Raw genomic sequence first — 554,214 nt, forward strand, 5'->3', positions numbered from 1 at the left:
GTATGCCCAAAATACGCTATAATATCAAATAATGGTCACCAGATGCCACATTGAGCGATATACTTTACGATCATTTTATTATACGCTCTTGAATATTTGGTAAATAGGTTGCAAGTTAAAATCTTTCTAAAAGCACTTCTTTCTAGCAAATTGAGATGAACTTGAAGAATAAAGTTCTTATTAAAGACTCACAGAGCGTTATCAACTTTTTTATTAGGACAATATTTTTTTTATCCCAACCGCAACTATATACCAGCTTCACCTGTTTTGAGAGTCACTGTATATAGCCATGACCTTCTGTGTGACCTTCATGCAGGACAGGAAAAGAATAAGAGGTTGAAATTACAAGTTAGTACATGACTACATGTTACACATATAGATAACACTGTTGACAATATTTATCTGATTAGTTTTCTTTTATTGCTTCCATTGATATTACAATATCAATACATATCAATAATTTCATGATACGATTCTACGATATGAACTTATGATATAGAAACAGATGAACAGGGTGAATATGCTGTAATTGTATCACAATGAGAGACCAGGATCGCCTTAAAGGGAACAAGTGTGTTTGGGTGCAAAACTTATATATTTGTAAGAGCATGCAGAATAAGGAAGATACCAAGTACAATAAAAAGGAAAGGAATAATTATTTCTTTGGGAATATCTTATATCATCAACAGATATTGAAATGCAGTGATATCTTTCATATTTATTTGTTAGTCGGTGTTTGTATAGTTATGTAAATATTTTCTGTTTTGCAGGACAGGGCTTGGGTTATATTGTTAAACTTTATGGCTTCATAATATCGAATTGCGTTAAAGCAAATACGACAAAAACTGAATTACAATGAAGAGATCATGAATATTCATTAATCATCAACCAGCACCATTAATAAGAAGAAGCAAGGTAAAAAAGGATAATGAAAGATATGTGTGGAGAGCAGATCATCGCATTTAAGGTTCATGTTAAATATACAGAACATTATCTTCGTTACTATCATGTTAAACTCTTACTATAATACGTCAAAGTCACGTGTTCCTATTGTCTTCGGAGAAACATCACAAGAGATAATAATAATGGAACAAAGAACTGGATTGAAAAACAATACATGTCATTGTTATTAATTAATGTCTAAAGACAATGTTTAGTATGATTTTGAGTAACACAATCAATGGTATAACGGTAGACAGTCAGTCATTGTTATTATGATATTCTCCTAATAATCACTGCATTACGCGTGAGTAATATCAAAGATTAATTCATAATATAGAATAGGAGGAACAAGGAAAGCGACTAAATCTTGAAAGAAAGTAAAATTAATAAATGGTTGAAGTAGTATGAAATTTAACAATTAATGACTAAATATAACAATAATTAGAGCTAGTATTAGATGTAGTCTTATAATTGTTAAAAATCGAAGGAAAATATCGGAATATAAAGAAATAAAGAAGATCTGAAATAAAATGAAATCAGTAGAATCATTTATAAAGCGCATTAAAATAACAATGAAAGAATAAAATGAAGAGTATATACTATACAGAGCCGATCTTGGTATTTAAGGATTACTTGATATACATAATATTATCAGCTTTACTACGGAAAAATTATTTAATGCTAAAACAATCACTTGTTAACGTTCTCCTTACATACCTTATCAGAGAAGACTGTTAATGCAGCAATTAATGAAGTCAAATGTAAAAATTATAAAACTGATTCAAATCTACAATTCTTGTATCTAAACAAATATTCAAGAATCGATATCTCCAAAATCAAATGCATTTTTTAGTGACCTAAAGTGACTTGCTCATCGATAGCTTACCTTTCACATCATATTCAAATGATCCATAGTTTACCTATCACATAATATTAAAATAATCGATAGCTTACCTATCATGTAATATTAAATATGATCGATAGCTTACCTATCATGTAATATTAAAATGATCGATAGCTTACCTATCATGTAATATTAAAATAAACGATAGCTTACCTATCATGTTATATTAAAATAATCGATAGCTTACCTATCATGTAATATTAAAATGATCGATAGCTTACCTATCATGTAATATTAAAATAATCGATAGCTTACCTATCATGTAATATTAAATATGATCGATAGCTTACCTATCATGTAATATTAAAATGATCGATAGCTTACCTATCATGTAATATTAAAATGATCGATAGCTTACCTATCATGTGATATTAAAATAATCGATAGCTTACCTATCATGTAATATTAAAATAAACGATAGCTTACCTATCATGTTATATTAAAATAATCGATAGCTTACCTATCATGTAATATTAAAATGATTGATAGCTTACTTATCATGTAATATTAAAATAATCGATAGCTTACCTATCATGCAATATTAAATATGATCGATAGCTTACCTATCATGTAATATTAAAATGATCGATAGCTTACCTATCATGTAATATTAAAATAAACGATAGCTTACCTATCATGTTATATTAAAATGATCGATAGCTTACCTATCATGTAATATTAAAATGATCGATAGCTTACCTATCATGTAATATTAAAATAATCGATAGCTTACCTATCATGTAATATTAAATATGATCGATAGCTTACCTATCATGTAATATTAAAATGATCGATAGCTTACCTATCATGTAATATTAAAATAGTCGATAGCTTACCTATCATGTTATATTAAAATAATCGATAGCTTACCTATCATGTAATATTAAAATGATCGATAGCTTACCTATCATGTAATATTAAAATAATCGATAGCTTACCTATCATGTAATATTAAAATGATCGATAGCTTACCTTTCATGTAATATTAAAATGATCGATAGCCTACCTATCATGTAATAATATAAAAATGATCGATTACTTACCTATCACATAATATGATGATCGATAGCTTACCTATCATATAATATTAAATGATCGATAACTTACCTATCACATAATATTAAAATGATCGATAGCTTACCTATCATGTAATATTAAAATGATCGATAGCTTACCTATGACCTAATATTAAAATGATCGATAGCTTACCTATCATGTAATATTAAAATGATCGATAGCTTACCTATCACGTAATATTAAAATGATCGATAGCTTACCTATGACCTAATATTAAAATGATCGATAGCTTACCTATCATGAAATATTAAAATGATCGATAGCTTACCTATCACGTAATATTAAAATGATCGATAGCTTACCTATCACATAATATTAAAATGATCGATAGCTTACCTATCATATAATATTAAAATGATCGATAGCTTACCTATCACATAATATTAAAATGATCGATAGCTTACCTATCATGTAATATTAAAATGATCGATAGCTTACCTATCACGTAATATTAAAATGATCGATAGCTTACCTATCACATAATATTAAAATGATCGATAGCTTACCTATCATGTAATTTTAAAATGATCGACAGCTTACCTATCACATACTATTAAAATGATCGATAGCTTACCTATCACATAATATTAAAATGATCGATAGCTTACCTATCACATAATATTAAAATGATCGATAGCTTACCTGTCACATAATATTAAAATGATCGATAGCTTACCTATCATGTAATATTACAATGGTTATTGGGTTTGATTCTCTTTAAGACTCACTAACAAATAGAAACATTAAAAGTTGCAGTAAAATACAAACTGGAAGGAAATAATAAAAATGATAAATGAAACACAGGGAGCATACCACTGTAAGGTTTACTAAATGTACAGAAAATTATCAGCGTTATTCTAACGATACAATATTAACAAGATCCTGGCGGTTTCTATGGTTACTTGCTTAGTGGAATATTAAAGTGTTGTACATCATCATCAAATACGGTATCATAATATTTATGGCCACATGTACCAGTTAGTAACCAACAACTGTATTCCAAGTTTGGATCCAATCTGATGCACTTGAAGATTGTGGGGTAATTGTGGCCCTTCCCAAAAATTGGGTCCAAAACAATTTTGTCCTCAAATGGTCCCAAAAATATTGCGCTCACAAATTCGGACCCAAAGAACATTTCCCAAAATGCAATTGAGTTGGAAATAAAAGTTGGCCCTGCCGGCCCAAAAATGGGCCCTGAATTATTGGGGAATTTGTTGGAAGGTGGAGATAGGGATTTGGAATTGGGATGAATCATAACATTGCATACAATAGTTCCCGAACGACAGCAATGTGACTACCAAAACCTAAAAGATTACATTTGTACACTTTAGCGCACAAAACTAAGTAGTTGAACATGTGGCATACTAAAGGATGAATTTAATGTTGTTAATATGTTGTATCACTGGCTTTCAGTCTAGCCTGCTTTTACTTACAAAACTTGATTTTGTTGAGCTATTCAAATGTATAAATCACATTATTTACATGAATATTTAGGCCTGTACTGAGGGGCCGACATCGTCAATTTAAAATTAAAGGAGTATTCAAGTTGAAAAAAACATTATAACACTCCTTGTTTGGACAATAACATTTAAAGACTGAAATTCCGAATAAAGTAATCCTTTAAAACAAAATGTAAATTGAAAAGTTATCTTTCACATTTTAGTTCTTTATTGTACATGGAATTATTAAAATCCCTCTATCTCTATATCTATTCTATCTCTCTACAAGATCCATTCACAATGAATGTAAAAGTTACAGTCTTCACCAAGTCACCATTCCATTGTCTTGAGAATATATGCATTTGATGACGTCACAATCATACTAGACTAGTTGCATGTGTAATATACTGGAGCTCTATCTGGAGCTGTTTGTAGTATTTGGGAGATATTAACAGTTTACAACCTAAATCTTAATTAGATCCTTTCCCACTGAAATTACTGCCATCAATTTGAGAATTGAGTTAATGACGTCACAGTCCTGCTGATGAACATGCATTTTGCATTGAGCTGTAATACAAAGATAGTAAAATGATATATTGTAGGTTATATTGTTATCATAATCAACAGGTCGAACAACATACTTATTAGTAGAATAATGGGGAAGTGATACCTAAGCAGCCCCATCCCCTGGAGAAAAAGCGCCATCAATACCATGAGCCAAGTCATAATTTAACACACCAGCTAAACAAAACACTGCGACACAGGAACAAGCCAACAATGTTTCTGTTAATGGAAGGAACTTATCACTCATTTTCATACATTAATCAGGGATCATCTTTGTTAATGAAAAATATGATGAAACCAATTATAGTTGAAGCAAATAATATTAGTGACCAGAAAGAATTAGATAATCACAGATATAGGAATACAAATTATGGTTATTGATGGTTATTTTTAATATATTAAGATTTTACAACTAAAAGTAGCAGACAATCACTGTTAACAAATATAATGTTGAATACTAAGGTAGAGAGTATTCAGCTGTATTGACTTACAGTTACTTGGGCTTTTCCTGGTTGAAGTTCGCCAAGCTCCACTGGTATACCATCCCAGCATCGAATCCCTAAACAAGAGGGAAAGTATAAATGAATATGTGTAATGAATATGTGTAATGAATATGTATAAGATAATACTAATGAATGTGTAATAATAATGAATATATAAAAGATAACACAGAAACAAAGACAATGTAGTATAGTTAAGTGTTGTAAATATTCATCATATGCAGCCATATTAAAAGTGTTATTTCAGATAAATCGAGTCATGTTACATTAAACTTTGCATGTTTTCAAATGTCTTGACAATTTTTGTCCTGTTTATTATTTTTATTTCAGTTATTATTTTAGAGATTTCTAACGAGTATGTCCTGCGAATATTTTAGTACTGAACATGATATACACATGGATGCTAAATCCATGAAGCCATGGTCACTAATGCTGTGGTCGCTTTGATTTTATGCTTGAAAGGACTGATTTGTGAAGGTTGGATTCTATAAAAAATAAAAAAAAGTCCGACTGTGTGCTTGAAATATTGAAACTTAGTATATAAATAACAAAAATGAACAGTTTATGTCAACAATTATTGACTCATAGCACAAGGATCTAACCCTCTCCCAATCTATAAAAGTGATTTCTGTGTAAAACAGGATTACTGTACAAGAATCAGTTCACTTATCTCCACACCCCATCCTCTTCCCTGTCGGATATCAACAAATGACCTATCCAGGGATTTCCCCTTGATATCACGATGACTCAATCAATGCAACCCAATGTACTATCACACATTGGTGCGACGCAGGGAAATGTTCCGTCCTGTTTATAAGCTGATCCCGTCAACCTGAGTAGCCATTTTCAAGTTAGCTACAGTGTTTATCATTCTCATAATTATGAAAGTTTGACAATTCCTTCAAACATTAATTTAATCCTTATAGAACCATATCCTGGTCACTCATCTCTCATTCAGTGATTTTTTTAAAAATTTACATATGTAGGAGCTAAATCAAACTGGACATTGACTCACGTGATTATGCAATAGAAAGGTGAGAGTTCAAGAGCTGGTGAAGGGTGCAGCATTCTTAGGGTGTTAAAATGACCAGTGAACTTCATTCTGAAGGTAAACTGAGTTTGATCCATTCAATTGGTTTATATATTCCCAGCTGGACCCATCCCTCTCCCTTCTTCCTCTAGAAATTTGAAGCCAATCGGATCATTTCGTGTAAAATTAAGTAAGATGTTGGGTAGGCCGTGTCAATATCTGACGTTCATACTGTTGTACCTAATTCCCTGAATTGATCATTATTGACATCTAACGGGATAGTTATTTTAGTTGGTTCTCTTGGCCATGCTAGACCCAGGGGCGTAGCGAAGGGGTTTTTGTTGGGGGGGTGTGGAGAATTTGATTTGCCGACTGATCTGGAAGTGGTGACTGAAATGGGGGAGGGGTCTAAGGGTAGGGGGTGTCCCCCTCCCGTTTGGAAAATTTTTAGTTTTGAAACGTCCTTAGATGCAATCTGGTGTATATTTTAAGTCAAATTTGATTTGCCGACGGATCTGGAATTGGTGACTGAAATGGGGGAGGGGTCTAAGGGTAGGGGGTCTACCCCTCCCCTTTGGAAAATTTTTAGTTTTGAAACGTCGTTAGATGCAATCTGGTGCATATTTTAAGTCAAATTTGATTTGCCGACGGATCTGGAAGTGGTGACTGAAATGGGGGAGGGGTCTAAGGGTAGGGGGTCTACCCCTCCCCTTTGGAAAATTTTTAGTTTTCAAACGTCCTTAGATGCAATCTGGTGCATATTTTAAGTCAAATTTGGCACGGAAGAAGCTCCCGTTCTCCTTTTCTCTATTCAGCTTTCCTTCTTTCTTCCCCTTCCGCTCTCTTCACCTTTTCTCCTTTTGCCGACAGACCCAAAATTTGCCGACAGCGGCCAAATTATTGGGGGGGGGGGGTGTGACACCCCCCACATCCCCCCGCTCGCTACGCCCCTGGCTAGACCGGGTTCTGCTTTATGTTTTGTTTCGACGGAACTTGTGTTATCATTAGCATATTTTATCTTCATTGGTAAGCTATTAACATTTTAGGGGTTAATTATAAATGCATATTATTGTGCGAAATACTATTAACAGGTTAAGCGTTAACTATAAATGCATATTATAGTGTGAAAGACTATTAACAGTTTAAGCGTTAAATGAGAAAGACAGAGTCTTTCTTGCTAGCGTTACCTTATTTTCCCAAATTATAATTTAATCATCGATAAATCGTTCATATTTATAAACCAGTCTAAATAACAGTGTCAATAACACCAGGTGACAGATGAATGGTGGAATTGGAGGGGGAGGGGCGGACTCAGACCGATGTTCAGGGGTGCTGAAAGCGCTACCTTGTTCCCACAGTCAAGAGCTCGCTCAATACCCAAGGTCAGTGGTCTATTTGGAACCCGGCTACCGGAGACATATTGCCTACGAAGTCTAAACACTCCTGAGATTAAGTTTGAAAAGTATTTGATGCATCCCGGGACCCCAATGCGAAAATATACACAACCCTTCCCGTTGCATCCGGGCATCTCTTGTTACCATAGTACTATTGTCTGGGAACCTGTTAGTTTGCTGGTAGTATAGGTATATAGTAACAGTAAGACTTGATCTCGTTTTGTTTTTTTTGAGAGAGATGGGAGAAATGGGAGAGATGGGAGAGATTGGAGAAATTGAAAAGATAAAAGTAATGAGTGAAGAAGAGACAACGATTTTGTTTTGTTTGGACAAAGAGGATCAAAATGAAAACCCTGTCAAAACAAGAAATTGCAAGCCAGATAACTTTCTTACAAGTCCGGAACAATGAACGAGATATCAAGATACTTGGAAGCTGTAACACATTGTAGAAAAAACTGTTATATCTCACTACGTAACAAGTACCCTACCTCTGTTATATCTCAATACATAATGAGTACCCTACCTCTGTTATATCTCAATACGTAATGAGCACCCTACCTCTGTTATATCTCAATACGTAATGAGTACCCTATACTTCTGTTATATCTCAATACTTAATGAGCACCCCACCTCTGTTATATCTCAATACTTAATGAGCACCCTACCTCTGTTATATCTCAATACTTAATGAGCACCCCACCTCTGTTATATCTCAATACTTAATGAGCACCCTACCTCTGTTATATCTCAATACGTAATGAGTACCCCACCTCTGTTATATCTCAATACGTACTGAGTACCCCACCTCTGTTATATCTCAATACGTAATGAGTACCCTACCGCTGTTATATGTCAATACGTAACAAGTACCCTACCTCTCTCTGTTATATCTCAGTACGTAATGAGTACCCCACCTCTGTTATATCTCATAACGTAATGAATACCCTACCTATGTTATATCTCAATACGTAATGAGTACCCTACTTCTGTTATATCTCAATACTTAATGAGCACCCCACCTCTGTTATATCTCAATACTTAATGAGCACCCTACCTCTGTAATATCTCAATAAGTAATGAGTACCCTAACTCTGTTATATCTCAATACGTACTGAGTACCCCACCTCTGTTATATCTCAATGCGTACTGAGTACCCCACCTCTGTTATATCTCAATACGCAATGAGTACCCTACCGCTGTTATATGTCAATACGTAACAAGTACCCTACCTCTCTCTGTTATATCTCAGTACGTAATGAGTACCCTACCTCTGTTATATCTCAATACGTATTGAGTACCATATCTCTGTTACCATCAACGCGGATTAGTTTATTTCTTCAAATTCAATAATAAATGTGTTCCTGTTTGACGGGTATGTGATGATGCTTACATGCAAACTTTTTTGCATCGTTTGCCAAATTTCTTTGAGAAGATTAGCTCCTCCTTAACCAACCATGAACGATTAACACATCAGCAGATTGAAATTAAATAAACATTAAGAGTCTGCTGGGGGGGGGGGGGGGAGGGGTGACAGTTGAAATTTTAAAGTTATATTCCAATATCGTGTAAGGCTTGTAACACACCATAAAATCTGATTCAACCTTACTGTATTTAAAAGTCTATGTTTATCATTTCTTTGACAGTGTGTGCGGAAGGAAGAATATCTAGGCCGCATCTAAACTAGACATTGAAAACATTGCTACCATCGTTACGAGATATAAACCTGTAACTGGCCCATGTAAATTCCCTGTTCGGTACACTTCAATTATAAATCTCTCCTCCCTGATGAGAAACATGTCTAATATTCTGTTATCTTATTTCTTTGTTCCACAGTAATTAACACCCTCTTGTATGTTAATAAATTACCGTACTAATTAATAGGAACATGAATCTACGTCTATCTTACCTCTTCTCCTGGTAGATTGCCCCTATTGTCACAGGCCTGAAAGGAAGAAAAATATTATATTCATGAGATTTTTAAATTGTATTGCAGGAAAATATAATAACTTGAATGCAAAGCCACAAATATGGAAGTAAACTATTCCTGGCAGGTAAACACACATCTGTATTGAACAAACTAAAGTCAATATAGGAGACAGACTCGTCACTGTAAGATGCACGGACTAAATAACATTAATAAATACATCAGCTTTACAGGGAAGACAAACACTGAGTGACGTCATCAAACACTGAGTGACGTCATCAAACACTGAGTGACGTCATCAAACACTGAGTGACGTCATCAAACACTGAGTGACGTCATCAAATAATGATGAACTTCTCACTGAGATGATCAGATGGATACAATGGACGAGAGGATGACGAGGAGGGAAAAGAGGGCAGCATTCAAAGATAGAACTATTTATATGATCCTCGTGGTTTATTCGATGGAATGTACAAGCAATGCAAAATCTTGAATATCCCATGAAGCAGCATATTGGTAACTCTCCCTACCCCCCCCCCCACCACACTACATCTTATATGAGGAGTAACAAGAAAATATTCGAGAATTAAAATAGACTAGTGTAGATCTGTTATCGTTGACCAATTTCATGAAATATCATAAAACTTTGTTAACCTCTCAATAGTTTAATTTCTTCTAAATTTGCCGTGTCACGTGCGCATTTTTATTTAAAGTTTGCAGAAATTGTTTCATGAATAAACATTTCTACCTTGCTTTGATCCTTTAGTCAATTGAAACATTGTAGAATAAACACAGAACACAATGCAATTATTTCTTCAATAAAATAATTCGTATGTTGTTTTCCCAATACATTGAGTAACATTGAAATGAGTTTGTTCAAATATTAAACATTATGCACTATACATAAAACTAGTATATGAATAACAATATACATGTTTCAACAAGAAAACGCCTTGTAAACTGGTAAATGTATATTATTTCATATAAGGCTTTCCAAAAGTTGCCTCACTCTATGTTCCATCTTAGGCAAATTTAGACCACAGAGGGGTTACGCTTTGTTAATTTGTGAATTAGCAGTTTGTTATAGTAATCAATACACTCTGTATATTTCTCAGACCAGTATGCAGAAACTATGTAAGCTCTGTATGGCTTTGTCCCTATATACTGACTGGACTCGGACTTGGTTTGGGTTGCTCATGTCCTCTATAGAACGCTGTTCGGACTAGAGAGTATTTTGGACCAAGTAGTCTCGGACTCGGCTCGGAATCAGGAAAAATTGACTTATCTACATCAGTGTGTTTCTTATGCTATGTGATGTAGTTATATTGAGTGGTTCTGGTAGAAAGCGTATTAATAGCTATAATATGGCCAGCTGATTCTCTTTCTATGTTATTTTACTCACTGACATGTGTAAGGTCATTTGCACTATATAGTTTGCATATCACTTGGCAAACTTGAACAGATGTATTGTGCAGTTGTATATCGTTTACATATATGTTTTAGTTACCCTATAGGCATTTGTCGGTTGCGACTTCTGCTGGAAGGTCATATATAAACCGACATGCAAATTGGGGGTGCGGCCATAACATGTAATTTATTTACATAGTAAAGTCCTATTACTCCGTGTTCCCGCAACACAGAAGTGGGTACTTTACATGTCTATCCAAATAACGGTTTATACGTGTGTCTTTGTTCCTGTATTATTTGGCGCCATTAGGATTCCACCGTAGTTAGAAAGCCCCTTCCACACTCCACCCCTGGCCCTGGTGTCTATGCAAAGTACGCGGGAAGTAACACGAATATTTTGAAACCTTTTGTTCAGTTCTGACAGCTTCAGTATTTTGCCTTTTTTAATATTTCTCATAATGCTGCCCTCTATTTATAGTGTTGTTAGTACAGAGAGTGGTACCGAAATGTTTCTTGAAAGTTCAGTGAAAAACTAAAATGTAAGCCTTAAGTTAACCTTTGACTTAATACGTCACTGTTATGGTTACTTTTCCTAACAATGTTAAAGTGCATCACATTGATGGAAATTACCTCAAAATACAATAATGATGCAATGTAAGCTTTCATCGATTGATAACATGTGTTGGTTGCCATGGTATCCTTACAACAGAACAACGAAGCGGGCTAGTAGAGCAACACAGTTTCTTTCTACTTTCTAATTTATTCCCATTTTACACGAATACAACAATAGCAATATAACGAATAGCAATATTATAATAGGAACTATGAATCTGACCGCTTGTAATTAGCCTAAGCAGGTGATGCGAATAGAAACAACTTCAGCTCCAATTCTTACATGTATAAGGAGGCGAGGCTAGTTATGAAACATATAATAGGTCTGATTTAAGTTCCGATGCTGGTTAAAAAACAACCAATTTTTCTTATGAGTTGAAGCATTTATCCGATTTATAATAATTCATGAAACTGATGAAAGCGTTTGAGCGCTATTTAATGACGATTAAGTTGATACTGTAAAAGAAACCAGCTATGTGTTAATACTACATTCGTTAATTTAGTCTTGTCATCCAACTATTGCTGTAAACGGATCATCCAGCTTCTCCAAAGGAGAATCTACTGCACATTTAAGATCTTTTAACAAAAAGCAGAAGCAATATACGTCACGGACTGAGCATATACATCTCCGTGACGCAGTATCTTGAAGGAAAAAAAAAAAACAGATTCATGTGCGTGGTCTTTTCAACATTGTGTTCGTATACAGCGTCACAAAACTTGTTCTTTGGTTGCCATGGTATCTAGACAACAGAACGAAGCAGTAGTATAATTGCCCTCACACACTGACTTGTTGTGTAAATTTGCGTGGAAAGTGATTTAATCACAGCGCCACCGAATCATCGGAAATTATTTACTCCACAGAGCGAATCTGGTGCCACTAAATATATATATTTGCAAGATCTTCTACAGTTTATTCCAAATCACGAATTTAATATTTTCACAAATTACAAAATAGTCTTCACGTTTCTTTCATTTTATCAATAAACGTTTCACCTCTTCCTTCATTTATATCAATCGCCAAAATGTCCAGCATTTGCAATCTAGAAAACGGTGAGTCGGATGTTCACAAGCAATTTCGTTTATCTATGCACTCCACACACAAATGATAGGCATTAAAAACCAGTTTCTGATATGATATTAAAACCACACAAAGAACAACAATGTTGAATCGCGCTGCTTCGCATCGGTCTCCATCCGTTACATTACCAGTTCATCCTCATTTCTGACCTAGAAACTACAGGTATTTAATGTCCTATACACATTAGTGTACGTGAAACCGTCGCAGGAATATTTACCTTGATAAATTTGAGTTAAAAATTGAGTCAGATTGAACCTATTAGAAAAAGTAGCAAAAGTGTACTTCTGTACTTTGTGCTGTTTTTGCTACAATCTGCTGGTATAACTTGACCGTTTAAGGAATGAGAAGGACTTGAAAACAATATGTTACTGAAGTCCAACTGGGAAGATTAAAGTAAGTTTTAACTATAAAATATCTATGACATTAAATTTGTGAGACACAAATTGCTTAACCTGGTTAAACGACAAATAATTCACTAATCATGAGCAGTCACGTGATTGTGACAACACATCTACATATCTTAGTTTGTTGCAGGATATCCAATGATTCTACGAGTATTTCATTGTTTGGTCAATTTACAGCCTATGACGTAATAGGCAGCTTAATTAAGTTAGTTAATGGAAGACCCACTTCTCCTAACACCATAGAATACGAGAAAATGAACATAACCAATGAAAACCAGAGAGCGGTGGCGGCGGAACCGGGGGGCTTGGGGGGGGGCTCAGCCCCCCAATGAAAAAGTTGAGGGGGCAAATGCATGATAAGCCCCCCCCCCCAATATTTACCAAGGCTTCGAAACGTGCATCTGCCCATTTTTCAATGCATACTTGTCGATCTGTCGGATGCACACGTATACTATATAGGTGTAATAACTTTAGTAATTGCTGGGGGACCCTCGGCCCGTCCCCTGGCTATAGACCACATTGTCACCCCAACCGCGTCTTCACGCCCCGTGGAAAGTGGAAGCAGTGAGTGTGAGTACCAGTAAGCGTAACACAACTTCGTATTAGGCCAATGACTTGCCTCATTTCAGCCAGTTCTCCAACATCCCCTTACTTAGTGGCGGAGCGTCCATATATACAGTCAGGGGGGCGGATGCCCCCCCCCCCCCCGACAGACTCTCATGGACTGCTGGCGCCCTTTTCAGCTTTTCACTATACTTTTTACTTGTTCGCTATTATTGACTATTTTATTGCGCTCTCATATACCTATTGACATTTGTCATATTCTGTTGGTGTAATTTTCCGACAAAATGGCGACGACACCTATTTATTCTCCGTTTATCTGCAAATAAGCAAGGCCCGGAAAGTGTCATTTCCTGCAATCTAGGGAGTATCTTTACTCAAAATTTTTCTGTACGCTCCGCGCCAACCTGTGGTGGCGCTCCGCTTAGATAGTGTCGAAAGCGCCCCTACAGACCATTCTTGCACCCCCCCCGACCAATACCCCTAGCTCCGCCACTGCCCTTACTACACTCAAAAACGTCTTTGCGAGTACACTACGAGTATAATAGCTACTCTCTTAAAACACCATCGATACAAATTACAATGTTTTTACAGACTTTTACGTGCAATCTGAGAAATTGCAGATTTGAGACCCATATTTTAGGGCTAGGTATTCGCAGCATAAAACACACGGGAAGTGCCGTTTCCGGCCACCTGGGGGTTTGAAATAACCCAAAATTTTCTGGTACGCTCCGCGCCAACCGATGGTGGCGCTCCGCTTAGATAGCGGATGTCTCCACACATTAGCCCCCCCCCCCCCCCAATAATTTTTCCGTTCCGCCGCGCCTGCCAGAGAGCCTGCTACAAAGACAAATATGCAAAGGCAGCTACAAATCAAGATGGTGACGTAAAAAGCGGGATAAGTTCAGTACATTCCTTTAGGTGAAGACATTATTTGATTAAGATATTGATTGTAGTTTGCATGCGCGCTACATTATTGGGATTACTAGCCCGCTCCATTATATACATGGCTGACTGGTGAATGCCAGCCGAACATACACTCTTCATAGCAATCCAAATTCAGAAATTGGCTACGCAGGAAAAAATCCCGACCCAGATTTGCAAAGAATTGTGCGTAGCATACTTCTTCAAAACAAGACGTAACATTCTCTACTTTGGTTCTTTCTTCTCGAATTGAACAAGACAGGTAACATTTGAACGCATTTGAGTTAACAACATCCTGCAAAACGGTTGGAAGTAACACATGTTAAACGTGTTTATTTGCAACGACTCGGCGTTAACTGTACTAATTCAGCTCTTGCAACATAGACACTTGTAACGCTGTTATTGTACGTATATGGTTGGCCTTGTATGGCATATATTACGTGTTTTGGATGATGACTAACCAAGGCCAGGAAATCGACCAAGCAGTTTAACAATTGTGCAGTGCTATATAGACTAGATATTTACATTTTATTCCTTAGATTAATAGTGCTTTATTAAGTAATTGAAAGTGTAAACCACCCAGGGACGTAGCTGGGGGGGGGGGGTGGTGGGGTGGAGCAGTGCGAGCAACTGGTCCCCCCCCTCGTTCAGTGTCGAAAATGTTAAAAACTGTTCTTTTTGCATGGTATTTTGTCAGTGCTCTTTTGATCTTGAATACTCGTCAGCTCCGTTGGCCACTGTTTAGTACAATACATATTGTCTATACCTAACCGCACTCGATGGAGAGTCATGAACCGTATGTACAACGACGACGACAACGTGCATTCATATCCTTCTATGATTCGTCATAAGTTGTTGCACGAACAGCATGTTATGAAGCTAAGCTAGCAATCGTACGTGATACGCGCTTCCTATAAATAATTATTCCACTGCTAAATATGAAAGTGTATATTGTCCATCAATAAGTTCGTCAAATATAGCAAGGTCTAGACATTGGACAATAAACAAGAATCATCCTACTGGAAAAATTGTAGCACTATGTTTTGTTTGTTTGATATAATATGTAAAAGAACATATAAAAGAATAATTCAAACCGGAAACAGAATCTGCTGATAATATGATATTATATGATAATGATGATGCTGGGAAAACATTGCACCAGATCGCATCTAAGGACCTTCAATTGTTCAAAAATTTCAAAGCGGAGGGTAACCCCCTTAGACCCCTCCCCCTATATCAATCGCAAAATGAGGTCCCCCCTTGCAAAGTCTAGTCTACGTCGCTGAAATCACCGTATGTTAGTAAAATTTCGCCATCTAGCAACGAGGATACAGTAACGTTAGCATGTTGTTCAATTAGACCAATCAGGACTCTGTGTATTCTCTGTCACGTCTGGGAACTGGCGTGATTCGTGAACGACAGTTTGGTTGTCCGGTTAATATGTGATGGTGTTAGTTATCATTTTTTTGTTGATAATGTAGGCGCATGCTAGCTAGAGTACTGTTTATAAACACTACACAATATAGCTTTGCTTTGGTCTACGTAAAAGGACCAAAAAGACCCCTCCATTGAATATCAACAACTTACTAACTTCCACATTCACCGCGCAGTACAATGACACGTATTTGTATACAAATACAGTTAATGTCATTGAAACCAATGTTTCACGAGCATGTACAGTGATATGTTGGAAACGTTTAGCAACGTCGGTTATGTCAATTATGTTGTTTCAAAGTCATACAAGCTACTAGTGTTCTGCTAAATATTGAAATGATACGCTCGGTTGTTAATTATCATACCGATGCTCGTGAAATACTTACAACATTTTATCTACAAAAATTATATTTTAAAGATATGAATTTGTGTTCACTTCCAGATTTTTAAAAGTTTGTTTTTACGTTTGGAATAAATGTGATACAAAGTTTACGTAAGTGGTTCCTCCATTATTTGGTGCCCTCAACACTCCACTACATCCTAGGCACTAATGATAAGGAACGAATATGAGGCTGGAAGGTCCGGATGTTGCAATAAAATACCCTTAACAATTGAAGATAATTATCAAGATACAATAAACAATTAGCGGATAACAAATTATGAATATTTAAATCAGATTATCAGTTACCGACTTTACCGTAGTTAGAAAAACTTCACTCCAAGCCCTACCCCACCCGGACTCCTTCAAAATCGTCTAATGAATGTATGTTTGTGTATGTTCAAAACAAGAGGGAAATAATACGAATATGTGTCTTATTTTCATATTTTATCAAGTGATTGCATATGTTTCGGTTACCATGGTATTCGTACAACAGAACAACAAAGCGGATTAGTAGAGTTACACATAGTTACACACTATACAGAGTTTCTCTCTATTTTCTAATTTATTCCCATTTTACACGAATGAAATCATCACCACCGCCAATCCCTCTAAAAGAAAAAAGGAAGAGTATTAGATCGGATTCATTTAGACAATTTTCGCACGCAAAATTCCATCCGCCCTCTCCACACTCCCCCCCACCCCTTGGAAGTAGGAACGGAAGATGTCTGAAAGTTCTTTCTTTACATCGGAACTTTTAACATTAACAGCAACACGTAAACTTCACAGATAATGTATCACTATATTGACTTATTTACACTTATTGGGGACTGAAAACAGAGCTAGGGCAGCGTGCACAACGCCAACAAGCTGACCAGACTTGCATTATGAGCAATAGCTGAAAGAAAGGTGAGCAATCTCTTACCTGCCATTGACCGGTTTGTAGATTCAGACGACTATACAGGCCATATTCGATAAAATTCCAAACTGATGAAAAACACAAAAGAGAGATGTTCATGATAAGTGCATACTTAATCTTTATTGGCCTGGAATGAAACCATCAATATATTCACCGGATTTATGTTGGTTCTCAATGATAACTTCATAGCAGCTGAGTAATCAATCTAGTTGATTCCTTAATTTTGATCTTATCAATTTACTATCATTATCATCTCAGTAGTGTAGTTATTAGGACATTAATTTATGATAGTCGAGTATTCGATGCTCTGATCAAGAAAATTAATCCATGAGATGATGAACTGATCAGAGAACAACCAACATCAGTGACGTCATCATGAGAGCCATAATTAAACACTGCTTTAGAAACAATTGGGAAAAAAAGGGATTTTTGTTTGAATAGCAAATGAAGTTAAATTGTGCATTTAAATAATAAACAAAACATTGATATTACCACGCAGCCAGTCTCCATGTAAGAGGACTGCTGGATCTGAGAGCATTCCAGTTCGGTAAAGGAAGGTTGTTTGTTTTACGCTCATGGTTTGTTTGTTTCATGTTCTTGGAACTGTACTAAGAATAAATCATAGGTGTAGGAACACGGTGCAGGTGACAGCTGATACCTCGCTTTGTAAAGTGGATAGGAATGCGGAGGGTAGGGTGGAGTGGCAGCATGAATACGTTATGAGAGTGCCAGAAAATGAAGTCCAAATATCGACGGTTTAGAATATTCTAAATAATGCACAAACAGACTTTAACTACATACTCTCTGAATCTCTCTCTAAGCTGTTCCTCGCGAGATAAGTTGAACACACATCTGTCTACAGTAGTCAAAAATGTACTGGATTGGGGCAAACGTGCTGTTTACACAGTTAATTACTTATATCTATGAGATTGGGCAGCGATGAAATCAACAGTAGTGACGTCCCTCCACCCTTAACAAATGTGAATCTCGGTGTGTCCTTTACACACAGAACAATGAAAGAGCGTTCAATGTGTATACGAGTCTGAGAAATAATATTGAGGGATGGAGATAGAGAGGTTTGTATGTATTGACATTATTCTTAATTTATTTGAATAATGAATTTAGGTAGAATATTAGTATACAGATATGTTATTGTACAGGAAAATGAAACATTTGATTGCTCGTGATGTTTGTAATGCTACCCGGTTTTAAGCTATTCAGCATTATATTACAACGCATTAGTGACGTCATCAAAGATCATGAAAACCCTAATTTAAAAAGTGACATAGAAAAAGACCAAAATGTATTTGGAATTACTTTATTGAGTTAAATTATGGAGCTACAAGACTAGACAAATCATCGTCGTAATCACGTGATCACATTCCCGATGTTTGGAGAGTTTGTCAGTTATGTAAACTAAGGTTTATATGTCTTGTTTCCAGCCACATTCTTAGGTATGTTTGTTTTCAACTGTGTGACGACTAAATACAGCAATCTCTCAACTTGTCCTTTATGGAGGAAGAAGATTTGTATGCTCTAACATCGTGTTATTATAACTTGACATGCACAATTGTAACATTGAACAATAACACTGTCCAAATTTCTAAGAAGTTTCAAGAAACCTACGTTTAAGTCTGTTATCGACAGAAGTGTTGATGGAGACAAAAAACACTTACATGTAAACAAATATTAATGAAGATACCATATCAATATAAATTATTTTTTTGTGTCGTGGTTTGTTTTTCAGATCATCAATAAGGCCGTGACAAAACTACAACACAAACTAAACAGAAATATCAGCAGCGATTGTATACAATTACAATACTTGTTGAATTGAAAAAGAACAGACCATTGTAACATCTCTTTGTTTCTGTTTGTTTACATTTTCTGATTCCGGAATTTGAATGCGAGCCTAGACTATCGCAGCCGATCTTACAAAGATATCATAATTGCAGTGCGTACTCTACCAATAACCAGTGGCGTCACCAGACTTTTCAGTCGGGGGGGGGGGGCACTAGCATTCGATGGGGGGCATAGTAAGGTGGATACGGATCGTCGTCCTGGGGAGGGGTCTAAGGAGAGGGGGTGTCCCCCTCCCCTTTGGAAGATTTTCACATACGGAGGATGGGCTAGATGCAAAATGGTGCCACATTTGATGCTAAATTCGATCTGAAGATATCTCCAGAAATTGCTATTTTTGAGGCAATGATTTTAACAACGCGCAGAATTTTGCAGAAGACATGAACCACATGCTGTCGATATTATGCCTATAACCCTATCAATAGAACCTACATTTGTTGAATTAATGTGTGCATGACCCCCGACTCCTTTCTTGTCCTTCTCGTTTTCTCCCATTATCTATTAAGATGTAACAGGTTCCAGCAACGTTATTGGCTCCTATCGGGGATCTCACCATGGTGAAAACGAAATTTACTCCAATTGCGAGTAAAGTTACATCCCCAGTTCTACTAGGCAAATGCGAGTAAATTTACGACCACTATGAGTATTCTTAAATGGTGCTGGTAGTAAAGTTACTATATAAGCCTCGTAAAGTTACATCCCGAAAACTACCAGGAAGTTTGTTTAAATTTACTATTCGAACCATAAACATACTCAAGCCATGAGTAAAATTACTATTCACTAAACCATTTATTTAATCTTAAGAAATGAATGCTGAGAAAACATATTGTAGTTTTGTCAATGTTTTATTGAAACAAATACGTATCAAATCAAACGCGTCAGAACATACCAAAAGAAGGCACACTAAACACATGTACTCTCATAAAACAGTAAAAGTATTCTAAGACTTGTTAAAACGATATCTTCCTTGAAAATACGTAAAAAGCGGATGACTTTGATCAATCTTTTCCGTTCATGAAAAACACATAATTTTCTTTGCAAGATATGCTTTGGCTATTTAACTTTATGTATATATGCTATGACTTATAAAATGACCAGATATAATGACGAGAACGATAAACACCATTGATTTCCAATCAATTAAACATCAACGATTATTTGTTTTCGTAGTACAAAAAACTCTGCTTTAGGATGTAATCAACACCAAACATCTTTAAACTTTTTAGATTTCTCCCGCCCATGCATGTGTACATCTCAAAGGGTTGAAATGTTTTACATATAAATACATTGTTATGATACTAAATTCTAATATGAAACTTTAGTGATTTACTTTTATTATCATCATGGAAAGGTTGACATAAACTTGAAATGATGATCATTCATTGGAAAGGGCTAACAATTATAAATCAAAGTGCATCAAACATGGATTTGCAAGTGAAGACCAGAACTTTTTCAGCCCATGCAGCAATTATTTATGAAGAATAAATAATTTATAAGAAAGAAAATGGAAAAGAACAGTCAAAACCTTTGTTTTTTCAAAAGTTTCTTTGCATTGGTAATAAAATGAAGAAAAACATACACCTAAACTTTGAGAAACAGAATAACAATACTTTTTACACTTTTTTGCTTTCAATTAGTTTTCCATTGTAAGGAACTCTTAGTCTATTAAAGTTCTGAACATCAGAGCTATATGAAGGTCCTTTGAATCAGTAATTACATAGTTTGTGTTTTTTCTGTTCTGGACTAATATCATTGTTTCAGCCAGCAGTAATGGATTTTAACATATCTTCGATACTCAATATCAAAGTTAGTGCAAATCAGGGTGTTTTACACTTTGGAGGTACATGAAAGTACCTTTTGAATAAGTGATTGTGCACCTCGTGTTGTTGTATTCTTCGCTCCAAGCATGGTTTCTGCCAGCAACAAGGAATTTTTACATTCCTTTGGATACTCCATATCAAAGGCAGGGTATGTGCAAATTAGACAACAAAGAGCATCTAACATCGATTTGCATGTTTGCTTCCTCAGACATAGCCAGTGTTTCATCCAAATGACAATTATTATGCACCCTTTTCAGATGTTTCTTAAATGAATCAATTTTAACATAAGTCTTTTCACAATTTTTTATTCTGCATCTAAGTGAAAAATGTTGCTCATGAGAGTGAATGAGGTGTAAATGTTCTAAGAGTTTGTTGAACCTTCCTGTCCAAAAGACCAAACATTTTGGGCATTGGTAATTTAAATTCCACCTATTTTCTGCCATGCTTACTTTGCGTATGTTTGACTCCTTTTCAGGACTGTCGTTCTGCAGTGTTTATGAAAATCTGAAATGAAATAGAACCATTTCATTTCAAAACATCATTATACAGTAAAGTGCGTACGAAATATGTTTTCCAGTTATTTAAAGATAATACTGTCGATAGCAGTATAACTGTATTACTGACTGATTAAATGTAACTTGGTGTAATCCAGTAACACCTTTCTATGTAGGCCTAAAACATTTATAAAATCACATTTAGGAATTAGCATCAATGGGCTTATATTTGACTAATGGCTATCGACAACCATTAAATTCAAAATCATGATTCAAGGCAGTTTTCTTTACTGATGGCTACAATGACCTGTTGAACAGAGCATGCTTTCAAGTGGACTATGGTGAAAGTCTATGATACAGTAGAAGTATAGGATCAAAATCATCGATAAAACAGGACAAAAGAAGAATTTTGTAGCCCAAAATTAGGACAAAAGTAAGACTTTTGAAAGTAGTCAATATTCATCAACGTTTGCAGCACTTTATGAATATTTTAGGCAATGGAATTGTCCGTTGATTTTCACATTAATATTATAATTTTTTTCAGTCTTTAAGAAGAATAAAGTAGTCTGAATTAAATAAAAAAAAGGAGAAACTATTAAGTGCTGTAAATTAGGCCTATATGCATTTTAGAACTCTGAGACATCGATCAGCATCTGTTTATAACATCAAGGACATGACAGAGCTTTGACTTCAATCAATAATTTCATTATTCTTCCCTCCTTATCATCAGAATATGACAATTTATCATTTGATGTACGTTTCTCACTAAATTTCATCCAGCCTAGTTCATTATGATCAACTACTTCATACTGGTACACTTATGAATTTTAGTGAAGGATTTTGTAGCAATGGTGATTCAACTAAGCGGCCTGTGTATTGACTTCTGTGGTCTATTGTTACTGCAAGAATAATGAAGGCTTTTAGTTTAAGGGGTTTGTATAAACAATGGCAGACCTATATAATTTGAATGAAATTAGGCATAAAGGCTAGGCCTAATTTTATTCAAATACCTAGGTATATAGTGCCTGACTTTCACATTTTTAAATAGTATATTTCTACCTCTGCTGACCCAATGATAAGCTACTTCTGCTTCTCACCCGACCTTTACTACATTAAGAGTCATGTACCCTATAATAAGGTAGCCTAGATGATGTTCCAACTTCCAAGTAGCATGGTAATTTGGTTGTTCATGTTCTTATATAGGCCCTAGGCCCCCATTATTATTATTTTTTTTAACAGTACATCTCAAGTTATAACAAGTATGATCTCTTTCACAATATTACCCTATAGGGCCTACTGTTAATACCCCCCCCCCCCGGCCCCCACTCTGCTTTGGCAGGGCTAGGGCCTGCACAAACACAATGAAATTGCTACTCGTTAGGACTAAGTAAGGCTGGACTACACAGAACCACATATCATTGCCGTCATAAACTTTCGGCTAAGTGGAACAATAGTACTAGTAGCATATGCGGGTCATTTCTTAGTTGAACAACTGCCACACTGCTGTTCACAAAGTCAACGTCAACTCAGATGGCATATGCCTAGCCTCTTATCAATTCTTTTAGCCTAGTCTATGCCTACTTACACGTAAATGTAGGCCTAGCCTACAAAGACTACGGGACAACGCTGCCCAAGTATGCTATCCTAACGTTACAACTTACAAGTAACCTTGCAGGTAACTGTCACTGTACGTATCAGTCTAGTAGCTGAATGAGTTGATATAATAATGAAAAGTTAGGTATAGTCCACGACCAGTGCTGTTGGATCATCTTTTCAATAAAATACTTACTCTTAGATGCTTAACGAAACACCCACACCAAAAGAAGTGAGGACGGATTGAGTAACGTGTAACTTCGTGAGCGCCGGGTATAAGGTAGTATGCGTGAAAGTGACGTATTCATCGTACGAAGTAGTAGTCGTTGAAAACGGCGTGTGAGATTATTCTAATACTAGTAAAGTTAAACACGAACGTGTACTTCAACTCTCGTTGTTGTAAGACATCTCTGAAGCGATTGAGTAAATTTACCATGGTCAAGGGTAAAATTAAATGTGCGAATAGTTTTATCATTTGAAGCTAGTATTAATACCACTAAAGCTCTAAATCTACGTTTCTTGCGTAGACGAATGAGTAAATTAAAGCATGATGGTACAAATACTCACACAAACCTAAGCAAGCTCGTTCAAACACACAATATGTGAACGAATAATAGTTTTGACACTCATTTGTTAAGTAAATTTACTCTCAATGAGTACTTTTTGTTTTCTGTGCATGCAATCCAAAGTTTGATCACACATCGAGTATGGCTCAGTATGCTGGTGTGAACATTCGCCATTTGTTCCTACAAGCATCTGACCTCAAATGACCTCTGCACCCCTACACAACAGAGTTAATATATGGGTCCACAAATATAGGCAAGTATGGTGCCTGCGGACCCTCACATTCTCACATTTCGTCAGCTCCTAACATTGTTTTGAACGATGAGTCATGTAGCTTCCGAAGCGGACGTGTATAGCCGCTGGTATGGCGTGAGCACTGACACATTCAATGTAAATATCGACACCTGCTGTGATGGCGCGGGTTATGACTTCTATACCCGACGGTCAAGGATAAACTTTTTCATTTTTTCGCATCTCATTTGAAGAAAATACGAATTACTGTGCTTCTTTGTCCTTATGAAAAACCAACTCGGATGATGGGAGTTGAATATAACAAAATATAAATATTTTTTTACCAACCCAAATCTCAGATGGGGCACTCGGGGGGGGGGGACTAGGTTTTCCAGGGGGGCACGTGCCCCCTGGCCCCCCTTGGCGACGCCACTGCCAATAACCAGCCGTTTTACCGGTTCAGATCTACCCACCTGCTATAACTAAATGCACGTCCCTAGTTTTACTGTTATGATTCAGGTTTTCCAGGGGGGGCACCTGGCCCCCCTTGGCGACGCCACTGCCAATAACCAGCCGTTTTACCGGTCCAGATCTACCCACATGCTATAACTAAATGCACGTCCCTAGTTTTACGGTTATGATTCAGTAACAATACTGGTGACCATATGATAATGCTCATTTCCACTAAAATCAAGAAACACGTATCTTGTTTGAATAACTACGATAACTTCTTTTTCATCAGAGACTATACCATAGCCAGCAGCATAGGTGCATCCATGGCAGTATACTTGATCCAGGCGAAGGATGAATACTTTCTCTTGAGCATTATTTTCATTTAATGAGTAAGAACATTCCCTAAACACAACGAAAATTAAATCACAGTTAGACGCACCTGTATACAGCAGCTCCTTAAGAAGAAGAAAACAAATCCACAACAACCAACGAGTAAATAGCATTTAAGCAAGAAGCGCGGCGTGAAATATTTATACATCCTCTCCTGCACCCGACCACTCGCCTGCATCCATTTCTGCGTTCGTTTGGTTTTAACTAACTTAAACGACTACAATAATGGGCGTAGGAACCGAGGGGCTGGGGGCGCCAGCCCCCCCCAGTGAAAAATGTGGAGGGGCGGAAGTATCATTCCGCCCCCCCCCCCCCCCGGTTCGCAAGTCAGAAAACCCCTTTTTCATTTCCAAATGAGAAAAAAATCTCATTTGGAGCACCAAACTGCATCTAAGGCCAGGTGAAAATACAAAATTAAGTTTACAAAATGGAGTGGGTGTTGAAGTGTGCTATATTGCACCAAATTGCATCTGAGGCCACCTGGAAATGCAAAAAATTCCAAAGGGGGAGGGGGACACCCCTCCCCTTAGACCCCTCCCCCAGGCGGACATCAGTCTTCAGCCCCCACTCAAAAGTACCTTCCTACGCCACTGACTACAATGAAAACATGGTCCCTATAACCTCTACAAAATCTTTTAGATGTCTGTAGACAAGATGGTCGACAACACATTGAATACATTCTATTATAAAACATTGCTGATCTTTTCTTGTATTTAAGTGTGACCGATGAATAAGACTACTTTAATTGTATCTGAATCCCTCTCTTAACTAATACTTGCAAGATCATTGGTTACTATAAGAAACACAGTAAGCTGCCTTACTAAAAAAATATTGAATCTTTCTTTATAACATTTTCTCAGCGAAATTCAAAGAAAATGTTAAGTTCAAACTGCGTCAGATAACACGCGTTAAATAGAATAAAGTATACATCGTTACCTCATTAAGTAATACCAATGTGACACTGTACCGAATCGATAAACAGTGTGTATATTAATGGCTTGGAAATGACACTAATACTCATCAGATCAAAATATAAAACCTATTTTATGAACATTTCGCTTTGCATGCAGATTTACAGACCAAAAAATGTATATTAGATATTCCTTTGATAGTTTAATGTTATCAATGGACATGCGATGCGAAGTCCCCGGAAGCTACATAACTTGTACTGTAGAAAAAGTTGTCAGGAAGCTTAACCTCACAATTGTACAGCACGTTTCTCAGAGCCGAAGCGGGGTCGAGGGGCTAGAGCCCAGGGAGGGAAACAGCATCATTTTTAGATATTTCGTGATCTCTTATAGAGAGTTCATCCACAAATATACACATAAGATAAGGAATTGAATTTTTCTGGAATATATTTAAAGCACTGGTTGGTTCCACGAGGGGAAGCCCTTGAAGTTGTTGCAGTTGGTGATATTTCTTGTTCTCTCGTAGCGAATTTAAAGCACCAAAACACAAAACACATGTTATAATTAAATGATAGTTCTCTAGAATGTATTCCAAGCAGGCTGGTGGGGATCAGCTGGACTTAAGCTGCAGCGTTTGTAGATACTTTTCGTTCTCTTGAAGAAATTTTGAAAACAGAAATATACTTATGAGAGGAACTCAATTTTCAGCGGATTGTAATGCAAGGCCTTATGAGGGGGGGGGGGGGGGGTTCAGGGGGAGAAGCCTCTGGTAGCTAATTCATACCATTGGCCCAATAGTATCCAAATCTGGAGAAATATAGACGTAAGGGAGTAACAGACAGACCGATTCTGTTTTCTTTTCTTCGTTTTTGTATTACAACTCTTACTTTCGTTAGTGTACGACCACGCTGAATTTGTCTCCATTTTTTCGACCGACTTGGCATCAATTTGAGACCGGAATTTTTTTTTCTGGGGCGCGGTGTGACCCCCCAAACCCACGTTTGTATACCTATGAGGTCGCGTTCTCAATTTATTATAGTGAAATTCTATTTTCCTGTTTCCAAATATAGTGTTAGTGTAAGCAAAGATCTCTTTCATTATCATATTAGTCTCACTAGACGTTCACTCTTAACCTTACTGATTTAAAAAAAAAAGATGTTCATATGATAAGAAAATATATAATGAAATGTCAACTGATGATGTAACTCTTTCTGCTTGGTTGCCATGACAACGATGTGAAACAAAATGAAATAGGTGCCCGTTCTGTAGAAGTTACTGTGTGACACACCATTGTTTACCTCCGTGATTTATTTCCTCTATAGAAGTGTACAAATAAATATTGTTTTAAATTCACATATAATTCTAAATGCATATCACTATCCACTTGTTATTTATACTATTACTTTTTCTTTCTAGGCAAACAATGCATGGATGTTAATGTTTGCCAATACATGTAGATTATACTCTTTTCTAGCGTCGATTAAGGGAGTGATGGGGTGTCTCCCCACCCTCAACCCCCCCCCCCCAACACTACCACGCATTTCAAAACTAACTTAGAATGTTTAAAGCACAATGTTGCGTTTAGACTTACATATTGGACATAAGTCAAGTCATATAAGTCAAACTATGCCTCTGAAGGTATCATTTGAAGTCGAAGCTTCCCTTTTCCGGGGAGGACCACATATCCCCCAACCCCCTCCACCCCTTATATGATGTCGTCTTTGACGACCCTCTGTTCCGGTACACAACTGCAGATCGAGTGTTGTATCGTTGCCTTTGTAAAGTCTTTATGATAATTATACCCATCAGAATATTTACAGTACGGTACATCTAGTACCAACAGTTCCGATACATGTTTGGTCTCTGTTTTGCTTTCGTTTATTTTTTAATACATTTTGCTGCTATCAGAGAAACAACAATTTCGTTTGCAGAACTTGGAAAAGAATTAGGCTTAACTTTGCGGCTTTATTCTGCAATTCAGATTGAAAGAATGGTTTAAGCTGAGGTGTGGATGTGTATATATGTGTGTGTTTGTCGGGGGGGGGGGGGGGTGTTGACAGACTCCGTGTATATGGTTCCACTACTTTTCGGAAATAGATTTAGGGCATCAATTGATTTGATTGCTACTCACTAAAACATCTAATAGGGCTGTGATCTCGAAAGAGCGAATGTAAGGAATTTGACTTATTTCTTAAATCAACCAAGCTTAGCAATATTAAGTGTTGTTAAATTTATATTGTTCGATTCGTTGTTTACCATTACAAGACTCTGTTTTGGGTGTCTCCTTCATATAAAATGGCAATCATGTGTTGCTGATTCAGTACTCTATTGTTTGTAAATCAACAACAATCAACCAGTCAACAGACATTCACATAGTTGGTAAAGCCTTTAAATAAATGTAAGAAATTTGAAATGTATCCATTATGACTTCATTGTGACAATACCTTTCACATTTCTTGATTTCAAGGATGATGGAATGGATCCAACCGGAATAGTGTCTTGCAGATCGTACGCAACAAACCTATGGAGAGAAGTAGAGTAATCATCGTGTGAGATGTAGAGGAATGTCCTCCTAGGCAGGTTTATTGTTTACCAAATCAATGAAGATAAACAAAGTAAACAACAAATAACAAGGAAATAAATCACATCTGATTGATCATTCTGATCAGAATTAATTATCATCACAAGTCTTGTGTTTGAACGATTCTATGAAAAATGAATGAGAATGGATATAGTAATGTAGACAATAATGATGATAGTTGGAACTGCTGTATGTAAAATTGAATGTGATTGATATTGTGTAATGTATAGTCGTCCACATTATCAGAATTGGCTAAACTGTTTATATGTTTAAATTATTAATTAATATAAAGTTGTTCAAACGTGTAGAATTACAACGTTGTACACAACAAACTGAGTCAGTCCTTGTAACAACCGCTTGCCATTTTCAGCTCGGATCACATGATTTATATCGTATTTTATTGTCGGCAAATTAATTGATTATTTAGTTCGTCTTCGTGAATCCTTGTCACTTTAAATGAGAACTAAAATGTCTGAGATTGTTAGAGTTCAGTGGTAAGATGTGAAATGTAGAAAATATGAATCTTAAAGCTGAGATATTGTTATTAATCTCAGAATAGTTTAAGATGCTACAAATTACATTTTTCGCTGTAATGGCGGGATGACAAACCTGCATACACTTGCACTAAACTGAGGAAGAATGGATGGGAGAGGGGTAGGAGGGTCGAGGACATAGCAACATTCTTTACTGGGCGCAACAACTTGTCCTTCCGGGTGATTTCAGTAAAAAGGTAAACACAAAATGTTGCAAATAAATGAACAAGGCAGATATGCCAAGATTCCTTATTATTTAAGTATTTATTGATAATCATCCTTCAATAATGTTATCACATTGCACGCATTGTTTTTTGACATTGATCTAAATCAAATTGTACAACATTCTAACATTTTTGTGGAATTGATAAGAATTACCTTCACCAATACACATTCGAATCTTCATATTTAACTATATATATTCTCAATGAGGAACTGCATGTGTCCCAAATATTAGACTTCCTGTTCATACCAAGGAGTTGTTAGCACTTCCTGTTCATAATGTATTCAGAAAGACACTAAAGCGATCTTCGTTGATTCGCAAAAGAAATTTTTAATGGAAGCACAAACACTGAGGGGCAGTGGAGCATGTGTCTTTGGTTTTACGCAAGAAACCACTACACTCTCAAATTATGCTAAACCTCTCAAAATGAATACTCTGTGCGTTACCCTTCACGAATGACAGTATATGAATGTTTTCAACAAAAAAGTTTCTTTATACCGGTACTTTGAAATTACATGTTTTATCATCATTATTTTTTTAAAGCTAATAAGAAATTTTTAGACATAAAGGCACTTGTTACGAAAATACAACAGGAAGGCACTTTAATTACAAAAGTGGGAACTGGTAATTTTTCGAAGGACAGTTTTCAGGGTAATCAGAAGAGTGGAGGAGCATGTGCCCAATTACCCCCCTCCCCCCCCCCCCACTTGCCCTTACCACGCCCACCCTTCTTTCACGGCTCTGTAGCCCCTGATACGGTAAATAGACGGTTTCATAACAAACATTTGCAGTGAAGTCTATGTAAGTGTCTTTATACTGATAACTTGAATAACAAGTAAATATACCTAAAATATATGGATCGTGATGTGACATGTGGGGAGTTAACAACACTTGTTTTACCTCTTTATCACTAATCCGTTTTATTTGTTTGTCATATCTTTCTAAATATTATTTTTCAGGCAAAAACAATGAAAGGTCGACCACACACAGATTTTGAATGGGCCGATATTAATTAACCGGGCTGGTGGTAGGGGTAGAGGGAGGGTGTGGAACATTGAACCTTTGTGGTATGATTATTCATTATGATTGATATGATTGCTATGCGTTTGGTGAAATACATAAACGTTGTTAAAGGAGAAATTCGTTAAAATATCACCCTCCTCTTACAACATGGCGACTCATCAAGCCAAGCAGTATTTCAGTCCGTCTCATCTTAACCAAATGCTGAGATCTTAATAATAAAACCAATATGTGTTAATATTCTGTGAGAAGTCCTGCTAATATGTTGTTCACTTCAAAATCTAAGAGAAGGAGCATGTGCATAAACAAACACATTGTCTGTAAGATTCCTTACTACAGCAAGTTGAGTTTTGGCGAGAATGGAATGAACTTATCTGGATTAATCGGTAACAGATATAGTGCATAATATCCAATTAATATGTTCAAGTCTAGCTAGTATCATCCTACCTTATACCTACATTGTACAGCTCTATGTATAAAACACCACTCTGGCAAATGAAAATAAAATATATAGGTTACGTACCTTGTAACTAATTAGCATAATAAACGTATATTACCGAACTGTTGCAATTTAGTTTTAATGTAAAAGCTTTTCCTTTACAATCGTTTGTTTTCTGTATAGATCTTTTAAGTGATTGGCTGAAAGAAGCGCTTTGGAATCTTTCATTAATATTTTATAAAGTAAGGGCTATAGCAGACATTACACATGTAGGCTAAATAATAAAAATGTTGTTGAGCTTTTAATAACTTATATTGTATCGAACAAACCATTCTTGAGTCAACCTCTCCCCTGCTACAGCATTGACAACTATTTATTTATGTTTATTTTATTATAAAGGAGTCTCCCCGTTAAGACCCCTCCCAACGGACTCAAGCCATAGTTGGAGCCCCCCGCCCCCACCCCAGCCAAAAAAAAACAAACATGTAACACAGGGTTGACACTTTATGGTGATGTTTAAAGTCATATCAATGTAAATCTTAAAAAAAACTTAAGTTCTCTGACTCTTAAGACGAGGACAAAAGACGAGCCCCCCCCCCCCTTACACCAATGAGGCTGGTCACAGGCCTGTTGAAATTTAAATAAAGTCAAATCTAAATTATGCCAATGTTTTAAACAACCAATATCAATCAGAAGTATATTACAGCCAGTTGCGAATTTATTTTCAATCTTTGTATCAATGTCGAGAAATAACACTGGACATGTTAGGAAGAGTACTACTTTAGCATAGTTTGTGTGAAGGATGGTCTGGTCGATGCAGTATAGCCATTCTTCGAGTTCAGCTGTCATGGTTTTATTTCAATTGGTCTTATTGGATTATTATTCTCGGCTTCTTCACACACCATTTTAAATTTATCTCACAAAATTACATTTTTCATATCAATTAATGCGCAACATTTATCCTAAATTTAGGTGAGTGTGGGAGGAGTGGGGCGGGGAGGGGTCTGAGTACAAGCCATTGTTTGAATGACGGTAAAAATCCTTTCGACACATTTACTGTGGACAATACAAGTTTTGTGGATTTTGAACGCTTTCGCGGAATTCTATCCAGTGGTTCTGCAATGCTTGGCAGAATTTTAATTTCGTTCTTAACAATCAAATTACCAAATGAATACAATTTTCTAAATAATAACGATATTATGATCGACAATAACATTTTTTTGTGTACGCAAAAATTACATATTTAAATAATACCTTTAAATAATTAAATTACTTGTGTTACTTAGGTTCTACAATATCTGATATTTGTGGTAAGTTCCGACTGACACATGTTTGGTACAATCTCCTTTATTTCGATTCGGGCTCGGAGTTCCAATAAAGGAGATAAACAGAGGGTGATGATGATAATAACATATTGCTTTATGTAATTTTTTTTTAATATCGCAGATTTGATTAGGTGCTATTACCCTTTCGTTTTTAGTTGTTTCTACTAAGCTCGCACAATGTTTTATACTCAAAGTTAATAGACAATATGGTTTATAACCATCCTATTACTATTGTTTAGCTCTTTGTTTGACACGCATAATATTCTTCTCAATACGAACTTAATCACGCTTTCATTTGTGTTCCTGCTAAACAGTCAAACAAATTCGATAAATTTCAACAGTGAAACACATGATGATAACGATCCAGTATTGTCCGTTTATGCAAGGCGTTTAATACCGTAATTTTCAAGTCTGGAGCTAAACAATGGGAATCATAAAACATATTTTTATAAATATACATTCACTCCCTTCTACCTATACTTAAATTGAGAGCTACACAATAATGTGTTATCTAGTCAGAGTCCTACCAACGAGAAGTGCAACTTAAATTCAAGAAGAGAAACTGAACGTAACGAGAATAATTCCTTCTTTTAAACTGTATTCATAACTTTGTGCTGTCTTTAAATACTCTATTTAAGTTTCCTTCGATTGGTTTGCATTGAAGCATGTAGTGGTACATTAAACAACTGAGGAAAGTTTGCTCTTTTAAAGTAAAACTTACAAAGAATAGCTATAAGATAAGAACGCAACGTATGCAGTACAACAAGGCGTATGATCTAATGCATATTATGTTATTTGGAGGATTTCCCAAATGCATAATTCGTAGTCACTGCTGAACAACTAATGACTTACTTAATGTATGTTTCCATGGTTACTTTGACACGTTCACTGACAATATTTGGGGGTACAATGGGCACGTAGTTCGTTTACCTATTTCTATTCATTAGCTTAAACTGGCTCGAGTCATCTTTTATTATGCTAATGAGATATTTACGAGTGTTCCAGGTGTGTCTTTCTTACCATTGACTTGCTTTAGAAAATAAATTGTTTGAATCAATCGTCTGCAATGTAAAAGCTGCATATATTTGTACAGAAAAACTATTGTATAAGTAGAATAGGCCTACTGAAACGGTGAAGATGTTATCAGGTAGAAACATTGAATGGGCTCTCTAAAACATACAGATGCATCTCTCTGAAGGGGAGGGCAAAGGGAAGGGTCAGTGGCGGGAACATGTATAGGGTATCTGAAGGGTGGAGGAGGTGAGATTAAACTTACTGAAGATGATAATAATCAAGGGGATTAGGATAGAGCTATAAATTGAATAATCATAAATCTGGATTGCCACTTTGTTTTATAATCCGACAGAGCGATACTGGCAAATTATAATGCTGTTCATTGATACATTTTCCGTTGTTACAGTTATTCCTGGAATGGCATTGAGAATATGACATGCTTTATCATTTACATTTATATGGTATTTTATTGATGGTATTACTGACTAGTTTTTTCCCTATTTACGTTTCCGTCTATAAAACTACAATATAATCTTAGTAGGCCTATGTAAAGGAACAATGAACATGAAGAATCAAAGAAAACAAAAGTAAATGATAATGGAGCTGGAGATAATAAAAACAAACCACTCGGGGACAGGAACAAAGAGGGCGATGATAGGGTTAGGGTGGAAGGAGGGAAAATATATTGAAAAAGAAACTGCGAAGAACAAAGAGTGTAATCACGGTTAGCTGATAGGGGCAGGTAGGGTAACGATGGATTGGTAAATAGGAAGTGTCTGGAATGTATTGAGTGAAACCGGTGTTGGAATGGATTGGTGAGGGAGGGGTTCAATTACATTAAATTGCAAAGGGCAAAGCTGGGACGTCATGATCAAATCAAGTATCTGGTAATATTTAAACGAGGAATATTAAAATATGATAAAGATTTTGTTCAAATTTATGAATTATAAAAAGCTGAAGCTCACGATGACTTTTTATATTATTGTTTGAAATTATGATAAAATAATAAGAATAAATTTTAATTTAGCCTATTTAGTGTCATATTGTATTTCAAACTATAAAGAACAAATTGATGTTTTAAATGGATTAAATCTTAATCTCTTCAATTTATGAGATACATATTGCCTTTAATGATTTTATGGTAGTACAAAATACATTTTAACTTTATAGTTAACTCCATTACAATTATTTATTTAACTTTTATTTGTGAACTTCTTTTGATTAACTATTTTTTAAACTGCTACAACTAAAATTGTGTTTTTGGTTGCTTGTTTGGTATAAATTTCAGTTTTACTAGAGAGTAGAGTAAATATCTGATCAAATGGGTCTTTAAGTATAGATTGATAGGTTTGTGCTATTTTTTTGCCATCATTTTACTTCTTTTATATTAATAACGATCTTAAAAAAAATCCATAATTTATTGAACATCATCTTGAAAAGTAGAATATTTTGGAGGTTTCAGCTTGAGAAGTCATATTTATTACTTATAAACTCAAAAATCCTTCTTTAAAACTCATTAGAATTATTAAATTTAAACGACCTTGTCTATATATCTCTTATTTTATCCAAATAAAAATTCCTGTCATTCTACAACCTATTTCTAAGTTAAATGTAAACAATAAACTAAACAAAGAACACTTTAAACAACCCCCACCCACCTTCCACCCCTTTCTTACCAACACTCTCTTAAAATATTCCCTATTAATCCATTATATTTTGCTTTTTTTTATCATAACATCCTATAGAATTCCTTTCACGATGACCTTATTATTAAAATAAATCCAACTTAACCAATTAAATCCAATCCTTGACATTAAAATACAGCAGACTTTACATTCTCTATTGTTTGTTTAATATTGATAACTTTTATAAAATTAAATTAATTCCCTGTTTAACTGTTATGATCATTCTAACATCTACACCGGAATACTTACCACAGCACCTTCAAGCTTGTACACTGTGAGGAGTAAGACAAGATGGCCGCCAACTCTTCATTAGTTAGTCTCCTGTTGTTGTCAAAGATCATCAGCTTCTGAAGAGAACTCAGGATAGAGAGAGAGAGACCAGACTCAAGGATAAGGTTCAGACCAGACTCATCCACTCTAGGAGAGCAGCCTCCTAGATACACACAGGAGATAGGAATCTAGAATGAAAGAATAGAGTTACTGATAAAAGAGTAGATAGAGATAAATATATTGGATTTGGTTAGGATTAGAATAATTATTATGATATTATAAATAATAAAAAATTACGCAATGAAAATATAGGAAAGTAAAGCCATAATATAGGAAATTTAGGTCGTGTTTATTGTAAAAAGAAATATGTTAATGGAAGGGAAATAAGGGATTGATTTTAAGGGGAGACAAATATTAACAGGAATAATTTGATTAGATTAGAGGAAAATAGAGTGGTAATTGTAGGATTAAAGGGATATTATTTTGTTTTACAATTAAATGATTAATTTAAGGTTTTATAGCTAGTAAGGTTTAATAAAATAAGAATGTGAGGCTACATATTTTAATTTATTAATTAATAGGAAACAAATCTCAATGACGGGTTGATAATTATATTTAAAAAAAGGGTAAATAAGAATTGAGATTATTCTATCTTTTGAAGAAAAATATTGATCAAATTTATTTGTTTTAATTTAGAACTTTCAGAAGGAAAATGTAATTTAAATGTAAATATTCGTGACTAATGTAATAGGAATCATGCAAAGGAAACTTCTACTTTAATTTAGGTTTTTATAGAGTTTAAGGAGATTTGGAAGAATTATGTTTAAATAAATAGGTTGTTTCTTATAATTAAAATGCAATTTAGAAAAGCAGATGTAGATCAAATTCAAGTTTCAAGAGAGAAAGGTCGATGAGGCTTAAACTCAAATTTGAATATAAAAATTATTTAATTTCTTGATCCAAATCCGACTATTCTGCTTGAATTTCAATTATTTCCAATTAATACGACTTTTTTAAAAGATGATGACTATCTGTGTTTAGTTATCAAATTGATTCCTATAAGTTACGGTTTGAGTGTGACATAACTTCTATTGAATTTTTTCGAAATGTAACATTTTTCTTTCTTTGTGTTTGTAGATATTCCTAAATTGGGTATTGCCTATGATCTTAACTTTCTAAACTTTATCGTATCTTCCATTAAATAGAACCATGCGCTTCTTTTACAAATAATATTGTTATCTGGAAACACTTCATATCCTTGAGGGTTTAATTATACTAATAAGTATTACTATTTTTCAGTTTAGTCAGTTCGATGGGGTCTTCATTGTAATATCTTCTGTTATTATGGAGTTCAGCGGGTGTGAACAGATAGCGGTCAAATGTAAATTAACAAACACAAGAGATTAATCAGTTAATTATAAGTTTAATGAGAGGATGGCGAACTTTTAAAACTAACGTTATAGCTACGGCTCTGCCTAACGTCTGCTATGGAGTGTTGCAGCGTAAAAGAAATGGCGCACATTCAATTTCAAAACCATTTTAATTATTAAATATCATGCGCCATAGGTCTGTTGGCCGGCTTGGAAATGACGTACGCTTTTAAAATTAAGTGGGCAAAATTTAGACAAAACCAGCTGTGAGTGGAACTGCGCGATCTAGTTGCAGCTGAAAAAATATGGACTAAATATTTCTTATTAATAACTATTTATTTCATTTCATTAGTATTAAACTTTAATTGGAAAACTGTTTTATAGAGGCTCAAAGCTCTAGGCCCTATACAGTATTTAACAAAACTATACTTAACAGTAAGTGTTACTGCCAGGTATATTGGCAGGAATTAGGTCATATTCAACTAATAATCAGTTATTAGGCTAACATTATTTCAGCCAGCCTGCCCGGTAAAAAGCTGCAGGTTTCTCACATAATTGGCTCAAATGTCCGACCTGGTAGATTTAATAAGTTTGGTGATTACAATAATCATTTTGGAATGTTATGGATCGACTTGTATAGTATAAGGCTATGTTATGTACGATTAAAATCGAGTTTAACCATTTTCTATGATTTAAGATTTTTGAAGAGGTAACAACGTTTCCACAGTTTGTCTAGAATATAATAATTGTTTTCGAAGTAAAGGTTATAAGGGATCAGCTCACCGAGAATGTTAATCGCTGGTTTTATTCTTCAAAGTGGCTATTCTTACGATGAGTCATAAGAATAATTTCCGATTACGCATGCGCAGTTGCTATTTTTACAACCAGGAGTACCAGTTTTACGACCATGAGTAACAATAATTTCCCGTTGGGGTTATAGGATTAGGATTATTTTTTAGGGTTAGGGTAAGGGTTACCCCTACTACACGCGCAGTGCGCATGAATTCGCCGATGTCGTAAGAATAGTTTATAGATAAATGTTACAACTAGTTGTAAGAATAGCCACGGCCTTTATTCTTCCCTAAAGAAACCTCAGCGTCTCGATTGTATTCTATTCAATTCCTATATATTTAAAATATGCTTTAAATTTGACCCTTCTGATAATCAGTCAACAACGATAGGTTAAGATCTTTATTATTTATGACTTAGATTTGCTGAGCATGTCCTCTTGCTAAAAGTAGTAATTCTAGCTTTTCGCGGGTGATGTTTGAGATTTCTAACAAAGCCTTACTTTATTACTAGTCTAGTCTAGTCTATAGCCTACCTAAGTTTGGCATGGCCTTTGAATAAATCCTAGCCTATGCCTCTATACCATACCGTTAAATGATCTCACTGATCAATAATTACTGTTTAACTATAACAGCGGCAAGCGGTTCCTCTCCATTAAAAAATCCACCTTAATAACCACTCAACAAGTCAATGGCAACAAATAACTCCCACGAATATACTACGTCTGAAACTCCACTACTATAACACTTAACCATTCATTGTCAGTGATAGATACTACATGTGAACAGGTATTCAATAGCATGAGTCGCCGATATTAATATATGTACAGGTGTTTCCCAGCTGTTCGCGGGTGATGTTTGAAATTTGTAACAGACATTTTGGCGCCAATAGAAATAAATGTACGAGAGACATGACGTTATACATACCCGGTGCAAACAGACAGTTTGAAACCTGACGTTAATTGGGTACGTAGTAAGGAAGGGGTCGAGGAAGTAAATAATACAACACAACCTACATCAAGTAGATCAAGCTACCATTTACATTTCTCCCTAAGCGGTAGGGTGTTAGTCCCCCACCCCCACCCCCCACCACCGGTTAAAATTTGTGCAAAAAGCATTTTATGTACACATTCCCCCACCCTATTATCTGCTAGTGAATGCATAAACAAACAATAAACACAACACACCGTCTGTTTCAAATGATTTAAGGAGTATATGTTTAATGAATATTAAAACCTACATGGAATAACATAAATTGAACATCCTTGTTCAGTCATATACATCTAGCAGACACATCGTGCAGACAAAACGTGTCTCTGTGAAGTTTAATTTTTTTTTTTTTACAAATAATCACTTGATCATCATGAAATTATTGGAATTTTTTCATCCCCTACCCACCCAACCATCTTTGTAATTAATTCCACTCCATGTCAGTGTTGGATCATTCAGCTGAATTCTTGCACCAGCAAAGAGAGTGTCAGGCAATCAAACGACGTTTTGTATATTCACGTACCTTGTAATTGCTCAAATCAAAATAGTATGTCGACATTTCACCAATACTGTTAATAGTCAATTCATGTAGCACCTCCCCTCTCCCCCTTTTCTCCATGTTTACTTAGTACCATCCTCATCAAGAAAAGGTTATTTTTTGAGATAAAATAGTTGAAATTTATATAAGAAAAAACTTTTGATTTCGAGAAATGCAATGGCAATTTCGAGAGAAACGTACAAGTTTTACATAAAACGCTAATATTTTTAGATGATAAGTCGACATTTTGATATAAAAACTTTCTAGTAAAAGGCGAAAGTTTAAAACAAAAAGAAATCGACATTTTAAATGAAGGGACTTCAAGAAGAGGTCTTAATAAATTGAAGAAGTTTAATTTTTAGATGAAGTAGTTTAACATTGAGAATTTCGGTTAAATTACAGATGGCGATTTTAGGACAAATTTGATTTTCAAGAAAAGGGTTGCAATTTTGAGAAAGGGTTGAAATTCCCAGATATATTCGAAACTTTCGGGATAAAATAATCAACATTTTTAACAACATTTTTTTGAAAGGTTTCAGTGTTCCATGTGGGTCACAGTAATGACAAAATGTGTATTGTTTGCTTAATTGGGATGCCTATCCCGACCCCCTCCCAACCCATTCATTTTGTGCTCCCTTCCTACGCCAATCAAGTGATTTGTCACATGTCTACATAGATATGGGGATGGGTGTAGAACATATAGGAGGAGGTACATCTTGTGGCTAATTTGTGTATATTTATGATTAAGTATATGTGTGCATTCATGGAGGGGCTTTATCGGTAATGATAGTTTGCGTCTCCAATCCTGAAAACGGATCGACTCTTCTGTATGGTTTAGTACCCAGTAACGTGGGTTCACATTCCAAATTCTCCCGACAAATTTAGGAAGGGGAATGATCCTTTATGGTCAGACTATAGGTGGATTCGAAAGTTTTGATGGTGTTGCTGTGGAGTCGTTGAATGCAATTCCATGTAGGGGCTTGTGGGGGTCCTCCGACTGAAAAAATTCTGAGGCGTAGTTAGACTATAAATTTTGTCTAAACTTAAGGTTGTGCTAAAGAATACGGGTGTGAAGTTTGAAAACTGAACTAACCGATGTTAAAATCACTAGTGCATAATTGCATGAAAAATCAGAAAATACAGTCTTGCCCGTCCAGTTATTCTGTAAATAGCCGTTGGGTGGACATGTTGCCCAACCAGTTATTATTCCTATATACAATAATGCCTGACAAAGAGGTACACATTATAGCATGTTACCTTGATGAAAAATGTACCACATTTTAATAGCAGATGTATAGGTTATCTACTACTTGAAATCGGTTCGCAGGACTAGGAGAATGGGACCCATTCTCCATCCCCATTTTTAATATAGGATTTCAAAGGGGGGGGGGGGGCAAATCCCAACTGACTGAGGAAGGGCCTACACTATTATGGAAAGGCCAGAGTGGAAAGAAGAAGTTTAAAAACGGAGGAGGTGTGGTCGTTAGCTTGTTGAAGGCAAATCTCAGTAGCCCCGTCCCCTGAATTTATTTTGAAAATTTATGTTAAATGGTGCACTCCGAGGCATAATTAGACTACCAATTGGCTCCATACACCATGCAGTTTTGCCTATGAATACTGTTTATGTAAAGTCGCAAGGGGGTGGGGGCGGGGAGGGATGTACACCCGTAGCAGTGGCCTTCTTCTCAGCTGTATGTAACATTGACCCTCCCTCCCCCCAGACTTCTATCCAAGTGTATAATTTGGACATTTTCTGATTAATGTTGAAATACCAAAATACTTTCATCTCGTCATTTCAAAAGGTTTTAGAAATGATAAAATATTGACTTCTCTCTAAGCTTGTAGTAAAACAATATCCTGAAAAATGCTTAAGATGTCTAATTATCTTGTTGTCTTGATGACACTTGTAGTGACGCAATACTATCACGATAGATTTCGCTAGTCGATAGTACGCATTTTCCCTTGGAACTTACACTCGCCTCTCACCATCGGTTGGCGCGCAGCGTTCAAGAAAATTTCTGGTTTTGATACCCCCCAGATCACCGGAAATGGCACATCTCGGGCTTTAAAATGACCAACCAGATCTACACTATTGCCTGAGCGCCAAGTATTTCCCAATAGTTTTGTTTCATCCAAAACCTTTTTGAAGATTGTCACCAGTCACACATCATGTTCGACCTCATAGCATCTCCTGTGGGCCATTGCTTTTGTAGGTGATTTTACGTCGCGGCCCACAATACCCGTCAGCCCCACTTTTAAGGTTTTAAGCCCATTATTTGTTCAGAATTTGAAAGTTCACATTTCTCGTGAAATAAATTCACTTCAAAACATACCCATAATGTTGCACAAATTTTCATCTATGGACAACCAATATAGAAAAAAACTTCCTTCAACCCCTAACAGACCGGTCAAAATTGCACGAGTAGAGGGAAGTATGTTAAGAATGTTGGTCAGGGAATTTTCGAAAATTCTGACACAGTTAATTTATTGGTTTATGGGCGCGGATCAGTCTTGGATGATGGTGGGGACGCGTGTATGTTCTCTGATACTCTCTAAGCGTAGCGCGACCATGGGTTCGCGCGTAGAGTACAAGAATTTTTTGGGCAAATATACCTCCCAGATCGCCGGAAATAACACTTCCCAGACCCAATGATGGTCCCAAACCTCCTTAAGGTTTAGATCTCATGGGTTAGAAATTTAGTTTGGGGAAATAAATGGGCGTCTGCAGAAAAAAAAAACATTAGGGGACAAAAAATCGAAGTAGACTTTTGTTTACGATGGGCCTGGGATCCTCTCCCAGAAAACAATTATAGACTGCCGCAAATGCGATTTCCGTCCTATATTTAACTGTGGATAACTATAATAAAATGAGAACTGGACGTGAAGCTAGCTCAAATTTGCAACACACAGTGTGAGTTGTAACAATTGTTTTGTTCGCACTCAGTCCGTTTTGCTGACCACAATTTACCAGTCTCGCGTATGGATTGTTTCACATGATTGAATGTGTTAATACTTCAGCGGAGGAGTCACGCCTAACAGTGTCAATAGTAATAATTCTCGTCTCTTATAGCATGTAATTTGCACATTGCTGGATCAAACTGCGCCAAAGTTCAATACAGGGGAATTTTAAATGCAACGTTGGTCAAGACAACTTGGTGCATGGAGACACGGTATATCATGTCCCCGCCACTGAAAAAGTTGGTGGGACGCGTCCCGCTGTCCCCGCCAGGATCTGCGCCCATGTATTCGTGTACAAATATTAAACCCTCTTATAAAGGCTACTATAAAACTTCGTTGAAGGAAATGAAAAAAATACCAGATATTTCCGAAACCGAACATTACACACATAGACAGTTTGGAGGCTGTTCATCATGGAACGTCATTTTCATGCTCACTGATATGATGTGATATTTGCTGTTTGCTTTACAAATTCGAATAATTGAAATGAGACTGAAATAAATAACTTTTATTATTATTTATTGGCAATGTCCAACATTCTTTTCATTTCGAAAGACGCACAGTTTTAAGTTCATTACACACTGAAGGCTTCGATTCTCTATTTGCCTTCAGTTTATGAAAGATCTTGGGATTTTCATTCCTATAGATATCGCTAGATATTGCTCGATAGCCATACAGTACAGTGTCTTTGGGATTTCTTTGGATTTTTCGGGGCCTGATCTTGGGAGATTGCAAAATCGGGAGTGGTCATACTCCATGTAGGTCAGTGCACGACCTCTAGATGTCACTAAAACACAACCCGATCACTTGTTATCTATGAAGTGGTGTGTTGCAGGATTTTGTCAAAGTCTGGGTAATACGGGCAAAGGTCATTAATTAAGTTTCGCATGCGAAATTTAATTTTTAGATTCATTGTATGAGTTACGGTACTAGGTTTGGGGTACAATTAGCATTCAAGTCGGGGTGTTATGTAATGTAAACAAACATCGTAAAGTTACATGCGATGCGAGTGAGCCACTCTCTACATTTCAGTGGAGCTGGAGCGAGCACGTGTATTTTAGCAATCGAGTGCGCGATGGATCGTATGAGTTTTTATGCACAGTGTGCCGCATGGCTTGGAGCAGAGAGATAAATTGGATATGGTTCACGATAAAAATAGAAACAAATGAAATAAAAATCCATTGAAAAGATCACCCAGTAAGCCTTTATTATTATATTGTGTTGGATCGATCAAACTGAGCAGACTTTCCACGTCTTCAAAAATATTTCTGATCAAGACTAAACAAACGTAGTTAAAACAAAACTGATTGTGTAAAAGGCAATGTCAATGTCACACTGACACCCACGGCACAACGCGGGAAGGTTGCTGTAATAAATCAGCCTCGCGGGAAAAGTTTTGAACAATAATGCCATTCCACATTTGTTTACATTTATATTGTATGTTAGTAAGTAAACGTTTTCTGTCGTATGAATTTGACTTCAGTTCAGTGTTCCCTCTAAGGTGCGGGATGCCCTTCAACTGACTCAGTAAGCCCGCAAAGAAAACATTTGTCTGCTGGAAATCCCCGCATCGTTTTCTTGCATTCGCGATAAGTTTATACTAAATACACAACGTATTCACTTGACTGTATAGAGATAAAAACTCTGAAAATCAGTAGAGAAATTACCAATTGTGTACGAAAAGTAAGTTGGTCGGCCTACACCTTTCAAATTTTACGAAAGATCGAGCAAAACACTTTCGAAAAATTCACGCGAAAATGGCATATCGTGCTAAATGCAACTAATGTCATGTAAACAAGGCTCTAGTACACCCATTTATGAATAAACCGTAAGACCACATCTGGTGTTAAGCGGGGGAAAAAGAAAGTATTTTCAAGAATTTCCAAAAATACGGAAAAAAATAATATCCTACCATAGTTAAGTGCATAGCAAATAGCCTAACCACCTTGTCGGTTACGGATCCCACGTAACTACAGTACAAAACACAACTAATTGTATTTTGCGAAGTTGACGTTTTCTACAAGAACATGGAAACAATATTTAGCATTTAGTTAATCATGCCAAGTGGCCTAAAACATAAGTTATTACAAGGTTTACTTTCATAATAAAGATGGCCATAGCTATAGGGGCCTTGATATCGTGATATGCGTGTATGGCATGGGCTGTGCCTCGTGTAACACGTGTAACATAACCAAACCAACAGGTGTTAGACAGGGGAAGAGCTCAAAGTTGTTTGGCAAGGTACCTGGGAAAATTCGCAGCACTGTAGCCTACCGTACTATTTAAGTAGGGTTAAACAGTACTGCAGTTGTAAACTGATGTACGTATAGTGCACGCTATTCATTGTTAGGCAGTCTAGAAACGGGGCTTTGCCTAACGTTGTTTGTTTCATAATATCGGAAGTTATGTAAGTTAAACTTTTTAAAGATTGTAAGACAGATTAAATCTCTTTTCATTTTATAACAAAATATAGCTACTCTTACTTGTCATTTTAAAATTTTCATCAGTTTCGTGACAATTTAAATTCAAAAAGTTGTCAGTATTTGCATCCTCAACTGCGAATTTTTTATCGCCAGACACGCAAAAATACCAACATTTTCCGGGGACCTTCGCCCCTAGGCCCCCACAAGGGGTTCCACCCCTTGACCCCACCAGGGTCCTAAGGCGGCCCCTGGACCCCACGCCATTATTCTCGAACGCTACGCGTGCTCGGCGTGTTCGCTGCGCGAACACCGGCGGGAAATCGGCAGTGTGTTCGCGGGAAATTGAACAAGGTTTTCCAACACTGGCTTGAGAGATGCAGCGGGCTGGCGGCGGCGATGCCTTTGAGTGTATTAAATAATTATGATGCTATTTTGGGATGTTTCAAGTGAGAAATAAAGACACCCAGACACTAGTAAGTTTTTCTGATTTGTTATTTATCATCTTTTTTAAATTTTATTTCCTCTTTGGCTCTTTCTCTAACCTTGTTTCCACATTATTATTTTTTTCCCTGCGTTTGAGATTTCCCGCGAATTATCAAGATTTCCCGGCAAAGAGCTTCCCGTTTTGCCGTCTTCTTACAGGCCTGTGCGTCATGTTCCCCGACGACTCGCTCGAGTTCAAGACCAGCCACAGTTGGTTTCAGAGCACAATTGTACAATAATTTTTAAGGCGTCCATACACACACACGCGTCATGATATACTATATATAGAATTATATATAGAATAATATATATATATATATATATATATATATATATATATATATATATATATTAGTGATAGAGGAAAAATGGAAACGTCAAAAATGGAGTTTTCGGTTATAGGGTTAGGCTCAGAGGCGCACGCCCCTTCCGAAACCCTCGATCCGTCACTGGCTACCCTGCGTACATAATAGTGGTCAGCGCTGTAATTATGTCACTGTTCCTCTTTCTCTTCCCGGTGTCTTGGCGTTTTTCTTCTGCTCCCTCCTTTTCTTTTTCTTTTCTTTTCCCTTACTTCCTCCTCTTTCCCCCCTCTTTTTTTCCCTTTCTTCTTCTCTTTTTTTTCTCTCCTCTTTTTCTTACCTGGGGGGTGCGCGCCCCCAACGCCCCCCCCCCTGGATACGCGCATCATTACCAGAAAATTGTCGAGGTGTAAATAATGAATTTACATTTTGCAGCATATCGTTGCAGTCCTCACTTTTAGATTTAACGAATTTGCCATTTTGTTGTAAATTGCTATTATTTGAATTGGAAGATTGATCATTATCTGAAAAAGAGGGGAATTTCCCTCGTGGCCAATGGAAACGACTTGAACAAGTCTCATTTTCAAAATCTAAACAAACCAACGACACAGTGTAAAGCAGCCTTTGAAGAACGGCTGTATGGTTGTATACTTCCCTGTTTGTTCGGTGTGATTCCCCGAAGCTACAGTACTGGCTTACTAAATGTGAAGATATTGCAATATATTCCAGATGGTGAACATATTACTGAAAGAAACAGACTGAGTATATTGCAATTGTCAAAGAAGAAATCCCACGTACTGTATGTCTTGTGTTCCTTTCAAGCTTCATATTGTTAGGCTATGTACCTACAAGGGCAAGGACATCATAACGTTGAAGTTATGGCTTAGGCCTTCTCTAGTCATATAAGAAAAGTGAGCCTAACTTAGTACTAGTCCAATGGTTTTAGTTACAATATCCAATACTACCGCAATGCCATCATAAAGCTTGACCTAGGCTCAGCACAATGTAGGAGTAGCTGAAATATGGTGATGCCAGCCTGTTACAGTGTTAGTTGGTTACAAGTTGAACTTGAAGGGGAGGTTTTCCCCCCTCAACAATACTTGGATCATATTAGTTTTAATGAAGAAGTGTTCTACACTTGCGAGATCATCCAACTGTCTGAAAGGTTTTAGTCAAATTTAGTCATAACAAGAGCCCAAGGGCACTGTGGTTCCTTGCTTGGGGGTATATGACAATACACATAATATTATCAAGCAAGATTGGGCTCAAATAGTCCAAGTAATTGTGGTCCTACATGTTCCCATAAAGTAACCAGCACTATACTGTAGGCAACACTTTTGTGATCACAAAATGTGATCTGATTTTTTATCAAAAGGCACTTTGAGATCTAAATATGGCGTCGGAATTGTACGAAAAATAAGGTCACCTACAAGCGGGCCAACAGATATGATAACATTGGTGACCTCAGATAACATTACCTTTAAGTTTGAAAATGTTCCACCATCCCATTCACAAAATATCAAGCATGTCCTACCTTGGCATTGGGATTTAATTGCATTAAATGTCTAACAATTAACTTTGAACTTGTATACATAACTTCACACACACAAGGTCACCCGGAGGTCAACCAATTGACATTTTTGATTGGTGAGACCTAAATAGAGCATCAAAACTGTACAAATTCAAACATTTTTCTTTGCCCATTTTCTCCCCACAAAATAGTAGTTTTTTTAACATGAGCTGATCTTTGGTGACCTTGGATCACATGACCGCTAAGTTTGAAAATATTCCCCTATACCATTCGCAACGTGTCCAAAAAAATCAACCTTGTCACACCTTGGCACTGGGAGTTATTGCATTAAATGTCTGAAAATTAACTTTGACCTCCTATAACTTCACACACAAAGCTCATCCGGGGTCAACCTATTGACATTTATGATCAGAAGGTACTTTTAACATCTGAAAATAGCATCGAAACTGTAAATATCCGCAAAGCATGCAAAGGTCACCAGAGGTCAAATTGAGGTCAAGGGTCACCCAGATGCGGGCCGACAATTGCATTACATTGAAGCAACTCCCAACCCTAACGGACAATTTGTTCTCAAGTTATCGCAAAAATACAATTTTTTTATCATTAATTGACCTTTGTTGACCTTGTATCACATGACCGTTAAGTTTGAAATATTCCCCTATACCATTTGCAACTACTCCAAAAATATCAACCGTTTCACACCTTGGAACTGGGAGTTATTGCATTAAATGTCTGAAAATTAACTTTAACCTCGTAAAACTTCGCACACGAAGGTCACACGGGGGTCAACCTATTGACATTTATGATCAGAAAATACCTTTAACATCTGAAAATTAACTTTGACCTCAAATAACTTAATATACAAAGGTCACCTTGGGTCAACTTATTGACATTTTTGATCGGTGAGACCTAAATAGAGCATCAAACTATACAAATTCAAACATTTTTTTCTTTGCCCATTTTCTCCCCCCCAAAATACTAGTTTTTTAACATCAATTGACCTTTGGTGACCTCGGATCACATGACCGTTGAGTTTGAAAATATTCCCTAGATACCATTTGCAACTTGTCCAAAAATATCAACCATGTCACACCTTAGAACTGGGAGTTATTGCATTAAATGTCTGAAAATTAACTTTGACCTCTTATAACTTCGCACACGAAGGTCACACGGGTGTCAACCCATTGACATTTTTGATCGGAAGCTACCTTTGATATCCAAATCTAGCATCAAAACCAAACATTTTCTTTTTTGCTCGTTTCCTCCCAAAATAAGCACATTTTTTCTAATGTGACCTTTGACCTTTTGACCTTGGTTTCAGATGTAGTTTAATCTCCTGATTCCAAAAAAACAAAACGACAAGTCTGTACAATCATCCTAACTCCGACCGAAAAACTTTGACCCCATACAACTTCGCACATAAAGGTCACACGGGGTCAACCTATTGATATTTTTGATCAGAAGGTACCTTTGACATCTGAAAATAGCATCGAAACTGTAAAAATCCCCCAAAACATGTAAAGGTCACCAGAGGTCAAGGGTCACCCAGATGCGGGTCGACAATTGGATTACATTGGAGCAACTCCCAACCCTAACGGACATTTCGTTCTCAAGTTATCGCGAAAATACTAGTTTTTTATCATTAATTGACCTTTGTTGACCTTCGATCACATTACCGGTATGTTTGGAAACGATCCCTTACCCCATTCAACTGACCTTTGGTGACCTTTGCGGGTACCAAAAACAATAGGGATCTTCCTCTTACTATGGGCTATCCACCCAACAAGTTTGATCATGATACATCATTTCCTTATTGAGATATCATGTACACAAGCCAAGCGTCACATACACACCCACACATACACACACGCACCCACACACACGCCAAGTTGAACGCATAGGTTCATTGCTTTGCAAAAAGCAAGGAACCAAAAACCTACTCTTAAAGTACTCTGGAGTTGTTTCCTCTCCTGAAATGTTGTGGATTTAAGTGCTAACCTGCCAGTGAGTAAAGGTCAAATGAAATGCAAGGTTTTCCAGAGATTGAGATTCTATATTCCAATCATATACAAGCATTATTGTAGCTTGTGTCACCAAAATAATGCAGTGCTTTACACCACCCTAACTGGTCCAAGACAAACCCATTATTGGAACATATCCAGAATTTCTAGGGTTTGTGCTGGTAAATGCTAATTTCCTATTGACGTATCTTCAGCTTCAATATCACAAATCAAATATGCACTTTTACATAATTTACTTACTAAAAGTGTAGGGGTCTTTTACAGCTAACATGTGAAGTTGATTGCCCACAAAGATTGTTTTAGTGTCACATGCTAACTGAATGCAAAAGTTCATAAGAACTTTAAGAAAGCTTCAAAAACCAAACACTGTAATAAAGTATAATCACTAAAATTAAAAAGATCAATGATTGGATCAAAGTGGAACTGCTACCATGGGTTTTTCTTTGTTGTGAGTATCCTTTTGTTTCTGAAGTCTTCTGAAATTTCTGAATAACTTACTAATTTGCTTTCATGTTAGTGTTTCAATTTTGATTTAGAAGTCACTGAGGCTCGAACGGCTCCATGACATATAATTCAACCGAGGAAGAAACCCTCTAGTGAATATGAAGATGGAGACTGTACTGGATTGAGGAGATCAGGACCTATGAACCTATCAAGCTTCTTTCAGTATCCTACACTTCTTGATGCACAGAGTTCCATAGGAATGGTAAGAATGAAGTAAATGTGGTTTGTTGACTTGATTCACCAAACTGCTAGCTAGCAAGCATGGTTAAGGAAGTAATATTGCCCTGCCACTCTTTATCAATTTATCATGTCATGATAACATGTCTTCCTTGCATATTTGAGAGCTAAATAGTGTTTAAAATAAAAACTCTTAGAGGGCATTCAAAGATATACAAGCACTGTCATCCATTAGGATGGTGAGCACTTGCCACCACCCCCCCCCCTCCCCATGGGCTCCACTAGGGCTGCAAAATCATGTTCAGAGAACATTAAATATCTGAAAGGGGAAATGCCTCAGCTGAAGTCCCCAGGGACTCCCACCAGGGCTTAGATTTATACTTCATAGAAGTTACATTTTTCTCTCTAACATGTATTTACATGTTTTAAACTTAGTAGAAGAGGACAAGAAGTCTCAGATGTTACAGAGCTCTTCTGAAGCACCCGGCTAGGGCTCAGATATATATATTCCACAGAGTAAAATTTGTTTTACTGACATGTCCTCATGTGCTCAAAATTGCTAGCAGGTTCCAGGACATATGTGAAAATACTGAAGATTTGGAGAGCTTTGCAGTCCAGCCACTATAAACAGAGAACACAATTGGAAATACTTCCTACTCATCTGAGTATATACAGCTGTGAATACAGAATTGTCACTTTTGCTTGTTTTGTTTGTAAACATTGCTGAGCTAGTCACTGGCAGTTGGTTTTAAAAATTCTAATTGGTCTACAAATTGATCTAACTTCACCGACTTGAGTACGGTGGCTTAATAGGGACATAGGGGGAAACAAGTGTCACCAAATTTCAAAATTTTGACTTTTTTATCTCAAAACTTTTTCAACTCAATATTTTGAGGTTACAAGTGTCTTCATTAAATTTGTGGAAAGAACTGACCATATTGGATAGCAATTGACCAGCTGAACAGGGTACTCTATAAACATTTGGTGATCTAAAATCTGGAAAGAGTACCCCCAGGGAGTGGTGTAACTAGGTCAATGTAGGCAATTCAGTCTCCAGGGGCCTGGTGCCATGAAATGAAGAAAAATATTATAAAAACACACATCCACCAAAGCTGACACACAACATTAGATACATTTATCTCCTGATGAGTGGAAATTCAAAAGACATTCTCTCCTAAATAGGAAAGAGGGGTGCGAAATCTCACAAATTTCTCAGTCATGCCAAACCATGCATGGTTGGGTTTGTGTGAGGTTGGGCTCTCCTTTGGGAGCTCATTTATATTACTGTACCGCACCTTTATATGTCACTTCCACTAAACAACAGACAATCCGGTTCAAGATTGATGGTTTACTGGTGAATTGTTTTTGCACTTATCTGGTTATTGGAAACTGAAGTGTACTTTCCTTCTGGATTATGTCTCTGTGAATGTCCATATATACAGGGTAGTTAGCCAGAGACCTACACATATCTATTTCTGGACGACATTCTCAATAGATACTATCAGTTAAACTTAATCTCATTCACATCATTTTCTGGTTTTTTCATTAGATTAACTTGAATTATCCTGAAGCGAGCTATTAGGGGATCACCTATTCCACCTGTAGTTACCAGTTTTTGATGGAAGTTTCATACTGTACTGACAAGAACACTGAATGGTTTATCAGCTGATATTTACTCCATGTGATGGTAATCACATTAATGGTTAGTGTAGAACAGTGATAGTAATGTTTCAGCAACCTCTGGTAGATTTTTTGGATAGCATCGTAAATCAAGCAATACTCTTTTATCTCCATTCACTCTCACTAAAATAATTTTAATCCCTAGTAAGGGTATTAAATGATCGGATTCTTGCTGGATTAATCCAGTACTTGGTATGTTTGTAATGAGCTTGCCATGACACAATAGCTGCCTAAACACCCTCTGGTACATTTTACCGTTTGCCCAACTGAAATAAAATTGCCTCCTGAGACTCAAATGAATAAAGTCTACTAGAACTCCTGACACTCCCAGAATGGTAATACTGGAAGGCAACTTGTTGGTTTGTATGAAAGTAGATTGGGTTACCTACAAATATGTCTTCTGTTGAGGTATTTATTTCTTCAGATTCAAAGCAAAACTTGAGATACCATTTTAGATATTCCTTAATGCTGTAGAAACATTGAACTCAGTCTGTATTGCTGAGCTTTGTGTTAGAGGTATTTGTAATGAACACTCCATCAAACAACAAAAAACCTTGACTAAGTTAGGTAGGTCACACAAAGGTCACACTACTATGGATATAATCTTGAACTTTAATGTAATTTGTTTGTTATGATGTTTATTTACTGTAGTGCAGTAGAGATTACTGTTTTAAGCATTTGCTTAAATATTGAAAATATGATTGAAATATAATTGGACAGTAAAATGCAAATCACCTCCACCTTTGGTATTCATCTCAAAGATGTCTATCATATCAGCTGAAGATTATGGTTGGGTTTGTATCTCCTTTACTTCTTTGATATTTTTCTCCAAACTCCTGATAAACTGTCGCACACCAGTTCTAAGATTCACAATCACATCCTGTGAGGCTAAAGAAGCATTATTCAAGTAAGGTGTACACAAAACCAGGGACACTGAGAGCCAGGCACAGTTCCATGCACAATTGTGTCACCTGGCCAACTTTTTAAGTCTTTGTTTATCCTAATATAAAATATAATATTCTTCATCACATATTTCACTTAGTTTGTATTGAAGATTCAATGCTTGTCTCAATTTTAGATTAATGTTTGTTTATATTTCAATTATGTTGGTATTTGTTGAGCTGTATATTCACTGTGGGAAGCATTATGAGACCTTGAACTCATCTTGTACAGTCCATGGGTTTGTGTTCTAGTTGCATTAGTTTCTTTACAAGGTTATTATATTTTTTAACTAAGTTGTAAATATCACATCAAGAATTCAAGATAGTATATAATATCATATTATAATAATATTATTAGAAGACATCCCTCATCTTTTACTAATTTTATTTTGAAAATTGATTTTGAAAATACAGTAGCATACCATTTGCTTATAATGTAGCTGTGTGATTTCTATGTGTATGACAATGTTACATGATAGAATTCTGCTACTTGCAGACTTAGTAATGACAATTTAAATTAATAATAACATTATATCTGATGACCAAATGAATTTTGTTTTTCTCATCATCAGGTAAACTTCAATTATTCAGTTCTGAGATCAGCCTATTTAGAGATTTGCCAGTGTCATGTGTGGATTACAGCCCTTGAAAGAAGTATGTACAGTTTATATAAGCAGGGTAATGATTGCATGGTCCACCACCTGTTTCTTACCCCACCCACCCCCTTCCCTTATGTAAGAATACTTCTAAATGTTGTGTCTTAGACTCAGGGATTCTGTAAGACCTCCTTTATTTAGCCTTTCTGTAATTGTAGCACCATCTCTACAAATTGTACCATAATTGTAGGTTTCAAGAGGAGGAAATTCTGATGTGATTTTTGTATTATAGCCAAGTACATCTCTAATCTTTCAAATCTGACCAATTTTAATGGTCATTAGACATCCATTGTTTCATGATGAAACAGTTTCATTCCTGTGTGAGCATATAATGCTAATGAAGGCTTTCTATTGTCACTGTCTCCAGGTTAAGTGGATATTATGTAATTTAAGACAATGTCCACCTATCCCATCATATTAAATAGTTGTTATGGAAAATGCTAAGTTTTGAGTATTTCACTGTGACAAGTAACAGTTTATGATTCTTACAGAAGATCATACAACACGGTATGACAAGCTCTTAGCATGTTAGGTAATCTGAAATCCTTAATGCATATTGTATTCTTTTTATAGTCTTAAAGTTATGATGTACTTCTGTTATGTGTGTTTGGGTAGAGGGATTGGGGGGAGGGTCAGGTTGACGGTCTATTGGCATAAGTGGAGATGAAGTTACTGGGACAGTTGTGAAAGCAAAGACAACAACATTTATGTATTAGAGCATCCACTGCTTCACACTGTTATACCCATGGACGTCGCTAGAGGGGGGTGTGGGGGGTCTCATCCCCCCAATCTTGGTAAAACTGACGATAGTTGGAAAATTTGAGTGCGACAGTCGGAGTTTCCGACTGTCGCACTCTTATTTACCTAGGCCCATTCATATATTCTTGTGATTGTGAATGACCTAAAAATTTCGGTTAAAATTGACCTTTAATCAGTCATATTCACCATGTTTTCCTTGCCACTTTGATAAATTGTATGTCGCGTTCCTTAGACTCCACCGTACAAAACTTTGTATGATTTTTGAATACTCTAAAAACAAATGCTTAATAGAAATACTGTACAACGTTCGCCAGCTTCAATTCGGTTTATATATGAACTAATTTTGCTATTGGGCGGGTTGACCCTGTTCGCTAGCTTCAAGTTAGTTCAGGATGTATATTGTCTCTATGGAATACAATAAAACACTCAATGCTAATCTACGGAAGCTTAAAAGTGCCATCTTAAGGAAAACTTTGTCCCATTAAGTTGACATTTTTCAGTAAATTGTTTAGATAACAAGATAAAATCTTATCAAAATCAGAAAAATATTGGATTGCTCAGTTGCTTTAACTGAGCAATTGAACAATTTTGATCAGTTGCTTTAACTGAGCAATTGAACAATTTTTCTGCAAAATGTTTAATTGACAACTTATCATATCTCGTCAATTGGACTTTTTTCTGCAAAATCTTTAATGGACAACTTATCATATTTCATCAATTGGACATTTTGCTGCAAAATGTTCAATTGTTCACTTCATTCCAACTGATCAATTGAAAAAGTTTCTGCAAAATGTTTAATTGACAACTTATCGAATCTCATCAACTCAACATTTTTCTGCAAAATGTTCAATTGTTCATTTCATCCCAAATGCTCAGTTGAATGAAGTGAACAATTAATAAAAATTCATGTGAGTGACAAATAGCTCCCCCCCCCCCCCCCACCAAAGCAAGAAATATTAAGCGCGCTAGGAAAAAGCACTGTATTTTTGGACAATCCACTATGTCGTCGAATAAAATTTACTCAGAGTGATTAATAAATTTGTGAAGTGAGGGCCAGTGGTACAAATGTATCGGAAAAAAGCTGAAAAGTGCAGTCGCGAAAGATGGGGTGTCTGACTGACTGACACTGACCGTATCGTTGACGTTGTAGCGGGGGGGGGGGGGGGGTACAAGGCAGCAATAACAAGAAATTTTATTGTTTGCATTAAAACATCTAGTTCAGATATTCTCAACATTGAATTAGTGATTCTTATTGCTTTTGTCCTTATCTCCTCAATAGGTAAATGTGGATTAATCAGTCTTGAGACGATCCTTGGTGTCACATGATGTGGATCTTGCACAGAATGGTTTACAATATGCTGATGGTAATGGTAAGTGTATAATTAGTGTATAGCAGGACTGGTAAGCTGGGTTGTAGTTATAATTAGGTTTGAGTCTGGGTAGAAATGATTTTGTTACTGCCTAATCCTGGTGGAGCAGAGACTTGCTTGGTCAACAAACTCCCTAAGGGCCTAAGGGAAGATTAAGGTCTCAATCTAACATACATACACCATATATTAGGCATGGTATGCCATACATTGTATGGCATACCAATTGTAAATGTGCACAAATTGGTATATTTACTAAACTGGGTCCGTTTTTTGTATGAATCATAAATTAAAGAACAAATATTCAGATGACTTAATCCCTTCTAATTTGTCAGGGTGTCATAGTGTTGTGTGGCAGGTAAGGGTAGTACTCTGTCTTTACAGTGCGGCCACACTCCTCAGTATTGTCAACCTCACTTCCACAAATAATAGGCAGTAAAATGTATGACAGGCTCTTAAACAATCAATTTAGTTCATAAGTGCATGTCCCCATTGGTGTATCTCATTTACAAACTAAGGAATGAACTGGCACAAGTATATAGTTAGACTTGACCAAACCTATAGTACATAGTAGGGCTTCCATTGGCCCAGTAGTTACCTTAGATATACCTTCAAACTTGAGTTATCATCAACGTTAATATCCCAACAATAAAGTAAGCTATTTGAATAGGGTTATTTTTCTTGAAGCAAGCCTGTAAACTCCTCCCAGTAGTAGCAGTACCTACTTGAGATTTTTTCCTTTTGATGAAAACCAAGATTTGCCAAGGCTTAGAAATTTATAAATAATATAATATGTGACATACTTCTCCATCATTCTGTTTCAATTGAGACATGTATTAAGTGAGTTTGTTACTATACATAATGTAAGAGTGAATAACACCCTGTACAACTGCATCAGCAAGTGAGTCAGTGATTTTGTTAACTATGATCCGACTGTCTGGAGCCTGTGTGCTTCCAATTGCTATATGTTACATATGTCACAACTAAGTGTTTTGTATGATAAAATGTAAAATAACTAGCAACAACCATTTCTTCATTTCCGTCCTAACTTTCCCTGACCTCCCAATTCTGTGCATCCAAAAATTGATGTCAAATTTTAATGTGAAGATAACCTGATATTTAATGTCATTTGATCTATGTACACAGGAATCACAAGTAAATGGGACTGTTGTTTTCTTCAGAAACTTTTTGAAGGCAACATGAAGTTCATAATAGTGTTGTAGTAACTAATTGTGTTGAATACCTCAGAATCAAAACATACCCCAAGTGGCTCCATGATAAAAGCAAAATTGCTTTGAATAATGTTAAAGTCCTGTGCTGTTAGCTATGTCAGTCCAATAAACCCTAAGATGAAAACAGCAGTAGTAAACAATTAAAATAAATATGTTGCTCTGAGAATATAACTGCATAAATATTCATAGATCCTCATTATTTAAGTACTAAGTAAGGAAAGACATTGATAGCATGATGTCAAGAAATATTTCAATGATCCTAACTGAACACTATAGCTTCAAGTACATGCCACAATGGATACTTTGTGTAAGTTACTTTTCTTTACAGATATAAAAGTTATCACAGACCTTTTGAATTTTCACCTTGATAAATCTAGTTAAAGGGAAAGTTGAATTATTTTGTAGTCTCTCTCTTTGACCTCCAGCTTGTACAGTTTTCAACATTGCTTTGCAACGGTTTTCTGTTCATGTCCTTCAAGGAATTAAAAAGAAATTCAAACGGGCCAGCATCACTGATCTCACTCACGGATCAGAGTCTGGGTGAGTGTCTCTACAAACTAAATTTTCGACATTCAGTACTAAGTATTTATATTTTAATGTATTTAGGTTGCACAAATTCATGCATATTAGACCACTAGACCCAAACAAGAATACACTGGAATGCAAAGTTACTACCCTGATCAGAAAGTGATATTCATATTCATGTATGTTCCTATTTGGAAGGAATATAATAGTTTTATAAACTGCATGTTGTAAACTTTCCAAATATTGACCACAACATTGTGTCAAGATATTTATATCATTGGTAAATTATTTTGCTTTTCCACAATTTTGTTAGATGGATGAGGCCTGAGCACGAACATATTCTTTACGTCCCCAATGCAACAAATGTGCTACACATGTGTAATTATCGTGTTAATTCCTTTTCAATTAAAGCTGAGGAGTCAACCCACAACAGCATACAATAACCAACACAATAGTAAATATTCCAGAGGATAATTTGAAGAACCTGCCTTCATGTTTTCCAAGGTAAGCTGTGAACCATTTACTTTTTTAATGATCAATAAATCTCTTATTTTTATCAAATTAATGAGACAATGGTCATCTTTCCACACACAAAAATAATAGGTGTTGTGCACATTCATGCTGATAGGATATAGTTGTTTTATGTTGTGCTATATTTATGACTAAGGGAGTGAGATGAGAGAAAAATACTCAGAATTTCACTGACATTCATAAAGGAACTTTAATGAGTTTGTTTTGGTATATATCTATCCACAATGAGAAGGAAACATTAAAATCCAAATGTATAATATCAAAATTAGCTGGCCTGTTAACAGCAATAATCTATTGTAATAGAACCATGTGGGTAGCAAAGATGAGTCACAAATATGGAATAAATTTAAACCAAGATGGATTTAAATTTTTCAACTTAAGAACTGGTTCTGGTGTGTTGAGAGTATCAATAGTACACATTACCTGCTTAGCTGAAGCAACTTCAAGGACTTGTATGGTAGACCCCTGTAACAATTTGGCATGAAATGAGAAAATGTTTATTGTTATTGACACCAAGTCCTTAACTGACTGCATGAATTGGTCTGACTTTTCTTCTTGTTCAAGCATGCAAAGAATAGCAAACTGACGTCCCTCTTCGGTTTCCTGCAGGTGTTTGATGATGATGTCTGCTGCTGACTTGTTGAGTCCACATGCAAAGCGATAGACATACTGGTGGTCAAGCGGGTTGATGCTGTTCAAGGTTTCTTTCACATTGATTGATGATGCTACTGAAGACGCTCCTGCAAATCCAAGCACACAGATTAAATGGGTTTTAATGTGTTCAGTTTACGGTAGGCATGAGATCAAGGTGTTGACACATTGTAATAGTGTTACTGTTCCATTGTCTTATTTGTAGCATCGAATCTTCCTATAATTTAATTAGTAACCATTGTATATAGTGTGATTTGTCAAACTATCATTCACATGGTGTATTTCAATGATATTTTGTTTTATGGTGTTGTGACATCATTAATATCACTGTAATTATAAACAGGAATCAGGTCTAAGCACAGGCCCAATGACATTGAATACTAACACTGAAACCTGTCTTCATTGTATGCTGTGTTACTACATTGTAAGTTCTGAGAGGCCAGTACGACAGTAAATAGTAACACTGAGTCCACCTTCATCACATGCTTCATTTAAGTATGTTAGGACAGCATCATCATTATTACCCAATATAATGTAGGTCGGTCTGACTGGTTTACCACAATGGTGGCATTGCTTATGCAACTTGTCCAAATTGTCGCCCTGTGAGGGCTTCATTAATCTTTACCAAAAGTAGGGTCAATTAGGGTCAAAGGTTATATGAGGTTATTAGCAATCAACTGGAAGAATGAGTCAAATCTGCATCTCAGCTAGATACCTGCTCACATTTTCAGTAAGCTTGGTCTTAACAATTCAGTTTGTAAAGGGGCACATTAAACAACACAGAAAAAAAGTCAACATCATTTGTGTAGATATTACAGTGAAAACATTAAATTGGATGCAGAACTGTAAATGAGTATTTCTCTCAACCGGTCAAATTGTAACATCCTTTTACAGACCTCCTCATATTGTTTTGTTTTAAGAAGGTCAACTGTTATAACAGGCTATGATGATATCGTCAGTCAATAAGGAAATGTCTGAGTTGTTTTACATAATTGATATACATCGCTACGTTCTAGTTGGTGAACTTCATTGGTCTTTTCATGTCAGTGAAACAGAGAGTAAGCTGTAAGAATGCTGTCTATGAAAGAATATAATCACCAGGTATTAGAATATACAGCTTATTGCATGTAATCAAAACCTCAATGGGTTTTTTGCATTCCTGGTTAAGAAGTAGTTTTTGGTTTCGATGATAATCGTAGCATATGCATTCATGATGACGTATAATGTGTGTGTGTGTGTGTGTGAGTTCGCTTGTGACGCCCAGCTTGTAAACACGATATCTCAAGAAGGGAAGTTCAGACCAATGTCATATTTGATGTGTAGAAGTTCCACATTAATTACAAATAGCCTATTGTTTTTGGTGGGGGTAATCAGGGGCCAACTTGTGAAAACTTTTAAAAACGATATCTCAAGATGGGAAGCATGGGCAGACCTCATAGTTGGTGTGTAGGAGTACCACATTGTGTATAAAAAGCCTATCGTTTTTGGTGGATGGCAAAGATCAGTTGAGGTCACCAGGGGTCAGGTTGTGAAAACTTTGTAAACATGTACATCCTCACTGTACATTACGTCAGATTCATGAAGAAAACTGCTCATTTTACATCATCGAAACCACAATGCATTTTTGGATTCTGCTTCTTGTTTAAAACAGTACACTGAATATTTATGAGGTGCCATTGGCATCTAGCTTCATATTGATAAAGATACTTATATTTCGATATATCATGATTCACTCTTACAATGCCACCACATTACAGATTCCTTTAAATGTTATTTATTAGTTTGTGTTCTTGTCTCTATCCTTGCAAACTAAAGTTGCCTAGGATGAAGAAAGTCACGGTGTTTGTTTACGTTCTAACATTTGGTGTATTGTTATTGTAGTAGTCGACCAGGACATCTATGAAATCTTTGTGAGATGAGATATCAAAAGCTTCACTTTTAATAATTTTGGATTAGGATGACTTAACAAATAATCGAACACTAAAAGGTACACGGAATCATGATTGTCGATGCTACTACTCATATTAAGGTACAAATATGATTTAAAGGCTAATACTATATGGCTATTTTGATAAATGATTGAATCATGATGAATAAAAACAAAGATATTTTCAGCAGCGTTGCCATGATGATATCATTCATTTTACTGTTGCCATATGCAAAATATTACCAACTCTAATAATTCATATCTTTGTGATACAAAATGTGATGAGGATCTGGTTTATATATTTACTTGGATAGTTTTGATCTTTACCTCAGCAAGTTTGCGAAGCAATCAACTTTAACCACCGGAAAGGCAATTTAAAAATATGTGGAGATGAGTTTATTTAACTGACGAGCACAAGTAGCAAAAATCTAGTTAATAGGCTGAATAACAGTTTTTTTTAATAAATAGAAAAGTCAAAGTATTCAATATGGTTATACATTCACAGCCATATAAGAACTCATGTCCATCCTAGATTACCCAGATGTGTACAATTTATTTTTGTTTGAAAATTCAGTGTAGTCTGCTTTATCTCACATTGCCTTGGTCATCTTGAAGGTATAAAAAATAATACTTTCCTCTCTCAAGTTTACTAATTATCTTACACATCAGAGATGACGAACTATGGTTATGCATTAATATTATCGGTACTGAAGACTTACCTTCACTAAGAATCCAAACCAGATGATGAGAGGCATAAAACTCACAGATGATTTTGTGCCATATTCGTGCAACCGTCTTATATCGACACAGGGAAATGTCAAAAACCACTTCCTGTGCCAACATCCCGAGCTTTATATAGTTATCATAGAACTCTTGTCCAAGTTCTGAAACTAAATAGGTGTTCTCCCATGCCAACTGCTGGTTCTTCTGTGTGAGGCCGTCGAAAGCAATACGATACAGTTTAGCTAGTTCCGTTTCAAAAGCAGGCACCCCAGTGCTAGCATCCTTCTTGATTTTCATATGGTTATGAACGCATGCGATCACATATGTGAAAAATCTTGTTACTGTGCTAAATATCTCGATTTCTGGCCACTTGTGTGCTATGTGAGCAACCATAGTGGAGAAGAGAGGGACCTGATAGAGATCTCTTAAGAATGGGTTCCTCTGGAGCTGAATTTCGATCCGATCTGCCAACTGGACATCATCAGCCAATGCCTTCAGGACATAGTTTCGACGTTCAGCCACCCCAAACCCTGTTAATCTGATTCGTTTTGTTTCGGGGTGTAAGTTAGGCGGGAGGTTCAATGTCCTGGTAAGTATGATGACAAGAATATCTTGAAACATTTTCATCTCAATGATGGAGAAGATATCTGTTTTGGTTTTCTTGTCAGGATACTCGTCATAACTGTCAAATAACATGACAACAGACTTTCTGTAGGCTTTGAGGATTTCCTTAATGCAAGCTTCGTCCATGTCCTCATCTTCGGGCACTATGGAATTCTTTATGGCAGTGTATATAGACTTTACACCTTCCAGTTGCCTCAACTGGAGAAATATAAGTATTTCCACATCTTTGAGCGGAGATTCAGGGTTGTTAGTACACCAATCATAGACAAACTGTGATGCAAGTGTTGATTTCCCGTACCCAGGGTCAGCCTCAATGATCTTTCTATTTGACTTAGTTTTGGGGCTGCTCAGAATATCGTTGTAAGATTCTAACGGTTCTAGAACATCGGGCTTCTGCATAGAATCACCCTCCTGAGCCAAGTAGTAAATACCTCCCTCAACAAATATACTGTTAACACTATACTTGCCAATGGAAGGAAATGGCTTTGCTGTTTCGTAGTACGTTCGATAGGCTGTTTTTGAATACTTGATGAAATCTCTTTTCTTTTCTGAGAACATAAAAACACAAAGCTTTTTGAACACTTTAAAATTTACATTTAAACACTGTCCTCTATTTTAGAGGCACATGGCAATTACTTTTATTTAAATCTGTATAAAAAAGTAGAGTTCGTCTCTAAATCCGTGTCAACTCTCTATTGTCTAAATGGTGTAGGTCAGTGTTCCTGGAACAGATGGGATGGATTTTAACTAGCACCTCTATGCAGATATTAAATACAAACAACACGAATTGATGCTTTGATTGGAACAGATGATTAGGCCTATATTACCTTTACCCCGCTTCGTGCTTTGCGAATTCGTAGAGGGGTGAACATGAAAATAATATTTAGAACAGATTACCTTCAAGATCAAGATCCTGGTCTCTATTTGCTCGGTAAGTCTTTGCTTGGAAAGAACTTTGTATTCTCCCAGCGACACCAGCCAGCTTCAATTTGCGTAACATCTTTAAAAGATCTCTTATATCAGTAGGAGTTATAATTCCTCGCTCATCCAAAAGATTCACCATTTCTAATCCAGGTGTCTGGGATCCCTTGATCATATCAATCTCTCCAGGGTTTAATCCAAGCAAAGTTGATAATTGTTTAATCGTGGTAACATTCAGATGTCCAGCTAGGTCGACTTTAAAAAGACCGAAACCTGCAACATAGAAACAAATGAAGGCGATGCAAAGAGTTCCTAAATACATCTGTCTGGTCTGCATGTTAACGTGCATGATAAGCCTCCACAGTTAGTCAATAGTTGTACATCGTTCGTTTCCTTTTTACTAATATTGTACCACAGATGTTCCTAACTACAATGCTGTCAGGGCAATTGGGTTTGTGTACCGTCTTAATGTATACAACATAAATCAAAGACATTTGCATCCTATGAAGTTAGTTACCTATATCGGTAGCAGTTATAGTATCAGTCTGTGATAATAAGCTGGTTTATGTATCTGTAAAATCTCGATAAGTTTTCACCAGGAGGTACAAATTATTAACTAATGCTCACAAGACATTTTGACTCAAATTGAAGTAATCCAGGTGTCTCTAATCTATCGTTCTATCGTTCTCCCAGATTTTAATGCAAGCAAATTTGATAATTGTTGAATCACGAGAACAGACTGATGTTTAACAGGGTTGACTTTGAAATGATCGAAACCTGCGACTTAGAAAAAAAAGTAAGTTTTAATACAAAATGTTATAATTTCCTAATCCTAAATCGTTACATCTGCAATATGCTGCTAAGTGTGTTTTGCAGAGCATATGGTCAGTGCAAGAGATATAATCGTCACTAATTTTATCACACAGAGAACCTCCTCAACCCTAGTCAAATATGTATTCCTCTGCTTCTACTCACTAAACATATCCTTGTTAGTCGTATGTCAATTAAGGCCGCATTAAGTTTTCTAACTCGGAGTATCAAGTTACAGTATCTCAAATATATGTATAATGTAACCACTCGTTGGCAAAAATACTCAAACATTCACGGGGCTAATATGTGCCCTATCGTTCAGAATAATACGCTCGCATTCTTTGCAAATCTTAGCAGAGCTATTGGCGGCTATGGTGTAACGAAATGTCAGGTCTAAACGGTTGTAGGAAGGTTATTTGTCAATTGATTCATGGAGTAACCTTTAAAACAAATTCTCGAGTACACATGTACAGATTGTACCAGAGAATGAGTAAAAGTACTGAATCGAGTATTTCAAGTCTGATATGGCTACTGTATTGTAAAGTACATTAATTGTACGTTGCGAGAGATATATTTACAATGCAGTGCGCTGAACATACACGCTTTTCAACTGCGTATACCTGAACAAAGGAATGTATACGCAGTCACTGCCTTTCTTGCTGCACACTAGTTAAAGGTTTTAAAACGTATGTCTGCCAAAGCCCCCCCCCCCCATCCCTCACCAAAAAAGTGTAACTCTTGTCTTGTACAGAGGTTTTCTGACACAAGGACAGATAAAGCAATAAATATAAAAAATAAATATTATTTGTTCACTGAAAGTATCTTACCTTCTGCAGGGTTTGTCCCTGTATCCCTTCCGGTGCTTTGAGAGGGGCCCGCCTGTGCCATTATTGACCTGTAGAACAAAACTGAAATGTTTAGTTTCTGACGTCACGGTACATTTACAACTAAAAATGTTAGAAACGTCTGCTTGTTATATTCACTCTATCAAAACTACCAGATTGTCTTTAAAAACCACACTCGACTCAGCAATTCGTCATCAGAATTATTCCTAGATTATTGTGTTTCTGTGTTGTGTTTTTGTATAAAAGTACCGCAAACTTATCGTTTGACTTGCTATAACCTGTAACTTTTATTCCAAGTAAAATGAAAGTACAGATACACACTGGGATGCGAGGACGCTATAGGGTACTAACAAGAACAAGGCTCAGACTTTTAGTCATCGTAGTTATCGTTTAGATGTACTAACAAGAGCAAAGCTCAAAATTTTAGTCACCGTAGTTATTACCGTTATAGTGTAGTAACAAGAACAAGGCTCAAAATTGCAGTAGTTATTATTGACGGTAAAAGGTTTGAATTAAAAAATATCAATATTCCTAATCACATTAACTGGACAAAAACTGAAAAACGTGTGCTATGAACTGAATGCATATAGGCTACAATGGTTCTAAATGGTTCTGCGTGAGAACGTTCCGTGGAATTTCCAATATTAGCAGACATTGAGTAGCCTAAGTTGAATAAGACGGTAGATCTGGTAGCATAATACTAATTGTCATTAAGAAGCATTAGAATAATTGTTTTTTATTATGTTTAATACTCTAGCTCTGCGTACACACTTTCGTACACGACATCCCCTGGCGCCTCTTATGTGATATGGGTAACTTTAAATGTCGTGCTTCTCTTAATTAGATACACATAATTCCTATGTATATATATATATATATATATATATATATATATATATATATACATACATTTATATACATGTGTTTGAAATATTGGCCCTCAGTGTACAAAAGTTACACCACTGATTGTGAAAATGAAGTTGAAGTTCCAAAAAATTTGACCCCTTTAACATGTGATGTTAGTAAAAATTTCAAGTTATATGGTGTTTGAAATTTTGGCCCTCAGAGTACAAAAGTTACACCACTCATTGTGAAAATGACCATATATATATGACCATATATATATATATGACCATATGTATATATGGTTATATGAAAATGACCATATATATATATATATGAAAATGAAAATTATATGAAAATGAAAAATTTATATGAAAATGACCATATATATATATATATATACACACATATATATATATATACACACATATATATATATATACACACATATATATATATATACACACATATATATATATATACATACATATTGACAGATCTTTGAAGAGGCTAAACTCTGTAATTTTATGTTTTTTTCAAAACGGATGATTTTGGGTTCGGTTACTACGGAAGTTAGTAAAAGGCTAAAACCATTACGTCTGGTCTGGCCTATAATGAAGTTGCACTAGCCTACTGTATGCAGACACAGTAGACCTTACTAGGTCTTTAGACCTAATTTTAGCCTCAAATGCGGCATCAAGCAGTAAAGCACTGACTAGCAAGATCGTTCGCTCATCCACTTGAAGGGTTTGGAAGAAATTCAAATCTGGGCTAACATGTTATGGTAATGCCAGTACGGAGTGGTTTGAATACAGTATACTGTTTAGGTGCGATGATTGTACGTTGCCGTGCAGTGGTGTGCGGAGTAGAACATACTATTTAGTACAGCACATAAGACAATGGCAAAGCACAGGGGGAATGTAAACGCTGATATGACCTTTTCACGCCTGCGCAGTATATTAATCTCGCAAGCAGGCGAAACTTACTCGTTCTGAAATGTGAATGCGTCTTGTTCTTAACTAGTTGATCCTCCTCGCGGACTTAATATCAATAATCGCCCAGGTTGCATTTCTTAAATGTGAACAAGGCCTAAGAGACCATCTAGAGCAACAATCTAGAGTTAAATGAGTGTTCACTCTATAAAAGTTAGTTGTTTGTAATTGGCTGTTAAAGGCGTTGAAGACTCGCCCCAAACCGCGTGCGGCCATCTGAAAAAGTTTACTTTCTGTTGATGGCAGTGACGTTTTGTTCATGTCGCTACAAAATGCGGACAGTAATGAAACGTGATACCTTGTTAACTTAAGCTGGACCTGAGATGTCCATCGCTGTATCGTTTGTACACTGTGCTGTGGGTATTGACCGCAGCTGTATTTACTGAATGTACACTAGTGTCTAATTACCGACAGTAGCAAACTGTGTGTGTATTTTCTGGGATCGATGGTGGTGTCTAACACTTCTCTTACACCTCATCGAAACTAGGTCAAATTACCGGCATTAGACGTTTCTTTCTGCGCAAGTCTTCACACCCTTTAAGAAAAGGGAGGGGAATTCCCTATTCAAATTTAATGTATTTTTGGGAAATCTCATTTCAGACAATTTTCTGCGATAACAACAGCCCATTAAAGAAGCAATAAGATACTTTCTTTTTGCTGCAAATTTTACAGAAGCAGGTCTACATTTTGTAAAAAATATTCTAAACTTTTGTAGGATATTTACCTGGACTAAATAGTAGAGCCCTCCGTGGTAATTGTGGGAATCATGTAAATTAATGGTAAGTATCGTCGTTCGTAAATACCCAAACCAGTGAGTTTTGGTGTATTTACTTCACTCCTCTCTTACCTGTCTCGTACAACACTTACGCACAGAGTGGCACTGCTACGATGGTGGGAGGCCCAACGGGCGGGACCTGCCCGCGGGAACGCCCAACACCGTACGGCCAAACGTCGACTCCGAAGCGACCGTGTCCGTTAGGTAGGACACGACGAAAGTCGAGGGAGTTTTCCACGAGGCCGCCCGGAGGATGTCATCCACCGGGACCCCTTGGAACAGGGCCTTCGATGCCGCCTGGCCTCGAATGTCGTGGGCCCTGACCGGCTGTTCTGTCTCCGCATGGAGACGAATTGCCTGCACCAGCCATCTGCTGATTGTTTCTTTAGAGGCAGCCGAGTGAGGGCTTGTAGGTAGTATAAATAGGGCCTGTGATGATCTCAGGTGCTTTGTCCTATGTAAGTACCATTTAAGTGCCCTCACCGGGCACCACAGTTTGTCCTCCGCAGTGTCGGAGGTCAGGGACAGTTTCGGGAGGAAGATGTCCCCCGGTATGAAGGTGAGCGTCTGGTTCTTAGCAAGGAACCTGGGGTCCGGAACCAGACGCACGCCTCGGCTGTCAAAACGGATGTGTCCTTCTGCTGTGGACAATGCGTGCAGGCAACTCCTCCTCCTGGCGGAGGCAGAGGCCACCAAGAATAGTGTCTTGACGGTGAGGTCTCTGAGTAGGGATAAGCCCATTGGCTCAAAAGGTGGACGGGCTAAGTGATGTAGCACGCCGTTGATACTGATGCCGTTGATAGTGATGTAGCACGCGGTTGGCCATACCCCTGAGGAGGGCCGCTAGCCGCTGGCAGGTGCCTACCGATGACCCATCTGGGAATCCCAAGTGGATCGCTGCGATAGCCGATCTGTAATTTCGAATGGTGTTCGGTTGTTTACCCTCTTCGAAGAGGAGCATGAAAAAGTCCGCTAGTTGTGCCGGAGAGGTAGTATCCGGACGGACCTGTAAACGGGAACACCATTCAAAGAATCTTGCCAGTCGGGAATCGTAAGTGTGGACGGTGCAAGGCCGCCTGGCTGACGCTGCCATGGCGGCGGCGTCTGGAGAAAAGCCGTTCGCTCTGAACCGAGCCCGGACAACGGCCACGCAGTCAGGTTCAAGGACCGTAGATGAGGTAGGCTGACTCGGGCCCGGCCCAAGCTCACTAGGTGGGGTGAGTCTGGAAGACTGCGTGGGGTTCCTGCTAGTAGGTTTAGTAGCATTGGAAACCACGGTCGTCTCGGCCAGTAGGGCGCGATTAGTAGTAGCCGTGTCCGAGATTCAGTTTGAGTAGCACTTTCTGTATGAGGCAGAGGGGGGGGGGGAGGCGTACGCCTCCATCCTCTCCCAGCTGATCGAGAACGCGTCCGACGCCCACGCCCTGGGGTGGAAGGTCCGAGTGCAAAATACTGGGAGCTTGGCATTGGTCGCCGATGCAAACAAGTCGATGTTCGGAGTCCCGTACAGGCGGAACAGGTTCTGGCAGGTGATTTCCTGTAGGGACATTCCGTTGGGTTTTGGGCCCCCCTGGACAGGGCGTCCGCTGTTAGGTTTTCCCTCCCTGCAATGTGCGAGGCTCTTAGAGAGATGTTGTTGTCTCGGCACCAGAGCAGGAGGTCCAATGTCGCGGCACACAGTGATCGGGACTTCGTCCCCCTTGTCTGTTGACGTAGGCCACTGCCGTGGTATTGTCGCAGAAGGCTGTCACGACGTGGCCCCGAAGGTGACACTCGAAGTGGTGGAGGGCTCTGGATAGTGCCTCCAACTCGAGTACGTTGATGTGGGCCTGTCGCCAGGTTGGCTCCCATTCCTCTGAAATTGTCAGATCGTCCAGACACGCTCCCCAGCCCTGCAAGGAAGCGTCTGAGGAGATAGATATTAGAGGCTTTTGTTCTCGGAAGGGGCGTCCCTGGGCCACCACGAAAGGTGGGCCGTGTCGAACCCGTTCAGGGGTACTCGCTTGTCGAGTACGTCCCGCTCCGGGTCGTAGTGTTCTAGTAGGTGTATTTGGAGAGGTCGCATTCTGAGACGGCAGAATGGAACGACGTCCACCAGACTGGCCATGAGGCCGAGGGCTCTCATCCAAAGTCTGGCCGGGGAGGACCGCCTGTTGAGTAAGCGGCGAACTGTTTGTTGGGTGTTGGTGACCCGTTCTGAGGACGGTCTCACCCAAACAGTGTGAAAGTCTAGAATTGCACCCAGAAATTGAATGGTCTGGGTCGGGATGAGATGTGATTTTTCCCTGTTGACCACCCAACCGAGCTGTTCGAGGCGATCTGTTGTGCGATCTAGGTTGAAGAGTGCCTCTTGGTGCGACCTCCCCGTGACGAGCCAGTCGTCGAGGTAAGCATATAAGGTCACTCCGCTTCGGCGTAGGTCTGCGACCACCGCGCCCGCTATTCGCGTGAAGACTCGCGGTGAGGTCGATAGGCCGAAGGGTAGTGCCACGAATTTGTATGTTTTTCCTTTGTATGAAAACGCTAGGAAGTTTTGAGACTCGGTTTCGACGGGAATGTGGAGGTATGCGTCTTTGAGGTCGACGGATGACGCCCACATTCCCTTCGCGAGGTTCGGTACAACTATTACGAGCGTCTCCATGCGAAAATGAGTCGGCCGGACGAAGCCCTTGTTCAAAGGTTTTAAGTTGAGGATTGGTCGCCATGACCCGTCCTTTTTTGGCGTTAGAAAGAAGGACGATCGGAAGAGTGGTCCCTCCCCTTCCGTCGCCTCCACTATTGCCCTCTTCGTCATTAGCGCATGGAGCTCGCTTTCGAGGGCGATTCTTTGGCCCGGGTCGGTGGGGAATGGGTGTCCTTTCCGCCCCCCTCCTCTGGGGGAGTCCGAGAGAACTCGATGGGGTATCCCCTCGTAATCACCCCCAGGACCCACGGACCCGGGTCCATCTCTTTCCAGACGTTCCGGAATAACTGGAGTCTCCCCCTACCGCCGGGTACGCTGTAACCGTGGTAGGGTGGGCACCCCTAGGGCCTCGGGGCCCCGAACGACGATCTCGGTGGCTGATCGTCTCGACGCGGACGCGGTCTCTCGTCCCGGGAGAGTCGGCCGTATCTATGCCCCCGAGGGGAGCGTCTTGGAGACCTGTCTGGTCTCCCGCCCTGGAGGATTTGGAGGCGTTGCCGCTGCCCCGCTTCCAGTAAGCGGGGCGTTGTGCCCTACCCCTTGGGGGTCTCGACTGATCTGGGCGTCTGTAAGGGCGTGACTGTCTCTCACCCCTACGAGTATCCGGGCGGGAGAAGCCCGACTTTGACAGTCTCTCGCCGTTCTAATTCGTGTTTGACGGTTTCACCGAACTGACCGTCAAAAAGATCCTCTCCCAGGATGTGGAGGTTCGCCAGTTTCTCTTTGGAATCTCCCGCTGGTCAGTTTACCGCTGCCAGTACGTTTCGTTGGTGGGTTTCTACCGAGCGGATCGATATTCTAGCAAATTGGTCATAGACCAGCCTGGCTAGTGGTCCCAGGAGCCACAGTATTTGCGCGGCTTCGCGATCTGGGATTTGATCCGGGTCTTCTGGCAGCTGCTGGTGATGTCGCATAAGGACTTCAGCTGCCAGAAGGAAGGTTGACGCGAATTTCATCCCGACTCGGGACGACTGGTCGAGCTCGAACAGCGTATTCTCGAGTCGCTTACGGTGTGGATCCTTAAAATTTCCACCCGTTAAACCTTGCTCCGCCTGAAGGCGGTCAGTCGCGTCCCGCGGGATCGAAGGCGGGTGGAAGAGGTTCTTCCATGTATCCTCCGGCACACGGAGTGCTTTGTCCTGCTTTGCAGGAAAGGCTGTCCACCTCCGTTGTTTCTGTAGAAATTCGACCCGTTCGAAGCAGAGCGGGTCTACAGGGATGGAGGTGGAATCGTCTTCCGGCGCCTCGTTAGTCGAGCGCAGTTTCGACGATGACTTTGGGGCCGAGGGTCCCGCTGGGGAGTCCTCGAACCCCAACCGTTGCTTAAAGATGTTCGCGACTTTCGCGATGAGGTCGGATGGCAGGGTAGTGCCCCGCGGTTCCACCTACTCTTCCGATTCTGACTCGGGGTACCGGTCGCCCTCGAAGTCTTCAAGGCGGTCCCCGAGTTCCGAAAATGTTTCGGAGGCTTGAACCTCCAAAGCATCTGGGTCCGGTGCGATAGAGTATAGATTCCTCGGGACCCGTGGAGGCACGGTGCCTAATTGGATGGGATATTCCCGAACTGCCGGAGGAATATCGGCTACCGATTCCGCCCGGTCTAGGACCGGTTGTATCGTCGCGGGGGTCAAGTGTTGGACTAGCGGCGATAGGACTGAGGTGAGCTGCGGAAGTAGCCACGCACAGTCGGCGGAGGGAGGTCCTGTGGGCGGTGGCGGTGCCTCCGTAGACCTACGACGTCTCTTTCTCCTAAAACCCGTGTCCGAGTCCGGTGAAGACTCATCGACGGACGACACACCGGCGAGCGGCTACGTGTCCCCGGATCCTTAGAAACTGACGCTGACTGTCTGCTCTTGAGGGTTGGAGGGCACAACAGAGGCTCCCGCAGTGGGAGCGGCCCTACCCTTAGCAACCGAGTTAGCTTTCGGTGCCTTCCCCTTGGCTCTGTTATAGGTCTTAGGCTTGACCTTAGCCTTAGGGTTCGAGAGATTCTCTGATCTCGGGGTTGTCTCCGGATCGGTGGTCCGCGGGGTTCGCGGTGTAACCTCCGGAGGTTTGTCAAGGACCGTGGACTGCGGAGCAGCCTGGTCGGGAGCCGGAGTTGGCGACGAGGGCGGAAGGTGGTCCAGCTGGAGCTGCAGGCGTTGACGCTTAGCTTCCAGCCAGGCTTCCGTCTCTTTCCAGTTCGACCTGCGTGAAGGTCACGCAGATCGAACAGGGGTCCCGCCGAGAGCAAGATCTGCACTGCGGGCATAGTGCGTGCTCGTCCCAGGCACGCCCGGGACGAAAAAGTGAGCACGTTGCACATTTGATTGAAGTCCTCCCGTCCTTAGACATCCTGAAATCCTATACTGTAGGAGGAGAATAAGTCGGGAGAAAAAAATAATACGAAAACCGCGAAAAGAGCGGTTTAAAAACGAGACCTAAACACAGAGTTTTCTGAAATAAAAGAAGAATGTGAAGGTCGAAACTCCCCAAAGGGAGCTCCCGGGAGGCTGTAAAATCCCCCCAAGTACCTTCCGTGGAACTCCAAGAGTAAAGAGAACACGGGAAAAGAGAACCTAGACAAGTAAAAATCAACGAAAATTACGTGAATAGGACTTAGCGGTACCACACGTAAGTGCAGTGTACAGGTGTCTCGCACAACCCGTACACGTGTGAGGTACCGCAATGCAAAAATGAGGCGAGATCCTAATTGTTAAAGAGGCAGAAAAACTGCCGAAAACAAGAGGATACTTAGCAAAACTTGGGGAATCCTGTAGAAAACTTTGTCAGGAACCTTCGTCGTTCAAGAGAAGTCGGATTCCAGCAAGTAAAACTCAGTTTGGCGTTAGAGAAAACGGAGCTCGAAAGACACGCGTTTTCCTTCGGAATGGTAAATTCGGAAGGGAGAGAGGGTGCGCGGTGACCTATGGGAGAGGTCACCGGGGCGCAGTGCTAAAATTATACCAGTGGCGTCTAGGTAGACTAAGAAATGTGCGTAAGTGTTGTAGGAGACAGGTAAGAGAGGAGTGAAGTAAATAACTATTTATATTTAGCGGAGTTTAGCGGGTTTTATATTGTTCATGCGAGGAGGGGGGGGGGGGGAGGAGCTTCATTTCATGAATGTGATCCGGTCCTGCACTATCCCCACCTTTCTTAATTCCTTCATTGATTAGTACAATCTATTAACTTATATACTTTCAAGATACTTGCACAAGATTAGGCTAATCCAGTTGTTGATAGTTGTCTTACTAAACAAAATGCACGTAACCTATATACTGTACGGTAGGGGAAGGTGGGAGGTGGTGCGTTAGCTCTCGACGGGACCTGTGAAACGTTATTTTCCCTAAGTTCCTAGACACAATCGCCAAAATTAAATCTCTCTATTCTGAAACGAGAAAAAGAACCGTCTAAGTGTAGAGCAATAAATGATGGAAATTAGTAGATGTAGATTACATAAACTAAGAAGAAAGTGAATCACGTAGGTGAGTTCAAAATCAACAACAAAAGGAAATTACATTGATGCCAATTGACACTAAATACAGTCTAGCTTGTGTGTGTGTGTGTGTATGAGTGAGGAGGGGGGGGGGGTGGATTCCCTCTTTGTCACCAGGTCCTGCACTATACCCACCACCTTCATAAGTGAATACAATCTATTGACCTTATTTACCTACCTAATCAGGGTTTAACTGGATGTCCTTTGTTCCGGTGTGAATATCATGAATCAACGACCTTTAGATATAATAATCCTTCATTATTATCTTAAATCCTTGATTCTTGGTTCTAGTATCGAATGGTCCTGAAATGGGAGGTTGTGTCCAACTGTTTGATTGAGAAATTGGTGCTGAATATACAATACCATAGCAATAGATCAAGCCTTTCTAAATCTAAGGTCAATGTGACAGCATCGGAAATCCATTACAAAACCGGTAAATATATCCAAATTGTGCAGACATCAATCTGATATAAAAAGCTATTTTCAGGAACACATCCACTATTTCACGTAATACCGTGATCGCCGTGTTAAAACCTGTCGTACTGATGTGCCATACGTTTTGATTTGAGTTTTTGGTTTACACTTATATACTGTTTACTTTTATTTGAAAGCTAATTTAAAATATGTGTCATATCTGCAGTAACAAATCTATTCATATGTATCCAACCGAGGCAGAGGTCACACTACATATACAATAGCAGGGAAACACCAGTTACTAAATCTATACACTGATGACGGGAAAACCTTTGTAACGCTTTTTCGAATTGTCCTGTTTTAAGTAACGCTTGTTGGTTATGACACGCACTTTGAATATGGGAACTGTTCAAATGAGATTCTTGCTAAATTGAACCTACTATAACGGTTCTATTTAGAACTTAAAACACATAATGTCATCGCACTATGAAGTCCTTGCCTAGTTAAGTTTAAGCTTGGACCAAGTACTAGAGCTGCTTTGAATTTGTTGACGAGGCACACGACAATAACTCAACCATCGTTGTATACGTTAACCTTGACCAAATATTTCAATGCGGAATCGCGTAAAACAACGTACCAGACCTGTGACGTGCTACCTTGTGACACTCAACTCTTGTAGTACTCCTTTAATGTATTGTAACGCTTTATTAACGATTGTCTATACAGTGTACCTGTAGTACATCTCTCGCAGTGCGATGAACATATAAATATATATAAGAAGGAATACCTTAACGACTAAAACACGACACACGGATGACGTATATTAACTAACCGTATCACGACACAGCTATTCTGTAATGCGCAAGTTGCCTAGCAGCGCGCTAAACTATACACATTGCGTTAAAGACAATGCAGCGCAGCTAATAATGAAACGTGTCAGTCCGCGATCCCTATGCTGCAACGGCCTTGCAACCGCACAAGCAGTTTACGCAGCGCAGCTGTAGAGGTCATCATGCCGATCCATATCTTCTGCAGAAGCCCAAAAGTAGCCCAAAAAACATTGCCTCTGGCAAACGCTAAAAAATTCGGCAAGGATTCTGCCTGGCAACTTGTTCAAAGTATACCAAATTAATGTATAAAAACGCTACTCGCATAGCAATATAAACGACCCCGTAACTGTGTAGAAACCTGGCCAATTACTACATATCCAATAACATTGACGAACCCAATAACAAGCCGCTCAACGCTCTTTACCCTGCTACACACATGAGATGACCCCGCCCTCTTTTTACGTGTATCCGCCTCTTTTTACTTCCTCGTATACGAAATACAGAGACGAAAACGCCCTTCAGACTGTTTACATAAACCCCGGCAGCAAGAACCAACTCTCTTCCAGCCAGTAATACATTGATACCCCTAGATACACAGACTAACGCACATACCAGAGACCTCCCTGCTTAAACATTAAACAAAGAGACATGCTATAACGGTAGAAAATGCAAATTAGGAAATATGTACACACGAGAAAAATAAGGAGCTTTTTCGTAACAGTATATTCCAAAACAACTGATTAAAGAATCACATAGCTACCACGTTCCCTGGGAAGCTACCCGAACAATGGAATCTAGCTAAGTGGTACATTTCTTGTTGTTTTACCGAAATTTTTAATGAACAAATTTTGAGTACTTTTTCAAACATCGAACTGCAACTGGAACTCACGCAGCTAATCAGGACTGCACACAAAACGTACATAGACACGAACAGCAGACGACTCACTCGTTGTTCCTTAGCAACACAAATATTCATGCCGTTTATGCAAGCGCGTATGATATGATAGGAGTGACCTTCGTAAGAAATACGATAGCAATACCCTTTTCTTAATCTAAGGTAAAATGTGACAGTATCGTAATTAAATTACAAAACCAGTAAATATCTCCAAATTTACTACATTTCAATATCTCTGTAAAGATACAAATCTAGGGTAAAGTGATGTTATAAATACATCCATGATAATTTATTATAGGTTATACATGTTAAGTTACTGTCATAACATATATTGTTCCATAAATTGTTTTGCTCTTCGCTATTGTCTAAAATTCCCAGCATTTTTTTGTTATTTATCAACTTGAACTTTCCTTGCTAACTTCAACTTTCAACTTTTCTATCACAATTTGATTTTACAACAACATGTCACCTTTTTGTTTCAAATTTCGATCATCTTGGTATAAAAACCTCTCAATTTTTCATTATATTTGTTTAAGTTTGTCGTATATACAAAAGTGCTCATTTCTTTGTAGTTTCTCTATTATCATAAATTTTTATTTTCATAGCCTCTTAACTGTTTTTAATCTTTCATGCGTCTTCAACCACGAGGTTAAATAAAACCAAACCGGTTCAAATTTGACGGTTAACCGGTTAAATATTTTAGTGTAAACATGTTACTTCTTGTTCATGCTCATATGTCATTAACGACTTAATGAATTAATCTTAAAAAAAAAAACGGGTTAAACTTACTAAACTTTGTTATCTCAGACGCCTCAGTCTGTACTATTATTTTTGTTGGCTATATGCATACCCTCTAAAGATCAATTCTAATGAAGAACAACTTCGGAGCCCACTTCCATAACTCTCTAGGGGCATATTCTATCTACCGAAGTGGGCACTTTGGGTTTTTTTCAAATGGGCTATTTATTGGCCTTGAGCCTTGCACTTGCCTTCCCCCTTGGTCATAGAATCCGGACGGTGCCGGGACCTTGGGGGGCAATATCTCTTTCTCCTCTCTCTCTCATCCGGCCTCTCTCTCTGTGCGTACCACGCCGGGTACCACTCTCCTCGACCCGGACATTCCGTCCGTTACGGTCGGAACTTCTAATGGGCTTTTTATTGGCCTTGAGCCTTGCCTTCCTTGGTTCGGAGGGGAACGTCTGTTCCGGGCTCCTTCTGAGGTCTCGCCGGACCCTGGCTCTCCGGAGCCCCTCTCTTTGCGCGTACCACAACGGGTGCCGCTCTCTGCGACCCGGACGGACTTGGGTGGCAAACTCTCCTCTCTCCTCTCTCCTTTCTCTCCGCCTCTCCATCTCTCTCTCTCTCTTCTCCGGCCCTCTCATGGCCTGTCTCCATCTCAACTCCCACCAACTTTCTCACTTCCTCTTCATCTCCTGTCTCTCCTCCGATTCCCTCCAGGGGAACTGTGGGTTCGGTGATAGATCTAACCTGTCCCGGCCTGCTAGCCAGGTGTCGATGTGCTGCCACTGTCTGGTGTGAAAACAATACAGACTAGACAGAGGTCTCGGAACAGTTCACACATTTAAGGTGGCTTCGAGACATGTCTGAGAAACCCACGTTAAGGAGAGACTAACGGTGAATAGTCTAACGTATATCAAACGGAACTACTATAAGGAGGAAGTAGGGTGGGACGTATGCTAACAGAGAGTATAAAGTTACGTGACAAAAACAAAGTACAAAGTACGCTACAATAGTGAAAAAACTTCCCACACTTAGAAGCGAACACGTAACTAGAATACATGAAGGAAAAAGGACGAGGTACGCCCCAAGTGAGACTCCCGACACTTAGGAGGCGCACGAGTAGCGAAACCCATGGAGAAACATGAAAATATATACAAATATATGAAGGTTCAAACATGAAACAACAACAACGTAATCGAACCGCCTATCCGCCGAGTATTGGATAGGAGTTCGCGGCTTACAAGATACGTTACAAGGTGAAACACTTCCGACATATGGAAGCAACGTAACTAAACAAATATGCATCGAAAAACTTGAAAAAAGGACGAAACATGTATATAAGGGAGAGAACCCCCCTAACCGCGAACCAGCGGAGGGGGAACAAGGCTACGAGGTACGCCCCAAGTCATGAGACTCAGGGAGCGCACGTAGCAACAACTAGAGAAAACATGAAAATATACCACAATATATGAGAACAAGGTTACTCCCGCCTTAACATGACAAAACAACGAAACGAACCGTCTATCTCGACTAGTTAGGAGATATCGAAACGTGGCTACAAACTACGCTACAAAAGTGAAAACCCACACTAAAAGCGTAAAAATTAACGAAAGTACATGAAACAAGCAAAACATCTTATGAGAAGTATGAAAGCTGAAAAACATGTACATAAGAAAACACATGCATATCCGCGTAAACAAGGCGGAAAAAGGCAAACGAACGAAGTAGTCTCGCAGAACTACTATCTGTGAAAACAACGTTACGCTAAAAAAACGAACGCATGGGCGAGAGTGTACACTAAAACCAGCCCCCAAAACACCCTTCCCTACAAGAAAAGGATACTTATCAGGCTGGAAAAAGTGTTGGAAGTCTAGAACTCCTGATAGGAAACTTCTAGGTATAATAATCCAAGGTATCCTGGCGAATTTCGGCGAAAATTTTTCCCAATCCGAAAACACTATGAGACACTTTGGTGGTAGAAAAATGAAGGAGTTCACTAGGGTCAGTGAGGGTGTACAGTGTTAAAAGATTACCAGGGCATACTAGACACGGTAGAATGCGGTGCTTAGGTTGTGGGGTGACAGGTAAGTGGGGAACGAAGTAAATCTAAAATGTTTGGCAATAAAATCAAGGTGTTGAATTTGTTCTGTTAAAGCAGCAATCAGCTTTCATTACTAACTCTTACTGCGGCTGAACAGACACAAAAATGTTACTAGTTAGTAAACAAAACCATCTTCAAATTGAATACATTGTGGATATATATCTTGTTCACGAAAAGGTCATTAACTATTCAGTGAGAAAGGTTTATGATACCAAGTTCAATATCGAACATGAATTTAATGTTAAGCCATTCCCAAACATTACATTCTTGTCAGTGTTTAATCCAACATATGTTATTTAAGTTATTATGTGTAGGCACTTGTCACATATGTGTACACATGCCAACATAAATGTGTATACGCCTCACATATGACAACAAAACTAGCATGCAAATATGCAGAAGGTGGTTCCGATGTTTTAACAAAATTTCTTCATGCGGCGTTCATGATCTGAACTAGAATCTTATGCTAAGCCATACTCAGTATCAGTCATAAATATTCATGAGACCATCCCCCTAAATACTATGGATCATCTACTGAACATGACCAACTTATAAACCAATTATGATACCAATACAACATATCCTTCTATCTAGCTGATATTTATCTGGTAACATCACTCATGCATAACTAATGAGATGCTATATAAACACTTGTATACCACTATATATTTTCATACAAAATCATGCTAAGTTCCTAAGATATCAAAAAAGAATCTTTTTAAGCCCTGCTCACTCATTAATAGTCATCTGACCCGTACAAAAAACAACAGAGATCATCTAATGCCCATGACCAACACATGTAACAAGTATAACTTTAAACTAACTCATATACGAATGCTTTATCTAGCAGATTTAACTCTGGTGTCACCATTCATTCATATTTAGTGATGTGATGGCATTCACAAAACCTGCATTTACTCCATACTAAATATGAAGCAGATCATGCTCACAGCTGCAAAGATCATGATATTTAAAGAATATATGTTAAGCCCCGCCTGCTCATTAATATTCAAGAGATCTGCACCTGGGGTTACCTACTACCCATAACCAACGTATATAGCAAGTATGATATTAATGCAACATGGTTCCTGAGATAGTGTTACCAAGTTCATGACCACAGATACCTACACATACACACATCAACTTAACTGGACATGATCACTCTACCCAGAACTTGAAGAAAATGAGAGAAAAACGCTAATTGATCAAACAACAGGCCCTACCACAGGTTAAGTAAGCCGCTATCAATTATAAAGAAACCAAAGGAAATTTAAGGTGCACAAATGATGTGATATGATAGGTTATTACAAAATCAGTACTTTTCTGTTTTATGAATAAACTCAAACATTTATATCTCAACAACAGAAACGATGTCTCTCGAATTCTCCCCCCCCCCCCTCTTTCCCCATTTAGCCCTCTTCAGCGGGGTGGGCTACTACTGTAATTCGGTAATTGATTCCAAGTTGTAGCAAGTTCGTTAAGCAGCTGTTTGCGTTTTATCGCCGTTTTTCCACCCTTTTGAAATGTCCATCGAGTATTTTACATGTCTTCTTAAAATGTTAGTGAAACTGGCAATTATGTAATTACAAAACTTCGTTCTTTTAGTTTCTCCCCAACTACTTGCTTCCTTAGATGTCGGGTTCCATAAAAATACACTTGGGAACGACGAATGCAATGACTTTTGTTTGTATCCCATGAACCGTGGTGGGGATCCATTGGCCACAGACTACAGTACTATCAGGTATTTCGTGTTTTCTCGCAGCGGTTTTCTTTCATTTTTGATCCTACCTACACCATGAATATACGTTCATGGTACAAAAATATTGTTCGTAAAATTCGATTAATGACTAGTCTATGTCCAGATTGATAGCACATCAGTGGAAACAGTCCTCCCTGAAAGCAGATTTAACTCTGGTGTCACCAATCATTCATATTATGTGATATGATGGCATTCACATACCTTCATTTACTCCATACCAAATATGGAGCAGATGCTCAGCTGCAAAGATAATGATCTTTTAAGAATTTAAGTTAGGCCCCACCTACTTATTAATATTCAAGAGATCTGCACCTGGGGTTACTTACTACCCATGACCAACATGTATATAGTGTTACCAAGTTCATTACCACATAAATACACATACACACATCAACTTAACTGGACATGATCACTCTGCCCAGAACTTGATGAACAAGGGGCAAAACACTCATTGGTCAAACAACAGACCCTACGAGAGGTAAAGTAAGCCGCTAGTCTATGACCAGAATGATAGCACATCAGTGGAAACAGTCCTCCCTGAAAGTGTGCACTATGGTTTGTAAGCAATTGTGATCAGTTGGATTAAGGTTGTTTAGTGTAGGGAACATGTCCAGTAATTGAGAAGACCTAGTTGTGTAGGTCTGGATTTAAAGCTGCAGAAACTTAACTTACAATAACTTTATTCACATTAACGACATTTTGCTTCCAGCATTTTTGAGTGTCACTGTCATATAGCGTATGGTATAGCGAAGACAGGGTACTTTTACAAACTTAGTAGTCGGGTAAGTTCCGTATGCAGAAAATACTTTCAACTTGAACAGTTGAAACCCCACATGCGAATTTGTTGCCACAAAGAGACAATAATTGAAATAGAGAAGGATAGACACAGTGACGTCAGACGGAATAATTGTATCATGGCAACCGTTATAGGGTTTAATCACTTTGTAATTGGTTTTACTGTAATAATATACGCCTCGATGAAAAGTAGATTTTGTTGTTCAAGGCATAGTCCATGATATGTTTTTTTTTTAATATGTTGATGAGAGTGGACTGGGGTACAATTCTATTGCCTGGCTATATATCAGGTCTTGCACTAACCCCGCCTTCCTTTATACCTTCATTGATTAATACAATCTATTAACTGTATATACTTTCAAGGTACTTGTAACAGTACAGGTGTTCTAGTTGTTGATAGGTGTCTTACCAAAAAAAAAAATACGTGTAAACTATATAATGTACGGTAGACGGGATGGAGGGGTACGTTGGCTCTCGTAGGGACCTGTGATTCGTTATTTCATGTTTATTCGTTAAGTTCCTAGACACAATTGCTCAAATTAAACTTCTCTATTCCGCGACGCGAATATGAACGGGCTATGTGTAGAGCAATAAATGACGGCAATTATTGCATGTAGATTACATAAACAAAGAAGAAAGTGAACCAGATAGGTGAGTTCAAAATCAACAGGAAAAGGACATAACACATACACAAGCCCACACAAAATGAAATAACTTGAATACAAATTGACACTAAATGAAGTCTAGCGTGTCTGTGTGTGTATGTATAGGGGGGGGGGGGGAGTGGTGGATTCCCTCTTTGTCACAAGGTTCTGCACTATACCCACCTCCCTTAGTTCCTACATTGATTAGTACAATCTTTTAGCCTTATTTACTTACCTAATAAGGTTTCAATTGAATTTCTTTTGTTCTGGTGTAAATATCATTGACTCAATGACCTTTAGTTTCAATAACATGGAAATCCTCCATGTTATATTCAATCCTTGGTGATTGGTTCCGGTATCGAACGGTCCTGGCATGGGAGGTTGTGTCTAACTGTTTGATTGAGGAAGTGCTGATTAACATACACTGCCATAGTATTAGATCAAGCTTTCCTTAATCTAAGGTGAATGTGACAGTATCTGAATTCCATTACAAAACCAGTCAATACGTCCAAACCGTGCAGAAATCAATCCGATATATAAAGCTATTTTCAGGAACACAACCACTACTTCATATTTTCCGTGATCGCCGAGTTAAACCATGTCGTACAACTGATGCGCCATACGTTCCGGTTTGATCATTTGGTTACACTAATATTCTGTGTACTTTTATTTAACAAATCTTTTTTTTCAGAGATGAGTCATTTCTTCAGTAAACTTAGTAACATAAGAAATATATTCATAATTATCCAACCGAGTCGGAGGCCAAACTACATATACAATAGCAGGGTTACGTCAGTTACTAAATGTATACACTGATGGCGTGAAAGCCTTTGTAACGCCTTTGCGAATTGTCCTGCTTTAAGTAACGCTTAAGTGACTTCTTAAAATGGCCTTAGGCCACAGACTTGTTTCCTTCTATTATTTATCTCCATAGGTAAAGGATTGATCACCGAAGATTGAATATGAATACATAATTTAAATCAGAGGAACTATTAAGTCGGTTCCTTTGTTGGCTGTTGTCTTAAGATTTGCTGTTTTTCTTCTCCAATCCGATCGATATTTTAGGAAATATTATAGCCTAAGCATTGTTCGCTTCTTCCGTGGTAAAGATATGAATATTCTCCTAGATTCGCTTGGGGAATAAAAAAATGAAATTTAACACAATTATTCCATATTAATATTCAACCAGCAACTGCACGTAAAGTTCCTGTTTTCCATGATCTGAGTGATTTCAAACAGCTACTATTTGACTGTTTACACCAGTGTAATTTATAAGTCATTTTTTTTAATAATGTTTATAGAAAATCATGAGCAAGTCCAAGTTCATTAATTTTGGGTTATACTCTGCTTATCGATGTGAACGTAGTCTATAGGCCTATAAGAAGTAAATTGTTCTGTTTGTTGAAGAATTGATCAAATAGAATTATATGAAGCAAAACTGAAGAAATAACAACAGTGTTGTAGCCAGGTACATGTATCCTAGAACCAAGTACTTCCAAAAATGAAGTTCCGAGTACCTGGTATCATAGTCCGATGACTACTTTGTAGGATCCGAGCACCGAGAACCAATTTCGGAGTAAAGTATTTTAGAAGCCGAGTACCGAGTACGAATAATACTATTTCATACAAGTACATTTGGTTTTGAAATGTACAAAAACCTAATATGTATAACTGCTCCCGTTGGTCATTATAAGTAAACGATATAAACCGGTCGAATATGAAGAAATTGTGCGTGTCTTGTTAGTGTTTGACAAATTTTCAAATTTTAAATGTCTTAAAATGATGGGTTAATAGGGGTCCAAGTGTAATGGTAATACTACAAACATGCTATAAATTGGTATATGTTAGAAACATACATTACTTATGCTTTCTTTGTACATCCTATATGTAATGTACGTGGTAATATACTCGGATATTCCCATTACATACACAAACAAAAAGACCTTGACAACACCTATTCTCTCTCGAAATTGAGAAATACAGATACCGATACGGTCAAACTTCTTTAAATCGTAGTTACTAATGAGAAACTGAATAAAGTAATTTAAACCGTACTTAACTAATGAGAAACCGATAAAAGTAATGTAAACCTTACGTTCTAATGATGAACTGATTAAAGTTATTTAACGTGAAACCCAAGTGACACCTTTTGTTTTTCAATCGGATATAAATAAGACAAAACAAGACCAAACTGATCAGCAATTTATTGAACATTTATTTTATTTTCTTATGAGGATCAATTTATTCGCAAACTGCTACTTTGAACTGTGATCATTTAGTACTAATGGACGATATTTTAACGCTTCTTTGATCGATTATTATCAATGAAAACACAGATCGTGAGTGGTGTGAGTAGATCACAAAGTTACTTCCACATATTTATGATAAAAGTCTGACTAAAGAAGGAAAGACCAACGGCGTTCCAAGAGGCTCTCGAACACTTTCATTTTCGAGGGCGCTAGACCTTTACTTGCGTGATGGTCACGTTATCAGTTCTCTTTATTATCATGCAAAATTGAATTTGAATTAAATATGAAGTTAATATGGCAATTGTCAAGATTTATCAAAGTTTATATTTAGAAATGTCAGCAATTCATCCTTTCTTGCTGTTTCTATAGTCCATTTCAAAGTTTTTTTGAGATATTCTTTCTACGTAAATCGTTATTTAAATATTATTTAAGATCACCATCACCATCATCATCATAATTGCATAATTTCTGCTAAATTGATTTGCCATTCATCTACTAAAAAATCACTGTTTATGCGGAATTTTGGACAAGTTTCATTTGAACTTTCTAGCTGATTATAGCGGATAGCGTTGTGATGGAGACACTATCTAGTCTCAACATTGATATATTTATCAAGACAAACGGGTTACCGACGGATACAATTATTTGTACTTGAATTAGCTTTTTAGTTGATTTTTATAATTGTTGGTTGATGCTAAACGTTCATTGCAATGTATAAGTCATACATTTGAATAGACAAGTAAGCATTTAAAATACAGATACCGAAAGTTAAAACAAAGTCATATTATTGTTTAAAAAAAAGGTGCCCTCAACAAATCGTGCCTCCTTAGGTGACCCCCAGATGCGATTTGTAGTGTTAAAAAACTACTCAAACCTAAACTTTTTTAACAAAGGACGAAACGTATGATGTTCAGTGGTAAAACTTCTTTCACCGACAATCACAATAATCAGTTGTTTTCTCACTAACAAGGTCACAGAGGCCCGGTGTGATTTGCTAGTGCTTAAACTTTTGCAGCACTTTTATTTAAAACATTATCAAAGCAAAAGCGTTAATTTCCATTTTTTGTTTTATCCGCCTCTATTCAAACATAAATATCGGACAAAGACCGAAAATTCTTGAACATTAAAAAGGTAATTCAAGTTTCAAAATATAGTACCAGATTGCATCTAAGGACCTGTAATTAATCATTTTTTTTTTTTTTATAAAACCCTCCCCTTAGAATATATATATATATATATATATATATATATAATATAAAAGATAAACAAGCGAATATTTTTAACAACGACATACTGCTATATTTCGGAGTGGTCACCACTCCATCGTCAGGCAAAAGTACAGGATCAATGAAATACAAGGGCTTATATACATCCAAGGACGCCAATAGTGATAAGCATGAGTGATTTTTAAACTAGGAAGAAACTTAGAAACTTTTAAACTTAGAACAACCAGCAAACAAATTTTTTTTTTAGTGAATATTTTTAACTTAGGGATGAATAGAACAACCAGCAATAAAAAGTAAATAAGGATTAGAATAGCTCCAACCCGTAGCTCGCTACATTTCTATTTAGGTCAGCATTTAAGTCTTTTATTAGGAGACTCTCTTTAATCTTCCTCCTGAACCACTGGGGTTCATTACCAATAGTGGCACAATGGTCAACAAAAGTGGGCAGATGATGTTTATGCGCAGTACAATGAAGGTTAATAGCGCCTTTCTGACCACCAAAGGAGCTCATTAGATGTTCGTTGAACCTATCCTTAAGCCGTCTGTTAGTTTCTCCGACATAAAAGGAATCACAGTCTGGACAGTTAATCCTATAAACAACATTGTTGGCATAATCTAACTTATAAGCATCCTTAAAATTGAACAGAGCAGAGATTTTCTTTTGCAGAAAAATTATTTTGATATGTATATTGTCATTACACAACCCCTTAATGTAACTACCTAAACTCTTAGCGAGTTTATCACTGCTAGGGCCACAATATGGTAATTTAACATAAACAGTATTAACTTGGGTCTCCCCATGATCTAATTTAATTACAGGACCCATGCCCAGTTGTTTTCTTAATTTATAAGTATAGTTTTCCATTTCGTGCGATAACTTCCTAGGGTAACCATTAAAAGTCAAAATACGTCTAATAAATTGCAATTCATGAACGAACAAGGTATCCGACGAACATAATCTACGTGCACGTTCATGTAAAGCCTTAATAACCGCAATTTTATACTTTTTGGGACACCAGGATTTCCAATTAATGAACAACCCTGTAAAAGTTTTCTTACGGAAAACTGAAGTGGCGATAGTGTCAGTACCGCTGGAGCCAACCATTCTGAAAATATCTATATCGAGAAAAGCACATTTACCCCCGCATTCCATTTCATAAGTAAATTGAATAGATTTATGAAAAGAGTTCAATACATTTAGAAAATCATCCACATAGTCTGCTGAAATAACTACAAAAATGTCATCCACATATCTTCTATAAAAGTTAAGTTTAGGACAAATTTGGATCAATTTCTCTTCAAGGTGGCACATAAACAAGTTGGCTAAACAGACACTCAAGGAAGAGCCCATGGCACACCCATCAATTTGCTCATACATAGAATTGTTAAAAATAAAGTGGGAAGTAGCTGCTTTAAGCAATAATTTCTTAAGATCAACACGTTTAATTGTACAAACAATGCGTTTTTGTATATATATGTAATTCAGAATAACATCAATTGTATACTCAATAGGAACATTAGTGAATAAAGAAATTACATCAAAACTAGCCATTAAAGAGTTATGGTTCAGAGAAAGATTCTGAATGTCCGAACAAAAACTGAACGAATCCTTGGCAGTCAATTCATTGGTTGTAAAACTGTTTAACAGCTCCGAAAGGAAAGAAGCCAACTGTTCATGAACTGTACCAATACAACTTACAATGGGCCTCATGGGGATGTCATCTTTATGAATCTTGGGGGTACCATAAAGCCGGCCTGGTTTACTTCCTGAGGCGTATGTTCTCTGATACTCAACTTATATATATATATATATATATATATATATATATATATATATATATATATATACATATATATATATACATATATATATATACATATATATATATACATATATATATATATATATATATATACATATATATATATATACATATATATATATATATATATATATATATATATATATATATATATATATATATGTATATATATATATATATATATATATATGTATATATATATATATATATATGTATATATATATATGTATATATATATATATATATATATATATATATATATATATATATGTATATATATATATATATATATATATATATATATATATATATATATATATATATATATATATATATATATATATATATATATATATATATATATATATATATATATATATTAGTATGAATTAATTTTGACTTTCGGTTGCGTGGTTATAATCATTTGGAGATTTTCACGTTTGACCATGTGACCTCATTGTTATTCATAAGATGAGCACCAAAATCAATAGGGTTCTTCTACTCAGTATGACGCATATATATTTACCAAGTATGACTACAGTCCGACGTGTCGTTGTTCAGTTACCGTGTTTACAAGCTATTTTGGTGAAAATCAACTTAAGCCCCGCCCTCTAATAAATATGCATAATATCAACTTGAACATATGTCACCATGTAACCGATATGTACCAACATGTTAATACCAAGTATAAATACATTCAGATTCTTACTTGTGGTTGCGAGGTTATTAGCATGTAAAGATGTTTACGTTTGACCCCGTGACCTCGATATTATTCATGAAATGAGCTCCAAAATCAATAGGGTTCTTCTACTAAGTATGGCACATCTATGTACCAAGTATGACCTCAATCCAACTTGCCATTGCTGAGTTGTCGTGTTTATGAGCCAAGGGCGTCAAATACGTACACACACACACAGAACATTGCAAAGTAACCACGTTTTATAAACACAAGACTATAGTTTTAACAGGACAATCACACATGCAGACAATCAGACACGCAGACGGGCAGACAATCAGACAGGCAGACAATCAGACCAGCAAACAATGAGAAATGCAGACTATCAGAAACGCAGACAATCAGACAAGCAGACACGCATACACGCATACACGCATAGAATTAACAGGCAAACAATCAGACACTCAGACAACCAGACACGCAGACAACCAGCACGAAGGCAAACAGAAGCAACCAGACAATCAGACAAGCAGAAACGCAGACTATCAGACAGGCAGACAATCAGACCAGCAAACAATGAGAAATGCAGACTATCAGAAACGCAGACAAGCAGACACGCATACACGCATACACGCATACACGCATACACGCATACAGGCATAGAATTAACAGGCAAACAATCAGACACTCAGACAACCAGACACGCAGACAACCAGACACGAAGGCAAACAGAAGCAATCAGAAGAGCAGACACGCAGACAAGCAGACACGCAGACTATCAGAAACGCAGACAATCAGACAAGCTGACACGCATACACGCATACAATTAACAGGCAAACAATCACACAACCAGACACGCAGACAACCAGACACGAAGACAATCAGACAGGCAGACAATCAGACGGGCAGACAATCAGACAGGCAGACAATCAGAGGGGCAGACAATCAGACAGGCAGACAATCAGAGGGGCAAACAATTAGAAATGCAGACTATCAGAAACGCAGACAAGCATACACGCATACAATCAGCTGGCAAACAATCAGACAATCAGACACTCAGACAACCAGACACGCAGACAACCAAACACGAAGGCAAACAGAAGCAATAACAACCAGACAATCATACACGCAGACAACCAGAAAACCAGACACGCAGACAAGCTGACACGCAGACAATCATACAATCACACAACCAGACACGCATACAACCAGACACGCAGAAAAACAGACATGCAGACAGTCAGACATGCAGACAATCAGACACGCAGACAATCAGACACGTAGACAATCAGACACGTAGACAACCAAACACGTAGACAATCAGGCACGCAGACAAACATATTTATAGGATTAATCTATGGTTATATGTAGATTAAAATACTTATGAATAGTATTTAGCTATTTATATCTGTGGCTTAGAATACTTACAAATATGATTAATAGATGAATATATGTTGCTTAGAATACTTACGAATAGGATTTACCTATGAATACCTGTGGCATAGAATACTTACGAATATCATAAAACTATGAATATCTGTGGCTTGGTAAACTTACGAATAGGATCAATCTATGAATATTTGTGACTTAGATTACTTAAGATTAAGATTAAACTATGATTATCTGTGGCTTAGATTAGAATACTGATGAATAGGATTAAACTATGAATTTCTGTGGCTTAGCTAGTTTACGAATAGGATTAATCTATGAATATATGTGGCTTATAACACTTACGAATAGAATTAGGAGTAATTTATGATTATTTGTGGCTTAGAATACTTACGGATAGGATTAATATATGAATATATGTTGCTTAGAATACTTACAAATAAGAGTAATTTATGAATATATGTGGCTTAGAATACTTATAAATAGGAATAATAAATGAGTATATGTGGCTTAGATTACTAACGAATAGGATTAATCTATGAATATCTGTGGCTTAGAAAAGTTATAAATATGATTAAACTATGAATATCTGTGCCTTAGAATACCTACGATTAGGATTAATCTATGAATATATGTAGCTTACAAAACTAACATAGTAAAACTTACTTATGAATATCTGAATATCTGATAAATAATTTACATTGTCGATCTATCTATGAATTAAGGGGCTAAGAAAATATTGGAATCGTATGATCTATGAATATGTGTGGTTTACAAAACTAACATATTTAATTTTAATATATGTGACTTACATCACATATACATTTATTTTTATTGATTTTAATGGATTTATTAATGAATATGCATTGTCTACATAGTAGATTAATACATTGAATATATGTTGCTGACAACTATTACCTAGCTTACTTGTGAACACATATTGCTTAATTCACTTACGTGTTTTTATCTATGAATATCGGTAGCTTACAAGATATACATTTTAGATGTATCTATGAATTTGTGGCCTACACCACTTACATAACAGCTGTATCTATCAATATATGTGGCCTACAATACTAACATATAATAGATGTTTCTATGAATATGTGGCCTACAAAATTAACATAATAGATGTATATATGGATATATGCGGCCTACAATACTAACATATCATATATATCTATGAATATGTGTGGCCTACAACACTAACATAACAGATGTATCTATGAATATATGTGTCCTACAAAATTAACATATAATATATATCTATGAATATATTTGTCCTACAATACTAACATATAATACATGTAGACCCCTATCTATGAATATATTTAACATAACAGCTGTATCTATGAATGCATGTGGCCTACAACACTAACATAACAGCTGTATCTATGAATATATGTGGCCTACAACACTGACAAAACAGTTGTGTCAATCAATATATACACTACAACAATAGATCATTAATAAGCCTAATTTGTTTATTTACATTAATACAAACAACTTGTGACAAGCCTAAAACAATGTTGTGATAATTGGATAGCATACTGTATACTGACATCACCGAAAAGTGCCCATAGCAAATTAACCTTGACACGGTTTTATTTTCAGGATCGGTTGTAGCTGGTGTAACCGGTTCCAGAATGCCTCGGTATGGTCTCTCTTTGGCGATACCGTCAAAACATCATCGAGAATGAAATCGACCTCGGCAGGTATGGAACTGCCGTTCGGTATAGTGCGTGTGTACATATAAATACACTGGTTGTATTATAACTTTCGTGGTCTTCCGTTCGCAATTATTTTGCACAAGTGCATAAGTTATATCTAAGTCATACTTTTAAAGGAATGGAAGATAAGGTATGGTGGAATGCCAAGGGAATGTATGTGGTTGGAAAAGTAAGACCAAACGAGCTGATGTCTAGAACATTTCTTTGAGATATTTTTGCTAAAGAGGCACGGTGTGGATAATAAGGTGAAACGCGTGTACTCAAGCGACATACTTTCATGAAAGCAAAATTATATACCGTTTCGCTGAAATCTAGGTCTTTTAATGAATGAGATATTTCAGAACAAAATGTTTACTGAACTATATATGCAATTGTAATGTCATAGTAGCGCCTTCAGCTACATCATAATGTTTTCCCAAACAAATCTTAATAAACGTGCGCTTGCTTTAAAATCAAAATTGAAAATTGTTGTACAGCAAAATCCTGCATTCATTCTTTTCGCCATCATCGATGAATTAAGATACAAGAGGCAAAGGAAATAATGGATACTTTCGTGGTCTTCAAATTTGAAGATTGCGGAGAGAACGTAGAGGCATGCGCTAAATATTGTTCTCTCTTAAAGGAGAATGAAATGTCATATTTCTTTTAATTGCTGGCTTAAGTTGATCCACTTATCCGCGAGATAAGTTATGGGAATTTGTAATAAGAATGGAATTAAGAAATTAAGCACGTTTTGTAGTGATAAAATTTGTTTAATTTCCCATTGTAATTGTTTAAATAAGTCCGAGTTTTTAGTACACTTTTTTTCATCGATAGAATAAATGGCTTATCTTGGCTGTGCGTAGTTAGTTTGAAATTACAAATAATTATTTATAATTACGTTTGGATTTGTAATTCATTACGCTTTTTTTCATATCCGTTGAATAAATGGTATAAATGGGTCTCAAATTGGGTTTCAATGTACATCAATAAAATTGTTTGAGTGCGACTTGTTCTGTGTTAATAAGACGATCAGGAACATTTAGTATAGAAAAAGTGTACTCACGGTTTTTCTTCTTCATCTGTTCCCTTCCTTCCCCTTGGTCCCCTTACTGTCCCTAGATACTTACCACGGACCGGCGAAGTAAAAGATCAGTCGATCACCACGATTGACAAATAGAATCCGACACAACTTAGATTGGAAATAAAGATATTCCTTGAAAGTATCCAGGGCAAGGGAATTCAAAATGGCGTCGTTTGATTGTTTGGTTCGGTACGGCGTATAGGCAGAGAGCCTCCTGATCCGGGGCAGAGGGTTGCCACAAGCAGTTCATTGATCTACGCATGGTTTCGTTATGAGTTCAATCACTCTGAGAACGCAAGAAAATCACGTACTTAGTTCCAAAATCCTGACTTTAGTTCAGAAAGTCATAAATTTAGTTCCGAAAATCCTGAATTTTGTTCCGATATCCTGTATTTAGTTCCAAAAATAGTGAATTTCTTTCCGAAAATCCTGTATTTAGTTCCAAAATTTAGTTCCGAAATCCTGTATTTAGTCCCGAAATTCCTGAATTTAGTTCCGAAGTTCTTGAATTTAGTTCCAAAAATTTTTAATATCGTTCCAAAAATTTTTGTATTTAGTTCCAAAAAATCCTGAATTTAGTTCCGAAAATCCTGTTTTTAATTCCTTTACGGATCCAATTAGCCTCCGAGAACGTAAGCAAGTCCTGTATTTACTTCCGAATATTAGAATAATACACTCCATATTGTTACAAGAGTTGGAATTGTTCGCATTGACTTAGAGCAGACTAAATTCTCCAGCAGCTTGCTCATGGGGAATAAACGCGAGTTATTCCGGTTGTATTATCTGCCAATGATAAGATATATAATATTGTTCTACTGGAAACCGCGATAAGGAACATTTGTCCATAAATATTGTTGGTACTGTGGAGAAGATAATCCATTCCGAAGTGTGCAAATGAAGTTACTATTTAAGAAAGGTCACCCAAAATAGACCCTGTGTAACAAACAACTGGTTCCACTCTAAACCCCAGTCCAATTGAAGGTATAGTGGTTAAGTTAACGTATGCTTATGAAGGATATATACTGAAAGCCCACGTACAGTGTACACAGACAGGTGTGTACGCGTAGGTCTATACAGTACATCGATAGATATGATAAACCAGTCTTTATCTTTTCCGTATGGGAGTATAGATGTTAATTTAAATAACAATATAGCAGTTGAATTCCTGCATATTTTGATGAATAGCTGATGAACGCATAAGATGGTAACGACATTCGTGATTATCTGGATTAAAGTATACTTACCCTGCCTGATCTAGCCTTGATGCGATTAATCCGACCACAGAAACACAAAGAGTAAAGCCTCTTACAACAGTTTGTATGAAAGCATCATGCAAACTGAACGAATACCCAAGTTTCGCCGCCAAGGAAAAGAGGACAAAAAACAAAAATGATTTAGCTTTATATTGGCTATGTTGTTTTTACACTAATAAATTGTGAGCGCTTAACAAACTAACATTCTCGTACCATTATGAATATCCCGGGACACTTTATTCATCTCGTATCATAACGATCAAGTTATATCTTCTGAATTTCTTGCTCAGATTTGGATAGATTAGTCTTATATCACATACCGTTGATCAGAATTCTTTAGTTGGATTTGCCTCTGACGGCCAGTTATGGAAAGATATTACTGTTAGACCTACAATGCCTGTATGGTGACGTCACACATTTTTCATGTGAGATATTTTGACTTTGAATTTATTGGGAACCAATCAAATACATTTATTAAATCTATTGAGATCGGTCAATACTTAATGAAAGTTGAATTTTAACTCCACGGATGCGCTTAAAATAGAATAATTCCCGTACATATCTTTTTTTGTTTTCTCCTTTCAGGGAACAGGATTTCAGAAGACATTTTGGTGGCTACTATAGGTCATGTTTGGGAAGCAGAGAACAAACTGCAAATAAATTATAATGATGAATAAGCCTACACGGGACACAACAAATTATTTTAGTTTACCTCTGATCTCTCTCCTCTGGAGAAACGAAACGGTGATGTAGATTGCGCTCAACGGCAACATTTCTAAGCGCGGCGGCATTCAGTATATTGTAACGACCCGTCAAAGCTTCTTGTTTGTCGTTAGCGTTAACAAGTATTTTCTCCAATCAAATGTTTTGCCTTGGTTTGATTTTTTACATTATATTATACGCTTTACGGGAATTGTTCGTTAGATAAAATCTAACGAAGGGGTGTCACTTGCTTAATTAATGAACGACTGTTAAGGGGGAACTCTCTCTTGTTGACCGATTTTGGAGGTCACTGAGTAGGACGTCTAGTTTACGTTCCAGGGGCCAAAATGTTAGGTCTGGGTAAATCTTTACCAGCATCCATTATCGTATGTTATCGTGTTTTATTGGTTGATGGTTGTAGACTGGGCGTGGTTTATGTTTCTACTAGGGTTAAGTGTAGGTTCACGCGTTATAGGTATAGGAAGTAGTTTCTGTTTAAAAGCAACTGCGGTCTCGGACCAGAGGTGGATTCCACGCTCGGACCAGGGTTGGTGCCCGGCTCGGAATAGGAGGGGTAGAACGATTCTGACCATGAGTTAGGAGACGAACGAGTCATCTATTGGCAAAAACAGTGGTGGACCAGCCCAGGAAGTCGGATCGGACGACGAGTAAAGTAACCTAGAAGACCAGGTTCAACATTTTTTTCGGTTCATCTGCCCCGCAGTTCACCAATCCGCCACTTGCGCTGCCGTTCACCAATCCGCCAACTGCGCCGCTGTTCACCATTCCGCCGACTGCGCCGCAGTTCACCAATCCGCCAACTGCTCCGCCGTTCACCAGTCCGCCAACTGCGCCGTTGTTCACCATTCCGCCGACTGCGCCGCAGTTTACCAATCCGCCAACTGCGCCGCCGTTCACCAATCCGCCAACTGCGCCGCCCGTTCACCATTCCGCCGACTGCGCCGTTGTTCATCATTCCGCCAACTGCGCCGCAGTTCATCAATCCGCCAACTGCGCCGCCGTTCACCATAGCCCAATCTTCAGCGCCGAAGTCTATCGTTCTGCCCTCCGTGTCGAGACCCGCCATTAGTAATGTACTGTGTTGTATTTAACTTCTGTGCATGTGCTAAAACCTGGTTTCGTATTTAATAATTGCCTCTGTAATGCACGACCACTGTGCACCATCTTGACATGTATATAGATCGTAAATAAACGGGTAAACTTTAATATCTCCTGTCGACAGCCTTATTCCTGTGTTCCGGCATTTCCACTCTTCCTTGCGCTCACCACCGAGGACGGCGCGTTACAATATTATAAGGAACATAGTATAGTCTGCCCATATTTGCCTCATAACATGTAACTTTTAAATCTCGTGATAAGATGATGTAAACAAACTTTGCCTATTAAAAGCTGAGGTATTTGAGGCTATTTTTGGATCACATCACTAGCTTTGGAAAGCATAGTATCAAAATCTCCATTTGCTTCTATCAATTTAAGTTGAAAATGTGAAATATAGGAACGCGTCGTTCAAGGGTATACTTGTTTCTAATAAATTAAACATACACTGATGTCCACATAAATTTAATATACACTGATGTCCACATAAATTTAATATACACTGATGCCACAAAACTGCGTATATTAGCAATAAATATCCATATTGTTTCAGTGTCACCGAAAGTAACATCGGAGGTGTCTTGATGTCCCTGTTGAGAATTTACGTGACTGTTCAATAGTTCAAAAGTTATTTGCAAACAATATGCAAAGAAGCGATTCAAATATTTCCTAGCGTTGCGAATTCGACAGTCAGTAAATTGAGGCAACGAGTTATAACAAAGACGCTCCACCTATAGAAAGTGATGTCGTGTGCATGTCATAAATCATGGTAACTGTTACGAAATATGAACAACGATGGAGGATTTAATAGAATAAATGAAATAAATAAATGAAAGAATGATTTGCAGCAACTGAAGAAATAATCCACCTAAACTGAACAAAATATTAAAAGTTGATGTTGTCTTCAAATTAGTGACGTTAGTATAAACTCTATTTTGTTAGACGCCAATTAAAACTTCCAACAAATATACACCGCATGCAGTCTTTGCTCCAGTTTAAAACCTAGAAGAGGTTTGTGACGAAAAAGAAGTATTTTCGATTTATATTTAATTGCAATAACATCTTTCACAGGTTTGTATCATTTTTAAAGAAAGTAAAACCATAGCTGTTAGGATACATTATTATTGATTTCATATACTACCCCTCAATATCTAATGTAGGTTATACATAATGGGTATGACGAAAGTGCTCTCTGGATAAGTATATTCGGTGCTGCAATTTTAACATCGTAGTAATGCTACTTCACAGATAGAAACATATATGTTAAGGTAGTCATTTCCATTGCTAACAAGGAAGAAAATTATATTCGATGTTCAGTTATCAATCGGTAATGAGTGCTTTCTGCTTGCAACTAAGTTAGATTGGATTTATTCTTGAGATATGTATGTAGGTTAACAACAACGTTTAATTTATTGGTATAGAGTACGTTAGGCGAATAAGTAAATCGCTTAGAATAGGCTATCTATCTTAAGATCCTATTTCCTACTTATTTATCCATTATTTTTGTTAAACATTTAAGAACGGGATAAAATGTGCATTATAATAGTAATCTCTCCTATACGCTTTACGTATACACATATGTACATAAATTGTCGGGGAGGGGGGGGGGGTGGTTGGGTGGTAGGGGAAATTTCTAATAGAATGTGTACCGTACTTTACCTTTAGAATGACAATTGAGTAGAAAGCATGAGTCAAGAAACAATTTGTGATCGCTTCGAAGTTTAATGTAAGAAAACAGTTACAGATGACAAATACGATTTGAGTTCTTCATAGGACTATTTGCTCCCGTGAAAAATAATTTACGATCTTGCTGGACTTGGTACCCGTGCACAATTACACAAGACGGTACTAACATTTTGTTTTAAAAAACCCACTTTGTGAGGTTATATAAAGTCAATATGATTATACATATATGAGTTTATTTCAAGGATTACATAGTAACACCCGATAACCCCCCCCCCCCACCCACCCAAATTACAGCATCATTGCCCTGCCATCACAGTGCCTAATGACTTGTCTTACGGTGTTGTTTATGTTCGACGTATTGTTTGGCTTGCTTCTTAATCCAGTAAGAGAATGAATGTTGGTGACGATGTTTTCGTATTAAGAGACTCTTACACCTTGCTGCAGGTCTCATTTTACATTAGCTTAACAATGATTTTATTTTCAAACCAAATGATAAAAATACAAAATGTTTACTGTCATCGTTGCCGATGTTCTTTTTTCCCCCTAAGCGTGGTTGACAGGGAATATTTCCGTTGATTGGGCAAAGTCAGTCTACTCAGCGAGTAACACCTTTACGTTATCTATTTATTCAACTCAATTTGAAAGAATTGAATAATTGCTGATGGCTTAGCTTTTTCTATCCAGATTTCAAGGAAAGACAGTTCCTGTTGTGGTTTTGTATACGTCATACTTTAATTCAATAACAATTCGTCAGCATAGAATTGATCGGAGTAGTATATGGTTCAGATAACCGTAAGCAATTTGCTTTGTACTCGGGATGTAAAATGTTGAAATCGAATTAAATCCAGGAAGCAGTCGCTCATTAACATTCATACCGTGAAAACTTTTAATACTAATTGTATCTATAGATTTTGCAGAGCAATGTGGAACTGCAAGGGGAAAAAAAGGTTTTGTCCTGCGTTTCACAGCTTTTCCTATATTACATGTGACTGTTGGATATTAATGTAACGTATATAGGCCTAGTTACTTAATGAATCACTATAAGTAAATTTCTCTCCAAACAACCGACAGATATTTACCTACAATAAGCTTATATTGGTTTATATCACTTTTGTAGGAGTCACTCCAAACCTCAACTCTAACATTAAAGTCAGAATTTGTAAGGATATTGTAAGTTAATCATTGCAATAACGTCTTTTTCAAGCGAGATAAAAATGACTACAGAAGTCGAGTGTATTATCTTAATTATGCAAACGAAATTAGCTGGATGATTTGTTATGGTCGTTCCAAATGCACACAAAGGATTGATTCATATACAAGTCGAGTGTATTATCTTAATTATACAAACGAAAATTAGCTGGATGATTTGTAATGGTCATTCCAAATGAACGTAAAGGATTGATGCATATACAAGTCGAGTGTATTATCTTAATTATACAAACGAAAATTAGCTGGATGATTTGTAATGGTCATTCCAAATGAACGTAAAGGATTGATGCATATACAAGTCGAGTGTATTATCTTAATTATACAAACGAAAATTAGCTGGACGATTTGTTATGTACATTTCAAATGCACATATATGGATTGATTGATATACAAAAAACGAAAATCAGCAGGATGATTTGTTATGGTCATATCAAATGCACGTAAAGGATTGATTCATATACAAGTCCAGTGTAGTATATTAGTTAAACAAATTTTAGTGGATAAGTTAATGATTGTTAGATATCTGATTTAATTTCGTCTTAACTTTATTGATTTCTTTAAAAGAGAAGCATGTCGAACTGTCTTAAAAGGATATATATTAAATACTGTAACAGTGAACAACCCCCCCCCCCCCAAAAAAAAAGGCGAAAGAATTGTCATAATCCAGTTTTTAAATCAGTTACAATCAGTTTTAATTTTCTTTACAGATTATTTGGACAGAAATATTAAGCAAGGTTAAATATACAAACATCGAAATATATGCCTCAACTGTTGCTTTTATTAAATGTCTCTATTAATTTCAATATTTATTTTCCGTACTAAAGATGGGACCCTTTTGCATGTTTAAAATCTAAAATTTTGACGTTCGTGTCAACAAAATATTGTCAATAATAATGAGAGTGTAAATATGAAATTATCTTATATTGTGAGGTACATATATTATTATATTTACAGGTGAATTTATAAACATCTTTCCCTTCTATTCACCCATCTTCTTGAATGGCATTCAATTGGGCCAAATTTCATATCACCCCAAACGATTTTGGTAGGGGGATAAACTTTTTATGGATGGATTGTAGGTGGAATTTTACAAAAGAATGAAAGAAGAGTGGGCGGTGGGGGGAGTGTTGTGTTAAAATTACAGTTTTCATTCTCCCAGTCAGATGTTTCTGCTAAGGTCATTTACTCTTCACTATTAAAGTTAACATACACAAAGATAAAGACCATAAATTCCAGCCTTGACAGAATATTATAGAATTTAGCTGTGGCTGTAAAATCATCACAGAGCAGGTACTGTATATTCTTGGCATACTACACATGTTGCTATTCAGTTTGATATGTTGATAATCATTAAAAGACTTAATTAATGCTTTATTGTATTATTCAGGAAGTAAGTCTGTTCATCGCCTCTCAAGAAGTGGTAATGAGACAATCGTTTCACAGTTGATACGAAGCCTAATAAAGCTCTCTCTGTATATATACATATAACATAGAACATATAATATATAACATATAATATATAACATATAACATACATTACATGATATATAACATATAATATATGATATATAACATACATTACATTACATGATATATAACATATAATATATAACATATAACATATCACAATTGATACGAAGCCTATAATAAAGCTCTCTCTGTATATATACATGAAACATATAACATATAATATATAACATATAATAAATGATATATAACATATATCATATCACAGTTGATACGAAGCCTAATAAAGCTCTCTCTGTATATATATATATATATAACATAGAGCATATAATATATAACATATATTACATATAATATATGATATATAACATATCACATAACATATATCTTATAACCTGTCAGGGAGAAATGGAGGGGCTGACAGTAGGATACACTTCATATAAAGATGCACGCCTTCTGTTGATTATTCTATTCTCATTAGACAGGCCTTTTTGTTCTTCAAACAGCTATTCTATATTTAAACCGCGTTTGTGCCTATATCCCGACGAATCAACTACTAGTATCAGTAAAAGTCACGCCTAGTGTCACTCTCCAATACTTGGAGTGTTTACTTGTACGTGGCTTAAGAATGCAATCAAGAAATACTCGAAAAAACAAAGTAACAATAACATTTCCACAATCCGTATATCTTCTCTTAAATGACGGTAACAGCTCAAATGATCATCAGATTCTTCTACCGCCCACGACATGTTGAAGGATTCAAACTGTGTTCTGGCCGAGGAATTATTTTAATTCTTTCATCAATAATGACACTGTATTATTCTCTGACTAAACATTGAGTATTTGAGATACCCTCTCTTGTATACCAACAAATAATTTGTATAGATTTACACATGATAGGCTATTGAATTTGTGCATATTATTCTGGGGAATTGTGACTTTATATTTATGGGACTGTTTGAAATTAAAAAAAAAACAGAGGTTGTAAACATGTCAACGAGAGGAAAGTCGTTTTCTATTCGTGATATTTTGGAATCGGAACCAGTTCACCCGACATGGGCAACTCGAACAATCAATGCACCGAAGATTTTTATTCAAACAGTATCACAGGTAAGAATTTTGAATGAAAAAAAAAGTTGTTCTGCTTACCGCTTACTTGTCGGTTGTATTTCCTAGAAGAAGCAATAGTTATCGACCATCAGTGGTCTATATTATGAAGAAACACTCCAAAATTTGTGTTCCAATGTAGGAAAATATCACAAGTGTAATGGTCCTTCACACATATAAGGAGAATGATTGATCTATATATACACGTGTAGAACAACAGAGACCCTTGATGTTTCAAGTTTTAGTTTATCTATAACGTTTCCAGTACTGCAGATGATATTGAAGTATTTAACATGCCCTAATATCCACATTAGTTCCAGTGTGAACACTTTGTGCAATTAGTTTGACATAAGCCTACAAAATATACCGAAAGAAGTAGATAATTAACAGCTATTTGAGCACTTTCAAATCCATGTCCATTCCAAGGGGGCAAGGATTGTTGGGAGTTGTTAAACATGTTAGCTAACGCTATATACACAGGCGCGTATCCCGGATTTTCTAACCCGCGGCGCGAATTACTATCTAAGCGGAGCGCCACCATCGGTTGGCGCGCAGCGTACAAGAAAATTTCTGGTTTTGATACCCCCTAGATCACCGGAAATGGCACTTCTCGGGCTTGAAAATGACCAACCAGATGTTCACTTTTACCTGAGAAGCAATTATTTCCCAATAGTTTTTTCCCCATCCATAACCTTTTTAAAGACTTTCACCAGTTACACATCATGTTCGACCTCATTGCATGTCCTGTGGATCATTGCTTTCGTAGGTGATTCTACGTCACGGCCCACAATACCCGACAGCCCCACTTTTTAAGGTTTTCAGCCCATTATTCGATCCGAATTTGAAAATTTACATTTCTCGTGAATAAATTCACTTCAAAACATACCCATAATGTTGCAAAAAATGTTATCTATGGACAACCAATATAGAAAAACCTCCTTCAAGCCTAACAGACCGGTCAAAATTACACCAGTAGTGGGAAGTATGATTAAGAATGTTGGTCAGGTAATTTTCGAAAATAATTTATTGGTGTACAAATATTTAACCTTCTTATAATGGCTATTATAAACTTGGTTGAAGGAAATGAAAAAAATAGTAGATATTTCCGAAGCCGAACACAACACACATAGGCGTAGGATGCGGGGGGGGGGGGGGGTGTGCTACTGAAAGAAAAATAAATTGCAATGATGTAGCTAAAGGAAATGAATCTACTTGATAATTAAAATTAAGTTCTATAAGCTTGGCCGACTTATTCGCCATTACTAATGTAAAAGAGAATTTGACGTAATTTGACCTCCATGCTTTTACTATATCTACATAATACATTTTGCTGTTTACGTTAGCATCCCGCGGTATACTGCGCAATTTCCACGGACCGTACGGTACACGATGGAATGCGATAATAACCGATGCTTGCTTATATGATATTGACCTTAACATGTTGAACGCGCGCGGAGCGCGCGAAAAATTCAGGTTATATTTTTCGGGCAAGTCGTTACAGCCCCCGCAAATCAAATTGGGTTCCTATGACTACATACATCGACAGTTTTGAGGCTCTTCAACCTGGAACCGCCAATTTCATTCTCACAGATATGATGTCATATCTGCTGTTTGTTTTAGATGTTCGAACAGGCGCGTAGCGAATAATTTGCCAAGGGACGGGCGAACCCTGTAGGCAAACTATCTAAGCGAAGCGCCACCGCGAGTTGGCGTGAAGCGTACAAGAAAATTTGGGCAGAAAATGCCTCCCAGATCGCTGGAAATGACACTTTCCATGCCTTCTGAGTTGCATCTAAGCAATTTCTATTTTGAAATTACTAGCGATATCAAAAAAAATATATACTCGGGGGGGGGGGGGCGTTCTCCCCCTTCCCGAAATGCGTCATGTTCCCCGACGACTCGGTCGAGTTCGAGACCAGCCACAGTTGGTTTCATAGCACAATTGTTAAGGCGTCCATACTTACACACGCATTATGATAGACCATATAAAGTATATATATATATATATATATATATATATATATATATATATATATATATATATATATATATACATATATATATATATATATATATATATATATATATAGATACATAAGTTAGAGAGGAAAAATGGAAACGTCAAAAATGGAGTTGTCGGTGTAAGGGTTAGGGTGAAGCACACGCCCCTTCCGAAATCCTCGATCCGTCACTGGCTTCCCGGCCATGTGTATATAATAGGGATCAGCGCTGTAATTATGGCACTGTTCCCCTTTCTCTTCCCTTGTCGATTTTTTTTAACTCCCTCCTTTTCTCTCCTTTTCTCTCTTTCTTCTTTTTCTTTTCCCTTCCTCTCCTCCTCCTCTTTTTTTCCTTTTTCTTCTCTGTTTTTTCTCTCCTCTTTTTCTTACCCGGGGGCGCGCGCCCCCAACACCCCCCCCCCCCCTCTGGATATCTTATCTGCTTGTCACTGATTGGCTGATCTCTGTCAGCTGACTACTTAATACTACTTACATACTCACCATATCTTCTCTTTTAATATTAACCAATTAAGATATAATTTGACTGCAGTAATGAGTGTTGTGAACTTTGTTCTGCCATTTACTTATCAACAACACTAACCAGTGTTGTCACGAGTGCACTTATACATGAAGCTATACTGTTAGAGGTGCCTTTGTCGGCGACATATTGATAATTTAAATAAATGAATAGCAGTGTACAACGATTTTTAATTGAATGAGATAGATCATAATAAAGAACCACGCAAGTCCTTCGGAGTGTGCTTAGTAACATAATACACTTCATGTTGCTTTAGGCCGAGCACAATGGACAGACAAGGATCAGGTGGTTCTAATCAATACGACCTCCAAGGAACAAACCTGAAACATGCTAAAAACCCATTGTCCTGTCTATCGTTCAATCTTGTAGTCTGTTTTATTTAATTACCGTCTGTAACGGATAAGTATGCAAGCGATGCATACCGTGATAATGTTGTACATAATGATAACGATATGTACTATAACAGTAATATGTCACGTTTAGTTAAAATGTTAAAACACTCGCTTTTTCTTTCCTTTTCTACGTGACGTCATCATGCGCGCATCCTGTTTTTGTGTTGAGAAGGTGATACGATGCCTCAACGAGTCTAGCGTCATTTATATTCTATCATAGCGAACATATCCTTTCTCTGGACTTTCCAGTGTATAAGAAGATGATATTATAAACAGGGTTCTCTGTAATGGGTGTTATATTTAACGCATTGGAAGTAAAGGCGTTGCAGATCTTTAAAAAGTATTATAAAAAGTAAGGAAGACAATCATTTTACTTTGAATATCTTCCGAAGCCTGAATGGCAGGCACGAATGTAAATGACATACATCTTAAATTTACCTAAAGAACAAAATGAACGAGTCTATCCCTCGATCCTAATGCAATTGCTGTGTAGCCAGAATGAAATGGACGAGTCCATCCCCGATCCTCATGCAATTGCAGTGTAGCTAGAGTAACATGAACGAGTCCATCCCTCGTTCCTTATGCATTTTCTGTGTAGCCAGAGTGAAATGAACGAGTCCATCCCTCTTCATACAATTGCAGTGTAGCCAGAATGACTTCCTATTATAATACCGCTACAAGTTTGCTAGCGCACGAACAGCGATATATTGCTTATATTCATTGCGTGATACGTGTGACATATCGATTATTATACAACACCTAATTATATTCCGGCCATTTGATTGGTCAATTGCTCGTCGATTGCATGCAAAATCCGCTCTATTGCACCCTATGACTTAGAACCATGCATTATACTTTTTTATAGCACTTTTTTCAATGGTAAGAGAGCAGAGAAACCTGTCTGTTCAAAACAATCTGTTGCATGAGTGCATTTTACATCCAATTATATCCAAATTTGAAGGTGTTGTATAAAACAAATAATGAATGGTTTCCATTCGTGCAATAGTGCAAATATTTCATGAGTTGAAAGATGTAATTTGTTCCATTCAACTCCGCTGCGCCTCGTTGAATGGAACATTCCATCTTTCAACTCATGAAATATTTGCACTATTGCACGAATGGAAACCATTCATTATTTGTATACTAAACAACACGATACAAAGTAAAGTCATGTAACGATGTAATGGACCGATGAGAGGGGTTCGGGTGGGAGAGGGGGTGGCAGCTCGGGGCTTGCGTTCAATTAGAGGGAGGGGATAGGTGGGAGTAATGATCATTGTTTTTCCTTTTCATATACTTAATGAAACTTGGATATGCCTAATTCGGAAGGGCTGAGGGGCCCGAATTGCCTCCCGACAGCGCTGACGATAGCCAACATGTACACACCGCCCCTACCACCCCTCTCACACTACCCTTCTGCATCATGGTACGAAGACACGAAATCGCGCTCCAATGGTGGGAAGGCTTAGAAGGCACGTACATTTACAGGTTTCAGCTAGCAGTTAGCCGAATGAAACATTGATAAATGGGATAAGAAGTGTAAATAGAACGGGCACTTTATCATGAGTGAGTAAATATTCATGATACGTTGAAGGCAATGACAATGGCCAAAACTATGTTATTGATGTACGATAAATAACTAAAGAACATCATTACGAGAATCAGGATTATTCTAGTTGTATTTATTTTCTCCGAATGGATATATTATTAGCTAACTATATACTACTCTATTATCCTTATATATCCTACTACTATTTGTGAATTTAAAATATGAAGTTTTGAAGGAAGAAGGCGATATGTTAATATCGCTCCGTACAGTACATTATATATGGTAGAGAGGCCAACATCCTAAACAAACGCAGGCGCGTATCCAGGATTTTCTTACCCGGGGGGCGCGAATTACTATCTAAGCGGAGCGCCACCATCAGTTGGCGCGGAGCGTACAAGAAAATTTCTGGTTTTGATACCCCCCCAGATCACCGGAAATGGCACTTCTCGGGCTTGAAAATGACCAACCAGATGTGCACTTTTGCCTGAGAATCAAGTATTCCCCAAAAGTTTTTTTCCATCCATAACCTTTTTGAAGATTGTCACCAGTCACACATCATGTTCGACCTCATTGCATGTCCTATGGATGATTGCTTTTGTAGGTAATTCTACGTCACGGCCCACAATATCCGGAAGCCCCACTTTTGAAGGTTTTAAGCCCATTATTTGTTGAGAATTCACATTTCTCGTGAATAAAATCACTTTTAAACATACCCATAATGTTGCACAAAATTCAATCTATGGACAACCAATATAGAAAAACCTCCTGGAACCCCTAACAGACAGGTCAAAATTGCACGAGTAGAGGAAAGTATGATGAAGAATGTTGGTGAGGAAATTTTCTAAAATTCAGACACAGTTAATTTATTGGTGTAGAAATATTGCAACCTCTTATAACGGCTATCATAATACTTCGTTGAAGGGAATGAAAAATAGCAGATATTTCCGATATCAGGTATATCGAACCGAACACTACACACATAGGCGTAGGCCCCGTAGGAGGCGGGGCTGCAGCCCCCCCCCCCCCCCCCGCAACCATTTTTTCCGGGCACCTACTGAAAGAAAAATAAATAGCAATGAATAGCTTAAAAATGATCTCCTTGGTAATTAAAATAAAGTTGTAAGCTTGGCCGACATTACTACTGTAAAAGAGAGTTTTGACATAAATGGATCTGTATGGTTTTTCTCCACTTACATAAGACATTTGGTTGTTTACATTAGCAGCCGGCGGTATACTGTGCAACTTTCACGGACCGTACGGTAAACGATGCCATGCAATGTAATGACCCATGCTTGCTTATATGATATTGGCATCGATATGTTGAACGCGCGCTTCGCGCGCGAAAAATTTTGGCTTTTTTTCGGGCAAGTCATTACAGCCCCCAAATCCAATTGGGCTCCTACGCATTTGACTACACACAAAGACAGTTTTTGAGGCTGTTCATCGTGGAACATGCATTCAATGCTCACTGATATGATGTTATATCTGCTCTTTGCTTTACAAATTCGAACAGGCGTGTAGCGAGTAATTGCCAAGAGAGGGGCGAAGCCTGTAGGCAAACTATCTAAGCGAAGCGCCACTATTTGTTGGCGCGAAGCGTTCAATAAAAATTTTGGCCGAAAATGCCTCCCAGATCGCTGGAAATGACACTTCCCAGGCCTTGTAAGTTGCATCTAAGCATTGTCTATTTTGAAATTACTAGCGATGTCATAAAGAAAATTTGCTCGGGGGGGGGCGGTCGCCCCCTTCCCGAAATGCGTCATGTTCCCCGACGACTCGGTCGAGTTCAAGACCAGCCACAGTTGGTTCCATATAGCACAATTGTACAATTGTTTAAGGCGTCCATACACACACACGCGTTATGATAGACCATATATAGTATTTATATAGATACATTAGTGAGAGAGGAAAAATGGAAACGTCAAAAATGGAGTTGTCGGTGTAAGGGGTAGGGTGAGGCGCAAACCCCCTCCGTAATCCTCGATCTGTCACTGGCTACCATGTGTATATAATAGGGATCAGCGCATTAACTATGACTGTTCCTCTTTCTCTTCCCGAGGTCTTGGCTATCTTCTACTCCCTCCTTTTCTCCTTTTTCTCTCTTTTTTCTTTTTCTTTTCCCTTCCTTCCTCTCCTCCTTTTCTTTTTTCCCCCTCCTTTTCCCTTTTTTCTTCTCTTTTTTCTCTCCTCTTTTCCTTACCCGGGGGGCGCGCGCCCCCAACGCCCCCCCCCTGGATACGCACCTGAAACGGGCATACATACATGAAGCCAAGAATATCATAGAGGCCTTAGTTAAAAGTTGACGTTATAGAGATCATGTACACATATCATTACGGTCATGACCACGTATAGCACGTTATAACGGCAATGTTTAAACCTTATACAGAGGTCGCATGCATAGCTACAGTATGATATAGGTCAAGTGATTTCATGGTAACTAGGTGAAGTTTCGCAATACCAGAGATCAAACTACATACATAGCCTACAACATTTTACGTAATACTTTTCGTCTCATGATATGGTATAAATATGTTTACCTTTCTTTTACAGTATAAGATAAATGTTTTAATATTCAAGAAACTCATCATCTGAATAAACAAAATCATTTATCAAGCTCACACAAAATTCGGAAAATCGATTTTTCCATCACGTGTTTGTCTCGTGATGACTAACAGTAAACATTCACTGTCCAATCCACATGCATGACCAATGTATTTATCATTAAAATAGCCTACAATTAAACAGTATCGAAATATGGCAAGTTAAAAAAACAAAAACAAGAACTGGTCGATTTCTCTTCAGTGCAAGATCCAATGTACCGGTGTATAAAGAAGTATAACTGCACCCTGGTCTAACGGTGTTTGTTTTATTAAATAGTTTTGTTACCTATTAGTTCCTGCATGCTGCATATTGTTCAATAGTCAGTTTAGACGGCGTTTCCAATTTACTCGTCTGTCTTTCTGTCTGTCAGCCTGTCGAGCGGGAGGGGGTGGGGTCAGGAGGGTTGAAATGGAATACTGTACTGTTATTTATAAGAATTCTACGGCGATCTCCTTTTTGTCCAATGCAGGTTTCAATTCGCTGGCGTATCTCTCAATCTCTAAAACAAATTCAGGATGGCTCAGTATGTTTATTGCAATCCTTGCCCGCGCCTGTTGTTTCTTTTCAAAGGTCATGCCGTTTCGTCGCTGGCTGCAAGAATCGCCAATATGACCGGTTATTTCCATGGCAACAGTTTCATATTTTAAGCTAGAACTATTGATTACTGCTAAGTCTACATAGTCTGCTTACGTACTTGAGTAACTTTAGCGATTCCGAGACGTGTTTAGTAAACGACGCCCGCGAAGTGATTGGGTCTTCGGAGTTCGTCCAAGGAAGTACATATGTATTTTAGTCCTTCGTAACTGACAGAGTACTCCGAACTTCCCTTTGGACATGCCATGTCGATGACGTAAAACTCGTTGTTGCTCTGGTATTGTTCACCAATCTTGCCGTTGATCTTGTATTTTTTAGTACCGTTTAACGGACACTTCTGCAGGTTACCTTTGTAAGCTTCCAATATTTCATTCAAGTTCTTCACCCGGATGAAGGTCTGCCTGGAACGTTTCTTGGAGCAATATGAGCCTTTGAGACGGTTTTTGGCCAATTTGTTCCAATCATGGTTGTCATTCTCAATAGTAGAGTCCTCAAATACGACATGTTTGTTAACAAACTGAGGCCAGGTTTGTCTTCTGACGAAGGTATCATCTCGCAAATTGAAATCCTCTTCTCGATAATCGTCAAGGAAACACACAGAATTACTTATCAATACTGCAAAGAGAAGGAGTCTAAAGGCACCCATCGTAAGTAATATTATTCGGCGAAGAACTTGCCAGAGACAAAAGTTGTTCAGATGAGATTTAACGATCTGCAGACTGTTCCGGCGGTTGATGTTTATGAAATGAAGACATTCTGGCCAAGAGTGGAGCTTTAATAAGAATTGAAATGAAGTCTTTGGACTTGGGAATAGATTTATGGTTAGATTTAACATGAAGGACGTTCATATCACGTTACCAAAAGGGTCTCAACGAAACTTGTCATACCCATTTATCATTGTTATCAATTGATTTAACTGACGTTAAGAGGGCTTGTATGGGGTGTTGAACTTATCTTATAATTTCTTAAAGAAACTTTAAGACGAATGCCCGCTTATTTGTCAACTCTTGATCATCGTTTTGAGAAACCTACCATGAAAGAAACGTGAATGATACATTATAATTAATCGTTAAAAACCTCTAACAATTATCATAAATAGACGCAATTATTCAAAAGTCGCTTTATGTAAATCGTGTACTACAAGTTGTTCTCGGTGCAAAACATGCATATTCAGCAGAATCATTCGCCAGTTAATTGTTAATTAAAGTACTTCCATGTCACGCTCAGGTTACACTAACATTGCGAGCAATATGAAGATATTGTTTACTATCAGATAAAGGTTAGGAACTGTGCATATTGACTGAAAATTCTACGGTGCAACAGGTTTAGGCATATTCGCATTATAAAACTATCCCAAATAGAGGGCGCTCGACCAGTCATGTTTCCTTCTTACTCCGCCTTGTGAGAACTAATGCATATGCATGAATGAGAGACCTAAAGCAGCCAGTTGGGACCATTTCCTAATGCTAATTCCTATCTAAACTGTACTCCAATATCCTGCTCTCAAAGCAATGGTAAAAAAACAGTTCCTAACCTTGATCTGATAGAAACATGATATTGATGCTGCTCGTACTGACAATACGAGTACTCTGAAGCAGAGTAAAACACTACAGTATAAATAAAATTGGCCAAACTGGGTGTTTAAAGCCGTTATTTTTCACAGGTTTATTGTAATGATAATGACATCATCTTCAGAATGTGCATTTCGTTGAACAAATGAACACCTACACATATATCCTTCACAGGGAACCACCATTTCCTATTGACATATCTAGCGGGGATGTGGATAATTGGTTGGTGTATCATTCAAAGGCATGTAAAGGTGAAAGTTAATCTTGATCTTGTGATATCTCATGCATATTTATTACCCTGATCTCTACTTTAGCACGTAGTCATATAGTAGGTCACATGTTTATTGTGATAACTCATGCATATGTATTACCCTGATCTCTACTTTAGCACGTAGTCATATAGTAGGTCACATGTTTATTGTGATAACTCATGCATATGTAATACCCTGATCTCTACTTTAGCACGTAGTCATATAGTAGGTCACATGTTTATTGTGATAACTCATGCATATGTATTACCCTGATCTCTACTTTAGCACGTAGTCATATAGTAGGTCACATGTTTATTGTGATAACTCATGCATATGTATTACCCTGATCTCTACTTTAGCACGTAGTCATATAGTAGGTCACATGTTTATTGTGATAACTCATGCATATTTATTACCGTGATCTCTACTTTAGCACGGATAGTCATATAGTAGGTCACATGTTTATTGTGATAACTCATGCATATTCATTACCCTGATCTCTACTTTAGCACGTAGTCATATAGTAGGTAACGTGTATTTTCAACTTACGTGTCCCATTCGTCTTCTTCAAATCATATAAAGTTTTACGAAACATGAACCTTTCTGCCGACCTTTGCTATGACTCCATTTTACTTCCTTTGCAATAAATTTATCACCTGTCAAACTCGAAATCTGACCTTCTCGGTGATATTAAATGCTAACATTAAGTACCATCAGCAACCATATTGTTTACTATTATGAGGGTAGGATACGCTTCATGATTTGTTGTCTTAAAATAGTAATTAATTATGAGCACTTGAAACTACCTTCAAACGTGCAATACAACTACCAACAAGATACGTTACAACCATAATGGTAAAAGGCAATAGTAATATTTTTCTTAATATGACCTATATATGCAAGGTGTGTGAAGGCGGTACATCCCAGCCACCCCCCCCCCGTAGGCGTAGGAGCCTAATTTGATTTGGGGGGGGGGGCTGTAACGACTTACCCGAAAAATATAACCAAAACTTTTGTGCTTTCATATAGGCATTCATCGGTTATTACATCACATGCCGATGCACGTGTATTTTCAACTTACGTGTCCCATTTGTCGTCTCCAAATCATATAAAGTTTTACGAAACATGAACCTTTCTGCCGACCTTTGCTATGACTCCATTTTACTTCCTTTGCAATAAATTTATCATCTGTCAAACCTCGAAATCTGACCTTCTCGGTGATATTAAATGCTAACATTAAGTACCACCAGCAACCATATTGTTTACTATTATGAGGGTAGGATACGCTTCATGATTTGTTGTCTTAAAATAGTAATTAATTATGAACACTTGAAACTACCTTCAAACGTGCAATTCAACTACCAACAAGATACGTTACAACCATAATGGTAAAAGGCAATAGCAATATTTTTCTTAATATGACCTATATATGCAAGGTGTGTGAAGGCGGTACACCCCAGCCACCCCCCCCCCCCCAAAAAAATGTAACCAAAACTTTCGCGCTCTAAGCGCGCGTTCAACATCTTAATGTGCTTTCATACAGGCATTCATCGGTTATTACATCACATGCCGATAACCGATAAATACCTATATGACATGCACAATAAGATGTTGAATTTTGGTTATATTTTCCGTGTTATTACCCTTCCATATTGGTTAGAATTATTGGGGAAGTCGTTACAATAATAACGATCATACTAATTTAAGTTTAACCATTGAAAAACACATTGCAAATTATTCTTCTTTCAGTAGGTGCCCGAAAAATTCTCAGCATATTGCCCGAATTTTCACCAAAAAGTTTGGTTGGGGGGCTGCAGCCCTCCCAGCCCCCCGCCTCCTACGCCTATCCCCCCACCCCCACCCCGTTGTGACCCATCAATTTCACTAAAACATTGTAGAGTATTAATTAGATTTTATAATCTCAACAGAACATGGCTCCAGCCCTGTCGACGACCCTGGTCAACCTTCAAGAGCCTATGAAATGAAGCCACAAAAAATTCCTCTCTATCGTTGTTTGTAACGTAAAAATCATGATGCAACCACGAATTCGCACGAAAAAATCCTTCTTTGTACTGAGTTTTGAAGACAATAGCGCAAGCTCCGTAAGCCGATTTCAACGCGGAAGTGAACAACCACAAAGTTACAGTGACGTCAGAGTGGGAACACATCTGCCTCAAAGCGAAGAACTTTTACTTGTGCATATATACGCACAGAGAGAGAGCATATAGTTATATACGGCAAACACTGGCACGAAATTGAACCCATCATTAATACTACAGTAGGCCAAGAGTAGCCTACGTATGCATACTGCCTTGCATCATACAATGTTAGTTATGATAGGCTAGGGGCCTATATGTAAGGCTAAAGAATGCTATAGCAATTGGCCCCTCAGCGTCACGATTTGAAACCCTGCACCATCGACACTAAGAGTATGCATAGGCTACCTTGCACCATATGCATAGTCTACCGCCCTAACGTTAGAATAGGCTATGGTTGAGCGTTACATAATTTATAGGCCAACTTTAGCAGACTACATCTTAATGAAATGTCATCTGAATCATCCGAATTCTTATAGATTCCTTTTAACATACACGAAAATTTTGAACAATCTTGGTCTTAAATTGAGCTTCGACGGTTGGCTGATGAAATTGTCTAGACGGACCTGGTTGATCGTCTTCCAGTGGAACTGAAACATCTTTGCGAAGAACATTTTCATTGTTGGAAACTTGCCGGGGAGAAATCCTTCTTAACAAGAAGCCTAAGTTTCTCTTTCACCAAAACTAACTGATCGAAACAGTCATCGGCGAAGTGACCACTACAGATCTGGCTTGATACCGATTGCGCGAAATCGGACCGTGTTTTTCGCACGAAGTGAATCCAACGTCTCCTCGTTTTCTCGTTCTTCTGGAACTTGTGAGGCGAGAAACCATGTTTATTGGTATTACTACACCCTCCGACAACACATCTACCGGGCACTTTCCGAAATGTTCTTTCAAGGACGATAACAATATTGACTAATTTAAGTGTTGATTTACAGTATAGCCTACTACTCACAGTACTAACACTACGCGAGTAGTGCATAATACTGTGTACACACACAAAACCCGGAAGTCGAATGGGTTCCTACTCTGACGTCATCAAGCCAGGGACGTCGCTAGAGGGGGTGTGGGGGTGTCTAACCCCCCAATCTTGGTAAAACTGACGATAGTTGGAAAATCTGAGTGCGACAGTCGGAATTTCCGACTGTCGCACTCTAATTTTTCCGACTGTCGCACTCTTTTCATATATTCTTGTAATTTGTGAGTGACCTAAAATTTTCGGTCAAAATTGACCTTTAATCAGTCATATTTACCACGTTTTCCTTGTCACATTGAGAAATTGTATCTCGCGATCCTTATACTCCACCATACAAAACTTAGTATGATTTTGAATACTCTAAAAAAAATGCTTAATAGAACTACTTTACAACGTATACAATTAAAACGCTCAATGCTAATCTACGGAAGCTTAAAAGTGCCATCAACATAAGAAAAACTTTGCCCAATAAGGTGAAAATTTTTAGGTAAATTGTTTAGATTACAAGATAAAATCTTATCAAAAAACAGAAAAATGTTGGATTGCTCAGTTGCTTTAACTGAGCAATTGAACAATTTTCTGAAAAATGTTTAATTGACAACTTATCATATCTCGTGAATTGGAAGTTTTGCTGCAAAATGTTCAATTGTTCACTTCATTCCATCTGAGCAACTGAAACATTTTCTGCAAAATTTTTAATTGAGAACTTACCTTATCTCGTCAAATGGACATTTTTAGGCAAAATGTTCAATTGTTTACTTCATTCCAACTTGAGCAATGGAAATATTTTTTTTTGCAAAATGTTTAATTGACAAATTATCGTATCTCGTCAACTCAACATTTTTCTGCAATATTTTTAATTGTTCACTTCATTCCAAATGCTCAGTTGGAATAAAGTGATAAATAGTCTCACCCCCTCCCCCACCCCAAGGAAATAATATTAAGCGCGCTAGGAAAAAGCACTGTAGTTTTTGGTAATTTCACTATGTCGTCGAATATAATTTGTTGAAAATTTGTTGTTTTCTCCTTTGTTACATTAACATAGCTTTTGTAGTTAGTAGTCTATGTAGCCTATCAAGCAGATAACTTATACTCAGTTATCTTTCATGTGAGTGATACATAGTCTCACCCCCTCCCCCCACCCCCAAGAAAATAATATTAAGCGCGCTAGGAAAAAGCACTGTATTTTTTGGTAATTTCACTATGTCGTCAAAATTGATGAACGTATTCTGACCATGTTTTATACTTCCACCATTTGTGGGGTATGGAAATACAATTTGATTTCTTGGGGCGGGAATGCGAGAAAGGAAGATCAGAACCGTATAGACTCTTTAATCCGTCAGGCGGGCCGCATAATTGGCAACAGCCAACCCTCTTACTCATCATGTTATACCCATCTACTCCAACAGAAATTAGACAAGATTTTAAAGGATGCCGACCACCCACACTGCATGGACAATTTCAGAATGCAGTGATTCCTCGGAGCGGGAGGATGAGGCTGCCGACAGCCAAAATCAATCGTCACCTCTCCTCATTCGTCCCACAGTGCATCAGAATCCATAATCAAAATTACAATCGCTAGTGTTCTTGCCCTCTGGTTACACCTTCACTGTTTTTGTCATACTTAGTCTCGCCATTGTTGGACTTTGTAATTTTATTGTCTTATTGTTTTATGTGAGTCATTTTCCATGTGCTGTATTTTAATGTTATATCCATCTTATTTTGTACATCGAGCATTTAATTACCCGAAATAGGTTTAATAAAGTGAATCTTATCTTATCTTATCTTATTGTCGAATATAATTTGTTGAAAATTTGTTGTTTTCCCCTTTGTTACATTAACATAGCTTTTGTAGTTAGTAGTCTATGTAGCCTATCAAACAGATAACTTATACTCAGTTGCTTGCTCACTTAACCAGAGTGATTAATAAGTTTGTGAAGTGTGGTCAAGTGGTACAACAGTAACAAAAGTGCAGTCGCGAAAGATAGGGTGTCTGACTGACACTGACCGTATCGTTGACGAGTAGTGCTGGGGGGGGGGGGGGGTGTACAAGGCAGCAGTCGGAATTTTCTGGCTCCAAAACCCATCCAATTGGAATTTCAGCCACTACACCCCCCCCCCCCCAATAATCAGGCCTTAGCTACGTCCCTGCATCAAGCGGGATATTCGGAAAATACAATTTCTGGATCTTGGACGATCATCGCCTCAAATTTGGTATCGTTGTAAAGCATTTGGTCTTCGCAATGCATGAACGGGCTCAGAAACGTCCATGGGCTCTTTAAATAAAACTAACTTGAAGTTTCATTTCATGAGGGATAAATCAGAGATATTGTAGTACCGTACATCCGAGAACTAACAGCCGAATGAACAAGATGAGGAAGAATTTGACACAGGAAGCTCTTCATAGCATCAATGTTATGAAAATAGTCACATGAGCTAATCAACGCTAGTAAAAACAATAGCAATTGCTTATCTATCCCGACCCCCCATCCCCTTCTCCCCCTAACCTCCATCCCCCATTCAAAAACCACCCATCCATAAAATATAATGGCATTAATAAAACCAGCTGCATAAAATGCCTTCTCAAAAAATAATTGTTGTCGCATTAAATTATTTGCAATATTTTTGGCCAAAATTAAGCGAACTGAAAATAAAGTGAAGGTCTTGAGGGCAATAACCCCACCACTGCCACCCCTACACTAAAAACAGGCGATTGTATCAAGATGAATTGAACCATACACCTCTGATCAACTAAGGAATCCAAAGACCACCCCCCCCCCTCATCAGGATCCACACTCCCCAGGGGACTTCATTAAAAGATAGGACCATCAAATGAATCCGATAGGCTCACCGTTATAAAGAAATGCTAGAAATGATAATAACACAAAAATAAATTCCAATATACCCATTCCACTTTCCACTACCCAATCTGGTGAGATAACACAAGATCTGAGAACAGAACCAATTTAAAAGTGATTTTAAAATGTATTAATTAACCATCTACCTAAACTAATAAGACAACAATTATTTAATCATAACATATGCTTAGCATATGTGAAAACTCTTTAGGGTTATGACAGCATGCGAACATGTAATACTATTCTCATAACTTAAAGGCCAGAAACATAGTCCTCAAATATGCTAGAAAGTCCAGCAGCCATCAGTATTGTTCAAACTTGAAGCATTCAACAGCCAATCTCAAAGTATTTTCCACTCAGACATTTTAGTGTTTAATTTATCGCTCCTATATGTCTGGATACCAGTACAGGAACCAGTACCAAAATATGTAAAGCAACCAGCACAAGAATCAATACAGGGATCAGTACAATAATCAGTTAAGCAACCAGTACAGGGAACAATACACGAATCAATACAGGATTCAGTACAAGAACATGTAAAGCAACCAGTACAAGAATCAGTAAACCAACCAGTACAGGGAACAATACAAGAATCAATACAGGATTCAGTACAAGAACATATAAAGCAACCAGTACAATAATCAGTAAAGCAACCAGTACAAGAATCACTAAGGGAACAATACAAGAATCAATACATGATCCAGTACAAGAATCAGTAAAACAACCAGTGCAATAACCAGTAAAGCAACCAGTACAAGGAACAGTACAAGAATCAGTAAAGCAACCAGTACAAGAATCAGTACAGGGATCAACACAGGAAACAGTGATGGAATTAATGAGGAACTAGTGATGAATTAGTACAGTAACCAGTACAAGAAGCGCTACTAAATCAGTACAGAAATCAGTAACTAATACAGGAATCAATACAGATTCTTGTACAGGAATCAATTGTCAAAACTGCTCAGGTCCAAAATTGGAAGCTTCAGCAATAGCTGGTTGCCTTCAACACTTTTTTCCCACCTCTAACCAAAATTCACACACGTTAATGGAGCATTGTAACAACCATGGTTTCTGGCCCGATTCTTATATGCAAATAAGGCTGTGCAGGGAATACTTTTTCTGAAAGGAGTGGGAAGTCTTACAAACATATTAATGCTCTCTTTGCAAAATTTTGAAAATATTTAGAATATTAGTCATGACATGAATGTTCCATTCATGTTCATCTGATGACTTGAGATATGACGTGTCTGATGAAATATATGTGTATGTTGTTATCATGATACATAGTCAAACAAGATATCTCAATAAAATTAAATTAAATTTGAATCAAGACTGTACACTAAATAATCAAGATAAAACAATGAAATAATGAGCAAGAAGTGTTTTTTTAATAACATTTAAAAAATGAATAAAATGCTAGGAAACAGGAACAAAAGAAAACACTTGAAATGTAATGTATATAGACATTATGTTGTAACCATGGGCCATATGAACACTTTTGAAAGATTAAAACTGAGTAAAGATAAGAAGGATACAATAAAACAAACCAAACTTGGAGAGGAGACCAACAAATGAGTTGACTTATGCTGGTTTAAGGGTAGCAGGGGCAACACAGATCAGAAAAAAAGTTCTTCTATATTTCAAGTTGACATGACAGTTTTGTGACCAAAATGTCTTTAATTGGGTAGGCTAGGCTTCTTTGCTTGATTTATTATAGTTGAGTGAAACCTAGATTCCTGCTTCACAACTGTATTCATAAGAAAGGTCGTACTAGGCCACAAAAATATAATGTGTTATTACATAGAAAAACTGCTGATATCTCACATACAGGCTTTGATTATGTGTCTTTGAGTGCATGTGTTTGTGTGTCTGTCTGTCTGTCTGTTACCTTTTACATCTATCTTTGATTGAAATGATTCTTGATGAATGAGCCCATTGGATAACGACGAGTCATAAATACATTGATTGATGACTATCTTAAATTATCAAATAAACTGTCCTTCCTACATAGCACCAAACCAAGCTATTTTAATCACAATTTAGTACACATAAGACATTGAGACATATACAAAACTAACTTATTTTGATGACAAATAATTTTACACAACACACTTCATGACACTCTCCTCGATAATAGATAATCTAAAATATACATCTTACATTATGCACCGTAAATAGAAGCGATGCTTAGTAATCACAAAGAACCTCAGAAATTTAGACATACTTAATATAAGAAGAGAATCATATTTGTGTGATGAGGTATGACTATTAGCAAAACAAAATAGACTTGGAAAACTCTATTGATACCAGATAAGTTAAACATCTCCATTTGCTAGTAAATGTGTTTATGGAAGTTTTAAACACACCTTCAGTGACTGCTGGTTCCTCTTCTCAGAGTGATTAAATATAGTAGCATGGCAAGAGTGCTAATACACTTACACAACTCCATGCTATAGGTACCTGTGAGTGCGATAGCAAGAGTGTTAATTCACTTACACAACTCCAGGCTATGGGTACCAGTGAGTACAACAGCAAGATTGCTAATACACTTACACAACTCCAGGCTATGGGTACCAGTGAGTACAATAGCAAGAGTGCTAATACACTTACACAACTCCAGGCCATGGGTACCAGTGAGTACAATAGCAAGAGTGCTAATTCACTTACACAACTCCAGGCTATGGGTACCAGTGAGTACAATAGCAAGAGTGATAATACACTTACACAACTCCAGGCTATGGGTACCAGTGAGTACAACAGCTAGAGTGCTAATACACTAACACAACTCCAGGCTATGGGTACCAGTGAGTACAACAGCTAGAGTGCTAATACACTTACACAACTCCAGGCTATGGGTACCAGTGAGTACAATAGCAAGAGTGCTAATTCACTTACACAACTCCAGGCTATGGGTACCAGTGAGTACAATAGCAAGAGTGATAATACACTTACACAACTCCAGGCTATGGGTACCAGTGAGTACAACAGCTAGAGTGCTAATACACTAACACAACTCCAGGCTATGGGTACCAGTGAGTACAACAGCTAGAGTGCTAATACACTTACACAACTCCAAGCTATGGGTACCAGTGAGTACAAAAGCTAGAGTGCTAATACACTTACACAACTCCAGGCTATGGGTATCAGTGAGTACAACAGCTAGAGTGCTAATACACTAACACAACTCCAGGCTATGGGTACCAGTGAGTACAACAGCTAGAGTGATAATACACTTACACAACTCCAAGCTATGGGTACCAGTGAGTACAATAGCAAGAGTGCTAATACACTTACACAACTCCAGGCTATGGGTACCAGTGAGTACAAAAGCAAGAGTGCTAATACACTAACACAACTACAGGCTATGGGTACCAGTGAGTACAACAGCTAGAGTGCTAATACATTAACACAACTACAGGCTATGGGTACCAGTGAGTACAATAGCAAGAGTACTAATACACTAACACAACTACAGGCTATGGGTACCAGTGAGTACAACAGCTAGAGTCCTAATACACTTGCACAGTTACTCTGTAGTGAATGGTTCATCCCTAACCAGATGTACAGTATTAAGATAGGTGATGCTTGACACCCAGAACACGAGTACCAGAGTAAGTACATTGCTCTTGGAATGTTATGTTAGGCGCTGATACACAACTCCACTATTAGAGTACCAATGCCAGTACAGAGTGACAGAGGGTGCTTAAAGGAGCGTTTCAGGGTTTGAAAATAGTTTAAAGCTGAATATCTTGGAAACGAGACGAGCTATAGAAACATTACCAACACTCATGTTGTTCTATTGACTATAGAAACATTACCAGCACTCATGTTGTTCTATTGACTATAGAAACATTACCAACACTCATGTTGTTCTATTGACTATAGAAACATTACCAACACTCATGTTGTTTTATTGACTATAGAAACATTACCAACACTCATGTTGTTCTATTGACTATAGAAACATTACCAACACTCATGTTGTTCTATTGATTATAGAAACATTACCAACACTCATGTTGTTCTATTGACTATAGAAACATTACCAGCACTCATGTTGTTCTATTGACTATAGAAACATTACCAACACTCATGTTGTTCTATTGACTATAGAAACATTACCAACACTCATGTTGTTCTATTGACTATAGAAACATTACCAACACTCATGTTGTTCTATTGACTATAGAAACATTACCAACACTCATGTTGTTTTATTGACTATAGAAACATTACCAACACTCATGTTGTTCTATTGACTATAGAAACATTACCAACACTCATGTTGTTCTATTGACTATAGAAACATTACCAACACTCATGTTGTTCTATTGACTATAGAAACATTACCAACACTCATGTTGTTCTTATTTACTGGACTAAAACATGTCAAGACTAAAGTCATCCTTTGATATCAACATACACTAAATCTACTTATTATTATATCCTTACAACTAATTAACCAACTAATTAACCAAACTTAAAATGAATTAAAACATGAATTGTTACAAGTCTTAAATATGTTTCCTTGGATAATTTCACAGGATAAATATAATAAGGATAACTATGAATAAAACATTTTATACAAAACACAGTTAAATTAACTAGTTAGATGAATTCGACCATGATTAATAGCTGTTACACATTGCATATTACCAAATCCTTTAAAGACCTCATTTCAACTAAAACATTTTTCAACGACAAAAAAATTCCCCTTTTCCCAATTTCTTCTGTAAACTAAGTCCAGAAAATTTATTAGCACCAAAATAAATTTAACAAAGATTTAAGTTAGATTAAGCAAAAGATGCAAGTTTTGGAAAAATAAATGGATTAATAAAGTTCAATCGAATGATCCAAAATACTTTGATACACACACCGTGTCGTCAAGATTGCAATATGTTTTTAATTTCACTTGTGATTAAAACAAAAATTGAATTTTGAAGTTCCTGCAATCCCAGGAAGTTTCTTGAATACAAGATGCTTACACAGGTGTAATACCATTTGTACTTAACCTCAGAACCATAAGAGCAGACGAGAATAGATGAATGGAATTGTATAGGACAGCTTCCTTATGAATATTATTATCATATTGATTAGTGTTGTTGCAATATAACCATATAGTGATAAATATATCCAGATGGGACATTGCTTGCAATATCCTTTGGAAAAGATTTGCCTGAGCAAAACACCACCCAATTTGAAGATTAAAAACGCAACAGAGTTTACTGGCAGCTAGTCAGTTCATTTTACAATCAAGCCTAACATCATATGATTATTCTACCAAAGGAACTCAGTATCAATCAATAAAACCAGAGATAACTTACAGCAAGAAAGTGCTATCGTTAAGTTACTGCCATATTATCTGCATTGGGTAAATGAAATATTCAATCCATTTGTTATGGATAATCCCATATCACAACAACACTATCATATATATAAATCGCAAAAGTATACAAATCTTATAACAGAAAAGATTGTTTGAACTCAATATTTTCAGTGAGTATTACAGAATAGTTTTAAATTACAGATAGAAACCTCAAAGGTTTGTAGAAGACTCCAGAGAGAAATTAACTTAAATTTGTGGGACACAAAACCTTTTGTATTGGAATTAATTAATAAGGATTATTCCAATGGTTGTTCCCAAACAGAGATTTTAATTAGAATGATGGTCTCCATTTATGTTAGAATATTACATAACAAATATATACATCCCAACAGAAAAGTTGACCTTTGACACGTCCAGTATTTAGTGGATGGAACCTATAGATTGAATCAATGGAACTAATCACAAAGTTTATTTTGAGATGGAGTATGTATGTATGTACGCGTGTATGTACGTGTGTATGTATGTATGTATGTAGCTCAGGTCGACAAAAATAAGGGTATGGAATATAAAAATGTTGGTTATGTTTAAAGAAAAGGTTATATTAATTATCTCCAAAACTGTTGTCTTTTAAACGAACACAAATTACACTCTTTATAATTTATTACTTTGTACTTTAATAAATAATATTAAAAAAGCGACTTTGCTGCCCTTTAACTCAACTCATTTAGGTTGATTATTTACATAACTTCATTGTGCCTGTGATGTAAAATTTCATTAAAAGTATATCCTATACCTTTCTATGTTCAAGTCTTACAACTCACTCTTTTAAACAATACTCAATACTTATTTTTTTCTTGTAAAATAATAATAATCATAGCTACATAATAAATTAATTTCACTGAGTAACTGTATTCCCCATCTTCAAATGACAACCATGAAAGTTTCTTCACAGATTCAACTTATTTGATAATATCAGCACTTGTCAAGGACAGCATATACATATATAACTCTATTCTTTCCGTTATCCATCATGATTTTTAATAAACTAGAACCATCCATTTAACACCATAATGGATTCCTTTAATTCATCCTAATCATCTTAATCAAAGTTAAAGCTCCTGTTTTTTATTCTCTACTGTTTTGTCAGTCCTCCTGTTCTCCTGGGAAGCTATATTCTCTTTATGTTGTCTGTTCAATTCTTCTCTGATCTCATCCCTCCGTTTCTGTAAAAGTTCGACTCTGCTGAGGGGTGCGGGGTCGCCCCCCGCCTCTCCCCTGGATGAAAGACCTACTGTATGCCTAGTTGTATCTGTTCTATCTTCTATACTTGACTGACTGCCAGTGTGTTCATCACCTTTGATTGCACTGTTGGGAACTCTGTCCACCTCGTTGACCGCTCCGCTATAATCTGGAATGGATGCGTCTTGGTTTGGATTCAGTTTTTGAAATGCATTTTGTATACTTTCTAGTTTCATAAATTCCTCTTGTATTTGTAATAAGACTAAATCCATGTCCTCGGGGGCTACTATACCCCCCACTGAGGTGCTCTCTAAGCCCCCATCCTTGGACCTCTGCTGGTCCTGCTGGTAAGTTCTCCCCTTATCCGAGGCCATATATTTGAAGAGTATTTTCTCCATCCTTAATTGCAGTTCCTGTGGACTGACCTTGGAATAGATCTCTCTCCCTTCTTCCAGTTTATTTTGGTGGTTGTTAACTAAATATAAATTGGCCTCCAGTCCTGCATACTGCAGTAAGTCTTGCACATTGTCAACGTTCACCAAGACTTTGTCGGGTTTACTAGTCTGTTTGCTGCCCTCTTTTATCACTGCAGGGCCCTCATCTTGCAATGCATCTGCAGTGATGCTGCCCTCACTGAGTTTTATTTCAGCCAGTTCCACCTCATCAGGCATCATACCTCCCTGAGATGTGCTGTCTGTAGGTTGACGAGGTAGAGTGGTCTGTAACTCCTTACTCTGAGGTCCTCCAGAGGGGATAGCTGCACCTCCGTCATCTTGTTGGTAATATCTGGCATCTGGTGTGCCCACATTAGCCCTCACTGGTGCAATTCCCAGACGCTCGTCCATTTGCAGCTGTATGTCGAGGATGTTTATCTCATCTGTAAGGGTTGACGTTTAAAAAAAATGATATATTTGGAGCGTTACTGCCATGCTTTATTGTTTGAAATGAGTAAAAGAGAACATAGTTTGTAGGGGAGGGGGGAGGGGCTATAAATAACTTGATATTCAACATTTCACAATTTTTCAAGCTTTCTACACCAGTCGTTTTCAAAGAAATGTTGATATCTTCAAAGTGTCATATCTCCTTAACAGGGCATGCTATCATGGTAGTTTCTTCACTGTTTTTTTTTTTTTGTCTTTTTGTGCTCTTTCATACAAAATAGACATGTCAAACACCTGAACCAATCCTTTAAAGAAGCAGGGATATCTGATGTCATATTTGATCATTTAGTCATATCTGGTCAATTCCATTACTTCATAACAGGTATGAGACAATTGTTCTTGTATCTACTCCTGACTGATGGGATCTGTCTAGTGATATTAATAATGACACCAGGGCCATCTGATGGGTGTCTTCAGTCATTCAATTACTGGAAGATAGTAATAATTGTTACCTTTTCAATAAACATACAATTTCCTCGCTGGGCCATCACTATTCTGCCTTGTACTTGATCTTTGTTCACCTCCTCTGTGCAGCCATGGAAAGGATTGGCTTGTACTAATGATCCAAGGATCTGTCAAAAATGAAAATAAAATATTTAAATCAATAAACAAAATCCTTAAAATGTAATTCAATCCCATAAGGTTTTACTCATCAAACTTTGTAACATGTCTATCTATAGGAGAACTGTTTAACTATTGTATGTATGTATGTATGTATGTATATGTGATCTTCCCGCAAGCAGGAACTCGCGAAAGAAGCCATGGAGGCTTATAGACTCGCAAGCTGACCGAAGCCAATCTCTCGGCACACATCCATTTAACGTCCATGTCAGGAAATTGTTATTGAACAACACCCTTGCCAGACGACACACATTGCTGTCGTCGGGGAATCGAACCGGGGATCTCATGACTGGGAGACGCCGGCGTTAACCACTAGGCTATACGCTCCGCATATTAACGCAATATAACAATAGTAGAGGTCTACATATAAGTAAAGGTCTAACCAAGTCTCAGGATTAACAAATATGTCACGCAGAGCAAGTGAAAATAAACACATCGGTCAAACTTCCATTCTGATTTTTTGCTTTGTTGCCAAATGTGATGTGAAGCACACATCATTGAAATGTAATGCATATATCCTAGAAATGTGATGCATATATCCTTGAAATATCATACAGCTACTGATTGATGTCATGCTGTTCAGGTTTGATGGCCATCAGTATTATCATACAGCTACTGATTGATGTCATGCTGTTCAGGTTTGATGGCCATCAGTATAATCATACAGCTACTGATTGATGTCATTGTGTTCAGGTTTGATGGCCATCAGTATAACCATACAGCTACTGATTGATGTCATGCTGTTCAGGTTCGATGGCCATCAGTATTATCATACAGCTACTGATTGATGTCATGCTGTTCAGGTTTGATGGCCATCAGTATATCATACAGCTACTGATTGATGTCATGCTGTTCAGGTTTGATGGCCATCAGTATTATCATACAGCTACTGATTGATGTCATGCTGTTCAGGTTTGATGGCCATCAGTATTATCATACAGCTACTGATTGATGTCATGCTGTTCAGGTTTGATGGCCATCAGTATATCATACAGCTACTGATTGATGTCATGCTGTTCAGGATTGATGGCCATCAGTATTATCATACAGCTACTGATTGATGTCATGCTGTTCAGGTTTGATGGCCATCAGTATATCATACAGCTATTGATTGATGTCATGCTGTTCAGGTTTGATGGCCATCAGTATATCATACAGCTACTGATTGATGTCATGCTGTTCAGGTTTGATGGCCATCAGTATATCATACAGCTACTGATTGATGTCATGCTGTTCAGGTTTGATGGCCATCAGTATTATCATACTCACCGCTTGTTTTTTACTGCCGTCAAGGTCTGCCCCAAACTGTGCCGGGCCGGCGGCCAGGACAATGTTTCTCAGTAGATCAGGTGAGATTATTTGAACTACTCGTGGATGATAGTCAACATCTGTCAGATAAAATAAAATACCTCAATATATTTAAAGAGACTTCATTTTATTATGAAAACAAAAACCCACCATTCAAAATCTATACTTTTCCTGATTGATGATACTGATAACAAACTATTCTGTTTGAAAATGTTTAAGAGAGGGAGAGGAGGTATAATTTTGGTTTCTCTCTAAGATTACAACCTGCTAAAGTTATTATAATATAACGATATGTATATATTCCGCTGCAGTAATTGTGGTTGTTAATGTAAATTACCATAGAGTACTGACAATTAATACAAATTCACAAATGGAGACTGAAAGTTCAGTATGTAAATAGTTCTCTTCCTGGAGCAATTCAGAAATATTACAGATAGTTGGTTAGAGTTCCAGAGATGTCTGTTGTTTTTATTACCCAATCCAGGCAGATTCACTTGAGCCAAACCTACATTTGATGTTGAAATTTGCCACAATTGTCGGATAATTTTTCTCGACTTTGAAAAGAAAGTTAAGGTGACTAAAAACTCAACTTGTTAATTTTGATAATCCAGAAGAATCTCGGTGAGAATGTTGACGGTAGTTGTCAACTTCAAAGTGCGAAAATAATAAAACATTCCATTCAATTACTGGAAATCAACATTTGACTAAATGAGACTAAATTGTTTGTATCTCTCTATTTGTGAGCAACAATATGGTTTTAATAACAAAGATATCTGAGTCATATTAATGAGGAGTAGGATTTACTCTCAGCTTGCTGTGTTTTTGGTTATTACAATAATCTCCTGCATAAACTTCATTCCATATGGTTGTAATAACATCGATATCTGAGTCACATTAATGAGGAGTAGGACTTACTCTCAGCTTGCTGTGTTTTTGGTTATTACAATAATCTCCTGCATAAACTTAATTCCATATGGTTGTAATAACATAGATATCTGAGTCACATTAATGAGGAGTAGGACTTACTCTCAGCTTGCTGTGTTTTTGGTTATTACAATAATCTCCTGCATAAACCTCATTCCATATGGTTGTAATAACATAGATATCTGAGTCACATTAATGAGGAGTAGGACTTACTCTCAGCTTGCTGTGTTTTGGTTATATCAATAATCTCCTGCATAAACCTCATTCCATATGGTTGTAATAACATAGATATCTGAGTCACATTAATGAGGAGTAGGACTTACTCTCAGCTTGCTGTGTTTTGGTTATTTCAGTAATCTCCTGCATAAACTTAATTCCATATGGTTGTAATAACATAGATATCTGAGTCACATCAATGAGGAGTAGGACTTACTCTCAGCTTGCTGTGTTCTGGTTATTTCAATAATCTCCATATGGTTGTAATAACAAAGATATCTGAGTCATATTAATGAGGAGTAGGACTTACTCTCAGCTTGCTGTGTTTTGGTTATTTCAATAATCTCCTGCATAAACCTCATTCCATATGGTTGTAATAACATAGATATCTGAGTCACATTAATGAGGAGTAGGACTTACTCTCAGCTTGCTGTGTTTTGGTTATATCAATAATCTCCTGCATAAACCTCATTCCATATGGTTGTAATAACATAGATATCTGAGTCACATTAATGAGGAGTAGGACTTACTCTCAGCTTGCTGTGTTTTGGTTATTTCAATAATCTCCTGCATAAACTTAATTCCATATGGTTGTAATAACATAGATATCTGAGTCACATCAATGAGGAGTAGGACTTACTCTCAGCTTGCTGTGTTCTGATTATTTCAATAATCTCCTGCATAAACCTCATTCCATATGGTTGTAATAACATAGATATCTGAGTCACATTAATGAGGAGTAAGACTTACTCTCAGCTTGCTGTGTTTTGGTTATTTCAATAATCTCCTGCATAAACTTAATTCCATATGGTTGTAATAACATAGATATCTGAGTCACATTAATGAGTAGGACTTACTCTCAGCTTGCTGTGTTTTGGTTATTTCAATAATCTCCTGCATAAACTTAATTCCATATGGTTGTAATAACAAAGATATCTGAGTCATATTAATGAGGAGTAGGACTTACTCTCAGCTTGCTGTGTGATCTGCTCATAAAAGCCATTCCATATGGTTGTAATAACATAGATATCTGAGTCACATTAATGAGGAGTAAGACTTACTCTCAGCTTGCTGTGTTTTGGTTATTTCAATAATCGCCTGCATAAACTTCATTCCTTCTTCTGCAGCTGCTGGTGTTTCAGCCTTGAGAAGCAAAAAGAAAAGATACAGAGATGACCAAGCAGATCTCACACCCCCAGGAAAGTTATACAATGCTAGACAGGACCCCAGAGCTCAAAATAGGTCCCCAACAGTGATAGGGCCAGGCAAAATGCTAGACAGGAACCCAGAGCTCAAAATAGGTCCCCAACAGTGATAGGACCAGGCAAAATGCTAGACAGGGACCCAGAGCTCAAAATAGGTCCCCAACAGTGCTAAATAGGACCAGGCACAATGCTAGACAGGACCCCAGAGCTCAAAATAGGTCCCCAACATTGCTAAATAGGACCAAACACAATGCTAAACAGGACCCCAGAGCTCAAAATAGGTCTCCAACAGTGCTTAATAGGACCAAGCACAATGCTAAACAGGAACCCAGAGCTCAAAATAGGTCCCCAACAGTGCTAAATAGGACCAGGCACAATGCTAGACAGGACCCCAGAGCTCAAAATAGGTCCCCAACAGTGCTGAATAGGACCAAGCACAATGCTAGACAGGACCCCAGAGCTCATAATAGGTCCCCAACAGTGCTAAATAGGACCAGGCACAATGCTAGACAAAAACCCAGAGCTCAAAATAGGTAACAGTGCTGAATAGGACCAGGCACAATGCTAGACAGGACCCCAGAGCTCAAAATAGGTCCCTAACAGTGCTGAATAGGACCAGGCACAATGCTAGACAGGAACCCAGAGCTCAAAATAGGTCTCCAGCAGTGCTAAATAGGACCAGGCACAATGCTAGACAAAAACCCAGAGCTCAAAATAGGTCCCCAACAGTGCTGAATAGGACCAGGGGAAATTAACTACATACAGTGTTTGAATCTGAATGGAACGTTTCTGTAGAGCTCCAAACATGTGAAATTACATGGAAGACTGGTTCTAAGTGTAACACCCGCCCACCATGTTACAAAACTGGTCCCTTTATTTACTGAGGACTGGTCCATAATAATAGGCCTGTAATGACTCACCTTGGAAGCACTGTGCATTAATTGTACCCGTCCATCGTCTAGAGTAACTAGCTGGATCCCCATCTTACCCAGCTGATGCATGTGTTCACTGTTGCCAGGTACAAACTCTGAAGCTTTTAATCGAGGTTTGGACGGCCTGCAAGAGGAATGAGATGATTATAATCTCATGCTCTTTAATTTTGTCCATTAATTAGTCTTATATCTTCCTCCATTTCATATTCATTTCAACACAGTAGTACAGTACAGTAACTGTACCATACAGCACAGTAGTACAGTAACTGTGTACCATACAACACAGTAGTACAGTGACTGTGTACCATACAACACAGTAGTACAGTAACTGTGTGCCATACAACACAGTAGTACAGTAACTGTGTGCCATACAACACAGTAGTACAGTAACTGTGTGCCATACAACACAGTAGTACAGTAACTGTGTGCCATACAACACAGTAGTACAGTAACTGTGTACCATACAACACAGTAGTACAGTAACTGTACCATACAACACAGAAGTACAGTAACTGTACCATACAACACAGTAGTACAGTAACTGTGTGCCATACAACACAGTAGTACAGTAACTGTGTGCCATACAACACAGTAGTACAGTGACTGTGTGCCATACAACACAGTAGTACAGTAACTGTGTGCCATACAACACAGAAGTACAGTGACTGTGTGCCATACAACACAGTAGTACAGTAACTGTGTGCCATACAACACAGTTGTCAAACCCCTGGCATAATGAATATTTAAGTTTCACCAATGAATGAACAGCAAAACAATATCAAATCAATAAATATGCAAATCATTTCAAAGATAACTTACTTATTGCTGATCTCTGTTTCTTTGTTGGAAGATGGACAACTTGTAGATTGTAAACTAGGCAAGGAATCCCTTACAGCGGCAGAATATAGCTTACCAGATGGAATATGAAATTCATGACTGGGGCAGGACCATTCAGAATTAGTAGGAGGAGAATCCTTCGAGGGACTAAAGTGGGACTGTAAGAAGAGACAGAAGGTCTGACTTAATATAACATGCAAACGGAATAACAAACAAACTTGCAAGTTAGTATATACACTTTCTTACAAAACTTCAAAGCTCATATCACATTATCAAACCTAATTTTTAAAAGTTGGGGGGGGGGGGGGTGAGGGGTTGATACTTTTCTTTGACATTGTGTTTTGCATGATATTTTGCCTTCACAAAATATCAATTCCCTTTAATTTCCTTTTCCAAAAACAATCTGGCAAAATTATAAAACACAAACTCTCTTTTCTATGAAATCATAAAACGTTTTTTTTTAAAGTTTCCTATCATGTGATTGACTCACCCATGAACTAATAATTAGTACAAACGATTAATTAATCAATCAAATTTTGGCAAGGCTGAACCTCTATCGACTGAAGCTCATTTCTATTTTTACGATCATCATCATTTCTTCAAATTACTTTACGTTTTAGCGAAATTCTTACATCACCATAATCCAAGCTACATTTTTTTTAACTATGTTTAATCTTTTTAACGTTTTTCACAACAAAATATACCCAAGAGAGAGTAATAATACCAATACGACAAGTACAAGATATGAAAGCAAACAGGTTGAATACTTACAGCCATATGGGTTGTGGTGCTGTTCACTTTATAATTAGCTAAGGTCAGAGGTAGGAGGTGGGCCTCTGCAGTAAATAGATAGTCATCAATTGGTAGCACTAAGTCCTGAGGCTCAGAGAATAGGAGGAAGAGGTACTTGAAGGTTTCTGCTAAAACAAAAGAATCCATCCTGACGGGGGAAAAAAGAAGAATTTAAATAAATAATTGCTTACTTTAATATCTTTACAATTTCAGATCTGCTGGAAGAATTGTTAGAAATATGGTCAATTTTCCCCTTCTGCTATTTACAAATTGAAGTGACAAATTTAAAGAGAATTTATGTATCCAGGAGAAACCATGAAATATTCCGATATCAGTCCAAAAAGGTGGTTGTTGGACCAAACTGTTACAACTTTCAAATATTTCCTGTGAATTAAAATTCTTGGCTGCATAAAATTATCAACATTGGCTATACATTGTAGGTATTAAACAATTATTCACTTCCTTACTAATCTTTTCTGTACCTTTTACTTGAACTCTCATAATTATATTTAAATATTATTAAACAGAAATGCACCCTACCACTAAACTAGATTAAATTAGTAGTAAGCTGTTCACATGGGCAGGGTACCAACCTGTCTTCGTGACTTCCAGTTCGGACATCCTAGATTCCAGCAAACCCGCATGGTACCCTAGCGTACTTCTGTAAGCTGTCCATAACATCTCTACCAACCTCTAGGTAGTGAGGGTCGTTAGTGGACTGAAGAATAAGATGAAAAAAAGAAACATTAATCAAACAATAAGAAATGTAGAGCTCGTGAATACTGTTAACAATGTCAGTCACAATCTACTAACCATCTGGAATAATGTGCATGCAGTAAGATGGCCACTTTCACTCAGGTAGGTGTTAAGGATTCAACAAATGGAGGCTGATATTAAACATTAACTCACCTTGTAAAGAAAGTAGGTACTCTCCACAAACTCTGGCCGCAAGGCATGCTGACCCCAGTATACATCGTATTCAGGGGTGAATGCCTGCCAAATAAGATTAAAAAACTCTTGTATGGTCTCAATCGGATAGTGTTCAAGATGTGTCCTATTGGGACATTTAGAGCACACAACAGAGAAAAACAATACAGGGACAAGGTTATAAATAGTCTTAACAAGTCAAATGAAAATGATTTTAAATAGGATTAATAGCCACTGTTTAAAGGTTAATGGCTCACACCAAACAATGCTAGTCACAGGGAACACCTTAAATGTGTATAAGTTTACATGGCAATGTTTTAGGTTTACCATAAGATGGCTAAAAGTTGTCCCTGTTATCAACTGCCAAACAGCTTTATTGCGTTGAAACTTGTCAAATTGTGCATCAACTTGCTAACTTCTAAAGAGTACAGTGGCATGTGAGGTAATGAGGGAAACCATTTGGAAGGCCAGAAAGACCAGCCATGATTTAAAGAAATTTCAAACAGTTTGGTCCCAAACTAACTATAACTTTCAAATGATTTGGGCAAAACTTTCACAAGACTAGATACTAAAGTCACAGAAAAAATGGAGTCCATTATCTAGTCACATTTCAATTTAAATGATGATGAAAATATTAATTATGTGAAAATTTGTTGAAAATTTCCACTTTGAAAATTGTTGTGTTTTCAACAAAAACATAAATTTGAAAATTGTTGTTTGAAAGTTGAAATTTTCCACTTTGTTTTTTACATGTGACTAATATTTTATGAGAGAAGGGTGACAATTTTTAAGAATTGAAGGTGTTCACATAGGTCTTCATTATTAGAATTTTGTTAGGTGAAAACCATCTGGAAGTGTGTCTTCGTTTCATCAAATGCAGTATTCAACTTCAATGATGCTATGTTATGTTGGAAAAATTGCTGGAAATTGGCAACAAGATGCAAAACTGCTACACTAAATTGGTTGTTTCTTAGAATCTGAGAAATAAAGACAAATCCTGTTTTCTAACCTCTGGAAGAAATTTATGTCTTTGCGTGACCTGGTAGAGCATTTCATGCGTTTTAATGGCAGGACCTATGTCACCAAATAGCACCTGCGAGAGAACAAAATATTTAGATCAAATGAAATAAAGAAAGTATAAAACCTGTCCTTGCATCAACTTTTTCGGAGTCTAGTGAACAATTCAAAGGAAATAACAAAGATACTACAAAACACATCAATTACTAAGTCTGTCAAAATCACAGCAGAATATAACTACTTTCATATTTGTGGGACACAAACTGTTCTGGATCCATTAATCGGTTCATACGTCATAAATTGTAAGCACTCATATGGTAGACACATCTCTAGGTAAGGTTGAGGACTACCAAATTATTTAGGAATATTACACAACATAATCAGAATGATCATAATGACATTGGCAACACACTTATATTACTAATGAGAAACATCCTGGCCATAGAGGGTGCAGTGCACAAATGTAACCCTGCCTGTATTAATTTCACAGGCCAATGACTGACACTTTAGGAATCTTATTAATGGTATCCTACCATGATAATGAAGACTTACCTGAAGTCCAGGCCAAAATGCAAAGAGAGCATCCATAAAGTTCCTAGATTTTGACTGAGGCCTGTGCATATGAACATCAATGAAGTTTGGTCCTTTGTTGATGTATGTCATTATAGCATCATAATGCTGCAAGAGAAAGAAGATACAACACCACCTTGATAAACAATATACATAGAGAAGTAAAACTATGTGATGGCACACACTGATAATGGAATGGCACAAATGGATCATAAAATGGTTCAAGCAGTTTTTGAGTTAATGGTACATAATGGAATGGTATACATAGGTAATGAGATGTAACAAACAGATCATGGGACAGAATAAGATCAAAGAGTATAACAGCCAGATCATAGGACGATATAGCTATTATGCAAGATGCCATGGCAACAGAAAGAACCTATGATATCCTTGTCTTTAAATTTAAACTATTCCTCCTTATTTGAAGTAAAAACCTGCATAGTCAAGAAAATGTTAAATGTAACCAGATTTTAATGATGAATATCCTCAACATAAACCAAATCAAGCCCAGAATCTCATTAAATCTTCCTATGAAATTTTGTTTTTCATATTTTTTGTAGCTTTCCAAATATTTGCCAATAAAATGAGACTTACTGTAGAGAATCGTTCATAGTATCCATCGTCACCGAGGAGGATGTAACCTTTAAGAAGATATTCATAGTAGGAGTCGATGCCAGCACCAACTCCACTATCTGTAAACCAAGGACAAAACATTCAAAGTATTATATTATAAGTTGAAGTGACATATGTTTGAAATAAGTCTGCCCTTAAAAGTCTTTATGAAGCATAAATTTCCCTACCATATAATTTGTCCTTTGTCAACAGTGCCCCCTCCCCCCCCCCCACCACAGCTGGTTCCTGTCAACTAGGGTTTGTCATATAGTGTTGCTTTACCTGTTGAATATTTATTAGATGACATCAGTTATGTCATCAACTCCAGTATGCCTTTGCATTGAACACATAGTTTGCTGTTGATTATTTCACAGTAATAATAGTTATACCACACAAACCTCGTTCATCTTTACTTTGTTCTGCCTCGACACGCTCAGAAACTCTTTCCGCCGGAATAAGAATTTTTTCATGTCTATTCCACAAAATTCATTGTGCTATGATCAACATAAGATATATATACTATAATACGGTTTTAATTCAGTCACAATTGCAGCCAAGGGCGGCGGAAGCACTTTTAATCTGGGGGGGCACCAACATCGAAGGGCACTTTGCAGAAATTCGATTGGACTGATGCAGCCTGATTTTTAGTACCCTTATAACTCTTATTGTATTATCTTATTTGCGTATACACATCACTCCATCAACGCCACCACCCCCCACCCCCCCCCCCCTCAAGAAAACAATGCATACTAGCACTGCAATATCTAATGTGCAAATTGGGAAAGAAGGAAAAAGACAAAATGAGGTGAAATCATTATAAAGTCCAAGTCCCTGCACACGCGATCGATACATGCATGAAAGCAAATGAAATATGTCAAAATACTGAAAGAAAATTAATTTTCTATGTGTTTTTCAATGGTTAAACTGGTATTATTATGGTCATTATTATTGTAACGACTTTTCCAATAATTCTAACCAATTTGGAAGGGTTATAACACGGCAAATGATTGTATGTTATTGGCATGCGATGTAATAACCAACGCATGCCTATATGATATGCACATTAAGATGTTGAACGCGCGCGTAGCGCGCGAAAAATTTTGGTAATATTTTTCGGGCAAGTCGTTACAGCCCCCCCCCCCCCCCCAAATCAAATTGGGCTCCTACGCCTGTGGTAGTAAACATTTAAAAATTCCCGAAATATTTGATTCGACGTGGGTTTCGCTTTGTAAACTCTTTTTTTATTTAGAAATTTTTATGTAGAAAAAGGGCACATTTTTAACCTGAGGAAAAGTGGGGGAGCACGTGCCCCCTGTGCCCCCCCGGTTCCGCCGCCCTTGATTGCAGCCTACCACAGAACTTACTCCTCCTAACCCAATCTCCTGTATGAATATTTATGACAAATTCAACAAGAGCATCAATGACACAGTATCTCAATACTGGAAGTTCTAATTTTGATTTCTAGTTTCATATCTTTGCTCTGTCTCTACAATTATCAATATCAATCATGGTACAACAAATACAGAACTTGCATTTACGCTACTTTGCCACGAAAAGTCTCTGCAGGTTACACTTCATCCTGCGAGTGTTGCCTTTAGCGCCCATTGCCTGTTTGTGGAGAGAACGGCGTTGCAAGGTTTAGTAATGTCATAGAATATTTAAGATTGTTTCTTATGTGGTATCCTTCATCTTGGGTCAGTCTCTGTTGGACTTTTTGTTCATATAGTTTATGATGTATCAGGTTCCTAGACATCAATCAGCTTATCTTTGTGATAAATTGAAAAGTATTTCTGCATACCTGAAATGTACATCTTATGTAGGAACTTCTTGTTAATTTTTCTTCACACTGCATGGTGAATATGAATGCACGATTTAGTGCAAAAGAATATAACAGGAATGTGTTTTTTCAAGGTTAATCAAACTTTATTGAATGAAGGCAATGAATGAAATGGCGTGAAAAGTACTGAATTAAATTAAGAAGTCCAAAGAGTTACAGTATCCCAAGTGTCCACATAGGAGAATCCAACCTGCAGATGCAGAAAGAGTCCTGAAAATGAAAGAAAACAAAAACAAATGTTAACAGAACGTTGGATAATAGGAGACAATATATAAAGTCACATGACGAATGACTTCACATTGCTTTTAAATGCAACAAGCCCATATTACATAACACGTTGTAGTGGAACTTGTAAATGCATTTTCTCTCTGAAAATGACAGAAACATACAGCATTACAGGGTGAAGAACTTCGTAACAAAGTGAAATAGGCACATGCACAACCAAAAGCCAAAAAAAAAAATTAACTGCAATATGAATTCACAAACAAAAGAATACTGCCAAAATGCATTGCAAACACTGTACAAAAATTTGGTGCACACTGATCCATTGGGCAAAGTATAGAACCAATGTTCACTTGTCACGGACTCGACCAACCTGTAATGTAGCCTACAGTGACTTTATCCAGAATTAGCAGGTAGGCCTATATATTGGGGTACACCGGATAAAATCACACAAGGGTAAAACTATACTTAGTACTAACCAGAGCCGCCCAAGGCAGTACTTTTTTTAATATAAGCTCATTTAATTTTCAAGTACTATTATATGTATTGTTAAGGCTTCATAATTGACGCACCCCCAAAATTGACGCACCTTCAATTATTACTAGCAACGATACAGCAAACCACCTAAACTTTAAATTAAGCAGTCAAGCAGAATTACATATTAGGCCTAGGCTACATGAGTTTGAATCCATTTCAGCTGTATGCTCACCAAATTGAGGTATTTTTTAAGCTTATAACACCCTCCCCCCAGTTTTGCACGTTTTTTGGTCATTTGGAAATCTTACATCCTAAAAATAACCAACATTACCTCAATATGATAACACATACTCTCTGGGACCTGACCTGTCTGAGCTTAGAGGCTCAGAGCATAGTAAACAGCATCTAAAGTCAATGGATGTACACTAAGGCCTACACTACAGTTACAGCAGCTTATCGACAATGTGTCAATTTAGGGGTATGAAAGAACTTGACAGAGCAGACATTTTGTGGTCAAATTCTGCTCAATTGTATGGTGCATAAGCACAGAACCTTAAATATTTTGGGATCATAACATTTCTGACGAACTACACATATGAAAAACACATACAGTTGAGTGATTTGGATTTTTCCTTGATAGACATCGTTGATGATATTAAGTGCGTCAATTATGAGCCCACCATGCTACATGTAATGCAAACATGCCCTACCTTAGTATTTATACTAGCCGCACTTTAGTTGAGCCTTCTTACTTCAAGATTTTCTCAGTCGCCCAAAATATGCTATGATCAATCAATACAATTGTACAATATGATTATCACTTCTCTTTTGGGTTATGTATATGGTGTATTTACAGTTCCAATTTGCTGTTACATGACGTTGCCGACGAACAAAGGAGGGTGACGGTGTCACAGTATGTTAGCACCAATCAAAATAGATCTTAAAGAAGGTTTGGGGTTTCAGCCAATCGCTGCCAAGCACCCCAAATCAAGATGTCTGCGCCCATAGATGTAAACAAAGTGCAAAGCGTATACGAGAAAAATGGCGACTTCCAGCCCGACTTCAAGCGTGTATAGTCAAGTTGAAGGAGCATAGAAATAGAGAAATGGCGAGCGGTCGATTCGGGCGCTTTGGAAGTGATGGAGAAGTCCGAATTTCGATATAGCCTACCTATAACTAGTAGTAGGCATAGTATTAACTACTGTATTTCTACTAGTACTACTACTAGCATACTAGGCGTAACTGTATTTTAGGAATGTAACTGTGTTAGCCTTACTTAGGCCTGCAAACTGTACTGCCAGTGTCATGCACGGCAATTCACTCTGGTATTTTAATAATTATTAGTACCCTAGGGCCTAGGATCAATACTTAGCTTTGTACTGGTAGATCCAAGGGGAGGGGTGTCGTGCTTACCCAAAGGCGATTCACAATATGTCTAATGCCCCATTGTTTGTCCTTTGTACACTGTATAACAATGTGCAGCGTATTGTCTGCAATTTTGGAAAATATAATATTATTACCAAGTACTCACTCCACATGTTCTTGAGCACTAGGCTATACTGTACGTATTTCATGGACTTTTGTGGATGAAATTGGAAGCCCTCAGTTTGTAATGACTTTGTAAACTGCAGTGATTGAGATCCTTGTTTGGACAAGGTGTTGAGCTATTTTTATAAAATTGTGGCAGGTGATCAGCATGAGATCTAAGAGAACTTCATATGTCATTCAAAAGCATGACTATCCAGTCTGGCCTTAATTTCAAAAGATGGTTTACTGACAACACACCCTGACAGTAGATGTCAATGATCGTTAACATGCTGATAAAAAAGGATAGTACTATAGCAGTATAGAAGCACAACCAAAAACATTGGAAAGGAAAGTAAAGCTGCACTCAAAGACACACAAAATATTTTGCATGGTTCCATGACTGGTCTATGGAAGTTGCCATCATGATATTGTATGAATGGAGACTGGAGCAAAATGTTGTTATTCCATATTTAATGGAGTAGCACCTGGTTAATGGAGATCAAGCACAGTGTATGTAAAATACTGGTGTAAGTCTGAGCAACTGGATATTCGGAAGACTCCCCCATATTGGAATGTAACTTTTAGCTCGAACAAGCTATGCCACTTGAACTATTGTGACTCAGAATCTTCACTCTGTCAATCTATCTAGCTGTTATCCATCTGTTATTCATCTTTCTACAGTACCTTTTTGAAGTAACTACTGAATGGGTGGTGTGAAAACCCCTCATAGCACTGGGACTGTATGACAGCCTTTGGCTTAGCCATCCTTTACCAACTTTAAACCCTGCAGTCCTGTGTTTGAGGCAAGTGGGATTGCTTGACAAAAGATTGAACTATTAAGTCTAGGATGTCATCATTTACAGTTTGTATTTAGGAATTCTATAAAAATTATGTCTATTTCTTTCAGGTTGACACACGATGTGGTCGAGTACTTATTTATGAATCAAGTAGAGCCTTGTTTACAGGAAATCTGCAGCATATCATACAACATGCCAGTTTCAGGGTTTGCAAATCACTCAATCTTTTGGTCATAGGCGTAGGAGCCTAATTTGATTTGGGGGGGGGGGCTGTAACGACTTGCCCCAAAAATATAACCAAAATTTTTTGCGTGCCCCGCGCGCATACAACATCTTACTGTGCTATCATATAGACATTCATCGGTTATTACATCACATGCCACTAACCGATGAATGCCTATACGACATGCACATTAAGATGTTCATAATAATATCAGCTTAACCATTGAAAAACACATTGCAAATTATTCTTCTTTCAGTAAGTGCCCGAAAAATTCTCTGCATACTGCCCGAATTTTCACCAAAAAAAAAGGAAAACACATTGCAAATTATTCTTCTTTCAGTAGGTGCCTGAAAAATTCTCAGCATACTGCCCGAATTTTTACCAAAAAAAAAGAAACACACATTGCAAATTATTCTTCTTTCAGTAAGTGCCCGAAAAATTCTCAGCATATTGCCCGAATTTTCACAAAAATTTTGGTTGGGGGGGCTTCAGCCCCCCAGCCCCCCGCCTCCTAGGCCTATGCTTTTGGTATATATGACCAGTTTACAGCACTTGGTAACTTATCAGTAGTATTAAAAAAGCTATATAAATTTAGGGTTAAAATTTCACAACTTGAGTGTGGTATTACATTTATCTATGGTTGTTTAAGTGCTCTGGAAACTCTTTTTGTGATGGATTTTTGTGAAAGTTGGATGCAATTTCCTCTGCAATGTCACAATTGCAACCACAAGCATTCCTCTGGCAACTAGAAATGTTCATCTACACAAAATAATATACTCTACACAAAATACCAGACATCACACTCATATTTTCATGCATATTGTGTTGAAACTTTTTATCTTTTCATTCTATTTATGTCAAGAGACATGCTGAAGGGCATAAGAAGCCTCATAGAGAAAGGTTCATGAGTGCAGTAGTAGCAGAAAGACATGACAGTAATCACATGGAGACTGATTTGGTTGGACATTCCAACTGAAAATTATATGTTCTACTAGTTTTATCAATTTTTATGTCTTTCACCAGCCATGATTGCTAATAATGAAGGCATACTGTGCATACCTGAGAAGGCAATGGGTTGGGAGGAGGCATATTTCTTGGTTTTGCAGGTTTATGTGTATGTAGTTGTTTAATATCATATTGTGATAAGTTAAATACTGTCCTTGGATACAGTTAGTATTTTACATTTGCAGACATTCTTAGATGTTTACTCATTTAGGTACTGTAAAACTTCATAGGATCAAGCAAATGATCCAAATAACTATGATTGATCACAATTCAAGTCAATTGAGAAAGCATTGTATGCAAGCAGAATAACAATTAGAATGGTTGTTCAGTGATGATAAAAAAAGGGGGTGTGGCAGAAAAGGTTTGTAGGTATATTTGCTCAAGTTACTATCATAATTATCATATTTCTGCCACCTAATCATACAGTTAATCAAGAAGAATTTTATACTAGTGACTAATAATTAGTAAGCAATGTTAAAATAAATAACAATTCTTAACATTAAAACGCTATAGAAATATGCCCTTTGCAAATCACAGGTGATATATGTTCTGTACATTTATTGACAGATCTATTTAGTCTAAAAAGGTTCTTTTCACTGTGAAAAGGTATTTGTTGTGGCATGAAATAGTTATCCCTCAGCAGGGTTCATATTATGTTATTTTCTGAAAATTGCAGTAAATGAGCCCACCCATTGTATGTTAAGCATTCTGTGGTTTCAGTCAGTCTTTTCAGTCAATTAACATTTCTTTGCTGTCAAGGTAGTATGCAATTACCTCTTTGTTTAATTAACAAGAAATATCATGTTGCATTGTGCCTGGATCAAACACAACAGTTAACTTAAATTTATGTGCATTTTGTGTACGGCATTTTGTAGTTTTGGTTCCTTGCTGAAAGCAAAGGAACCTTTGTAATCAGGTGGGTGTGGGTGTGTGTATATGTGTATGTGTGTGACACTTAAGTTTTTATGCACGATAACTCAACAAGGGCTATGATTGATCAATGCTATATTTGGTGGGTGGTCCATAATTTGTTGATAAAAATATTGATTTTGGTGCTCATATCATGAATATTAATGAGGTCACAGGGTTAAACCTACAGTAGACAACCATAAGTCACAGTCCCATCAAAAGTGAGTGTGTTATTGATAGGTAGCTTACACATGGCGATATGTGTTACAATGGATAACGTGTGTATTTATGAGGAGGTGTGGCTTTGTAAGGCAATTATTGATCTTGCTTCATCATTACATACTTGGAGTGTTCCCTGTTAATCAATGAGCAGCAGCAGGAACCATGAAATGTTTTCATTCTGGTTGACAGTACCTTGCTATGCCAAATGTATCTTGGAAATACCATAGCTGGTTGTGTTTCATATGTAAATTAGTATGTGTGCTTTGTGCTTGCTTATTTCTACTTACGATCTAGTTGCTGGAAAAAGCAGCGATTTGTTTTGTTATTCAAGTGATATCAAAGCATATTTGTGGTGAATAAAGGCAATACTTTAATCTGGTGACATTGCCACTTGGTGATTTCAATAAACTCAAGTCTCAATTGATAATGGTATTTGGTTGAATAAAATGGATAAAAATCCACATTCTTGACATTTTTATTATTACGGAAGGGACTGAAATGTTGTCAAGGTGCTCTCTAGCATAAAATAATTTAAAATTATTAGATGAACCCAATTGCCTGTGATGCTACATCATTTGATGTTGTGACAACTATCTCACATGCAACCAGCCTTCACACTAACTCCGTCAGCATGTCTACAGCACATACTGAGCAGAACATTTTGGGTGTGTCTCCCCCGGGGATACTGAGCAGAACATTTTGGGTGTGTCTCCCCTGCCCCCCCCCCACCTATCTGCCATACCCTCACACTGGATGTGAATGACTTTGCAAGTGTGAGGGTCCATGTTTAATGTTACCACAAAAAACATGACTATCTCTCTAGGGAGGCTGATTTTTTATAACATTTCCACTTTGCCCCCTCCCCCATACCCAAGTGTTTTCGTAGGGAAAACTCGGAAAGTTGCACCTACAACAGCACTCTTATAATGCTAACAACAGCCCGAATAATTTAAGTTTGGAAAAGGCAATGGTCAGGCAAAACTCTTCCTCGCACCAACATCATGCAGTATACTACAGGGGAGTGGGGGGGGGGGTCAATAACCTCTCATAGGTTGGTCTGATAGGATGAAAAATCTCAACACTTTAAGGCTTCTAGCTTTGAAATATGACAGGTTATGTATCTTACATCAATGTAAACAAAAAGGTATATATGGCTCTGAATGTAAGTAGAACATAAATTAGCTCTAAATGTAAGCTAACAAGAGCGCCCTCTACTAATATTTATTTGTTCCTTGGCCACATTTGCATGCCATTTAAATTTAATCACGGGACATTTTAAATCGGGCAAGACTATAAACAATAGTGAGTCCCATCTGTGGTCTTGTACCAACAACATAAGTTCTAAGTCAACGTGGCCTCCCACTGTGGCGTAGCCAACATTCAATTGTTAGGGGGCAAGATTTTTCTTAAGAGGGGTTGATGGTAGGAATTACCAAGAAATATATGTATTAACGGGCACCTCGTCTGCACAAATACACATCTAATGGTTCAGTGGAACATGACACACTTTCACTTAATTTACCTCTATTGCGGAGACAGTCGTCGTGGTTTCTGCATAATTCCGCACAATATGAAAAGGATACAGTGAATAAATTAGCTACTCTAATTCACAACATGCCCAGATTCCCACAGAAACAAGTTTCACTAGGCCTATAGGACCTATACGTGCAGTGAAAATTCTCCACAAGTGGCATCATTGGTCGCTGAAAATAAACATGGGTTGCTAGCGTTAGTTTGTAACGGTTATACAACTGGCCAAATTATTGGCGCTTATTCTGTAGGACGATATTGATCAACGGTCTCCGTATGTGGGTATGATGAAGGCCCAAAATGTATAATATCTCGGTCTGATTACCAAATTCTGACCTTACATGAAGTATGAACATGAGCCATGAGGTATGAATACTTGTGATCAGAACTCGAAAAAATGTTAAAAGAAGTATAATTTTGAATACATCACTGGATCTCATTTGGGGGGGGGGGGGGCAAGACTGTAGCACAAAGCAAATTTGAAGAAGAAAAAACATGGCTCCCTCTGGCTACGCCACTGGCCTCCCCTAGCTGTATAGACTCGGAATGATATCATAATTATCTACCCTTTCATTCTCCTCTCAATCCCTACAATAATGCATTTGATCGTCCTGATCATTGCATCAATGGACCCAGCGAGTCAAATTCTATCACAAACAGTATTTTTATCGATTTTTATGACGTTATATTGTGGAGCGGTATTTTGCGCCAATGTAAACTTTGCCCGACTGGCTTGAAATTCTATATTTAAATAATAAAGACAAAGCTCAGTTTTTCAATGTCATATCGATTGCCTCCGACCTCTGGTAATTTTTTTATTATATTTTTTAAATTTTTGTATGTCTTTTTTAACATGCCGCCTTTTATTCAAGTATAAGAAAAGATGTGAAACTTAAGAAGTAAGAGAAAATGTCATGCTGTATATACGCCACAAATTATTATGCCATTGCATGTTGCATTTCCGACTTATTGACGTACACGACTACGTCACATCCGCTTGGAGTTAAAAGACGGGAAAATCGGGATTTAATTTACAAAACGTACCTTTGCAATTAGCTTTCAAGGTAATTATAAGTTTCAAGTTCACAGATCTTTCCAGTGCTGTGGGGTTTGCCTTAGAAAATATTCTTATGAAGCGCCCTCACATGGAGAGCAACTTCCAATGAGCTTATACATGGATATCACGTGAAAGCATCGGTCTGCCATAATATGCATTCGGAGGTTCAGCTTCCTATAGACCTCTTCATTTAGACACCATAATTAATGAGGCTAATCCTAATGGTAAACCTATAGGGTGTGGGTTAACGCCATAATTGTTTGGAAAATTCTTTTCGAAGTCGAAATCCTTTCCACTGAATGCCGCACATATAAATTTTAGTTCCAACCAAGATTTTGACTTTCTTAAGACTTTAATATTTTGGACATGCCATTCTCCTGTGATTCTGTGACGTTATCACACTCGTTTGGAAGGTGGGGAAGTTTTCCATAGAAACTATTAGTTCTGCAAGTTTCTTTCGATTTTTAGCCTCAGTTTGAAAATATGGCCAGTTTAGCACTTTAACCATTTTTAACTTCTAAACCAGAAATGGTATGAGCATCCGTCTCGAATATGTTTGGGAACTAGTGACCCACTAAGCCATAAAATTAGAAGATCGGACCCCCACCCCCTTCAAAGACCCCCCCCACTCTTACGGAATACCGTTGAGAAAACAGGTGTATTGGACTATATATGCTACAAAACATGTGCATTATTGTGTATAGCTGATCATGTGAAGTTTTATTTAGAAGCACTCCTTCCTTCCGCAAATTGTTCTCATCTGTTATTGGTATATTTCGAATCAGCCTGCTGAACTTTGGTCCGGTGGTTAGCTATTCAAACATCTTACATCACTGCTCATTTATTAGCCGTGCTGCTGGGGTATTTTTCTTTATTATTCACTTTTCTTAAAGGATAAGAACATCATTTACAAAAGGGCAATGAGCAGCCTAGTAATGAGCAAATAAGAAACCAGAAAGTTAAAGATTTAGTGATTCCTTGCACATATAGGAGAAATTTTGTTAGGGCTTTGATTTCAACTAGAGATTTGGATATACCATGTTTGTAGGTTATTCACAGTTTGGGCTGTATTGACCTTCACCAAAACAATAGGGTTATTTAATTGATATGGATCATCGACATACCAAGTACATATCAAAACCTTATTGCTTACTACAAAGATACTGGCCAGAGAGAACCTACAGGAAACTCAGCAACTTACGCGAAATGCAGAGCGTACACCGGTTTCGTTGCGACAGTTTTGTACGGATGCCTGATCCGGACGACGAAATGATATAGGCTTGTGCATCATGATCGTAATGCAGAAACATGTATGTGATGACAGTATGGTCGATGTTGGGTACCGTAGAATGGGTTTTCTGAAAACTACTTCTCTTGACATCAAAGGAAATTTGACACGCATGAAATTCCAGAGCGATTTTGTTCTCACCAAAGGCAATCTACGTGCTTTGTTTGTACATAAACGCAATTTCACTTTTAGAGTAATTTCTCACAAGATTTTCAGACTTTCACCTCAGATCTGCTGACCTCACATGACTGTTGACCCGCGTCCAATATAATAGGGATCTCCTACACAATATGGGCCATCTACATACTAAGTATGAATCCTTCCAAGTTACCCCTTCCTACAAGATATTGTGTTTACAAGCAGTTTAAGAGGTTTTTTAGTTTGACCTCTGGTGACCTCAAATGACCTTTGACCTCCACCAAAAACAATAGTAGTCTTTTTCCTAATATGGGTTACCCATATGAAGAGTATGAGTTACATACAAGCTTCAATTGTTGAGATATCGTTTTTGCAAGAAAGTGTCTCATACACACATGCACACACACACGCGCGCACACACACACGAACCCACACAATCACCATGGCATTGATTTCTTCAGTCTTTGGCAAGGAATCAAAAGAGGCCTCTTTCTGGATATAATGCCCCAGAGAACTACAGCAACTGAAATACAATGACTCAGACTTTTCTATTTTATTCTTTTTATTTCAAACCAAAAATATAGTATAAATGTAAAAATACACTAGGTACACAAAATATGAATATATAGGGTAAGAGAAAAGATGTGATAAGGAGCTTGAAATAAACTTGATTGAAATGTACTGTAAAAGTCATTACAATCCCAGTTACCTATACCACTCCACCCCCTCCGAAGACTTAAAAATAGTAATAATGATGATAACGATGATAATGACGATTAATATAATAGTAACAACAACAATAATAATAAGAATGATGATGATGATGATGATGATGATGATGATGATGATGATGATGATGATGATGATGATGATGATGATGATGATGATGATGATGATGATGATGATGATGATGATGATGATGATGATGATGATGATGATGATGATGATGATGATGATGATGATGATGATGATGATGATGATGATGATGATGATGATGATGATGATAACAATAGTAACAACAACAACAAAAATAATAATAGCAATAAGAATGATGAGGATGACAATGACGATAATCATAATAAAAGTAATAATAGTAAAAACAACAACAACAATAATAATAACAACAATAAGAATGACGATGAATAATAATAATAATAGTAAAAGGCATTTATACATTAAGTTGCCCATGGATTGGTGTACCTGAAACTCTCGACCTGCCCACCCACCCTCCCCCACCTCACCCCTCCGCTTTTCTTAATGGATGTGTGCAAGTAACCATGGTTCACTATTTCACTCAACAAATGCTGCAACATGCTTGGATCACAGAAACACTGAGTGCTCCAAACCACCGTATTTCAGATGTTGTCAGCAACTGTTTCCATCGTCGAGGCATTTCAAGTAACACACTTTGCATTGAATTGGTGCCTTCATGAATAAAATGTAGTAAAATAAACAAATAGTTAGGAAGCAATACAATATATTTCGTAGATTTCAGGAAGTTAAGAAAACAAACTTAACAACTGTTCATAACTTTCTGCAGATCATTTCTCATATTTTTGCTTTGTCGTGGCTCCTGCTTCAAGGTGTCCTTGTTATTACAGGGTATTAAACAAAGTCATTGCCCACGAAACCATGAGTATGATGCATTGAATTCAATGAATTTTTAATTATTTCTAGAAGTATAGAACAAATTAAAACCATGGGATAAACACAATCATTTCACATACTGAAAGGTGCCTTGTACTTACTGCATTGGTCAGGAGAGAAAACCCATAGGTTACCTTCATGTTTAAAGTTAAGCCTCTATTTTTCCATTTCTTCTTTGTTTTAAATGATTTGCTTGTAATCCTTTCAAGAATATTGTTTCCCAGAAGACATACTGTGTTTATGCTTCTAATTGGCAACACCTCTCAGTTTTAGTCAGATACCTCCAGCCCCTCAACCTCCACCCTAAAGTACTACAAAGTGCTTACTGGCAGGTGGTGGTTCCCAGTGTCAGCCACTATAGAATAACAATACTTGTTCATACTTTTGGGGGTATTTTGGAACAGAGATTAGTCGAACTTTTGGCTTTAAAGGTAGTCAGTATAGGCCCCAAATTCTAGCATGCTATAACTGCTAGAAGTTTTCAAAAGTACTTTCCTGGAGGTCTTTACTATACAAACTGTTCTCAGAAATTTTAAGGAACACACAAGATGACTAAATGTCCCAGTTAGGAATTTTCCCTCAAAGTTTGTAATAAAAAAAAAGTTTAAGAATATTGACCAAAGGTGACCATATTTGAATATCTAGCATAGTTAGCCAATAAAGTACACCTTTAAGAGGAACCCCACCTGGAATTAGTGATTTACTTGAAACACTCTCAATGCATATCTACTTTCTTTACCGGGCCTCTATACTGCACAAAACATTTTACTCATTAACTTTTTCCTTTCAAGAATATAAAGAAATTACAGAAGACCTTTACATAGCCACAGGAACAGTGACACCAATTTATGTGTTCATTATGCTGTCCCCAATTCTCCATAGGCTTATGTATGCTGTGTCCACCACTTTCCATTTACCAGTTTCAGTATTAAACACTTCTGGGGTGGTACAGTGCCCTAAAATGGACAAAAACTAGACAGATAATATGTGATTCAGTGACTAATGCATGTCCTTAATGGAAAACTGGGGAACACAGAATAGCAAATACGAAGGGAGAATTTATGGAGAACACTATACAAGATGAACATTGTTCATGATAACTTTATCTGGGGTGGTTAGGTGCAAAGTTAAGCACAAATGGATTACATACAAGTGAAAATATCGGGTTTTTTTCCAGTCATCTAATGGTGCTTATGAACACATTGGCTTTACAAGAGGTGCTCAAAATCATCCAATGTTAGCTCAGCCATGCCAACATGCTGTAATATTTGCATAGTTCAACAATTTGTTTCGCTGATGAGAAATGTATGCCTATGTGTGTAATAAAAATTTCTTTTGTTTAAACATATGGGCCTACACTAGCCTACAGAGCATCCCGGTGGGAAACTTCAGGTCCACTAACTACAGACATTTCCATACACATGGCTTATGGTGGATAACCAGTTTGCTGAAAGCTATTCTTCTCTATAATAGTTATCTGTTCCAGTAGTTCCAAAGTCTGAGATGGCAACATCCAAACACATTTTCTTTAAAAAGTTTTTGTTGTTGTTTAATCTGAAGTTAGCTGCCGAGCTAACAACTCATTTTGAGCCTTTTATTGGAACACCAGTGGATGGTCTATAATGAAGTCATGATAACTTTAAAATAACCCCTACTGTTCGCATTTGCTATGTAGAGTGATTGACACTAGAAAGCTAGATTACTGTATCACAAAGAAAATTCCTATGTAGACAATGTGAGGAAATTCAACGAGAGCTTTGCGATTGAAAAATCCTGTAATTCCTTTTGTTACAAGTCTCATGATGGTGCCGAATACTTGACCTTCTTTTTGGAAACTGTATGGCTGTATGATATCTGTTGATGGAATTGAACCATCTGCTGAATGAATTCTGCATCACCAGAACAGATTATATAATGGCCTACCAAGTTCCAAAAAGAAAAAAATCAATTTGGTCTATGTTTCTAGCACCTGGAACTTTAAAACTTAGGTCCAATTTTGGAGTTGAATGTCAAAGAACAAATCATACCTCAATACAATTGCCACACATACTGTAGGGAATGAAACTTTGGAGAACCATCAGCAGATGAATGTATGAATATGATGAATGTGGAGTAAGTCATGGATGTGGAGTAAGTCTCCACTATATGGAAAATACATTGCATTCCACACAGCCCACCTATTTTGAGAAGACTTCATCAGGGGAAGAATAATCTTGTGCAACCTGTAAAAATGTTTTTTTTTGCAGACAATGTTATTAATGGCACAATCAATTTACAACGAATATCATAACATGTACAGGCCTATTGAAGTTCAATGAGTTTACACAGTTGGAGACCATTGCATTTCAATATCTCAATCAGACCTTTGTTTGTCTTCAAATCTATCATATTTCTGAAATATCATGGGGAAGTAGGAATAATATCTTCTTGTTTGAACAAATGTAGGACTGGAGAAGAAACATTATATAGCCTAGACCAGGGTTGTCCAACCTACGGCCCGCGGGCCACAGTCCGACCCGCCTCAAGGCTGCGTCCGGCCCGCCAGAGATTATCTACGGTGCGAAATTTTAGTGAGCAGATATATTGATAACAATTTGAAGCTATATAATCATCATCCGAACCTTCTGCGTCCAAAAAACTGCATACAGGTCAGTTTTTGTGACACTCTCTCAGTGGAGGAGGGGGGAGGGGCGGGCGGTCCGTTCATCAGGACGGAAAATAAATCAGTACCATTAGGGCCTGATTTTAGAATCCGTACCATATGAATGTGAAAGCTTACTTCGAATCGGCAGAATAACAACTGTATAATCAGTGCGCTCTGCTCCCAGTGCTCACATTTTGTTGCCTTGGGCTTCGGGCAAAATATCGAGCGTAGGCTAGGGTTCATGCGGCCCCCTCCTTCATCATAATCATTCCATGTGGCCCTCCTCTGCAAAAGGTTGGACAACCCTGGCCTAGACCTACCTGCCTGGAAGATCCACATGAATCTTCAACACGTAACTCATCATGAGTTTGGTTTTCAGATAAATAGGTACAGGTGCCATACGAGCTGTAAACGTTAGGCCTTTGCCTATTTAATTATTAGGGCCTAGCCTACTCCAGTCTCACGTCTCAGTGTGTAACTGACTCATATGGACGAATTGTCAATTTGTCAAGTAACGCAATAACGTTATTTTGTGAAAATCCGACCACTTTTACCTGCTAGTCCTCAGCACAGTCACCGGGCACACATGCATTGCGTTCATATCAAAAATAGGAACTGAAGCCTTCACTTTGGTTGTTCAGCGTAATAAAGTGACTGTAACTAGTATAGGCCTTGGCTATTAGTACGTAATTCCATGTACACTACTGAAACCGGGATCGGCATAAGTTTACACAAGGGCGCAGACATGTTGTTTATCCAGGAAATGCCTGCGATTGGCTGAAACCCTAAATCTTTTCTAAGATCTATTTTGATTGGTGCTAACACTCTGTGACAACGTCGTAGTGAAGGGCTCTTTTATTATACTCGCCCGCGGAGCCTATCAAAGTGGATCAGATACGCGAAACGAGTAGGAAGGGAGCATAACTAACAATTTACTGACATGCCACCCATCAGTTCATATCATATATTGATATTATTATTACCGTCTGCAAAAAAAATATATGACAAACTTTATGTAGACAATGTGTAAAACATGGAGCTGCTACGTGATGCTGTTAAATGGAATGCGAAAAATCCATCGAGTTTAATGAATATGGCATTTCATATTGTTGAGGATCCCTGGAGCAAAAAATAAATGTTTTCACAGAACCCGAAATCGGTTTAGGTTTAGGTTTAGTACACAAAAACCAGTTAAACGACTTAAGCAAGTCTCAACTTAGTGGTGTTTTGCGAAACTGATTCACCCATCACCAGTATAATATAAGTCAACACCAAAGATTCTAGAACCAGGCCAAGCCCAGAATCGATGCTACCTAATTTATGTGGCACACAATAGGTCAAGGAAGACTAGCTGATGTATTGCACTGGTATAGTACACCTAAGTAAAAATAAGCTCGAACTTTTAGTACAGGGTGGGCATGTAATATAGCCTTATGTTTATAACCTAGGCTATAGGTTCACTCCTAGCCTAAGTTTACAAAATACAATATTATAGATCACCTGTATGGCTAGGCCCATGCCCTAAGTTTGACTCCCTCAAAGAACTAGAGAGGGGAGAACGAAGTCATGCCAAGTGAACTGAACAACTGAAACACACAAAATTCAGTGGGGTCACAGGGGTTGAAAGAAGGGGTGGGCTCTGTGTAAACTACAGTACCCTAAGAGTAAGACAGTATAGGCCTATCAGCGGGAAATGAAACACTGCTGTATTCGAAACTTGAGCATTTGCCCAAGGTTGTTATTTCGTTAGTCACATTTCACTGCATAAATCACCAGAAATGTGGCAGGGGTATCATGCAGTTTAATCTGTGACTTAATAATAATAATTTGCAAATTTTTAGTCTAATTTTGTCACATTACAGTAATTAAACATAAAAATTAAAGAACTGTAACATTAAAACTGCCCTCATTATTTTGGAATGTAAACCACTATGACAGTAATAATTAAGCAGACCACCCTCAATTATACTAAAATTACACCGGTACGTAACAGGTGCTCTGGTCGAGTGGATAAAAGCGATGCTATTTGAGGAAATGAGGCTTAAAGGCATTGAAGACTCGTCCCAAACCGCGTGCGGCCATCTGAAGAAGTTAACTTTCTGTTGCTTGCAAGTGACGTTTTGTTTGTGCAGACAGTAATGAAACGTGATACCTTGTTATCTTTAGCTGGACCTGAGATGTCCATCGCTATATCGTTTGTATACGGTGCTGTGGGTATTGACCGCAGCTGTATGTACTGACTGTTCACTAGTTTCTAATTATTCACAGTAACAAGCTGCACGTGTATTTTCTGGGATTGATGGTGGTGTTTAACACTTATGTTACACCTCATTTGAAAGTAGGTCAAATTACCGGCATTAGACGTTTCTTTTTGCCCGAGTCTTTACACCCTTTAACAATCAGGAGGTTTGGGTTCAATTCCTGGCCGGGTCATAGTAAAGTGGGTTTTTCATCCAAGAGCAATCTACGGTTTTCCCATCTGAAATGACTTTCTAAATTGAAAAGATTCCAAATTTAAAGGCATTGAAGACACGCCCCAATCCGTGTGCGGCCATCTAAAAAAGTTAACTTTCTGTTGCTTGCACTAGTGACGTTTTGTTCGTGTCGCTACAAAATGCAGACAGTAATGAAACGTGATATCTTGTTATCTTTAACTGGACTGAGATGTCCATCGCTGTATTGTTTGTATACTGTGCTGTGGATGTTGACCGCAGCTGTATGTACTGTCTGTACACTAGTGCCTTATTACAGAAGGTAGCTCAACATTTCATTACTGTCTGCATTTTGTAGTGACAAGAAGAAACATCATTTGCAAGCAACAGAAAGTTAACTTTTTCAGAGCATGGCACAGGGTTTGGGCGAGTCTTCAATGCCTTTAACCCTGCTATCAGAAAGATCACACATGAACACTGGTCTATGAATCCCTATGTCTCCTAACAAAACTTAAACACTACAGGTATGCTTATTATAACTGATGATCTCTTTAATTTAGCAAGAGTACCATTCTTTACATGTTCCTGACAACAGCTCCCACCTTCAGCAGTGTTGGGGGTGCCAAGTTTCCCCAGTCAATTTTGCAAATTTTTTGGGGGGGAGGGGAGAGGAGAGAATTTTATGATCTATGTTATTATTAAGATGTACATGTATATACCTGTACCCAGATTTAGCGCACATATAGTACATATACTGCAGTCCACATGGTCGACCATGATGACCAATACACAGTGTGCTGCACTAAACGAGCCAGGGCTTTCTTTGTGGAAAGATTTGACCAATCACATTACTCCTTACAAATATCAACAAAACTTTTTACTATCTGGCTTGCTATTGACAAGTTTTGTAAAGTCTACAGGAATGGTCCAAGTTGTTGGATGTACCAGGAATTGTTGCATGAAATTCCCCATAATAGAAGATATTTTTGTGGGACCCTCTAGATAAATTGCAGGAATTCCCCCAATTGCATATTAATGCAACACTGACCTTCAGCACTAATAGTATGTGGTTTGCTATGGTGATATGTGATTTCCATATATGTTCCATTTAAGTTGTAGCTCTCTGTGGTGAATTAAGTCAATGCAGTTATTGCTATGCTGTCAAATATGCTCATTGATTTAAAGTCATATCTAGGGTGTAAGGTCAAGGTGACTGTACTGGTACAGTTAGTATGCGCATCCTAATGCAACACTGACCTTCAGTACTTATAGTATTTGGTTTGCTATGGTGATATGTGATTTCTCCATATATGTTCCATAAGTTGTAGCTCTCTGTGGTGAATTAAGCCAATGCAGATATTGCTCTGCTGTCAAATTTATACTCATGGATTTTGAAGTCATATAGTTGTACAGCCTAAGGTTACTGTACTGGTACAGTTAGTACTAATTGATACCAATACTAATTGATACCATTTGATACCAATACTAATTGATACCAGTACTAATTTCCTGAACTATAAAAAAATGACTACTGCGGCACAATATTTGAAAAGATTTCTGTGGTTGGCCAGAACTTCCATCAGTGGGAAAGGTACTGTATATTGTATGTCTAGACCAAACTTCTGATTCTGATGGTAAGCTTATGTGTCCAGTGCTGTAAATGATACCCTGGGAGACAAGATTTCTTTAAAACCATTTGGTGGAGTTGTTCATAACAAAGTTCTGTCAATTAAGCAAAATATGATTCAAGATGGTTCTGTCTCCTTTCAGTTGTGTGATTTTGAAAACTTCACACAATTTTTAGCGGCCTGAATTTGGGTGTACAGTAATTTTGTTAAAGTAACAAGTAACTTCTCACTGGATTGTCCTGATTAACAGTAACCGCATTAGGCATACAGTATATGTGACATTGGCATTTCATCTGTCAACCCCTTTAAGTATAAACCCTCTTGATGAACCTTCCAGAATCCTTATTAATTGGTCATACAATTCTTGGTAATGACTTATAAACCACCCCACGGATTGTCTTTTGTCATCCATGTAAATACCACTGTTCATCTCATGATCATTGTGTGCACATGCCTTTAACTGTTTCAAATCGTTGGATTTAGTAGTTTTGTTCTTTCATGAATCAAGAAGATTTTCTGTAAGAAGTTCTACTTGATTTATTCATTTAAGGACAAGGAACAGGGCTAGGGGAATTTCCCCTTATTCCGAATATTCCACATGTGAATAAATATGTATCCAAAACAACCTGGTAATTAGTCACTCTCTTTCTGATGTCTCTGTGTCAGTTTGTGATGTTATATACATCTACAATCGTCGACAAAAATAGATGGGACACCCCACTCCCCATATCAATGTTGCAGTTCCTGAGCGCTTTTGGCTACAACATTGAACGGGGGGAAGGGGGTGCGCTTAAACCAATATCGCTCGTTGCTGCTCATACTGACCATCATTTTTGTCGAGGATTGTAGATAGATATATAGATGGATGGGCGGATGGGCGGACAAACTTTATAGAACATTTTACACCATGCTCTACATGTGAATGGTAATTATGAAATCAAGTTAATGAAACAGTAGAAGTTTCAAATCATCATATACCCTAAGATTTATAAACTTTCTAATGTCTAGCATACATATGGAATTGTACACACAATTTACTGCACTGAAATATAGGGATATAATTACATGATGGTGTGGCACTGAGTTAACAGAAAACTTCCCAAGACAGTTCATACATATGAATAGAAGTGGTTCCATCTTCTTTCTTCTCCATCCGTGTCCCCACCCCTACCCTTCCTCTGTCCCTACCCAAAGTCCCCTTCCTTTTCCTGAGCATGTTCTCAACCCTTTTTCCAAATGAATAATTTGTTATTAGAAATAAATAACAAATGAATAATGTAAAATTATTAATTAGAAACTTACAGCTTGTAATAATAAATTGATAAGTTTTACTGACTAAGTAATAATTTGTAATGACAAAATGATAATTTGCAATGACAAAATGCTAAAATTGCATACATAATTTGTAATAATAAAATAATAATTTGTGATAATATAGCTTAATAATTTGCAATAAAAAGAATAGTTTAAAATAAAATATAATAATTTTTTATTATACCTGTAAATTGAATATATATTCCCATGGCCCTAAATGGCTTTGTTTAATAATATTAACTCCTACTACCGTTGTTCTGATGTGTGTATGCTGACATGACAACATTTTATGTTATGATATCTTTAAGGACACCTCTCACCTAATAGTAGGGGTGGAGGAGGGAGGGGAGCACCATGTAGATTAATTATCCAAGTTACCTTAACTGTTAAGTTTCAAAATTTGTCACATGTGAACAGACCAGTTAGTAAAGTAGGTTGAACATCACTTTAATTTACATTGTGTCTCAAACATTGTGTGTATTAGCTTCATGTATTAGCTTCCACATATGATTACTGCTTCCCTCTTCATTTTAACCACAAATGAACAGGCAGCTACAGAAAACAAGATAATATATATTTATGGAAGACCATCATATTTGTACATGTATATTAGGGAACAATTTAATGTTCTACATTTTTGTGTAGCAGTTTTGAAGTTTCTGAAATGTTGTCTCTAATAAGTACTGTGGTCTCTGTCTCTTATGAAGTACTATGGTCCTTGTCTCTTATAATGTACTATGGTCCATGTCTCTTAGAAAGTACTATGGTCCCTGTCTCTTATAAAGTACAATGGTCCCTGTCTCTTATAAAGTACCATGGTCCCTGTCTCTTATAAAGTACCATGGTCCCTGTCTCTTATAAAGTACCATGGTCCCTGTCTCTAATAAAGTACTATGGTCCCTGTCTCTTATAAGTACTATGGTCCCTGTCTCTTATAAAGTTCTATGGTTCTTGTCTCTTATAAGTACTATGGTCCCTGTCTCTTATAAAGTACTATGGTCCCTGTCTCTTATAAAGTACCATGGTCCCTATCTCTTATAAAGTACCATGTTCCCTGTCTCTTATAAAGTACTGTGGTCTCTGTCTCTTATAAAGTACTAAGGTCCCTGTCTCTTATAAGTACCATGGTCCCTGTCTCTTATAAAGTACCATGGTCCCTGTCTCTTATAAGTACTATATGGTCCCTTTCTCTTATAAAGTACAAAAAAAGTTGTAAAGAAAACAACAAAAAAAACATCATTAGGCTAGGTTCCTATGAAACCTCTTCTCCTTTTTTCACTGCATTTCAGATTGGTTTGTCAGTTTTCACACGTTGATTTCCGGAATTTAAACATTTCCAGTACTTGCACTAGGGTCTTCGACTCCCACTGTTCAGTGTGTCAGAATGGTTGTCCCATTTATCATACAGGCCAATCATGCACTTGTAAGCAATACATACATAGCATGAAGCCACACTAATATATAAACCATTCAAAAAGTATGCAGCCACCTGTGACATACTCCGATAGCCTCATACTGTAGTCAGTGATGCCAGACCAAGGTTAAATATATAAATATTGCACCCTCCCTTCCATGACCCTGATTACAATGGAAGAGTGTATGATTAATACCTCAAAGGAAGGAATTTAAAGAATACTGTTTAAGTTTAAATGGAACTGTGCTGCTGGTCATAGGCTTACGGGACCATTTCAGTTTGGGGGGGGGGCAGAACTTTTTGTGCCCGAAAGTTCCTGTGACTCTATCTAAGCGGAGCGACACTATCGGTTGGCGCATAGCGTACAAGAGAATTTTTGGCACACAATGCCTCTCAGATTGGCGGAAACGGCACTTCTGAGGGCTTGCAAGTTGCATCTAATCATTCTTTATGTTATAAATTTACACTTCCCCAAAAATTTGGTAAATTAGAAGAAGAAAAAATGGTAACATCACTTTGAAAGGGAAAATGGGACAGGTATTTTTTAAGCTCCTATTTAGTTACCTTATTTATTATTTTAACACAGTACTCAGCTACCTCCAGAAAAACATACATTGTTCAACGAAACGTAGGCAGGATAATGTCGCTGTGTCGGGTGAGACTGCAATTTTTCTCACAAAAAAGTATAAAATATAACAAAGAATATGATAAACCTGTACTTTTAGGCTTGTAGGCACTCTCCGCCCCCCACCATCCATGAAAAAGAAAATGTTTCTTATATACACTCATGTTGGGGATGTCCAGGTCAAGGGCGGCGGAAGCACTTTTTATCTGGGGGGGGCACCGACATCAAAGGGCACTTTGCAGAAATTCGATTGGACTGATGCAGCCTTATATTAAGTACCCTTTATAACTCTTATTGTATCATCTTATTTGTGTATACACATCACTCCATCAACCCCCCCCCCCCAAAGGAAAATATGCATGGGAAACAAGGAACAAGTTTTCTTTTGAGACAAAATGAGGTGAAATCATGCTAGTTGCTAATGTAGGAATCTTCCGAATTAGATTTTTTTTCTTGTTAATATCTTAACAAATTTTCTCCATTCAAAATAGCTTTGAGTTTGACCCACAGAAATTCATTAAAAGTCACAGGCTTAGCCAGGATTTGCAAAGTTGTATGCATGACCATCTGAGCGGAGCGCCACCATCGGTTGGCGCGGAGCGTACTATAAAATTTTTGGTTTTGCAAACCCCTCAGATGGCCGGAAACGGCCCTTCCCGAGTGTTCATTCTGGTTCCCTGGCCTCTTGCTAACTTGAGGCACCTCAATTTTTATGTAGAAAAAAGGCACATTTTTAACCTGAGGAAAAGTGGGGGGGGCACGAGCCCCCTGTGCCCCCGGTTTCGCCGCCCTTGGTCCAGGTATACAATTGACTAGTTAGAAAAAGAATTGATCGTGCAAAAAGCGTGGTAGCCCAGATGAACTGCGCTTACAGTGGTGTAACACAGAAATATTCGGGCATCATGATGCTAAATAAAGAAAATCATGGAATTGTCGGGCAAAAATTTGAAAAAGATTCGGGCAAGCTACTGCATATATTTATATATATATATATATATATATAAAGATATTTCCAGAGGACAAGAAAGTCGGGCAAAAGTCCTGAAAAATTCGGGCAGCCTAAGAGGAGGAATAAAATATATACATATTTTTTTTTCTCCTCTTAGGCTGCCCGAATTTTTCAGGACTTTTGCCCGAATTTCTTGTCCTCTGGAAATTTGGGGGGCAGTGTGCCCCCCTGCCCCCCCTGCCTCGTACGCCTATGCTGCTGGCCACACTTTCGGTTCGTCGGCCGTATACTTTCAGTGTTTCGATTTGTTCTTTACGAAGCAAACATATGGCAAAGTAGATATATAACCGGTATATTTATATAAACACATATATATTCATTGTCTCTTAAAGTGTGTTAAATTTTCACAGTCGTTACAAAGGACTGGAATGGATTTAACTTCTAGGTGGGATTTGTATTAACTTGGGAGTGCAAAGGTATCTTGAGTTCATTCACATTCTGGGCACTAGGATATAAGTTGAAGGGAACATCATCAGGTAATTCCATCAGTGCATGACAGTGTAAGTTTGGAACTTTTAAGTTATTGATATGTGGTATCCTGTATTCTTGTATTGTCTTTTATATTACTTATACAGCATTGAGTATCATATCAAACCTAAAAAGAAAAATAAGAAAAAAGTAGTTTGTAGTTATTATAAGGAAATGAAGTTAATAAATATATATGTAACTGGAGGTACTGTAGAATATCCTTATTTCTCCACCTGCACTACACTACATTATAGTATAAATATGTCTTCACTACACTACATTATAGTATAAATATGAACACTTTACTACTCCACACTGTATATAGCATACTGCAATATTAAACCTATACTCAATATTAAGTATAAATATGTCTACACTACACTTCTTTATAATATAGTATCAATATGTCTACACTACAGTACATTATAGTATAAATATGTCTACACTACATGATAGTTGAACTATGTCTACATTATAGTATTAATATGTCTACACTAGGTTATATGTCTACACTACACTACATTATAGTATTAATATGTCTCCACTACACTACATTATAGTATAAATATGTTCACACTACATTATAGTATTAATATGTCTACACTAGGTTATAGTATAAATATGTCTACACTACATTATAGTATAAATATGTCTACACTACACTACATTATATTATTAATATTCATATGTATGTACTGTACTATATCCATGGTATGTTTGTAGCATACTGCAATATAAAACCTATTTTGTGATCTTCTAGCACCAAGTTAACCGCATGGATATTTAAAATATTTATGCGTACAAAATATTAAATAATACTTTAACATTTTATAGACTATTGATTTATGAAAGTGTTTGATCACCTGATATATTGCTTTTTCACTCCTGTTTACGTGGACTTTATTGAAACTATATGTTTAGCATACTACATTGTGTTGATATCTAATAATCTGTAAAGCTCACTGCATGAGTTCAGTACTTGTAGTTAATAAGAACTTGTAAATTAAATCTTTCCAAGTGAAGATCACAGTAGTAATTGCACACAGCATTTGTTGAAAGCCGCACTCAAGTCCAACAGTAGTTTTAAAATACTGTAGCTTTAATTTCAGGTAAAGTTAAAGATGAACGTTTACATGTCTTGTTTGAGGTCAAGGCCCCCGCACACAACTTTATAGCCTAGAACCACAGTGTACTAAAGTACATGCCACCTGGGTGGGGGGGGGGAGACTTGTCATAGGGTGTAGCCACAAGACCGGTGCATGCAACTATATTAACAAGTTACATCACAAGTCCCAAATTATCCACCTGGGCGAAAGAGAGGCAACTGCCGTACCCAAAGGACACAATGCAATGATCTGGCCAGGACTGGAATCTGCAACACTCTCAATAGATACTGCTGTTTGTTTGTCTATTTCATTGTACACTGTCTCTCAAAATTATTATCTTGTAAGTTTTTACCTAAGTGCAATAATGAAATCTGGTATAACTGTACTAGATACTGTACTGTATAATAGAGAGTATATGCATACATGTACAGTAAGGACCATGCTGATCCTGCAGTACTCCCAGCTTCATGTTGATGAGATCGAAAAGAAGGAAATTTACTCATGCCCACCCCCACCTCCCCCCTCCCACCCCCCTTTAAACTTGAAGTGGTTATTAACCTTGGAAAATTCAACTGTGTGATAGGATGTTAGATGGGTGGTATGACCACTATATGCTCCTTTGTAAAGTGGTCTATATTTTCAGAATTTTAGACTTTATCATATTTTTTAGTAGCTCATGATAATAAATCCTAGATAAATCATGTTGTTAATTTAAATATGTACAGTGACTGGTCAACTCTTTTGTTTTTCAAATAATGACAAAAACAAACAAAAAAAACAGTTTTTTCTTAAAACTTTTCTGATATTATTTTCGCAATGTGATTGATATTACAGTATTATGATAAAGTTTCTGGTCAATATCTTGAATCTGTTTTGAACGGCAGGCCTGGAAATTGGTACTACGTGGCCAACAATCCTTTCGGGTTATGTTGTATGTTAAAATATTTACATGCTTCCTCGAGACACATGTACCATAGTACCTCCTTCCCCACCACATCCACCTCCCCCTCCCCTTCCCCTTCCTCTCTCCCCCTGCAAAGTGAAGATGATCAAATAATAGCATGTTATGATGACTATATAGCTCCTTTTGTTATGTAAACACAATATGGGTATCTCTCAAATATATCAAGTGGTTATAAAATGGAGAATGGGTTCTATTGTAATGCATTATTCTAGTTCTTATAAATAAAAGAAGAGCAAGACTTTTATCCCAGGCTGTGAAATGAACTGCCTTGATGGGAGGTGTTTAATGATGATCAGTGTCTACTCCAGATATGCTAAAGAATCAGATAATGGACATTAGTTTTGTACAAACTACGAGCGTTATGTATTTGATTGCTATGCACAAATCTTAATGTAAAGGTAGTTATTTGTATTTAGTTTATAATACACATCAGTCTATTTTGAATTGTATGTAGGACCTCAACGTTCATGAAATTATCTTTGTTTTTAATGTTGAACTGTTTTCACACCAGAGAGAAATTTAATAATTTAATTTTAATAATAGAGTAATTTATCTAGTATCACATTCACAACATGCGTAATGCAATTGCAAAATGTCCCAAGTTGCTTTCAAATGGGTTGATGTTCAGGAGTTTTTTTTTTTTTTTATCAGAAGAGCCTTCAATAATGCTATGCAAACTTTGACCACTAAATTATTCCCAGGACACACTTAAATTTGGAGGCAGATAACCATAATCTTTGAAACTTTTGACACTTTTTGGTACTTTTCAGAGAAAGCAAATTTCATCTACATATATAAGCATCGCACAGAAGGAAGCAAGATGGGAGGATGCTGCAGCTGCCGGAAGAAACAGAAGAGGAAGTTCAGGAAAGTTAACAGGAGCGAGATTCAGATGCAAGTTCACAGCGAATCGGACCGGATGTCAAGAGTTGATAACCTTCCACAGAATGTCATAGTTCCTGGCACTATGACCCCGAGTCTTAACAAGGAAGGTGAGAGGACCTTCTTATTATATGTAGATTACGACTGGCGACTCTTAGCATGTATTGTAGCTAAGACACTCCAAATAAGAATACAGTGTGTAATTTTGTATGTCAAGTAACCATTATTATCATCTTCAAGAGCTGCAAAACTTTTGTAAAATTTTAGTACATTGTCGATGTGAATGTGACAGAATGGAGAAGCTATGAGATAGGAATATCATTCTTCATTGTATTTACTTTGATTACCTGTCTCATCACATCCTCAACACTCTTTCTAGTCTCTACCAAATAAATGGATTTCTTGTTTAAATTTTCTAGTTTGAAAATGATAATGGAAATTAAACATGGTTACTCTGAGCATACAATATTAAAATATATTGTAAGGGTCAGTTTTCCAGTAAATTATTCAAAATTCTTCGGAAACCCCCCCTCCCCCCCCCCCCCCTTGACTTTAATGCTTACAAAATTGTTGTGAACCCATCAACTTAAAGGTGAAGCATATGGTATGTTCTTAATGCGAAAATAGTTTGAAAAATTTACTATTTTGAATTATAAATTATTACACATGGATGAACACATGCACGTAATTGTTACTTAGTAACCTCGTGACTGAAATCACAATGGTTTAATAATAATGTTGCATTATGAAGTCGATATGAGGAACTAAAGAGAAAAATGAACATTTTTGTTGAAAATTCAAAATTTTAGACCCAAGTACCTGTTAGGATTGACAATATCATCTATAGTAAGCTGATTTTCAGTACCTGTAATAGAAGCTTAAAGCTGATTTGCTAATTACGGCTATTCATGGTTTTCAAATTTTGACACAAACCTTCCTATGGAAGTCACTGACACATTGAAAGAGAGTTGAACTCAAGTTAACTTTTTTTCTTATGAAATTGTTACCTTGAACCCTAGGCTGTTGACTGACCTTGTGTCTCAAATTATAACAAAACAAATGATCAAGTTTTTATGCTAACATTTGTAGTAACCGATCAGAACTTTAAATCATTTTTCAAAATTATTTTGGTCAAGTTTGTAGGTTTCTGAGTATTTTCTATGTGTAGTATACAAAGCTTCTTAATTCTTACTTACCTGCCCTTATCATTAGTTACCATAATGGAATAGTTAACTGCAGTCATGCTACTAGAAATTACAGCTTTTTGTCTTCTAACATGGGTCTGGTTGACATAATGTTACAGGTCTTGGTTCTTTAATTTGATTAGCTGATTGCAATATTTGATTCTTTCCATTTGACAGTGATTCAGCCTGGTGGTTAGCAAGATCTTGTGTTTCTAAGAGAGAGGGCTACATCCCCAGTAATTAGATAGCCAGACAGAAGAGTTTAGAGGCTGAAGAGTAAGTTATAAACAAACACAATTGTATCTTGGTGGGAGAGGGGAGCAATGGGGGAACAAAGGGGGGGAAAGGGAGAAGGGTGATATAAGTGTCCTAGACATGCGTGGATATGTTTCCACTGAAGGTCTAGTGTTACTAAGAGAGAAGGCCTACATCCCCAGCAATTACATAGCCAGGCAGAAGAGTTTAGAGGCTGAAGAGTATTAAAGTTATATACAAACACAACTGTATCTACAGTAGGTGGGGAGGGGAGCAATGGGGGAACAAAGGGGGGAGGGTGTTATAAGTGTCTTAGACATGGGTGAATATGTTTCCATTGAAGGCTGACTTATGCAGATTCCATTGTACACCAAGACCAACTAAGAATCTTTCTCTCAACCAGTCATATTTGCATTTGTGTTTGTTTGAGGGTGAGGGTGAGGACTTGTGTTGAGGTACTTATTTATTGCAGGGTTTGATGAATGTATTGTGGTACTTTTTAAGGTCCTGATCGTTGTCATGACTACTGTTTATCATACCTTTCCGTACTGAGATGACTTCATCAAAGTAAGGTGCAATTTCTTTAAAATGTTTGCTTCTTTTTAAAACAAAGAATAAAACATACCTGAAGTCAAGTTTATATCAAGAATGGGATTTTCTATAGTGTTTCTTTAAATTTATAATCTGTTGAGATTTCACTTGAAATGAACTATCAGCCACATCAGCTTGTCACTCATGTACATGGATATAAATATGTCCAGGTGGAATCTACGCCACAACTAGTATTTTAAACCTAGTTTTTGCCAGAAATGCCAGAAACTAATACCATGGTTAATTTTTTCCACTAATTTAGATGGTACTTTACTGGCGTAGGTCGCAAACAGGTCGACAATTGGCTCATGCAGAAGGGGCTTCATATTGGAACTTTCCTCATTTAGGACAGTCAGACTCATGCGGGTAAGAGAAATGTTAACATAAGGGCCATCATTCTGTGAATGTTTCTGTGTATGAGTATATTAAAAATGTAATTATTGAGCATTACCAACAGAACTTAACATTTCATTAGTAGTTTTATGTTCAGAAATGAAGTTTAAGAGAATGTTTTTAATAGTCTTAATTTTTTGGTAGATATTCATCTTTTTCGTATTTGCATCAGCAATAGTTTCCCAATAGCTTTCAGTTCTTAATTTGCTATGAATTTTCCAGGTAAAATTTTAAGGATATTTCTGGCCGTCCCTCGGGCAACCAAGTCTTAAATTCTGATTGTTCGAACAGCAACTTTGTCCAATAAAATGTGGTTTAATATTGACATGTTTCTTGACAGGAGTATTTACCACAGTGCCAATCTAAATGACATATTTGATAGTTTTCAATTACAAATACAAATATATTCCTGGTTTCCAATGTATGTTTAAGTTATTGATATTTAAGTTATAGACCAACTCTCTCATGTTAAGGCCTGAAGAACAAGAAGAAACAAACCACAAAGATATTTCAGAACCCAAAATCGACCTTTTCATTGAACATTGTTATGTACTGCAGTATTTAATTTGTTCATAACAGAACCATCTACACTCTGCAGCAGTTGTCATAATCCACTCTAGAGTTAGATTATTATAATGATTATGATTTTTTTCTTTTTGGTTAGGGGAGGCAACAAAACATATTATGTAAGGTGATGTGACTGCCACTAAGAAAGAAAACAAAAAGATTACCACCAGCTAAAACATTGGAATGGTTTTGTTGTAAATCGAGAACACTACTTATTTTTCCTGAGGTCAATGTTTCCAACGTCTGTTTTTCCAACAATGATTGTTTGTTTTAAAATATTGTTTGTGAAGTTCTGGTCCGTTCCAAGTACTCTCTTTGCATCAAAGTGATACTTTGTCAATAAAATAGAACATTTAAAGGTGACTTGGAAATATCATAAAGAGCTTCTTTTTTTCAGTTACATAACATGGTACTTATGTGAATATGTTCTTTAGAAGAACATTGATTTTCATTGATTTGATTTTGAAAGAAATTGATTTTCATCTCCTCCAAATTTAACGATCGCCTTGCAGGAAACTATTCCCTATCCGGTGCGAGACAATAATGAAGATGGAGGAGGGATACACGTGAAGCACTACAGAATTCATTGGTCTGAGAACCAGTATTTCATCGCTCCTACCTGCAAATTAAGAACAATTTCTGATCTGGTCGACCACTACAGAGGTGTGGTCATAAATTCAATCATTCTTTAAGTTTAAAAGTCCTTATTAAGTCACTTCATTTGCCTTATATACATTGATAGATCTATACGAAAAGTGTGCCAATATTATCTCATCATCAATTGAAAAATTAAATATTAATTAATTAATTATCTAATAAAGTAAACTGTTCAAGAATGTGTGCTATGATGACACAACAGCAGAGAATAATTTATCTGATATTGTCCACTATCAAAATGATTTTTTAAACATAAAGAGTTGCGATTTTGGCGAAAATCGGACAAAATCATAAGGGTATAGCCTTAAGAAATTGGCCATTTTTAGCCAAAAATGAAAGTTCTCAAATCTCTCTCAGACTACATAGAAGGGACTCCCAGCACCCAGTAGACGCTTCTCTCGCGTCAAAAGTGGCATTCGACGAAGTTTTAGTCATTTCAATTAGATATGAAAAGATATAGTTATTAAATTTCATTTTTCCACCAAAATATAAGTTTTTATACCACTCTTGTCACGTGGAAAGGAATCCAAAAGGCGCCACTCACCACAGATGCAATTTTGGGAAGAATTAAAAAAGTCGCGATTTTGGCCAAAATCATAAGGGTATAGCCTTATGAAATTGGCCATTTTGGGCCAAAAATGAAAGTTTTCAAGGTGGCATACTCCTATTAGAGTCTATATCAATCCGCTCGATTGTTCTCCTTCAGGAAAAGTGCCAAAAAGCAGCGGGAGAACATCTTTTGTGACCTGTTATCAATCATAATCTAGTTTTTTGTGGCTTTCATGTTAGAGAGCATGAATGGAAGTACATGTGGTGAAAAAATTGGGTCAATTGAGGCAATTTTAGACCTGTTTAGGCCTCCCAGGAGCAGCGTAGGAAATTTGTTTACCACTGAGTGAAGAGGTTTGTTTACAAGTGACGAAAACTTCCGGCTCGGATAGCAAAAAATCTACATTGACATAGTATGAAAAATTGATGATGCCATGAAAGGCCAACTTGTCAGCTATCCGGTGATGGGTAGCGTTTAGCTAGTGAAAACTTCTATCTAGACTTAGAGACCACATTACTTTTGTGATTTAGTGTGTAAGTCAATAGGGCTTTTTAATGGGCGTATGCTACCTTAAGCAAAAATGCCAAATTTTTCATTTTAAGTGCTGGAAGTCCCAATTTTGGATCAAAGTAGTTGCTATGGCATGTAAAAATGGTTTTCAAGCAAACATCAGAAAATTTCAAGCTTGGGTGATTTTTACGCATAAATTAGTATTACAGACTTAAAGTACCACAAAGAGCATGTGCGTTTCTATACATTAGACTAGAACAGCATTTCTGACCAGTTTTCCTCCCCAATAAACTATTGGGTCATTAAGCCTTGACCTACCAAAGCTTCCGTAATTTGATTCCTGCCTTGAATCTGCTAAGTAGGTGCCAAATGCACGAAATTCAAAATCTTTCAGAATCAGACCAAAATGCCTGCAGTGTGTGTAACGTGAACGACTCAGTTCAGTGAAATTTGACATCTGTGGGCACCTAAAGTACATGGTAATCATATTTTAGGTTATGTTTGCTTAAGTTGGAAGTACCTGGTGTTTAACTAAGGACAAAAACTCAGTTTCAATGCATGAAATACCCCTAATGTTGTTAGCTTAGGCCTAGGCCTCAGGTTCATAATGGCGCTACGTTAGTATCCTAGACCAAGTCTACACCAGCTGTAGCACAATTTTGTATGAGGTCTGTATCCCAAGTGGAGTGGCTGCTGAGTGCTAATACCTTGCACAGAGAATGTTTTGAGTCTTATTTAGCAAATAATCCTCAAAGGTATGCATTTTCTGCTCCTGCATATGAGCATCAAGGGGTTTATGAGCCTACTTACTCACTCCTCATCAGTTTTCTGTTGTTTTAATTGTCAATTTTCAGAGAAAGTTGATGTGCTAAGTCCTCAGCATGCACAGCTATATACTTTGAATGGGTGTGGTATCAATGGACTCAACTGGTTAGATGAGGTAACAACAAATCCCAAACAACTCTGACAGCAGAAAGAGATATCCTGATGCTTCCATGGGAGATCTACTGTAGTAACTATAGGAACCAGTGCTTGCCACCAATGGAGAATACGGTAATATGACGTTGTTGTTCTTTAATTGCCGAGCAACAAATTTGAATGTTTTATCATGAAATATACCCCCCTATCCACCTCTCTTCTCTTATAACTGTCTTTAATACTTAGTAACAACCTATGCACAAACCTTTAAATGGACTGGATATGCTATTGAGGTGAACAGTGTATCTAGATAGCATTCCAGTAAGCTTTACTTTTCACTACTGTAATACCCCTTACAGTGAGGCTGTTGTTTACAAATCCCGATGATCCAGTTTTGGCAAAGAACACCTTCAATTCTCTTCTCTCATTCTTAGTAACTTAACAGTTGCACTGGAGTGACATGCAATATCAGTTTAACATGTTCCAAACAGTTCAGGATTACATTGTGGTATGTCCTGTGGGTCAGTTTGGGAGGAATCTGCTGAGCTAAACAAAAGTAGTTTTCATCACTTTTCAGAGCCAGAGACGAAAAAGCCCTCCCCGCTGACCCTTCTATGGATGATGTTTCTGCAGGTAGGGCAAGCCAGACCAAGTGGACTGTGATCAGGGATACCAATAAAACCTGCAAGAATCATAGATGCACCCAAATTGGTCAAGCTTATCAAAATTGGTGACTGGAAATGTTGTTGCAGTCGTAGACCTGGTTACTGCTTACACAGTATTGCTCATATGTGTATTTACACACTGCACCGTGCATACTGAAATCTCTGAAAATACATCTTTATGGACCTAAAATGATAATTGCATAGATTTCAGTTGTGGTTTATATTGTGACAACTATGAAAAGTATCATTTTGGTAATAAAAAAAAATTCATCTCTCACTTAAGGTGGCATACTCCTATTAGAGTCTATATCAATCTGCTCGATTGTTCTCCAGAAAAATTGCCAAAAAGCAGCGGGAGAACATCTTTTGTGACCTGTTATCAACCATAATCTAGTTTTTTGTGGCTTGACTGTTGAAGAGCATGAATGGAAGTACATGTGGTGAGAAAATTGGGTCAACTGAGGCAATTTTAGACCCGATTAGGCCTCCCAGGAGCAGCGTAGGAAATTTGTTTACCACTGAGTGAAGAGGTTTGTTTACAAGTAACGAAAACTTACGGCTCAGATAGCAAAACATTTTCACGGTCATAGTACAGAAAATTGATGGTGCCATAAAAGGCCAACTTGTCAGCTATCCGGTGATGGGTAGCGTTTAGCTAGAGAAAACTTCTATCTAGACTTAGAGACCATATTAGTTTTGTGATTTAGTGTGTAAGTCAATGGGGCTTTTTAATGGGCGTATGCTACCTCAAATCTCTCTCAGACTACGTAGAAGGGCTCCCAGCACCCAGTAGACGCTTGTCTCGGGTCAAAAGTGGCATTCGACGAAGTTTTAGTCATTTATATTAAATATGAAATGACGTCAAGATATGGTTATTAAATTTCATTTTTCCACCAAAATATAAGTGTTTATACCACTCTTGTCACGTGGAAAGGAATCCAAAGGGCGCCACACACCACAGGTAAAATTTTGGGAAGAATGAAAAAAGTCGCGATTTTGGCTAAAATCGGACAAAACCATTATGGTATAGCCTTATGAAATTGGCCATTTTGGGCCAAAAATGAAATTCTCAAATCTCTCTCAGACTACGTAGAAGGGCTCCCAGCACCCAGTAGATGCTTCTCTCGAGTCAAAAGTGGCATTCCACGAAGTTTTAGTCATTTAAATTAGATATGAAATGACGTCAAGATATGGTTATTAAATTTCATATTTCCACCAAAATATAAATGTTGATACCACGCTTGTCACGTGGAAAGGAATCCAAAAGGCGCCACACACCACAGGTACAATTTTGGGGAGAATTAAGAAAGTCGTGATTTTGGCCAAAATCGGACAAAATCATAAGGGTATAAACCTTATAAAATTGGCAATTTTGGGCCAAAAATGAAAGTTCTCAAATCTCTCTCAGACTACGTAGAAGGGACTCCCAGCACCCAGTAGACGCTTCTCTCGGTATAGCCTTATGAAATTGGCCTTTTTGGGCCAATAATGAAAGTTCTCAAATCTCTCTCAGACTACGCAGGAGGGACTCCCAGCACCCAGTTGACGCTTCTCTCGAGTCAAAAGTGGCATTCGACGAAGTTTTAGTCATTTAAATTAAATATGAAATGACGTCACGATATGGTTATTGAATTTCATTTTGCCTCCAAAATATAAATGTTTATACCACTCTTGCCACGTGGAAAGGAAATCCAAAGGGCGCCACACACCACAGGTACAATTTTTACAAGGATTAAAAGAGTCGCGATTTTGGCCCAAATCGGACAAAATCATAAGGGTATAAGCCTTATGAAATTGGCCATTTTGGGCCAATAATGAAAGTTCTCAAATCTCTCTCAGACTACATAGAAGGGACTCCCAGCACCTAGTAGACGCTTCTCTCGAGTCAAAAGTGGCATTCGACGAAGTTTTAGTCATTTAAATATGAAATGACGTCACGATATGGTTATTAAATTTTATTTTGCCTCCAAAATATAAATGTTTATACCACTCTTGTCACGTGGAAAGGAAACCAAAGGGCGCCACACACCACAGGTACAATTTTGGGAAGAATTAAAAAAAGTCGCGATTTTGGCCAAAACCGGACAAAATCATAAGGGTATAGCCTTATGAAATTGGCCATTTTAAGCCAATAATGAAAGTTCTCAAATCTCTCTCAGACTACGTAGGAGGGACTCCAAGCACCCAGTAGACGCTTCTCTCGGGTCAAAAGTGGCATTCGACGAAGTTTTAGTCATTTAAATTAAATATGAAATGACGTCACGATATGGTTATTGAATTTCATTTTGCCTCCAAAATATCAATGTTTATACCACTCTTGCCACGTGGAAAGGAAATCCAAAGGGCGCCACACACCACAGGTACAATTTTTAAAAGGATTAAAAGAGTCGCGATTTTGGCCAAAATCGGACAAAATCATAAGGGTATAGCCTTATGAAATTGACCATTTTGGGCCAATAATGGAAGTTCTCAATCTCTCTCAGACTACGTAGAAGGGACTCCCAGCACCCAGTAGACGCTTCTCTCGAGTCAAAAGTGGCATTCGACGAAGCTTTAGTCATTTAAATTAAATATGAAATGACGTCACGATATGGTTATTAAATTTCATTTTGCCTCCAAAATATAAATGTTTATACCACTCTTGTCACGTGGAAAGGAGTCCAAAGGGCGCCACACACCACAGGTAAAATTTTGGGAAGAATGAAAAAAGTCGCGATTTCGGTAAAATTCGGACAAAATCATAAGGGTATAGCCTTATCAAATTGGCCATTTTGGACCAATAATGAAAGTTCTCAAATCTCTCGCAGATTACGTAGAAAGGACTCCCAGCACCCAGTAGACGCTTCTCTCGAGTCAAAAGTGGCATTCGACGAAGCTTTAGTCATTTATATTAAATATGAAATGACGTCACGCTATGGTTATTAAATTTCATGTTGCCACCAAAATATAAGTTTTGATTACCACGCTTGTCACGTGGAAAGGAAATCCAAAGGGCGCCACACACCACAGGTACAATTTTGGGAAGAATTAAAAAAGTCGCGAAATCGGACAAAATCATAAGGGTATAGCCTTATGAAATTGAGCATTTTGGGCCAATAATGAAAGTTCTCAAATCTCTCTCAGACTACGTAGGAGGGACTACCAGCACCCAGTAGACGCTTCTCTCGAGTCAAAAGTGGCATTCGACAAAGTTTAGTCATTTAAATTAAATATGAAATGACGTCAAGGTATGGTTATTAAATTTCATTTTCCACTAAAATATAAATGTTTATATCACTCTTGTCACGTGGAAAGGAATCCAAAGGGCGCCACACACCACAAGTACAATTTTGGGAAGAATTAAAAAAGTCGCGATTTTGGGCAAAATCGGACAAAATCATAAGGGTATAGCCTTATGAAATTGGCAATTTTGGGCCAATAATGAAAGTTCTCAAATCTCTCTCAGACTATGCAGAAGGGACTCCCAGCACCCAGTAGACGCTTCTCTCGAGTCAAAAGTGGCATTCGACGAAGTTTTAGTCATTTACATTAAATATGAAATGACGTCACGATATGGTTATTAAATTTCATTTTGCCTCCAAAATATAAATGTTTATACCACTCTTGTCACGTGGAAAGGAGTCCAAAGGGCGCCACACACCACAGGTACAATTTTGGGAAGAATGAAAAAAGTCGCGATTTGGGTAAAAATCGGACAAAATCATAAGGGTATAGCCTTATGAAATTGGCCAATTTGGGCCAAAAATGAAAGTTCTCAAATCTCTCTCAGACTACGTAGGAGGGACTCCCAGCACCCAGTAGACGCTTCTCTCGAGTCAAAAGTGGCATTCGACGAAGTTTTAGTCATTTAAATTAGATATGAAATGACGTCAAGATATGGTTATTAAATTTTATGTTGCCACCAAAATATAAGTGTCTATACCACTCTTGTCACGTGGAAAGGAGTCCAAAGGGCGCCACACACCACAGGTACAATTTTGGAAAGAATTAAAGAAGTCGAGATTTTGGCCAAAATCGGACAAAATCATAAGGGTATAGCGTTATGAAATTGGCAATTTTGGGCCAAAAATGAAAGTTCTCAAATCTCTCTCAGACTACGTAGAAGTGACTCCCAGCACCCAGTAGACGCTTCTCTCGAGTCAAAAGTGGCATTCGACGAAGTTTAGTCATTTACATTAAATATATAATGACGTCAAGTCATGGTTATTAAATTTCATTTTCCACTAAAAAATAAATGTTGATACCACTCTTGTCACGTGGAAAGGAAATCCAAAGGGCGCCACACACCACAAGTACAATTTTGGGAAGAACTAAAAAAGTCGCGATTTTGGGCAAAATCGGACAAAATCATAAGGGTATAGCCTTATGAAATTGAGCATTTTGGGCCAATAATGAAAATTCTCAAATCTCTCTCAGACTACGTAGGAGGGACTCCCAGCACCCAGTAGACGCTTCTCTCGAGTCAAAAGTGGCATTCGACGAAGTTTAGTCATTTAAATTAAATATGAAATGACGTCAAGGTATGGTTATTAAATTTCATTTTCCTCTAAAATATAAATGTTTATATCACTTTATATCACTCTTGTCACGTGGAAAGGAGTCCAAAGGGCGCCACACACCACAAGTACAATTTTGGGAAGAATTAAAAAAGTCGCGATTTTGGGCAAAATCGGACAAAATCATAAGGGTATAGCCTTATGAAATTGGCAATTTTGGGCCAATAATGAAAGTTCTCAAATCTCTCTCAGACTATGCAGAAGGGACTCCCAGCACCCAGTAGACGCTTCTCTCGAGTCAAAAGTGGCATTCGACGAAGTTTTAGTCATTTACATTAAATATGAAATGACGTCACGATATGGTTATTAAATTTCATTTTGCCTCCAAAATATAAATGTTTATACCACTCTTGCCACGTGGAAAGGAAATCCAAAGGGCGCCACACACCACAGGTACAATTTTGGGAAGAATTAAAAGAGTCGCGATTTTGGACAAAATCGGACAAAATCATAAGGGTATAGCATTTTGAAATTGACCATTTTGGGCCAATAATGAAAGTTCTCAAATCTCTCTCAGACTACGTAGGAGGGACTCCCAGCACCCAGTAGACGCTTCTCTCGAGTCAAAAGTGCCATTTGACGAAGTTTTAGTCATTTAAATTAGATATGAAATGACGTCACGATATGGTTATTAAATTTGATGTTGCCACCAAAATATAAGTGTTTATACCACTCTTGTCACGTGGAAAGGAGTCCAAAGGGCGCCACACACCACAGGTACAATTTTGGGAAGAATTTAAAAGGCGAGATTTTGGCTAAATTCGGACAAAATCATAAGGGTATAACCTTATGAAATTGACCATTTTGGGCCAATAATGAAAGTTCTCAAATCTCTCTCAGACTATGTAGAAGGGACTCCCAGCACCCAGTAGACGCTTCTCTCGAGTCAAAAGTGGCATTCGACGAAGTTTTAGTCATTTACATTAAATATGAAATGACGTCACGATATGGTTATTAAATTTCATTTTGCCTCCAAAATATAAATGTTGATACCACTCTTGTCACGTGGAAAGGAGTCCAAAGGGCGCCACACACCACAGGTACAATTTTGGGAAGAATTAAAAAAGTCGCGATTTGGGTAAAATTCGGACAAAATCATAAGTGTATAGCCTTATGAAATTGGCAATTTTGGGCAAAAAATGAAAGTTCTCAAATCTCTCTCAGACTACGTAGAAGGGACTCCCAGCACCCAGTAGACGCTTCTCTCGAGTCAAAAGTGGCATTCGACGAAGTTTTAGTCATTTACATTAAATATGAAATGACGTCACGATATGGTTATTAAATTTCATTTTGCCTCCAAAATATAAATGTTGATACCACTCTTGTCACGTGGAAAGGAGTCCAAAGGGCGCCACACACCACAGGTACAATTTTGGGAAGAATGAAAAAAGTCGCGATTTGGGTAAAAATCGGACAAAATCATAAGGGTATAGCCTTATGAAATTGGCAATTTTGGGCAAAAAATGAAAGTTCTCAAATCTCTCTCAGACTACGTAGGAGGAACTCCCAGCACCCAGTAGACGCTTCTCTCGAGTCAAAAGTGGCATTCGACGAAGTTTTAGTCATTTAAATTAGATATGAAATGACGTCAAGATATGGTTATTAAATTTTATGTTGCCACCAAAATATAAGTGTTTATACCACTCTTGTCACGTGGAAAGGAGTCCAAAGGGCGCCACACACCACAGGTACAATTTTGGGAAGAATGAAAAAAGTCGCGATTTGGGTAAAAATCGGACAAAATCATAAGGGTATAGCCTTATGAAATTGGCCAATTTGGGCCAAAAATGAAAGTTCTCAAATCTCTCTCAGACTACGTAGGAGGGACTCCCAGCACCCAGTAGACGCTTCTCTCGAGTCAAAAGTGGCATTCGACGAAGTTTTAGTCATTTAAATTAGATATGAAATGACGTCAAGATATGGTTATTAAATTTTATGTTGCCACCAAAATATAAGTGTCTATACCACTCTTGTCACGTGGAAAGGAGTCCAAAGGGCGCCACACACCACAGGTACAATTTTGGAAAGAATTAAAGAAGTCGAGATTTTGGCCAAAATCGGACAAAATCATAAGGGTATAGCGTTATGAAATTGGCAATTTTGGGCCAAAAATGAAAGTTCTCAAATCTCTCTCAGACTACGTAGAAGTGACTCCCAGCACCCAGTAGACGCTTCTCTCGAGTCAAAAGTGGCATTCGACGAAGTTTAGTCATTTACATTAAATATATAATGACGTCAAGTCATGGTTATTAAATTTCATTTTCCACTAAAAAATAAATGTTGATACCACTCTTGTCACGTGGAAAGGAAATCCAAAGGGCGCCACACACCACAAGTACAATTTTGGGAAGAACTAAAAAAGTCGCGATTTTGGGCAAAATCGGACAAAATCATAAGGGTATAGCCTTATGAAATTGAGCATTTTGGGCCAATAATGAAAATTCTCAAATCTCTCTCAGACTACGTAGGAGGGACTCCCAGCACCCAGTAGACGCTTCTCTCGAGTCAAAAGTGGCATTCGACGAAGTTTAGTCATTTAAATTAAATATGAAATGACGTCAAGGTATGGTTATTAAATTTCATTTTCCTCTAAAATATAAATGTTTATATCACTTTATATCACTCTTGTCACGTGGAAAGGAGTCCAAAGGGCGCCACACACCACAAGTACAATTTTGGGAAGAATTAAAAAAGTCGCGATTTTGGGCAAAATCGGACAAAATCATAAGGGTATAGCCTTATGAAATTGGCAATTTTGGGCCAATAATGAAAGTTCTCAAATCTCTCTCAGACTATGCAGAAGGGACTCCCAGCACCCAGTAGACGCTTCTCTCGAGTCAAAAGTGGCATTCGACGAAGTTTTAGTCATTTACATTAAATATGAAATGACGTCACGATATGGTTATTAAATTTCATTTTGCCTCCAAAATATAAATGTTTATACCACTCTTGCCACGTGGAAAGGAAATCCAAAGGGCGCCACACACCACAGGTACAATTTTGGGAAGAATTAAAAAAGTCGCGATTTTGGGCAAAATCGGACAAAATCATAAGGGTATAGCCTTATGAAATTGACCATTTTGGGCCAATAATGAAAGTTCTCAAATCTCTCTCAGACTACGTAGGAGGGACTCCCAGCACCCAGTAGACGCTTCTCTCGAGTCAAAAGTGCCATTTGACGAAGTTTTAGTCATTTAAATTAGATATGAAATGACGTCACGATATGGTTATTAAATTTGATGTTGCCACCAAAATATAAGTGTTTATACCACTCTTGTCACGTGGAAAGGAGTCCAAAGGGCGCCACACACCACAGGTACAATTTTGGGAAGAATTTAAAAGGCGAGATTTTGGCTAAATTCGGACAAAATCATAAGGGTATAACCTTATGAAATTGACCATTTTGGGCCAATAATGAAAGTTCTCAAATCTCTCTCAGACTATGTAGAAGGGACTCCCAGCACCCAGTAGACGCTTCTCTCGAGTCAAAAGTGGCATTCGACGAAGTTTTAGTCATTTACATTAAATATGAAATGACGTCACGATATGGTTATTAAATTTCATTTTGCCTCCAAAATATAAATGTTGATACCACTCTTGTCACGTGGAAAGGAGTCCAAAGGGCGCCACACACCACAGGTACAATTTTGGGAAGAATTAAAAAAGTCGCGATTTGGGTAAAATTCGGACAAAATCATAAGTGTATAGCCTTATGAAATTGGCAATTTTGGGCAAAAAATGAAAGTTCTCAAATCTCTCTCAGACTACGTAGAAGGGACTCCCAGCACCCAGTAGACGCTTCTCTCGAGTCAAAAGTGGCATTCGACGAAGTTTTAGTCATTTACATTAAATATGAAATGACGTCACGATATGGTTATTAAATTTCATTTTGCCTCCAAAATATAAATGTTGATACCACTCTTGTCACGTGGAAAGGAGTCCAAAGGGCGCCACACACCACAGGTACAATTTTGGGAAGAATTAAAAAAGTCGCGATTTGGGTAAAAATCGGACAAAATCATAAGGGTATAGCCTTATGAAATTGGCAATTTTGGGCAAAAAATGAAAGTTCTCAAATCTCTCTCAGACTACGTAGGAGGAACTCCCAGCACCCAGTAGACGCTTCTCTCGAGTCAAAAGTGGCATTCGACGAAGTTTTAGTCATTTAAATTAGATATGAAATGACGTCAAGATATGGTTATTAAATTTTATGTTGCCACCAAAATATAAGTGTTTATACCACTCTTGTCACGTGGAAAGGAGTCCAAAGGGCGCCACACACCACAGGTACAATTTTGGGAAGAATTTAAAAAGGCGAGATTTTGGCTAAAATCGGACAAAATCATAAGAATTATGAAATTGGCCAATTTGGGCCAAAAATGAAAGTTCTCAAATCTCTCTCAGACTACGTAGGAGGGACTCCCAGCACCCAGTAGACGCTTCTCTCGAGTCAAAAGTGGCATTCGACGAAGTTTTAGTCATTTAAATTAGATATGAAATGACGTCAAGATATGGTTATTAAATTTTATGTTGCCACCAAAATATAAGTGTTTATACCACTCTTGTCACGTGGAAAGGAGTCCAAAGGGCGCCACACACCACAGGTACAATTTTGGGAAAAATTTAAAAAGCGAGATTTTGGCTAAAATCGGACAAAATCATAAGGGTATAGCCTTATGAAATTGACCATTTTGGGCCAATAATGAAAGTTCTCAAATCTCTCTCAGACTATACAGAAGGGACTCCCAGCACCCAGTAGACGCTTCTCTCGAGTCAAAAGTGGCATTCGACGAAGTTTTAGTCATTTACATTAAATATGAAATGACGTCACGATATGGTTATTAAATTTCATTTTGCCTCCAAAATATAAATGTTGATACCACTCTTGTCACGTGGAAAGGAGTCCAAAGGGCGCCACACACCACAGGTACAATTTTTGGAAGAATTAAAAAAGTCGCGATTTGGGTAAAATTCGGACAAAATCATAAGTGTATAGCCTTATGAAATTGGCCATTTTGGGCCAAAAATGAAAGTTCTCAAATCTCTCTCAGACTACGTAGGAGGGACTCCCAGCACCCATTAGACGCTTCTCTCGAGTCAAAAGTGCAATTCGACGAAGTTTTAGTCCTTTAAATTAGATTTTTTAGTCATTTAAATTAGATAGTCATTTTTTTAATTTTTTAGTCATTTTATTTTTTTTATTTTTTTTATTTTTTAAAATTTTTAGTCATTTAAATTAGATATGAAATGACGTCAAGATATGGTTATTAAATTTCATTTTGCCTCCAAAATATAAGTGTTTATACCACTCTTCTCACGTGGAAAGGAACCCAAAGGGCGCCACACACCACAGGTAAAATTTTGGGAAGAATTTAAAAAGGCGAGATTTTGGCTAAAATCGGACAAAATCATAAGGGCCTTATGAAATTGACCATTTTGGGCCAATAACGAAAGTTCTCAAATCTCTCTCAGACTACGTAGAAAGGACTCCCAGCACCCAGTAGACGCTTCTCTCGAGTCAAAAGTGGCATTCGACGAAGCTTTAGTCATTTATATTAAATATGAAATGACGTCACGCTATGGTTATTAAATTTCATGTTGCCACCAAAATATAAGTGTTGATTACCACGCTTGTCACGTGAAAAGGAAATCCAAAGCACCCAGTAGACGCTTCTCTCGAGTCAAAAGTGGCATTCGACGAAGTTTTAGTCATTTACATTAAATATGAAATGACGTCACGATATGGTTATTAAATTTCATTTTGCCTCCAAAATATAAATGTTTATACCACTCTTGTCACGTGGAAAGGAATCCATAAGGGTATAGCCTTATGAAATTGGCAATTTTGGGCCAATAATGAAAGTTCTCAAATCTCTCTCAGACTATGCAGAAGGGACTCCCAGCACCCAGTAGACGCTTCTCTCGAGTCAAAAGTGGCATTCGACGAAGTTTTAGTCATTTACATTAAATATGAAATGACGTCACGATATGGTTATTAAATTTCATTTTGCCTCCAAAATATAAATGTTGATACCACTCTTGTCACGTGGAAAGGAGTCCAAAGGGCGCCACACACCACAGGTACAATTTTGGGAAGAATGAAAAAAGTCGCGATTTGGGTAAAAATCGGACAAAATCATAAGGGTATAGCCTTATGAAATTGGCCAATTTGGGCCAAAAATGAAAGTTCTCAAATCTCTCTCAGACTACGTAGGAGGGACTCCCAGCACCCAGTAGACGCTTCTCTCGAGTCAAAAGTGGCATTCGACGAAGTTTTAGTCATTTAAATTAGATATGAAATGACGTCAAGATATGGTTATTAAATTTGATGTTGCCACCAAAATATAAGTGTCTATACCACTCTTGTCACGTGGAAAGGAGTCCAAAGGGCGCCACACACCACAGGTAAAATTTTGGAAAGAATTAAAGAAGTCGAGATTTTGGCCAAAATCGGACAAAATCATAAGGGTATAGCGTTATGAAATTGGCAATTTTGGGCCAAAAATGAAAGTTCTCAAATCTCTCTCAGACTACGTAGAAGTGACTCCCAGTACCCAGTAGACGCTTCTCTCGAGTCAAAAGTGGCATTCGACGAAGTTTAGTCATTTACATTAAATATATAATGACGTCAAGTCATGGTTATTAAATTTCATTTTCCACTAAAAAATAAATGTTGATACCACTCTTGTCACGTGGAAAGGAAATCCAAAGGGCGCCACACACCACAAGTACAATTTTGGGAAGAACTAAAAAAGTCGCGATTTTGGGCAAAATCGGACAAAATCATAAGGGTATAGCCTTATGAAATTGAGCATTTTGGGCCAATAATGAAAATTCTCAAATCTCTCTCAGACTACGTAGGAGGGACTCCCAGCACCCAGTAGACGCTTCTCTCGAGTCAAAAGTGGCATTCGACGAAGTTTAGTCATTTAAATTAAATATGAAATGACGTCAAGGTATGGTTATTAAATTTCATTTTCCTCTAAAATATAAATGTTTATATCACTTTATATCACTCTTGTCACGTGGAAAGGAGTCCAAAGGGCGCCACACACCACAGGTACAATTTTGGGAAGAATTAAAAAAGTCGCGATTTTGGGCAAAATCGGACAAAATCATAAGGGTATAGCCTTATGAAATTGGCAATTTTGGGCCAATAATGAAAGTTCTCAAATCTCTCTCAGACTATGCAGAAGGGACTCCCAGCACCCAGTAGACGCTTCTCTCGAGTCAAAAGTGGCATTCGACGAAGTTTTAGTCATTTACATTAAATATGAAATGACGTCACGATATGGTTATTAAATTTCATTTTGCCTCCAAAATATAAATGTTTATACCACTCTTGCCACGTGGAAAGGAAATCCAAAGGGCGCCACACACCACAGGTACAATTTTGGGAAGAATTAAAAGAGTCGCGATTTTGGACAAAATCGGACAAAATCATAAGGGTATAGCCTTTTGAAATTGACCATTTTGGGCCAATAATGAAAGTTCTCAAATCTCTCTCAGACTACGTAGGAGGGACTCCCAGCACCCAGTAGACGCTTCTCTCGAGTCAAAAGTGCCATTTGACGAAGTTTTAGTCATTTAAATTAGATATGAAATGACGTCACGATATGGTTATTAAATTTGATGTTGCCACCAAAATATAAGTGTTTATACCACTCTTGTCACGTGGAAAGGAGTCCAAAGGGCGCCACACACCACAGGTACAATTTTGGGAAGAATTTAAAAGGCGAGATTTTGGCTAAATTCGGACAAAATCATAAGGGTATAGCCTTATGAAATTGACCATTTTGGGCCAATAATGAAAGTTCTCAAATCTCTCTCAGACTATGTAGAAGGGACTCCCAGCACCCAGTAGACGCTTCTCTCGAGTCAAAAGTGGCATTCGACGAAGTTTTAGTCATTTACATTAAATATGAAATGACGTCACGATATGGTTATTAAATTTCATTTTGCCTCCAAAATATAAATGTTGATACCACTCTTGTCACGTGGAAAGGAGTCCAAAGGGCGCCACACACCACAGGTACAATTTTGGGAAGAATTAAAAAAGTCGCGATTTGGGTAAAAATCGGACAAAATCATAAGTGTATAGCCTTATGAAATTGGCAATTTTGGGCAAAAAATGAAAGTTCTCAAATCTCTCTCAGACTACGTAGAAGGGACTCCCAGCACCCAGTAGACGCTTCTCTCGAGTCAAAAGTGGCATTCGACGAAGTTTTAGTCATTTACATTAAATATGAAATGACGTCACGATATGGTTATTAAATTTCATTTTGCCTCCAAAATATAAATGTTGATACCACTCTTGTCACGTGGAAAGGAGTCCAAAGGGCGCCACACACCACAGGTACAATTTTGGGAAGAATGAAAAAAGTCGCGATTTGGGTAAAAATCGGACAAAATCATAAGGGTATAGCCTTATGAAATTGGCAATTTTGGGCAAAAAATGAAAGTTCTCAAATCTCTCTCAGACTACGTAGGAGGGACTCCCAGCACCCAGTAGACGCTTCTCTCGAGTCAAAAGTGGCATTCGACGAAGTTTTAGTCATTTAAATTAGATATGAAATGACGTCAAGATATGGTTATTAAATTTTATGTTGCCACCAAAATATAAGTGTTTATACCACTCTTGTCACGTGGAAAGGAGTCCAAAGGGCGCCACACACCACAGGTACAATTTTGGGAAGAATTTAAAAAGGCGAGATTTTGGCTAAAATCGGACAAAATCATAAGAATTATGAAATTGGCCAATTTGGGCCAAAAATGAAAGTTCTCAAATCTCTCTCAGACTACGTAGGAGGGACTCCCAGCACCCAGTAGACGCTTCTCTCGAGTCAAAAGTGGCATTCGACGAAGTTTTAGTCATTTAAATTAGATATGAAATGACGTCAAGATATGGTTATTAAATTTGATGTTGCCACCAAAATATAAGTGTTTATACCACTCTTGTCACGTGGAAAGGAGTCCAAAGGGCGCCACACACCACAGGTACAATTTTGGGAAGAATTTAAAAAGGCAAGATTTTGGCTAAAATCGGACAAAATCATAAGGGTATAGCCTTATGAAATTGAGCATTTTGGGCCAATAATGAAAGTTCTCAAATCTCTCTCAGACTACTTAGAAGGGACTCCCAACACCCAGTAGACGCTTCTCTCGAGTCAAAAGTGGCATTCGACGAAGTTTAGTCATTTAAATTAAATATGAAATGACGTCACGATATGGTTATAAAATTTCATTTTGCCTCCAAAATATAAATGTTTATACCACTCTTGCCACGTGGAAAGGAAATCCAAAGGGCGCCACACACCACAGGTACAATTTTGGGAAGAATTAAAAGAGTCGCGATTTTGGGCAAAATCGGACAAAATCATAAGGGTATAGCCTTATGAAATTGACCATTTTGGGCCAATAATGAAAGTTCTCAAATCTCTCTCAGACTACGTAGGAGGGACTCCCAGCACTCAGTAGACGCTTCTCTCGAGTCAAAAGTGGCATTCGACGAAGTTTAGTCATTTAAATTAAATATCAAATGAGGTCAAGGTATGGTTATTAAATTTCATTTTCCACTAAAATATAAATGTTTATATCACTCTTGTCACGTGGAAAGGAGTCCAAAGGGCGCCACACACCACAGGTACAATTTTGGGAAGAATTAAAAAAGTCGCGATTTTGGCCAAAATCGGACAAAATCATAAGGGTATAGCCTTATGAAATTGGCCATTTTGGGCCAATAATGAAAGTTCTCAAATCTCTCTCAGACTATGCAGAAGGGACTCCCAGCACCCAGTAGACGCTTCTCTCGAGTCAAAAGTGGCATTCGACGAAGTTTTAGTCATTTAAATTAGAAATGAAATGACGTCAAGGTATGGTTATTAAATTTCATTTTCCACTAAAATATAAATGTTGATATCACTCTTGTCGCGTGGAAAGGAATCCAAAGGGCGCCACACACCACAGGTACAATTTTGGGAAGAATTAAAAAAGTCGCGATTTGGGTAAAAATCGGACAAAATTATGAAATTGGCCAATTTGGGCATTAAATGAAAGTTCTCAAATCTCTCTCAGACTACGTAGGAGGGACTCCCAGCACCCAGTAGACACTTCTCTCGAGTCAAAAGTGGCATTCGACGAAGTTTAGTCATTTAAATTAAATATGAAATGACGTCAAGGTATGGTTATTAAATTTCATTTTCCACTAAAATATAAATGTTTATATCACTCTTGTCACGTGGAAAGGAATCCAAAGGGCGCCACACACCACAGGTACAATTTTGGGAAGAATTAAAAAAGTCGCGATTTTGGCCAAAATCGGACAAAATCATAAGGGTATAGCCTTATGAAATTGGCCATTTTGGGCCAATAATGAAAGTTCTCAAATCTCTCTCAGACTATGCAGAAGGGACTCCCAGCACCCAGTAGACGCTTCTCTCGAGTCAAAAGTGGCATTCGACGAAGTTTAGTCATTTAAATTAAATATGAAATGACGTCAAGGTATGGTTATTAAATTTCATTTTCCACTAAAATATAAATGTTTATATCACTTTATATCACTCTTGTCACGTGGAAAGGAATCCAAAGGGCGCCACACACCACAGGTACAATTTTGGGAAGAATTAAAAAAGTCGCGATTTTGGCCAAAATCGGACAAAATCATAAGGGTATAGCCTTATGAAATTGGCCATTTTGGGCCAATAATGAAAGTTCTCAAATCTCTCTCAGACTATGCAGAAGGGACTCCCAGCACCCAGTAGACGCTTCTCTCGAGTCAAAAGTGGCATTCGACGAAGTTTTAGTCATTTAAATTAGATATGAAATGACGTCAAGGTATGGTTATTAAATTTCATTTTCCACTAAAATATAAATGTTTATATCACTCTTGTCACGTGGAAAGGAGTCCAAAGGGCGCCACACACCACAGGTACAATTTTGGGAAGAATTAAAAAAGTCGCGATTTGGGTAAAAATCGGACAAAATCATAAGGGTATAGCCTTATGAAATTGACCATTTTGGGCCAATAATGAAAGTTCTCAAATCTCTCTCAGACTACGTAGGAGGGACTCCCAGCACCCAGTAGACGCTTCTCTCGAGTCAAAAGTGGCATTCGACGAAGTTTTAGTCATTTAAATTAAATATGAAATGACGTCACGATATGGTTATTAAATTTCATTTTGCCTCCAAAATATAAATGTTTATACCACTCTTGCCACGTGGAAAGGAAATCCAAAGGGCGCCACACACCACAGGTACAATTTTGGGAAGAATTAAAAGAGTCGCGATTTTGGCCAAAATCCGACAAAATCATAAGGGTATAGCCTTATGAAATTGGCCATTTTGGGCCAATAATGAAAGTTCTCAAATCTCTCTCAGACTATGCAGAAGGGACTCCCAGCACCCAGTAGACGCTTCTCTCGAGTCAAAAGTGGCATTTGACGAAGTTTTAGTCATTTACATTAAATATGAAATGACGTCAAGGTATGGTTATTAAATTTCATTTTCCACTAAAATATAAATGTTTATATCACTTTATATCACTCTTGTCACGTGGAAAGGAATCCAAAGGGCGCCACACACCACAGGTACAATTTTGGGAAGAATTAAAAAAGTCGCGATTTTGGCCAAAATCCGACAAAATCATAAGGGTATAGCCTTATGAAATTGGCAATTTTGGGCCAATAATGAAAGTTCTCAAATCTCTCTCAGACTATGCAGAAGGGACTCCCAGCACCAAGTAGACGCTTCTCTCGAGTCAAAAGTGGCATTCGACGATGTTTTAATCATTTACATTAAATATGAAATGACGTCACGATATGGTTATTAAATTTCATTTTGCCTCCAAAATATAAATGTTTATATCACTCTTGTCACGTGGAAAGGAATCCAAAGGGCGCCACACACCACAGGTACAATTTTGGGAAGAATTAAAAGAGTCGCGATTTTGGCCAAAATCGGACAAAATCATAAGGGTATAGCCTTATGAAATTGGCCATTTTGGGCCAATAATGAAAGTTCTCAAATCTCTCTCAGACTATGCAGAAGGGACTCCCAGCACCCAGTAGACGCTTCTCTCGAGTCAAAAGTGGCATTCGACGAAGTTTTAGTCATTTAAATTAGAAATGAAATGACGTCAAGGTATGGTTATTAAATTTCATTTTCCACTAAAATATAAATGTTGATATCACTCTTGTCGCGTGGAAAGGAATCCAAAGGGCGCCACACACCACAGGTACAATTTTGGGAAGAATTAAAAAAGTCGCGATTTGGGTAAAAATCGGACAAAATTATGAAATTGGCCAATTTGGGCATTAAATGAAAGTTCTCAAATCTCTCTCAGACTACGTAGGAGGGACTCCCAGCACCCAGTAGACACTTCTCTCGAGTCAAAAGTGGCATTCGACGAAGTTTAGTCATTTAAATTAAATATGAAATGACGTCAAGGTATGGTTATTAAATTTCATTTTCCACTAAAATATAAATGTTTATATCACTCTTGTCACGTGGAAAGGAATCCAAAGGGCGCCACACACCACAGGTACAATTTTGGGAAGAATTAAAAAAGTCGCGATTTTGGCCAAAATCGGACAAAATCATAAGGGTATAGCCTTATGAAATTGGCCATTTTGGGCCAATAATGAAAGTTCTCAAATCTCTCTCAGACTATGCAGAAGGGACTCCCAGCACCCAGTAGACGCTTCTCTCGAGTCAAAAGTGGCATTCGACGAAGTTTAGTCATTTAAATTAAATATGAAATGACGTCAAGGTATGGTTATTAAATTTCATTTTCCACTAAAATATAAATGTTTATATCACTTTATATCACTCTTGTCACGTGGAAAGGAATCCAAAGGGCGCCACACACCACAGGTACAATTTTGGGAAGAATTAAAAAAGTCGCGATTTTGGCCAAAATCGGACAAAATCATAAGGGTATAGCCTTATGAAATTGGCCATTTTGGGCCAATAATGAAAGTTCTCAAATCTCTCTCAGACTATGCAGAAGGGACTCCCAGCACCCAGTAGACGCTTCTCTCGAGTCAAAAGTGGCATTCGACGAAGTTTTAGTCATTTAAATTAGAAATGAAATGACGTCAAGGTATGGTTATTAAATTTCATTTTCCACTAAAATATAAATGTTGATATCACTCTTGTCGCGTGGAAAGGAATCCAAAGGGCGCCACACACCACAGGTACAATTTTGGGAAGAATTAAAAAAGTCGCGATTTGGGTAAAAATCGGACAAAATTATGAAATTGGCCAATTTGGGCATTAAATGAAAGTTCTCAAATCTCTCTCAGACTACGTAGGAGGGACTCCCAGCACCCAGTAGACACTTCTCTCGAGTCAAAAGTGGCATTCGACGAAGTTTAGTCATTTAAATTAAATATGAAATGACGTCAAGGTATGGTTATTAAATTTCATTTTCCACTAAAATATAAATGTTTATATCACTCTTGTCACGTGGAAAGGAATCCAAAGGGCGCCACACACCACAGGTACAATTTTGGGAAGAATTAAAAAAGTCGCGATTTTGGCCAAAATCCGACAAAATCATAAGGGTATAGCCTTATGAAATTGGCCATTTTGGGCCAATAATGAAAGTTCTCAAATCTCTCTCAGACTATGCAGAAGGGACTCCCAGCACCCAGTAGACGCTTCTCTCGAGTCAAAAGTGGCATTCGACGAAGTTTAGTCATTTAAATTAAATATGAAATGACGTCAAGGTATGGTTATTAAATTTCATTTTCCACTAAAATATAAATGTTTATATCACTTTATATCACTCTTGTCACGTGGAAAGGAATCCAAAGGGCGCCACACACCACAGGTACAATTTTGGGAAGAATTAAAAAAGTCGCGATTTTGGCCAAAATCGGACAAAATCATAAGGGTATAGCCTTATGAAATTGGCCATTTTGGGCCAATAATGAAAGTTCTCAAATCTCTCTCAGACTATGCAGAAGGGACTCCCAGCACCCAGTAGACGCTTCTCTCGAGTCAAAAGTGGCATTCGACGAAGTTTTAGTCATTTAAATTAAATATGAAATGACGTCACGATATGGTTATTAAATTTCATTTTGCCTCCAAAATATAAATGTTTATACCACTCTTGCCACGTGGAAAGGAAATCCAAAGGGCGCCACACACCACAGGTACAATTTTGGGAAGAATTAAAAGAGTCGCGATTTTGGCCAAAATCCGACAAAATCATAAGGGTATAGCCTTATGAAATTGGCCATTTTGGGCCAATAATGAAAGTTCTCAAATCTCTCTCAGACTATGCAGAAGGGACTCCCAGCACCCAGTAGACGCTTCTCTCGAGTCAAAAGTGGCATTCGACGAAGTTTTAGTCATTTAAATTAGATATGAAATGACGTCAAGGTATGGTTATTAAATTTCATTTTCCACTAAAATATAAATGTTTATATCACTCTTGTCACGTGGAAAGGAGTCCAAAGGGCGCCACACACCACAGGTACAATTTTGGGAAGAATTAAAAAAGTCGCGATTTGGGTAAAAATCGGACAAAATCATAAGGGTATAGCCTTATGAAATTGACCATTTTGGGCCAATAATGAAAGTTCTCAAATCTCTCTCAGACTACGTAGGAGGGACTCCCAGCACCCAGTAGACGCTTCTCTCGAGTCAAAAGTGGCATTCGACGAAGTTTTAGTCATTTAAATTAAATATGAAATGACGTCACGATATGGTTATTAAATTTCATTTTGCCTCCAAAATATAAATGTTTATACCACTCTTGCCACGTGGAAAGGAAATCCAAAGGGCGCCACACACCACAGGTACAATTTTGGGAAGAATTAAAAGAGTCGCGATTTTGGCCAAAATCCGACAAAATCATAAGGGTATAGCCTTATGAAATTGGCCATTTTGGGCCAATAATGAAAGTTCTCAAATCTCTCTCAGACTATGCAGAAGGGACTCCCAGCACCCAGTAGACGCTTCTCTCGAGTCAAAAGTGGCATTTGACGAAGTTTTAGTCATTTACATTAAATATGAAATGACGTCAAGGTATGGTTATTAAATTTCATTTTCCACTAAAATATAAATGTTTATATCACTTTATATCACTCTTGTCACGTGGAAAGGAATCCAAAGGGCGCCACACACCACAGGTACAATTTTGGGAAGAATTAAAAAAGTCGCGATTTTGGCCAAAATCCGACAAAATCATAAGGGTATAGCCTTATGAAATTGGCAATTTTGGGCCAATAATGAAAGTTCTCAAATCTCTCTCAGACTATGCAGAAGGGACTCCCAGCACCAAGTAGACGCTTCTCTCGAGTCAAAAGTGGCATTCGACGATGTTTTAATCATTTACATTAAATATGAAATGACGTCACGATATGGTTATTAAATTTCATTTTGCCTCCAAAATATAAATGTTTATATCACTCTTGTCACGTGGAAAGGAATCCAAAGGGCGCCACACACCACAGGTACAATTTTGGGAAGAATTAAAAAAGTCGCGATTTTGGCCAAAATCGGACAAAATCATAAGGGTATAGCCTTATGAAATTGGCCATTTTGGGCCAATAATGAAAGTTCTCAAATCTCTCTCAGACTATGCAGAAGGGACTCCCAGCACCCAGTAGACGCTTCTCTCGAGTCAAAAGTGGCATTCGACGAAGTTTTAGTCATTTAAATTAGAAATGAAATGACGTCAAGGTATGGTTATTAAATTTCATTTTCCACTAAAATATAAATGTTGATATCACTCTTGTCGCGTGGAAAGGAATCCAAAGGGCGCCACACACCACAGGTACAATTTTGGGAAGAATTAAAAAAGTCGCGATTTGGGTAAAAATCGGACAAAATTATGAAATTGGCCAATTTGGGCATTAAATGAAAGTTCTCAAATCTCTCTCAGACTACGTAGGAGGGACTCCCAGCACCCAGTAGACACTTCTCTCGAGTCAAAAGTGGCATTCGACGAAGTTTAGTCATTTAAATTAAATATGAAATGACGTCAAGGTATGGTTATTAAATTTCATTTTCCACTAAAATATAAATGTTTATATCACTCTTGTCACGTGGAAAGGAATCCAAAGGGCGCCACACACCACAGGTACAATTTTGGGAAGAATTAAAAAAGTCGCGATTTTGGGCAAAATCGGACAAAATCATAAGGGTATAGCCTTATGAAATTGGCCATTTTGGGCCAATAATGAAAGTTCTCAAATCTCTCTCAGACTATGCAGAAGGGACTCCCAGCACCCAGTAGACGCTTCTCTCGAGTCAAAAGTGGCATTCGACGAAGTTTAGTCATTTAAATTAAATATGAAATGACGTCAAGGTATGGTTATTAAATTTCATTTTCCACTAAAATATAAATGTTTATATCACTTTATATCACTCTTGTCACGTGGAAAGGAATCCAAAGGGCGCCACACACCACAGGTACAATTTTGGGAAGAATTAAAAAAGTCGCGATTTTGGCCAAAATCGGACAAAATCATAAGGGTATAGCCTTATGAAATTGGCCATTTTGGGCCAATAATGAAAGTTCTCAAATCTCTCTCAGACTATGCAGAAGGGACTCCCAGCACCCAGTAGACGCTTCTCTCGAGTCAAACGTGGCATTCGACGAAGTTTTAGTCATTTAAATTAGATATGAAATGACGTCAAGGTATGGTTATTAAATTTCATTTTCCACTAAAATATAAATGTTTATATCACTCTTGTCACGTGGAAAGGAGTCCAAAGGGCGCCACACACCACAGGTACAATTTTGGGAAGAATTAAAAAAGTCGCGATTTGGGTAAAAATCGGACAAAATCATAAGGGTATAGCCTTATGAAATTGACCATTTTGGGCCAATAATGAAAGTTCTCAAATCTCTCTCAGACTACGTAGGAGGGACTCCCAGCACCCAGTAGACGCTTCTCTCGAGTCAAAAGTGGCATTCGACGAAGTTTTAGTCATTTAAATTAAATATGAAATGACGTCACGATATGGTTATTAAATTTCATTTTGCCTCCAAAATATAAATGTTTATACCACTCTTGCCACGTGGAAAGGAAATCCAAAGGGCGCCACACACCACAGGTACAATTTTGGGAAGAATTAAAAGAGTCGCGATTTTGGCCAAAATCCGACAAAATCATAAGGGTATAGCCTTATGAAATTGGCCATTTTGGGCCAATAATGAAAGTTCTCAAATCTCTCTCAGACTATGCAGAAGGGACTCCCAGCACCCAGTAGACGCTTCTCTCGAGTCAAAAGTGGCATTTGACGAAGTTTTAGTCATTTACATTAAATATGAAATGACGTCAAGGTATGGTTATTAAATTTCATTTTCCACTAAAATATAAATGTTTATATCACTTTATATCACTCTTGTCACGTGGAAAGGAATCCAAAGGGCGCCACACACCACAGGTACAATTTTGGGAAGAATTAAAAAAGTCGCGATTTTGGCCAAAATCCGACAAAATCATAAGGGTATAGCCTTATGAAATTGGCAATTTTGGGCCAATAATGAAAGTTCTCAAATCTCTCTCAGACTATGCAGAAGGGACTCCCAGCACCAAGTAGACGCTTCTCTCGAGTCAAAAGTGGCATTCGACGATGTTTTAATCATTTACATTAAATATGAAATGACGTCACGATATGGTTATTAAATTTCATTTTGCCTCCAAAATATAAATGTTTATATCACTCTTGTCACGTGGAAAGGAATCCAAAGGGCGCCACACACCACAGGTACAATTTTGGGAAGAATTAAAAAAGTCGCGATTTTGGCCAAAATCGGACAAAATCATAAGGGTATAGCCTTATGAAATTGGCCATTTTGGGCCAATAATGAAAGTTCTCAAATCTCTCTCAGACTATGCAGAAGGGACTCCCAGCACCAAGTAGACGCTTCTCTCGAGTCAAAAGTGGCATTCGACGAAGTTTTAGTCATTTACATTAAATATGAAATGACGTCACGATATGGTTATTAAATTTCATTTTGCCTCCAAAATATAAATGTTGATACCACTCTTGTCACATGGAAAGGAGTCCAAAGGGCGCCACACACCACAGGTACAATTTTGGGAAGAACTTAAAAAGGCGAGATTTTGGCCAAAATCGGACAAAATCATAAGGGTATAGCCTTATGAAATTGACCATTTTGGGCCAATAATGAAAGTTCTCAAATCTCTCTCAGACTACGTAGGAGGGACTCCCAGCACCCAGTAGACGCTTCTCTCGAGTCAAAAGTGGCATTCGACGAAGTTTTAATCATTTACATTAAATATGAAATGACGTCACGATATGGTTATTAAATTTTATGTTGCCTCCAAAATATAAATGTTTATACCACTCTTGTCACGTGGAAAGGAATCCAAAGGGCGCCACACACCACAGGTACAATTTTGGGAAGAATGAAAAAAGTCGCGATTTGGGCTAAAATCGGACAAAATCATAAGGGTATAGCCTTATGAAATTGGCAATTTTGGGCCAAAAATGAAAGTTCTCAAATCTCTCTCAGACTACGTAGGAGGGACTCCAAGCACCAAGTAGACGCTTCTCTCGAGTCAAAAGTGGCATTCGACGAAGTTTAGTCATTTAAATTAAATATGAAATGACGTCAAGGTATGGTTATTAAATTTCATTTTCCACTAAAATATAAAGGTTTATATCACTTTATATCACTCTTGTCCCGTGGAAAGGAAATCCAAAGGGCGCCACACACCACAGGTACAATTTTGGGAAGAATTAAAAGAGTCGCGATTTTGGCCAAAATCGGACAAAATCATAAGGGTATAGCCTTATGAAATTGGCAATTTTGGGCCAATAATGAAAGTTCTCAAATCTCTCTCAGACTATGCAGAAGGGACTCCCAGCACCCAGTAGACGCTTCTCTCGAGTCAAAAGTGGCATTCGACGAAGTTTTAGTCATTTACATTAAATATGAAATGACGTCACGATATGGTTATTAAATTTCATTTTGCCTCCAAAATATAAATGTTTATACCATTCTTGTCACGTGGAAAGGAATCCAAAGGGCGCCACACACCACAGGTACAATTTTGGGAAGAATTAAAAAAGTCGCGATTTTGGCCAAAATCGGACAAAATCATAAGGGTATAGCCTTATGAAATTGGCCATTTTGGGCCAATAATGAAAGTTCTCAAATCTCTCTCAGACTACGTAGAAGGGACTCCCAGCACCCAGTAGACGCTTCTCTCGAGTCAAAAGTGGCATTCCACGAAGTTTTAGTCATTTAAATTAAATATGAAATGACGTCACGATATGGTTATTAAATTTCATTTTCCACTAAAATATAAATGTTTATATCACTCTTGTCACGTGGAAAGGAATCCAAAGGGCGCCACACACCACAGGTACAATTTTGGGAAGAATTAAAAAAGTCGCGATTTTGGCCAAAATCGGACAAAATCATAAGGGTATAGCCTTATGAAATTGGCCATTTTGGGCCAATAATGAAAGTTCTCAAATCTCTCTCAGACTATGCAGAAGGGACTCCCAGCACCAAGTAGACGCTTCTCTCGAGTCAAAAGTGGCATTCGACGAAGTTTTAGTCATTTACATTAAATATGAAATGACGTCACGATATGGTTATTAAATTTCATTTTGCCTCCAAAATATAAATGTTGAGACCACTCTTGTCACATGGAAAGGAGTCCAAAGGGCGCCACACACCACAGGTACAATTTTGGGAATAATTTAAAAAGGCGAGATTTTGGCTAAAATCGGACAAAATCATAATTGTCAAATTGTCAAATTGTCAAAATAAATGTCAAAATCAAATTATGAAATTGACCATTTTGGGCCAATAATGAAAGTTCTCAAATCTCTCTCAGACTACGTAGGAGGGACTCCCAGCACCCAGTAGACGCTTCTCTCGAGTCAAAAGTGGCATTCGACGAGGTTTTAATCATTTACATTAAATATGAAATGACGTCACGATATGGTTATTAAATTTCATTTTGCCTCCAAAATATAAATGTTTATACCACTCTTGTCACGTGGAAAGGAATCCAAAGGGCGTCACACACCACATGTACAATTTTGGGAAGAATGAAAAAAGTCGCGATTTTGGCTAAAATCGGACAAAATCATAAGGGTATAGCCTTATGAAATTGGCAATTTTGGGCCAATAATGAAAGTTCTCAAATCTCTCTCAGACTACGTAGAAGGGACTCCCAGCACCCAGTAGACGCTTCTCTCGAGTCAAAAGTGGCATTCGACGAAGTTTTAGTCATTTAAATTAAATATGAAATGACGTCACGATATGGTTATTAAATTTCATTTTCCACTAAAATATAAATGTTTATATCACTTTATATCACTCTTGTCACGTGGAAAGGAATCCAAAGGGCGCCACACACCACAGGTACAATTTTGGGAAGAATTAAAAAAGTCGCGATTTTGGCCAAAATCGGACAAAATCATAAGGGTATAGCCTTATGAAATTGGCCATTTTGGGCCAATAATGAAAGTTCTCAAATCTCTCTCAGACTATGCAGAAGGGACTCCCAGCACCAAGTAGACGCTTCTCTCGAGTCAAAAGTGGCATTCGACGAAGTTTTCGTCATTTACATTAAATATGAAATGACGTCACGATATGGTTATTAAATTTCATTTTGCCTCCAAAATATAAATGTTTATACCACTCTTGTCACGTGGAAAGGAATCCAAAGGGCGCCACACACCACAGGTACAATTTTGGGAAGAATGAAAAAAGTCGCGATTTGGGCTAAAATCGGACAAAATCATAAGGGTATAGCCTTATGAAATTGGCAATTTTGGGCCAAAAATGAAAGTTCTCAAATCTCTCTCAGACTACGTAGAAGGGACTCCCAGCACCCAGTAGACGCTTCTCTCGAGTCAAAAGTGGCATTCCACGAAGTTTTAGTCATTTAAATTAAATATGAAATGACGTCACGATATGGTTATTAAATTTCATTTTCCACTAAAATATAAATGTTTATATCACTCTTGTCACGTGGAAAGGAGACCAAAGGGCGCCACACACCACAGGTACAATTTTGGGAAGAATTAAAAAAGTCGCGATTTTGGCCAAAATCGGACAAAATCATAAGGGTATAGCCTTATGAAATTGGCCATTTTGGGCCAATAATGAAAGTTCTCAAATCTCTCTCAGACTACGTAGGAGGGACTCCCAGCACCCAGTAGACGCTTCTCTCGAGTCAAAAGTGGCATTCGACGAAGTTTTAGTCATTTAAATTAGATATGAAATGACGTCACGATATGGTTATCAAATTTGAGGTTGCCACCAAAATATAAGTGTCTATACCACTCTTGTCACGTGGAAAGGAGTCCAAAGGGCGCCACACACCACAGGTACAATTTTGCAAAGGATTAAAAAAAGTCGAGATTTTGGCTAAAATCGGACAAAATCATAAGGGTATAGCCTTATGAAATTGGCAATTTTGGGCCAATAATGAAAGTTCTCAAATCTCTCTCAGACTACGTAGGAGGGACTCCCAGCACCAAGTAGACGCTTCTCTCGAGTCAAAAGTGGCATTCGACGAAGTTTAGTCATTTAAATTAAATATGAAATGACGTCAAGGTATGGTTATTAAATTTCATTTTCCACTAAAATATAAATGTTTATATCACTTTATATCACTCTTGTCACGTGGAAAGGAATCCAAAGGGCGCCACACACCACAGGTACAATTTTGGGAAGAATTAAAAAAGTCGCGATTTTGGCCAAAATCCGACAAAATCATAAGGGTATAGCCTTATGAAATTGGCAATTTTGGGCCAATAATGAAAGTTCTCAAATCTCTCTCAGACTATGCAGAAGGGACTCCCAGCACCAAGTAGACGCTTCTCTCGAGTCAAAAGTGGCATTCGACGATGTTTTAATCATTTACATTAAATATGAAATGACGTCACGATATGGTTATTAAATTTCATTTTGCCTCCAAAATATAAATGTTTATATCACTCTTGTCACGTGGAAAGGAATCCAAAGGGCGCCACACACCACAGGTACAATTTTGGGAAGAATTAAAAAAGTCGCGATTTTGGCCAAAATCCGACAAAATCATAAGGGTATAGCCTTATGAAATTGGCCATTTTGGGCCAATAATGAAAGTTCTCAAATCTCTCTCAGACTATGCAGAAGGGACTCCCAGCACCAAGTAGACGCTTCTCTCGAGTCAAAAGTGGCATTCGACGAAGTTTTAGTCATTTACATTAAATATGAAATGACGTCACGATATGGTTATTAAATTTCATTTTGCCTCCAAAATATAAATGTTGATACCACTCTTGTCACATGGAAAGGAGTCCAAAGGGCGCCACACACCACAGGTACAATTTTGGGAAGAACTTAAAAAGGCGAGATTTTGGCCAAAATCGGACAAAATCATAAGGGTATAGCCTTATGAAATTGACCATTTTGGGCCAATAATGAAAGTTCTCAAATCTCTCTCAGACTACGTAGGAGGGACTCCCAGCACCCAGTAGACGCTTCTCTCGAGTCAAAAGTGGCATTCGACGAAGTTTTAATCATTTACATTAAATATGAAATGACGTCACGATATGGTTATTAAATTTTATGTTGCCTCCAAAATATAAATGTTTATACCACTCTTGTCACGTGGAAAGGAATCCAAAGGGCGCCACACACCACAGGTACAATTTTGGGAAGAATGAAAAAAGTCGCGATTTGGGCTAAAATCGGACAAAATCATAAGGGTATAGCCTTATGAAATTGGCAATTTTGGGCCAAAAATGAAAGTTCTCAAATCTCTCTCAGACTACGTAGGAGGGACTCCCAGCACCAAGTAGACGCTTCTCTCGAGTCAAAAGTGGCATTCGACGAAGTTTAGTCATTTAAATTAAATATGAAATGACGTCAAGGTATGGTTATTAAATTTCATTTTCCACTAAAATATAAAGGTTTATATCACTTTATATCACTCTTGTCCCGTGGAAAGGAAATCCAAAGGGCGCCACACACCACAGGTACAATTTTGGGAAGAATTAAAAGAGTCGCGATTTTGGCCAAAATCGGACAAAATCATAAGGGTATAGCCTTATGAAATTGGCAATTTTGGGCCAATAATGAAAGTTCTCAAATCTCTCTCAGACTATGCAGAAGGGACTCCCAGCACCCAGTAGACGCTTCTCTCGAGTCAAAAGTGGCATTCGACGAAGTTTTAGTCATTTACATTAAATATGAAATGACGTCACGATATGGTTATTAAATTTCATTTTGCCTCCAAAATATAAATGTTTATACCACTCTTGTCACGTGGAAAGGAATCCAAAGGGCGTCACACACCACATGTACAATTTTGGGAAGAATGAAAAAAGTCGCGATTTTGGCTAAAATCGGACAAAATCATAAGGGTATAGCCTTATGAAATTGGCAATTTTGGGCCAAAAATGAAAGTTCTCAAATCTCTCTCAGACTACGTAGAAGGGACTCCCAGCACCCAGTAGACGCTTCTCTCGAGTCAAAAGTGGCATTCGACGAAGTTTTAGTCATTTAAATTAAATATGAAATGACGTCACGATATGGTTATTAAATTTCATTTTCCACTAAAATATAAATGTTTATATCACTTTATATCACTCTTGTCACGTGGAAAGGAATCCAAAGGGCGCCACACACCACAGGTACAATTTTGGGAAGAATTAAAAAAGTCGCGATTTTGGCCAAAATCGGACAAAATCATAAGGGTATAGCCTTATGAAATTGGCCATTTTGGGCCAATAATGAAAGTTCTCAAATCTCTCTCAGACTATGCAGAAGGGACTCCCAGCACCAAGTAGACGCTTCTCTCGAGTCAAAAGTGGCATTCGACGAAGTTTTAGTCATTTACATTAAATATGAAATGACGTCACGATATGGTTATTAAATTTCATTTTGCCTCCAAAATATAAATGTTTATACCATTCTTGTCACGTGGAAAGGAGTCCAAAGGGCGCCACACACCACAGGTACAATTTTGGGAAGAATTAAAAAAGTCGCGATTTTGGCCAAAATCGGACAAAATCATAAGGGTATAGCCTTATGAAATTGGCCATTTTGGGCCAATAATGAAAGTTCTCAAATCTCTCTCAGACTATGCAGAAGGGACTCCCAGCACCAAGTAGACGCTTCTCTCGAGTCAAAAGTGGCATTCGACGAAGTTTTAGTCATTTACATTAAATATGAAATGACGTCACGATATGGTTATTAAATTTCATTTTGCCTCCAAAATATAAATGTTGATACCACTCTTGTCACATGGAAAGGAGTCCAAAGGGCGCCACACACCACAGGTACAATTTTGGGAAGAATTTAAAAAGGCGAGATTTTGGCTGAAATCGGACAAAATCATAATTGTCAAATTGTCAAAATAAATGTCAAAATCAAATTATGAAATTGACCATTTTGGGCCAATAATGAAAGTTCTCAAATCTCTCTCAGACTACGTAGGAGGGACTCCCAGCACCCAGTAGACGCTTCTCTCGAGTCAAAAGTGGCATTCGACGAGGTTTTAATCATTTACATTAAATATGAAATGACGTCACGATATGGTTATTAAATTTCATTTTGCCTCCAAAATATAAATGTTTATACCACTCTTGTCACGTGGAAAGGAGTCCAAAGGGCGCCACACACCACAGGTACAATTTTGGGAAGAATGAAAAAAGTCGCGATTTGGGCTAAAATCGGACAAAATCATAAGGGTATAGCCTTATGAAATTGGCAATTTTGGGCCCAAAATGAAAGTTCTCAAATCTCTCTCAGACTACGTAGAAGGGACTCCCAGCACCCAGTGGACGCTTCTCTCGAGTCAAAAGTGGCATTCCACGAAGTTTTAGTCATTTAAATTAAATATGAAATGACGTCACGATATGGTTATTAAATTTCATTTTCCACTAAAATATAAATGTCTATACCACTCTTGTCACGTGGAAAGGAGTCCAAAGGGCGCCACACACCACAGGTACAATTTTGCAAAGGATTAAAAAAGTCGAGATTTTGGCTAAAATCGGACAAAATCATAAGGGTATAGCCTTATGAAATTGGCAATTTTGGGCCAATAATGAAAGTTCTCAAATCTCTCTCAGACTACGTAGGAGGGACTCCCAGCACCAAGTACACGCTTCTCTCGAGTCAAAAGTGGCATTCGACGAAGTTTAGTCATTTAAATTAAATATGAAATGACGTCAAGGTATGGTTATTAAATTTCATTTTCCACTAAAATATAAATGTTTATATCACTTTATATCACTCTTGTCCCGTGGAAAGGAAATCCAAAGGGCGCCACACACCACAGGTACAATTTTGGGAAGAATTAAAAGAGTCGCGATTTTGGCCAAAATCGGACAAAATCATAAGGGTATAGCCTTATGAAATTGGCCATTTTGGGCCAATAATGAAAGTTCTCAAATCTCTCTCAGACTATGCAGAAGGGACTCCCAGCACCCAGTAGACGCTTCTCTCGAGTCAAAAGTGGCATTCGACGAAGTTTTAGTCATTTACATTAAATATGAAATGACGTCACGATATGGTTATTAAATTTCATTTTGCCTCCAAAATATAAATGTTTATACCATTCTTGTCACGTGGAAAGGAATCCAAAGGGCGCCACACACCACAGGTACAATTTTGGGAAGAATTAAAAAAGTCGCGATTTTGGCCAAAATCGGACAAAATCATAAGGGTATAGCCTTATGAAATTGGCCATTTTGGGCCAATAATGAAAGTTCTCAAATCTCTCTCAGACTATGCAGAAGGGACTCCCAGCACCCAGTAGACGCTTCTCTCGAGTCAAAAGTGGCATTCGACGAAGTTTTAGTCATTTACATTAAATATGAAATGACGTCACGATATGGTTATTAAATTTCATTTTCCACTAAAATATAAATGTTTATATCACTTTATATCACTCTTGTCACGTGGAAAGGAATCCAAAGGGCGCCACACACCACAGGTACAATTTTGGGAAGAATTAAAAAAGTCGCGATTTTGGCCAAAATCGGACAAAATCATAAGGGTATAGCCTTATGAAATTGGCCATTTTGGGCCAATAATGAAAGTTCTCAAATCTCTCTCAGACTATGCAGAAGGGACTCCCAGCACCCAGTAGACGCTTCTCTCGAGTCAAAAGTGGCATTCGACGAAGTTTTAGTCATTTACATTAAATATGAAATGACGTCACGATATGGTTATTAAATTTCATTTTGCCTCCAAAATATAAATGTTTATACCATTCTTGTCACGTGGAAAGGAGTCCAAAGGGCGCCACACACCACAGGTACAATTTTGGGAAGAATTTAAAAAGGCGAGATTTTGGCTAAAATCGGACAAAATCATAATTGTCAAATTGTCAAAATAAATGTCAAAATCAAATTATGAAATTGACCATTTTGGGCCAATAATGAAAGTTCTCAAATCTCTCTCAGACTACGTAGGAGGGACTCCCAGCACCCAGTAGACGCTTCTCTCGAGTCAAAAGTGGCATTCGACGAGGTTTTAATCATTTACATTAAATATGAAATGACGTCACGATATGGTTATTAAATTTCATTTTGCCTCCAAAATATAAATGTTTATACCATTCTTGTCACGTGGAAAGGAATCCAAAGGGCGTCACACACCACATGTACAATTTTGGGAAGAATGAAAAAAGTCGCGATTTTGGCTAAAATCGGACAAAATCATAAGGGTATAGCCTTATGAAATTGGCCATTTTGGGCCAATAATGAAAGTTCTCAAATCTCTCTCAGACTACGTAGAAGGGACTCCCAGCACCCAGTAGACGCTTCTCTCGAGTCAAAAGTGGCATTCGACGAAGTTTTAGTCATTTAAATTAAATATGAAATGACGTCACGATATGGTTATTAAATTTCATTTTCCACTAAAATATAAATGTTTATATCACTTTATATCACTCTTGTCACGTGGAAAGGAATCCAAAGGGCGCCACACACCACAGGTACAATTTTGGGAAGAATTAAAAAAGTCGCGATTTTGGCCAAAATCGGACAAAATCATAAGGGTATAGCCTTATGAAATTGGCCATTTTGGGCCAATAATGAAAGTTCTCAAATCTCTCTCAGACTATGCAGAAGGGACTCCCAGCACCAAGTAGACGCTTCTCTCGAGTCAAAAGTGGCATTCGACGAAGTTTTAGTCATTTAAATTAAATATGAAATGACGTCACGATATGGTTATTAAATTTCATTTTGCCTCCAAAATATAAATGTTTATACCATTCTTGTCACGTGGAAAGGAGTCCAAAGGGCGCCACACACCACAGGTACAATTTTGGGAAGAATTAAAAAAGTCGCGATTTTAGCCAAAATCGGACAAAATCATAAGGGTATAGCCTTATGAAATTGGCCATTTTGGGCCAATAATGAAAGTTCTCAAATCTCTCTCAGACTATGCAGAAGGGACTCCCAGCACCAAGTAGACGCTTCTCTCGAGTCAAAAGTGGCATTCGACGAAGTTTTAGTCATTTACATTAAATATGAAATGACGTCACGATATGGTTATTAAATTTCATTTTGCCTCCAAAATATAAATGTTGATACCACTCTTGTCACATGGAAAGGAGTCCAAAGGGCGCCACACACCACAGGTACAATTTTGGGAAGAATTTAAAAAGGCGAGATTTTGGCTAAAATCGGACAAAATCATAATTGTCAAATTGTCAAATTGTCAAATTGTCAAATTGTCAAAATAAATGTCAAAATCAAATTATGAAATTGACCATTTTGGGCCAATAATGAAAGTTCTCAAATCTCTCTCAGACTACGTAGAAGGGACTCCCAGCACCCAGTAGACGCTTCTCTCGAGTCAAAAGTGGCATTCGACGAGGTTTTAATCATTTACATTAAATATGAAATGACGTCACGATATGGTTATTAAATTTCATTTTGCCTCCAAAATATAAATGTTGATACCACTCTTGTCACGTGGAAAGGAATCCAAAGGGCGCCACACACCACAGGTACAATTTTGGGAAGAATTAAAAAAGTCGCGATTTTGGCCAAAATCGGACAAAATCATAAGGGTATAGCCTTATGAAATTGGCCATTTTGGGCCAATAATGAAAGTTCTCAAATCTCTCTCAGACTATGCAGAAGGGACTCCCAGCACCAAGTAGACGCTTCTCTCGAGTCAAAAGTGGCATTCGACGAAGTTTTAGTCATTTACATTAAATATGAAATGACGTCACGATATGGTTATTAAATTTCATTTTGCCTCCAAAATATAAATGTTGATACCACTCTCGTCACATGGAAAGGAGTCCAAAGGGCGCCACACACCACAGGTACAATTTTGGGAAGAATTTAAAAAGGCGAGATTTTGGCTAAAATCGGACAAAATCATAATTGTCAAATTGTCAAAATAAATGTCAAAATCAAATTATGAAATTGACCAGTTTGGGCCAATAATGAAAGTTCTCAAATCTCTCTCAGACTACGTAGGAGGGACTCCCAGCACCCAGTAGACGCTTCTCTCGAGTCAAAAGTGGCATTCGACGAGGTTTTAATCATTTACATTAAATATGAAATGACGTCACGATATGGTTATTAAATTTCATTTTGCCTCCAAAATATAAATGTTTATACCACTCTTGTCACGTGGAAAGGAATCCAAAGGGCGCCACACACCACAGGTACAATTTTGGGAAGAATTAAAAAAGTCGCGATTTTGGCCAAAATCGGACAAAATCATAAGGGTATAGTCTTATGAAATTGGCCATTTTGGGCCAATAATGAAAGTTCTCAAATCTCTCTCAGACTATGCAGAAGGGACTCCCAGCACCCAGTAGACGCTTCTCTCGAGTCAAAAGTGGCATTCGACGAAGTTTTAGTCATTTAAATTAGATATGAAATGACGTCAAGGTATGGTTATTAAATTTCATTTTCCACTAAAATATAAATGTTTATATCACTCTTGTCACGTGGAAAGGAGTCCAAAGGGCGCCACACACCACAGGTACAATTTTGGGAAGAATTAAAAAAGTCGCGATTTGGGTAAAAATCGGACAAAATCATAACGGTATAGCTTTATGAAATTGGCAATTTTGGGCCAATAATGAAAGTTCTCAAATCTCTCTCAGACTATGCAGAAGGGACTCCCAGCACCAAGTAGACGCTCCTCTCGAGTCAAAAGTGGGATTCGACGAAGTTTTAGTCATTTACATTAAATATGAAATGACGTCACGATATGGTTATTAAATTTCATTTTGCCTCCAAAATATAAATGTTGATACCACTCTTGTCACATGGAAAGGAGTCCAAAGGGCGCCACACACCACAGGTACAATTTTGGGAAGAATTTAAAAAGGCGAGATTTTGGTTAAAATCGGACAAAATCATAAGGGTATAGCCTTATGAAATTGACCATTTTGGGCCAATAATGAAAGTTCTCAAATATCTCTCAGACTACGTAGGAGGGACTCCCAGCACCCAGTAGACGCTTCTCTCGAGTCAAAAGTGGCATTCGACGAGGTTTTAATCATTTACATTAAGTATGAAATGACGTCACGATATGGTTATTAAATTTCATTTTGCCTCCAAAATATAAATGTTGATACCACTCTTGTCACGTGGAAAGGAATCCAAAGGGCGCCACACACCACAGGTACAATTTTGGGAAGAATGAAAAAAGTCGCGATTTGGGTAAAAATCGGACAAAATCATAAGGGTATAGCCTTATGAAATTGGCCAATTTGGGCAAAAAATGAAAGTTCTCAAATCTCTCTCAGACTACGTAGGAGGGACTCCCAGCACCCAGTAGACGCTTCTCTCGAGTCAAAAGTGGCATTCGACGAAGTTTTAGTCATTTAAATTAGATATGAAATGACGTCAAGATATGGTTATTTAATTTTATGTTGCCACCAAAATATAAGTGTCTATACCACTCTTGTCACGTGGAAAGGAGTCCAAAGGGCGCCACACACCACAGGTACAATTTTGCAAAGGATTAAAAAAGTCGAGATTTTGGCTAAAATCGGACAAAATCATATAGCCTTATGAAATTGGCAATTTTGGGCCAAAAATGAAAGTTCTCAAATCTCTCTCAGACTACGTAGGAGGGACTCCCAGCACCCAGTAGACGCTTCTCTCGAGTCAAAAGTGGCATTCGACGAAGTTTAGTCATTTAAATTAAATATGAAATGACGTCAAGGTATGGTTATTAAATTTCATTTTCCACTAAAATATAAATGTTTATATCACTCTTGTCACGTGGAAAGGAGTCCAAAGGGCGCCACACACCACAGGTACAATTTTGGGAAGAATTAAAGGAGTCGCTATTTGGGTAAAAATCGGACAAAATCATAAGGGTATAGCCTTATGAAATTGACCATTTTGGGCCAATAATGAAAGTTCTCAAATCTCTCTCAGACTACGTAGGAGGGACTCCCAGCACCCAGTAGACGCTTCTCTCGAGTCAAAAGTGGCATTTGACGAAGTTTTAATCATTTACATTAAATATGAAATGACGTCACGATATGGTTATTAAATTTCATTTTGCCTCCAAAATATAAATGTTGATACCACTCTTGTCACGTGGAAAGGAATCCAAAGGGCGCCACACACCACAGGTACAATTTTGGGAAGAATTTAAAAAGGCGCGATTTGGGTAAAAATCGGACAAAATCATAAGGGTATAGCCTTATGAAATTGGCCAATTTGGGCAAAAAATGAAAGTTCTCAAATCTCTCTCAGAGTACGTAGGAGGGACTCCCAGCACCCAGTAGACGCTTCTCTCGAGTCAAAAGTGGCATTCGACGAAGTTTTAGTCATTTAAATTAGATATGAAATGACGTCAAGATATGGTTATTAAATTTTATGTTGCCACCAAAATATAAGTGTCTATACCACTCTTGTCACATGGAAAGGAGTCCAAAGGGCGCCACACACCACAGGTACAATTTTGCAAAGGATTAAAAAAGTCGAGATTTTGGCTAAAATCGGACAAAATCATAAGGGTATAGCCTTATGAAATTGGCAATTTTGGGCCAATAATGAAAGTTCTCAAATCTCTCTCAGACTATGCAGAAGGGACTCCCATGCAGCACCAAGTAGACGCTTCTCTCGAGTCAAAAGTGGCATTCGACGAAGTTTTAGTCATTTACATTAAATATGAAATGACGTCAAGGTATGGTTATTAAATTTCATTTTGCCTCCAAAATATAAATGTTGATACCACTCTTGTCACATGGAAAGAAGTCCAAAGGGCGCCACACACCACAGGTACAATTTTGGGAAGAATGAAAAAAGTCGCGATTTTGGCCAAAATCGGACAAAATCATAAGGGTATATATAGCCTTATGAAATTGGCCATTTTGGGCCAATAATGAAAGTTCTCAAATCTCTCTCAGACTATGCAGAAGGGACTCCCAGCACCCAGTAGACGCTTCTCTCGAGTCAAAAGTGGCATTCGACGAAGTTTTAGTCATTTAAATTAGATATGAAATGATCAAGGTATGGTTATTAAATTTCATTTTCCACTAAAATATAAATTTTGATATCACTCTTGTCACGTGGAAAGGAGACCAAAGGGCGCCACACACCACAGGTACAATTTTGGGAAGAATTAAAAAAGTCGCGATTTGGGTAAAAATCGGACAAAATCATAAGGGTATAGCCTCATGAAATTGGCAATTTTGGGCCAATAATGAAAGTTCTCAAATCTCTCTCAGACTATGCAGAAGGGACTCCCAGCACCAAGTAGACGCTTCTCTCGAGTCAAAAGTGGCATTCGACGAAGTTTTAGTCATTTACATTAAATATGAAATGACGTCACGATATGGTTATTAAATTTCATTTTGCCTCCAAAATATAAATGTTGATACCACTCTTGTCACATGGAAAGGAGTCCAAAGGGCGCCACACACCACAGGTACAATTTTGGGAAGAATTAAAAGAGTCGCGATATTGGCCAAAATCGGACAAAATCATAAGGGTATAGCCTTATGAAATTGAGCATTTTGGGCCAATAATGAAAGTTCTCAAATCTCTCTCAGACTACGTAGGAGGGACTCCCAGCACCCAGTAGACGCTTCTCTCGAGTCAAAAGTGGCATTCGACGAAGTTTAGTCATTTAAATTAAATATGAAATGACGTCAAGGTATGGTTATTAAATTTCATTTTCCACTAAAATATAAATGTTTATATCACTTTATATCACTCTTGTCACGTGGAAAGGAGTCCAAAGGGCGCCACACACCACAGGTACAATTTTGGGAAGAATTAAAAAAGTCGCGATTTTGGCCAAAATCGGACAAAATCATAAGGGTATAGCCTTATGAATTTGGCCATTTTGGGCCAATAATGAAAGTTCTCAAATCTCTCTCAGACTATGCAGAAGGGACTCCCAGCACCCAGTAGACGCTTCTCTCGAGTCAAAAGTGGCATTCGACGAAGTTTTAGTCATTTAAATTATATGAAATGACGTCAAGGTATGGTTATTAAATTTCATTTTCCACTAAAATATAAATGTTTATATCACTCTTGTCACGTGGAAAGGAATCCAAAGGGCGCCACACACCACAGGTACAATTTTGGGAAGAATTAAAAAAGTCGCGATTTGGGTAAAAATCGGACAAAATCATAAGGGTATAGCCTCATGAAATTGGCAATTTTGGGCCAATAATGAAAGTTCTCAAATCTCTCTCAGACTATGCAGAAGGGACTCCCAGCACCAAGTAGACGCTTCTCTCGAGTCAAAAGTGGCATTCGACGAAGTTTTAGTCATTTACATTAAATATGAAATGACGTCACGATATGGTTATTAAATTTCATTTTGCCTCCAAAATATAAATGTTGATACCACTCTTGTCACATGGAAAGGAGTCCAAAGGGCGCCACACACCACAGGTACAATTTTGGGAAGAACTTAAAAAGGCGAGATTTTGGCCAAAATCGGACAAAATCATAAGGGTATAGCCTTATGAAATTGAGCATTTTGGGCCAATAATGAAAGTTCTCAAATCTCTCTCAGACTACGTAGGAGGGACTCCCAGCACCCAGTAGACGCTTCTCTCGAGTCAAAAGTGGCATTCGACGAGGTTTTAATCATTTACATTAAATATGAAATGACGTCACGATATGGTTATTAAATTTCATTTTGCCTCCAAAATATAAGTGTTTATACCACTCTTGTCACGTGGAAAGGAATCCAAAGGGCGCCACACACCACAGGTACAATTTTGGGAAGAATGAAAAAAGTCGCGATTTGGGCTAAAATCGGACAAAATCATAAGGGTATAGCCTTATGAAATTGGCAATTTTGGGCCAAAAATGAAAGTTCTCAAATCTCTCTCAGACTACGTAGAAGGGACTCCCAGCACCCAGTAGACGCTTCTCTCGAGTCAAAAGTGGCATTCCACGAAGTTTTAGTCATTTAAATTAAATATGAAATGACGTCACGATATGGTTATTAAATTTCATTTTCCACTAAAATATAAATGTTTATATCACTCTTGTCACGTGGAAAGGAGACCAAAGGGCGCCACACACCACAGGTACAATTTTGGGAAGAATTAAAAAAGTCGCGATTTTGGCCAAAATCGGACAAAATCATAAGGGTATAGCCTTATGAAATTGGCCATTTTGGGCCAATAATGAAAGTTCTCAAATCTCTCTCAGACTACGTAGGAGGGACTCCCAGCACCCAGTAGACGCTTCTCTCGAGTCAAAAGTGGCATTCGACGAAGTTTTAGTCATTTAAATTAGATATGAAATGACGTCACGATATGGTTATTAAATTTTATGTTGCCACCAAAATATAAGTGTCTATACCACTCTTGTCACGTGGAAAGGAGTCCAAAGGGCGCCACACACCACAGGTACAATTTTGCAAAGGATTAAAAAAGTCGAGATTTTGGCTAAAATCGGACAAAATCATAAGGGTATAGCCTTATGAAATTGGCAATTTTGGGCCAATAATGAAAGTTCTCAAATCTCTCTCAGACTACGTAGGAGGGACTCCCAGCACCAAGTAGACGCTTCTCTCGAGTCAAAAGTGGCATTCGACGAAGTTTAGTCATTTAAATTAAATATGAAATGACGTCAAGGTATGGTTATTAAATTTCATTTTCCACTAAAATATAAAGGTTTATATCACTTTATATCACTCTTGTCCCGTGGAAAGGAAATCCAAAGGGCGCCACACACCACAGGTACAATTTTGGGAAGAATTAAAAAAGTCGCGATTTTGGCCAAAATCGGACAAAATCATAAGGGTATAGCCTTATGAAATTGGCAATTTTGGGCCAATAATGAAAGTTCTCAAATCTCTCTCAGACTATGCAGAAGGGACTCCCAGCACCCAGTAGACGCTTCTCTCGAGTCAAAAATGGCATTCGACGAAGTTTTAGTCATTTAAATTAAATATGAAATGACGTCACGATATTGTTATTAAATTTCATTTTCCACTAAAATATAAATGTTTATATCACTTTATATCACTCTTGTCACGTGGAAAGGAATCCAAAGGGCGCCACACACCACAGGTACAATTTTGGGAAGAATTTAAAAAGGCGCGATTTGGGTAAAAATCGGACAAAATCATAAGGGTATAGCCTTATGAAATTGGCCAATTTGGGCAAAAAATGAAAGTTCTCAAATCTCTCTCAGAGTACGTAGGAGGGACTCCCAGCACCCAGTAGACGCTTCTTTCGAGTCAAAAGTGGCATTCGACGAAGTTTTAGTCATTTAAATTAGATATGAAATGACGTCAAGATATGGTTATTAAATTTTATGTTGCCACCAAAATATAAGTGTCTATACCACTCTTGTCACGTGGAAAGGAGTCCAAAGGGCGCCACACACCACAGGTACAATTTTGCAAAGGATTAAAAAAGTCGAGATTTTGGCTAAAATCGGACAAAATCATAAGGGTATAGCCTTATGAAATTGGCAATTTTGGGCCAATAATGAAAGTTCTCAAATCTCTCTCAGACTACGTAGGAGGGACTCCCAGCACCAAGTAGACGCTTCTCTCGAGTCAAAAGTGGCATTCGACGAAGTTTAGTCATTTAAATTAAATATGAAATGACGTCAAGGTATGGTTATTAAATTTCATTTTCCACTAAAATATAAAGGTTTATATCACTTTATATCACTCTTGTCCCGTGGAAAGGAAATCCAAAGGGCGCCACACACCACAGGTACAATTTTGGGAAGAATTAAAAGAGTCGCGATTTTGGCCAAAATCGGACAAAATCATAAGGGTATAGCCTTATGAAATTGGCCATTTTGGGCCAATAATGAAAGTTCTCAAATCTCTCTCAGACTATGCAGAAGGGACTCCCAGCACCCAGTAGACGCTTCTCTCGAGTCAAAAGTGGGATTCGACGAAGTTTTAGTCATTTACATTAAATATGAAATGACGTCACGATATGGTTATTAAATTTCATTTTGCCTCCAAAATATAAATGTTTATACCATTCTTGTCACGTGGAAAGGAATCCAAAGGGCGCCACACACCACAGGTACAATTTTGGGAAGAATTAAAAAAGTCGCGATTTTGGCCAAAATCGGACAAAATCATAAGGGTAGAGCCTTATGAAATTGGCAATTTTGGGCCAATAATGAAAGTTCTCAAATCTCTCTCAGACTATGCAGAAGGGACTCCCAGCACCCAGTAGACGCTTCTCTCGAGTCAAAAATGGCATTCGACGAAGTTTTAGTCATTTAAATTAAATATGAAATGACGTCACGATATGGTTATTAAATTTCATTTTCCACTAAAATATAAATGTTTATATCACTTTATATCACTCTTGTCACGTGGAAAGGAATCCAAAGGGCGCCACACACCACAGGTACAATTTTGGGAAGAATTAAAAAAGTCGCGATTTTGGCCAAAATCGGACAAAATCATAAGGGTATAGCCTTATGAAATTGGCCATTTTGGCCCAATAATGAAAGTTCTCAAATCTCTCTCAGACTATGCAGAAGGGACTCCCAGCACCCAGTAGACGCTTCTCTCGAGTCAAAAGTGGCATTCGACGAAGTTTTAGTCATTTACATTAAATATGAAATGACGTCACGATATGGTTATTAAATTTCATTTTGCCTCCAAAATATAAATGTTGATACTATTCTTGTCACGTGGAAAGGAGTCCAAAGGGCGCCACACACCACAGGTACAATTTTGGGAAGAATTTAAAAAGGCGAGATTTGGCTAAAATCGGACAAAATCATAATTGTCAAATTGTCAAATTGTCAAAATAAATGTCAAAATCAAATTATGAAATTGACCATTTTGGGCCAATAATGAAAGTTCTCAAATCTCTCTCAGACTACGTAGGAGGGACTCCCAGCACCCAGTAGACGCTTCTCTCGAGTCAAAAGTGGCATTCGACGAGGTTTTAATCATTTACATTAAATATGAAATGACGTCACGATATGGTTATTAAATTTCATTTTGCCTCCAAAATATAAATGTTTATACCATTCTTGTCACGTGGAAAGGAATCCAAAGGGCGCCACACACCACAGGTACAATTTTGGGAAGAATTAAAAAAGTCGCGATTTTGGCCAAAATCGGACAAAATCATAAGGGTAGAGCCTTATGAAATTGGCAATTTTGGGCCAATAATGAAAGTTCTCAAATCTCTCTCAGACTATGCAGAAGGGACTCCCAGCACCCAGTAGACGCTTCTCTCGAGTCAAAAATGGCATTCGACGAAGTTTAGTCATTTAAATTAAATATGAAATGACGTCAAGGTATGGTTATTAAATTTCATTTTCCACTAAAATATAAAGGTTTATATCACTTTATATCACTCTTGTCCCGTGGAACTGAAACCCAAAGGGCGCCACACACCACAGGTACAATTTTGGGAAGAATTAAAAGAGTCGCGATTTTGGCCAAAATCGGACAAAATCATAAGGGTATAGCCTTATGAAATTGGCCATTTTGGGCCAATAATGAAAGTTCTCAAATCTCTCTCAGACTATGCAGAAGGGACTCCCAGCACCCAGTAGACGCTTCTCTCGAGTCAAAAGTGGCATTCGACGAAGTTTTAGTCATTTACATTAAATATGAAATGACGTCACGATATGGTTATTAAATTTCATTTTGCCTCCAAAATATAAATGTTTATACCATTCTTGTCACGTGGAAAGGAATCCAAAGGGCGCCACACACCACAGGTACAATTTTGGGAAGAATTAAAAAAGTCGCGATTTTGGCCAAAATCGGACAAAATCATAAGGGTAGAGCCTTATGAAATTGGCAATTTTGGGCCAATAATGAAAGTTCTCAAATCTCTCTCAGACTATGCAGAAGGGACTCCCAGCACCCAGTAGACGCTTCTCTCGAGTCAAAAATGGCATTCGACGAAGTTTTAGTCATTTAAATTAAATATGAAATGACGTCACGATATGGTTATTAAATTTCATTTTCCACTAAAATATAAATGTTTATATCACTTTATATCACTCTTGTCACGTGGAAAGGAATCCAAAGGGCGCCACACACCACAGGTACAATTTTGGGAAGAATTAAAAAAGTCGCGATTTTGGCCAAAATCGGACAAAATCATAAGGGTATAGCCTTATGAAATTGGCCATTTTGGCCCAATAATGAAAGTTCTCAAATCTCTCTCAGACTATGCAGAAGGGACTCCCAGCACCCAGTAGACGCTTCTCTCGAGTCAAAAGTGGCATTCGACGAAGTTTTAGTCATTTACATTAAATATGAAATGACGTCACGATATGGTTATTAAATTTCATTTTGCCTCCAAAATATAAATGTTGATACTATTCTTGTCACGTGGAAAGGAGTCCAAAGGGCGCCACACACCACAGGTACAATTTTGGGAAGAATTTAAAAAGGCGAGATTTGGCTAAAATCGGACAAAATCATAATTGTCAAATTGTCAAATTGTCAAAATAAATGTCAAAATCAAATTATGAAATTGACCATTTTGGGCCAATAATGAAAGTTCTCAAATCTCTCTCAGACTACGTAGGAGGGACTCCCAGCACCCAGTAGACGCTTCTCTCGAGTCAAAAGTGGCATTCGACGAGGTTTTAATCATTTACATTAAATATGAAATGACGTCACGATATGGTTATTAAATTTCATTTTGCCTCCAAAATATAAATGTTTATACCACTCTTGTCACGTGGAAAGGAATCCAAAGGGCGTCACACACCACATGTAGAATTTTGGGAAGAATGAAAAAAGTCGCGATTTTGGCTAAAATCGGACAAAATCATAAGGGTATAGCCTTATGAAATTGGCAATTTTGGGCCAAAAATGAAAGTTCTCAAATCTCTCTCAGACTACGTAGAAGGGACTCCCAGCACCCAGTAGACGCTTCTCTCGAGTCAAAAGTGGCATTCGACGAAGTTTTAGTCATTTAAATTAAATATGAAATGACGTCACGATATGGTTATTAAATTTCATTTTCCACTAAAATATAAATGTTTATATCACTTTATATCACTCTTGTCACGTGGAAAGGAATCCAAAGGGCGCCACACACCACAGGTACAATTTTGGGAAGAATTAAAAAAGTCGCGATTTTGGCCAAAATCGGACAAAATCATAAGGGTATAGCCTTATGAAATTGGCAATTTTGGGCCAATAATGAAAGTTCTCAAATCTCTCTCAGACTATGCAGAAGGGACTCCCAGCACCCAGTAGACGCTTCTCTCGAGTCAAAAATGGCATTCGACGAAGTTTTAGTCATTTAAATTAAATATGAAATGACGTCACGATATGGTTATTAAATTTCATTTTCCACTAAAATATAAATGTTTATATCACTTTATATCACTCTTGTCACGTGGAAAGGAATCCAAAGGGCGCCACACACCACAGGTACAATTTTGGGAAGAATTAAAAAAGTCGCGATTTTGGCCAAAATCGGACAAAATCATAAGGGTAAAGCCTTATGAAATTGGCCATTTTGGGCCAATAATGAAAGTTCTCAAATCTCTCTCAGACTACGTAGGAGGGACTCCCAGCACCCAGTAGACGCTTCTCTCGAGTCAAAAGTGGCATTCGACGAAGTTTTAGTCATTTAAATTAGATATGAAATGACGTCACGATATGGTTATTAAATTTTATGTTGCCACCAAAATATAAGTGTCTATACCACTCTTGTCACGTGGAAAGGAATCCAAAGGGCGCCACACACCACAGGTACAATTTTGCAAAGGATTAAAAAAGTCGAGATTTTGGCTAAAATCGGACAAAATCATAAGGGTATAGCCTTATGAAATTGGCAATTTTGGGCCAATAATGAAAGTTCTCAAATCTCTCTCAGACTACGTAGGAGGGACTCCCAGCACCAAGTAGACGCTTCTCTCGAGTCAAAAGTGGCATTCGACGAAGTTTAGTCATTTAAATTAAATATGAAATGACGTCAAGGTATGGTTATTAAATTTCATTTTCCACTAAAATATAAAGGTTTATATCACTTTATATCACTCTTGTCCCGTGGAAAGGAGTCCAAAGGGCGCCACACACCACAGGTACAATTTTGGGAAGAATTAAAAGAGTCGCGATTTTGGCCAAAATCGGACAAAATCATAAGGGTATAGCCTTATGAAATTGGCCATTTTGGGCCAATAATGAAAGTTCTCAAATCTCTCTCAGACTATGCAGAAGGGACTCCCAGCACCCAGTAGACGCTTCTCTCGAGTCAAAAGTGGCATTCGACGAAGTTTTAGTCATTTACATTAAATATGAAATGACGTCACGATATGGTTATTAAATTTCATTTTGCCTCCAAAATATAAATGTTTATACCATTCTTGTCACGTGGAAAGGAATCCAAAGGGCGCCACACACCACAGGTACAATTTTGGGAAGAATGAAAAAAGTCGCGATTTTGGCCAAAATCGGACAAAATCATAAGGGTATAGCCTTATGAAATTGGCAATTTTGGGCCAATAATGAAAGTTCTCAAATCTCTCTCAGACTATGCAGAAGGGACTCCCAGCACCCAGTAGACGCTTCTCTCGAGTCAAAAATGGCATTCGACGAAGTTTTAGTCATTTAAATTAAATATGAAATGACGTCACGATATGGTTATTAAATTTCATTTTCCACTAAAATATAAATGTTTATATCACTTTATATCACTCTTGTCACGTGGAAAGGAATCCAAAGGGCGCCACACACCACAGGTACAATTTTGGGAAGAATTAAAAAAGTCGCGATTTTGGCCAAAATCGGACAAAATCATAAGGGTATAGCCTTATGAAATTGGCCATTTTGGCCCAATAATGAAAGTTCTCAAATCTCTCTCAGACTATGCAGAAGGGACTCCCAGCACCCAGTAGACGCTTCTCTCGAGTCAAAAGTGGCATTCGACGAAGTCTTAGTCATTTACATTAAATATGAAATGACGTCACGATATGGTTATTAAATTTCATTTTGCCTCCAAAATATAAATGTTTATACCATTCTTGTCACGTGGAAAGGAGTCCAAAGGGCGCCACACACCACAGGTACAATTTTGGGAAGAATTTAAAAAGGCGAGATTTTGGCTAAAATCGGACAAAATCATGATTGTCAAATTGTCAAATTGTCAAAATAAATGTCAAAATCAAATTATGAAATTGACCATTTTGGGCCAATAATGAAAGTTCTCAAATCTCTCTCAGACTACGTAGGAGGGACTCCCAGCACCCAGTAGACGCTTCTCTCGAGTCAAAAGTGGCATTCGACGAGGTTTTAATCATTTACATTAAATATGAAATGACGTCACGATATGGTTATTAAATTTCATTTTGCCTCCAAAATATAAATGTTTATACCACTCTTGTCACGTGGAAAGGAATCCAAAGGGCGCCACACACCACAGGTACAATTTTGGGAAGAATTAAAAAAGTCGCGATTTTGGCCAAAATCGGACAAAATCATAAGGGTATAGCCTTATGAAATTGGCCATTTTGGGCCAATAATGAAAGTTCTCAAATCTCTCTCAGTCTATGCAGAAGGGACTCCCAGCACCAAGTAGACGCTTCTCTCGAGTCAAAAGTGGCATTCGACGAAGTTTTAGTCATTTACATTAAATATGAAATGACGTCACGATATGGTTATTAAATTTCATTTTGCCTCCAAAATATAAATGTTTATACCATTCTTGTCACGTGGAAAGGAGTCCAAAGGGCGCCACACACCACAGGTACAATTTTGGGAAGAATTAAAAAAGTCGCGATTTTGGCCAAAATCGGACAAAATCATAAGGGTATAGCCTTATGAAATTGGCCATTTTGGGCCAATAATGAAAGTTCTCAAATCTCTCTCAGACTATGCAGAAGGGACTCCCAGCACCAAGTAGACGCTTCTCGAGTCAAAAGTGGCATTCGACGAAGTTTTAGTCATTTACATTAAATATGAAATGACGTCACGATATGGTTATTAAATTTCATTTTGCATCCAAAATATAAATGTTGATACCACTCTTGTCACATGGAAAGGAGTCCAAAGGGCGCCACACACCACAGGTACAATTTTGGGAAGAATTTAAAAAGGCGAGATTTTGGCTAAAATCGGACAAAATCATAATTGTCAAATTGTCAAAATAAATGTCAAAATCAAATTATGAAATTGACCATTTTGGGCCAATAATGAAAGTTCTCAAATCTCTCTCAGACTACGTAGGAGGGACTCCCAGCACCCAGTAGACGCTTCTCTCGAGTCAAAATTGGCATTCGACGAGGTTTTAATCATTTACATTAAATATGAAATGACGTCACGATATGGTTATTAAATTTCATTTTGCCTCCAAAATATAAATGTTTATACCACTCTTGTCACGTGGAAAGGAATCCAAAGGGCGCCACACACCACAGGTACAATTTTGGGAAGAATGAAAAAAGTCGCGATTTGGGCTAAAATCGGACAAAATCATAAGGGTATAGCCTTATGAAATTGGCAATTTTGGGCCCAAAATGAAAGTTCTCAAATCTCTCTCAGACTACGTAGAAGGGACTCCCAGCACCCAGTAGACGCTTCTCTCGAGTCAAAAGTGGCATTCCACGAAGTTTTAGTCATTTAAATTAAATATGAAATGACGTCACGATATGGTTATTAAATTTCATTTTCCACTAAAATATAAATGTCTATACCACTCTTGTCACGTGGAAAGGAGTCCAAAGGGCGCCACACACCACAGGTACAATTTTGCAAAGGATTAAAAAAGTCGAGATTTTGGCTAAAATCGGACAAAATCATAAGGGTATAGCCTTATGAAATTGGCAATTTTGGGCCAATAATGAAAGTTCTCAAATCTCTCTCAGACTACGTAGGAGGGACTCCCAGCACCAAGTACACGCTTCTCTCGAGTCAAAAGTGGCATTCGACGAAGTTTAGTCATTTAAATTAAATATGAAATGACGTCAAGGTATGGTTATTAAATTTCATTTTCCACTAAAATATAAATGTTTATATCACTTTATATCACTCTTGTCCCGTGGAAAGGAAATCCAAAGGGCGCCACACACCACAGGTACAATTTTGGGAAGAATTAAAAGAGTCGCGATTTTGGCCAAAATCGGACAAAATCATAAGGGTATAGCCTTATGAAATTGGCCATTTTGGGCCAATAATGAAAGTTCTCAAATCTCTCTCAGACTATGCAGAAGGGACTCCCAGCACCCAGTAGACGCTTCTCTCGAGTCAAAAGTGGCATTCGACGAAGTTTTAGTCATTTACATTAAATATGAAATGACGTCACGATATGGTTATTAAATTTCATTTTGCCTCCAAAATATAAATGTTTATACCATTCTTGTCACGTGGAAAGGAATCCAAAGGGCGCCACACACCACAGGTACAATTTTGGGAAGAATTAAAAAAGTCGCGATTTTGGCCAAAATCGGACAAAATCATAAGGGTATATATAGCCTTATGAAATTGGCCATTTTGGGCCAATAATGAAAGTTCTCAAATCTCTCTCAGACTATGCAGAAGGGACTCCCAGCACCCAGTAGACGCTTCTCTCGAGTCAAAAGTGGCATTCGACGAAGTTTTAGTCATTTACATTAAATATGAAATGACGTCACGATATGGTTATTAAATTTCATTTTCCACTAAAATATAAATGTTTATATCACTTTATATCACTCTTGTCACGTGGAAAGGAATCCAAAGGGCGCCACACACCACAGGTACAATTTTGGGAAGAATTAAAAAAGTCGCGATTTTGGCCAAAATCGGACAAAATCATAAGGGTATAGCCTTATGAAATTGGCCATTTTGGGCCAATAATGAAAGTTCTCAAATCTCTCTCAGACTATGCAGAAGGGACTCCCAGCACCCAGTAGACGCTTCTCTCGAGTCAAAAGTGGCATTCGACGAAGTTTTAGTCATTTACATTAAATATGAAATGACGTCACGATATGGTTATTAAATTTCATTTTCCACTAAAATATAAATGTTTATATCACTTTATATCACTCTTGTCACGTGGAAAGGAATCCAAAGGGCGCCACACACCACAGGTACAATTTTGGGAAGAATTAAAAAAGTCGCGATTTTGGCCAAAATCGGACAAAATCATAAGGGTAGAGCCTTATGAAATTGGCCATTTTGGGCCAATAATGAAAGTTCTCAAATCTCTCTCAGACTACGTAGGAGGGACTCCCAGCACCCAGTAGACGCTTCTCTCGAGTCAAAAGTGGCATTCGACGAAGTTTTAGTCATTTAAATTAGATATGAAATGACGTCACGATATGGTTATTAAATTTTATGTTGCCACCAAAATATAAGTGTCTATACCACTCTTGTCACGTGGAAAGGAGTCCAAAGGGCGCCACACACCACAGGTACAATTTTGCAAAGGATTAAAAAAGTCGAGATTTTGGCTAAAATCGGACAAAATCATAAGGGTATAGCCTTATGAAATTGGCAATTTTGGGCCAATAATGAAAGTTCTCAAATCTCTCTCAGACTACGTAGGAGGGACTCCCAGCACCAAGTAGACGCTTCTCTCGAGTCAAAAGTGGCATTCGACGAAGTTTAGTCATTTAAATTAAATATGAAATGACGTCAAGGTATGGTTATTAAATTTCATTTTCCACTAAAATATAAAGGTTTATATCACTTTATATCACTCTTGTCCCGTGGAAAGGAGTCCAAAGGGCGCCACACACCACAGGTACAATTTTGGGAAGAATTAAAAGAGTCGCGATTTTGGCCAAAATCGGACAAAATCATAAGGGTATAGCCTTATGAAATTGGCCATTTTGGGCCAATAATGAAAGTTCTCAAATCTCTCTCAGACTATGCAGAAGGGACTCCCAGCACCCAGTAGACGCTTCTCTCGAGTCAAAAGTGGCATTCGACGAAGTTTTAGTCATTTACATTAAATATGAAATGACGTCACGATATGGTTATTAAATTTCATTTTGCCTCCAAAATATAAATGTTTATACCATTCTTGTCACGTGGAAAGGAATCCAAAGGGCGCCACACACCACAGGTACAATTTTGGGAAGAATGAAAAAAGTCGCGATTTTGGCCAAAATCGGACAAAATCATAAGGGTATAGCCTTATGAAATTGGCCATTTTGGCCCAATAATGAAAGTTCTCAAATCTCTCTCAGACTATGCAGAAGGGACTCCCAGCACCCAGTAGACGCTTCTCTCGAGTCAAAAATGGCATTCGACGAAGTTTTAGTCATTTAAATTAAATATGAAATGACGTCACGATATGGTTATTAAATTTCATTTTCCACTAAAATATAAATGTTTATATCACTTTATATCACTCTTGTCACGTGGAAAGGAATCCAAAGGGCGCCACACACCACAGGTACAATTTTGGGAAGAATTAAAAAAGTCGCGATTTTGGCCAAAATCGGACAAAATCATAAGGGTATAGCCTTATGAAATTGGCCATTTTGGCCCAATAATGAAAGTTCTCAAATCTCTCTCAGACTATGCAGAAGGGACTCCCAGCACCCAGTAGACGCTTCTCTCGAGTCAAAAGTGGCATTCGACGAAGTTTTAGTCATTTACATTAAATATGAAATGACGTCACGATATGGTTATTAAATTTCATTTTGCCTCCAAAATATAAATGTTGATACTATTCTTGTCACGTGGAAAGGAGTCCAAAGGGCGCCACACACCACAGGTACAATTTTGGGAAGAATTTAAAAAGGCGAGATTTTGGCTAAAATCGGACAAAATCATAATTGTCAAATTGTCAAATTGTCAAAATAAATGTCAAAATCAAATTATGAAATTGACCATTTTGGGCCAATAATGAAAGTTCTCAAATCTCTCTCAGACTACGTAGGAGGGACTCCCAGCACCCAGTAGACGCTTCTCTCGAGTCAAAAGTGGCATTCGACGAGGTTTTAATCATTTACATTAAATATGAAATGACGTCACGATATGGTTATTAAATTTCATTTTGCCTCCAAAATATAAATGTTTATACCACTCTTGTCACGTGGAAAGGAATCCAAAGGGCGTCACACACCACATGTAGAATTTTGGGAAGAATGAAAAAAGTCGCGATTTTGGCTAAAATCGGACAAAATCATAAGGGTATAGCCTTATGAAATTGGCAATTTTGGGCCAAAAATGAAAGTTCTCAAATCTCTCTCAGACTACGTAGAAGGGACTCCCAGCACCCAGTAGACGCTTCTCTCGAGTCAAAAGTGGCATTCGACGAAGTTTTAGTCATTTAAATTAAATATGAAATGACGTCACGATATGGTTATTAAATTTCATTTTCCACTAAAATATAAATGTTTATATCACTTTATATCACTCTTGTCACGTGGAAAGGAATCCAAAGGGCGCCACACACCACAGGTACAATTTTGGGAAGAATTAAAAAAGTCGCGATTTTGGCCAAAATCGGACAAAATCATAAGGGTATAGCCTTATGAAATTGGCCATTTTGGGCCAATAATGAAAGTTCTCAAATCTCTCTCAGACTATGCAGAAGGGACTCCCAGCACCAAGTAGACGCTTCTCTCGAGTCAAAAGTGGCATTCGACGAAGTTTTAGTCATTTACATTAAATATGAAATGACGTCACGATATGGTTATTAAATTTCATTTTGCCTCCAAAATATAAATGTTTATACCATTCTTGTCACGTGGAAAGGAGTCCAAAGGGCGCCACACACCACAGGTACAATTTTGGGAAGAATTAAAAAAGTCGCGATTTTGGCCAAAATCGGACAAAATCATAAGGGTATAGCCTTATGAAATTGGCCATTTTGGGCCAATAATGAAAGTTCTCAAATCTCTCTCAGACTATGCAGAAGGGACTCCCAGCACCAAGTAGACGCTTCTCGAGTCAAAAGTGGCATTCGACGAAGTTTTAGTCATTTACATTAAATATGAAATGACGTCACGATATGGTTATTAAATTTCATTTTGCATCCAAAATATAAATGTTGATACCACTCTTGTCACATGGAAAGGAGTCCAAAGGGCGCCACACACCACAGGTACAATTTTGGGAAGAATTTAAAAAGGCGAGATTTTGGCTAAAATCGGACAAAATCATAATTGTCAAATTGTCAAAATAAATGTCAAAATCAAATTATGAAATTGACCATTTTGGGCCAATAATGAAAGTTCTCAAATCTCTCTCAGACTACGTAGGAGGGACTCCCAGCACCCAGTAGACGCTTCTCTCGAGTCAAAATTGGCATTCGACGAGGTTTTAATCATTTACATTAAATATGAAATGACGTCACGATATGGTTATTAAATTTCATTTTGCCTCCAAAATATAAATGTTTATACCACTCTTGTCACGTGGAAAGGAATCCAAAGGGCGCCACACACCACAGGTACAATTTTGGGAAGAATGAAAAAAGTCGCGATTTGGGCTAAAATCGGACAAAATCATAAGGGTATAGCCTTATGAAATTGGCAATTTTGGGCCCAAAATGAAAGTTCTCAAATCTCTCTCAGACTACGTAGAAGGGACTCCCAGTTCCCAGTAGACGCTTCTCTCGAGTCAAAAGTGGCATTCCACGAAGTTTTAGTCATTTAAATTAAATATGAAATGACGTCACGATATGGTTATTAAATTTCATTTTCCACTAAAATATAAATGTCTATACCACTCTTGTCACGTGGAAAGGAGTCCAAAGGGCGCCACACACCACAGGTACAATTTTGCAAAGGATTAAAAAAGTCGAGATTTTGGCTAAAATCGGACAAAATCATAAGGGTATAGCCTTATGAAATTGGCAATTTTGGGCCAATAATGAAAGTTCTCAAATCTCTCTCAGACTACGTAGGAGGGACTCCCAGCACCAAGTACACGCTTCTCTCGAGTCAAAAGTGGCATTCGACGAAGTTTAGTCATTTAAATTAAATATGAAATGACGTCAAGGTATGGTTATTAAATTTCATTTTCCACTAAAATATAAATGTTTATATCACTTTATATCACTCTTGTCCCGTGGAAAGGAAATCCAAAGGGCGCCACACACCACAGGTACAATTTTGGGAAGAATTAAAAGAGTCGCGATTTTGGCCAAAATCGGACAAAATCATAAGGGTATAGCCTTATGAAATTGGCCATTTTGGGCCAATAATGAAAGTTCTCAAATCTCTCTCAGACTATGCAGAAGGGACTCCCAGCACCCAGTAGACGCTTCTCTCGAGTCAAAAGTGGCATTCGACGAAGTTTTAGTCATTTACATTAAATATGAAATGACGTCACGATATGGTTATTAAATTTCATTTTGCCTCCAAAATATAAATGTTTATACCATTCTTGTCACGTGGAAAGGAATCCAAAGGGCGCCACACACCACAGGTACAATTTTGGGAAGAATTAAAAAAGTCGCGATTTTGGCCAAAATCGGACAAAATCATAAGGGTATAAGCCTTATGAAATTGGCCATTTTGGGCCAATAATGAAAGTTCTCAAATCTCTCTCAGACTATGCAGAAGGGACTCCCAGCACCCAGTAGACGCTTCTCTCGAGTCAAAAGTGGCATTCGACGAAGTTTTAGTCATTTACATTAAATATGAAATGACGTCACGATATGGTTATTAAATTTCATTTTCCACTAAAATATAAATGTTTATATCACTTTATATCACTCTTGTCACGTGGAAAGGAATCCAAAGGGCGCCACACACCACAGGTACAATTTTGGGAAGAATTAAAAAAGTCGCGATTTTGGCCAAAATCGGACAAAATCATAAGGGTATAGCCTTATGAAATTGGCCATTTTGGGCCAATAATGAAAGTTCTCAAATCTCTCTCAGACTATGCAGAAGGGACTCCCAGCACCCAGTAGACGCTTCTCTCGAGTCAAAAGTGGCATTCGACGAAGTCTTAGTCATTTACATTAAATATGAAATGACGTCACGATATGGTTATTAAATTTCATTTTGCCTCCAAAATATAAATGTTTATACCATTCTTGTCACGTGGAAAGGAGTCCAAAGGGCGCCACACACCACAGGTACAATTTTGGGAAGAATTTAAAAAGGCGAGATTTTGGCTAAAATCGGACAAAATCATAATTGTCAAATTGTCAAAATAAATGTCAAAATCAAATTATGAAATTGACCATTTTGGGCCAATAATGAAAGTTCTCAAATCTCTCTCAGACTACGTAGGAGGGACTCCCAGCACCCAGTAGACGCTTCTCTCGAGTCAAAAGTGGCATTCGACGAGGTTTTAATCATTTACATTAAATATGAAATGACGTCACGATATGGTTATTAAATTTCATTTTGCCTCCAAAATATAAATGTTTATACCACTCTTGTCACGTGGAAAGGAATCCAAAGGGCGTCACACACCACATGTAGAATTTTGGGAAGAATGAAAAAAGTCGCGATTTTGGCTAAAATCGGACAAAATCATAAGGGTATAGCCTTATGAAATTGGCAATTTTGGGCCAAAAATGAAAGTTCTCAAATCTCTCTCAGACTACGTAGAAGGGACTCCCAGCACCCAGTAGACGCTTCTCTCGAGTCAAAAGTGGCATTCGACGAAGTTTTAGTCATTTAAATTAAATATGAAATGACGTCACGATATGGTTATTAAATTTCATTTTCCACTAAAATATAAATGTTTATATCACTTTATATCACTCTTGTCACGTGGAAAGGAATCCAATGGGCGCCACACACCACAGGTACAATTTTGGGAAGAATTAAAAAAGTCGCGATTTTAGCCAAAATCGGACAAAATCATAAGGGTATAGCCTTATGAAATTGGCCATTTTGGCCCAATAATGAAAGTTCTCAAATCTCTCTCAGACTATGCAGAAGGGACTCCCAGCACCAAGTAGACGCTTCTCTCGAGTCAAAAGTGGCATTCGACGAAGTTTTAGTCATTTACATTAAATATGAAATGACGTCACGATATGGTTATTAAATTTCATTTTGCCTCCAAAATATAAATGTTTATACCATTCTTGTCACGTGGAAAGGAGTCCAAAGGGCGCCACACACCACAGGTACAATTTTGGGAAGAATTAAAAAAGTCGCGATTTTGGCCAAAATCGGACAAAATCATAAGGGTATAGCCTTATGAAATTGGCCATTTTGGGCCAATAATGAAAGTTCTCAAATCTCTCTCAGACTATGCAGAAGGGACTCCCAGCACCAAGTAGACGCTTCTCTCGAGTCAAAAGTGGCATTCGACGAAGTTTTAGTCATTTACATTAAATATGAAATGACGTCACGATATGGTTATTAAATTTCATTTTCCACTAAAATATAAATGTTTATATCACTTTATATCACTCTTGTCACGTGGAAAGGAATCCAATGGGCGCCACACACCACAGGTACAATTTTGGGAAGAATTAAAAAAGTCGCGATTTTGGCCAAAATCGGACAAAATCATAAGGGTATAGCCTTATGAAATTGGCCATTTTGGCCCAATAATGAAAGTTCTCAAATCTCTCTCAGACTATGCAGAAGGGACTCCCAGCACCAAGTAGACGCTTCTCTCGAGTCAAAAGTGGCATTCGACGAAGTTTTAGTCATTTACATTAAATATGAAATGACGTCACGATATGGTTATTAAATTTCATTTTGCCTCCAAAATATAAATGTTTATACCATTCTTGTCACATGGAAAGGAGTCCAAAGGGCGCCACACACCACAGGTACAATTTTGGGAAGAATTTAAAAAGGCGAGATTTTGGCTAAAATCGGACAAAATCATAATTGTCAAATTGTCAAATTGTCAAATTGTCAAATTGTCAAATTGTCAAATTGTCAAATTGTCAAATTGTCAAAATAAATGTCAAAATCAAATTATGAAATTGACCATTTTGGGCCAATAATGAAAGTTCTCAAATCTCTCTCAGACTACGTAGAAGGGACTCCCAGCACCCAGTAGACGCTTCTCTCGAGTCAAAAGTGGCATTCGACGAGGTTTTAATCATTTACATTAAATATGAAATGACGTCACGATATGGTTATTAAATTTCATTTTGCCTCCAAAATATAAATGTTTATACCACTCTTGTCACGTGGAAAGGAATCCAAAGGGCGCCACACACCACAGGTACAATTTTGGGAAGAATTAAAAAAGTCGCGATTTTGGCCAAAATCGGACAAAATCATAAGGGTATAGCCTTATGAAATTGGCAATTTTGGGCCAATAATGAAAGTTCTCAAATCTCTCTCAGACTATGCAGAAGGGACTCCCAGCACCAAGTAGACGCTTCTCTCGAGTCAAAAGTGGCATTCGACGAAGTTTTAGTCATTTACATTAAATATGAAATGACGTCACGATATGGTTATTAAATTTCATTTTGCCTCCAAAATATAAATGTTTATACCATTCTTGTCACGTGGAAAGGAGTCCAAAGGGCGCCACACACCACAGGTACAATTTTGGGAAGAATTAAAAAAGTCGCGATTTTGGCCAAAATCGGACAAAATCATAAGGGTATAGCCTTATGAAATTGGCCATTTTGGGCCAATAATGAAAGTTCTCAAATCTCTCTCAGACTATGCAGAAGGGACTCCCAGCACCAAGTAGACGCTTCTCTCGAGTCAAAAGTGGCATTCGACGAGGTTTTAGTCATTTACATTAAATATGAAATGACGTCACGATATGGTTATTAAATTTCATTTTGCCTCCAAAATATAAATGTTGATACCACTCTCGTCACATGGAAAGGAGTCCAAAGGGCGCCACACACCACAGGTACAATTTTGGGAAGAATTTAAAAAGGCGAGATTTTGGCTAAAATCGGACAAAATCATAATTGTCAAATTGTCAAATTGTCAAAATAAATGTCAAAATCAAATTATGAAATTGACCAGTTTGGGCCAATAATGAAAGTTCTCAAATCTCTCTCAGACTACGTAGGAGGGACTCCCAGCACCCAGTAGACGCTTCTCTCGAGTCAAAAGTGGCATTCGACGAGGTTTTAATCATTTATATAAATATGAAATGACGTCACGATATGGTTATTAAATTTCATTTTGCCTCCAAAATATAAATGTTTATACCACTCTTGTCACGTGGAAAGGAATCCAAAGGGCGCCACACACCACAGGTACAATTTTGGGAAGAATTAAAAAAGTCGCGATTTTGGCCAAAATCGGACAAAATCATAAGGGTATATATAGCCTTATGAAATTGGCCATTTTGGGCCAATAATGAAAGTTCTCAAATCTCTCTCAGACTATGCAGAAGGGACTCCCAGCACCCAGTAGACGCTTCTCTCGAGTCAAAAGTGGCATTCGACGAAGTTTTAGTCATTTAAATTAGATATGAAATGATCAAGGTATGGTTATTAAATTTCATTTTCCACTAAAATATAAATTTTTATATCACTCTTGTCACGTGGAAAGGAGACCAAAGGGCGCCACACACCACAGGTACAATTTTGGGAAGAATTAAAAAAGTCGCGATTTGGGTAAAAATCGGACAAAATCATAAGGGTATAGCCTCATGAAATTGGCAATTTTGGGCCAATAATGAAAGTTCTCAAATCTCTCTCAGACTATGCAGAAGGGACTCCCAGCACCAAGTAGACGCTTCTCTCGAGTCAAAAGTGGCATTCGACGAAGTTTTAGTCATTTACATTAAATATGAAATGACGTCACGATATGGTTATTAAATTTCATTTTGCCTCCAAAATATAAATGTTGATACCACTCTTGTCACATGGAAAGGAGTCCAAAGGGCGCCACACACCACAGGTACAATTTTGGGAAGAATTTAAAAAGGCGAGATTTTGGCTAAAATCGGACAAAATCATAAGGGTATAGCCTTATGAAATTGATCATTTTGGGCCAATAATGAAAGTTCTCAAATCTCTCTCAGACTATGCAGAAGGGACTCCCAGCACCCAGTAGACGCTTCTCTCGAGTCAAAAGTGGCATTTGACGAAGTTTTAATCATTTACATTAAATATGAAATGACGTCACGATATGGTTATTAAATTTCATTTTGCCTCCAAAATATAAATGTTGATACCACTCTTGTCACGTGGAAAGGAATCCAAAGGGCGCCACACACCACAGGTACAATTTTGGGAAGAATGAAAAAAGTCGCGATTTGGGTAAAAATCGGACAAAATCATAAGGGTATAGCCTTATGAAATTGGCCAATTTGGGCAAAAAATGAAAGTTCTCAAATCTCTCTCAGAGTACGTAGGAGGGACTCCCAGCACCCAGTAGACGCTTCTCTCGAGTCAAAAGTGGCATTCGACGAAGTTTTAGTCATTTAAATTAGATATGAAATGACGTCAAGATATGGTTATTAAATTTTATGTTGCCACCAAAATATAAGTGTCTATACCACTCTTGTCACATGGAAAGGAGTCCAAAGGGCGCCACACACCACAGGTACAATTTTGCAAAGGATTAAAAAAGTCGAGATTTTGGCTAAAATCGGACAAAATCATAAGGGTATAGCCTTATGAAATTGGCAATTTTGGGCCAATAATGAAAGTTCTCAAATCTCTCTCAGACTATGCAGAAGGGACTCCCAGCACCAAGTAGACGCTTCTCTCGAGTCAAAAGTGGCATTCGACGAAGTTTTAGTCATTTACATTAAATATGAAATGACGTCACGATATGGTTATTAAATTTCATTTTGCCTCCAAAATATAAATGTTGATACCACTCTTGTCACATGGAAAGAAGTCCAAAGGGCGCCACACACCACAGGTACAATTTTGGGAAGAATGAAAAAAGTCGCGATTTTGGCCAAAATCGGACAAAATCATAAGGGTATATATAGCCTTATGAAATTGGCCATTTTGGGCCAATAATGAAAGTTCTCAAATCTCTCTCAGACTATGCAGAAGGGACTCCCAGCACCCAGTAGACGCTTCTCTCGAGTCAAAAGTGGCATTCGACGAAGTTTTAGTCATTTAAATTATATGAAATGACGTCAAGGTATGGTTATTAAATTTCATTTTCCACTAAAATATAAATGTTTATATCACTCTTGTCACGTGGAAAGGAGTCCAAAGGGCGCCACACACCACAGGTACAATTTTGGGAAGAATGAAAAAAGTCGCGATTTGGGTAAAAATCGGACAAAATCATAAGGGTATAGCCTTATGAAATTGGCCAATTTGGGCAAAAAATGAAAGTTCTCAAATCTCTCTCAGAGTACGTAGGAGGGACTCCCAGCACCCAGTAGACGCTTCTCTCGAGTCAAAAGTGGCATTCGACGAAGTTTTAGTCATTTAAATTAGATATGAAATGACGTCAAGATATGGTTATTAAATTTTATGTTGCCACCAAAATATAAGTGTCTATACCACTCTTGTCACATGGAAAGGAGTCCAAAGGGCGCCACACACCACAGGTACAATTTTGCAAAGGATTAAAAAAGTCGAGATTTTGGCTAAAATCGGACAAAATCATAAGGGTATAGCCTTATGAAATTGGCAATTTTGGGCCAATAATGAAAGTTCTCAAATCTCTCTCAGACTATGCAGAAGGGACTCCCAGCACCAAGTAGACGCTTCTCTCGAGTCAAAAGTGGCATTCGACGAAGTTTTAGTCATTTACATTAAATATGAAATGACGTCACGATATGGTTATTAAATTTCATTTTGCCTCCAAAATATAAATGTTGATACCACTCTTGTCACATGGAAAGAAGTCCAAAGGGCGCCACACACCACAGGTACAATTTTGGGAAGAATGAAAAAAGTCGCGATTTTGGCCAAAATCGGACAAAATCATAAGGGTATATATAGCCTTATGAAATTGGCCATTTTGGGCCAATAATGAAAGTTCTCAAATCTCTCTCAGACTATGCAGAAGGGACTCCCAGCACCCAGTAGACGCTTCTCTCGAGTCAAAAGTGGCATTCGACGAAGTTTTAGTCATTTAAATTATATGAAATGACGTCAAGGTATGGTTATTAAATTTCATTTTCCACTAAAATATAAATGTTTATATCACTCTTGTCACGTGGAAAGGAGTCCAAAGGGCGCCACACACCACAGGTACAATTTTGGGAAGAATGAAAAAAGTCGCGATTTGGGTAAAAATCGGACAAAATCATAAGGGTATATATAGCCTTATGAAATTGGCCAATTTGGGCAAAAAATGAAAGTTCTCAAATCTCTCTCAGAGTACGTAGGAGGGACTCCCAGCACCCAGTAGACGCTTCTCTCGAGTCAAAAGTGGCATTCGACGAAGTTTTAGTCATTTAAATTAGATATGAAATGACGTCAAGATATGGTTATTAAATTTTATGTTGCCACCAAAATATAAGTGTCTATACCACTCTTGTCACATGGAAAGGAGTCCAAAGGGCGCCACACACCACAGGTACAATTTTGCAAAGGATTAAAAAAGTCGAGATTTTGGCTAAAATCGGACAAAATCATAAGGGTATAGCCTTATGAAATTGGCAATTTTGGGCCAATAATGAAAGTTCTCAAATCTCTCTCAGACTATGCAGAAGGGACTCCCAGCACCAAGTAGACGCTTCTCTCGAGTCAAAAGTGGCATTCGACGAAGTTTTAGTCATTTACATTAAATATGAAATGACGTCACGATATGGTTATTAAATTTCATTTTGCCTCCAAAATATAAATGTTGATACCACTCTTGTCACATGGAAAGAAGTCCAAAGGGCGCCACACACCACAGGTACAATTTTGGGAAGAATGAAAAAAGTCGCGATTTTGGCCAAAATCGGACAAAATCATAAGGGTATATATAGCCTTATGAAATTGGCCATTTTGGGCCAATAATGAAAGTTCTCAAATCTCTCTCAGACTATGCAGAAGGGACTCCCAGCACCCAGTAGACGCTTCTCTCGAGTCAAAAGTGGCATTCGACGAAGTTTTAGTCATTTAAATTAGATATGAAATGATCAAGGTATGGTTATTAAATTTCATTTTCCACTAAAATATAAATTTTTATATCACTCTTGTCACGTGGAAAGGAGACCAAAGGGCGCCACACACCACAGGTACAATTTTGGGAAGAATTAAAAAAGTCGCGATTTGGGTAAAAATCGGACAAAATCATAAGGGTATAGCCTCATGAAATTGGCAATTTTGGGCCAATAATGAAAGTTCTCAAATCTCTCTCAGACTATGCAGAAGGGACTCCCAGCACCAAGTAGACGCTTCTCTCGAGTCAAAAGTGGCATTCGACGAAGTTTTAGTCATTTACATTAAATATGAAATGACGTCACGATATGGTTATTAAATTTCATTTTGCCTCCAAAATATAAATGTTGATACCACTCTTGTCACATGGAAAGGAGTCCAAAGGGCGCCACACACCACAGGTACAATTTTGGGAAGAATTAAAAGAGTCGCGATTTTGGCCAAAATCGGACAAAATCATAAGGGTATAGCCTTATGAAATTGAGCATTTTGGGCCAATAATGAAAGTTCTCAAATCTCTCTCAGACTACGTAGGAGGGACTCCCAGCACCAAGTAGACGCTTCTCTCGAGTCAAAAGTGGCATTCGACGAAGTTTAGTCATTTAAATTAAATATGAAATGACGTCAAGGTATGGTTATTAAATTTCATTTTCCACTAAAATATAAATGTTTATATCACTTTATATCACTCTTGTCACGTGGAAAGGAGTCCAAAGGGCGCCACACACCACAGGTACAATTTTGGGAAGAATTAAAAAAGTCGCGATTTTGGCCAAAATCGGACAAAATCATAAGGGTATAGCCTTATGAATTTGGCCATTTTGGGCCAATAATGAAAGTTCTCAAATCTCTCTCAGACTATGCAGAAGGGACTCCCAGCACCCAGTAGACGCTTCTCTCGAGTCAAAAGTGGCATTCGACGAAGTTTTAGTCATTTAAATTATATGAAATGACGTCAAGGTATGGTTATTAAATTTCATTTTCCACTAAAATATAAATGTTTATATCACTCTTGTCACGTGGAAAGGAGTCCAAAGGGCGCCACACACCACAGGTACAATTTTGGGAAGAATTAAAAAAGTCGCGATTTGGGTAAAAATCGGACAAAATCATAAGGGTATAGCCTCATGAAATTGGCAATTTTGGGCCAATAATGAAAGTTCTCAAATCTCTCTCAGACTATGCAGAAGGGGCTCCCAGCACCAAGTAGACGCTTCTCTCGAGTCAAAAGTGGCATTCGACGAAGTTTTAGTCATTTACATTAAATATGAAATGACGTCACGATATGGTTATTAAATTTCATTTTGCCTCCAAAATATAAATGTTGATACCACTCTTGTCACATGGAAAGGAGTCCAAAGGGCGCCACACACCACAGGTACAATTTTGGGAAGAATTTAAAAAGGCGAGATTTTGGCTAAAATCGGACAAAATCATAAGGGTATAGCCTTATGAAATTGATCATTTTGGGCCAATAATGAAAGTTCTCAAATCTCTCTCAGACTACGTAGAAGGGACTCCCAGCACCCAGTAGACGCTTCTCTCGAGTCAAAAGTGGCATTCGACGAGGTTTTAATCATTTACATTAAATATGAAATGACGTCACGATATGGTTATTAAATTTCATTTTGCCTCCAAAATATAAATGTTTATACCACTCTTGTCACGTGGAAAGGAATCCAAAGGGCGCCACACACCACAGGTACAATTTTGGGAAGAATTAAAAAAGTCGCGATTTTGGCCAAAATCGGACAAAATCATAAGGGTATAGCCTTATGAAATTGGCAATTTTGGGCAAAAAATGAAAGTTCTCAAATCTCTCTCAGACTACGTAGAAAGGACTCCCAGCACCCAGTAGACGCTTCTCTCGAGTCAAAAGTGGCATTCGACGAAGTTTTAGTCATTTAAATTAAATATGAAATGACGTCACGATATGGTTATTAAATTTCATTTTGCCTCCAAAATATAAATGTTGATACCACTCTTGTCACATGGAAAGGAGTCCAAAGGGCGCCACACACCACAGGTACAATTTTGGGAAGAATTTAAAAAGGCGAGATTTTGGCCAAAATCGGACAAAATCATAAAGGTATAGCCTTATGAAATTGACCATTTTGGGCCAATAATGAAAGTTCTCAAATCTCTCTCAGACTACGTAGGAGGGACTCCCAGCACCCAGTAGACGCTTCTCTCGAGTCAAAAGTGGCATTCGACGAGGTTTTAATCATTTACATTAAATATGAAATGACGTCACGATATGGTTATTAAATTTCATTTTGCCTCCAAAATATAAATGTTTATATCACTCTTGTCACGTGGAAAGGAGTCCAAAGGGCGCCACACACCACAGGTACAATTTTGGGAAGAATTAAAAAAGTCGCGATTTTGGCTAAAATCGGACAAAATCATAAGGGTATAGCCTTATGAAATTGGCAATTTTGGGCAAAAAATGAAAGTTCTCAAATCTCTCTCAGACTACGTAGAAGGGACTCCCAGCACCCAGTAGACGCTTCTCTCGAGTCAAAAGTGGCATTCGACGAAGTTTTAGTCATTTAAATTAAATATGAAATGACGTCACGATATGGTTATTAAATTTCATTTTGCCTCCAAAATATAAATGTTTATACCACTCTTGCCACGTGGAAAGGAGTCCAAAGGGCGCCACACACCACAGGTACAATTTTGGGAAGAATTAAAAGAGTCGCGATTTTGGCCAAAATCGGACAAAATCATAAGGGTATAGCCTTATGAAATTGAGCATTTTGGGCCAATAATGAAAGTTCTCAAATCTCTCTCAGACTACGTAGGAGGGACTCCCAGCACCCAGTAGACGCTTCTCTCGAGTCAAAAGTGGCATTCGACGAAGTTTAGTCATTTAAATTAAATATGAAATGACGTCAAGGTATGGTTATTAAATTTCATTTTCCACTAAAATATAAATGTTTATATCACTTTATATCACTCTTGTCACGTGGAAAGGAGTCCAAAGGGCGCCACACACCACAGGTACAATTTTGGGAAGAATTAAAAAAGTCGCGATTTTGGCCAAAATCGGACAAAATCATAAGGGTATAGCCTTATGAAATTGGCCATTTTAGGCCAATAATGAAAGTTCTCAAATCTCTCTCAGACTATGCAGAAGGGACTCCCAGCACCCAGTAGACGCTTCTCTCGAGTCAAAAGTGGCATTCGACGAAGTTTTAGTCATTTAAATTATATGAAATGACGTCAAGGTATGGTTATTAAATTTCATTTTCCACTAAAATATAAATGTTTATATCACTCTTGTCACGTGGAAAGGAATCCAAAGGGCGCCACACACTACAGGTACAATTTTGGGAAGAATTAAAAAAGTCGCGATTTTGGCTAAAATCGGACAAAATCATAAGGGTATGAAAGGACGTCAAGATATGGTTATTAAATTCCATTTTTCCATCAAAATATAAGTGTTTATACCACTCTTGTCACGTGGAAAGGAATCAAAAGTTCGCCAAACACCACAGGTACAATTTTGGGAAGAATGAAAAAAGTCGCGATTTTGACCAAAATCATACAGGTATAGCCTTATGAAATTGGCCATTTTGGGCCAAAAATGAAAGTTCTCAAATCTCTCCCAGACAACGTAGAAGGGAGAGGCTAGAAGATTCTCTACTCAAAGTTCATTGGACTTCATGTTATGATCTTCATCTTCACATAAAGGTTATATAAGGTCAGCTTGTATAGAGTTATTACAGGCTATGGAGGTCATTGGACTTTTATATGATCTTCATATTCACATAAGTGTGAGAACATTGCTACCTCAAAACCTAATATTTTGTGCATTGTTTGCAGCATTCACTTCTTTAGACATTTTCTTCAAAATATTTTCAATCAGATTTCTCACATTCATGTTGTTTCTCTTTACCTATTTTCAGATTTTGGAAAGCTATTTTATGTTAATGATGCAAAGTAAGGAAGTAAAAATTGCAAATAAATTGCCATCAATTTAAAGTATACAGTAACATATCGGCTCTTTTCTGATAGATCCCAGGTTCATAACGCTGTTTGAACACGAAACATAATTGATAGGTATTTTCTTTGCTGGATTCGTTTGTCAACATATAAAACGGAATGTAAAGCTTTGAAAAAAAAAACATACCATAAATAACCCCTCTCCCGTTGCCATGATGACCCCCTCTCCCATTGCCATGATGACCCCCTCTCCCGTTGCCGTGATGACCCCCTCTCCTGTTGCCGTGATGACCCCCTCTCCCGTTGCCGTGATGATGTCCTCTCCCGTTGCCGTGATGACGTCCTCTCCCGTTGCCATGACCCCCTCTCCCGTTGCCGTGACCCCCTCTCCCGTTGCCATGATGACCCCCTCCTGTTGCCATGATGACCCCCTTTCCCGTTGCCATGATGACCCCCTCTCCCATTGCCTTGACCCCCTCTCCCGTTGCCGTGATGACCCCCTCCAGTTGCCATGATGACCCCCTCTCCCGTGATGACCCCCTCTCCCGTTGCCGTAATGAGCCCCTCTCCCGTTGCCGTGATGACCCCCTCTCCCGTTGCCGTGATGACCCCCTCTCCCGTTGCCGTTATGACCCCCTCTCCCGTTGCCATGATGACCACCTCCCATTGCCATGATGACCCCCTCTCCCATTGCCCTGATGACCCCCTTTCCCGTTGCCATGATGACCCCTCTCCCGTTGCCATGATGACCCCTCTCCCATTGCCATGATGACCCCCTCTCCCGTTGCCATGATGACCCTTTCCCGTTGCCATGATGACCCCCTCTCCCGTTGCCATGATGACCCCTCTCCCGTTGCCATGATGACCCCCTCTCTCGTTGCCATGACCTCTTCCGTTGCCATGATGACCTCCTCTCCGGTTGCCATGATGACCCCTCTCCCGTTGCCATGATGACCCCCTCTCCCGTTGCCATGATGATCCCCTCTCCTGTTTCCTGGTTTGCTGAAAGGCTGTCAAAAAGTATTTTTTAGTAGTGGGGTGGGTGGCTGTGGTACCACTACCACCACTGCCCATCTAGGAGTAATTTGAGTACAGTTGGTCACTTATTGGATCTATATAGTTAGTTTACATGAACTGCAATAAAAACATAAACTATTAGATAGCATACATTTATTTATCCCAATGTTTTCCACTACGAGCTTAGAATGTTACAGCATGTTTATTGTATATACAGCATAGGTACACAGAACTCCACACATGGAAGTAATACACCAAACTGAACAAGAGGATCCCTTAAGAAGAAAACACTTTTGGATCTCTGTCCTCTATATCAAAACGGTTTAATATTCTCTCCGTGTGTGTGTGTTATGTTTGTTACTAACTGAGTGGTTATAAAACAGAAGTGATCCCCCTACTTCCCCCCCCCCCCACCCCATCCCTCCAAATAATCACAAAACTCACTTGATGACAAAAGTGCAGAAAGTTTGAAATAAAATTTTATCTACATCAATTATTAAAAATAATCATAAGTTTAGATTGAATGGCATAATGGAGATATTTACTAGTTATGCCTCGGAGGTAACACGTTGACCTGTCAAAAGTTGAGATAACGAGTATTTATGTCATCTCTGATTTGAAAGGAGGTGTTCAAATAGCTAGTGGCATTCTCACTGTAATTGAACAATCCTGGACAAAAATTATTACTCCCTGTAGAGATTCTTGTTGTTAAAACCACAAACAATGTTTGTACTTCTGTTGATCCAGACACTGCTGTGATCCCAGCAGGGTATCACTAACAGAAATAAAAAGATGACAACCCACCCTCTATCTCGTTGCTTTCAAATTCCTCTTCCAAACTGTAAAATTTCAGTGGAAAAGGGTTTTTCTTCAAAGACTATAATAGAGAATTCCATCTTGGCATGCAAGGCCATCATCCACAATAGAAAAAGATTAATTTTAAGGTAGCGATTGCTTCATGCACATGCCATCTCCACCTGGTCCATATCAGCTGCTTTTAAATCCCGCCCCCTCTTGTTCATCTACATATACATTGACCACAAAATGTGAAAAGGTCAAACTTAGGCTCCTCCCCATATTATTATGCATGAGCAAGTCCAGAGCTCTCATGAATATCATTAATTTAATGCTTCCATTATTTTACTGTTATCATCGTAGACTTACTAAAGTGGTTGGATGAATATATGAATAAACATGCCCATTAAAGCATACACTTTGGCATGCGGACTATGAAATAACTACAGTGGCTATCTGCACAATAGCGACGACGTGTATTCGTAATATAAAAAGTGTAAACAAATCCTAAATACTTTTCCAGTATATGTTTTTATCACATGATTTTAGAATTTCACTCAGTCTATATGGTTTTATACGTAATCACAATAATCAACCGTGTAATCACCTGTCATGATTCATGTTCATTAATTTCATGGATTATTTACTATAAATGTAAAATCTCTATGAAGTGATAAACTGAGACCCTAGAAAACAAAAGAGAATGGTAATTAAATGTGTTTACAGGTTACAACAAAGAAAGATATTTGTATATAAAATGTTGGTTTGTTTTTTGTTCATTTTAACTCACATATACATACCCATGGGTTAATGAATAGATGCTTATTCTGTAGAAAGTTTACATAATCTCTACACCAGCCAAAATTCTTGTAGCAAGTCTAGAATTTTGTAAAATTACAAATGCCAGAAACTAAAGACCAGACCACGAGAACATTATTATGAGGCAGTTAAAATATGAATTACATGAGAATTTATCCAACACAGTCAAGATTGCACAGAATGAAAAAGAAAAAAAAAACAGAATTTTGCTCTCTGCAATAGATTAACTGTCCTGCATGCTAACTTTCATCAGTGTGAATGGTGGTGGTGCTGGGAGTGAGTTCATACCTCATGTCATGACATCAAACCTTATTATTATCTGAACCAGCCTGATCAATGTCCTGTGGCTATGCTAATTGATATATTAGTATTATTAACACATGTTTAATACCCTAGTTTTGATCCAGGGTCTTAATCTACCAAACATCACCTGTTATTTTCTTATATGATCCGCTCAACACTTGCAGCATCAAACCACAGCTTGGAGGTAATAAACATGTTAAAATAACAAATAAATGATTATACATTATGTCCTAGTCCAGAGGCTTTAAATTATTTACACTTCAAAATTAATGTCCCCTTTATGACGACAAGAAGGTTCAAGGGCAGCGATGGCCGACCACATGCCCTTTGTCCCGCCCTGTTTACGACTTGGTCGCACGTGATTACAGCACGAAATGACAACTGACAACACAAAAATATCTTTTGTTTTTATCCAATTTATCAATTATCCTCTGCCTTCTCCTCCTCCTGAGAGGTGAACAGTTTGATGATTTCAGGAATCTGGTTTTGTATCTGGTGATTCAGCTATTACTGGGCGCTTCTAACATCTCCATGAGGAAGGTATCAATGGGTGTGTCTCCAATTAACTTGAAAAAGAAGAGGTGTTCCAGGCACTTGAGACCGATGGAACGAAGTGCTGGTAACCTCAAGAGCAGCTTGGCAAACCTTCCTGGTTCCTCCGGGTACTGTGTGCGGCAATATTCTTCCAAAGAGGCATACACTTTTTCTCGTAGCTCTTCGACTTTTTGAACGGATGTCAAGTTCTTTGCATCTGAGAAGAGATGAGACCAAAAGGCTATCATAGCAACGTAGGCATGGATAGTGTAACAACAATGACAGATGCATGGATGGTGTAACAACAATGACAGATGCATGGATAGTGTAACAACAATGTACTTGTATGCCAAAACTATGGCTAACAAAGATTGACCAATGAGAATAATGATACATGGGGTCATTTATTCAGTGCATATCTACAATACAAGGCTGCTGACACTATGCAGGTGGTGATATGGTCTGGGTGCGGGTGGTGATGTGTTCTGGGTGCAGGTGGTGATATGTTCTGGGTGCGGGTGGTGATGTGTTCTGGGTTTAGGTGGTGATATGTTCTGGGTGCAGGTGGTGATGTGTTTTGGGTGCAGGTGGTGATATGTTCTGGGTGCAGGTGGTGATATGTTCTGGGTGCAGGTGGTGATATGCTCTGGGTGCAGGTGGTGATATGTTCTGGGTGCAGGTGGTGATGTGTTTTGGGTGCAGGTGGTGATATGGTCTGGGTGCAGGTGCTGATATGTTCTGGGTGTAGGTGCTGATAAGTTCTGGGTGCAGGTGGTGAAATGTTCTGGGTGCAGGTGGTGATGTTCTGGGTGCAGGTGGTGATATGTTCTGGGTGCAGGTGGTGATATGTTCTGGGTGCAGGTGTCGATATGTTCTGGGGTGTGGAACATTTCTCTCTGATAAAATGACATCACTGTCTGTCATAGATTTATTTCTTAAGCATCTTTTTGGATAAGATAGTTTTTCAATTCCATAACAAATAGAGTTCACTGCTTTATGTGAAGTTTCATACAACTAATGACTAATGGGCTTTGTGATTCCTTGCCATACAATTTGCACAAAATTCCAAATAATTATCCGACTCATAGAGAGCAAGTGAGTTAAATTTGTCCAAGAATTAAGTGAGAACTAGAAAAGAATATAGATCTCCATCTCTTGTTTGTGGACACTCCCTTGTGGGCCAACAACCATTTCATTCACTGGAAAGGATTTTACAGTTTTGGATTTATATTCCAAAATGTTTCAATATCCAGAAAGAACAGTCTTCCTATGTAAAATATAGACACATAGTTGTATGAATAAAAGGATATCATCTTTTACCAATTCTGAGCTAGCAAATCAGCTGTGCTACCAACCATTCCTTAATGGTAGTTATTAATAATAGTTAATTAATAGTAGTTACATTATTAATCAATAAGAGTTACATGACATTGTTTATACACTGTGATATATTTGTATAAAGCAAAATCATCTGGTATAAATCACAGAGAAAATGGCCAATTTTGAGACCATTTTATATAAGCTGTTGACCCCTTGAAGCTCAGAGGGTGAAAACTGATAAGGGCCAGTATGAGTATGTTTAAAGCAAGTCTAACAACTCTTTAAAGCAGATTTCATTTCTTGGATGACTGTATGTTTTGTTGAAGACCTATAAAGCACCTTCACTAAACTTAACTGAATTTGACCAAACTATGTTCACCTAAAGAAAATCAGCTCTTTGGAAAATTCAGATTACTGGTAGCATTAATTTCAGAGTTATCATGTTTATAAGCTTTTCAGACTTTGACACCTGTTGACCTCATGTGACATTTGACCTCTATCAATTTCAGCGCGTTCTTGCACTCACCAAGCTGGATCTAAATGCTAAGTGTGTTAAAGAAGGATGTACATTTTTGAGATATTGTGTTTACAGGATGTTCAGACTTTGACTGTTGACCACAAATGACTGCTGACCTGCATCAATTTCAATATGTACTGACCAAGCTGGACTGCATACCATATAAGAAGTTCAACAAAGATGTACTTTATGAATTATCATGTTTACAAAGTTGTCAGACTTTGACCGCTGTTGACCCCAAATGACCATTGAACTTCACAGAAAAAGAAAAGGGATCTTGTACTCAAAAAGACAGAGCCACATACCAAGTATGAAGTTAATCCACCATGAACTTTTTGAGTTTGAGTCACAGTGTTTTCAAGCAAGTGTCACATCACCATCACAGCCTCATGCAAACAAAACATACAAGTTTTCAATTTGCCATTTGGTGTGATATATTGCTAATTTAAGGAAAGTCAGGCTGCCAAAGTAACAGCTTAATTGCTTGCTCATTAACCATCATTTGGTGCAAAACAATACATGATAGGTTTGTAAAATTACTGACCAAGGTTTTAAGCTTGTGGTTGCCAATTTACAATGAGTTGAACTCATAGAGTTGAACAATAAAACACAACATATAGATTTAAAACCTGGAAAAGAACATCATTTTGGACATTAAGTATCCAAACAAGATCCAGAATATTCTATAACTATCACACACTAAACTAAAATATGACAGTGCACAAACCTAAATGCATTTTCTGATCAATATTGGCTTGAAGAAATGACCACTACCATTTTTCCATTTCACTGCCATCTAGATACCAAAGACTAATTTTGTACACTAGTGCCAGCACAACATGTGTGTGTTTGGAAGTAATGTATGAGAGTACAATGGAATTTCATCTTGGAGCCTGAGGACTGCTAACAACAATCTACCAAGGTCAGAGCTACTCACCTCTACATTTCAACTGATACAGTTATTTATCTCTCTATCAGCTTTAAGGTAGAGGTGGGTAGTGGGGAAAATCCCAATTTTCCCCACTTCCAAATAAAACAAAGATGTACACAATTCTTTGTATATATTCTGCGCACCCCTTCCAGGTGGATATGCGCGTGTTATAAATCATTATTTTTATTATTATTTTTTTTATTGTTCTGCCATGTATGCAAATTATTCAATCATAACACAGTATGGACAACAGTAATTTCCTGAACCAATTTCAAATAGCAACAGTTGAAATGCATCCCACTTTCTATAAAGTGTCAAAATCTCTACAAAACTGTAAATTTCTGTTTGGACGAGCAAAGTCAGCTATGGGAGGTTGTCTGGTGAGCGAATGATTGTTTCCATCAAACTCAGATTGCGTTGCAACTACAATAACCAAGAAATAACTGATAATATGATATCACCAACCATTCCATCACTTGAGAGATTTTGAAATAAAATAACAAATAGTGGTAGGCATATGACCCACCCAAAGGGAGTATTACTGGTCCACAGCAGGTGTTATATTCATCAAACACTTACACAACTCTCCTACAGTCTATATAGTGGTCATTCTTGTTTTTTTGCTATATTTGTGGGGAAGGGGGGGAGACAATCACATTTTCTGTTTAGACAACCAAAAAAGGATGACCTTGTCCATGGGAAAACCAGAAAATACCCTGAAACATTTGCCCTGATCTTGCACACAATACAACACTGGATAACTGGACTTACATTCAGGGAATAGAAATTAACATTGTTTTGTCAAATAGCAATATGACCTGGCTGCTGCTTGACCTAAAGATACCAATTGATGTGTTATTCACAAACATTCTTAAAGACAGAAAAAATATACAGCCCATTCATTTGCCATTAAGCAACTCTCACCATTGGTAGAAAAGTATGGTTTTCTTGAACATTTTTCATGAGTGTGACCCCCATGTTGTTTTCTTGGGTCACAGGCATTTGGAAGAATAAATGTTTTATCATAAAAGCAAATCTACGGTAGTCAGTTGGTATTTTAAACCAGGCTGCTACTTTCCTGTACCATCTTACCTGGATTAAAAAGCACTATAGCTCTGAGGCAGCCCAGCTCAGATTTGTCCATTTTCATTTCACGCATTTTAGCGACTAGCTCTGTCAGAACCCGGTCGAATATGGTACCAACCCCTGCACTGTGAGCACTGTTCCTGTGGACATGTAACCCTGTGGCCAATAGGATACCATCATTGACAGCTATGGAACGGTGTGAAAATGCAGCAATCAGGAGCTCATTCCAGCCTGCAAATACAATGTGGGAAAAGGTTACTAATTTGTAGACCGAGTAGCCGGAGCTCATTCCAGCCTGGTAATACAATGATGTGGGGGAAAGTGAGTAATTTGTAGACCGGGTAGCAGGAGCTCATTCCAGCCTGGAAATACAATGAAGTGGGGGAAAGTGAGTAATTTGTAGACCGGGTAGCAGGAGCTCATTCCAGCCTGGAAATACAATGATGTGGGGGAAAGTGAGTAATTTGTAGACCAGGTAGCAGGAGCTCATTCCAGCCTGGAAATACAATGATGTGGGGGAAAGTGAGTCATTTGTAGACCAGGTAGCAGAAGCTCATTCCAGCCTGGAAATACAATGATGTGGGAGAAAGTGAGTAATTTGTAGACCAGGTAGCAGGAGCTCATTCCAGGCTGGAAATACAATGATGTGGGGGAAAGTGAGTCATTTGTAGACCAGGTAGCAGGAGCTCATTCCAGCCTGGAAATACAATGATGTGGGAGAAAGTGAGTCATTTGTAGACCAGGTAACAGGAGCTGATTCCAGGCTGGAAATACAATGATGTGGGGGAAAGTGAGTCATTTGTAGACCAGGTAGCAGGAGCTCATTCCAGCCTGGAAATACAATGATGTGGGAGAAAGTGAGTCATTTGTAGACCAGGTAACATATGCAATAGTAGATAGAAGCCTAGTAAGAGAAGATGTCTTACATGGTAACAGTCATGCACCCTCCCCCCCCCGGCACCCTCCACAGACGGTGGGACACCCTTCATCACAGTGGAACAGCAAGAGGAATTCCCACATGTAGTTAAACATTGAGTATCTGAACATGTCAGGAGCAGAGGTTATCTTGATCATGGCAACTGGAGTACCAGCAACATTGTACCTCTGTTGACTTTTGGAAAAGTGCATTTACCACCTATGACATGTCACACAATATTAACAGACATGAATTCATGTAATAAAGATATTTCATGTTACTTTTATGTACCGGTGACATATGTTTTTGAGTTCAACATCTGCCTTCATAAAATGCATTCAATTTGCTGACTAATTTAATTATTTAATTTGTTCTTACAACTCATGATGCAAATGTTGAGACTGTACAGACTGTAAAACAAACATGAACACTGACCTTGTAGACATACTGCAGCAGAGGTAAATAGCCTAGAAATACTTTGCATATACTACTTTACATTTGGGGCTGGGCGCATTATTGTCATGAACTTACTAGGCTAACCAACAGCTAATTCATTTTAGCAGCTAAAGCCATTGCACTAGGGGTTTTCTGATATGAAACATAACTCTTATAGCAATGGCAGTAAAGACTGCTCAATTATCTGAAGTGAACCTGCTGAAATATGGTTACAGTAGGCAACCAGCTATTTGAATATGGTTACAGTAGGCAACCAGCTATTGAAATATGGTAACAGTAAACAGCCAGCTATTGAAATATGGTAATAGTAGGCAACCAGCTATTTGAATATGGTTACAGTAGACAACCAGCTATTTGAATATGGTTACAGTAGGCAACCTGCTAGTTGAATATGGTTAAAGTAGGCAACCTGCTATTTGAATATGGTTACAGTAGGCAACCAGGTGTTGGAATATGGTTACAGTAGGCAACCAGGTGTTGGAATATGGTTACAGTAGACAACCAGCTGTTGGAATATGGTTACAGTAGGCAACCAGGTGTTGGAATATGGTTACAGTAGGCAACCAACTGTTGGAATATGGTTACAGTAGACAACCAGCTATTGGAATATGGTTACAGTAGGCAACCAGCTATTGGAATATGGTTACAGTAGGCAACCAGCTGTTGGAATATGGTTACAGAATGCAACCAGCTATTGGAATATGGTTACAGTAGGCAACCGGCTATAGGAATATGGTTAGAGTAGACAACCAGCCTTTGCATTATTTGCCAACATTGCTACATAAGATATGTTTGATTGAAGTTTAATTTGAAGTGACCATTATGTGGCATATTTATGGTTAGTGCTGCAGTAATACACACCAGCTCTGAGTAATGTGACCTGGTCATCCAGTGGTAGCTCTGTAAAGTGTGGGATCCTCTTGGCCCATTCTACCAACGTAAATAACTGCTTGTCTGCTGCCTGGCAAATGTTTGTCACTGGATCATGCTGGAGCAATACAACAAAAATAACAAATAGTGAAGAAATGAAGAAATAGCAAACATATCACCATCTTGTAACCTCATATGCCACCCTCCTATGAACATACCCATCTAGTATCCTCACATGCCACCCTGATATGAACATATCCATATAGTACCCTCAAATGCCACCCTGACATGGACATATCCATATAGTACCCTCAAATGCCACCCTGACATAGCCATAACAATATAGTATCCTCAAATGCCACCCTGATATGAACATATCCATATAGTACCCTCAAATGCCACCCTGATATGAACATATTCATCTAGTACCCTCAATGCCACCCTGATATATCATATTCATCTAAATGCCACCCTGATATATCATATTCATCTAGTATCCTCAAATGCCACCCTGACATGGACATATCCATCTAGTACCCTCAAATGCCACCCTGATATGAACATATTATTCTAGTAACCCTCAAATGCCACCCTGACATGGACATATCCATATAGTACCCTCAAATGCCACCCTGATATGAACATATCCATCTAGAATCCTCAAATGCCACCCTGACATAGCCATAACAATCTAGTATCCTCAAATGCCACCCTGATATGAACATATCCATATAGTACCCTCAAATGCCACCCTGATATGAACATATTCATCTAGTACCCTCAATGCCACCCTGATATATCATATTCATCTAAATGCCACCCTGATATATCATATTCATCTAGTATCCTCAAATGCCACCCTGACATGGACATATCCATCTAGTATCCTCAAATGCCACCCTGATATGAACATATCCATATAGTACCCTCAAATGCCACCCTGATATGAACATATTCATCTAGTACCCTCAATGCCACCCTGATATATCATATTCATCTAAATGCCACCCTGATATATCATATTCATCTAGTATCCTCAAATGCCACCCTGACATGGACATATCCATCTAGTATCCTCAAATGCCACCCTGATATGAACATATCCATATAGTACCCTCAAATGCCACCCTGACATAGCCATAACAATCTAGTATCCTCAAATGCCACCCTGACATGAACATACCCATCTAGTATCCTCAAATGCCACCCTGACATGGACATATCCATCTAGTATCCTCAAATGCCACCCTGACATAGCCATAACAATCTAGTATCCTCAAATGCCACCCTGACATGGACATATCCATAAAGTACCCTCAAATGCCACCCTGATATGAACATATCCATCTAATACATGGATTCACTAACTCAGAGTTTGTTAATTAACTCATGAATGTCAAGTAAGTTCTAACAAACTCTGCTAGTCACATATTCTACACACTAGTGCATTAACTTCTTAAGGCAGCAATGAATACCAGCAATCAAACTAGATGTTAGCTGACACATAGCAAGGCAGCAGTAAGTAATAGCAAACCATGCTAGATGTATGTTAACTCACAGGTGTGTCAACATATGTGTCTGTATTTGGTTCCACAGCCAGTTCAGCTTCTAGTATCTTCTCTACGGGCATGTCGTTGTTTGCTCCACTGGTGCTCTCTACTTGACTGTCTCCGGTAGGCTTGTCCTTCCTCTGCCTCTCCTCTTGAACAGCTTTACCAAAATTAGAACACAAAGCTATACAGCGAGACCACTTATAAAGATTTCCAGCCCAACCACCCATTCCTAAGTGCGACACAATAATCTTACACAATTACTCCTCACAAGCAGCCTTAGCTAAAAAATTGACTTGTAACTTGCCAAATAAACTTCTGAATTGAAATATATATAGTCTCACTAGAAGATGCCAAAGTCAATTTTAACACCACGACATATAAGTCAAACTTTCCCATCGTCAACTGCCTTTAGTAATTTCATAAAATGAAATTATTTTCAAATTACATTTCTAAAAAGAAAGAATGAAACTTGTTGGCAAAAAACTGTGAAATAAGCAACCAATTTACAACGTCTGTAGTTCTGTTCATTGTTGAAGTTTCCAAATAAAGTTTCAGTTTAAAGTTGTAGTTTAAAGTTGTAGTTAAAAGTTGTAGTTTAAAGGTTTCAAGTTTAGACTAACTCCACTCTGCTAGTGTCACACAATAAGCACATTTTAATCCTATATATATATATGCCCTGTAATTGGTACTTTAGAGCTTACCTTCTCGCCTCATACCCATCTCAATGCATTTCTGGTAGCGGCAGTACTGACATCTGTTTCTCTGTCGTTTGTCCACTATGCAACTTCTCTCATCACGACATGTGTAGGTTAGATCTTTCCTGACTGTCCTCTTGAAAAAGCCTTTGCATCCTTCACAACTGTATACTCCATAGTGTTTGCCTGAAAGTAATAAAAAACATAATATCTGTGTTCACTCTAGCATGGAAGGAGTCTAGCATAGAAGGAGTCTAGCATGGAAGAACTCTAGCATGAAAGGACTCTAGCATGAAAGGACTCTAGCATGGATAGAGTCTAGCATGGGAGGAGCCTAGGATGGAAGGACTCTAGCATGAAAGGACTCTAGCATGGATAGAGTCTAGCATGGGAGGAGCCTAGGATGGAAGGACTCTAGCATGGAAGGACTCTAGCATGAATAAAGTCTAGCATGGGAGGAGCCTAGGATGGAAGGAGTCTAGCATGGAAGAACTCTAGCATGGAAGGACTCTAGCATGGAAGGACTCTAGCATGGAAGGACTCATTTCATTTATTTATTTGTTTTATCACAATGTTCAGGTAATAATAATAACCACATATATACATATAAAGTAACAAAAATACAAAGAGTTGTAAAAGACAGTGCTCTATAAAACCTTTATGGCTTAATGAGTAGAGCACTCCCTTTACTTAATGATAAAGATAAAATAAAAATATGTTTCTAAACAAGTAACAAACAACTCTATTCCTAGGAAGCACTCATGTACTATTCTAGTCCTCTACCTAGGTATCACTCATGTACCATTCTAGTCCTCTACCTAGGTAACACTCATGTACCATTATAATCCTCTATCTAGGTAACACTCATGTACAATTCTAGTCCTCTACCTAGGTATCACTAATGTACCATTCTAGTCCTCTACCTAGGTAACACTCATGTACCATTCTAGTCCTCTACCTAGGTAACACTCATGTACAATTCTAGTCCTCTACCTAGGTAACACTCATGAACCATTCTAGTCCTCTACCTAGGTAACACTCATGTACTATTATAGTCCTCTACCTAGGTAACACTCATGTACCATTCTAGTCCTCTACCTAGGTAACACTCATGTGTACCATTCTAGTCCTCTACCTAGGTAACACTCATGTACCATTCTAGTCCTCTACCTAGGTAACACTCATGTACCATTCTAGTCCTCTACCTAGGAAGCACTCATGTCCTATTATAGTCCTCTACCTAGGTAACATTCATGTACTATTATAGTCCTCTACCTAGGTATCACTCATGTACCATTCTAGTCCTCTACCTAGGTAACACTCATGTACCATTCTAGTCCTCTACCTAGGTAATACTCATGTACCATTCTAGTCCTCTACCTAGGTATCACTCATGTCCTATTATAGTCCTCTACCTAGGTAACATTCATGTACTATTATAGTCCTCTACCTAGGTAACACTCATGTACCATTCTAGTCCTCTACCTAGGTAACACTCATGTACTATTATAGTCTTCTACCTAGGTAACACTCATGTACTATTATAGTCCTCTACCTAGGTAATACTCATGTACCATTCTAGTCCTCTACCTAGGTATCACTCATGTCCTATTATAGTCCTCTACCTAGGTAACATTCATGCACTATTCTAGTCCTCTACCTAGGTAAAACTCATGTACTATTATAGTCCTCTATCTAGGTTACATTCATGTCCTATTCCAGTACTCTACCTAGGTAACATTCATGTCCTATTCCAGTACTCTACCTAGGTAACACTCATGTACCATTCTAGTCCTCTACCTAGGTATCACTCATGTCCTATTATAGTCCTCTACCTAGGTAACATTCATGTACTATTATAGTCCTCTACCTAGGTAACACTCATGTACCATTCTAGTCCTCTACCTAGGTAACACTCATGTACTATTATAGTCCTCTACCTAGGTAACACTCATGTACTATTATAGTCCTCTACCTAGGTATCACTCATGTCCTATTATAATCCTCTACCTAGGTTACATTCATGTCCTATAATAGTCCTCTACGTAGGTAACATTCATGTACCATTCTAGTCTTCTACCTAGGTAACACTCATGCACTATTATAGTCCTCTACCTAGGTAACACTCATGTCCTATTCCAGTACTCTACCTAGGTAACATTCATGTCCTATTCCAGTACTCTACCTAGGTAACACTCATGTACCACTAATCCTCTACCTAGGTAACACTCATGAACTATTATAGTCCTCTACCTAGGTATCACTCATGTCCTAATACAGTCCTCTACCTAGGTAACACTCATGTCCTATTATAGTCCTCTACCTAGGTAACACTCATGTCCTATTATAGTCCTCTACCTAGGTAACATTCATGTCCTATTATAGTCCTCTACCTAGGTAACACTCATGCACTATTCTAGCATCATCATCCTATATCTAGGTACTGTTACTCTTCTGTCTACAGTTTTTAATATAAGTTGATGCTTGTAGAATACCTGAAGCTCTGTCTCCACAAACTGCACAAATGCTCTTTTGCATGGAAGTCCCAGGGAGGGACCCTGGGGAAACTGCTGATGACTGGCTGACCTGGGAGAAGTTTATACTTCCTGGGGTCATAGGGGGACTTTGATCTGGCATCATACCTCCTCCATGCATGCTCCCTGACAACGGATGTAACGGTATTGAGAGAGGCGAGGGAGCAAGTATCACTGGCTTTATATCATCTGAAGCAGACATACTACTTAAAGTAGGTGACTGCATTGGGGATGGTGAATTCATACCTGTTAAGCAAAGAAAATTACCAAGAAACTGGTAAACATGAGCAAGGAAACGTTAATATGGTCAGGTTTACCCGAGCTTTAGTTTTGGAGATATGAACACACAGCACCACTAACTGTATAAGTCTTTTTTCTATTCAGCAAGGAATAACAAATGACTTTAAAGGATATTTATCTATTAAATTAGTCAACAAGACCATAGTAACAACCCACCATGACTACAGTGACAACCCACCATGACGACAGTAATAACCCACACGGAGGACAGCAAGTACCCACCAGGACTACAGTAACGACCCACTTGTGTCCCACTTGGTGTAAACTTTTTGTGCTTTATTTGCAAACCTCCTCATCATTCTTTTTAAGATTTCGGTTGAACTTTTATAGTCTAGATCAGCATGGCTAAATGTATGTCCATATTGTCTAGTGCCTGTCAGTGGAACTCTTCAAGGTATTTTGACTTCATCAAGTTACAGTTTGCTGAAGTAATCAACCAACATCAATAATAAGCAGGACAAACTACCGGAAACTGGTTCCAACAGCTGCTTGAGAGATTACTGTTAGTCACCTTTACATATTACAAGGGTCCAGGACGATGAGAGAGCTTGGCAAGCTTGGCTAGTCATGACTGGATACCCAGCCTCCTCCTCCTTTCAAGAGGCTTAACATTAAATAGATTGGTTTCATGAATGCTTCACAGGTTCTATCAGGAGAGTGAGTGTAGCTTCAGAATGGTATTACACCTGCAACTAGCATATATAAATATATATATATATATATATATATTTATAAATATATATATTCTAGTCTTGCAAGGTTGACACTACTGGTTATTAAAAGAAAACAGATATGAAAGGTTAAATTAAAGAGAAAGAATAGAAGAGTTTATTTACGGAAATGACCACCAGTACCTCCCAAACTACTGACGGAGGATGGTCCCATGGAGGCAGTAATGGTTGGAGAGCCCAGTGGAGGAGACCCCATGGTACTGGTAGGGGATTGAATGGACCCCATTGATGACATGGACTTCATCGAGTCTGAGGAAACAAGAAAAATACCAGGTACAAATAAATATACAACATTGTTGTGTGTGAGGATTAAATCTTTGAAAGAAATACTTAATTTTTTGCAAGGATTTTCATGTCAATTAGAAAGTAATATGATTTAAAATGCATTCCATGATTCAGTTTAAGGAAATACAATACATACACCCCTAAAACTTACTGGTTTGGGTATTTATAAACCACAATACTTACTTACACTCTGATCTTCATTCTTGCATAGCGCCCCAATGACCCTGTGTAAGGTCACTGACCTTTCCCTTCCAAATCTACCATTGATTAGTCTATACACAAGTGTTTTCACACCTGGTATTTCAATATCTGCATAAGTACAGTATGCCTGAATTTTCCATGTTTTTTAATGCATGTGTTTTCTTTTACAGGATTGCCCCTCTCACGTGTAATTTTTTTTCTCTCTTGCTGTATTAACTACATGATGACTAAAACTCCACTGTTACTCCACTACAATGTTCTTTGATCAAGACCTCCACTATAATGTTCTTTGATCAAGAACTCTCGCACTATAATGTTCTTTGATCAAGAACTCCACTATAATGTTCTTTGATCAAGAACTCCACTATAATGTTCTTTGATCAAGAACTCCACTGTTACTCCACTACCATGTTCTTTGATTATGTAGTATGTGTGACATCAGTAAAAGATGACATGCTTTGTGATTGGAAATGGTTTTATTTAATGTCAAAACAACCATTAAATGTGGAAGTTGGTTTATCATATCAGATCTCAAGTTCAGTGGCAACACTAATTCCTTGATTTTAAGTACTGTAGCCTAAACTTGCAATATCTAGGTTTTAATTTCAAATTTGTTAAATATTTGTAAATACCTATAAGCCTTCTCTTTATGGTGAAACATGATGGTATTCATCCTATTGTATGGAAGGCTACAACACAGGTTAATTCTTAACCTACGGGGACCTGAGAGTGTGCTGTATTGTTCAATGTTTTGTTGAATTTGATCATATCTCACTTGTTTGACAGATGATGGAGGGTTAGTATGCCATGAGTTGTATGGCCATATATAGGTACAATACTCTATGGTCTCCTACAGGTATATTGTATACCCACAGACCTACACTATGTAAACTGACAGTACACAATGCATATGTTGAGCCTTACAATAAGTCACCAGTCCAAGTCCAAGTACAGGCTTTTTTTTTTCTTTTAAGCTTTTTCACTACACATACCATACCTGTAGATGTATCTAACCAACCAACAGCCCTCACATTTACAAGCTAGGAAACAAAATAGGGAACCGCCTTTGAACTTGCACCTGTCCCATACTTTGCTACTAGCAGTATTCTCAATCATTGTCAAATACTATCCACCGATATGATGCATTCTATACTGTAACTTTTAACAAAACACTATTTATGACAAATAAATTTACCATCAATTGAATCTGTTAGTTGGCTCCATTTGACACGCATCGATCAATCATTTTTGCCAAATTACTACTACAAAAGACCAGTATCTGTGACAAACACCGCATAAAGTAACAAGAAAAATGAATACAATACACTTAAATATGCAGAAACATCCACAAAACAGGCTGTTAAAATGAACTTCATGGACAATGTGTGTAACAGTGTACAACTACCCACAGACAAAGTACAAGTGTTTGGGGAAAGCCTGCACTGCATAAGATCAACACACCATGTGTGTAACAGTGTACAACTACCCACAGACCAGTACAAGTGTTTGGGGAAAGCCTGCACTGCATAACATCAACACACCATGTGAGTAGCAGTGTACAACTACTACCCACAGACAAAGTACAAGTGTTTGGGGAAAGTCTGCACTGCATAAGATCAACACACCATGTGTGTAACAGAGTACAACTACCCACAGACCAGTACAAATGTTTGGGGAAAGCCTGCACTGCATAAGATCAACACACTATGTGTGTAACAGTGTACAACTACCCACATACAAAGTACAAGTGTTTGGGAAAGTCTGCACTGCATAAAATCAACACACCATGTGTGTAACAGTGTACAACTACCCACAGACCAGTACAAGTGTTTGGGGAAAGTCTGCACTGCATAAGATCAACACACCATGTGTGTAACAGTGTACAACTACCCACAGACCAGTACAAATGTTTGGGGAAAGTCTGCACTGCATAAGATCAACACACCATGTGTGTAACAATGTACAACTACTACCCACTGGCAAAGTACAAGTGTTTGGGGAAAGCCTGCACTGCATCAACACACCATGTGTGTAACAGTGTACAACTACCCACAGACCAGTACAAATGTTTGGGGAAAGTCTGCACTGCATAAGATCAACACACCATGTGTGTAACAGTGTACAACTACCCACATACAAAGTACAAGCGTTTGGGAAAGTCTGCACTGCATAAGATCAACACACCATGTGTGTTACAGTGTACAGCTACCCACAGACAAAATACAAGTGTTTGGGGAAGCCTGCACTGCATAAGATCAACACACCATGTGTGTAACAATGTACAACTACTACCCACAGGCAAAGTACAAGTGTTTGGGGAAAGCCTGCACTGCATCAACACACCATGTGTGTAACAGTGTACAACTACCCACAGACCAGTACAAGTGTTTGGGGAAAGCCTGCACTGCATAAGATCAACACACCATGTGTGTAACAGTGTACAACTACTCACATACAAAGTACAAGTGTTTGGGAAAGTCTGCACTGCATAAGATCAACACACCATGTGTGTTACAGTGTACAACTACCCACATACAAAGTACAAGTGTTTGGGAAAGTCTGCACTGCATAAGATCAACACACCATGTGTGTAACAGTGTACAACTACTACCCACAGACAAAGTACAAGTGTTTGGGGGAAATGCCATACCTGCTCATTTTGTATTTACAGGTAAAGGGTTCACTGCCATACTATGAAAACACAACTGACAAGACTCCCCTGGAAGCTCAAGGTCACAGAGGTCAGCTGGCAAAGTGCTTTGACCAGAGCCTGAGGAAGGCTGATGATGGTGGGTGAGGAGGTTCAAGTTGATTGGGTGGTAATTGCCTAATGTCAAGGATATCACAACACTCCATGGTGAAAAGTGATGATCAAATGAGATTGCATAGCAGCACAATGTTGTAAGTAGTAGGAAATGGCTGACAGGGACCAATTACTGTTGTGGAGGGGATGAACAGGCAACCCACCTAGGTATGTAAGACCATGGTATGTAGGTCAGTTGTAGCAGTAGAGCTGTGAACACAGTATACCACTACTGAACAAGGCAACTGACCACTCAGGTTCACTGACCATGCAGGACAACATTAACTGACACCTTTAAATAAATTCCTTGTGTTTTTTAAACCAACTCAATGTGACTACAGCAATGCAAATTAATTACATCAATAGTAACCGTGTAGTGAACTGTGTTACACTATAAGTGTTATACAAACTAACACTTGCAAGGAACATCAATGTTATTTCACACCATGGTCAGTAAATTCAGGAACATCAACATCACCAATGTGGTAGACTTCGAAGAGATACAGTAGCTGGCTACTATGACCAGGAAGTGGGTCGGTTAATATGAACAACTTATATCCATCATACTGTAGAACTTTAAACCTCATGACATAATTCTAGTTGGTCCTGGCTTTCCCTGGACATTAGACAATATCCATGCAATTAACAGTCAATATTGATGAATTATCAATACTTACATTTCCTTGTGACAAATAATTTAAGGACATCCCATATCTTGATGCTCTAGTTTCCCATAAAGGCATTTTATCAAACAATGTTTATGTTCAATGTATCTACAATGTTCAAACTAAACAGTCCCTAGTCCATAGACAATGGAAGCAATTTGTACAGAATGCCACAGTGTGTCCAATGTATTAACCCAAGAGTTTAACAAAAGGACAGCAGAAAATCTGCTATAACCTGTATTTAATATGCTTGACAAGATTCTACCTGAAATCAGAACTTGTACCTTGCACAAATGCATCAAACTTAAATATCCTTTGAAGGAGGATTACTGGAAATATGTCACTTCTGTAAAACAGAATCAAGTTTAATTTTCTCCCAAGAGTCCCAAGCATCAATATATCCAGCACCGATTTCTGAAAGTAAAGGTTACCAGTAATGCCCCCAAATCTCAGTGCCTAAACATGGTGTTCCAACCATCTCTCTCCCCCACCTTCTCCCTGGAGTCCTGACTTTCCAAATTTACACTCATACATTGAAATGGTTGCATTAGAAAACTGTCTCAAAGAGAAAATGCTTGGTGCAAGTTATTTACTATATATATAGCAGTGTTGTGAAGGTTTGATGAATAGAACAGCAATATATATACTGTAGGAGTGATGTGTAGGTTTGGTGAATAGAACAGCAATATGTACCCTGTAGGAGAGATGTGTAGGTTTAAAGAATAGAACACCAATACATATACTGTAGGAGAGATGTGTAGGTTTGATGAATAGAACAGCAATATGTACATTGTAGGAGAGATGTGTAGGTTTGGTGAATAGAACACCAATATATACACTGTAGGAGAGATGTGTAGGTTTGATGAATAGAACACCAATATGTACACTGTAGGAGAGATGTGTAGGTTTGATGAATAGAACAGCAATATGTACTTTGTAGGAGAGATGTGTAGGTTTGATGAATAGAACAGCAATATGTACACTGTTGGAGAGATGTGTAGGTTTGGTGAATAGAACAGCAATATGTACATTGTAGGAGTGATACATAGGTTTGATGAATAGAACAGTAATATGTACACTGTAGGAGTGATGTGTAGGTTTGATGAATAGAACAGCAAAATGAAAAGTCTGGGAATGGCAAATTATCTCACTTTAATCATCATATCGCATATGCTGGTTGTTACCCAACCAAACAACAGCCACAAAACAAAACAGGGGTTAATACCAGCATAGTGTTGTATTATACTACACTGTACAAGAAAGTACAGTAAACTACCAATCAAATTGAAAATACAAGTCAACACCAAAACTGCTATCTACAAAATAAAGTTTACCGGGAAACCCCTTTGACTGATAACCATCTTGTGCTGGGAGTGCGGCAAGTTGTCAAACTCGCTACACAACTGAGAGAATGCAGAATTGAGTTTGTACAGAGCAACGTAGCATTTGTAATATTTTATAAAACAACATGTGTACACCTACAAAACTGTTTATCACAATTCACCTGTATCCCCATATCCACCCCCAGTACCACCCCCACCCTCCAGTACCACCCAGTCCCCCGCCACCTATTATATCAACCAAACTTGCCATTGTTACAAACTATGCATTGACTTAACAAATAGACTTACAAACAACAATGGCATATTGCAGGCGGCTATGCTCTCTTGAGTGAGCTCTCAAGCTGTCTTAAAAATTACAAATTTAGGCAAAAAGGCAATAAATGTCATCAATAAATACCCTAACATCCCTACAGTCGGGTGAATATCAAAGAGACTCTGCTTGAGCTGTTGATTTTATCTGTTGTTTGTATCTATCATGAAAAAACCTCCTTGCATCAGTTCAAAATGCTACCACAATCTACTAAGTATAATACTAAACTAAAAATAACGGAAACAAATGTTAGACACTCCTATCGGTTCAAATATGGGCTGTTACCATGGGTCTAAGGTCGGCACAAACTTTCTGTGAGGTATCTCTACGAATGACACATGTACAAGTACTTAATGCTTACTTATATATATATATATATATATATATATATATATATATATATATGCTAGTAGAGAACACTGCATGTAATGAATTACTGCACATGTTAATGAACAACTGAACTAATATTTAGTTTTAAAAGTATCATGATACTTCATTTCTTTGGCCAAATTTTGTTGTTGTAATTCTTCGAATCTCACCACATATACGGTAGACAAAATTAACCTTCACACAATTATCAAAACAAATCCTTTAGGAACAAGAGGAAGGCATGCACAAACAGTTGGTCATGGATTGATGTTTTAAGCTAGGGAGTGTTATTATGTCTTAAAAATTGTTTATACAGCTTAACACTGCGAGAAACACAATGTTACAAATGTTATCTAATACCAAGGTGACTTAACACAGACAAACGTAAACGGATTGAACTGGACAGTTATTGTTCACTAGGAAGTACAACTCAAGAGAGAGAAAGGGAGAATCAGTGAAATATAACAATGAAAGAATTGCACAATATGATTACAGTATGTCACAATTTACCTCATATTCTACAAAATGTGACATTGACCTGCGAGAAGACAAATATCTAGTTTAACATGAAATTCTATCTGGACTCTCAACATTTATAGAGACCACTCACAGAGCATATCTAGACTCATAGAGCAGATCGTCCTGCAGACTCACTCAATGCAGTCCACTGCTGTTTTTAATTATTGCCCAAAGTTCTTAGTAGCAACCAGCACAATATGAAAGTTCAGCTTGTACACTAGATTCAAGCAAAGTACTGTGACCTCCTCCTCCTCTTCATACTGCCTACACTGAATGGTACATGGTAAGGTACAATACCATACTAATAGTGATCAGCTGTTGCTACTGATGCTGAGAGTAGATCAAATATTACAACATTGCTGGTACTTTAAGGTGCAGCTCACAAAATTATTACCATGTTTTGCAACTTCTGTTACATACAGTATATACTAGACAACTATATATCTAGACAACTCCTTCAATCCCTATACCCAATGTTTGCCAGAAAGGTCTGTATTCATCATGAGATTACAGTTCTAAGTTTACCAGCCAATAACAAGAAAATTTACAATGAAAAAATTGGTTGAAAAAGGGTCTGATAATCCCAACATTTCTAACTTGTAAAGTTGTAGATCAAATCAGAACAAGATTAAAATGTCCTTTTCATATCAGAATAAACAACTCTTCCTGGAGTTCTCTATTTTGAGTCTTAATCAAATCTAGTAAATCATGATATAGTCCTCCCCCCCCCCCCTTGTTACCTACTTAGAGCTGTACAATGCACTAGGGAGGTGTGTAGTTTGACATATATATTGTAGTATATAGACGGAAGCAAATTGAATACGTGATCCGTGCTCTTTCATAAGGGTTGAATAATTTTCAAATGTCAAATACATGTTAATCATATGACTGTATACCATACTTAACTGAACTTGTGATTTGCATTAGTTTAATACCTACAACAAATATATGACAAACTCATGAAATATTTTTCTTGAAGTACTCATTGTTGCAATCGTCAGAAAATATACCAAAATAATGTTGACAGGTGTTTGTCAACAAGACTGTAGGCCAGTTGATTGTGAGCTGATGATGGCATTCTATAATTACAACCCTGTTGGTATGTTAAGTACTTTCAGTAAATTTATTAGAAATCCATGAATCAAAGATAGCATGACCACTACTGTATGCAGAGTAGGTTCTGGTTAGGTTACTCCAACTGCAGGAAAATATATCAAGTACCATGAAAAAAAGGTACCATGATTGTATATATGCCAGGTAGCTGCCATTTAGACCGCTCCCTGGTTATACTTTGCAATATATGGTTTGCTACCCTACCATTGATATGACCATGAAAAGTGCTTTAATAAGAACCATTATATTTTCTTTCTTGTTGTTGAAGTAGACTACTTTAAGCCTAGAGGCTTTCTAGACCTATCATATCTCTTCCTCATTTTGGGAGTTTCAGCTCACATATACACAGTTACTCACATCCACATTGCACACAGTGCTCTAAAATCTCCCAAGATTAGAACTGTACCACCACTAGCAGCATTGGAACACTCAGGCGGCTAGCAGAGCATTATACATATCACCTATTAGCTAACAACACTGCAGGATGACACACACAAAACTGGTGTCTGTCAATGAGTTGGAGGTCAAAGCAATGAAAGGGGCAGAATTAAAACAGAATTTTTCAGCTCTGTGGGCAAAATGAAAATAATATTCCCTAAAGTATTTATAAGCTTCCCCTTATCTATCCTGCAGCTACTCACAGTTGCTAGGACAATGCAAACAATAGTAGAAGCAAACAATGAAGAATATCTCTAAGGATTATTGGATTCTTCAATCTTCCCCTCAATGCATGATTGCTTTTAGAGCCTTCAGTACTGTCTGATAACTCGTATATACACATTACTGCATGTATTGGTACACATTTAATGTACAACACATTTAATGTACAACTCGATGTGAGTTAAACGATTTCTCTCATCTTCGCGCTATGAGTCACTCAAAACAGTATATTGAGGACACTTATTGTAAAGTGTACCCCAACCTAGAAAGCACTGATACTGTACTGTACCAAGAGTGACATACAGTAGTTAATTGACACAAGGCCTTCTATGTAAATTTCTCCAGGTTAACATGTCTACAGTGCCACATAACCAATGTTGGGTTCAGGTATATTTATGTATTTGCAGTTCATGTAACAATGTTTTGTGTTGAATCATCCTTATCCACAGATAACAATGTATTTCAGTTTGTTTTCTTTGTTTGATTTTTCGTTACCAACATTTGATTGTCTTCTTCATACACTTCTATGTACACAGAAGTTCTAACGCTCTACGTGTAAACTGTTCCTAATTTCGGATAGTATTGTTATTACTGAACATTCATGTTAGGTGAAAATACTGTAGCATGTTGCCTTTCACATTATTTTATTGTCAAAAACAATCCATTCAAGTCACTTGAGCAAGGCAATGTAAAAACTCTCTCAAGATTTCTAATTCGTACAAAAATACACAATCTGCTAAATAGTTAACCTCAACAGTAAGGACTCATTCCAAATGAATAATAATAAGTCTATAGAAACATACATGTACTTAATTACTTGTTGTTTTTATTATAATAATAGTAATACACTCACGGTCTGCTATGAACTGTTCCAGAGTTGGTCGATAGCTACGTAGACATGCCTCACCAGGCAACTCTTCATTTTTGGACAAACACACATCTGCATTATAAGGAAGTACTTATGATCTTTATAATGACCTGCACAAATCTATCAAGAACCTTTCTCAATAGTTTTCTTTGGCAGTATGTCTAGTTGACATGCCTTCATTGGCATTGATAGAATGGTAGTAATAATAAAGTGTTTTCACTCACTGAGAATAACTTTTGCTAGAGTAAAGTTCACTTGGTCATAAGCCATGTACAGACTACAGTATGCAATACATATCTGTTGTAACATCTATGCAGGAAACCAACAATTTAGTTCTATGCAAGCCTATAGTATGGAAAGAGCAATCGTACTACAAATGCAAATAACATGGCTGCCTGAATTCAGGTGCTCTAGTAGTCTACAACTGATTCTTTACAGCCCCTGATGATCTGAGGACGACCCCTTAGTGCCAAGGCTGCAACTAGTTCTATGAAGCCCATGGTGGTAGTTTGAAGGCTGCAGGTTTTACAAATATGTGCATCTTGCAAGTTATTCATATTACAGATATATTCATGCACTATTTGAAGTAAGTAACCATTCTTCATGACTGGAATATTACTATTTGATAATGTTATCATTACCTTTTCTTCTTTCTATAATTCTTGAATATCAGTCAAACTTTCATCCTACTTTAAATATCCTTTAGCTTGTTAAATTTATGTGACATAGAACTGTAAGCTTCCTACAAACTATAAACAGCCACACATATACAGTATGTAGTCATATAACAGTGTTACAGGAATGTCATTACCATCAATTGAAGGACTGACCTGCACACCAGGGATTAATTTAATTCTCATAGCTACCTGCAAATACTTAATTCAGCTGGACTTTTATTCCAGACAAAACAGGCTCAAACCACCTGCACTTTAAAGAATTCATTGTTTCAAGCATGAAATCACCATAAAGTCTATACTCAATCACAAGACACCTTTTACTGGGAAACACTCAACCTCCTGCTTAAAGCCATCAACTGAGCTATTTGCGTTGAGGCTGATGGGTTTTACTTTTTCTTTTTGTGAGCTATCCGATGCTTGTCTATATCTAAAATCCACTAAAATATGCATCAAGTTCCATATCAAGTTTAATACAGCAAAAGTAACAAAGTTACAAAAATGTCCATTCTTCTCTTCACATTTGCAATGCCAACCACAAAGTCAACAGACTAAGCATTTGTTTATGGGATCAAATAATGTCCACTACATTCAATATTGACAGAAATATACTTCAACTCATGAATGTGAACTAATACCAATACCAATTCATACTTGCACTTATGTGCACCTATGTATATAACAAGTTTGAAATTCATACAAGCTTTAAGATCATATCATGTTTACAAAGTTTTCAGACTGTAAATGTTATTGGCCTTGAATCAGGGTGGGAATTTTACGGTACGCCGGTACGCTAGCGTACTGGAATGAAAATATGGCTTACCAAAATAAGAAAATCAAATGGGCCTAGTACTACACACCCTTGTAATGAGCGTACCAAAAATTCTGACCGTAAGTGACTGCATCGGACTGTAGTAGGCTTATCTGCAATCTGCTTCTAAGTTACGGAGGATTAATTTGTCGCGCAGCTAGCAAAAAGCACCAACGAACAGGCCGCACACAGCTGGCTGCTAGCTCGGCGATCGTGCCTGGACCGTCACATACCTACGACTAACTGTGTATGCATCGCAAATTATTCCAACTTCACCCATGAACTACGCAATTGCCGACGGCAATTGCGTAGTTCATACTGTACATGTGCTCAGAATTTTCCCAGGTACCCTGCCAAACAACTGTGCGCTCATCCCCTGTCTAACACCTATTTGTTAACATTTTTGGCACGTTTCCAAGAAACGTCTCATGGAGTATTCCCCATGATACACGAGGCACAGTTCATACACGCAGCACAAGATATCAAGCTATGGCCATCTTTATGAGAGTAAACCTTGTAATAAAATATGTTTTAGGCCACACGGCATGATTAACTAATGCTTAAAATTATTTCTATGTTCTTGTAGAAAACGTCAAGTTCGCAAAATACAATTAGTTGTGTTTTTGTAGTTACGTGAGATCCGTAACAGACGAGGTGGTTAGGCTATTTGCTATACACTTAACTATGGTAGGACATTATTTTTTCCGTATTTTTGGAAATTCTAGAAAATACTTTCTTTTCCCCCCGCTTAACACCAGATGTGGTCTTACGGTTTATTCATAAATGGGTGTACTAGAGCCTTGTTTACATGACATTAGTTGCATGTAGCACGATATGCCAGTTTTGCGTGAATTTTTCGAAAGTGTTTTGCCGAACTTACTTTTCGTACACAATTGTTAATTTCTCTACTGATTTTCAGAGTTTTTTTTACGATCTCCAGTCGATACATTTCCTTTGATCATGTATTTGAATAACTAATACCAAGTCGAGTATTCGACCCGGTATTGTCTGGTCGGAGAGTCCAACGTGATGGACAGGGATTGTAATTATTTCGATCGAACATGCATTGACTGGATTATCTGCGCCGCCGCTGTCGGCTCGATATAAAGTACACTTGTGCCGCGAATCAGGAACTTTTCACAAAAGGATAACAGCGTTCAGGTCATTGTGCTGTGCTTACCGATTCATGAATTGTGCTTACCAACTGAGAAATCTTGGCTCATGTTGGTAAGCACATTTCATCAAAAAATGAAAAAATGCTTACCAACTTTTTTTGCCAAATTCCCACCCTGCCTTGAATGACCTTGACTGCCACAATATCCAAGGATATTCTTGTACTCACCAATGGGGATCTACATGTACAGGCTGATTCTTCACTGTATTAAGAATCCTTTAACCGTAGTGCATTTGTTTTCAGCAAGCCATGTTATTTTCATATTTAACTGGATAGGCCTATTCCTCAATGTAAGAGCTACAGACTAATGATTACTGTAATGTTTTGTAATGCTAGGAGATACATAGTGATGAAAATAGCCATACAAATCCAAAATTGCAATTCTTTACTAAATCTGTTAACATCAAGAGATCCTCCTGATTCCTTCACTTAAGCCAAAACTTGTAAAGTAGTGTGAAGATGGCTTCTATGCACATGAGACAACACAGCTTGATACTGTTCAAGTGTGTTTCTGGCATCTGTTCAAAAAGGTCAATAGCTATGTACAGTATATAACTATGAAAGTGCCCATAGCCAAGGACGGTAGAGTGTACAGTTAGTTACTACCTTCATATTACACAACACTAACATTGTAGACTACTCCTGTACAGAAGTACTGAACCAGCTCTTATCAAGTGCTACAACACTTAACGTCCAATGTCTGTGATTGCCAACACCTGTAGCAGCAAAGTACAATGACATACAGATGGTAACCCATAAAAACAAATCAAACTGTTCTTCTGGACAGCATGCCCACCTATAGCTGTGGTGACATACTTCTGGTGTTCCTTCTTACAAAAGTAGGAACTCCATCAACTCAAAGGAAACACATTTAACAGCATTACAAGGACACATTATGCTATTAATTTCTGATTGCTTGGGCAAAATGGAGCACTGGCACTCAAAATGATGAGAAATTGGCCAATTAAATACTGTACTGCTGTTTTGTATTTACTTTGAACTTGAGTGTTTGTAGAAAGTAATGTTGGTAATAACATCATAACCCTTTGAAAATTTTCATTTTTCAAATGTACAGAAGTATTCTCACTAAAATGTTAATATGTTTAAATCATCAAGTTGTTGAAGGCGTGCAATTCTACACTGACTGCATATATACTGACGAGTCTATACAGTACTATAGCTACAGTATAGCTGGTATACCCTGTACAGTACTGTAGCTCTCTCTCTCAGGACATAACTAATACTTACAAGTAGTTTAATAGCAGGACATAGAATTTTATAATATGGGAAACACCTATTTTCCTTTCTTTTTGAGGAAACATTAATTTGAAAGTTTAGGATCCCTGGTGATACTTGATCTGGAATGTCCCAAATAGGACAAGAATTTACAACATGATATATTATTAGGTAGGCCAGAGACTATCGTGGTCCCATCTACTGTAAGTAGAGCCTGGTTTTCCCTTTATACCAAGACAACTTGTGGGTTCCACCCAAGGCATAGTTTGTAAATTGTTAATGCTGGACTGCCTATATGACTTAGAATTTTATGTACACAAAGAAGGACTTCAGCTACTGTATGTATGACACAGGTGGTAACTAATTATCACAAATCTAATCCCATAGCGGTGGCTGCTAGATAATGTGATTAAACACCTTCCTCTTCAGGAATAGCCTTCCTCTTCACATAATCAAGCACATTGCATTGACATGTGAATAAGCCACACAGTGTTATCTCAGACTGACACCTTGCTAACACTAGAAGAGCAAGCTGTCATGTTTTACTACTTTAACAGCACATTGCATTGACATGTGAATTAGCCACACAGTGTTATCTCAGACTGACACCTTGCTAACACTAGAAGAGCAAACTGTCATGTTTTTACTACTTTAACAGCACATTGCATTGACATGTGAATTAACCACACAGTGTTATCTCAGACTGACACCTTGCTAACACTAGAAGAGCAAACTGTCATGTTTTACTACTTTAAATGCACATTGCATTGATGTATGTGAATTAGCCACACAGTGTTATCTCAGACTGACACCTTGCTAACACTAGAAGAGCAAACTGTCATGTTTTTACTACTTTAACAGCACATTGCATTGACATGTGAATTAACCACACAGTGTTATCTCAGACTGACACCTTGCTAACACTAGAAGAGCAAGCTGTCATGTTTTACTACTTTAACAGCTCCGTAATTTGTTGGTTTTATAACACCACGCTCCAAGGAGTTTAAATGGTGTAAACTTATTCACTGAACGATAATCATTATTTTGTTAGTATGGCCAAGCTCTTCTTTGGCAAATTAACAAAAAGGTAAAAAAGGAACAAGTTTTAAAGGCATTGAAGACTCGCCCCAATTTGTGTGCCGTGCTCTGAAAAAGTTAACTTTCCGTTGCTTGCAAGTGAAGTTTTCTTGGCCATGTGATCATAGTAAAATACATATTACAATATGATTATAATATATTATGATATTAAGCAATGATATACAGTAATATATATTTTCCCTTGCTATATCTCTACACATGTAGTAACAGCTCTCATTATGTTGTGTATTTAATGTACAGTAAGGAGATGATATGGAACACATTACCCAATCTAATGATCCTCTATGTTCATTTTACAAAATGTTTAATATTACCAGGTTTTTTGTTATGATTATTATTTTATATTATTTTATTTTATGTGCTGTGTTGAGTGTAATGGTAGCAATCTGACACTGTCTTGCTTGTAACTATACAACAGTAAACTTGGATCTTGAGCTCAGTGTTTCTGTGATGTGCTTTGGCATCTAGCATCAAGCAATAAATGAGAATTGAATAGAGATCACATATGAAGTAATATCTGATTCAGTAACACATTTAAAAGTGCTATGATCATTAATACGATAAAATAAGTACAGCATGGCCATCAATAGCTATACTTTGACCACTTTGACCACTTTTTTTATGGCCACTCTCTAAGCAGTGTTCCTAATTAATGAGACATCAACCCTCCAATTGAGTCAGAAACCACATAGAAATATTTCTGAAAACTTTTAGCATAATAAAACTTAGGGCTAATACTAATGCCATTAAAAGTGATTCTAATAGAAAACAAGACTGAAATAGAATCGGCGAAGAAACCAAAGTCTATTTTAAGCAAGATCATCTACCGAAACAACTTGCTAACACTTTTACCTTCAGTTTGGATAGTTACTTGGCAATATTCTGACCAAGTGATATGATATATGCATACTTGGTACCCGCCTCCGCTCTCCCCCCCCCGCCTCCGCTCTCCCCCCCACCCTCCCCTTCCCTTCCCGCCTCTTCCTCCTATGTTCTACCAAAGAGATCTATGTGTCTACAATCAAATCAAACAATCCTACTAATCCAATTATTTTAACACCCTAATAAATCAAATACAAAACGTTTCATATTCTGCTTGTCACTTCACTTGTAAGTTACTGCACTGTCCATGCTGCTCCATTCAGTGAAACCTATCGATCCATTTGGAAGGATTTCTATGATGCATATCATCCTTCAACTGTCCAAGTACAGTATGTTACCACCAGATCAAAGTAAAGTCAAAACAGAATGCAGTACAGCTCTGTAAGCAAGTCTAAAACAACTCTAGCAGCTTAGAACTACAGAACAGACACTATTAATAATACTCAACAGTTTACTTGTTAGTATGAATAATATCTGATGTCTATATACATTAATATTTTAGTTCATTTGCCAACTAGCATGTACCTGGTCACATATCACATACACTGCATACCTTATCATCACACAGTGTACATACCTATGGTATATAAGTACAGCTGCATGACATTAAATCATGGAATTCTCATGATGTAATCATTTCTACTTGCTACTACAAAATACAGTAGGAAAAGAATGCAGGAAACTTTCCTCTCAAGCAAACTCTGAAACCAATGTAAAATAAACCAACCTCTGATGGGTCTCGTCCATATACTGCAGTTGGTTCTTGGCACGATAATGTGATTCATTTCCAAAACATCCTTTGCAGAATACATTACTGATATCTGTCACAGATCATCAAAGACTGTAGTACTATGGATGAGCACAGTGAACATGCACAGTTTGGCAGAAAGTATGTAGGTGTTGCAAGAGCTCCTTTTAACAACTGCTACAACAGAACCCAATCCCATGTGCAAAATCAATTACTCTAGCCCTGGGCTTTGTTTCTATGGCAACCATGTCTGAGCACATTTTCATAATTTTGCATCCACCGTACCTTGGCTAGCCAATAACAGCAGTTAATATGACTGGTGTATATATACACATATACATATCTACCAGCATTTCATGTTCTGCACTTGCATGGTGCACGCTTCAATACTCTTTCTGTTGACTTGTACAGCAGGGGAATCATATTACTCATGTGACCTTCATAGTGCAGGCTACCTATTAAAATCAGCAGACACACACTGCTGCAGTAGGAGGAGACCTCTCTGGCAGCAGGTTGGTTACACTACTACTGTTCCTAGCAAGGTACAGTAGGGGGATAAAAAGTTTGGGAAGGAAAATTAACTGTCCAGCAATTAATGAGGTCTAACATATAAAATATAGAATCTCCCCAATAAGAACAATAATACATGTTGAGCAGTTTTTCTATGGCCAGTCCATAACACAGTTATTAAATGAACAAGGAGGGCAAAACAAGGGCACACTAGGGAAAATAGAACAAAACAATAGGAGAAAAAGTAAAAGAGATATACCTTATTATCATAGTAGTTTATGCTTATAATACTAGATGATAGAAAGTATGATTCCTAAACATGTCTCATATTACTTGTGTTTATACTGTCAGCTGAGATCACAAAACAAATCCAATATGTTAGCTCCTGTAGAGTGTAGTAATTAATATTAATAATCTACTAGACCTTTAAAATGCATAGCTGGTGGTTTTTCAACATCCTATAATCCATACAAATGTATGTTAAACTGAATCTTTACACTTTTACCTTTTTATTGATGTATGGCACATTGTATTATTTTCGTTTGGGACCTGGTAAAAGTTGATCAAACCTAGCACTTTTGGACAAGGAATTTTCTTTTTTTGCAAAATTCCTGAGCGCTAACTTGACTGCAGGTCACCCTGTGATGTAGTCAGTTGAGGAAAACCTTCGATCAAGCTATTCTCTTCAGCACTAACACTACCCCGATACGACACTGAATATCAAAATGCCAACAAATTGTGTACAGTAGTAGGGGATTGCAAAAACACTTCTTAAAACCAAAATCTTTTACGTTTCCCAGTCATCAAACCGACGAAAAACTTCGCAGGGGTTGATTTAGTTTTCAAGGGGCACCCGCAAAGACTTTCGTGCTCCTGGGGTTTCCCAGTCTGCAGGGGAAGATATGTTTAGCCCACAAGAATTGTTACCGGAAATGAGTTAACAAATGTGTGAACAATTCTAACAACTATTTCTTTCTCTTGTAGCTGCATGTTTATTGGAAGAGTGAAAACTTTAATAAAAGGTTCACTTTCTTATCAGAAGTACATGGAAAGTCCATTGTTATTGTTTCACATTCGTGGTACACTCCGTACATATACATCACACAGTGACCTTTACGTTCATGAGCTTTTACGCATCACATTTCTGGTCAGTGAGAATCTGCTAATTTTGACATCAAATTTCTCTAAATTACTGTCGTTTTGGACTAAACGGGAACCACCGTATTGTTTGTATACTAAAATACTTTAGTATGAGCACAAAAACAAAAAACAATTCACCTCCAGCTATGCATTTTAAACTAAATAGTTTATTAATTAACAATCACAGTTAATTAGACCTTTTAGCTATATACAGTGCAGTAATTAATATTCACAGTTTACTAGACCTTTAAACTAATGTACAGTGTACTAATTAATATTCATAGTCTACTAGACCCTTAAACTAATTTACACATGAAGTTATTTATTTAAAACCATTTTAAAACCATTTCCATGAAGTTCAGAGCAAAAACAAACATGTGGAAAAACATACAGCAAGATAGATTAACATTTTGTTAAATACAACACCAAGCAAAAGCTGGAATTTAGTTTACAAACTTTTATTTCAACGAATGTCTTAATGTGAAGGAATGAACGACAATAGTATTAGAAAACATGGGTTTGTTTAAGATAACACAATGGTTGCCCTCTTCACATTCCATAATGACACTTCACACAAAAGGGAAGTTACTTTCTTTTGTTCAACTTCCTTTGACATCAATAACATCTTGACTGTGAATATTCATAGAGAACTTAAATTCATCTGAATATGAATACAGAACTTAAACCTAGGGTTGCCGGTGGGGAATACTTCATTCAGTCTGAAGGTAACTTACACCTAGGGTGGGGAATACTTCATTCAGTCTGAAGGTAACTTACACCTAGGGTGGGGAATACTTCATTCAGTCTGAAGGTAACTTACACCTAGGGTGGGGAATACTTCATTCAGTCTGAAGGTAACTTACACCTAGGGTGGGGAATACTTCATTCAGTCTGAAGGTAACTTACACCTAGGATGGGGAATACTTCATTCAGTCTGAAGGTAACTTACACATAGGGTGGGGAATACTTCATTCAGTCTGAAGGTAACTTACACTAGGGTGGGGAATTCTTCATTCAGTCTGAAGGTAACTTACACCTAGGGTGGAGAATACTTCATTCAGTCTGAAGGTAACTTACACCTAGGGTGGGGAATACTTCATTCAGTCTGAAGGTAACTTACACCTAGGATGGGGAATACTTCATTCAGTCTGAAGGTAACTTACACCTAGGGTGGGGAATACTTCATTCAGCCTGAAGGTAACTTACACCTAGGGTGGGGAATACTTCATTCAGTCTGAAGGTAACTTGCACCTAGGGTGGGGAATACTTCATTCAGTCTGAAGGTAACTTACACCTAGGGTGGGGAATACTTCATTCAGTCTGAAGGTAACTTACACCTAGGATGGGGAATACTTCATTCAGTCTGAAGGTAACTTACACCTAGGGTGGGGAATACTTCATTCAGTCTGAAGGTAACTTACACCTAGGGTGGGGAATACTTCATTCAGTCTGAAGGTAACTTACACCTAGGATGGGGAATACTTCATTCAGTCTGAAGGTAACTTACACCTAGGGTGGGGAATACTTCATTCAGTCTGAAGGTAACTTACACCTGAGGTTCATACTGAAGATTTAATTTAACCAGTAACTTCAACTTGAAGAGGATCTTTTAGTGTTCAAATTTTGCACAGCAGATTTCAAGGATCTGAATTTGGTCACTTACAACTACAGTCACTGTGTATAACCTGCTGAACTGTACATCTTTTGACTTGCACAGTAACTTGAATATTTGGCCAAACTTTTTGGCTCAACACTTTGCATAACTTTTTGATATACAGGTGATACTGGATAAATAATTGAACAATCGAGAAGTTAAATACTTGGGCACCTGGCACCACCTTAAAAAGAAAAGCTGCAAAATCCAACTTAGCTAGGAGGAGTCAACATCAAGAAAAGAGATAATCTCTGTTACCTGTACATAGACTTATTGTGTTAAACGAAAGAGGACAATAATAGATACTCTTACACAGCCTGGCTGCATGATGTTGCAGCCCGAAGCACCACAGCATACATGGACCTTACTCGTAAGAACTTAAAATGATCATATTATTACATGCATAAAACCAATCTCAGGAATTCAACTTCAACCACCTAATACTACCCAGATATGATATATAGATGTTTATATTTATTATTTAACAGCTTTGTTCTTTCGAGTAACCTTTGCCATATATCACATTCAGCCATGAAATCTAGGTATCAAAACATTTATTGTACCACATCACAGGAGTTCAAGCAATGAAATAATGGTATATTTGTCTATTGCCAGTAAGATAATTTGTCAATTAATTCAAACTGAGATCAGCTCCAAATGACACCTGTGAAGCTTGATTACATCTTAATTGAGATCTCTGCAGCAATTGTGTTGTCCTACCGCATTTTACTATTCCCTTGACATTCTACATCTATTCCAATAACATCACACTAAATGATAATGCATTAATGCATTGATTAAACCTGCAAGTGAATAGCTTTAATGGGTGCTTATCGCAGAGAAAAACTACCAGTTTTGACAAGCTCAAATACGATGGGAACGTAGAAGCTCAAAAACGATGGGTGCGCATGCATTAAGTGAATCATCACTCTGCAAATTCAACCGATAAACTATGTTAATATATGTTTGGTAATTTGATGTCAGACATTCAGTCATTGATGATGACAAGACTACATGAACAGTTTCATCATGGCAACAAATCCAAGCTATGATAAAGAGGGCGCTGTACATGAATAACATCTTGCCATTTCTGTTACATTGGACTACAGTAATATTTAATAGTATTAGGCAAGTTCAGTGGCTGGTAACAGCATCTGATGTGATAGTGGGATACAGGATACATGGGCAAAGATTGGGGTAAGAAAGTTTAACTTCAGATTTGTTGCCTTATTGAATCTTAATGGAAGGTTCAAAAGGGAGGCAAACACAAACCAGCATCACAAACATCTTTGACAGAGATACATACACAATGGATGACATTAGTGTTTACACGGGTCCAAAAATCGGGAACCGGGAACCGGGTACCAGGGAGTCGTTACCCGTCTGGTATCCAGGTACCCAGAAAAAAATTGTTTACCCTCGTGTATCACAATTTTCAAGAAATTACATTTTGGATGCTATAATAAATGAATTATATTCTCTACTGACAATGTTTCCATGTTCAAATACGTAGGTGTAAGATAAGGTATAAAACCTTCCTCAATAATTTCTATTTGCCTTTGTTTCTTTCATTAACTTGTTAATAACTTCATATAATTAACATCACTACTAACATTGCACTGCCGCTGCTGCTTTTGCTTGCTCTCCACCTCTATTGGATCAGACCATATAGATATCCAATTTAGAACTTAAAGAGTTGTTACTACTACTATCTATTATGCAGGCCCAGGGTTCCCATCAGCCACGAGATTGCGCGATTCGCGCAATTTGATCGCATTTGAAATAAACGATAAGTAAAATTCCACTTGGGATTATTATTTTTTAGTTATCCCGTCTATAATCCATTAACATCTCGTAAAATTCATTGTCAGCCTTTCCTTCTATGACATAAATGAATAAATAAATAAAAATTGTGAGAATTCTTTCAATTTCTTCCACATGGTAGCCTAACACCACATAAAGTCAACGAGGAGATCTAGCTAAGCCTAACCATCTGTTTATTTGCTGGAGTTGTGACGCAGTTATAAGATATCCATGGAATACTTTCATTATTGCTGTTACCTTCGACCACATGGTTGCCTAACACCACACTAAGTCAACGGGGTAATCTAGCCTAGCCATCTGTTTATTAGCTGAAATTGAGACGCATTTATAAGATGTCCATGGAATAATTTTGTTATTGCTGTTATCTTCGACCAACCTAACACCACACTAAGTCAATGGGAAATCTGCCTAACCTTCGGTTTGCCAAAAAAATAAAAATTCACTTTGCGTAGGATTCGGGTAATAAATCAGGAACCTGGTAGTATCGTGTCGGGCGGGTACCCGGATACCCCATGCAAACACTACCTAACATGGTCCTCAATCACAACCAATGGGTACTGTAATAACATGAAGCCTAGTACTGTGTTTCCCTTCATGCATATTAATGAGCACTCATGCATAGTCAGTGAATATTCAGTTTGCTTTGACAAATTTTTACCCATCTGGGATACATGTAACTGACCTTCCATTAATTACAGCGAGATGGAAAGATGGAAACTGGGCTGAAAATTGATTCTAATCTCCACTTCTGACTGAAAGAAGAGGAATATACTGTAAGAAGACTACCTAGAATATAGTTCTACTGGAGAGTTATGATTGACATTAATACTTTGCAAAATGTGTTCTGTTGTGTTAAGCAGTTATTAATCTGGCATCCATGAATTTCATCCCAAGTTTTGGCCATATTTCAATAAGAATATTTCAAACACAAAACACTTGTCACCGTGGTTAGGCTTAGCTGTCACATTGTAGCATTAATGTTTAAGGGTTGTACAGAAGATGTTTCCATCTAAGTTGGAATCTTTATGGAAATATTTCCATTTGGCTGCAATTAAAACTAGGGACCGTCAATAGTTGTTGATTTAAACTAATGTAGGGCATACTCTTCATGAAATCATATTGCAATCAGAATCATGTCAGTTTCCAATATTTTGCTGATGTACTTTGTGATTATGTTTGATCACAAGTTTTTATAGGTTTTCAGGATTGAAGTGTGTGTCAACTGCAAATGAAGCTTCACTCTATGTGTTTGCATACATACTGCTCATGTGCATATTACAGGCCATGTGTCTCAAATAACAACATAAGAATGTTGATGAACACTTAGTTCTATGGAATTACAGCTACATTTGGATCTCAATTTTATGAACTTGTGGAACCAGCCAACAGACTTAGATGATGTGTCCACAAACTGCCAGAAATGCTAGGTGACTGCATTGATTGGCAGTTTTATGGACATGCTACATCTGCAAAGGCTGAATGGTCCCTCCATTTGTGTAACAGGTAAACATTTAATGGCAGCAACAGTACTGTAGTTTAACTGATTTCAAGTCTTGGAGATCAATGACAAATACACAGGCCTGTACTACTTTCTACACAGGTAGGGCACATAATTTACTCTCCTCAGATGAGTTACAGTGCATAGTTTCCTGAGTCACATGGGGTCAGATGTTCACACTGTAGATAATAGAGTCTGAAATTATTGCTGATTTCCTACAACAGCTGTAGATGTATTCAATCTGACCTCAGCCATGTAACACTCTACTCGCTGACTATTGCTCCAGGAATATGTCACTATTCAGCAAACATGTAATATTAACACAGATATACAGTGTACTGTACGCTGTGCTACAGCAATACGTTTAATTGGATACTATACTGTATATATGGGTATAGGTTTGTGACTGTACTGATAGGATACTGCTACATAATACAAACATCTACCAGTGGACCCTACAGTGCTTCCAGTAACGTGAGACATCTTCAAAAGAGAACTTTGAGAGAGCAAAGAGATTGAACAAGATTCACAACAATGACCTCAGTTCTGTACTCTACCAACTGACCAATGACCTCCAGTTCTGTACTCTACAAACTGACCTATCAAAAAGTGCTTTGCAATATTGCCTGCATATCCCTCCCTCTTATGAATATCATATCTGAGGGACTGAAGTCAACAGGCGTACTGTTATGCCAGCCAAACACATTTTGGTTCTGTCCACAAAGTAAGGTGAACAATGAAGTTTATACAGGGTGCATTTACTCATAATAAATCTGGTTATCCTTCAGGCATCCTTATAGGGCAGCTCAGTTCCATAACTAGATACTTTAGCTATGCCACATGGTCCAATGACCTCTAAGATAAACCCTGATAGAAGAACAACAATAGCTTTAAACAAATCTCAAGAAATACAAAAAGCTTTTTTTGCAATGAAAAAGTCAATTTAAATCTGTGTCTCCCAAAATAAATTCCATAAGCTTTATTTATATGAATTTATAAAAGTAGGGAACAGATGTTACATCAAATGGTACCACTCAAGTGTTAATGAATGATAGCAATAGGCATTTCAACTTTTCACATCTAAGCTGACCAGTAGCATTCAGAAACTTTGAATCAACAATACTGATGGCCTGCCCAGAACAGACACACAGATATGGATATTAAGTTCATGACTGAACTTTAAAGAAAATTTACACTAAATGTGATGGTGTTCAATTTGGGACTCAAGGTCAAATTTTACAGAGCACACATGCACTGCAGTACTTTGGTAGAAAAGACATCATGAACTAGCAAAACTTCAAGACTTTCTCAAACTGATATTCATTAAAGACAAAACACACTAGGAAAATATTTCTTCATATTGGATTACTCAGATATTTCAAATTTGTCTCAATACCTGTTTGTTTATTTATTTCGGAAAACAAACTTCCAAAGAAGATTTGATGTTTCTTTTTCTAAATGCACTCTGACCAGGTGGGTTTAATGGGGAAAAGCTGTGCCAATCGAAAGAAAGAAATTTATTTTCTGTTGCCCTTATGGCGCGAACGATTTACCGTATAATCACTGCGACCGCCCATGTCAGCATGTTCATTACACAATTGTAAAACAGTCTACACATGCTGCCCGATCAAGATTGTAACGCAGTCCTATACTTGTATCATCCACGTTTTACAACTCCATTACAACTGTTTATTAATTGCGATGAAAGGAAATGACACAATTTTGCAAGCTATCGTTAAGACCGACAGAAAGATACTGTTCAAGAGAAGGGACCTAACAGGCTAGCCACGAAAGGGAAAGTAGTCCTATGCCTAACGGGTGTAAACAAAACAGAGACATTTGATTGGCGCATGATCTGTTGGGCTGGGCTTGCATATTTTTATTGAAGTTAGTAGAATCTACAGACTCTTTAATAAATCTGACAAATTTTATTTAGCTCAAAATTTTTAACGACAGATAACTAAAAAAAAAAACATTAATATTGATATGAAAATTGCACAGAGCGGCAGTGTCATTCTCACTGAGCTTTTAGTGCGGTAAGCTGGAAGGTCGAACTGAGACTTTAAGCATGAATGGAAACAAAACCTTTCTATACGCCAGACCTTTTCTTTGCATATAAACCTTGTCAGCATTTTATTTTCATTTCCCTGATTACTGGATTTTATTGTTATTTTGATTGTTAATGTGACCTGATCATTTTCATGGTAAACCTTAGCTAACTAGGATAGGCAAACAATCAGTGGCATAAATGTACAGTAAGTCAGCATCTTAGCACTGAACAGAAGAGCTACTGTTTGGTTCCATATATAGTCATTATGGACCCACCCAAAGTTTCAATCAGCTACTAACAATCAGTGTTTTATCCTTAAGGCCCAAACCCTCAGTTTACTCACAGGCATTTTAGACCTGTTAAATTTAATAACTTAATGTATCAGTGCGAAAATATGAGATGAAAATGCTTTGAGGGCAAAATGCTAGAGTGAGAGACCATTATGTGACTTCTAGTAGATCTGGAGGCAAATATGCTGACCTTTTAATTTGCTTGGAGGGTTCCTTCAAAATGATCTTTTTAACTGATTGGTTTTGCAGTTTAACACAGGCTGTGTACTGTTGGTTTACATTGTAGATAACTTTGACTCCTGTGTGAAGAGAGTTATAACAGTAGTTTACACTATGGTAAGCATTACCATGCATTGCTATGCTAAGCATTACACTGTGGGTATATACTGTATTAAATTCCCATGATGGTTTATGTCCATCATTATATATCCATTCACACATGTGCTAATCCAGCTATAAAGCTTCAAAGAAGTTGCAAATGCTATTGTCCTGGGTGAGCCACTGTGCACTGTGTCCTTGCAGTAAACCAGATGCAGTGTGAACCAGAGAATAACTTATCCTGTATGATTGCATAGTAACACACTATGCACAAGCCCGGGCTACTTGCTACTTGTATACAGACTTCCAACAGTTCTTGTACACAGAAACCATACTACTAGTTTATAAGAGACAAAACTCAGTCGTCAAAACATACTAAATGACTCCCTGTAAACCAGGAAAATCCACTAATACCTTATATAGTAGCTGATAAAAGAGTATACATATACTGTACTAAACGACAAATTTGTTGCTTCTTCTATCTCCCCTTCCCCCTCCCCCCCCCCCACCTCTCCCTATTAATTTCAAGAAGTGGAACTTCGTTTGAGCCTGACGAAGCTAATTTTGCCAAAATCATTTCATTAATTAGAAAGAAATTCATGATCAACGGTATCAAAACATTTATCCGCTGAAGACAGATTTCATTCATGTATTCTGTTATGCCGTGCCTCTTGATTTAAATTAAACAAGCCAATGAGACAACGCACTATAAAGTATGCATATTCAGTATCAACGAAGCTCTCCTTGCTCGAACAGCTGTACATTACCCTCCTGTGGTTAGTGGATTTTGTGTCTTACTGGGTCTGTAGATATTTATCCTAGCAAATTTATGCAAATCCAATCTTAATTAAGGAACCAACTACCCCGATCAAAAGTACACAAAACAAATTAACTTAAAATATTCCATTTTCACTCTGCCAAGGAAAAATGTATATCCAGTGAACAGTAGACTAGTTAAGTTTGCTAGGTGATATCACTGTCCTGGCATGTCATACCCCTCCAAGAAACCAATCCTCAAGGGAGCTGCTAATTGGTTTAACACAGTGTGCTCTGCACATCTGCTGATGTCACTTGAACAAAAAACAATGAGCTAACTGCATGTTAAAGTAGCACTGTTCCGTAAGCTGTAGAGCAAGCAATTAAAGCATACAGTACAGCACTGCTCAGATAGAGTGTTGGATTGGCCCTATAGCTACACACATCTTATTTGTCAATTCAAGAAGATTTGATTAATATGGATAACTTGAAGTGGCCAGACAATAATAAACATAAGGTTATATCAAGAGTCATAGCAATAGGCCATTCAGGCAGTTTCTTGACCCAGGGCCAATCAATTCCAGGGCCCCTAATTTCCAAGGGTCACCAATCCACCAGTCTAGCAAGAAAGCCAGAGTTTGTGGTCTTTACATTTATGCCTTTGTGTCAAGTGCAATTTAAAGGAATTAAAGAGTGAACTTGGGCCTCAATTCTCACTCTTCTGCCAGGGCCCCAGAAACCCTTCCTACCCCATTGGTTGTCTTAGTACATAAGTTACTTCATCCATGCTAATGGGTTTTAAGTGGAAATATGGAAAGATGAGCTGATTCTGTGGCAGAATACTAAATCCTTGAACATGGATGTCTGGGGACAACCGGTCAAGTTTAGAAAGATAATACTGTACATTGTACACTGACCTGACACAGATATATTAGTTTGTTAATGTCAAGCAGGAACAAACAAAACATACATTGTTGTTGAAGCCCTTCTGGCCTTCATTCTTATGAAAGATTGGCTGATGTGAGTAAAGAATCTATACATTACACAACAACAATGGCTTTTCAACTCCTGGAATGCTACTGCTGAGTTTCATTGTCCATAATGGTACAAAGCAACATTTCTATCAATTTGCATAGTAGGGGTAGGGTCCAGGAGCAAGTCCCTGGAAGCCAACCCAAAGTAAGTAATGTTACTAGATATAAAAAGATTGTTTCCCGATCAAAACTTATTGAGTTTATTGTATGACCTACTTTTACTAGTGTACTGTAGTTATAAAGATGAGATCGTATCACTGCCTTTAATTTATGAATGTTATACAATATATAGGGCAGATGTCCCAGTGCCTAAGTTTTGCTGTTTGACAGGGGCGGCCCCTCTTTTTGCCCACCTGCCCTTTCAACCAATTTTTACCCCCAGCCCAGTCCCCTCCCCCATCCACCCTTGTACTTCCCTACTCACCAACTCTGTAGTAGCTCCATTCTGTGACCTTGCAGCGATTTCAACAACCAACTCTTCAAAAATCTGTGTTCCTAACAGTGTGCATATCTCTCACTAAATTCCACACAGTTCACTGTACTACTGCATGTATATAGGCCTGTTCGAACTTCATTTTCAACTACACATGCGCAAATCCTAAAAAACTAATCCAACATTTATCCTGGGCAAGGCTCTTTTCAAACAATCATCTCTACGAAAATTACAGTAGGCCTATGTGAAAAGCTCTTTACGCAATGTCGATTAAAAACCTCTAACTTCAATGTCTACTTTTGACGATGACTATGTACAGTAGTTTACACACGAATGTTGCACCACAAAATTACTGAAGCACATGGTCAATTGGACTGCTAAAAATTTGCAACACAAATTACTGTGTTATGAATGCACATTTTACATTAGCAACTATCAATGCAGAGAGAACAAACGTACTGAACATCTCTGTAATGAAGTGTTGTTAAACCTTTACCTTGTGGTTGATTATTATGATATATTTATATTCATACAAATTCAATGATCTTTAGGATTGGAAGAAATTCTGGTTCTTTCAAAATAAGTTGTGGATTTTTGAAAAGAAAGAATGGAAGATGTTCATTCAAAAATGTATTTTGTTATGTTTTCCATAGGCCTACAGTAGTTGTGATTGTGTACATGGGGGTTGGTTTCTCAAAAAAAAGTTTGCATTCGCCACAGGACGCAAGGGATTTGAAGATTCTGGACACTAGCAATTTGAAGATTTTGCATCCCTGGCCACAATATTGAATCCCGAACACAGAATCCTGCGTTTGCAACAATGCTTTAACTCCCAAGTAAGCATATTAAGGGCAGATATGGATTAAATATGTACATCTTCCCAGCTCTCCACAAATTTTGATGTAATCATCCATTAGATTATTGAATTTGTTTTCAGGGAATTTGTTGTTTGTTTGTGGTTTTGCAATCCCTGGAGTCCTTCCTAGCACCCCAGGTGGTACGAAGAACCCAGGTTGAGAACCACTGCTCTAGTTTTTAGCACATGAAGGAACAATTGGAGCCTCAGTAAATGAGATTTACATACACTGAGGAACTTGAGGAAGCCTTACCTGCAATTCATTAATGGAAGGACCAGCATTCAATTTAAATTTATTTTCTCCCATAACAAACAAGTAATACAAATGTTTAGTATAAAATATCACAATTAGTTAGTGACCATTAGAGAAACTGCAAGAAAAAAGGAGCAAAACAAATGTTTGATCCATGTTCTGCATATCACATCATTCACATCGTTGAATGCCCTAATAATTGTGAAGTTGTATTCTACCTCTTAGTTATTTTGAAATCTAACAGACTTTTCACTCTTTGTGGTAAACAAGCTGTGTCTTTGTCTTGACTTGTTGATAAACATATATGCTCATTATATGTAAAACAGCTCATTTCTGTGGAAAGGATATACCTAATTCTACTCAATTTGTAAGGTACCAGTCATAACCAGTAACCTTGTAAGGTGGTCAATCTGGTTTATAGAACTAGGCCTACTCCCCTTACAGTATATCACTTTCTAATGGACCAGTATATATTTGATTAAACCAAGATTCTGAAACTGCCTAAGTGGGATCCGATTAATGTATGATTTAACACTACAAATGTACCCTCTTATGTTCACCTTCACCTCAAAAAGGAATATAGGCTAGCCTAGCGTAAATGTAATTCTACCAAATCAACCAAGCCTTAGCCTAGGTAGATATTGTTTTCTTAATTTAGCAAAGCACTCTCGCATACTTTATTTTATGTCTAGAAGATTGTATGTTATCACTTCCTATAAAGAATAAGCCTACTACTATAGTCAGTATTGCCAAGTTTGGAACACTGGGAAGTTCAGACACCCCTAACTGAAATACACGATTTCATCATGACAGCCTATAGCAACAGCCAATTTCATGAAAAACTACGAAGCTACAGATACTTTCTGTCCAAATTGACCTGTGTACAAGTAAGTACTTACATATTTGTCAATAAAATGATAGAGATCTATGAAGTCTGTTAAAATCACTGGAAGAGCAACTGCGCCACCAATTTTATCACCAGTGGTGGGCCGGGTGTCCGAACTTAGCAATACTCTAGCAAAGAAATACCAGTTCCACAATCACGAAGAATCTTCTTGGAATACAATGTGAAAACAGTTTGCAGGAAAGAAAGTTTGGCCGTGTATCGTAATATAACACACTTCTCCCACCATATCAAGTATATTTTCAGGTGAATTATACCAGAAGATATAGTTTTTGGGGTGTTTTAAGGCTTAGCCTAGGTGTCCGAACTTCAAAGTGTCCATGCTACTATCCAATTGTTAGGCCTTACCATACTTTAATATTCATTATTACCCAAGTTACTGTTGTTACTGATATTGATAAAGTGAGACTGAGCCTAATGTTAGGCAAAGCCTAGTCTACATTAATTAATTGTCATGGATGACATTACTTTGCCTGACACTTACCTAAGTTAGAGTTTGGCTAAAGCTAACGCCCATTGTGCTGGCTAAGATTTTGATTTAAACAAGCAAACGTGAGTGTCTCTTAATGTGTAAATGTATTCGCCTAACTGCTATATATTTTGACATAGGCCTAACCAAATTTTCACTTACACATAACACGTTAGGCTACAATGAGTCCGGCCTAGCTTTTACCCCGAGTACGAGACGACATAGACAATCAACTCAGTCTGGGTTGGTTTACCTCAAATGACCTCCAATAGGCTAATGCACTATTCGAGCCCAAACTCGGCACTGACCAAAGACTTTAGAGGCACCGCTCTTTGGTGCAAAATCGGTCTAATACATACAATAATACTAACCCAAATCAGACATACTCGTGATGAGAATATTTGAGAAATCAATCGTTAGGCAATGCTCGCGACTTCGACCACGTAACTTTCCGGAATAGTCCGTTTTATTCAGGGAAATATTTATCCACGACGCTAGTTAAGCGCATTACGTTAGCACAACATGCCGGTATAGTACAATATTTGTAACGTTAGCCTGTGTTATTCTAGACCCTTTGATTTTGAGTTCAATGGAAACATTCACTGTAGTTACGATTACGGCTTAGGCTGACTTTCGATCACAAATTCCCATGTGCTTTCACAAATGTCTAGGGTGATTTCCGGTAGTAAAGTAGAAGCAAACCAGTGTCTTGAAAGTAGCATATACATTGCTATATCTTGGGCCGACGTTTTTCTTTGTTGGCCAAGCCCTATTTCGATGATAGCCTCATTAACATGACTTTAACACAACAAACTCCCCTAATAATAAGTCGACATCAGTGAACCTGTTTTTACCCAGAGGCCTTTGCGCGACTAGATAGGGTCATTGTCTGATAGTCACGACACAATTTTTGCACAGGGTTCACTGTGTGAAGCTGGTACGGTAAAAATGTGGTCATGTCATTCAGCTGCACAGAGCAGCAGGATAAAAGCGAGCTACAACAGCTCGATCCGTTGTCTGCATGAAGTAAGTTTGGTGTATTGAGCGACATTGGCCTGGATCACAGAAAGGTAGTTTATGCAGTTCCAGGCGCATTTATACGTCCTTATAGCATATTATGAGTCTTCCGCTCTCGATTAGAGACCGGACTGAGCCAAGCATCAGGCGGGATCTATAGTACCTATAAAAGGAGCGTCGTTCTTTGTTCCCCTTCCCGGCCCCTTGCTTTTCGCGCGTGTGCTTCCACTCAAATACCAACTTGTATATAAGCGACACGAGAGCATCAGTATGCGTTTACTCCTGATGGAAACTAGTTCTATCGACTGTCCCCAGCCCACTGAACCCGTAATTACGAGGGCCGGGACACTACTGTTTTAGCGTTATTATGTCAGAAATAAATTATGATTTGTTTTAGATTTACTAAGTCAGTTTCCATCCACTAAACTATACCTACAGGCCTAGGCGTAGGAGCCCAATTTGATTGGGGGGGGGGGGGGCTGTAACGACTTACCCGAAAAATATAACCACAATTTTTTCGCGCGCCTTGCCTGCGTTCAAAATCTTAATGTGCATATTATATAGGCATGCATCAGTTATTACACCAATAACGCACAATCAAATTACCCTTCCATATTGTTTAGAATTATTGGGGAAGTTTTTACAATAATAATGGTAATACTAATATAAGTTAAACAATTGAAAAACACATTGCATTTTTTTTTTCTGGAAGGTGCCCGAAAATTTATCAGCATATTGCCCGAATTTTCACAACAAATTTTGAGTGGGGATGCAGCCCCCCCCCCTTAGCCCCTGCCTCCTACGCCTATGCCTACAGGCTATAGCTTTGATATAGGCCGCCCCGAAATTACGAGTGAGTTTCTTAATAGTATCTTAATAACCTAGACACTTCTAAAGTGGCACTGATAATATAGTTAAGTGCTTACATCATTGAAGAAATTTGCATTCAATATTACATCAAGTCTTACAGATAGGCCTATAGGCTATTGAATCTTTGTATTCGAAAAAACGTATTCCCACCGACACGGTAGTCAGCTAAAGTTATCCCGATTTACAAAAATGGGTCCCCCTATCCTGCTACTTATACCGCAAACCCGTCAACTCTCCCGGTTTTACCGGGAGACTCCCGGTTTTTACCCGAATCTCCCGGCCTCCCGGTTTCATATTCTTTTCTCCCGTTTTTTAATGTTTCATCACTTGCAACATTTCTGAAAATAGCCAGCAATAAGTCCTATGCTTAATAATTCCCCTCAGTAGCCTAACGCTGAACAGGAACGGCTATTCAGTGTAGTTCGCAAGAACAAGACAGACAGTCAGTCAAGTCTCAAGCTTGATAGGACTCTATCTAGCATACTAGCCATGCAGTCACAGTACCCAGAGTCCACTGTTCCCTGTTTCAAATGGAAGCCTACTAAAGAAACCCTGTAGAAAGCGAAGCGAGCTGCTGTAAACTCAAACAAGAAACACTGATTGGATGATTCTCTCACTGTATTGCATAAGTAGACTATGCTCATTTAGGAGTATTCAGTATTCATATCATTTCAGTTGAAAATTACCAACCTCCCTATTTTCCCCTTGTTCTCCCTATTTTTTGGCCCTGAAAAATGTTATTCTCCCTATTTTGGGGTCAAACAGGTTGACAGGTCTGATACCGACCAATTGCAGTGGCCTACTTCCGGTGGTGTCAAATATATTAGAGTAACATATTCACAAACAAACATAAACAATTATGAATTTGTTAATATATAATATAATGTGATAATTTTGGCTTAGAAGTAAGAAAGCGACATAATCCAGGGGTTTAGAGCGTAACATACATGTGAGACAGCCTTGCATAATTTAACAGGCTGTTGGATGAAAAATATTGATGAAGGACATTTAGTAGGCTCTGTTATGCTAGACCTAAGAATACTGCCTTCGACCTTGTAGATCAGGGTTTCTTATCAGCAAAAAAATAAAATCTACCAATGCTTTGATACATCAAGTAAATTGTTGCAAACATATCTGTATAATAAAACACAAAGTGTATTATTAAACGGGGCAAAAATCAACCCCTATACGTGTGAATTAAAAGTGGTGTACCACAAGGTTCAATGCCTGCGCCACTTAACATTAATGATCTCGATTGATGTCTTGAACATTTCTGCACATATGTATGCAGACGATATAACATTTCATGTTAATGATAAGAGTTTTGATAGGCTGTATATTAAATTAAATGAAGATGGCCAGACATTCTTACAACTGGTGTCAGCTTAACAAAATGGTCATTAACACTGAGAAAACTAAATACATGTTAATATGCTCCTGACAGTGGGTAGGATCCGGGGGGCACGTGCCCTACCCACTTTTTTTCCAAAATAGCAAATGTGCCCTACTGGCAAATAAAATGTACCCCTTTGATGAAGAACTGTCCTTTGGATATCTTAAGCCTTTGTTAATTTTAATATTTAATTTTAATTATTTATTTTTAGTCTGTACATGCAATTTTTAAAATGGCATCCCATATCTTTTGTAGCACGGTTAACAATTAACAATCTCAATCAATAGTATTGATAGCATACGAACACATATACATTTGAGTGATATGGCCGGTGTGTATAGCATAACGAGTGGTGGGCCCCTCTGGTGTTGTCCCCCCCCCCCGCCCACTTTTTGGAAGCTTCCCACCCCCAGGTTCCAGACAAAGATAAACTACCCTATATCGCAGTAATCTACATATGAAGCGATAAATAACGAGGTGCTGAAGGAAATGCTGTCAGAAAAGCTTATATGTGTGAGAATTAATGCAAACTTGACTTGGATGCTGCCATGCTACGCATGCAACCAGGGACACGGGGAACACTGACCGATGCATTAATTGATAAGCTCCAAAAATGTGTTGCTCTGACCACTTAGGTCAAGTGACCTCTTTGAACGACTCATTTGATGGCATATTTTAAGGTAACGTCTTTATAATATGAAAATACTTGTTTTAGTGTATACATCCCTCCACGCGGACTTCCCCCACCTTACATGAAAGAAAAGTTTCATTAAACGCATGAGATACATAACCACTGATTACTGTTACATGATATAGGCCCTACATATAGCCATGTTAAACATATATATATCCATGGATTGCGGTTACATGATATAGGGCCTATATATATATCCATGGATAATGGTTACATGTTATACATATATATCCATAGATAACCATTACATGACTGATATAGGGCCTGCATATATATCCATGGATTACGGTTACATGGGCCTGCATATATATACATGGATTACGGTTACATGATATAGGGCCTGCATATATATATATCCATGGATTACGCTTACATGATATAGGGCCTACATATATATATATATCCATGGATTACGGTTACATGATATAGGGTCTAGATATATATCCATGGATTACGATCACATGGGCCTGCATATATATCCATGGATTACGGTTACGTGATATAGGGCCTGCATATATATCCATGGATTACGCTTACATGATATAGGGCCTACGTATATATCAATGGATTACGGTTACGTGATATAGGGCCTGCATATAGGCTATATCCATGGATTATGGTTACATGATATAGGGCCTGCATTTATATCCGTGGATTACGGTTACATGATATAGGGCCTGCATATATATCCATGGATTACGGTTACATGATATAGGGCCTACACATATATCCATGGATTATGGTTGCATGATATAGGGCCTGCATATATATCCATGGATTACGGTTACATGATACAGGGCCTACATATTTATCCATGGATTACGATTAATTCTTTCTGATTGGTGGAAAAACTGAACAGTTTCCTACATTGCAGCGAAACAATGGAATGCACTATACTAAATGTAGTAATAAATGCAAACAACTTGAGTAGTTTTAAAAGACAAGTACAAAGTGGACGAATCCCCTGATGGTTCGCTGTTTCGTGATTCCCTCACTGATATCAACTTCAAATGAGCAGAATTTCGGAAGATATAGACGAAATAACAGTCAGTAGAAGTCAAAATTTCATTTAAGGGTTCCATTCTTCCAGCTTTCTGAAGCTTCACTGGAGCAAATGGACAATGAAATCACATTGTTTGGTTATACGACAAACAGACTGGTAATGATATGTTCGTCACACCTTAGGATATGTACACTACAGTGTGTTCACCTGGGTCTTCCACTCAAGTATTACATAATGCATTGTTAGAAAAAGACCGTTTAAATTCCAATAAAGTTGTTCAATACTGGCTTTTCGTGTAAGTGCAACAATCATAAAAACTAGAAACAATAAACAACAATTCCGTGTTTTTTTCTATACTAATCAAAGATAGAGCTATGTCACGTGATCGCCTTCAAAACAGCAGCTATATATAGGGCTAGCCATATAGGCTGTTAGCAGCAGACGACACTAATACCATTAACTCCTTGAGACATATGTTTGATTGGATTGGCAATTATAGCTACTAATATCATTCTTTCAAAAAATTACAGATAAAGCCGCAAACACTTCTGGCGATCTTTTACCGTAGCCAAAAAGCTGTGCGTGACGATGTAACCATTTGAGGGCGATTTACGGAAATTTCATGAATCGACCCACTGGTGGTGTGTGCATTACACACAGATATTTCTCAATCGTTAAATGGTCAGCAGTTGTACGAGTACTTACGTCAGTACAACTCGTGTGACGTCATTTCTCTTCTACTTCTGTGGTTGTACTATATGACATGATAACGTCATAACGTTGGGCATAATGTCCTTGTAAGGAACATTCGATACATTTAGCCCAATTTTCGGGGTGAACTTCTTAAAAATCTGAATGAAAATGATGAGTATAGCCTACCTACACTCAATATAGGCTACATTGCATTTTGTTTCATTTTACATTTTTGCATTGAATTATGAAGCATTACTCTTACGTTATTCTTGATATGATGACAGTGCGGGTGAGATATATCCGAAATTAATTCAAGTTATTTGCAATTCGGGATTAAATCGTAAAGCGGCTTTCCATAGGGTAGGATAGGATAGGATAGGATAAGATAGAATAGGATAGGATAGTATAGGAACTCGAAACGCAGGCTTGATAGAGTGTATCTTTAGCACACGTATACATCCTCAATAACTCTCAAGGCGCTAATGCAGTCTGGTGCTAGCATTCAGAGAGTAAGGAATCGATAAACTAACGCAGGGCGACAAGCAGTTCTGAATTATCCAAATGATGCGATTACCTGGGGACCCCAAGGTCAGGCACAACAAGGTCAAGTGACCCCAATGTCGAGGGACCTCAAGGTTAAGGGGATCCTCTATGAACTCTTCAAAGCAACAGAAAGCAACTTTCTAAGTTTGTTTGTGACTGCACAACGTACTCAACGAGGAGATGCTGCATGTGTAGATTGTGCGTAAAATTGGCTAGATGTAGCAATGCCGTAACGATTACGGTAAGTGGCAGTATTCACTCGGATGAGTGGAATGTCATCAACGAATCAATGCAGTGGAAGAGAACGACTGCGCAGAACATAACCGACACAGTTTATGTCTCACTGGCTTAATCCTCATGACGTCATGATATGCTTCCTGCAGGTATACTGACGATCTATTCATTTCCAGACAGAGAAATGAGTTTGAACATTATTGATGATATTCTTTACACCAATGAACTTGATCGATATTCCAAGCAGCTGATGACGTCATTACATGCACAGATACTGAACAGATAGTATACAGCTGCTTTGTTTATGAATATGCAATAGATGGATATACATTAAACATGTACCGATGTTAACCTACTTTGCATATAAGAATGTGGGCTGAAGCTGATCATATCATCAGTTGAAGTCATTATCAAATACTATCAGAACATTTGTTGTATGCCGAAGAAAAACTCATAAGCCGGAAGAATTTTTAATTGAATCTGTTACAGGAGATGGAACACGTGTATCGGTAACACAAGCAGTCATTGAAGGTGAGCGTATGTAGAAATTAATAACTTCCCAATCTGCATGCAATTAAGAGAGGCCCAAACTAGAATGCTGATTCATTTACCTATTTGATTACCACATGCATACAAATTATTTACTTGTATGAATATATTCATATAGTACCAAAAAACATATGTATGGGCCCACATATAGTACCATAAAGCCTATGTATACATATAGTACCACAAAACCTGTGTATATATATAGTACCATACAGCATATGTATACATATAGTACCATAAGCATATGTATACATATAGTACCATAAGCATATGTATACATATAGTACCATAAGCATATGTATACATATAGTACCACAAAGTAAATGTTTACATATATTACCATAAAGCGTATACATAGTGTCATAAAGCCTATGTATACATATAGTACCATAAAGCCTATGTATATATCGTATCATAAAGCATATGTATACATATAGTACCATAAAAGCCTATGTATGCATATATTACCATAAAGCGTATACATATAGTACCATAAAGCCTATATATATGCCTACATATAGTACCATAAAGCCTATGTATACATATAGTACCATAAAGCCTACGTATACAAATAGTACCATACAGCAAATGTATACATATAGTACCATACAGCATATGTATACATATAGTACCATACAGCATATGTATACATATAGTACCATAAGCATATGTATACATATAGTACCACAAAGCATATGTATACATATATTACCATAAAGCGTATACATATAGTACCATAAAGCCTATGTATATATCGTATCATAAAGCATATGTATACATATAGTACCATAAAAGCCTATGTATGCATATATTACCATAAAGCGTATACATATAGTACCATAAAGCCTATATATATGCCTACATATAGTACCATAAAGCCTATGTATACATATAGTACCATAAAGCCTACGTATACAAATAGTACCATACAGCAAATGTATACATATAGTACCATACAGCATATGTATACATATAGTACCATAAGCATATGTATACATATAGTACCACAAAGCATATGTATACATATATTACCATAAAGCGTATACATATAGTACCATAAAAGCCTATGTATACATATATTACCGTAAAGTGTATACATATAGTACCATTAAGCATATGTATACATATAGTACCATAAAGCATATGTATACAAATAGTACCATACAGCAAATGTATACATATAGTACCATACAGCATATGTATACATATAGTACCATACAGCATATGTATACATATAGTACCATAAGCATATGTATACATATAGTACCACAAAGCATATGTATACATATATTACCATAAAGCGTATACATATAGTACCATAAAAGCCTATGTATACATATATTACCGTAAAGTGTATACATATAGTACCATTAAGCATATGTATACATATAGTACCATAAAGCATATGTATACAAATAGTACCATACAGCAAATGTATACATATAGTACCATACAGCATATGTATACATATAGTACCATACAGCATATGTATACATATAGTACCATAAGCATATGTATACATATAGTACCACAAAGCATATGTATACATATATTACCATAAAGCGTATACATATAGTACCATAAAAGCCTATGTATACATATATTACCGTAAAGTGTATACATATAGTACCATTAAGCATATGTATACATATAGTACCATAAAGCATATGTATACAAATAGTACCATTAAGCATATGTATACATATAGTACCATAAAGCATATGTATACAAATAGTACCATACAGCAAATGTATACATATAGTACCATACAGCATATGTATACATATAGTACCATACAGCATATGTATACATATAGTACCATAAAGCCTATGTATACATATAATACTGTAAAAGCCTTTGTATACATATAGTACCATAAAGCATAGTACCACCAAGTCTATGTATACATATGGTACCACCGAGCCTATGTATACATATAGTACAACAAAGCCTATGTATACATGTAGTACCAGTAAGTCTGTAATTCTTCCTGTTAAGTGCGTTTTATTGATATTCTTGTTATATTTGTTAACCTTCATGGTTATAACCAGAGGCTGACTCACTTGTGTGTAAATAAACCCGTGTAAGACTGATTATACATTATAGTCGACATCACCAGTACGTACTGCTCAAATATGCTATAGGAACTCAAATAATGGTCATTTCAACAGAACATTTACAGAACATTTACAGAACATCTACTGGTGCACTCCCAACGCAGTTTATCCAATCGACACCACCCCAACCCCTCGTTAATGCATTGAAGTAATAAAATCCACCTCTGGAAAATTAAAAAAATTCTAGTAATAATAGACGAATATTTGGAGTTTATAATTGGCGGCTGTGGATATGTGATATGTTGTAGACCCGTAACAAAACAGACGAACCATCGCTATACCAGCTTTCCGGGTTTTATTTCGGTATCACATTTACAAATATATTTATGTTCCTATTTTAAAAAAACTCCCCCTTTAAACCTTACTAGCTCGTCACTGAAAGTGGCTGGACGACTAAGTTTAAAGGTTAACTGGAATATAGAAATATTACAAATAAAATATATCTACAAAAAGAAAATGTTTCCTCAGCTAATCATTGATAATGATGCCTAAGCTAATCCTTTCTGTCTTTTTCATTCAATGGTTTTATGGGTACATCGTTTAATAATACCTTTCCCTCATGTAAGTAAGTGCGCGTGAATTGTAAATGTCTGTTCGTGTGTGTGCGTGTGTATGTGTTATCAAGTTATGAAACTTGAATGAACCAATGGGACACAGACCAGCCGGGTTTCACATACTAAAATGTATGGTGTTGCCACCAAGGTATATAGGGGTCGGTACAGCACATAGTTTGCGATTCGTGGTACAGACCCTCGTTAACCAATAATTCCGTCGCTTTTTCACACCTTATAGGCAATAAGGGGAGATTATGTAAACTAATATACGTAAAGGGCATACGAAAGTTATCAAAATAGCTCAAAGATGATAGACAGATGTCAAATTGATCCTCAAAATAAGCAGAAAATTTGTTATCATGAGGTATTTTAAATTTTCCGTAATGCAGGTTTATAATTTTAATTTTATACGCCATGCAATTAACTAATAGGCTCACCAAACCGGAACATTTTGGGTATCTTCTTGTCCTCTCTGTTCAGTGTAACATGTATTGGTTGAGACGTAACGGTGTGTATATCTGTTCTGCTGGATAGATGGACGCATATGTTAACATGGGGATACACACCCCTGAAACCATATTATATGGTACCGTATTTATATAATACAACTCGTCAACTTTTTTGAAAACCTGCTATCCGCGGCTCAAAGCGTTCTTACTTCTCGCTAGAAATGAAGGGGGGAAATGGGTAATGACCTTTTTTTCGCAAGTTACCGGTAACAGGCCTATACTGTGTACGTATATATACTTTAGACTCGTTGACTTTAGGGAGACAACAGTAACTGTAGGTCAATGGGAAACCAAGGCGGAAATTAACGACAAGTTCGAGGGAAGCGTACCCAAACTGACAATGTAAGGCGCTTCCTCTTTGAATTATTTTACGTTCTTGTATTCACTACGGAAGCAGAAGGGCCTCCTGTACTTTTGCTTTAATCTTAGATGAACTTTGCAGTATTTTGTTGTGAGGTCGCCATGGAAACCACGGACGGTTAACTGACTTTATAATGAAAGGCCATCTGTGATAGTTTTATGGTTATCCTGTCATGTACAGAAATCCTTTAGCGATTCTAGACATTGTAAAGTTTGTTGTGTTAACTACGACTCTTCCACGGCTTTTTTTTTCTGTGTACGGTAAGTTATACTGCTGCTGTTCTTTGGGGTATTGCTTACTCCCTCTGTAACGGCCCACTTCAACAGAGGAAAGGCAACAACCAAACGAGGAGTTGTGCACGGAATCATAAGTCTGCTGTTTGGGTTGCACAGGTGTAAACCAAACTCCCCTAAAGCTATAACGCCTCTAGAATTATCAGCACGATTCTCAAGAACTCCATGGGACCACGCGCGCACTGTTCACGCGTAACTGACTTGAGGACAGCTGGATAGAAGCTGGATGGGAAGTGAGGGAGGTTGGGGCTGTGGAGGGGCTGTTTGTCATATTATCGAGTGAGTTCCAAAGGACGCTGGTATGCAAAGGAAAACCTTCAACTTTCTTGACTGCAACTTGAACATAGAATCATGTGGACGTGTCTTGCTCTCACGCATTGAGTTACGATAGACTATCACAGACTATCACAGACTAGTATATATCATGAGACGGCACAGTGTTGGAAACTGTGTCTGAAGGGACAGTTAGCCAATGCTAAAAGGTCAATACCAAAAGGTCAATGCCAAAGGGCCGTAGCAATGTCCTTGTGTCCGAGATTAATTACATAGAATGGGTTACAGTTATAATGTTTTTCATATTTTGACATTAGACGGTACACTCTCCCCATACATCATAATTCTGTGTAATGTAAGATTTGCCTTTACTTTAACATATGTATTATTTGCATAGTAGCAGGTTGCTATGCGGTACCAGGCAGATGTTAACTTTGTTAAGGGACATGCAATGCATCACATGAAGTACAGAGCATAAAGTTGGTCAATATGTCTCAAGTGGACAAATTAAAGAGTGCCGGAGAAAGAAAAGATATGAATGGAACCAGATCACTTGATCACATGTCTCCCGCATCAACATTGAATCGGTGTATACATAACTTACATCATTACACAAACTGCTATAGAATGTAAACATCCTTGGATGTGGGAGAATCCATACACAGTGCACGCAGTGACATAAATAGAGGGCGCTATGGCGGTATGTTAGTTTGAGCCGCATATTACTACCACAGGATAACGTTAGACAATTTACATACAGAATTCTACTTGTATAAATGTGTACTCATATGAAATATTTATACAAAAACTCTCGATCTGTTGGGGAAATAAAGTATATCACGCAATTTATAAAAGCTAGATGACGGGCACGTGACAAGCAATAGGAACGTTGAGGACAGTTAAGAACTGAATGACCGAACTGACCACTTTTACCGTAGACTTATTGATTACAAAATTGATGGGAAAGGAGTGAGGAAAGATAAATATATTGGTTTGATATTAAAAATTCTCACCTGGCAATACTTCCAGGTATTCAGAGGGGTTAAGGGTAAACTTGGGTGGAGGGGGAGGGGTGTGGATAATAAATTGTTTTCGAACATTCAAAGCTCGGAAACAAAAAGCTGGGTTTCATTTAGTAACAAGTGAACTTTTAAATTACTCTATGACAAAGAAACACATGTGATATGTAATGCTTTCATCTTTTTCCCCTATAAAAGAGCATTGGAATATTCTCCTTCAAGAACAGTGGTGGTTATGGTTTCCGTCAATATTTGTTTTGTAAGAGCGACCTCACATTGGACCAGCCACACGTCAAGTGGGGTACATGTTACACTGTGGTTTGTAACTCGTCATTGCTGTGTGACCCCCCTGCTCTGGTGAAACCATATTTTACAACGGCCCGCTGAAATATGTCTAATGTTATCACTTTTCATTTCATAACACTTATTATTTTGTTGGTGGAATGTGATAACATCAAAGTCAAGTCAACATGAAGTTATGTAGCCTATCACATGGTTGCACCGCAGTACTCAAATTATATTCACTAAAATAATTAATAGATTTAGGCTATGCTCATAATGAAAAGAAACATTTGTCAAACTCAACGTTAAACGTCATAACGTATATATTTAGTACGGGTTAGACGCTGATTACATATAAACACTGCACAGCTTGAGATACACAGGTGGTGGATGCTATCTAAACGTACCAAACGATAGTACATCATCACAGTTTAACAGTAAGATCATATAACGTACAAATAACGTACAAAAGACGTAATTCCAATGAGAGATAGAGAGAAATCACTCTTGGACAATCGTTCTCCACAATTATCACTCTTTCTTGGGAAGGTAATGTCAGCCTCCTCTGACAAAATGAATTGCAGCAAATTTAGCTCTAATGGGGTGAAAGAGTGAAACCTCAGTCTAAGGAGTGCTTAAATGCATGTTTTAAAGAGTGTTTAAATGTTACACACTTGCTTATACATTGCAGTACAAATCGCCAACATGGGAAAATGGAGGCTCAAAAATAGGTACTATTTATGTATGTATATGATTATTTATCTTTAGCTTTTTGAATCTATTTATAAACTAATTATTAAAATATGCCTGCACAAAAGAGCCGATTCATCATTTTAACAGGAACCGTATGCCTTCCCTCAGGGATTCTAGGAACGGACACAAAGAACTGAAGCAGGTTCTTCAGCCAACATGTTTTCCATAAACTTTATTAGGAATTAAAATCTGTTTCCAGCTCTCGATTTCGACAGAAAACTACCAAAAAAAAAACATTTCATGGAAACGTGAATTATAATCTATTAATTTGAAAGTTTCGATTGAATTGAAGTAGAAAATTACTGCAATATACTTGCCAAGGGTCGACCTAGTTTTTTTTAATAGGAATAAGTTTCATAAAAAATTACCTATACCTACCTACCTTCCTCCCTTCCTACCCCCCCCCCACACACTCCTTATCACCCTACTCCTATACCCCCACTCATTATCACCCTACTCCAATTCCTTCCTACCCCCCCCACACTCATTATTACCCTACTCCACTTTGTCAAATTGCCTAACAATTATAGAGGGTAATATCACTTCTAATTAATATATTCAATATTCAATCTTCTAAATGATATCGTTCATTGCTGAGAGGAGAAAAGTATACACATGTCAAAAATTCACAAATAATAGTAGAAAATACTTGAAAATATTAACAAGAGATACAAAAAATATAGTAACAACTTAACAAGAATTCAAAAACATTTTATTGTTAATTGCAAACTAGAGGAAATCTCTTTGTTTTTTCAAATATAGAGTATTTAGTGATTCCCATTTTTTGTAGAATCTGCTAAAATCATTCTTTGGTTTCAACGAAATTGGATTATGGGATCATAATATAGTATTTACTTCCCAACTGGGTTGACCTACTTACTATAACATTCACAACAGCCAAGTCATCAACTGATTAGCCGAAACTTTCAGTTTCAGTAAAAGCCTTAATACTTGGAAACTCGGCCACATGTTTCAGACAGATCTTTCCGCTTCGGTTTCCGGATAATAATAATCAACAACATTAAATTATGTCTACATTTTCTTGAAAGACTTGTTAGAAAAACCTTTCAACTGCCCCATCAAAGAAGAACGAATTCGAAAATAGCCATTGGCACTAATCCAACATGTCGCGTTATGTTTATTCTTTATCAATCGACAAGCTTTTCCCGAATTTTAAATACTTGGTCCCTTAAACGCCTTTACCGCGCCACGTGGTTCTTTCATGGGGCGCCGCAAGGGACATATAATTCCACTGTTTAAAGAAGGACCAGGAATTTCGTCTATAAAGTGGGAAACGCTTTTGTTGAATCACACTTTGAAATAATCGGCCGGAGTTGAGAAAATAATTGTAAATACAATTTTTACGAGTGACAAATGTGATTAGAAAATGAACACCTGCTGTTCAAAACATCTCTTGATAAACTGAGAAGAAACTTGGTGAAGTAGAGGCTCGCTGGAAATAGTTTGGGACACTTTCTAGCAATCTTTACCCAAATTGGGGGGAGTGGGGAAGATGGGGGGGGCGGTGCAATGCCAGTGACATTTAAATATAGCTTCGTTTATTTTGAATTTATATTCGAATTAGTATTTATAAGGAATCAATAATACTTAAGAGTTGTTGTTGTTTTCTAACTTTTCAAAGGTGTTCTAAGCGATAAGTTCTTAGCGATGGATCAAGAGTAGGGTTCCCGGAAAATGCTCGACATAATTCTACCTGCCGTATAGTCGAGGCTGCCCCCCCCCCCCTCCTTCGGCTAAAAAACACTTTGTTTAGGTGCTCAGAGTGTTGCACAGAACCGGGCTAAACGTGGAATGAGCCTCCCTACAATAACTTTAACTTGTGCTACGGCTGTTATATTTTCCTCCCCTTTCTACATATACGCTTAGAGACCCGGCGCGATCACAGGAGGAAAGATTCACACACAGAAGCAATCACAGGAACGAATCGCTCAGAGCGAGATGAATAGTATAAGGATCGACCCAGAGCGTTGAGCAAAGACAGATTGGCCGATACGCCTTAACAAAGGCTAGGCTACACGGGAACGTATAATTATGTTCTTCGAATTGTGGCCAGGTTACTTTTGTTGTGATAACACGTTACATGGACAATCAATAAGACTGACATACAATGTTAACATATTACCAAAATAAAGTTAATCACAAGAAACAGACGGATATCCATACATACATATATATATATATATGTATGGATATATATATATATATATATATATATACATGGATATATATATATATATATATATATATATATATATGGATATATATGGATATATATGGATATATATATGGATATATATATGGATATATATATGGATATATATGGATATATATATATATATATATATATATATATATATATATATATATATATATATATATATATATATATATGGATATATATATCAGACCGGAAGGCAACAGTATCAAAATATGGCAGTAGCTTCTTATTTTACGTCCCTACCCCTGTCCACCCTCCCCTCCCCATGCCACCCAGTCGCCTCAAATATTGAGACCTATGCTGTTATTATGTTTTGTTGTATTTCTATTTAAAGGAACAGAGTTGCATTTTACCCTGTTTGCAAGGACCGTTTTGTTTTTCTCTACCGCGGTGGCGCCAGAGTTGTCCGTTGGGACACATTGCCCCTGCATGAGTCTTTCCCCCCAGGCTACAGATAAACTCGTTTCCAGACTGAAACAAGTCTGTCTTACGAATTAATAATGAAAGCAACTGTTTCTGGTTTAATTATAAACAAACCGCAGAAAAATACATGTTTTGTTTCTTCATTAAAAAGGTATCAGTGATAAGGTCACTCTTGTCGCGAGAGAAAGACGCTGAAAGAATCTTTGCTTTAGAGGTCAAATGTCAATTATCATTTCAATCTTTACGATCTTCAGACGCCCACACCCAATGGCCGCCAATTGGGCCGTTATTGAGAATTAAACTTATTAGCGTCCGTCCATTACCATAATTAAATCAGAGAGCTCCGAGGACTATGACCACAATCATGTTACTGTGCACCGCGCTGAAATCTGTTGATATTTCTAGCTATTTGATGGAGGTGCGGAGGGGGTGAGGGGTGAGTTTGGGTGAATACACTGTGACGTGATGCACCATTCAACTATAGGATCTGTACAACCTGTTAGTTACCACGGTCGTCGTCTCTCGGCCGAGAGCATGCCGCTGTTCTTTAGGTAATCACCCCTCCCTCCATATTTAATACTCTCAGATCCTTGATGAAGGTGTTAACAATGGAGAGCCACGCAGTGTACGTTTAACCAGTGCAATACTTTCCTCTATAGTAAACCTGTACGAACAAAGTAACTTTGACTAAAGGGACTAGATGTTGTTGTTTTTTAATACAGGAATGTTACCATGTGTCACATATTGTAATAGAGTAGATCTGTGTTATCGTGTCACGTGACTGCGTACAGGGCGCTCGTTATCCAACACGTTCAACATAGTAAAGTACTATATGTCAGACAACTAACCCCTGCATATACGATATCAACATTAAACACCTAAATTGTATCAGAACTTACAAGGCTCGTGACTTAAGCAGCCCAACACTATAGCGACCCGATGAAGAGTCTTAACAGAAATGCCTATGGGATGGAGACGGCCGGGGGTTGGGGGAGGTGGGGGGGTCTGGAACACCCGTGAGAAAACACCGAAAGATAACCGAAAAAGTGGTGGACGTTGGTGGGCACATGAAGGAAGTTAGAGCACACGTATTGCACACAGGGCTATATACATCCGCAACGTGTTAAATATTCTATCAAACGACGATGATAATTTAGCCGCAGTCATGCGATGTTCCTTGAACGCACCCCTCCCATCTAAATCGGTGTTATGCCAAACGCCTTTTACACAGATGCCCATAAAATCGTGACCTTTTGGACACGAGAACTACCTTATGGGATAAACCTTGACCGTGTGTCTTTTCGTCCAAAGGTGTTGAGTAGGTTACTGAAACAGCGTAAACAAAACAATAAGGAGATTACGACTGCTGTTTACGAACTCGTAACTCTGACAAACGGTCATAAATAATCGCCTTGGTTAAAACAACTGGTTTCCGATTCTAACACACCGTGTCCATAGGATAATGTACTTCTCGGCACGATTCTTTTAAAGGGTAACAAATTATGTCGAAAACAGGCTTGAATTGTTAAGAAACTTGGGTCGTAAAGACGCTTGAAGGAAAATTCTGTTTGTAAAAGCATAGAAAGTTCTTGTTTACAAAACAAACGCGTTAAATTGTCTTCACTGGTCGGTGTGAAACAGATCCTGATAATCTATTTACTGGCAAAGATACGGATTCTTGTCAAGTTTTGTTGTGGGTCGGGTGGTAAAAGAGTAAAAGTGTATGTGAATTGTGATATACATCAGTGGCGTATAAGGTACTTTTGAGTGGGGGGGGGGGGGGCTGAAGACTGATGGCCGGCCTGGGGGAAGGGTCTAAGGGGAGGGGGTGACCCCCTTTGGAATTTTTTGCCATTTCCAGGTGGCCTCAGATGCAATTTGGTGCAATATAGCACACTTCAACACCCACTCCATTTTGTAAACTTAATTTTGTATTTTCACCAATGCAATTTGGTGCTCCAAATGAGATTTTTTCTCATTTGGAAATGAAAAAGGGGTTTTCTGACTTGCGGAGCGGGGGGGGGGGGGTGGGGGCGGAATGATACTTCCGCCCCTCCACATTTTTCACTGGGGTGAGCTGGCGCCCCCAGCCCCCCGGTTCCTACGCCCTTGATATACATGCATGATGAGTAACATCATTGTGTCAAAGTCTTTGTGCTGACTTCTTGCCTAAACCAAATGGAATCTATGGGGTTGGTGATGGGGTGTGTATGTGTGGGTATGTGCATGGGTGCGTGTGTATGCGTTTGCGTGTTTGTTTGACAGAAGACTTGAGGGTTGTAAACATTATAGCTCCAAAAGCAACGCACTGATGAACTAATATGAACACGTACCATACCATTTTGTTTCGTGTAGAGGTCAAAGGTTAGTTAATGTCAACGGAGGTGAAAATATGAAAACTTTGTAAACATTTTTTCAAAAGCAAACCTTTGGGACGAACAACATACTTGATATTCAGATCCACTTTGGGTCCAAGAGTACTGCATCGGTTAAGGTCAGTCATCAGAGGTAAATATCCGACAACCTTACAAACACGGGGCCCGTTAAATCGAAATGTCAAACTTAGATACACGTCAAATTTGGTGTGAAGTTCCTCATTAATTTAAATTAAACTTTACTGTTAAAAATGCCTAAAACTCGTGGGCAGTCTGTTAGAGTTAGTTGTTTTCATTTCAATTCGTACCTCTTAGAGATTGTTCCTCATGCGCTCTCAGATCACGTAACACCACAGTCACCGAAACAATTTCCATACGGAACCATTTCAACGGTCCATACTGCCCCCCCCCCCCCCCCCCCGCTTGTTCGTATTGTCAACTCTTATAGAATGTAACAAACACAATTAATGAATTCATGGCACTAAAGCTGTTTTTGAAATTTTGTGTTTACTTTCATTGACCAGATTTGTGTTGATGTATGTATGTATGTATATAGTTCCTTTCATTCATTGAATGTTCATATATACCGTTAACTCACGTTATTACATGGTAACTTTAAAAAAAAAAACACCTTTACACATACGTTGTATTAAACCGACACGGTATTAAGCAGATTAAGCGAGTACAACATCATGGTATGATAACGGATAAGAGTATAAGGCCCTCGGTAAGGAGTACGGGTGTGTGTAATCACGCAATTAGCTATAGTACCCCAACTATATTTCCTGAATGCCCTTCGGAGTACTAATATGCGAGTAAATATTAATGAGGGCGAGCCCGAATACAACCATCTATAGGCTTGAACACAAGTACGTGTACTACGGACTCAATACAAATCATGTAACAAGCCGTGTTGCAATTCGTACTGACTATAATTGTATCAAGTACTCCATTATTACATAGCAATGCTCTGTAACTGACTTGATTAAAAACACTGTGAACGTTTCAACTATTAGTGACAACTGTGTTAGAGTTTCTAACAGATGTTCTGATTGGGGGGAACGATGGAGGTGGTGGTGGGAGGGGGTGGTATGGGTTGGGGTTTGGGGGTTAGGGGGTTGGGGGAGGGTAGTCACGACTAATGATATTCAATATCACAATGTATGAGTTGGTTTCGGTGATGTACCCATTAAGGCCCGTGCAGTTCTCATTGACCGGACGTATCGTAGGTTTTGTTGCTATGATACCATTGGCCGATATGTTCAACACTGCTGGTGACGGGGCCGTTTATATAACCATGGAACTGCTATTTGATGTAATAAAGTCGTACGACCAACTGTCATACGTGTCAATCTGTACACAACTTAGATATTATTTAATCAATATCATTCTACGCCAAGCTATATTGATAACGTGACCGTTGGCAATTGAAGTTATTTTTGCCCAAGGCTATGCGCACGGCACCCTTCACGGGATTGCTGTCAATTTAATACATACATCGTGCTTGCGGTGACCACTAAGAGCCTCGTTTCAGACGAATTCAATAAGCTGAAAATTATATTCTCACCAGCTTTATCCACAGAAAGCAGGTTTTTTTCTTAAAAGTTTGCCTTGTTCTCTTTTCTCCCTAACTTTATTACGCGGACATAAAAACGATGATGAATATTAAAATCTGTGGAATGTCACAGAAAATAACAGTTCACGATATGTCACTAGAGGTCAAAAATAAAATCCGAAAATTGTTGGAGTTATATGGATAATTTCCATCTGCGTGCATCCTGAACTTAAAAAAAAAATTCTAAGACACAAATTAGGCATAGCAAAAATTGATAGAATATGGGGCGGGGGGGGGGGGGGGACGAGGGTATAAAAAATCGGCTTAGATGTCACGATAAATCAGGATGTTAACTCTGGCAACAATTTTATCACTGACATCTTTACAACATAAACTAATTGATTTTGATACAAACAGATTAAGGTCACCAGTGCCATGAAAACAGTCACGTGATCATCATGGTACGGCATGAAGCATAACCATGAGTACTTTTAATAACGTTAGTGTCAAATAACTTCAGTACTTCCACATACCCCAAATATGCTAGGAGGACGAAAAATGGTCAGCTATATTCAAACTGACATTTATTTTACTATATACCCTCCTTCAGGACCCGTAATAGGTTGGCTCAGAGATAGTTCTGTGATCTCGGTGAGTAGATTTAGGTATAATTGAAGCTACAGATTTCTTGTAAAGAGGAAATGAGTAATACAGTTTCATTCCGATGGTAATATACATGTAAGTACAAAAAAGAACATCGTTCTTTTAAAAATTGGGAACTAAACAGCTGTATAATCCATCCGTTGAAATTTGTCTTAAAATAGGCAGATATTTCCCTTGACGAGGACTGATGTGTACACATGCATACACGTATAGGTCTGGGTGGGGTGGGGTTGTAGGTGGGGGTGGGGTATAGGGTTGGGAGTGAAAGGGTAACTTGCTAAATCACATCGAACTAACCCAATGAATTTAAGTTAGGCTGCTCGTTACCGATCGTACACAAATCATTTGAAATGCGCCTAGAGTTGAACACTGTCGCACGTATTCTATGTAGTTCTTGAAGAGCGCCGCTCAGCTATTAGTTAACATGCACAATGTTGAATTTTGCATGAGTTTCATCAGGATTTTCTTCGGAGGCAAAATTGATGACCTTTAGGAGTCAAAAATAGTTCAATGACCCTTATAGTTAACCGATATTTTGATGACCCTTAGAAACCACCAATATTTCGATGACCCTTGGAGGTCATTCAAATTTCGATGTTTCAATCTCAGTGACATCTATGAAAGCATTTTCCTCACTTAATTATCGAATTACTTAACACTCCTCATACAGTGAGTTTGAATAATTTGGAAGGGTCAGAACAAGTGTACTTGTAAACGCTTACAACACGATTCGATTTGCAGACGGTAATTGGTGACCCATGTTTGTGGACTGCCCGTAACTGACAATTCGGCGGCAGTTCCCACGCAGCTGTGGTCAGTTTATTTACAGAGCTTAATATTTATTCACAGGGCCGGATGGTCATCAATCATAGTTTTATTTGTAAAGGAATTATTAAAATCCACGACTCTAATAAGAAATCACAGTAAGACATATCGGAGAGTTGAAACACTGAAGGGTGCACAGTTCAATTATAGTTCACCGATCGACCAAGAAATCATTAAGATAATTGTAATCAGCCATGCTGAGTAAATCCGTACATTCACGAGAAATTAGTATAAGTGAACGTGGTCTGTGTAAGTTTAACGTGGTCTGTGTAAGTAAAACTTGGTCTGTGTGAGCTTAACGTGGTCTGTGTGAGTTAAACGTGGTCTGCATAAGTTTAACGTGGTTTGTGTAAGTTTAAAGTGGTCTGTGCGTGTTTAACGTGGTCTGTGTGAGTTTCACTTGGTTCTGTGTGAGTTTAACCTGGTGTGTGTAAGTTTAAAGTTGTCTGTATATTATAAGTTTAACTTAGTCTGTATAAGTTTAACGTGGTCTGTACAAGTTACACGTGGTCTTTGTATTTTTACGTGGGCTGGGTATGTTTAACTTGGTCTGTGTGAGTTTAACTTGGTCTGTGTAAGTTAAACGTGGTCTGCTTAAGTTTAACGTGGTCTGAGTGAGTTTAACATGGTTTGTGAAAGTTGATCGTGGTCTGTGTAAGAGTATGCATGGTCTGTATAAGTGTAACGTGGTCCGTATATACGTTTAACGTGGTCTGTGTAAGTTAAACGTGGCCTGTGTAAGTTAAACGTGGTCTGTGTAAGTTTAACGTGGTCTGTATAAGTGTAACGTGGTCTGTATATACGTTTAACGTGGTCTGTATAAGTTAAACGAACTCTGTGTAAGTTTACCGTAGTCTTTGTAAGTTTAACTTGGTATGTGCAAGTTTAACATGGTCTGTGCAAGCTTAGCGTGGTCTGTGCTAGCTAAACGTAGTCTCTGCAAGTTTAACGTGGTCTGTGAATGGTTGACGTATACCCATTTAATATAACCTTTTACAAAACAACATTAACTTGAGACAGGCACATGTACAATTACCAAACCGTTCGCCTTTCAATGATTATATTTCCATTAACTTTTTAGACCTTGTCATAAATTCATGTGACATAAAATAGCCCCTTACTAGCAGTATTGTACGCCACCATTGAATGGAAGTTGAGATCGTGGTTCAGCAACGAACCAAGTGGCGCACTGTAGATTAAGTATACCGGATTCCTGCCACCGATCCGTGTGACGAGCTCTGTTCTGATCATCACATCAAAACGTACACATCAGTTGTGAAAGGAAGGTGTGAAAATGTTTGCGCGGTAAAGTGAAGTACATATCAGGATGGACTCAGTGAACTACACAAATTCAAGCTAAATAAAGTAAAGAGGCAGAAATGGCTAACCAATCAATCAATAATCATCAAGGACGTATACACGGGAATATATTAGAACGAGTTTTTCACGAGAACTCTGGATTACCACCGACGCCTGGAATTAGTAAACATCTATCGCTCACAGTAGAGCCCGACGTTAGCAGTGTTCAGCAGTCTGCTACTGCACAGGAACTGGGGAAGGATTCGTTCTGTTTAACTCGGGTTGTGAAATCCAAAATTAATTTTCAAATGTTACCGTACAAATTGTTTTACTTATTCACGGATGGAGCCATGGCTTGCGTCGTACCATACCGATCTCTTTTCTTCAAGCAGTTGGGATTATCCCCGAGCAGGATTGGGATTATCTCAGCTAGTAAACCATTCGCGTCTTTCGTAGCTAATCCTATGGCAGGGCTTCTGGCGGATAGGTTTGGCAAGAGGAGACTCATTTTAGTTATATCAACCCTGGTGTGGATAGCATTAATGGTTATGTTAGGATTTGTACCGCCACCAATCGATAAATGTAACTTTAATTTTTCATGTTCAATGCCGGGTTCCAGTATCGTTATGTCGAAGCGATCTTCTCAACTTTCCACAAAGGAACCTTTTTCAAGTTTATATTTTCTTCAAGGAACCTCTGTAAGAACTCATCCTTTAAGTAGTAATTTAAGTCAACTTTTATTCAGGGAACGACAACATTTAAGAAATAATTTAAATTCAAGGGCAAAGAGGGATGATCGCAGATTCATTTCAGAAACGCCAGTTTTGACTGATGAAGACCGAACGACTTTAACAACAACAACAAACACAACAACAATGATGAAGATTGAAAATACTAGTTTTTCAATCCAATTGAAAAACGAGGAATGTTTAATAGCCGACCAAAGCTGGCGTTACGATCAGGCCAGTCTCAACCATACATTTATTACGATAATAATTATTACATGCGTGACGTATTGCGCGTTCGGGCCTGCAATGCGCTTAGCTGACACCTCCACGCTGAATACGCTCTCAGAGTCCAACGTCAAAGATATTACAGACTATGGCTGGCATCGATCGTTCGGCGGGTTAGGCTGGGCTATATGGTAAGTGCACCCTCAATTCACTGAATTATGATCTGGTTTACTCACTCATTCCTCCATCGACCCATCTACATATCTGGTTATTATTTCAATTATCCATCATCCATTCATTCATTCATTCTTTCATTCATTCATTCATTCATTCATTCATTCATACATTCATCCATTCCATTTCAATTATTGTTTTCTTAGTGACAACAAAGTTAACAACACGTTGGTAGGAAAATAAAATAAAGTCTTGCACGAAACCCAAATGGGTTTGAAATTTCAAAACGATCACTCCAGAGAACAGTAAAGGGTAAGGGGTGGGGTGTGGGGGGAGAGAATATCTAAGTAACCGAATTATCTGTAAAGGTAATATGAACCAAACCCACCCACGACCTCCCCAAATTATGCGAGAAAATATATCCAGAACGCCAGAGACGACCAGAATATTCAAATGAAAAATGTCGATGCTCGATCAATATTTTTAGACCTACACTTTCTTCGCTTGCGCATTTGTTTCATAACACATACGATGTGTCACTGCATATTCTCACTCGCCCGGGTCGCCCCCCCCCCCAATGTAAAAGTAGAAAAAGAATTGGAAATTCGTCTTAAGTAGAATTGTGGGCCATCAACTTGATATTGTAATTTGCTTCCATCATTTCCTCGATGGCGGCATAACTTCTAATTAGAAAAAAAGAAACATACTTTCAAATATACTAGTATTTTCTAAGTATATTTTCCCATATGCTATTCATTACCCTTTATTTTTAACCTGTATACATTCGCAATTGTAGCAACGAATTTACGACTTTTGATAATATGCAAATTAAACAATAATTATTCATGAGTACAGAAAAAGCCAATTCTATCAGCAAATTCCCCGGTGGATTGCTTTGGCGTAGAATTATATTAATATCCAAGACTCGATATAACAATAATATAATACTAATAATTCCCGAAAGATTCTAGACACACACATCATGTTAGTAGAAGTTGAAGAACAACGTACAGAATAGACTGCTAGCAATACCAACCATATATCAACAAGCTTGCCGACGTCACCCGTTAACACTTCTCGGTGTCTGGTAAAAACTAGTCTTAGACAAACGTTTAGAAAATTCTTTAGAAAAAACTAATTCGGAGCCAATATCGATTGCATTGCGTTGTTTTTAATATTTTGGATAGTTCAACATGCATAATTATTAGACCAAACTCCTCTTTCCTTAGATATTATTCCATTACGGACACGAAATTACCGATTCCTTACTCTACATTGGTTTTGTTTTCAGATACTATTGTGTAGTAAATAAGTTTTTTTTTGGTTGCCAAAATTGTGGCTCATTCTCTCAGAGCAAGGGAAAGAATATTCAAACCGAAACATTGGTAACCGTAACAAAGTCCGTTTAAAACTTTGATAGGCGAATTGCGCGAGTAAATGTTTTTTGACCTCCATACCGGCTTCTTAACGTATAACGTATTCAGTGTAAACTACTTGTGATATCCTATATTATAATATTCAATATACCTCCAAAAACATGTGTCACTGAGTCTCTATATAAGTGCCCAGAATTATTGAAATATATCAGGATTTCTACTTTGCTCAGTCTAGAAAGCTGTTGTGTGTAATTTCTTTACGTAAATACCAGGTACATATATACCAAACTACCGATTAGTATAGGCTAGTGTATATAGTATCGTCAGTGCACACGTTTACACGCAGAACACAATGTTAGTAACGTTTAGTGATGATGGTATTCCCCAGTACTATGAAATTAGAAATAATTATACAAAATGAAGTTGAAGTAGCAGTTGGCTGAATTCAAGGAGTTATTCTGCAGGTATAATACCCCCATCACTGTCTGCGCTAGTACTGTACGGAACTAACGTTAGGCTATAGCCTCAGATGTGACGCATTGCATTGGATCCGGGCTTACATGGTGTGCCTATACAACCAGCGAGTCTCTATAGCAATTCCCTCATACCAGGGAGTTGTTCCATAGCAACTCCCTGCTCATACAACTAACAGCTATGGCAAACTAAATGCCCAATTATTGGATATTCTAGTCTTTTCGGTATATCAACCAATAATCCATGTTTTTCATTCGATAATCCAAGATTTTCAACAATAAACCTGGATGCAAGTTTTTCAACGATAAACCTGGAATATCACTTGAAGAAACTTGTAGTTTCGACAAATATCCAGGAATATCTTATTATTGGACAATTGGCTTGCCGTAGCTAGCGCATGCGTTTCGAACAATGTTTTAATGGAATTGCTTTAATGAGATGCCAATGTTTTGGTTTGACTGTTCCATTCGCTCAAGCTCTGCAAATGGGTCCAAAATGGTGGCAGAAGAGTCCATCGTAATAAATGTGTGAATATTTACCACACAATAGTACCAAAAGACTTTGCTTCGACCATCCAGATTGAATGCATCACGAGGCTAAGTTCAATGAGAGTTGTGAGCCTCTTCAGAGAAAACAGACGGAAAACATGTTTCTGTGATGATTACTGATGTGTTTGGGTGCGGCGTCGTTTACAATTGGCTACAGTGATCGCTGAGCACGTATACGGCAATAGTACTACAGAGACAAGGGAGTTACTATTGTTCTGACTAGCTTTTCCCTTGGCCAGTGATAAAACACTTTCTTCGTGCGTGGCGGTGGTGGTTGAAGGGTGGGGAGGGGGGGGGAGGAGTGTGAGCGAGGCCAAGTTGAAAGCAATTTATTTCGCCAAACAGTTAATTGCCTTTGTGGACTTTTTTTTTCAAAAGTGCAAAATTCCTGACTTTAAATTCATATCATGCTTGTGAAAGCAGAAGTGTCTTGGAACTAATATTTCAAATATTTCGTTCCATCAGTAATTTAGCAAAAATACGTGTTAAGCCGGTAATTGTAAGATCAAAGTGTGGCCTCCAGGGTTAGTAAATGGACGTCAGGGGAGCTGGACGGACGCCCGGTAACTTGGTTAGCTTAAAGACCGGATTTGCAAAACAGGATGATTACGTTGTGCTGTGTGCATGTGTATCCCGTGACTGGCCCCTTTATGTTGTGTGGTCTGAACTCAGGGTCCAACACCCCCACCCACACTTTTATTTGTGTATTGCGATAGTATAGTTTCGAAAAAATTAGGTACATTTTAGGTCATATAATAATATGTCGGGGTAGTGACCGTAAAGTTGCACCCATACCTACAGTGCTCATAGTATCTCCATGCACTTCCAAAACTTGAATTAAATACGAAATTAGTCCTGGGGATACCTTAGTTACGACGGATAGTCCTGGGGATACCTTAGTTACGACTGATAGTCCTGTGGTTACCTTAGTTACGACGGATAGTCCTGGGGATACCTTAGTTACGACGGATAGTCCTGGGGTTACCTTAGTTACGACGGATAGTCCTGGGGTTACCTTAGTTACGACTGATAGTCCTGGGGTTACCTTAGTTACGACTGATAGTCCTGTGGTTACCTTAGTTACGACTCATAGTCCTGTGGTTACCTTAGTTACGACGGATAGTCCTGGGGTTGCCTTAGTTACGACGGATAGTCCCGGGGTTACCCTAGTTACGACGGATAGTCCTGGGGTTACCTTAGTTACGACTCATAGTCCTGTGGTTACCTTAGTTACGACGGATAGTCCTGGGGTTACCCTAGTTACGACTGATGAAAAGGGCACATATTGTAAACAATAAACATCCAGACTGAAATTTGTAATTGAAATCTGGCATATTTGGTTTTGTTTTTGGAATAACACCATACGCTGATCGTAATGTACCAAAGTTGAACTTGAAGTAAGCATGTGTCATGTCCTAGATACACATTGAGATGTATTACGACATAACTAGATGGCATTGTTTTGTACCCCAACCCCCCCCCCCCCCCCTCCAGTTTCCAAGTATGGCCTTACAACTGCTTCCTCCAAGTTCACAAGAGTGATTAATAAATGTTATAATTTCAGCTCTCAACATAGCGAGAAAAAAGTAGGTAGGAATTGAATGCAAATTTCACACCAGGACACCTAGAATATGTTTGTCTTGTCTCCTGACAAAAATAAATATAAAGTAGGCGCTGGTCGTCCCTAAAACCACGTGATTCCATGGATAACATACTCCCTATGGTAGAACTTTACCTATACCGCAGGGTGATATGTGTACATGAGTAGGGTTATTGCGTCTTCTGCGTTCAAGCAGAGGATACAACTTAAACAGCGGCATAAACTATACAAGGTCCCATCTCAGCTTTTTCTATGAGTTTAGTATATAGAGTCAGATAAAAGAAAACAAAGTGTTCTAGTTGTATTCCATGGCCTAGCCCCTCAGCTTTGTCGATATAAATTCGCGTTAATATGTTAATCCACGTTTTCTCAAAAAATGATTAACTTTTGCAACGGATTGGCCTAACTGAAGAAAGTTTATCGAATAAATTTGTCGACACTACGTAAAATCGGTTGTTTGTCATAAATTGCGATTGTAGCAAACCGCAATATAAAGTCAATAAATCAAATTCCTATTTTCTTTCTGCCGATCACCCACCGGACTGCAGTCTTTGAGTAGAACTTATAGATTTTACCAGTCCTAAAGTAACCACAAACTATGGTAAGAACTCAATGTCTCTGCAGTGCGAAAGGTATTAAGCTTATGCAGATTAAATTGAAAGTGACCACTATTTTTTTTTATAATTACTTGTCCGAACTGCTAGACTACAGGACATATTCTGCTGAAGTTTTAGGGAATTATTTACAATTTATCTAGCAAAGTTTGAGGTTAGTGAAATTTTCCCTTTTTGTTTCCTATAAATAAACTGTAAAGATACAATACGGTTGTCTGTATACACGAAATTGTCGCTTTGCATTTACTGAGCTTTTAACGTTTCAATGTCGAAAACATACATAAACCTTTTTAAGTTGTCCACTGCTGGGTGTAAAACTGCGTAATGTAAACCCAGGACTTACATAATCCGTATGTCTATTTGATTAATGGAGACAATCAAACGATGCTTCTATCTATACGATTTTCAGACCTTTATCACGTGACATTATTTGGAACATGATTGTGTCCGATCAGGGCAATACTGTTCTGGTCAGAGTAGCAACTCCCTGCTCAGAGCAGGGACACCCTGATCATAGCAAGTAGCTGTGAAATCTCGGTCAATCGTGCAATGTGTCTTCACAAACAAACTCCACATTGGATTCATTGTAGGTGCAGTGACATCACATTTAATGACACAATGGGTCCTTTTTTGGTTGAATTTGTAGTTGTAGTAGGCCCACTAGACACCTTGTGTGCAATGAGTTGGCATTACGACTAAATCAAAATTTGAGTCTCGATTCGTGGGAGAATACAGTAAATCACATATACACTACCTTTGGTCAACTCAATGGCGACAGAACTAACCTCACAAACAAACCTAAACGCGAGGAACCAGCCAGCCAGTTGGGACAATTTCCTAATGCTAATACCTCTCTAAACTGTACTCCAATATCATGCTTCAAAGCACTGGTATTGACAGTACAAACAGTTCTTAACCTTGATCTGATAGAAACATGATATTAATACTGCTCGTACTAACAATACGAGTGCTCTGAAAAAGCGGGACGTCACACTATATACAGTATAGAAATAAAATTGTTCCAACTGGGTGCTCCAGCAGTTAACTTAATGAATATTCATTGTGAAGCCGTGTATATACCTATTCATAAGTGTTGTATAACCTGATTGAATAAAGTGACCCACACACGTGACCAGGGTACCAGTTCCATATCCCAACCAACTTTCACGAAGCCTCCCCCTATCCCCAACCCCAATCATTTTCACGCGGTTAACTAGAAACTGCCCCGCGATGCAACAGTTAGAATTAAATTCATGTTACACATGCCCCGTACTCGCTCGAACAAGGGAGCTGCAGCCCACTGCTCGTACCAGCACCGTCCCCTTATAAAACCAACCAAGACCGGTCTCTCGTAGTAACCGTGAACCGTCATACCACGATACTTGGTACTTCAGCTCCGCGGTCTGTACATTTTACAGTTGTTATTATTCTTTGTTCATTTCTGGTACCAGAGAGAGATATATATAACAATTCTGAATCATAAATGCCCACTCCCTCCCTGCAAACATAAATGTCAGGAGGATGGTTTATGGTCTCAAACAGTTTATGAAACGGAAAGAAAATATTAAGAAACTCATATCAAAAGCTATAACTTGAAACGACCGATGGAGCATGTACCGCTGCGGATTACTCCCGGGACAAAACAGTTGAAAAAAGTTTGGTACAATGATATGTGAAGAATTTGCGTAGCTGAATAAGTTTCGTTTTGTATGCTAACAGTATCAAGATCTACTTTGTCACAACCACCCTTGGGCAGAGGATTAAAATCTCCCTGACAGCTGTAGTTACTGAGGCCTTGAACATGAATGACCTCTACAGGGTTACAAAACCCAGAAAACAAAACTGGATTTGCCTGCAAATACCAAGTATTGTAGTGCGCGTGGAGTGCTTGCAGTATTAGGAAGAACTTTGTGAAGTGTTAGCTCAGTGGTCAACGCCGGTGCCTTTCAATCGGAAGGTCCCCGGTTCGATTCACTCCAAGATTATTGTATGTCGTCCAGTAACAGAGTTGTTGACAATTCATAATTCATAATCATGGACATTAAATATGAATCTAAGAGACTGAGTTCGGGCAGCTTGCGGCTTTGATAAGCCACTGATGGCTTCTTCGCGAGTTCCTGCTTGCAGGAGGATCTAAAATACATACATACACACATACATACATGCATACATACATAAAACTTTTCGGTTGTTCATTCATGTTTTGGGCGGACAACATACCTGGAAGTATAGTCATGTAGTGTACCTACAAAGTGAGGGCGCTTGTGAGCTCCGTGACATGCTCAGAATAAGTTCGCTGCGCAGCTAGCCTCTGAAACTGCTTATGTACAGAGACTATATGAAACTTTAAGTTTCAACGTCCAGTCATGTAGGTATCGTTCACGTGGCCAGTTATGCCAATATTGTACGCGCACGCGCACTACAATAATATAATGAAAACTAAAATGAGAACCAGAAGGAATGGATGGAGGGACTCGGGAGGGAGCGAGAGGTGGAGCGAGCGAGGGAGGGACGGAGGGATAAACTCTGTGACCCTAGGGTCAGTGTATTCAATCATAATGCATAATGTGAGTCAAACCATTGACTAAATGCTGTGTAAAATGCATTTTAAAAGTAAGATTTTTATTCAGATTTGTTCTGAATTGTTTTACCGCCACCTGTCTCACCTAATCATTCCCAAAATGACATATTAAATATAGAAATGAAACAAAAGCATTTTTTATGTAGGTCACATGTTGCAGGTGGTCAACGCGTGTGTAGAACCATATACTGCCCGGCAACAGCCCAATAATACTACAAAGCACTCAAATTATGAACTAGAAGACCGGATGTGAAAGGTTGTCAGTTTGCTACATATGACGTCATATCTGCTTGCGTCAAGTCTCACGTTGTTATCTCGAACAGGATAAATACGTCTTTACTGCACATGATGTTCCTCATTGATCATCCTAAATTCATCACTCTTACTATAGATTCAAGACTGAGTTGGCCATGTCATGCTTGAAGACTCGCGGTGACGTTAGGATTGTTATTTTGATTCCATGCCAAGTTTGGCAGTACAAGATGTATTGTTGGTTTGTTCCCTATCCTTCAGGAGATCTCGGTGTTATTTGATGTCTCTTTGATATGTTGATTCTCTGCCCTGCAGTCCCCCTTTTGTCGACCATTTCTCACTAGCAAACTTGATATGACAAGTAAATGAAACTAAGAACGGTGGCAGATACGTACCACTCTATCTATCGCCTTAGGATCTTCATATAATCGCATTTAATCTTTAGTTATAATTCTCGAGTCGTTCTTGCTGCATGTCTCTGTTCTGGACTCACATATCCCTATGTTAATGTTTACGTGTTATGTTTTCTATCTTTATATTAGCTTATATACGCTTGCATAGTATGCATATTACTATTACATTTGATATCTGTATGTACTTTTTTAATATTTTCAGCATGATTGCGTAAACTTTCATCATATAACGCAACAGTTGTGGGTAGTTCGGCTGGTATCATAGACCTACCGCATGCCATACCTACAGTACACACAGTGTATACCATGTAATGCTTTAAGCAACAATATTCTTGAGCTAGGATGTTTAATATTATATTATGATACAACTACTATTGTATATGATATATGTGAATCGGGACACATCTGCAATAGTCTCTCCATTTTCAGGCTAAACATGCAATTTACCCTAATCGGAATAGCACGTCCAAACAATGGTAGGTGCAATGTGAGTCGGGACCAGGGGACAGGGGATGCTTACCAATGTATAAATCTTACGTTGTTTGAATAAATGCCGCGATAACTAAACAATATTATAAGATTAATCGGTTTTTAAAGGGTGTAACATTGGAAGGCCCACTAGCCTCATGTGCCCACACCATGGGTCTGCTACGTATGTAAGATCACTCCTTGCTGATTGAAAATCTGAAAGTTAGAAAACTGAACATGAACTCATAAGAAATGTCTTATAGAATTATTATAGGCCCTAATTGCGTGGTAAGTATATCGGGCCTATCGGCACCATCCATATGCATATTTTCACTCAAAGAAAGGGTCATATTATATGTAACAACGGCGAAGAATCATTTTGTATGAGATCATATGTGCTTGTATCTCATATCCTGTTTTATACGAGCATGCAATTACCCTCGTGGTTTAATAAAGTTTATCTAATCTAATATATGAAGCCGACGAAATTTTGATATGCTCACTCAAAACCGGTAGCAATTTGCTGTAAAATACCCTGAGAAGTACTTTTGCAATTGTTCTGCCATTTTCACCGTTGCCTATAAGTAAATTGATATAACGTTTAAAGGTCTAGGGACACATATGAACCACATTGTCCTAATCACTCTAACAGGTATGAGAAATCTGAAAATAGCTGCAACTCTCATCAAAATCCCATCGAAATCCATCAAAGATTGACCATTTTACAGGTCTTTTCTTACTTATATAAAGTTTCAAGGACACTGAACACAAGGTTTGTGGCCTAAGGCGATATTTTGAAATATTTTATTGTCTTCAAACTTGAAAAGAGAAACATCACATTATTCAAATGATATATGTGGCATTTTAATTAATTCTTATTAAGGCCTATTAGGAATTTTGATGAGCGCAACACTCCACGTCATAGTTTGCACATATTTAATGAGTTTCCCACATTTTATCAAAACTTCAAATGTGTATTTCTTGGAAACGAAATGACCTTTCCAAAGAATTTCAACAGATTTTTGAATGAGATTATCACACACAACAAATGTGCTGAACATGGTACAAATTGACAATGTATCCGTAGTATAACTTTAACTGCGGTTTCTCTGTGTAATGTTTCGCGGTTATGAGAATTCCAAGGCGTCCTCTGATTGGCTAATTAATTATTATCCATTTTGCGCATGTGTATATCGGAAACACGAGACAGATCACTACGTCACCAAACGCAATAAGCATTCTGTACGCATGTACTGTATTACCGTCCCTAAATAGAACAATATAATTCTAAAAAAAAAAATTATATCTTCGTATAGATTTTTTTCAATAAACGCCATGATGAAATAATAACTTAATAACCGATTCTTTTTTGTTTGATATCTCAGACACTTTTTTCTTCCTTTGGTAACAGCATATAGGTTAGAAATAATATGAGAATTTCAACTTATTTCATTACTCGAAATGAAACTGTGAAGTGACTATATCTTCTCGGCCTTTTGGCTAAGATCATGTGTAGTATCTGTTCTTTTCGGGAATGGTGATGCACACCTGACGATGATCACACAGTCACAGTCCCGATGCAAGGGGACTGGGGTTAGAAGCGGATCAGTCATTCAGTAGTTTGGTTTTCGTTCCCAGGTTCTTTCCTGGGCGACTTTTTCTTATAAAGTATAGCGATAGAAGTATTTTCAAAAAATCACCAACTGGTCCAAGTCTCTTTAAAACTATAGGATTCTCCATCATCTAACACAGTTCACTGTTAAAGTACACATGTAGCATGAAATGGATATATATAGGCCTATAGAGAGATATTAGCCTATAATAGCACTGTAATATTCGTTGACCGATTTAAGGTCAATTTATGAAGATAACGCGCGTTTGCTTATCCTATTCGTATAATCTTGCTGGTTTTAGTTCTGTTGTAGGCTACTAGCCTATTTATGATATTATTATAGGTTTTGTGCAAATAATATCTCTTTGTATGATGGTTGTCATTGAATTTAGTTAATATATGCATGTATGGTGTTACAGTAATGGTAAAAAACAACTTGTACAATAACATCTCACCAAAACAAAGTTGATTGGGCATAACACTCAATGCGCGCTAGGTGTACACAGCAAAAGTTTGTGGTTCTTTCAGAGCATTGCAGGTTATGTACATTATTCTGACACCGGTCGACTGCCAAATCTTTGCCGCTATTGTAGGACACGTCATGTGTGTTGGGTAATACGTCACGTGAAGTCATATCACCAGGCTAAAACAGATGCACCACTTCCGGTCCTTGACTATAATTCATTAAGTATAGTCAGGATAATACTACAACACTGCTTAAGCTATAGCATTGGTTTATAACATTGGAAGGCTGTCATGTGTGGCTACCACATAACCACGTACAGTTTCCATTGACAACCCAAACTCAGCCTGATATAATAGCTGGGCCTGCTGTTACTGTTAGGAGCTTCTTATAGCATCTACCTTGACAAAATTGACGCGCCAGAAACGGGGTCTTTGTTAGGGCTGGTGTAGGCATATATATTCCACTGGTAGGGTAATAAGGGTAAGGTAAATATTTCAGAAGAATAATAATACAATGAAATCAATTGCACCAAATTCCATGATACGGCTCGCGCACGAGAGATTGCTGCCCGGATTAGTTGCAGGCCTAATAACCCCTGTTCCACCTCGTCAATTTACATGTAAACAGAATTGTCGTGACATGTTTGCGGCAGCTATGGAATGATATATCTATTATGTGTTCCCTTGTTAAATCTTAATGGCAATGACCGGTACGGTGTCACATATCATCCCCCATGGCTCAGGGACACCCAGTCTGCCCATGCGCAGTGTCTACTTCACTAGGATTTGTGACGTCAGTAAACAAGAAGCGCGAACTCTCGTGACACACGTTAACCTGAGACAAGAATTTCCTCAAAGCCGTTGGAGGGGGTTGTTATGGAAACAACTTAATGGTAAGGGGGGGGGGGGAGTTGTTTATTACAAACATCTCGGTCACATATGAAGATGAAGTCGAAGAATGAGTTTGCTTCTCCTATTCGCGTGAAACTGCCAGCATTGGCACGAAGGGACAGATCGTCTAACCCAAGTTTTTATTTTTGACCGGTATCACTGATACGTATATACAAAGTGACCCCGTTACCTAAATCTAATAATATCTTTCGCCTTCTTAGCATTTAGTTCTCATCAAGGTATTTGTATCAACGATTTATTTAGTCTGGGAAACACGTAGACTCCATTCCTTGCAATAAGCTCAATCAAGACAGCATCATTTTGTAAACGTTAACTGCCGGACAACTGACATTGGATGAGTTTACACTTCTGAAGTGAATACAAAAGTGTTTATAAGCCAGTGCGTTTGTCACGCGGGAGCTGGCCTGTTGAAGACGTGCACCAGTTATTTGGTGAAATTATATTCGATACACCAACCGTTGATTAATTTTGAATTTTGTCTGGATGACGCAATGTTGAGAATTCAATCAAATTCCTAACTAACTCGTTCACTAACCTTCGATTCGGTTTGAGAACTAGACGGCGGGGGGGGGAGGGGGAGGGGTGTCTTAGTTTAATCTGTTGTAATCTGTTTTTTAATATTATACAGTCGATAAACTTGTTGACGCTACGCAAAATGCGAAATGCGAGGAGCCACACTTGATTATTATGTAACCAGGGGGCCGCTACGCTTATACAGCATCCAGTCTTCACTACATGCATGTCAAAGCCTGTGAACTACATAGTGCTACGTAGTAATTTAATAAATTCTGTGTATATATCTACTTTAAACCCCTTTAGAATCCAACCTCTACTCTTATTATTATTTAAACCGTTTAAAGGTTCATTATTTTGTGAAGTACTCAAAAATTAAACATTTTGTCTTTCACCATTGCAATACAATCGGATTCAACGTGTGCTTCTTAAAATTCCTTGCCGGAGGCGAATCTGTGCTTTCATGATGGCGTTACGTGTGTGCGCGCTCATATTTGTGCGTGCGTGCATGTGTGTGTGCGTCTGCGACTCTGGGTGTACTCTAGATTGCTTGTTAAATATGATAACATTCAAAACTATACATCTATTATCAAATACGTAAGAAAATTGGCACATTTTCAGCTAGCTACTCGGACTGACTGTGGCTATTGCATGTGTCTGTGACAAGGGCGGTGAGTTACCAAGTTAAATTAAAGTCTCCTGTTTGAGCTGTGATCAATGTATGTTTGCCGATATTCTTTAGATACCGTTCTGTGGAAGCACGCGTATAGAGAGACTGGCTATACATTGTTTAATGATACCGTGTGTAACGATATCCTAACGTGGCGTAAATCGGCTGAGAACGAATAAATGCATACATGAATATATATATGCATAAATGAATAAATGCATGATAAATGTTGCGCTTCCATGTACTCAGCACGATTTAGTAAGAGACTTTCGCTTCAATAACATCAAAAGCATCCATTTTAATGCTTCGTATTACATTTCCTATATGTGTCACCATTATACATGAACAACAGTTAATCATAACGTCAAGTTGTTAACTTGGTCTGGAACTAGAAGGCTGTAACGCATTGCATGGAACAGTGCATGGTACGAACTATTTACTGGTGTTTATTTTTGTTTGTTGACACAACACCATGTATATTTCTCTTTTGTGTAAAGACCCAGTTGTTGTCCTTCACCGTGTAGAGTACCATATCAAGTCATTAGATATTGTAGCGACGCAAGGCAAAATTCAAGTTGCCAACACGATATGATGTCATTTTTTACTTGGCTGGGTCCATGAAGCCACCTGTCTGGACCTAATTAACTCATTTTAGTTATGAGTTGTCGACCTCATTACGGAAGGTCAGAGGTCAATCAAGGCTTGGTACTATATCATGTGTATATTTGATCCTCACGTGCGTTAAGATCAATCTATTTGTCAGCGACATAGGGTAACCTCTAAATACACATCTTTATATAGGGCTGAATACCTTCACACACCTTCAACGAACTCTCCATAATACATCACTCAGTTATGTCTTATTGATTACCTTAATTGGCAATCCAATTGAGTATGACGAAAAAGTCGAAGTGTGGTTTTTTATTTCTGTATGATTGTTTATGTACATTCTACTACATGTCTGGCTGGATATCGTCCTGACTTTGATCTTTAGAAATCTGTTTCGAGACAGAAAGTGCAACAGCCGTCCCGGGTGTGTGTAATAGATACTACACTCTACAGGCTGACAAAGACTTCAGAGAATAATCGATAAAGAGAACAAAAGAAAGAAAGAAAAAACAGCTGCAATGATGAAGACTTATCACACCTCCGAGAATACTGGTGCAGGTAGAGTCCATGGAGGGAGATGTGGCGGAGGTGGTGGGGGGGGGGGGGGGGAGGGGGATTTCCTCTTTACAATCTGGTAAATGGATAGATGTTAAGTCGACCATATGACATATTAAATGATTCTTGTTTTATTAGGGCATCGAGCAAGGGGACGGGGAGTGGTGTTATAGCGGTGGTGCGGGGTGTCTGTGGGGGTGGGGTGGGGGGTATGTACTCTAATACGCCATAATGTACAAATAGCTGAACCTTTCAGGTAACACGTTTCCACTATGTTTTAGCTAATTCGATGCCTACTAGTTTACAGAGCCTCTGTATATTGTTGAGATCTTAAATGTTAGAGATAAGCCGATGACTTTATTAAAATTGCGGATTTTCATTCATCTCTTTTCATGTATATGTAGGCTATGAACAGTCTCGGTGCAGTGGTTCAGACAGATACATCAAAGTCCCCCGAAGTTAGTTCTTAATGCATAACCTGGGATAGTGATTACGCTGTTAACGCTGTTTATGTTAATTTATAACACGTCTATAATATCATTTCTCAAACTGGGATATTATACACATTATATGCTACAGAAAGTGAATTATGTTGTTTTGTGTGGTTATACCAAGGGCGTAGGAACCGGGGGGCTGGGGGGCGCCAGCCCCCAGTGAAAAATATGGGGGGCGGAAGTATCATTCCGCCCCCCCCCCCCCCGCTCCGCAAGTCAGAAAACCCCTTTTTCATTTCCAAATGAGAAAAAAATCTCATTTGGAGCACCAAATTGCATTTAAGGCCAGGTGAAAATGCAAAATTCTTTGCAAAATGGAGTGGGAGTTGAATTGTGCTATATTGCACCAAATTGCATCTGAGGCCCCTCCCCCAGGCCGGCCATCAGTCTTCAGCCCCCCCCCCCCCCACTCAAAAGTACCTTCCTACGCCACTGGGTTATACGGCATATCGCAGTGTAGAATACGATGCGTGCATAAATACATAATGCTTCGCATGGATAAAAATCTTTAGGATTGTCTGTAACGCACTTAAAACACAAAGTTGAGTATAGATTTTGATGAATTTTCTTAATACTATTTGTCCGAATGCTATTTGCGAGTTAAAACTAAACACTACATAACACTGAAGCCCATTGGCGTTATATGGCACATCGTTCATTTCCAATAAATTAGTGAAATATCCAAAAATGAAACATTTTGCTTCATTCCCTGGATTATTTTTTAACTTGCAATACCAGAGCAAAACCCTCCTGAAATTATATAAACTTAGAAACTTAACTATATATATATATTTTTTTTTCTACTCATTCTAGTAGGCGTCAAACTGCACGATGAACGATTATCCATGGATACCAGAAAATTAACTTGGAATTTAACTACCTTTTATGTAAGCAACATATTTTCTCCGACCAAATTCATGTTTAATGTTGCTACATTGTATGTATTTCACGGCATTAGTCTTTGTGATTTATCGTAGATAAGTATATATGTGTGTTTGTGCGTTGTGCGTTTGTTAGTTGTTGTTTTGGGGTCCTGTCCAAACCCACAGCTGCAGTTGTCGTCTGCAATTAAATCATTAATGATGGTTCAGGCTTTTAATTGTATATGGTATGCACGAAGTAGATCTGTTTTAACATTTCCAAAATATACGAGGCATGCCTCTAAGCCCATTGATATATATGTAGATGGAATGAAACACAAAATAGCAGCAGGCAGAGAAGTGTAGGGTTCATCGATAAAGCAAAATGGCGCAGAACTTAGAAGTATTCAAAATAATGTAATAAGTTGACATTTTCTGTTACAAATCAGGGGCTCTCCTCTATGTTTTAACAGTAAATTTTCGCTTGTAACTTTAACTGAGGCGTCATGTACAGTACTAACCATGTATTGAAATCTGTCATTTAATGATGTGAAAAACTCGTGTCATTGGAGACCCAGATGTGTGTTATAAGCTCTCTGTTCGTCCGAGTTTAAGCCACGGCTCTTACATTGGCAATCATAATACATGGAATGATGTCATTGAACTTCCGTTTATGTCGTTTATGGTAGGCCATACGGGAAATAATTGCTGATTTAAAATCCGTACGAATTAAAATTATACCGGTATTAATTCTATTCAATACCCGCATTAATTCTCAGCCAATCACCATGCAGCTTTATGTGTCGGTATTAAATAGAATTAATACCGGCATTAAATAGACCACGTTTGTTTAGTTGGCACTGCAACTTTAGTTGCGCTGCATTGCAAAATGCAATATAATTAACAAGTTTCCAGCTCTTGTAACAGGCGTGAAACTTCCCCCGTTAGTTCATCCACAGACACTGATGTGACATTGTTGGCTACTCGTCTTCACTTTAGACGATTAACAAACCGGTTTTATTTTATATTTATATTTAATGCCGGTATTAATTCTATTTAATGCATGTATTAATTATATTTAACACCGGCATATGAAGCTATACATGGTGATTGGCTGGATATTAATGCCGGTATTAAATATTATTATTACCGGTAATAAGTTTAGTTCATAAGGTCAATAAATCAGCAATTATTTCCCGTATGGCCTACCATATCCGTATAGAATTCATGTTGCCGCCAGTGAGTGAGAGAAACCAGCGCCAAGCAACACTTTTGCATAACGTGTTTAGTCGGTCTGCGTTGGCCGAAGGAACACAAAGAACACACGTGATAAGATGTCGAACCTTATGTCTGTCAGCAGAATATAGCTGTTACCGAGCTGACAGTGCCCTGTGTATCGGCTATTTAGGCTATATAGGCTATATAGGCTATATAGGCTATATGGGCTATATAGGCTATATAGGCTATATGGGCTATATAGCCTATATAGGCTATATAGGCTATATGGGCTATATAGCCTATATAGGCTATATAGGCTATGGTCATAATGTATGTGAGTATAAGTGTTTATTTCGCTCTGGTTTTTATCAGGACGAAGTGAAGGGCAGCAGGTAAACATTCTGACCTAACGAGAAATATCTCCCTAAATTTGATAAACTATAAAAATTAGTTAAATTTAAAATTGCTTCTTTAATTCCCTTTCTGTGGAGTCTGTCGCGGGGTATAGATCGAAACATTTCAGTCATGTACGCAACACACCCACTATATACATTAATACAGTGTACCGCCATTCACGCCACCCTACCCCGCATTCCACCCCGCATAGCCCAGCAACCACCGCTCCCCCTCCCCTTATATGGGTGACAGTTTCATATCTACCCCGTATATTATTTGTATCCCGTATTGGCAATGCATGTTTTCTATTTGTTCGCTATATATGTATATTATCTTTTGCGTTGTATCATATTCAAGGGCGTAGGAACGCTGGGGGCTGGGGGGCGCCAGCCCCCAGTGAAAAATGTGGAGGGGCGGAAGTATCATTCCGCCCCCCCCCCCCGGTTCGCAAGTCAGAAAACCCCTTTTTCATTTCCAAATGAGAAAAAAATCTCATTTGGAGCACCAAATTGCATCTAAGGCCAGGTGAAAATACAAAATTAAGTTTACAAAATGGAGTGGGTGTTGAAGTGTGCTATATTGCACCAAATTGCAACAGAGGCCACCTGGAAATGCAAAAAAATTTCAAATGGGGACACCCCCTCCCCTTAGACCCCTCTCCCAGGCCGGCCATCAGTCTTCAGCCCCCCCCCCCCTCCCCCACTCAAAAGTACCTTCCTACGCCACTGATCATATTACTTGCCCATCCATTTATTTCTTCACGCATAATTGGAAACACGAACTATGAGAACCATAAATCCAGCAACAACCACTTAACTGTTCATTGTTGTTCTTTACAATACAGAAGGAATTATGTCAAACACGTACAGTATGTTATGATTTATTTGTCACTTTTGCTAACCTTTGACCTTAATGCATATCATTCCATCGTTCAATTGCCAGAGGTGCGTTACTGTCGGTGGATTGACTAAAATACGAGATTTCTGTCTTTTCATTCAACTCATCTGTTCGTTTTAACGGTCGAGGTGTGGAACCAGGCAGACGATAGTGACAAATGAAACAACCTATAACATAAATCTATAAGGCAGATGTACAGAATACCTAATAGAAAGGTGTGCGAACTAGGAAGAACTATCTCTAACCAGGTACGACGGCAGGTGTCCTTGGATTAAGTCGTTTATTGGTAATGACCCGTAAAGATGAGTTCCGTGTCATGTTTGTTGTATATGTTCCTATTGATGAACTAAAAACTCGGTCTGTTTCGCTTGTTTTGTATCCTAACTATGGCCTATATATATATATATATATATATATATATATATATATATATATATATATATATATATATATTGTATAAAAATATTGTATATATATATATATGTATATATATATACATAAATATATATAATATATATATAATATATATACAATATTTATATACAATATATATATATATATATATATATATAATATATACATATATATATATATATATATATATATATATATATATAATATATACATAGGCTATATATAATATATATATATATATATATATATATATTATTTTGTATCCTCACAATACCTGTCTCGGTCTCATGTGCCGTGGACTCGGACATTGGACAGAGTCTCTGTGTCTTTATGTCTCAGTGTACTGTTATATTCGCTCTGGGAGGGCGAAATGTTTTCAATAAAAACAAGTGTACAGCTAAAACAAGAAAAAGACAATATATAGCAAGTTAGAAAAGTTGTTGGCACAATGTTGAGTTGAATGACTTGATAGGAAGCAATTCATACACACATAAACAAATATAATATTTTTTCAGCGATAATTCAAGCATAAATAAGCGAAGTACCATTTACGATCCTAAGAACACAGTCAGTGATACGTAAAACAAGAATTTCCTTGGCTTATGGTTAAACGTTAAAATATCAGGGAACTCCGTTTATCAACATGAAGTATGGATATAATAGAGTCATGCTTGAACGCGTTTTTTGCCAGGATTTAAAAATAACTAACGTCACCATAGCCTAAGTGATACTAATCTCGTAACCAATTCAGCAATAACCCCCCCCCCCCCACATTCGTACGCTATGGCAACCAACTTCCGGCTGATGTTGACTTGTAATCAATTGAACACAAAAAGTAAGATAAGCTATTAACACTCATGTTTTTCAAAATTCCTTGTCTGTTACTTCTTCTTATGCGGAGAACTCGACGCGTCTATAAACCATGCCTTTCCAATTCTTGCATAACTTAATTTTTACAGTAGCCTGTAGAATTACACACTTACTACTGTATTGTAGCAGATTGCATATTGTATATTATTGTATATTATAAAATTGAAGCAGTCATAATTTGTAACCCCCCCCCCCCCGCTCCCCCCCCCCGACATCTACTGTCTCATAAGCATGTTAACACCTTCTCTCTATCCTGTAATATTGTACGTTCGAACAATAGTATCTTGGTTTGGTTTTGTAATGATAAGCAGAAAAGTGCTATTAGGGTAACTTTTCCGTAACAATGAACCTTAGTAAAAAGGGACATTGTATTCGAAATTTTGATAGCGACAGAAGCATCGTGCTATCGTATCGTCTTGGTACATCTTAATCACTTTCTTTTTTTGCGCAGTAAAAGTCTTTTTCGAGGTAATTTTGAGAGTGTATTATAGCCCTTCCACAGTTATGACCACTGACGGATCTTAAAGTACGTTTATATGCACAGACGTCGTTATAGTCCGTCGGTGGTTGAGAAAATAAAGCTAGAGTGCAAAAATGTGTGGGTAATACAGACATATGCTGCTATAAAAATGCCTCGCACCTACCAGGGGAAGCAAAACCAAAAAATTTATTCACCTCGCTGCTATAAAATCTATAAAATAACAAACTCATGTGATGGTATTTTTTTATATCAATGTTCAGCACCAGCACACCCTGTTGTAAGTTGCTATACTTTTACTGTTGTGCTATTATTGGACAATATCGATCTGTAATTCCTCAGTAGAAGCTTGCTATATACTACAACAACAAACATAATGGAAATATGCAAGGCTTATATATGCACGATTATTATGCTTAAAAATGCAATTGTGACCGCATATATCATAGGGAATAAGGGACACAAGTTGTGTATGGGAATGGATAGGAAACGACAAACTTTTATGCAAGTTTTCTTCTGTTTTATTGAGTTTAGACGAGACCTTCAGAAGGTTATTGATTTCAATTGCCCCGGAAGAGCTGAGAAATTATCCAGGAAATAATAATTCTAACCGATTTAAAAATATTGCACATGGTTATATATATTTATGCTGACATAGCGATAGATAGACCTATAGACTACATGCTGATAAATAGCCACATATCTGTAAAACAACGATATTGTTATACAACAAGTTGTTGATACTTTGATAACATATATATGCTATGTAGTTTTTTGATCAAATTGTGACATTCTTTGAGTTTTAAAGTGTTCATTGTGATCTAAGAAGAATAAGACATATCATACAGAAATTACCTAGAGTCGTAGTACGGTAGGATATGTTGATTAGAAACAAGTTGTGATCGATTCTTGGAGCAAACTCCAGGAATACTAGATTTTCTCTATTCTGAAGTCGGCAATATTAAATATTCTGAATTAGATATTCTCAGTGGTAATTTATATTGATTTGTGAGTAGATCATACACGTTCACTCTATAGTAAACAGCTACTGTAAACCACGAACTCAAACCGCAAGAAGCGGTTGTAAATTAGTTCTAAATACTTCTTCAGTGATGTTGAAACGGAAGTCCAACCTCTGCAAAATTTGTTATTTTTCATCGAGATCAATATTATGGGACGCCAATCGGCCAAATACTAACCCACTCAATACCTGCGATCTAACGAACTTTGTGTGTTAGTTTACTAATTACGCTTAATTCGTCCATCATTAAGGATAAGAATTCTGTTCTCGTCGTAAGATTCATTCCGAGGTTTGCGATCAGGAATAGGATAAAGGCAAGAACCTCTTGGATACTTGCATAGGCGTACGGGACCATTTCAGTTTGAGGGCAGAACTTTTTGTGCCCGAAAGTTCCTGTGACACTATCTAAGCGGAGCGCCACCATCGGTTGGCGCGGAGCGTACTAGAAAATTTTTGGTTTTACAAACCCCTCAGATGGCCGGAAACAGCCCTCCCCGAGTGTTCATTCTGGTTCCCTGGCCTCTTGCTAACAAGTTGAGGCACCTCAAGTTTTATGTAGAAAAATACACATTTTTAACCTGAGGAAAAGTGGGGGGCACGTGCCCCCTGTGTCCCCTGGTTCCGCCGCCCTTGGTCCAGGTATACAATTGACTAGTTAGAAAAAAAAAAATGATCGTGCAAAAAGCGTGGTAGCACAGATGAAGTGCGCTTACGGTGGTGTTACACGGAATATTCGGGCATCATGATGCTAAATAAAGAAAATCATGGAATTGTCGGGCAAAATTTGAAAAAGATTCGGGCAAGCTACTGCATATTTATATATATATATATATATATATATATATATATATATATATATATATATATATATATATATATTTCCAGAGGACAAAAAATTCGGGCAAAAGTCCTGAAAAATTCGGGCAGCCTAAGAGGAGGAAAAAAATATATATATATACAGGGTTATAGCCACTCCGGCCGGCGGCGGCCGGTGGTAACCGCCACTCACGCCTGCCGGCCGGCATTGGAAGTGAATAAACAGTCCACCGGCCGGCACAAAAAATAGTAAAATGCTTGTGAAATACAACAAAAGTAACAAATTTATCTTTCCCTTGCCGTAAAACATGATAATAACGTCACCTTTTTCTGTTATTTACCAATTGTAAATCTGAAAAGTAGCAAAAATCACCCTAAAGCGGGCCCCTGGACCCCCGGCCGTGAGATGCGAGAGCTTCGCTCGCTACGCTCGCTACGCAAATTTATTTAACCAGCACTCACAATCTCCTAGCTATAACCCTGTATATATATATTTTTTTTCTCCCCTTAGGCTGCCCGAATTTTTCAGGACTTTTGCCCGAATTTATTGTCCTCTGAAAATTTGGGGGGGGGGCAGTCTGCCCCCTGCTCCCCCGCCTCGTACGCCAATGGATACTTGGCAGAGTTTCTCGTGGAACCTTTCACCTCCCTCCGAGTACAATGTTTGCTTTGATATATGACCTATTCCAATGGTCTCTATACACAACATTGTCCCATTGTTTAATGATGTTTATTCTGGTTTAATATTCCACCCTCTTGATCTCTCATGCGATGTACCAGACCTTACTTAACATTAGTCCGTCCAATTCGTTGTAGATTTCGTTAGGTGGTCCAAGCGTAACGCGATCATGATAGCCCTAATAGCCCTAATAGATATCACCACAGACTTGATGACTGGATAAAGACAACCATTTTCATGTTGAGATATGAATTACAGCAATCTGTCAGGTTAGGTCGGACTCATTCAATTTCGTGATATCGAAAAACATGAGTTTAATATCAAAACAAGGCTTCAACTCACTAACCACAGCATTAAACATGATATCATGTCATCGGAGTGCTTTTATTGTATCACGTACTTCAACTTACAAGACCTGTCTGTAACGATTGTCGATGGCTGGCATGAAGCATGTAACAGATAGATTGAGATGACCGCTCCAATTTATCTAATGACAGATAGATGGGTTCTATCTCATGTAGATAAACACATGTTATGAGATACAATGTAGGCGTTCCAGCTGCGTAAAAAGTATATAACTGTTGCCAACATATATAAATGTACATCACATATGCTTATATATGCATATATGATTGGACAGTCGATGGTCGGGGAGTATTTTAAAAGTGTGTGATTGTGAAGTGTGATTTTAAAGGTGTAGCATTTTCTCAAAACTTTGAATTCTTATTTTGTAAGAATCGCTCCAATGCGTTTAACGGTATTCCTCTTGCATACATGCATATGTAGAGGTTATATACGGTACATAATGCGGAGTGCTCGTATAAAAATCTGCGATGCACCTATCTTATTGAATACGGACATCCGTGTTATGCTTTCACATATTAGAACATTGAAGTATCACCATCCCCGCCCCCCCCACCCATGCGCCCCCTCTCCCACACATGCGGTATATGCCTACACGAGATAAATGACGTCATATTTCCATCTCAGAAATGTTTCTTTTCCATGCATGGCAAAGAATGCATACTAACCTCTTGTGTAAGTAAACTGGCAGTATTTCAGTAGATTGCATACGATTCCCTCAAAGATCTTCTCAACGAAGAGTCGTTCCAGGTTTGCAAAGACCACTGAAATTATGTCTCGTCAATGAAGGCCCTTTGGGACATCAAAAGGGTTGAAGTTCATTTTGTTTGTGCCACGAACACTGCGTTAATCTGCTGTATAGTGTATGGCTTGACTGCGGGAGGTCTTTAAGACATCATCAGTTGCATAAAACGTTCAATAAGCAACAACAATGATTTAACAGCCAACAGCTGCATGTACCGTACGCGTATATTCAATAATAAGTGACTCCATGCAACTTCGTTATATATCATAATTCCCTCTCTCTGGAGATGTTGGCGTTTCCTGTTCAATTTATACACCATCCCATTTACAACTGAAAGTAGCGGTAAATGATACGAGTCCGGCCGCCAAAGTTAAATTCCGCACATTCAACCTTTGGTCCGAGTCCGACTGGTGGTTAATGTCGCTAGTCAAGAAAGCTTCCGCTTCTCATGAGATGTAATCTGTACTACCAGGGAGGGAAGGGGAGGGTAGGGATGGGTGGGGGTTTAGAAGAGGGGTTTCATGGTGGTATAAAATCCCACTGGGGTACCATGGACTGAGGACTGATATTACGTATTGGCTACAGGTGTACACTTGCTCGTCACATAACGTTTTTTGCCGATTGATCTACTTTGATAACTTTGCCCTTCTATTATACCGCCCTGTACTAGGTTTTAAAGGTGGGTGATGGTTTCATTATATAGAAAGTTAGATTACTTCTAGGTATTCAAGTGACTTGAAGTTCATGTATTTACTGATATTGGTTTCGTGCAACCGTTCAGATACTCTGATTACACGGCGACAGCCAGTAGCATCGCTGAATGGAGGTATGACGTAACATAGCAGTACTGCTATAAAACATTTCACTTACGCGGAAAGAACACAGGGCGCACTAATTGTCAAAGGAATGAGTATGACTGTTAAGAGTATATACTCCGATTGTTGCAATTGGGTAGGTGATCAGGGTTCTAGGTGTCCCCCTTCAAACCCCCCTCCCCCACACACCCACACTTACCACTAAAAACTGTTTTGATGGGTATAGGTAGGACTAAACTGCTTCCTATGGTACAAACATATTTTTAAAACTTGGGGGGGGGGGGGGTTCGTATGGTCATTATTTCTTCATTTACATGAGTAGATAAAAGAAAAATCGGAAACAACTACACGAACACACAGAGAACTAATGTTATAATTATATATTGGCGTCATGTTATTTATGTTTCTAACTATGTATAGTACTAAGGCGCTGTTATAACAACATCCTCAGAGCCTTATATAGAGAGAGTTGCGACAACTCGGGTCCCGGAATTTTCGATCACGTGACATCATGGCACCATTTTGGGGCCAACTAATTCTGGCCGTATGATCGACAACAACGTACGCTCGAGCAGTCAACATCTGCGCTGCCATCACAAAATGCCTGGCTGTTCAGCGTGGGGCTGTTCAAATCGACCCGAAAACGGTTCAAAACTTTTCAGATTCCCAACAAACTTAGATAGGAGGAAAACATGGGAGGCAAAAGTAAACAGGCTTCACTGGAAGGCGAACTCCAATCACAAACTTTGTGATGTGAGTACTTCACCTAGGCCTAGTACAATGAACTAAGATTCGTAACACTAGGCCTAGCCTAGTCCATAACCACAGGGATGTAAATCTTCCGTATTTTTACGGAAATGCGGTTTTTTTTTTAATTCCAATAAAGTTCCACAAAATTGTACAAATATCAAATACACAACGCGGCAAAAATGCCTGGCCCGTTGCAACAAGCTAACTTCAATTTTCACTCATCGATCAACCAAAATACCATTTCCTGTTACACATCGCATTGCACTGTACAACATTGTGTGTGCCATGTGAACATCGTTGCGTACGTGCGAACTTCAAATCGCCATAGCTCATTTCTGTCGTTGAAAAACCTTGCCTAATTCAGGTAACTGCTGGTGCTCGACATAAGTTTCGGAAATAACGCTTGTGATATTTGTGAGCGGGTAAATCTACGGGATACGCATATGATAGTCGATATTCGTGATCGCTTTCAAATGTGAGACTGTTTTTTATTCCGGATTTCGCTGCGAACTATTCGTTACTTGGAGCTAGCCTAACATAACGATAGTGTGTAAGTAGTCAGAACTAGGGGTATGATGTGTTAGAGCGCTAATACTTTTGAGCTAGCCTAACATAACGATAGTGCGTAAGTATTCAGAGCTAGGAGTAGGATGCGTTAGGACGACATTCCCCCGGTTTCTCCGAATAGTTTTCCGGGTTTTTTTTGGCTGCACTTACATCCCTGATAACCAGGACTGTGGGTTACACCACACAGTCCTTACAGCTATGTATGGTGCACTGTGCAGTGTACATACACGCATAGTTAACATCACAGAAAACAGAGCATAAACTTCAGGCATGAAAATGGTCTATTTTTAACAAGTTCTGATCAAGAAAGTTGCAATGTTGGGATGAGATTTTTTATCACCTGAATTATTCTGTTCAAAAAAAATCACTGCAAATTAAGTATTTTGGTGGATCAGAATTTGCTTTACCAGAGTTGACCACTTTTTGATGAAAATAATTTACTTTTATTTTGGCCTTCCATGTCCCATGTACTGTGGAATGCCCCATTTCAAAGCTGTTTAGTTTTATTTTGGTGTTATAATGTAAAACAGTTTTTAGTTTTGCTGCTATGCAGAAATTATTAGTTTACAAAATATAGTGTTGCATGAAAATCTTCATTTGTTTTACTTTAGTATTTGTCTGTTTACTCTTTGTCTGTTTAAATTGTATTTTTTACTGGACTTATGGGTTACACATCTTAAACGTGTTAAGGCATAAATGTGTAATGCCTGGTAGGAATTGTAGATATACTTCCACAATTTTGTCCGTATATACTGTAAATGCCCTTCCCTTGCCCTATTTCATTGCCCTATTTCCTGGCAGAGAGTTATATTAAACAGATATGCAGAGGATTGTGCAAATAACCACAATGTAATCATGATTGTAATCACGATTACATTACAATGTAATCGATTACTTCAACTTTAGGCTGTAATCGTAATCATACATTCTCAAGTTATCGTAATCGATTACATTCAGATGTAATCGCCCCAAGCCTGATGTGATTGGTCCATTTAGTTACCATAGCAACCAATTTTCAAAGACCTAGCTTCATGATTCTGTGCACCATGTCAGTACCAGTCACATGTCCAAATATCAACTTCATCAGCTATTGCTAGCTCAAGTTACAGTTAATCCCAATTTTGACCAATCATAGGCTTTGTTTGGTTACCATGGCAACAATGGAAGAATGTACATTATTCCGCAACTGTGCAATATGTGTTACAATATGATATATAACCAGTCATAATACAATTTTACCGTACCAGAATATCAACTGTTGAATTTGGACTTCCAAATGTGCCAACCTCATCCCCTTGAACTTGAGCGCAGCCAATCCCTCCCCCCCCCCCCCTCCCGTTCGACACTCGACGCCCTACTTACACAGCCTCGACGCCCAAAAGCACCACAACTTTATCAGGCCAAAAATAAAACCCAGAATCCTGCTCACACTTCTACAATGCCATCGAAAAATTCCCCTATCCACCTGAACGCCCATTCGCACACATACTGTATGTTGCCCATTTGGCCCCAAAATGGCGCCCAAATTTCAGTTGTCGCAACTCTCTCTATATAAGGCTCTGAACATCCTATGTTGGATGTAATCCGGGAGTGGTTCAACGAGTGGTCCTCCCAATGTCCACCCAAACTTATAACTTCAAATAACTCACATATTTATCACACTATAGTACCTAACCACGCAGCCAATGCATCCTATACGCCACGATTAATATCCCATTTTACCAGGTTAATAAACGATCTTATATATGTTAACACATAAACCACTCTGACTTTTGTCGTTTAGAGCTTCCCGTTTAAAGAGACGGTCTGCTTGGAGTAGACCGGGTCACGCGACCCTGGAGTGTTCTATTTCCCCCATTTATTTATGATAGCCTATGATATGATTTTATTTATGATATATGGCGTTGTCGCATTCATCATAACTGTTCATCCTTCCTCATTCAACCAGTGTCTGTAATATGATCATGTGCTGAGTACTGCTGTCACGTTAATACTTTGAATGTTATAGTTACAAACACTCTGCAAGTCAGGATATCAAGGAACATCATCATCGCCCATAAAAATCTAACCTAGAAATATTTCATTTAAATCACGTGACCTGACACTTTGGAGTTTTATCAGCACGTACGATCATTCAGTGTTGCATTACTTTATGTTTTGTGTTGTGTTATTGTATGTAACGTAGCACATTCTCAAAATTATGGCGTAACTATCCGATCCTAGGTCGTATAATTGTTATTGCAGACATTACCGTAAGGTTTACGCCAGGTCACGGCATCTGTAAGTGCTTCGACGACCTCACGTGTGTATGTGTATGCACGATGTATTTCGTTATAACAACACGTAATCACTGAAGCTTCACACTGTACAGAACGCAAACTTACGAGTACGTTTAAATATAGTAGTGGTAGTGTATGGTCCTGTTGATGTGATGTCAATCACTATGTTGTGAAGTCATATATATATATATATATATATATATATATATATATCTTACGTCCACACTGCCAGTATGACCATTGGTGTTTATGACCACGGTTGGTATGCTTGAGCAACCGTGGCGTTACCCGTAGGGGCTCAGTTAGGATATTTATATATACACACGATATATCTATTTGAAGTGTGATGTACATAATTATACGCAACCCTTGTACATATTACTTTGAAATTAGTCATCAACATTGAAGGTAGTTCAGTGGCTGATGACTTTCTCTTCGTGCCACTAGTGTAGAAGAAAGGGTGTGGGGGGGGGGGACAGAGAGGGCATGTAGAAAGCCAAGATGAAGGTTTTTACTTTCTTAGCCATTTTGGGTTAATCAAATTACGTGTGATTGTGCCCGATAGCTTAGCCAGAGTGACACAAATGGTACAACATAAACTGTAGCTTTTAACAAACTTACGGACAAGTGAAATGGCAACTCCCTGTACAAATGAAGTATATCTCAATCGTGCTTCACCTTCATTCATTGTTTACTGTGTGCATCGATTTGCTTGGAGCAATCATTGAAGATAAGCTCTTTCTCTTAAGTTGACAGAGTGCATGTAACCCAGTACCACGTGATTATGTCGTTGCTCTGCTGGTTAATAGCTAGCCTAACACTAAGCCTAACATTAACGTCATTAATCTGTGTACTTGCCTTGCTTTATTACGGATGCAATGAAGATTTTCAACCTTTACGGTATCTTGTGTTATTGTCTGGGGTGTTATAAAGTATTTACTTTTGCAGCCATTGCAATGATGACAGCTACTGCAAACATGGAAGATTTATCTTTTAAATTATAACGTTCCGGCTACAGTTGGTGGAGTTGCAACGAATGATTCATAATTGTGTTTCTTCCTAGCATCAGACCTTAGAGTATATCTTAAAATATTTCAATGTATGCGCAACACTTCTGTTTCCCTTTAAAACATAGTAATATATTAAATTATATTATAAAATCCCATATATGCTAATTATACGTGTGTAGTGACCATAAAGAAATTCGTCATTGTAGCCACAAGGGTACCGTATAGACAGCCAGTTGGGACAATTTCCTAATGATAATACCACTCTAAAATGTAGACCAATATCAGGCTTTCAAAGCACTCGTATTGTCTTCTTTCAGGGGTGGGTTAGGAGACGTAGGGAGAGGAGGGGACAATTTAAGTAATTCTGGAATTAGAAGAAACATCGAAAACAAAAATTGTAGAACCGGACTAAATCAACTATTTTTTTGTCAGGTAAAGATAAAACGGTACCAAAATTTTGTAGAGGTTTGATCAGTTCTGCCCCTTTTATATGTAAATAATTATAATGTAGGGAATTTCCATGGCGTTGAAATTTGCAGAATAGAACGGAATATATAATTACTTGGTAATCTAATTGCCATTTTGCTGCAAAAACATCCAAGACTTGCCAATCTCAGTTTGATCAACAAGCAATACGTTTGCTGAAATTGTTGTTAGGGAGGATCACCTATGCAATTAGTGTGTATGTCATGATGTATCAATGAGTCATGTCCGAATCCTTGTAACATTATGAATTTATTTTTCTCTTTTCCCTCTCATTTTGCCTCCTTAGTTCACTGGCTGTCGGTTCTATACTTTCTACAACTAACACAGAGGAAGTATTCTGTGGCGTCCCTCTAACCATCACCGACTATAGGATATCATTCTTGATGTTCGGAGCCGTGGCCATTCTAGCATTTATCTGTTCTTTCTGGATGGATTTTGGCAAGGTTATTCATCATTTTTGGTTCCTTGCTTTAGCAAAAGGAACCTATGCAGTCAGGTTGGCGTGTGTGTGTGTGTATGTATGTGTGCGTGTGCGTGTGTGTGTCTGTGACACTTACTTGGGTACGCTCTATCTCAATATGGGAATGTTGGATTGAGGCCAAACTTGGACTATAGATCCGCCATATGGAGAAGGTGTGCCCTATTGTTTCTGGTGCCCACAAAGGTCACCAAAGGTCAGTTATGGTCCAAAAACCGAAAATATTAAAACTGCAATAACTCCCAGTGCCAATGTGTGACAAGATTGATATTTTGGGACAAGTTGTGAACTGGTTAGGGGAGCATTTTCAAACTTAACGGTCATGTGATCCGAGGTCACCAAAGGTCAATTAATGATAAAAAACTAGTATTTTTGCGATAACTTGAGAACGAAATGTCCGTTAGGGTTGGGAGTTGCTTCAATGTTATTCAATTGTCGACCCGCATCTGGGTGACCCTTGACCTCAATTTGACCTCTGTGACCTTTACGTGGTTTTGGGGATTTTTACAGTTTTGATGCTATTTTCAGATGTCAAAGGTACCTTCTGATCATAAATGTCAATAGGTTGACCCCGTGTGACCTTTATGTGCGAAGTTATATGGGGTCAAAGTTTTTCGGTCAGAGTTAGGATGGTTGTACAGACTTGTCGTTTTGTTTTTTGGAATCAGGAGATTAAACTACATCTGAAACCAAGGTCAAAAGGTCAAAGGTCACATTAGAAAAAATGTGCTTATTTTGAGAGGAAACCAGCAAAAAAGGAAATGTTTGGTTTTGATGATAGATTTGGATATCAAAGGTACCTTCCGATCAAAAATGTCAATTGGTTGACACCCGTGTGACCTTCGTGTGCGAAGTTATACTAGGTCAAAGTTAATTTTCAGACATTTAATGCAACAACTCCCAGTTCCAAGGTGTGACATGGTTGATATTTTTGGACAAGTTGCAAATGGTATAGGGAAATATTTTCAAACTTAAACGGTCATGTGATCCGAGGTCACCAAAGGTCAATTAATGTTAAAAAACTAGTATTTTGGGGGCAGAAAATGGGCAAAGAAAAAATGTTTGAATTTGTATAGTTTGATGCTCTAATTTAGGTCTCATCAATCAAAAATGTCAATAAGTTGACCCAAGGTGACCTTTGTATGTTAAGTTATATGAGGTCAAAGTTAATTTTCAGACATTTAGTGTAATAACTCCCAGTGCCAAGGTGTTACACAGTTGATATTTTGAGACAAGTTGCAAATGGTATAGGGGAATATTTTCAAACTTAACGGTCATGTGATCCGAGGTCACCAAAGGTCAATTAATGATAAAAAAAACTAGTATTTTTGCGGTAACTTGAGAACAAATTGTCCGTTAGGGTTGGGAGTTGCTTCAATGTAATCCAATTGTCGACCCGCATCTGGGTGACCCTTGACCTCAATTTGACCTCTGGTGATCTTTTCGTGTTTTGTGGATTTTTACAGTTTCGATGCTATTTTCAGATGTTAAAGGTACCTTCTGATCATAAATGTCAATGGGTTGACCCCCATGTGACCTTCGTGTGCGAAGTTATATGAGGTCAAAGTTAATTTTCACACATTTAATGCAATAACTCCCAGTGCCAAGGTGTGACAAGGTTTATTTTTTTGGACAAGTTGCAAATGGTATAGGGGAATATTTTCAAACTGAACGGTCATGTGGTCCAACGTCACCAAAGGTCAGCTAATGTTAAAAAAGTAGTATTTTGGGGGGAGAAAATGGGCAAGAAAAAATGTTTGAATTTTTACAGTCATGCTCTATTTAGGTCTCACCGATCAAAAATGTCAATTGGTTGACCTTCGGGTGACCTTTGTGTGTGAAGTTATGTATACAAGTTCAAAGTTAATTTTATTTAATTTAATGCAATTAAATCTCAATGCCAAGGTGTGACATGGTTGATATTTTGGGACAAGTTGTGAACGGGGTGGTGGAACATTTTGAAACTTAAAGGTCATGTCATCTGAGGTCACCAATGTTATCATATCTGTTGACACGCTTGTAGGTCTCTTATATTTCTTACATTTTCGACGCCATATTTAGATCTCAAAAGTGCCTTTTGATCCAAAATCCGATCACATTTTGTGATCACAAAAGTGTTGGCTATAGTGTTGGTTACTTTATGGGAACATGTAGGACCACAATTACTTGGACTATTTGAGCCCAATCTTGCTTGATAATATTATGTGTATTGTCATATACCCCAAGCAAGGAACCACAGTGCCCTTGGGCTCTTGTTTTTCTTGGCGTCAGAACTGGAAGTTTGTTTACCTCCCCACTCTTTCAACCCCACGGGCCCAATGGATATAAATAAAAGACTGAAATTGATAAGGTGGGGGGGGGGGGTTCAAGGTTTTATTCCACATTATGCTCACATGTTAAAATAGCTTGAGTTATGTTTCAATCACACATTTTGCATATTATCTGTAGTTTATGAAAGTAATAATTTCATCCCCTTCTTTAAAAAATGCCGTCTGCTTCCAAAGAGCATGGCTGGTTCGTAGTATAAACCACTTGCGATTAATTAATAAAACACACATTCGCAGCATTTAGAAAAAGCATAGTTATATATGTGTGTATTTGATCGCGTAAAGAAGATACACCCTTGAAACGCAAGAAGCTGTTATACGTAGGAAATCAATTGTAACACTATGTTATGCAAGAACACATTCCTCGTAAAACCATCGCAAAGCGTCCAAAGCAGAAAGAGGGCGGCAAACCGAATTTGTTAAGTGCAGTTTTAAACATTTCTCGATGTTGCTACTTGTTTCAATTCATTTTGTTGACAAACAAATACATTTGAGAAGGATATGGTTCTGATGGTGGGGCAGTGCCACCGCACGTTGGGGAAATATTTGCATATATAAGTAAGGACACATTGTAGTAAATTCAAACTTTACACTGGGCGATAAGGCACATATTACACATATGGAAGTATAACTTCTATACCGTACCTGGCAATAAACTTCGACACAGCAATTGTTATTTTTTCCTGTCTTTACTTTGCAGGGTAATGGTCACAAATGGAACACCCAGTGGGTGGAATTGCGACGATTGTTCTGTAACCTCCACTACGCATCGATACTGTGGGTAGCATTCTTTGTTGGTATTTGTAACGGATGTACGTGGGGATTCCTACTCTGGCATTTACAGAACTTAGGTAAACAAGGATTAAGAAGCATTAATTTTTTTATATATTTATAATGGCATAATTACCGATTTGTTTCACTGACATTAAGAAAAGCCTACTGTGTGATTGGATGTAGGTATATTTGTCGTTATGGCCAATGATGTGGGTTCCAGTGTTGCGATGAATAATGCACTTTGATGACCTTAACATATATGACTGTTTCATTTCATGAATGCTATGTATGTTTGTTTCTATAGCTTTGCTTTGATACTTGAAGCCATAGGTACCACCGAAAATTACCTTAAATGGTATGCTGCATTGGCCCCAAATATGCTAGATATTCAAATATGGTCACCTTTGGTCAAAATTTGTAGACTGCTTTTATTACAACCTTTGAGGAAATTTACCACACTCGGACAAAATTCAGCCAACTTTCATGTTGCTTAAAAATGTCTGAGAACAATTTGGAGAGTAAAGACCTCCAAGAAAGTACTTTTTGAAAACTTCTAGAAATTATAGCGTGCTATAATTTGGGGCCTATACTGACTACCTTTAAACAAAAGGTAAATTATAAAGACTAACGACAGCGTTCGAACAACATCAGACTAGCTTACGATTGTTGAGCTCGAAGTGTTGGAATCAAATGAACGACTTACATTACTATAGAATGACTTTAATGAGATATACTGCGTCAGTTTGTCCACACATACGTGATAAGAAATTAAACACTTAGTATCAAAGCTAGCTAGTATTCTATTTGAGAAGTACTACACAGAGTTTGCTATCTTGTTAATGTTTAGTTCAACCTACTCTTTCCCTTTGTCTGATTATGTTCTAGAGATTTGCTTATTGCTATGATTCTCTTCACGCACCAAAATTAACAAAACCTAGGCACGCACTATAGTGGGGGTATATGTTTATATACACCGCCATGTCGTCGTCCAACTCTCAACATGAACATGGTTGGACTAGTTCAAAAGTTTTCTCTCCTGGATAAGAACTAGATGATGCATTACGAAGAGGAGGAGGGGAGGGGAGGGAGTCAGGGGGATGGGAGCGAGGGGAGGGAGGGAGGGGAGGGAGTCAGAGGTGAGGGAGTGGAGAGAAGGGGAGTCAAGGGAGGGAGGGGATGGAGGGGAGGGAGGGTTAGGCGAGACGCACTCGGGTAGCTGGATGGGCTGGACATATTATATTATTTGTGCCAAGTACGTGATTACATTTCCGTGACCATTTCAGAATTTCATTGGGAAAGTTCGAAAAACACCGTACGGGATTAATAAGGCTTGGGGTGACGTGGAAACTAATATAGAAAGAGAAATGCGGTTTCCATACAAATTTAATTTTCTCTTCTATGCAATGAATCATTTCATATGTATGGTCTGTAAAAATAAGTTTGTACAATTTTTCTGACCGTCTAAGGAACTTAAGTATTCAGTGTAGTAACCTGATCTGGTGGTAAATCTTAATCTATTCTCTGTGAATGTTTTGTCTCATTCGATGTATGAGTTATTGAGGCCATGGTTAGGAGATATTTATCGTAGGTTATCACGGTTTATATAAATTCACTGTTAATCCCTCAAGGTATGATAATCCCCTGCCATAACAAAGCTGTTTCACTTTAATCTGTTACTGTTCAAAATTGTGGAAAAATCCATGGAACAGACTGTACTGAGGTCGCAGCTTGTTTACAGATCACTTTCGGCCCAAAGATGTGTTTGTAATACCAAACGTTCCACAGACTCATGAATATTTATCTCTAGAGTCGGGCTCAAAGTGACGTCAGGAAATATGTAGAGATGACTAATGCCGCAGGAATACAATGTGGGTCGGGGGAAGGAAAGAGTGAAGGTGCGGGATGGGGTGGGGGAAGGAATATTACGTATTAAGAATGTGAACTACAACAACATGTAAAACGAGACCTTGATGAACAATAGATTTAAAAGACCATAATCTCCCAGATTGCAAAAGCTGTTGAACGAGCAATATCTCAAAGGGGAGTATTGGCGCCCTCTCTTACCGCCAAATGGACAGTATTTACCTTACCGAACGAGAAATGTTTAATTTGCACAGTAGGCCTATTTCGTTAACTTAATAGTCGCCATTTACCAACATTATCTAGTATGTCATACATGGTCATAAATGTTCGGAGTGTAAACATTTTTATTGTCCCCCCCCCCTCCCCTCCAATAAAAAAAAATCGTTAAAATCGTTCAGACATCTCTTTCCCATTAGATAGTAGTCTTGTAATAACGTCTGGCCATTCTTAACAAATACTGAAATTGTGACAATGACTTGTGAGGCATACGGATTAATTCTATGTAAGAAAATAACCGACTTTCTTGTCTCTCCATTTCACTTTTACAAATTTATGTCCCAAAAAGTAATAATTTCTCCTCATATTTTGATTACCTTGTTGTTTCCAGGCGCCTCACAGTTTCTGATTGGTCTACTGGAAGCTCTGCAAAGTTCATCCGAGTTGGTGGTTGGATTCTTCTGTCACTCTATATTACAGAGGCTAGGTCACGTGAATACCCTGTGCATCGGTTTATTATTGTACGCAATACGGTTTGCGTGTTACGCGCTGATAGGAAATCCTTATTGGATGATTCCAGTGGAGATAGCTCACGGTAAATGATAAGTATAAAATGATGGAAATGGTAAATGATTATAGTATAAATATACTGTAACATCTAGGACCTTACGGTGGGTATGCTTAAATTACATTCATATCTATAGGCAGTAATTAAATAAATTTGCATTAAAAATACTTTTCTACAGCATAATTAATGTAACATCGACGCAAAGACTACCATGTTTTGAGTAGGGGTGGATAGGTAATGGTTGATGGCTCTGGGGAGGGGGGGGGGGAGTTGGGGAGGGATGTCTCCCTCTGTAGTCATACAGTAAACCCTGGTTATTAATGCAACATATTGATATTAGATAGTATATTTCATACCTGAAAATGTATCAGAGAGCCGATTTGTTTCAAATGTTGACTGTAAATTGAAAACATCGGATTTGATTCCTTGGATGTGATTTTATTTATTTCATATACTGAATTCACCTTGTCTTACTTTGACATTGTCCAGTGTTAATTTATGCAGGATCTGCTTGGTAAGTTTGTAAAAGTTTTCGGAAAATAGTTACGCAAACTCATGCAAAGGCTTCTATTTACTGTTATCTCAATTAGATCTGTTTCATGTTTTCTCAGGCGTTTCATTTCTAATGACGTGGACCACGTTAGTTTCATGCCTTGCCACTGCTGTATCTAGCGAGGGCCTAGCAACCGCACAGGGCATTCTGGGGGCTTTCTACTTTGGCCTTGGCAACGGTGTGGGTTCTTTCTCTAGCGGCTTGCTGATTGATAAGTTCGGAGCGGTAACAACGTTCGCTTCCTTCGCTGTTGCTTCGGCCGTTACACTGGTCCTGTTCTTCTCCATACAGCAGGTAATTATGTGGAACCATTACGCAACTGATTCGGGTTATTGCGTAAATGAGAGCTAACGCATTATACATACGAGTTATACATACATAGATAGGTTAAATGAGTTATATATCTAAAGTAAATGCATGTACACATGTCAATACATGCCAGCAAAACACTCCAAGTATATATATTTTTTTATTTCAAGAAAACAAACTTATTTTCTAATTATTATATTGTGGTATAGAGGGGGCCCATCTGACAGGGGGATCGGGCTATTGCCCCTTCCCCCTGTAAATTCAGCACTGACCAGGGTTCCTGTCCAGATGTGGCCTACGAAAGATTTCAATCCGGCACGCTTACGCTAATAGACAATTATTTCATATTCAAGTGCGCCATCGATTTCTGTCCTCGCACGCACAGTTTATATATATATTGTTACAGTGACGATTCACAGAGGTTTAGTAGGCGACTCGTTAAATTGATATTCCGAGAGCTGATTTAGATGAGCAGTTGATTGTGCATGAACAGTGGCGTAGGAGTGGGGGGGGGGCTGAAGACTGATGGCCGGCCTGAGGGAGGGGTCTAAGGGGAGTCCCCCTCCCCTTTGGAGGTTTTTTGCATTTCCAGGTGGCCTCAGATGCAATTTGGTGCAATATAGCACACTTCAACCCACCCACTCCATTTTGTATAGAATTTTGCATTTTTACCTGGCCTTAGATTCAATTTGGTGCTCCAAATGAGATTTTTTTTCTCATTTGGAAATGAAAAGGGGTTTTCTGACTTGCGTAGCGGGGGGTGGAGTCAAACTTCCGCCCCTCCACATTTTTCACTGGGGGGCTGGCGCCCCCCCAGCCCCCCGGTCAGCCCCCCGGTTCCTACGCCCTTGTCAGCATGAGGCATACTGATATGTTTAAATAAGCAGGAGCGAATAGACGGATAGAGGGAATATCTTCCACTAGTTCGTTTAGTTAGCTCTATCGGTACCTCAACCCAAGAACGATACTCGTGTCGAAGTTAAAGACATAAAATTCACGGCATCACTCTGCATGAGAGATCATTCATCCAATCATGTTAACTTCTTTGTATGACGTCATTGTATACACACGTGACTCACTTTACTGTATATGCCATTTAGAAGGCCTGTTAGCAAAGCCCTTGATAAATTTAAATAATAACTAACCTTTATATGTCCTCCTCCCGTCCACGTGTACTCTGTCTGTATTTCATATTACATGTCTTCCTCATGATGACAGGTGACGTCACGTAATTATGACGGCAAAATAGTGGAACGTTCGATGTTTAGCACATGATAGAAAATGTATATGAGCTCCGTATCGAAAACCTAACACGGTACAAAGGGATACATGTGAAGAGAAAGTATTGAAAACAGCAGAGATATCAATGACTCGGCGACATCCTAATTGAGATGTGTTAGTGGCAAGGCCTACATCCCTGTTCAACGCTATAAACCATGCACTGTCCATCAATGTTGTTTTTCCTTTTTACAACGAGCAACCGTGCATGGGTTGTACAACCTGTTGGAAGGTTACATATATACTGAAAATTATACTCTTTACATGCGGGATTTACGGTGTTAGGTTAAGTCCTAGCGGAATTCCTTAAGTTGCATCAACCATTGTCATTTAAATGCAGTGTCTGTAACTTGCGCATTTAGGATATTTCAGTGGGCCATTGTTTGTGCGATTCATTTGACGTCATGACCACATAGCCAATGTGATGGCGGAGGAGGGGTTATTATTATGGGTAGCTTAACTGCAGGGCAAAAGGCATAGGCCTGGAAGATAGGGCTCCAGGGACCAAGTTTACCCCATCTAATATCAACGTGTCCATTTTTCTTGTCCCATAGTCACTATTGCTAGTATATATATAAATATATATATATATATATATATATATATGTGTGTGTGTGTGTGTGTATATTATCTCACATTGAACCAAATAATACTGCCGTTCAAGCTATCACAACCACCTTTTTTGAAACTTCACAATTATCAAAACATTCAGGAAGCGAGTAAAAGAATCAAAGATTTTGTCTTGTGTCTTTTCCCTAGATTTGTCCCAAGAGTGAGAAACTTATAAAGGACACATCTGCGATAGTAAGGGACACACTCAAACAACAGAACACAACAATAGACAACACGACAAACCATCACTCATTCAGAGGACACTCTCAATCAGAATCAGACAGCGAACCAGAAGAAACCAGCGCCTTCCTGCCTTCAGAGGACAATATTCATGAACATCACGTGACTTTAGAGGACATCCCAAAGTGCCGAGGAGACACGACATCATTAGCTGATAGCGGAGTCGATTCTTTGCAACAAAGAAACCACCAGCAGGAGAAACATGGACCATACCCACCGATACCAAACATTCCTGGATCTCCAAGGATACCTGGCCCAAAAATGTGGTTGTATCTTCCGATTTTACGTAGTAAAACATCTGACGTTTAGAAGCAAACAGTACGACATCCCAAAGTATGTCAGAAGTTTGAAACTGGCCATAATTAACCAAAGTGTGAAACAATGGAAATTTTCAGATTTGATGTTTTATAGTTGTAGAGGACGGTCGGATCGCATCGTGTAATCGTCTTCGGTATATCGATAACCGTCCTCGGTGTTTCGATACTTTTAAACCCAGCATTGATGTACGTTAAGACATCTTTAACAGCTGTGATTTCACCTTGCTAAAGTTAAGAGGCAAGATAACATTTTTTTCTTCACGGGTAATATCATATGTTATATTTTCTATAGAAAGAAAACCCAACTTAGAGCCAATTACGGTGGTTGTTAATCTGCCGTGGAGTTTGGTGTTTCTGTTCGTCCATTGGTCACGAGGTAACTTGCGTCACCATGTCTGCACTGTTGTGGTGATCAATGGGGGAAGGGGGGGGGGGGTCGTGCCATCACCTCCCTCAGTATCTGACAAAAAAAACGGTCAAAACCTGGGTTGCAATCTGGTCAGTCTTATTTTTTGTTAATTAGTGGTGGTCCCATTAGCAGCAGGGACTTCCTCGATAACACCCCTGACTTATCATCGGAAAGAGAAGTATTGATATTGGCCGGATTTAACCCAAGATCATCGCAGAGGTATGGTATCAAATTAGCTTATCTGCTGGCTTAATAACCTGAAGATAAAAAATTAAATTATGGACCGTGGAGCTCTTAAATGTAATTAATTAACGGATATAAATTGACATGCTGCTACCTCTGCATGCTAAGTATAAAAGCAGTTCAGTTTAGGAATGTGAATAATTCGCCTTATTGATGCAATATATAAGAACAATTTCAGGAAGTATATTGCTAGTTTGGACATTCACCAGTGACATTTCAGGGTATATCGTCAATAATTTGACACAATGTGGGTGTAGGAAGAGATATGAGCCGAAATCCGTCGAAATCAGGAAAGATATTATTTTTCTGTTTTATAATTTCAATAAAATTTATATAAGGTAATAAAGAGAATCAGAACAAACTTATTTAGGGCAAAGTTATCTATGAGGTAACTCTCAAAAGACCCCCCCCCCCTCTCCCCAGCCTCACTCCTCTCTGTAAGAATGTCCATACCTTATACAGTATACACATGCTTTTATTATTCGTTATTGTGTACGCTGTCACGAAGCGTACTGAGTCAATATTGATAATACACATTTATGATAATTTCAAGGTCATGTCATCTCAGCAAACAGAGTTAACATTGTAAATATCTCAATTCTTATAGCATGTTCTATCGATATATCTAATTAAATATGAATTTATCGTTGTTTATATTTCTTAATAAAATGGAAAAAAAGGAAGTAAAACTGGTTTTATGTGTTTAAAGTTCGGAAGTTTCACGTGTGGTTGGATTACACATGAAACTCTATATGGAACCGTTACAAGAAACATTTATGGTATGTCTGTGCAGGATTAAGTACACATCCCTTGTGTTCACATCCCTGCTTAGTCCAGCTGGTTGTGTTCACATCTCTGTTCCGTCCAGGGTTATGTTCACATCCCTACTTAGTCCAGGGTTTTGTTCACATCCATGCTTAGTCCAGGGTTGTGTTCACATCCATGCTTTGTCCAGGGTTGTGTTCACATCCATGCTGAGTCCAGGGTTGTGTTCACATCCATGCTGAGTCCAGGGTTGTGTTCACATCCCTGCTTAGTCCAGTTGGTTGTGTGTACATACCTGCTTAGTCCAGGGTTGAGGCCAAAACCAAATCGTTCATTTCAGATCAATGTCCACTTTACTATGAGGGGAACAAGTTGTGTCACGTCAATAATTTTTTTGCGTTAATTGGATTCTTTACGTTTGGAAGTTATAATAAAGTGACTTAAATTGACGTATTTTAAACGTGTGTAAGGGTGACGTAATTTTAGTGTTGATACGTCATAGTCCAAGAATATAAAACAGTGCTAGTAATGTTTCTATAGCTATTCCATGACATACATCCAGCTTTAAAATATGCTTAATGTATATGAAATGCTCCTTTTAAACGATGACGTTAGTGTTAATATTAATGTTTATCCATTGTGGTATAACATCTAATGACACAAGCTATAATATGTTTCTGGTCACGTTATAACAACAACAAAACATCCTTGGATGGCAGCATTCAACATCATTTGACAGTGTTAAATTAGTCATTTTGAGGCCATAAAAGTATCTTGTTCTTCCAATGAGTTTTTGGTTGCACCCGAGGAACTGACCTATCGACCTGTCTGTTAGACTTTAGTCCAGTCACTTTATTTGATGATTTTCAGCTATTTTAAAGGGTAATTTCTCTGAAATAATTGTTATAGACAAACCAACCAGTCTCTTTTGACGGTCTAACAGCATATCAACATTAATGTTGTGCCTGAATTCAAGCCTTTAATACGTCAGTCGGAACAAGGCCGATCTGGGAATATTTAGTTGTTTTACTAAATCCATTGAGAGTGATCAGTTCTGTTAATGATGTATTGGTATAAAAAAACTCAAATCAACAAGTTTGTAAAAGGAATTAAACGAAATTTAAAAAAAAATCAAATTACAGTTTAAAAAGTGGCTAAAAGAATATATATCTTTGCCCGAAAAAATAAGCAAAATGAAATAGTGAAATGATATCATTTTGTCGTTCCTTTTGAGTATAAATTTATTTTTGAAAAGTAAACATCGATTTATTGATTATGTCATAATATCGGATTGGTTATCTACAAGACCTACTCAGTATAAATGCGTTATTTTGTCTTGTTTACTATTAAATCTCAGTTAATTAAATTAAATACTCTTTTTCGTTGCAATAAACATTTCTATTTTCGTAGAAAATCAAACAATATAAATTAAGTTAAAACAAATATAAGAACTTCACAATACTGAAGTTTAAAAACCATATATATTCTGGTATGGAGGGTTTCCTATACTAGTCTACTTGGCTATATTTATGAATATGCTTTGCTGCCACTGCTACACTACAGGGACTACGTTATGATGTAATTTCACTCTCCTGTTACGCAATAACCACTGCCTGCCAATGCACCCTACCTGACATTGCGCGCTGCCTTCCAATGCGCACTTCCTGTGAATACACACTGCCTGCCAATGCGCACTAACTGTTATTGCGCTCTGCTTACCAATGCGCACTTCCTGTGAATACGCACTGCCTAACAACGCGCACGACCAGTCAGTAACCACAGCCTTGCAGCTCACACTTACGCAATAACCGCTGCCTGCCAATGCGCCCTACCTGACATTGCGCGCTGCCTACCAATGCGCACTTCCTGTGAATACACACTGCCTGCCAATGCGCACTAACTGTCATTGCGCGCTGTCTACCAATGCGCACTACCTGTGAATACGCACTGCCTATCAATGCGTACTACCAGTCAGTAACCACAGCCTTGCAGCTCACACTTACCGTCAGTATGCACTCCACTAGCTTTCGAAATGCTTTGATTACTAATGAATAGGATGAATAATCACCAGTTGAAACAGTCATTTTCTTCATTGATTCGATGTCCAGTCATTAAATAAACTTTCGATAATTTGGTATTCAACAAACAATTTAGTCACAAGTGAAGAATAACAATTAAACAATATTCTTGTTTATTACAGAAAGAAGCATTTTTTATATTATTTTGAACTAACTGGTAGGAATTTCGATCCTTAGTGCCTGAGTGTATGTGTGTGCCTTGCTACCGTTTAACAGGTTAGGGTTAGCAGGGTGTAGCAGGTGCAATGATTTTGTATAGCGTCGCAAGCACTAGATTGACGACTGCTATTCTTCTTACACAGAAAAACGTGAAACCAGTACACGCCCCCGTCTGCACACGTACAGTTTTGACATGCATTTCTTTTCTGCGCATTCGTATACACTTGAACTCAACTTGGCTGTTCGTTTCGTGAAACTGCTTTGCGTTACTGAACTTACGATGGACATTATATGTTATGCATAAAACAATATTCCTAATACGATATAAAACAATTACAGTAAGGCTTCAGTATTAGAAAGAGGATATGTATATAGCTCCTGTAACAAATCTCTGAGCAGGTGTGACTACCACGCATACAGACGCCTCCTTCACCTCTGACGTCTCCTTCATCTTTGTGACGTCATCGTCGTGGGCGTGACCTTTTTTCCACACTTCCACACTCCCATCTATGAGAGCGCCTTACTATACCACCATTCCTGGGCCGAAGCACTTCACCTCTGGATCACATACTTCAGAAAGCCCGTGAACCAATGAAATCACGTTCTGGTTGTTGTGTCATATCCTGATCTGACGCCCTTAAGATTCTACACGTTATCGTTCGCATCCCTCTTAATGTCAGCTTTATTCTCCGAGTGAATAATTTCTTGGAGTTCTTCAAGACCAATCTCGTTATCTTCTTCAATGATTGGAGCAAAGTTTTCCGAAGTCTCAAGGTTACCTGGAGCTCTGACGTAAATATTTGGTACAGACAACGGCCTGGAAGATCCATCTTCTGCATTGTCCTAAAACAAAGGGGAACAATAGAACTCAAACAATACGAAACTAGGTCATTGTTTGACGCAGTAGACTGATTGCTGTATAGGCTCCAGTTTGAGGTTTACTATAATATGAAGTAAACTGTTGCTAAGGAAATTAATGACATCTTAAATTATTTCATTCAGGCAAAGAAAGGCAGCTGGCTCAGCAATCCCGTATGTACCGATGAGGGGCGGAGTGGGTAGGGGTGGGGTGGGGGGTAGGAGAGTGATACTGTCCATCTATAACTTGTCAAAGAAGTCGAGTGAATCATTCGTCAACTTGGTTCGGAGGGGGGGGAGGTACTATTTACAAAATAATAAATAAATTCGAGGTCTAAAATGCCAGGAACGGTTGGTGAGGGAAGGGGTCACAATGACTTAACCTGTGACATCACTTTGTTTTGTCTTCTTAGATTTTGTCTTTTCGTTCAAGATCGATACAAAAGACAACATTCTGATGCGACGCGAGCACTACCTGCTGTGACTGAGGGCGCCATCTTACCTCACATTCACCTTCCATATCAAAGCATAGATAATCCGATCGCTCAACCAACATGGCGTCTACGGATTGACTTATATCATTGAACCTTGGTCTACTCTCCGCGACTTCCTCCCAGCATTGCAACATGATTTTATATCTGTGGAGGAGTTAAATGTGTATATTACATGTTATGGAACGCTGTATTATTATATCTCAATGGGATTAACGTTATTGTACGAGATACTGGTGAACATTGGTGAACTGTAGCCTAATTTGCATTCGATTCATTAATTAAAACAAATAATGTAAGACACGTGACACGGACCGAACATCATATACCCCATGACGTCACTCTCCAGAGCGCAAATATTGCATTGTTTTTGCATAATATATATTGAACTCCATTTCACATAAATGTTGGAACATGAACGCGATATTCGCTAACAGACCAAATTGGCCTGGATCATGTGACGCATCTTACATTATGGATTTAAAACATCATCAATATGAAACCAAGGTCTGTTGGACGAAATATTGTTATTAATAAAGTCAAATATATCCAGTTTAATAATCACTAGCTATTAAGTTCAACTTGGTGGAAAAGTTTAGTCTAGGTGTTTTTGATTGGTCTATACTGCGATCGTATTTTGAATATATTCGGTAAAAGTTCGGTAAAAGCTTTGACTAAACGTTGCGAGAAAAAAACCCATTTCTTTCTTGAAATATAAATATGAAAATAGTTTTCAAACTGAAGTGATGCTCCAGTTCTGCATAACATGGTGTCCTAAATCCACGAGAACAATTTTCAAACTTGACTTAATTTTGTAAATAATTCCAAAATGTTGATGAAATGAACTGTTATATTCTATTCTTATCGGTGTAGTCAGATCAGTTTGAGACAACCTAAAAGAATGTGAAACCTTACATTTCATCAGGACAGCCCTCCGGTTGATCCATCCTGTACCCCTCTCGTAGTTGAGCCACCAGGAACCGCCCGGCAATTCCAGGATAAGGGGTTCCCCCTAACGTAAAGATTTCGTAGAGTACAACACCATAGGACCATCTATTGAAGAAGAAAAACAAACCTATTAAATATAAGGAAAGAAAAAAACGTCAAATCTTGTGAACAATTAATCGGCAAATCGGATAGTTAAAGATGTTTTCCTTATTATCATTCATCTTACTAAGCTTCATCAATTCGCTCCGAATCTTTTAGCTGGAAGAAAATTTACTGAAACAAAGTTTCGGTGACTATTATTGGACTGGAATGTTGAAACGCTACAACTCTATGCATTAATGACTACTTACACATCTCCTTCAGATGAACAAATACCATTCAAAATGGCTTCTATGCTGCACCATTTAATAGGAATCTTCTGTTCCTGTTCCCGCCTTTTATATCCTCTTGAGTAAATGTCGTCTGCCAGGCCGAAATCAGATATTTTAATGGTGAGACCGCGACCCACCAGAACATTCCTCGCCGCCAGGTCACCGTGGTAGTACCGCTCTTCCTGAACATACGCCTGGAAGTATAGAACAGTGTTAGCAAAGCCACTATCCATAAAAACCATGTAGAATAACGCGTGTTTTAAAACCAGAGTGTGATGTAGATACAATAAGCAAAATAGCAATGGAACTGGTGACAGTGACAAAGTATAGTATGTTTAAAATAATTCATGTTAAGTGTTACTCAATGAAGAATGTATAGTCATATACTTAGGCCTATGTACAGTCAATATTTTTGCACATAATTTCAAACGGAAAAATAAGAAATACAAGTACATATCTTCCGTAAATCCACGTGATTCACTCACGTGACTTACCATTCCTTTAGCTATCTGGTGAGCTATGCCCAGTTGTTCCATCTCACCCACATTATAGATATTGTCCTTCTCGCCATTTTCCTTCTGTGAAAAACAAAATGAAGATCAACTTTATGTCAATTTTGAAAGTATTAAAATTGGCTTATTATGCTAATGATAATAAATTACGTTGATAATATATGCATCAGAATGCTATGTGTTATACACTTTAGTCACAAACGGGGAAAAGACATTTTTAGTCTAGCAAGTTTCACCTCGTTATTCTTATGGATAATAACCCATCTAAAGCTGCGGACGAAATAGCCGAAAGATTTGTTTGAAGTTCCCCGTAAGCCGCCTACATCCTGTACCGCACCTTGCACAATAGATTTGCCCGCTCCCTTACCCATCCCCATGCCCAACATGTTACCTCTCTACACCTCCGCAGGAAGTTGAGCAGGTCGCCATACTCCATAAACTCTGTGATGAGGTAGTAGGGCTCTCTCTGTGTGCAACAAGCCAGTAAAGTCATCAGATTTGGATGGCTGCCAAGCTGAATCATTAGCTTCATTTCCTCCAAGAGGTCCTCTTTGACGTCATCAAAGGCTCCATCTAGCCATCACAGAGACAGACAAAGCTCAGATAAGAAATGTTCAAATAACTCAAATTCGGCGCAAAAAGGTTAAACACAATCAGTAGTCGGCTTTGCTGGATTCGACCTTTAAACTTCATGTTATTTTCTCGAAGCAGATTATTTTGTTTGCATTGTTATTTCTCTTGTACAGCCTAACACACTGTTGATAGCCGGATGAATCAAACTAGTACCAGTTTGCGTATGTGCTAGTCAGGGCTGAACTTGCTGTCATTTAGATTAACTGTTGATACCGATTGGCATCTAATTTCTTGTTCTTTTTTTCTTCTTCTCTTAAATGAAATATTTCCTACTGATTATTACATAATCAAAGAGAAACATGACCCTGTACAGCAACCGGTTCATATAATGAATACAATTAACCGCGAGTTGTAACGATGTGTACACCTATCTCAGGATATCGACGGAATCAATGAGCCTATCCTTGGCCGGCGAATAACGGATGACGTCACTTTCTAAACACAAAACGCGCGGTAAATATAGACTCACAAACATTTGGTGCTGGTTCTTAGAATTTCTCACAAACAATTCATACCTGTAGATTATCATAATTCCGACAAAAAAAATCATTTTGGTTATATCATAATGTTATTGGTCACTATTGTATCCCCAAAAGTTTCTAGTGCTTTAAAAATGTCTCCTGCAAGTTTTCAAAGATTTCTTCCTGAAGTTTGTCTCGCCCAAATTATTCCCAGTCATTTATGAAAGTTGCATTAAACAATATGTAGTGGTACCCAGGGACGTAGTTAAGGTCTGATGATGGGGGGGGGGGGGGTGGGGGTGTAGTGGCTGAAATTCCAACTGGATGGGTTTTGAAGCCAGAAAATTCCGACTACTGCCTTTTACCCCCCCCCCCCCCCTCTCCCGCGCTACTCGTCAACGATACGGTAAGTGTCAGTCAGACACCCCATCTTTCGCGACTGCACTTTTGTTCCGAAATCTATTCTTTACATTTGTACCCACTGGCCCTCACTTCACAAACTTATTAAACACTATGGGTAAGCAAGTAAGCAACTGAGTATAAGTTATCTGCTTGAAGGCTACATAGACTATACTAACTACAAAAGCTATGTTAATGTAACAAAGGGGATTTTTTGTTTTCAACAAATTATATTCGACGACATAGTGAATTACCCCAAAATACAGTGCTTTTCCTAGCGCGCTTAATATTATTATTTGGAGGGGAGCGAGGCTATTTATCACTCACATGAACAATCTGCCTATCAACTTCGTCAAAGCATTGAGTGTTCTAATTGTATACCATAGAGACAATATATATACCAGCGGCGCAGCCAGGAATTTGAAGGGGGAAGCACATTTTTATTGATTGATATGGGGGAGGGGTCTAAGGGGAGGGGTTGCCCCTCTCATTTGAGCAATTTTTGAACAATTGAAGGTCCTTAGATGCGATCTGGTGCAAAGTTTTCCCAGTTTCATCATTATCAGATGATATCATATTATCAGCGATTATGTTTCCGGTTTGAATTATTCTGTTACATGTTTTACATGTTCTTTTCCATATTATATCAGAAAGACAAACATAGTGCTCTTTTACATTTTTCCAGTAGGATGATTCTTGTTTATTGTCCAATGTCTGGACTTTAATACATTTGACGAACTTAACTGATGGACAAAATTAACTTTCATATTTAGCTGTTCGTGCAACAACTTAGGACGAATCATAAAGGATGTGAACGCACGTTATCGTCGTCGTTGTGCATACAGTTCGTGACTCTCCATCGAGTGCGGTTAGGTAGGCTATATGTATTTTATTACGCAGTGGCCAACTGTAGGCTGGTAATAGGCTATAGGCTAAATTTAGATAATTGCATCTGTCAAACCAAGTAGCTGAATCAGTAGGCCTGAATGTTACTACGAGGAGTAAACAAAGCTGACACGTATTTAAGATTAAAGAGCACTGACAAAATACCATGCAAAAAACCCAACAGTTTTTAACATTTTTTCGACACTGAAGGGCAGTTGCCCCCCCCCCCCCTGGCTACGTATCTATACTTATTTGAAGCTAGCGAACAGGGTCAACCCACCCAATAGCAAAATTAGTACATTTTAGAGCATTCAAAATCATAAGAAGTTTTGTATGGTGGAGTATAAGGACCGCGAGATACAATTTCTTAAAGTGGAAAGGAAAACGTGGTAAATATGACTGATTAAAGGTCAATTTTGACCGAAATTTTCAATTTTTAAGTCATTCACAATCACAGGAATATATGAATATGCCTAGGTAAATTAGAGTGCGACAGTCGGAAATTCCGACTGTCGCACTCCAATTTTCCAACTATCGTCAGTTTTACCAAGTTGGGGGGGGGGTGAGACACCCCGATAACCCCCTCTAGAGACGTCCCTGGTGGTACCGTATATCCCAGATATCGGGAACATGTCATATGTATGGTTTTATGTTAGTAAACTGTACACTGAAGTTTGATCACGTGAACACGAATATCACAATATATGAGCTTCTTTACTACTTAACAACCCCGGGTTAGCCTGTATATACCTGGCTCGGATTACAATTGGCCCCTGTTATTACCACAACAGATTGTACGACAACGAGACTATAAATATATGAAGGGAACTTGCTATGACGATAGCTTACCTTTGGTGGTTTTAACGGCGGCCTCTACATACTCCTCATCTCCGCTTATACCGTAGACTAGCCCTTTGTACACTATTCCAAACTGGCCTTTACCCAGTTCCTGTTGTAGCGTGATTTTATCATGGTTGACTTCTTTGGGCTTCAACACCGGGTCAACTCGCATAAGTGGTTCTAATGATAGAACAAATACATGTGCGCTATTAAAGACTGCAGTATATATATATATAGGTAATCGTATACCTATAATATCTAGCGAAGATCACTAAAGAGCACTTCAGCACCACGGTTTACATGCAGTTCTATAATACTTTAAGAAAAGAAAAAAGTGTGAATACGTCACTTCCGTTTACCTGTATAAATATTAGTTTTAGCTCTATCGATTCGATAGAATACCTCTTCTCCAGTGTCCATCTCAAATAAACCTTTGCGCTTGGCAATGATGGCAAAAATCAAAATGGCCACCACTATGAGGCAGAAGACGATAACAAGGTTAATGACCAGTCCAGTTCTAGATGGTGGATTGGTTATATATATCGGGGCATCGGTGGTAGTTGGAGCTGCGGTCACTGAAATTAACGAATTAGAATTGAAACATATAAGCATGAAGTTTATTTTCCTATAAGGGTAAGCTTATAAATAAATATATTGACTTGCGTGTCACGTCCATTAACTGTTTTTTTTTTCTTCCCCTTATTGAATTTACAATTCTTTTCACCTTTAATTTATTTTTTTGAATTTCACATCTTTGATTAATGAGATGTAAATGTGAGGATTCTCCTGGATAAAAAAGAGACTGCCTATAGCTATCTGGATGTGGGTATTCATGAACGCATAGGTACACGGAGACTAACGAATAACGGTATTATGTGAATATAAGGCTAAAACTGTTATAATGATATAGCGAGTCGGTTAACTTAAATAGAGCGTATTCAACTCTGTAGAATATGAGGACGGGTAATCGATAAAGGGTAATTGTACTCTGAGATACATAACGCAGTTGTCATAGGATGAGGACGGAGTAATCGATAAATCGTAATTGTACTCTGAGAGACATATTCAGGGTCGGTCAAGGTCATTGGATGAGGACGGGTAACCGATAAAGGGTAATTGTACTCTGAGAAACATTTACTGTAAGGGTCGGTCATAACGCCATGGTCATAGGAAGAGCACTGTATTCCGACGGTTACACGGAGGAGAGGAATAATTGTGAGGCAAAGGGTCGCGTAATGTAAGATTCCACTGGGAAAAAATGGGGCTGGTCAATCTTACATCGGTTAATTCCGGTTAATCGAGTAGGAATCAGTGATGTATTTTTTTTTTCTCATAACGTTCTGATATTAAAGCCGGAATCATACATTCATATCGGTCGATAAGTTTGTACGACTCAATCTAGTTGATATTGTTAATTTTTAAATTCATTACTCGCAGATTTAGGTAAACCACACCGTCGTAAATTAGATCTTACTGAATTACCAACGTCGGTGATGTTAGCCCAGAACTTCAGTTCTCCCGTAACGCCTTCATTTGTTCCGAAGTTGGGTGAATAGACCATTGGCGTAACCTGTAGAAATATAAAACTAACATAGCGGCGTGTAACGTGCATAGAGCTGTTCAGGATACCACATGAGAACAGAACCCGGCAAACGTCTTATTGTACGTTACTAAGTTACATAAGTATACAATGAAGACAGCACATAAAATGTCAGAAGAACGCAAAGATATATACGAATGCAAAGTACATCTTAAAAGCGGTACCGAGTCATTATCGAGGTTAAAACAAACACGGCTTATAAGTGCATACTGTTGTTTATAAACTGGGGGATCCTACACTCTCGCTACAGGTCATTCAACGTCCACCTCAGCCAAAGGTACGTTTGGCAGATGAAACAACCTGGACATTTTGATAAGTAATGTTCATGATCTCAATGAACGGCGCTTCTGCGTAATGAATTAGAATGATATCACGAATATGCAAGTAAATATGTAATAAGGGAGGTGATATGGTTACTGAATGTCAGGGTAAGGATACGTGGGGAGGGGGGGGGGGGAGGGGGTTCAATACCTTGAAAACATATAAAGCTCCTTCTTGGATTTCCCAGTCTTCGAAACCAGTTTGATCTGCAATCCATGAATGCTTGGTTTTCTGAAACAATGGAAGCATTTTACCATGGTAAATTGCTCAAAGAATGTTTGTGAATTATAAATGTAACATACCTAACCCTCTTGAAATTGAGACTTCACAGATACACTAAGTGAACCCAAGCGACTTCACAGATACACTAAGACTTAACAGATACACTAAGTGAACTCAAGCGAATGTTACAATGTTACAAATGTTAGGTCTATTTAACCAGTAATGGGTAATCCATATATTGTAACCAGTAATGGGTAATCCATATATTGTAACTAGTAATGTGCGATCTATATATTGTAACCAGTAATGTGCAATCCATATATTGTAACCAGTAATGGGCGATTCATATATTTTAACTAGTTATGGGTGATCCATATATTATAACTAGTAATGGGCGATCCATATATTGTAACCAGTAATGGGCGATTCATATATTTTAACTAGTTATGGGTGATCAATATATTATAACTAGTAATGGGCGATCCATATATTGTAACCAGTAATGGGCGATTCATATATTATAACTAGTAATGGGTGATCCATATATTGTAACCAGGAATTGTCTGTATATGAACAATAATGACAGGCCTATATATAACCAGTATCTGGTGATCCATATATTGTAATCAGTAATTTATGATCCGTATCGTTTAACCAGTATAACGGTTTCGTTAAGTTTACTTACATTTGTCTCGTGCTTGACTGTATCCCCTTGTACCTTAGTTCCATTCGCCCAATTAATAGTAACTGAATACAAAAGAAGCTTATAGTCTGCATTGATTTGTATAGGAGAAAGCCATTCAAAATAAGGACTAACTAATTGTGTTTTTAAGAATTCTGTGACATTTAACACACGAAGATCACGAGGAGCCCCGCAATATTTAACATCTGTGGAGGAAACAACAAAAAAGTGATGTTTTTTATGTTTCTCTGTTCCAGAAATAAGATATGAAGCATAATTAAAAAATAAGGAGTAATGATTTAGAAAATATACTATATATATATATAGATATATATACATATATTTCATTCACACCCAGTCCCTTACATCGAGACTGTGACCGTGATGCGAACACGCCGCTGTTTACGTCAAATGTTTCCAATAGAATGTGATGGTGGTATTCTCGTAATGCTTATCTATGTTCGTCTATGCATACACATCTATGTAATGTTACCTTGTTTTGCACAAAAGTCAGCGTCCTTGGTTGCTTCGTAGCAGTCTGTGATACAGAGAAGAACAAATAACAACGAGAATGATTGAAATCACAAAATCTAAATCTTCCAGATTTATGTAAATCTATGAAGAAATAATGAATTGCTTCTCCTTCTTGTGTCTCTGCAAGAAACTTTACTGGAAGGTCTATTACTTTCTCTAACCAGATTGGTCCACTGGGCTAGCCCTCAAATACTCGGGTATCGTACGCCACGCCCACAGATAACAACCAGTGACTGAGATTGGTGATTGCATATATACATATTCATTTTTGAAAGCTAACGCCATGTACAACATTGAGCCTGTTATACACAGCCAAGTACATGATAACAATTATTTTTGTCAATAAGAACGGTTCCAGCAAACTGGCGACTTACCGGGGGTATTAAAAATAATCTTTTGGGGTTTAGTAGAAGCCATTACCCCGTCCACTGCTGGAACAACCTGAAGAATAATCACAGCATTAAAATAATAACAATTATGTTACTCCAATAGAAACATGATGATATGGTTTCTATGGCAACCAAGTGCAAAATGTAGTAGGTACATTAAGAATATCTCTTCGATGTCATGTGTTGTCAGGTTTGTGTTGATTTTAGTAATACAAAGAACGTTGGTGGTTGTACTATGCATTACGCCATGCGTTCATGTTTCGTCTGCATGTGCGTATACACACGTGAATAATTCATGTTGTTGATGGTCTTCATATTTACTTTTTTAATATTTTCGGTAAAAGTTGCTCATTGAATCACATGATTCCCTGCTTGGATAAACATAACAAAAGAACAAACAGAAAAATCAAACAGAAAAAAAACTATAAAAAAAAACTATATAAAATAATTTCTTGTTGCTTTCTTGTTCTTTAAATTAAGGCAGTCAAAAATCCCAAACTGGTTTGATATTCTTTCTCTTATTTTTTAAGATCTTTAGATGATGGAATGAAAAATCTTGATTCCAAAGAATTAAATTAATTACCTGGAAAAGTGAACTATAGGTAAAGAGAAGTTCAACCACATAATACGGAGCTTCCTGAAAAGAAAAGAAAAACAAACAATATAAGCGGCAGCTTGCAGTTCTGAATATTCAACATCATATTTGCATCATAGTAGGTGGTTGCATGTCGGTACTACATTAACATGTTAACCATAATGTATTTCATGTCAGATTTATACAAATTTCTTGTTCCCGAAATCTTCTGTGGGAACACTGTAATGAATTTTTGCCGAAATCAGTGCATCTTCAGTGACTGACAAATTCCCACCCCATTCTTATGACCCACCATATGCTCCACCAAATGACCCACCATATCATTCACCATATGATTCACCATATGGTGACCATATGCTCCACCATATGATCCACCAGACGACCCACCTTATGACCCACCATATGGTCCACCATATAACCCACCATATGGTCCAACATATTTTCCAACATATCATCCAACATATGGTCCACAATATGATCCTCCATATGATCCACCATATGACCCCCCATATGTCCCACCATATGGCCCACTATATGGTCATGATCCACCATATGATCCCCCTTATGATCCACCATAAAGTCCCTGAATTACACAGAGTAGATCAATACTAACCACATCGACTGCAAGCAACAGTTCCTGATCACACATAGAAGGGCTCCAAGCCTGCAATGAAGTACCGGTAGTTGTTGCTTGTGATGCTTTCACCTTGTATGTGAAGTTAGCTGGAAAAGAAAAATACCAAAGGAAGCTAAATAAATGATCGCCTATGTGCGTCATCATGGATCAATGGCCTCTATAGCATTGTCATAGCTTTTGATGGATCAATCATAAATATAGTAACCCGATGGATCAACAACCCAGAGAGCATCATCATGGATCAATTGTCTACAGATGATTACCATGGACAGTTCGACTACAGAGGATTAACATAGATCAATTGCATATGAGGTACGACAAATTGAAAAAGGATCAACCGCACCCCCCCCCCCCTCTCCCACACAGTAGGATCATCAATAATCGATTATCGATCACTTATCGATCATGGCCACATGTTGCATGAATGAGTGTCGCTTTGGAACAACCGCCGATGGGGAGTAGCCTGGTTACATCGATAAATCGTCCGTGGATCAAGCGCCAACAACCGTGTTTGATTATTAATCTCCATTGGACATCGTTTTGGATCAATGGATCGCCCGCTCGTGGGTTGACAATCGTCATATATATATATATATATATATATATATATATATATATATATATATATATATATATATATATATATATATATATATATATATATATATATATATATATACATTAATCAGTTTTGTAATATCATCGTGTATCAATAACGACCAAATTTGTATTGATATGGAGTAATCGCGCATGACTCGACCATAACGATAATGGGAACTATTTTATCATGGCGTATGGCAATATGATATATATTAAGATAACCAGCAACCTATGGGAAAGTCACTTGATATTGAGAATCTCGGTATATATAGAGCCAATTATAGTTCGATGGTTGCCTTGCCAACGCGACATTTAAATTGTCTTTTACCTATTTATTGTTTTTGATATATATTTTTTCAATGTGTTGGATTCCATCTTCCGTTTTCAGTTGTTTATCCTGAGTTCTAGACACATCCGGATCTAAGCTAGTCCTTGCTCTTAGTTCATGTCTGTTTGAAAGCCACGACTCTCTCGACTGTATTCCTCCGGTACAGTAATCCAATTTTTGCTTTCGCTCCTAGCTGATGCGTTTGTTGTCTTTATAAATATTTTGGTGGGAATCAAAGCCTCGGTTAACAAATAGATTGCAAAAGTAGTTACCTTGAGGTGGATCAGGTGGTTGCCACGTGATGTTATAAATTAATTTCCATTCGGATCCATTCTTTTCAAGTAAAGGTTCTCCGATAGTTATCGTACTTCTGTTCACAAAAGCTGGAATCAAATTAAAGTATATATTAAAATTATGTTATACGTTTACCGTGTTTTCGACACTAAAAGGGTTTACACTTCAGATTTGTCGAGGCTAAGAATTGTTTAAAAAAAAAGGTTTTCTTAATATCATACTATATAGTGGATTTTTAGTACAAAGTGGTAACAAATTTGTATATCAATTCTTCGATAGATATATATCTAAGCTAATCATTTTTTTACAACAAAATCTCGTTCAAATTCATTACTTTATGCTCTGGGATGTAAAGATAATAAATAAATATACAAGACCACATCATAACGTTTATTTTGTTATGGCGCTAATTGTGTAGCAGAAATTTTCTAAAGTGTGTGGGCGGAGACAAATGGGGGCAAGCAAGTATTATTTTTTTCTTGGGGGGGGGGCGGTGGGGAGCAACATTTTGGAAGTACAAAAACAGGTAAATTTAGAGGGGTCAAAGGGAACGCGTCCTACCCCAGGTTCCTCCTCCCTCCGGTGGCGCCCTTCACTATTATTTTATTGAAAGCAAATGTTCATCCCTGCAAACCACTGAAAGAAGCCTGTCCGTATATAGATTTGTATTGTTCATTCATCCTAGCATAAAAAAATATGAATATCGGTCACGTTTTCATCTTGATTTCAATCATTTTAAAGATATTCGTATTTAAGGTAACTTCATTGTCCCGAAATGCTCATTTGTGGTCAAAAGTTGGCCTTGATTGAACGTTATTCTTCTATTTCAGTAAACTAAGAATGCCTACTTACAAAGCTTCTTATGAAGCACAGCACCTCCAAGAATGAATCAGAATAAATTTAAATTTGTCATTGATTAATATTATTACGTTTAACATTGTAATTTTTTTTTTTTGAAATAACATATTTATTTTCCTCCTGATATCTGTGCTGTTTCGGGGGGAGGGGGGAGGGGAGGGTTGACCTAGTCGTTTGAACTAGCCCATAAATTGTTCATTGAAGTAATGCAAATTTCGGGGAAGAAAGGCGAAATATTATAATGACCCGTCTGGGCTACCGTACATATCTTACCGTCTGGGTATTTGCATTCGACAGCTGTATATGAAGAATCATATGTATAATAATCATATGACAATAACTCCTGTCCGAAGCAAACACTGCTAAATAACAACAAGATGAGCCATGATTCCATCGCAACTGGTTCTGAACAATGCAGGGAAAAACGAAGGAGATGAGAGAAAAAGAAAACAGAGTCAAGACAAAAGTTTTTAAATGATATTTTACTTGTTCATACGTGACTCAGTGCTTCTGAAAGTGACGAAATTGTCCATGTTGTAATAAGTCTCGTAGACTCACACCAGTGATCTTCTTCAATTTTTTTTTAAGTACGGATGCCTTTAAATACATATGACGCATTATTTCTAGTTATCTTTGGCGGCCTTTTGGCTAAGATCATGTGTAGTAGTATCTGTTCCCTTATCGAGGGGAATGGTGATACACACCCGACGATGATCACACAGTCACAGTCTCGATTCAAGGGGACCGTGGTTGAGAGCGGATCAGTCGTTCGGTAGTTTGGTTTCGTGCCCAGGTTCTTTCCTGGGTGACTTTTCTTAATAAAGTATATAACTTATATCATGCTATGTTACTCAAGTTACCCCCATAGAAAAGCATTTTTATATTTTAAAGAGGTTTAAATTCAGTGGCGTAAACAGCGGGGCAGGGCGGGAGCATAGGCGTAGGAGCCCAATTTGATTTGTGATGGTGGGGGGGGGGGGGGGAGGCTGTAACGACTTGCCCGAAAAATATAACCAAGATTTTTCGCACGCTCTGCGCGCGTTCTACATGTTAATGTGCACATCATATAGGCATGCATCGGTTATTACATCGCATGCCAATAACATATACACTCATTTGCCGTGTTATTACCCTTCCATATTGGTTATAATTATTGGGGAAGTCGTTACAATAATAACGATAATAATAATATCAGTTTAACCATTGAAAAACTCATTGCAAATTATTTTTCTTTCAGAAGGTGCCCGAAAAATTCTCAGCATATTGCCCGAATTTTCACCCAAAAAAATTGGTTGGGGGGCTGCAGCCCCCCAGCCCCCGCCCCCTACGGCTATGGGCGGGAGCTCCCCTGTCAATGTCTTACCCCACCCCACCCCTTCACTCCCCCAATTACATTGTCGGGCAACAACAAAACATATCGGACGAAAATTACAAAATGAATTTAAAGGTTCTGTTACACCAGTTCTTGGTTGACGTAATTAACGGGAATTCTCTAATTAATACCAGCAAATTGTGTCTCAATTTATTTCATCATTGTACGTGTGAATTCACACAGACTGATCAGTCGCTAGAATAGGTTTAAACGAAATATTGTTTCTAACGACTACATATTTGAGCCGATGTATAATGAAACGGATGGAATATGGCGTTGGACAGACAGTTTTGTAATGGCTGAATAAATGAAGTTTATAAGTCGAAGAAACTGAGCTTAATATATAAATATATTTCAATCATAATTATAGTAAATCATAGACAATGAGATAGCTTAAACTGTACTGTTGAAAGACAAGTCCAGACCTAAATGAGAACTTCAGAGAAAAACAAATCATCGAAAGAGCGAAAAACTGAACCCCATTGTCAAAATTACATCGCTATAGCATTTATGATTTTTAAAGTTTATCCAAATTCTAAATTTGTTTCGGCAAATAACAAAATTTATTGACAAATTGAATCATCCAATTATAAAGAAATACATGTAGGCATTTGTAGGTAATATGTGAACGATATACACTTACGTACTGTAAACAGAATGAGAACAAATCACACAGGGTTATCAGCAAGCGCGTAGCCGGGCGGGGAGGGGGGGGGGACGTTGGCCCACCCTCAATAAAAAATCTCACACAAAGTTTCAGAAGTGTAGACATTGGAATATCTCATTCCCGAAATAGATTTCATAGGTATAGCAGTATATTTAAGCCCTTTGTCCCCCACACTTTTGAAATGCTATCTAATTGGAGGTCATGACCCTGTTGTTGCGATCTTAATATGGTTAGTAAAGGCCCCTATATTTACTGGGAAATCATCCTACCTTCGGGGCTCAGACTTTGGTATCACCAGCCCCTGAAAGTTAAACGCCAAATAATGTAGGCTAACCCGAGTCACAAAACTGACTGACTGAATCTGACATATTTTACCAGCCAGCATTTCACACATAGGCCTATTGAAAGATGGAAAGATTTTTCTTAACTTACCTTCATTCAGATAACCAATTCAACACGTATTTATTTTGCCTCTGTATATAAGCAAAGCAGAGCCATTCCAAAATGAAAAACTTAATTTACATATGAACTGATTATTCCAGAAATGTTTTCTTCAATATATATTTATGAATTCTTTACAAAAAAATAACCTTTCTAACGCTTCCTCTATCTACAAATGATTGGCAATGCTATGTACAAATGCCATTCGCTTCCACAGAGAAATATAAATAGCTGAATATATATTTTAATAACCACCGTAATATATATATATTGACGTCAGGGAAAGACTGCTTCAGTCGTTGTTACTTTCGCACTTATGCATGCAGTTGCTCCATGTAGGTAGGTATATACTACCGTGGTGCCCATGAGTTGAGTTGTACAGACGTGTGGCCTTCTGTATACATAATGCACTAGAACCAGAAAACGTTCCGTTGACACAAAACCGGGTTTGGAGTAAACTGTCATTTACTTAACCAACAATTAAGAGCATATAGTTCGAAGCTAAAGTGCAAAGGCGAATAAATAATCATAACCTATGAAAAGATTTTTAACTAAAGGCTATGTTTACAGACAACCAATTTTCAAGTGACTTGGCCTTGAGTACATGTACCGGTATGCAACTATATACCGGTCGGCCAATATACCCCAGACAAGTACATGTTTGCCTGACGTCAACGTTTACATCAATATAGTAATATTATAATTTTGTGGAATTTTTTTGTACTTCAGCGTAGGAAATGGTCTCTGCAAAACTTCAAAGAAAACAAACAATTTTTTGAGATTGTTGTTGGTACCCGTTTGTTATCACTGACACGTCGCAGTATAGACCAGCTGCACTGTCCATTCTCTGTGTGTGATTTCAGCAGTGTTGGATTACTGTGTTGACCTGATCTTAAAGGGCCATCGTGTCCACTTGAATTATTTCAGCCACGCTCTAATCAAGTATACAGTGGCCTTTCTCTGCGTGACTATACAGTGCAAGTTCAGCAAATCTCAATTTACCGAGCAATAATCACAATAAGATTGAACTTGACCAGACTACGACACACACCTGCACATTTGTTTTAATTAATTAATGGTTAATCAAAGAGACGTTAATGAAGACTATACATTTCTCAACAGTTCGTCGCCAAGATCCGTTAGATATTGTTCATGCTATAATGAGTTTTTTCTTTAAATGTTTGCTACATTATTGGAATTGAAAATTGATGAATATATAAACAAGACATTGAACCACATTGAAATGACATTCTGATCTCAATAACAAAGATATTTTATGAAATTATACTATAAAATCTACTTTGATAAATAAATTTTATTTAGATTAGAAAAAAAATATTTTTGGGTCTCTAGTATGAGTCGGAGTCCTATACACGTTCATCAACCCGACCGAGCATTACTCAAATAATAATGTAATCTGACTTCTCCTTCAATATTTCAGACCATGTTTTAACTTAATGAGGTCAAGCTGTTGTTAAAACGGGAAAATGTTGGTATGAATAGAAGTAATTAGATGCAAAGTTTTTGTTATATTCTGCTAGTTATGAAGTAAATTTATAGTTCAAGTAATTTCTTGTGTTTAAATTATGGTTTATGATCGACCAACTTATTGGTCGGGGAATATACGGTATTACCCCACCTACAGACCCTTCCCCACTATGACATTGATTCAACTTGTGTTTGTTGAGATATCGTGTTTACAAGACGTTTTGAAGATTTCCCATTAAGCCCCATCCACTCATGAATATTAATGAGGTCAAATTGTTCACGGTTGCAAAGAACATGTAGGCTTCTTACTATGTAGTTACATCACCATACCAAGTGTGAACTAAATCGGATATACGGTTGAAGAGATCTTGATATTTTAAGAATTTTACGTTAAGCTCCGCCCACTCGTGAATATGCACGTAGTCCCACTAAAAACAATAAGACATCAGTGACACATTTCCTTATTAAGATACAGTGTTTATACACTAGGGCGTCACAAACACACACATACTCACGCACACATACAGCAACTTGACTACATGTAGGTTCCGATGGATGCAAAGAATCGGAACCAAAAATTGGTTGCTGCTTAGTAGGTTAATCACTAATCATTCAAACTTTAATTGTCAACGGATTTATTTTTGTGTCCCACGAATTTTAATATGCTGATGCTTAATTTTTTCATTCGCAAATATTCAAGTTTTATAATATAAACTATAATGCCGATATGACAAGATTTGTGTACTGCAGATATTACATACGGCCTGGTATTCCCACGTGTTTGCTTGATGACCCCAATTTCCACCTTGATAATCTTGGAGACCCAACGATTGCACCTACGATTGCACCTACGGGGACCTACGGGGGAAGAGGTACCCCCTCACATTTGAGACTAAATCTTTATATGATTACGGGTGCTTTTAGTTGCAAAATGGTGTTATATGTTGTAACTTTTGAAATCATTTATGTTCAAAACTTTCCACTTTTTGCTCCCCACAAATATCAGCATATTTTTATATTTTTTGTTATTTCTTCAAAATTTATGGCGAACCTCCGTAACGGTTTGGAGACTCCTAAATTCCTACGTAAAACTGCAACATGTTGGAAAACAAGATGATGGGGGAAATGATAAAGGCCAAAAAGTATGGTTTTGGGGCAGTAACCTTTAATATTTGATTGATCTGAACGAGAAAATGAGTCATTTCTTGAAAATACTACAATGACGGGTTAATCTATATATGAGTCACGTCTCGTCTGTGAAAACAATTCGCCAGTTAAGTCTGTTGAACTTGTCTGGGCATTTTTACTCCATGCATATATTATAGGTTACTTTTCAAAACGGTTCACCTTTTGATTCCCAAATCAACAAATGTTGGTAGTTCTCATGTCATTATTAATGAAATCAAGAGAGAAAACGGGATATTATTTGCCATAATTATACCAAATATCGTTCGTTTGAGAAACGTTGAGAAAGAAATTCAACCAATTTTCTTCGGTTATTTTATAGTTCCTAACAGTTATGATATCTCGAGTGAACTTCACTTTTCACATATTTCTCAACTTGTTTGTTGTAAGAATACAGATAAAGATAAATGTGTTTTTCAACCACGATTACGTATGTTTCTGTATGAGAGTGATTCTTGAAGCTTGGCTCAAACCACCATTCCTGTTTCCACACAGGTAGCAGTGGTATAACAACAGACTTAACCATGACTATAATTATGTTAAACATTTTGGTATTAGTTTGATGTTTCAAAATGGTTGAGCAGGATGACGTTAATTATCAAAGGGAAGATGGAATGTGACATGTTTATCAACAAAGCAGATTATGGGGGCCATAAAAGTCATTCGACAAAACTTCCGAAATTAATTAAGAATAAAAAAATAAAAAAAACTAATCGACTGCACTAACGCTGTCTGACCTTAGTGATAAGGTAGGCTAAGGTGAAGAAATGGTTCATGTGAGGAGAAAGGGTGGGCACCCCCCCCCCCTCCCGTCCCGGTTCGTCAAAACGACGTTATAAATGGTGCTTTCATATGGCGGTCACGTACAGTCGTGTGGTTTGTCTGCGGTTCTGTTATTTTTAGATATGGCTCACCCGCCAACTGCACCATATATAAATGTATACATGGCTCATTAAAACTCACAAAAAGGTATTATACTGACATTCTCCATCTTTCGCGACGTCATCTAATGGTATGTCACGTGATGTTCAGAATAAAGTGCGCATGCTTTGGCCTTATACGTCGGACGAAATGACTTAACATATGATATCAGAGGGTGACGTCACTAAATTTAAGGACTTGTAAAAGTATGTTAAAACACACTGTTTATCAGTCCAGTTGCTTCGACAACACTTTGAGAAGTTCATTAATGAAGTCTAAATCACAGACCATCAGACAAAACTCAATGGAGAAAGAAAAGATTTCCAAACGCCAATAGGACACGTTTACAATACCAAGGACAAATGGTGCCGAATGGCGTCATGGGTAGGCCTACTGGTTTGGATAGAGTTTATAAACCAATGGGTTAAGGTTAACATTTAAAGCGTCACAAAGCAGCTGACGTCACCATCTATGAAGCCTTGGAGAAGAAGCTATGACCGCCATATAGCTGCCCGATCCCGAGGGCATCACAGCTATATACTGGTTCTTTAATTAAATGTGCGGTAGGGCCATATAGCTGCCCGATCCCGAGGGCATCACAGCTATATACTGGTTCCTTAATCAAATGTGCGATAGGGCCATATAGCTACCCGATCCCGAGGGCATCACAGCTATATACTGGTCCTTTAATCACACGTGCGGTAGGGTCGTGACCTTGACCAATTTTACTCAGTGATTTAACTCGTATAGTATTGCTATCGATCGTCACACCCACGGACGTATATACTTTATACCAACGTTCAATTTATAACCTTATTTGGAACGCCGCTTCACCAACAATGCACTTTTGGGGTCAATATCTGTGAAGACATCCTTATAAAGACCTAATATTCGGTCCTACTCCTACATTTAGCGGGTGTTTCCTGGAAGAGTATATATATAGTAGTGACGTCCATGGTACACCCTATACATACATGCCCTTTGATAAGCACCTACAGGCATTTGTAAAATTGGGTATCAGAATGCAGTCATGCATAATACCAATACGCAATCCATTCACTGTTTCCTCCTCTTCGTCGGATATAACTAACATTCACGTCATAGGGAATACATTGACGCACTCATACTACAGATTAAGTTTATTGTTTCCGTATCCGTATTGTATATAGGGGGGGAAGTAAGGAAGGGCAATGGTGGAGGGGAGATACGGAGGAGAGGAGGTAAAGAGGCTGGCAAGGGCTAGGAGAGGGCAAAGGTATAGAGGACGGCACGTGTATTCGAGTGTGGGTGGGGGGGGGGAGGGGGTGCATGGTATAAAAAGAAAACCAACAACTTGAATGGAACGGAGTTGAGTGATTGCTTTACGAAACAAGGCGACGAAGGTAGTTGCGTTACTGCTGTATCAGTAGAAAGAGGAGGGGTTGGGGGAGTTGCGTGTATATAACAACATTGCATCAATGTAGCATTCGTTTATCAATTCCAGTTTCATTGTTTCAAAGGAATAACATGGCAGGGGGATTGGTCATTGCCCCAGGGTAGCACTCGAGTCTATGTATGTATACGAAGGGAATGGGAAGTGGGAGGGGGTAGGGGATCACGGTGTGTCAAATATTTAATTGTTGCTATAAGATTTCAATTCGACAAATTTGCAAGGAGATCTGGTTGATACAATATACGTTATGCATATATACGCCTATGTTCACTCATCACAGTATAAACTCACACTGCTGCGAACATAAACATCACGCTGTTTACATCAAAAGGCAAGATCTTCACGGCTGAATTCGACCCAGGCCAATCATTTTCAAGTTCATATCAAATTCGGGTGTCGTTTAACAAACCATACCGGTATTTCATGACATGTCATATTCTGTCTCAGGGAGATTGTACTATATAAATCCTAGCACAAAACAAGAAGACACCAGCATGAAATATCACATTCCTAGAAAAGGATAATATACAGAGTAATCAGCTCGGTAGGCAGGAAATCTTGGTTCGTCATCATAACAATGGTAAGTTCATCGTTTTCCTCTTTCCTAAAATATATCCACGTTTCTGACGTCATTATTAGGTCGGGACTATTTTTCTTAGCATGTGATTTGCAATTATCCAGAGAGCTGTTATCGACTGGAACCTCGTCTCAGATTAGGAAATGGTAAATGACGTGTATGAGGTATATCTATATAAATCTATATATATACATACATATATATATATATATATATATATATATATATATATATATATATAGTAACATATTAACAACACTTTGAATAGAAATGTAAGTTCACACACACACAAAACGATCAAAGAAACAAAAACAAAAAAAAGTGCATCATCACTTTTTTTGTCATTAATGAATGCTTATTCGTGATTCTGGCTGATTCGCAATACAAGGACCATTAGCTAAAGGTTAAAATAATATTTACCCAGTAAATAACAGTCTGGTGTGTTTTCAATACAAAATATAGATCTTGTAAAATAAGTCTCGATATGGTAAATTAACTGCATCGAGGCTGTCTTTTTTTTTCAATTTCTATATATAACAATCGAATGACTTGAGGCCTTGGTTCCGACGTTTTTGTGTTCATTATTTACCTAATGTGTTCTTTGGTATGTCTGTCTATCTGTTTGTCAGTATGTATTCACTTATACCTCATCTTTACTCATTTTTTCGCATTTCCTTAATTCGTTTCTTTTATGAGAAAGTGTTTAGACGATATATAACTTCTTGTTTTTATACTTCTGTATGTTTTATTGAAATTCATAAACCTAAAGATAATTGCAGTACAGCAGTTGCCAAGATGGTAATTGTTTATCCACCTTAGCAAAATGAAACATCAATAACGGTTACTGTACATGTAACATTGTTTATTCAAACGCTTTGACAGAAATCAATCTTTTTTGCAATTTATGTACTGCCACAAAATGTTGATCAAAACAAACAACAACCCCTTATCAGGCATGGCGAGAGTGAGGGGGTTGATGGGTTGAGGGGGAGGGGGGGGGTACAGTCCCGAGGCCCGGATCAACTAGGGCGCCCGACGATGAATAATGTATTCATATTTTCATAATATTTTCAAGAGATTTTTTTAAGATGTGGAACATTCGGACCCGCTCTGGATCTCAACGACACCAAATGTCACTGTACTGTCATAGTGGTTGCACTATAAGCCTAACCTACTTTGCATATAATTATCGGGGCTAAAATACTATAGATGTCACAGGTTGGTTAAAGGACAGTTGCAATATTCCTATAGAATACGTGATTGTACCATTTATAGCCTAAAGTGAACTTGTGATTTTCAGGACTACTATCTTTTTGGCTATTGCATTTTCGAAATGAAGGTATAACTCCCTCTACACTCCTTACCGCCCACATCACAGATTTACCATCACTTCTCATCTCAATATGTCCTATTTAATTGTCGGAAGGTGAGATATAATTAACTCCTATATGCCATCTGCTGTCGTGGTTACTGATCGAACCATAATTAACACCACAATTCTGTACAAATCCCATAGATCATCTGAATCTGCATGTGTTATTCACCTCTGAGAGGTAAAACCATCTGAGAATGAATTATTTAATGATAAGCTCAGGAACGCGCGCAGTCTGTACTCTGTAATAGGGTTAGAATTGGGCGCCATTTGTTGTAAATTTAAAATGCATAATATGCATTGCCTTATAGGCAATACTTAAAGGAGCGTTCCACGAAGTAAAATAAAGATAACCTGAATCAGGATTGAAATGGAGAAAACAAAGCCATACTTGTTGGAAGTGTTTACCGATCTTGAGAAATTTGCAGAAATTTAATTTGTGATTTTTAAACAGTTCCTCAAGAAAGGAGTCCTAATCAAGGATGTGTGTATGTGTATTTATATATTTGTATATATATAAACCGGACAAGGGCAAAAGGATGGTTAATCTAGTACGGTCCATAATAATAAGGAAAAGTTCGCAAAAGCAGTTGAACAGTGTTTTTATTTCTTATTATTATTCCACGTACTCCTTTAAGTATAGAAGTTTTTTGACACCATCAGTAACAAGCGTAGTGACCATCAATCTTGTTCGTAATTCCAATCCAATTCCACCACAAACGAATTACCAGATCATAATGTACTCTCGTTATGTGCCCTTGAAATAACCAACATGGCTGCCGCCAAGTTATCCAGTTATTTTAACGACTGGTGGAAAGGTTATACTCATAGCGGAACATAAGGTTGTGTTAGGTTAGTATAGTAGGCTTAAAGGTTACGTTATAAATATGACAGAGTTACTGGTAAACAGCTTAATTTTCTAATGTAGACTGTACAGTGTTTCTCTTTGAGCAAGAAACGTAGATTTGTTCTCTTCGCAAATCTAGGACAGCAAAACAGAACTTTTCAATTACTGTCATAAAGGGATTAACATGGATGGGGAGGGGCCCAGAGAAAAATTGACGTGAGGTGGGAGGGGAGGGGTGTGATTGGTTGGTGAGGTGCTCTTCATAATCAAAGCTTTCATACTATTCACATACAGACTAAACGAAGACGTCCAAGCGGAATTGCAATAAAAAAAAGGAAAATTAATTTCTCTCCTGTCATAACACCGGATATGGTGGTGGCCTGCTGGGGATCGTTTCCACGAACCCACCCTCCCCCGTGACCCCTTGTCTCACAGTTCTCTTTAATTGATATTTCCAACCGATCAACAGATGAATTTACAATTATATTGTATAGAGGCTATAGTAAATATTATTTGTATATTGCATTACGGCTATAGTAAGTATTATTTGTATATTGTATTGAGGCTATAGTAAATAGTATCTGAATATTGTATTGCGGCTGTAGTAAGTATTATTTATATATTGTATTGAGGCTATATCTGAATGTTAAATTGAGGCTATATAGTAAATATGCCGGAGAAACGTCTTTACTAGGCAGACGTACATATGTGTTGTTATACTTACTAAACTATATAAAACCATTGATAGAACGTTACCTGACATTACCTTGACACATATTTCGTGCAAAATGAAACAAAACATAACATAACAAAAGACATTGGTGCCAGTTTTCCTCCGGCATATAACTTTATACCACAATAATCTGGTTAAGTGCTTGTTTTGCACGTCGGAAAGCAGATATAGGCGTGAGGGTATAGCCTTACTTATTCCTTAATGTCGTTTAGTCTCAATCGTACACAAAAGCTTCGTATCTATATAAGTTGGTTATTTTTGTTCAAGCTCAACTGGTTGTAAAGACGAGATGAATTAAATTAATACGTGGGAGGAAGAAATATATATATACATATATATATATATAAATATATATATATATATATATATTTATATATATACATAAATATATATACACTTGAAATCCGCTATATACATGGAAATACAGTATTTATAGTACTACTGGATTAGCGAAGTTTTGTGTTTCTGCAAGTTGGCATGCAATAATCCCATTGTAACCGGCCTAACGTTAACGCTATACTGTAGTATACATTGGTAGAACTGCTTATACTAACAGCTCCAGTGCAGATGCCCCCATGCAGCAAAGAAGATGGATTCTGGTGCTTTTTATATCATGCACAGGGATTGGAAACTCGTCCAATTGACCGCAAACACCAACTGCATTGTGTTGACCTTTAACTTTACGAAAGAAGCGATAAACTGATTACAGTATCTAATTGATTAATCGCTTATATAATATTGATGATCTAACTGGTTAATCTCAATAGAATATTGATGATCTTATTGATTAAATTTCCTATAGAATATTAATGATCTAATTGATCAATCTCCGATAGAAAATTGATGATCTAATTGATTAATCTCCTATAGAATATTAATGATCTAACTAGTTAATCTTCTATAGAATATCGTCGATCTAACTGGTTAATCTCCGATAGAATATTGTCAAAATAGTGCAACGTCAAGCATGCAGTTACCAGAAGATAAAGGTGGGTCACTAACGTAGGCCGTATGGATCAGGGTGATACCAATTAAATGTGTACAAACAGAGCATAGTTGGGGAAGTGGTAGAGGGATGACTATGCTAATCCACCAGGCATGGGCGGGAATAGGTGTAGTAGGAGGGCTATACTTACCCACCAAGCATGGGCGGGAAGAGGTAATGGGAGGACTATACTCTCCCACCAAGCATGGACGGGAAGCTTAGTGGGAGGACTATATTAACCGACAAGTCCGATTTTGAGAAGGTAAACTTTAACTTTCAGGCCAATCAGAAATGTAACACCGTATCGGATGGTTACCTTTTGTTTTCGTAATTTCAAGATGAAAGGAGGAAAAAATTAATAAATATTGCAAATTGAACCCCCGATGGTCTGCATCTTCGCTCCCAATTGTCCATGTAGAAAATGGTCTTGTTTGTTCAAGCTATATGCAATGCGTTCCTTTCGTCCTTTGAAAACGCATTTCGATTGGATGCACCCTTCACTTATGTATAAGTTACAATAATTGTGATATAATATCGTGGCTCGGTGTTGTCAAATTTAGACTTGCTCAAGCATCCTCGTAACTATAACAAGGGTCAATAAACTATGATTGAACGGAAACGTTACTAGCTGTGTTTTTTAGTCATTCATCAAATACATTTCTATCAGGCCAGGTTTCTCTCTGCTTTATACGTTGACTATTCTCTCTACAATACATATTGGGCAAGAAAAGACTTTGTCAGGCAAAATAAATGAATAATTTACTGATGTTGCTGATATCGAAGAACACAATCGAAGGTTGTAACCATGTCAACATGTTACGGTGAATTACACGAGCAAGGCAAATTTCCTGTAAAACAATGAATATTTCATGAATATATGCCTGGGTACGACCAATCAATTTATCAAACATGTGTACGCATGAACTATATCAATATCAATAAGTAAGATCGCATGGTAAGCCCAACCGTCAGGACTCCATGGTGTGTATATACCCCTCCCTCTACACCCCCCCCCCCCCCATCTTACTCACCCTACGCACACCTATGGCGCATTTTAGTCTAGCCTACACATTAAGTGGTAGATAAATTGTGTTATTAAACGAGAGAGCCAGGGAGGAGCGGGAAAAATCAGGGATTTATGAAAAGTTAGAAACCAAGAACAGTTTATCCTCTGATATTAGATAATAACTCGTCATAATAACCCATATACGTACAGTGTGAGGCTATATTAAGGGTTTCACATACACATTAACTGCTGTTTACCCACAAATCTATTATCTAGGACAAAACTACACATTTGGGAATTAACCGAAGACATGTTTCACAAACAACGTAAACCACAAGGAGTCTTGTCACAAAATTCTGAAGACCATGCACATACAGGCTATAGTCTAAACAGTGGCTTGTATAATTCATACATCTTAATTAAGAAAGGACCTTTCATGAAATTGCAAAAATAATTTCTGGATGAGTTAACATGCTTACAAGCATATTCACCATACATTTATGACATTGATATATATGCAAACACACTACAGCGTTGTATATACTATGTAAATTTATATAGAAGGTTGCATAAGGCGTGGTTTGTGCTTTCTGCACTCCAAGGACGGTTATTATTGTTTGATGATTTAGTTTAGAAATATATACATAATTTACAGCGATTTTTAATATAGGGAAACCATAACTTTGGGCGGGAAAGAAAAGCTGTTTTAGTTCTTAGTTCAAGTTGGTAAAAATAGAAATAATGTTATAACGTTTTCAATTATATATATTCATTTGCCTTTGTCGTTTACCTCCATTTCATTAACAAAATTCTGTTCAAAGTATCTCTTTCGAGAAGCGGCTTTAGGGAATCACAAATGACTTCGAGTTGGTTAGCATCATGTTTGATCTCTAGAGTAAGGCAAAATATGTCACCAAAACAGAACTAGTATTGTTCGATACAGGTGACAAACGCCTACAGTGGAATTATGACCTTCCTTACCGGTCTCGAACCTCTGGACATACAATTACCGTCCATAGCCTAGTGGTTAGAGGGTCCGCATATAACACGGGAGGCCCGGGTTCGAATCCCGGTGGAGGCTGGAAGTTTTTACACTGTTCTGGATTTTCCAACTCATTACGTTTTCAATTATATCTATATATATATATATATATATATATATATATATATATATATATATTCGTATTGATTATTCAGTTCATATTGATCTAATAAATCTGCACCTTCTTTTCAGATATAACACACTGTTGATATCGTTCAAACTTATACTTCCAGCATGTGTAAAACACATGTAGTTCGGAGGCTAAATGCCAGAGGTCACACCTTCAACGCATCGAGAGACGCAGTTTCCGTACTATATGTTTTCCACATGTTCTTCGCAGTCTCTGTTCAAGTGTTTAAGATGTATAGAGGAAGTAACCTAATTTTACCAAGGCAACATATCCTCACTTCCGCTCTATAATACATCTGACATGGGTATAGTGTATATGATATAGCTGGCTAAATACGAGATATTCGTTCATATGTGAACTATTCAAATGATTCATTTCTACAGAAATGATTATCAAACTGTGCAGTGTGACCTAATTTATTGGATTTATGATCCTCCATAATAATTGGTCGCTCGTCTGTGTTGGTGGTTCTACTGGTGTGCATGTGAAAACTGGCTTTGTATAACTGTCAATAAGGGTATATTACCCAAACTTGTGTAAAGAGTGCATCGGCCAAGATAATGTTATGGGCACTAACTAACCTTAATACATTGTTTCCCGAAAGGTTCATTAGTTAACGCATTCATGCGCGGATCGTTAAACAGATATTGAGACATTAACTTAGTTTTCCAGGTAAATTACAGGTTATACAAAAAAGCACTCTACCCTGCATCTTGAAATGTGTACTTTGTTTATGATTAATGACATATACAGGAAAGATGAATTTGACCAACACAGTTTCAAAGTTTACAGAATCAGTTGAAGAACGACAATACATATTTTGTGACATGTCCGTGTTCTACATACCTTCTTCCCAACTGAAGCCGTTTCACCTGCCAACCAGTATGATATAGGCATTCACTGTTCGCAATACAGATGATCTACTGGGCATGCGCAGGACCGTACCTGCGGTGATGGTGGATGCAGATGACCCCTCCTCCCTTTAACAATGTCAGAGGTTGAGAATGACCAACTGTATACCAAAAAAGTATCAACTAATTACAAACATGATAGCATAATACAACTCTATAATGGACCCCTGTATGCTAATAGACAAGTTTGGACCAACATGATGTACGATACTACCGCATTGCGTTGCACATCCAATGGTTCAAACAGAACACAGTTTACCTTCCACGTATATCACATCTCACTATCCCAACACTTTACCGTAACATCACAGTGCACCATACAATCATCCTACAGTGCACTATGACATACCGTCATATTACAGTACACCATACCGTCACAATACCGGACACCATACCGTCACAATACCGGACACCATACCGTCACATGTTTTTTTGTTTTTTTGGTCTCTATTTTGTACCTTTGTTATACTTTGTCAGTTTGTATTTTGGGGATACCTCACTTACAAGTTCTTATGAACTTTTCGAGGATCCCCACAACCATATACTTTGTATGTATACACTTGAATTATGTAAAATTTTGATTACGTTGATGGTTGAAATATAGTTGAACAAACAAACAATAAGTGCACCATACCGTCACATTACAGTGCACCATACTGTTACAATACAGTGCACCATACCGTCACAATACAGTGCACCATACCGTCACATTACAGTGCACCATACCGTCACATTACAGTGCACCATACCGTCACATTACAGTGCACCATACCATCACATTACAGTGCACCATACCGTCACATTACAGTGCACCATACCGTCACATTACAGTGCACCATACCGTCACATTACAGTGCACCATACCGTCACATTACAGTGCACCATACCGTCACATTACAGTGCACCATACCGTCACATTACAGTGCACCATACCGTCACATTACAGTGCACCATACCGTCACATTACAGTGCACCATACCGTCACATTACAGTGCACCATACCGTCACATTACAGTGCACCATACCGTCACATTACAGTGCATCATACCGTCACATTACAGTGCACCATACCGTCACATTACAGTGCACCATACCGTCACATTACAGTGCACCATACCGTCACATTACAGTGCACCATACCGTCACATTACAGTGCACCATACCGTCACATCACAGTGCACCATACCGTCACATTACAGTGCACCATACCGTCACATTACAAGCACCATACCATCACATCACAGTGCACCATACCGTCACATTACAGTGCACCATACCGTCACATTACAGTGCACCATACCGTCACATTACAGTGCACCATACCGTCACATTACAAGCACCATACCATCACATCACAGTGCACCATACCGTCACATTACAGTGCACCATACCGTCACATTACAGTGCACCATACCGTCACATTACAAGCACCATACCGTCACATTACAAGCACCATACCGTCACATCACAGTGCACGATACCGATATAATACTATCAACCATACCGTCACATTACAGTGCACCATACCGTCACATTACAGTGCACCATACCGTCACATTACAGTGCACCATACCGTCACATTACAGTGCACCATACCGTCACATTACAGTGCACCATACCGTCACATTACAGTGCACCATACCGTCACATTACAAGCACCATACCATCACATCACAGTGCACCATACCGTCACATTACAGTGCACCATACCGTCACATTACAGTGCACCATACCGTCACATTACAAGCACCATACCGTCACATTACAAGCACCATACCGTCACATCACAGTGCACGATACCGATATAATACTATCAACCATACCGTCACATTACAGTGCACCATACCGTCACATTACAGTGCACCATACCGTCACATTACAAGCACCATAACGTCACATCACAGTGCACCATACTGTTACAATACATGTATAGCATCATGCCATCCATATACAATACACGCCATCGCTTCTAGTGTGCGTATCGCGTGCTTTTGTGAAGTTAGGAGTCAAGTTTCGTTTCAGCTTGGCAAGCCTTGGCTATATATGCGTTTACATTATTTACAGATGTGAACAAAGCCGCGGATAAGAAATGACATTAAGAATGAAAAAATATAAACAATTCATCGACTCCTGGCGATTGTCTTTGTTTATAGCCTATATGGAATAGATGTGTACTAATATACATACTGAAAGAAACTACTAATGTCAAGCCCATATTTCAGTGTTGAATAATTAACGATAATGTTCCATGCGCATAGGCGTACGGGACCATTTCAGTTTGGGGGGGCAGAACTTTTTGTGCCCGAAAGTTCCCGTGACACTATCTAAGCGGAGCGCCACCATCGGTTGGCGCGTAGCGTACAAGAAAATTTTTGGCAAACAATGCCTCTCAGATTGCCGGAAACGGCACTTCTGAGGCCTTGCAAGTTGCATCTAAACATTCTTTACTTTATAATCTCACCTTTTAGAAATTTACACTTCCCCAAAAATTTTGTAAATTAGAAGAAGAAAAAATGGTAACATCACTTTGAAGGGGAAAAATGGGACAGTATATTTTTAAAGCTCCATATATTTAGTTACCTTATTTATTATTTTAACACAGTACTCAGCTACCTCCAGAAAAACATACATTGTTCAACGACACGTAGGCGGGATAATGTCGCTGTCTCGGTGAGACTGCAATTTGTCTCACAAAAAAAGTATAAAATATAACAAAGAATATGATAAACCTGTACTTCTAGGCTTGTAGGCACTCCCCCCCCCCCCCCCCCACACCATCCATGAACAAGAAAAATGTTTCTTATATACACTCATGTTGGGGATGTCCAGTCAAGGGCGGCGGAAGCACTTTTAATCTGGGGGGCACCAACCTCAAAGGGCACTTTGCAGAAATTCGATTGGACTGATGCAGCCGTATATTTAGTACCCTTTATAACTCTTATTGTATTATCTTATTTGTGTATACACATCACTCCATCAACGCCCCCCCCCCCCCAAAGGAAAATATGCATACTAGCACTGCAATTTCCAAAGCGCAAATTGGGAAACAAGGAAGTTTTCTTTTGAGACAAAATGAGGTGAAATCATGCTAGTTGCTAATGTAGGAATCTTCCGAATTAGAGTTTTTTTTTTCTTGTTAATATCTTAACAAATTTTTTCCATTCGAAATAGCTTTGAGTTTGACCCACAGAAATTCATTAAAAGTCACGGGTTTAGCCAGGATTTGCAAAGTTGTGTGCAAGACTATCTGAGCGGAGCGCCACCATCGGTTGGCGCGGAGCGTACTATAAAATTTTTGGTTTTACAAACCCCTCAGATGGCCGGAAACGGCCCTCCCCGAGTGTTCATTCTGGTTCCCTGGCCTCTTGCTAACTTGAGGCACCTCAATTTTTATGTAAAAAAGGCACATTTTTAACCTGAGGAAAATTGGGGGGGGGGGGCACGTGCCCCCTGTGACCCCCGGTTCCGCCGCCCTTGGTCCAGGTATACAATTGACTAGTTAGAAAAAAAATTGATCGTGCAAAAAGCATGGTAGCCCAGATGAACTGGGCTTACGGTGGTGTTACACGGAATTATTCGGGCATCTTGATGCTAAATAAAGAAAATCATGGAATTGTCGGGAAAAATTTGAAAAAGATTCGGGCAAGCTACTGCATATTTATATGTATATATATATATATATATATATATATATATATATATATATATATATTTCCAGAGGACAAGAACTTTGATTCGGGCAAAAGTCTTGAAAAATTCCTCTTAGGCTGCCCGAATTTTTCAGGACTTTTGCCCGAATTTCTTGTCCTCTGGAAATTTGGGGGGCAGTCTGCCCCCCCTGCCCCCTGCCTCGTACGCCTATGTCCATGCGCCCTGTATAATAAATCAATTTATAATATAATTATTATTCATTTTAATTTGTTACTTTGTAATGCATGGAAACGGGATCGGGTGACTAAATCGGGTGAGTATATGTGAAAATAAAATATAACATAATCTTCAGACTTGACAAAGTTTGTTTCGCAGAACTGGGTTTATACATTCTAACATGTTGAAACTCTCTCTATTGATCACACTGTATGGGTTCCCCACTGTTGCCCTCTCCCCCCTCACCTCTGTTGCAGACACCCTTACAGACGGCATAGATTACTGACATATTTTATCCACGACGGAAGGTCGTAAACGAATAAGAGTCATCGGAATCGATTAAAGACACATTGTCCTGCTAAGAGATATTGTTGCTAGGGTAGATGTAGCGTGTAGGACGACAAAAACAAGTGAACATTGTACGTTAGTCTCGACATGAAACGGTCCATACGGCGCTGAACATGTCACGTGTAAAACAATATGATAATTTATATTATTTGGCAGAGTCAGTATAGTGGATGATTGTAAGTTTTAAAGAGACTGTCTAAGTAGTGGTGTTTCTTGACCTTATTTCAGCGTTGAATTTCTCTTTGAGAGCCTGAGCAATTTAGACTCTTGTTGCGGAATTTGTTCGTCAAACTAGCGCTGGATGATAAGTTTACCTACCACAGAAGACAGCACCACACGTATCGTTGATACTGTGCCTAGGGAATACGGAAACATCACGAAACCAAATACCGAAGCGGCGCGTTGCCACGAAGATAAGAGCTCGAGGCAAAATCATAACAAGTTTGCTAAACAAAGATCAAGTTAAAAACAATTAAAAAGAATGCTTTCAAGCTTCTCCGGTTAGGAAAATAGTCTGTGTAAAAATAACTAATTGTGTACGATAAACTGTCCCCATTGATATTGATATGTGCTGTATCTAGACAGTAGAGCAAGCGAACATATCTGTAGAGGGCATCAAACATCGGTCAAATATTGCACTTGCCCATGTCTGTATCACTTTGACAACAGTGTGGACACAGCGATGGGGACACAAATGTGGGGGGAATGCAGTGTGAACACTACAGTTTAGACACCCCAGTTTAGACACCAGAGTAGGGACACTAGGTCGGGACACTAAAGTTAGGACACAATATTGGGGACAGCACAATGAGTCACCACAGAGGTGTTACTACTACGAAGATGTCTTAGTGGGGACACAACTAACAAGTGGTAGGGTGTGTTGTGAGTTACATATTTGGGCTATTTAAGCATATCACGCGATAGATCAGTAACTTGACATCACTGTCATCAACATAATGCATATCCAATGAACCCTGACGGTGTGGTGTAGGCTAACCATGTCGCTCTTCTACAAGTTAATTACTTTGACACATGTACACTTTATAAATGTACACACATATATGTACACATAAAAAAAACACATATATGTACACATAAAGAACAAATGAAAAATCAAATACGAATTTCAAAATAAAATATGGCTCGGCTATGTAACGAAATAATAATGTCCAGGCATATACAAAATGACTTTATATATACTGGTCAAATATATCAAACCGCTGTTCAACACTTCTTAGTGATTTAGACTATGTAGACGGATAGGTTATGTTTAGATATTTATACTTCACTGGCATTGGTCACGGCTATCAATCAAATTAAGGAAACCTGTCGTCGTGGCCTGCACCAAAGGTGTTATCATGTCTATGTAGTTTCCGATGAGTTTCATCACACAACTGAATTGAGGCGCACATCCTTGCGAGAAGATATCACCAAACACATATCCTATATTAGCTTTCATACATGTCCAATTCGAAGAGGAACTTGAGTCTTCTGTTAGATAATACAATATACACTCCCCTTCCAGACATGTGTCAAGTGTGTGTCACTATATATTACTCAGTCAACACAAAAAATATTGTACTATAGTAACCTTGCCTTACTTCTAACCTTAATTTGAGATGTAATGTTCTCACTACTTAAATGATTCTATACGAAACGCAATCTGTTATTCACAAATGTTGCCGCAATAAATTGAGCTGGCCTAACCTTAATAGTTTATATGTTAGGCTTGGTAGTACAGTTTGTTTGCCATGTCGAAAGGATAGATATGGTGTAGATATTTACAACCTAGACGTATAGCAGTGATTTTTAACGGCCTACACACACACGCACACACACACAAATCAAATGTGCCCGGAATCATCATTTTAGTGCTTGATATATAAATTATTACTAAATTTATCGAACGACATATCACACTCCGTCAGTAAAACACTGTTTCACATCGGTGTTAAATTGCATGAAATAAGCACGTGTACAAAAAAAATAGGAACTTTCGACTTTTACACTTCATTTTGGTCAAATGAAAGTTTATCTTACCAACCTAACGAACAATCTGGTTGTCGGGGTTTGACTTCAGTAGCATCATGATAAAATAAACACAAGAAGAAATCAATAAAGAAACGGAACTTAGAGCTGATATCGAAAATAAGCCATCAACTGGTGACATTCACTGTGATTTATTGCCTAGCAACGGGAAAGAGGAAATCTCATTCTACTCATTCTGCTTTGTATTATCTTGTTTCTAAGAACATTTTTTTGCCTCCAATTTCCTGTTTTTACGTTATAATGATGTATACTTTATACCTCGTATTATATTGTGTACTTCAATGCTCATTGGATGGTCTGGTAGAATACTGTAGGGTTAACAGGTGTACAACGCATGGTGTCATAGAATACTGCAGGGTTTACACTTTACAGGTGCACAATGGATGGTATAATAGAATACTGTAGGGTTTACAGGTGTACAATGAATGGTATAATAGAATACTATAGGGTTTACACTTTACAGGTGCACAATGAATGGTATAATAGAATACTGTAGGGTTTACACATTACAGGTGCACAATGGATGGTATAATAGAATACTGCAGGGTTTACACTTTACAGGTGCACAATGAATGGTATAATAGAATACTGTAGGGTTTACACGTGTACAATAGATGGTCTGGTAGAATACTATAGGATTTACACAAAAACAGGTCATCGGTATTGTCCCAAATATATTCCCTATCTTTCAATTATTTGCTTACAATCCCAAAAATAAATTCACGGTTGTTCCTTGGGTTAGCTGGCCCTCAATGCCCCCCCCCCCCCCTCCATCCTCCATTAGGATCCTTCCCAAGGCTTTCTACCTTATAGAAATGTTGATAAGACTATAGGCTGTTAGAAAACACTCAGCAAATTATCCTTTATAAATCCTTACTTTCAACTTATTCGGTAAAGAGTCGGAAAACTGTGACGGCGTTTACATGACTCAGGACGATAAACAGAGAGACGTGATAATTCTTTGTTGTATTCTGTATTTTAAGGAAAATGTATATTTGAAAAACACAGAGTTGAAAAAGGACTCTAAAGCAGCACCAGGAGATTAAAAACGGCTGGATTCACTATAGAGTCATTTTCCTTAATCCATTTCATGTATAAACATCTGTTTATTAGACCCACCATGCTTATTTTCATTTGGTGTAAATCATTCATACGTATAGCGCACATGACCCTATGATATATTTATTATAGAACTCCTATATATACCGTATGTCGTATTCCTAGTTGTGTTATGATTTATTTTAAATTGATCATTATTGCGCCAGAATTGTATTTCAAGTAGCTTTCGAGCAGACGGTTATCACCCAGACTGATACACCATACATGAATTGTGTAAACATAGATGACAATCCATGAGATAAGTAAGCCCCCCCCCCCCGGTTCTCGAGCCCTGGGGAGTGATAACATGAACGAGAGAATTCCAACTTGACAGTCTCCAGATATTAGCGTCAAACTTGCCATTAATAGATTCACATTCTTCCCTTTTGCCCCTGCATGAAGTTCTCTCTAAAGTAATTCTTTTGGAAGGAACGACCATCTTTTACTAAGCTTTTCACAAGATACAAAATCATGCCTAACATTTCATAGTCATCGTCGATCCTAACAACTTGACAAGGCTTTCAAATTGCAGTGGTCATGGAGTCTCACCAATGTTCATCTGTGCTGTAATTAAAATTGCCATTTGAAGGGAATACCACGCCAGTGTGGATAATATCAGAGCCTTATATTCTGGATATTATTTGAAAACAAGCCCCCCCCCCCGCCCCCCCCCCTTCGGTATCTGGTGCCCCGATATGAGATTGCTTCAACTTGGATTAAGAAACTAATTCTGTTTACAAGGTACCGACATATCTTCCTGGAGGCAGTATTGAGTGAAGTAATATGTTTTTAATGTGTCAGGAAAAAGAATTTTTACGAAAATTAAAAATTACTGATATGAATCAAGAGAACAATTCTTCGTTGTTTTTGCCCTCAAAGATGTATTTTGTATACAATGTCAATGACGAACAAACAAATGTATTTTGCCTCGAGAGAAACAACAGTATGCTTGTTGAAATCTGAGCATAACTATATATAAAGTTCGGGCGAACATTGTACGGTCCAGTTATGCCTATACCTATGCAATTTCCTTGCTGCAGTGCTAAGTTGCACTTGTTTGCTGAGAAGTCCACTTTTTAGTACCGTACTACTCTTACATACCGAAAATAGAATAGAAAACATGTGACCTAAGGTAAGAAAAGTGTCTGATCATTTTACTTCATACCGTATTTGAAGGGAAACATACTGTTAAACTTTAACTTATGACTCATCATTCTAAGCCTTTGAAAACTTTCAAAGAATCTTACTTTCTGACAGTTGTTTACCACGCCACTGACGGTATGCCTACGCCCATTACCTGACTACATATACTAACATACATACAGACATACACACTGATAGTGATAGAATATTTGATAGATTTACGACTGAACTGAAGCAGAATCAACGTTACAAATGGAAATAATAAACTTAAATGACGAAAAGAGATTAGGAAGCCAGATGGCTCTCCATAAATCACAGGGGGGAAATTCGCTCATGTATGATAAACCAAACATCCCTACGGAATAAACAAGATAAAATACAACAAAAGCGACAATAATTGAACACAAATATAAAATCACGGGAATACGTACAATCAATTTGTTCGATAATACCATGAGATTTGTCATGATTTGTGTTCTAATGATGAATATGTAGGCTCTCACGTGACAATGGATCAGGGCATACATGGAGGTTATATTAGAGAGTATAGGCCTATATGATGGAGGTTATATTACACAGTATAGGCCTATGTGATGGAGGTTACATTACAGAGTATAGGCCTATATGATGGAGGTTATATAACAGAGTATAGGCCTATATGATGGAGGTTACATTACACAGTATAGGCCTATGTGATGGAGGTTACATTACAGAGTATAGGCCTATATGATGGAGGTTATATTACAGGGTATAGGCCTATATATGGTGGAGGTTATATTACACAGTATAGGCCTATATGATGGAGGTTATATAATACAGAGTATAGGCCTATATAGAACGTCATTTTTACATGCTAGTAAGGTACATGGTTGCGTTTGCATCGTCAACTCTGTCACAATCAACTAGCGCTGGAAGGAACTGTACTTTTACATTAATGTCGCAGCAGACGTTTATCATGTTACTTCATTAAGAACCCGATATGGCATACCACGTGACCTCCTATCAAACGTTGATGACAGGCGTACTAAGAGACTAATGGATTCCATGTTTATAAATAACTCACTTTCAGATATTATGAAGGCTGTTATCTGAATATATCGATTACTGCATTTTCGACGTTATACCGATAACAGAATACCTACTTGCTATTTGGATAAGTGATATCCTATAATGCAGACATTTAAAATATACACACACTCAAAAATAGCGACAAATTAAATGTCGATACTGGCGTACACATACATGAATATCTGAATAACGACATATGAATATCAATATATATATGAATATGGATATATGAAAACCATTACAAGAATAATCGATAATGAATACCGATACATGACTACAGTGGCGTAGGAAGGTACTTTTGAGTGGGGGGGGGGGGGCTGAAAACTGATGGCCGGCCTGGGGGAGGGGTCTAAGGGGAGGGGGTGTCCCCCTTCCCTTTGGATTTTTTTGCATTTCCAGGTGGCCTCAGATGCAATTTGGTGCAATATAGCACACTTCCACACCCACTCCATTCTGTAAACTTAATTTTGCATTTTCACCTGGCCTTAGATGCAATTTGGTGCTCCAAATGAGATCTTTTTCTCATTTGGAAATGAAAAAGGGGTTTTCTGACTTGCGAAGCGGGGGGGCGGAATGATACTTCCGCCCCTCCACATTTTTCACTGGGGGGGCTGGCGCCCCCCAGCCCCCCCGGTTCCTACGCACTTGCATGACTAAAATATTGATAGATGTATGTCGGTAGCTGGATACCGGTGCGTTTAATATAGTGTTTGATACACTCTGTGTACTCTGGAGCAGTTATAGTAAAATTCTAACGTCTGGAATGTGAATTAAACCGATCTCCAGTCGTGTTTTACGGACTCTGAAATAAATCAACTTGATAAAGTTAAAAATAAAAATCCTAAGATTAATCTAATCTCCGGATTAAACCGAGGATGATTCCGTAGTGACGATCATTTGTCAACTAACAGCTGGATTTCACCAACATTTTCATGGTCAGAAGAGTTTCGAACGAAAGAGAAATGTGAAAGCAGGAAACCGTTTCCGGACATGTACGAGGTATTTCCGAGCGGATGATCGTCACGGTCCTCTCAAATTTATTTGCCACCGGTAACTTCAGTGACCATAACTGTACTTCCTAGACTCTTAGCCTATCCTGGAGGGGGGGGGGGGGGGCAGTATCTTTCATGGGATAATAACTTTACTAACGTCTGGAAGGAAAGGGGTATGAAAATTATATTTATAAATCATCCATATTTCTTTGTACAGTATAACTATATGTGTAATTCAAATGTTCCATACGACCAATATGATCTATTTCTATTTCTAGCCTACAAGGGTGCACCATATAATAAACCCTAAAATAACGACACAGACGTCCGTCCGTATTCTTATATGCTAAGTAGGCTATCAGTTATATGTAAAGCCCATATCTTACATGATGGTGATATATGCATTCATGTTATGCATGTACTGTACAGTCATGTTATGTACGGTATATGACATTCATTTGATGTATCGATATGGAAAGTGACAAACTTCTTGAGTAATTTAAAACATGTTGTTACATTAATATGGCTAATTATATATTCATACATGTTATTTTATGATAATGACGCCGCCATACACACAAGAGCATCCAGGGTCTTTAACCTTGGAACCAGTCATGTGGTGACTTTCAGGCTTTTATATAACGTGCTAACGGTATATTGTAGGACTACAAGCGAAATTAAATCCAAGAGTAGAAAATACTTGACATCTGTTATTCTCCACATTGGTCACGGTTATCAGAACAACATGCCTCCAACCTCTGAAGCTATATAGTACGCTGTTGTATAGGTTGTTTATAAACAAGACCATTTCTTTATCGCGTGCTATAACGATCATATTTTTGTTCTATTATGAGACACCGTGTGACGGCATAGGTTGGGAAGGAAATAGAGAGGGGCTTAATCTTTCCCTTACCCCTATCGTCATCACTCTCTCAAATGTATCTTCATTCATTTGAGGAAACTTGCACATCCTTTTTTCTTTTCTTTATTGGCTGAATGGGTCGAAAGTGCATGTAGGTCACTCTCCCATGTGTTAATTACTGACACAAAGTTCAACCATAAAACACAACCGATATAGTAATCATTTTGTGTAGATGTTGTCTAATTATTTTTAGAACCGACTTACGTGTTTAATGACCCGTCTTGGGCATGCGTCATTGCCCACTGGCAAAATGACATGCACGTAAGCTTTGTATTTTCGAGTCAATTAATTAAAGACCCTGTCCTGAAAGGAATCGTACATCGCCGCCGTGGGTGGTTGCACCGAATTACGTAATGGAATGCAAACAATGGCATCCATTTTATAACAATGAGAGTTTTTAATTTGTATTGTCATTTTATAATGCACATGTAATGAGATAGCAATGTTAGGGATGGCTTCTATATCTTTTGTCCTCGTCCCTCCCCTTCCCCTTCCCCTCCCCCTCCAGTCCTCCTTAAATTGTGAGATTCAACTTTTTTTCGGCGCCACTTGAATGGACACTGCCTATACCCATGCATACCCCTGGCCGCAGCCGTCGCCGCTCCAACCACCCCCCTCCCCCTCAACCCCCCATAAAAATTAATAACATACGTTATTTTAAGTTCTCCTTCTCCTCGTGTCCTCTCCATGACACTACTTCATAAGGATATTGCTTCAAAACCATATAAACACACGGGAAGACCGATATGGGAGACATGAAGAAGGTGATGTTCACTTCCCCACCCCACACTTCCCCACCCCACACTTCCCCACCCCACACTTCCCCACCCCACACTTCCCCACCCCACACTTCCCCACCCCACACTTCCCCACCCCACACTTCCCCACCCCACACTTCCCCACCCCACACTTCCGGGCAGTTACCTTCTCTCATGGAGTAATTGATGGTGTTGTTTCTTATTTTCGTCAGCAAAAAGCAAACAATTTATTCCAAGTAAATAAATGTATTGCGAAAACTGAATTTATCGAGGATGTATTGGTATGAGAGCACACTGTGTCACTTCATTGCATTCAATCATAAATAATATCGGTACCTCCCCCCTCCCCCTCCCCCCCCCCTCAGCACACACACCGCAATGCATATGTCTGTGTATGCCTTAGAAAAGTTCCAGATGTAGACTATAACAAGAATAATGAACCACTTTTTTTAGCCCACCCCTCCTCTCCCACCCCACCCCCCCCCCCCCTCATGCACCTTTCCCTAGAAGTATGACAACTAATTCAATTAACAAATTTCATATCAGGAACTTTGTTTTTTTACTTTACAAAAATAGGTGATAAATACTTGTGAAGTATAGGCTTACCTTTAATTAATATTGTACAATACTTCTTCTTTCTCGAAACAACGATAATAATCTTTAGGATGAAAATGTCGTCAACTTGAAGAGACCTTCTGTTTCATGCAGTACTTACTCAATATTGATCCGACAGTATTAAATACACAGATTGGTTAATGCATATATCCACGTTTATATGAGTCCGAAGCCTATGATTATCAGAACAAGCGCACACCGTCCTGAGTTTTGTTTCAGTAGTAAGTATTCCAGCTCCGCACGGATCGAATCAAGGAGAACTAACAACTCCCTTGTGAAATCGTTCCTCACTAAGCTGGCGATCGCTGTGGCAAGGATTGGACTTCTTCTATACACTAATTTGAGGTGGCGGTAACCTGACAGCTAAAGCGAAATCCACAACCACTGTTACCGGGACAACGACGCAAAAAAGACACATATAATGAACAAAGGTATATTTAAGATCCTGATATCTCCTGACAAGTGTTCATTTTCAAACTGAGTTTCCAAAAAACGAAATTTCGTATTCATTAGCTGCGTGCACTCTTAGGTTCTGACGTTTAAGGACAATGTGACAGCTTAAAAGGTGTTTGTTTTTTGACACTTTGTACGTCATAACGTCGAACATGGTATAATAACACTAGGATGATAACTCTCCACCATATGCTTCCTGCGTAGTTCCGTTCACACAGCCCAGCAATAGGCCTATATACATTATCATGTGTGTGGTAGAGTATAAACACGGACTCTGCGGAAAACACATCCCGTCGAGTCAGTAGCCTGTCCAGATAATGCTTCTGTCTTATTACAGGGAACACCGTGACAAGCCAGGAACTTGTAGAAACTGGGTCAACGATATCTTGTAAGAACGTCGAAACACAATAAAATGGTAGAACATTTGACTATCTAAACCCAATGGCGGGCCGCGGGTATATCACTATTAAACTCCCGTATATACATACATACATCATTACATATCCTATATAGGCAGGCATGTTGTATGTTTCTATACTTCATGCTATCAATGTCAGAAGGGTGAAGAGATGCCGCGTGAATCACTCACTGACAGTTATACAAGCCAACGGGATGGTTGTATCGGGTAATAAACACTGCAAAGGCAGCCATCTCATATCTTAAAGGAGTACCGTACCCTCGCATATTTAGACAATGCCGCCATCATAAACAAATCTATACACTAGCACATGAAGTACGACTGACATTCCTTTCAAAATTGTTTACCATTTAGGCAAAAGTTTATGAATCGGATTTTTGAATCAAAATTAGAATTTAAATATTATTAGGGTTTCATGGGTGAGGGTAAACGGCTAATAAATAAAAGAGGAACCGATTAAGTTGAAAGTTGGACATCAACCTACCTGGATTTGTACGGCACACAATGCGTTACGTTTACATCACATAACAAATCAATTTGCATAAATGTCAGGTAAACCCTAATCGCATTGTATTAAGCAGCTGTGTATACTGATCGCGGTTCGATTTGTACACTCCACAAAAGCTCTCTTTATGACGTGTTCTTTTATATTTTTAAAAGGTTTCAAATAAGTGGATGAATTTAGTTTACAAAAGGGCGTTTGGCATTTTAAAAACACCTTGGTTTTACCTTCAATGGGTTTCAAAAGGGGCGATAAAAGGGTGGCAATTATTTCACATATAGGCCTACTAGGGTTAATTTCTTTAAATCTGTTTCAATTTCAATAGGCGTGTTTAAAAATTCCGATGGACTTCGCATTAGAAGAAAAATAACAGGTTTTTATAAGTTATCCTGATTACTAGTTACTTTCCGACCCCGGCCCACTCACACCCTCCTGCTCGCAACCCACCCTCCCATTTTCCCCACGCATTTAATAAATAGCCTCGCAAATTGCATATGCAAGTCATACGGTGACATACACGTAACAATGTCGTACTGTTTTCATAGCGTGTGCCATTTGCTCATTAAGAGGGCGCATTCATTCATGAATTCAATAGGAATCCTTTACGTCATTCCCGTCTTTCCCATTAAGAAACACTTTTACATTTAATTGTTATAATAGCTTGATAAGCAGGACTCCCTCTTTATGAGCAAAAAGTATGAACGTTGTTGAAACTGTTTTTATGAAGTTTGGTGGTACACAGAGTTATTCGTGGTACGACGTTGAATCTTGAGTACAGATGTATATTATGATATCGAGTTGATGCTGCAGTGTGGTGCGCACATCTTATCATTGTACAGTGTTACCGTAGATGACCGAATACAGAACTGTGTATGGCACAGAGTTATATACAGCCGCGAAAAGTAATAGAGGTGGTATGTGCTCATTAAACTTAGTATATAAGTACGCGCTCACATGACCTGCTTCTCGTGCAGTTTGCTTACTCTCTCAAACATGCAGTTTTGTTCCAGTATATCTACATCACAGGTCCAAGCAGAGTGCACACGCATGCAGTTAATCACTCCACATGCTACCGACCACATTAATAACATCTAACTCCCTTACAGAACTGTCTCCAGCATTATTCGAAACCGTGTAGGCTACCGTATATTTGCCTACACTTCTCCATACCTTACAGGACCGTCCAGTTTACACTCCTCATCTATAGTTATTTCTACAATGGCAGTTTTATTTATAATTGTGTCTAGAGTATTCGACTGACTGGAAGTAATTATCTTGTAAGACTCGTCAATATGGCATCCCCTCTTCGTTAAGGCTCACTTCATTCATATTTGCGGGCCTATTCACTGACCTCATAAATTAAGTTGAATGCCACTATGGCATCCTATAGCTGTACAATATCATTACTCAATGATTTTTATTCAATAAAATATAATGGTTTAATGAAGATAAAGTGCTTCGTTGCGGTTCCATTACGTGATGTGTGCATACATTGAGCTTATGCATGAATTCGAAAACGTTTTGTCATGGAGGGTTTGTGTTGGAGTAAGAGGGTATGGGACGGGTTTGTGTTGAAGTAAGAAGGTTTGGGAGGGGTTGTGTTGGGGTGAGGGTGAGGGGATGGGACGGGTTTGTGTTGAAGTAAGAGGGTATGGGAGGGTTTGTTTTGGAGTGAGGGTATGGGAGGGTTTGTGTTGAAGCAAGACGGTATGGGAGGGTTTGTGTTCGGGCGAGGGTATGGGAGAGGTTTGTTGTTTTGGAGTTTAAGAGTATGCGGGTGGCTTGCATCTTGAAGTATCTTCGTATAATGCTGGAATCTGTGTAGCCTATGCAGTTGTATAAAGACTTGCATGTTATTTAATTCATTACAACACATGTCTGTATGTATATGTGTGATGAAATCAATGTAACAAATGAATGATCTAAATAATACATAAACTTGGCGTCAAAGGACATTCGACAACATGTTACATTAATATCTTACGTATTCTATAACACTCTAGCCGTATATATGCTGTGCGTGTGCACAGCTATTAATTTAATGACCCTGCATTGCGTCGTCGAATCGTTGTTATGGTAGTACGCGTGCGCGCTACAATATTGCAATTATTTGCCAAGTTAATGATTCCTATTCAAGACTGCACGTTGAAACTTGACGTTTCATATGGTCTCTGTACATATTATGTAGTTTCAAAGACTAGCTGCGTAAGAAACTTATTCTGAACCTGTCACGGCGCTCACAAGCGCCCTCATTTTGTACTCAACGCGCGTTACAATACTGCGTATTTATAGGCAAATGCGTTCTAGTTGTTTATTGTGGTTACCATAGTACCACGAGCATCCCCAGTGGTGTTCAGAGGGAACACGCTGCACTGATTGGGAGCTGAGCGAATCTTTAGAAGAAACGCACGCGTTCACACTCGCGAGAAAAATTAAACGTACTGGAGACGCGTCAGCGAAATCGATTGGAGAAGTGATTGTGTAGACTTTGCAATGCACAATACTGAGTCGACCAACATTACGTTGTGAGTATTATAACATATCACTGATGTTAGGACTTACAATAATTCCGTGTAGTCCGTTTCTATGCGCGTTATTTATTATTATATGCGCTTTTGCTCACGCACGACTTAAGATGTCTGTGTCGTCATAACCATATCATGCTGTACAAGGTTTAAACATATTTATGCAGTATTCAGTATTGATTAACACTAGGTTTATGTTCCGTACACTGAGGGAGTTGAAAGTACAGATGATCTCTCAGGTACAGGAATCTCGGCATTGCTAATGTCGTATACAGGGAGTACAGGAATCTCGGCATTGCTACTGTCGTATACAGGGAGTATAGGAATCTCGGCATTGCTAATGTCGTATATACAGGGAGTTAGAAGTACAGATGATCTCACAGGTACAGTAATCTAAGCATTGCTCCTGTAGCTTTCAACTTTCAACATGCTTACCTGTAAGCACTGCAGCCAAATTCTTAGTAACGCTACTATACAACTTGCCGAAAGAGTACGAATCGTTGCAAATATTTTTTTCGGACGGGAACGATCAATTGTAGGGTCAAAAATCGAAAACCTGACAATTGAAGCGGCGGGGGGGGGGGGGTGGGGAGTGGGAAAACTTTCGTCGGTCAATTCTGTGGTGAAATACTTTCATCATGTAATAATAGAGAATTTAAAATTTCCTCAAGCATACTTCAAGAAATCAAGAAACATTACAAATAGCTTGTAAACATGCCAGCACGGTATACACATTATAGGTGCGGCTGTCATATTTGTAACAGATACGACAGTTCTACGTAACCAAGACCTCTATAATATTTATATAGGCATATATGGAGATATCTCAAGAATTGGAGTCGCTTGAATTCAAGGGCGTAGGAACCGGGGGGGCTGGGGGCGCCAGCCCCCCCCCCAGTGAAAAATGTGGAGGGGCGGAAGTATCATTCCGCCCCCCCCCCCACCGCTTCGCAAGTCAGAAAACCCCTTTTTCATTTCCATATGAGAAAAAAAAATCTCATTTGGAGCACCAAATTGCATCTAAGGCCAGGTGAAAATACAAAATTAATTTTACGAAATGGAGTCGGTTTTGAAGTGTGCTATATTGCACCAAATTGCATCTGAGGCTATCTGGAAATGCAAAAAATTCCAAATGGGAGGGGGACACCCCCTCCCCTTAGACCCCTCCCCCAGGTCGGTCATCAGTCTTCAGCCCCCCCCCCACTCAAAAGTACCTTCCTACGCCACTGCTTGAATTAAAGGGTTTACGCCCAAGTTCTATTTGCTATTATACTGTGTATACTGTTTGCTATTATACTGTGTATGTAGCAAACGTAGGCTTTATCAATCTCGAGTGAATACATTTCCAAAAGATCTGCAGGATTCCTCCAGCATTCTTATTCCTTATTTCAACATTGCAATGTCTTTTTAGGCCTAGAATATCTAACGGGCTTCAGTGTGACAACTTTGCATAACTCATAAAATTACAATCTTATTTCAGTTTCGTCTGAACAATATTAAATAATGTAAATAATCCTGTACTATCTATAATATATATATATTTATATATATATATATATAGTGTGTGTGTGTGTGTGTGTGTGTGTATAACCGATATAGCTTATATCTAGCTTATATATATACTACATACCCTATGTAGTTACCATATAGGTTAGATTGTTGATATTCTCGAATTTGAGGTAATGAATTAAATAACAGTCCAACCCGAGTCTAACTTGTTTCTTCTAAGAGAGTTAATCCTTAGAAGCCCAGAGTTACGTGGTATGTATAATGAGGTTAATTTGAATACCAGTGAAGGTATGTCTGTTCATTATTCATCAATATCCCATTAACCTATATAACTAGTAGAGAGAGGGAAAGAGTGGGAAACAGCCCTCGTCAACGTTCTCATGTGATCTCGACGAGTTTCTCAGACCTTTACAACAAAGGCAAATGACATGTATATTATCTGTATAGGTTAAATTTAGCACATTCCTGCAGTCAATTTATTTTCTTACTCGCTGTTTACATTAAGCCACGATAAAACAAGATATTTGGGATTTTACCCTTTAATCTCGCAAGAATGTTTTGAAAACTCTCCTCCGCGCTTCCGGGGCAAACCAATCCTTATGATAGGATAAGATACCACCTGACCACAATACCAATAGTTTACAATCGCAGCTTAAATCAAGGTTGGTAGCCAATGGTGGCAACGATGTTAATGTTTTCTTGACAAAAATTTCTTCCTTTGATTTGAGTTAAACTTTTGTTATATATAGATTTTGGAGTTCGAATACATCGAAGGGTAAATCAATTTTAAATTAAGGTTCTAAATTCCACAAAGTTATTTTGCAAAGTTAGATACCAGGAAGAAAGCAAAGGCGTTGAGATCAAATATGGCTAGGTCTTCCATGTATATGTTTGGTAGGTGTTGCGCGAGGCATTGGCCTTGCGTATTCAGAAAGATTGAAGATTTGACAATTACATTCGATACAAATTCAGAGAGCGTCAAGGAAGGGACTTCAGATTTTTTTATTATATTTTAAAATGTACATGTTTTGCGCTTTGTCTATCGCAACCACTCGACCACCGAACTCTATCCGTAACCCCAACCCCCCTCCCTTCTCCCAGTTAAAATTATGATTCATTATGTGTGTACAAAGATACAAACACTATGTACTCAATGCGTCACTTTCAAAAATAGAGGGGGTACACCCAGTAAACATTTTATTGAACATGTCCTTTCGCAACAACAAGACTGTTGTGTTGGAACTTTTCGTACAGATGAGCTTGTGCAGCCGGTGGTACGATGTGTAGGCCCATGTCAATACTACGATAACGTTAGGGAGAAAGTCAACACTATCATGGAAGGGAAATCTCCGAACATGACACTTTTCCGTCTGATTTTTTGTCTTCTTTGTATTTCCGATGTCTATGGAAGGAAACGTGACATATTTGTTTCAAACGTAAATACATACACATGATCACTAGTTTCCGTTGTGAATAATATTATCCCAATATGTGGCCTAACAACAAGTAACACCTAGGCTTAATGCACACTGAATAGGGCTAGGCTAGACTTAAGTTAGGCTGCTGTATATTTATGTCCAGCCTAGGCCTAACAGTTGGGATATATTTTAAAAGAAGTTAAACTTATCATAATTCTAGGCCTTTCGATACATCGGAAAGCTAGGGATTAGACTTGAATTCCACAGAAATGTCACTATTGAGGGTTGTGCTGCAGTGGGGTTAGGTTTGGGTTAAGTACTGTTCCAGTGCCATTCTGCCATAGGTACATACCGCTATACCATTCCCCCGTAAGTTTCGATCCTTTCCGCCATGGCGGAAAGGCTCAAAACCTATGGCTGAATGGTACATTTTAGGAATGGATCTGGCACAGGAATGTATGGGTGACACTTTCTTTGATTCTCGGGAAGGATAGGTACACTGTCTTCAAATGTGACCGTTCGCTGGATAGACTGAATTGTAGTTTAGACAAGATTGGGAAACAGATACACAGTCTTAAAAATGGACATGTTGATTGAATAGTTTCAATTTTAATTTCGTATGAGTCAATACACTTTCTTTAAATATATCATATAGATAGTGGAATTAATTAGACCTATATATTCTGATTGTTGACTTAAATGACCGATTTTGTGGATTTTGCGAGCCTAGGTAAGGTAGTGTGAAGTGAAGCAATATACGGTGCATATAGGCCTACAGTGCACCCACCATAATGTCCTTTTTCTGTCATACAAAAATGCCTTACCGCCATTGGAGTAACATGGCGGAATGGCACTTTTTCAACGGTGGAAAGAGCACATTTTCTATGGCGGAATGACACGGCCCCCGTCTAGGCCCATTTGGTTCAAGGCTATAATGTACCCTTGCTAGCAAGTCCTCAACCTAACTTAAGCTAGGCATAACAAGTTCAACCAGAACTCAGAAGCACACATGCCAATATTATCGTAGACATAAAACTGTTTTAAAGTTGCAGCCGTCATTTAAATTTAACTGCTGGAATAACACAGGACCTAGCCTATACTACCCTCAATAGACTAGGCCATAGCTTAGGGCTAATTCGGTATTTCCCCAAGGCATCTTGTATATAAAATACTATGTATGTCATAACCGCAATGAAGATCATCTGATATCAAGCGTTCTCTGGCATAATGATAGGCTTATTGTCGCATCCATTCCTGTTACCAGGATTTCCAGTCAACATCATCATCCAGTATGTGAGAGGTTCTCAAAATTTCTTATCATTACTTCTGTAATGCTGTTCCAATATTGACAGAAGAAACATTTTCAAGTTGTTTTAATAACAAATGAAAACCATTCTAACAGATAAGTCCAGAGTTCTTACTGCTAAGCTAAATCACTGTTCTCTAACCTAGTTAAAGGCTACCATTACAAATTTTTAATGATTACAGGCTAACACCATTACAATCATTGCAGGCAAAGCCTTGATTCATACAAGGAAAGCTAGGACTAGTAGACTAGGTAACAATATCTTTCCACACCCTCAGTAAATTAGTTCACCTCTTTTACATTCAATGCCAGGATGAAATATTTTGGTGGCAAAATATCTATTTTTGTCAAATAATACAACCCTGCCATAACTTAACTCTCATCCTTCATAAATTACCTTATTAAACAATTAACAGGCATCTACTCAATTTTTTTCTCACAGGAAATAAATGAAGACCGAAAGGTTCACTTGTCTACCTTTGGATATTTGGCTGGTGGTCAACTTTTAATTAATATCTCTAAAATTACAGTACAAAATCCTCTGGAGGAGAAATATGTGTTCGTCCTGGAGAAGAAAGCTGGTATTGGTGACCGTTTCAAAGATAATGCGCTGTCTGGGGTGAGTGAAACCAAAGAATCGAAAAAAGGTTAACAATTGAAGGGTTACAGTCTTGTATCAAGGCCTACATACTCAGCTAACAACCAGTTGGCTTTTCGTTCATTGGTAACTTGTCATGCCCTCACACCCAATGGCGTCGAGAGCGAAGTCGTCGGACCCAAGTGAAAATATAAAAACTAGGTCCCTTACATGAAGCCCTAAATTTTAGTTCTGAAGATGAGAACAATTTCTTATATATCCCTTTATTGACCTTTGGCTCAGGGACCTTACATAGCATCCTAACCCTTGCTCCCACCCATGTGAGTACAATTCAAACCATTTGACCTCACAAAAGCTTTCTTTTACATTTAAATAGTTAATATCAATAGATCTTTATTGCACTTTAATTTTTTAAGATGCTCAGACATTAAACATTGACATGGTTGTCTTGAGAGATATACTTGAAAGCCCTTTCAGTGTTATCTGTGTCTGTGGTTCAGTTTCCAATGAGTGTATGGCATTAACACCATAAAACAATGAATACATCACAGATCAGAAATCAATTATCTCCGCAGGAAGACGACATTTGCATATGGGAAGATTCTGGCACTTACGTGGTTCTGAATTTTACGATTTCCGATGATATGAAGTAAGTATATATATGCACTTTGAATGCGTAACACTGTTTACCCTGAAGAGCTCAGATTAGTATTATTGCATGTTTGACAAACGGTTAGATTACTTTGCAAGTAAGGCACGCATACTCGCAGAATATACCATACAATGGATCTAGTCATTTTGGTAAGCTGTCAGTGTACACTGTCATGGTAACGAAGTAAACAAGCAACTGTTCTTTCTATGTAGTTCATGTTGATCTGTCTATTACAGAAGTGGTTAAGTACCGACAGCTGTATTCTGCATTCAACTGGTCGTCCTAAATGTCCTTCATAAAACTCCGAATTTAGGTTAGGTTAGGTTTTCCACTTGTCCAACCAGAAATTGAGTCAAGCTTTAAGTCTCAATACCTGTTTGCTGATGAATTTCGGAAAACAAACTTCCGAAGTAGATTCAATGTTTCTTATTTTAAATGCACTCGGACTAGGTGAGTTAAATGGAGAAAAGCTGTCGCAATCAAAAGAGAGAAATTTTTCTATTTTCTGTTGCCCTTATGGTGCAAACGATTTACCCTAAAATAACTGCGACCGCCCATGCCAGCATGTTTATTACACAATTGTAAACAAAACAGTCTACACATGCGGCCTGATCAAGATTTTAATACAGTCCTTTATTGTATCATCCACCTTTTACAATTCCATGGAGGAAACATCTGGAAACACCTGTTTATTCATTACAATGAAAGGGAATGACACAATTTCGCAAGCTACATCGTTAAATCTTTAAGGCCAAGAGAAAGATACTGTTCAAGAGAATGGACCTAAGACAGGCTAGCCACGAAAGTGAACGTAGTGCTAGGCCTAACGGTCGTAAACAAAACAGAGAGATTTAATTGCGCATGATCTGTTGGGCTGGGCCTGCAAATTTTGATTGAAGTTTGTAGAACCTACGGACTCGTTAAAAATTCTGGTGAATTTTTATGCAGCTCACATTTTTTAATGTCAAATAAGCCAATTAAAATAATGAATATAGATAGAAAATTGCATAGCACGGTGTCATTTTTACTAGGCTTTTAGTGCAGTAAGCTGACAAGGTTGAAGTTTAAATTTTACAAACAAGTACTGAGACTTTAATGAATGAAACATATGTCAACCATCGTATCATAGTGACTTTTCTAATGACCACCCCAAGCAAAGCAAAATGTTTTTGTGTCTGTATATGTTGTCACACACAACTTGAAACATTTGCCCAAATCCATTCACTCATGTAAGAACGTCACAAACTTGTTCAGCTGAAAGATAAAGTTTCAAATGCCTTTCACATTTATCTCAACATTGCAATTGTTATTTCGTCATAACATTGTACATTTGATCTGATTCTACTGTACTGTATTGTAAATCCATCAATGTAGTGAGTTGTTTGTACTGCATTTGGTTGAACGCTGTTTACAGTAATGTATAAACAGTAAGAGTGAGGCTTCCAATGGTCACTACCATCAAAGCATGCTGGTCATAGCAGTATAGCGGCCATTTATTGTCCACAAGTACCGACCAACCTTGCAAACTCAGTCCTGCAATATAAACTATAGTGGTTGGAGAAAGCTACATCTCGACGTTCAATGACTTCATCATTGTCTCAGTAGTTTGTACGTAAGTTATGTATTCAATTGTTGTAATCACATGTGTTACCATGCCAACCTTAAAAACATCCAGCATAACTTTTGTATCTATCCAGGAGCTTTGTGGGTACCAAATCCTCCTTGATAATAGTCAATGGTACAGACTGCTCACATAAGGACCCACCTATTGACTCCTCTGGTATGTATCCAATTAGCTTTTCTACATTTTTGTCAATATCCTTATAGGATATTGCTGACCTTTACTGGCTTTTAACTTTGGTCTACTAATGGTGAAATTTTGTAAGAAGTTGATGAAGTAGAATTCAACATTTTTTGACCTATTTTGATTTCTTGGTTTGTCAGAGTCTATTACAACATGTAAAATGTACACACAGTCTGATATTATGCTAATAGCTATTTCTTGGTTGGTGACATGAAATTAAACAAATAATTAACTTTTACCATTACTCTATGCAATATGAACCATGAGAACAATATTTAAAGTCAAGGTGTTTCCTTTCTGTCTTACAGATTCAAGCTTTCATATTCCATTAGCAGTTGATGGATCTGTGGTAAGAATCAGCCTTATATATTTGATTAATTGGATTAATTATGTTACCTACAGAAGGTGTATGTCAGTTTATGTTGTGAAAATATGATGACCATAGTTAGAGAGCAACATGTACACAATGTCATGGCACATTAGCAAAATGTCATGAAATTTCCTCTTTTTTCCCCTCTTTTTGCCTCCCCCCTTGTCCCCCCCACACTTACTGATCAGCAAGTAATAGGTTTCTACTGTTTTGGTTCAATGTCAATTAACTGCAGTATGAAAATGGCCTTGAAAGAGAATACAATCTTTGACTCCCAATTCATCTTTGAGTCAAGGTGTTATATGCATGTAGCATTCATAACCTAAGTCTTCTAATTTTAAGCACAGAATCATGGCACCTGTACATCACTCTTTGTCGTCGAGAGAGAAAATTGTCTGTTCCAATTGTTGAAGTAAAATTGTGCTTTTTTTAACCCATTTGCGAAGATAACCTACAGTACCTACCAAATAAATATTTCCAGTGGTATAACTGACAAAATGTTTACTGTTTTTCCGTTCTTAGTTTTCCATCTGTGTGAATGACTCGAACGACGAGGGCCAGTATACCTTGTTCTTCCAAGCCTGTCATCTAACGAGACCATTTTCTTTTGAGGTACAGTCAGAACATAAATTTTATGGTAATGTAAACGACCTACCAGGAGCGAACAATGCGAACATTGAAGAGGTCATACCTATAAAGCCAGGCAGTTTGTTATAGGATATTTCATCCTTCTATTTGTTTCTTGCAGCTTTCAGTACGAGGGAAACAAGCAAAATGGTTCAAAACGAGATGAGAAATAATTTAAAGAACAGATTAATGTCAGCTTGTCTTAATCACAGTGAGACTTTTCTCGCTGTTCGGTTATAAATTCAGTTTTACTAATGTAAGATACCTTCCTCCCTGCTAGTCTCATGGATTTTGACAGCTTTGAACTTAAATCCTCGATGTTAAAAATTTAAGGTGTTAAAGAATAATTATTTCACCTTCTCTTCTACTCTCCTATTTGATTTTGTTCACAAATTTCCAAACTTGAGAGTTTGTGATTAAAAACCAGGATCTTTACAAACTCACTTAATAGATGTATTAATTTTTAAAAAGAATTAAATTAAGGTGACATTTTTCCTAATCTGGAATCATGTTTCCAGGGATGTGCCCACGCTGGGCGGCCCTGCCCAGCACAAAAATTTACCGCCCAGCACTGTATTAAAACTTGTGAATCCTGTCTAGTACTATTTTCATCTAAAATCCTGACATTCCTAAAAAACCTACAACATAAATTGGGACTAGCCTATGCCAAAATCATACAGACTTATAATGCATCAGTTACGCATGCGAGAAACATTACTTACAGCTCTCAATCGGTCCCTTGTAAAATCTCTTTGAAACAAACTAATAACTTTTGGCAGGTACGTAATATATTTCACACAAAAAATGTAAATTGTAGCAAAACTAGTACTTGTTTATGTGCTTAAAAAGCTACACAAGTGCCAGCATTTGGCATCTGAGCACCTTCAAAAATTGAACAATTTTCAAAGGGTAGGGGGACACCCCCTTCCACTTAGACCCCTACCCCAGGACGGCGGTCAGTACAACTGGCACTCAGGATATCCTGGGCACATCCCTGTGTTTCAGACATTCAGGTTGTTTTTGTATTGTTCTTGTTTAGGTCAGCTTGACAGAGATGAACCCTGGGCCTAATTACCTACCGTCAGGGGAGATGGCTCTCCCTGCTGTCTACGGTTTGATGTCTATAGTCTTTGGCGCCTCCGGCCTCTTCTGGATCGTCTTCTTGTGTCGTCATGAAGAAACCGTCTTCAAGATTCATTATTTGATGTTTGTCTTGGTGCTTCTGAAGACTTTATCTCTCTTCTTTCATTCTGTAAGTTAATATCATATGATAAAGGAGCTTGGCATGGTTTGTGCACTTGATAAATAGTGATGAAAACGTCCAAAATTTTGAGTAGATCTAACAATGGGAGTGAACCTTACGATGTGAGTGAATCTAATGATGTGAGTGAAAATAAGAATGTGAGTGAACCTAACGATGTGAGTGAACATAACGATGTGAGTGAAACTAACGATGGGAGTGAACCTAACGATGTGAGTGAAACTAACAATGTGAGTGAACCTAACGATGTGAGTGAAACTAACAATGTGAGTCAATCTAACGATGGGAGTGAACCTAACGATGTGAGTGAATCTAATGATGTGAGTGAAACTGACAATGTGAGTGAACCTAACGTTGTGAGTGAACCTAACGTTGTGAGTGAAACTAACGATGTGAGTGAATCTAACGATGGGAGTGACCCTAACGATGTGAGTGAATCTAATGATGTGAGTGAAACTAGCAATGTGAGTGAAGCTAACGATGTGCGTAAAACTAACGATGGGAGTGAACCTAACGATGTGAGAGAATCTAACGATGTGAGTGAATCTAATGATGTGAGTGAATCTAATCATGGGAGTGAATATAACAATGGGAGTGAACCCAACGATGGGAGTGAACCTAACGATGTGAGTGAATCTAATGATGTGAGTGTATCTAACGATGTGAGTGAAACTAATGATGTGAGTGAATCTAACGATGTGAGTGAATCTAATGATGGGAGTGAATATAACAATGGGAGTGAACCTAATGAAAAGTAGAATATAATTATAAATATGATATACAGAGATTTAAAGAATACCTGAAGAACACATTGAGTTACATGCACTGATCAATCAATCAATAACATCTATAGTATCTATGTTAAAGAGGTTTTAAGACATGATGCCTGTATCTAGTATCATCTTTAGACAGAGATGCTGACACAAACAGATCGACAGACAGACAGGTGTTATTATTTATTGTGTTTTCTATTAACAGGTGGATTATTACTTCATTGCAACAGAAGGGTCACCAATGCAGGCATTTGCTCTTTTGTTTTACATTACTTACTTGTGAGTATAAAAGGCAAATCAACCAATGGAATAGTGACTTACAAACTCTTGTTAAGTAGTTATGAGTATGAAGCCATTGTCTTGTAAATTCGTTAGTATTATAATTAGTTAGTTTTACCATTACTAAATACATGGAGTATTACCATTACTAAATACATAGAGTATTACCATTATTAAATGCATCGAGTATTAATTGTGTGGAGTATTATTTGTGTTGAGGTTAATATGTGGAATGTTTTCGTCTCACTCTTTCATACAATGCTGAGTTATTTAATGTACTGATTGTTATTGTGTATATGCCCTTTGAACTGGCACAGTGTGTGCTCCTGACTATTAGCATATAATCAATAAAATACAAGGAATAATAATTTGCACTTTTTGTTTGATCATAATTGCAGAACCAAAGGTGCCCTTCTTTTCAGCACCTTAGCTTTGGTCGGTTCAGGCTGGGCCTTCATCAAACCTGTCTTAGCAGATAAAGAAAAGAAGATATTTTTGTTAGTTATTCCATTACAGGTAAGAAATGTGGTGTTACTGGCTAAGTACTGTAGTGTTGTTGCAATATATTGGATCATACCCCCACCCCACACCCCCCCCCCAAGGCCTCTCACAACCTTAACACAACATGTGTCCACGTGTCAAACATTTCTGTGGTAGCGTCAATGTAGTTCTTGTCTTCAACCCTTTACAACAGAGGTGGGTATGAAATTGATCTTGCCAGCCAGAGTAAAATGTTTTCTGCAACACCTAAGGATGTACCAACTGCCATGAAAAATAACCCAATGTACAAATTGTCCAATGTCTCATGTCATTCAGTTAATTCATTGTTTTTGAGTTGATTTATCCTAGCATACAAACATGCTCTGATATTAAAATGGTCTGGTAGCCCTAATCTTAGAGGGTTTTGAAGACCTACCAGCAGCCATAACCAGTCCTAACTAATAGTCCAGTTATCTGTACTACAGTCCATGCTAGTGTAGAATGTCATTTTTGTGGATCTAACTACGTTAACTTTGCCATTTCCTGTTGTAACTGTTCACCAGTGTAAATGTACTTCACCAGAAAATGTTGTGAAACTGTAGAGAAACAAACCATTCCTAGCTTTAAACATGTTTGTTCACCCAGATGCTGTTGATTTTAGTAAGTATTGATTGGAATATAATACTGTTTTGTCATAAGTGATAACTCCAACAGAGCATATCAACCATCAGTGCACGTTCGTTTGATCTTTGACCATCGAAGGTTTTCAGAAAGTTAGAAAAAGATCGCCAAACTAAGGCTGCCCCTTTAGGCCTTATGCAAATTAGCCAATGAGGAAGCTGTTAATCCGAGGTACGAAAGTGAAGTTTAATTCCTTTAGTCTGTTATTTGTTCCTTTAGATTTTAGCCAATGTGGCTTTCATCATCACAGAGACAACAGAGGAAGGTGATAGTCAATACGGCTATTGGAAGGTTGTCTTTGTAGGTGTGGATATAATATGCTGTGTAGCAATCATGTATCCTGTAGTCTGGTCCATTAGGCATCTTCAAAGTGCAGCAACAACCGATGGGAAAGGTAAGACAGATGAGGATAGTCTTATTGGTTTTATGCCAAAAATTGAACTAATTACTACCAAAACGTAAAGTTATTCGGTTGTGTTTGTACAGACAAACATGGTAATATAGGAGAGAAAACAAGCAAGTGAAAAACTGCAAAATTACTAAACTATGAACAACAAAACTAAATATGCTTTTGGAAGAGGTAGAAAAATCAGCTCAGTCATGTTTGGTTTCTTCATAGTTTTACCAGTTTTATTGTTTTTAATGAAAACTCAAATTTGAGATTTGCAGTTTTTCAAACTAAAAATGTACTTTGCTAGATATAATTTTCATTTTGTTGGTTTGCCTGTGTTGCCAAATAAACTTTACAGAAACTAATAATGGTATTTTCAATCAATGTAAACCAACCAACCCCCACCCCCCTTTTTCCTAGACTAATTGCATTATTTCACCAAATAAACTCAAACTAAAATTAGTAGTTATAAACTTTCATTTGATTGAGAAATAAAGAAAGGTGTGTTGTACAAATGCCTTTTCACAGTTCAATTCACTTGCAAAAAAACTAATTGGATATTTTGCAATTTTCCTCTTGTTTCTAATTAAATATAATGCAAACTGAGTTAACAAATCAATGTGCACTCTGTTACATTAAATATTATTTCAAGAAAACACATTCTTTTAATACATAAAAAAAATCTCTGTGACATACAAATGATTCCAAACTTTTGTTGTGACTTTTGGTGGTATCCGTAATATCGTACCTTACATTTGGACAACAATTTTACCAAACTTTTAGAGTTTTAATTAATTAATTAATTTGATTGAATCTCGACAATTCTTTGCTCAGACTGCTGTTCACATGAGTACTAATCACAAGCAAACTGCAAATTTTAGAAATTTTTCAAAATCGTCCACTTTCCATTACTTGAAAATAAATTGTGAATAGTCAAGCTAATCGCCTACATTTTCATGGAGTTTTAGTTTTGAAACATCAAGAAATGAATCAAAAGTCGCAACAATCTGCCTTAAAATAAAAGACCATGTGTTGTCATGAAGATATCATATTCAGTTCTTTTGGCTGTGTGTTAACTAATAAATAATGAAAAAAACAAACACAAAATTATGTTAATTAAACACTGATATATGCAGTTGAAGTAACATATTCATCACTTTCAGTTTTGAAAATTTAAGGCTAGGTCTGTGCCAATCAAATGTGAGCTACACACACATACTTCTTGGGCCCTCCCGTTCAATGAAAGTTATGCACGTAAACACTTAAGTGTTATTTGACCTTGGCCTGTAGGTGTAAAAGCATGGAGCTTGCTAACCAAATGGAATAATTAAAGATATCAAAAAAGATACCAAACATTGCTTTCATATCATTTTCTATTTTGTTTCATCAGTAGCCATCACCTTACGAAAGCTTCACCTTTTTAAACAGTTTTACATTATGGTAGGTTCTATATTCCCTTAACTATATTTATAAATGCTGTTTGTTGTAATAATTATGTTTTTCTAGAGTGAAGACTTGTGGAGAGTACTAGCTTTGACTTGTGCACATGACAGGGAGTAACTTTATTGAAAAGCAAAACAGCTTTATTACAACAATAAACTAAAAAAGATGTATAGTAAGGTGTGCGCACACAGAGCAAATAATAATTTTCAGTATTTAATTATAATTTCTTTCAATGAGAACAAAATCATTGAACTGCTATACAAAATACATACTCTATATAAATTGTTCCCTACATAGCAGTGAACAGCTTGCCATTTAATTGTATCTGTTTTAGAGTTGACTAAATACGTAAACCTACTATAACATTAGAGTAGAATTCAGATTCCCCCCCTGTTTTGTTTATTCATTGAGATTGCTCAGTAGCTTATCTCAACTACATGGTAAAGCCAGTTACAACATTAAAGTAACCTTCTTTGGTCACTCACAGATATGTCTGGTTACATTATCTGGTTTTGTCATTCTACATGTCATATGGAACCTTATTACACATATTAGCTGGTCTTTGGTCATTCCCCCTCATTCTATAAGTCTTATGCAAACATACTGTACTGAGAGACATGGTTTTACAAACTGTATCTTTGGTATAAATATACATGGTTCAGGCGCGTAGCCAGGAATTTGCCAAGGGAGGGGCAAAACTGTAGATTCGGCATTGCAAACTATCTAAGCGTAGCTCCACCACAAGTTGGCGCGAAGCGTACCAGAAAATTTTGGCTGAAAATGCCTCCCAGATTGCTGGAAATGGCACTTCCCAGGCCTTGTAAGTTGCATCTTAGCATTTTCTCTGTTGAAAATACTAGCGGTATCATAAAAACATTAAAACATTTTCTTCAAAATATGCTCAAGGGGGGGCGGCTGCCCCCTTTGCCCCCCCCTTGGCTACGCGCCTGACATGGTTTTACATATACTTGTTCATGTATGGTTTCATATCATATTTACATGACTCAAATAGCTGTTCAATGTCTTTTCTGCTTTCCTTCCAGGTTGTAGCTTATTTTTACCTTACAAGAATTATCTCTCTATTACTAAAGGTAAGCACTACCCTAACTGAAGGCAACAACTATGTGAACTGATGTTAAGCACAGCCTATACTGGGTATAATGACTACCTATATATGGTAGAGATGTATGTTATCTTGCTATTCAAAAATATGAAAGTGTAGAGTTCTTTCCAGGCACTTTGTCATAATACTGTTTATGGATAATATGGACCATGGGAGAACATATACACCTTAAAACACTGCCATCATATTATTGTATGTTAATGTTATTGACTATTGGAAATCCTTACATCATATTATTGTATGTTAATGCTATTGACTATTGGAAACCCTTACATTATATTATTGTATGTTAATACTATTGACTATTAAACCATTCCATCATATTATTGTATGTTAATGCTATTGACTATTAAACCATTCCATCATATTATTGTATGTTAATGCTATTGACTATTAAACCATTCCATCATATTATTGTATGTTAATGCTATTGACTATTAAACCATTCCATCATATTATTGTATGTCAATGCTAATGACTATTGGAATCCCTTCCATCATATTATTGTATGTTAATGCTATTGACTATTGGAAACCCATCCATCATATTATTGTATGTTAATGCTAATGACTATTGGAAACCATTCCATCATATTATTGTATGTTAATGCTATTGACTATTGGAAACCTTCCATCATATTATTGTATGTTACTATTGACTATTGAAAACTATTCCGTCATATTATTGTCTGTTAATGCTATAGACTATTGGAAACCCATCCATCATAATATTGTATGTTAATGCTATTGACTGCTGGAAACCCATCCGTCATATTATTGTATGTTAATTGTTAATGCTAATGACTATTGGAAACCCATCCGTCATATTATTGTATGTTAATGCTATGGACTAATGCTATGGACTGTTCAATTTCCTTGCAGTCTGGCCTGCCACCGTCCTATTCATGGATACATGAGCTGTTTTTTGAGACCACTACCCTAGCCTTCTTCCTAATCACTGCGTATAGATTTCGACCTGGATCAGATAATCCTTACCTACAACTACAGAGTGAAGATGAGTATGATGATGATGATGAGGAAGATTTAGACAATGATGAAGAAATGTAAGAAACTAGCAATTATCTCAAATTTTCTGCAGTTTTAGCAATTCTTAGTCTATTATTCTTACCTAGAAGTATAAGTTTTTTCTTGCCATTCATGCTTTGTAATTTCTCTCAATGTCACAGTTTGCCTGGACCTTGACATTATGTGGTGATGCCAGCTGTTAAATGAAAGAGAATTAGCTGTGACTTCAGTTAACCAAGACTTCAGTAGGAATGATGCAATGTTTGTTATATGAAACATTAAACTCTTTTATTCCATAATTCACTTTAATTTAAAGAAATATTCCAGAGTTTGGCTTTGACATGACTTGCTCAAACTTTTACATCTGAATGGGATATACAGCTTTGATACCACAAACTAAATTTAGAGTTATACAACAAAGTTATATCTGAATGGGATGTACAGCTTTGATACCACAAACTAAATCTAGAGTTATACAACAAAGTTACATCTGAATGGGATATACAGCTTTGATACCACAAACTAAATCTAGAGTTATACAACAAAGTTACATCTGAATGGGATATACAGCTTTGATACCACAAACTAAATCTAGAGTTATACAACAAAGTTACCTCTGAATGGGATGTACAGCTTTGATATCACAAACTAAATCTAGAGTTATACAACAAAGTTACCTCTGAATGGGATATACAGCTTTGATACCACAAACTAAATCTAGAGTTATACAACAAAGTTACCTCTAAATGGGATATACAGCTTTGATACCACAAACTAAATCTAGAGTTATACAACAAAGTTACCTCTGAATGGGATATACAGCTTTGATAACACAAACTAAATCTAGAGTTATACAACAAAGTTACATCTGAATGGGATATACAGCTTTGATACCACAAACTAAATCTAGAGTTATACAACAAAGTTACCTCTGAATGGGATATACAGCTTTGATACCACAAACTAAATCTAGAGTTATACAACAAAGTTACCTCTGAATGGGATATACAGCTTTGATAACACAAACTAAATCTAGAGTTATACAACAAAGTTACATCTGAATGGGATATACAGCTTTGATACCACAAACTAAATCTAGAGTTGTACAACAAAGTTACATCTGAATGGGATATACAGCTTTGATACCACAAACTAAATCTAGAGTTATACAACAAAGTTACCTCAGAATGGGATATACAGCTTTGATACCACAAACTAAATCTAGAGTTGTACAACAAAGTTACCTCTGAATGGGATATACAGCTTTGATATCACAAACTAAATCATCTAGAGTTTAAAACTAAATTCAATCCATGCATCCTTAAACATTTACATCATTGAAACAAGTTAAGTTACTTTATTAACTATCAATATATTCCCTAGTCTTTGCTTTTGGTAGAATGAATATATTTTCGCTTTAAATATGTGATTACTATGAAGGCTGCACAGTTGACTGTTACCGGTGTTATGATTAAATTTCAGGAGTATGCAATCTGGTCAGACAATAAACCTCATCAGAGTCAACCACACCTCCAACAATGTGAACAACCATGTGACCAACCATGTGACATAATGATAACTGACAATCGGTTGCCTTTTACTTGCCTCTCAGCCAGCTTTGCGGGCTGTGATTTAGTTTGCCGTTCGTAATAATGGAATTCTCGTAATGATTGCAAGATCTTCACGAGAGATTGGGGACCTTAACTGCAGCTGAGCAGGGACTGGGAGCACAGTGTACATTGTAAACGACACAGTTGTGACTATACGAATATGAAGAGTGATGTTCACTGGGAATTCCTTAGTTACTTGGAAGCCAATGGTTACTGTGACTGGTTACATGTTGAATGGTGTTCAATGTGAACGATGAATTAATATAATGAGTGGTGTTCACTATGGTTGCTGTACACAGTTAAATAGCAGTTTAGTGTTCACTGTGACTAGTCACATGGAGAAGGATGTTTGCAGTGAATCATAGAGTTACATCAAATATGGTGTATTATATGGTGCTGCTGCATGACAATACGCCGTTGTGTGACCAATCCAATGAGGTTAGAAATGGTGTTCACAGTGTACTTTTCATTTTACAAAGACCATTCACGCTGTTGTGTGACCAATCCAATGAGGTTAGAAATGGTGTTCACAGTGAACTATACATTTTACAAATACCATTCAATGTGAGATGTGCTAATAGTGAGGTACTTAATATCTAGGATTTGTCAGCAATGATGTGCAAGAGTGAGTTTGGTCAGAGGACTTTACAAGTAAAATCTTCATTCCATTCTATTACAGAGGTATTTTAAACTGCTATCAAACTATCATTTTACAGACCTTAACACTTAAAGAAAAAGAAACATTGAATTGCTTGTAACTTAAATGTGTCAACAAAATGGAGAAAATTATGGAAGTGTATACTTGTGTTTTTAAAAATTTAACTTTTACAGATCAATGACAACTTACTCCTTTTCCTAACTAATTCTAAATCAACAATTTTCTGCATGTGTTCAAATTCCTCTACCCCACAAAAGTGAGTAATTTGGCATTTGGCTGCAAATTGCTTTGGAGTCAATTTTATATTTGATGAATTTAAGAACGTGTAAAGCAAAATGATGAATTTATTGGAACGGAAATAAGTATTTTACAATGTTGCTCAAGTTGTCAAATTCTAAAGATCACCATTATGATGGCTGAAGATTTTTTTCAATTACTAAGTTTTAAATTAATTCTAGTTTTCTGTAAAATTTTAAAGTTGATATAATTAATATTAGTCTGAAGGTGAAACCAAGAAACAGATTAGAGGCGATACAAACCCATGCACTGATGTTACTGTATGTATTATGTGTGTATTGTGTGTACTATGTGTGTATTATTGAAGATGAAATGCTTCTTCATAAGGTAGATTAAAAGTATGAATAAAACAGAACGACCCCAAAAAAGAATCTACATAGGAACGCTGAATTAAGGAACTTCAAAAGATTTGCAAATCAAAAACCAAAATAGTAAATTATATTAAATATAGTTGGAGACAAAAGAAATTCTATATTGGACTAAATGGTGAGTAACTTTTTAGCGGCAGTCACATGACTGTGACCTCATAGATCTCTAAAGGTTTGATTGAGTAGTATTGAGTTGAATTGTGTAAATATTACATGGTTTGGTGAGTAGGACAAACGGTGTCACCAGCAGTAGCTTTAAGGTCCGTGTTCCGAGAAGACTAGATTCTGGAGGTAGAGGGTCCGTGTTCCTAGAAGATTGGAATTTGTAGGTAGAGGGTCCTTGTTCCTAGAACACTAGATTTTGGAGGTAGAGGGTCCATGTTCCTAGAAGACTACATTTTGGAGGTGGAGGGTCCATGTTTCTCGAAGATTGGAGATAGATGCAATGTTGTCTTCCACATTGATAATGCTTAATTATGTAGTGCTCTCTTTGCCTGCTTTACCATTGTGGACTTTTCTTCTTAAGAAGGAAATTATTAATGCTATTGTTTTATTAATCATAAGTTGTAACATTATGAAGGAAAATACAGCGGTGTCAATGGGATCAATCACTGTGATCAAAATCAACATTTTCCTAGCTTAAATTTCCTCTAAAATTACTTTTCTCTATTTAGGGTAAAAATTATCGTACTCATCGTTTGTTGCAGGAGGAGGGATTACCAAATATCTTGAATATCTTGAAATATTGAGTCCAGAGTTGCCAAAGATTTTACTTATAGATTGGTTATTTCTTCAGATATGTTACATCAAATAAAAAGTACATCTAGAACATAATTTAAGTGGTGTAATCACTTACAATGTGTAGAAGTAGCATAATAAGTTTCGTTTGTACTCTGAGATTGCTAGATCAAGCTGTAATCAAATAAGCTCATAAAGTATTCAAAATAATGACAAACCTCCTGGTACATGTCATAATTACTTTATAGCATCCTATAATGCCATTCTTCCATTCTGGTACTGTTTGATACTGGGCGATAAAGTATTGTGTGATGGAGGCCATTGGCTAGTAGTACTGTCTGATGTAGAGCATAGGCTAGTACTGCCTCAATACTGGGTGTATGTAGTACCATCCCATAGAGGGCATGTACTAGTTGTCCGATAGTGGATAGTGTACGTACTAGTACTGACCAATATGGTAGTGCTTATACTGTCTGATATATGGCATACTAATACTGTCCTATAGAGGGCGTTTGTAGTACCATCCCTTAGAGGGCGTACGTAGTACCATCCCATAGAGGGTGTATGAAGTACCATCCTATAGAGGGCGTATGTAGTACCGTCCCGTCAGAGCCATATATACGGCTCTGCGTCCCATAGAGGGCGTACGTAGTACCGTCCAACAGAGGGCATGTACTAGTTGTCCGATAGTGGATAGTGTACGTACTAGTACTGACCAATATGGTAGTGCTTATACTGTCTGATATATGGCATATACTAATACTGTCCTATAGAGGGCGTTTGTAGTACCATCCCTTAGAGGGCGTACGTAGTACCATCCCATAGAGGGTGTATGAAGTACCATCCTATAGAGGGCGTATGTAGTACTGTCCCGTCAGAGCCATATATACGGCTCTGCGTCCCATAGAGGGCGTACGTAGTACCGTCCAACAGAGGGCATGTACTAGTTGTCCGATAGTGGATAGTGTACGTACTAGTACTGACCAATATGGTAGTGCTTATTCTGTCTGATATATGGCATATACTAATACTGTCCTATAGAGGGCGTTTGTAATACCATCCCTTAGAGGGCTAATGTAGTACCGTCCCATAGAGGGCTTATGAAGTACTGTCCCATCAGAGCCGTATATACGGCTCTGCTTCCCATAGAGGGCGTTTGTAGTACTGTCAGATCAGAGTTCCTATCTAGGAACTCTTTCAGATAAGGGTGCTTGCTAGTACTATCTGACTGAGGGCTTACACACTCTGTAATCTAACATTTCTTGTTTTGATATCAGAAAATTAAACACAATATTGCAATTTACAATAAACTATCCTTGGTTTGAAACAAAAAACTTTTCACTGATAAACATGTGCACATAAATCACCAATTGTTGCGCTTAACACACACAGGCACAGTTATCATTTTTTGAAGTTGGTCATATTATAATTACATTCTTCACCACATTCCACATATTAAACATATATACCACCCATTGGCAACATGAATTGATTTGCAGATTTGGACCCAGACTTAGACTATGAAATGTCCCATATAGTAAGTCAAAGAAATCTAAAAGTTTGGGAGTTTGGTGGGCAGGTTTTTTTTTTTTTTTTGCAGGAATAACAGTTACATTTAAGCTTTGAAAGACATTATATTTATGTAATTATGTTACAATTGTCAAAGGTTAGTAATAGGTACAATAACAAACCTGGTCATTGGGTCATCCAAAAAGTGGGATTTCACATCAACTTTGTCTTGAGAAATTACCTTGGGTTTTCATTCTGAAATTGAGTATGATATTGAAGCAAGTAAGCATTTAAAATAAGGTAAATGTTTAGTGAAGTCTTTACATGTTTAATACTTTGGTGGTAAGTTTAACTTTATTTATTGTTAGTTATAACATATCACTGGTCAGTTAAACATCACCTATTACGAGAACATTAAAGAAGTTGTTTAATAAGTCATATTGTTTATGTTATTTGTCTTGTGATGGGAAGTAATAAGGTTGGCTCGAGGGGAGAAGGTGAATAAACCCAACACCATAAACTACATGCACTAAAAGCAGTAGCTTGGGGTGGGTGTTTTGGGAACAGCCTACCCTCCGTGTAAGATGTATTATTGTCTAAAAGTCAAACATAGGTAGGGAGGAAGTGAGAACAGCCTTATCTCCGTGTACCATGTATCACTGTCTAACAGTCATGCACTGGTGGGGAGAAAGTGAGAACAGCCTACTCTCTGTCTACCATGTATCACTGTCTAACAGCCATACATAGGTAGGGAGGAAGTGAGAACAGCCTACTCTCCGTGTACCATGTATCACTGTCTAACAGTCATACATAGGTAGGGAGGAAGTGAGAACAGCCTACTCTCTGTCTACCATGTATCACTGTCTAACAGCCATACATAGGTAGGGAGGAAGTGAGAACAGCCTACTCTCTGTCTACCATGTATCACTGACTAACAGCCATACATAGGTAGGGAGGAAGTGAGAACAGCCTACTTTCTGTGTACCATGTATCACTGTCTAACAGTCATGCATAGTTGGGGAGGAAGTGAGAACAGCCTACTCTCTGTGTACCATATATCACTGTGTAACAGTCATGCATAGGTGGGGAGGAAGTGAGAACAGCCTTATCTCCGTGTACCATGTATCACTGACTAACAGTCATGCATAGGTGGGGAGAAAGTGGATAGCCTACTCTCTGTCTACCATGTATCACTGTCTAACAGCCATGCATAGGTGGGGAGGAAGTGAGAACAGCCTACTCTCCGTGTACCATGTATCACTGTCTAACAGTCATGCATAGGTAGGGAGGAAGTGAGAACAGCCTACTCTCCGTGTACCATGTATCACTGTCTAACAGTCATGCATAGGTAGGGAGGAAGTGAGAACAGCCTACTCTTTGTCTACCATGTATCACTGTCTAACAGCCATACATAGGTAGGGAGGAAGTGAGAACAGCCTACTCTCTGTCTACCATGTATCACTGACTAACAGCCATACATAGGTAGGGAGGAAGTGAGAACAGCCTACTTTCTGTGTACCATGTATCACTGTCTAACAGTCATGCATAGTTGGGGAGGAAGTGAGAACAGCCTACTCTCTGTGTACCATGTATCACTGTCTAACAGTCATGCATAGGTAGGGAGGAAGTGAGAACAGCCTACTCTCCGTGTACCATGTATCACTGTCTAACAGTCATGCATAGGTAGGGAGGAAGTGAGAACAGCCTACTCTCCGTGTACCATGTATCACTGTCTAACAGTCATGCATAGGTGGGGAGGAAGTGAGAACAGCCTACTCTCCGTGTACCATGTATCACTGTCTAACAGTCATGCATAGGTGGGGAGGAAGTGAGAACAGCCTTATCTCCGTGTACCATGTATCACTGTCTAACAGTCATGCATAGGTAGGGAGGAAGTGAAAACAGCCTTATCTCCGTGTACCATGTATCACTGTCTAACAGTCATGCATAGGTGGGGAGAAAGTGAGAACAGCCTTATCTCCGTGTACCATGCATCACTGTCTAACAGTCATGCATAGGTGGGGAGGAAGTGAGAACAGCCTACTCTCCGTGTACCATGTATCACTGTCTAAGAGTCATGCACTGGTGGGGAGAAAGTGAGAACATTCTACTCTCCGTGTACCATGTATCACTGTCTAACAGTCATGCATAGGTGGGGAGGGAGTGAGAACAGCCTACTCTATGTGTACCATGTGTCACTGTCTAACAGTCATGCATAGGTGAGGAGAAAGTGAGAACAGCCTACTCTCTGTCTACCATGTATCACTGTCTAACAGTCATACATAGGTAGGGAGGAAGTGAGAACATTCTACTCTCCGTGTACCATGTATCACTGTCTAACAGTCATGCATTGGTGGGGAGGAAGTGAGAACAGCCTACTCTCCGTGTACCATGTATCACTGTCTAACAGTCATACATAGGTGGGGAGAAAGTGAGAACAGCTTAATCTCCGTGTACCATGTATCACTGTCTAACAGTCATGCATAGGTGGGGAGAAAGTGAGAACAGCCTTATCTCCGTGTACCATGCATCACTGTCTAACAGTCATGCATAGGTGGGGAGGAAGTGAGAACAGCCTACTCTTTGTGTACCATGTATCACTGTCTAAGAGTCATGCACTGGTGGGGAGAAAGTGAGAACATTCTACTCTCCGTGTACCATGTATCACTGTCTAACAGTCATGCATAGGTGGGGAGGAAGTGAGAACAGCCTACTCTATGTGTACCATGTGTCACTGTCTAACAGTCATGCATAGGTGGGGAGAAAGTGAGAACAGCCTACTCTCTGTCTACCATGTATCACTGTCTAACAGTCATACATAGGTAGGGAGGAAGTGAGAACATTCTACTCTCCGTGTACCATGTATCACTGTCTAACAGTCATGCATAGTTGGGGAGGTAGTGAGAACCGCCCAATTTCTCAAATCACACACACTACTGTTTTTCATAGACATTACTGGAGGTGCGGGGGGGGGGGGGGTTGTATAATAAAAACCAGTTACACAGACAAATATGATCAATGAATGAGAACAGTCCACGTGGTCCAGTCAGTCCAGTCCAGTCTTCATAGCAAGCCGTAACAAAATAATACCAAAATTATGCTAGCTAACAAGTGTCGGTCAAATAAGTTCCATGCCAAGTGTAGGTGACGGGGTGGGTGGTGGGGGGGGGGGGGCTGGTAATCGAATAGACCATGACCTTAACGGTGTATGAAGCGATTATAATACAAAGTGGCTATTCTTACAACTAGCCGTAACAATAATTTATAAATACGCATTCGGAGTTGCTTTAACGTGGCTATTTTTACGACTAGGAGTACTATTTTTACAACAAGGAGTCACAATAATTTCCGGTTAGGGTTAAGGTTTATGGTTAGGGTTACCCCTACTACAAGCGCAGTTGCTTTATTTACTTTACTGCGCATGAATTCGCCGATATCGTAAGAATAGTTTATAAATAATTGTAACAACTAGTTGTAAGAATAGCCACGGCCATTATTTCATTTCATTATATATTTGATCCAATCAAAAAGCAGTATACAAACAACAAAGTACGAAAACACAAAGCGGATCAGGATATACAAAAGGAAACCAAATTCCTGTAGCCCGGAGGCATGTACACCCTTACAATAAGAGACCTAGAACTAAAATAAATATATAAATATTATAATACTTTCCATACTTAGACGCATCTCACACGCGGTAGATATAGCGCATATCAAAATCGACTTTCGCCTGTGACAAAGTATCTCAGCTCTAACTGCTAATGTATCACCACCGTAACTTGAATGTAACACGTAACATACCTTGCAGATCGTTGTCATGATAAGGCAGATAAGGCCTACCATTGGTTTACTCACCAACAACATAGTTAAAGTATATAATTACTCGCTCTCGGCAGCGATATCAATCAGCCGTTATTATCCAGTACACTGTACTGTGGATGTTTTGTTGCTTTATCATACAACAAAACAGTTTCTGGTGCCCCCCCCCCCCTTCTGACTTCACAGGGCTTGCGTGCATGATCTAAAAACCTTACGCGTTCGCTTTTTCACGCGCACATGAGGTCGACACCAAATGCGCTACAACAGATCTCTGTGCGTAGGGCCTACCTAACAATATTTTGACAGTGTTGAGCGGCGCCTGGCAGGGGTGGGTCCGTGATAATAAACAAGAAGGGTATGCCCCCGGGTCATTGGAGCCGACTCCCATGTAGGTGGGTTTTAGCTACGCAATCCAATATTTTATATGTTTGAACAAAGAATGCAAGAATTCAATACAAAATAAATTAAAAATGTCTTGGATAATCAAAATCTATACACATGAAAAAAAAAAGTGAAAGGGGGGGGGGGGGGGAGTCGTCCTTGGGGTCCGTAAGAAAAGAAATTCATCGGCTAATTCCAACTAATTCAAATCAATATTTTTTTTAAATAATATATAGGAGGGGAAGGGAGGGGAAGGGGTAGAGAGCCATATAACTTGTCCATTTTGGGTACTAACTTGTAATGCAAGCTTCCTAGATTGATCTGCTATTTAGCAATAAAATAACACCGTACTTTGCCCTAAATACACTACTTAGTTTCAATTGCTTAATTATAAAGTTGATTTAATATTTATTAAAGACCCTTTAAGTTTTGGTTAAGGTTGCAGACCAAAAGAAAGCAAGCCATATAAATATCAGAGACGCCACTATTCCGTTTTTCGTGATTTTGCTTTTAAATTTACCGAGTAAATTTTGAGTTTTTATCAATAAATTCGGAAATATTTCTTTTAAACAAACCAGCATAAATATTAGATAGGCCTAAGTCACATTCATCACTACTATACGTAGGTCATTATCCAGTCGTTCTAACAAAATGTGATCATGCGGCGTGCTACGGAAGCGGGGGGGGGGAGGTGGGGGTGGGCAGGGGAGTCCTGAGCCATTCACCCCAAAGTTGTTGAATAATAATAACATAAAAGGAGAGGCAAGGAGACAAGAGCAATTATGAGGGAATTTTCATAAAATGGATAACTTTTGCAATATAAAATGAAGTAAAAGAGTATTGGAATGTCTTACTTTTTCGACACACTTCGCGCGCAGCTATCGTAGATATTGGTCTTATTACTTCCTGTTGGACAGCTTGAGTAGAAAAATTGTTCCCCAAATCCCCATACAACCCCTACCATCATCCATCTTCCCTACCCAAAATTCCCCTGCATCATCAATCGACCGGTCGTTAGTTTATTATTTTTAAAAAAATGGTGAAATGGTGACTTGTGTTGTCTGTTAAGTAAGCATGTGCACTGTATATACGATGCATATTGTGTAATTAAGATTCTCCTTGTAGAACCATCTTGGTTTTGCGCACACTTGGCATTACATTATTCAAAACGTTCTAAACTGCCGGAATAAACGGAAAAGACGACATCAAGAAAGAAGTGAAGCAGGCGCGTATCCAGGATTTTCTAACCCGGGGGGCGCGAATTACTATCTAAGCGGAGCGCCACCATCGGTTGGCGCGCAGCGTACAAGAAAATTTCTGGTTTTGATACCCCCCAGATCACCGGAAATAGCACTTCTCGGGCTTGAAAATGACCAACCAGATGTACACTTTTGCCTGAGAACCAAGTATTTCCCAAAAGTTTTTTCCATCCATAACCTTTTTGAAGATTGTCACACATCATGTTCGACCTCATTGCATGTCCTATGGATCATTGCTTTTGTAGGTGATTCTTCGTCACGGCCCACAATATCCGAAAGCCCCACTTTTCAAGGTTTAAAGCCCATTATTTGTTGAGAATTTGAAAATTCCTATTTCTCGTGAATAAAATCACTTCAAAACATACCCATAATGTTGCACAAAATTCAATCTATGGACAAGCAATATAGAAAAACCTCCTTGAACCCCTAACAGACAGGTCAAAGTTGCACGAGTAGAGGAAAGTATGATGCAGAATGTTGGTGAGGAAATTTTCTAAAATTCCGACACAGTTAATTTATTGGTGTAGAAATATTGCAACCTCTTATAATGGCTATTATAAAACTTGGTTGAAGGAAATGAAAAATAGCAGATATTTCCGATATGAGGTATATCGAAACCGAACACTACACACATAGGCGTAGGTCCCGTAGGAGGCGGTGGCTGCAGCCCCCTCCCCCCCCCCCCCCCCCCGCAACCAAATTTGTCCCCATCTTTTTCGGGCACCTACTGAAAGAAAAATAAATAGCAATGAATAGCTTAAAAATGATCTCCTTGGTAATTAAAATAAAGTTGTAAGCTTGGCCGACATTACTACTGTAAAAGAGAGTTTTGACATAAATGGATCTGTATGATTTTTCTCCATCTACATAAGACATTTCGTTGTTTACATAGCATCCGGCGGTATACTGTGCAACTTTCACGGACCGTGCGGTACACGATGCCATGCACTGTAATGACCGATGCATGCTTATATGATATTGGCATTGATATGTTGAACGCGCGCTTCTTGCGCGAAAAATTTTGGCTTTTTTTCGGGCAAGTCATTACAGCCCCCAAATCCAATTGGGCTCCTACGCCTTTGACTACACACATAGACAGTTTTTGAGGCTGTTCATCGTGGAACATGCATTTCAATGCTCACATGTTATATCTGCTCTTTGCTTTACAAATTCGAACAGGCGTGTAGCGAGTAATTGCCAAGGGAGGGGCGAAGCCTGTAGGCAAACTATCTAAGCGAAGCGCCACCATGAGTTGGCGTGAAGCGTACAAGAAAAATTTTGGCCGAAAATGCCTCCCAGATCGCTGGAAATGACACTTCCCAGGCCTTGTAAGTTGCATCTAAGCATTGTCTATTTTGAAATTACTAGCGATGTCATAAAGAAAACTTGCTCGGGGGGGGGGGCGGTCGCCCCCTTCCCGAAATGCGTCATGTACCCCGACGACTCGGTCGAGTTCAAGACCAGCCACAGTTGGTTCCATATAGCACAATTGTACAATTGTTTAAGGCGTCCATACACACACACGCGTTATGATAGACCATATATAGTATTTATATAGATACATTAGAGAGAGGAAAAATGGAAACGTCAAAAATGGAGTTGTCGGTGTAAGGGGTAGGGTGAGGCGCACACCCCCTCCGTAATCCTTGATCTGTCACTGGCTACCCTGTGTATGTTATAGGGATCAGCGCTTTAACTATGGCTGTTCCTCTTTATCTTCCCGAGGTCTTGGCTATCTTCTACTCCCTCCTTTTTTCCTTTTTCTCTCTTTTTTCTTTTTCTTTTCCCTTCCTTCCTCTCTTCCTTTTCTTTTTTCCCCCTCCTTTTCCCTTTTTTCTTCTCTTTTTTTCTCTCCTCTTTTCCTTACCCGGGGGGCGCGCGCCCCCAACGCCCCCCCCCTGGATACGCACCTGTGAAGGATAACTTTTCAGTGGAATTTTCCGTTCCTTCGTTTCCTAGGTAACATATAATCTTAGCCAAAAGATCCTTGGTATAATACAGCACGCACCTACCCAAATACTAGCATTAATGAGTAACTTATCCGAAGGGCCAATCACAAGTAAAAGAGAATACTTTTCATCTAAGCTCCGCCTACAAGCGTGCCGTCAAGAAAAGAACACCTGGCTTTTATACAGTCTCATTGTTTTGAAATGTTTAATGATAAATAAAATGTTTGCGCTATTTGTTTACTAGTCCTTTGTAACAGCGGGTGAAAACTGGGTGGTAAATGACCCCCCAGGATGCCATGAAGTCTGACTAATGTACAAGTTGCATAAAGGATTTAAAGGTGGTAAACAAAAAGAACACCTGGCATTTAAGTCTCATTGTTTTGAAATGTTTAATTATAGAACATGTTAAAACAATTTGTTTACGTGTTTTTTGCAACTGGTAAGTAAACTCGTAGTCGGAAATTATTGTAAGAAACCGGAAAGTAAATGACCCCTGGGGTTACTATGAAGGAAGGGTGTAGTGTTGTTTATAATACATAATTTATTATTATTATTTTTAGTAGCAATATTATTGCTAGCATATTGGCCTATATATATATGGTTACTTTGATACATATTCCATACCAGTACTAATTACACAACATGACCGAGAATTATTAATTTATTTTCCTTTTTGATATGATGATGATTTGATTTTGCTGAGCTGTACCCATAATTTAGATCTACAATCATGATTTTCACACAATACTACAAAAAGAGAAAATTAAAAATTAAAATTCTGCTACAAATTCTGGGACACATAGGTAAGAAACAATAAAATGTGTCTTTCAAATTTATTCTTATTCAGCACTTGAAAGAAGAAAACAAATAAAAGACAAACAGATATCACAAAGCTTGTTATAAAGATATGAAATATAATAAAAGGAATATTATTAAGCCATCAATAACTGTGATCCTAGGCTACAAAGAAAAACAATATTTCTTATCAAGACGGCACAAAAAAAAAACATTTCCAGTATTTATGGTCAGAACATGCAACAGGGATTCAGGAGTCCCATTCACCCCCACCCCCCCCCCCTCTTTGTGCCCAGCAATTTAAGATAATTGTGTCTTCTTTGGAGAATGTAGGGCAGATTTCAATTTGGGAAAGACATTTTGTTATCTTTGTAACAATAATTACTTTCAGTTCATTCAAGACCTGCCAAGAAATAATGTTTTGTTACTCATGACTTAATCAGGGATACTTTCAATACCACTTTCTGTAAATCTCTATAATTTTAACATACAATATTTCATATAAAATGAAAACCTAGATTATCCTGACTTCTTTTATCTGGATTATCCTAATCTGCAGTCCAGTACTTCCATACACAAAACAGACTGCAATTACTTATTTATTTGTTTATTTATTATGCAACAACATAGTAACATTAGTATACTTGTCTTCCAGTAGCAAAGCTGTACACATGTTACTTTATCCTATTTCACAGCATTAATACCAAACAACAGTATGCTATGGATACAGACAATCAAATGGCACAATAATATTAAGGGTTAGGAAACTTCAGTTATACTCTACTAAGTATTTACTCTTCTCATATCCTGACAACCTCTAGAGTTCACTATATGTGTATGAACAACCATATTCATCTAAAATTTGATATAATATCACTCTAGAAGCTACTTAAACTTAACTTACCCCGCCCCTATCCCGCCCCCACTCATCACATGGCTTTAGCACACACTATCCACACCATAGACCAGTAAGTAATTTACTAGTATTCACATCTGTGAGAGTTTCAGAACTTGATTTCTCATAAAATATTAAAAAATAGTACGATCTGTGTAAAGCAATACTGTACATATTTGCATATTTTGTCTTCTCATTTGCATATTATCATATTATGTTTCTAGGTAATACAAGATAAACTTTTCACTGAACATAGAGGATACTTGTCCATATTGAAGTATTTTAAGCTAAATCAAATATGAGCACCATATTGAGAGCATGTTAGCTTCCTCATCTTGTTAATAGTAAAATTCTGAAGGAAGTAAGGAAAATCATTTATAAAAATAATAACTTTAAAAATTAAAACCATGAGGAAGACACACAAGAACTGCATATGTAACTTACATTGTTGAGTTATATTCTAGGACTGGTTCTAAATGTTGGATTTGATTTCAATACAACTGAAAGTATCATCAACTAATTTTCTCCACCCCCCCCTCACCATATATATATATGCCTTACTCTAGATATATATATATAGATATATATATATATATATATATATATATATATATATATATATATATATATATATATATATATATATATATATATATATATATATATATCATGTTTCATCTCTAGAGTAAGGCAAAATATGTCACCAAAACAGAATTAGTATTGTTCGATACAGGTGACAAACGCCTACAGTGGAATTACGACCTTCCTTACCGGTTTCGAACCTCTGGACATAAATCAGCATGCATAGCTTAGTGGTTAGGGTGTCCGGGTACAGAGCCGGAGGCCCGGGTTCGAATCCCGGTGGAGGCTGGAAGTTTTTTCACTGTTCTTGATTTTTCAACTCATTACGATTTTCAATTATATATATATAAATATATCTATATATAGGATATTTATAAAATTCTTGAATTAGTATCACATCAGATTTTAAATACTGCACTTTTCATCTCAAAGGTCTCTTACTAGTTGAAAGTTTGGCCTGGTATCTTGAAACCTTACATTTTCTGTTTACACTACCTCTTTAAGTTCATCTTTAAATTACATTTGAACATACAGACCTATGAAGTTAGATATCACAGTCGACAAAAAATATTTCAACTGATGTTTGTGTCCATAGAATCACTGGTCTGTCTAAACATGAACATCACTTTAAATACAGGCTTGCATTAGCTGATTCATACAAATTACTTACCACAAACTCATTTCCTATAACTTAATTCATATTTAATATGCACTTATTACTTAATAATATCTAGAATACTACTATACCTATCCATAATTTGACATATAAACCCATAACAAGTTTGGTACTCTTCAGTGTTGTATAACTGCCTCATCCCAAGGGCCATGAATATTACTGTAGGAAAGACAAAGGATAAGTTACATCTCACAGTATCGGAGAAAAGTTGACAAAACCCATTACAATGCATAATACATGAATTACTAAATGTAGTACAGTCATGCATTCAACCCAATCAGTAAACTGCATACAACATATTACTAGTGTTGAAACATTAATAGTATAAACATCTGGAACTGAAGTAAGATTCAGGCTGGATTTACAATGATAGTCATTTCTGTATGATTCCTAAGATATAATATAACCAACCCACAATGGTGCTATACATATCAATTCAGAGGGCTTTTCTGTGAGGAGTTTTTGATGTGAGAAAGGTTAAGAAAATCAACTTTTTTTTTTTTATATTTTGCAGTCCAAGAAAACAGTACCAATATTATATCATTCTATAGTATTTTGACTGAACTTTCTTCAGTTGTTCTCAAATTTGGCAAACTTTTTGAAACTTGCTTATGGAATACAAATTGCCATTCCTAAGCATGTATTTATCACACATTAAGTTTGTAGCCTATAAATACTTATGCTGGAATGAACCTAAAACACAGTTGTAATATATTGTAAATCCTTACATTCTTCAACCCAATTTTAAAATGGTAAACATAGCATATTTATGGTCTAGGTTTCATTTTTGCCATCTTCATAGAAATGATTCCATAGCAACACTCATATTTTCTACTTGCAAAAGGAACATGTAGTCTATGAGGAGTAAAGCCATGATCTGCAAGTTATGGGAAAATCCAAAAGTGGGTTGCCAAAATTTTTCTGCAAGTTTCAGAATTTTCCAGATATCGAACCATATATCTACAGTTTTTGAAGCCTGCAAACAGAGATCAACTAAATTTTATTTTTCTTAGCCAAAATTTTATTTTGATTAGCACAGATTAAGTTTAGGTAAATTGGTTACCAAAAGCAAACATGCCGTTTTGGAAATACTTACTTCTTGTAAGGCTGAAGGTTGACCAGCCAGAATGGAGCTGCATATGTTATTGAAAAATGAATGATCGTGAAAACCACAGCTGCCACAGTGTGAACAGACATAAGGCAAACCACACCGATGATAAAACAGAGCCAGGTTACTATAACTTGATGACTGGGGTACAGAAGCTGTAAGGAAACATATAGAAGGATAGATTTAAACGAAGCAAAAAATTAATTTCGCATTGTAATTAGCTGCTTGGTTTGATATGTCTTCACAAAATTGATAATTTGTATAATTTACATTGACACTACAACAACATTCATAAGCTTCACTAGTCCAGGTTCTATTTTCAATCATGATGAAAAAGTAAAAAATATTAAAAAATTTGACATGATTTCTGCATGACTTTATCAGTAAAACATGACTAATGAGTGTCCATGAAAAATCAATGAGCAAGGTGAAAAAGACAAAAGTTACTTGGGATCATAAATCAGTTGGAATATATTGATTAACTGAATCCCATATGTTGATTAATATCTTGCTTTGCAGTTTGTAAAATGGCTGTAAACTTTAAATGAAAACGAGTGTATCCCTACATCAAGAAATGTAGGGATAGGCAGCAGGGCAAGCATGCAGTACAAGGGAGGAACATAATCTTAATGACTACAACAGACATGGACATTCTGAAGAGGCAGGGAGAAGTTTAAAGTAAATGCATTGCTTTAATGGAGAGAATAGCAGGCAGTGAGTGTGGTCTTGTTTATATAAGGTATTGTAATCAGTGCTATCATGTGAACAAATAGGGTATGTCCATGATAACACGCTCACATCATATAAAACGTAATATCTGTGTAGTACAGACCTTTAACTTTCTTCGTAGCTCAGGCCAGAGAGCAAAGAGCTGCAGTGCTAGGGATACAGTGGTAAAGGCATGTAGAGAGGTTGGCAGCCTGGATGCCAGACAAACAGACGCAAAGACAGACGCATTAAGAGACAGTGACTTGGACACTCTGGAGAGGATGGAGAAGCACAGAATAGTTACAAAATAGTCAACTAAACAAAACTGAAAGTCAGTAACATGACTATAAAATACCAAAAATGATTGCAGAAATCAGTTTGATAGCCTGGCCTATAAGAATGAGTGTATCAATTATAAACCTGGTTACATTAAAAAATTGAGCCTTACAGACTTTTGACTTGCTATTTGACTTTATGCCTCTCTGACCAAGATATGTAGTATGTACACATTATTTACAATATTTGAAAATACTGGGTATCCTTCAATCCAACTAACATATCTATTTGGTTCTAATATTTCATTGTTTCTATTTATCAAGCGATCAAGCTGATAATTTGATTTTAATACAGGAAAATTTTGTGACCCACAAGTTCGTGTATTATTTTGTTTAACTTCGGCATAATTCATCATTAAAATTTAACAGATTACAAAACACTCAAAAATGAAGGACTCTATCAAATATTACTTACACAACTTTGGATGTCCCATAATCATGAAATATAAAATTGGCAAGAAGCATAAAAACCTGGCAAATGAAAAATAGAAACAGTCTTTTAACATATTCAAATATAGTCTTGGCCAAAACAACAAAGAGATGAAAATTATTTCAAGTGAGTTTAACCACCTACTATTCAAATCGTAACTGTATTGATTAAACCATCTATCAGTCTTTCAGTCTTTTACTATGGTTTAGTCAGTCAGTCAGTCTTTCCCTCAATAAAGAACCTGGCACTAGAGTTGGGAGACATATTCCCTCATTTCTAGATTTTCACTCACAAATATTTTCTACTTAAGTAAGCAGTGTTTCCCTTTTCAATATTAAAACTGTTTGTAAAATTTTAAGGTTCAAAAGTCCCCCCCCCACCACCTCCCCCCACCCCTCCTCTCACAGGTCTGATTTTGAGTCATAAGAAGCAGAGGAAATTGTTGTTAATACCTAGGAATACTTTGGATAACAAGAACTTGATAAATGAGATATCCTTTGAAAACTTTGCACTGTCACCATACAAGCTTGTAACTTTGATAATTTAGGATATGACCAGGTGGAGATGATTTTTCAGTTTGAGACAACTTCATGAAAATCAAGAAGACCAAAACATTTTCCTCTCTTTGGAATAACTTTTACAGCTTGGAAAACAAAGTCTTCAAGAACGTCTTAAAGCTTTGAAATAATGTTACACATAATACATATCATGCACTTTAACCACTAAAAGCATGAATAATTTAATTGAATATTGTTTCTTTCATAGGGTAACCGCACTTACCGACATTGCATAGATGGTGTCTGTACTGACGGTGTCCGTTAATGTTTGAAGAACAGGAGACAGACCAAACGCATATGCAATAAATATCAAAGCACTCCTTGTATTATCAGCCACTACAAAGCAAAGAGAAATAAGAATATGTTTGAAGAACACCAGACAGCCCAAACGCATAGGTGATAAATATCAAAGCACTCCTTGTATTATCAGCCACTACAAAGCAAAAAGAAATTAGAAGTAGAATATATTTGATCATGTGATGTGGGGGGGAAGGAGATGACAAAGTCCAGGCTAATAATAAAGCAATAGATGACCAAGACTGAGATTTTGGTAGAGGGGTAGGAAATCATTTATCTTGACGAGATGAGACTTAACGAGATTAAAGCAGAGACTGCTTACAAGATCTTTGCTGCTCTTTCCTCCATTCTCCTTTATCAACGAGATCATAGATGATAAAACCAGCTGCGGTGGTGACCAGAGACCAGATTAATATTGTAGCCGGATGTGCTAGCTCAGTACTCATAAGGATAAATATTACTACAAAAATGCAAATGCTGTAGAAGAGAATAAGATAAATGATGAAATGGAGACACAACTCGTGAAACTGCTTCTAAAACATCTCTAAATCCTCTCTAGATGCAAGATCAATGGTTAATTACTGTATGTGTAATTAAAAACTAGCCAACTGGCAAAGCTATTGATAGAATTATTGCCTCTTTATACCATCAAATGCTCTGCAATTTTCACAAGAAAAGTATTAAAAGAGAGAATATTCAAAGAATATCTACAATGAATAAAGCTGACCCATGTTCACAAGGTTATCATTTAAGAGTCATTTTCCTAACAGGTTAAAAAGCAAAATTTATCTCAAATAGCTAACCTGCTCAGCTGTTGTGTTACGACACCTGTCTCTGTAACCACACTCCAGTAATCATAATGCCTAATGTAGGCTGTAACAAGGAAGATGGAGGAAAAAGCAATTTATAATAGCATTAAAATATGTAATTTGCATTGGGTTGTACTGTTGCATCATTGACAAAAAGAAAAAAACCTTTTTATAGTTTGATATGTAGACATCATATGTAAATATACTAAATGATAGATATCAAGATAAAATAATACAGAATGAGATTTTAATTAAGTTTTTCCTTCTCAAACAAACATGAACTGATTGAAAACTCAACATAATAACATCAATAAATGTGGAATGTCTGGCAGTGTTTATATGCTGTAGATCACAACCGTTCAGGATTTTGCCATTTTTTATTTTAATAACTTATGTCGGCTTCAGTCAAGGTAACACAACTTGCAGCATTGTTTCAGACTGTCAGTTGGCAAGGAGCAGTGGGTAACAATTCAAAATTTCAACAAATGTATATGATTCGGTGTGCAGGAGTCAGTTTATAACACAAGGAGTTTGACTTTTGACAACTATTCAGAACTCTGTGAGTTGAGTTAGGGTCACATTAAATTCAGTTGGGAGACTTAACTTTATATCTATATGAGTAACAGTAACATGAAAAGTAACATAAAAGAATGACCATGTTACGTTGTTTTCAAAGAAGACTGATCAATTTGATTCTTTAATACCTGACAAACTTTACAAGCTAACAGTATGATGCAGTTACAGCCAAATTATTGTATTACCATTTTTTCTGAAATCCTCAAGGAAAGAACTATCAACATAGTTGTCAGGAACTCCTTGATCGAGGTAGAGCACCTTCCTCCATTTCATCTTTCACTGCAAAATAATCAATTGACCAGAAAATTAGCATGAAGCAATACTTTAAGAATGCCCTTAGACTGCAAAACACCCACTTATGTATGTAGCTGTTTATATACTGGCAACCAACAAAATATGTTTGCCAGTAAGAAACAAGCAAGGGAGTTGAAAATGCAGTCAGGGAAAGAGAGGGGGGGAGGGTAGGGTGGTTTGGTAGTTAGAGGGACAAATACTCTTTTAAAGGATGACTATTGTGATGATCTCCCTCTAGTTTTTTTCCAACAAGTAAAGTGTTTCCAGCAAAATGAGATGGATTCATAATTGTAAAGGCTTCAGTCAAAACCCTCAAAGGACAAATTTCCTTAAATTTGTGCATGTGTTCAAATTTAGTTTACAGTTCAGGTTAAGAGATGACAAATTCATGAAAGTGCTTCACATTAAAAAAAAAATTGTTTTGACTGCTTTCACTGTATAAGTTTAGCAACTGTTGCATTGAGGCTGTCTTGATGAAAATTAGGGTTGAAGATGAGGTCATACAATTTACAATCAAACAAGGCACCTATAGCAACTATCAGTTTACCTGTAGCACACTATCAACAGAGAATACAAATATAGGGGAAAAGCCACCACATACCACCATGCATTTCGGTCATCTAACACTGCCTCAGAGATGCCAACCTCTTGACACAAAAAACAGACTGAACATCCTAAAAAATCAGATTTTTGAGAGAAAAATCAGATTTTCACAAAAACTCAACACTACCACTGGCCTGTTGGCCCCGGGCCAGTAAAATGTCAGAAAAATATTTTACTTGTAAGAGCGGGCAAGTAAAATGTTTGCTTTTTCAATAACATCTAATGAGAAAATTGTAAAGCATCTGTAATAATTCTTATGATGCCAAAAGGGTGTTTAAATGCATAATGAGAATAATGATACCTTCTAATTGCTTGCATTTTTTGAGCCAATGAGAATTTGGTTCAAGCCAGAAGTAGAAATGAGAAAAAAACTACTGTATAGACTTGAATAATCAAATATGAATTGCACCATGTAGCAAGATTATTGATCAACTATTTAAAAAAAAAAAAAAAAAAAAAAAAAAAACGTTTTTTTTTTTTTTTTTTTTGAAAGATGAAAAGTCGTATTTTCAAGATGTGAATCGTATTTCACTTCTTTTATCGTACTAAATACGATAAAATCGTACTGGTTGGCATCTCTGCTGCCTACAATTTGGCCGAAAATCACACTTGAAATTTAGCAACTCTAGTTGGGTCATAATAACATATCATCTACAAACAAGCATAATTCTTTGTCCAAAAAACCAATACCTGCATTAGTAGCATGCAATGTGTCCAATTTCATGTTTGCCTTTGAACTGGCAATTGCTGCTATTTGTTTAATTAAATTTCTACATAGATTTGGCAATGTGGTAACAACATGCGTAGAGACAATTTCTGTAGAGCTCAATATTTTGCCAAATAATGGCACCATACTGGTACCTGTTATGCCACAATCTACTGAAATTTGTTGGACATTCAATTAAATGAGTTATCATAGTGGTGTTGCTACTGTAGATATTTTGATATGGGGTGGGAGAGGGGCAGGAAAATGACATGGAGTCCAGGGACCCACCATAGGCCCCTGGTAGGGGGTGAGTTCAATGAAGTTTTGTGGTTATCCTCGACTCTACTATTACTAGTAGTACTGGACTGCATACCTTTCATTTATACAAGGGTGATTAGTATTGCATGAGTAAAGAACCATATGGCCCTAGTTTTCAGATCTTGACACTAGCCTAGAATGTAGTATTGTGGTAGGAATAGTGAATAATTTATCTGGTGTTAGATACAGTAGTGCAATATTATGCAAAATGGATTAATTGCTACACAAATGCATGATGTAGCCTAGGCCTAGTCTATAATATAGGCCTCCAATTTCCAAAGCCTAGCTTTTTTGTGTGTGCTCATAACCAGGTCCAAGGTAATTCCTATTTGGGTGGAATATTTTGTTATGCTGATGTACTTGCTGTGTTGCATGCGTTCTTGGATTTGGCGTCACAAATTTACTGCATCACTGGAGTGAAATGACACTTGAAAGCTGAAATGTAACTTTAGGCCAGTTAAGCCTACATTTTACTAAGCAGAATTTAGGCCTAACTCATCCTAGACTTTGCCTATGGTTAACGTTAGGTCCAGTTCTGCAAAATGTTCTGTCTAAAGGGAAATGGTGATATTTATCTTTCAGACACTGGTTTAACAGCATCTTATTTACCGACGGAAATCATAAAATAACTCGTAAAAGTCCATACGCTATCATTTGCATTTCCTTCTAAACATGGAAATCAGTCGTGAACAAGACCAATCCAATAGCACTCACCTGTTACTGACACTGGTAATGATATTGTAACTATGCGCCTGCTGTCAATCATAGTTTTGCACAAGCGATCAGAGCCGTATACGGCTCTGCAAGCGATTATTGTATAGCGCCACTTATTGTCAAACCGAACGCGATTCACTTTACCAGTGGGCTCTGCCATCCACCCTTCGGCCCCAACCTCACCCCCCCCCCCCTCCCCCAACACCCCTTCGCTCTCTCCCTCTATCACAGACAGAAAGTGAGTGTTTACTAAATGAATTGTTCAAAAAGCGAGAAATACTGTCCCCGTTATACGTTTCCGATACATGAAAGTAAGCAAGAAAAGTGATAAATCTGAGCAAGTGGCCTATTACAAATGCATATCTTAAAACTTAAATAAAGGTACAGAAAAAACTGAGGTTAAGTTCTGGTCACCACTGTATTTTAGTGAGGATTATAATGAATATAAACTTGAATAGTTATTATACACACAAAGGAAGGTCATGATAAGGCAGAGGGGGTTGGGGAGGTTTGAGGGCTCGAGAGCTAAAAAATGCGAGGAAAGGTGCAGCAAACATATACACACTAATAGAATACGCATGACTTTAAATATGCTTCAAGTTGTTATGTGAACTGATCTTCCTAAAGTATTGAACCATTTAATACTGTACTTGATTGATTAACATTCCCTCTATCTACCAAACATCACCCCACTGGGGCCCTCCCCCACTTCATCACGGTATGTATTCAGTATTTCCTTTCCACCCCGCCCTTTAGCCTGGGCATGCTTATTGCGGACACAGTTTCGTGTTAATGTAAGTTATTTGTTAGAAGGAAGATTGTTGTATGCACTATAGCCAAGACAAATTTAGACATTCTGTGAAGGCAATTTATGAGGGAGCCATACCTTACGAACAACGGTAAGTTATTATTTACAGGCGCGTATCCAGGGGGGGGGCGTTGGGGGCGCGCGCCCCCCGGGTAAGGAAAAGAGGAGAGAAAAAAAGAGAAGAAAAAAGGGAAAAAGAGGGGGAAAAAAAGAAAAGGAGGAGAGGAAGGAAGGGAAAAGAAAAAGAAGAAAGAGAGAAAAAGGAGAAAAAGAGGGAGTAGAAGATAAACGCCAAGACCTCGGGAAGAGAAAGAGGAACAGTCATAAGTACAGCGCTGATCCATATACACAGTGTAGCCAGTGACAGATCGAGGATTACGGAGGGACGTGCGCCTCACCCTACCCCTTACACCGACAACTCCATTTTTGACGTTCCATTTTTCCTCTCTCACTAATGTTTCTATATATATACTATATATGGTCTATCATAAAGCGTGTGTGTATGAACGCCTTAAACAATTGTACAATTGTGCTATATGGAACCAACTGTGGCTGGTCTTGAACTCGACCGAGTCGTCGGGGAACATGACGCATTTCGGGAAGGGGCGACCCCCCCCCCCCCCCGAGCCAATTTTCTTTATGATATCGCTAGTAATTTCAAAATAGAAAATGATTAGATGCAACTTACAAGGCATGGGAAGTGTCATTTCCAGCGACATGGGAGGCATTTTCGGCCAAAATTTTCTTGTACGATCCGCGCCAACTCATGGTGGCGCTACGCTTAGATAGTTTGCCTACAGGCTTCGCCCCTCCCTTGGCAAATTACTCGCTACACGCCTGTTCAAATTTGTAAAGCAACGAGCAGATATCACACCATATCAGTGAGCATGAAAATTCATGTTCCATGGATGAACAGCCTCAAAACTGTCTATGTGTGTAGTCAGAGGCGTAGGAGCCCAATTGGATTTGGGGGCTGTAACGACTTGCCCGAAAAATATAACCAAAATTTTTCGCGCAAGAAGCGCGCGTTCAACATCTTAATGCCAATATCATATAAGCAAGCATCGGTCATTACATCGCATGGCATCGTGTGCCGTATTATCCGTGAAAGTTGCGCAGTATACCACCGGATGCTAATGTAAACAACGAAACGTCTTATGTAGATGGAGAAAAAGCATACAGGTCCAATTATGTCAAAACTCTCTTTTACAGTAGTAATGGCGAATTAGTCGGCCAAGCTAAGACCTTTATTTTAATTACCAAGGAGATAATTTTTAAACTATTCATTTCCTTAAGCTACATCATTGCTATTTATTTTTCTTTCAGTAGGTGCCCGAAAATTTCTCAGCATATTGCTCGAATTTTCAGGGGGAAAAATTGGTGGGGGGGGGGGGGGGGCTGCAGCCCCCGCCTCCTACGCCTATGTGTGTACTGTTCGGTTTCGAAATATCTGATATCGGAAATATCTAGTATTTTTCATTTCCTTTAACCAAGTTTTATAATAGCCGTTATAAGAGGTTGCAATATTTCTACACCAATAAAGTAACTGTGTCTGAATTTTCGAAAATTTCCTCACCAACATTCTTCATCAAACTTCCCTCTACTAGTGCAATTTTGACCTGTCTGTTAGGGGTTCAAGGAGGTTTTTCTATATATTGCTTGTCCATAGATTGAATTTTTTGCAACATTATGGGTAGGCTATGTTTTCAAGTGATTTTATTCACGAGAAATGGGAATTTTCAAATTCTCAACAAATAATGGGCTTAAAACCTTCAAAAGTGGGTTTTCGGATATTGTGGGCCGTGACGTAGAATCACCTACAAAAGCAATGAATGATCCACAGGACATGCAATGAGGTCCAACACTGTGTGACTGGTGACAATCTTCAGAAAGGTTATGGATGGAAAAAAAAACTATTGAGAAATACTTGGTTCTCAGGCAAAAGTGTACATCTGGTTGGTCATTTTCAAGCCCGAGAAGTGCCATTTCCGGTGATCTGGGAGGTATCAAAACCAGAAATTTTCTTGTACGCTCCGCGCCAACCGATGGTGGCGCTTCGCTTAGATAGTAATTCGCGCCCCCCGGGTTAGAAAATCCTGGATACGCCCATGATTTATGAAGTAAATGTTTTGATTTAACACATGTTTTTATATAATATATATTCGGGTTTTTAAGAAGAGTATTAACAATAGTAATTTGCATATTATATATATTAAAAATATTGTAATACTCGATGCCCTAGTCATTGTGTTTTGTAAGCCTATGGTATGACAGCTGAGGCCTTCACATCACGCGTGACTTTACTATGGAGTCAAACACAGAGCCCAATTGACACGTACTTCAGATAATCCAATTCCTATTTAAGCTAACTCTATGTGTGTAGCGCTATAGTATAACAGGAGTTGCACACAAATCCACCTACTTAGTAAACACGGAGGAGAATTAAAACTCAAGTGGAAGAGAAAAGAAAACGAACTCCCACGAAAATGATCCTTGCTCCAGATTTCTTCCTTGAAGTAAAAAAAAAAAAAAAAATTATGGGGCAATTCTTTCTTAACGGATGTGACGAAATAATAAATGTTGTTACGTCATACACACGCAAGAAAGCTTTGTTTTAGCAACCCATTGAGCATTTAATGTAACAGTGTTGTTATTTTATGAGCACCATTGCCTTTTCGTCCTATTTACAGTTTAAAGACAAATCTTGGCTATAGGTCTTTTTAGCCCTGTCGCCATGGTAACTATATATTGATTATGACAAACTTCCGGTGTTTTAATAGTTTTATATCGATTAAAAGGCTGCATTTGCGTTCAATGTTTCACACCTGGTAATTGCTGCATAATCCACATTTATAGGTATCAGGTAAACCGGAAAACATCATAGGTTAATTTCATTTATGAGAATATAATTGCTCAGTCCGGATGCAAGAATGATGAAATTAGGTAATATTGCTCCAATTGGTTTTCAATCAAATGAACAAAGAAATCCGATTTATGATAGAAAATTGTCATATATTGGATAAAATGGGGAATAATTCGCTCTTTGAAAGCAACCATGTATGTTAATTTGTGTGTTAATTTCTGGAATAGCTTAAGCCATACATTAAGAAATATTAAGTACCTTAATTCATTTTCATTCAAGTTGAAGAATCATCTTTTATCCAAGTATCAACATCTATAGATCTACATTTGTCTCTGACTTTTAGTATTTCCCACATTACCAAAATGCCTTTTTTGTTTAGTTTAGGGGTGGGGGGGGGGTGGGGTGGTAATAGGTCTTCTTGGTAATGGGCTCTATTATCATGCCCATATCCTTTATACTTGTTATCTTTATATTTGGTGGGCTTCTTGTACAAGCTACGGCTTCTAAGCCCTTCCACCATTTCTCTCCGTAATTTCCATTATTTTTCTTTTATATGATTTATTACTTATTATTTTCTTTGCATGCATGGTATTGTCTTCACCGTCTTATTATTATATAAACATTGTGAGGAAATGGAAAATAAATGAAGATAAGTGAAAATAAAAATGAAAAATAAATGGTTGTAAACACAGGTCTTTATAACAAACAAAAATGAAAAATAAAAAAAATCCTTATAGTGAGTACCCGATAATTTGGAAATGCATATTATCAATGTGCCTAGCTTGAATTGAGTCTATGCGCGTACTCGCACACGTTCTGGCATTGTTAGATGTAATTCGTACTCGGGCCATGATTCTTGTAATGGTACTCGGAAAGTACTCCGTATCATGTTGTACTCATTCTTTAGTGATCAAAGGATATTCATATATTGAGTCCTACTAATGTTGTTGTACTCGGACTACTGTACGTTTCGTCTTGGCGTGGTCAGTATAGGGATACGAAAGTTTACATTCAATTTCAAAATACAAACTTCGGAAACAACTACATTTTCTTGTTATACTAAATATTTTTTAGTGTCACTCACTTCTATAATTTCTCCATATAGAGCACGTGCCAGTTATTTCAATGATAACCTTTTTTCCACGTAAGTTGATACTGAAAAGGTTGAATAATTTCCTTCCATAAACATCCAAATATCAAGAACAGATGTCTATTATTTCGTGTTGGGTTGTAACTTCGGCGGCTTATAGAGACAGTTCGAACCCGGGGCACTTATGGTCCATCATGTCACGGATATGAAAGGAAAAATATGATAAATAGAGGGATGCAACGCGAGGCACACTCAGAGACAATAACGGAGCGGGAAATTAGTACGCTAGGATATAGAACTAGGATTTATTCAACTATTAATACAGACAGTTTTCAAAACATCTCTGAGGCTTAAAGCCAAATATATCCAAATGCAACACGCAACTGCTCAATGTGAATTCTTCAAGGAAAAACTCAAAATAATCGCCAACGCGTGTAGCGTATTTAGTGACGTTCCTGAAAACGACAACCGGAAATGAATGTTGTACCTTTGTTCTGCCATCGTCCTTACAGATAAAAATGATCCGGGTTTCCTGTCTCTAGCACCATGAACCCCCCCCCCTCCTCCCTCACGGCAGATGATGTTCATTCATGTCAAGTCATGTTCACATCCTCTCATTGTTGAATATACTATACAGTCTACACAAAGACGTTACAACCATTTACCAAATGGCCTTATCTTTTTATATAAATATATCGTATTAATAATTCTCCCGGTTCCTGTCACCCACGTCGGAAGTGACGTTTGGTTGTAGATGGTCATCCCGAGACTATTGTACAACTTTGCAGGCAATTATTTGGTCTAGATATAGTTGAAGGAACACTTCCTCAAATCAGGGAGCTGTTAGTTTTCAGATAAGGCCAGCGCCTTCAAATAGTCAATTTAGATCTTTGACCGGAGTCTAAAGAAATTTCACGCGCCGAATTCATGGTCAATTCGAAGTGTGCATATAAGATGGTGTGTTACTATTTACCGAGTAAACATGTTCTCCTTGTTAGAAGATTGCAGGCGCATCCTTACAGTAAGCCCTCTCTTATAAACTCTCAATGCATCACCGATTCTGCTCAAACAAGTTATTTTTAGTTTGCTATAAAAGGAGAAACATCTGCGTAGTTGAGTTTAGTACTTTGGCCCGGTTCGTCGGTAGAGGATGCCCGCTGGTTGTCCTCCTAAACCTATATAGTGATATATACAGCTCCACATACTATACATGGTAAGAAAATTGATATTTTTGTTCCAGAGTAACGCTTCCACAGTTTTACAAGAAATAATGTAATTCCGATCTGAATTCAGATACTAAGAATAGGCTATAGCTTGTATGGTTTTGAGGCTATGCTTAAGTGATACTCATGTATGATTGATCGGCAAATATGTGTATAAATAATGCTCGCTGTATATATATGTGCCGTATGTTGAGGGGGGGGGGGGGTGGGAACGTTTCGCTTCATTGGGAGATGATCTCTGTAATGAAGTGCAGCGACACATATGTGTCCATGCTGTTATCATTTTATTTTAAATTTTCCGGTCAGTCCTATGCAGACCATGTCACCCCTAGTCAGTCTCATGTAGAAAATAATGTCATGAATGGGAATCTAGACAGATGAGGTTATCAGTATAAGAACTTTACTACAGTAAGTTAGTTAGCACGAAGACGCACATGCATGAATGAGGTATAACTTAGTTTAGTGTATATACCCGTCTATAGGTCGGTGAGGTAAAACCTCCAACTATAGCTTAACCATATAGGACCTGAGTGAGGTCGAACCTCCAAACAAAGTAGACCGGTGTATACCTGTGTGAGACATCTCAAATATTTGACCTCCAACTGAAGTTATACTCATCTGATTTAATGAAGTTCAACCTCTATACTTGGTACTCGACTGGCTTTCAGTAATCGCCCTTAAAGTCGAATATTATGTTCGTCATCATGCCAGGTTATTCTTCGATTGATGTATAGATAGTTTGAAATTTACACTGAGAGACCATTTATGCAATTACTGCCGAAACACGAATGACTGCTTGGACAAATGGGACAAAATTATACCTTTGTCTTTTGTATTCCTATGCAGAAATTTCATTTAACTGAAGTGTTATGTAAAATTATAACTATTTATTATATATTTTTTATATGTCTTCGACAGAAATGAGCTAAGACGGCTGGAATATTGTATTCTGAACTGACATCACCCGAAAGACACCTTATCTTTACGACAATGGTATCCGAGGAATCACGCGACTCGACAGTTCGCGGAGAACCCGAAGAGAATACGAGGAGAATGGACTATCTGGCGGATGTTCTGCAGAAAAATCTCTTCATTAATGTACGTATATATTACATGCACCGACCATGAAAGTCATATGTGTAAGGAAAAGTTATGAGGTGGTCTTAAAAATATTTTATTCCATTTTTCTGACTATAATATCGCTGTGGTTTTGTGAAATTGTTACTCTTTGGAGTTTGCGTAATACCAAAAAAGCATTTCATGTTTACGAGAATGGTTTTCATTATACGGAATTGAAAGTTTCCTTCTAAAGATATTCTTAATCAGGCGCGTATCCAGGATTTTCTAACCCGGGGGGCGCGAATTACTATCTAAGCGGAGCGCCACCATCGGTTGGCGCGCAGCGTACAAGAAAATTTCTTGTTTTGAAACCCCCCAGATCACCGGAAACGGCACTTCTCGGGCTTGAAATGACCAACCAGATGTACACTTTTTGCCTGAGAACCAAGTATTTCCTAATAGTTTTTTTTTTCCATCCATAACCTTTTTGAAGATTGTCAACCCGGCATACATCATGTTCGACCTGATCGCATCTCCTGTGGGTCTTTGCTTTTGTAGGTGATTCTACGTCCCGGCCCACAATACCCGTCAGCCCCAGTTTTCAAGGTTTTAAGCCCCATATTTGTTCAGAATTTGAAACTTCACATTTCTCGCGAATAAACTCACTTGAAAACATACCCATAATGTTGTACAAAATTTCATCTATGGACAACCAATATAGAAAAAACTTCCTTCAACCCCTAACAGACCGGTCAAAATTGCACGAGTAGAGTGTGAAGTGGGAAGTGTGATGTAGAATGTTGGTCAGAAATTTTCTAAAATTCAGACACAGTTAATTTATTGGTGTACAAATATTAAAACCTGTTATAACGGCTATTATAAAACTTGGTTGAAGGAAATGAAAAAATAGCAGATATTTCCGAAACCGAACACTACACACATAGGCGTATGAGGCGCGGCGGCAGTGGCGGAGCTAGGGGTATTGGTCAGGAGTGGCGAGAATGGTCTGAGGGGGCGCTTTCGACACTATCTAAGCGGAGCGCCACCACTGGTTGGCGCGTAGCGTACAGAAAATTTTTGAGTAAAGATTCTCCCTAGATCGCCGGAAATGACCCTTTCCGGGCCTGGCTAATTTGCAGATAAACGAAGAATAAGGTGTCATCGCCAAATTACACGAACAAAATGTGACAAATGTCAAGAAGTAGATGAAAGCGCCGTAAAAAAGTCAATAATCTAGAATAAGTAAAAAGTGGTAAAGAGCTGAAAAAGGCGCCAGCAGTCCATTTGAGTCCGTCAGGGGGGCATCCGCCCCCCTGACCATATGGACGGTCCGCCACTGCGCGGCGAGGGTACAGGCCCTAATTCGCCATTACTAATGTAAAAGAGAGTTTTGACACAATTGGACCTCCATGCTTTTTATACATGTACATGAGACATGTCGTTGTTTACATTAGCATCCCGCGGTATACTGCGCAATTTGAACGGACCGTACGGTACATGATGGCATGCGATGTAATAACCGCCGCTTGCTTATATGATATTGACACGAACACGTTGAACGCGCGCTTGGCGCGCGAAAATTTTTGGTTATTTTTTCAGGCAAGTCGGACAGTTTTGAGGCTTTTCATCCTGGAACGCCATTTTCATGCTCACTGATATGATGTTATATCTGCTGTTTGCGTTACAAATTCATTACAAATTCATAGGTTGGCGCGAAGCTTACAAGCAAATTTTGGCCGAAAATGTCTCCCAGATCGCTGGAAATGACACTTCCCAGGCCTTGTAAGTTGCCTCTAAGCACTTTTATATTTTGAAATTACTTAGCGATATCATTTAAAAAAATGATGAATGGGGGGGGGGGGGCGGTCGGTCGCCCCCATCCCAAAATGCGTCATGTTCCCCGACGACACGGTCGAGTTCGAGACCAGCCACAGTTGGTTTCATAGCACAATTCTACACACGTGTTATGATAGACCATATATAGTATATATATAGATCATTAGTGAGAGAGGAAAATGGAAACGCCAAAAAATGGAGTTGTCGGTGTAAGGGGTAGGGTGAGTCACACTTTTACGAAATCATTGATCCGTCACTGGCTACCCTTCAGCGCTGTAATGATGTCACTGTTCTTCTTTCTCTTCCCGGTGTCTTCGCGTTTTTCCTTTACTCCCTCCTTTTCTCCTTTTTCTCTCTTTCTTTTCCCTTTTTTCCTCTCCTCCTCCTCTTTTTTCCCCTCTTTTTTTCCTTTTTTCTTCTCTTTTTTTCTCTTTTCTTTTTCTTACCCGGGGGCGCGCGCCCCCAACGCCCCCCCTGGATACGCACCTGTTAATGTTATTTTAATTGTTGGTAGCCTATAAACGTTAACGTGGTACAAATCGTGTGATGCCTAACGTTGAGAAGATGTAAGTATGCATACAGGCCTACCCACTGGCGGATCCAGGGCCTTTGTTTAGGAGGGGCCAAAGTGGCATTAGAGTGATATGGGGGAGGGGTCTAAGGGGAGGGGTTCCCCCTCCCCTTTGGAAAATTTTCTATTGCTGAATGCCCTCAGATGCAATTTGGTGCGACAAAAGTGTACAATGGTGATGTTAATTTACTTCTAAAAAAAATGTTTCCCAGGTGTAATTTTCTAAAATATTTATAAAACAAAGTTGGGATCATCTTTCTCAAGAAATTTTATTTCTCATAGGTTATAAATTTCTTACAACCAGCCTGTAACTGCAAAATGGTGTTAAACTGTAAATCCTCATGCTCATACATTTACATAGCTCCCAACTCTTGAGAAGGCAAATGCTGGTCCATGCCACTAATCGCCGTCCTGGGGGAGGGGTATAAGGGGAGGGGGTGTCCCCCCTTTTGATTTTTTTTTTGAATCCTGGTGATGCCTACATGTAAAATGGTGGCACTTAGAAAGGCTTTTGTCACCCAAAATTTTCTGAGAACTATGCATTTTTTTGTGTGTAACATCAATAAATTGAATAGTAGGTGATAATTCATTCGCCGTGGAATGAAAATGTTCGCTGCTCGCCCCAATGAAAAGAAAAATATAGGCTAATTTGAGGTTCAAATGATGCTGTAAAGGAGGTTTTATACTCTATTATGCTAAATGCTAAAGAAATGATGGTTGCTAAGTCAAAATTTGATGCAAATTTTTTATGTATACTTGACAATTACAATGCGGTTTTTTCGGACGCTTGTGCGGGTCAGCGGGTTTGGGTGTTAGAATGCGGCTCTAATTCCCGCGAATTGCGGGTCAGTTGGGAGCTCTGCATTTAATTTCAAACCAGAAAACGAAAAGGTTTAGACTAGTCTACCACTGCTATTCCTCTCGATTTTTTAAATTTCCAATCATATGATTTAGCGGATGTTCGGAAACACTTTTTGGCTCACCTTTGGGGGGGGGGGGGCATGGCCCCCCTTGGATCCGCTAGTGGGCCTACTTAATGGAGGGTGCGTATGTAGAATCTGGGTGACTCTTAGAGATATGAAAACGGCATTCCTTCATCGTGCTTCTTAAAAACAGTCAAGACAATGAAATATTGTAATATGCTTTATATGTTTTTTAACATATTACTAAACTCAAGAGACAGCAAAGTACTAAACTTGGCTTCTGTTGGACTGGCTCCTATCGGAAGTTCGGGGTGTGGTCGGGGACGGGGTATATATAGGGGCACGGGACTGGAATCCTTTCGACATTACGGCTCTCAGTTCATACACCCTTCCATCTGTTAAGCATGATACAATTTATTATTTATTCTATGTTATTTTTAATATCTTGATAGGTCAGAATGAAACCCCCAACAACAGATTGGTCAATTCCTTCAAGTGGTCATGTCGGGATACCTTACCATACCAAGGCAAAGGCGACATCTTGGCGTCCGCAGTTCGCCAGGACCAGTAGTTACCAGGGTACGTGGCCAGTAAGCTATAACGTCAGCTGAACACCACGGCTCGTTCCACGTTTTTATACGATCATGGTTCAATCTTTAAAAACAAACCTACAATGTCTTCCAGGCAGAAAATCTTCCTTACTGAACCAGAGTGTTTCTATGACAACGATTCGCGCAAATGATGACCCAATGTACGTCCCTCCTATACCTCGAATGTCGATCAAATGTCAAAGCTAAAACGAATGTTTGGAGAAAGTAGAAGATAATTAAAAGAACTGCTCATGGAAGATGATGAATCGATAACGTGTGCTTACTTCCTAAAACTGAAGTCGTAATAAGACCACCGCTCGTCACAAACCGAAAACATGTCAAGCAAAAACAGCCAGCAGCCCGAGTCCCTGTGGAAGACAGTACATGCAGGCATACACTGAATTAAATGTCAGAATGTTTTACCTTTACTCTGTGGAATATTCATCTGAAATTTATAGAGACCCCTCGAAGACTGATTCAATGTTGCTTAGGAGACGTATAACTGTGAATTCAACATGATTTTGTCGAACACAATGTTTTACGTAAAATAATAAGATTTAATGAAAAAAAAATCGTAACTGAACAGATAAAACAGATTTGCTTACATATTGACTGTCTTTTTCTTCCACTTTGAATTTCTGTGAGATTTTCAATCTATATATTCATTTGATTTTAATATTGCATGTAAGTGCATGTCTTTGACATCATAACAGACACTCGCTTTGAAGAAGAGGGATGAACAAGAAATCTAAAAATGAATATATGAGCGTCAGTGTGTCTATACTACATATTCTGAATTGTCAATCTAACGAATAAAATATAGAAATACTGACTATTCTTTGAGAGTTAACCGTATTCCTATATATTTATACAATATGTTTGTCAAATATTTAAACGACACGTATAGATGCCTTTTACTTTTAGTGAAACACAAAACAAAGGTGCCTATGTTAATTTTGTTAAATTTTCTACAATAATCATAAAGTCTGTAACTCAAAATTTGAATCTTTTGTAACATTTCATGCAAGTTGTGTTTTACACATGATTAATATTAATACCAAAAAGCGCCTGTGAAACAAAAATTTTGAGAACAAACTGTAATTATGAATTAATTGCTCATTATTCTTCATTGACTGATACAGCAAATCTATAGTTTTCATCTCCAACAGGGAGTTGTTACACCGCTTGATCGATGACAAATGAATAATTAACTTCATAATTATGTCAATCTATTCCAAAAACTTTGCTTTTTTCCTCAGAACTGAAACACTAATAATATTTATTTGTATGAACCTTAACACAGAATCTAGTGAAATATAGAAGTTTATACTGTACCCTTGCAGACCTAGAGACACCTTTAATATGCTGAAACCTCATCTTTAGTTGAATATACTTATATTCCTCAAGTTCTTATCTCTCTATTTATTAACGCTCAATATATGTGGTATACTATGCATACATGTTTATAGTTTAACCATGTATTTTAAACCCGACATTTTCAGTTGTTTTCTATAGATTACTTTTCCGTAATTATATAGGCCTCACCAGTCTGTACGACTACTTCTATAGTAGTCTGACCTACATAGATGATGGCTTTGTTTTACATCAATGTCAACAATTGCAATTTAATATTTGTGATATTTCATCTTTCTTATCTTTAAAGACTTTCCTTTTTTTAATTGTGAACATTGTCTACATAAATTTTCGATTTTTGTTGTTGTTGTTGTAAGTTTGTCTTCTCATAAAATGAAGTGATATAGATTTTCATGATATTTTATACTTTTAACGCCAAACATGTCGTCCCTTGTGACGTCAGCAGTATTGATAGAATAGACAAAGCAATGATGATTTTTACTTATTATTATATAGAATTAATATCTGAATCCGTACCGGAAAACGATTGTTATTTCTTACGAGACTAAAAAGATATTGAAAATATATATTCGATGTCAACGTGCATATCGTCTGTTTCTTGCTATATTAGACATTAACAATAGCACATTGTTATTCCATGAGTGTATTCTCCATTGCCATTGTAAAACTAATCGATGTTGTGAGTGTAAGCCTAACATTCAAATAGCATTATTCTTCATGATAGATACGTCGGTAACCGTGGGGTCAACCAATCACCGTTTCCCATCCCCACCCACTTTGACGATGTTATTATAATTTAATGGCGGGTAGAAAATGAGCACTAATAGGTCTTAACTTTCCAATTCCTCTTCCCGCAACCCTCCCCGCATCCCTCACCGCACCCCTTCCAGCATGCACGCCCTCCCCCCATTAGGCTCTAACTTGGAAAGAGCCACTTACAAAGAAATTATCCATCGACTTATAACTCTGGTAACTCATTAAAGTGGTACCCGTCTCTCTATTATTGTGTCAACTCAGTTAAGAAGTACCCTCCTCTCTATTATTACTCTGGCAACTCAGTAACCTGCATTACCCTCCTGGGACACCACGCGCTAATATATATATATATATATAAATATATATATATATATATATATATATATATATATATATAAATATATATATATATATATATATATATATATATATATATATAAATATATATACATATATATATATACGGTCGTAATGATCGACCTCAGGCTATACAACTTAATTATCCTGCATAGCTCAATTGGGCTCTTTGTGTAAACACTTTCTGGAAATATGTTCATGTCTACATGTGGTTAATCATACAGCGTTCACACAAAAACCCTCATACATGAAAAATATGTGGCAGGCGTTGCAGACTGATTGGTAAAAAGAGGTCATTTTACGACCAAGACAGGTCGATTACATAATCTCAAGAAACTTTGCTTTGATAGCGTGCCATGGTTGGGGTCAGTATATACAGCAAACCTTTAAGCCAAAGTTATCAAGATATCAAAACGAGCACCCGGTAACCTGTTTTTCCTTGTGATCCGACATGGCTCTCACCCGGCCCTGGTGCAAGGCGTTCTATTGGTAGGCCTACTGGGGTTCACTGTCATTGTGTGGCGAAGATGTGATGTCAGTCAAGATTTAAAGATTATATTTGTAACTCACTGGTTCCGGAATCTCTTTCTAGCTGAAAACTTCTTTGCTTTTTTTCCAAGATTTAAAGATATCACAATGGTAAAACAATTTGGGTGTAGCAACTGCGTGAATTATATATATATATTAATAGTCACAGTATAGTGACTATGCATTAGTTGAAAAGGAACATATGCGGTGTTTGGCAGTCGAACAGGGAAGTCTAATAAATACAAAGTAACACACTATATAGGCCTTTGTTTAGTTGGATATGGACTCGTGCACTGAGAACTTAGAATGGACAATGGATAAATATTTGGATTCTATACCTGCCAGAGAAGGTTTATATGAAGCGAATGCAGCCGTGACATGTTGGCAATATCAAGTTGTTGCCTCTACGTCATAATTACTAAAGCTTTGTCGCAGATGTTACAACAAGTTTAGCAGATCAAGAAATCACGCCTATACACTGTTCATTCTGCATCACCGAGCTTTATCTAGCATTTTTACTAGTCATTTATGGTAGTACATATATTCTATAGAGGAACCGATTTGACTAAGCGTTACGTGTCCCCAAAGGCCCGGCGTTTCACAATTACCCCGATTTTCGGGGTTCTCTTCGTTCCTTAGGGTGGGTGATCAAAAATGTCATGATGGAGACAAATTTCTCAAGCACTGCCTGTTTTCTCCTTTTAATATTTTGCCAGCTTTTCAGAGCAAGCGGAGGACTCACTACATTGGACAAGGCAGTAGCAAGGTGCAGTACACTTTATGTTTACTACCTTGTGTGTACACAGTGTAGTTTCAGTTAGCCTAGGCATTAAGTTCGGTTGTTATGTACACGATGATCTATCATAACCTAGCCTAGACTGACTTCACGTGACATACATACGAGCATGTTGATGTAGCCTAGCTTAGCCAATTAAAGTACTAGTGGTACGACTGCTAGTACTAATTGTAATTTGTGTCAATCAATTTGGCTATATACATTAAAAAAGTAACACAGTTTGTAAAGTTTCACTCTAGCCTGTCTAGCCTAGTAATAATCTAACATTGAGTATAACTTAGTATAGTTGACCAAGTCTAAGTTTACTAACTAATCTTAACTTTTATTTAAGGCTGAGGTCACACTAATTAGCGTCAACAGGCCGATTTCACGACAACTAACGACAACTCACGACAACTCAAGACAACAAGTTTAAAATACCATCAATACAATTGATGTTATCAGAGTATATCTGGAAACACCGTTAAAACTGACTGGAACCAATATTTGATATGATGGGGTCATTTTGGAGAGAAAATAACTGTAGCTTCCTATTTTTCGTGAAATTGGCTCTTGCTGTAGGGTGTCATGGTGAAATCGTGTATTAGTGGTGTCCGAACTTCGCAATGTTCCAAACTTCGCAATACTGACTATACTACTACTACTAAGTACTAGCCCACCCTTACTCATAAGGCCAAGGCTCATTATTTATTTGAAGATGTTAGGCCTAACTTCTGACCTGTTTACTTGTCTATGATAGTCCAAAAATTAATCGCCCATGAATAAACCTGGCAAGGAGGGAGGGACAGTTGTCTGCAGGTGAGTGACAGTGGTGCATGACCCCGTGGCCCTGGGTGACCTACATTGTGAGACACTCCCTGCCCGTTCTTTTCCATGTGGAAATGTTGGTATTCTGTTGGGAGGGTCTGTGGCTGGAATAACAGAAAACTGTTTACAAAAGAAATCCAAAAGATTGTTGTTGATGTTATCCTTTGATGTTTACAATGTTAGCATATATACTGTAGCAAAGTTAAACAAGAAACACGTGTTAAAAAAACACTTCCAGCATGAACCCAGGGCACTCTTGTGCCTAGTTTTAAAACAAAGCATTTGCAGGCATAAGGAAGTCCCTGTAATTTGTGATTGTGTTGATGATACAGTTCAGTCAAATTCTGTTCCATAAAAGGAATCTATGTGACGGTGTTCACATGTGTCTAGTACAGTACATGTTGGCCTATTATTAACTGTTTACAGTAGCAGCTAGTATTACCATATTAGGGACAAGGTACTGTACTTCCCTTATCAGTCTAAGCTGTGTTAGGGTACAAAATAATAGCTGATGTTAAATAGACATTTGACTCAAATCATTATTTCATAGGATAACCTAGTCTTAGCTGCCAATCTTATTCAGTTTGGAATGACAAAAGTGATAATTATATATACCACATAAATTATGGTTGAACTCTGCAAATTTTCCTTGGCCAGTTCCATTACAGCATGGCAAACTGTTACCATTACACATGTCACTGAGTTTGTTACATGCTAACTAATGAGAGTATTGACGTATTGTCGCTCATCAATTCTCTAAACCAGTCAGTTTTCGGGACTCTGCCAATAACAATTCGATAAATTTGTTAGTTATCAACTATACATGTCTTGGATTAAATGTAGGTAAAGAAAACCGAGTACTGTATCTTCAGCCAGTTCACAGTCTAAGTCTTCATCTTTTTGCAGGAAAATAAAAGTGACTTTGCAAATGTCCCATACAACAGGTCACCACTTATCAAATATTTTGTTCCAGGATTGTTATATCAATTTAAGAAGCTGTTGATTAGTCACAAGACTTAATGTACTGTAGGAAGATTTTATTTTGCAACTGGTCAGTGACTTTTAATGGTAGGGTCAGATCCAAAACCTCTGCCAATGTTATGGACGGAAATTCACAGAGATAAAGTCCCATCAAAAATAGTGTGAGAGTTAGTATTTGGTGAGGTATGCATGATTGTTCTAAGTTGGGAGATACCATATAACAGAAAAAAATTAATTGGGTGGTGCAATATTACAGTAGTCTGTATATGCAAATTAGGTGTTCGTTATTGATGGAATCAGAAAAATGATCAATTCCCACCAACCTTCATAGTGGGTCAAAACTCTGTGAAGTGTTCAGGATTTCAAAGTATAAGGTACTTTACATTACAGGCCTGGTACCTAAGCTTTATCATACTCCCACTCATAATCTTCTATGTACCTCCATTAACCCACTACCCCAAACCAATATTCTGTGTTATGGACGGAATGTACAACGTTATGGATGGAAGGTTTTGTCCTGATTTAAGATCAACTCTTCAATTGTGAAGTGTGTGTTATAAGTTAATACTTATGGCCAGTATGTGTAATAATATCAAATAAAATTGAATTTATTATAAGAAGGGAAAGAGCAAGTCCTGAAATAGGAATTGTTATGGACGGAATGTTATGGACGGAAAGTATTGAATTAGCCTAAAATGAATTGCTATAGCACATGAAAAGGTTCACTCTTGCTGAAGGTACTCATCAGGTGGCTTTCAGCACTATAAGCAGAGGCTGACAGGTTGACAGGTTTTGGATCTGACCCAGTACTGACTTTATGTAAAGGTAGTAAGGTACTTAAAGGTACTGTACTTAAAGGTATGAAATTGTGAAGGGTTCCTTCGTTGGTTTGATGACTATAAACCACATTAAATGGGAATTAAACACTATAGCTGGCTTCCGATCATACGTTATGGTATCATTACTTGGAAGATGGAAAAACAACACTTTCATCCGCTATCCTTTCGAAATGTTGAACCGTTAGGGACGTTTTTTTCAAATAATAAAATTTCAGCATTTGTTTGGTTCTTTTGCAGAGAACAAGTTCTAGAGATGTTTCTCCATGGTTACAACTCTTATATGGTAAGTTGTTCTTACAGAATTGTTTACTGTTTCCAATAATCTCTTTAGGTTGAAGAATATCAAGATTTACTTTATAGTTATTTGTTGACCTGATAATTCATTTGGCTATTTTGCATTGAGCAGCCCAAGTGAATAACATATTCATGTCAGAAGTGCCCTGATGTATATAGTACATCATGTTATCCAGGCTTCAATTGTAGCCAAATTCAAATTTAGAATTGTAGATGCAATGTGAATCATTTATTCCAATTTGATGAACAGTACTCATCAGTGTTGTCATCCTCTATTTCAGCTTGTCAATGTACAGATCAACAGGAAAAACATGGATTTTTGTGTCAATATCTTCATTAATAAAATATATTCATCAAGAGTCTTGAGTGCATAGAATTTATTAGCAAGTCCTCCTGGTGGTTGTTTGTCAATTCTTAGGTCGGCCCCATTAGCAAGTCCTCCTGGTTGTTGGCACCATACAGTATGTTACAGTACAGATATCAGCTGAAATAATTATGATTTCATTGTCATGTGTTTGTGTTCTGTTTTTATATCTTAATGTAATCAATATGACAACATGTTAAAGTTTTGTTTGACATTTAATATTTATCTGTTATTTTATCCCTATTTTTTAATATTTCTTTTGTGACAGACATATGCATACCCTGCAGATGAATTGATGCCATTAAGTTGCACTGGCAGGGTCAGGGGTCAACAACCAAGCAGAGGAGATATTGATGACACCCTAGGAAGGTAACCGGGGTCTTTGAGCAGCAGTTATACACAGTGACAGCCTATATATATATATATATATACAACTATATATGATCAATTAAACTAGTAACAGAGCTCTTAGAAACATATGCAGCATTAAACATACAGTAGTCTTTAATCAACAGTTATACACAGCCTATACAACTATATATCAATTAATCAAGTAACAGAGCTCTTAGAAACATTTGCAGCATTAAACCTAGTCTTTAATCAACAGTCATAAACAGCCTTTACAACTATATATCAATTAAACTAGTAACAGAGCTCTTAGAAACATTTGATGCGTTAAACCTAGTCTTTAATCAACAGCTATACACAGCCTATACAACTATATATCAATTAAACTAGTAACAGAGCTCTTAGAAACATTTGAAGTGTTAAACCTGGTCATAAATTACATTATATGTAGATGAAGACATGTACATAGTACTTAGCAGTACAACAAGATGTGAAATTACTAGCAACCTCCGCTACTTGATTTCCAACACCTTTGTAGATATGTGTAGATGTACAGTAGGTGTAATGTGTACATGTAGGTATAATGTGTAAATGTAGGTAAAATGTGTAGATGTATTGTGGTGTAATGTTTAGATGTAGGAATAATGTGTAGGTGTAATGTGTACATATAGGTGTAATGTGTTCATTAACACTTAAAGATCGTAATGTAATATTTTGCCTGTTACATTACTCAAATTAATAACATAATTTGATCAATTAAATTTTTTTTTTCAGATTTTCCCTTACCCTTATTGATTCCTTGGACACTCTCGCAGTCTTGGGACTCCTAGATGAATTTGAAGATGCAGTACATCGAGTAGTGCATGATGTGACCTTTGACACGGATATAGTAGTCTCTGTGTTTGAAACTAATATTAGAGTACTTGGGTAAGTAATACAGACTCTGTTTTTCAAAATAATATAAGAGTACTTGGGTAAGTAGTACAGACTGTTCTTTCAAACTAATATAAGAGTACTTGGGTAAGTAATACAGACTCTGTTCTTTCAAACTAATATAAGAGTACTTGGGTAAGTAATACAGACTCTGTTCTTTCAAACTAATGTAGTATTAATGTGGATTCCTCATCATCATCATATGATTATACATACTGACACTGTACATACTGTCATGTTTGTTTTGCTTTAATTATATTTCTTGCTTGCTTGAAACCTGAAGGGTGTTTGGAACATGTGCAAGACATTCCATGTATGACTGTTATCTCATGGTATGTTGTACAGTAATGAAATGTTGATGGCATTGTTGTAATTTTGTTTGTCACCTAGGGGGTTGCTTGGGGGTCATGTCTCGGCAATTAGTTTGAGAAAAAGCCACAACCGGATGGCTTGGTATAAGGATGAACTTCTCTACATGGCTAAAGATCTTGGATACCGTCTTCTACCGGCATTCAACACCACCACAGGGGTTCCCTATCCAAGGGTAAGTCCTCTTAATATTATTTAAGGACATGTATATGAAGGACCAATGGTTACTACCTTTGGGTTTAAGCCATCTTATTTGGTTCTCGTAGGTAGCCTAGATTCTGCCAGGTAAGATTCTGCACGGCCTATTCAGTGTGTTCATACACTGTGAAACCACCAGACAGTCTTGCCTGCTTGAACTCTATGCCTAATTCATGAGCAAAAGAGTGATAAACAAAACCTAAGTTAATAAATTACCCATCACTGCCTTCTGTGTAGTTTGAGGTTTGTTAAATGTCATATGAATTCATCAATTGCACGAAAATCAGAACTGAAGCTTTCGGAGAAACTTTCAAATTTAGTTGAAACAGTCAGGACATTATGGATGTGCAGCTGTCAGTTTGGAAAAAAACTGTTTGTAGGTGAGAGCTGGGGGAGAGGGGGGGGGGAGGGTTCACTTTACAAAAACTTCACAACAAACTTAAAAATATTCCTATCCTAGACAAGGTAATGAGGTACACCATTGATAGAGTATGTAAAGAGTATGTATAGCTCACTATTATAAACAGAAGAATGATACTGAGACCATTCTGTAAAACATCCATCATTAAGTTATGGAACATCTACAAAATATTGCTTTCACTAGGAAATAAAAACAACTCAAGTAACTGACAAAATTTGGTGTTTAATAATTATTTTGTTTGATTCCAGGTTAATTTACGGCATGGTATTGGTAAAGACAGGAAAGAGAAAGACACTTGTACAGCTTGTGCTGGTTCCATGCTCTTAGAGTTCTCTGCCTTAAGCAGATTAACAGGCGACCCTATATTTGAGGTGAGAGTCTAACTTTATCTTCAATGAAACATTTGCAGGAATTCCATTTGTTTCTATCAATTTCATCACTCAGGCCCTTTCTCAAATGTTTTTGAACTGTTATACAAAATAATAAATATGAAATTTTTATTTCATTATTTAATATTAAATTTTGATAGAAAGTTGAGTATGAAATATAATCCAAATTTTACCCAAATATGATTTTTTTGGGGGGAGGTATGTAGACATCTTTGCTCTTTCAAGCCTGGTTATAATTTACTTCATTTTATGTATTTGGAATCCTGAAATGCTGCACTGAATGTATATAGTATATGTATATAGTAGTAATGTATATAGTTACACACTGTGGGCAATTCATATAGGCTAGGCTGCATACAGTGAAGGTTTGGATATGACACGTTATTTAGTGAGGTTAGCTGGACAAATGAGCCTATAGCTTAGCTGCTGGATTTTTAAATGTACGTAAATTTGCAAAATATTTTAGCCATGTACTCAGGTTTGGATTAAAAAGCCAAAGTTTCAAACTTTTTTTTTTTAATTTGAAGAATACTGATATTGCTTGCTATCTCAAGGCAGTAGTTATGTTAAATTTGTCCTTGTGGGTTTCCTCATGGCAGGGATGGCAGGGGTCAGTAGGAGGGGGGAGGGGATGAATAGGTCTGCAGTCAATAGTAGATAAAGAGTTCAAGTTACCATGTATACATAGTGTGGCAAACTTTTGTTAATGTATTTATTGTATGCATCCAGCTAGTTAGTAATGAACTTAACTTATTTTACAAACTGTGTCTGGATACAGCATTCTGTGTTTACATCATTCTGTGTTTACAGCATTCTATCAATGTTTTTGTTTCACCCTACAGGACAAAGCACAACACGTAATGCATACTCTGTGGGCCAAGAGACAGAGGAGCAGTAACCTAGTAGGCACAGTCATAAATATTCATACAGGGGACTGGGTTAGGAGAGGTAAGTGTTGAATTTGTCATAAATATTCATACAGGAGATTGGGTTAGGAGGGGTAAGTGTTGAATTTGTCATAAATATTCATACAGGAGACTGGGTTAGGAGGGGTAAGTGTTGAATTTGTCATAAATATTCATATAGAAGAATGGGTTAGGAGGTGTTTGTGTTAAATTTGTCTCAAATATTCATACAGGAGACTGGGTTAGGAGAAGTAAGTGTTGAATTTGCCATATATATTCTTACAGGAGATTGGGTTAGGAGAGTTAAGTGTTGAATTTGTCATAAATATTCATACATGAGATTGGGTTAGGAGGGGTAAGTTCTGTGGTAGGCTGCAATCATGACTGTATTAAAAACCGTATTATAGTATATATCTTATGTTGATCATAGCACAATGAATATTGTGGAATAGACATGAAAAACTTCTTATTCCGGCTGAAAAATTTTCTGAATGTGTCGAGGCAGAACTAAGTAAAGATGAACAAGGTTTGTTTGGTATAATTACTATTACTGTGAAATAATTTACAGCAAACAATGTGTTCAATGCAAAGGCTTACTGGAGTGGATGACATCCATGTTGTCATCTAATAAATATTCAACAGGTAAAGCAACCCTACATGACAAACCCTATTCAAGGGAGTTGACAGGTAAGGCAGCTTTGATGGAAGGAAGGGGGGGGGGGGGCTTGACAAATGATATGGTGAAATTTATGCTTCATACAGACTTTTAAAGGGTAGACTTATTTCAAACATATGTCACTTAAACTTATAATTTAATATTTGTAATGTTTTGTCCTTGGTTTACAGATAGTGGAGTTGGTGCTGGCATCGACTCCTACTATGAATATCTTCTTAAAGGTTACATCCTCCTGGGTGACGATGGATACTATGAAAGATTCTCTACGGTATGTCTCATTTTATTGGCAAATATTTGGAAAGCTACAAAAAAAAAAAAAAAAATATTGATAACCAAACTTTCATATGAAGATTTAATGAGATTCTGGGCTTGATTTGGTTTTATGTTGAAGATATTCATCATTAAACTCTTGTAACATTTAAATTTTCTTGACTATGCAGGTTTTTACTTCAATGGAAGGAGGAATATTTTAAATTTAAAGACGAGGATATCACAGGTTCTTTCTGTTGCCATGGCATCTTGCATAATAGCTATATCGTCCTATGATCTGGCTGTTATACTCTTTGATCTTATTCTGTCCAATGATCTGTTTGTTACATCTCATTACCTATGTATACCATTCCATTATGTACCATTAACTCAAAAACTGGTTGAACCATTTTATGATCCATTTGTGCCATTCCATTATCAGTGTGTGCCATCACATAGTTTTACTTCTCTATGTATATTGTTTATCAAGGTGGTGTTGTATCTTCTTTCTCTTGCAGCATTATGATGCTATAATGACCTACATCAACAAAGGACCAAACTTCATTGATGTTCATATGCACAGGCCTCAGTCAAAATCTAGGAACTTTATGGATGCTCTCTTTGCATTTTGGCCTGGACTTCAGGTAAGTCTTCATTATCGTGGTAGGATACCATTAATAAGATTCCTAAAGTGTCAGTCATTGGCCTGTGAAATTAATACAGGCAGGGTTACATTTGTGCACTGCACCCTCTATGGCCAGGATGTTTCTCATTAGTAATATAAGTGTGTTGCCAATGTCATTATGATCATTCTGATTATGTTGTGTAATATTCCTAAATAATTTGGTAGTCCTCAACCTTACCTAGAGATGTGTCTACCATTTGAGTGCTTACAATTTATGACGTATGAACCGATTAATGGATCCAGAACAGTTTGTGTCCCACAAATATGAAAGTAGTTATATTCTGCTGTGATTTTGACAGACTTAGTAATTGATGTGTTTTGTAGTATCTTTGTTATTTCCTTTGAATTGTTCACTAGACTCCGAAAAAGTTGATGCAAGGACAGGTTTTATACTTTCTTTATTTCATTTGATCTAAATATTTTGTTCTCTCGCAGGTGCTATTTGGTGACATAGGTCCTGCCATTAAAACGCATGAAATGCTCTACCAGGTCACGCAAAGACATAAATTTCTTCCAGAGGTTAGAAAACAGGATTTGTCTTTATTTCTCAGATTCTAAGAAACAACCAATTTAGTGTAGCAGTTTTGCATCTTGTTGCCAATTTCCAGCAATTATTCCAAACCTTCTTTCTGTACATAGCAAATTGAATACTGCATTTGATGAAACGAAGACACACTTCCAGATGGTTTTCACCTAACAAAATTCTAAGAATGAAGACCTATGTGAACACCTTCAATTCTTAAAAACTGTCAACCCTGCTCTCATAAAATTTTCATCACATGTAAGAAACAAAGTGGAAATTTTCAACATAATTAATATTTTCATCATCATTTGAAGTGAAATGTGACTAGCTAATGGACTGCATTTTTCTGTGACTTTAGTATCTACTCAGATTATGAAATTTTTGCTCAAATCTGTTGACCGCTGCCTTAAAAGCTATAGTTAGTTTGGGACAGGCTGTTTGAAGTTTCTTTAGATCATGGTTGGTCTTTCTGGCCTTCCAAATGGTTTCCCTCATTACCTCATATGCCACTGTACTCTTTAGAAGTTAGAAAGTTGATGCACAATTTGACAAGTCTCTCCTCAATAAAGGTGTTTGGCAGTTGGTAATAGGGACAACTTTTAGCCATCTTATGGTAAACCTAAAACATTGCCATGTAAACTTATACACATTTAAGGTGTTCCCTGTGACTAGCATTGTTTGGTGTGAGCCATTAACCTTTAAACAGTGGCTATTAATCCTATTTAAAATCATTTTCATTTGACTTGTCAAGACTATTTATAACCTTGTCCCTGTATTGTTTTTCTCTGTTGTGTGCTCTAAATGTCCCAATAGGACACATCTTGAACACTATCCGATTGAGACCATACAAGAGTTTATTAATCTTATTTGGCAGGCATTCACCCCTGAATACGATGTTTACTGGGGTCAGCATCCCTTGAGGCCAGAATTTGTGGAGAGTACCTACTTTCTTTACAAGGTGAGTTCATGTTTAATATCATCCTCCATGTGTTGTATCCTTTACAGTTTACACCTACCTGAGTGGGAGTGGCCATTTTACTGCATGCATATTATTCCAGATGGTTAGTACATTGTGACTGACATTGTTAACAGCATTCATGAGCTCTACGTTTCTTATTGTTTCATTAATGTTTCTTTGTTCAACTTATTCTTCAGGCCACTAACGACCCTCACTACCTAGAGGTTGGTAGAGATGTTATGGACAGCTTACAGAAGTACGCTAGGGTACCATGCGGGTTTGCTGGAATCAAGGATGTCCGAACTGGAAGTCACGAAGACAGGTTGGTACCCTGCTCATATGAATAGCTTACTACTAATTTAATATAATTTAGTGGTAGGGTACATTTCTGTTTAATAATCTTTAAATATAATTATTAGAGTTCAAAGGAGTAAAAGGTACAGAAAAGGTTAGTAAGGAAGTGAATACTTGCTTTATATCTACAATGTATAGCCAATGTTGGTAATTTAATGTAGCCAAGAAATATTATTTCACAGGAAATATTTGAAAGTTACAGTTTTGTAACTTTTGAAAGTTACTCTTTTGACTGATATCGGAATATTTCATGGTTTCTCGTCGATACATACATTTTCTCTAAATTTGTCACTTTAATCTGTAAATAGCAGAGGAAGGGGAACAATGACCATATTTCTAGCAATTCTTCCAGCAGATCTGAAATTGTAAAGATATTAAAGTAAGCAATTATTTATTTCAATTCTGTTTCTTTTTTCACCCCCCCCCCCCCTCAGGATGGATTCTTTTGTTTTAGCAGAAACCTTCAAGTACCTCTTCCTCCTATTCTCTGAGCCTCAGGACTTAGTGCTTCCAATTGATGACTATCTATTTACTACAGAGGCTCACCTCCTACCTCTGACCTTAGCTAATTATAAGGTGAACAGCACCACAACCCAGATGGCTGTAAGTATTCAACCTATTTGCTTTCATTACTTGTACTTGTTGTATTGGTATTATTACTCTCTCTTGGGTATATTTTGTTGTGAAACACGTTAAAAAGATTAAACGGAGATAAAAAAAATTGTAGCTTGGATTATGGTGATGTAAGTGTTTAGCTAAAACGTAAAGTAATTTGAATGAAATGATGACGATCGTAAAAATAGCAAAAGAGAAATAAGCTTCAGTCGAGAAGGTTCAGAGTTGCCTTAATTTGATTAAATAATTAATCGTTTGTACTAATTATAAGTTCATAGGTGAGTCAATTACATGTTAGGAACCTTTAAAAAATGTTTTATGATTTCATAGAAAAGAGAGTTTGGATTTTATAATTTTGCCAGATTGTTTTTGGAAAAGGAAATTAAAGGGAATTGATATTTTGTGAAGGCAAAATATCATGCAAGACACAAATGTCAAAGAAAAGTATACCCCCCAACCCACTCCAACTTTCTAATGTTAGATTTAATAATGTTATATAAGCTTTGAAGTTTTTTAAGAAGGTGCATATACTAACTTGCAAGTTTGTTTATTCCGTTTGCATGTTATATCAAGTCAGATCTTCTGTCTCTTCTTACAGTCCCACTTTAGTCCCTCGAAGGATTCTCCTCCTACTAATTCTGAACGGTCCTGCCCCAGTCATGAATTTCATTTTCCATCCGGTAAGCTATATTCTGCCGCTGTAAGGAATTCCTTGCCTAGCTTACAATCTACAAGTTGCCCAACTTCCAACAAAGAAACAGAGATCAGCAATAAGTAAGTTATCTTTGAAATTATTTGCATATTCATATATTTATTGATTTGATATTGTTTTGCTGTTCATTCATTTGGTGAAACTTGAATATTCATTATGCAAGAGGTTTGACACATTATTTGAAAAGAATTCTGGTTTAGTGGCAACTTAAGGTGTAAAACACAATTAAGCTAGGGACATGAAAATGGATTGTCCTAGTGTATCACCCAATGTCATATTTACATTTAGCTGTAAAGAATGTGAGGAGTCACTATATTACTGTGTTGTATGGCACACAGTTAATGTACTACTGTGTTGAAAAATGAATATGAAATGGAGGAAGATATAAGACTAATTAATGGACAAAATTAAAGAGCATGAGATTATAATCATCTCATTCCCTTTGCAGGCCGTCCAAACCTCGATTAAAAGCTTCAGAGTTTGTACCTGGCAACAGTGAACACATGCATCAGCTGGGTAAGATGGGTATCCAGCTAGTTACTCTAGACGATGGACGGGTACAATTAATGCACAGTGCTTCCAAGGTGAGTCATTACCGACCTATTATTATGGACCAGTCCTCAGTAAATAAAGGGTCCAGTTTTGTAACATGGTGGGCGGGTGTTACACTCAGAACCAGTCTTCCATGGGTTTTTTGGAGCTCTATAGAAACATTCCATTCAGATTCAAACACTGTATGTAGTTATTTTCCCCTGGTCCTATTCAGCACTGTTGGGGACCTATTTTGTGCACTGGGTCCTGTCTAGCATTTTGCCTGGTCCTATCACTGTTGGGGACCTATTTTGAGCTCTGGGGTCCTGTCTAGCATTGTATAACTTTCCTGGGGGTGTGAGATCTGCTTGGTCATCTCTGTATCTTTTCTTTTTGCTTCTCAAGGCTGAAACACCAGCAGATGCAGAAGAAGGAATGAAGTTTATGCAGGAGATTATTGAAATAACCAAAACACAGCAAGCTGAGAGTAAGTCCTACTCCTCATTAATATGACTCAGATATCTATGTTATTACAACCATATGGAATGAAGTTTATGCAGGAGATTTTTGAAATAACCAAAACACAGCAAGCTGAGAGTAAGTCCTACTCCTCATTAATGTGACTCAGATATCTATGTTATTACAACCATATGGAATTAAGTTTATGCAGGAGATTATTGAAATAACCAAAACACAGCAAGCTGAGAGTAAGTCCTACTCCTCATTAGTATGACTCAGATATCTATGTTATTACAACCATATTGCTGCTCACAAATAGAGAGATACAAACAATTTAGTCTCATTTAGTCAAATGTTGAGTTCCAGTAATTGAATGGAATGTATTATTATTTTGCACTTTGAAGTTGATAACTGCTGTCAACGTTCTCACTTAGATTCCTCTGGATTATCAAAATTAACAGGTTGAGTTTTTAGTCACCTTAACTTTCTTTTCAAAGTCGAGAAAAATTATCCGACAATTGTGGCAAATTTCAACATCAAATGTAGGTTTGGCTCAAGTGAATCTGCCTGGATTGGGTTATAAAAACAACAGACCCTCTGGAACTCTAACCAACTATCTGTAATATTTCTGAATTGCTCCAGGAAGAGAACTATTTACATACTGAACTTTCAGTCTCCATTTGTGAATTTGTATTAATTGTCAGTACTCTATGGTAATTTACATTAACAACCACAATTACTGCAGCGGAATATATACATATGGTTATTATTATAATAACTTTAGCAGGTTGTAATCTTAGAGAGAAACCAAAATTATACCTCCTCTCCCTCTCTTAAAAATTTTCAAACAGAATAGTTTGTTATCAGTATCATCAATCAGGAAAAGTATAGATTTTGGAATGGTGGGTTTTTGTTTTCATAATAAAATGAAGTCTCTTTAAATATATTGAGGTATTTTATTTAATCTGACAGATGTTGACTATCATCCACGAGTAGTTCAAATAATATCACCTGATCTTCTGAGAAACATTGTCCTGGCCGCCGGCCCGGCACAGTTCGGCGCAGACCTTGACGGCAGTAAAAAACAAGCGGTGAGTATGGTAATACTGATGGCCATCAAACATGAACAGTATGACATCAATCAGTAGCTGTATGATAATACTGATGGCCATCAAACCTGAACAGCATGACATCAAGCTGTATGATAATACTGATGGCCATCAAACCTGAACAGCATGCCATCAATCAGTAGCTGTATGATAATACTGATGGCCATCAAACCTGAACAGCATGACATCAAGCTGTATGATAATACTGATGGCCATCAAACCTGAACAGCATGCCATCAATCAGTAGCTGTATGATAATACTGATGGCCATCAAACCTGAACAGCATGACATCAATCAGTAGCTGTATGATAATACTGATGGCCATCAAACCTGAACAGCATGACATCAATCAGTAGCTGTATGATTACACTGATGGCCATCAAACCTGGACAGCATGACATCAATCAATAGCTGTATGATAATACTGATGGCCATCAAACCTGAACAGCATGACATCAATCAGTAGCTGTATGATAATACTGATGGCCATCAAACCTGAACAGCATGACATCAATCAGTAGCTGTATGATTACACTGATGGCCATCAAACCTGGACAGCATGACATCAATCAATAGCTGTATGATAATACTGATGGCCATCAAACCTGAACAGCATGACATCAATCAGTAGCTGTATGATAATACTGATGGCCATCAAACCTGAACAGCATGACATCAATCAGTAGCTGTATGATAATACTGATGGCCATCAAACCTGAACAGCATGACATCAATCAGTCACTGTATGATATTTCAAGGATATATGCATCACATTTCAAGGATTTATGTATTACATTTCAAGGATGTGTGCTTCATATCAAATTTAGTTGTATAATCTTGGAAAATTCATTTGGAAATTATGAGCAACAAAGCAAAAATTCAGAATGAAATTTGGACTGATGTGTTTATTTTCACTTGCTCTGCTTTGTTAATCCTGAGACTTGGTTAGACCTTTAGTTGTATGTAGACTTCTGCTATTGTTATATTGCTTTAATAGTTAAACAGTTCTCCATTAGATAGACATGTTACAAGTTTGATGAGTAAAACCTTGTGGGATTGAATTACATTTTAAGGATTTTGTATATTGATTTAATTATGTTATTGACATTTTTGGCTGATTTGATTACCCTCTGTTTTTGTTGTTGTTGACAGATCCTTGGATCATTAGTACAAGCCAATCCTTTCCATGGTTGCACAGAGCTGGTAAACAAAGATCAAGTACAAGGCAGAATAGTGATGGCCCAGCGAGGAAATTGTATGTTCATTGAAAAGGTAACAATTATTACTATCTTCCAGTAAATTGATGACTGAAGCCACCCATCAGATGGCCCTGGTGTCATAATTAATATCACCAGACAGATCCCATCAGTCAGGAGTAGATACAAGAATAATTGTCACAATCCTGTTATGAAGTAATGGAATTGACCAGATATGACTAAAGATGATAAAAAATGACATCAGATATCCCTGCTTCTTTAAGGATGTGATCTCCTTAACGCTAATCCATTAAATTATTCTTAATAAATTCTAACAACTTAACCGACCATGTTTTTTCATCAGCATGTGAACAACAGAACATCTTTGATGTGTTTTAATACCATTTTCCCTTTGAAAAATTTGTAATGTGAATGGGAACATGTCATTTCAGGACACAAAATTATCACGTTTTTCCCTGTTGAGTTTTATGTTGCATCTTAGGAACTGACCTAATGGTCTTTTTATTAGACTTAATAGTTCAGTCACTTTAATTGATGAGCCTCAGCTGTTTAATGGGTTAACAATTAAAAATGTTACAGATCTACAAGCTGGGGGGCTAACACTGTTTTTGAAAGAGTGTCGACAAAAGAGAATTTTTTGCCTGAAGCTGCTCATCTTTTAAGCGATCACGATATTGTTAGACTTGCTCACCACTGATGACCTGAGTTTGAATCACTCAGTCTTCAATAATACTTCTGTTCTGTAAATGTTTGTTATTTTTCACAGGAATATGAAAATAAATCTTGACAATCTCGCACAGGACCAGAACTGTTGGTTCTGCTACTCATTGGTTCCTTAATTGGAAATCTTTAAGTGTTTTAAGTTTTCCTTGCTGATTATTTTGTGTTATTTTCAGGCTAGAATATTGGAGAAGCTCGGTGCTCTGGGAGTGATAATAACGGACAACAATGAATCGTCCAGCAGTGATACCTCTGCAACATTTGCAATGTCTGGGGACGGCACAGATGATGTCAACATTGGGGTTGTGTTCCTGTTCTACAAGGAAGGAAAGATTCTAGTGGATGCCTTGCAGAACAACGCAAGAGTGGATGTCGTTGTCGTAGATAAGGCTAAGTCAGCTGGTAAGATGAAATCTTGAGTAAACTTTGATGTTGAGTACTTAACTAAGAACTGAGTACACTTTGATGTTGAATAATTTACTAAGAACTGAGTACACTTTGATGTTGAGTACTTTACTTAAAGCTGAGTACACTTTGATGTTGAGTAAGTTGTTAAAACTGTATTTACTTTGATGTTGAGTACTTTACTGAGAACTGAGTGCACTTTGATGTTGAGTACTTTACTGAGAACTGAGTGCACTTTGATGTTGAGTACTTTACTTAAAACTGAGTGCACTTTGATGTTGGGTACTTGACTTAAAACTGAGTACACTTTGATGTTGAGTACTTTACTGAGAACTGAGTACACTTTGATGTTGAGTACTTAAATGAGTACACTTTGACGTTGAGTACTTTACTGAGTACCCTTTGATGTTGAGTACTTTACTTAAAACTGAGTACACTTTGATGTTGAGTACTTTTCTTAAAACTGAGTGCACTTTGATGTCGGGTACTTTACTTAAAACTGAGTACACTTTGATGTTGAGTACTTTAATGAGTTCACTTTGACGTTGAGTACTTTACTGAGTACCCTTTGATGTTGAGTACTTTACTTAAAACTGAGTACACTTTGCTGTTGAGTACTTTACTTAAAACTGAGTACACTTTGCTGTTGAGTACTTTATTTAAAACTGAGTACACTTTGATGTTGAGTACTTTACTGAGTACACTTTGATGTTGAGTACTTTACTGAGTACACTTTGATGTTGAGTACTTAACTTAAAACTGAGTACACTTTGATGTTGATCACTTTACTTAAAACTCATTACATGATGAGTACAGTATATAACCTCACTTCCCCTACTGTGCTATTTCCTGCCATTTCATACCTGAAGCATCACACCCTTCCCTCTTACATCTGTATAAGGTACCATTTATAGAGTATTTGGGTGCTAGCTTCAATTCACAACCCTCCCTGTAACATCTATATAAGTTACCTTTTCTAGAGTATTTGGGTGTTAGTTGCATATGACAACCCTTCCTCTAATTAGCCACAAGATATAATTATATTAAATGTTTTATGGTCTCTAAGTTTTACATTGTAGATGCTTGTGCAGTCTTTTTGTAACATAAATCAGACCAACATTGCTTCTGAATGTGCTCAAGGACTTCAAGTGAAAAACCAAATCCCTTTAATATCTCTTGATAACCTAAACATTATGTTTATTGTGTGTTATTCATCACTTATGTATCTATTTCAAGTCATCTGAAGTTGTCATGGACAGTAATATGCAAAGCTTGAAAAATTGTGTAATGTTGAATATCAGGTTATTTATAGCCCTCCACTCCCCCACAAACTATGTTCTATTTTACTCATTTCAAACAATAAAGCATGTCAGTAACACTCCAAACATGTTGATTCATTTTGTCTTTTTCATTTTCTTTCAACGTCAACCCTTACAGATGAGATCAACATCCTCGACATACAGCTGCAAATGGACGAGCGTCTGGGAATTGCACCAGTGAGGGCCAATGTGGGCACACCAGATGCCAGATATTACCAACAAGATGACGGAGGTGCAGCTATCCCCTCTGGAGGACCTCAGAGTGAGGGGCTACAGACCACTCTACCTCGTCAACCTACAGACAGCACATCTCAGGGAGGTATGATGCCTGATGAGGTGGAACTGGCTGGAATAAAACTCAGCGAGGGCAGCATCACTGCAGATGCATCACAGGATGAGGACGCTGCCGTGATAGAAGAGGGCAGCAAACAGACTAGTAAACCAGACAAAGTCTTTGTGAACGTTGACAACGTGCAAGACTTACTGCAGTATGCAGGACTGGAGGCCGATTTATATTTAGTTAACAACCACCAAAATAAACTGGAAGAAGGGAGAGAGATCTATTCCAAGGTCAGTCCACAGGAACTGCAATTAAGGATGGAGAAAATACTCTTCAAATATATGGCCTCGGATAAGGGGAGAACTTACCAACAGGACCAGCAGAGGTCCAAGGATGGGGGCTTAGAGAGCACCTCAGTGGGGGGTATAGTAGCCCCCGAGGACATGGATTTAGTCCTATTACAAATACAAGAAGAATTTATGAAACTAGAAAGTATACAAAATGCATTTCAAAATCTGAATCCAAACCAAGAGGCATCCATTCCAGATTATAGCGGAGCGGTCAACGAGGTGGACGGAGTTCCCAACAGTGCAATCAAAGGTGATGAACACGCTGGCAGTCAGTCAAGTATAGAAGATAGAACAACTAGGCAAACAGTAGGTCTTTCATCCAGGGGAGAGGCGGGGGGTGACCCCGCACCCCTCAGCAGAGTCGAATTATTACAGAAACGGAGGGATGAGATCAGAGAAGAATTGAACAGACAACACAAAGAGAATATAGCTTCCCAGGAGAACAGGAGGACTGACAAAACAGTAGAGAATAAAAAACAGGAGCTTTAACTTAGATTAATATGATTAGGATGATGTTAAGGAATCCATTATGGTGTTCAATGGATGGTTCTAGTTTGTTTAAAAATCATGATGGATACAGGAAAGAATAGAGTTATATATGTATATGCTGTCCTTGACAAGTGCAGATATTATCAAATAAGTTGAATCTGTGAAGAAACTTTCATAGTTGTCATTTGAAGATGGGGAATACAGTTACTCAGTGAAATTAATTTATTATGTAGCTATGATTAATATTATTTTACAAGACAGAAATAAGTATTTAGTATTGTTTAAAAGAGTGAGTTGTAAGACTTGAACGTAGAAAGGTATAGGATATACTTTTAATGAAATTTTACATCACAGGCACAATGAAGTTATGTAAATAATCAACCTAAATGAGTTGAGTTAAAGGGCAGCAAAGTCGCTTTTTTAATTTTATTTATTAGAGTACAAAGTTATAAATTATAAAGAGTGTAATTTTTGTTTGTTTAAAAGACACCAGTTTTGGAGATAATTAATATAACATTTTCTGTAAACATAACCAACATTTTTATATTCCATACCCTTATTTTTAAATTTTTCACCTATGTCGACCTGAGGTTATCCATCCCAAAATAAACTTTGTGATTAGTTCCATTGATTATAATCTATAGGTTCCATCCACTTAATACTGGATGTGTCAAAGGTCAACTTTCTGTTGGGATGTATATATTTGTTATGTAATATTCTCACATAAATGGAGACCCTCAATCTAAATAAAATCTCTGTTTGGGAACAACCATTGGAATAATCCTAATTAACTAATTAATTCCAATACAAAAGGTTTTGTGTTCCACAAATTTAAGTTAATTTCTCTCTGGAGTCTTCTACAACCTTTGAGGTTTCTATCTGTAATTTAAAACTATTGTTTAATACTCACTGAAAATATTGAGTTCAAACAATCTTTTTCTGTTATAAAATTTGTATACTTTTGCGATTTATATATAAGATGATAGTGTTGTTGTGATATGGGATTATCCATAACCAATGGATTGAATATTTCATTTACCCAATGCAGATGATATCGCAGTAACTTATTGATAAATGCACTTTCTTGCTGTAAGTTATCTCTAGTTTTATTGATTGATACTGAGTTCCTTTGGTAGAATAATCTATGATGTTAGGCTTGATTGTAAAATGAACTGACTACCTGCCAGTAAACTCTGTTGCATTTTTGATCTTCAAATTTGGCGGTGTTTTGCTCAGGCAAATCTTTTCCAAAGGATATTGCGAGCAAAGTCATATCTGGTTATGTTTATCACTATATGGTTATATTGCAACAACACTGATCAATATTATAATAATATTCATAAGGAAGCAGTCCTATACATTTTCGTACATCTATTCTCATCTGCTCCTATGGTTCTAAGGTTAAGTACAAATGATATTACACCTGTGTAAGCATCTTGTATTCAAGAAACTTCCTGGGATTGCAGGAACTTCAAAATTCAACTTTTGTTTTAATTACAAGTGAAATTAAAAGCTTATTTGCTTTCTTGACGACACAGTGTGTGTATCAAAGTATTTTGGATCATCATTAATCCATTTATTTTTCCAAAACTTGCATTCTTGCTTAATCTCAATTAAATCTTTGTTAAATTTATTTTGGTGCTAATAAATTTTTTGGACTTAGTTTACAGAAGAAATTGGGAAAAGGGGAATTTTGTTGTTGTTGAAAAATGTTGAAGTTGAGATGAGGTCTTTAAAGGATTTGGTAATATGCAATGTGTAACAGCTATTAATCATGGTCGAATTCATCTAACTAGTGCTTAACTGTGTTTTGTATAAAATGGTTTATTCATAGTTATCCTTATTATATTTATCCTGTGAAATTATCCAAGGAAACATATTTAAGACTTGAAAAAATTCATGTTTTAATTCATTTTAAGTTTGGTTAATTAGTGGGTTAATTAGTTTGTAAGGATGTAATAATAAGTAGATTTAGTGTATGTTGATGTCAAAGGGTGACTTTAGTCTTGACATGTTTTAGTCCAATAAATAAGAACAACATGGTTGTTTTGCTAATAGTCATACCTCATTAACACAAATATGATTTTCTTCTTATATTAAGTATGTCTAAATTTCTGAAGTTCTTTGTGATAATTAAGCATCGCTTCTATTTACGGTGCATAATGTAAGATGTATATTTTAGATTATCTATTATCGAGGAGAGTGTCATGAAGTGTGTTGTGTGAAATTATTTGTCATCAAAATAAGTTAGTTTTGTATTTGTCTCAATGTCTTATGTGTACTAAATTGTGATTAAATTAGCTTGGTTTGGTGCTATATTGGAAGGACAGTTCATTTGATAATTTAAGATAGTCATCAATCAATGTATTTATGACTCGTCGTTATCCAGTGGGCTCATTCATCAAGAATCATTTCAATCGAAGATAGACGTAAAAGGTAACAGACAGACAGACAGACACACAAACACACACACACTCAAAGACACATAAACACCCCCTGTATGTGAGTTATCAACAGTTTTTATATGTAATAACATGTTATATTTTGTGGCCTAGTACAACCTTTCTTATAAATACAGTTGTGAAGCAGGAATCTTTGTTTCACTCAACTATAATAAATCAAGCAAAGAAGCCTAGCCTACCCAAGGAAAGACATTTTGGTCACAAAACTGTCATGTCAATTTGAAATATAGAAGAACTTTTTTTTCTGTGTTGCCCCTGCTACCCTTAAACCAGCATATGTCAACTCATTTGTTGGTCTCCTCTCAAAGTTTGGTTTGTTTTTATTGTATCCTTCTAATCTTTACTCAGTTTTTATCTTTCAAAAGTGTTCATATGGCCCATGGTTACAACATAATGTCTATAAACATTACATTTCCAGTGTTTTCTTTTGTTCCTGTTTCCTAGCATTTTATTCATTTTTTAAACGTTAGTAAAAAAAAAACTTGCTCATTTATTTCATTGTTTTATCTTGATTATTTAGTGTACAGTCTTAAGTCAAATTTAATTTAATTTAATTTTATTGAGATATCTTGTTTGACTATGTAACATTATAACAGGATACACATATATTTCATCAGGCATCGTCATGTCTCAAGTCATCAGATGAACATGAATGGAACACTAATGTCATGACTGATACTCTAAATGTTTTCAATTTTTTTCGAAAACATTATTATGTTTGTAAGACTTTCCACTCCTTGCAGAGAAAGTATTCCCTGCACAGCCTTATTTGCACTTAAGAATCGGGCCAAAAACCATGGTTGTTACAATGCTCCATTAACGTGTGAATTTTGGTAAGAAGTGGGAAAAAAGTGTTGAAAGAAACCAGCCACTGCTGAAGCCTCCAATGTTGGACCTGAGCAGTTTTGAAAATTGGTTCCTCTACAAGAATCTATTGATTCCTGTATTAGTTACTGATTTCTGTACTGTTTTAGTAGTGCTTCTTGTATTGGTTACTGTACTAATTCATCACTAGTTCCTCACTAGAACCATCACTGGTTCCTGTGTTGATCCCTGTACTGATTCTTGTACTGGTTGTTTTACTGGTTCTTGTACTGCATCATGTATTGATTCTAGTATTGTTCCGTTAGTGAATAGGGCACTGATTGCTTTACTGATTCTTGTACTGATCCTTGTACTGATTCTTGTACTGGTTGCTTAATTGATTCTTGTACTGATCCCTGTACTGATTCTTGTGCTGGTTGCTTTACATATTTTGGTACTGGTTCCTGTACTGGTATCCAGACATATAGGAGCGTTAAATTAAACACTAAAATATCTGAGTGGAAAATACTTTGAGATTGGCTGTTGAATACTTCAAGTTTGAACAATACTGAACACTGTTGGACTTTATAGCATATTGGAGGATTATGTTTCTGGCCTCTAAATTATGAGAATATCATTAGATGTTTGCATGCTGTCATAACCCTAAAGAGTTTTCACATATGCTAAGCATATGTTATGATTAAATAATTGTTGTCTTATTAGTTTAGGTAGATGGTTAATTAATACATTTTAAAATCACTTTTAAATTGGTTCTGTTCTCAGATCTTGTGTTGACTCACCAGATTGGGTAGTGGAAAGTAGAAGGGGTGTCTTAATTCATCTTGATACAAACGCCTGTTTTTAGTGTAGGGGTGGCAGTGGTGGGGTTATTGCCCTCAAGACCTTCACTTTATTTTCAGTTTTTTCAATTTTGGCCAAAATTATTGCAAATATTTTAATTCGACAATAATTATTTAAGAAGGCATTTTATGCAGCTGGTTTTATTAACGCCATTATATTTTATGGATGGTGGTTTTCAAGGGCGGCGGAACCGGGGGGCCACAGAGGGCACGTGCCCCCCACTTTCCTCAGGTTAAAAATGTGCCCTTTATCTACATAAAAATTGAGGGGTCTCAAGTTAGCAAGAGGCCAGGGAACCAGAATGAACGACCACTCGGGAAGGGCCGTTTCCATCTGGTGGCGCTCCGCTCAGATAGTCGTGCATACAACATCAGTCCAATCGATTTTCTGCAAAGTGCCCTTTGATGTCGGTGCCCCCCACCCCCCCCCCCCCAGATTAAAAGTGCTTCCGCCGCCCGTGGTGGATTTTGAACGGGATGGAGGTTAGGGGTGAGAAGGGGGTGTTTGGGGGATGGGGGATAGATACGCAATTGCTATTGTTTGTAATAGCTTTGATTAGCTCATGTGACTATTTTCATAACATTGATGCTATGAAGAACTTCCTGTATCAAATTTTTCCTCATCTTGTTCATTCGTCTATTAGTTCTCGGATATACTACAATATCTCTGATTTATCCCTCATGAAATGAAACTTCAAGTTAGTTTTATTTAAAGAGCCCATGAAGTGGACGTTTCTGAGTCCGTTCATGCATTCCCTTGCAAGACCAAATGCTTTACCACGATACCAAATTTGATCGTCCGAGATCCCGAAATTGTATTTTCCGAATACCCCGCTTATGACGTCAGAGTGGGAACCCATTCGACTTCCGGGTTTTGTGTGTGTACACAGTATCATGCACTACTCGCGTAGTGTTGGTACTGTGAGTAGTATACTGTAAATCAACACTTAAATTAGTCGATATATATTATAGTCCTTGGAAAAAATACATTTCATTCGGAAAATGCCCGGTAGATGTCTTGTCGGAGGGTGTAGTAATACCAATAAACATGGTTTCTCGCCTCACAAGTTCCAGAAGAACGCGAAAACGAGGAGACTTTGGATTCACTTTGTGCGAAATACACGGTACGATTTCGCGCAATCGGTATCAAGCCAGATCTGTAGTGGTCACTTCGCCGATGACTCAGTTTCTATCATTTAGTTTTGGGGAAAGAGACATAGGCGTAGGAGGCGGGGGGGGGGGGGCTGGGGGACTGCAGCCCCCCAACCAATCATTTTGGTGAAAATTCGGGCAATATGCTTAGAATTTTTCGGGCATCTACTGAAAGAATAATAATTTGCAATGTGTTTTTCAATATTTTGGTGAAAATTCGGGCAATATGCTGAGAATTTTTTCGGTCACCTACTGAAAGAATAATAATTTGCATTTTTTTTCCAATTTTTTTTTGGTGAAAATTTGGGCAATATGCTGAGAATTTTGCGTGCACCTACCAGTGGCGGAGCGTCCATACAGTCAAAGGGGGCGGATGCCCCCTGACGGACTCAAATGGACTGCTGGCGCCCTTTCAGCTTTTTACCACTTTTTAGTTATTCGCGATTATTGACTTTTTTATTGCGCTCTCAAATACCTATTGACATTTGTCACATTTTGCTGGTGCAATTTTCTGACAAATGGCGATGACATCTATTTATTCTTCGTTTATTTGCAAATTAGCAAGGCCCGGCAAGGGTCATTTCTGGCGATCTAGGGAGTAACTTTACTCAAAAAATTTCTGTACGCTCCGCGCCAACCTGTGGTGGCGCTCCGCTTAGATAGTGTCAAAAGCGCCCCTACAGACCATTCTCCCCCCCCCCCTGGCCAATACCCCCTAGCTCCGCCACTGGCACCTAGTGAAAGATGAAGAATTTGCAATGTGTTTTTCAATGGTTAAACTTATATTATTATTATTATCATTATTGTTGTAACGACTTCCCCAATAATTTTAACCAATATGGAAGGGTAATAACACGGAAAATGATTTTATGTTATTGGCAGGTGATGTAATAACTGATGGATGCCTATATGATATGCACATTGACATGTGGAACGCGCGCGGAGCGCGCGAAAAAAAATTGGTTATATTTTTCGGGCAAGTCGTTACAGCCCCCCAAATCAAATGAGGCTCTTACGCCTATGGAAAGAGAAACTTGGGCATCTTGTTAAGGAGGAAATTCTCCCCGGCAAGTTTCAAAAAATTAAAATTTTCTTTTCAGTTCCACTGGAAGACGATCAACCAGGTCCGTCTAGACAATTTCATCAGCCAACCGTCGAAGCCGAACCTAGCCTTAGTGAACACACCCCAACACCAGCGTAAAGATCAAGGCTGTCATCCCAAAGACGTTTGAGAAAGGTATTTAAGACCAAGATTGTTCAAACTTTTTGTGTATGTTAAAAGGAATCTATAAGAATTCGGATGATTCAGATGACATTTCATTAAGATGTAGTCCTCTACAGTTGGCCTATAAATTATGTAACCATAGCCTACTGTAACGTCAGGGCGGTAGATTATGCATATTTGTACGGTTCAAGGTAGCCTATGCATACTCTTAGTATCGATGGTGGGTTTCAAATCGTGCCGCTGAGAGGCCAATTGCTATACCTTTTTTTTAGCCTTACTCTAGGGCCCTAGCCTATCATAACTAACATTGTATGATGCAAAGCAGTAGGCATACGTACTCTTGGCCTATACTGTAGTATTAATGATGGGTTTCAATTTCGTGCAAGTGTTTGCCGTATATAACTATACGTTGCCTGTTTGTGCGTATATATGCACAAGTAAAAGTTCTTGGTTTTGAGGCATTTGTGTTCCACCCTGACGTCACTGTAACTTTGTGGTTGTTCACTTTCGCGTTGAAATCGGCTTACGGAGCTTGCGCTATTGTCTTCAAAACTCAGGACAAAGAAGGATTTTTTTCGTGCGAATTCGTGGTTGCATCATGATTTTTACGTTACAAACAACAATAGGCCTAAAAAGGATTTCTTTGCTTCATTTCATAGGGTCTTGAAGGTTGAACCGTAAAGGGACAGAGCCAAGGGCGGCGGAAGCACTTTTAATCTGGGGGGGGGGGGCACCGACATCAAAGGGCACTTTGCAGAAATTCGATTGGACTGATGCAGCCTTATATTTAGTACCCTTTATAATTATAACTCTTATTGCATTAACTTATTTGCGTATACACATCACTCTATCACCCCCCCCCCCCCCTTAAGGAAAATATGCATACTAGCACTGCAATAACCAATATGTAAATTGGGATACAAGGAACAAGTTTTCTTTTGAGACAAAATGAGGTGAAATCATGTTAGTTGCTAATGTAGGAATCTTTCGAATTAGAGTTTATTTCTTGTTAATATCTTAACAATTTTTTTTCCATTCGAAATAGCTTTGAGTTTGACCCTCTGAAATTCATTAAAAGTCAGGGCGTAGCCAGGATTTGCAAAGTTGTATGCAGGACTATCTGAGCGGAGCGCCACCATCGGTTGGCGCGGAGCGTACAAGAAAAGTTTTGGTTTTACAAACCCCTCAGATGGCCGGAAACGGCCCTTCCCGAGTGTTCATGCTGGTTCCCTGGCCTCTTGCTAACTTTAATTTTTATGTAGAAAAAGGGCACATTTTTAACCTGAGAAAAAGTGGGGGGCACGTGCCCCCTGTGCCCCCCCCCCGGTTCCGCCGCCCTTGGACAGAGCCCGAGCCATGTTCTGTTGAGATTATAAAATCTAAATAATACTCAACAAAGTTTTAGTGAAATTGAAGGGGTTCAGAAGGGGGGGGGGGGCGTACCGCCTTCACACACCTTGCATATCCAGAATGGTTGTAACGTATCTTATTGGTATAGTTGTACTTTGTTTGTTTCAGAATAGTTGTATTGTATCTTCTTGGTAAAGCAGTAATTTATGTTTCCGTATAGTTGTATTGCACGTTTGAAGGTAGTTTCAAGAGTTCGTAATTAATTACTATTTTAAGACAACAAATCATGAAACGTATCCTACCCTCATAATAGTAAACAATATGGTTGCTGATGGTACTCATTGTTAGCATTTAATATCAACGAGAAGGTCAGACTTCGAAGTTTGACAGATGATAAATTTATTGCAAAGGAAGTAAAATGGAGTCATAGCAAAGGTCGGCAGAAAGGTTCATGTTTCATCAAACTTGATATGATTTGAAGAAGACAATGGGACACGGAAGTTGAAAATACACGTTATACCTACTATATGAATACGTGCTAAAGTAGAGATCAGGGTAATGAATATGCATGAGTTATCACAATAAACATGTGACCTACTATATGACTACTTGCTAAAGTAGAGATCACGGTAATAAATATGCATGAGATATCACAAGAAACATGTAACCTACTATATGACTTCGTTATAAATATGCATGAGATATCAAAAGAAAGTCGTGAATATTCACCTTTACATGCCTTTGTATACACCAACCAATTATCCACATCCCCGCTAGATATGTCAATAGGAAATGGTGGTTCCCTGTGAAGGATATATGTGTAGGTATTGTGTTCATTTGTTCATCGAAATGCACATTCTGGAGATGATTTCATTATCTTTACAATTAACCTGTGAAAATTAACGGCTTTATATACACAGTTTGGCCAATTTTTATTTATATTGTAGTGTTATACCCTGCAGCACTCGTATAGTCAGTACGAGCAGTATGAATATCATGTTTCTATCAGATCAAGGTTAGCAACTGTTTTTAGCAGTGCTTTGAGAGCAGGATATTGGAGTACAGTTTAGAGAGGAATAAGCATTAGGAAATGGTCCCAACTGGCTGCTTTAGGTCTCTCATTAATGCATATGCAATTAGTTCTCACAAGACGGAGTAAGAAGTAAACATGACTGGTAGAGCGCCCTCTATTTGAGATAGTTTTATAATGCGAATATGCCTATACCTGTTGCACCGTAGAACTTTCAGTCAATATGCACAGTTCCGAACCTTTATCTGATAGTAAAAATATCTTCATATTGCTCGCAATGTTAGTGTAAGCTGAGCGTGACATGGAAGTACTTTAATTAACAATTGTTACAACTGGCGAATGATTCTGCTGAATATGCATGTTTTGCACCGAGAATAAGTTGTAGTACATGATTTACGTAAAGCGACTTTTGAATAATTGTGACTATTTACGGTAATTGTTGCATGGGTTTACGATTAGTTATAATGTATCATTCACGTTTATTTCATGGTAGGTTTCTCAAAACGATGGTCAGGGTTGACCTTTGAGAGGGCACTCGTCTTAATTTTTTTTTAAAGAAATTGTAAGACAAGTTCAACATCCCATACAAGCCCTCTCAACATCAGTTAAATCAATTGATAACAATGATAAATGGATATTACAAGTTTCGTTGAGACCCTTTTTGTAACGTGATATGAACCTCCTTCATGTTAAATCTAACCATAAACCTATTCCCAAGTCCAAAGACTTCATTTCAATTCTTATTAAAACTCCACTCTAGACCAGAAAGTCTCCATTTCATAAACATCAACCGCCGGAACAGTCTGCAGATCGTTAACTCTCATCTGAACAATTTTTGTCTCTGGCAAGTTCTTCGCCGAATAATATTACTTACGATGGGTACCTTTAGACTCCTTCTCTTTGCAGTATTGATAAGTAACGCTGTGTGTTTCCTTGACGATTATCGCGAAGAGGATTTCGATTTGCGAGATGATAACTTCGTCAGAAGACAAACCTGGCCTGAGTTTCAAACCAAACACGTCGTAGTTGCGAGTTCTACTATATAAGGAATGCCAACCATTGGATCGATTTGGCCATGAACCGTCTCGGCAGCTCATATGGCTCCAGTCGTCCCAGGCAGACCTTCATCCGGGTGAAGAACTTGAATGAAATATCCAATGCTTACCGAGGGCACCTGCAGGTTTGTCCATTCAACAGAAATTACTACAAGAGCAACGCCAAGTTTGACGTTATCTATATGAGTTGGGGAGGTTCGAGCTACTCTGTCAGTTACAAAGGACCAAGATACATCTGTACTTCCGTGGACAACCTCCGAAGACCCGATCACTTCGCGGGCTTCGTTTAGCTAAACACGACTCGGAATCGCTAAAGTTACTCAAGTACGTAAGCAGACTATGTAGACTTAGCAGTAATCAATAGTTCTAGCTTAAAATATGAAACTGTAGCCATGGAAATAACCGGTCATATTGGCGGTTCTTGCAGCCAGCGACGAAACAGCATTACCTTTGAAAAGAAACACCAGGCGAGGGCAAGGAGTGCAATAAACATACTGAGCCATCCTGAATTTGTTTTAGCGATTGAGATATACGCCAGCTAATTGAACCCTGCATTGGACAAAAAGAAGATCGCCGTAGAATTCTTATAAATAACAGTGCAGTCATATTCCATTTCAATCCTCCTGACCCCACCCCCTCCCGCTCGACAGGATGACAGACAGAAAGACAGACGAGTAAATCGGAAACGCCGTCTAAACTGACTATTGAACAATATGCAGCATGCAGGAACTAATAGGTAACAAAACTATCTAATAAAACAAACACCGTTAGACCAGGTGCAGTTATACTTCTTTATACACCGGTACATTGGATCTTTGCGTGAAGTGAAATCGACCAGTTCTTGTTTTTTTTTAAACTTGCCATATTTCGATACTGTTTAATTGTAGTGTTCATTTTAATAATAAATATCTTGGTCATGCATGTGGATTGGACAGTGAATGTTTACTATTAGTCATCACGAGACAAACACGTGATGGAAAAATCAATTTCCGAATTTTGTGTGAGCGTGATAAATGATTTTGTTTATTCAAAAGTTTGCGTGAGTCTGATGAGTTTCTTGAATATTAAAACATTTATCTTATACTGTAAATAATCAGTAAAAGCAAGGTAAACATATTTATACCATATATAATCATGAGACGAAAAGTACTACGTTAAATGTTGTATGATGTTAGTAGTTTGATCTCTGGTATTGCGAAACTTCACCTAGTTACCATGAAATCACATGACCTAAATAACACTGTATCCATGCATGCGTCCTCTGTATAACTTAAACGGTTTAAGCATTGCCGTCATAACGTGCAATACGTGGTCATGACCGTGATGATATGTGTACATGATCCCTAAAACGTCAACTTTAAAACTAAGGCCTCTATGATATTCTTGGCTTCATGTATATGTGTGTCATTTTGTATCGGATTTTGGCCTCTCTACCATATATAATTTGTACGGAGCGATGTTAACATGTCGCCAGCTTCCTTCAAAACTTCATATTTTAAATTCACAAATAGCAGTAGGATATATAATGACAGTAGAGTAATATAGTTAGCTAATAATATATCCATTCGGAGAAAATAAATACAACTAGTATAATCCCGATTTTCATACTGATATTCTTTAGTTATTTTCCCACCATCACTAGCAAAGTTTTTGGCCTGAGTCATTGTCTTAAACGTATCATGTACAGGCGCGTATCCAGGATTTTATAACCCGGGGGGGGGGGGGGTAGGGGGCGAATTACTGTATAAGCGGAACGCCACCATAGGTTGGCGCGGAGCGTACAAGAAAATATTCTGGTTTTGATAACCCCAGATCACCGGAAATGGCGCTTCTCGGGCTTGAAAATGCCCAACCAGATGTACACTTATGCCTAAGAACCAAGTATTTCCCCCATTTTATTTTGTTAAGATATTGTCACCAGTCAGACATGGTCGACCTCATCGCATCTCCTTTGAATCATTGCAGCTTTGTAGGTGCGAATTACTATCTATAAGCGGAGCGCTACTAAGGTTGGCGCGGAGCGTACAAGAAAATTTCAGGTGTCGATGCCCCCCAGATCACCGGAAATGGCACTTGAAAATGACCAACCAGATGTACACTTATGCATGAGAACTAAGAACCTAACTTACACACGGCCCTTGGTGCAAACTGTACCGTACTGGCCATTGTTTCCACTTCCAAGAAATTTGCCCGACATTCGGGAAATTTTGACTAATTCGGAAAATGTTTCGGAAAATGACGGAAATACTATAATAATTGCAATGAATATAAATTCACAAAGTTAACTACATAAGCAACAGTAAATAGCTGATAGTGCACATGGGAAGGGTGTGTACAGAGGGGAAGGGGCGGACCCTCTACTAAAGAGTACGAAAAGGCTAAATAATGAAAATAGATTTTCTTCAAAAATGGCAAAATAATGCACCAATTTGTATCTAAGTACACTTTCTTATTAAAAAAAATCTCTCAGAGAGGAGGGGCACCCTCCCCTCAGAGCCCGCGGGTCGGCGATCAGGGCGGCGATCACTACATTTCATCAATTGTTGGACCCCTGCCTGCGGAAATTTTGCACGCGCCCCTGAAAGGAAAACTCGGCCTAACCCAGGGCCGAATTTAGGGGCCCGGGCCCCAGGCCTCCCACCAACAGGGGCCTCCCATCAAAACCTTCAACCGCGTCATTAGGTACTTTTCGTGCGTGGTGACGTTAAGCTCACAAATCAAATGGGGGCCCAGGCCTCCCACCAGCTAAATCCGCCCCATGTCTCCCACCAGCTAAATCCGGCCCTGGTCTAAACCTATATTTCATGAACCTTTTCCTGAAATGGAAAAACTTTCCAGATGATAAACTGGTCTTACACCGAAATGCGGCATGTTCCCCGACGACTCAGTCGAGTTCAGCCACAGTTGGTTTCATAGCACAATTGTACATTTTGTTTGAGGCGTCCATACACACACGTGCGTTATGATAGACCATATCTAATATATATATATATATATTTATATACATTTGAAAGAGAAGAAAAATGGAAACGTCAAAAAAAGAGTTGTTGGTGTAAGGGGTGGGGTGAGGAGGACGCCCCTTCCGAAATCCTAGATCCGTCACTGGGTGCCCTGTGTATATAATAGGGATCAGCGCTGTAATCATGTCACTGTTCCTATTTCTCTTCCCGGTGTCTTGGCGTTTATCTTCTACTCCCTCCTTTTCTCTCTGTCTTCTTTTTCTTTTCCCTTCCTTTCTCTCCTTCCTCCTCTTTTTTCTTTCCCTTTTTTATTCTCTCTTTTATCTCTCCTCTTTTTCTTAACCGGGGGCGCGCGCCCCCAAGGCCCCGCTGGATACGCGCCTGATGTATATGTAGGCCCTACCGTACTCACTCATGATAAATAACTCGTCCTTATTTACACTTCTCAGCCCATATATCAATGCTTAATTCTGCTATATATAGCCTACATCACATACTGTAAATGCAAACTGCCTAAACCTGTAAATGTACATGCCTTCCAAGCCTTCCTGCCACGACTTTGTCCTGATGTGTCTTCTATGATACAGAAGGGTAGTGTAAGAGGGGTGGTTGGGGCGGTGTGTTCATGTTGTCTTTCGTTAGTGCCGTCGGGAACCAATTCGGGTCCCTCAGCCCTCTCTGAATTAGGCCTATCCAATTTCCATTACGTATTTGAAAAAGGAAAATATCCATTATGTTATCTATCCCGACCCCTAATTGGCGCCAAGCCCCGAGCTGCCACCACCCTCCCACCCGAACCCCTCTCATCGGTCCAGTACATCGTTACATGACTTTACTTTGCATATATATCGTGTTGTTTAAATGGTCACACGTGTCACGCAATGCATATAAGCAATATATCGCGGTTCGTGCGCTAGCAAACTTGTAGCGATATTATATAGGAAGTCATTGTGGCTGCACTGCAATTGCATGAAGAGGGATGGACTCGTTTATTTTGTTCTTTAGGTAAATTTAATATGTATGTCATTTACATTCGTGCCTGCCTTTCAGACTTCAGTGAAATTAATGTCTTTCTTTCTTTTTATAATACTTTTTTTTTGAAACATTTACAACGCCTTTTTTCCAATGCGTTAAATGTAACACCCATTACAGAGAGCCCTGTTTATAATATCATCTTCTTATACACTGGAAAGTCCAGAGAAAGGATATTTCCGCGATGATAGAATACAAATAACGTTAGAATCGAATTCTTTGAGGCATCGTATCACCGTCTTCAACACAAAAACAGAATGCGCGCATGCATGATGACGTCATGTAGAAAAGAAAGGAAGAACCCTCTTAAGAGAGTTTCAACATTTTTAACTAAACGTAACATTACTGTTATAGTGCATATCATTTTTACTATGTACAACATTATCAATATGAATCGATTGCATAGTAATCCGTTGACGACGGTAATGAAATAAAATAGACTACAAGATTGAACGATAGGTAGAACAATGGGTTTTAATTCTGTTTTTGCATGTTTGAGGTTTGTTCCTTGGTGGTCGTCTCGATTAAAACCACCTGATCTTTGTCCGTCTATTGTGCTCTTAAAGCAACATGAAGTGTATTATGTTACGAAGCACAGACTGAAGGACTTGCATGGTTCTTTATTGTGATCTATCTCATTCAATTAACAATCGTTGCACACTGTCCTTCGTTTATTTAAATTATCAATATGTCGCCGACAAAGGCACCTCTAACAGTAGCTTCTTGTAAGTGCACTCGTGACAATCCCTGGTTAGTGTTGTTGATAAGTAAATGGCAGAACAAAGTTCACAAAACTCGTTACTGCAGTCAAATTATATCTTAATTGGTTAATATTAAAAGAAAAGATATGGTGAGTATGTAATTAAGTAGTCAGCTGACAGAGATCAGCCAATCAGCGACAATCAGATTAGAAATAGTCGTTGATGATATCTACTTGAGAGATTGCTCGAACATTCACCTTTGGCAAAGTTATTTGAACGAAAGGAAACGAAACCACAAATTAGTAGTAAACGACGTCCTTCGTTATTTGCAACACAATTTAAAGAAATATTAAATTAAGCGATTTAAGATTTTCCCAAGGAAATATGTTGTAGATATGATTTGCCTGAAATTCCCTTGTCATTATCCGGGTAAATATAGTATATAGTACTGTATAAATATCCATATTTTGAGAATCAGTTTACCGTTTAATAAATGTGTTACTGTTCATGGTGTTTATTTAAATACCTTACGTTTAATGAGCATCTCTTTCCTCTCAATCCATATGACCCAGATTGGTTTCCAAAAAGTTGTACAAGTTAAATCATTGTCAATCATAGTAAGGTTACTGTTGCTTCAATTATGAAATATAGACCTATCCGGCCATTACCTAAATCGAAGGCTACGTATTCAATCTATACATATCAAATAACACATTTTGTCTTGATGCGTTATTCAGATATCATGACATACTTTTAGTACAAGTTGTGTATTTCCAAATGAGAAAAAAATCTCATTTGGAGCACCAAATTGCATCTGAGGCCACCTGGAAATGCCAAAAAATTCCAAAGGAGAGGGGGACACCCCCGCCCTTAGACCCCTCCCCCAGGCCGGCCATCAGTCTTCAGCCCCCCAGTCAAAAGTACCTTCCTACGCCACTGCACTGCTACCTTCAAATTAGTCCCCTTTTTATCACATCATATTGTCTACAGTTAGTCCACTCTCTTTGTATTGAAAGGATCGGATTTTTTCGAAAACATTAAGTGACTTTTAACTTTTGGCGATCTTCCGTTCAATCAAAATTCTGCTCACTTCAAACTTGAAATGAACAAACAGTTCCGGAGGATGAAACTGAACTCGACCCATAATTCTTTGTAATATTGATTTCACTGGTTCGAGTCCCGCTTTAGTCCCAAATGTCTTTGCTCTTTTCAATTATGTATCATTTCTTCGTATTTTTCCATTTTTTTCTTCTTCACTTTAAAGGATTCTCGTAAGAGAATCTAGCATTTTGTTGTCAAGATATTTTTAAACCATCGCCTCTATAGTCTCATCCACAACTCATATCATTCCTGTGCACATCTGTTATCATTCCCGTGATATTACGTGCATAGAATAACATCCATCGAAACAATTTTAATCTTAATAGATCCACATATAGTTAATAGTTAACGCAGCAAGTACCTTTGAACGGCTGATATGACAAAATAAACACATTAATTAAGGCATAATTATCAGATATGAATTGTATTATCAAATAAAGTTGTTTTACTGTGTAAGCTATAAACCACGAACTTTGGTGAACCAGTCACAACTATAGACTGACTCCTAGGCCTATTGATAGCTATTTAGCGTCCAGGTTTGCATATTAGACATCACATGATATGCACGACACCATCTACTGTAGTCAATTGGATGTTCTTTATTCCCGTTTCTATGTGCTTTCCTTTCGTGATTTTCATTTGTTATTTAAGGATAAAAGAACTCTAGACCTCAATTCTACTCTGGATGATAAACGTACAAAGCGATGATCGTAATGGTAAGTAGGCGTATATACATACAGGGGACGGTATGATGTAAAGCTCTAAATTCAGAAGAAAAAACAGCCCCCTGTGAAAAATATGGAGGGGTGGAAGTATCATTCCGCCCCCCCCCCCCCCGCTTCGCAAGTCAGAAAACCCCTTTTTCATTTCCAAATGAGAAAAAAAATCTTATTTGGAGCACCAAATTGCATCTAAGGCCAGGTGAAAATGCAAAATTATATACAAAATGGAGTGGGTGGGTTAAAGTGTGCTATATTGCACCAAATTGTATCTGAGGCCACCTGGAAATGCAAAAAAAAATCCAAAGGGGAGGAGGACCCCTCCCCTTAGACCCCTCCCCCAGGCCGACCATCAGTCTTCAGCCCCCCCCCCCCACTCAAACGTACCTTCCTACGCCACTGCTTATATTGAATAACTCAGTTTACCATTTTTGACGAACTTTTGTGTACCTGCCAGTGTGCATTGAATTATAAGTATAGTAATATCCCATACTGTGAAAACTACGAAGTCCCATGCAAGTTTATACAGCTATATCAACCATCCGGGTATGTGTGTCACTGATAGTGTCACGCTTTGTCAACTGTTGCGGTAGGTATGATTTGTTTCCACCCTCAGCAGTTCAAATTATCGTTTTTAAATATCACCATTTGGAAAAAGAGCTTTTAATTGAATTTTAATTGCAACTTATGATTATTTTTGCAAGTTTTAAACAGAGCGGAGAACATTTCTAACACGACAGTTCGTCGTACACGGATGTTGTTTAGTGTTAGCCTAACGTTATAGTTAGACTTGTTATGTTCGGTGGTAGGCTGTAAGGTACGAGTGTAACGTTAATACCAATAGTATTGGCTATGTTGTTGTTAGTTGTACTGAAAGAACCAATGGTCACATGTACTTTGCAGACATAATAACTGATTTAGTGTGATGTCAATTGACGTCGAACTGGCTCTAACTCACAACAATAATATGCATACTGTAGTGTTAATTGGTATCACACCACAATTAATTACTAAATTGACTTACACACTTAACTCTATCGGCATAGATATAAGCTTTCAACTGACAATAGCCTACATATATCCTACAAACCATGGCTTGGGCTATCACAACACATTCACCTTTTGCCACCATAACTGTTTAGATTGTGAGCTAGAACTTAGAGCTCAAAATTTACCATAGTGCTCCCCAACCTATTTGCCAGCTGTTGCCGAAGAATCTTCTTGTTTCACAGAAGATTTTCTATCATATATCTTAAATCACCTTCAATCCTCCAGATTTTTAGACCATCAGACTTAGTTTATTTCAACTTCTTTAGCATCAAAATGATTGGTGATGACTCAATAAATGCCAAAAAATCAATACAGTAGGTCACTCTGGGGCTATTTTTTGACTGGTTAACCTCTCAGGCGGACATGTACTACTCTATTTGTGGTATCATACCTGTTATATTGTAAGGTCTACCTTTTACTTTTTGACATCTAAATCAGTTTTGCTAAGCCTAATGTAAGTAGGCATAGCACAGTCCTAACTTAGGCTAGACGAAAGTTGAAATTTTAGGCCGACCTTCAGTCTGCACCACCGATCTAAATATACCTGGATCCAACATTGATTTCCACAGATTTATCCTACTTAAATGGCATTTGTTCATATCAAATGAAAAAAATCCAGTGTTGAAGTGCATCTTGAAACTCACAAGTCACAGTTTAATTGTTAGTTAGTCATGACAGTTGTTTGCCCTCTTAGTCTTAGTCGGCATTAAACTAGTTTTGTTTGAATAAATTGTCATTTGATAATTCTTTCAACAGCCTGTTGCATGATAGTTTTTTTCAGTTTCTCGTAAATAACAGAACACTTCACATTTAGTAAAGTCAAAGCACGATAGAAAGAATCTCTGTAATTTTACAGTAAAGGTACTGCGCATGGCAACAAGTTTCAAAAACATCTGAAGTAATTTTTGTTAAGTCTGTAAAATTACATTTTATAAGTAATTTTACAGACTGACCAAAAATTACATCAAATATTGTGTGAAACTTGTTGCCAGTACTATTTCTTGTAAAATTACTGATACTGATATATACTAAACGCATCATTAAAGAAATAGGCTATGTTAAATGTATGACAACAGCTTACTATATGAATATTCAAGGTATCTGAATATATAAGAATTATAAAACATGTCTGTATGATCATATTTCAATGTTGATTTCATTATTTCATTAGTTTGAAGGGAACCATTTTAAGCTCATGTTAGTCAAACTCTTATTATATGTAAATCCTGGTTATTTAATAGTTCATTAATGCAACTACAACATATCTCTTCCAATCAGAACATGTGCTATCCTTTCACTTTATTGCTGTCAGATCAGATCATAAATATCCTAACAGTGAGTTATGTCAAAACAGACTTTTATAACAGGCGTGGCTCCTTGAGGCTTAGGTCTAACTTAAATGTATGAATTGGGATGGACGTAATTTAAGATTCCTCAAGGTATAGGCTTATTTTCAGCTTGCAATTATATGCATGGGAGAGAGATGCATTTGTCTTACACTCTATCCTATGGAACATGGAGTAAACCATGTGGGAAGAATATGGACCATTGGATCAGTTTTACTAAGATAAATCTAGTGGGAAGTTCATGGAACATGGTATAAGTTAGGCCTATTATGTAGGAAGTAAAAAGAACATTGAATAAGTTAAACTAGACTTACCCGGTGGAAATGTGGTTCTTGTCAGTAAAACCACCGTGAAACATTATAGTATTCTTAAACTTTACAAACTTCCTGATAATTAGGAAGAATATTAATAGTATAAACAGATTAAGTTGATTGAATAACTGATTATGTAATCATGTTACTGATATAGTTTGCTTTATGAGGGTGACCAGAACGATGAATCGTAATTTTATTTTTCTGAAATTATTAAAAAAATATAAATCATGTGAGATTCAAACTAATATAGCTCATGAAGGAACCGTAAAAATTATTTTTCCTCTCACCCAGATTCAGTCGTACCGCTAAAATCAGCAGTTTAACTTAGGCTTTCAATTTTACCCTGGTAGGGTAATATACTTTACACTTTACAAGTATGTGTATTAATAACAGCGGGTCATCCCTGTTTAGTGTCATAAAATAAAGGTTACTGAGGGAATAATTAATCAATTTGATTTGATCCTCAACGTTTATATTGTGTCACGTGCGGCACTTTGTATTGCTGCATAACACACATTAAAGATCAAATTAGAAAATGTTTAAGAAAGGAAAACAGATTTGTACTTCACTTTTTGCAATGAACCTTGACTACAGTTTTACTTGATGTCACTATCGATTAGCATCAATAGAATATAAAAAATCAACTCAAACAGCTTCGTTAACATGCAAAAGGATATCGTGAATATTGATATCAAGACAGAAAGTTGAATTGTTCAAGGCGGGTAAACATTATATTACTTCAAAGGTCGATGCTTTGTGTAAACAATAAACAGTAAGTAATTAGAAATAAGGAGAGATTCACTTTGATGTAATCTTTGTCGAGCCAGAGACCTGTTGGTAAAGTGATGCTTCTGTTGACTTATAGAATTATACATTCCCTTACCGAAATCCCAGATCTGGGCCAGATATAAGAATCCAGATCTGGTCCAGATCTGGAATTTCAATCTGGGCCAGATCTGTTCCAGATCTGGAATTTATATCTGGCCAGATAAAAAATTGGGCAGATATAACTTGATATAAAATCAAGTTTTATATGGCCCATATAAAATTTGATCTGGTTAAATATTATTGCATCCATATCTGGGCCAGATAAAACTTTATCTGGTTGATATAAAGAAAATCCAGATAAACTTTTATATGGCCCATATAAAATTTGATCTGGTTAAATGTTATTGCATCCATATCTGGGCCAGATAAAACTTTATCTGGTTGATATAAAGAAAATCCAGATAAACTTGTATATGGCCCATATAAAATTTTATATGGTTCAAGTTTATGGCTTCCATATCTGGGCCAGATGAAACTTTATCTGGTTGATATAAAGAAAATCCAGGTACACTTTTATATGACCGATATAAAAAAATATATATATCTGGCTAAAATGTCAATCAAATAGGAAATAACTGGCCAAAACTGGACTAGCATTGATATTAACTTTCCAGCGTGATCAGTTATCTCTGTTCTGGTACAGAGACCCATACAGAGAGCAAGACACACACAAGCTAGCTGTGTTCTAGAACTCAACTGGATTGGAACAGAGTGGAAATATGTAATGTGCATGCACATTACACATTTTTACTATACCTTACCAAAACATTTGCAAACTGATATTGAATACATGTACATTCAAATTTTTCGCCCAGGTAAATCATATTACTTACTTAAAAAAACTGGCATCGCGCAGTACGTACCACTAGTACACTTAAAAATAATAATTGAAGGTTGAGTTCTTTATTCTTCTGTGGTCCTGTAGATGTTGATACTAAATTGCATTGTGCTATTCTTTTATTTAATATATTTGCTTTAATAAATAAGTTCCAGGAGGGCGATATATGTTCCATTCAGTATCGAAGTTCAGTCCCAAAATATATTCCTTGTTGCCGTCCATTCCAAAAACTTCTTCCTTACTTCTGGCTGTTCAGTTCACTATAGAATCCTTTGCCAATGTCCTGACATCAATAGGTTATTATTTATGAATCTCCATCACCTTTTCTTAATGTACCAATCCTTTCTGTTTAACTTCCTTCTGCTCTTTACTCCTACCATGTGGACACTAGTGTACACATAGCTCCCTTTCCTATCTCACTCCTACAAAGTATCAAAACACATATGTCCATTGTTCAAAACGGCCTTCACACTTAATCAACTTCTGAGTCATCCTAGGATGCTGTTTCAAGCTAAGACCCTGTGGTTGCCTAGCAACCCAGATAGAGATAGTTATTCCCCCTTTGACTTAGTGTACACTGTAAGTGATTTACTATTGAAATATATATGCAAAGTGCAGTACCACAATATAGTGCAATGTTAATCTCTATGAAAATACACTATGTAAGAGCATACAGTCTTAAAGTTTTATCTGTCAATATAAAGTCAGGTATAACTGGATAAACATGATGTATATCAAGTTATACCTGACTTTATATTGACAGATAAAACTTTATCTGCATATCTGGATTGACTCAATATCCAGTTATATCTGGCTTTATATGGCCAGATAAAACTTTATCTGCATATCTGGATTGACTCTACATCCAGTCATATCTGGCTTTATATGGCCAGATAAAACTTTATCTGCATATCTGGATTGACTCTACATCCAGTTATATCTGGCTTTATATGGCCAGATAAAACTTTATCTGCATATCTGGATTGACTCTATATGCAGTTATATCTGGCTTTATATGGCCAGATAAAACTTGATCTGCATATCTGGATTGACTCTATGTGCTGTTATATCTGGCTATATATGGCCAGATAAAACTTGATCTGCATATCTGGATTGGCTCTTTATCCAGTTATATCTGGCTTTATATGGCCAGATAAAACTTTGTCTGCATATCTGGATTGACTCTATATCCAGTTACATATGGCTTTATATGGCCAGATAAAACTTTATCTGCATATCTGGATTGGCTCTATATCCAGTTATATCTGGCTTTATATGGCCAGATAAATCTTGATCTGCATATCTGGATTGGCTCTTTATCCAGTTATATCTGGCTTTATATGGCCAGATAAAAGTTTATCTGCATATCTGGATTGACTCTATATCCAGTTATATCTGGCTTTATATGGCCAGATAAAACTTGATCTGGCCAGATTAAACCAGATGTAAAGCCAGATCTGGCATTTCGGTAAGGGTTGATTTATGATAATTTTGTTAAGTTGGTTTATCCATGCATGCTGTATCTATATATATTCAACAGATCATCGCTTTGAGAGATAATCATGGGTAATACCACTCAAAGGAAAAGAGAAGACCCAAGCAAACCAGATGCTAAAGTTTTGCAAGGTTTGTAGTAATTACATAATTTTGTATCAGTAACTTAAGCATAGGAAGGCTGATGTTAAAATAAACATTGGTAAGGATTTAAACCTCAGCATTGTAATTACTCTTACAGTGTACGATTGAGAGTTCAACACGATTGTTTTATTATTATTTTATTGTATTTTAATAAAAAGGTTGGTGATATCTAACTGATTGAGTGACTTCTGTAACATTGTGAGATATTATAATACACTGTATTAAACTCACTTTATTTAGATGTAATCAAATGCAAGAACACACCTCGTACTTTTAACTCTTGGACTGCTGGCAGGACAGAGTTCAGCTATAAAATGTTAAAGTTTGTTTTAAAGAAAGTAAATAAACGGTAGGCCACCTGTATCAGATCGAGAGCAAAGTAATTGAAATATTTATGTTATTATTACTTAATTCACAAAGGGCCAATAAAATTAACATTTACTGAATTTGAAGTGAATTATACCAGCTGAAATAGACTTCTACCTTATTAATTTTACCTAACTGATTTGAATCGGTATATGTAGATATAAATGCTTGAAGGCGATGTAAATTTGCATATTACTCTGATTTAACTTGTATAACTATGTCATTAACAGTAACATCAAAGAGATTGCCCCCCAAAATTGTTTCCAGTTTATATATAAGCACTGAAACGCCCCAATTTCATTGACCTAAAAATAATGTTAACAAATCAACATTTTTTTCTCATTGCAGAAAAAAAGGCCATACTCATCAGTTCTCTAAAGAGAAGGTATAAACTACAATATGATGCAATCCAGCCCATACCCTACATCAAGGACAGACTATATTGTGTCGACAAGGTATTTGTTGAGGGCGGTACAGAGATCCATATTGTTCAAGGAGCGACGAGGGAGATAGAAGGACAATGGGTACGTGTGGACTCGTACAAAGATATCTTCACAGACCCACGAATGAAAGCCAAACGGCGCATCATAGAAGCAGAAGCTGGGTATGGTAAGTCAACAGTGGCCCTACAGCTCGCCTATGATTGGTGCAATGGTGTCAAGGATTCACCTTTTAAAGACGTAGAGATTCTAATTCTTCTCCGGTTGAGGCAGCTGAACAGCAAGATATCTATCTATCTCGCAATAAAGCTGTTCTTAGCACCAAACGATCCTCGAATCAAATCTACTGATATTAAAAATATCATTGAAAGCTGTTCTTCTGTTAAGGTACTCCTGGACGGGTATGATGAGTTTCCTGATAGGGACGGAGCCACCGGAAGTGATGTAGAACGTATCATTATGAGTAATCAGTTTAAGGATATTGATGTTACCCTGACAACCAGATATCTTCCGAAGGACTATGACAAAGCAAGCACAAAGCGAGTGCGGTTAGTTGGTTTTGACGAAAAAGCACGTGACCAGTATATTCGCAAGGCTGTTACTGGGGAAGACGATGAAAGCGTTGCTAAAGTTAAGCGCTCTTTGAAAGCAAACCCGATCCTGGATGACCTATGTCAAGTTCCTCTCATCTTTGTAATGTTTTCTCACATGACCCACGAAAAGACACATTTTCAGAAATTCAAGTCAGTCACTGAGTTCTTTAGATACATGATCGAATGCTTCCATAGTCATCTTAGTAATAAATCATTGGCTAAAAGTGCAATGGCGTATATTATTGGGTATGCTGTCAAATACAAGGAACTTAGTAAAGTAGCATTTGAAGGTCTCTGCGGTGAAAACCAACAGTTATCATGGCGTAAGGATGGACTCTGTACACGACTAGGTCAAGGTTTTTGTCAACATTATATTGCAGTTGGTATCTTGGTAGAGGAAGAAGTGTCTGCTGGGACAAACGAACAGACTTCTGCTACAGACATACAGACAAGGACTGACATAAGGTTCTACCATAAACTATTCTGTGAATGGTTTGCCTCTTTTAGACTGGTAGAAGTTGTAGCTGCTACAAGAGATGAATCTGAGCTGGAGAATGTTCTTGATAAAGTGGATCCATTTAATCTTCAGTACCTCTATCGATTCACCTGTGGGATTAGCTCAGCAGTTGGGACGAGAATAATAGAATACTTGAAGAGCAGGAAAGACGGTGATAAGTTTGCCATCCTCTGCATCCTGGAGCAAACTGGTAAGGTAGATGGAATCAAGGACACCGTCAGGGATCTGTGTTCAAAGCAAGTTAAGATCAAGTACGACGACAGCAAGCTTCTTCAGAGATCCACCATCCAGCTCCTGGAGATTGCATCTAGGCTTGATGTAAGTATGTTTATCATAGAAAACAGTTTGATACATTAGTTTCTGTCAACTATACCAAACCAACCTGATGCTGATCAATTAACTAAATATACAAAAAACAATATCAACAATTAAACATATCAACGTATTTTTTAACCAAACATCCAACTCATGAATGTTTACATTAGATTCAGTGACAGACAAATCTAAATAAATGTATATTACGTTCAACTACTCAGCCCGCCAAGGGAAAGTCACAATTATCAATGTGTTGTTTTATTTAAAATAAATCTCGTTTCATCGATGACTGTTTCGTTATGAGATATCATTCAAACCTATTGGAAGTATAAGCAAAGATAGTTCAAGAATTAAGTCTACTGAAATAAATGTCTCATATATCTAAATAGACATCGTTCCATCCGTTTGTAAATGCAATTCAGATCTCTAAAATATGTAAAGAAAGTCAAACTGTAAACTCCAAAGGGTCACCACGAGAGTTAATGTATTAAACTCAACAACTGAGAGATTACTGATCGAATCTACACAAGCTCGTACTACAATTTGCTTTATATACTGTAGGTCTCAACATGGACCTCTATGCAGAACGTACATGGAAAGGAACTTAAGATTCAATACCGTACTATTCACGGCTAGTAATGTGAAACCTGTAGAAGGGTGCAAATTAAGATTTAAACTTAACTGTTATTACAAAACTCAACCACAAAGAACAAAGTTAATAACAGTATAGATTGATTCCGCGATATATTCGAGTCTTCGTATGGATATGTTGTAATTATCGCTGCAGGAAGGTTTATAGTTTTATACATTTCGAAATTAGTGTTTTCTTGACATAGGGAGTTCCTTTCAACGTCTTGGACACTGCATGGAGGTTATATAGGCTAATATATTCCTTGTCACTGAAATATTATCTTAAAGGGTAACCCTAGGCAGAATTTTCGTATGGATAATGTTTTAGTCAAAAAAGAAAAAGAAAATTTAGGTGCCAGAAATATATCAATAGCTATTGAGTTTTTCAAGACATTCACCTTAGAAACTATGTTTAAACGATGGAATGCCTGTTTAAGGTTTCAAATCCTTCCCCCCTTTGAAACAGGCCTACATGTTAACATTCAATTCATTGACTTATAAATTAAATAACTCAACAACCGTCTTCTAACTTCACACTATAACAACAGAGTAACACTGAATGACATTCAACACAATTTGACCTTGACATATTTGTAATCTAGTGTAAACATAATGCCTTATTGTAATATAGTATAAACAACATGTATATCCCTTATTGTTATATAGTGTAAACATATCCCTTATTGTTATTAAGGGTAGAAGTAGCCCTTATTTTAATTTAGGGTAGACGTAGCCCTTATTGTAATCTAGTGTAGACATATCCCTTATTGTAATCTAGTGTAAACATATCCCTTATTGTAATCTAGGGTAGACATATCCCTTATTGTAATTTAGGGTAGACGTAGCCCTTATTGTAATCTAGTGTAGACATATCCCTTATTGTAATCTAGTGTAGACATATCCCTTATTGTTATCTAGTGTAAACATATCCCTTATAGTAATCTAGGGTAGACGTAGCCATTATTGTAATCTAGGGTAGATATCCCTTATTGTAATCCAGGGTAAATACATCCCCTATTGTAATCTAGTGTAAACATATCCCTTATTGTTATATAGGGTAGATATATTCCTTATTGTAATCTAGGGTAGACGTAGCCCTAATTGCAATGATAGACTAGACCTACATTGTATTCGTTAGAGTAATCGTGCATTAGGCCTTCGGTGTAAACCACTGTTTGTTCGTAAAACTTCGCTAACTAGGCGATGATCTTAGAAATTGAAGTAGGGAGAATGACTTCATGCGACATATACTGAAGCCACCCATCCAACTGTTGGCGCTTTGCTTGTACGGAGACAGGAACGGCGCGTAATACAAACACTATACGTCTTTGACATTACTAAAGTTAAAAAAATTGACATAAATCACACAAAATGGTGATATCGTGTGCCGCACTTGGGTGCCAAAAATGTGGCAGTGGTCTGTAGTTTCACAGGTAATTCTAAAGATGAGATAGTAGAAGCATTCGCATAGGAATCTAATTACTGTACTAATGTCGTCTTCTCAGCTGCACATATTGTTATTCACTGGACCCTGGATATAGATAGCCTATAGAGGCCCTAGACCTGTTACGGCTTTCCTTTCGGATGCGGTGTGATGAAAGCCTAATGACTATATCCCTAACGATAGTTCCACATGCCAGAATAACATGGGATAACAGTTATGATGTCCTGGGCGTATCACTAACAATTTAATTCTAAGAAAATAGGCTACTATACGCTTTTTACTTTGTCTCGTCCGAAACAGGTGTACGTTGTGATTGACAGCTTGGTTGTCCGGTTAATCTGTGATGGTTTTAGTTAAATAGTTTCTTCGTTTATATTGCAGGCGCATGCTAAATTTTGCTTTACAATGACACCTATTTGTATACAAACACAGTTGTTCTAATATTTGTAGATTTTATCACATATGCAGACTAGATGTAACATTTAACTTCCATGCAAGACATCTGTGTATGTGGCTTTTACTGCTTGGGTGTATCAAGTCTGTGTCATATGCATTATGACGTTTATATGACCAGAATGAAAGTAATCAGTGCTGTTAGCTCTGGAATATTATTTTGTTTTCTGGTTTAGGAAAGGCCAATTTATTAGGGGAAAATATTTTTATCTTGATGGCCCTTCAAAGCTGCCCTAAAAATTTCATCGGGACGCATCTAGAATATGTTCCTCTTTCCTAGTGAGAAAACAAGGCATCTTCGTTATCAATCTTTGTAAAGTCTGGTAACTTAATACGTGATGGAACTGAAGCATCTTATCTTCAATCTTAAAAGATATCTAGTCATATCTCGTAATATTGATAATATCAACTAACTATGAAACAATTATACAATACCACAGGGCAAACTTCTTATGGTGTATGATCTTTATATTTGTTTGTTGTGGAAACAGTGACTGTCATACAACGGTAGTCAAGTCCTTTATATATTTAGTTTGTTGCACAGGCTAAGTGAATGTCAAGCGTATAACAGCAGTTTATAAAGTCATTCTAGACGTAAGCCTACTGAAAATCAAGGACCAATGCTCATCAAGGCATCTTTGTCAAGTTTTGCGGTCCTGTGTATGATATTTTTTTAGTGAGCTCTTGATACAGTGCTATGGAGAGAACTTTTTTCTACAAGAGTAGTCATAAACACTGGACAGCAACTGAACTAATCTTGTACCATGAAGGAGGGCAGGGGAGGAGCAGAGGGGTAGCTAGGGGCAGGGACGTCGCTAGAGAGAATCTTGGTAAAACTGATCAAAGTTGGAAAATTTGAGTGCGACAGTCCGAATTTCCGACTGTCGCACTCAAATTTACCTAGGACTATTATATTCTTGTAATTGTGAATGACCTAAAAATTTTGGTCAAAATTGACTTTTAATCAGTCATATTTACCACGTTTCCCTTGCCACTTTGAGAAATTGTATCTCGCGATCCTTATACTCTGCTATACCAAACTTTGTATGATTTTGAAAACTCTAAAAAAATGCCTAACAGAACTAAGGTACAATGTTCGCCAGCTTCAATTTGGTTTATATATGCACTAATTTTGCTATTAGGTGGGTTGACCCTGTTCGCTAGCTTCATGTAAGTTCAGGATATACATTGACTCTGTGGTATACAATTAGAAAACACTCAATGTAGAATCTACGGAAGCTTAAAGTGCCATCAACATAAGACAAACTTTACCTCATAGGTTAGCATTTTTAGATAGATGTTTAGATAACAAGATAAAATCTTATCAAAAAAATGTTGGATTGCTCAGTTGCTTTAACTGAGCAATTGAACAATGTTCTGAAAAATGTGTATTTGACAACTTGTTTAATTGTTCACTTCATTCCAAATGCTCAGTTGGAATGAAGTGAACAATTGAAATGTTTTTCACGTGAGTGATATAAAGCCCCTCCCCTCCCCCTCCCCCAAAGAAAATAATATTAAGTGCGTACAACATCCTTACTTAGTTGAAAGGGTTTGAACACTCGCGAAAAAATAACGTCTAATGCCGGTAATCTGACCTAGTTTCGAATGAGGTGTAACAGAAGTGTTAAACACCACCTTCGATCCCAGAAAATACACACACGGCTTGTTACCATTGGTAATTAGACACTATAGAGTGTACAGTCAATACATACAGCACAGTGTACATAGCAGAGATGGACATCTCAGGTCTAGATAACGATAACAAGGTATCACGTTTCATTACTGTCTGTATTTTGTAGCGACACGCACAAAACGTCACTTGCAAGCAAAGGAAAGTTAACTTTTTCAGAGCGGGGCATGCGGTTTGGGGCAAGTCTTCAATGCCTTTAATAGTGTAACTATAAATACAATGTACAAAACAACAATAACTCACACGTTGAATTTCAGCTGGAGTCTAACAATTTATTATATATTATATAAAAAGTTTAATTAAACAAGAATAAATTAACAACAGAAAACTGCCTGGGAATGATAGACAAAGAAACAGAGAATTTAAGTTTAAACAGTGAACAAAATAATCAGCATCTCATGAATAATCATCAACCATATACATAAACATGAGAGAGTATTAATACATCATTAGCATTAACTAACTGTCCTTAAAATTCATTACTTTAGGTGTTACATTGATGTTCTGTATGTAATGGTGAACATGTATTATGAATGGTTGGGCCTACATCACAGACAGAAACGAAGTATCCAGTCTCTGGCCCTATACGCCATTCAAAGTTCATTAATATCACTCAACCTGTTATAAATACCATGTATATGCCAATCAACTCATTATACATACTGTACCATGTATACCAACCAACCCATTATGCATACCATGTATGCCAATCAACCCATTATGCATACCATGTATGCCAATCAACCCATTATACATATCATGTATGACAACTCATTATACATACCATGTATGCCAATCAACTCATACATATCATGTATGACTATCAATTCATTATACATACCATGTATGACAATCAACTCATTATACATACCATGTATGCCAATCAACCCATTACACAGCATAACTACATGACTCACATGCTCATATTAGCACAAAGCTTAAACAGTGTAAAAGTAAATAATATAGTACATAAGTAACCAGTCAACTAACCATCGTAGCATATTCTGACAATGAAATATGGAATACTGTTACCTTTATAAATCAACAATAAAGAAAAATCCTTAATAAGAAATGGTCATCAAGTGAAGGGTGAAATATAAATCATGTTAAAAATGCACATCTCACACAAACAAGAAAAGTCCTCTCTACTGGAATGTCAGTGTTAGATATTACATCAATTCTAGACTGAAGTCTTCAGTAGATATAAAATCTGAATTTACAAACAAAACAGTCATTACTATTTAAAGCATAACACACTCTACAAAACATAGACAGTCTATTACCATGACAATTATCTAACCTTTTCTAGCATATTCAATATTATGTAATACTATACAATCATAACAATGCAAGTATTGGAGATTGGGTTCTCAAAGTTGTAAAACAAAAGAATGGCTTAGTGTAATATTGATTCAATTAATAATATAATAGATAAAATCAAGGTATATTTGTTTCCACTGACAGAGTATATTCTGTTATATGAAATTTGTGTTTAGCGCCAAGTAGCTGAATAGGCTTTGGTCATTCAATTCACAAATCATACACAGCAATACAGCAGCATGCCAACAAAATGTGAACAGAAAGATTGTAGCTTGAAACAGAGCACCATACCAATGTACCAAGAATTGAAAACAACAAGTTGTTCATTTCAAACAACATGAAAATTAACATAGTGACCTTTATCTGTCATATCTTCCAAGAGGAAAATCTACATCTCAGGTACTGATAACATCTACTTTGGTAAGTCTGTCACTAAGTGAAGTTGTATAAAAAACAATTTCTGCTTTCATTTTACATTTGGAGGACTATAAATTCAAACATATTTCCCACATAAACCTTATTTACTGATTTGTTGCTTATTTAATTTTGTTTGCAAATTTCATACCCACAGAAATATACAGTTGTATAGCACTGATTAGTACTGTACTGACCACAAATATACTGACTACCACTGTAAGTTATGAAAACAGACCACATTGGGCAAAAAAACACAACATTCTTATTTCTCCCCCCACCCGATTGCTCCCTTTTGCCTCGCATGAATGTAAAACATGCTTTGTCAATTTGAAGAAAGAAATCAAATCACATTATGAAAAATAAATGAGACAAAATTACAAACAATAACAGATGATCTGCAACAATGTCATCAAATAATATTACAGAAGCAATTGTAGAAAACCTTCCTCTCATCAACCCCCTAATTCTGTATTCTGTATTTCCCTCTTAAAATTAGAATAACCTCCCCCCCCCCCCCCACCCACACACCAACCTCCCTTTATAGAGCAAACCAATACCCTCCCTTTCAAAATTCAACTCTAATGGAATAAGATTTTAAGTTAAAGATATTTTTATTTCTTAGTCCTGATAGCTGACAATTTCAGTTGTTTTAACAATACTAATGTTTTATATACAGTTCTAGAAAAGAATGACCTTGTTAGAAGCGAGCCATACTTGCCACACTTTCACAGCATGGAAACTAAAGATGATCATTTACTTCTCAGAACCGTTTCCCCATCTTTACATGGTAATTTCTATCTGTAAACACCTCTGTGTGTTTCCCCTGGTAAAATATATCAGTAAAAAATGGGAAGAAAATGAATCTAAAGGAGTTTATATTCAATAAATATTCCAAAAGGCTCACAAAATGGCAAAAGAATAATTTCTGAGTGAAATACAGTATATTAAATTATACAAGATAATGCTACCAATGGTATGAAATAGTAGAAACCCTGTAAATCCAAAGGAACTTTAAATATTTAAAAATAGAATGGACAGAATAATAAAATTCAAACCAATTTATGCTGTTCTTTTACGAATAAAATCCAACATTCTTCACTGGGTGGTTTAGGAAGAGAGTTGACAGGTGATGCAAGATTAGCAAGAGATGAGCACAGGTTTTGCCATGAGTAAGAGGGTGGGGGGGGGGGGGGTATATGTATATATGTAAGTGACATTTATGTGTTTCCAACTACTGTAAATGTGTGAAGGATGTTAAATTTACCATGACTTGCAAAATGGAGCCAGGTCAAGAGTTAACATAGTAAAAATAGCTTATCAAGAGTACCACCTACCCTACACCTCCCTCCCCCCTTCCACAGATCAAACCAAGGAAACTGGACTCACAGTCCTAGTCTCTTACTAGACTATCATAAAAACAATTGAAGAGGATTGGTAACAAAGCAAGAAGGGTGAAGCTATCCACCCAAAAACACTTATGGACCAGGATTTTCCATCAAGTAGATCAGCAACATCAGTTTTTGGACAGCAATTAGAATCCCTTGATAGACTTACGGCAACATGTCTTTATTTATGTATTTAAAATGGTAGCAAATTTACAGACATGGGTATCCGATAACTGTAACTTGCTGGCTAACCTACACAATGTCCCTCACATATGAACTCACTATATGTATAACGCAGTTCTATGTAACTGATTGACCTCAACAAGAGTTTTTAATTTAGTGCCAGAAATATTGAATTCACTATTCATCACTTTAACATGAGAAGTTTAAAGTTACAATGTGTTTTAGATGTACACAGCAGGACTCATTACCATTTAACAACATAACCATGGAGTTCTAGTATTGTAATGAAACTCATGACATCATTGATGCTTGTCTAACTGGCTTGTACCTTCACTTTCCATGATCACTGAGTTGTGTAGAGGCTGGTTCATCCTGTAATGTAGTGTTGTAAATATTGGTCACATGCAAGGCAAGAAAATCATGAAAAATGTATAAATTCTTTTAGCTGAACTTATAGATCTATAATGGTTCATGGAGGTCAACAGGTGACCAGATTGCATGAAGGCAGTCTGGCTATTAATGGTAATATTAAATATGATTTAATTATCTTTAGACTTTGTGACAACAGTTATTACTTTCATATTCATCTTTATGTCACTTTCATATAGTAGAGCTGGGTCGGGGTGGGGAGGGTGCGAAGGCTGTGGGTCGGTGCACAGTTCTCCTTAAGAAGTGTACTGTTATCTCCCAGTCTTCTTTACATACATCAGCTGGTTCTATCATGAATTATATATTCAAGGTTTAATGACAGAAGTACATAAGAGAAATTTTAAAGATTCATACAGTTTATCAGCATGTTTTAATGTTACCTAGCTCATTGTATGTAAACCTGCTGTTAACCATTTGAGCTGTGATATAAAATGTAATGAATGGGAGTGCTGTCCCCCCCCCACTCTTTAAGATTTTTCTAAAATGAAGGGTACTTAGATGCAAAATAGGTGCTATGTTTTGTCACTCTTGAAACAATGTTGAAGATTCATCAACTGTGTATGATGTACTGCATATACATGTAACTTATATACTGTACTTTAAAAATTTATTGTACAAGCAGTCTCCCTACAAGTGAGGGAGCACCCACTTCCTCCTTGATTTTATTCAGGGGATTAAAGTCCCCACAAATAAAACATGGTTGCAACCCATATGTGACACTACAGCAGTCTTTGTGGGCAATACACTTCACATGTTAGCTGTAAAAGCTCCCTACACTATTAGTAAGTAAATTATGTAAAAGTGCATATTTGATTTGATTGAAGCTGGAGATACGTCAATCGGAAATGAGCATTACCAGCACAAACCCTGGAAATTCTGGATATTTTCCCAATAATGGGTTGTCTTGGACCAGTTAGGGTGGTGTAAAGCACTGCAGTATTTTGGGTTACACAAACTACAATAATGCTTGTATATATGGAATATTGAAACTCAATCTCTGGAAAACCTTGCATTTCATTTGACCTTTACTCACTGGCAGGTTAGCAGGCACGTATCCAGGGGGGGGGGCGTTGGGTGTGCCCCCCGGGTAAGAAAAAGAGGAGAGAAGAAAAAGAGAAGAAAAAGAGGAGGGGAAGAGAAGGAGGAGAGGAAGGAAGGGAAAAGAAAAAGAAGAAAGAGAGAAAAAGGAGAAAAGGAGGGAGTAAAAGAAAAACGCCAAGACACCGGGAAGAGAATGAGGAACAGTGACATAATTACAGTGCTGATCCCTATTATATTCACAGGGTAGCCAGTGACGGATCGAGGATTTCGGAAGGGGCGTGCGCCTCACCCTACCCCTTACACAGACAACTCCATTTTTGACGTTTCCATTTTTCCTCTCTCACTAATGTATCTATATATATACAATATATGGTCTATCATAACGCGTGTATGTGTATGGACGCCTTAAACAATTGTACAATGTGCTATGAAACCGACTCGACCGAGTCGTCGGAGAACATGACGCATTTCGGGAAGGGGGCCCCCCCCCCGAACAAAATTTTTCTATGATATCGCAAGTAATTTCAAAATAGATAGAGGCTTACATGCAATTTACAAGGCCTGGAAGTGTCATTTCCAGCGATCTGGGAGGTATTTTCGGCCAAAATTTTCTTGTACGCTTCGCGCCAACTCATGGTGGCGCTACGCTTAGATAGTTTGCCTACAGGCTTTGCCCCTCCCTTGGCAAATTCCTCGCTACACGCCTGTTCGAATTTGTAAAGCAAACAGCAGATGTCACATCATATCAGTGAAGAAGAACGCAAATTTGAGGTAGTAAGCCTCAGGGAAAGAATCACACAACCAGGAAGTATATGGTCTGTCGGTCTATATTGTCAATACTGGATAAACAGCTCCTGAAACATGGAATTCACAAGTTACAAACCAAAGTAAATAAATGATAAAGTAAAGTTTGCATTCACAAAACAGCATGTTTCAAATGACTTGGATAAATAAAGGAAAAAAATATAATTATGCTCCATGCTTCATCGTAAACAATCAACATTGGATTTCTGTATGAAACTTATGCAAGTTAAACAAATGTTATCAAGCATAGAAAATCTCCAACCTGGAACATCACTTTAATAATCGAGATAGTTGATTAGAGAAAACTTAAATTAAAGCAAGTCGCAGCCCATGTTGCCAGTTTTAGGTACTTGATCATCTTTACCTTAGTCACCTCTTCTACTGAAATTGCTTACTAAATTCTCTCTGTAAGTGCAGGCCATAAAATATGAAGCATAAATTCTGTAGAGGGTATTGTCCAAATATATAGTTATAAACAAAACTGTTACTCAAATATTAAGTTTCCAAAAAAAAACAATGAATTTGTGTTCAGATGATACCAATACATATCCTTGCAGTAATTTAGCAGAACTGTGCTGAAAAATAAGATAATCATCACTACCAAACACCATGACTCACCATCCAGATACCCAGTAGAAATGTACCCTCACAAAGATATAGTTTTACACCTTCAAGGACAGTTACCTAAAAAAATAAATATAACAGGTAATAGAGATGTGCCAACCAAAAATCATATAACATTGGTCACTATGACATAAAATAATCAAGACACCCCATTCCCATAATTCAATCATTGAAATGTTGATATGAATCCTGCTACAGTGTTATGTCTGGAAATACCAAAGAATGAAATCAACTCATGTTACAAACACTCAATGCTGTCATAATCACACATTCCAGTGATACTATCAGGTTAATTCTCCAAATATCAATAGAACTCAGGTGACACTGTCTCAACACAACAATCTTGACCCTTTTTTATCTAATAACACTACTGTATGTACAATATGTAACAAGAATGCAATCAAAAGACCGAAGATATGCATCCACAATGGAATGTAAATCCCATCATACCCATACCTTATAAATCTGAACCCGTCCTAATAACATAGGACAGTTCTTTTGTAAACATTTTATAAATTCAGCTACCTTCATTGCTGAATTCACTCTTTACTAAGACTCTTCGTTACCCTGGCAACTAAATGTACTTTGACATCAAATAATCAATAAAGAATTAGGAGTTGAAACGATGTGATAACCAACCAACATACGACAATAGAAAACACTAAATAACGAAATCCATTTTCACATTGGAATAATATCATACTTCATCACCAAATAACCTTATTTTCTCATAGTATGTCATATTATCAACATTCATAGTGCATATCAGAATGTCTCCCTCTTTCCGTAAAATCCTCGAGCGTGTCCATCTCTCACATATATGTACACTCACTGTGGTACCTTAGCTTGAAAAGTACAATACATTTCATAACCGTTACTTCTAAAAATATGATATAATCAACATCGATAATCACCGCTAGTCACAACTAGAGATGAGCTTAACATAGTTATTCATATAAAAAATTATCATCTTCAAGTCACAAGATCCAAAATTGACAATCGAGGTGAAGGAATGATCGTGACTAATACATCCGCAAAACTAGTATATAACAGGTTACGATACACGCTACTTAAAATACTTCGTAACGGAACTTAGCTTCAACAAAATAAAGATCATTTTGGTCTCAAATAGACATTAAGTCTTCATCTATACTTGCACGCATGTACAAAAATACTTATTAAACTCACCCACTTATTCCTACAAGAAAAATCACTTGATAAACAGTCACTTCTTGGCTAACAATATACTGCAAGGAAATCGGACGTCTCGCTTCAGTGATCGGTGAGTGGCAAGCGCAAGAACAAAGAGCAATTAACTCACAAGCACCGCATGGCTGAGCATCTAGACGTATCACATGGCGTAACTATCAATTTTAACCAGTGACAAGAATATTTATGGGGAAAACATTTAATATAAGGTAGGAAACAATCATTTAGATATAAATAAATTAAATTTAAAGAAATACTAAGATCCTCAACCAATTAAGAGAAATATACAGGCACTATATTGTATGATGCCCACTAATATCAGAGTGAACAACTGACAGGGAACAAGTCATGCCTACCCTGGATAACCTTGGTGAGATCTGTTTAAGTTAAAGCGACATGGGGGACCAAAACAAGAACATACTCTAGAAATTCCACTTTACTACATCAGTGAGCATGAAAACAGCGTTCCAGGATGAACAGCCTCAAAACTGTCTATGTGTGTAGTCAAAAGCTTAGGAGCCCAATTGGACTTGGGGGCTGTAACCACTTGCCCGAAAAATATAACCAAATTTTTTTCGAGCGCTTCGCGTGCGTTCAACATGTTCGTGTCAATATCATATAAGCAAGCATTGGTTATTACATCACATGCTGTCGTCTACCGTACGGTCCGTGAAAGTTGCGCAGTATACCGCCAGATGCTAATGTAAACAACGAAATGTCTTAGGTTAGATGGAGAAAAGGCATGGAGGTCCAATTATGTCAAAACTCTCTTTTACATTAGTAATGGCGAATTAGTCGGCCAAGCTTAGAACTTTATTTTAATTACCAAGGAGATCATTTTTAAAGTATTCATTTCCTTTAGCTACATCATTGCAATTTATTTTTCTTTCAGTAGGTGCCCGAAAAAAATTCTCAGCATATTGCCCGAATTTTCAGAAAAAAATATCTGGTTGGGGGAGGGGGCTGCAACCTCCCCGCCTCCTACGCCTATGTATGTAGTGTTCGGTTTCAAAATATCTGACATCTGATATCGGAAATATCTGGTATTTTTCATTTCCTTAAGTTTTATAATAGCCGTTTGAAGAGGTTTTAATATTTGTACACCAATAAATTAACTGTGTCTGAAGTTTCGAAAATTTCCTGAACAACATTCTTCATCATACTTCCCTCTACTCGTGCAATTTTGACCTGTCTGTTAGGGGTTGAAGGAGGTTTTTCTATATTGGTTGTCCAAAGATGAAATTTTTTGCAACATTATGGGTATGTTTTAAAGTAAGTTTATTCACGAGAAATGTGAATTTTCAAATTCATGAACAAAATATGGGCTTAAAACCTTCAAAAGTGGGGCTGTCGGGTATTGTGGGCCGCGACGTAGAATCACATACAAAAGCAATTATCCACAGGACTTGCGATGAGGTCGAACATGATGTGTGACTGGTGACATTCTTCAAAAAGGTTATGGATGGAAAAAAAAAACTATTGGGAAATACTTGGTTGTCAGTCAAAAGTGTACATCTGGTTGGTCATTTTCAAGCCCGAGAAGTGCCATTTCCGGTGATCTGGGGGGTATCAAAACCAGAAATTTTCTTGTACGCTCCGTGCCAACGGATGGTGGCGCTCCGCTAAGATAGTAATTCGCGCCCCCGGGTTAGAAAATCCTGGATACGCCCCTGGTTAGCACTTAAATCCACAATATCCCAGGAGAGGAAACAACTCCAGAGTACTTTAAGAGTAGGCTTTTATGACTAAATTTGACTAAAACCTTCAGACAGTTGGATGATTCCGCAAATGTAGATTGTAGAACACTTCTTCAATAAACTAATATGATCAGTATTCTGAGGGAGGAAAAACCTCCCCTTCAACTTGTAACCAACTAACACTAACAGGCTAGCATCACCATATTTCAGCTATTCCTACATTGTGCTGAGCCTATAGGTCACGTGTTATGCTGGCATTGCGGTAGTATTGGATATTGTAACTAAAATCATTGGACTACACTCCTAAGTTAGGCTGCACTTTTCTTATATGACTAGAGAAGACCTAAGCCATAACTTCAACGTTACCTATGATATCCCTGTCCTTGTAGGTACTGTACATAGCCTAACAATATGAAAGGAACACAAGACATACGTGGGATTTCTTCTTTGACAATTGCAATATATTCAGTCTGTTTCTTTCAGTATCATGTTCACCATCTTTAATATGCTGCAATATCTTCATATTTAGTAAACCAGTACTGAAGCTTCGGGGAATCACACCAAACAAACCTGGAAGTACAACCATTCACCTGTTTTTCAAACGCTCCTTTACACTGTGTCGTTGCATGGTTTGTTTGGATTTTGAAAATGAGACTTGTTCAAGTCGTTTCCATTGGCTACGAGGGAAATTCCCCTCTTTTTCATATAAGTGATCAATCTTCCAATTCAAATAATAGCACTTAAACAAAATGGCAAGTTCGTTAGATCTAAAAGTGAGGATTTCAACGATATGCTGCAAAATGTAAATTCATCATTTGCACCTCGACATTAATGTTGCGTTCATAGAATCCTGTACAGCAGCTTGAAAGTGTTTACGTGTTTGGGTCGTATAGGTGTTATGGAAAAGATAAAACATAGGCTACCTAGTTATTACACTGCAACTCACCACCAAATTAAAATTTAGACGGACTCTTGATTATTCATAACATATCTTCCGCAGTCCAAACATAAAAATGTGTCCGGCACAAAATATATAATTAAAACGCAATATGCAAATACTGAAAACAAATATGATGGTCGTGACTTTCGGCAGTAAGAGGCGAGTGTAAGTTCCAAGGAAAAATGCGTATGCCTTACTATCCAGGGGCGGCGATTTGTTTCAAATATTGGGGGGGGGGGGATTTGCGTGGGTCCAGGAGCGTAGCAACTACATCCTCAAAATTGTTCGCGCGCTCCATGATATTTTGTATATAATGTATACCAAATTAGTGCGGTCCATCTCATGGGCGCAGATCAGTCTTGGATAATGGTGGGGACGCATGTCTGTTCTCTGATACTATCTTAGCGGAGCGACCATGGGTTCGCGCGTAGCGTACAAGAATTTTTTGGATCGCCGGAAATAACACTTCCCAGACCCAATAATGCTCCAAAACCTTAAATTTGAGATATCATGGCTTAGAAATTTAAGTTGGGGGAAACACATCATGGGAGTCTGCAGAAAAAAAAATCAGGGGACAAATAATCCAAGAAGACTTTTGTATACGATGGGTCTGGGTCCTCTCCCAGAAAACAATTATAGACTGCCGCAAATGCGATTTCCTTCCAAAATTTAACAACTGTGGATAAATGTAATAAAGTGAGAACTGCTGCATGTCATTTGCATAAATGCTGGATCAAACTGCGCCAAAGTTCAATACGGAAATTTGCAATTCAGCGTTTGGTCAAGACAAATTGGTGGGGACGCGGTATATCATGTCCCCACCACTGAAAAAAGTTGGTGGGGACGCGTCCCGCTGTCCCCACCAGGATCTGCGCCCATGGTACGTCTAGCTAATTTATTTCGAAAATAAGTAAAAACTACTCTCGGTGAAAGTCTGTGTCGTTTGTTGGTGATAATTAGTAACAAATTGTGACACGGTTAGACATGCGCGTAGCGAGAAATTTGCCAAGGGAGGGGCGAAGCTTGTAGTCAAACTATCTAAGCGAGGCGCCACCATGAGTTGGCGCGAAGCGTAAAAGAAAATTTTGGCCGAAATTGCCTCCCAGATCGCTGGAAATGGCACTCTCCAGGCCTTGTAAGTTGCATCTAAGCATTTTCTATTTTGAAATTATAGCGATATCATAAAAAGAATATGCTCTTATAGCCACAAAAAAAAAACTATGCCACCGAATACTGGGGGGATATTAGATACTATATCCCCCCATGATCGCCGCCCATGTTACTATCGACTAGCGAAATCTATCGTGACAGTATTGTGTCACTATAAGTGTCATCAAGATAGCAAGTTAATTATACATCTGAAGCATTTTTCAGGGAATTGCTTTACTACAAGCTTGGAAAGAAGTCAATATTTTCATCATTTCTAAAAACTTTTGAAATGAAGAGATGAAAATATTTTGGTATTTCAACATTAATCAGAAAATTTCCAAATTATACACTTGGATAGAAGTCGGGGAGGGGGGATGACAATGTTACATTCAGCTGAGAAGAAGGCCACTGCTATGGGTGTACACCCCTCCCCGCCCCTCCTCTTTACGACTTTACAAAAACATTGTTCATAGGCAAAACTGCATAGTGTATGGAGCCAATTTTAGCCTTAATTGGAAGTCTAATTATGCCTCGGAGTGCACCATTTAACATCAATTTTCAAAACAACTTCAAGGGACGGGGCTACTGGGAATTGGCTTCAACAAGCCAAAGACCACACCTCCTCCGTTTTTTTTTACAACCCCTATACATGGAACTACATTCAACGACTCCACATCAACACCATCAAAACTTTCGAATCCACCTATAGTCTGACCATAAAGGTTCATTCCCCTTCCTAAACTTGTCGGAAGAATTTGGAATGTGAACCCAAGTTATTGGGTATTAAACCATATATTCAGGAGAGTCGATCCGTTTTCAGGATTGGAGATGCAAACTTACCGATACAGCCCCTCAATGAATGCACATATACTTGATCAGAAATATACACAAATTAGCCACAAGATGTACCTCCTCCTATGTTCTACACCCTTCCCATATCTATGTAGACATGTGACAAATCATTTCATTGGCGTAGGAAGGGATAATAAAATGAATGGGTTTGGGAGGGTGTCGGGAGGAGGTCAGGAGGCATCCCAATTAAGCAAACCATACACATTTTGTCATAACTGTGACCCACATGGAACACTGACAACTTTCCAAAAATTTCATATCCAAATGTTGATTATTTTATCCCTCAAGTTTCGAATATTTCTGGGAATTTCAACCCTTTCTCAAAATTGAAACCCTTTTCTGGAAAATCAAGTTTGTCTTAAAATCGCCATCTGTAATTTAACCGAAATTCTCATACATTAAACTATTTTATCTAAGTTAAACTTCTTCGATTTATTTAGACCTCTTCTTTAAGTCCCTTTATTTAAAATGTCGAATTCTTTTTGTTTTAAACTTCGCCTTTTTACTAGAAAGTTTTTATATCAAACTGTCGACTTATCATCTAAAAATATTTGCGTTTTATCTCAAACTTGTATACGTTCTTCTCGAAATTGCTATTGCATTTCTCGAAATCAAGATTTCTTTCTTATATAAATTTCAACTATTTTATCTCAAAAAATAAACTTTTCTTGATGAGGTGGTACTAAGTAAAATGGAATAAAAAGGTGGGGTGGGGCTATATGAATTGACTATTTACATTATTGGTGAAATGTCGACATATTATTTTGATTTGAGCAATTACAAGGTACGTGAAAAGACAAAACATCATTTGATTGCATTACACTCTCTTTGCTGGTGCAAATATTCAGCTGAATAATCCAGCACTGATATGGAGTGGAATTAATTACAAAGGTGGTTGGGTGGGGAGGGGATGGAAAAAAGTTGTGTAGTTACATTTATTCCAATAATTGCTTGATGATCAATACACATTTACTTCTATTGGCGCCAAAATGTCTGTTACAAATTTCAAACATCACCCGCGAACAGCTGGAAAACACCTGTGTATGAATATCGGTGACTCAGTCATGCTACTGAATACCTGTTCACATGTAGTATCTATCACTGACAATGAATAGTGTTATAGTAGTGGAGTTGCAAAGTACGTATAGTATATTCGTGGGAGTTGCTTGTTCCCATTGACTTGTTGAGTGGTTATTAAGATGGATTATTTAATGGAGAGGAACCGCTGTTAATAGTTAAAACAGTAATGATATCAATCAGTGAGAAAATTTGACGGTATGTTATAGAGGCATATAGGCTAGGATGTGTACAAAAGTCAGGCCAAACTTAGGTAGGCTATAGGCTAGACTATATTAATAAAGTTAGGCTACGTTAGAAATCTTAAACATCACTCACCAAAAGCTATACATTTAGCAAGAGGACGTGCTTAGCAAATCTAACTCATAAATAATAAAAATCTTAGCCTAGTTGTTGACTGATTATCAAAAAAGTCCAAGTTAAAGCATATATTAAATATAAAGGAATTGAATAAAATACAATCGAGACACTGAGTTTTCTTTAGGGATCTTAAATTATGCGAAGAATAAAACCAGCGATTAACATTCTAGGTGAGCTAATGCTTCGAAAACAATTACTTCATTCTAGATAACGAAAAGTATCCATAGAAAACTGTAGAAACTTTGTTATCCTTTGAAATATCTTAAATCACAGAAAATGGTTCAACTCGATGTTAATCGTACATAACATAGCCTAGTTATAGGCAATAATATAAGTCAATCTATAACATTCCATAATTATTAATTGCAATCACCTAACTTACTAAATCTACCAGGTCGGACATTTGAGCCAATTGTGTGAGAAATCTGCAGCTTTTTACCGAGCTGGCTAACTGAAATAATGTTATTTAATAACTGATTTTTAGTTGAATGACCTAACTCCTGCCAATATACCTGACAGCAACACTTAATGTGAAATATAGTTTTGTTAAATACTGTATGGGCCTAGAGCTTTGAGTCTCTATAAAACAGTTTTCCAATTTAAGTCTAATAAAATAAAATGCAATACATAGTTATTAAAAATAAATATTTCGTCCATGTCTTTCCAGCAGCAACTAGATCGTGGTGTTCTACTCACAGCTGATTTTGTCTTAATTTTGCCCACTTAATAATAAACACCGTACGTCATTTCCAAGCTGACAGACTTATGGCCACAAGATATATACTTTTTTATATTGATAGCGCGCCACTTCTTTTACGCTGCTGCAACACTCAATAGCAGAAGTTCCCCAGAGCCGTAACTCTAACGTTATTTTTAAAAGTGCGCCATCCTCTCATTAAACTTGTAATTAACTGATTCATTTATCTCTCGTGTTTGTAAATCTATATGTGTCCGCTAACTGTTCACACCCTCTGAACTTCATAGTAACAGAAGATGTATTATATATACCCAATCAACCCGGTTAAACTTAAAAGTAATAATTAATTAGTATAATTAAACCCTCAAGGATATGAAGTGTTTCCATTTATCAATATTATTTGTAAAAAGAATGTAAAAAGCGGATGGTACTATTTAATTGGAAGAAACGATAAAGTTTAGAAAGTTAAGATCATAAGCAATACCCAATTCAGGAATATCTACAAACACAAAGAAAGAAAAATGTTACATTTCGAAAAAAATCCACTAGAAATTATGTCACACTCAAACCGTAACTTAGGAATGAATATGATAACTAAACACAGATAGACATCATCTTTTAAACAAATCGTATTAATTGGAAATAATTAAAATTCAAGCAGAATTGTATGATTTGGATCAAATGAAATAATTTGTATATTAGAATTTGAGTTTAAGCCTCATCAACCTTTCTCTCTTGAAACTTGAATTTGATCTACATCTGCTTCTCTAAATTGCATTTTAATTATAACCTATTGATATAACCTATTGATTTAAATATAATTCTTCCAAATCTCCTTAAACTTGATAAAAACCTAGTATTAGCTGAAGTAGAAGTTTAGTAGTAGTTTACTTTTCATGATTCCTATTACATTAGTGACTAAAATACATTTAAATTACATTTTCCTTCAGAAAGTTCTAAGTTAAAACACAAATAAATTTGATCCAAATTTTTCTTCAAAAGATAGAATAATCTTAATTCTTATTTACCCTTTATTATATAATTATCAACCCGTCATTGAGATTTGTTACCTATTAACTAATAATTTAAAATATGTAGCCTCACATTCTTATTGTATTAAACCTTACTAGCTATAAAACTTTCAATTAATCATTTAATTGTAAAACAAAATAATAACCCTTTAATCCTACAATTACCACTTTATTTTCCTCTAATCTAATCTAATTATTCCTGTTAATATTTGTCTCCCCTTAAAATCAATCCCTTATTTCCTTTCCATTAACTTATTCCTTTTTCACAAATAAGCACAACCCAACTGTCTTAGTTTATCGCTTTATTTTCCTTTATTTTCATTTCGTTATTTTTTATTATTTATAATATCATTATAATTATTCTAATCCTTATCAAATCCAATCTATTTATCTCCATCTACTCTATGATCAGTAACTCTATTCTTTCATTCTAGATTCCTATCTCCTGTGTGTATCTAGGCCTCTGCTCTCCTAGAGTTGATGAGTCTGGTCTGAACCTTATCCTTCAGTCTGGTCTCTCTCTCTCTATCCTGAGTTCTCTCCAGAAGCTGCAGATCTGGGACATCGACAGGAGACTAACAAATGAAGAGTTGGCGGCCATCTTGTCTTACTCCTCACAGTGTACAAGCTTGAAGGAGCTGGAGTAAGTATTCCGGTGTAGATGTTAGAAACATCATAACAGTTAAATTAATTTAATTAATAAAAGTTATCAACATTAAACTAATGTAAAGTCTGCTGTATTTTAATGTCAAGGATTGGATGTAACTAGTTTAGTTGGATTTATTTGAATAACTAGGTCATCGTGAAAGGACATCTGTAAGATGTTATGATAAATAAAACAAAATATAATGGATTAATAGGGAATATTTTAAGATGCTGTTGGTAAAAGAGGGTTGTAGGGGTGGGTGGGGGTTGTTCAAAAATGTTCTTTGTTTAGTTTATTGTTAAAATTTAACTAAGAAATAGGATTTAGAATGACAGGAATGTTTATTAGGATAACATAAGAGATACACAAGGTAGTTGGATTTAATAATTCTAGTGAGTAAAATTAATATTCTAAAGTAGTTTTATAGGGAACAAATGTTACTGTTGACTGAAACCTCCGAAATATTTGATTTTCAGTTATGTACAATTAATCTAAAAATTTCTCAATGAAAGAGATTGAAAATCATTATTTATATTAAAGTAGTAAAATGATGGCAATAAAAATAGCAATAACTTATAACTTTGTTGTTATAAACTCCCCAAAATTGTGATCAGGTTATAATACTCTAGCAAAACTTAAATGTATACCAATCAAGCGGCCAATAAATTTAAAAAAAATATAAAAAATTGTCGAAATTTCAAAAATAGTTACTCAAAATAAGTAAACAATTTAAAACAAAATTAAAGTCAACAAAAAAGATATCAATAATTGCAATTGAGTTAACTATAAAGTTAAAAAAAAATGATCGCCTTGAATATCATTAAAGGCAAATCTGTATCTGATAAATTTCAGAGGTTCAAATTGAATCCATTTAAAACTACTTCAATTTCTTATTTATAATTTGAAATACGATGTTATACAAAATAATCTAGATTAATATTTATGCTTATATTTTAACATAATTGTAAACAATAATTAAAATTTAACCGAGAGCTTCAGCTTTGTATAATTCATAACTTTTAACAACAAAAAAACTGTTAAATATTTTAATATTCCTAGTATTAATGTGACTTCTTACTTGATTCGATCATGATGTCCCTGCTTGATCCTTTACAATGCAGTGTTATTCAATCCTCCAAGACACCCCACCCCCAACCCCTCCTCTCGCTCCTCCTCTCGCTCCTCCTCTCGCCTTCTTTGGTCTCACAGATCAAACCTCGTAAAAGTTTCTCCTTTCCATCCTTACCATTCACAGTGACATTTTCAACTTACAGCTGACGTGTTACTAAAAAAAGAAATATATTTAAGATGCACCGCACCACCCCTGCCCCTCCCCCCCCACTAAACCTCGCCTCACCCAAATCTCGAAAGAAAAGAGAAAACTATTGAGTAGTTACATAAATGAAATACATGAGAAAAGAAAGCTTCTTAACATATGTTATAAGTGAAACACCGCCATTTCAGGAATAACTGTAACCGAGGAGAAAATAGCACTGGAAATAATACACTTTTGGGAGTTTTGTTTGGTCTGACTATATAAAACAAATATAACACAGCTTGTTTATTCCCTATGTAGACTAAATACTTTACACCAATCCCAGTGTGCTCTTGGGTAAGTTTAGTCTCGCCCTTCTGCCCACACCCCTTCAGACACCTTACCTGTACCCGCCACCACCCCTCCCTTCGCCACTCCCCCCATCCCCGTCATGCATAATAACTAGAGGGACCTTCAAATCAATTCCGTTTCTACCCGATAACATGATCAACGTTTTAGTACACACAGTAGGCCTAATCTACTTCTAATTTAGTTTTCTGCACAGACGATTGATTTAACAATTTATTTCTAAAGTAAAATAAGTTAACAGTAGAGATGACACACCTGGATCTCCCGTAAATACCTAATTAGCATAATAATAGATGACAGGAGGCAGTTGAAGCTAATAGAAAGATGAACGAGCCACGCGTGTGTACAGTATTTTACACCTGGAATGTTGTAACTATCATACAACGTAACCATGGAAACCGACACTAAGTGGGTCAGTTCGTGTCTAGCAGTGGCTGGGAATAATGCATCATTTTATTCAATACTGGTTAGACATATTCAATAACCATTCAGTGATATGTCCTATACCATGATATTACGACGTGTTCTCACTTGCTCCTCTCCCTAATTTTATAGAAGGATTGTTTTATTTCCCTTTCTTCGTTTTTGTTCTGTATGTACTTCTCGTTGGTATTCTGGAAATCTGCCTAATTAACACATAATTGAATAGCCCTTAATGACACTCACATATCTAATATGTGACTACAAACATTGCGGGTTCTTAATTACCTAGTTTCATGGAGAACATTTTTGTTCTGTAAAGTTGATTATACGTCATCTTGGAAAAATTTTGAGGTGTACAGTATATGATACTGTATGTTCATAATCCCATTATGACGTATAAAGCTAACATTAATTACATAAAAACATAAATGAATTATGCTCCATGTAATTTGTCTTTCATTAGGTTGTGAAAATGGGAGGGGGGGGGGGTGGAGGAGGGTTACTCTTTAATTGATATTAATATGAAATTCGAACATTTCGATGTCTTTAAAGTTAGCCAGCCCTGTCTGCTGTTTGTTCTTATCAAATAATATCAAGTGACTGTTAAAAGTCTTGGACTCTTATGATGAAAAGGTGTTTATATAGTGGCATCTTTATAATCAAATATTTGTTGAATTTAGTGTTTGCCATTACAACCAATAATGGTTTGGTTAAATCGTAATGAATATGCGAGACGAAGATGAAAAATTGCCCGTGTTAAGCAGGGAATAAGTAATTCGAAGCTCCATGTCGCCTTGCCAAATCTGTAATATAGTCATAATAACTAAGAAATTTATTAAAGGTGGGCTCGCTCGTAAATTCTGTCCTTCACACCACCCGATTCAAAAATAATATCAATACTACCCTCTACCGGTTTGTCGCTGTTGTCTCGTAATTTCTTAACAATCCCGTATTTAGTAAGCAATAAACGGGTTTGGTTTCTAGAGCGGTGGCCTTGATGAAATTCCTGCATAGTTCTTGTCTCTGGCAGTGTCAGTAGTATGCTGTAAATGATTACACCGCGTTTTCATGTGTGTTGTGTGATACAAAACTCTGTGGTTTGTTCATGAATACGTTCAGAACTGTTCACGACTCGTGGGCTGACCGTTTTGGGTGTCCTGGTTTCGTAGTTGATTCACCCATTAGGAAAGCTGTGAATGCTATATCGAATATCAAAATTTTAGCCTATTGAAGTGCAGTAACCTAATGCTATTTTACTGTAACAAACCAGTGTATTTCAAACTTTTTCCAGATGCACCAGTCTTGTACTAACTGGAGTGAAGTTTTGCAAATATTGTAACCCAAGTCGTGAGTCGACATTTTTTTACAGCTCAAGAAACTAATAGTGAATATAAGTCCGATACACACTGACTCGTGTCACAAAAATAAAAACGCAAATTCAAAGTGAAAAAAAAATTCTGAAGTGTTTACAACATTGGGTATCAAACGTATGGTCAATTCCGTCATTTGTGAACAATTGGTATTTCATTCAATTTAGGTATGAATTATATATAGACACAGTCTGTATTTTATTTTATTTTTTTATATGCATTTTAGTTCTATATATCAGGAGGGAAAGACAAAGTATTTTTGGTCATATATCATATAAAGATAAATATGTGTATTTACTTATATTTGGGCTCATGGCCACGGGCCCTTTGGGTGATCACAGAGCACTTGCCCTAGCTGCACCCCACCCTCGTTACCGGTACATCGAATTAAAAATAACGGAACTCGAACAGTAAAAGGGAAGTAAAAGACTTTGCCATAAGGGGCGGCTCCACCCTCTTCAGAAAGAAGTTGGCAAAAAGGGAATAAGAAATGAAAAATAAATTAACAGTTATTTCCACTGAACTACTGTACTCCAGAATTGAATATCCTGCTTCTTGTTCCGAAAGGCTCCCAACGAAATGCCCAAAAGTCGGCAACGGGGATGAGGGTGGGGGTGGGGTACCTCTTGGTGACCGCATGATCCATCTAATAACAGTAACCAGGAATACCTACAATGTGGCTTTGAATGTACAGTTGATGAAGTTATAATACAATAACCGCATGCTCTGCTTCCAAAGACACCTTGATATCCGTCTCAGCAAAGCTACTTGATTATCGAAGAAAATAAAACAGAAAAGAAACCGAAGGAGAAGTGTTATGTTCCTGGAAATACAGTTAGTAGAGATCTGTGGGTTATAGTATTCTGTTGGTCGCATATCGGGGGTTTTCGTTACGTCAAGTCTCAGCGAATTGAGCGGAAACATGTAAAATTGTGCCTATGTACCGCGAATCTACGCTTTCAGAACACGTGATGAGAAAGATGAATGCTCTACGCATAGACCTCTAGGCATAAGAATGCAAGATAAGGTTGTGTACACTTCAAGACGGGTGGGCTAGGTATTTCAGTGTGTACATAACAGTCAATTATTCAACACTCTGTTGTTTGCTCTTACTGTATATGAAACAACGATTACGTGAGACATGATCTAAGTTTTGAACTGATGAAGAACCATAAACCCAATTTTGCAAACTTGCAAACTATGCAATAATTGAAGAGACCATGACACGAAAATTCAAACTAATCGAGAGTAACTTCCTCTGAATATATGCAAAAATCGATGTTCAGAACTATTCTCATCACCTTGAAAACCTCAAAGACTAATGATTAATTAATGTTTTAATATTCGCATCCGAAAATAAATATCTGAAAATGCGATTTCACAACAAGACAATGCTGACGTCGTGTTAGGAACACAAGTGCCAAGCCCAGGCATGTACAGTACTGTACTGGATGCGTGACGATCATACCGTTCCATATATACGCACATTTACACTGAGAGAACAACCACTGTATTACGCTATATCGTTAGAAATTTCAAGTTTGTTTTACAACCGTTGTTAACTATCCCAGAGAAATGCCGGTCCGTTGTGTTGTTGGGGGCTGCATAAATATCATAACCCATGCAATAAGCCTTCATCCATGGCTGAAGGACGAAAAAAACATGGCGATTATGACCAAGTTAGTGCAAAACACCAGCGCCGATTTCACTGGTCCTAGCCAGTATGCAGCTCCGTATGTAGCGAATACTTCACGAAAGCATACTACGATCCCTCCTTTTTTATGAAATTCAACAAATGGGCTTTAATTAACGGGTCGACATAAACGAGTCGTTCTTCTGTCGAGTATATATTCCACATTAAAGCTCCGAAGACCAGATTGGAGAACAGGAAACCTCCAATGTGGCAAGTGGCGAGCCTTGTACATGTATGAATACATATGGGTTGTAAGTCACCGTAACACAACGCACAATACGGTTTAGGGTGTTCCGCGAATTTCAACAACATGCACAAAATGGTCTGGATTTTGTTTTTAAATGCTTCGTTAATAAATTCTTACCACGTTGTATGTTCCTTGCAATAGTTCCGAACAGGTTTCTTCTTCGATATGTTGTGGAGCTTCAATTTCGGCTCGTTTAACAGGCTAGAACTGATACGGTTCTAACACCTCCGGTCCACCCTCAACGTTCGGTTCAATATTGGCATGATCATCGCCTTCACTCTCTGCTTCGAATATGAGAAAGGGCACTCTAATTATAGCCCAGTTTCACTGCCTGGTGAAGAACTATCACTTTGAACTTTGGTTGCTGCATTTGGTTCTAAATCTGACATTCCACGGGAAATTTCGATCTGATTTCGGGCCGACTTTTTATCGACTGTTTTGTGTATTTATGTGCACTTGTCGTACTGTAAGTATGATATGTGTTCGGAGGAATCAGCGAGTGCCAAATCGTGTTCATAACACATGTGACGTCACATGACGTCATGAGATTAGGAACATTTTCAGCCGAACGAACTTTTCAAGCCAGAAGAGGGTAAATTAAATATCAATTTTCGAAGGGAAAAATCAAATTGTTAACTGGCAGAATGGTTGATATATGTTCTAGAGAGCATGCTTAGATGGATCCCAAAAAGACAGGACGTTGAAATTTTCATGTCATGGCCACTTTAAGGAAAGTCACTATCTTCTCGAAACCTTGTTGACCCCATTTCGTATACACACGCACACATAGCTACACGCTACACATTGTTAACCCCAGCCACATGACGTAATACACATTATACAAAAAGACAAACTCGGCGATACATACAAATTTTATTAATAAAACCAAGGCGAAGAGTTTTGGTCTGTAAATTTAATTATATTAAACACATCACTACACTATTAATCAATCTGCCTTCAAGCATTAAATATGAAGTACAGTATATTAAATTCTTAAATTAGATGGATAACATGCCAGTTTCCTTAGAAATGTTACCAAATGTGATTCTTGTCATTATTTAATCTTCACAGGTTTGGTCCATTGTCGATTCTACAAAGATATTTTCTACCAGAGACCTTTCCTGTCACATCGATCCCGTCATCATTGAAATCAAGAAATGTCAAAGGTAAAAGAAACGACGTCAGTAAATTAAAAGTAAGGTCATATAATATTAATTAATACATGGAGCTTTGAAAGTAGGGTGGTATAAATAAAATAAGTTTACATTATATGGAGCATATTTGAATATATATCTTCTAAACTATTCAAATTATTATAGTCCTACATTTCAGAATAATGCATTAGGAGCAAGCTATCAAAAAAAAAGGAAGGTAGGCAATCAGGACTGGAAATTACTCCGTTTGTGGTGTGTAACAGTTTAATGAACACACTAATAATATTCCAGATACTGTGTTAGAAAATGTATGTACAGCGCATGTAAAAACATGTAACAAGTTATTTAAGAAAAACTTCAAATATATATACTAAGGATATTCCACTCGTATAGATTGCCTTTAATTAACGTAACATGTTGGAGATATTTAAGGCATCTATGGTTGTGTTCGATTTATTATGAGTGAAATTGGATCAAGTAATTATAGCAATGATATATGAATGCTATCAAGTACTGTACGTCTGCTTACATCAAAGTTACAATAATAGTTGGTAGTCTTACCATGATTATTCAACAACAAATTAAGTAAGTGCTGATATGCTAATTAAGCTACATATATCGCAGGTTTTCCTTAATTTCAAATTAATCGATATAATAACATTTTATTGGATCCTGTCTTGCGTCACCAATACCTGAACAAACATACCTGAACAAATAAACGCATAATAAGCGTCGCAGTTAGTTCTCGAGCAGACATGCGCACAACAAGCTGAACCACCAAGTCAAATATATCCATACTGAAGTAGCCTATATAGGGACACATCCACATCAACTCTCAGACTGGTTTTGTACTACTGCTGTTGTAGAGTACTGTACTTCATTGCAATTTGGGGGAAATCTTTCATTTGACTCGAAATAATTTAGTAATTTATTTCAAGGTTTACGGTCATTTGAGATCAGCAGAGGTCAAAGTTTGCAAACAGTGTAAAACACACATTCTAGGATAAATTTGGATGTAAGTCAAACTTTGTATGATGATTTCGAGTCATCATAAGTGCTACCTTAGCCTTATCGTTTTAGTTAACTTCAATGGTTATTCAATTACCTATAAACAGAGATCTGTGGAAACTTTGTAGAGGTGTATCCTCTGATATCAGATTCCTAAAATATTTCACTAAGTACATCACTGAAATTCTAATGCATTTCTCATATCTGATTATTTACTATAAGAGAGGTTGTCAAGTAGTGTTAACTTTCAAGAATGTCACAAATTATTTGATTGTATGTTTGTTACAAATGTGTCCATCTGAGAATAATGTTTTCTTGTCGTTACATTCAGTTATGTCTTAATGCTCATTATTTTACCGATTGGTTATAAAATAGCATGAATAGATGAGAGAAAACGCTACAGTGAATTTGTATGTAAATAAAACTAGAAGTTTAATTTTGATATATTTTTAATTAGATCGATAAAGTCACTGCTAAAGGTCCAGGTTGTATTTCTTTACAATGTTTACTTATAAGAAATGCTCCTTAAAACACTGGAGGCTTGTAACGTGACTGGACTACTTAGTCTAACACACAGGTTATTATGTACTGTAAGCTCCTGCAGATGCACCACAGAATACAATAATTATGTTAAACAATACATATGACGTCAAATGACATGTCAACATATTACAAATTGGTCCTTGACAAATTATATTGTGTGTCAGCTATAAACAAAGTCATTTTAGAGTTAAGTCATAATAATTCTCAAAATTATGGATAACATTTAACATTTAGGACTGCACTGAGGCGCCTACGTCATCATTTACTTTTCCTTAAAAAGGAAAGATTTAGCATATCGTAAAGCTGAATATTTTGATAACCGGGATGCTTTTCTAAACATCACAAGCAATCAAATGTTTCATTTCCCTGAACAATAACATATCTATACATGGATTCTACCTAAATTAATTATTTAAAATTAATGAAGAGTAATGTAAATACATACAAACCTCTCTATCTCCACCACTCAATAATATTTCTCATACTCGTACACATTGTACCCTCGTTCATTGTTCTGATTATAAAAGACACATCGAGATTCTCATTGTTAATGGTGGAGTGACGTCACTGCTGATGGTGTCATCATTGATCAATCTCAAAGACAGAAGTAGTTACTGCTGCTGCTGCTGTTTTGCCATAGTCCTCATAGAAACGTCGGCATTCTCTTGTGTGCCTTTGCTGTTTCCACGGCCATTCCTCCATCTGTCCACTTCTTGATGTTATCGATCCATCCTGTTTTCCTACGTCCTGGCCTGGCCTTCCCTTGTACTTCTCCTACTGTCATCTGAACTAGGCTATCTGATCGGCGCTTCCAATCTCCATACAGTAGGCAGCTTCCTCTTCCTTAACTGGACAAGTTACTACTAGTTAGTGTAAACAACATATATGATTCGATCCAATAAATTTTCGACTATTTCAGACAGATGTGTGTTTAATAGCTGTAGTAAAATATCTGGTGATAACAGCTTAGAGAGAGATTCAGAAAATATGTTGTCAAAGTCACATAATTTTTTGCATTATTTAGAATGTTTGAAAACGTTGATATTTGGACGAGTCACTAAGTGTATAAAACTTTAATTTATAATTTCATTTTTTTTGGACACTCTCATTACTTATTCCTGACCCCCAACCCCCCACACCACTCTATCCACTTTGCAAAGCGAGGTATCAGCTGTCACCTTCACCATGTTCCTACACCTAAAATTGATTCTTAGTAGAGTTTAAAGAACATTAAACAAAACAAACCTTAGCGTTAAGCAAACAACCTTCCTTAACCGAATTGGAATGCTCTTAGATCCAGCAGTACTCTTACATGGAGACTGGTTAATTGGTTATGAAAATGTAATTTTTTTTATGATATAAATACACAATTTAATTTAATTAAGCTATTCAAACAAATCCTTTTTCTTCTTTTTTTTTCCAATTTTTGTTAAACAGTGTTTAATTTTGACTTTTGTGATGGGTGATGAAGTCACTGATGTTGGGTGTTCTCTGATCAGTTCATCATCTCATGGATTAAGATTTTTGATCTGACAATCAAATACTCGACTATCATGAATTGATTTATTAATTTCAATATCAAATCGATATTCGTTCCTATTTTAGTTGTTTCACATGTTTCATGTAGGTTTATTAAATTGATCAGATATACTAATGAGAAGATAACAATTCTAACCTGATTGTTTATGTTACTAAGATAATAATGGTTGTAAACTTATCAGCTATAAAACCGAGATGATAATGATAGAAAACTGATTGGTAATCTTACTGAGATATTATGATTGTAAACTGATCAGCTGCACTACCGAGATGATAATGATAGTAGACTGATCGGTAATCTCTCTGAGATGATAATGATAGTAAACTGACAAGATCAAAATTAAGGAATCAACTAGGTTGATTACTCAGCTGATATGAAGTTATCATTGAGAGCCAAAATAAATCTCGTGAATATAATGTTTATGATTTCATTCCAGACCAACAAAGATTAAGTATGCACTTATATATATCATTAACATATCTCTCTTTTATGTTTTTCATCAGTTTGGAATCATACCAACTCTGGCCAGTTTCTTCGTCTGAATCTACAAACCGGTCAATGGCAGGTAAAGAGATTGCTCACCTTTCTTTCAGCTATTGCTCATAATGCAAGTCTGGTCAGCTTGTTTGCGATATGCTGCCCTATAGCACTGTTTTCAGTCCCCAATAAGTGTAAATAAATCAATATAGTGATACATTATCTGTGAAGTTTACGTGCTGCTGGTAATATTAGAAGTTCTGATGTAAAGAAAGAACTTTCAGACATCTTCCTGTTCCTACTTCCAAGTGGTGTGGGGCGGGGAGGGGGGGTGGTGTGAGAGAGGATGGAATCTTGCATGCGAACATTGTCTAAATTAATCTCATTCATCACTCCCAACGCTTTCTATATTGACACACTAGTACAATGTCCATGTCAGTTTGAGACCGTTGATATTGTAAACATATAGATATAGCTAAAGATTGACTTTTGGAAAGGTTTGCTATATAGTGTGCAATCATTTTGACACATCCCATTTTATTATTATTCGAGATTGTGAATTTGCATCCAATAATCTTCACGTTTATTCTAAGATGAAACCGTCATGTTGAACAGGTTTGTTGTAATTTCTGTGTAATTGTTCATCATAGCACATACAACAGTCGTAACAGTCCGTTTAACTGACCCTGTATATACAATTACTGTAGCAGCTCCCTGGTTTTAACTGGTCATGTATAGGTTTTAGTTGTTTCTGTTGGTGTGAGTCGTGGGTCTTTCATACATCATTTAACACTAACAGATATATTACTTTAAAGTGGCCATGACACGAAAATTTCAAAGTCCTATATTTTTGGGATCCATCAAAGAATGTTCTCTAGAACATGTATCAACCATTCTGCCAGTTTAAAACTTGATTTTTCAAGTCGAAAATTGAGAATGAATTTACCCTTTTCGGCGTTTGAAACTTTGTTTACTCGAAAATTTTCCGATTCGCATGACGTCATGTGACGTCACGTTTTGAACACATTTACGGGATCCTCCGAATATACCATTCACGTACACAGTAGACAAGTACACATACCACTAGTAGTTACTAAACAAAACACCGATCACAAGTGCGATATCAAATCAAAATTTCCTGTGAAATAGCGGAACCAGAACCAATTGCGGCAACCGAAGTTCAAAGTGATAATGGTTCTTCACTAGGCAGTGAAATTGGGCTATAATTAGAGTGCCCTTTCTCATATTCGAAGCAGAGAGTGAAGGCGATGATCATTCCAATATTGAACCGAACGTTGAGGGTGGAGCGGAGGTGTTAGAACCGTATCAGTTCGAGCCTGTTAAACGAGCCGAAATTGAAGCTCCACAACATATCGAAGAAGAAATCCGTTCGAAACCATTGCAAGGAACATACAACGTGGTAAGAATTTATTAACGAAGCATTTAAAAACAAAATCCAGTCCATTTTGTGCATGTGTTGTTGGAATTCGCGGAACACCCTAAACCGTATTGTGCGTTGTGTTACGGTAACTTACAACCCATATGTAGAGTGTGTAGTACTAGTAGGGTTGTTGCATACTGAAAGTTTGGCTCGGGGATGTAAGTTGCATTATGCAGCCATGCTAGGTAGGCATATGTGTTATTTCATACTCATGATTACTTGGCTAGTACTTTGGCCTGGAGTTTTGCAAATCAATTTTCTGAAACCAAAGAATGTTTCATGATACACGGAAGGTGTAAAATCACAACAAATGTAACCATAACTGTACATTGTATGCCTGCTTGTTATTGTGGACATCATGGCCAACATTAATACATTTTGAACTTTCATAAATTTTTTCCCAGGCAGATACATAGCCTACGGTCAACAGGTTCAATGATACTTGGGGTTCCTAGCAAGACACGTCAGGGTTGTGCTACCATCATGTGCAGTCCAAAGGATCAGAAGTGATTTTCCAGCCAATGGTCATTACACTGGATTCAAGTTGCCAGGAGAAAACTCATTGTATAGGAAGCCTTGGTTGAGAAATTCCTCCAGGAACACCTTTTCTAAACTACAATTGTGTTGGATTATCAATCCGTCAGGGTTCCCTCAGTGTTGATATATTGAAATTCAAGACTTTTAATTCAGGATGAAAAGGTTATTTTCCAGACCCAACATCAACAATGAAAGAAAAGGCGTGTTTTGAAGCATTTGGACACAAGTATTGGCGTGACCGTGATGTCATATAATATGTGCATAAGGGAACAGGCATTGACCTTTTTAGGGGCATTTACCTCCCAGACGTTTGATTCGTACCTTTAATCTGGAAGCCAAAATATCCATATCACCAATGATATTTGACAGAAAAGTCATAATAAAGACCAATGGAGGCAGCAGAACTCTTGAATGTTTAGACTTTGTTTCTTCAGCAGCAGTTGGTTTGTTTTGTAGTCTTTCTTCAAAAACTCAGCAGTACACCCTGTCAATGGTCTTCGATTGTTTTAATGCGTGTGATGCTGTGTTTCACATTGCCCATCAGTGTTGTACGTGTCGACTCGTCGTGCTTGTGTAACATTTTTGCATGTGAGTTACTTCGTGCAGTGTTTCTTGGTTTAAATAACCCTTTATTGTATTTGATTCTGGATTATTCTAATTAATTTGTCACAACAACGATTGATAGCGATGGACATGCAACTGCTTTGTAGGCTTAAAGCAAAAAAATTCATGTAAGTTGTTTTCTTTTAACCTCCTTTGATGTCACAAATCACATTAGTGTAATTTAAGAATGATAATGTTTATGGAAAGTACAGTTTTACTTTTATGTCATATAATAAAATGATTGTTGTTAATGTTAGTTCAGATTGTCCAGAATGACTGTCTAGAACTGATATTGAATAAATTTTGTTCAATGATGTAACACTTGAACTATGTTGTGTGAATTTTTGGCTCTGTGACTTTAAAATAAATCGCTTTGAGATTTAATTAAACACCCTTTGGAATAAAATCTTTTTACCTACCTATTTTGACCCATCCCCATTACCCCCACTCCCTCCACAACATAAAAAATGGTTTTCCTGGAATAGGAATAAGAAATTATTGCTATAACTAACTGATCCAGCATATTCCAGAAATAAATTGGGGCACTGAGATTTGTTCACAAGAAGATGTAACCCATTGCTTCTGAAGCTAACCTCATAGCTTATTAGTATACAATAGAGCAATGAAGGGGGTGTTAATTTAGATGATACAGTAAAATCTCTTGGTCTATTGCGACTTCAGTGTAGTAACGCTAATACTATAGTACCACTAGTGCTCGGCGCGCTACCTCCTAAGGATCGCCACTTGCCCCATTGGAGGTTTCCTGTTCCCCGATCTGGTCTTCAGAGTAGTTTTTTGTGGATTACTTGACAGAAGAATGACTCTTTTATGTCGAACCGTTAAAGTCCATTTGTTTTTTTTCATAACGAAAAGGAGGGATCGTAATATGCTTCCGTGAAGTGTTCGCTTCATTCGGAGCTGCATACTGGCTAGGCCCAGTGAAATCGGCGCTGGTGTTGTGCACTAACTTGGTCATAATCGCCGTGTTGTTTTCGTCCTTCAGCCATGGATGAAGGCTAACTGCATGGGTAATGATATTTATGCAGCCCCCAACAACACAACGGACCGGCATTTCTCTCGGATAGTTTACAACAGTTGTAAAACAAACTTGAAATTTCTAACGATATAGCGTAATACAGTGGTTGTTCTCTCAGTGTAAATGTGCGTGTATATGGAACGGTATGATCGTCGCGTATCCGATACATGCCTGGGCTTTGCACGTGTGTTCCTAACATGACGTCATCATTGTCTTGTTGTGAAATCGCATTCTCAGATATCTATTTTCGGATGCGAATATTAAAACGTTAATTACTAATTAGTTCTTGAGGTTTTCAAGGTGTTGAGGATAGTTTTGAACATAGATTTTCTCATAGATTCAGAGGAAGTTACTCTCGATGAGTTGGATTTTTCGTGTCATGGCCTCTTTAAATTGTTGGTCTTGTTTTAAGTAATTACCAATCAAATTAAATTTGACCATTTCTATGGTACTTTATGAATTGGTCAAATGCATAGAATGGTGATGGGGAAAATTTGGAAGTTAGTAATAGGAACAGATGTATCATGGGAAATTTGACCTTACAAACTTGTTTTAAGTTGATTTCTATACTTTCGTAGTGTTTAACTCAAATAAAGTAGAGAATTAAGTCACTGGGAAGACGTTTTAATCAAATTAAATAAAGCTGCATGCTTCGTAAAAGGTTATAACTTTGACCAATCCATATGATATTCACACATAACTGGATAGCCCTGCAACTAATTGAGATATGTAGGTATGTTGTTTCAATCACATGACTGCTACCTATACTAGTGAGTTATTTATCGTTTAATCAGATTCAGACAATACTGTGTCCCACAAATTAATTGTCATGTTTTATTTGTTTGTTTCCAACCCTTTAAAATCTATTCCTACTCTCATCTTTCATGATGTGATTTTGGTGAAATAAAGTAACATTATTTTTCAAGGTCCTTATCTTTCCTTTTACGGCCAAGTTTGCTTCCAGCAGATTTTAGCAAAACCAACACAAATATCCGTTATGGTATTCTTACTTGCAGTAAACTAAATCTTGCTAATAAATTAGTCGTGTTCCATAAAAAACTTCAGGGGATTTGAAGGATCACTTGTTATTCATCCATATTAATGTATACGGGACTGACCTACGTGTGTGGGTCCAAGCAGGCTTAGATATATTGAAAGGACAGGTCGGGTTATTATTTGAAACCAATAAACTCTGGTATATTCTTCTGAATGGTAATGCTTAACATGGTCTTGGTCATTTGTATATACGAAGGGAAGAGGAGCTTTTTTTATTAATATTATTTCAAGTGTTCCGATCTAATACTCTTCCTTTTTTCTTTTAGAGGGATGGAGGGGGGGGGGGTGTAAAATGGGAATAAATTAGAAAATAGAGAGAAACTCTGTAGTAGTATGTACAGGTAACTATGTGTAACTCTACTAACCCGCTTTGTTGTTCTGTTGTACGGATACCATGGTACCCAAAACATATATTATCAATTGATGAAAGCTTACATTGCATCATTATTGTATTTTTAGGTAATTTCCATCAATTTAATATGTTAGGAAAAGTAACCATAACAATGACGTATAAAGTCAAAGGACAACTAAAGGGTTACATTTTAGGTTCAGTTAACTCGGTACCACTCTCTGTACTAACAACACTTTGTATAGAGGGCAGCATTTTGAGAAATACCAAAAAAGGCAAAATACTGAAGCTGCCAGAACTGAACTGAAGGTTTCAAAATATTTGTGTCACTTCTCGCGTGCTTTACATAGACACCAGGGCCCGGGGCGTTATTTTTTTCCTAGGACGGTTAGCGGCAATTATCATATACAGGCGCATGCAGACCCTTGCACATGCGTGTTACTCGTCAAAAGTTTATGGCTTGTAGTAGTACATACAGTGTGTGGGACGCAATTCACGTTTTGCACATGTATACGTATATATGCGTTCATGCAGCGATGCCTGTTCGACTGACAATCCTTGCGCCAATCTTCAGCTGGAATCTTGCCCTAGATTAGAGGTAAAGTTACTCGATACAATTGCATATAATATAGTAATCCTCTCAACCAGATTTTAGACACAATGTACGGATTTAATCTGTCGTGGAAAATAGTGGTTCGCGTTTTAAAATAATGATTTCAGTGTAGAAAATGTTAACACATTTAGTACAAAAAAACTTTACATTTTGAGACAAGATCCACAGGATTTGTACATAGGGTTAAAAATTTCATGAAAATGAGATGTATGTCTTACTTGAAACTTGAAATGAAGATTTTTAAATTCTTAATAGAAGTTACAATGAAGTGCATAAAGTCGGACCAATATTATGATTTGTAATGTCCATGGACTATCTATAAGGCTACCTGATTTAAATTTGCATGATATTAAATCACCAGCTGATACGCAGACTATAAGTCCCTACATTAGCCATAACACCTCCAGAAAATTAATAATTGAAGTGACAATTGATCGCGCTTTAATTTGTATTTCTTTAGCCCGCGTTCCATCGCTTATTTTCTTCAATTCTCACTTGGTAATCCTTGGCCAAAAGCAAACTGCATTAAGTGTAAAACTATACAGCGGAGATCTATTGCTTTGTAAAGCGTACATACTGCCCACGTACACACGGCCCCCACACATGTGTAGTACAGCGATCCATGAGTAACGTGTGTGTATCAGTAACACGCATGCGCGAGGGTATGGATACGCCTATATATGATAATTGCCCCTAACCGGCCTAGGAAAAAAAAAATACGCGGACCGGGGTGAAGTGTGGAAGGGGCTTTCTATCTTCGGTGGAAATCTGAGGGCGCCAAATAATACAGGAACAAAGAAAAACGTATAAACCGTTATTTGGATAGACAGAGTACACTCTTCTATGTTGCGGGAACACGGAGTAATAGGACTTTACTCTATAAATATATTACATGTAACGGCCACCGTGGCCACGCCCCCAATTTGAATGTCGGGTTATATATTGACCTTCCAGCTAAGGTCGCAACCGACAAATGGCTAGGGTAACTAAAACATATAGGGAAAATGCATCTGTTCAAGGTTGCCAAGTGATATGCAAACTATATTTAGCGGAAATGACCTCATACATGTCAGTGAGTAAAATAATATAGAAAGAGAATCAGCTGACCAATATTATAGCTATTAATACAATTTCTACCAGAACCACTCAATATAACTACATCATATAGCATAAGAAACACACTGATTCCGAGCCGAGTCCTAGACTACTTGGTCCGAATATGGTACTCTCGAGTCCGAACAGAGTTCTATAGAGTATAGAGCAACGCATGCCAAGTCCGAGAATAGCTAATACATAGAGACAAAGCAATACAGAGCTCACATAGTTTCTGCATACTGGTTTGAGAAATATACAGAGTGTATTGATTACTATAACAAACTGCTAATTCCCAAATTAACAAACCATTACCTATTTCTTGTCTAAATTTGTCTAAGATGGAACATCGAGTGAGGCAACTTTTGGAAAGCCTGATATGAAATAATATACATTTACCATTTTACAAGGCGTTTTCTTGTTGAAACATGTATAATGTTATGGGTATAGTAATTTAATGTAGTGAATAATGTATGTATGTTTTACTGAAGAAATAATTGCAATGTGTACTGTGTTTACACTGCAATGTTTCAATTGTCTAAAGGATCAAAGCAAGGATGGAAATATTTCTTCATGAAATAATTATTTACAAACTTCAAATATCAAATACGCACGTGACATGGCAAATTTGAAAGAAATACACTTTTGAGGGGTTAATATAATTCCATGATATTCCATGTAATCTGTCAACAATAACAGATATACACAAATCTCTAATCTATTTAAACTATCGTTATCTTTCCTTGTTACTACTCTTCGAGATTTTATCTTTCAACTGCATCTCCCAAACGTTCATGGATATCGTTAAAGGATTGCCTACGGTATACAATAGCAACAGATAATACAAGATGGAGTGGGGGTGGGAGAGGGGGGTAGGGAGAGTAACCAAAATACTGCTTCATGGTATATTAAAGATTTTGCATCGTTTGTAAATTCCATCAATTCAACCACGAGGGTCATATAAATAATTCTATCTTTGAATACTGCCCTCTTTTCCCTTCTCTTCATCCTCTCGTCCATGTTATCCATCTGATCATCTCAGTGAGAAGCTCAGGATTATGACGTCACTCAGCGTTTGATGATGTCACTGTGTGTTTGATGACGTCACTCAGCGTTTGATGACGTCACTGAGTGTTTGATGACGTCACTGAGTGTTTGATGACGTCACTCAGCGTTTGATGACGTCACTCAGCGTTTGATGACGTCACTGAGTGTTTGATGACGTCACTCAGTGTTCGATGACGTCACTCAGTTCGATGACGTCACTCAGTGTTCGATGACGTCACTCAGTGTTCGATGACGTCACTCAGTGTTCGATGACGTCACTCAGTGTTCGATGACGTCAATCAGTGTTTGATGACGTCAATCAGTGTTTGATGACATCACTCAGTGTTTGATAACAGGTTTAAAACTAACTTATGTTTATGTTATTAAGTCCGTGCATCTTACAGTGACGAGTCTGTCTCCTATATTGACTTCAGTGTGTTCAATGCAGATGTGTATTTACCTGCCAGAAATAGTTTACTGCGATGTTGTTGACCATATATCATTTTAACATTCTATACATTTTTACTTCGCCTTATTATATTTTCCTGAAACATAATTTCAACATCTCATGATCATAACCTACCTCTTCCTTTCAGCGCTGTGACAGATGTGGTAGACTACCAGGAGAAGAGGTAAGAGAGACAGAGATTCATGTTCCTGTTAATTAGTAACGGTGATTTAGTATCAGGCAAGTAGGAGTTAATTACTGTGGACAAAGAAATAAGACCAAAGAGTATTATACTTTGATTCTCATCTCATCAGGTAGGAAAGATTTATAATTATCGTGTAGCGAACAGGGAATTTAGATAGGCCAGTTAAAAGTTGATATCACGTAATGATGATAGCACTGTTTTCAATGCCAAGTTTAGATGCGGCCTAAATAATCTTTCTTCTGCACACACAGTCAAAAAAATGCTACCTAAAGAAACGGATAGACTTTTAAATACTACAAGGTATAGTCAGATGTTATGGAGGGTTACAAGCCAACACACATACACACTCTCAAAAAGTGAAATATTGCTCTTGAGAATGTCAGCCTTCACCCCCCCCCCTCCCTCCCATCCCCTCCTTTGATTGTTTTACTTCACTCTGCTTATGTGCATATCATAATCCGTTAATACTAGTTCAAAAAGTATCAAAGAAGCTATTTTTTTAATTTTGTATAATAAATCCTTTGTTCATTCATTTCTTCGCAAAACATAGTTTCATAGTATCAACTATTAAAGGATCTATTTTTTTTTTAAGTCACATTTATTGTTACATAAACAACATACTAACAACATATAAACATCATATTAACATCATTAGAATCATTCTCTAGGGTCGGGGATGTGTTGGGGATGGTTAAGGAGGATCTAAGCCTTTCGCATAAATTCGGTAAACGATGTTTGTATGTATGCATCATCACACACCCGTCATAAAGAAACACATTAATTATTGACATTGAAGAGATAAACTGGTCCTCTCTCTTAGAAACGTGAGTATGAGTGAGTGCAGGAGCAAGATGATTTACTGGGTTGTGAGGGTATCCGTTGGGTTATAGCATCATTATTATTTATTGTGATACGATAGAGCATTCACTGTGGCATAAAATGACTACCTCGGAGCGGAGTGTTGTTATATGAGATATAAGGAAACTAGAACAACATGAACAGTAGATGTTTTAGTGACTGAGTGATGACGTCATACTGTAATCCATTACCGAGTGAATTAAATGGAGGAGGGGTGCATCAAGTAAGTTCCAGTTCGTGTCCCTTTATACAAATGACATGACAGCAATGGAGTAGGTAGCTAACGAACTAGAATGATTTGAGATGAAACATTAATCTAGTCGTTGCCTAAACACATTTACAAACAGATGACACATTTAATACCAAATAAGGAGGTTACATTTTGATTCTTTTCTTTGTTTTTACAGTATATGTTGTGAAAACCTGGCTCATTCAGCCAACAAAGAATTGTCTTATGCAGCGTTTTGTATCGAATAATGTCAACGTTGATCCGTATAGTTAACCTAAGAGCTGATTTCAAGGCACGTTTTATCTGCCTTCCTATGGCCCATATGTTTGCAAAATACGGCGGTAGCTAATATGTGTAGCTAGGACGTATTAATGCTACATAAACATTGACTGTATACGAAATTGTACTAAGGGAATTGGGTGTGTACTCACCATGCAGGCGACGGATAAGTTGACGTGATGAAGTATTTCTCCTGAAAGGCAGAAAACTAGCGGCTCTTAGTTCCATTGTTTTGAGGCGGAGGGAGGGAGGGAGGGAGGATTCCGCCGACTAAATTGTTTAAAACTAGAGTATATGTCACCCAAAGTAAGATAAAACATTTAAGTTAACCCCACCTCATCCCTCTTCAAGTCTTTTGTCCACCAACTTTCTTCGGTGGAGTTTCAGTAGGCACTCATCATTTAATAGTTGTCATACATCTTGATATATTACGTCTGTAGATATCTTGGACATAACTGCAAGGTGTAACCATGGAGATACAGGAACACTATTAATTAATTACCTAGATCTATAGCTGTTCTCATGTTAATGGATGAGGAAGCTAATTTTCCTTGGATGTCGAACATTAAACCGTCAAAAACGTTTAATATATTTTCATAAACAGCGGTCAGTTTCACCCTTCAACGTTCAGATTACCTTTTATTTTGAATTAAGAAACGCTATACTGATATTCTACAGCAGGGTTCTCTAACCTTTTGCAGAGGAGGGCCACATGGAATGATTATGATGAAGGAGGGGGCTGCATGAACCCCACGCTCGATTTTCCAATTTTTTGCCCGTAGCCCAAGGCAACAAAATGTGAGCACTGCACGCGGAGCGTACTGATTTATTTTCCTTCCTGATAAAACATGAATAAAGTCCAGCCGCCCCCCCCCTCCGCTGAGAGAGTGTCACACAAACTGACCTGTATGCAGTTTTTTTGGACCCAGAAGGTTCGAATGTTTGATTATATAGCTTAAAATAGTTATCAATAAAGCTGCTCACTAAAAATTTGCACCGTAGAGCATCTCTGGTGGGCCGGACGCAACCCTGCGGCGGGCTGGACTGTGGCCCGCGGGCCGTAGGTTGGACAACCCTGCTCTACAGAGAAACTAACAATATATTAAGAAATAAAAAGTAGGTAATTCGTATTTTACAAGACATTAATTTTGATTAATTTTGCGACTCATATGGTTAACGCTGGATTCACATTCATTTTAAAGTCAAAACAATAGAGCGAAAAATGAGCAAATAAAACATATATCTGTAAAAAAATGTGCATCACGTGACATCAAAAGTGTTTCCAAATCGTATTTTCTACAAATATCCAAGTATCTTGATATCTCGTTCATTGTTCCGGACTTGTAAGAAAGTAATCTGGCTGTCAATGTCTTGATTTGACAGGGTTTTCATTTTGATCCTCTTTGTCAAAACAAAAAAATTCTTTGTCTCTTCTTCACTCACTGTTACTATCTCTTCAATTCCTCCAATCTCTCCCATCTCTCCAAAAAAACAAAACGAGGTCAAGTCTTACTGTTACTATAGCCCTACTACCAGCAAACTAACATGTTCCCATACAATAGTACTATGGTAACAAGAGATGCCCGGATGCTACTGGAATGGGACAGGAGTCTATTATCACGGGAAAAAAACGCGTTTAAATCGCCGTTTTCGGTCTGTAATTGCGACGTAAATTCCGAGTTCCAGCCTGTTTCCGTTACGTTTCCACTCCTGAAACTAGTGATTAAGGTAAGCTTACGACCCAACTTAAACGCGTGAGTTTTCCGCGTTCGCGATGACTTATTTACCGAGTATGCGGTGACCGTAAACGCCAAGTGTCATCCATATACGGTGAAGCTCACTTAATCGTGCGGTTTCAGGGCAGGGCAATCTTTACGTTTCCGGTCACAATTAAAATAGATTCGCTACCTTAAACATGACCGTTAATCTGGAGTTTACGTTTGAATCCAGCAGTAAACTTCTCGCATTGATCATCGTAAACGCCATGATTACACCAATATATACGGAGAAACGTGGTCATCGTAAACACATTACTTACGACCAATACAGGGGCTGGGCTTATTCGCCACGTTTAGGGAGTCTTAATTGGGTTGATTAGGCTGAGAAATACACGGACCACCTCTATCAAATATTACATTTGATTTAAAGAAAATTAAAAATAATAAACATAAAATCACACTCGTTTGATTTTCCACTTTTTTATTTATATATTTGCACCTCATATCGCATCGTAAACGTTTATTTGTTATTTTTACACTTATACAAAAATTATGTAAATGAACGAAATACCACTTCTAATGTGTAAATACATCTAAATGCAACTCAATATTGCTTTACATCATAGTGTTGAATATTCAGCTTTTTGAATACAAAGTTTAAACCTCGAGAAGCCATTTTCCTTTTCAAATTTCAAAACATGCATTATTGTCCGGAGAATGTTTTTTGATGCCCAAATATTACTCTACTTACATTGTGGCAATTATATACACATGCAACGATTTTAATGCCAGGTGAAAGAAGGAAAAACAACAAGTAAATATGGAATGTTTCTATTTTTAGTTACTAGTTTGCAAATCAAAACCTCTGAAAACCAGCTACCCACTTGAAGTAACTTAACATATCAGCAGTTAAATTGAACCAAACAAATTTATGTTTAAAATTCGGTGTGTTTATCCTCAGATGATATAAACGCTTAGGCACTTCTTCCATGATGGTTATCGGCCCCTCGACCCCCCCCCTCCACCCAGGCCCGGAAACGGTACCAGCCTCTTTTATGTGGAACGAACTTGACACAGAACACCACTTCCTGCCTCATTTCGTAGCACGCTTAATATTTTGGGGCTGCTTTAAATTTTATTGTAATTAACATATATTTTGATATAAAATGCAATGATAGCCCAAACAAGATCTCTAAATTTTTTACCCTGAAAGTCTGGAATTAACCATGCATGAATAATGAAAGACAAACGTACAAGTACAACAACATTTCGACGACAAGTTATTAGGCCGATGCTCTATAGCTATGTCTTATTTTAAAATATGATTTACTAAATGATTCATTAACAATTAATAGAATCATGCTTTTTTCTTGGCTTTTGTTTCCTGAAAATATTTTAAGGATAACTTAATCCTTAACATTTAATCCCTTGATGGAATATATTAGCTGTGAAGGGAAATTTTAAAAAAAGGCTTCCATTAAAGCAAAAGACTAACAAGAAAATAATAATTAATCTGACATCTATTATTATGGGCATATTCTTTCTTCCTTGTTGCATTTATCTCAGGCATGATTTCGTTTTAAAGGTATATCATGTAATTACACCAAATGTTAAATTAGAGAAAGCTCTTCTTTATTATACAAAATCGTCAACTGCAACTTGTTTGTATCCGAAACAACTGCGTTTGCTGTTTGTTCCTGGTGCCTCATTAATCAACAAATGCTCAGGACAGGATTATCCACGTGCAACAGGGGCACGAGTTTAAACGTTGGGTAAAAAATTCAACTTGTTTGTATCCGAAACAACTGCGTTTGCTGTTTGTTCCTGGTGCCTCATTAATCAACAAATGCTCAGGACAGGATTATCCACGTGCAACAGGGGCACGAGTTTAAACGTTGGGTAAAAAATTCAAAGAAATATTTTTATAACGTTACATTATTCTACGTTTTATACGGTACAAAAAGTTCAAAGAAGTCAAACGAAATGGACTTCGATATGCAGTCTTTACGCTGTTGATCAATGACTGTTTTTATGTGATGTTTTAATGTACGTATCATAACCACCGTGGGCAAATAGATGTCTTTTGTGAGCTATACATCCGGCGTTATCCGGTACCAATGTATCTCTATGGGAGCTCCAATATAAACTGTTTGCCACGGGCCTCCCACAAGCTTAATCCGGCACATCAAACAATGACCATTTTCACCATTTGGAGGGGGTCATACCTTCATTGTTATTGTTCAGCCTAATTAACAGCCCAAGTTGGGGCGTCAGTCGGTACGCATTTTAAAGATACGTCTCCTTTCCTAACGGTGGGTATCCTTTTTTCTGGACTTTTCGCTAAGGAGAACGTCCTTATAGAATGAGTCCAGCCTCATTTTGTTCAGTCTTTCCGACTCCGACTTCCAACTCCTGCACTACGGTACCCTTGCTCGTTCGCTCTCCATGTCAGATTCCTCGGATGACATATACTCAGTTGACATCACTGTACAGTCTGTCTTTTCTCTCCTCTGACCAGTCTATGTTCTTCATTGCGCTCAATCTACAATGAAGTTTCTGTAAACAAAGACACAAGAATAAGTATGAATTAGACATATATAAAGATCAGTTGGCATATAGTTTACTTTTGTCGAAAAATATACTAGCTCCAACTGTCAATATCTCCAGCCCCCCCCCAGTGAAAAATGTGGAGGCGCGGAAGTATCATTCCGCCCCCACCCCCCCCGCTTCACAATTCAGAAAAACCCCTTTTTCATTTCCAAATGAGAAAAAAAATCTCATTTGGAGCACCAAATTGCATCTAAGGCCAGGTGAAAATACAAAATTAAGTTTACAAAATGGGGTGGGTGTTGAAGTGTGCTTTAGTGCACCAAATTGCATCTGAGGCCACCTGGAAATGCAAAATCTCCCCTTAGACCCCTCCCCCGGGCCGGCCATCAGTCTTCAACCCCCCTACTCAAATGTACCTTCCTACGCCACTGTATGTTTCAACGGTTTACAAAGCAGATTTGTTTATGGGTTGCGGGAGGTAGGGGGTACGTGGCCGGGTGACGTTCACCATCACAAGGTTAGAACGTGAATGTATCAATAACAGTATACCCTGGCAAATTGTGCATGAAACATTTTACAGATATCTAAAAGGAGATTATTATATTATTTCTCTCACTGTCATATTTTAACTCTTTTAATTTATCGTTTTTAAAGGAGCGAATGCCTGTACAGGTCTAGGGTTTATATAACGGTGACTTTTAGTGATTGAAAAATTACATTAATAAGTCTTGGCCTAGTGTTACGTACCGAACAATCCAGTAGCACAGAGAACTTCGTTTTCGTTTTTTTTTTCGAAAGAAGTTGTTCCTTCTCAGCCAGTAGTGCTCGGAGTGCCTTTAATTCTTCCTTCAATTGTTTGCACCTAGCTTTCTGTCACAACATGTGCATACTGCCGCGGTAGTTCCAACTGTCGCTGCTTCTAAATGTTTTTTCTTTTTCCAATACACGTATGACATTTTCCTGCGGAACATCATTAAAAACCAGCGACGGATCGAATTGAAAGTGTACTTTTATAAACTGACAACCTTGCTTCCACGGAGCTTCTGCAATAAACCATGGAAGCCGGAATCGTCCATTTTGAATGCTCTTTGCAATGTAGAACTCGATTGAGGATCAAGTGCGGTGTGAATCAAACCAACGTGTTGCTACTTGTCATACCGCCTTTTACTGATTTCAAATTGCCCGCTTTCTAGTAAGCCCAGGCTGTGACGTAACCCTATACTGAATACGTTATTGTTACTAACCAACTGGAGTAGCCAACCAGTGAACTGCAAAGTGACAGACAGTAAACTTTATCATTGTGATGTGACCGGAAATTTCACTTGCTTATCTGGAAATGGTATTTATAGTAAGTGAGTAGTATACTTTTCTGTTTCGTACATATATTGCGGTGGGTATTTGTGCGTTTCATCGCTTTACGTGCATGATATAGGCCTTGAATATACTTCTTCGAATATCACTTGACGGCATATTGAGAGAAATCGGCAGAGCAAAAAACAGACTGTTGAAATCTATCTCGATTAATCTATGAAAAAGGATATGGACAATGGGAATCGTAAGAGGAGCATTTAAAACGGGGGAGGGGAGGGGGAGGGGCAGGGGGGCATGTGGTAGGAGGTTGGAGGTTGGAAAAAGTTTTGCACAAAATTTAAGCAAAAATTACTTAAATCTCAAATATGGATTTGCGCCGCTATGACCGACAAAGTGTAGCCGAGGTTTTTGAAGCCTGACACTGAGTACCGATTGTTTGATATCCCAGTTCCGAGGCTTGTGCCCCCCCCACCCACCCACCCTGTCCCCGTTTTGAAATAAATGCCCTAAATAGCTATTCTGGACCCGACCATTTCTAAAGCCGCAAAAACGGCATCACCAAAGAACCGGTTAATTATATTTTAATTTCTATCTCAGGACTAAACTCGGAGGGGGTACATATAGTTGGATAGAAGGAGACATCCACAAATATCCAAAATATGACTCATTTGTAATATTAGATGAATTCCACGACCATTCTGGATCAGTTTAGGGGAAAATGTTGTATCCATGAGATGTCAATGTGTTCCTCGATCACCTAACTTTCCAATTAAAATTAACGGATTACATTCTATAACAAAGGCATATGCAATTACACAGGTTCATAATAAAATTAAGAACGATTCTTTGCATTAACAGTTAAGTTTACCACACATTGGGGAACCTGACGAGGGGGGGGGGCGAGTGGGTGGGGTGCACCACATGGTTGCATTGGGCCCCCAATATAGCGTTAAAGGAGGTCTAATTAAAGTACCCTAATTATTGTAAATGCTCATTTAAACGTCGCGGGTTCTCGGAAGCTAACTTGGCGAAAACAGCAAAGGGAAAACTCGAATGGATTTCAAGTGACAAAAATTGTGCGATGCTATGTACTCAGTGTGAATCCTCCAAGCCATAGTTTTTTTTTTTTTTTTTTTTTGTCTTGTCTTCGAAAAGTCTTCAACGCAAAGCGATTCTTTTCACATATCAGTTCATGGAAACTGCAATTATTATATTATCATTATGTTCTACTAGTCCATAAATTTGTTAGTACAATCATGGAGGTAAAAACCTCTATCATACAATGGTACAATGTCCTTTCTACGCTTCTGTAGCTCCGTAGTTAGCGTCCAACATTAATATTTCCGAATTCTACGGTCCAGCAACAATAGGTAGCTAAATTGAAATCTGTATGGAAGCCGTGAACTGCCGCTTCTAAAACTTGTTGACGATCTCGTGAACTTATGTTAAAGTCGGAGGAAACTGAATATAGCAGTTTGTCGATCATTTAACCATGCTTTGACTCAGTGATCATATAGAACCTGGAATCTTACAATAAACAATTAAACAATGTGAAGCGTGTCACAGTGACAATAGCATTTGATATTTACATGTTATTCAGTATATCACGCCTTTTTGACAGTAATCACAAACACATTCTTGCTATATTTTTCAGAGACCCACGAGTTATCATTTTAAAAGGTTTGAAATTCTGACACTCTTCAAAATGCGGCAGTATTTAATTTTTAATTTATTCAGTTCCATATCAACAGCGTAATGATATAGCTACATTCCATTTTTGACATTCAACATATTAAATATCACTTGTGTATTTAACGTTACTTGATCGAGATGTAGTTTGCAATAATTTTCAGGAAAATTCGTTTCATATATATAACTATTGGAGAATAAAACCATTACCTTGATCCGGCACATGCATATGGATTTCGCTGTGTGTACTACGTATTGTAATGTAGGCGCTCTATTTTTGCCTTTATACGGCACTTATGTATGTTTATTTACTATTTATATATATATATATATATATATATATATATATATATATATATATATATATTTATATATCATCATGCTTGATGTTATATATATATATATATATATATATATATATATATATATATATATATATATGAAAATCGTAATGAGTTTGTAAATCAAGAACATGTAGTGAAACAAACTTTCAGCCTCCGCCAGGATTCGAGCCGCGGTCCTCCCGCTCTGTACGCGGACACCCTAACCACTAGGCTATATGGACGCTGATTGTATGTCCAGGGGTTCGAAACCGGTAAGGAAGGTCTATATGTTTGGGACTTGCTATTCTGTTTATTTAAGACTTGCATGTGTCTCAAGCATGAATGTATTACGGTACCCTCACAGGATAATACTTCCGTGTCTCAGGTATGCATTTCTTTAATGGAATTATATAACGGACACAGGACAATCTTAGCTATTATATATTTGCATATAGGTGCGTGATTTTTACAAACACCACACGTAAATATGCCAACTTTTTGGCATAATGCTTATTTTCTCAAGCGATATAAATTATTTTCGACATTTCCGTAAAAACTAAACAGTAATGAACGTCGTTTACGTATTATACACAGGGACGTAGCTAAGGCCTGATGATTGAGAGTGGGTAGGGGGGGGGAGATGTAGTGGCTGAAATTCCAACTGAATGGGATTTGGAGCCAGAAAATTCCGACTGCTGCCTTGTAACCCACAGCCCCCCCCCCACCATACTCGTCAACGATACAGTCAGTGTCAGTCAGTCAGTCAGACACTCCATCTTTCGCGACTGCACTTTTGTTTTTTCGGTACATTTGTACCACTGGCCCTCACTTCACAAATTTATTAATCACTCTGGTTAGCGAGTAAGCAATGAGTATAAGTTATCTGCTTGATAGGCTACATAGACTACCAACTAAAAAGGCTATGTTAATGTAACAAAGGGGAAAACTTTTCTTTTTCAACAAATTATATTCGACGACATAGTGAACTACCCCAAAATACAGTGCTTTTTCCTAGCGCGCTTAATATTATTTTCTTGGGGGGGGGGGGCTATTTATCACTCACATGAAAAAAATTAAATTGTTCACTTCATTCCAACTGAGCATTGGGAATGAAGTGAACAGTTAAACATTTTGCAGAAAAATGTTGAGTTGACGAGATACGATAAGTTGCCAATTAAACATTTTGCAGAAAATTTTACAATTGCTCAATTGGGATGAAGTGAACAATTGAACATTTTGCCAAAAACATGTCCAATTAACGAGATTAGATAAGTTGTCAATTGAACATTTTGCCAAAAACATGTCCAATTAATGAGATAAGATAAGTTGTCAATTGAACATTTTGCAGAAAATTTTTCACTGAATTGCTCAGATGGAATGAAGTGAACAAGTGAACAATTTGCAGCAAAATGTCCAATACACGAGATATGATAACTTGTCAATTAAACACTTTTCAAAAATTGTTCAATTGCTCAGCTTAAGCAACTAAGCAATCCAACATTTTTCTGTTTTTTTTGTGATAAGATTTTATCTTGTTATTTTAACAATTTACTGAAAAATTTCACTTTATGGGCAAAGTTTTTCTTATGTTGATGGCCATTTTAAGCTTCCGTAGAATAACATTGAGCGTTTTAATTAATTGTATACGTTGTACAGTAGTTTATTAGGCATTTTTTTTTAGAGTATTCAAAATCACACGAAGTTTTGTATGGTGGAGTATAAGAACCGCGAGATACAATTTCTTAATATGACAAGGAAAACGTGGTAAATATGACTGATTAAAGGTCAAGTTTGACCGAAAATTGTAGGTCACTCACAAATAGCAAGAATTTATGAAAAATAGAGTGCGACAGTCGGAAAAATTAGAGTGCCACAGTCGGAAATTCCGTACTCATAAGCGTACGTATACAATTTTAATCTAAGGCTGGTGGGTACAGTTTCTTCCTCGTTATGATCCCCCACCTATAATTTTCAGTTGATATATGTAATCAACATATTATGTTAAATTAAAAGTAAGTATAGGTATCATCAACCTATATATGAAATTGATCGCAGAGTCAATCAGGCGTAATAGATTTAGGGAGGGGAAATTGATTGTGGGGTGAGGGGCTTCGAGTTCAAATACGTATACTCATCAAAAGTAGTCTGTAATGGCCCCAAATTACGGCATGCTGTAATTGCTGGAAGTTTTCAAAAAAGTCCTTTCCTGAAGGTGTTCACTCTCCATATTGTTCGCTGACATTATAAACACGCACAACAAGATGACTAAATTTCCCAGTTAGGTAAATTTCCTCCAAGGTGGTTAATAAAACAGTTTAAGAATTTTAACATAAGGTGACCATATTTTAGTATGTAGCATATATGGGACCAATAAATCATACTTAGTATGATAGTAATATTTAGTAGTGTAGGGTCTACTCGTTTGTATTGGGCTAGTGAAGTTGCATATAACAAGGTTTGAACCTAACTGGAGACCAAAACTTCCCGGTATGTAACACCTTCGAAAAAAAATGAAGAGGCGCGGGAGGGGGGGGGGGTCGGGGGTGGGACAGAGGATTCAAGAAAGTATGTAATATATTGGCTTCTTTAATAGTGCAGTTCCTAAAGGGTCTACTCGTTTGTATTGGATTTTAATGCCTTCTAAATCGCTTAATTTTCAAACATGTTCTGTGAAGACTACTATATTTCAGTCATACTTTCCCAAGCGTGGGCACAATTCTCCTAAGCGTGGGCACAATAAAGTTACTGTCACACATGCATGTTAACCAATATGTATATGTGTATCTATGTATATGTGTCGGGGGGGGGGGTCGGGTGTCGGAAAAAGGATTCAAGAAAGTATGTAATATATAGGCTTCTTTAATAGTGCAGTTCCTAAAGGGTCTACTCGTTTGTATTGGGTTTTAATTCCTTCTAAATTGCTTAATTTTCAAACGGTTTCTGTGAAGACTACTATATTTCAGTCATACTTTCCCAAGCGTGGGCACAATTCCCCTAAGCGTGGGCACAATAAAGTTACTGTCACACATGCATGTTAACAATATGTATATGTGTATATATGTATATGTGTCGGGGGGGGGGGGTCGGGGGTCGGAAAGAGGATTCAAGAAAGTATGTAATATATAGGCTTCTTAAATAGTGCAGTTCCTAAAGGGTCTACTCGTTTGTATTGGGTTTTAATGCTTTCTAAATCGCTTAATTTACGAACAGTTTCTGTGAAGACTACTATATTTCAGTCATACTTTCCCAAGCGTGGGCACAATTCTCCTAAGCGTGGGCACAATAAAGTTACTGTCACACATGCATGTTAACCAATATGTATATGTGTATCTATGTATATGTGTCAGGGGGGGGGGTTGGGTGTCGGAAAGAGGATTCAAGAAAGTATTTATTATATAGGCTTCTTTAATAGTGCAGTTCCTAAAGGGTCTACTTGTTTGTATTGGGTTTTAATTCCTTCTAAATTGCTTAATTTTCAAACGGTTTCTGTGAAGACTACTATATTTCAGTCATACTTTCCCAAGCGTGGGCACAATTCCCCTAAGCGTGGGCACAATAAAGTTACTGTCACAAATGCATGTTAACCAAAATGTGTATATATGTATATGTGTCGGGGGGGGTGGGTCGGGTGTCGGAAAGAGGATTCTAATATAAAGGCTTCTTAAATAGTGCAAAGCGTGGGCATAATAAAGTTACTGTCACACATGCATGTTAACCAATATGTATATGTGTAGTGTATGCGGCTGCGTACATTATACATATGTTGTCTATGTATATATGTTAATCGTACATATGTCTGTATCTGAGACTGTGTCTGTGGACTGTATTGGCCGCAAATTAAGCAACTTGCAATAATTGCTAGAAATGTTCAAAAAAATACTTTCCTTGGAGGTCTTCGCTCTCCAAATTGTTCTCAGACATTCTTAATGAACACAAAAGATGACTGAATGTCTAGTGAGGTAATTTTTTTCCAACGAGGTAATATAACCGTTTAAGAATATTGACCAGGGGTGAGGTGACCATTTTTGAATATATGGCATATATGGGCCAATACAGCATACTTTAATCCTTCTACATAACCTATATTAGTTGCATATAACAAGTTTGAACCTAACTGGACACCCAAACTTCTCCCGTAGCAACGGCTTCGAAAATTAAACGGGTGAGAGGGGGGGGGGGTCGGAGTGTTTGAAAGAGAATATAAGAAAGTATATGATGTATAGGCTTTTGTCTCACTTGCATTTTTTTCATGGGGCCTTCTCGTTTGTACATGGTGTAATGCCTTCCAAATTGTTAAATTTAAGAACAGGTTTTATGACAACTAGCCTAATATATTTCAATCATACTTTCCCAAGCGTGGGCACAATTCCCTAAGCGTGGCACAATACGGATCATATGTATATATGTGTGTGTATAGTGTACGCGGCAGCGTGCAGTACACGTTGTATATGTTCATTTTAATCGTTACGTCTGTATCTAGCCGGTAAGCAATAGGCCCTACCTACAAGTTGTTTTTCATTCTATATATTAATCTTCGTGGCATTGTTCCACTAATTTTGAGGTGAATGTTTGTAAAACGTTTCCATGTTTGAATTCAGAGTTCAATAACATTATCTACAATAGAAAATTTTCAATAGAAATGAACGTGGAACACATTTCTGGCGTCAACATGTGTCATTTATTTACACTTGCTTTCTATCGCTGCAACAGAAACATTTGCAGCAATGAATAAGAGAGGAAAGGGAGAGCAAAATCGTTATTAAGTTGTCGCATTCCTGCAGTAAAGAGTGCACCGTCTTAACTACAAATTTATAAATATATACTTTGTACCTCGTAAAACGTGTTTGGTAAAGTATGTTCTTTACTTTGAATCTTTTACTTGCAATTGTTTAGATTTTTCACCCCAATACAAAACCAATATATCCCGCTCCAACGGTTTGCTGGTTTGGCCCCTAATATGCCAGGTATTCAAATATGGTCACCTTTGATACAAAAAAAAATAAATATTGTATTTGTATTACCACCCTTGAGGAAATTAACATTCAGTCATTTTATGTCTTTAATTTAGAAAGTATGAGAACAATTTGGAAAGTAAAGACCTCCTGGAAGGTAATTTTTGTAAACTTCTGGCAGTTATATATAGCGTGCTATAATTTGTGGCATATGCAGACTACCTTTCATCCATTTAGCCACCGACAAATTGCTCAACGGGCAAGTATTAGCTTTGAAGTTATGTTTTCAGGATCACCGCCCTATAAGTGTGTTATACATGTGCACATAATGATAGCAGTGTTATACATATGTGCTGTTAATGTTACCCTAAAACTGTGGCTTTCTAGGCATTAACCCATCATTTCATGCTCACGACCCGACCTATAGCCAGATTGTTTAACAGGTGAGTTACAACTCCCTGATTTAACTAGTAATTAGCTAGGAAGCACATTAACGCAGGAGGATCGCCATCCTTTTGGAAATTTTCCAGTTCATATACTCCCTTAATGGGGTATAAGAGAATGTATAGCAAACGCTGATACGTGTGCGAAAATTATCAAAGGAGAAAACAACCTCCCCGTGTGAAAAGAAAACAAAGAACAATAAGAAAGCAGACGTTAATTCAGTAAGAGTATACTATTACTTTCAAACGTATATAGTATCAGCAGGGAGTTGTTATGCAACTCCCTGGTATTAGTCAGCCATACATTTCGTACGCTATTCGCGGTCACATTTTTAACCCTCCTGTTGTCATGTAAGCAGCTTTGACCGCGTTTGAAAACAAGCGCGTTTTTTCATGCTGGTTTTGCTGTCGTTTGATTGGAGGATGAACAGCGACTGATCAGGGAGGTCTAAAATATCACCTCCCTGATCAACAGATGAGGGTTGTTCATTGCGGTTTCACAAATTCTCTACAATAAACCAATTGGATGCACTGTTTTGTTTGATACACTATAAGGCAGGCCGTATCGTGTATTTTCATTGTTGTATCTGCGTATGCATCAAGAAGCAGATAAACCAAACACGTACCATACTAATCGGACATAAATAATAATAATAAATAATAAAAAACGTCAAGCCAACTTACTTTAACACATAAATAATTATACATAAAAAAGTTAGACAGACAGATGAGTAGACCCGTGTATGTGTCTTCTCATCTGTTTTCTCATGATTCCAGCGGTATTGATAAGAATATCGATCAGCCATGCCATAGCGCCAAACTTAATTCTTTGTGAGGGCGAGCTGTTTGCTGAGGTATTATGATCGAGGGCCCGCAACGTGAATTACGTAACTTACCAAAATGAGCAACCACAAGGAAATTTGCTGATACTCTCATAGAATTAGCTTGAGGAGTTTTGTTGGTTTGACGGCTGCATATATACAGGGGCGTATCCAGGGGGGGGCGCAACAGGCGCTCGCCCCCCCTATTGGCCGTCACAAAAAAAAAAAAAAGTTTAGCAAAAAAAAAAAAAAAAAAAAAAATTGATGACGACCTTTATGTGAGATGTCGGTGATCGCTCAACCCCCCCCCTCCCGTATGCTTTATTTTTTGTTTGCCAAAAATGGTTCTGGCGAAGTTCGGCGGCATAATAGTTTTAGAAACATAGATGGTAATTGTGTTTGTATTATCACTATAAACACTAAATGACATGCCAGCCATACTAAATTGTGCATTTTGTGTCCATATTTACTGGAAATGTTGCTTATTATTAAGGTCGAAAAATGGATCACATATGGCCATGGGCGGCGATCCTGGGTGGAGGGGGGATATATCCCCCATGAAAATGGGTGGAGGGGATGTAATGCACCATATCCCCCCCCACCAAATGCCAGGGATAAGAATATTTTCATGCCTACATTTATGCATCTTCGTTAATGTACGGCTCTTTTTTAGCTTCATTTCTCGCCTACCATAAACGCAGTGCGATCTTTTCAAATAAAGCGTCTTTATAAAGCAAAAATAGTTGACTGTAGGCTTCATTGGCCCTATAACAACAAAATGTATTATTGCACCCACGGTATTGATATAGTACATATATGCACGCTCATATAGTATTCATATAGGCTCTATAGTAGGCCTACACACGTACATGTTCCCTCGAACAGCTGAGAATCTCATGTAACCAGGGTAATGCTTAATACACGTTTCACCTGGATGCCCTAGCAATCGGTACCTAGGAATGTAACTATGTGTAATTGTGTATTGCATGTGTATAGGCCTATAATAGCCTGCATGAGGCCATTTTCTTCATCGAATAATATAACAGAGCTCTCGAACATTCTAACGTTGCGCCTGAAACAAGATTGACAGGGGCAATTTTCCCAAAATAACACCCGAAATTAAAAAAAAAAGTATTTTGGATCCTGATTATGAGATATTTCGGACATGACATCCCTATTTTAAAGTTGGGTATATGCCGCTTGGAAACCCCGGGAAGTGCCGTTTCCGGCCATCTAGAGGGTTTGTTAATCCCAAAATTTTCTTGTACGCTTCGCGCCAACTCATGGTGGCGCTACGCTTAGATAGTCAACAAGGTCATATCCCCTCCCCCCCCACTCAGAAGTACGGATCGCCGCCCATGCATATGACACCATTTTGCATTTCAGCCCTTCTTTGAAAGCAAAAATTGTACACCCCTCCCCTTAGACCCATCCCCCAGGACGGCGATCATTCATGCCTGGCGCCCCCCCCTATTGGAAAATCCTGGATACGCCCCTGTATATATATATGTAGGCCTATATATATATAGGCCTATATATATATAGGCCTATATATATATAGGCCTATATATATATATATATTATAACTGAACAAAGTTTGAGAAATACATTGTGAGGTACATATGGTTGTATGTATGTGCAAGCCATGCACATTCACGTTGAAAGATATATGCTGTATTAGAACAATGTCAGATATTCAAATATGGTCATCTTTGGTCAAATCCTTTAACTTTTTTATATTACCACGTGCACCCTGAAGGAAATTTACCTCACTGGACATTCAGTCATCTTGTATGTCCATTTACTAGAATTTCAAGAGAACACTTTGGAAGAGTTAAAACCTCTCTTTTTGAAAACTTCTAGCAAGTACTTTAGCATGCTATAATTACAGACGAACATATAATGAACCGAATAGGCAGATGATTGTCTCGGTAAAAATTACCCGTGGGTATAAATTAAATGTGACGTATATGGGCGTTGTAATCATACCGTAATCACGTTCTGTGTATTTTTTGAAATTTCCGACGCTTAAGTTAATATTAATCATCTCTTAAATTCCGAATCTTTATTGAGTCAATGTAAGCGAAGTTGATGTAATCATGCTGTACTGACACTCGTGGTATGTGTATGCTCTGCGCTCGACGCGTAAGTGAATCGTAATCTTCCCGTAAATTCCGAATTCAGTGGAGAATACATTCAACGTAAACGCAATGCGTAAGTTGGTGTAATCATGCTGTAATCCCGTGGTGTGCATGCTTCGGAATTTCCGACGTGTATATCCTAAACATGCCGTACTGTGCCTGTTTCAGGTGAACGAAAATAACTTAAACTTGACGTTTAAGGATTTCTTAATCAATACGTAAACGCTGAAATGAACGTATTTGGGTATTTGTAATTTTTTTTACAAATTATTTGTAAATTTTTAAATTTTTAAATTTGTAACTGCACTCGTTTCAGCCAACGTAAATGTTGAAATTTTGTTCATGAGATGCAGTCACAGGGTAATATCATTATCGGAAAGATTGACATGAGAATTGTGTCCAGTGTTTTATTTCATGGAACAATCAACGTTATAACGTCATGCTTAAGTTTGGCGTAAGTTTGTTGTAACGCGTTGTATCTATGCTACGAGTTTCCGATGTGTAAGATAATCGTAATCCTGTCGTAAATTTCTTCGTGGCGAGATTAAGGTCAACGTAAACGTGGAGAAGAAATAAGTTTTAATAAATACGAAAGTAATTATTAACTTCCGATATGTAAGTTGTCATAAACGTAACGGAAATCTGTTGGTCCGTGTTTACAATGTTTACGGATGCGTAATCACATCGTAAACGCGTGGTTCCAAAATGTACGGGTTTCCGATGTTTAAGGTGACCGTAAGCAAGACGTAAACATCCAAGGACTGTGCTTACGATAACTTAAATGCGTGTCTTTTTCCCGTGTATGATCGCGATTTTTTTTTCAGAAGTGCTTTTCTGTCACTATAATTGTGTATATTTTCACATTGGGGTCCCAGGATGCATCAAATACTTTACAAACTTAATTTCAGGAGTTTTTAGACTTCGTAGGCAATATGTCTCTGGTTCCAACTAAATCACTGACCATATGTATTAAGCGAGCTCTTGACCGTGTGAACATTCACAAGGTAGCGCTTTCAGCACCCCTAAACATCGGTTTGAGTCCGCCCTTCCCCCCACCCCTTCCACCGTTCATCTCTAACCTGGTGTTATTGGGACGGTTATTTAATATGGTTTATAAATCTGAACGATTTATCGATGATTAAATTATAGTTTCGGAAAATAAGGTAACGCCAGCAAGAAACACTCTGTCTTTCGCATTCAACGCTTAAACTGTTAATATTCTTTCACACTATAATATGCATTTATAATGAACCACTAAAGTGTTAATAGCTTTCCACTGAAGATAAAATATGCTAATGATAACACAAATTCCGTCAAAACAAAACATAAAGCAGAACCCGGTCTAGCATGGTCAAGAGAACCAACAAAAATAACTATTCGTTAGATGTCAATAATTATCAATTCAGGGAATTTACTTAGCCTATTAAAGGTACAACAGAATGAACGTCAGATAGTGACACGGCCTACCCAACATTTTACTTTATTTTTACACGAAATGATCAAATTGGTTTCAAAGTTCTAGAGGAAGAAGGGTGAGAGGTGGGTCCAGCTGGAAATATATAAACCACATTTATGGATCAAACTCAGTTTACCTTCAGAATGGAGTACACTGGTCATTTTAACCCCTAAGAATGCTGACCCTTCACCAGCTATTGAACTCTCACCTTTGTAATGCACAATCACGTAATTCAATGCCCAATTTGATGTGGCTCCTACACTGACCTGGATATGGTTCTGTAATGATTAAATGAAATTTCATAATGCAGCTAAATTGAAAATGGCTACTCAGGTTGACGGGATCAGCTTATAAACAGGACGGAACATTTCCCTGCATCGCACCAATGTGTGATAGTACATTGGGTTGCATTGATTGAGTCATCGTGATATCAAGGGGAAATCCCCTGAATATGTCATTTGATGGTTACCGGCAGGGAAGAGGATGGGGTGTGGAGATAAGTGAACTGATTCTTGTACAGTAATCCTGTTTTACACAGAAATCACTTTAATAGATTGGGAGAGGATTAGATCCTTGAATAATGAGTTAATAATTGTTGACATAAACTATTCAATTTTGTTACTTATTTATACTTATTTTCAATATTTAAAGCAAACAGTAGAACGTTTTGTAGAATCCAACCTTCGCAAATCAGTAATTTCAAACATGGAATCATGGTTTCATGGAATTTGCCTTCATGTGTACATCATGTTCAGTACTAAAATATTCGCAGGATGTACGCGTTAGAAATCACTAAAATACCGGTGATAACTGAAATAATAATAATAAACAGGACAAAAATTGTCAAGATATTTGAAAACATGCAAAGTTTAATGTAACATGAATCGATTTATTTGATATAAGACTTTTACTATGGATGCATATGATGAATATTTACAACATTTAACTATACTGCATTGTCTTTGTTTCTGTATTATCTTATACATATTCATTACTTATATTTTCCTCTTGTTTAGGGATTCCATGAGATGTCTTATCAGGAAAGCCTGGCGAACTTCATCTGGGCAATGTTCAAGTAACTGTAAGTCAATGCAGCTGAATACTCTCTACCTTAGTATTTAACATTATATTTGTTAACAGTGATTGTCTGCTACTTTTAATTGTAAAATCTAAATATATTAAAAATAATCCCCATCAATAACCAGAATTTGTATTCCTATATCTGTGGTTATCTAATTTATCTGGTCACTAATATTAGTTGCTTCAACTATCATTGGTGTTTATTATATTTTTCCTTCACATAGCAAATCCTTATTAATTTATGAAAATGAGTGATAAGTTTCTTCCATGAACAGAAATATTGTTGGCTTGTTTCCCGTGTTGTGGTGTTTTGTTTCGCTGGTGTCTAAATTACTTGTTGGCTCATGGTACCGCTGGCGCTTTTTCCGGGGAAGGGGTGGGGCGGGTTGGGAGGGGGTTGTCTAGGTATTACTTCCCCATTATTCCACAAATAAGTGTTTCCTTGACCCATTTATTATGATAACAGTGGTACCTAATATATATCATTTTATCTCTATCTTACAGCTCAATGCAAGATGCATGTTCATCTGGTGTTGCCAATGATCAACAGGACTGTGACGTCATAAACTCAACTCTTAAATTGATGACAGCAACAGCCTATATAGTACACATTTATGTTGGTACTGTATACTTTATACATTTTAATAATTCAACAAAATCAGTTTTTGTAACTTTGTTTTTAAACCGGAGCATATTTAGATGATTTTCAACTACATTTGTCCATGTCGAATGTGTACTTCAATGTTAACATGTTATTTGAGGCCATAAAAGTCTTTTCATCCCATTGTGCTTTGTGTTGTATTTGATGAACTAATATAAATATATCTCCGTATTAGATTATTTGGTCCATTTACCTTTACTGATAAAGTCAGCTGTTTAAAGTAACATGTCTCAAATTGTTATAGTAGAACATCTTAGACTGAAAGCCAGTGGTTTACAACATAACAACATTAAATCTTTAATATGCTACATGTTCAACTACTTAGTTTTGTGCGCTAAAGTGTACAAATGTAATCTGTTAAGTTTTGTTAGTCACATTGCTGTCGTTCGGGGACTAGAGGGGGTGGGTGATGGTTGACTTATTCTAAATTTGTTTGCTCTTCAAGCCAAGTTCAAATAACTAAGAGCCAATCAAGCTTCTTATGACGTCATCCATCAGCCACCACGTCATCAGTATAGGAGACTATTTTTCTCTTGGATGTTAACTATTGAAAGAGGGAAGAAAGAGAGCACAATCCCTACCTTACTCTCTGTGTGTATATGGAGGTGTGGGGGTGGGGAGGGAGTGTTGGAGGGATTGGATGACGTATTAAATGGTAACATGCAGTATTTTTCTAATTTTGTTTTTTCCTAGTATGTAACAAAGTCGTTGTTACTTGCATAAATGAAGAGAAAGGTTTGTTCACCTACTCGTGTGTCCCTGGTCAGGTATTGCTAGTGAGCTGCTCTCAGCCTCCATACACTCCTCGTGTGCAGGGTATAACATCCTTCATTGGTCCAATTGTATATAATGTTATGATTCATCCCAATTCCAGACCCATATCTCCACCTCCCTGCCAACCCCTCACCCTTTCCCGACAACCACTTTACTACCCAGAACCATACATTTACGCCTATAATTCTGTTAATATTTCTAACTTTTTCTTAAGCAGACATGTTTGTAATGCTTTTGTTATAATCTGTACATAATGTATCCACATACACTCGGTAACTAGGAGTGCGTGATTAAACTTGACTGTGGTTTCTTTATTTCTCCTTTTACTACATTTGGATTTAAACTGACGTATCGGTTACGTAATGTCTTAAATCTAACAAGAGTCGAAGGCTTCATGAACCTGTAGCCACCAACCTGGCGGTGATGGCGCGCGTGTATGTGTGCGTCTGTGACACTTGCTTGAGTCCGTGATAACTCAACAACGGAGTGATGCATATTTGTCATACTTGCTATGTAGTTGTATTATTGTCGGATTTTAGCCAAACTAGGTATACAGTTGCTGGTTAATATATGGGCCCCAAACAATTCCGGACCCATTTTGAGCTGATAGGACCAAATTTTATTTCCAACTAAAATGCGTTTTGGGGAAACTTCTTTGGGCCCGAATTTTTGGGGCCCAATATTTTGGGACCATCTGAGCCCACATTTTATCTCCATTGCAATAACACCGCAACCGTATGTCGGGTTGTAGCCAAACTTGGTGAACAGTTGTTTGTTAATAGCTGGTACATGTATGCCATCTGCAGCCCAATAATACCGGGCCCAATTTTGGGCCAGCAAGGCCCAACTTTTATTTGAGGGCAGCATATTATTGGGCCCAATTTTTGGGAATGGCAAAATTTTTATATTGCAATAACTCCACAACCTTCAAGTATAGCTCATTGTTTCCAAACTTGGAATACAGTTGTTGGTTAGTACCTGGTACATGTAGGCATAAATATTATGATAATTAGTGATGGCATACAACACTTTAATATTCCACTTACCAAGGAACCATAGTGACCGTTGGACTCTTGTTCATATTTTATCGCCTTCATCACATTGTATTATAGTCCTAAGTAAAGCCTTACCTTTTTTTAAGACAATACGATCATGTGAGCTTACATAATTTAACAAGATTGAATATGATAATTAATGCTGATAATATTCTGTACATTAAGTAAGCCTTATATGCAATGGTATGCTCTCTGTGTTACACTTTTCATTTTATTATTTCCTTTAAATGATTTAGTTTACTGCATCTTTTAAAGTTTCTACTTGTTGGTTTGACTAAAGGAGAATCAAACCCAACAATCATGTTAATATTATGTGATAGGTAAGCAATGGATCATTTTAATATTATATGATACTAGGTAGCTCTAGATCATTTATATTACCTGATTGGTAAGCTATCGATAATTCTAATATTACGTGATAGGTAAGCTACCGATGAGCAAGTCACGTTAGGGCACTCACGCATTTGAGAAAAATTAATCTTAAATCTGGAGATACCTTTTCTTGCATATTTGTTAAGATACAAGACTCCTAGATTTGAATAAGTTTTGACATTTTACAACTGTAATCATTAATTGCTTCATTAACAGTCTTCTTTAATAAGGTATTAGCAGAACGTTAAAAAGTAAATTCTTTTAGCATTACATTATTTTGTCGTAGTGATAACAGTATTTATCAAGTAATCCTTACACAAAGATTGGCTCTGTATTGTACACACTCTTCATTTTATTCTTCCATTGTTGTTTTAATGCGCCTTATATGAGGTTATAGTTTTGGGCGCTGACCTTATGAATATTAATGAGGTTATGGGATCAAGTGTTAACAGTTTTACATCACAATACTCCACAACCTGAAGTCGGATTGTAGCCAAACTTGTTGGCTGGTACATGTAAGAGTAAGTTTGTAGGACCATCTGGGGCCACATTTTCATTGCATTGCAATACACAGTAACCGTAAACAGTTATCGTTAAGCATTACATAAATTTGGCGTAGTAAAGCTGATAATATTATGTGTTTATCAAGTAATCCTTAAATACAAAGATCGGCTCTGTATAGTATATACTCTTCATTTTATTCTTCATTGTTATTTTAATGCGCCTTATAAATGATTCTACTGGTTTCATTTTATTCACATTTTCTTTATATCTTTATATTCCGATATTTTCCATCGATTGATAACAATTATAAGGCTACATCTAATACTTGCTCTAATTATTGTTATATTTAGTCATTAATTATTCGATTTCATTATACTTCAAACATTTATTAATTTTACTTTCTTTCTAGATTTATTTGCTTTCTTTCGTTCCTCCTATTTCTATATTATGAATTAATCTTTGATATTACTCACGCGTAATACAGTGATTATTAGGAGAATATTGTTAAATGTTATCAAAATAACAATGACTGACTGTCTACCGTTAAACCATTGATTAATGGTGCTGTTTGCTGATTAATGAACATTCATGATCTCTTCATTGTTATTCAGATTTTGTCGTATTTGCTTTAACGCAATTGGATATTATGAAGCCATAAAGGTTTACCAATATAACCCAAGCCCCATCTTGCAAAATTGAATATAATTACATAACTATATAAACACCGACTAACATATAAATATTGAAGAAATCATTGCGTCGCAGTACTTGTTTATGATATTAGATATTACCAAGGAAATAATGTTTCCCTTCCTTTGTATTGTTCTTGGTATCTTCCGTATTTCTGCATGTAAGTACAATATATAAGTTTTGCAACCAAACACACTTGTTCCCTTTGAGGCGATCCTGGTCTCTCATTGTGATACAATTACAACCTATTCATTCCGTTTATCTGTTCCTATATCATAAGTTCATATCGTAAAATCTTATAATGAAATGATTGATATGTATTGATGTTGTAATGTCAATGGAAGCAATAAAAGAAAACTAATCAGATAAATATTGTCAACAGTGTTATCTCTGTGTAACATGTAGTCTATATACTAACCTGTAATATCAACCTCTTACTCTTTTCCTGTCCTGCATCAAGGGTCACACAGAAGGTCATGGCTATACAGTAACTCTCAAAACAGGTGAGGCTGGTAGGCCTATATAGTTGCGGTTGGGATAAAAAAAATCTTGTCCTAATAAAACTGTTGATAACGCTCTGTGAGTCTTTAATTATAACTTTCTCTTCAAGTTCATCTCAATTTTCTAGAAAGAAGTGCTTTTTGAAAGATTTTAACTTGCAACATATTTACCAAATATTCAAGAGCGTATAATAAAATGATCGTAAAGTATATTGCTCAATGGCATCTGGTGACCATTATCTGATATTATAGCGTATTTTGGGGACACAATATCTGAATCATCTCCAGGCAGGATTTTTAACGGTTTTAAATTGTACTGTTTTTTTTCTTCTTAAAGAAGCGAATTTCCCTCCTCGTCCCCATATGAAGATTTCTCCATCCATTGTGTTGATCATTGACGTCTCTGCACGCGTGAGGGGAGGGGGGGGGGGATTTTGTGGTCTTGCAGCAAAAGAGATATACCGTCTCGTTAACACCGCGGTTTATGGTATACCGCAAGCTGACATATTGTGGCAATTCATCCTAAGCAAGAGATAGTATGGCAGATTGATACAAAGTTCAGTGATGGGGTAATGATTGCTCCTTGTTTTAGGTGTTTAATTAGTCAACGTACTGATAATAATCAGTTAATAAGTAAAAAATAAAAGAGAACACACATCAAAGTTCAAAATACGAAAGGGAAGGAAGGGGGGGGTGGCTGAAAATCTGGACAAACTAGCCTATATGACGTCATGATCAATTGTTGGTGCGTAAGATATACACCACCACATATATCATGGCAAGACTGGACTGGAGAGTGCAGGAGGGGGGGGGGGGGAGGGGGGAGGTTGGCGTGGTTAAGTTACATTATTTAGGTTGTACTGAGGCCACATGTGGTTCAATATCTTACCATGAACATTGCCTTGCCAATGTCAAGTATAAATGAAGTAATTTTGACTTTTTTTTTGCCGGAAGTCATTGTTTTCCAAGATGAATATGTTACGGAAAACGACAGTGGATCCAGTTCGAGAGTGAGGCAAGAACGGGATGAGTGTGGAAGACTAATGTGACCGGAACGACGGTAAAACCTGATCATGTTTGGTTAACGTACGGATGAAAATAATTTATGATTTAACAACACTTTAAGTAGCACTTTTGTGTGTACATTTCTGTTTATAGCTCCATGTTATAATAAAGTTATCGTAAGATGAAGACTGTGGAGTACGGACAGGATAGTAAGAGTGAGGTTGTAGGATTATTTAGATCATACATGTTTATCTGAGATTAGAAGGGCCACCCTGACGTAAGTTAATTGTTAATGTTCACAGTAATGAATATTCAAAGAACATAATGATATAGATATAAACATCAAGAGAAACAAAGGTGGAATCAGAGTAATGTACAGCCAATTACTACCGTAAAAGCTATTTCCTTGCCTTGGAGGTTGGAGGCGGGGACTTGTGAGAGATTATAACCAAGTAGATTTCGTTAACGTTCTGAATACAACTAAACATTTACAGGCTAAATTTAGCTAAACAATTCGTTTGAATCGGAACGATATGTTTATGATGGGAGTTAAAGGCCAAACTTGTTTCTATGTACATAATTTAAACAGGATGACCATCGAAATATTGCTCGTTATGGCATATATGGATACAAACGATTATTCCAGTTCATTAGTCCATCATCTAGCATTTTGAACGATAAGCCTGCATAGTCGGTCGAAAAACCTTGATTAACGATGATAAACTCCGATTATTAACCAGACAATCGGTCTAATTTTTAACCGATAATCCAATTATATTGCCTATAAGCTTTCATTTCCAGTTGTAAAACATGAAGTACCGGTTCAAAACAAGACCGACATTGAGCAATGATCCAATTTTTCCGACATAATCAAACTGGAATATATCATTAGTGGGTATTTTGCTTTGCCATACACGTGATTCAGGAATAATTTCGACATGCGAGTAAATATCCGGTAAGATTAGCATAACAATACGAGTAAAATCTCATTCTGAATGAGAAGAAAACCGCAGGTGGCTTTAGCTTTGTGAACAATCCAGGGATAGATGTTCTGTTAGTCATACAGTATTGTTTAAGATAGCTTGAATAGGCTCGTTGCTCGTGTATACAATCCAACAATAGCAATTGAACGTACAGGGACTGCTGGTGTGATAGTGTAACCATTTAGTTAAATAATATATACTTCAAAGGCATCAATAAGACACTGCAACCTTCTCATCTTGCTCTTCATCTATGGAAATGTTTGTGCAAATTATTCTCATTGGATCAATATCCCAGGATTTTACCTTGTGAATATTTCGCAATGATTTCGTAATCCAAAGTGATGTACCATGAATTCAGGACCAATAGTTTTCAGAGATCTGCATCTTTTTGTGGGCTGAGAAAATGATTCCTTATGGACGAGGATTTAATTTTTCGAGAGGATCACTTAGTTTTTATACCGGGATACACTTTAAACTATAGCATAACGTTAGATCTTATCAGATGGTGAAGTTCGTACGTAATTTATTTTACCTTCCTGACTTCTCGAAAGCTTTGCAGATTAACAGATATTGGAAGACAAAGTATTTCCCGTTGACCCCTCTTCAACTCATGTGAGTATACATTCCAATTGAAAATATTTGTTAATATTAATAAACTGGAATAAACGGTACTAGGTTAAACACGAACAACAATTTACTTCTCAAAGTCAGAGACATAGGTTATCGCCACATCAACAACCAGAAACACAACCCAGAATTAAAACAACTTGAACTAGGCCAGCTTGAATTTTCTTAAGAAAAGAAGCAACTTATAATGACATTTGTTATAAGTAAGTTTAATAAATCAAATACCAGAAAACGTATCCCCTGATGTAAACAATAACATGGCGGTAGCTGTTAATTTTAAGAAGGATAGAGGATAAATTTCAATCGCCTTTCCTGATATATCGATCGGAGAGCAAACAAACATACCGCTGATACCGGTCAAAAAGTAAAATAGCGGCTTAACAATTAACAACCTAAATTGTTCTGTGGTTAAAATAATGTTTTGAACATCCTCCGATGGTCAATCACCACCCCAGTCTACCCCCTCCCATTACAAAGTGCATTGTGTAAGACAATAGTCCTCACTTTCAGCGGAATTACTTAATACAGTTATTGTCTATCATTTGTGCTGAAAACACAGAAACCAAAAAGTACACATTCAACTGTGACTGATTCATTTGCGTAATTAAAGTAAATGAGTCATAATTTCCATAACATTCGTTTTTTGGAAAGTAAATCAGAGCCAAACCTATAACTTGATATTACAAACGATTAAAACCTTGTTTCAAACGAACTGTCACGCTGATGCAATATATCGCCGTTCATTGTTTTACGTAATTTCAAGGGTGTTAAGTATATACCGTCAATAGTTTGGTCTAAATAATCTCTTCACTAATGGAAATAGCAAACTTTCTGCATTAAGATATAATGTCCAGGCTAGCATAATTATGTTTCTAGAGTTGATTTTCATTTGATATGTTTAAAGCACCACTGTAGTTAATACCTACCTTTATTTTTTCCTTTTTCTCTTCGAAATTTCTTGACCAACCTTCATAATTCCTTTAATTATCAGAATTGATTATACCACTATTGAATATAAATTGCTGTCATGTGCTTAAAATATAAATCCCTAGGTTTATATTTAATAGTACCGTTATAAAATAATTGATGATATTTTTAATCCTTTTACAGGGATTAAACAGTAACAATTAACGCATGCGCGAATTTGAGGACATTTCTCCTTCTTTGCTCATATACTGCTTCTTAATAATTTGATATATTATTGATGTTATATGATCGATCCATCGATAATATGACGTGGTTGAAGTATCAAACTTATTTGCAAATAAATAACAGAGAGATCCTATATCAACAGTGTTACATCAGCGTTAGCTATAAACAGAACATACATATCTCTAAGCGTAGCTAAGTTTCCGTATCCCAGTATAGGCTTGTAACTACTGAATTTAGTTGGCAGTGGTAATTGTCGAACGTTTATTTCCAGTTTGATGATGACAGCAGTTATGATGATTAATTCCTGTTAACTTTAATTTATTTAATTTTCCTTTTTAATCATGACATTATTATTGTTTAAAATTATGCTCGTGGTGCAAAGATATGTCGGCCGTATTTTCATGGCGTTGTAAATCTACGGAAAGTTCGTTCGAAGTCTTCTCGCTGGTACCTTCGGTTCTATATCTCTTACGTTACTCAATATAATGACGGCTATTAGCTCATTACTAACACTAAAGGCAGTGCAGCGCTGTAGGGAGAACGTGACTGCTGGTGGAAGGGGATTGTATAGCTATCAATGGTATCAGTTTGACGTCATATTATCTGCATACTTTATTGTGTTCGCTTCCGAATTCTGGATGAAGTTCGTAAACGGTTTTTGTTTATCTTTGGATATTTCTTGATAAATCAGCGACACTATGGAAGGGTTGTCAAACCACTGTCCCGTTGACCTCCCCCTTATGTAAGTACACTCGTTTACTAAATTACTTTTAAAACAGTGAGTCATAAACTACAGGCTACATACTTGAAAGAAATTGTTACTTTTGAACTTTCTATTCTTCCACCCCAAATAGCGTAGGATTAATTGTGGACTGGTGCATGATATTGTCCAATAGACCTATATTAGTTGTATGTAAGGTTCAACGATACTTTTACAACTAAAGATCAAGCTATTTCTTCGGGTGTTTATTACAGCCAACGCTGTGCAACAACGAAGTAATATATACTTAATCTCTGGATAGAAAACCTCATGATAATATTTGCTAATTGTGATCTCATTAACACTATCATTTGATATGCTGCCCTCTATTCCTTTCACTGTTTTACAACCAAAATGAAAGACACGATCGTGGTGCATTATCTTACCAAATCATCACAATTGACCTTTAATATTTGCTATCTTATAATATAGTAAACCTATTTATTTATCAATGGCTTATCTAACTAAACACTTATAAGGTAAGATCACCTATAGCCCCCATTTAACATCAAGTAATATTGTTCGTCATATACTCAGTGTCTGGTCGCGATGTTTGTTTACTCCTCAATAACAAAGCCAGAGGGGCAACGATACAAGGGTAGGTATGGGCGTCATAGACATACCTCCATACCTAAAACTGTTGCCTTCAAAAAGTAAAAATAGGTAAACTTGTGTTACCGTCGAGTCAAAGGCACCCCTCCCCTTATTCATAAAGTTTGTGCCACTGTTAGCGTATAGGGTAGTATGTCATTGAGCTTTACCCTCCCTTTATTGGCTCCATTTATTGGCTATAATATAGTTAATCTTGGAACATACTTTGCAGTTGACTCTAAAAACCTATCAAGCAATTCATGATTGTCAAATCTCAGTCACTGGAATATTTTTCTTTTATTTGGGGGAGTAAGACAATATGAGTTTGTTGATAATTGATCAATAAACAGATCATCCTTCTTGGCAATATTGATAGTGTTGTGACATTTATTCAGGCTTTGCGTTCAGTTGACATTTTTCACAAACCTTCCAAGAATTGCTGCAAATAAGATAATATATCACTGTAAAGTATGACCCAACACACTGATAGCAAATGTTCTGTTATTCCTATGTTTTCAATTTCTTGATTTGACTTTAACTAACCCTGTCACTGACCCCATTACATACCTATTCACTAACCCTTTCACTGACCCCATCACTTACCAATTCACTAACCCTGTCACTGACCCCATCACTTACCAATTCACTAACCCTGTCACTGACCCTATCACTTACCAATTCACTTACCCTGTCACTGACACCATCACTTACCAATTCACTAACCCTGTCACTGACCCCATCACTTACCAATTCACTTACCCTGTCACTGACCCTATCACTTACCAATTCACTTACCTTGTCACTGACACCATCACTTACCAATTCACTTACCCTGTCACTGACACCATCACTTACCAATTCACTAACCCTGTCACTGACCCCATCACTTACCAATTCACTTACCCTGTCACTGACCCTATCACTTACCAATTCACTTACCTTGTCACTGACACCATCACTTACCAATTCACTTACCCTGTCACTGACCCTATCACTTACCAATTCACTTACCCTGTCACTGACCCCATCACATACCAATTCACTTACCCTGTCACTGACCCCATCACTTACATATTCAATAAATGAACGTCACCGTCTTACGTTCGGTAATTGATGTATTTAGGCAACGCTTGGAGGTCATATAATCAAACAAATCATTGACTCCGATATCAGGTGCCGACCCAGGAGAGGGCGTCTTCCCCTTTCCCTTTTCAACCGACAAATAAGTGATTGCGTTTAGACTTAACTATCTGACCTCATATAGAATCTAACTTTGCCTCAGAATGGAACATTTGACGTAAACTAAAAGTATCTGGGGTAAGAACCCCAGGCACTTCATATTGGAATTTGATTCAATGATCACATGTTGGTTATAATGCATGTAATTCTAGGTAATACTAGTACACTGTAGATTTCATAATTACTGACGCGTGCAGACTTTATAGCAGAAGAAAAATTGGTTTAAAGCTTGGGAAAAGTGCGTCTCATTCTGGTTCAAATTACTTTAAATGTGAATTACATGACAGTATCAACGTTAATCACTGACGCGAACAATCTCCTACTATACTCTCCTGCAATAATTTATTTTATTTCTCTATCCCTAGGTTTCCAGCTTCCGTGATATAAACGTCTAATATTAGCTACGTAACTCCTGTATATTGAGATTCTGATGGTGCCCTACACGGTCAATATAAATCAATGTTATGACGTCAGAAAGATGTCAATGCATCGCTACAAAATGCACAGTATAAAAGTAATCATTTCTTTTAGTGGCATTGACTGTTAGTTAAAATGAACTTTGGATAATAGTTAAAGGTTGTACATTACCTTATTTGACATAGTGTGGTCAAGCTAATCTCAGTGTACTATGTTAGAATGCATCTAAGTACAAACACTCCTTTTATCTGTTATGTCTGAATGAACTCAAGTATATCTGGGAATGAGGAGTTGTAGGATTATGTCTAGATCATTTATAATATTTAAGGCATTAATTAGTTACGACCAGAGAAAGAATCAAACTATTTCGCTCTAAGTCGATTTCAAGTATTTCAATCTATTGTTATTGACTTACATACTTTCAAGATATTTCTAGTGATTAATTTTATGTTATGCTATTTTCTTATTAAAAACAATTTATATCAAGATTTTTTGGCGGGGGGGGGGGGGGGCAATGACAACCACAAAAATAACGCCTCTGATATATCGGATGTTCAACTACGGTTAATATTGTTTAGTTTTTAAAGGCAATTTATTTTACGCTATGCTATTTTAGTTATTTGGAAGAAAATTCAAATATTTGAATTTCACAAGGAACGTCTTTTCCCTAAAGAACACCGCGTCAGACTCCTGAATAACGTCATATTTACAATAAAACAACACACAAGATTTTAAGCAACTAATAAAAAAAAACTAGTTTGTAAATTAAGAGAAAATAATCATTTCAAATTAATCATTAACCACTTCCATTTGCCTCTTCTTCTATAATCAATGAACATGCTTGTTACGTCACTGCCTCACTTTGTTTGTATAGTAATAGACTCTGTTTGGGAACACACCCATCCAGTCCCTGTGATATGGGTTCATGTAATATATAAGTTATTTCATATGTGATGTTTGAGGTATTTTACAATAAAAATTGAATGAGACTTAGCCTGTTCTAATTTAAAGTGGTCTGTTCAGTCCACGCTAAAGCTGGAATTTCATGAGCATATCACTGAATTGTAAAATAAAATTCTTACCAGTACTTACAAGTTACTACTTATCCAGAATAGGACTGTGAACTACATGAACCATACGTACTGTTACAGGTATTGTGAAATCAAATTTATTCGGATGGAACGCTTGAGTTATATACTTTACTGTGTTAGGTCGCTTAAGTTATGGTCGATTGAGTTATATATACTTTACTCTCTTAGGTCGCTTGAGTTATATACTTTACGGTGTTAGGTCGATTGAATTATATAATTTATTGTGTTAGGTCGATTGAGTTATATACTTTACTGTGTTTGGTCGATTTACAATGCCGGTACTGTAGCTTTTATACTGATTTAGTATTTTACCAGAAGTAATTCTATTTTGTTTTCTCTCTTCTAATAAAATTCCACCATCCGACAAATACTACCATGAACCATAAACTATCTTTACAAATCGCCCTCAGTTTGACATACTATATCATGGTGCTTATGATGGTTATGTAAATATTGAATGAATATTAATCTAACGTTATCAAATTGTCAATAAAACCACCCTCCTTAGGAGGGTCATATAAGCAGAATGAAGTCTGATCCAATAACCCAGTGAGTAAATGACAGCACAAAGTTCACAAAACTTGTTCATGACTTTGCGTAAATATATCTTTATTGCTTAATATGAGAATATATGGTAATCAAGTAGTTTATAAATTAGTCAGCTGAAAATGATTAACCAATCAGAGACAAGCAGATTTGATATAGTCGCTGATAATATTTACCTATATGACATTGATCGAACCGTGGTCACCCTCGGTACGTTTATTTTATTGAAAAACTGTAAATTGGTACCTGGTACAAGGCACCGTGGATCCGGAAGGGGGGGGGGGGGGGTTACAAGTAGTTATTTGCAAATCCTTCCGTTTAGACCAAATATTAGACCTCATTTATATTCAAATAACTATGCCTCAGAATACCACATTTTACGTCTAAAATGTTACTTTTCTGGGGAGCCTATTCCAAATACGTACGTTGTGACTAATCCGAATGGTTTCAAGTTTCTAGATCTGTTGTAAATCTTTATTTTAGAGGGCGCTCGACATTTTCCCTAAGCCAGTCTCTTCGCGGAAGTACTTTCGAAAATACTTCCGTGGCTCCTTAAAGCTTTGCTTTTTTGTTACTGTTGTTGTTGTTGCATTTTTCTTCCGCCGAGGTTAAACTGATGAGTGCGGTTACGAGCATTAACACTGCTGTTTTTGTTAAATATAATCTGATAGTGTCATATATAACACAAACCAGCCTTAGGAGAGAACAGATCATCATTATTAGATTCCAGATTCCAGATCGTCAGCTCGTGCATACACAGCAACGAGGCTCAAAGTATAAAAACGGTATATGACCCTGGGTTTTCCA

At 37.6% G+C, this 554,214-nt stretch overlaps 9 protein-coding genes, 6 long non-coding RNA genes and 1 pseudogene across 43 annotated transcripts; 10 read left to right on the forward strand and 6 right to left on the reverse strand.

Annotated features, from left to right (window-relative positions):
• Positions 1 to 380: 380 nt before the first annotated feature.
• LOC139963693 (NLR family CARD domain-containing protein 4-like) lies at positions 381 to 80,923 on the reverse strand. Of its 3 annotated transcripts, XR_011791724.1 has the most exons (12): positions 80,358 to 80,923; positions 63,155 to 63,222; positions 61,494 to 61,790; positions 59,969 to 61,144; positions 57,095 to 57,411; positions 34,875 to 35,083; positions 28,250 to 28,326; positions 17,499 to 17,560; positions 9,757 to 9,792; positions 5,418 to 5,485; positions 2,890 to 4,929; positions 383 to 1,862 (listed from the first exon to the last, which is right to left on the reverse strand). XR_011791724.1 is itself a non-coding variant. In XM_071964743.1 (11 exons), exons 2-10 carry the CDS (start codon positions 63,213 to 63,215, stop codon positions 5,420 to 5,422), a joined length of 2,301 nt encoding a protein of 766 aa, XP_071820844.1. In that variant the 5' UTR covers positions 63,216 to 63,222; positions 80,358 to 80,923; the 3' UTR covers positions 381 to 4,929; positions 5,418 to 5,419. The 3 variants fall into 3 exon arrangements, 2 of the variants coding, with proteins under 2 accessions (XP_071820844.1, XP_071820845.1); XM_071964743.1 differs by having other exon boundaries at positions 381 to 4,929; XM_071964744.1 differs by lacking the exon at positions 80,358 to 80,923 and adding an exon at positions 72,122 to 72,171 and having other exon boundaries at positions 381 to 4,929.
• On the forward strand, positions 44,815 to 50,673 carry LOC139963708 (uncharacterized). Of its 2 annotated transcripts, none has more exons than XR_011791739.1 (3): positions 44,815 to 45,546; positions 48,836 to 49,005; positions 50,530 to 50,673. It is a non-coding gene; the product is annotated as an uncharacterized lncRNA (long non-coding RNA). The 2 variants fall into 2 exon arrangements; XR_011791740.1 differs by having other exon boundaries at positions 44,815 to 45,541.
• LOC139963705 (uncharacterized) lies at positions 52,241 to 166,041 on the forward strand. 4 transcript variants are annotated; one of them, XR_011791730.1, is made up of 7 exons: positions 148,467 to 148,604; positions 158,968 to 159,189; positions 160,441 to 160,539; positions 161,372 to 161,475; positions 162,582 to 162,732; positions 164,641 to 164,839; positions 165,282 to 166,041. It is a non-coding gene; the product is annotated as an uncharacterized lncRNA (long non-coding RNA). The 4 variants fall into 4 exon arrangements; XR_011791731.1 differs by lacking the exons at positions 148,467 to 148,604; positions 158,968 to 159,189; positions 160,441 to 160,539 and adding an exon at positions 160,718 to 160,739 and having other exon boundaries at positions 165,282 to 165,627; XR_011791733.1 differs by lacking the exons at positions 148,467 to 148,604; positions 158,968 to 159,189; positions 160,441 to 160,539; positions 161,372 to 161,475; positions 162,582 to 162,732 and adding exons at positions 52,241 to 52,255; positions 54,296 to 54,380 and having other exon boundaries at positions 165,282 to 165,608.
• LOC139963822 (ER degradation-enhancing alpha-mannosidase-like protein 3) lies at positions 121,566 to 133,628 on the reverse strand. The gene is given in 13 exon segments (XM_071965009.1): positions 121,566 to 121,689; positions 122,206 to 122,325; positions 123,644 to 123,762; positions 125,884 to 125,965; positions 126,948 to 127,083; positions 127,779 to 127,954; positions 128,568 to 128,736; positions 129,182 to 129,306; positions 129,498 to 129,581; positions 130,525 to 130,608; positions 131,085 to 131,210; positions 131,697 to 131,794; positions 133,513 to 133,628. Coding segments are annotated over 13 exon segments (1,341 nt in total). The 5' UTR covers positions 133,526 to 133,628; the 3' UTR covers positions 121,566 to 121,680.
• LOC139963823 (uncharacterized) lies at positions 135,140 to 138,738 on the forward strand. The gene is made up of 2 exons (XR_011791765.1): positions 135,140 to 136,580; positions 136,685 to 138,738. It is a non-coding gene; the product is annotated as an uncharacterized lncRNA (long non-coding RNA).
• Positions 166,042 to 230,332: 64,291 nt separating the features above from the next.
• On the reverse strand, positions 230,333 to 335,040 carry LOC139963700 (retinoic acid receptor RXR-alpha-B-like). 14 transcript variants are annotated; one of them, XM_071964775.1, is made up of 8 exons: positions 335,019 to 335,040; positions 244,678 to 244,803; positions 243,485 to 243,769; positions 240,996 to 241,175; positions 240,300 to 240,475; positions 238,733 to 238,859; positions 236,506 to 236,730; positions 230,333 to 232,862 (listed from the first exon to the last, which is right to left on the reverse strand). In XM_071964775.1, the coding sequence occupies exons 2-8, from the start codon at positions 244,796 to 244,798 to the stop codon at positions 232,612 to 232,614; spliced, it is 1,365 nt and encodes a 454-aa protein (XP_071820876.1). In that variant the 5' UTR covers positions 244,799 to 244,803; positions 335,019 to 335,040; the 3' UTR covers positions 230,333 to 232,611. The 14 variants fall into 14 exon arrangements, with proteins under 14 accessions (XP_071820876.1, XP_071820869.1, XP_071820873.1 ...); XM_071964768.1 differs by having other exon boundaries at positions 244,660 to 244,803; positions 335,019 to 335,039; XM_071964772.1 differs by lacking the exon at positions 335,019 to 335,040 and adding an exon at positions 284,407 to 284,553.
• Positions 296,779 to 338,677, forward strand: LOC139963694 (major facilitator superfamily domain-containing protein 6-like). The gene is made up of 6 exons (XM_071964745.1): positions 296,779 to 297,982; positions 327,072 to 327,228; positions 330,291 to 330,441; positions 332,835 to 333,038; positions 333,623 to 333,858; positions 335,911 to 338,677. Exons 1-6 carry the CDS (start codon positions 296,919 to 296,921, stop codon positions 336,310 to 336,312), a joined length of 2,214 nt encoding a protein of 737 aa, XP_071820846.1. The 5' UTR covers positions 296,779 to 296,918; the 3' UTR covers positions 336,313 to 338,677.
• On the forward strand, positions 307,772 to 307,866 carry LOC139964394 (U2 spliceosomal RNA; annotated as a pseudogene).
• Positions 338,678 to 338,970: 293 nt separating the features above from the next.
• LOC139963692 (fibroblast growth factor receptor-like) lies at positions 338,971 to 394,791 on the reverse strand. 7 transcript variants are annotated; one of them, XM_071964736.1, is made up of 20 exons: positions 394,663 to 394,791; positions 368,477 to 368,642; positions 366,216 to 366,300; positions 353,706 to 353,837; positions 352,553 to 352,663; positions 351,329 to 351,438; positions 350,704 to 350,757; positions 350,106 to 350,172; positions 349,691 to 349,735; positions 349,201 to 349,403; positions 348,444 to 348,524; positions 347,855 to 347,942; positions 346,732 to 346,947; positions 346,382 to 346,552; positions 343,546 to 343,727; positions 343,137 to 343,220; positions 342,622 to 342,836; positions 342,239 to 342,376; positions 341,335 to 341,470; positions 338,971 to 340,817 (listed from the first exon to the last, which is right to left on the reverse strand). In XM_071964736.1, exons 2-20 carry the CDS (start codon positions 368,525 to 368,527, stop codon positions 340,620 to 340,622), a joined length of 2,367 nt encoding a protein of 788 aa, XP_071820837.1. In that variant the 5' UTR covers positions 368,528 to 368,642; positions 394,663 to 394,791; the 3' UTR covers positions 338,971 to 340,619. The 7 variants fall into 7 exon arrangements, with proteins under 7 accessions (XP_071820837.1, XP_071820838.1, XP_071820836.1 ...); XM_071964737.1 differs by lacking the exon at positions 394,663 to 394,791 and adding an exon at positions 381,502 to 382,442; XM_071964735.1 differs by lacking the exon at positions 394,663 to 394,791 and adding an exon at positions 381,393 to 382,442.
• LOC139963699 (protein GPR108-like) lies at positions 387,314 to 406,657 on the forward strand. 3 transcript variants are annotated; one of them, XR_011791727.1, is made up of 15 exons: positions 388,052 to 388,244; positions 389,975 to 390,151; positions 390,706 to 390,779; positions 392,480 to 392,562; positions 392,895 to 392,935; positions 393,479 to 393,568; positions 394,623 to 394,835; positions 395,823 to 395,896; positions 396,295 to 396,412; positions 397,277 to 397,451; positions 398,839 to 398,888; positions 399,935 to 399,982; positions 400,896 to 401,077; positions 402,522 to 405,034; positions 405,065 to 406,657. XR_011791727.1 is itself a non-coding variant. In XM_071964761.1 (14 exons), exons 3-14 carry the CDS (start codon positions 390,775 to 390,777, stop codon positions 402,610 to 402,612), a joined length of 1,170 nt encoding a protein of 389 aa, XP_071820862.1. In that variant the 5' UTR covers positions 387,314 to 387,470; positions 389,975 to 390,151; positions 390,706 to 390,774; the 3' UTR covers positions 402,613 to 406,657. The 3 variants fall into 3 exon arrangements, 2 of the variants coding, with proteins under 2 accessions (XP_071820862.1, XP_071820861.1); XM_071964761.1 differs by lacking the exon at positions 388,052 to 388,244 and adding an exon at positions 387,314 to 387,470 and having other exon boundaries at positions 402,522 to 406,657; XM_071964760.1 differs by having other exon boundaries at positions 402,522 to 406,657.
• A 7,792-nt stretch (positions 406,658 to 414,449) lies between these two features.
• Positions 414,450 to 424,089, reverse strand: LOC139963703 (phosphatidylinositol N-acetylglucosaminyltransferase subunit C-like). Of its 2 annotated transcripts, none has more exons than XM_071964787.1 (9): positions 424,034 to 424,089; positions 421,584 to 421,677; positions 420,817 to 420,886; positions 420,336 to 420,490; positions 419,940 to 420,052; positions 419,145 to 419,200; positions 418,519 to 418,666; positions 417,675 to 417,841; positions 414,450 to 416,737 (listed from the first exon to the last, which is right to left on the reverse strand). In XM_071964787.1, the coding sequence occupies exons 2-9, from the start codon at positions 421,669 to 421,671 to the stop codon at positions 416,695 to 416,697; spliced, it is 840 nt and encodes a 279-aa protein (XP_071820888.1). In that variant the 5' UTR covers positions 421,672 to 421,677; positions 424,034 to 424,089; the 3' UTR covers positions 414,450 to 416,694. The 2 variants fall into 2 exon arrangements, with proteins under 2 accessions (XP_071820888.1, XP_071820889.1); XM_071964788.1 differs by lacking the exon at positions 424,034 to 424,089 and adding an exon at positions 423,929 to 423,953.
• Positions 424,090 to 429,653: 5,564 nt separating this feature from the next.
• Positions 429,654 to 436,283, forward strand: LOC139963706 (uncharacterized). Its single transcript, XR_011791734.1, has 3 exons — positions 429,654 to 430,007; positions 430,936 to 431,115; positions 434,859 to 436,283. It is a non-coding gene; the product is annotated as an uncharacterized lncRNA (long non-coding RNA).
• A 2,105-nt stretch (positions 436,284 to 438,388) lies between these two features.
• LOC139963520 (ER degradation-enhancing alpha-mannosidase-like protein 3) lies at positions 438,389 to 461,340 on the forward strand. The gene is made up of 20 exons (XM_071964357.1): positions 438,389 to 438,777; positions 441,672 to 441,717; positions 442,361 to 442,461; positions 443,215 to 443,367; positions 443,764 to 443,917; positions 444,610 to 444,732; positions 445,593 to 445,698; positions 446,502 to 446,599; positions 447,099 to 447,224; positions 447,701 to 447,784; positions 448,663 to 448,746; positions 448,944 to 449,068; positions 449,535 to 449,703; positions 450,314 to 450,489; positions 450,876 to 451,011; positions 451,364 to 451,445; positions 452,390 to 452,508; positions 453,680 to 453,799; positions 454,641 to 454,866; positions 456,307 to 461,340. Exons 1-20 carry the CDS (start codon positions 438,671 to 438,673, stop codon positions 457,305 to 457,307), a joined length of 3,336 nt encoding a protein of 1,111 aa, XP_071820458.1. The 5' UTR covers positions 438,389 to 438,670; the 3' UTR covers positions 457,308 to 461,340.
• A 521-nt stretch (positions 461,341 to 461,861) lies between these two features.
• Positions 461,862 to 468,844, forward strand: LOC139963521 (uncharacterized). Its single transcript, XR_011791592.1, has 3 exons — positions 461,862 to 462,557; positions 463,686 to 463,822; positions 466,951 to 468,844. It is a non-coding gene; the product is annotated as an uncharacterized lncRNA (long non-coding RNA).
• Positions 468,845 to 479,696: 10,852 nt separating this feature from the next.
• On the forward strand, positions 479,697 to 482,045 carry LOC139964104 (NLR family CARD domain-containing protein 4-like). Its single transcript, XM_071965455.1, has 2 exons — positions 479,697 to 479,760; positions 480,487 to 482,045. Exons 1-2 carry the CDS (start codon positions 479,697 to 479,699, stop codon positions 482,043 to 482,045), a joined length of 1,623 nt encoding a protein of 540 aa, XP_071821556.1.
• A 9,737-nt stretch (positions 482,046 to 491,782) lies between these two features.
• LOC139964235 (uncharacterized) lies at positions 491,783 to 493,798 on the reverse strand. Its single transcript, XR_011791917.1, has 3 exons — positions 493,615 to 493,798; positions 492,421 to 492,486; positions 491,783 to 491,852 (listed from the first exon to the last, which is right to left on the reverse strand). It is a non-coding gene; the product is annotated as an uncharacterized lncRNA (long non-coding RNA).
• Between the last annotated feature and the right edge of the window lie 60,416 nt (positions 493,799 to 554,214).

The sequence above is a fragment of the Apostichopus japonicus genome, chromosome 22, assembly GCF_037975245.1.
Source record: "Apostichopus japonicus isolate 1M-3 chromosome 22, ASM3797524v1, whole genome shotgun sequence".
Lineage (NCBI taxonomy): Eukaryota > Metazoa > Echinodermata > Holothuroidea > Aspidochirotida > Stichopodidae > Apostichopus > Apostichopus japonicus.

Excerpts from the sequence above, each read along its gene's own strand:
- LOC139963693 (XM_071964743.1), bottom strand. The coding sequence starts at position 63,215 with ATGGCACAGGCGGGCCCCTCTCAAAGCACCGGAAGGGATACAGGGACA. Across the intron at positions 57,412-59,968 it reads GGTTTGGATTCTTAGTGAAG|GAGCGTCTTCAGTAGCATCA; the intron begins GTAAGTCTTCAG and ends TTGGATTTGCAG. Across the intron at positions 28,327-34,874 it reads ACAAGCTTGAAGGTGCTGTG|GTTTGTTGCGTACGATCTGC; the intron begins GTAAGTATTCCG and ends TTCTCTCCATAG.
- LOC139963700 (XM_071964762.1), bottom strand. The coding sequence starts at position 260,377 with ATGTATTCTGCAAAGGATGTTTTGGAAATGAATCACATTATCGTGCCA. Across the intron at positions 243,770-244,659 it reads AGGTACTGGTGGTCATTTCC|GTATGAATTCACCATCCCCA; the intron begins GTAAATAAACTC and ends TTTGCTTAACAG. Across the intron at positions 236,731-238,732 it reads GGTCACATTACTCAGAGCTG|GCTGGAATGAGCTCCTGATT; the intron begins GTGTGTATTACT and ends TTGTATTTGCAG.
- LOC139963694 (XM_071964745.1), top strand. The coding sequence starts at position 296,919 with ATGGCTAACCAATCAATCAATAATCATCAAGGACGTATACACGGGAAT. Across the intron at positions 297,983-327,071 it reads GGGTTAGGCTGGGCTATATG|TTCACTGGCTGTCGGTTCTA; the intron begins GTAAGTGCACCC and ends TTGCCTCCTTAG. Across the intron at positions 333,859-335,910 it reads TGTTCTTCTCCATACAGCAG|ATTTGTCCCAAGAGTGAGAA; the intron begins GTAATTATGTGG and ends TCTTTTCCCTAG.
- LOC139963692 (XM_071964736.1), bottom strand. The coding sequence starts at position 368,527 with ATGCCTATATCATACTGGTTGGCAGGTGAAACGGCTTCAGTTGGGAAG. Across the intron at positions 346,553-346,731 it reads TAAAACTAATATTTATACAG|AACCACTTATGCGAGTTGAC; the intron begins GTAAACGGAAGT and ends TTCTATCATTAG. Across the intron at positions 343,728-346,381 it reads CGCCGTTAAAACCACCAAAG|ATGGAGCCTTTGATGACGTC; the intron begins GTAAGCTATCGT and ends TGTGATGGCTAG.
- LOC139963699 (XM_071964760.1), top strand. The coding sequence starts at position 388,143 with ATGGAAGGGAAATCTCCGAACATGACACTTTTCCGTCTGATTTTTTGT. Across the intron at positions 392,563-392,894 it reads CCCACCTATTGACTCCTCTG|ATTCAAGCTTTCATATTCCA; the intron begins GTATGTATCCAA and ends TCTGTCTTACAG. Across the intron at positions 393,569-394,622 it reads CGAGACCATTTTCTTTTGAG|GTCAGCTTGACAGAGATGAA; the intron begins GTACAGTCAGAA and ends GTTCTTGTTTAG.
- LOC139963703 (XM_071964787.1), bottom strand. The coding sequence starts at position 421,671 with ATGAAATGGAGGAAGGTGCTCTACCTCGATCAAGGAGTTCCTGACAAC. Across the intron at positions 420,887-421,583 it reads TGAGGATTTCAGAAAAAATG|CCTACATTAGGCATTATGAT; the intron begins GTAATACAATAA and ends TCCTTGTTACAG. Across the intron at positions 417,842-418,518 it reads AGCTACGAAGAAAGTTAAAG|CTTCTGTACCCCAGTCATCA; the intron begins GTCTGTACTACA and ends GTTTCCTTACAG.
- LOC139963520 (XM_071964357.1), top strand. The coding sequence starts at position 438,671 with ATGATGGAGACAAATTTCTCAAGCACTGCCTGTTTTCTCCTTTTAATA. Across the intron at positions 447,785-448,662 it reads GACATAAATTTCTTCCAGAG|GCATTCACCCCTGAATACGA; the intron begins GTTAGAAAACAG and ends CTTATTTGGCAG. Across the intron at positions 449,069-449,534 it reads ACTGGAAGTCACGAAGACAG|GATGGATTCTTTTGTTTTAG; the intron begins GTTGGTACCCTG and ends CCCCCCCCTCAG.
- LOC139964104 (XM_071965455.1), top strand. The coding sequence starts at position 479,697 with ATGGGTAATACCACTCAAAGGAAAAGAGAAGACCCAAGCAAACCAGAT. Across the intron at positions 479,761-480,486 it reads AGATGCTAAAGTTTTGCAAG|AAAAAAAGGCCATACTCATC; the intron begins GTTTGTAGTAAT and ends TTCTCATTGCAG.